Source organism: Muscardinus avellanarius, assembly GCF_963383645.1.
Source record: "Muscardinus avellanarius genome assembly, chromosome: 6".
Classification (NCBI taxonomy): Eukaryota; Metazoa; Chordata; class Mammalia; order Rodentia; family Gliridae; genus Muscardinus; species Muscardinus avellanarius.
Window position 1 is genome coordinate 53,768,281 of NC_137791.1, and position 460,605 is coordinate 54,228,885.

General features: G+C 40.6%; 3 protein-coding genes and 1 pseudogene across 4 annotated transcripts; 3 read left to right on the top strand and 1 right to left on the bottom strand.

The window, feature by feature from the left end:
- The first annotated feature begins 92,406 nt into the window (after window positions 1-92,406).
- Window positions 92,407-93,023, top strand: LOC308264046 (low molecular weight phosphotyrosine protein phosphatase-like; annotated as a pseudogene). Its single transcript has one exon. The product of its transcript is annotated as a low molecular weight phosphotyrosine protein phosphatase-like (transcript).
- Window positions 93,024-122,558: 29,535 nt separating this feature from the next.
- Window positions 122,559-306,646, top strand: TSPAN5 (tetraspanin 5; the record flags this gene model as incomplete). The annotated part of the gene is made up of 8 exons (XM_080697447.1): window positions 122,559-122,639; window positions 268,473-268,523; window positions 291,178-291,324; window positions 296,707-296,877; window positions 300,172-300,297; window positions 300,396-300,443; window positions 300,547-300,663; window positions 306,581-306,646. 8 exons carry the CDS (start codon window positions 122,559-122,561, stop codon window positions 306,644-306,646), a joined length of 807 nt encoding a protein of 268 aa, XP_080553573.1.
- Window positions 306,647-325,610: 18,964 nt separating this feature from the next.
- On the bottom strand, window positions 325,611-453,186 carry RAP1GDS1 (Rap1 GTPase-GDP dissociation stimulator 1; the record flags this gene model as incomplete). Its single annotated transcript, XM_080697193.1, has 15 exons — window positions 325,611-325,738; window positions 333,717-333,845; window positions 335,760-335,886; window positions 349,015-349,154; window positions 350,326-350,451; window positions 351,370-351,504; window positions 353,297-353,428; window positions 353,848-353,991; window positions 362,455-362,580; window positions 367,546-367,674; window positions 386,769-386,915; window positions 406,463-406,588; window positions 412,317-412,439; window positions 435,443-435,550; window positions 453,126-453,186. 15 exons carry the CDS (start codon window positions 453,184-453,186, stop codon window positions 325,611-325,613), a joined length of 1,881 nt encoding a protein of 626 aa, XP_080553319.1.
- Window positions 453,185-454,251, top strand: LOC308264048 (chromobox protein homolog 1-like; the record flags this gene model as incomplete). Its single annotated transcript, XM_080697194.1, has 2 exons — window positions 453,185-453,303; window positions 453,666-454,251. The coding sequence occupies 2 exons, from the start codon at window positions 453,185-453,187 to the stop codon at window positions 454,249-454,251; spliced, it is 705 nt and encodes a 234-aa protein (XP_080553320.1).
- Between the last annotated feature and the right edge of the window lie 6,354 nt (window positions 454,252-460,605).

Here is a 460,605-nt window from a genome sequence, read left to right on the forward strand (position 1 = left end):
ATTTTTCCCTCGGAACTTTATTATCACCAAATATGTATCAGTTAATTTTAGTAGTAATTTTCAAACAGGGCTATAAAGTAATTCAGTTCTTTTGTAGTAGTGAAATTGAACGCAGAACCTCCTTCATGCTAGGCAAGTGCTTTTACCACTGAGCTAAATCCCCAGTCCCCCCCCCCTTCTCTTCTTTTTCTATTGTTTTCTTTTAAATTTTGAGACAAGGTCTTGTGCAGGCTGGCCTTGAACTGTGATCCTTCCCCCTCAGACTTATGCATAGCTGAAATTACAGTCCTGCACCACTGTTCCTGGCCAGAAGTTCTTCAAAGGATCAAATATGTACCAATAGGTGAGGAATCTATCCAGAATATCTAAGTTGGGTGTGGTGGCTCACTCCTATAATCCCAGTACTTGGGAGGTTGGGACAGGGTAGAGTCCTTAGGGTTTTCTGAGTAGAGAATCCTATAATCTGCACACAGATAATATGACTTCTTTCTTTCCTCTTTGTACTCCTTTGATTTATTTATCTTGCCTGATTGTTCTGGCTAAATTCTCAAGTATTATACTGATTAGGATTGGTGATAGTGTATACCCTTGTCTCAGTTCTGATTTTAAAGGAAATGCTTTCATTTTTTTCCTCATTTAGTTTGATGTTGGCTACAAGTTTGTTGTATATAGCCTACTCGTGTTGAGCTATGCTCCTTCTATACCTTGTTTCTTCAGGACTTTTATAGTAAAGGAATACTAAATTTTGTCAAATAAAAGCTTTTCTTGTATCTATTCAGATGATCAGGTGATTATTGTTCCTGACTCTATTTAAATATATTTATTGTATGTGGAATTATCCTTGCATCCCTGCAATCATGATGTATGATCCTTTTTAATGTATTGTTAAATTTTAGGTTTTATGTTGAGGATTTTTACATACACATTCATCAAGGATATTAGTCTAGTGTTTTCTTTCTTTTGTTATGTCTTTATCAGCATTTAGTAGAAGGCTAATACTGAATTCTCAGAATGAGTTTGGAAGGGTTTCTTCCCTTTTATTTTTTGGAATAGTTTGAGAAACTCTGGTGTTAGTTCTTTAAAAGTCTGGTAAGGTTCAGCTGTGTATCCATCCAGTTCTAGGTTTTCCTTTGTTGTGAAACCTTTTATTACTGCTTTAATTTCATTTCTTGTTATTGATCTGTTTACATTTTTAATATCTTTTTGGTTCAATGTTGGTAGGTCATATGTGCCTAAAAATCTGCCCATTTCTTCTAGAGTTTTCATTTTATTGGGATACAATGCAGTTCCCATCAAAATATTAGTGTCATTCTTCAGGAAACTAGAAAAAACAATCCTAGAATTTATTTGGAACCACAAAAGGCTCCAAATGAGCAAAAAGAGAGCAATGCTGTAGGAACTGCAATACTTGATTTAAAAATATATATATACTAAGCTGGGTATGGTGGTACACACTTGTAATTCCAGTACTTGGGAGGCTGAGACAGGAGGATAGAAGTTTTCAGCCAGTCTCAGCTACTTAGTGAGACCCTCTGCAACTTAGTGAGACCATGCTTCAAAATAAAGAATAAAAAATAGGGCTTGGGGGTGTAGCTTTGAGGTAAAATGCCCTGGTACCACAATATATGTATATATACATACATACATATATACTATAGAGTCATAGTAACAAAAACAGTATGGCATTGAATAGACACATAGATCAATGAAGTAGAATAGAAGACCTAGAAATAAATCCATGCATGTACAGCCATCTGATCCTTGACAAAGGTGCCAAAAATACATGTTGAAGGAAAGATAACCTCTTTGACAAATGATTCTGGGAAAGCTGGATATTCACATGTAGAAGATGGAAACTTGATGCCTGTCTCCCATCCTGTACACAGATAAGCTCAGAATGGATCAAAGACCTTAATTTAAAACTTTGAAATTATTAAAAGAAATATAGGAAAAGCTATCCAAGATATAAGCATTACAACAGTTTTTTTAAAAAATAGAATGCCAATAGCTCATGAAGTAAAAGCAAGAATTGAAAATGGGGTTATATCCAACTAAAAAGCTTCAGCATAGAAAAGGAAATAAACAGATTATTTCAGGGAGAGAATCTCTGCTAACTATTCATTTGATAGGATTAATCAAGAAGAAGTTAGGAACCCAAAATATTAAAATTATTAATATCAAGAAGAGAATCCAACTGGGCAGTTGACCTAAACAAACAATTCTCAAAAGTATAAATGGTCAATAAATATATGAAAAACATTCAACATCTTTATCCATCAGGTAAATACAAATCAAAACTACCTTGGGATTTCACCTTACCCCAGTCAGACGGCTATTATCAAAAAAATGTAAAATAACAAATTCTGGCAAGGATGTGGAAAAAAGGAACACTTTTACATGATTGGTGAGAATGTAAACTAAGACAGTAGCTATAGAAAAAGTATGAAGGTTCCTCAAAACACTGAAAATAGAACTACCATATGATCCAGCAATACTACTCCTGGGGGAATACCTGAAAGGAACAAAGTCAGTATAAAAAAAGTGATACCTGCATCCAAGTGCAATGGTACATGCCTGTAATCCAGTACTTGGGAGGCTGAGAAGAGGATCACACATTGAAGGACAGCCTCAGCAACTTAGCAAGACCCTGTTTTAAAGCAAAGAATTAAAAAATGGGCTGGGGGTATATCTCAGAGATAGAATACCCCTGGATTCAGTCTCTAGGAGGGAGGGAGGGAGAGGGAGAGAAAGAAAGGGAAGGGGAGAGGGAGAGGGAGAGAAAGACACAGAGAGAGACTTATCTGTCCTTATTGCAACACTGTTCAGAGTAGCCAAGTTATAGAATTGGCCCATGTGCTTATTAACCCATGTATGAATAAAAATTTATAGTATACATACACAATGGAATTTTATTCAGGCACAAAGAATAATGAAATCATGTAATTTGCAGGACATGGGTGGAACTAGAGGATATCACCTTAAGTGAAATAAACAGAAAGATAAGTGTCACATGTTTTCTCACATGTATAAACTGGATAAAAAAAAAACTTAATGTATTAGGAAGTGGGCAGGAAACTGGGGGACAAGGAAAAGGGGTGGCAAGAGAGGGAAGGAGGGAGGGTAGATACAATTAAAACCCATTAATTTGTACAATTAATAAAGGTTAATATTTATAATAAAAAAGCAAGTACAAGAACAATCTCCAAGAAGAAATATTGGTTATAATATTTTATTTATGGCACTAGGGATTGAACCCAGAGGCATTTTATCTCTGAGCTAAACCCTCACCCTGATATTATTTCTTATTTGGAAACAAGGTCTCACTAAGTTGCTGAGGCTGGATTGAACTCCTGTATCGTCCTCCCAAATACTGGGATTACAAGCATGAGACACCACGTCCGACTAGAATTTTTTTTTTCTTCAGTATTGGGGATGGAACCCAGGGGCATTCTATCTCTAAGTGACACCCCCAGCCCTATTTTTTATTCTTTATTTTGAAACAGGGTCTCACTGAATTGCAAAGTGACTCACTAAGTAGTAGCTAAGGCTGTCTGAGAACTGTGATCCTCCTGTCTCAGCCTCCCCAATGCTGGGATTACAACCATGGGATACCATACCCGCTGCCTGGAATTTTTATTAACAGTGTATGCATTTTCTGACACAGTATACATATCAATTATTTTATGAGTTAATGTAAGAATATATCTGAAGACTTTTTGTATAAAAAAAAAACCTCAGTGAGATCCTGTTTCAAAATAAAAAAAAAAAAATAGGGCTAAGGGTATATGAGGGTATAGCTTGAAGTAAGGCCCCTGGGTTCAATTCCCCGTACTGCAAAAAAAAAAGAAGAAGAAGAAGAAGAAGAAGAAGAAGAAGAAGAAGAAGAAGAAGAAGAAGAAGAAGAAGAAGAAGAAGAAGAAGAAGGAGGAGGAGGAGGAGGAGAAGAAGATCTTATGAGAGAAGAAATTACATTACATCACATCAGATATTATGTATCAGCTGGGTGACATGTTCCATTCCAGAAAATGTAAATGTGAAGAAAGATCAGACCTAGAAATCAAAAGTTGGCAAAGATGTTCTTTCTTTCTTTCTTCCTTTCTTTCTTTCTTTCTTTCTTTCTTTCTTTCTTTCTTTCTTTCTTTCTTTCTCTTTCTCTCTCTCCCTCCCTCCCTTCTTTCTTCTTTCTTTCTTTCTTTCTTTCTTTCTTTCTTTCTTTCTTTCTTTCTTTCTTTCTTTCTTTCTTTTGGTGGTACTGGGGTTCCTGGAAACCCTTCTACCTTCGGGCCACACTCTCAGACCTATTTTTTACTTTTTATTTGGAAACAGGGTCTCTTAAGCCAGCACATCTGGCTTCGACTGCGTGATCCTCCTGTGTCTGCCTCCCAAGCGCGGGGATTACAAATGTGCGCCACCACGCCCGGCTGCAAACATGTTCTTTGCTGGAATCCCTGCTGTGCTATAAGAGACTGAAGACCACAGTTTAGGGCATCTTTCTCCTGAGCCTAGTCATAAGTCTGAGTCTAAGTCTACAGCTCACAGCCTTTCACTGGGTTTCTTATATTTATGTGGGATTGGGGTTTGCCTGCTGCTAGGATGCTGCATATTAGCTGTGTCACCAAAATTAAGGAAAACTTGGCTCACAGTGGCCCTTTGTGACAATCTCATCTCGCACCTTGTGATGAAACTGGCCCGGTAGTAAGATGGTGACTCTACCACAGCTGGCACAAAGGACAGATGTTCATGATGGCCGCCGTTAAACAGCCAGGGGAGATGTTACCCATCCTGCAATCAGTCACTCAAGCCCTCAAAGCCAGGAAAGTGGTCAATTAATGTCCTTAACCTTCTCTATCATGCCTTTTACCTCCACAGGGCAGCCTCCACAACAGTGACTAATCTGTTATTAGTCAGACAGGAAAAGAAGAAAACGAAGAAAGAATTGGAAGGATGTAGCCAATGTTGACAACTATTTCCCTCCCTACTTGGAAACCAATCCTTTACTGTCTCCACTGTAACAGGAAATGTGGTTGGTTAAAGGATTTTGTCTGGTGTGAGTTACAGAAGATGTGGCTCTAAATAACTAAAACTATGGAGCAACCCAGCTGACATAACAAGAACTTCCAGGATAGGGTGATTCTGGACCTGGTTAATCCAGAGGCTCCTTGAGAATGCCAAGCACCGGTTTTTCATCTTTGTCCTCAACCACCCTCAGCATTTCAAAAATCATGCAACAGAAAATCCTCGAAGGCAAACAAACTTCCTTTCCAATCCCAGAAATCCAAGAAAGCTGCAGGATCACTAGGCATCACAATTTGATAGAAGTAGAAAAGGGGACCATCTTATTTTGTGTTTTTTTTTTTTTTAATGAGCTAAAAATATTTCCCAGAATCCTGCCTTCTGGAAGCTCACACCTCTGAGCTCACACTCCGAGCTCTGTACCATAGCTCACACCTCACCTGTAACAGCTCTTGTGGATCAGGGAATCTCTTCCCTTCACATTAGATGCTCTGCTGTATATGGAGCTAGATGCAGTTTATGAATGTAGTTTGCCATTTCTCAATCCCGGATTTGTGCAAGATTGTGCTGTCTATGCTCTCAGACTTCATCATCCCTCAGCCTTTGCTGCCTGATTTGCTTTCCCTAAGTCTTAGTTGGTATTCTCCATTTTTAGTTATTTTAGAACCCCTTAAGTTCCCTCTAACCTAACATTTAAGCCTTTACAGTTTCATAGCTTCTCTGAAGTTTCTTCCAAAGACAATGACTGCTTTCTGCATATAGTTGTAACTCTGGCACAGAGTAAACAGTTGAATGATAAAGATAAAAAGATAAAGCCTGTGTTGATTTCCAAAAGGGAGTGGCATAGGCCTTCAAAGTATCAATTCCCAGCCGGGCGTGGTGGCGCACGCTTGTCATCCCAGCATTCGGGAGGCTGAGACTGGAGGATCGCGGTTCGTGGACAGCTTCAGGTACTTAGTGAGGCCCTGTGCAATGCAGTGAGACCTGGTTTCAAAATAAAGAATAAAAAGTAGGGCAGGGGCTATAGCTTGGAGGTGGAATGCCCCTGGGTTCCATCCCTAGACCCGAAAAAAAAAAAAAGTATCAATTCCCTCACCCCTTTGCAATCTTGGTTAATTTAGGCACAGAAACTGCAAGCCTTGGCTGAGTGTGGTGGCACATGCCTATCATCCCTGTATTTTGGAGGCGGAGACAGAAGGATTACAGGGTTGAGGCTTGTCTCGGTAACTTACTGAGACTTTGTTTCAAAACTAAAAAGGGCTGGGGGTGTAGTTCAGAGGTAAAATGTTCCCAGGCTCAATCTCCAATATTAAAACAAAACCAAAGAAAGCCCTGCAAGCCTTAGCTTTGCATGGCATCATCATTTTTGAAAGGTTCTAAATTTTTAGCATTTGTAGACTATTTACTCTATGTCTGATCACATAAGTGATCAACAAATATAAACATTTTCAAAAGATTTATCACAATAAAAATAAAACAAAGCATAGTATGTTGACTTATTATTATTAATAGTTTCATCTTGGTAAGAAGGACAATATGTCACAATTGTTCACTGAATGGTCTCTGGATACTTGAGCCATTGGCCAGGCTTCTCTTTGTTTTGTTAAATTATAACATTCTAAATCACAGTGAAAGGTTTGGGAGACAGCAGCAAGGGCTTGAGGGGTCTCTGATGCTGTTGTGAGGGAATTATGGCTGACTTCTCTCTGAGGCAGGCTTCTCCACTCATTAGCAAAAAACCAGGCACTCCAAGTTGAAGGTGTCTATGTTGGAGCTAGCAATAAATGATTAAGTCCGATCTGAATGAATTTGGCTTTGGAATATATTTCTTCTTATTTCTCTTTGTTTTTATAGTACCTTCTTAGGTTTTTAATGTGTTAGTTATGTAGCATAAGTTTATTTCTCTAGCAAGTGAAGAAAATCATCTAGCATTGAAGAAAATACTCAGCAATCAAACTATTTTTGTTGTTACCTGGGCCAGAGGCTGGCTCTGGGCAGCCACAGAACAAGCAGAAAAGATAGTAGTGAAAGCAGGAGAGTGTGTGTACTGGAGGGGCTTCTGCTGACTTTAAGGTTTTACAGAAAGGGGAATGAGGGCAAGGGCTGGGGGTTTGCACAGCTGTGGGCTCTTCACGGATACCAAGCAGGGGATCTAGATGAGGTGTGATCTGGTGCACCATTATCTCAGGATTGGTCAGGATAAGGAAGTTGCTGTTGCTTGGGGGTGGCTTTGACTCACTGCAAAATGTTATCCATCAGACCTGTGGTTCCTGAACGCAAGGAAACTCTGAGAAAGAAGATAGATGTAAAATGGAGGCAGAGAGGCCAAGTCTTTAATTCTGCTTTTAACCATCCATTGGACATTTGCAGGCAAAGTAAGAGTTTAAGTCCTCACTAAAATGTCATAATCTATTAATTTAAAAAAATCTTAATAAGTTATCCTCAACATTAAAAGTTAATATTCCAGGTGTGGTGGTACACTCCTGTAATCCCTGTCGGGGAATATGGGGATAAAGGAAACAGCTCAACCGACCCGAACAGACTTTACTTGTGGTGAAGCCCGGGAGGCAGGACTGACCAGGAAAAGAGTTCACGAGAGTCAGAAGCTCCCTTCCTTACAGACCAGGACCTTTTTATGGGGCAAGGAAGGGGGGGGGTACAGGAGTAGTTGTGTATGCCGCTGGTTGGTGGGCAGTGACCAGGTCATCTCAGGGCAGGGTAATGGTCAAGGGGTGTTTCTCTTTCTTTTGTGTCTTTCTTGAGTCCCTCATTCTCAATCTTCTCTGATCAGACCTCACAGTGCCCACAATTCCAACTGCTCAGGAAGCTGAGGCAGGAGGATTATGAGTTCAAGGCCAGAAACACAGTGAGACCCTGCCTAAATTAAGAAAAGAAAGAAAGAAAAGAAAAAAAACCATAAAGGTTATTATATTTTAGCCCTGAATCAATAGCTTTATGCCATTCAGTATGTTGACAATATCATATATGTAATATTTGAAAAAGTCACTTGAAGTCATAGAAATACCTGTTACAGTCTCAAACAAAAGTGACCCCATCTTGTGAAGACATGGCCTGTTGCAGGTCTCTTTTCTGAACAAAAGTTCCCAAGTCCTGCTCCAATATACTCTTCTCCCTGCTTACCAAAATATCTCCACTGTCATACCTACGATGTGTCTGACAAGCCTCTTGGTTATCATGTCCCTCTGCTTATGGAAAATTCCCATTGTCCTACTTAACCTAGCCCTAACAATCCAATTAATTCCCCTCAACAGCCCCCCTAGCAATGACTAGCCACCGTTCCCCCCTGAGCCATGAAATCTCCCTTTAAACAACCTATACAAACTTCTAGTCGGTAAACCATCCTTTACTGAAGACACTTCACCCCATTCATAGGTTTTATTCTAATAAAGCCTGTTCACCTATAGCACCATCTTGCATCTCCTTCCTCCCTGGATACACTTTACCACAGTTCCCCATACACCACTAGAGCACTCCCAGTCTATATCTATTATTCCAACAAAATCATTAATAATGCCACTTTTCACTCTTAAAAGTTTCTTTGTTCAGACAATTCTTCCTGACATTAATAGCATTACAGAAATGTTTCTGTATAGAGTCTCACATGAATACTTTTGAATAAAATTCAGGGTTTTTTGTTTGTTTTTTGGTACTGAAAATTGAACCTAGGGGCAGTCTATGTCTGAGCTACACCCCCAATTCTTTTTATTTTTTATTTTGAAACAGGGTCTCACTAAGTTTCTGAGGGTCTTGCTAAGTTTTTCAGGCTGGCCTCAATTCTGTGATCCTTCTATTTCAGCCTCCCAAGTATTACATGCATGCACCATCATGCCTTGCTTAAAATTCAGTTTTTATATATGGTTCATGTGGATATTTTCTCCTGTGACCATATGGAAAAATAGAATTATTTAGTCACCCTACATTTTTTTCTCATACAACACGAGACATTAACAACAGTTTGGATCTTAAATGTCACCAAAGGCCAATGTGTTGGAGGCTTGGGAAGTGAAGGAACCTATAGAAGGCGGGGTCCAGTGAGAGATCTTGTGTTCTTGGTGGTGTGCCCTTGAAAGGGTCTGATCACAGGATCAGTCTCTTCTCTTTGTTTCCCAGTTCCATCTGACGAGCAGCCTTCTCTGCTGATACCCTTTCCCCCTCCATGTCCTGCCTCCTCACAGGACACAAGGCTACAGGACCCAGAGGCCAGGGACTGAAACCTCTGAAACTATAAGCCTGAGTAAGCCTTTCTCCTCATTAATCATCCCAGGTATTTATTACAGAAACAGAAACTGACTAACACATGTGCTTCTGAGCAGTTTCATCATGACTGGATTCAACTTGATCATATTTATAATTCCCATTACTTCCTTTACCCCACATCAAGACCGGCATTGATGGTGGTGAATATCAATGATCCCTGTGAAAGAAGCAATGTGGGTCCAGAAACTCAGGAGTGAATTCTGTGCCCCTCATAAAACCCCTTCCTGGATGTCTACACCTGTTAGCCATGACCTAAATGTACCTGTCTTGGGCCATGTCGCTTCTCAGGAAAGAATTTACAACTACTGCAAATTGTCTTCTCTACAGTAGCACGGGACTTCAGTAATGACTAGGGCAAGCACTATGGAGCTCTACTCACTCATTAGTGGGCAGCATGCACTTCAAGGCTGGAACCAGACAGAGCAGAGCAGTGGTCCCAGCCAACTGCAAACAGCACATGCACCCATTCACTGTGACGGTGTGACAGTGCTTCCACATCACATGTGACATCCACTGGTTCCATTAGATAAAGGAATTCTATCTAAGACCCCATTCTGTTTACTGTCAAGCACTGTATTTCAGTACCTATAAAAATTTTATAAGCATATTGGCAATAATGCAGCCTCTGTTTAATTTTCAAATGAGAAGTAAAACTATCAATAATGTCTTAGTAATATTGGTCTCTGCTATTAGTGACAAAATACATTGATTCCCTCCTGAAATGCATTATTTAGGACTTGTACTGGAAAAGAAAGGAAAAAAGGTTTCATTAGTTTACTAGAAAGGTCACTTATCCTTATTTGAAAATTACAAAGAAGCTCTGCTGGCTACATATAACCATTTGATAAAATTTCAAAACGATGTATCAAGGAATAAGAATAAATAGATTATTGGTTCAGGAAATTCAATTTATTATTTTCAATACTGTGTACTTCCTTTTTGCATTTTCATTTTAGATTGCATGTATGAAATTATCTCATCCTGAGCTAAAGTGTACAGATTCACATTCTCTATTGGTATTGTTTCTGATCACTGCTTATAATTATAACATTTTTCTGAATTGTTATATTTCAATTACATTGTTATCATTATTTTCACTTCAGAAAGTCATTTTGAACCTCCGGTCCATTTTTATCAATTGGAAAAAACTAATAATAGTGTTATACATAAGCTGACTCTTGTGGCAAGGCACAGTGAAAGCTTTAAGAATGAATTGGTTGTTATGACTATCATAGCCTTTCTGTGAAAACCACAATATTATATTTCAAAAAATTAAAAAATGTACATTGAAGCAATGTCCCTTTGCTCTTCCTCGTGAAGCTACCAGGGACTATTAGGGTTCTGAAAACACATTTTTTAGAATGGTGCCTCAAAGGTCTACCAGTTGTCTACATATTGATCTTTGCTCACCAGAAAGACAATCTTTTCTCCTAAAACTACAGGGCTAAGCGTCACTTACTAAAATACTACATTAGCACAGAGAAAGCCATGTTCTCAAATATGTTCCAGAAAAGAATCTTGCTTGAGTTTCCTTGGTTACAGCAGTAATGTTTCACAATCCTTGCAGCCCAGAAGTTCTCTCTCCATTGCAAGAATAGAGAACACTCTAGCAGACAGACAGTGGTATTCATCACCAATAGCAACAAAGAACCGTAGAAAGCTCAGAACATTATGGAGTTTGACTGTGGAATAATGACACTGGTTTCACAGAGCTGTACATGAAGGCCAGTCTTATTAAATTAATCTATTCATTTTTTCATTCACATTGTGATTCTTTAATAAACACTCATTAAATGATTATTTTTTTTCTCTTCTCAAATTTACTACAATTTCTGCCTTTTTTTCTTTTTGTGATACTGGGGATAGAACCCAGGGGCATTCTACCTCTGAGTTACATTCCCCAGCTCAGCTATTTTTTAGTCTTTATTTTGAAACAAGGTCTCACTGAGTTGCAAAGGACCTTTTTAAGTAGCTGAGGCTGAGAACTGCAACCCTCCTGTCTCAGCCTCCTGAATGCTGGGATTACAAGTGTGTGTCACCATTCTTGGCTCAATTTCTGCCTTTACCTTCCCCACTCCATACAATTTACTGCATCAATTAAGTTTTTGCACCAGATGCTAGGTCTTAATTTTAATATTTTTTTAAACTGAGATATAACTGGTATACAGTGTATGTACCAATTTTAAGTATACTGTTCAAGTAATTTTGATAAATATATATCCAAAAGCAAAACATATATATCTTTAAAAATTGTAATTTTATATCTTTAGTGTAAAACACCATTTAAAAATCATATAACTATTTAACATATACCTGGTCATTTTCTAGGTCTTAAATAGCATGTTAGATATAGCTGAAGAGGGAATTACTGAACTAGAAGTTAGATTTGAAAAAATTACCTAAACTATAGCATGTACATAAAGAAATGGACAACATAAAGGAGACATTAAGAAAAACAGGTTTTTTGTGTCTTCAATATATACAAAAAAACCTCTCAAAACTCAATAATAAAAAGATAAACGACCCAGTTTTAAAATGGGCAAAGTATTTGGATAAACATTTTACCAAAGGAGATATACAAATGGCCAATAAGCTACATGAAGGCATTGTAAACATCATTAGCCATTAGGAAAATTTACATTAAAATCACAGTAAGTTACAATTTTTTTACTCACTAGGATGGTTATCATAAAAAAGGTAAAAATAACAAGTATTGGGGAGCATTATGGCTTAAATAAACCTTCCATATTTTAAGTTGATTATTTTGAATATTTTGTATAGTAATGGGAATCTGTCTGACACATTACAAGACCAAAGACTTAAAAAGAATTATCATATTTTGTCATAAACATGTACTAAGGGCATGTGAGCGTTGGGAAGGATATGTTCTGTCTGTTAGATGATGTTGAGGAGGTGCCCTTGCCACACAAATAGTCTGGTGAAATTTCTACCAGGAAAGTATGTTATTTTATATTTTTGTGAAAATATGAGCTATAACCCCAGCCTACTACTCCTACTCCTTCCTTCCTTCCTTTCTTCCTCCCTCCCTCCCTTCCTTTCTTCTTTCTTTTTTTTTCCTGGTGGTACTGGGGATGGAACTCAGGGGCTTTCTACCTCCAGGCAACACTCCCAGAGCTATTTTATATTTTATTTGGAAACAGGGTCTCGCTAAGTTGCTGAGAGCCTCACTCAATAGGTGAGGCTGGCTTCGGACCTATGTGATCCTCCTGTCTCAGCCTCCCAAGCACGGGGATTACAAGTGTGCGCCACCATGCCTGGCTCTTCTTTCTTTCTTTCTTAAACAGAATCCTGCTAAGTTGCTGAGGCTGACCTCAAACCTGTGATTCTCCTCTTTCAGCCTTCCAAGTACTGGGATTACAAGCATGTAACATGGTGCTTGGCTCATGTAACATTTTAACATATAGAAAAGTACAGAAAACAATAATGAATATGTGTTTCCAGTACCAATATTTAGCAAGTGTCCCTCTATTTTGGCTCTTAAATCCATATTTTAAAAGAGAGCTTGAAGGCCTGGCGTGGTGGCGCATGCTGTAATCCCAGCATTCGCCAGGCGTAAACCAAAGAATCGACCTCTGCTGCTTAGCAAGGCCCTTTGCAACTCTGTGAGACCCTGTTTCAAAAACTAAAAGTACTAAAAAATAGGACTAGGGGTGTAGCTCAGATGTGCACTGCCCCTGAGTTCCATCCCTGGTGCCTAAAAACAAACAAACAAACAAACAAACAAACAAACAAACAAAAGAGAGAGAGAGAGAGAGAGAGAGAGAGAGAGAGAATGAATGAGAATCATAGCCTCATTTCCATCCTGATTCCAATTGCTTCTATTTTTTTCACCAGAATCAGCCAGTTGCATGAATCTTTCCCATCTGTGTCTTGTTTACTGAGGAGGTACATATATATATATAAACAATACATGATATTAATTTCTGTGCAATAGGACCTCACATAAATGGGATCAAGAGCTAGGAGTAATTTGCAACATTTTATTCATTATTATGTATCTGAGAGCTGTTCATCAACATCTAAATGTTGATGTAGTTAATTCTGTATTCTCCTGTGAATATATGCAGATATAAACAAACATATGAGTTCCTTCCAGTTTTTCATTGCTATAAACAGTGCTGCACAGAACATTCCTAAACATGTTTTGTTGAGCATGCATGAGAGATATTCTCTGGAGAATATGGAATTGCTAGGTCATAAGGTATGAATATCTTAACTTTATTAAATATTGTCATTGCTCTTTGATCTGGTGGAACTAATTCATACTGTCACCAGCAGAACATTAAAGCTCCGATTTCATCCTAACACTTGGTGCCGGCAGACTTTTAAAAGGTGATGTGGGAGATGATAGCTTATTGTTTTGATTTCCAGAATCACTGGTAAAGAAGATTACAGTTTTCAATGTTTATTGGTCATCAGGCATGTCCTTCTGTAAATTATCTGAATAAATCTTTTACCCATTTTTATAAGTAGACATTTTTTCTACTGATTTGTATGAGTATCATTTATCATCTTCTTATGATCTATTTTTGAATTAAATGAGGAGTTTTTGCATGCTTATTTTGTTTATTTTTGTTTTGTGGTGCTGAGGACTGAACCCAGGAGCATTCAGCCTCTAAGATATAACCCAACTCTGTTTTATCCTTTATTTTGAAACAGGGTCTTGCTAAGTTCCTGAGGGTCTTGCTAAGTTGTTGATCCTCCTGTCTCAGCTTCCCAAGTACTAGGATTACAGGCATCCACAACCACTTCCAGCCTTAAATGAGTTTTAAATATTTTCTATCTAGCTGGGCATGATGCCACGCACTTGGAATCCAAGTACTTGGAGAGCTGAGACAGGAGGATCACAATTTTAATCCAGTCTCAGCAATTTAGGCCTTCAGCAACTTAGCGAGACACCATTTCAATAAAATAAAATAAAATAGCCAGGCGTGGTGGCGCACGCTTGTAACCCCCACACTTGGGAGGCAGAGACAGGAGGATCGCATGGGTTCGAAGCCAGCTGTGCTGGTTTAAGCGACCCTGTTTCCAAATAAAAAAGTATTAAAATAGGGCTGGGAGTGTAGCCCGGAAGTAGTAGGGTTTCCAGGAACCCCAGTACCACCAAAATAATAATAATAATAATAATAATAATAATAATAATAATAATAAATAAAATAAAATAAGTAGGGCTGGAGAATGTATCTGAAAGTAGAATGTCCTTGGGTTCAATCCCCAGTACTATAAATAAATAAATAAATAAATAAATAAATAAATAAATAAATTCTATCTCTAACTTGTTTGAAGAAATATTGGTAACATTTTTGTTCTATCACATATCCTCAAGCTTATTTGACTTACTGTCCCCTTTTCAGAAAAAAATTACTCGGCACACTACTACAAATATACCCTTTTTAAGTGAATAATCAGAAAGCTACAGTGACAAATGTGTGTTCCTTTCTATTTCATTCCAGCGCCCCCTCCCACCATGGGGTGCAATACCAGCCATGTTGGGAATCTATATTTAACAACCTGATATCTGATATAAGATAAACTTAACCAAAATTATGCACATATCCCACATTTTGTTAGATAAACATAATCTTACTTTTGTTAACCTTATCATACTTGAGAATAACTAAAGCTTGGGGTGGCCCAGTAGAGTAGGTGGCAAAGGAAATAAAGCTGCCTTGGGGAAGGCCATACATATCATTCCAAGCAGGGATCTTCGGGGCTAAATCAATGGAGAGCTCATGTCCTTGTCACCAGCATGAAAAGAAACGTCCAGAAAATGTACCTTCAGTCATTAGGGAAGAGCTGAAACTTTTTCAAATTATGTTGTGATCTAGAGAACATTCAAAAACTACAATTTCTTTGGAAGCCTATGGTCTGTCTATATTGGAAGGACATGCATTTCATTTTTTCCAGTGAACTTATATTCACCTTTCCTCAATAACAGGATGTGCCCAGGGCCATGTTGTGTGTGTCCTCCCCTGAGAGTGCCCCAGCTCGTCGGTTCAGCTTCCTTTGAGTAGTACTCCTGAAGTCACTACTCTAAAAAACTTTCCATCCTTCCTAATTTCCTAAGAGTGACAACGTGCTCTCTCTCTCTCTCTCTCTCTCTCTCTCTCTCTCTCTCTCTCTCTCTCTCTCTCTCTCTCTCTCTCACTGAGGAGTGAACCCAGTGGCATTCTACCTCTGAGCTAGACCTCTGAGGTACACCCCCAGTCCAATTTTATTTTTTATTTTGTAACAAGGTCTCACTAAGTTGCTGAGAGTCCGATTAAGTTGCTGAAGCTGACCTTGAAACTGTGATCCTCCTATCTTAGCCTGTCATATACTAGGATTTAGCCGGTGCTACCACCCCCAGCTTTAGCCATCTTGATGGGAAAAAATAACCCAATAATAAAAATTACAAAGCTCTGGAAATTGATTTAGCAAGATATATCCACATGAACTCTATTAAGGAACATAAAAGATTTTAATTATTGGAAAGAAATGCTTTGGTCCCGAATGAGGGCAACCATTATTGAAAATATTGTCTCAAATTAACACAGGTGTGTAATATCATTATAAAAATAATTCTAAAGCATCTTGGTAAAATAATTCAAAAGTTCATCTGAAAAACAAACCCAATAAGCAGAAAACTTTTAAAAACAAGACTAATATATTACAACTCCCTTGCAAGATCTTTAAATGTCTAAAATTGGTGCCAAAACACAAAAGTTCAAAAGCAGATAACATAAATTATTAAATGTTAAATGTGAATTTTGAAATCAACTTGAGACAGACAACTCAATATCTGTTATGCATAGTCACTTGACCAATATGAAGTTAGATTCCAGATGAGTTAAGAGGTTAATTACAAAAAAATGAAACCCTAAAATTATCAGAAGAATAGGGTTGGATATTTACAAATCCTCTTAGAAAAACTGGGAAACATAACAGAAAAAATTAATAGAATGGTTATAAAATTTCTTCATGGTCATAAGCAGGTGGTAATGGCAATGATAAAGTTGAAAGAAAAAGTATCTTTACCTAGCATGGTATCACATGCCTGTAATCCCAATACTTGGGGAGGCTGAAGCAGGAGGATCACAGGTTCAAGACCAGCTCCATGAGTCCCTCAGCAACTTAGTAAGACAATGCTTCAAAATAAAAAAAAAATAAAATAGGGCTGGGGTCTCAGAGGTAGAATGCTGTGGGGTCAATCCCAGTTTGTCTGTCTGTCTGTCTGTCTGTCTGTCTGTCTCTGTCTGTCTCTGTCTCTCTCTGTCTCTGTCTCTCTCTCTCTCTCTCTCTCTCTCTCTCTCTCTCACACACACACACACACACACACACACACACACACACACACACTCTTTAATCTTATCTTTGCCTCTACTATGGGAATAAGTCTTATGTCTGAAAGGATACATGCTGAACCACTGAAAGATTTTACTTTGTGTATTTTAAAAAGGAAGAAAATATGGTGGGATTATGGGCAATTCTTATCTTTTACCCCCTATGTGTTTTCCAGGTTTTAATTTTTTTAAATAACAAACATATAGTACTTTTTCAAAGAAGACACTTACTTTTTGGAGTAACTTGAAGGCTTTAAAATAGGCTAGCCGGGTGTGGTGGAGCACGCTTGTAATCCCAGCATTTGGGAGGCTGAGACAGGAGGATCACACAGGTTCAAAGCCAGCCTCAGCTACTGAGTGAGGCTCTCAGCAACTCAGTGAGACCCTGTTTCCAAATAAAGTATAAAATAGGTCTAGGAGTGTAGCCCGGAGGTAGAAGGCCTCTGGGTTCCACCCCCAGTACCACCAAAAATAAAATAAAATAAAATAGGCTAAAGGCTAACAACTATAAAAAATACTTATAAATGAATTCTAGGAGCTAAGCATAGGAGTGCATACCTGTAATCCCAGTACTTAGGTCACTGTGGCAGGAAAATTACTGGCTTGAGGCCAGCTTCAGAAACTTAGCAAGACCTGTTAAAAAAAACTAGGGCTGGGGGGTATAGCTCAGAGGTAGAATGCCCTGGGTTCATCCCCAACATCACAGACACACACACACACACACACACACAGACACACACACACACACACACACACACACACACACACACACACACTCAAATTTTAAAATTTAGTTATCGCTGGGCGTGTTGGCGTACGCTTGTAATCCCCGTGCTCGGGAGGCAGAGACAGGAGGATCACGCAGGTTCAAAGCTAGCTGCTCTGGCTTAAGAGCCCCTGTTTCCAAATAAAAAGTATAAAATAGGTCTGGGAGTGTAGCCCAGAGGTAAAAGGGCTTCCAGGAACCCCAGTACCATAAAAAAAAAAAAATATATATATATATATATATATATATATATATATATATATATATGCAGTTATCACAATTAAAAAATAGGCAAAGGGCACGACTATAAAAACTCAGTTTATAAAAGAGTAAAAATAGCCAATAGGCACAATAAAATATATTTTACTTTACTCCTTATCAAAGGAATGCAAATTAAAATAATCATGAGTTATCACAGTGGTCTGTTAAATTGGCAGAGATTAAAGAGAAAGGTAATATTCAAAGCTGGCAGAGGTTTGAGGAAACATGTTCATAAACAGGGCTACCGGGAAAACACATTTGTACAATAGTTCTAAAGGGCACTTTGGCAAATATATCAAAAGTCTTAAAATATGTTACCTTTTAACCCCAAAATTTGTCTTTGTCAACTTTTCCTAAGAAAACAAACACGTACACAAAGATTATTAAAGTATTATTTGTAGTAAATTTGGAAACTGTCTAAATGTTTGTCAGTGGGGTAGAGAATCCATTAAATGACCACACAGAAATAAATAATAGTTCTTAAATAATCATGTTTCTCTCTCTCTCTCTCTCTCTCTCTCTCTCTCTCTCTCTCTCTCTCTCTCTCTCTCTCGTTTGTGATATTGAAAATAGAAACCAGGAGCATTCTACCTCTGAGCTATACCCCCAGCCCTATTTTATTTTTTTTATAATGTGCTTTATTGGTACATTATAGTTTCACCTCATAATGTAAATCATGTTGACAATAACATGCATGCACACAGAATTTGGTGGGGCCCTCTCCCTATTTTCCTTCTTCCCAATACAGAGTACTGAGATTGACATTGGTGTCTTCACATATGTACACATAGTCGATGGTAGTATTTCCATTGTTGAACCTCAGTCTTCCCATCCCCCTCCCTAGACCATCTCCCTGGCTCCACTGAGGTGTCCTCCATTATCTGGAGTCCCTTTGGTATCTCAAGTACTCCCTAGCTTGTACATATTAGAGAAAATATATAATCCTTCACTTTCTATGACTGGCTAATCTCACTTAACATAATGTTTCTCAAGTTCTTCCATTGTCTTGGAAATGACATAATTTTATTCTTCTTTATTGCTGAGTAGAACTCTACTGTGTGTATTGCCCATAATTTTGTAATCCATTTATCTGTTGATGGATGAACACCTAGGTTGGTTTCATAATTTGGCTATTGTGAATTGTGCTGCTATGAACATGGGTATGCATATATTACTGTAGTTCTCTGGTTTGGGCCCCTTTGGAAAGATACCTAGGAGTGGTATAGCTGGGTCATATGGTGGATCCATCCCTAGCTTTCTGAGGAATTGCTGTTCTCCATAGTAGTTGATCTAGTTTTTAATCCCACCCACAGTATAGAAAAGTTCCTGTTTCCCCACATACATCCTCACCAACATTAATTGTTACTTGATGATTGCCATTCTGATTGGAGCTGGATGGAATCTCAGTGTAGATTTGCACCTCTTTGATTACTAATGCTACTGAACATTTTTTCATCTATCTATTGGCCATTTGTATCTCTTCTTTTGTAAAGTGTCTATATTCAGTTCAGTTGCCCATTTCTTGACTGGATTTTTTAAAGTGTAAAGTCTTTAAGTTCCCTGTATATTCTAGATATCAGTCCTCTGTTAGAGGGATAGCTGGCAAAGATCTTCTCTTATTCTGTAGGCTTTCTCTTTAGACTTTTGACAGTTCCCTTTGATGTGTAGAAACTTTTTAGTTTTATGTCATCTCACCTATTAATTCTTGTTTTAATTTCCTAAGCTTTTGGGGTCTTGTTGAGGAAGTTTCTACCTCTGCTTATATGTTGGAGTGTTGAACCTATGCCCTCCTCTAATAGCTTCACAATCCCTGTATAACTTCTAGATCTTTGGTCCATTTTGAGCTGATTCCTATGCAGGATAAGACATAAGGATTTAGTTCCAGTTTTCTACAACTTGGATAATCAGTTTTCTCAACACCATTTGTTGTCTTTTCTCCAACGCACATGTCTGGCTATAAGTATGTGGATTTGTTTCTGTATCTTCTGTTCCATTGGTTTTTGTGCCAATACCATACTGTTTTTATTACTCTAGCTCTGTAGTATAATTTGAAGTCAGGGATCAGAGTCTCACTAAGTTGCTGAGGGCCTCAAAATTGCTGAGGCTGGCCTTGAACCTCAATCCTCTTGTCTCAGCTTCCCAAGTACTAGGATTACAGGTGTGCCCCACCACACCTGGTTTCAAATAATTATGTGAACTTATATTTATTCAAATGGAAAGATGCCCACAGAATAATGAGAAAGACAGGTTATAAGACAGAATTTAGCCAGGCATGGTGGCACACGCTTGTAGTCCCAGAATTTGGGAGGCTGAAACAGGAGGATCTGGGTTTGCATCCAGCCTCAGCTACTTAGTGAGGCCCTTTGAAACTCAGTGAGACTATGTTTCAAAATAAATAATAAAAAAGTAGGGCTAGGGATGTAGCTTAGAGGTAGAACGCCCTTGGATTCCATCCCCAGTATTGCAAAACAGACAGAATTTATATTACAATTATGTTTTTAAAATATATGTGGTGTGTGTGTGTGTGTGTGTGTGTGTGTGTGTGTGTGTACAAAAGCAAAGAAAAAACTCTAGGATGAAATTTTCTCCTCCAGTTTTCAAGGTATTTTCTCAAAATGGTGGATTACAAGTGAGCTTGGGTGGTTTTATTCTTTGTAATGTCCTTGATTTGATACCCCCCCCCAGTAAGCATCCATTAGTTTATACTTAGAAAAGAATAATGTTAAAAAAGGAAAAGAAATCCGAAATCCCCTTCACCCTCTCTGAAGTACATCACACCCTCAGGGGCACCCTGGATTCAGTGTTGCTTGCCATACTTGTGTCTAAACATTAAGATTGCAGGTTCAGCCAGGCGTGGTGGCGAACGCTTGTAATCCCCGCGCTTGGGAGGAAGAGACAGGAGGATGGCGCGCTGGCTTAGGAGACCCTGTTTCCAAATAAAAATGTAAAAATAGGTCTGGGAGTGTAGCCCCTCTGGGTTAAGGAGCTTAACCCGGTAGAAGGGCTTCCAGGAACCCCAGTACCACCACCAAAAAAAAAAAAAAAAAAGATTGCAGGTTCAGATTCAGAGAGATCTATGATAGAATCCAAATCTCAACTGCATGAGATGGATGACTTTGGATAAAGCTTAACCTCTCTAGCATTCAATTGACATTTCTGTCAATGGAAACTATTTCAGAGGGTTATTAGGGATGTAGCTTGGAGGTAGAATGAGTTAATGTGATATGGAAAATATATGGGCTGTCCCTAACTTCTGTGAAACCTGGAAAAGAGTATGCGTGAAAGCTCTGGTTTCATATGTTAGATAGAACATACTATTACTCTTCATAAGTATATCTTCACATATGCACATATATATATATATATAGATAGATAGATAGATAGATAGATATAGATATATATAGATATATATTTTTTTTGCAATATTGGGGATTGAACCCAGGGGTATCTATCCCCAAGTTACATTCCCAGCCCTACTATTTATCCTTTATATTGAGATAGGATCTCACTAAGTTGTGAAGGGCCTCACTAAGTAGCTGAAGCAAGCGGAGAACCTGCAATTTTCCTGACTCAGCCTCCCAAGTACTGGAATTACAAGTGTGCGCCACCATGACCAGCTTGTATACACATTTGTGTGTGTGGGGGGGGGGGGTGGGGGAGGTGTTGGAGATGAAACCCAGGGACATTCTACCTCTGAGCTACATCCCCTGCCCTATTTTTTATTCTTTATTTTGAAACAGGGTCTCACTAAGTTGCGGAGGGCCTCACTAAATAGCTGAGGCTGTCCATGAACCGCGATCCTCTGATCTCAGCCTCCCGAATGCTGGGATTACAAGCATGTACCACCATGCCTGGCTTTTATACACAATCTTTTTTTTATTTTTATTTTTATTTTTTTTGTGGGTCTGGGGATGGAACCCAGGGGCATTTGACCTCTGAGCTATACCCCTGCCCTATTTTTTATTCTTTATTTTGAAACCGGGTCTCACTGAGTTGCAGAGGGCTTCACTAAGTAGCTGAGGCTGTCCGCGAACCGCAATCCTCCAGGTCTCAGCCTCCCGAATGGTGGGATTACAAGCGTGCGCCACCACGCCCGGCTTGTATACACATTCTTAATAATAACATTGAAGTTGCCAAAATATCAACAATTATGGAAATTGATTATTATTGTATATGTTCTAATGATGAGTTATGTTTGTAAGAGTCAGGTTTATAAGAGGAATAAAATAAAACTACATGTAATTGGTAAATAATTATATATTTATTCCATTAAAATTTATTTTTCTTTCCTTCATTTCATGCTTATTTCTATAGATGGTGACTACTTTATCTTGTGATTTGAACTAATTTACATTCAATTGATAGTAAATACCTAAAGGATTAAAATTAAAATGTAATTTTATTCAGAGTATACAATTTGCATACATTTTCATTTTAAAGTACACTATTAAAAACACAAAAGTTTTAGTTGGGCCTGGTGGCGCATGCTTGTAATCCCCACACTTGGGAGGCAGAGACAGGAGAATCTCGCGCAGGTTCAAAGCCAGCTGCGCAGGTTCAAAGCCAGCTGCGCTGGTTTAAGAGACCCTGTTTCCAAATAAAAATATAAAATAGGTCTGGGAGTGTAGTCCGGAAATAGAAGGGTTTCACCAAACACACACACACACACACACACACACACACACACCTTTTTTGAATTTTTACCTCCAAGCTATGCATGCCCACAGCCCCCTTTTTATTTTTTATTTTTTATTTAATATTATTATTTTTTGGTGGTACTGGGGTTCCTGGAAGCTCTTCTACCTCTGGGTTACACTCCCAGACCTATTTTTTTTTTATATTTTTATTTGGAAACAAGGTCTCCTAAGCCAGCACGCGCGGCTGGCTTGGAACCTGTACGATCCTCCTGTCTCCGCCTCCCAAGCGCGGGGATTACAAGCGTGCACCACCACGCCCGGCATTTTATTTTTTATTTTGAAACAGTGTCTCGCTAAGATGTTGAGAGTCTTGCTAAGTTGCTGAGGCTGGCCTTATACCTGGAATCCTCCTTTTTGCAGCTTCCTGAGTACTGGGATTACTGGTGTGTGCCACCATACCTGGCTTTTATTTGTACTTTTAAAGTTATTTTTCATGCTAAGATATTTAAAAGGATATAGTAAATTAGAAGGAAAATACAAATTATAACACATGACTAACAATTTAAAAAAACAGAGTTACTTAAATATGGGTGAACTTTGAAATCTTTTTAAAATTAATTTCACCAGATTACATATTCTTATAAAAATATTGCTTCTGGAGCTAAATAATCTAGTAAATTGCTAACAAGGAGAATGAGTATGATACTTTCATTCATGTTATACGTAGACCTGAGGTATGTAACATTAAAATTGAGTTCGGAGTCACAAAGGAGGCAAAACCCAGCCCAGTTATTGTGAGACCAAGCCTCTTTAATTGACACCTTTGGGTGAGGTCTGCTTACCATGAAGGAAGGGACCAATGACCGTCAGCAGAGTCACAGTCAGCAGAGTGGAAGTGAGGGTATTTATGTAGCCAGGGCCTTGGGGTGGGGCCAGCAGTGTGGAAATGCCTGTCCTCTCCTGACATCTGGAGTCTCGTGACCTCTGGAATCTTGCAACCTCTGGAGCCTGCCCTATGACATTGGGAGTCTCGTGGCATCTCTGCTCTGGCTTCCAGCGTTCGGCTCCTGTCCTGTGAGGGGAGGGGAGAGACCCGACCTATCATCCCGGTCTTTTGATGATATTGGGCAATGACCAAGTCAATAACTACTTCTTGCTGCCAGAGGGGACATGGTAGGGGGCCCCTTGGCCAGGAGAGGTCGGGTCATTTGGAAGTGGGCAGGCTGTAGCAGGAGTTGATTGAAGGTTACCCTGGACAGCTTGGTAATGCACATTTGAATGAACATTAGTAGACAAGGGGCTATTAAAAAGAAAATGCAAATCATGAGCACAGATCCCAGGAGGGGGAAGGAGCCAAGCAGCTACTGACCCTTACCAGGAGGGGGAGGGGCCTAGCAAACCCTTCCAGATATGAGGTAGACTGTCGATATTGTGTTTTTAGATTCTTGTTGAACCTGGTCAGAGTTTAGACATTTTCCTTCATTAGACAAGGTTTATTAATGTAATAGCATTTTTCCCTGGGAAAGAGACACACATCCCCCTTTTCAGCAGTGAGTAAGTATGGGTCAGTCTGGTCAAATGGAAAACATGCTATTGGGTCAGGAGCATCAGAAACAGATTTTAGAGAGTTTAATACTTGTAGCTGTCTGGCATCCAGTTTGGGAGAGCACAGTTCTGATCCCATCTTGTGATTAGTCCAACGTTTTATGGAGGGAGGCAAATAGGTCGCTTGCACAGTGAATTTCCAGACATAAACAGGTGTGCCTTTCCAGATAACTGCGGTCAATATGGGATGTAGAGTTTCCAAGAAATGCTAAGGGCCTGTGCCACCTGTTGAGTAATCTTAGAAATAAAAGCTGGTACATTGTCAGACTATAAGGAATTGGGGAATCCAAACCAAGAGATGATGTCTGAGCATAGAGCATTGGCCACCATGCTGGCTGTCTCATTCTTTGAGGGGAAAACTGGAACCCAAAAAGTAAGGAAGGACTGAAAAGGCAACCAAAAAGGAGATTGGCTTACCCGTTACCTTGAGGGTTACCCTGGGCTCGGCAAGGATGATCCTGGTTGAAGAGTCCAGGAGCTGTCAGTCTTCAGCCAGACCAAGTAGGGCCACCGGCAGGGCCTGGTCTGTAAGGTTGGTACCCCAGTGTTGATACACCTGGGGCTCACCACTTTTCCAAGAGCACTATTCCAGTGGCCCTCCTGGCCGCATGCTGGGCATGGTCTGGTTGGCATGGCCTTGCTGTACCTGAAGCAGGCTCCTGGAGGTAGTTGTCACTGGTGTCCTCCACCACTAGCTAGCGCTTTTCTTCTAGAGGGCTGAGCCACCACCTCCGGCTGCAGGGCTGCTAAGGCACGAGCTTGCAGATGCCTTTTGGTGGAGTCAGATTGTACATTCCATTTCAGCCTGTTCCTCTCGGGAATTAAAAACTTTAAAAGCCATGTTCACCAAATCTCGACTGGGGATCTGAGGGTCTCTTAAGGGAAGACAGCCGGGTGAGGGTGAAGGAGCTGGTTAGGGTGAGAGGCTGTCAGAGAGTGCTCCGATAGTGGGTTGAGATTGGAGAGGGAGGGGTAGATATAGGAATCCAGGGTGAAAGCAGAAAATGCGCCTGTAACCCCACAAGGTCACAAGATGGCAACTGTGTGCTGCCACAATAGGGCAAACAAGATGGCGACTGTGTGACATCACAAGGTTGTGACTGTGCGCCATCACAATGGGGCATCCAAGATGGTGACTGTGTAGTGTCACAAGGTTGTGACTGTGACCTAGCAGAGTTAGAAAATGGAGGCTTCTAGGAAGATGGTGGCTGTTGGGAAAATGTTGGCTGATGGGGAGTGGGGTTGGAGGTATGGGAAAGCAGGAAAAAGAAGGCCTGGACATAAGGACTTCTGACCATTTACCAGACCACTTACAAAAATTGTAGAGATCAGTCAAGATATTAAAATCCAAAGTTCCATTTCCGGGCCACCGTGACCCATTATTTTGGAATTTCAGTTTCCTATGTCTTGTCCACAGGCGAGAACGAAGAACAGAAAACAGGCATCCCCAGTTACTCTGATCAGCGTCCAGGAACAAGGGCCAAGAAACAGAAGGGATGTCTACACTCCCTTCTCAGGGCCAAAGGCACCAAGAGGACAAAGGGATTTCTCCACACCCTTCTCAAGACTGGAGGATGACCTGGTCATCCAGAGGCAACTCTGACGCGGCTGTGCATTTTGACAAACAAAGAAGCTGGAGGCAAAAAGCCAAGGCAAGAAGCCAGGACCCACTGACCAGAGAAAGGGAAGGAACTTAGCCTGTTCAAAAGTGAAGCGGGTGTGGTGGTGCATACTTGTAATCCCAGCATTCAGGAGGCTGAGACCAGAGGATTACAGTTTGTGGACAGCCTCAGCTACTTAGTGAGGCCCTCTGCAACTTAGTGAGACCCTGTTTCAAAATAAAGAATAAAAATAGGGCAGAGGGTGTAGCTCAGAGGTTGAATGCCCCTGGGTTCCATCTCCAGACCTGCAAAAAAAAAAAAAAAAAAGAGTTGGAGAGTCCAGGTTCCTGGGAATAAAGAGGAAGACTCCTGAAGGGAGTCACAGGGGCTCAGGGAGGGGGTTAAAAAAAGAGAAAAAAAAATCCACTCGGGTTTGGCAATGTTACATTGAAATTGAGTTGGGGATCACAAAGAAGGTAAAAACCAGCCAAGTAATTGTGTGAAACCAAACTTCTTTAATTGGCACCTTTGGGGAAGGTCTGCTGACCATGGGAGGAAGGAATCACTGATTGGTCAGCAGAGTCACGGTCAGCAGAGTCATGCCACAGAGAAAAAGTGAGGGTATTTATGTAGCCGGGGTCTTGAGGTGGGGCCAGAGGCATGGCAATGCTGGTCTTCTCACAACCACTGGAGTCCCATGACCTCTGGAATCTGCCCCGTGACATTAGAGTCTTGCAGCATTTCTGCTCTGGCTTCTGGGGTTCCACCTCCTGTCCCTTGAGGGGAGGGAGAGGGACCCGACCTACCAAGGTAGACAAAATTTTTATCTCAAGGGTCCTTTAAACTATCAAAAATTTATTGAGGTCTCAGCTGGGTGTGGTGGCACAGGCCTAGAATCCCAGTACTTGGGAGGCTAAGACAGGAGGAATACAGGTTCAACACCAGCTCAGCAAGAGCCTCAGGAAATTAGCAAGACCCTGTTTTCAAATAAAAAATTATTTTTAAAAAAGAGCTAGGGTGATAGCTCAGAGGTGGACTGATTCTGAGTTCTACTTCCAGTACAAAAGCAAAAACAAAAACAAACAAACAAGCCAGGTGTGGTGGCACACGCTTGTAATTCTAGCATTCGGAAGGCTGAGACATGAGGATCATGGTTCGGGGCTGGGGGTATAGTTCAGAGGTAGAATGCTCCTGGGTTCCATCCCTAGTACCAAAACAAAAAAACAAAAAAAGTGTTAATTGAGTTATTGAGGTCTCCAAAAAGCCTTTGTTTATGTGGGTAACTTCTATCAATACACACATACCAGACTTAATCCTGGAATGTTTTGAAGCATGAGAATGTATCAGCATAGCTCCCATTAGCTCTCAGAGTAGTGATGGTATTACACATCTTGCAGTCTCTAGAAAATGCCGCTATACGCTTGTGAAAGCATGAGAATAAAACAGGCAAATTACTTCTTAGTATTACTAAAAGGAAAAAACAGTTTGATCCCACAGAAAGAGTCTCTGGAAACACTGATCTAGAACAGCATGCTACACATGAAGAGAACTATGAATTGTTCAATATCCCAACACAGGCCTTGGTCCTCCTCATGTGCCATTATTACCAATACCATTCTCATCTGTGAATACCTTTGCAGCCAGGAATTGGAATCTGAAGAGAAGCAAGAAAATGGGCATTAAATGACACGTAATTACCCAAGCATCGATTGCATTACAGCTGTCCAATAGGATGCTCTGAGTACTTCCTTTGGATTTTCTCCTTCTTGAATGCCTCCTCCATGTTCCCTGTGGCCCTGAATGGTATCAATTCTGAGACTGCCCGCTGTCCTTGTCATGTTCCAAGTGCTACATCCTGGGTGTTTGTAGCTCCAGTCAGTGGCTTATCAGTATCTTTTAGTTCAAAATTCACTTCTGTGGAGGAGTTTCCCCTTGTTCAGAATTTTCTACCTCTGTATCCTCCTTTTTTCTGGTACTTATCCTAAACACTTGGAGGTTTCTGCAAGGTTCTTAGTAGGGTCATGAGGGGAAGAGAATGGTTCTACTCTAGTTTCTATTTTTTTTATTTTTATGTGGATCATATTGAAAGTGGCAAACATTCAGACAGTGCTTGGTCCTCTTCCCACCCCACTTCCCCCCCAACAATGAGTGTCCAGGTTGACCACCATGCTACATTCATACTTTTACACATATTCGAATGTAGCTCCTCCATTAATCAGCCTCAACCTTCTTCCTCTCCTACCTTTCCATTCTATCTTTGCTGAGGTTTCCCCTCCATTATTTGGGGTCCCTCTGGTGTCCCCAATACTCCCTAGTTTGGGCATATTAGAGAAAACATAGGTCTCTTCTCTTTCTGTGCTTGGCTGATCTTACTTAACATAATGTTCTCCAGGTCTTTCCATCTTCTTGTGAATGATATGATTTTGTTCTTGAGTAGAATTCCATTGTGTGTATTTCCCATAATTTTGCAATTGATCTTTGACAAAGGGGCCAAACTCATGTGTTGGAGAAAAGACAGCCTTTTCAACAAATGGTGCTGGGAGAACTGGCTATCCATTTGAAGAAAGATGGAACTAAATTTGTACCTCTCACCATGCACAGGAATCAACTTGAGATGGATCAAAGACTTAGAAATTAGACCAGAGACTGTGAAGTTATTAGAGAAAGACATAGGCTCAACACTACAACATATAGGCATCAGCAGTAACTTTCTCAACAAGACCAACAAAGTGTAGGAAATTAAAGCAATAATTAAATTAAAGCAATATTAAGTGGGATTGGCATCAAAGTAAAAAATTTCTTCTCATCAAAGGAAACCATCAAGAACCTAAAGAGAAAGCCTTTAGAATGGGAGATCTTTACCAGTCACCACTCTGATAGAGGGCTAATATCCAGAATATACAAAGACCTCAAAAGACTCTACACTAGCAAAACAAATAACTCAATCTAGAGATGGGCAACTGAACTGAATAGATGGTTCATAAAAGAAGAAATACAAATGGCCAACAGATACATGAAAAGATGTTCTACATCATTAGCCATTAGGGAGATGCAAATCAAAATTACCCTGAGATTCCATATAACGCCAATCAGAGTGGCAAACATAAAGAAATAATACAACAACAAATCCTGGTGAGGATGTGGGGAAAGAGGAACTCTTACACTGTTGGTTGGAGTGCAAACTGGTTCAGCTGCTATGGAGATAAGTGTGGAGATTCCTTAGAAAACTGGGAATAGATCCACCATATAATCTGGCTATACCACTCCTGGGTATCTTTCCAAAGGAGTTGAAATCAGAGAACTACAGTAACATATGCATACCCATGTTCATAGCAGCACAATTTGTAATAGCTAAAATGTGGAACCAACCTACGTCTAGTTTCTGTTGTGGGGGTAGGTTGCGGGGCGGGGGGGGGATGTGCGTGGGGAGAAGTAATTCCCCCACCACCACCACACACACAGACAAACAGAAAAACCGTGGATTCTTGTCCTAAGCTAAGAATATGTATTCATCGCTTGGACAGCTGCTGAAGATTTAAAGAAGTTTATTAGAAAGATAGAAATACAGAAAATAGAAATACAGCCCCACGCCAAGATGGCATGAGGGGATGACTCGAATGAGTACACCAAAGGGCTTACATGTGGACCGGACTTTTTATATCCATGACCTCCATCTTGTTTGCGTGGCTCTGAAGTAGTGAACGTCCCTGTAAGGTACCTCCCCTTGCAAGGTGTGGTAAGGTGTCTCCTTTCATAAAGGGCAAGGTCAAACCCTGCCCCATCCCCCCTAGATCTCGTAGATCTGTCTTTAGAAAGAGGAGGCCCTAGCTCTCCTCTATTGACTTGTTAAGTACTCTGAGCTAGGTTGATTTACACTGGAATAGCTGCCTGTTGTTAGGCCGAAACCAAGTCCTTTCTTTATCCATGTCTGCCTCCATTTTGACACAACTATTTTGAAATATACCAATTATTTTCTTTTAAAATATATTAATAATCAAGAGCTTTCCCAAATCTTCCTAGGTCATTCCCCATACTGGCACAGTTTCCTTCTGTCACAGTCCCCTCCCCCACCCAGGTAAGCTGGGTCAGCCTTGGTCTTGGAGTCTGCTCCTGGTGCTCCGTCTGCATGTGCTTTGGCCTTCTCAGCTCCTTGGGGATGACAATGCTCCTAAGCCGCAGCTGTGATCCTCTAGCATGGACCTTCTACCACAGATCCTCCCCAGCTCAAGCTTCCATGTAGACCAGAGCAATCCTAGGGCAGATTTACTCTTTTTCTCCCCTAGCTAATTTAAATACCTGCAAAATTCCCTGGGTCTCTTTCTGATGACTTGGCAGTCATCAGAAACTTGGGGACAGTCTCTGGCCTTCTATATTTTCCATGCCATTACCCTGTCATATTCCCCAAACAGAATTTAAAATCGCTAACAGAGAGCTGGGCATGGATTCTCTACTCCTGAATCCCTGCAAGCTTGGTGGGGTTTTGGGTCATTTCAGGCTTAATTTGACTCTAGCACAGTACAGGGAGTTTGAGCTACATTTTGGCTCAAAGCTTTTTTTTTTTTATCATAGTGGCAGGGTAAAAGGGTAGATGAGGTACCTGTTCCATTCACATCTGCTTTGCAAATCTCTCTAATCTGCCCTAAAAAGCTGAGGTCAGTAAGCCAGGTGTGGTGGCACAAGCCTGTAATCCTGGTACTGGAGAGGCCGAGACAGGAGGAATGGCAGGTTCAAGACCAGGGTCAGCAATTTAGCTAGGGTCTCAGCAACTTAGGAAGACTCTGTTTCCAAATAAAAAATAAAATAAGTGTGCCAGTATGGGGAATGACCTAGAAAGATTTGGGAAAGCTCTTGATTATTAATATATTTCAAAAGAAAATAATTGGTATATTTCAAAATAGTTGTGTCAAAATGGAGGCAGACATGGATAAAGAAAGGACTTGGTTTCGGCCTAACAACAGGCAGCTATTCCAGTGTAAATCAACCTAGCTCAAAGTACTTAACAAGTCAATAGAGGAGAGCTAGGGCTTCCTCTTTCTAAAGACAGATCTACGTGATCTAGGGGGGATGGGGCAGGGTTTGGCCTTGCCCTTTATGAAAGGAGACACCTTACCCCACCTTGCTAGGGGAGGTACCTTACAGGGACGTTCATGTCAGAGTCACGCAAACAAGATGGGGGTCATGGGTATAAAAAGGCCAAGTCCATGTGTAAGCCCTTTGGTGTACTCATTCGAGTCATCCCCTCATGCCATCTTGGCATGGGGCCGTATTTCTGTTTTCTGTATTTCTATCTTTCTAATAAACTTCTTTAAATCTTCAGCAGCTGTCCAAGCAATGAATACTTATTCTTAGCTTAGGACAAGAATCCACGGTTTTTCTGTTTGTCTGTCTGTGTCTGGTGGGGGGGGTTACTTCACACACACCACACGCACCTCCCCCCCCCCAACCTATCCCCTGCAACAATAAGCCTGGAGTGTAGTGTGGAGGTAGAATGCCCCTGGGTTCAATCCTCAGCCACCGCACCCCACCCCCAACACACAAGCCAAAGTCATCTTTCTCTCTGCACCTTTATTCGGTCTCTGGCAAATCCTCAATGGGAAAACGTAAGCACCACGCCTCTGAGGGTCGGATGGAGTGCTTGATGGGAGCAACAGCAGCCACACTGCTATTCTGCCCCCTGTAACTTAGTCACTGGGGTTTGCTTTCTTTTCCATTTCCCTTCTTTTTTTTCCATAAAGGCAATATGCTAAATGTTCACTGATTATGGCACATTTATGACATATGTTAGAAAGAATTTTAGAGAAGCCACAAATAAAGAACAAAACCTCATGAAACCAAAAGTAACTAAGCAAGACAATTTCCTTTTGTGCAGAAGGGTGCAGAAAGCACAGGGGCCTGCAGTCACCCAGCTTTCATCTCTCAAGGCCACGCGAGGCCCTTACTCAGCTCCGCATGGGCAGGAGTAAGGCTTCTGCCATCTAATCTGGTCGGCTAGATTTTACTGGGCAGATTTTTACAAAAGGAGAAACCTGAAACCAGCCCATCCTGGAGTGGAAAAGAGGGACACAGTGTACAAAAGTTACAAAATGGAGAACTAAGCTACAGTGACAAAATGGAAGCCTGCCAGTCTCTACATGATCTTGTAGCTTCCATAGCAAAGATCACTTTCCTTTCATACATGTAGATCAGAAAAAGCTCTTTTTCTGAAGGATCCTTTGTGGTTTGGGGTCTAGTCAATAGGGCTGCTGAACTATTCGCTCCCCTGGTATTCACAGGGAGAAGTTCCATGGGGAAACAGAAGCGTGTGCCAGCGCTGGAGGAGACTAAGAGGCAGGCTTTCTGCCTTGCTGCTTTACTAAAGCTTGGGTAGTGAAGATTTTAAGGAGTCCTGACTGGTCTCCCCACAGTCCTTCCCCACTTCCTCCTTCCCCAGTCACCTTGCAATGGCTCCCTCTGGAGCTTCCCTGCTTTCCCCAAGGCTTTTTCAAAGAGCCTCTATGTGCACATCCTCCTGGCTTTTCACACTGATGATAACTTCAAAGGCTCAACAGCCTGGGGGGAGAATGACAATAAAAGAAATCCCAACTGGGGAAGGGTTTGCTTTGGCATCTGTTTGATTGTTCTGTAGGTGGAGGAGTGCCTGCCCCAAACCTCTGTAGCTCACTGGCCCTCACAGCTCATTACAGATATTTTTTGGTCTACTTTCTTGTCCCCATGAGGCTCTGAGCCCCTACTTCTAGCAAGCTTATGTAAATTTCCCGAGGCCTCAGCTGCTCCTGCTTCATTGATCCCTTTATCTGTTGCCAACACAGGATTCCCCTAATCTTGCTCTGAGCCAGGGTGTCTACACTCAGGAGGGAAGAGGCTCAAACACTAAAGAGGAGGACCCTTGTGCTATTTAGTTATGTGATTTATTTCAAAGTTATTGGGCACAGCAGAAATGAGTGACTGAAGGACCAGCCTATCAGAGAGCCCGCTGAGCACGGTGCTCAGGAAGCATTCATGAGCCTCAACCAAGATCCTGAAATCTTACCTCCACTACGGTCATAACTTAAGGAAGTGTTTACAAGTTTAAAATACAAAACACCACCACCACCACCACCAACAACAACAACAACAACAACAATACCAACAACAAAACAGCATCATGCGGGGTGTTGTGGCATATGCCTGTAACCCCAGTATTTGGGAGGCTGAGAAAGGAGGATTGCAGGTTCAAGGAGAGCCTCACCAACTTAGCAACACCCTGTTTCAAAAAAATAAATAAAATAAAATAGGGCTGGGGGCTTAGGTTAGAGGCAAAATGCCCCTGGGTTCAAACCCCAATATTAAAACAGACAAACAAACAAACAAACCATCACATGAAACAAGCTAGTCACTGCATAAGTTCACCATACTTGGGGGTTAAAACTCTAGCTGACCTGCCCAAACTAGGAATTCTTGGCTCTATTTATGCAGTTATGACCTCATCTTGTACTATTTGTTTATTGAGAATGCCTAAACCATAAAGCCCAGAAACACACACACACACACACACACACACACACACACACACACATACACACCATACACACAACCAGGATAAGTATTGTTATAGCTTGGGGTGAGGATTACCGTTTGGGGGTGACTATCCCCCAGGGATCTTTGTTAGACCCCTGGGAATAATTTCCTAATAAAACCACAAAAACAGAAAAAGATAAAAAGCATGGATTCTTGTCCTGAGCTAAGGATAAATATGTAACAGGCCTGACTCTTGCTGAAGATTTAAAGGAGTTTATTAAAAAGATAGAAATACAGAAGACAGTTACAGCCTCATGTTACATGTAACATGAGGCAATGGTTCAAATGAATTCACTGAAGTACAAAACACAGAACAGACTTTTTATACACATGACCTCCATCTTGTTCATGTAATTCTGATGTAGTAAACGTCCCTGTAAAGTACCTCCCCTTACCCTGTAAGGTACCTCCCCTTACTTTCCCACCAAGGTATACTTTCACAAAGGTTAATCCCTTCCTCCCATCCTAGCTAGATTAATTATTATGTAGATCTGTCTTTAGAAAGAGGAAGTCCTAGTTCCCCCCTCCTATGGACTTGCTAATTTCTTTTAGCTAAGTCAATCTAAGTTTCAATAGCTGTTTGCTTCCTGATGGAAACCAAGACCAAGTCTTTCACAGATTTGCCCCCTCACCCAATTTTTGAAATATATTAATAATCAGAGCTTTCTCAAATCTTCCTAGGCCATTCCCAATACTGGTACATGTATCTTCTTAGACATCCATGGGTGGAGGAAGGGTCTGTCATTCAGTTGAGCCAGGAGATCTGGCCAAGTTAAACACTGAATCCTCTGAATGAAACAGGATTCATACATCTTCTTTATTTCCCTGTAGACCATGCAAGAACCTGCTGACTGTGCTCTGCGGCCACTCCTCTCCTCTCCAGTGGCTTTCATGGTGGGAGGTGAGAATTCTGGACACTATTGGTCCTTTTAGTTCAATCCAAAGGCTGCATGTCCCTACTAGAGTGGTCCCCAGGGTCCTCACCCCATGAAATGTCAGAGCTGCTGGACCAACACCAAGTGTGCAAGTTAAAACAACAAAGACCTTTTCTGAGGCCTCAAGCTTGTAATGTGAGGAATTGTTTCCTAAAACAAAGCAACCCCACAGGGCTCTGCCACCTGCTAAAAGCACTTCCTGCCTGTGTGATATAATTTGAGAACAAAACCTGTTAGGGTACAGTTCTATAAATTGCTCTGAATTGTTGAGGAGGGAAGCTGTAGTTTTGCATTCTGTTTGCACCAAGTTAACTCAAGAAGTATTTAGCAGGAGAGTAATATAATAATAAGTGCTCCATGGGAAGTTCTTCCCATGCAAAATTAGATCAAGACCTGGACCAGATGAGCAATGTTCAAGAGTCCCAATCTGGGGTGTGTGTGTGTGTGTGTGTGTGTGTGTGTGTGTGTGCGTGCACAGGCTAAGAAACCACTGCAAGGCCAGGCGTGGTGGTACACACTTATAATCTCGGTATCTGGGAGGCTGAGACAGGAGGATCAAGGTTCATGGCCAGCCTCAGCTACTCAGTAAGGCCCTCCACAACTTAGTGAGACCCTGTTTCAAAATAAAGAATAAAATAGGGTTGGGGATAGAGCTCGGTGGTAAAATGTCCCTGGGTTCAATCCCCAGTACCAAAAAAGAAAGAAAGAAAGAAAGAAAGAAAGAAAGAAAGAAAGCCAGCCACTGGAGATAAAATGAGAGGTAAACATTATACCACCAAACTCCTCTTAGGGATACTGTATATGCTTCAAAGAAATAACTTTTATTTTTATTTTTTATTTGTTTGTTTGTTTGTTTGTTTTGGTACTGGGGATGGAATCCAAGGACATTCTACCTCCAAGCTACTCCCTCCCCCCAGCACTTCTTAGTTTTTATTTTGAAGCAGGGCCTTATTAAGTTAACTCAAGGTCTCACTAAGTTGCTGAGTCTGGCCTCTACCTGTGATCACCTGTCTTAGCCTCCCAAGTACTCAGACTGCAGTATGTGCCACAGTGCCCAGCTGAAATAAGGTTTTAATACAATTACTTGAGCTGAGAATTAGAGCCTGCAGGATAAAAACAGTTGGTTGACTCACTGTGTCCGAGGAAGATGAGTGCAACAAACCAGAAAGTTTTTGTTTCCTTACTGAGGCGTGGTCAAAGAACAATGGCTGGATCAACAGAGGAGACGCTGCACTCACCACCCATGCTCCCTGCCCTGCACATGTGCCAGAACATGTGTCATCTCCCTTGAACACTGGACTGGAAGTTGTAGGGTGCTTTTAAAGCATTCGTTTGAAGGAGTGCCTACATGTTAGTTTGCCGAGGCCCTCACACACGGGGTTGAGACCCTGGCTCCCAGGAGTTCATCATTTTGGTCCATCTATAGAGAGAGCATTGTTCATCTGGAGACTTAAAACTAGGTGATCTGAGTGTGTCCTGGTTTCAAAGATACCTCTTTGGGAGTGGGTGGTAGGTGAGGAGATCTCAAAGCAAATGTCTATGTTAGGGATAAAAGAGGGAAGCAGGACATCTGTGCAGTTGCTCTGCCAAATTTCATGGGCTCTGAGTCTAAATATATGGAACTCCCTCGTTCTTTTACCTCCAGCACCATCTCCTTCTGGCTCCACCGCACCTGAGATGGGTTGGTTCCACAGAGTCGCTGGGCCTCCTGCCTGAAGCTCCCAACAGTAGAAATTGGGAAGGTTGGCAGCTGTAGGTGAAAGGATGAGGGAAAACAAAAAGGGCCTGAGAATGAAACCATTTTTCAGAGACACTAGAGGGGCACCTGGGCCATGAGCAAGTGTCCTATAGAAAGCCAAAATGGGACTGACTTCCTCTGTCCCCAACTGCTGTGATTTGAACTCTGTGCTCCCCATCCTCACTTCTTATGTTAAAACCTTACCACCTGCAATAGTGGTAGAGGTGGGGCTTCTGGAGATGACTACATCATGAGGACGGGGCCCAGGTGAATGAGATCAGAGGCCCAGAGCTTGTTCCGCTACTTCCATCATGTGCGGGCACAGAACGTGTGGTCTCATGACAGTGAGTCTGCTGGTGCCTTGGTCTTGCATCTCCTCAGACTTCAGAACTATGAGCAATGCATGTTAATTATTTGTAAGTTACCTGATTAAAGATACTTTTGTTAAGGCAGCCTGCATGGACTAAGACACCATTTGGTTGGTTGTGTCATGGGAGAAGGGTCAATTCTGTGAGGGGTCTGGAGCAGTTCCCAGGGGGGAGAGGGGATTCAAATCAAGATCGGAGGTGCATTGGCTCACATGATGGAAAAGAATTTCTGCAGCAGCAGTCAGCAACATAGATTTATTTGGGAAAGTAGGAAATACATATTCAAGGGAGAATTCAGGCCACCTCAAAAGCAGGAGAGGAGCATTTAGGAGTGCAGGGCTCTTCTCTTTTGTTGGGGGCTTTCGTGAGGACAGGAGGAGGTATATGAGGATGACCGCAGTCTGATAGTCACAGATGATTTAGGGGTGTGCTCATCTTCCAGGTTCTGACTTTCGTCACTGTCTCATTAGTAGTATCCATTTTTTGGGGGGAGGGGGTGGTACTGGGGTTCCTGGAAGCCCTTCTACCTCCAGGCTACACTCCCAGACCTATTTTATATTTTTTTATTTTTGGAAACAGGGTCTCCTAAGCCAGTGCAGCTGGCTTCAAACCTGTGTGATCCTCCTGTCTCTGCCTCCCAAGCGCGGGGATTATAGGCATGCCACCACGCCCAGCGTAGTATCCATTTTGTTTAAACTGTTCAAGGACAGCCAACAGTGCCCAAAGAGTCTGTGCCTTTGTTTAGACTGTAGATGGGGTGGCTAACTGGTACTCAAGGAGGTTACTCTTTTGTGTGGCCTCAGAGGTTTGGTCAACAGACACCTCCCTAAGGTTAGTCTACGGTGCTCAAGGGGAATGAGAAAGGCTTATACATTCCTAAGGTACTTTTGGGACCACATTCCTGGCTGGAGAGTAATGAGGGTATTGGCAGATTTTGCCACAGGCTTCTATATTAAAGTTACATTTTTCTTTCCATCTCCTTTCTTTTTATTTCTTTTATACTACCTCAGTTGAGGTCCCTTGGCCTTGAATATAGCCCCCCCCCCCCAAAAGCCTACTAAAGCTATGTCTTCAGGACAAACTCTGATCAGAAATCATAAACACTATCTCCTGTTACTTGCCATCCTACTGCTCAAGCCCCTGGCTCTACAACTGCAATTCCTTATGTATGTATCCACCGTATTTATTAACGTGGGCTGCCATTGGCTAGCCCTCTCTTCCCAGGAAAGGACAAATCCTTCCTCAAAGATCAGGCTCAGAGACGCCTCCGTGAGCAAAGACGGCGATGAACACCAGACGCCTGAGTTCCCAACAGACGGGCCTAGCAGTCTTCTCCCCGCAGCTGAGCTCGGCTCCCCTCCCTGCAGTGAGGGGGCTGTACTGGGCTTTGCTCATTTTTTAACTTAAATGAAAAGCAAATTTGGTTCATCAGAGTTGGTCTCTGTTGAAGCAAAGCAAGAGGCAGTTTGGGAGTTCTGGAGTCAATGTTAATGTTTTTAAAATATGAAAGTATGAGCTGGGTGTAGTGACGCACGCCTGTAATCCCAGTATTTGGGAGGCAGAGACAGGAGGATAGCACAGGTTCGAAGCCAGATGCTCTGGCTTAAGAGACCCTGTTTTCAAAAATAAAAAAAGTATAAAGTAGGTCTGGGAGTGTATCCCGGAAGTAGAAGAGTAGAAGGGTAGAAGGGCTTCCAGGAGCCCCAGTACCACCAAAAAAGAAAAAAAAAAGAAAGTATGAGCTGGGTGTAGTGACGCACGCCTGTAATCCCAGCATTTGGGAGATTTGGGAGGATAAAACAAGAGGATCTCAGCTACTACTTAGTAAGGCCCTTTGTAACTCAGCATTCAAGAGGCTGAGACCTGATGATCGGGGTTCATGAACAGCCTCAGCTACTTAGTGAGGCCCTTTGCAACTCCGTGAGAACTGATTTCAAAATAAAGAATAGCCGGGCGTGGTGGCGCAGCTTGTAATCCCTGCGCTTGGGAGGTGGAGACAGGAGGATCGCGCAGGTTTGAAGCCAGACGAGCTGGTTTAAGAGACCTTGTTTCCAAATTAAAAAAAAAAAAAAATATATATATATATATATATATATATATATATGTGTGTGTGTGTGTGTGTGTGTGTGTGTGTGTGTGTGTGCCAGGCATGGTGGCGCAGCTTGTAATCCCTGTGCATGGGAGGCAGAGACAGGAGGATCGCGCAGGTTTGAAGCCAGCCGCACGCGCTGGCTTAGGAGACCCTGTTTCCAAATTAAAATGTAAAAATAGGTCTGGGAGTGTAGCCGGGAGGTAGAAGGGCTTCCAGGAACCCCAGTACCACCAAAAAAAAAAAAAAAAAAAAAAAAAAAAAAAATATATATATATATATATATATATATATATATATATATATAGGCTTCCAGGAACCCCAGGACCACCACTAAATAGTAATAATAATAATAATAATAATAATAATAATAATAAATAATAATAGGGCAGGGGGTGTAGTAGCTCGGAGGTCAAATGCCCCTGGGTTCCATCCCTAGACCCGCAAAAAAAAAAAAAAAAAAAAAACCCAGGGCTGGGGTGTAGCTTGGAGGTAGAATACCCCTGAGTTCTATCCCCAGTACCACAATAAATAAATAAATAAATAAATAAATAAATAAATAAATAAAATTTATATGGGAGTGTGCCTGCCCATATGTTTGTGCTTGCTTCTCAGTTAATGTCTCTAGTTGCCGGATATTCTTGAGCACCAAATAAATATAAGGGAAATGATCCAATTTGGCCTGTACATGGGGTTGGGATTATCAATCTGTAGAACAGAAGCCTGAAGAAAGTCAACATTAAATATAAGATTTTTCTTTTCTTTCCTCCTCCTCCTCCTTCTCCTCCTCCTCCTCCTCCTCCTCCTCCTCCTCCTCCTCCTCCTCCTCCTCCTCCTCCTCCTTCTTTTTGTGAGTCTGGGGATGGAACCCAGGGACATTTGACCTCAGAGCTACATCCCCTTCCCTATTTTTTATTCTTTATTTTGAAACAGGATCTCACAATGTTGCGGAGGCCTCACTAAGTAGCCGAGGCTGTCCGAGAGCTGTGACACTCCAGTCTCAGCCTCTTAAATGCTGGGATTATAAGCCTGTGCCACTACGCCTGGAGGGTTTTTTTTTTTTTTTTCCTTTTTAAAAAGAAGATCTTGAATTGTTGCATGAAAGATTTTTTATACTAATGTAAATCATTAAATATTATAATGGGTTGCATTGGGAGGATGTAGGCTCCTAGAACGGGTTATTAAAATAAAACTCATCACTAACTGGATAGTTCAGCACCAGTCCTAACTGAAAGAAGGAGAGACATTTTCCTCTCTGTTTTTAGTTGAAGGAAAGAAATCCCCATGAGGGTTCCTCTAGCTTTGATTTAGTTTTGAATTAGCTATGCATTTGTAACTAAGTGGAAGCTGATTATACTAGAATAAGTTTCTTAAGAAAACATCACTTATGAGGAAAACTAGTGTGGATTAGTACAAAAAAGGAGTTTTTTAATGTATGTGTAATTTATGTATAATCATTACATTGAGATTTTTTTTTTTCCGGGCCTAGGGATGGAACCCAGAGGCATTTGACCTCTGAGCTACACCCCCTGAACAATTTCTTTTTAATTCTTTATTTTGAAACAGGGTCTCACTGAGTTGCAGAGGGCCTCACTAAGTAGCTGAGGCTGTCTGAGAACCGGGATCCTCCGGTCTCAGCTTCCCAGATGCTGGGATTACAAGTGTGCCCCACAACGCCCGGCTGAGATCAAATTTTAAACACCAACCCCATAAAAAATTGGGGGAAAATATGCCTTAGCATCTTTTTGACACTTGAAAATAATCATCCACATTTCATGTTTCTAATCCTTTATTTCTAGATCATAATCTTACTCTGTAGAAATAGATGTGACAGTGCCGTCAAACCTTCTCATATCCCAAAGGGCCTTTCTTCTCTACTTAACAACGGTCCATCAGAGACAGACCTGCAGCTTCCTAAGTGTTTAGCTTATAATATGTGTACATTGTTCAGTAATCAATCCTTGGAAAATTGACTGGTTATTTGGAAATAGAATGAAGTTCAATCCTTACTTTAATGTATAAACCAAAAGAAACTCCAAATGTACTAAATATATATATAAATGAAAAACAAAAGAACTGGCTAGGAACTATTGTGTGATCAATCTTTGGATGAGGAAAGATGATTCTAAATATGACCCCAGAGATTGTAAATATTACCAAATGAAATTGAAAGAGATTCACAATGGAAATATTAAAAAATTTTTGTTGATTGGTATGGTGGTGCATGCTTGTAATCTCAGCATTTGGGAGGCTGAGACAGGAGGATCCGGGTTCGCGGCCAGCCTCAGCTACTTAGTGAGGTCCTCCGCAACTCATTGAGACCCTGTTTCAAAAATAAAGAATAAAAAAATAGGGCAGGGGATGTAACTTGGAGGTCAAATGACTCTGGGTTCCATCCCCAAACCCTCACAGAAAAAACAAAACAAAAAACCCTTTTTGTTGATTAAGCATATACACACAAATTAAAAAAAAATGATATACTAGGATACATCTTTGCAACATATATGAAAAAGTCTGATTGTTAACATAATTATCTTTCAATTAAAAAAATTTATTGGTACACTGTAGTCACACACGGAGTACAAGATGATGGAGACATTTTTCAAATTTATAAGGAAAGTTGGAACTCATCAATTTGAAAATAGACAAAGGACATAAATTTTAAATCAGTTGATTTGGTTTTATGCTATTGAGTGTTTTAGTTCCCTACATATTTATATATTACCCCTATGAATAGTTTGAAAACATTTTCTCAAATCCTGTATGTTGTTTTTCATTCTGTTGTTCCCTAAATTGTGCAGAAGTTTTGAGTTTGGTGAAATTCTACTTCGGCTCTAGTTGCCCTTGCTTTTGGGATCATATCCACGGAGTCTTTATCTGGATTAATGTCAAGATTTACCCTATGTTTTCTTCTAGTAGTTTTGCAATTTCAGTCCTTTCTTTAAAGTTTTTAATATATTTTGAGATTTTTGTATATGGTATAAGATAGGAATCTAGTTTTATTCTTCTGTGTGTGGATATCTAATTTTTCCAACACTGCTAAAGAAACTCTTCTTTTCTTACTGTATGTTCTTTGCACTTTTTTCCAAGTTAAACCTCCATCCCTATTTTATTTTTCATTTTGAAACGGGGTATTCCTAAATTGCTGAGAACCTCACTAAATTGCTGAGGGTGGCTTCAAAACAAGTGGTAAGATTACAGGTGTGTGCCACCATGCTTATCTGTCAGAGATCCGTTGACTTTAAATGCATGGATTTATTTCTGGGCTCTATTTTGTTCCATTGGTTTATATGTGTGTTTTATGCCAGTGCCACGCTGTTTTGATTACTATAGCTTTCTAGTGTATTTTGAAATCAGACAGTATGATGCCTTGAACTTTGTTCTTTTTACTCAAGATTGCTTTGGCTAGTTGAAGTGTTTTGTGTTTCTATATAAATTTTAGGATTTTGTCCTTATTTCTGTGAAAAAAAAAGTCATTAGAATTTTGACAGAGATTGCATGGAATCTATAGATTTCTTTGGGTAATGTGGACAGTTTAACAATATTAATGCTTGAAGTCCATGAACATAGGGTATTTGTCTTTAATTATTTTAACAATTGTTTTATAGTTCTCATTGTAGATTTCTTTTACCTCTTACTTAAATTTATTCCTAGGTATTTTATTCTTTTTAATGATATTATAAATGAGACTCTTTTCTTGGTTTCTTTTTGTGTGGTTTGTTTTTATTTTATAGAAACAATCCTGATTTTTTTATGTTGAGCTTTGCATCCTGCAACTTTATTTATTTATTTATTTATTTTGGTGGTACTGGGGTTCCTGGAAGCCCTTCTACCTCCGGGCTACACTCCCAGACCCATTTTTACATTTTTATTTGGAAACAGGGTCTCCTAAGCCAACGCGTGCGGCTGGCTTCGAACCTGCACGATCCTCCTGTCTCTGTCTCCCAAGCGTGGGGATTACAAGCGTGCGCCACCACGCCTGGCTTTATTGACTTTATTAACACTAACAGATTTTAGTGGAGTCTTTAATGTTATATTATTATCTGAAAAGAGATAATTTTAGTTCTTTCATCCCAATTTAGATGCCATTTATTTGTCTATCATCTATCTATCTATCTATCTATCTATCTATCTATCTATCTATCATCTATTTCTCTCTTCCCTATTTTCACTTGCTAGGACTTGCATTCAGTACCATACTGAAAGGATATGGCAAGAATGAGCATCTTTGTCTTGTTCCTGAGCTCTTAGTTTTTTTTTTTTTTTTTTATTGTTGAGTACATTGTTACTTGTGGGCTTGACATATAGCTGTGCACTCCTTATTATGTGGTAATACCCTGGATCTGCAGGTGGTTGGACCCTCAGGTGCTGCTGGTGTCCTGTATCCAAGGGGACAGGGGGCTGGACTAGCACTGGAGTCTTTTGGAGTGGGCCTGGAGCTGCAGGAGCCAGTCTAGAGCCTTGGGAGTCAGCTTGGACCCGGTTCCAGGGCAAACTTCAGTGTTTATTTCCCTCTCCTACCACCAAGGGAGAGCCTCCCTCTCTATTCTGTGTTACCTAGACTTGAAGGAAGAGTTTTTATTAACTTGTTTTGCAGTGCTGGGAATGTACGGCAAGGGTGTCCTAATTTTTTTGTGTGTGGTACTGGGGTTCCTGGAAAGCCCTTCTACCTCCAGGCTACACTCCCAGACCTAATATATATATATATATATATATATATATATATATATATATATATTTTTTTTTTTTTTTTTTTAAATTTGGTAACAGGGTCTCTTAAGCCAGCGGGGCTGGCTCCAAACCAGCGCCATCCTCCTGTTTCCGCCTCCCAAGCGCGGGGATTACAAGCGTGTGCCACCACGCCCGGCTAGGGGTGTCCTAATTCTAAGTTATATCAGAGCCCTATTTCATTTCATTTCATTTCATTTCATTTCATTTCATTTCATTTCATTTCATTTCATTTCTTTGTTTGTTTGTTTGTTTGTTTTTGTGGTAGTGGGGATGGAACCCAGGGGCATTCTACCTCTGAGCTATGCCCTCAGCCCTATTTTTGAGTCTGTGTGTGTGTGTGTGTGTGTGTGTGTGTGTGTGTGTGGTACTGGGGGTGGAACCCAGGGGCATTTCTACCTCTGAGCTATACTCCCGGACCTATTTTATATTTTATTTGGAGACAGGGTCTCACTAAGTTGCTGAGAGCCTCACTAAGTAGATGAGACTGGCTTCAAATCTGTGCGATCCTCCTGTCTCAGCCTCCCAAGCTCAGGGATTACAAGTGTGCGCCACCATGCCCGGTGCAATACTCTTGTCTCAACCCCTTAAGTGCTGAGATTAGAGGCATGCACCACTGTGCCCAGCATGTTCCTTTTTATTATTGTATTTATTTATTTATTCTTGTAACAGGGTCTTCTATGTTACTGAATGTCTTACTATATTACAGAGGCCATCCTCCAACCTCAATCCTCCTGTCTCAGCCTCCCAGGCACTGGGAATATAGGCACATACTACCACATTCAGCATGACACAAGATAATAAATGAGAAATTTATTTAACCAGTTTTGCATGATACAAGATCTTCCAGAAATGAAAACCCCGTTAGCCCAGAGATAATTGTGTATTGTTATGCTGAGGACTGTTGGAACACTGGAAAGTCATCTAGAGACAGGATTGAACAAAAAGGGGGTATGATTTAGTGGCAGTGAGCTGGAGGCAATTTAGCCAGGCCAGTTTCTTCATATTCTTCTTGTACTTTGTAACATTCCTTCCTTCAAGGTACAGGGCAGGACACTTGTCACTTGAGGCTGTTCAGGAGGGAGAAGTTTAGAGAGACCTTTCTGTTTCTATGTTTTTTTTTTTTTTTTTTTTAATTTCAGCTTAGAAACATAGTATGTTGAGGTGCCATATCTTGGAGCATCATGTTCTGACCAAGACAACATTCATCTATCCAACTGTCAGGAGTGGGATGGGTACCTTTCTGGATGTGAAATTAGATGGTATTAACCAACTATCTTACTATAATATACTAATTCAACCCAGAAAGTATACTTTTATGGATTTCTGATAAGGAAACAATTAGAAAACTGTGAGATAATGTTAATATTACATCATGATTTAAAACGGAGAAAACTCAGAAATAATCTAAATGCTTAAAAAGAGAGGATTAGTTATACCAATGATTCAGTATCTATAGACTAAAACACTTGTCATTAAAAGTCACTCTGCAGCTGGGCACCGTGGTGCATGCCTACACATCCCATTACTTGGGAGGCTGATACAGGAGGATCTCAGATTCAAAGATAGCTTCAGCAATTTAGCAAAATCTTGTTTCAAAATAAAAAGATAAAAAGGATGTAGCTCTTATACTGGGTTCAATCCTCAGCACCCAAAACAAAAAACAAAGAAATTCTGTAGTTGAATACTTATTGGTACAAAAAATGTTCAACACCAAATGCTAAGGCTACACATTATATGTGAGGCATGACAATATTAAATACATTTTTGTGTGTGTACCGAAGCATACACAGCAAAAGGTTTTCTCTAAGAATGAAATTGGTTTCTAAAAATTTTTTTGATTACTTTTTTGCTGTTGTTTTCTGGAATTATGTACACACTGAGCATACATTTCAGAGTAGAAGGAATACACACACACACACACACACACACACACATATGTGTGTGTGTATATATATATATATATATATATTATATAACATATATATTGGAGTGTGGGGGATGAAACTCAGGGCTTCACACATGTCAGGCAAGCACTCTACCATGGAGCCACACATTAGCCCAGGATAAATTTTAACAATAATAAAAAGAAACATGCTGGGCACAGTGGTGCATACCTCTAATCTCAGCACTTAGGAGGCTGAGACAGGAGGATTTCATGTTCAAGGCCAGAATACAGTAACTGAGCATGATCCCATTTCAAAATAAAAAAAAGCTGGGGAAAGCTCATAGTTATAAACTTCCTGGGTTCTATCCTCAGTACCACCTCCCCCCAAAAAAGGAACAAAGTAACATAATCTAGGTATACTAACCAAATAGAAATACAACAGAGATCCTATAAATATTTTATGGACTCAATTTTAAACAGTAGTGTAATCAAAGAGAAATTCTTGAGCTGATCACAGTGCCCTGTTCCACCCGTCTGAGCTTTCTGATCTCTCTTGTTTCCTTTCTAGGAGATATGGGTGACTCTCATCTGTCCATACACCGTGTCTGGGGCCTATGGAGAGCTAAGGTCTCCACACGTAATGAGCCAAAAAAAAAAAGGAATTGCCTTTAGACACATGTGCAGAGGTGACCGAGTGCCCAACTGCAGGCTTGGAGATTTTGGAAGCTGGCTGCATAAAATGTATGCTTGCCTACCTGCCTCATTATTCATAGGTGTTCTAATCAGAACCTTCCAGGCTATAGCAACTGAAGAATTATTGAGTTGGTTAATTAATAGAATTTATATGGCCATTGCAAAAAAAAAATACTGAATGAGAAACTGTAAATCAACAAAGAAATGTTTATTACTTGTAAAGAAACTGTGATTACCCAAATTCAAAACATACATCAACTTCTAGAGGAGATTTCTCAGGCAAGAGAGCAGGAAAATATCCCATTCTGTTCTTCCTCTTTGAAAAGTGTGTGTGTGTGTGTGTGTGTGTGTGTGTGTGTGTGTGTGTGTGTGTTTCTAGAAAATATTTATTTTTAATTATTAACTCCCACCAACAAATATTTTCTCATTCACAAATATTTTCTCATTTGTGAAGGTCAGCAGATTGCAGTTTTCTGTTGTCTCTTGGATAGAAGGATTATCAAAAGCCCCTTGCAATGGTCTGTTGTTGTATGACTTTGATTTGTAGGGCATGGGAGTACAATGGACAAAGAAAAAACACAGGATGTTTTCATTACCCTGAATTGTTTAGTGTTAAAATAGCACTCTGAATAATAGCAGCTGATGCTACAGTGCTAGGCATTTACACATGTTGTTGTATCTCATTTTTAGGTCCATGAGAAATCTGCGTGTAACCAAGGGAGGTCTAGCTCTTGGTAGGTAGTAGGAATTATGGGGGTGAAGTTTTGTATTTGGGACTTTTGAAATCAGGGTTAAAAATTGTAACATACAGTGTGGAAAAAAGTTATATTTTACAGTAGCAACTTGATTTTAAGGAGGCAGTATGCAAAAAGGAGATTCTGAAATTAGACCTGGTTCAAAACCTTGCTTTCTATCTCATTTAAAAACATGGCCCTAGCTGGGCATGGTGGTGCACGCTTGTAATCCCCGTGCTTCGGAGGCAGAGACAGTAGGATCGCGCAGGTTTGAAGCCACCCATGCTGGCATAAGAGACCCTGTTTCCAAATAAAAAAGTATAAAATTGGTCTGGGAGTATAGCCCGGAGGTCCAGGTTTCCAGGAACCCCAGTACCACATACACACACAAAACAAAACAAAACAAAACAAAACAAAACAAAAACATGACCCTAACCAGGTATGGTGGCACACGTGTATAATCTCAGTCCTTGGGAGGTTGAGATGGGAAGATCACAGGTTTGAGACCAGCACATGGTAACTTAGTGAGACCCTGTTTCAAAATAAAAATGAAAATAGGACTGAAGGTATAGCTCAGAGGCAGAATGTCCTTAGGTTTAATCCCCAGTACTATACATACAAAAAGGCCTTAAACTGTATGAGTTTGAGCCTCTTTCACTGTAAAACTAAAATAAAATTATGTATGACAAGATATTCATAAGGTGCATTGCATAGTTTCATGATGCGTTTTCAAATACATGATCTCACTCGTCCCTTGCCACCATCCTAGGAGGAATATATTTTTACCTTTAATTTACAATAAACAGGCTCAGAAAGGAAAGTGCTTTGTACTTACACTTATTCTCTGATTCATAACATTGTGCTCTTTCCACAAAATCACATACATTTTTTTCCCTAAGTAGTCAGCAATAGGAACAAGAGGGTTAATAGGAAGATTTGCAAAAGGCTACTCTTTGTCAGTAACTCTTTGTTATTGTTTTGCAATGCTGGGGATGAACCCAGGGGCATTCTACCTCTAAGCTACCCCCCTCTCCTCAGTATTATTTTATTTTTTATTTTGAAACAGAGTCTTGCTAAGTTGCTGAGGACCTCACTAAGTTGCTGAGGCTGGCTTTGAACTTGCAATCCTTCTATCTTAGCCTCCCAAGTACTGGGATTATAGGTATGCGCCACAATGCCATCCTGGGGCTCTTACCTATAACTGAACTTGCTGATTGGGTATAATCTGTCCTACCCAACCCTGGGCTGCAAGGCTCTCATACTGAGCCAGTCACATAAACATCCTAGAGAAGACAGCAGCCCGCCCCCTGGGTGAGCCTTCTGTTTGGCCTCAGCAGAACCTGGGTGGAGCAGAGGGAAGAACAGGAGGGCTGCACAGGATATGTATTCACCAGCATTCTTGCAGCTATAAGCTAAAAGATTGACCACATAACTTAGAGGAAATATTATTTCTTTTTCTTAGGGCTTCAGGTTCAGTTCATGTGAGCACTGGGACCGCAGATCTCAGCGTGTTGGCAAGAAGCAGAGCAATAGAGAGAGAGAGAGAGTACATGGACTGTGCTCACATCACGGAGACCGGAAGCAGGAGAGAGAAGTGGGAAGAGGAACCATATTTCTAATCTCCAAGGCTGCACACCCTGGGACCCCACTCAGCCAACTACATCCAAATGGCTTACTTTAGCAAACCAAGTAAATCCATTATGGTGGATTTATCCACTTTTGGGATTACAAATTTCATGACTCAATTATATCAACCCTGAATTTTAATAAATGAGCTCTTAAAGGGACTAAGATTAGAAGATTTCAGGTTTGAGGCCAGCCTTAGCAACTTGGTGAGATCCTGTTTCAAAAAAATAAAAATAAAAATAGGGCTAGGGGTGTAGCTCAGAGGTAAAATGCCCCTAGGTTAAATTCCTAGTACCCCACAATTTTTTTTAAATGTAAAAAGTACATTCAATTGAGGGCAATATCTTTAATTTATAAATTAAAGATATTGCCCTCAATTGAATGTCCTTTTACCTTTTGTGACTGACTAATCTCACTTAACATAATTCAGTTCCATCCATTTCCCTGTAAATGATGTAATTGTGTTTTTCTTTATGGCTGAGTAAATTCCACTGTGTACATATCCCATAGATTTGTAATCCATTCATCTGTTGATGAACATCTTGGTTGGTTCCATAGTTTGGTGATTGTGAATTGTTCAGCTATGAACATAGATATGCATGCATTAGTTTGGTATTTGGGTTTCCATTCTTTAGGGTAGATACCCAGAAGTGGTATTGCTTTCACATCTTCTGATTCTCTTTCTCTTTCTATAGTTCTATCTCTATGTTGGTATCCCTTTTCAGAAAGTTATCTGATCCAGAGACCTGGAAGCTCATCTCTGCTTTTTACTCTCAAGTCCATTCACCAAGTCCTTGGTCCAAGCTCTTAAAATTATCTGTCAATTTAGTACCCTCATTTCCATCACTGAGACCACTCCCTTTGTTGACACCCATACCAGTTATTTTACTCTTGGACACCTAGGGTTACTTGCTATCATTTCTTAAGCCCTTGAATCAAAACAGCCTGACCAGAATGCAAATTCACTGTTTTGTATTACCCCCCAAATATTTCTGACACTGATTCTGGACCTCCTGACTCTCCATTTACAAGCTTTCACTTTATATTTCAGTCATAACTGTATTCTTTAATATTATGTTTTCATGAATTCTGTTAAAAGATGACTTTTATGATTGGGGGAAAAGCTGTTTTAAATTCTGATAAATTGAGATTAGATTATAAAAGGATTATCAAAGCTATCAAACCAAGAATGAATTTGATATTCTTAAATAAGATGTGCTTATAAATATTTAATAAGAATATTGAAAGAACTGTCCCAAATTTAATTGAGGATTTTCTGTGCAACTGGGAGTCAAATATAAAGGATCATTTTGTGGTCTGGGTAGTCTCTCCCTACAAAGGTAGAATGACCATATTTCCCAGGTGACCTGGGATGGTTCAAGTTCATGCCAGTTATCCTAGAATAATTATTACTTATCCAGCTTGGACAATAATTACATGGTCACCATATATGAAGTGGATATCTCATACAATATCCCTCTTCTTTTTTGGCAAAAGAACCCCCTTGCCTGGAAAGTAACCACCCTATGGGATTCCAGTAAGGCTAACCTCTCCACCATTTGCAGTCCTCCAGCCCCCATTCCGCACAGGTCCCAAGACTGGCCAATGCAAATACTTGGATCACACTTCAGGGTTAAGCATATGGCCAAAGCTAAGTCTTTCCTAGGACTGTTTTACAGAAGTTATCTAGAAAAGTTCTTTTATCTACATTTGCCCAACTGGTCAGATATGACAGTTAGGGCCCGTGACTATGTGGCAGCCATTGGGAAAAGCATGTCTCAAAGTGAGAGCCACAATGACATCCCTGAGCCCTTAGATCCACCCCACCTCCAGGGAGCCTCAGCCCAGCTCTCCCGCTCAGTAAGCTATAACGAAGGCCACCTTTCCCTGTGCCTTCCGAGTGTTTGATAAATGAGTTTATGAAATAAACTGACAGTAGGCAGACCAACAGAAGAAAAGGTAAATGTTCCCCAGAGGCCTGTGTATTGAAGGCATGGTCCCAGCCTGTGGCACTTCTGAGAAGTGGTGAAACATTTGGGAGGTGAGTCTAGGGGAAGATCTAAGGTCACAGTGGGCGTGTCCTCAAAGGGGACTATGGGATGCCAGTTTCTTGCTCTCCTTCTTGCTTTCTGGCCACTGTGAGGTAAACAGCTGCCTCTACATCACACTCCCACCATGATGTTCTACCTCACTTCACGCCCAAAAGCAATGGTGCCAACTAAGCATACACTAAAATCTGTAAAACAATAAACATTCTTCTTTTTAAGTAGATTATCCCAGGTATTTTGTTATAGTAACAGAAAGCCAACTAACACACGAGGTATGCATACTTGTGACATGCATAAGGACATCACATGAAAGAAAAGTGAGTACCCTCAAATCCAGTGAGATTTAAAAGCTTATATACTTTTTTTCATAAGGGAGAAGAAAGAGAGATGTAGACAATTTAGGGGAAAGTAAATGATTTTTAGAAAAGATGAATGCATCCTCAGAAGAAGAGAAGATAGCTTGTGACAAAGTCTGCCTGGAGATGGTGTCAACCTCCCTGCCTGCCCGCTGGTTGGTTAGACTCCAAGAGGGAAGTCATGGCGATTGTACTTCTTCTGGAGGATGGACCTCTAAGCAGGTGAGGGGAGCTGTGAGAATCACTCTATACTCCTGTTCCTCACGAGCCTTTGGTTTAAACTCATCAGTGTAACAAAGTGACATATTTTGGGGTGGCATTTCATGAACTCTGAGCAATTAAGTTTTTTCTTTCCCACTTACAGCTAAAATCATCCTACTTGATATAGTCTCTCTCCAGCTCCCTTCCTGGTTGTATAACATGAATGTCCAAAATACATTGTTCATTAGATGGAAACCCATAAAGGCAGAAGGATTCATTCTCAAGATTTGTCTAATAGAAAATAAAAGCATCATTTAAAGTACTTAGTGATTTATTGATTTATTTATTTAATACTGGGGATTGAAGCCAAGGGCATTCTGTCTCCAAGCCAGACCTCCATTCCTATTTTATCTTTTTTTTTTTTTTTAATTTTGAAACAGGGTTTTACTATATTGCTGAGAGCCTTGCAAAGTTTTGTAGACTGGCCTCAAACCTGTGATCCTCCTGTTTCCGCCTTCCAAGAACTGTAATTACAGGCATGCATTACCATGTCCAGCTCAGTTAGTAATAGTAATCACTTCGGAGGCTAAGACAGGAGGATCGCAGGTTCAAGGCCAGCGTATGGTAACTTAGCAAGATTGTATTTCAAAATTTAAGTTTTTTAAGCCAGGCATGGTGGCACATGCCTGTAAATCCAGTACTAGGGAGGCTGAGAAAGGAGAATCACAGGTTTGAAGCCAGCCTCAGCAACCTTGTGAGGCTGCCAGCAAGTTAGCGAGACCCAGTTTCCAAAGAAAAAATAAAATAGTTCAGAGGTAGAGTGACCCTGGGTTCAATCCCAGCACCACACAAAATATAAATAATAAAAAAGAGTTGGGAGTACTGCTCAGTGGAGCATTCTTGTGTACAATCCCCAGTACCAGAAAAAATAAAAACAATGGAAATAAAAATCACTGTTACAATTGTAATAGCAAGGGAATAACTAGAGATTTTGAGGTGTAGTTCATGAAAAAATACAAGGGAAGTTGGAGAAGGAGCAGCATGCTAATGAGATAGGAGCCTGCAGTAAGTGGTCTTTGGGATACATGTGGCTTATCTGTAGGAGGTCTAATTTTCAACGTATTCCTAACGCCATCCTCGATCTTCAGCCCTAACATCCACCCCTTCCCTGCCCATCATCCAGATGAAAGAGTTGCCATGGGAAGCCTCTGTGATGAGGTGAGACGGCTGTTTTGCAGATGACTTGGTAATTTTTAAGAGCTGAAAATTTCATTACTTTCAGGCCAACTCAAAACACCCGTGAGTCAAAACACCTGCATCAAAGCAGCAGCTTCAAAGTGCCAGTATCTGCTGCCTCTTTCTTTCTGACCTGCCTCCTTACATTTCCACCCAGCCTACTCAGGGATTTTTACAAGATGCAGATCTGATCTAATCATGACCTTGTTTTAAGTCCCTCTGGCTCCTGTTTTCTGTCCTCTTGCCCTTTCCCTGCTTGGCCTCCCAGCTGCAGTTCTCCCAAGCTGCACACAGTTCTTCAAATGCCCATGAGTCACGCTTTTGTGCTTGTGAAAATCCCTCCCTCTGCTCAGAGGCCCAGCTCGCATCCTGTCTGAGGAAACCTTCATCTCGGTCCATTTCCTGCAGGAAGGACTCCTGTGTCTCCCAGGCAGGAGTTGGTGTCCTGCTCTCGATCCCACCACATTCCGTGTGGTTCCTCTAATACCAAACTTCCTCAGCGGAATTATTGCTCTCATGTTTGTGTCTTTCACTAGGCTGTGGGTCCCTCAGTGTTGCCAAATGTGTACCCTTTATCTTTGTAGCCCTTGAAACTTGGCATAGTACATCGCAGGGCAATCGTTCAATCGATGTTTGTTGAATGCGTGAATGGCTGTATGAATGCATGAGTAAATAAATGAATAATAAATTGAATAAGTCAACCATATGAGGACAGTGACACTGCGGCTTCCCTCACAGGTACATAATTTCCAGTTTGTTCATGTGACATCTGAAGTCACAATAGTTTTCTGCCTCTGACACAGAGAGAAGAAAAATTGGTATTGCCCTTCAGGGTGAAGAAGAAAGTCCTATTTAGTTGTACTTAGATGTCATGGTAGTTGATTTCCCCAAACTTGAAGGATTCTAAACTGATTTAGATTTACTCCGTGCGTGCTTCCTCTGTATCAGAAGTTGTTCTAGGTGCCTGGGCTCCACACTAAATAAAACAGACAAAAATTTCTATCTTTGTGGAGGTTTGGTTATCAAATATTCCCAGTACCAAAAAAGAAAAAAGATAAAGTTAAATAAAGTCATGAGGGTGAACCCTAGCTCATTATGACTGTTATTCCTTTAAGAAATGGAGATTAAGATGCAGACACACGGAGACAACCATGAGATGACATAGAAGGTGGCCACTCAGCTGGGCAGGGTGGCGCACACCCGTAACCCCAGTCCTTGGGAGGTTGAGACAGGAGGACTGCAGGTTCAAGGACAGCATCAGCCACACAGTGAGATTCTCAGCCGCCTGGCAAGACCCTATTTCGAAACAAAAACATAAGGGCTAGGAATGTTACTTGGACGTAGAAAGCCTCTACGTTCAACCCTCAGTATCAAAAAAAAAAAAAAAAAAAAAAGAAGAAGAAAAAGATGGGCATCACTGAAACATAAACTTCTAATTAAGCTAAAAACCACACATTATTATCATGTAACTGAAATTTTCAAGATATGAATTTAAGTTTTAGTTAATAAGTGTATGTGTATATGTGTCATATAGGTGGATATATGCAGACACAAATTCAGTCTTTAAGTGGTTGTCACTCCAGTATTGCTATTCCAAAACATACTTCCCAAACATTAACCTAGGCTAATCTATTACCAGATTATAAACAAAAAAGTTATTTTAAAGAAATATACTTAAATATACACACATATATATTTATTTTATTTTTTATTTTTGGTGGTACTGGGGGTGGAAGCCAGGGGCTTTTCTACCTCCGGGCTATACTCTCAGACCTATTTTATACTTTATTTGGAAATAGGGTCTCACTAAGTTGCTGAGAGCCTCACTCAATAGCTTAGGCTGGCTTCGAACCTGTGCGATCCTCCTGTCTCAGCCTCCCAAGTGCTGGGATTACAAGCGTGCGCCACCACACTTGGCTACACACACACACACACACACACACACACACACACACACACACACATTTTTTAAATGTGTGTGTGAGTACGCTAACAAAAGTATTTATGTATGTGTCAGTGTGTATATGTGTGTGGTTCTGGGGATTGAATCCAGAGACATTCTACCTCTGAGTTGCACCCCTACCTCTATTTTATTTTTTATATTGAAACAAGGTCTTGCTTAGTTGCTGAAGGCCTTGCTGAATTGTTGAGGCTATACTTAAACCTGCGACCCTCCTGCCTCAGCCTCCAAAGTACTGAGATTACAAGTGTGTGCCAACACGTCTGGCTTCGATTTACATATTCTTAAAATGTTGCGTATTACCTTTATAATATTGTTAATATTGTTGAATTGAATTTTTTTTCTACCTGTCAAACCTGCTCCTATATCCTTGGACATCTAGTACTTGGGTTACAAATAAAGCCACCACTCCCAGCTTAAGAAAACCATTTGGATGCATGTGCTTGAGGTTTTGTTTTGTTTTGTTTTGTAAACAACAACAACAACAACAAATATGTTCCCATGGGAATATATGGGCTGCTTTGTTCTGATGGGCTAATAATATAGAAATATGTAAGAAACCCTTTAACAATAGAATTGATTATCTTTCAGAATTTCTTTCTGTTTCTAATCAGACCTGACAAATGAGGAGAGCTCAGATCTAGGTTATAATGGTGAAATTAAAATTGTATGCATTATCTATAATACCATTGAAGTGGAATATTTTGATGCGACTGAAAGCTACCCTGTCAGCATGTAAAAACATGTTTATTATGATCAAGTGTGATAGGTTTCTCTCTCATCTACCCACTTGTTCTTTGTACTACATCAAGATAGACGAATAGAGGAAAGATTTGGGTAAGATTAAAAGAGATTCTTTTTTAAAAAAAATTCTTTAGAGTTAAGCTAAGTGGTGGCAATTCTGGAAGTCTTTGACAAGGCAGGAAAAATGTTCTATGGTCTAACATTAAGGTCTTTTAGCACAGGATTGTATTGACATAGCTAGAGTGGCATGCACTACAGAGTTCATGGGCCTGGGTTCGGTGTAGGTGGTGAAAAGCACCCTCTACTTAATCACCTCCCCATCTCCAAGCCTTCTAGCTACATCCACAGTCCTTTTTGTAGTAGTATTATTATTATTTTTGGTTTTGAAACAGGGTCTTGCTAGGTTACTGATAGTCTTGACAAGTTGCTGAGGCTGTCCTTGAACCTGTGATTCTCTTATCTTAGCCTCCCAAGTACTGAGATTACACACATGTGCTGCTATACTTGGCTATTTTTAATTTTGAAACAGGGTCTCACTAACTTGCTGAGAGTGGCCTCAAACCTACAATCTTCCCATCTCAACCTCCCAAGTACTGGGATTATAGGTATGTGCCGTCACACCTGGCCGTGCATTAATACCTTTAAAAGCTGAGTAGTTAACACTTTTAAATTACATTACATTGACATTTTCATGGGCATTTTGAAATATATAACTTGGTGAATACTTCTGCCTTTATATAAGTGTGTTGTATGTTTTTATAAAAATCATTTACATTTTTACAATGTATTCATGTATGTTTGCTTGACTATTATGCAGTATCTCCCATGGCACTGAGCTCCAGGGGAGCAGAATGTGTGTTTGACTCACCACGGATGCATAGTCCCTGGAACATGACAGGCGCTCACATATATGATGAATGGATCCATGGGAAATGTCCTGTTACGATAATTAAAAGAACTCATTCTGATTAAGCGCCTCATAGAGTACATAGCATTAAACAGGGTCATTTTTAGTATTATTATTCTTTTAACATACCTTCTTCTTTTTCATAATTTGTACTTAATGTATCTCTAGAGCTCACCCCTTGATCCCTTTTGCAAGATGCCCTCCCCAAGCACCCTTCTGTTCTCAGAGTCCCTCTTACATGCTCCCCCAGCATCTTATTCTCTTCTCTATCACAGGATTAGCTGGCAAAATGTTTCTCTCCTCACCAGATTGTAAATGTTGGGGGCAGTGCTGTGCGCTGCTTGACTTGGAACCCCCAGTGCCAGCACACTGCTTAAAACAGCAGGAATCCAACAGATGTGTAATGACTCTCAGTTTCTCCAGATCTGTTTCAACATGCTTTCCATTAGCCCCTTATGAAATGTGGAAAATATTAGTCTTATCGTAATGTTTACAAGCCATCTCTTAGAGTTGTGTGACTCCAGCCTGTAGCTGATATTTATTTTCTGTTGAATCTTTCTAGCTTCAGAATGAAGGAAAATCTATTCTGGTAACCTTGTATTCCAGTTTTGAAAATCTCCTCTGTCCTACACACTGAATCTTTTTTTTTTTTTTCCCTCTTTTTCAGTACTGGAGATGGAACCCAGGGGCATTCTACCTCTGAGCTACACTCCCAGCTCTATTTTTTTTTTTTTTTTGCAACAGGGTCTCACTAATTGTGAAGGCCTCACTAAGTAGCTGGGGTTGGCTGTGAACCTGAGCTCCTCCTGTCTCAGCCTCCTATATACTGGAATTACAAGCATGTGCCACCACCCCTGGCTCCTACACACTAAATCTTGTGTGTGTGTGTGTGTGTGTGTGTGTGTGTGTGTGTGTGTTACTGGGATGGAACCCAGGGGCATTCTACCTCCCAGAGTAGTACTGGGATTACAAGTGCATACCACCAGATTCTGGTTTGCATTTTTTTTTTTTTTTTTTTTTTTTTGATGGTACTGGGGTTCCTGGAAGCCCTTCTTCCTCCGGGCTACACTCCCAGACCTATTTTATATTTTTGAAACAGGGTCTCTTAGGCCAGCGCGGCTGGCTTCGAACCTGCGCGATCCTCCTGTCTCCGCCTCCCAAGCGCGGGGATTACAAGCATGCGCCACCACGCCCGGCATTGGTTTGCATTTTTAAAAGATCTTTTTTTTTTTTTTTTTGCACTACTGGAGTTAGAACCCAGTTCTACCTCCAAGCTACACCTCTAGCCCTATTTTTTATTCTTTATTGTGAAGGTCTCACGAAGTTGCAGAATGCCCCATTAAGTAGCTGAGGCTGTCCACAAATCCGCAATCCTCAGCTCCCAAGTACTGGAATTACAAGTGTTCACCACCATGCCCAGTTTACACTAAATCTTTTAGTATAGCTTTTTCATTGTTGTTGGGTTTTTGTTGTTGTTTGTTTTGGTTTTGGTACTGGGGGTTGAACCCAGGGGCATTCTACTTCCAGGATATATCCCTAGCCCTGTTTTATTTTTTGTTTTGAAGCAGGGTTTTGCTAAGTTGCTGAGGCTGGCTTCGAACCTGCAATTCTCCTGTCTCAGCCTCATAAGCACTGGGATCACAGGCATGCACCGCCAGGCCAGGCTAACGTGGTTTTGAAAAATAAAATGCATGGGGACATAAAGATGAAAGGAAGTTCCTTCTCCACCGAGTTGCCTAAACCACCCATAGCTAATGGCTGTCAGGCCTGTTCTCAAAGCTCTTCGGTGATGGTAATGACAGAGTATAATCACCTTTGCGGCTGGGTTTGCTTTAGGTCAAAAAGAACTCTCTTGTTGCATTCCAATCCAATTTTGTCTGGTTCTCATCTCTATAGAGATGGAGTCAAGCCAGCTAGCATCCTCTTCCAAACAAATCATCCTATTCTTGAAGAAAGTTATTTAATCAGTCTTGGCCAGTCATTTTTCAGGCAAAGCCAGGTCATCTTCTTTCACCTTCCCACAGTGGCGCAGCCTCCTCCGTTCTCTTAAGACGTCTCTGTCGCTTCCCTTGGACCTTTTCCAACTCCTCTACAGCAAACTGAACATTGAGAAACCAAAGCTTGACTCAGTGTGAATCAGAATCTGGTCAAGGTTAAACATGGAGAAAATGACAGGTTCTCAGCCTTTGGGTAGCAGACACAGCACATGTCAGGGCAGAAGACCATCAATTTAGACATCACAAAAGCAACATTTGTGATAGCCTACAACAAAGTAGAATGAGGACTTACCACTTTAAGAAATAGCTGTTTCTTCATAAATAATACAAAGAGAAGCACAGAAAGACTTTGTTTTTAGTACTGGGGACTGAACTCAGGGTCATTCTTCCTCCAAGCCACACCCCCAGCCCTTTTCATTTTCTGTTGTTTTGTTGTTGTTGTTGTTGTTTGTTTGTTTGTTTTGGTGGTACTGGGGGTGGAACCCAGGAGCTTTCTACCTCCAGGCTATACTCCCAGACCTATTTTATATTTTATTTGGAAACAGGGTCTCACTAAGTTGCTGAGAGCCTCACTAAGTAGCTGAGGCTGGCTTCGGACCTGTGTGATCCTCCTGTCTCAGCCTCCCAAGCGCAGGGATTACAAGCATGAGCCAACACGCCCGGCTCATTTTCTGTTTTGAAACAGGGTCTTCCTAAATTGCTGAGAGTATACCCTAAGTTGCTGAGGCTGTCCTTGAACCTGCGATCCTCCTGTCTCAGCCTCCTAAGTACTAGGATTACAGGCATGCATCATCACACCCAGCTAATTATAAAACATTTATAATCTTTACAATATGTAATTTCAACATCCATTAAGTAACAAATAACCAATATCACAAATTATTTTAAATCAAATTAACTAAATAAATTATTTAGATACTTGTTTGTGAAAGACTATTCCAAGGAGTGGATATTTGCATTCTTTCTTCCCCAGTTCATCTGGAAATACCCTCTAGTATAAGCATATAAGAGCGGGGGATAGAGGAGCTAGCATTTGTTCATAATTCCTGAGAAGGACAGCTTTTGAGGGTATCCTTGGTGAACTTTTCCGTGTTCTCAGTTGCTACCCATATACTTCTGACTTTTTCAGCTACGAAATATAAGAAATGGATTCAGAAAGCTAGATGTGGTGGCACATGCCTGTCATCCCAGTACTTGGGAGATTGAGAAAGGAAAATCACAGGTTCAAGGACGGTCCCGTTAATGTAGCAACACTCTCAGCAACCTAAGTGAGACCCTGTTTCCAAAATAAAACTTTCTAAAGGGTTGAGGTTGTTGCTTAGAGGTAGAATGCCCCTCGCTCGATCCAATACCCAGGATCACAAAAAGGAAACAAGGATAGAGGGAAGGAAGAAAGGGAGGGAGGAGATTCAGATACCATTAACCACTGTTTTTTAAAGATGATTAAAATTCACTTATTGACTTCTACGTTTTGACCTTAATTTCTCTTGTTCCTAAGGACCAGCTTTGTTTATTCAAATAGTTCTATTACCAAATCCCTTCCTGTTCTTCTAAGAACATTGCATATATGCAATGTTCTCAAAGGCTTTGTGTGGGTTCATGAAATACTTTCTTTAGTTATGTGTTTTCCTTAAGTCAATTAGACTCTGTTGAGTTTCGATTATCACTCTCCTAGCTCCCCTGAGAACAGATCCTCTGCAAGGACCTGTGTGTGGGTATTCTGTTTGGGAGGTTATTCCAAAGATCAGGAAGGAGAGGAAAGGACAGGGAAGAAGAGAGAGTCAACATAATGCATTATTAAAGTCTAGACACAAACAGTGGGGATTCATTTTCATCAGGAGCTCTGAGAATCATGCCAAATTCCTCCTCGGACTCTTCCCTGAAGGACAGGGATCCAGAGCCTGTCAGGATCTACTAAAAAATCTCATTATTGTGTAAAGAAAGACTCCCTGTGGCAGGTATTGGGACAGGCTCTGAGGGCAAAGTCACGGGCTAGTACCTAGGGGTATCTAAAACTGCAGGGACTGTTCATTACCTCTGCACTGAAATTAGAGGTGAGCTGAGAGACTGAGACACCTAGTATAGGTTCTTTTTAGCACAAGCATCTACGATTTATAAGAACCTCAGAACAAGTGGGACCACATGATGGGCCTCCCAGTGAACAACTAATTACACTGCAATTGGAGTTTGGAGGCCGCTATAGTTTGGATATGAAATGACCCCCAAATGCCCATTTGTTAAAGGCCTGGACCCAAGTCCATGGTGCTACTGGAAGGCAGTGGAAACTTGAAGAGCTGGGCCCTGGTAGAAGGAAGTTAGGGCATGGGGGTGTGCCCTGGAAGGGGATATGGGGACTCTGCCCTTTCTTGCATCTCTTTGCTTCCTGGCCACCTGGACGTGGACAGTTGCTGTCTGCCAGGTCTTCCCACTGTGATGGACTGTGTTGCCACAGGCCCAAAGCAACAGGGCCAATTGACTATCAATTGAAACCTTTGAAAGTATAAGCCAAAATAATCTTTCCTCCTTATAAATTGGCGTGGTGGTGCACACTTGTAATCCCAGCACTTTGGAGCCTGAGAAAGAAGAATCACGCAGGTTCAAAGTTAGCCTCAGCTACTTAGTGAGGCTCTCAGCATCTAAGTGAGACCCTGTTTCCAAATAAAGTATAAAATATATCTGGGAGTATGGCCCAGACTTAGAAAAGCCCCTGGGTTCCATCCCCAGTACCAAAAAAAAAAAATCAGCTTTAATATAAATTCATACCAGTACCAGTATACTTCACCAACAGTGCTATGGAGATAAACCTCTTATGTCTTCTCCCCCAATCTCAGCAAAAGGGATAACACTCAAGCTCCTGGTACTTGGGAGTTTGAGACATGGGGATTAGAAGTTTGAGGCCAGCCTCAAAAATTTAGTGAGACCCTCAGCAATTACTAAGACCTTGTTTCAAAATAAAAAGGTCTGGTGGTATTGCCCCTGGGTTCAATCCCTAGCAACCCCACCCCCCAAAAAAGAAAGAAAATAAGTAAAACTAAGGCAGAAACTAAAGATTATGTTCAGAGAAGGCTTTTGGCTTTTGGGAGAGAATGCAGAGAAAAACTTCATTGAAAACCTTGATCTGGCCCCTACTTGCTTACAGAGGCTCAGCATGGGTCCTGAATCTTCTCAAATTTATACATCTGGGGCATAGTTTTTATATGAGAAGGAATATTTTGTTACACTCACAAAATGAAAATAATTTTTACTAGAAAATATATATATTTATTTGCATAATTACATCAATTGCTTAGCGCTGCTGATTTAGAGAGTCATTGAATAGATACGGGGATGATCAGTGCCTCAATTTATTCTTAGAGTTTCTCAAACCCTCTTGACCATGACCCACCAAGAGGCATACACCGGACATCATGATTCAGTAGAAACATAGTTATATAACTGAAACAAAAGTTCCCTACAGTAATAGTAGACTTTACTGTATGTTTTCCTATGCACTCTGATATTTTCTGTTCTAGCCTATCTAGTCTGTCCCATTCTAGTTCTTCCATTCTGCTTTTTAAATGTTAGTCTAGATCAACTCAGTTGTTTATATGACCTACTAGTAGGTCACAGGCTACAATTGAAAAAACACTGCTGTAAGGCACTGTGGCTTACACTCACAATTCTCAACTGATTTGTTTTCTTCCAAGTCATAAATCAATGTACATATGATTTGTTGCCTTTGCCACCATGGAATTTATTTCCTCTTCCACCTTTTTCCTCCCACCAAATATTTTTCCTTCAGCATAGTATAAAATCTGTTGTCTGAAATACACTAGAAACATTTCTAAATCCTTTGGTTATTTAATTCCAAAAGATATTAGCTACATAAAAAACAGAAGAAGGCTCTGATTTAGGATGGTTTATATTGCAAGTAGAAACTCCATATCCAGCTGTCTTAAATAATACAGAAAAATACTCTCACAGCGAGGATGTTCACAGAATGGCAGGTTTGATGCAGAAGTCACCAAAGGCCGGGTGTGGTGGCGCACGCTTGTAATCCCAGCATTTGAGAGGCTGAGACAGGAGGCTGGATCATGGTTCGCAGACAGCCTCAGCTACTTAGTGAGGCCTTTTGCAACTCAGTGAGACCCTGTCTCAAAAATAAAGACTATAAAATAGGGCTGGGGGTGTAGCTCAGAGGTAGAATGCCACTGGGCTCCATCCCTAGTACCACACATACATGAAAAAAAGTCACTGGGGTCAACCAGGATGCTGGCTCTTTCCATCTCTCCTCAGCTTTCCATCCTCCAGGCTGTTTCATCCTCAGGTTGAAGCAAGATGGTTGCAGATGCTCCAGGCATCACAAACAGGCACAACTACATCCACAGATTAAACAGAGGGATTTTCTTCCTGTGGGTCTTTTTATAGAGACACTCCCAGCTAATATCTTGTCACATCCTGTTGATGGGAACTGGGTCACTTGCCTGTTCCTAAGGCAAAATCAGGTAAGGAAGATGTTGTTACCATTAAACAAACCAGCTCATAGAGAGAAAGATATGCCTATACAGCTGAGTCAAAATCCTGGAAGTTGGCTTGATTCCCCCCTTTTCTCATAAACCACATCTAATTTGTCATCAAATCTAAATGATTCTACTTCAAAAAACACATCCAGACTCATATCACTTCCCATGTCCATCCCTACATCCCTGGTCCAAGTCACCATCATCTTTTGCATGAATGTGGCCAGAGCCTCCACATTGGATTCCCTTCTTTCACCCGTCACTCTCCTTCATTCCCTTCTCAACTCAGAGTAACCTTGCTAAGACAGGAAATCAGACAATGTTATCCTTTGCTCAAAACAGTCATCCTCAGCTCCCGGAGAGCATGCACCAGGAGCCAGACGTGAAGCTTACTTGCTATGGGGAGTAAAGACACACACAGCCACTTACACAGTACAACACACGTGTCATGTAGTTGGTGGTGCAGAGAGCTGTTGACGGAAACAGTGCTGGTCCCTGCCATCACCAGACTTCTGTTCTAGAAGACATGGAGGCCCAGTACAGGGTAGGCCCTTGATATGTGATAGCTGCACCAGTCAAAGCCCTTTCATTTGAAAGTGACAGTAACATAATTAATACCATTAAGCAAATCAGGAGAAATCTAAAAGCAGGCCTCCATCCAGGCATGGCTAGGGTCAGAAGCTCAAAGGATGCCATCAGGAGCCTGGCTCTCGCCACCTCTGCACTTCTCTGGGCTGCACAATGGCTCATCCTCAGATAAGCGGTTACCAAATGGGGGCAATACCAGACAGCAGGGCTCCAGCTAACAGCCTGCTGTTGTGGCATCTTGATGGAAAGAAGAGCCTATTCCATAGTCCCAGCCACATTTCAAACCATAGTTTGAGGAACACAGCCCCTTCCCCCCAAAAATTATTAACTGGAGTAACAGTTTCCTTTTCTGTAAATTGTGGGTAATGATGATAACACTTGTTTCACAGATCATTATAGGAAACTCTGCTTCATGTATCTAAGGGCAGCTTCCATAGGATTTGGCCCTATGTGCCCACTGAACAGCTCCATTGATTTCTGGGTATGGATGAATTTACTATAGTTACTGCTTTAGAGAACTAGAAGAAATCAACACCATTTATTAATGCTTAAAACTAGTACTTTATTTTATACCATCTTGCCTTGTGACACTCAGCTTGGGTGTGGACGGTGTGGAGGGGCCAGGATCACCAGGTAGAAAAGCAACACTGGTTTTGTCACCAGTTGGTGGTATTGGCATCTTCACCATTCTCTAGTTTCCTTTGTGTCCATTTTTCTTTATTTCAAAAACACATCTATTGAGCTCATGCTGTATACCAGGCCGTCTCATAAATGTGAGCCAGCGCAGAGGCTGCAGGGCCCAGGCTCGGCCCTGAACAACCTCGTAAGCTCTCAAGAGAGGGATGAGGAGAGGAAGCAGATAGAAGGGGGTCTAGTGAAAGAAAGGCCTGTAAGGGGAGTGCTGGGGCACGTTGGGGCCAGTGAGACCAGCCTGCCCTGCTTAGGCTGGAGGTAGAGTTTTTCATATCACAAATCCTGCCCAAGAAGTATCAGAAACCATCTGTCACCTCTCTGCACCGTCCTGGTGGTCACCAATGTGCAGCTGGGCAAATAAAGCAAGAAGAATCTGTAGCAAGTCTTCAAGGGCAGCCAGGGTGCCACTGAAGGACCCTCAGCTCTGTCCCACCTGGGATTTAAGAGGAGCACAGACCCAGCAAACCCTGTGTCAACTATGCACAGCCTGCTTTGGAGATACAGGACTCCTTGGTCATCTGGGTTTGGAAGTGATCCGTGGTTGAGGATAACATGGAAATATCTACTCTGATATGGATAAGGAATGGCAGGTTGTAAAAATGCTCACTGTTATCCAGGTGTGGTGGTGCATGCTTGTAATCCCAGTACTTGGGAGCTGAGACAGGAAGATTGCAGGGTTAAGGACAGTCCTAGCAATGTAGCAATACTTCAGCAACCTAGTGAGACCCTGTTTCAAAAATAAAAAATAAGCCGGGCGTGGTGGCGCACCTTTGTAATCCCAGCATTTGGGAGGCTGAGACCAGAGGATCACTGTTTGCGGACAGCCTCGGCTAATTAGTGAGATCCTCCACAACTCAGTGAGACCCTGTTTCAAAATAAAGAATAAAAAATTGGGCAGGGGGTGTAGCTTGAAGGTCAAATGCCTCTGGGTTCCATCCCCAGACCCGCAAAAAAATAAAATAAAATAAAACAAAATAAAAAGGGCAAAGGGTGTGGCTTGGAGATAGAATACCCCTGAATTTTAATCCCCAGTACCACAAAATAAATAAGTAAACAAACAAAGAAACCTAATAAAAAGTCAAAATAATATTTTAATAACAAAAATCATCTACCTACATTCTCCACATTTAGGCTAATAAAGAATTATCTTCATTCGACTGATAAAGAAAACAAAATTTAGAGATAATTAAGTGATATTTTTCCCAAGCCATGCAGTGACCATAGGCCTTCTTTGGGAGCAGGAAGCAGCTTCCAAAGCTTCAGCTTTAATATGGCTCTGTCCTAAAAGAGGAGTCAATATGAATTTCAAGATTTTCACAACCCATTTACCAAATGATTTTCATAAATTATGACAACCACAAATATTTTAGTATCTCTTTTAGTCTATTTTCACTCAGCTCAGGGAATAATCTAAACAAGGACATTGTTTAGATTTTGTTCAGTCACAAAGCACCCATTGCAGCCCAAGTTGGGTTCTCCTGTGAAGAATAAACAACCTTCTTTCTCTCCTACTTTATGCACTCTAATAGAATCCTAAAATGAGTTCTGTGCTCCATCAAGGTGATAAAACCAATCCACCTTGACATTGTGCATTCCACTACTCAGTAAAGAACAAGTTTTAATGTATGTAAAAGCAAATATGCTAGACACACGTGTGTGTGTGTGTGTGCGCACATGTGTGTATGTTTCTCAGATGGCTTCTCCACAAAAATATAAACTTGCAAATCTATTAAGAATCCCTTCTCCAAAACTTATTAGCCACATGGCCTTGGACAGCTCAGTAGCGATAGTATTTTTTGTAGTACGAGAGATTGAACTCAGGAGCATTCTATCTCCCCAGACCTATTTTATTTTTTATTTTGAAATAGGGTCTCACTAGTTGTTGAGAACCTTGATAAGTTGCTGAAGCTGGCCTCAAACTTGTGATCCTCTTGTCTCAGCCTCCCAAGTACTGGTATTACTTGGACTTGGAGAAATTATTTAACTTTGTCTTTCCAGCTTTTATAAGCAGGTCACGATAATGGATGTCTCATAACATTCTGACAGTGTTATATAAGACAGCACATGCAAACACTCAGTGATGTCCAGTCTCATGGCAAGCATTTAATCAATATGTGTTTTCACGTTCCTCCCCTTGTAAAGCATGTGGTCCCAGTGATGTCTCTATATCACGATACCACTTCTATAATTCTTCTCCCCTTGCAGTCAATTATTAAAATGAACAAACTTGACCTTCTGGATTTTTAGGATACATTTTTAAACTTATTTTGCAGAGTAACAGTGAACTCAGTCTAAGCTACTGCTTTGTATTTTCCTAGTGGCCATAGCCCTAGGGTGTAACGTAAGGCAATCTAGAATCTAGTATTAGGTGCTCATTTCATGTAGTATTCTTTTAAATGAATTAATGATCAAATCCTACAATTTCAAGAGACTTCTTAATTATTTAAACATTCATCAAGCAGGGCTAAGGGACATAGCTTAGTGGTAGAGCACTTCCCTAGCACACACAAGGCCCTATGTTCAATTCTCAGCACCACAAAGTAATAGAAATAATAAAATCCAGTAAGTAAACACATGCAATCATGACTCTCTGGATTACTGGTTAAATAACTTACCCTAGATCATATCAGAACTCAGAATTTAAAGTTTGTTTCTAAACATGGTTTTCTTCAAAGGAATATTAAGTTGTTATATAAGGAGCATATATAAATAAGTTATGCCCACATGTAAAATGCCTTCCATAGAAGAACCATAAGAAACCTACCAGAAAAGATTATAAAATTTCTGAAATTATAACAAACCCTTAGAATAAATAATATTGGTGGCTGGGGGAAGGGTGGGGCCAAGAAAGAGAATAGAATGTAAAGAATTTGTTCGAATCTGGCCAGAGGTATTAGGAAACTGTAAACTTGATGATAAGAGCAAGATTTTTCTTTGCTTGATTATTTCTTAAATGGAAGAGAAGGAAACTATGAACAGTGGGAGAATCCCTTCCACTGCCCCATAGGGAAATAGAAAGAGTAACAGAAAGTTGTCCGGTGGCTTTATAAATAAGAAATCAAAATGATCTGCAGTCAGTTTTAGTGCCACCAAATGAGAGTTCTTTTCAGGTGCAGAGAATGACAAGCGCATCGGGCCAGGAAATTTTAATTTCTAATTCCAGGACCAACAAACACTTGGTTTTTCTCTTTCTGGTTTTTCTGTCACTACTATCTATTATGTTAATAATACATTTTCTTTTTTAAGATGAATAACAGGTTACTGTATGGTGTGTGTGTGTGTGTGTGTGTGTGTGTGTGTGTGTGTGTGTATTCATTTCTGGGGGTTGAAAACCCCAGTCCTTTTTTTTAATTTTGAAGCAGGGTCTCCCTAAGTTTCTGAGGCTGACCTCAAATATCTGAAATCTTGTCTTAGCCTCCCAAGTACTGAGATTACAGGCATGTACTACGATGCCTAGCCCTGTGGTCTGTTTTTTTTTTTTTTTTTTTTTTTTGTAACTTATCTGTGTCTGTTGATATAATTGAGCAGAGGGAAATCTACAAAACAAAATAGGTCAGTGTCCATCTTGAAGCTGCAAGTTCCTTGAGGTCAAAGACCCGTTGATGAAATTTTTTCCCCACATCCTTCAAGTCCCTAGCTAATGAGCCCAGAAGAGGTGAGCTTTGAACATGGCATTTAAAAGATTATCAAGGCTGAGAAAGGAGAGGGCAGGAAACACTAGGATCTGTCTACCTAGACAACAATGGTGCTGGCAGAACCTGATATCATTATTTTGGAACTCTGAGTTTGTTAAAGGCTGGCACCTTCCAAGGGAAAGCCTGGAGCTAAATGGAAGAAATTAAGATATTCCCAGATGAACAAAAGTGGACACAGTTTATTATCACTAGACCTGTCCCACAAGAAATGATCAGGAGGGTCCTACAGGGTGAAATGAAATGACACTATTCAGGTACTTAAAGCCATATGAAGAAACGAAGATTTCAGTAAGGTAAATAATTGGCAGTTCTAAAAGCTTCTACTGTAACAGTGATTTATAACTCTACTTTGTGGTTTTGACATTTAAAAAACAAATGCAATTTTGAAAAGCAATAATTAGTCAAAATTAGTATTATAAAAAATTTTTTTGTGTGTGGTACTGGGGATAGAACCTCTGGGCTACACTCACAGACCTACTTTATCTATCTTTTTTTTTTTTTTTTTTTTTTTTGGAAACAGGGTCTCACTAAGTTTCTGAAAGCCTTACTAAGTAGCTGAGGCTGGCTTTGAACCTGAGCAATCCTCCTGTATCAGCCTCTCAAGTGCTGAGATTACAAGCGTGTACCACCACGCCCAGCTCAAAAATTTGTTTCCTACATAGATTAAAAGACAATGCATTAGCCGGGTGTGGTGGCCCAAGCTTGTAATCCCCGTGCTTGGGAGGCAGAGACAGGAGGATCACGCAGGTTCATAGTCAGCCTCACTGGCTTAAGAGACCCTGTTTCCAAATAAATAAAAAATATAAAATAGGTCTGGGAGTGTAGCCCGGAGGTAGAAGGGCTTCCAGGAACCCCAGTACCACCCAAAAAAAGAAAAAAAGACAATGCATTTAAGCCAGGCTTAGTGGCACATGCCTGTAATATTAGTATTTGGGGGGCTGACACTGGCATGCACCACAGTGCCCAGCTTATTTTTATTCTGAAACAGTGTCTTGATAAGTTGCTGAGAGTCTTGTTAAGTTATTGAGGCTGGTCTTGAACCTGCAATCCTCTTTTCTCAGCCTCCCAAGTACTAGGATTACAGGCATATGCGACCACATTTGGCTTCTTCCTTTTCTTTTTTCTCTCCTTTCTCATTTTCACATAATTGTAGACTATATCATAATTCTTTTACACTTTGAATCTTAACAGATCAATAGATTCATGTCAGTCACAACAACTGTGAGAAATCGCACATTTAAAATAGTTGTGTTTTTTCTAGTGGAAAAAAGAATTATGCTGTAATACTACTAGTTAGCATTTCTTAAGAATCTAGTATGTTCCAGGAAGAAAATGTGCTAAGTGTTCTATACAGTATATTATTTTTTATACTCCTTGCAGCTCAATGAAGTAGGTGTGGGGACAGCTGGCCCTTTGTATCATAGATTTCACATTCACTGCAGACTGAAAATATTCAGATAAAAATGCATACTGGACGTTATAAACCTTTTCCTTGTTACTATTCCTCAAACAATAGAATTGAACTATTTAAATACTTTTTACATCTTATCAGGTATTTTCAGTAGTCTTGAGACTATTTAAAGTATACAGGAGGGTGTGCATAGGTTTTATGCAAATCTGAACCATTTTATATGAGGGACTTGTGCTTCTCCCCCTGACAGATTTGGGTATCTCCGGGGGGGGGGGGGGGAGGCGGGCAGCGGCAGAAGCTCCCATGCAATGGTTTGCTGGATGCCTGGGAAGTGAGGGAGGTTGCACAGTTGCCAGATGGGCAAGGAATGTTATGTTAGTCTGAAGAAAACCTTGGCTGTGTTCACAGAGGAGCAAAGAATGAAAGGTTAAATAAAGATGAAAGAGAAAGAACTGAGGTAAGACTCCCAGGGTAGGCAGGACCCCTGGGGGTGGAGACTGGGACTGAAGTAGAGATGGGCAGGGGAGGGCGGGTTTTGAGCTGGAGATGAGCTCCTTGCCTTCTGAGATTGGGAGAAAGAACTGAGAAAGGAATGCAGTGTGGAGAGTGGGTAGAGAGGAAAAGACAAAGTGGAGGAAATCATCTGTTGACTGTTACTTTCTCGTTGGAGTAGATTATTTCATCTGCTGAGAGTAGCCAGGAGTGAAAGATGAAAAGGAATCTTGAGGAGAGAGGTAAAGGTGTGGTACAGTGAAAGGGGACCGAGGAAAATTAGAAATACGAGTTATTGCTGGTCTAAAGTCAGAGAACCTGTAGTGGTATCAATGGACAGCATGGTGTGAATCCCCACAACCCCCACATTTATGCCGAGATGTTAACTAAACAAAGAAAAATATCTATGTCCCATTAAACATTTCACAATGGATATTTAATGACAAGGAAAAATGCTCAAAACATGTTGTACTAGATGCTGTAAGCACCGCCCTCAAAATCCCTGGGCATTCGGCCCTGAGCTCAGCTCTGCTCTGAGAGGCTGCTTGCTGTGGACATCTGCACCTCATGCCTGGGGCTGTCCTCTGGCCAGGAGGTTGCTGGACCTGGATGTCAATGCTGGGGGATCGCTCACCAATCCCCATGGCAACCAGTGCTCCCTCCTCCCGCAACCCAGGCCTGACCAACTGTGGATGGAAAATTAGATGGTTAACAATGTTAGTTTTGGGATGTTTCCTCATTCAAAATTTCCAAGATTTCTCCAGCAAAGCTCAGTTTGAATTGCCACACAGTGTCAATTGAATTAATTATATATAACTTACTGTTTTCCTCTTTGTGGTGAGTGACAGAGAGAGAGACAGAGAGAGAAAGACAGAGAGAGAGACAGAGAGAAAGAGAGAGAGGAGAAGAGGAGGAGGAGTAAGACGTAGAGGAGGAGGAAGAGGAGGAGGAGGAGGAGGAGGAGAACAACGATGATGACAACGACGATGATGATGGGCGCAATGACGATGACTTTGATGATGCAGGAAGAACCCAGGAGAAGAGAGGAGAGGAAAGGAGAGAAGAGCTAATTACTGGGCACAGAACCCATGGGCATTCTACCTCCGAGCTATAATCCCAGTCTTATTTATTTTATTTGGAAACAGGATCTCACTAAGTTGCTGAGGGCCTCATGAAGTTGCTAGGGCTGGCCTTGAACCTGTGATCCTCCCGTCTCAGCTTCCCATGTACTGGGATTACAGTCATGCGTCACCGTGTGAGTGGCCATATTCAACCCAGCAGAGCCTTCTGATGCCTGTGGTCCCAGCCAACATCTCACAGCTGAGCCCTTCAGAATTTCTGATGTATAAAAGCTTATGCAGCCAGGTGCACTGGTGTGTGCCTGCGATTCCAACTACTCAGGAGGCTGAGATAGAATCACAGGCTTAAGAGTGGCATACAGTAGCTTAGTGAGACCCTGTGTCAAAATAAAAGAGTAAAATAGGGCTGGGGCTATAGCTCAGTAGCTCAGTGATAGAATGTCCCTGAGTTCAATCCCCTGTAACATACACGCCTGTTCATGCACACACACACACACACACACACACACACACCTTATGCAAAACAACATGGTGCTTGTTTTATACCACTAAAGAGTAACTTGCTATATAGCTACATAGCACAATAGTGATTCCCTTCCCTGGGTCTCTTTTCCACTGACCAACTGTGGAAATAAAGGTATCACCTTGAAAGTAATTACATAGGGGCTGGAGAGGTAGTTCAGTGGCAGCACATTTGTCTAGCATGTGCAAGGCTCTGGGTTTGATCCCCAGAACTCTAAAAACTAGCAGTAAGTAGAGTGACTCAGTGATCAACCTCTCCCAATCATTACCGACCACTACTTTTCTACTTGTATGAGAATAATTTATATTTAGACTCTGCATATGAGTAAGATTATTAAGCATTTGTCCTTCTATACCTGGCTTACTTCATTTAACATCCTCTAGGTTCATTCATGTTGTACCAAAGACAATTTCTGTTCTCACCACAAGAAAGGCTGGATGTTTGAGGTGATGGGTATGGCCATTACCATGATCTGATCACCACACAACATATGTATGCATCAAAATGTCCTTCTGAGCCGGGCGTGGTGGCGCACGTTTGTAATCCCCGCGCTTGGGAGGCAGAGACAGGAGGATCGCACAGGTTCAAAGCCAGCCGCGCGTGCTGGCTTAGGAGACCCTGTTTCCAAATAAAAATGTAAAAATAGGTCTGGGAGTGTAGCCCGGAGGTAGAAGGGCTTCCAGGAACCCCAGTACCACCAAAAAAAAAAAAAATGTCCTTCTGCGTCCCCACAACAGTTATTATGTGTCAATTGAAAATCAAATAAAAATGCATAATGTGCCTTTGAATCTTTATTTCAGAACTTCTCCCTAGAAAACTCAAACCAAGTAAAACTATCTTATAAAACAATAATTACAGTCTCAACCATGAAAAAAAAATACCAGGGGGAAAAAAAGAACAAATATATTATAAATGTTAATCCAGTTAATCTCTAAGTGGGGAAGATTAAGGTTGACTTTTATTTTTAATATTCTTACTTATTTCCCAAAAGTTATAAAATATGTATTACTTCTATCAGAAAGAAACTGTTGAGTGAAACATGGAGAAATGAGTAATATATTTTGTAAAGATTTTCTTATGAAAATTAAAATTCAACAGTGTTCATAGTGGAAGTAAGATTTGTGTTCTGACATTTTTATTTGTGGTAAGGACTGCTTCTGGAGAACTGGATTCCTTGGCTCCCTTGACAGAGTGCTCCCCGTAGCATCTGGCCCACCCTCACCAGTCGCAGCCACTGGCCCAGGCGCACCATACAGGAGCCCAGAAGAACCAATCCATCTGGCCTTAGTCCAACTTGCATCTCTCTAGAATTTGGCTGAAAAAATGCAGTGCTTGTCATCATGCGACCGTGGACATTGGCTGTTTAACACCAGGACTGGCAGGACTCGGCTTGGCCCATCGTGGGCTAGAGCCACAAGTAAGTCCAAGCTGCTTGGAGAAGCAGAAACCCTGAGAAACTGAGACCTTGGTCTGCCACACGTGGAATGGGGCCAATGCAGAGAGAAATAATGGTGGTGGCAGATTCCATGTGTGCCTGGGTATGACAGAGTGCAGAGGGAGGGAGACAGGGACCTCCACTTCATGAGATGTGGCCATACTTGCCAGGAAATCTCTCATCTATCTTCATAATCCCCCTTTCCCATCCATGTTCAAGTGGTGTCTAAGTCTTTGTAACCAGTAGACTCTGATCTGAGTAAGTTCATTTCCCATGACCGAAAGCTGAAAATATACTTACTGCTGAAAATATACTTAGTGCTGATGTTACTATCAACACTGATGCTTACAGCAAGGCTTTAGTATCCACATCCATGGTTCACATAGGAGGCGGCCGAGGAGTGAGGACATGGAGCCGCCCACGGCCCTGTGGCTGGCCAGTGCGGGGCAGGCGCACGAGGAGTTGGCAGTCTCATTCCTGAGGCCAAACTCTGTCCTTGAATCCTGCAGACCTGTGGTCTTGCCCCCACCAGGCTGGGGCTTGAGCCCTGGGCTCAGTGTAGAGTGCTGAGGAGGTGAATCCTTGCGTACGGCAAGTCTGCAGCTCACTCACACACTAGCCTGTGCTCAGTCCAAGGCCTGGAAAACAGCCTGAACCGGCATTTCACTCCCCCTCCCTGGGCTAACGATTTTCAGCAACATTATTCATTTTCTCCCTGTGCTCAGACTAGCAAACACAACCTAATTGGAGAGTAGTGAGGACAAGAGCAAAATAAAAAATGTGAAATATCCTAGGAAGGCAGCAGAAAGCAAAGGGTGGGATCCAACTAGCCCCAGGGCAGGCTGGGGTGAGAGTACAGCCCTAGTCTAAGTGAATCAGTAAGAGTGAGTCAGTGCTTTTACTAACATTCTTACATCGGACCCTTGCCACAACCCACTGAAGTGAGTATCAGGAAACTTGTGTGTGTGTGTGTGAGAGGGGGATAGGGATTGAACCAAGGGGCAGTCTATCTCTGAGCTACACCCTCAGCCCTGATTTGGGAATAGAGTCTTGCCAAGTTGCTGGGCTGGCTTTGAACCTGCGATCCTCTTGTCTGAGCCTTCTAAGTACTGGGATTACAAGAGTGTACCACCACACCTGGCCTGAAATGTATTTTCAAGATAGGGAAAATGAGGCTTAGAGAATGTAAGTGATTTGGCAAAGGTCACTCAGTGAATAATGGCTGAGCTGGGATTCTAAATCTATTCCCATTCCCATTTCAGTCTGGTCTAATCTACATTTGATTTTCTCTACCTCTTTTGTGTGTGTGTGGCGGGGGGGGGGATAGGAATTGAACCTAGAGGATTCTACCTGTGAGCTACACTCCAGGCCCTAGTTTACTGTTCATTTTGAAATGGGTTCTTACTAAGTTGCTGAGAGCCTCATTAAGGTTTCTGACTATGGCCTCGAACCTGTGGTCTTCCCATTTTAGCCTCCCAAGTACTGGGATACAGACATATTCCACCAGACCAGATTGATTTTTTTTCTACTTCTTAACCTTCAGATAAACAGCACTGTTGTTAGCTGCAATAACAAATCTGACTCTAATTGTATTAAAACTTAGGTTGCTTTCAGCTTAAGCCTCAAATTATGCCATCTAGTGACCTATTGCTTAACTAACATGTAAGGCTAGTCAAATCAGCCTCTAGTCAAATCAGTCTCTTATATAATCACAATTTCCTGAACTTACCAATTTTTGAATTTGTAAATTGAGAGCCTTAGCTATCCAAATTGGATGTTAACAGAGCTTAACAAAACCCCACCACTTTATGATTCTCTCTCTCTCTCTCTCTCTCTCTCTCTCTCTCTCTCTCTCTCTCTCTCTCTCTCTCTCTCTCTCTCTCTCTCTCTCTCTCTCTCTTTCTCTGTACTGGGTATTGAATCCAGGGGCATTCTACCTCTGAGCCACACCAAGTGTCTGAGGCTGGCTGTGAACCTGTGTTCCTCCTGTCTCAGCCTCCCAAGTATTGGAGTTACAAGCATGCATCACCATGCCAGGCACCTTATGATTCTTATAGCCACAGACACCAAGCAAGAAAGAACATGGTAGGCAAATAGCTGCTGAACTCATATCTGATTTCACCCGTTCTCTAAGTACTTGGGATTGTTCATCTTTTGCTAGGGTAACCATGACACTTTGGGAGCTAAATGTTGTTTTACAAATAACAGAAATAGAATCTCAAAAAATCTGTAACATTAGACAGTGAAGATGGGACTTCCTCTCCAAGATTTGTAATGAGAGGATAGGTAATCCACATAAATAATGAGCCTGGCATTTTTATAGACTGAAACGAGGTCAGTCATTTGTAAAGATATGTCATTTCATACTTCAGCAGCTCCCTAGGCCTTTAAAAATGCAGTGTTCAGCCCTGAGCCAACGCCTGCAGAGGACTGCATAGCTTTTAATCCTGCCTGAAAGCAGTGCCTTTAACAAGGGATACCAGTGGCTCATGAATGTTCGGGAAAAGAAGAGAGCCTGCTGACATGAATGTTCAGGAAATACAGAGAATGCGAAGAGAGCCTTCTTGGCTTTTTCTCTTTCTGTCAGCCTATCTGTCTATCTTTCAAACAGTGACAATGAAGGGAAAAGACAGGCCTGAGGAACTATGGGGGAAAGAGTCACCAGTCTGTGGGGGCATAGTTTCCATATATCCATAGCTACAATGTGCTTTGAGACAGAAGAGTTTCTCTTTGCAGTGACCAGATGGGGGCATAGGTTCTATTCTCCCACATGTAGGCACTGGCAGAGACTTTCTCAACAAGTCAAACTCTAACCTCAACCCTAACCCCAAAAGCTCAGGAAATAAAACTGAGAATCAATCAATGGAATCCCATCAAATTAAAAAGTTTCATTGCAGTGAAAGATACAATCAAGAGTCTGAATAGAGAGCCTACAGATTGGGAGAAATCTTTGCTAGTTACTCCTCTGATAGAGGACTGATATCTAGAGTATATAAAGAAGTCAAAATATTAAACCCCAGAAAAAAATGACCAATTTAAAACTGGCCTCTGAAACAAATAGACATTGACTCAAAAAAACAAAACAAAACAAAACAAAACAAAAAAAAAAACAAAAAACAAATGTCGCTGGGCGTGGTGGCGCACGCTTGTATTCCCCGCGCTTGGGAGGCAGAGACAGATCAGTATCTCCTTCTTCATCCAGAGTTAGAAGCCATGGCAGGTTCAAAGTCAGCCTTGCTGGATTAAGAGATCCTGTTTCCAAATAAAAATATAAAATAGGTCTGGGAGTGTAGCCTGGAGGTAGAAGGGTTTCCAGGAACCCCAGTACCACCAAAAAAAAAAAAAAAAACAAACAAAAAACAAATGGTCAAAAAATACATGAAAAGGTGTTCAACATCATTAGCAATCAAGGAAATGCAAATAAAAATTCTCTTGAGATTCCATCTAACTGCAATTAGAATGGTGATCATTAAAAAATAAGAAATTAGATGCTCTCCCTAATATTCAGAAGCTAAGGAGAAAATGGGTCATAGGAGGAACTCTAGATGAAGAAGGAGATAGTAATCTGGCTCCAAGATGGTGGCAGCCAAATAGGACAGGTATTCCTCTGAGAAACCACAGACATCAGATTTTGGCTTAATATCTGATCAGGACAATATATGGAGACATTTACAGCCATGACTTCCTAACTAAAATATAAAAATGAAGAGATGGACCAAGATGGCAGAGAGGGCGGCAGCAGCAGCGGCCAGTATTTGGGAGAGGTAAAACCAATCCAACCTGCCTTAAACTGTTGGAGAAATTCCCCCCCCCCACCTAAAAAATAAGACTGTTCCTGTCCCATGTTATGGTGAAATATGTTACAGTGTGGGAATGTTATGGTTTTGGAGAAACTGTCTCTGGGAACCCCTGTTAGGGTCCCAGACACAATTTCCCTCAAACCACCACATAACCCAAAAAAAACAGAAAAACGGTGGGTTCTTGTACTGATGAGTATACATAGCTTGGACACTTGCAGAAGATTTAAAGAAGTTTATTAAAAAGATAGAAATACAGAAGATAGTTACACCCCATGCCAGAATCATGGGGGGTTGGTCTGAACCAATTCACCACTCCAAGATACAGCATGTGGACTGGACTTTTTATACCCATGACCTCCATCTTGTTTACATAATTCTGACTTAGTAAACATCCCTGTAAGTTTCCTCCCCCAGCAAGGTGTGGCAAGGTGTCTCCTTTCATGAAGTTCGACCCCTCCTACCACCCTAGCTAGCTTATCTAATAATGTAGATCTGTCTTTAGACAGAAAGGCCTAGTTCCCCTCTCTTAGCGACTTGCTAATTACTTTTAGCTAGGTTAATTTACATTGGAATAGTTGCCTGCTTTTAGGCAGAAACCAAGTCCTTTCACAGATTTGCCCCTCACCCAGTATTTGGAATAAATTAATAATCATAGCTTTCTCAAATCTTTCTAGGCCATTCTTAATACTGGTACACCCCACATGCTCAGGAATTCTGGACAACATACTATATAAGAAAAATGCTCCAGAGGAGGTCCAAGATGGTGGTGGCGGCAGCAACGGCCAGTATCTGGAAGAGGCAGATAAATTCATTCTAATCTACCCTGAACTTTTGAGGAAATCTCCCCAAAAATAGTGTGTACCTGCCCCACATGCTCAGGAACTCTGGGCAACATACTATGTAAGAAAAGTGTTCTACCTCCGGGCTACACTCCCAGACCTATTTTATATTTTTTTTTTATTTAGAAACAGGGTCTCTTAAGCCAACGAGGCTGGCTTCGAGCCTGCGCTATCCTCCTGTCTCTGCCTCCCAAGCACAGGGATTACAAGCACCACCACGCCCGGCACTAAGTACCACTTTTAAGAGCCATGTTTTGGGTCCTGAGCAACACAGCCCTCAGCCCTTAGCCCTGGGGACCCTAGCAACACTGAGAAGTTTGGAGGAATGGGAAAATATGTGGAGTATGTATGGAATGATGGAGGCAGCAGGACTAAGCTGAGCATGGAGATGCTGATTATTTCATGATCACCAGGCATGACAACGGTCATCAGGTGTGACGATGGATAGGTCACCTGAGTTCTCTGAGCCCCAGTGTCCTAATTTATAAGGTTCACTTGGGAAATACTTACATAGCACCCAGTCTGTGCCCCTGAAGGCTGGTCTAGGTGCTGGGAGCAGGAATCTGCCCTACTGGAGTATCCTCTTGGACATCAAATTACCAGGTTCCAAAGCTCATTTGTGGGTCTATTCTCAGGAGCTCAAGGTAGCTGTCTGTACACCCCACCATCCTGGACACTGGGCTTGCAACCATTGCTGACAAGGTGGGCCTGAGCCTCTTCTGGTCTACTGTCTTGTGTGTGTGTGTGTGTGTGTGTGTGTGTGTGTGTGTGTGTGTGTGTGTATGTGTGTGTGTGTGTGTGTTATGGAGAGCTGACAAATACATTATAGTAGTTGGACAGGCACACCCCCTGAGCCAAGCTTTCTGTGTTCAAATTCTTTATTTCCCTCATCTGTAAACTGGGGAGAAGCCTGATTGGACTCTGAGGGGACTAAATAAACTAATATCTAATCAAATATAATCAAATCAAAGCGAGCCATGTCAGCCACTACAATGGTGTTGAGTCTGTTCCAAGGAGCAGAACTGGGGAATGGTGGCTTTAAGGGGAAACTGAAACTATCTTGTTGCTTTATAGCAACATTGTGTGATTTGAGTGTCTTCCCTGTGCTGTCAAAGGGGGGCACAGAGATGGCAACTCACGCTCCCCCCGGGATGGCAGGTGAGGATGCGAAGGCTGCCAAGTGGTCCAGATGCTGAGAGCAGCGTGAACCGAAGACCCCAGGAGGCAGCTGTTGACTGCAGGGGGTGGACTTAGGATGGATTTACAGAGGAGGTGATGCTAGGTCAGTGGGCTGATGGTTGCCCAGCAGGGAAAGCAAAGACGGGCGTTTGGTTGTAGGCCAAAGGGTGGTGTGTACAAGGAAGGCCCCAGAGCACAGTACAGCCCGGCACATGGCCTTAGTGAGGAGTCGTGGGGCCCGGAGTCGTGAGGAGTCGTGGGGAGAGACCCAGCTGGAGTGTGCGCAGACTTGGCCATCCCGGGAGGCTTTGGAAGCCAGGCCAAAAGTAGGGATTTTATCCTGGAGAGAGTTGAGAAAGAGCTCTCTGGCATCAGCATGGAGAGATGAATTGGAGGCAAGACAGGGAACAGAGAGAGGAATTAGGAGACGGGCCAGAGCCCAAGCATGACCACACCAGGGACTGAACGGTGACAAGGGAGTGCGGAGAGAAGGCAGGGGATGAAGAGCATAGGTCTGTCCTAGGGAAGGAGCTGTGCACCAAGGGACAATTTAGGTGGTGATGGGCAATCAAGTGCAGGGGAACTCGCCCACAGTACAGAGCAGGGGTCATGAATGGTTACTTATAGGTCATCTACTGCTATGTAATAAATCACCCCGTACTTTTTGGCTTAACACAACACATATCTATCTTATCCTATCTTATCTACAGTTTGTATGGGCCAGGAATCCCAGGTATGGTTTAGCTGGGTGTTCTTGCAAAATGACAATGCAAGTGCCTGTGGTCTCAGTTTAAGGATCAGCTTGGAGAGGAGCCCCTTCCAAACTCGCATTGCTGTCAGCAGCCTTCAGGTCTTTGTCAGCTGCTGCCTGCAGTCATAGATCCCTTGCCATGTGGGTCTTATTGCAGCTTCCCTCCAGAGCAAATTAAGATGAGAGGGAGAGAGAGCGCCAGGTTTGGTGGTGGTGCTCACATGTAATTCCAATACTTGGGAAGCTGAGACAGGAGAATTGTAGGTTCAAGACCAGCCTCAACAATGTAGTGAGACTCTCAGCAACCTAGCAAGACTGTTTCAAAACAAAAGTAAAAAATGACTGAGAGTGTATCTCAGAGATAAAATACCCCATGGGCTCAATCCCTAGTACCACAAAGAAAAAGAAAAAAAAAAAAGAAAAGAAAAAAAAGATGAAAGTCAGTCTATTTGTAACCTAACCTCAAAAGTTACATTCTATCATAGTTACAGTCTTCTGTTAATTAGAGTCAATTGCGGTGATACACACCTGTAATCTCAGTACTTGGGAGGCTGAGACAGGAAGATTGCAGGTTTAAGAACAGCCTCAGAAACGTGGCAAGGCTTTCAGCAACCTAGTAAGACCCTATTTCAAAACAAAAAAATTAAAGCAGGCTGGGGATGTGGGTCAGAGGTACAATGTTCCTGGGTTGGTTCAATCTCCAGTACCACAGAAAAAAGAAGTGAGCTACTAGTTCTAACCCACACTCAAGGAGAAGGACATTTGACAAGGATATGTACATAAAAAAGTAGAAATCACTGGAGACCATCTCAGTGGTTAGGCTCACTCTGATATTTGTCTTTGGAAATATATCAGTGTTGCTAGTGCCTGACTTTTCAAGAAAAGTTATAAGTAAATTCATTTTTAAAAAATAGGGTCTTGCTAAGTTGCTGAAGGTCTTGCTAAGTTGCTGAGGTTGGCCTTGATCTTATGATACTCCTGTCTCATCCTCCCAAGTACTGGGAATAGAGATTTACACCTCCATGCCCAACTAAGATCAAATTTCTATGTGACATCTTCTACTTTTTAAATACTGGCCATCAGTCCAAACAATTTTATATGCTATAAGTCAGATAAAACATGCCTCTCAGCATGACTCATGTGCCTATATTATAGCATAGGAACCATGGTAGAGAGAGTAAGATTAGCGATAAGGGGGTAACAGGCTAGGGTGTTTGGGAAAGCAGGGAAAAGAGAGTCACTGTTAAACCACTGGGACCTGAAGAAGTATGAATCCAATCACTTGATCCATGTCTCTGTATTCATATAAATCCTATCATCATATTGATGAAAAATGACTTGTTTTCAGGAAAGGCAAGGCTTTGATCTTTGATCTGACAGCTGAACATCTATAAAATAAGACACTTTGACATCCACAGCTCTGATCTCAATTGGACAGGTGGTTTCCTGCACAGTAATAGAAGAGAAAGACAATTGAGCATTATTAGATAAGAGGGAATGTTCTCACACACAGGAAAACAGCTTTTTCCTTTGAAAAACCATGATAAAGAATGGAGGCTGACTGACAGAATCAGAGCTCCCCAAACGTCAGAAGTGCTGTCTCAGCTGCACTCTGGCCTCTGTTAGAGAAGATGAGAACTGTTTTCAGACACATATTGAACACACCTTGGTGTTAGCTGACTCAGGAAGGAATGTACTGGCAAAATTAGCCTGTTCCTGGAGTGTGTCAAAGAAGTAAGGTGCAGCCTGGGCTTTTCATAAACAAAGCAAACGCCTTGGTGAAGCTTAATTTATATGTATTCACTTAATTTATATGTATTCACTAAGAGCTCAGTAAGCAAAACCAAAACCAAAACAACAACAACAAACTCCTTGGTGGAAAACCTTTGTGGCTCCTTCATTTAACAAGTCCTTATGTAGTACACTCATGTGCTAGATGCTGGAGATACTGTCGGAAAGGTAGCCAAGGTCACCCTGGCCGGTGCCTTACAGACTAGAGGACAAGACAGGCATCCATTAGTAAAATAAAGTAAAACAGCAGCAACAAAAAACTTTGATGTGTATTTGGTGAGAGGAAGTAGGGGTGCTATGAAGGCTCCTCCCCACGTGACCTATCTCAAGCCCCCGGCTTGGGAAAGTCATCCAGAGAACGGAAGGATGAGCACGAGTGCGCAGGGTCACTGGTAGCGAGCGGGGGGACTTCGGGCTGTTTACTATTTAAGTGGTACTATATCAAACATAGTTTACATATTTTACATTCAGAATTGGATTTTTTCTCTCTCACCATCTAAACTATTCTACTACATCCTGGAAGAGAAAGTGAGTTCACAATCACATAAGAATCACAAAGTAGAAAATAAATATTTCTTAAAATATTAATGACAGTGGGACCTTTTGCCCAAAACACAAATCCTATATATTTTTTATCCCACTTCTTTTGTCTCATGGCAGAAGCTAAGTAAAGCTAAAAGATGAGCGCGCATGCCAGGTGAGGTTGGGAGAAACCTCATACTCTGTCGGTGGAATTTAAAATGATGCAACCGCGTAGGAAAAGAACCTGGCAGTGTACCAAACACTAAAGGAGAGAGTTGCCATCCTAGGTTTATACCCAAGAGAAACAGAAACGTATGTCTGCCTGAAAGCATGTACATGAGTGTTTATTCATAACATTCACAATACTGAAAAGTGGAAACCACCCAAATGTCCATCAGCTGATGAAGCAATAGACAGAATGTGGTCCAACCATACAATGAAAAGCAATTTGTCCATAAAAAGAATGAAGACTGATGTATGCTACAGTCTGGGTGAACCTGGAAAGTGTTGTGCCAAGTGAAACACACCAGTCACAAAAGATGACATATTACATGATTTCATTTCTATGCAATGCCTGACCAAAGCCAGATCTCTACACCCAGAGAATAGCTTAGGGCTAGGGGGAGAATAAGAAAACAGGGGAAAGGTCATAAAGAGTATAGGGTTTTGTTTTGTTTTGTTTTAGTATTCAGGATTGAACACAGGAATAGTCTACCTCCAAGCAACACCTCTAACATTTTTTATCTTTATTTTTGAAACAAGGTCTTGCTAAATTGCTGAGGCTGGCCTCAAACCTGCAATCCTCCCATTTTAACTTTGCTTATACTGGGATTATAGGTACACACTACCAAGCCCAGCTTAAGGTTCCTTCTTCCTTCCTTCCTCCCTTCCTTCCTTCCTTCCTCCCTCCCTTCCTTCCTTCCTTCCTCCTTCCCTCCCCTCCCTTCCTTCCTTCCTTCCTTCCTTCCTTCCTTCCTTCCTTCCTTCCTTCCTTCCTTCCTTCCTTTCTTTCTTTCTCCTTTCTTTCTTTCTCTCTCCTTCCTTTCTTTCTCTCTTCTTTCTTTCTTTCTTTTTCTCTCTCCTTTCTTTCTTTCTTTCTTTCTTTCTTTCTTTCTTTCTCTCTCTCTTTCTTTCTTTCTTTCTTCCTTTCTTCCTTTCTTTCTTTTCTTTCTTTTTCTTTTTGGTCCTGGGGACTTAACTCAGGGACCTTCTACATTCAAGCTATTCCACCTGCCTATTTTATTTTTTATTTTGAAACAGGGTCTCACTAGGTTGCAAAGGGCCCTGCTAAGTTGCTGAGGCTGGCATGGGACCCTCCTGTCTCAGTCTCCCAAGGACTGAGGTTACAGGTATGGGCCACCACGCCCGGCTTCGGGTTTCTTTTTAAGATTGTGGTGCTGGTTGCATAGATCCGTGTGCTGTGGTTTGGATCTTTGTGTGTTAAAGGTGCAGTCCCCAGGGTGGCACTACTGGGAAGAGGTAGGGCCTTGTAAGAGGGCCGTAGGTCATTGGAGGTATGCCCCCAAATGGATTAGGGACTCTGGCCTGTTAAGTCTTTCTCTTTGCTTTCTGGCTCCTTATGCACATGGTTTTGCTCCACCACACAGTCCTCCCCCCAACAGGACCAGTGGATGGGGATGCTCAGTCTTAGAGTGGAAGCTCTGAGCCAGCATAAACCTTTTCTCCTTATAAGTGAATTATCTCAGGTATCTTGTTACAATGATGGAAAGCTGACTGCACAGTAAATATGCTAAAAAAAAAACATTAAATTGTATCCTTTAAATGGGTGACTTTAATGGTATATGAACTTTACCTCAATGCAACTGTTAAAAAAGGAAGGGAAAAAAAAAAAACATGATAGCTCCTCATTCTTCCTAAGTTGGTAGTGAAAGCAACAGAGAAGGCGTGGAGTTTGACTCACGATGCTGAAACAGCTCAGCGCTTCCCAGGGAAGGTCCTCTGGCTTTTGCCTTCTTTTCCTTCTATAGATTTTTTCTTCTTTCTCAATTAACACCAGGAATAATTAATATATACTTAATATTTTTATTCTTCTATTAAAACCTTTATCCTCTAGCCTCTGGATATGTGCAACATCTTTACTTTGGTATGGATTTGTGATGTTTTACCCTTCTATTCTGTAACCCAAGACTTTCATTTTCAGATCACCCCCACAGCTTCTTAGCCATCTCCATGTATTTACATTTCAACCTTTCCCTATGGCTTTCACCTCGCCACTTCCCCATTAATTTACCGGATTCCACTTCATGGAGCAGCTGATAACTCATCAACCAGTCACAATTCCATTAGCTTTCCTCTCCCGGGGCCCAGGAAAGTAACTGAGGTTAGACGTGACTGATCGGATGATCCCAACTGAGCCAGTGGCAGTGAATATTTTAGAAGTCGGGAAAGCTGTCGGGTGAAAATTAAAATTAATGTTTATATAGAAACACGATGAAGAAATTGTTAAGTTAAAAACTGATATTTATGAAAACACAAAATTATTTGATCAGACTATTCTTTTCCCCTCATTTGATACAATAAGATTAAAATGTTTAACTCTGGCTAATTCACCAACTTGGCAAGTAACTTCCAAGTCCAAATGTCATAAAAGTTTGTCTTTTTAATGTATCCCATTTGTGGCCACAGATTTACCTTTCTTTTAATTTATAACACAGTTTAATATTAAGGTATTTGCATTTTATAAACACACATGAGATTGGTGTTGGGAAGTCAGCCAAGAGTAAGCAAAGAGTTCCTGGGAAAATCTACTTACTTTCAAAACTGTGCTGGAGCTAATTTGCCAAGAGAATAACTCACATGTCGATTATTGAGGGTTAGCTGTGTAATCCCCAAAGATCAAAATGCTGGTTAATGATTCCTACTGAGAGAGAGCTTTACTGCCTATTTCTGTGTTGCAGGGATTTTACATATATTACCTGAAATTCTCACAATAAACTTATGAGGTAGGCACTACTATCTACCTTTTCTAGATAAGGAATCTGGTGCCCAGAGAATCTAAATGCTGGACCCAAGGCCCAAGAGATCTCACTGACCCAGCCATGACTTGAGAGATGTGGGTTTATCTTGTACACAACATTGCCTCATTCATTCATTCAGTCAGTCACTCATTCATTCATCCATCCATTGAGTCATTATTGCAATTGCTCTGATTGTGGGGAAGAAACAACTTGAAGAAAAGCCAGGCCAGACATTAGTATCGTGTGTGTGTGTGTGTGTGTGTGTGTGTGTGTGTGTGTGTGTGTGTGTACGGAACCCAGAGGCATTCTACCTCTGACCTATACTCCCAGCCCTTTTTACTTTCTGTTTTGAAACAGAGTCTTACTAGACTGCTAAGAATCTGGACAGCTGAGGCTGTCCTGGAACTTGCAATCCTCCTGTCTTAGGCTCCTAAGTACTGGTATTACAGGCATACACCACCATGCCCAGCTCAGAGGTTAGTATCTTTATTATAAACAGTTTTAATGGCAAAGCATAAAAGGACCAGATTCCTTAGTAGAGGCCAATATCTATATAAAAATAGTTTTCTACAATGAAGGGTCTCCAGTCAATAGGGACTGTTGGTGGGAAGATCTCAGTTGAGTCTGTGTCAGTCTCAGCGGTGACACCTCCCTCCCTGAACGCCAAACTGCTTCAGATGTTACTCTAAAAAGAGTGATTTTCCTTTGATATGTAAAGTTCAAAGAAACTTTGTTAGACTATAGTTGAATGTAGGTGAAAAAAAAGCTCTGGGTTTGCTGGTAAACTGTGGCCCCCACCCAAACTGCAAATATTTGAGCAAAATCAGGAAAGTGCAAAATGGCAAAGTGGAAATGAAGGGAAGTGGACCACCCAGGAGTCTGGAAAAGGACTTTGATGCCCTTTGGTTTTCTTGTATGATCAGCATTTAAGTCAGGCCAAGACAAATAATAATCAAAGTAGTAGTATTTTATCTCATGGTTGTATGTGCAGGCTAGATAGCCACTCAGCTAAAAAAAAAAAAATACAGTATTCAAAGTTCTTTTCAGTAGAGATCTCACTAGTGATTTTTATTAGTATTAATGTAATAATTTCTAAAGAGAAAAGTCAACTCATTCTCTTCCCACTTACACTTTCATGTTAGAAAAATCTCTTTGTCACGATTAAGAATGGAGGTATTTCAGCCACGCACCATGGTGGTACACACCTGCAATCCCCGTACTTGGGAGGGAACGACAGGGTATTGCAGGTTCAAGGATAGCCTCAGCAACTTAGCAAGGCTCTCAGCAATTTAGGGAGACTCTGTTTCAAAATAAAAATAAATAAATAAAAGGGAGCCAGGCATGGTGGTGTACACTGTAATCCCAGTACTTGGGAGGCTAAGCTGGAAGGATCACAGGTTTGTGTAGCTCAGAGGTAGAATGCCCTGGGTTCAGTTCTCAGAGAAGAAGAAGAAGAAGAAGAAGAAGAAGAAGAAGAAGAAGAAGAAGAAGAAGGAGGAGGAGGAGGAGGAGGAGGAGGAGGAGGAGGAGGAGGAGGAGGAGGAGGAGGAGGAGGAGGAAGAGGAGGAGGAGGAGGAGGAGGGAGAGGAGGAGGAGGGGGAGGAGGAGGAAGAAGAGATGAAGGGGAAGGGGAAGAGGAGGAGTAATATTTCATAAAATGGTCCTTGCAATATAATAAGAAGTTGCTAGGAGGCTGCTGTTCCCATAACTGAGTATTCTAGATAAGGGAAATAAAGTAGGCAAAATAATGGCACCTCAAACCATTTACAGTTTAATCCCCACAACCTGTGGCTGTTACCTTACCTGGCAAAAGGCCCTGTGCAGGTGAGATTAAGTGAAGGACTATGAGATGGGGAGGGTATCTAAGTGGACCCAATCTAAACACATGAGTTATGAAAAGTAAAGAACCTTTTTTCAGAGGAAGGTTAGAAAGACATGTGATGATCCAGGGTTGGTGGCACACACCTCTTTCTAGCTTCTTAGTCCAGAGTTAAGAACCTGTTAAAAAAATCTTTGTTATTTGTACTTATCTGTTAGATTGTTTCTTTGTTTCATAACTCACTAAGAAATTAATCAAATGCTGATATCTTAGAGATTGTTTCTTTGCCTTTCCTCTGTCTGAAGACCTATAGTGCAATTTAATTATCAATCAAAAGGGCACCCCCTTTATTATAAAGAAATTTACCAGCAGATGTGGTTGTGTACCCCTGTAATGCCAGTACTTGGAAGGCTGAGACGGGAGGATCTCAGGTTCACAGCCAGCCTCAGCAAGTAGTGAGACTCTCATCAACCTAGCAAGACCTTGTTTCAAAATAAAAATAAAACAGGGTTGGGGGTGTGGCTTAGAGGTAGAATAACCCTGGGTCCAATTCCCAGTACAAAAAAGAAAGAAAGAGATGAAAGAAAGAAAGAAAGAAAGAAAGAAAGAAAGAAAGAAAGAAAGAAAGAAAGAGAAAGAAAGAAAGAAAGAAAGGCAAGCTACCTTATAGCCAAGTACTATTCTCAGCTTACCACCAAAGGTTTCAGTTGGACTGAACAATACAAAACAAATGGAATTCAGTGGGCTCACAAACCAATATTATCATTATTATCACTATATCTCAAATACAAAAATTGGGCACATTCCAATTTATTATCACTGTTGCTAAAAACAAACTGCATTTTCTATTTATAAAGAAATTAAGGCAAAGTATTTTGTCTGAGACTGACATGAAGATAAAGTGCAAAGTATAACTCAGATTACCATTAGCAGATAGGTCTTCATATCACAGACCTTTCTGAATCAAATAAAACCAAACTTTCTGACTTAGTTAAGTAAGTCAAGTTAATATCATCTAGTCTGAGGATCATTTTCTTTGTATAAGACGTAGAAAGGGAGCTGGGCGTGGCAACACTTGTCTTAAAATCTTAGTACTTGGGAGGCTGAGACAGGAGAATTGAAGGTTTAAGGCCAGGCTCAGCAACTTAGGCCCTCGGCAACTTAGTGAAACCCGGTTTCAAAATTAAAAAATAAAATAGGCCGGACATGGTGGTGCACACTTGTAATCCCAGGACTTGGGAGGCTGAGACAGGAGGATTGTGATTCTCAGACAGCCTCGGCTACTTAGTGAGTCCCTGTTTCAAAAAAATAATAATAAAAAAAATAGGGCTGGGGGTTTGGCTTGGAGTTGAATGCCCCTGGATCAATCCCCAGTACAAAGTAAAAGTAGAAACGGGAACAATATTTCTGTTTTGCGCTCTCAGCCTATTCCTCTCTCACCTATTCCCTCTCTTTCTTGCTCATTATAACCCACCATGCCCCAGAAGAATTGTCTAAACTCTATTCCCTGCTGCCATAGACGGAGTGATTGGCACAGGGCATTCCTACAATAAAACTTTAGTTCATTCATTTAGCTTTGTGAAAAGTTAAGTTTTCCAGGAAGCAAATGAAACCCAAGCTTCAGGCCCCTCTCCTGGTGGGCTTCTCTTACACACAAGCTGCTTCCAAGCCTCGTGTGACTTAGTCACACAGTTACAGATTTTTGTGAAAACTGCAAAAGCAGAATACTTTGATCGCAATTCTTAAAATATTGTCTCTTTCCATTTTGACTTCTATCACACTGCAACCTTGTGTGACGACTGGAGGCAAGAGGATGTCAGGAATCTGATTAAGGGGAAGAGCTGAGAGTACATTAGGTTTTGGTCTGAGCTTCCAGACACTGCCTGCTCTAGGGCCAGCTTACCCGGCACCACGCTGAAGGATTATCAGGGGCCTGAGAATGTGTTATGCAAACCTCGGCACTGAAAGTACGTGAGGAGAGGAAAAACAAACCCAGGTTTGCACTGTTCAGGGGCCAGAAGCAGTTCTGTGGAAAATTCTTCCAAGCATTAGATATGGCAAAGTGTAAGCAAAGGATTTGGTTCTCATCGAGGCCTCATCAAGACGAAAATTCTCTCCTGTCAGGAATATACTTGATAATACGTTATATATAATTATAAAGCCCAAATACATTTTTATGAGTATCATCTAAAATAGATTTTCTTAGAATTCCTGTGCTTCTGTTGCATGATTCTGTAGCAGCGGGTACATCCATGTGTGAGGTTATATGTTTAATGCATTTCTATCAATAATAAAACACAAATTTTGACCAACCATGCTAGAGGAAGAAAATTTGTTTTCTTTTCTTTATGCAGAAGTGTGGCTGTGTAAGAGCTAGAGTATGGAGGGGACTATAAAGACATGTCAGAGAAGGCAAAAGCAAAAGTAATATATATTTCTAGATTTAGGAGTAGTCTTAGTCCATTTTGTCCTACTACAGCAAAATACCTGAGACTATGTAATTTATAAAGAACAAAGACTTTTTTTTTTTATTTCTTGCAGTTCCAGAGCCTGGAAGTCCGTGGCCTGGGGCCCCACATCTGGCGAGGACATTCGTATAGCATCATCTCATGGCAGGAGGCAGGAAGCAGGAAGCAAGAGTGTATGTGAGGACCAGGCGTGGTGGCGCACGCTTGTAATCCCCGCGCTTGCGAGGCGGAGACAGGAAGATGGCGCAGGTTCGAAGCCAGCTGCACGTGCTGGCTTAGGAGACCCTGTTTCCAAATAAAAATATAAAATAGTCCTGGGAGTGTAGCCTGGAGGTAGAAGGGCTTCCAGGAACCCCAGTACCACCAAAAAAAAAAAGAGTGTATGTGAGGGAGACAGGAAGGGAAGGGGACAGACTCTCCTCCATCAGGAACCTGCTCCTGAGGTACCACATTAATCACCTCTCAAAGTTCCCACTTCTCATACTGTTGTTTGGGGGCTTAAGTTTCAACATATGAACTTTGGGAGAAATATTCAAACCTTGTAGGGTATTTGTAGTATTTATCAGCATTCTCATATTTCTCATTTATTTTTATTTTTTCTTATTTTTCATAGGTAGTTGCTTTTATATCTAATTTCATTTTTTTTTAAAATTTCGATACTGGGAATGGAACCCAGGGACATTCTACCTCTGAGCTACACTCCCAACCTTATTTTATTCTTTATTTTGAAACAGGGTCTCACTAAGTTGTGGAGGGTCTTACTAAGTAGCTGAGGCAGGCCACGAACCTGAGCTCCTCCTGTCTTAGCCTAATTTCATATTTATAATTTTGTATTTTTTCTTTCTTCGTGTGTGTGTGTGTGTGTGTGTGTTACTAGGGACTGAAACCAAGAGCATTCTACCTCTGAGCTACATCCCCAGCTCTATTTTATTTTATTTTATTTTATTATTTATTTATTTATTTATTTATTTACTTGGTGGTACTGGGGATCCTGGAAGCCCTTCTACCTCCGGGTTACACTCCCAGACCTATTTTTTTTTTTTTTATTTGGAAACAGGGTCTCCTAAGCCAGCACGGCTGGCTTCGAACCTGCGCGATCCTCCTGTCTCTGCCTCCCAAGCGCGGGGATTACAAGCGTGCGCCACCACGCCCGGCTTTATTTTTTATTTTGAAACAGAGGCTCACTTAGTTGCTGAGGGCCTCACTAAGATGGCCTCAACCCGGCCTCAACCCTGTGATCCTCCTGTCTCAGTCTCCCAAGTGCTGGGATTATGATGTGCTGCGACATCCAGCTTGTACTCTTTTTTTAAGTGAGAACGTCAAGCTCACCAAAGCCATGTCCATGTTCATCATCATTTCTAATCACTAATTGCCCAAATCTGGCAATTTATGGTGGAGGTCTTTATTGGCCATTGAAAGCCATTGGTTTACTTGGTTATCTTTTGTGTCTAAACTCACTGGCAAAATAAGAGAAAACAAACAAAACTTTATGACACTTCTGAGAGCTAGATTTATAGTTATATCCCAAGCACAAGTGTCAAACCGAGATTAGTTAGCACCAAGTGCTTTTCTCCATCTCTGCTTTCAGGGGAACCCAGATTAAGAAATATGCCTGTATTTGTTGGTTGCAGTTGTCATAACAGAGTACCACAAAGTGGGTGGCTTACCCAATGGAAATTTATCTTCTCGCAGCTCTGATGGCCAGAAAGAAGGCTGGACCGCAGGGCTCTGGGGTGCCGCCTCTGAGGGCTGGGCAGGGGATCTGTGCTAGAGCTCTCTCCTGGCTTCTGGTGCTGCACGGCTTGTTGCTGCCTTACCCGAATTTCTGCTTCGTCCTCATGAGCATCACGTGCCTCTATGTCCAAATTCCCTCCTTTTCTAAAGGTACCAGTCATTCCGGAGTAGTGCCCACTCTAACGACCTCATCTTGCCTTGTCTACATCTACAGAATCCCTGTTCGCGAATCAGGTCGCATTCCGCGGTAGTGAGATTAAGTCGTCAACATATCTCTTGGAAAGACACAATTTGACCCATAACAATGCTTTAATCTATTTTTGTACTTTTCTTCATTACAAAAGTAAGCAAGAATAGTACCCAATGTTGGTAAGAATATCCTAATGTGGCCGGGTGTGATGGCATGTGCCTGTAATCCCAGTGTTTGCAGCCAGCCTCAGCAACTTAGTGAGACCCTGTTTCAAACTAAAAATGGGCTAGGAGTGTGGCTCAGAGGTAGAATGCCCCTGGGTTCCAGCCCCTTTCCCCCACCCCTCTCCAAATACAGTAAAGTGTGGTGAAGTGTTCGTTCCCATACGTTGCTATGGAGAATGTCAATGGGAGCATTAGAGACATGAAATTTAAGCTCACACTAGGATATAAACTCCATGACGTCAGGGACCGTGTCCATCTTTCTCTCCACAGGCATCTCAGCTGCAAACACAGAGCTTAGCACACAACAGGCACTCAACACAGACTTGGCTTCGAATGAATGCATGTCTTAAAATGCATTGCAGTATGTTTATGCTTTGGCAACGATTTAGGAGACTCAGACAGGCAAATGTTGTCAAATACCAGAATCTTGACTTAATAGATGGGAAGGGCCCACCCCGCCTAAATAACTATCTGAAATAATAATTTAGGTCTTCATAAAAAGTGATGTTTGGATCTTTATAAAAATAATGAAATGTAAATATAATAAAACTCATACAATGGAGTAAAAACTAAAATTATATTTCAGTTAGCTATATAGAAAATATACACATATTTTATATTCATTAAAGCACAAATAATCAAATGCCCAGTTTCTTCCCCTAAGAAATTGTAAAAATACTCATCCTAGTTATTTTTCACCTTTAAAATGTCATTAAAAACTTCACGTCTCATGAAAACCCGAAGGATTCCCTATTTGAGTTAGACTAGGTTCTACTATCATTCCCTCTTGCAGACTTCAGAACAGTTTTTGTTAGTACTTAGCACATTAGAAGTAATAATTTATTATTATTGTTTTAATGCATAGTTTTGTTACTAATCTGTGTTCTATTTTTCTTGTTTAGTTTTGCTTTTCTTTCTTTCTTTTTTTTTTTTTTTGCTGAAGTATCTCCCAATGCTCGCTTATTGTGTCTGGCATGTATGTGTATATATGTATGTATATATGTATTTGCTGCTCAATAAATATTTGCCAAACCAACTGATAAGTTAATGAATGAATGACCGAAGGAACATATACATGGAAGTGTGACAAGAAGAACGTTTTCTCATGTATAGTCTGGTCCACACCCTTGCGTTGGTCCTCACCTGAGTTTCGCCATCTTCCTGATCAATAGCCTTGTCCTATGGCAGTATTTGCAGGATTGTCATTTTCTTTTCTTCTGACTCTAATTCTCTGTGGAAATTCCTTGCTTTGAGTTTGTCCAAAATAATAGTGTTTATCAATTTTGCCACAAAGGACACTTTGTTCCCTTCAATAAGCTCTGCAAAAATGCCTACTGCTGCTTATTTATTATCAGAGGAAGCTTCCCTTTCTATTTGCACAACCCTGTAGTTTTCTAGCCCTTTAATCTGGGTTCTCTGTGTGCCCTGGTCAGCAGCCTCTAGGTTCTGCCTACATTGTGTGGATGGAAGCTAAATTCTCCTCCTTTTGGTGGACAAAGTACTTTACTGATTGGGGTCAGAGCTACAAACAGATCCCCACTGGGCAGGAATATGAACAGAAAGAAACTTCCTTTGTAACATTAGTATGAATCATTTCTGGCTGCAACAGGGAAAACTGTTTTCTGATTGAACCATTTCAAGTCTGCTGTATCTGTAAAAATCTTATATTATTTCCATTTGGAGGCTACTATAAATCATGATATGTTGATTTATTTTTATTAATTTGTTTATTTTTGTAAAATGTTTTGTATTCCTCAAAGATAGTTTACAAGTAGAGATTATTCTGGACCATCTATTGAGACATTTTTTGGTGGAGGGTCTTAATACAAATTTAAATTGTTTGCCTAAATGCATCAGGAAAAAAATAGGAGGACCCTTTCTACTGAAACTTTCCCCAAATTGCTTATTATAGTTTTTTTTTAAATAATCTTCAGTGATAGTACTGGTGAAAAATATTGCGATTTTTGTTATTTCATTGATTACTATCAAGAACCAACATACAAGCCAGGCGTGGTGTCGCACACTTGTAATCCCAGCATTCAGGAGGCTGAAACAGGAAGATCGTGGTTCAAAGACAGCCTCAGCTACTTAGTGAGGGCATTTGCAATTCAGTGAGACTCTGTTTCAAAATAAAGAATAAAAAATAGGGCTGGGGTGTAGCTCGAAGGTAGAATGCCCCTGGGTTCCATCCCTGGTACCAAAGAAAGAAAGAAGGAAGGAAAGGAAGGAAGGAAGGAAGGAAGGAAGGAAGGAAGGAAGGAAGGATGGAAGGGAACGAAGGAAGGAAAGAAAGGAGAAGGAAGGAAGGAAGGAAGGAAGGAAGGAAGGAAGGAAGGAAGGAAGGAAGGAAGGGAGGGAGGGAATCAACATACAGTGTGTGCTTGAAGATGGCCAGGTGGGTTCCCAAGTCCATGCTGTTTGTGTGTCTGGGCAACATTTGCTGGTCACCCATTGCAGAAGTGGTTTTCAGAAAATTTGTAGCTGAGCAGAACATTTCAGTAACTGAAGGACACAGCATTGCCACATGCACGTGTTAAGTGGGAAACCGCCCAACCATCAAGGGCAGAGTTGCCTGAAGAAGCTTGGCATCCCCATGAGTCACACCGCCTGGCAGGTTGCCAAAGAAGACTTTGTCACGTGTGACTATATACTGTGTATGAATGAAAGTAATCTCAGGGATTCAAATAGAAAAAGTAATCAAGTTAAAAACTGCACAGCTAAAATTGAACTCCTTGGAAGCTATGATCCACAAAAGCAACTCATTAAAGACAATTTCTATTATGGGAATGACTCTGACATTGAGCTGGTGTACCAGAAGCATGTCAGGTGCTGCAGAGACTTCCTGGAGACTTCGGCTAGGGCTGGTCAGGCGCCGCCACCAGCCGGGCCCTCGCCCCCCACCCCCAGCTCTTCTGTTCTCAGCCTGTGCTCCAGTGTGACAATGTTCCTTGGGCTCAGTCCACACCTGTCCCTTCAGCTGACCCTCTGTTTACCTGAAAGATAATTATAGATGGAATCAGTTATATTTTCAGATTAAATAAAAATGCTTGATTCAGAAAGGTCTGGGGTAAAGCCGGGCATGGTGGCGCACGCTTGTAATCCCCGCGCTTGTGAGACTGAGACAGGAGGATCACACGGGTTCGAAGCCAGCCTCAGCCACTTAGTGAGGCTCTCAGCAACTTAGTGAGACCCTGTTTCCAAATAAAATATAAAAAAGGTCTGGGAGTATAGCCCAGAGGTAGAAAGCCTCTGGGTTCCACCCCCAGTACCACCAAAAATAAATAAATAAATAAAAGAAAGGTCTGGAGTATCGTAAGCATTCTTAAGATTAGTGGAACCTCTTGCATTGCCCTAACTACAGAAAAAGCAGAGAAAGCAAACACTGAACAAAATCAAACAATGAAGAAAAAGTAACTGGGAGGCCCAGGTTGGGCCGAGCTCAGGGAGACCTGGATGCTGGTGGAAACCAACACAGGCAGGAAGCCCCGGCCACCTGTGCTCCTGCCCAGGCCTCGTGCCATCACAGCGGCCCGTCCACGGCAGCTCTCCACCTCCACCAGGAGGGTCTTAGCTCACACACACCTTATAATACACACTTCTGTATCTAGAAGATTCTCAACGGAGACAGCCTGGCTGGCTTGATCTAAAGATCAAGCATCTTAGCCAGGCGTGGTGGCGCGCGCTTGTAATCCCCGCGCTTAGGAGGCTGAGACAGGAGGATCGCGCAGGTTCGAAGCCAGCCTCAGCTAGTTAGTGAGGCTCTCAGCAACTTAGTGAGACCCTGTTTCAAAAATAAAATATAAAAAAAAATAGGGCTGGGAGTATAGCCTGGAGGTAGAAAGCCTCTGGGTTCCAATCCCAGTACCACAAGAACAAAACAAAACAAAACAAAACAAAACAAAAAACAAGCATCTTTACTACTTGTTGGGTTTTATCTAGTTTACTTTATGAGGAGGTTGCTTATTTGCCACAGTCGAGACACTTTGCCTCTAAAAATGTATTTCTGTCTGGAAAGAAGGCACTTGAGGACAATGCCTTCAGTGTTGGTTGAGAGGTGTCTGTTACACGCACATGAAACTGAAAAGTCAAATGCAAATTGGCTTAGGTGTGAAAGGAGTTTAGTAAGGTGTAAAAATGTCTATTATTCTGGAATGCTTAAATATTGATATGTTAATGAGTGTGCCTCATCAGCATTTAATAAAGGTATAAGCAAAAAAAATCAACATCCTTTTATATGTGAGTTGGCTAGTTGACTTTTCTCTTGTGGGTAATAAACTCTTTTAAGAATATTCCTGCTGGGCATGTTGGCACATGCTTGTAATATCAGCATTTGGGAGGATGAGACAGAAGGGTCCCTGTTCCGGGACAGCCTCAGCTACTTAGTAAGGCCCTTTGCAGCTCAGTGAGACTTTATTTCAAAGTAAAGAATATAAAATAGGGGTTGGGTATAGCTTGGGGGTAGAATAGCCCTGGATTCCATACCCAGTACTGAAAAATAAAAAGAAAGGAAAGAAGGAAGGAAGGAAGGAAGGAAGGAAGGAAGGAAGGGAGGGAGGGAGGGAGGAAGAAAGGAAGGGAGGGAGGGAGGGAAGGAAAGAAAATTCCTTGACCAGTTATCAACTGGGTCCTACTGCTTTTTTTTTGGTGGTGGTACTGTGGATGGAATCCAGGGACATTCTAACACCCCCAGCCCTATTTTTTATTCTTTATTTTGAAACAGGGTCTCACTGAATTGCAAAGGGCCTCACTAAGTAGCTGAGATTGTCCTCGAACCAAGATCCTCCTATCTCAGCCTCCCGATTGCTAGGATTACAAGCACACACCACCATGCCTGGCTTGCCCTACTGCATTTTATTTATTTATTTATTTATTTATTTATTTATTTATTTATTTATTTATTTATGGGTCTGGGGATGGAACCCAGAGGCATTTGACCTCCAAGCTACAATCCCTGCCCTATTTTTTTATTCTTTATTTTGAAACAGGGTCTCACTGAGTTGCGGAGGGCCTCACTTAAGTAGCTGAGGCTGTCCACGAACCGCAATCCTCCAGTCTCAGCCTCCTGAATGCTGGGATTACAAGCGAATACCACCACGCCTGGTGCCTTACTGCATTTTTAAAAATTATTTGAACCGGGTATGGTGGCAGACACTTGTAATCCCAATACTTGGGAGGATGAGACAGGAGGATACAGGTTCAAGAATAGCCTCAGCTACTCAGCTACTTAGTGAGTCCCTCCACAATTTAGTGAGAGTCTGTTTCAAAATAAAGAATAAAAAATACGGTTGGGGGTGTAGTTCAGAGGTAGAATGTCCCTGGGCTCAATCTTCAGTACCACACACACACACACACACACACACACACACACACACACAGCAAAACTATTTATATGAGCTTTTTTGTGTGTGTATGAGTTTGCGTGTGTGTATGTGTGTGTGTGTGTGTGTGTGTGTGTGTGTGTGGTATAAGTTTTTTTGTTTTTTGGTTTTTTTTGTGTGTGTGGTACTGGGGATAGAACTGAGGGGCTTTCTAACTCTGGGCTACACTCCTAGACCTATTTTATATTTTATTTGGAAACAATCTCATTAAGCTGCTGAGAGCCTCACTAAGTAGTTGAGGCTGGCTTCTAACCTGTGCAATCCTGTTTCAGCCTCCCAAGAACTGGGATTACAAGTGTCTGCCACCACCCTCAGCTTTGTATGAGCTTTTAATATTAATTTTGATATTTTATTTCCTTTTTATTTTTATTTTTTTGTGGTGCTGAGGATTGAATCCAGGAGTGTTCTACCTTCAAGCTACACCTCCAGCCCTATTTTATTTTTTGCTTTGAAATAGGGCCTCAGTAATTTGCGGAGGTTGGCCTTGAACCTGTGATCCTCCTGTCTCAGCCTCCTAAGTACTTGGATTACAAATGGGCATCACCGTTCCCAGCTTACTTTTGACATTTTATTAAAAACTATTTTCTACTTTAGTATTTACCTCACAGTTTTGTGCATAAATTTTTCATTCAAATCTCCTGTTTTTTTGCTATGTAATTTCTCCTGCTATTTCTAAACTAAGGAAATCTTCCTTTTTGTAGAGTTTTATAAATAGATGACCATATTTTCTTTCAATGTTTCTATTGTTAATTTTTTTTTTTTTTTGCAATACTGGGGATGGAACCCAGGGGCATTCTACCTCCAAGCTACACCCCCGCCCTATTTTTTATTCTTTAATTTGAAACAGGGTCTCAATGAATTGCAAAGGACCTCACTAAGTAGCTGAGGCTGTCAGTGAACTGCCATCATCCTGTCTCAGCCTCCCAAATGCTGGGATTACAAGCGTGTGCCACTACTCTCGGAGCCTGTTGTTAAAATTTTAAGTATTTAAATTTTAAGTCAATCTAGAATTTACTTTTGTGTGTGCCAGGAAGTAAGCGATCAGTTTCACTTTCATATTTCTAGATACTTTTTCTCACAATGTCTATTAGTACCTGCTCAAGGGCTTAATAGGCTTCTGATGGAATAATAGATTCTTAAATAAAAAAAGTCATTTGTGAGTCCCCAAACCAAACTTTTTTAGGCAAAATTTTCTCAGTCATGTAGTACATTTTTATTGACTTGTTACAAAGACACCAGGAAGACAACTGAGACAAGTGTGCCCTTATAAAAATAGAGGAGTTAGGGCTGGGGCTGTGGTTCCGTGGTAGAGCACACTTGCTTAGTATGCTTGAGGCCTTAGGTTCAATCTCTAGCACTGCGAAAATATAAAAATAAAGTAGAAGACAGGATGCTCATGTAAGCAAATAATTTGTTTTGTTTTGTTTATAGTACTAAGGATTGAATCTAGGGGTGTGCTAACCCAGCCTTTTTTATTTTGAAATAAGGTCTTGCTTAGTTGCGAAGACTAGCCTCCAATCAGCCATCCTCCTGGGATTACTGGTGTGCACCATTGCACCCAGCTGCTATTTTTTTTTTTTCCAGTACTGGGGATTGACACCAGGGACATTCTACCTCCAAGCTACACCTCTCAGCTCTTTATTTTTTTTTTAATTCTTTGCAGAGGGTCTCCCTAACTAGCTGAGGCTGTCCACAAACCTGTGATCCTCTGGTCTCAACCTCCCAAGTACTGGGATTACAAATGTGCGTCACCATGCCCGGCTTGATTTTTTTTTTTAAGAAAGATTTTATTTTCATTTTACAAGGTCATAGAAATATCATATCCATATCAATTGCTACAAAAGAAGGATGTGGCAGAATGCTTCATTATCTTAGGTGTGCATTGTGCTTTTCTGTTATATTTTAGACTCATCATGCCAGTTAATAAAAAAAATAAGCCATGGGGAATTTGATGGGAATCATATTAAACCACTCCTTGGCTTCTGAGACTTCAAACTCTCCTGGATTTGCTCCTGTCTCTCTAGGTGCTACCCCAGTCTTCTCTGCTGGATCTTTTCTTTCCCAGACTTTTAATGTTGGTGAGCCTGGAGTCTGTGCGCTTTCTCTCCACGGACCACCTCACCCAGCCCGCTCACTGTACATTCTGTATCTGCTGATGGCCTGAGGTGCTTCCCTGACTTTTAGGCTCTTCGAGCAACTGCCCACTCAGCATCTCCACCTGGGGTCTAGTACACATTTCGACCTGGACAGGTCTTGGTTTCAGCCCCATTCCTGCGCCTTTCACCGTCTCCCCCACCTAAGAAACGAGTGCTGTGGTCCAACCAGCTGCTTCAGAACAAAAACTCAGTGGCCAACCTTGACTCCTTTCTCTTTCCTATCCTTCACATCCAGCCCATCAGCAAATCTTTATTCTCAAATATATCTGGAACCCACTTCCAAGTCCTTTCATCTCTACCTTCTAGAATAAGCACGTTTTCTCCATCCTAACTATTGAAACAGACACCTACCATCTCTATCCTGTCTGCTCTCAGCATTAAGACTAGATGGATGTATGTGTATGTGTGTGTGTGTGTGTGTGTGTGTGTGTGTGTGTGTGTGTGTGTGTGTGGTACTGTGGTTCCTAGAAACCCTTCTACCTCCTCCGAACTACACTCCCAGATCTATTTTTATGTTTTTTTGTTTTTGTTTTTGTTTTTTTTTTTTTTTTTTTTTTGGTGGTACTGGATGTGGAACCCAGGGGCTTTCTACCTCCGGGCTATACTCTCAGACCTATTTTATACTTTATTTGGAAACAGGGTCTCACTAAGTTGCTGAGAGCCTCACTAAGTAGTAGCTGAGGCTGGCTTCAAACCTGCGTGATCCTCCTGTCTCTGCCTCCCAACCGCAGGGATTACAAACTGCATCACCACGCCCAGCGAGACTAGATGGATCTTTTAAAAAACAACTTAGAACACACCCTCACATGATCAGAAAGGCTGCTACCAGACTTAAGAGAAAACTCAAAGTCCTCTTTGGTCTGCAAGGACCTGTGCCAACTGTCCCACTTACCTCGTCTCCATCTCCCACTTGCAGCCACCTCCCTCCCTCTGCTTGAGCGTCGCTGGTTACTCATTGTTCCTGGGCTGCGTTCAGCCTGGTTCTATGTTGGAGCCTCTGCATCTGCTGTTCCTCCTGCAAGAAACACTGTTCTCTCAGGTAGCCAAATTGACTCTGTACTATACTCAAATATCTGTTCAAATATTACTTCAACTGAGGCTTTTCCTGACCACCACATTCTAAACAGCACCCCTTTTTATTCTCCATCTCTAGTCCTACTTTATTTTTACTCAGTGCACACTTATTATCTGAAACTGTAATGTGAATTTATTTCTTCTGTCAGCTTCATGAGACCCCAAATACCAGGAAGGCAAAGTCTGGGTCATTCAAAGCTGCATTTCCAGAATCTAGCATTTCACTTGGCATAAAGTAGGTATATATACTTGTCGAATGTCTTGAGTCTGTTATTTTGAAAATATTTAATATAGCTGGACAGAGTGGAGCACACTTGTAATCCCAGGACTTGGGAGGCTGAGACAGGAGGATCACAGGTTCATGGCCAGCCTCAGCAACTTGTGAGGCCCTCTGCAACTTAGTGAAATATTGTTTCAAAATGAGAATACAATAGGGTTAGGGGTATAGCTCAGAAGTAGAATGCTTCTGGATTAAATCCCCAGTACAACAACAACAACAACAATAAGAAAATATTTTAATATTTAAAACAATGTCGACTTCCGGGAAGATGGCGACCGAGAAAAGTGGGGCTTAAGAGTCCCGCTAACAACCAATCTCCATTACCACAAAAAGAGCGCCTTTCATAGCCAGAAAACACCATCACCAGAAAAACAAAAAAAACCACCAGGCTCCAGAGAGAAAGCGGACTGAGAACAGAGCTCAGGGCCACAGAGGAGATACACGCGCCCGAGGACGCGGCAGCAGCGCCATACTGCCGGCGGCAGCAGCGAACTCAACAGACGGCTACAGCAAGCCAGGTGAGCCGCTGCGGAACAGCCAGGCGGGATCTTTCGGCGCAGACAGCATTTAAAGCTCCCAGTGGCTGAGCTCAGCACACGCTGCAGGGATTCAGAGTGGAAAACGAAACCAGAGAAGAAAAAATACGCCAGCCTCATGGCCAAGGGCGTGGCAGAGGCGCCATATTGCCACCGGCGGCGGCAGCAGCAGTGAATTCACCGAGTCCAGTACAGCTACATCTGCGTACTCAAGAACAGTGAGTCAAATTGCGGGCCACAGAGGAGAAATCGCAGTATTGTGCCTCCTGGGACTTGACCCAGTGAGGGAGTGGTGGTGGCAGAGATATCACACCATAGGAGAACGTGCAACCTGGCACCCCCCATAGTTTAAAGCAGCCTCTATCGACTCCCTGGGTCGGAGACTCTGTGATACAACACAGTAAAGAAGTAGTGGGGTCTGAGATAATACAGACTCGAGATCCAGAGCACCTTAAGTGAAGCCATAGTGACCCAAGGGAAGAACCCAGAGAAGGCACAAACCTCCGAAATCATGGGAAAGAGGAATAACACTGGAGTAATGAGTGTGCACAACCCCACAACATCAGAACCTGATAAAACAGAAAATCAGAGATTTCTAGAAGATCAAATCAGGAAAATAACTGTAGAAATAATAGAGGTGCTTCGAAAAGAACTCAGAGAGAGCCAAAAAGAGATAAAGGATGCAATTAATGAAGTAAAGGCCTCAATTCAAAGCACAAACAACCGATTAGACCACATGGAGAACAGAATCTCGCTCTTAGAAGATGAGCAATCCAAAAATGAATGCATAGTTTCTAATCTAGAAAAAAATTTCCAACAGCAGGAATCTGACATTGAAGAAATATGGGCCCATCTTAAGAGAGCTAACCTAAGAATAATTGGAATAGAGGAGGGAAAAGAAAGTGATACCAAAGGGATCAACAATCTCTTCAAGGAAGTAATAGCAGAAAATTTTCCAAATATAGAGCAAGAGGTTGATACACAGGTCCAGGAAACTTATAGAACTCCCTTTAGACAGGATCGGAGAAGAGGATCCCCACGCCATATAATTGTCAAAATGACCAATGTGGAAGCCAAGCAGAGAATCTTAAAGGCAACAAAAACAAAGGGCCAAGTGACATTCAGAGGCAAACCAATTAGAATCACTCCAGACTTCCCAAACCAAGTCATGAGAGCCAGAAGGGCTTGGAGTAACATATTCCAAACTCTGAAAGAAAACAACTTCCAGCCAAAAATTTCCTATCCAGCAAAACTTTCTATCAAGTTAGATGGAGAAATAAGAAGCTTCCATGACAAACAGAAACTGAAGGAATTTATGTCTTCAAAACCAGCGCTAGAGAAAATACTCAAAGAGATTAACTACAAAGAAGAAATAGGTAACACTCACCAGAACCAGAGAAACAAGAGTTTCCATCCAACAGACAACTAAGATTGGTTATCTGTGGAGATTCATTATTTATGTTAGTCTTTTACCTATCTCTAAGTTGTATTGTTTGCCTTTATTGTTGTTAATTTTTAGGATTTCTAGTTGGAATATTAATATACCTTCAGATACAGCAATTGGAAATATTTTATCCCATTCTATTAGTAACTTTTAACTCTGTTTACATTGTCTTTGGATATACAATATTTTTTTTTATTTATTTTTTAGGGAGTTTGTATATTCTTCTGTTGCCTGTGCCATTGAAATCATATCCAAGAAATCACTGCCAATTTCAATGTTGTGAGGTTTTATGACCCGGATTTTCTCCTAAAAGTTTATAGTCTTAAGATTTATATTTAGGTCTTTTATCTATTTTGAGTTAATACTTGTATGTGGGATTAGGTAAAGGTCCAATTTTATTCTTTTCCATGTAATTATTATTTTTCAACAATATTTAGTTAAAAGATTATTATTTCCACCACCAAATGTTCGTGGAAACCTTGTCAAAAATAACGACAATATAGGGAAGAATTTAGCTCTAGGCTTGTATTTAACTCCAATGGTCTATATATCTGCCTTTAGAACAGTACTACACTGTTTCAATTATTGTAGCTTTATATGGTTTGAAATCAGAAAATATATATCTGCTAGCTTTGTTCTTTTTCAAGATCGTTTTGGGTATCTAGAATTCATACTCCATATTAGGATAGATTTTTTTCTGAAAAATAAATATATAAATATATGATAGTTTCACCTAAAAAAAACAGAAAAAATATGCTCTAGTAAGAAAGAAAGCAAAAAGAAATATTGAAATGCTATCTTTAAATCATCAAACGCTTGGTATCAGACAAATGAAACTGTTATGTGAGATTATCATTTTTAATTTTGGATAAATTGCTATAATACTAGATGTCAACCACTAAGCCAAGCATGGGAAGGAGGGATGGGGAGAGAATGGGGTGGGGATCGGGTGGGGGCTGACTGGGCGATATGTGCATGTATGTCTACAAAAGTTTGTATCCCACTATGATGTATGAATACAGTGCACCAATAAAATAAAATTAAAAAAAAAAAAAAAAAAAAAAAAATAAAACAATGTCTTGGCACCCAGGAACACAGTATGTTTTTTCATTCTCTCATTCTCTAATAAACATATCTCAATAAAAATTTTGCTCTTTCTTTGAATAGGTAAAAGACATTATGCATTAATGCTATTTCTACATGTCCTATTACTTTTTGTTACTGTGTATGGACTCTATATTAATGTTTTCTTATAATAATCTAAAACCTTCTTTTTAAAAAAACTAACTATATAAAAATAGGTATAAGATAAGACAGGCAGTTGGTGCATACCTGTAATCCCCAGTACTTGGGAGGCTGAGATAGGAAGGCTTGAAAACAGACTCAGCAACTTAGTGAAGCTCTCAGCAACTTAGTGAGACCGTTTCAAAAATAAATAAAATAGGACTGGGAGTATAACTTGGAGGTAAAACACCCCTTGGGTTCAATCCTATGCCACACAAAAAAATGTACAAATTAAAAAGGTTTTATCTCAGGATTACAATTATATTATTTTTTATTTTTGCATTCAGTCTTTTGTGTTTAAGCAGTATTTTAACTGACTAATTGGGGCTTATAGTTATATAATCGCTTGATCCAAGATAAATAGCATTTTTATCTCTTATTTATTAACATTGTATGCCCTTAGTTTTGTGTCATGTCGTATTACATTGGTCTCAGTTTTCAGAATAATATTAAATAATATTCCTTCTTTTTTGTATATATTAATGGCAATGCCACTAATGTTTTACTATTAAGTATAATTCCAGCTATTGGTTTTAATCTGATACTTCTTATGTTAAGTAAATATATTTTCTGTTTCTATTCTAGAAAGCTGTGGACATTTTATGTCTTCAAATACAATAATGGCTGCTGGATTAGTCTTCTTATTTTTGGTGCTGGAGATTGAATCCAGGGGCATTCTACCTCCAAGCTACATCCCAGCCCTTTTTATTCTTGAAACAGGGCCTTACTAAGTTTCTGAGCCTGGCTTTGAACTTGCAATCCTCTTGTCTGAGCTTCCCAAGTACTGAGATTATAGGCCTATGCCACCGTGCCTGGCTCTGGATATTTTAATTCAATTTTTTTGCTGCTCTTTCTTCCCATTCATGTCTACCTGCCATGCACCTAACCATTACTACTTGCCCTTGTTATGACTGGCCAACAGATAATAAGAAGCGATTAAGTTTCTGCTTCAGAGTATTGTGTCAAAAATGAAAAGAGCCTTGTAATCTTCCTAATGAGCAAGAAGGACTGGGTAGTGAGAATCTATAGAGGAAGTCTCCATCAACTGGGTCATGACAATGTCAACTTCTGTTATAGATTAAAGGCCACCAAGCCTCCATTTGACACTGGTTAGTGGGCACTATCCTCTAAGAGTCTCTTCCTGTGTCAGGTACTTTATGTGCATCATTTCATTAAGACTGCACTCTAATGCTAGGAACTGGATGTTCATATCCCCATTTTACAGGCAGCGATACTAAGCAGGGAAAGGTTAAATAACTTGTACCAATTCAAATAACTGTTAGGCAGCAGAGCTGGAATTTATTATAAGGCTCTGTGGCTCCAAAGTCCAATTTCTTTTCATACAGCTACAAGCTTTATAGGGAAGTGCCCTGAAGAAGCAACAACTCGGCAAAGAGGGTAAGATATGGCAAAGGATAAAGGTACTGCAAGACAGAATGACCCGACTGTCATGGAAGAGGGTCAAGCACAAAGCTAGTGAGATTCAGATTCCTTTGGAGAGCTCTGGAGAGTGTGTAGGCATCACAGAACGAAGAGGAGGCTGACTTGAGCCTAGAGAACAGTAAATGTGGAGGCATCTAATCAAGAAAGTTTAGGATGTAGGATGTGGTTATAGAGGCAGGAGCAATGCTCTTTCCTTAGTGGATTGTGTTCCTGTTTCTGTGTAATTATGATGAGGATAGAACCTTAGATTGGGCTCCCATTGTAGAACCTAAAAGACAGATGAGCCAGTTTGTGTTTTTAAAGGTAGGTGGCAGGGAGCCATTGTAATTATTTAAACAAGGAGCTAACAAGTCAGAGTGGGATGGATCAAAGTGGGTAAAGATGGGAGAAGACACTCTTGTAAACAACTCATCAGGAAAGAAAGGGAGCTCGGTTGAGAGAGTGGCAGTAAGACTAGAAGGCTGGAACCCAACTGAGGGCCAGATGTAAGGGTTAATTTGTGCAATAGGATGTTGGAGACAAAGGGAGCAGAAGAATCAAGGACGCCTTCAAGTCACTGGGAGTCTGAGTCACCGGAAGGAGGCCTGTGCCAGCGTGGCTAGGATGATACTGGGTGCAGCGCTGGCCCACATGGAGGGCTGTTATTTCTGGAGAGTCAGGTGTGTGTGTGTGTGTGTGTGTGTGTGTGTATGTGTGTGTGTGTGTGTGTGGTACTGGAGATTGAACCCAGGTACATTCTATCTCCAAGCTACATCCCCAGCCCTATTTCTTATTCTTTGCTTTTGAGACAGGGTCTCACTAAGTTGTGGAGGGTCTCACTAAGTAGTTGAGACTGGCTGAGAACCTGTGATCCTCCTGTCTTAGTTTCCCAAGTACTGGGATTACAAGTGTATGTACACCACCATGCCCGGCTAGAAAGTTAGATTTGATGTCATCTGCCTACTACTGGTTACTGACATTGTGGTCATTAATGCTTGTGTGTGTGTGTGTGTGTGTGTGTGTGTGTGTGTGTGTGTGTTACTGGAGATTGAACCAAGGGGCATTTTACCTCTAGGCTATACCTCTAGTTCTAGTTTTATTTTTTATTTTGAAACAGGGTCTCACTGAGTTGCTGAGGCTAGCTTTGAACCTGAGATCCTCCTTTCTCAGCCTCCGAAATACTGGGATTAAGGGTGTGCACCACTGGCTATTAATGTCTTTTACGAGGGTAATCTAAATAAAGGTCAGAGAGCTGAAGCCAAGTAGGGATTAACAATCCTGTTTGTTCATCAAAATCACCAGTAGCCAGGCACATGGTGGTGCATACCTGTAGTCCTAGTTCTTGGGAAGCTGAGTTGGAGAATTCCAAGTTCGAGGTCAGTTTTAGCAACTTATCAAGACCCTATTTCAAAATAAAAATAAAATAGGTCTTGAGGTATAGCTCAGAAGTAGGATGTCCCTGGGTTTAACTCCTCTTACCTCTCCTCCACACACAATCACCTCCAGATATTTTATTAAAAAGCCATCTATCACTGGGCACACACCTATGATCCTAGTACTTAGGAGGATGAGACAGGAGGATCACAGGTTTAAGGCCAGCCTCAACAACTTAGTAAGACCCTGTTTCAAAATAAAATGAAATAAATAAATAAAATGATATATATGTGAGGGCTGTGGTCATAGTTCAGAGGTAGAATACCCCTGGGTTCAATCCCCAGTACAAAAAAAGAAAAAAGAAAGAAAAGAGAATCCATCCATCATCACATCTGTTCGGTCAGAATCTCCAGAGGCAGAGGTCAGACCCCACCCCTCCTCCATCATTTAATAGCTCCACTGGTGGTTCCATTGGGCCTTGAGAACACCAAGGAAGAAGTTTTCTGTGAGAAAGAGCAGCATGCTGTCTGGGTTTCTCTTTCCATCCTTGAAGCACCTCTTCATTGTGCAATCTATTGTGTCTAGTTAATTCTTTAAAGGAGAATCTCCTGGTAGCTTTAGCAGGCAGTCATCTCTTATTATTGAACCAGAGGGCATTAGACCTGGAAGGAAACCAGTTATAGTCCAGGAGTTTGCAAACTTTCTTTTTTCTTTTTCCTTTTGTGGTACTGGGGATTGAACCCAATGCCATTCTACCACTGCACTATACCCAAAGTCTTATTATTATTATTATTGTAGTAGTAGTAGTAGTAGTAGTAGTAGTAGTAGTAGTAGTAGTACTGGGAATTTAACCTAGGGGTATCTACCTAGAAGCTACACCCTACACCTTTTTATTTTATTTATTTTGAAACCCTTGCTAAGCCGCTGAGGGTCTAAGTTGCTAAGGTACTGGGATTACAGGCTTGTACTGCAGCACTTGCTTGTAAACTTTCTTTAGCATTAGATGCCTTTCAGAAACTGAAACTCCAATGTGTAAACAGATGAAAGGAGAACCCTCCTGGGAGAGCCACAGCCCAGACCCACTGTTTCCCATTTGCCGCAAATAGAAACTTTGGAGCATTCTTCTGCATCTCAGAATCTCTGTTCTACAAGTTTATTCCAAGCTTTTCCCTTCCAAGTAAGGAAAGGAAGGGCTTTGCATGGGGAAGTCGTTGATTGAAGGTGGTGTCATGAGTTATGTTCAATCTTCTGAGCACCGTCACACTTTTCCTTCCTTCACAGGGACAGCCTCTTCTCTCTCACTCTGTCTCCCTAAAATTCGCTCTGTGTTCCAACAGAGAAAGGAGAGGGGGAATCCGATTACCCACAGCAGCTTTGCAACAAGGTTAAATGAGGGAAGAGGCTGCAACTCAGGACTGCCCTGAATTCTGTGTGCCACCTACAGGATCTCATCTATCTGCACACTCCAGTTTCAGTCTCGCTGGCAATTCCAAGTGGCTTATACAATTGTTATCTAGTCAGGCAGGGAGATAAAAAGCCTTGTTAGTTTTAAAGGGAACTTTCCAGTGATTGAAATTTTATCAGCAGGATGGGCACGGAAAACTTTTTTTAATGCACCTATCTGGGGAAAATTTAATGAGACCTAAGGAATTATCACTTAAATGAGAATTGTTACGTAACCTTTGCATATCTTTATGTGACTGTCAAAGGAAGCCCCTTCAAGGCACATTTACCACCTACTAGGCTTCTGGCATCTCATATATACTTCCTAATTATCCCAAAGTCAAATTCTGGCTACAATTCAACTCTCTGGGAATATGTGTCACAATAGAAGGAACCACAGTCTAAGGAGGCTAAGATAAATTTCTGACATATGGAGACTTAACCTTGAATTCGGACATTTTTTATCCATGTGTATATGGGGGGTGGTACTGGCGATTGACCTAGGGGAGTTCTACCTCTGATCTACATACCCAACCTCGTTATTTATCTATTTATTTATCTATTTATTTATTCATTTATTGTGGTGCTGGGGATTAAACCCAGAACCATTTTATCTCTTTGCACATCCCCAGCCCTATTTTATTTTTTATTTTTAAACAGGGTCTTGCAAGCCGGGCATGGTGGCGCACACTTGTATTCCCAGCATTCGGGAGGCTGAGACAGGAGGATAGCGGTTCGCGGACAGCCTCAGTTACTTAGGGAGGCCCTCCGCAACTCAGTGAGACCCTGTTTCAAGATAAAGAATAAAAAATTGGGCACGGGGTGTAGCTCAGAGGTCAAATGCCCCTGGGTTCCATCCCCAAACACACACACACACACACACACACACACACACACACACACACACACAAAAAAAAAACAAAAAAAAAACAAAAAAAAAAAACAAAAAAAAAACAGGGTCTTGCTAAATTGCTGATAGCCTCACTAAGTTGCCGAGGCTGGCTTTGAACCTACAATCCTCCTGTCTCAGCCTCCCAAGTACTGGGATTATAGGCATGCACCACTACACTCTGCTTTTTATTTTTTATTTTGAAACAGTGTCTCACTAAGTTGCTGAGGCTGGCTTTGAACCTATGATACTTCTGTCTCAGCCTCTCAAATACTGGGAATAAGATGATACACCTGGCTAAATTTTTATATCTTTTAAAATTTGTTCAGAAATTTAAAGGATTTTTTTTTCTGAACATCTAGAAGATTTTATTATTTTCAGTCACCTGGTTTTCTTGTACTGTGTGCTTTTGCTGAGCTGGAGCGCCAGTATGTGGTTGTGTAATCACAGGTCTAAATGGGATGGTAAACAGTCAGTCTGCTTTTCTATTGTTATGCACAAACTTATTCAATCACAGAACACTGGATTCATCTTCTTTTTAAGGAGCCCTGGAACAAGGACTTTTTTTTTAATTCCAGGGTAATTTGCAGGCTTCTATTAACTCACAACTTCTTGTTCAAGCCTCAAAAAGAGAACGGCTATTATCTCTAAATTTTCTTCCAGTGTCCTGCAAGAATACTCATTTCTTTCATTTCTGGCATCATTGCAAATTTTCTTCATCAATATTGTAAGGAAAGGCCTGGTCTTTGTGTCCACAGGGGAAAGCATGCTCTAACTACATCCATCTTTAATTTATGGCAAGTCAGCAGCAAACCTACCAGGTTAGAAATCTGTCCCAGCTGTGTCCTCATGATTAAAACCCATAGGTACCCACTTTGTTGGTCACCCAGCCTATGGGTGCTCCATTTAGTACCTAGCTGTATCTCAGAACACAATTCAGATTAATTCACATAGTAGTACTAAAAATAAAATTGGAAGTTCAGTAAATGAATAATTTAGCTAGCATATTTAGTCTTGGATCTCTAAAAATTCATATTTAACGGAGGATTGAATTTACCCAGCTGTTTACATTTTCTCCCTGAATCTCCCTCCTCCTTTCTTTGATTTATTTCAGGAGCCAAAGCAGCTGTGCATTCATTTCCAGATTCCAGCTTCTGCTCCTCCTCCTCCCTCTTTCCTCTGCCTTTGCCTGGTCCTCCTTTTCCTACTCCACCTTCTTGGGTCTCAGATACTGTGGCTGGTCACTTAATCCTGTATATTGAGAAGAGGCTTAATAGATTGTGCACATTATCTCAGTGACAGTGGCTAAAGGCATATCATCATGATAATGACAACATACTTTAGATTTGCATGGATTTCTAGATGGACAAAGCCATCTCAAGGTCTTTATCTCTTGCCTCTTTACATGAAGGGCAACTCCCTCCCCTGGGAGACTCCAGGGAACACTTTGAAAAGTGCTTGAACTTGGTATTTTCCAAAATTCCTTGCTGAAAAGCATCACCTGAGTACTTGATAAAATTCAGATTCCTGGGCCGGGTGTGGGGGCACAAGCTTGACATCCCGGCATTTGGGAGGCAGAGACTGAGGGATCACGCTTCGAGAATAGCCTCAGCTACTTAGCGAGACCCTTTACAACTCAGTGAGACCCTGTTTCAAAAAATAGAGTAAAAAATGGGACTGGGGGTGTAGCTCAGAGGTACAATGCCCTTGGGTTCCATCCCTAGTGCCACACACACACACACACACACACACACACACACACACACACACACACAATCAGATTCCTGGACTCCAAATAGATTCATAAATATGAATTTTTGTTTATATCAATGGCTTTAGAGAATGTTTAACACCAAAGTTAGAAAACACTCCCCTGGAAAGACTCCTGTTGCTCTTCTAGGTTCAGGGCCAACAGTTCAGAGAGAACCCAGCCAGGGATCAAACTTCTGCCATTTATACAGTGCCAGGTTTGTGGTACCAGAGGCATATCAGCAGCAGAGTACAAGGTGGGGGGGCTGGGTGCTAGAGATCCCACCTGGTTACACTTTAGGTCCCAGAGGGGTGCTCCAGGAGTGGTGAATCCTGAGTGACTGGGGAGTGACGGGGTATCTCTTAGTAACAGCAATTGGACCCCCTCCTAGTTATCTTGGTCCAGACCTCGTGTGGTTGTGTTCCTCCTCCCAAGATGGTAGCCCAGCCCATTAGTGTAACTGCATACAGAGTGCTCCTCTAGTTTACAGAGAGTCTTTCTTGCCTGCACAGCCTTGGAGAGAAGGAAGCAGTGGATCAGGTGGAGTGGGACGTGGGTAGAAGGTGAAATTACAGAAGCCGCAACTTGGAAGTTTGCTTATTTCTGGGGTTTTATAGGGCAGCAAGGCACTGGGGTTCAACTTACAGTATTTTCCTAAATGCTTATTCAGCATACTGAGGAATAATAATTCTTATTCTTTTTCTAACATTTTAGCTTTCCTTGATAATTAAGCATGTATAGAGCAAATCTGAACATAAAATTTTAGATTTCCAATGATCTTATGCCTTTTTTGTTTTTAATAGATAAACCACCACTTAATTTGAAATAAAGCAAAAGGTAGTTTTTAGTTATAAATCATTGCTGTGTATTTTATGCCTAATAAATTAATTGTGTCACTTGGAGTTGATGAATTTGAAAAAACATGGAAAATTACATTGGCTATAGCTATGAATCTGGTAATGTGAAGATGTTGGATTTATGTATGTTAATTTGATTCATATGCAAGTCAAAACATGCATATTTTTAATCAGCAGATGGTTTAATATGCTTTCCACACTTGTAAAAAATGAGAAGTACTGTGAGCTATTTTTTGCCTTGCCATTCATTCTGTCAACAGTACTTACTGTGAACCCAGTAGACGAGGTACATTTGGGTATAAGGCAGTTACAATGGCAGTAGAAAACATGTCTCTTGTGTCGAAGAAGCTAGGATAAGCTTAAACAGTTTCTTCTTACTTTATGCTTTGAAGAATGTTTAAGTAGTGTATATTTAAGTTTCAGAGCTGCTTCAAAACCACTTTTGTTAGACCTTCCATTGCCATTTTATTATTCATTCATTCATTCATTCATTCATTCATGTCATAAATATCATTCACCCAAGCACATGTGAAACACTTGCAAGCCAGCATAGTACCAAAAAAAAAAAAAAAAAAAAAAATCTGACTCCTGCCCTCAAGGGATTTATACTCTAGTAAAAAAAAAAGGAGCTGAATCATCGAAATGAGAACCCAGGTTCCAGCAAGGAGGGCAGCAATGCCTTCACCACCGCATCCTAACTAACTCATCTCTGCTCATCTGATGGTTGGGTGGGGCTTGAAAGGGTCCAGTGCCTCCTGCAGGTAAGGGGGATGAAGATGGGCTGACTTCTCCTAGAGAACTGTGCAGCTAGAGAGACCCCAGCTTCTGAGCTGCTGCTCTGGATCAACCAGAGACCTCCTTCCTAAGAGTGCTCTGACTCTCTCAAGCCTTTGCGGGCTGGTTAATGATCCATCAGAAAACGATTAAGTTTACTAGGGAAACCGCTCTCTGTTTAAAAAAAATGCTTGGATGAATCCCTAGGTAAAATAGATCTTCTATATGCAATGGTCTCTTAATTTATTTTTACAGTCCTATTAGATTTTCTAAAGTGAGGGCACACACCACTTTTAGCCCTAGAGTGCATAGAGTGGACATTTGATTTTCATATTAACACTCATTAGAACAACTTATTTTTCAAGCTGGATGTGGTGGCGCACGCTTGTAATCCCAGTGCTTGGGAGGCTGAGACAGGAGGATCGCACAGGCTCGAAGCCAGCCTCAGCTACTTAGTGAGGCTCTCAGCAACTTAGTGAGACCCTGTTTCCAAATAAAGTATAAATAGGTCTTGGAGTATAGCCCCAAGGTAGAAGGCCCCTGGGTTCTACCCTCAGTACCACACAAAAAAGAAAAACTTATTTCTCTATTTTGAATTATTCTTCAGTTTTTCATTCATTAACAGAGTAGACTTTTTTTTTATTATTATGGTAAAGTATACAAGCCAGATGTGGTTTGAGGCCAACCTTAGCGATTTACTGAGGCTCTCAGTAGCGAGACCTGATTCAAAAATAAATAAAAGCCAAGCATGGTGGCTCACACTTGTAATCCTAGTACTTGGGAGGCTGACACAGGAGGATTCTAGGTTGTCAGCCAGCCTAAGCTACTTAGTAAAACCTTCTGCAACTTAGACCCTATTTCAAAATAAAGCATTAAAATATGTCTGGGATCCAGGCGTGGTGGGACAGCTTGTAATCCCAGCATTCGGGAGGCTGAGACAGGAGGATTGCAGTTTGCAGCCAGCCTCAGCTACTTAGTGAGGCCCTTTGCAACTCAGTGAGAACCTGTTTCAAAATAAAGAATAAAAAATAGGGCTGGGGATGTAGCTCATAGGGAGAATGCCCCTGGGTTCCATCCTCAGTACTGCAAGAAAAAAAGGGGGGAGGGGGTATATAGCTCAGAGGTAGAATGCCCCTGGGTTCAATCCTCAGTACAGAAAAATAAATAAATAAATAAATAAATAAATAAATAAATAAATAAATAAATAAAAAGAGAAAAAAAAGAAAAAGGGCTGGGGGTGGGGGCTTAGCTTAAAGATAGAATACCCCTGGGATCAATTACCAGTATTCCCTCATATAAATGGAGGATTGCACAATATAGACAACTATTGTGTCCGTCTTATTCTACTTAGCATAATGTTTTTAAGGTTCATCCATGTCATAGCAACTATCTAAATTTTATTCATTTTTTAAGGCTGAATAATATAGTATTTGATTTTTTTTGTTGTTGTTTTGTTTTTGCGGTTCCGGGGATGGAACCCAGGGGCATTCTACTTCTGAGCCACTCACCCCATCTCTATTTTTTAGTCTTTTTATTTTTGAAATAGGGTCTCGTTGAGTTGTGAAGGGCCTTGTTAAGTAGCTGAAGCTGTTGGCCTTCTGAATGCTGGGATTACCCAAGTGCACCACCATGTTTGGCTTTTTTTTTTTTTTTTTTTTTTTGGTGGTACTGGGGTTCCTGGAAACCCTTCTACCTCCGGGCTACACTCCCAGACACCTATTTTTTTATATTTTTATTTGGAAACAGGATCTCTTAATCCAGCAAGGCTGTGTCTGCCTCCCAAGTGTGGGGATTACAAGTGTCCGGCTTTTAAAACAACTTTTAAAGCTGGGTGTGGTGGCGCAGGCCTGTAATCCTTGTACTTGGGAGGCTGAGATAGGATTGCACAGGTTCGAAGCCAGCCTCTGCTACTTAGTGAGGCTTTCAGCAACTTAGTGAGACCCTGTTTCCAAATAAATAGTAAATAGTTCTGAGAGTGTAGCCCAGAGGTAGAGGGCCTCTGGGTTCCACCCTCAGTGCCACAAACAAACAAACAAACAAAAAACCTTTTAAATGTATAGTCACAATGTCTTCTCCATTCCTAGAACTTTTTCATTATTTCAAAGAGAAACTCTCATTAAACAATTATGCCTTTCCTTAGCCTCTGGACTTTTTTTTTTTTTTTTTTTTTTTTTTTTTGGTAATACTGTGGATCAAACTCAGGGACATTCTACCTCTGTCCTACATCCCAGTCCTATTTTATTTTGAAACAGGGTCTCATTAAATTGCAGAGGACCTAACCAGGTGTGGTGGCACACGCTTGTAATCCCAGCATTTAAGAGGCTGAGACTGGAAGATTACGGTTCGCAGACAGCCTCAGCTACTTAGTGAGACCCAGTTTCAAAATAAAGAATAAAAAATAGGGCAGGGGGTGTAGCTTGGAGGTTGAATGCCCCTGGGTTCCATTCCCCAGATTCCCCCACCAAAAAAAATTGCAGAGGGCCTCTTCAACTTGCTGAGGCTGACTTAAAACCTGTGATCCTCCTTTCTCAGCCTCCTTAGTACTGTGATTACAGTTGTTTTCACCATGTCCGGTTTGGAAACTTCTATTCTACCTCTGTCTCTATGACTTTGACTATTCTAAGTATTTCACATAAATAGGATCATATAATATTTGTTATTTTGTGTCTGGTTTATTTCACTTAGCATAATGTCTTTTATTTTTATTTTTTATTTTTTTGGTACTGGGGTGGAACCCAGGGGGTTTTCTACCTCCAGGCTATATTCCCAGACCTATTTTATATTTTATTTGGAAATAGGTTCTCACTAAGTTGATGAGAGCCTCACTAAGTACCTCAGTCTGGCTTCGAACCTGTGCGATCCTCCTGTCCCAGCCTCCCAAGCACTGGGATTACAAGTGTGCGCCACCATCCCTGGCTAGCATAATTTTTTAAAGTCCATCCAAGTCATAGCAACTACCTGAATTTCATTCACTTTTAAGGCTGAATAATACTCGTGATATATGTGTACACACATACACACCCTATACATTTTGTTTATTCATCTCTTGATGGACACTTGGGTTGTTCTACTTTTTGACTCTTGTGCTGATGTGAACATTGATGTACAAGTATCTGTTTGTTTCTCTGTTCTCAGTTCTTTGGGGTATATACCTAGGAATGAAATTGCTGGATCATATGGTCATTCCACAATTAACTTTTTGGGAGGGTACCGGGGATTGAACTCAGGGGCACTCTACCTCCAAAATACAACCCCAGCCCTATTTTGTTTTATTCTTTATTTTGAAACAGGGTCCCACTAAGTTGTGGAGGACCTCACTATGTAGCTGAGGCTGGCCACCAACCTGCAACCCTCCTGTCTCAGCCTCCCAAGTACTGGAATTGTAAAAGTGCACTACCGTGTTTAACATTTTGAGGAACCACAAGACTGTTTTCCACAATGGCTGCACCACTGTGGTTAAGAGTTAAATTTAAAATTTATTCTTTTAGAGTTTGACCTCATTCAAATAAATAATTCATACATAAGACAGTCTTGATTAACTAATTTTGTTCCTAGTACGTGTACTCAGGAAATGCTACTACTAGAGAAAAGGAAAAGGAGAAAGACAAAAAGAAAGAAAAATTAAAATGAGAATTTGAAGAGACTTCCCCCCCCACTATTTCATTTTGAACATTGGCCATACACATATTGTGTTTTGTTGGAATTGAACACTAAATCCATTCTGACCCTTGTTCTACCTGTTTCTGTTTATTTCTCCCAGTTACTGTCTTGGGGCAGAAACCATGGACTCAAGTGTTTTAATAGGAAATATGCTCAGTAAATATTTGCCATTGAATTAATTGATTGTATATAATAAAACCTAAACAGATAGCCGATAAATCTATTAATATCTATTCTTGCTTCTAGGCATTACATTCAATGTTCCAGCAATTATAGTTCTCTTGGAAAGTGATATATCACAGAAGAAAAAATTTTGAAGATAAAAGAGACCAACTGGTGATAGAGGAAATTAGTGGATATGATCAGCATGTCCTACAGTTGTACTCAGTAAACACTACTACTAGAAAAAAAGGAAACAGAGGAAGACAAAAAGAAAGGAAAATTAAGATGAGAACTTGAAGAGACTTTCCCCCCTCCCACTATTTCATTCTGAACATTTACCATATACACAAATGGGACAGATTTCAAAAGGGGTTGACTTGTGCTTAATTTGGCAAGATAATTTATTTGGTGATGGGTGAAAGGGTGCAGTTTGCAGCATGGAAATGGCATTCTAAACTTGTTTGGAGGTGGGATGGAGGCAGAAACGTGAGGGAATTTGTAAGCATTTTTGCCCTGTAAGAATGAAACAAAGACTGATGTGTGGTAGAAAAGAAGATGCTCGAGGTCATTTCGAGCAATGAAGGTCGATTCTGGAGTGAAAACCACAGCTTGGAAGTTGAGGTGGAAGTTGCCTTCGTTCTGACAGGGGATTTCTTTGCACTAACTTTAGGCACTGAGACATTTTATTTTAAAAAAATTTTAAATTAATATTTATTTATTTATTTATTTTTGGTGGTACTGGGGTTCCTGGAAGCCCTTCTACCTCCAGGCTACATTCCCAGACCTATTTTATACTTTTTTATTTTTGGAAACAGGGTCTCTTAAACCAGCGGGGCTGGCTTCGAACCAGCGCGATCCTCCTGTCTCTGCCTCCCAAGCGTGCGCCACCACGCCCGGCGCACTGAGACATTTTAATCTTTTCTCTTCAGAATGAGATCAAACATATGAAAAAACTTATTAGTGAACAAAATATACCAAATTATCAACAGTAGTTTTTTTGAATGCTGTCATAAGTACTCTTAAAATATTTTCTACATTTTCTAAATATTGTATGAGAATATCTTACTTTTGAAACCAGCGAGTGAATGTTTTTCCCTGACAGGTGAAGTTTTTAAAGTTCACGTCCTATTGATTAAGGTGTTTTGGTTTAAGCCGCAGAAAGGGGCTTTAATAAATCAATCAAAAGGGAACTTCACTGGAAAGAAATGGGCTAGCTTGTAGTACCAGAGGAAGAGCCGAAGAGTCAGGAGGCTCCCAAAGGTCTCCGAGGGCAGCCTGGGGCTTTTCCAGGGGCTGCAAGAAATGAACTCCAGGTGGATTTTGGTCTTTTTCTCATTCCACTTAGTTTATCAGGAAGGAAACTTCTAATGATTTGTCTACCTCCTCTCCCCACTTCCAGGAGGTGAGGGCAGAGCCTGGTTCCCTAATTCCCACAGGTTAGCTACTTCCAGGTAGTGGGGAAAGTTGAGGTGCATTAACCAAAGCAAGCGAATGGCATTTAAAAAAATCTCTGACTTCTCTGTCATATTTTGTAAAAGACAGAATTTATTGTATAATTTAAATAATTTTTAAAAGTATGATAACTATGTTCTAAATGTACTTGTTCATTCACATTTCCCTCTTTCTATATTCTTCTTGGGGCCCTGAAAACTGGTCTTCTTTAGTGGGTATATGTAGAAATGGAGCCAATAGGCAATAGAGGGTCAGTCCTAGGGATATCAGTTAATTGTATTTTAGAGAAATATATCGTTTAATTTTACTCACTTTTCAACTAAAAATGAGAAGACACAATATTTAATTCATCAGATATAACAAAAACATGGTTTAATTTTACGTCATGGCTAATTAAAAAAGTTGACCTCATATCATGAAGGATTTGAGATAGGATGACCCCTTGGTTGTATTCATTAAAGTTCTTTGATTTGCAAATTTGAGATACCCAGTTCAAAGTTAGCTAAAGCCAAATAGAATGTGATGGAATAATTCCATCTAAAAATCTCAAGGACAGGGAACTCTTAAGGAAATCCAGAAGTAGACAGCCCTAGTAGAACTGTAAGACTTTCATAGAATAGAATGCATAACCATTGTGGCCACCCAGGCTGTCAGAGAGTGTGGGGCTGTTTTTCTCCATATTTAGGTTTTCTTTTCTTTCTTTCTTTCTTTCTTTCTTTCTTTCTTTCTTTCTTTCTTTCTTTCTTTCTTTCTCAAAGAGAGAGAGAGAGTGTTGGGTCCCTCCTGGCCTCCTGGAAATGTAGGTTTGGCAGCTCTTGTGTACACATCATCACCATTTGAGAAAAAAGCAGGGTTAGTTTTGTTATTTTGGTTATTGAATCCCAATTTGAAAGAGACAGACTCTCAGGTTGCCCCAGTCTGTCCATCCTGGCCCCAAATGTGAAGTGCAAGTGTGGCTTCGTACCTTATGGTTAAGAAAGTCTGAGAGAAAGGGGTGGTATGAGCTGCCAGGTACCTCAAAAGTTTCCCCTGTATATTTAGGAGAGACAGGAGCTGTTGGTTGAGATAGGAGAGAGAAGCCAGGTGTGATGGTGCATGGCTGTAATCCCAGTAATGGGTACACTGAGACAGGAGATCACAGGTTCGAGGCTAGTCTCAGCAATTTAGCAAGCCCTTCAGCAATTTAGCTAGATCCAGTTCAAGCTCAGAGGTATAATGTCCCAGGATTCAATTCCCAGTACTCCCAACCCCCACACATTAAAATAAAAAAGAAAAAGAAAGAGGAAATAAGAAGAAAAAGAGGGAAATTGTGGTTCTACCATTCTAGAAGAAAAAGTCAATCCGTGGTCACGGAGAACATCAAAAGACAAGTAAGTCAAGGTGCTTGCATCTAAGTGAAATGAAAAGCTTGTTAAAGCATCTCAACCAGGAAAGTAGTCTCACAGAACTGGAAGTCCTGTGGTGGGGTGATCTTCAAGGCTTGCTAAGTCGGACATGGAGCCATGATATGAAGGGCCAGAGTCTTTGCATTTTTTCTCTCTGTCATCCTTGTTATGATGTCATTATCAGGGATCCAGGTGTCGCATCCAGCAAAACCAAGTACAAGGGCAACAGGAAATAATTTCTTAGGTATAAAGAGGCTCCCAGCAGATTCTCCTCATGTCTCATGGACCAGAATTGGGTCCCTTACCCATTCCTGAACCCATTCCATGGGTGAGAAGAATGAAGCCTGGTGTAGATGGCCAGCCTCCCAGGAAGGGGCGTACTAGGACTCCAACAGGGTCTGAGAGGAAGGGGTTGTGTGAGTAGGTAGGCAACCTGCAGTGTTGGGTACAGAGAAAGAAAAATGTAGAACTAGATAGGCAGAGAGGCAGATAGTGAAAGAGAAAGAGGAAGGAGGCAGAAAGGTGGGTGGAAAGGGCAAAACAAGATGGAGACAGAGACAGACGAGCTTGTTAAATGTGGTGTCTGAGGTTAAAATGCTGCTGTCATAGCTTGCTCTACAGCTCGGCAACTGTTGGAAGAACATGCTTTACCTGTTTTCACTGCCATTTGAAAAACTCATTAACTTTTCAGTAATTAAACTTATTAACCATTTTCAACCTCAGAATTATAGAGAAGATGGCTGTAACAATCTCTAGGCAGCTTACTATCTTTCCCCCTTAAAATAGACCAGAATTTATTGAGGCATGAAGGAGTTGTGTGAAATAAATATAATGATTACTTAGTTATTTATGTCTTTACTCACAATTTTATCTTCTTAACAGTAAAAGCAATAGAATCACATTATTTAAAAAATGGAAACCAGAACATAAAAACAAAATTACACAACCTAACAACTATGAGTAGTTTGCAAGAATTAACTCCTAACATTTTTCTAAATAATTGTGTACAATTTTGTAGAGTGCTTTGTTTTTCAAAACAGGTATAACATGCATGGTATAAACTTGGAAAACAAACAAAAGGGTATATTTAAAAATAAAGCAGGTTTCCTTCCCACCAATATCTCAGAGCCCTCCAGTTTGCCTCCTTATTAGCAATTTCTTTTATTTATTCCAGAGATAGCTTACCCATTAACAAGGAAAGATGTGCGGATATATAATTTTGCCAACACATTTGATTTTTTTACAACATGATAGCCTAATGTGTATACTGTTACACACCTTACATTTTTCATTTAATATTACTTGGAAATAATTCATATGTAGCTTCTTTAAAATTTAACATTATAGCCTGGCCTGGTGGCATATGCTTGTAATCCCAGTATTTGGGAGGCTGAGGCAGGAGGATGGGTTCGTGACCAGTCTCAGCTACTTAGTGAGGCCCTCCGCAACTTAGTGAGACCCTGTTTCCAATAAAGAATAAAATATATATCTGAGACAGGATACTGCTGGGTTCAGTCCCCAGCACCACACAAAAAATAAATAAAATAAAATTTAATATTATAGTATATTCACACATTACCACTCTTTTATAATCATCATCTTTAATAGCCATAAAAAGTTTGAGCAAATGATTCATTCATTCCTTTAATAACTATTTATCAAGCATCTGCCAAGTCTGTAGAATACTAGTAATTCTAAGATTAAAACGAGATAGACCACACCCTTGAAGGAGTCACAGCAGAGGGAGGAGATAAGCAGGTAAACAAGTAATTACAGGTAGTCTCTCAGTGTCAAAATGGAAGAATGTAGGAGGTGTTGAGGGAACAAAGGAAGGAGCCTCCCAAATGCTGAACTAAAGTTGAAGGATAAGTAATAGGAGTGGGCTCACAGACAAGAAAAGCATCCCAAGCAGAGACTAGGAATGACGTATGCAAAGGCGTAGAAATGGGAAGGAACATTGGGGTCCAGGTGATGATAAGGAGTTGGGTTATAGCTTTCACTCATTGGTCTTTAACTTGTGACCAGTCTTCAAAATAATAGAAAAAATTCTGCAATGTATAACTTGCAGTGTATATTTTTTCATATTTTGTAATATTTCTTTGGCTAGATTCCCAGAAATGGGACTGCTGAATCAAAATGTTGGAGCACTCTGACTTGCTATACACAATCCATATGCTTTCCAAATGGACCATCCTTTCATAAGGACACAAAACAATATATGAGCAAAGTGATACTCATTATCTTTGTGTTTTTATCACTAATTTATCTTAAAGTATATTTCTTTGATTAGTGGAAGGTTAGATATCCCCATATAGACTGCAAATTAGTGCAACCACTTTGGAAAACAGTGTGGAGGGCCCTCAAAAGAATGGAAATGAACCCATGATCCAGTTATACCACCCCTGAGTATCTACCCAAAAGAACTGAAACTAGATTACTATGGTGATGCATAAGTATCTGTGTTTATAGCTACACAATTCATAATTGCCAAACTATGGAGCCAGCTGAGATGTCCATCAGCAGATGAATGGATTGCAAAATTATGGGATCAATGGAATTCTACTCAGCCATAAAGACAAACAAAATTATATCATTTGCAGGGAAATGGATGGAACTGGAGAATATTATGCTAAGTGAGATTAGTCACAAAAAGTGAAAAGTTGGATCTTCTTCCTCTTATGCAGAAGCTAGGGAGAAAATGGGACACAGGAGGACTCCAGACAAAGGAGGGGAAACCTTAGTGGAGTAAAAGAGGGGACCTAATTGAGATGAAAGGGGGAAGGAAGACTCGGAGAGGGAAACACCTCAATGGACATGATGTACATACACAAACTTATCAGTGCCAATCACTGTGCTGAGCATGGGGAAGGAGAGGGAGTGGGGTGTGAACTGGGAGAGGGCTCAAGGAGTACCATGTGCATGCATGCCTCCATCACCCTGAATTTCTTCAAGATGTATGAGTACAATGTACTGATAAAAAATATATCCCCATATATTTGCTACTATTTTGATTTGTTTGTAGGTGAATTGTTTTCTGTTTATACACAATCATTGATATTCTGTGCTTTACTTTAGCTATATACTATGTGATTCCTTATTTATGACATTCTGGAAAAGGCAAAACTACGGAGGCAGTAAAACATCAGTGGTTTCCAGGGGCTGGGGAAAGGCAGGAATGAACAGGCAGAGCACAGAGGACTTTTAGGGCAATGAAAATACTCTATAGTATCATACCGACACTAAAATGTATATACATGGATTGTACCTCTGTCCAAGCCCATAGAATGTGCAACACCAAGAATGAACCTATAGTGATGTATCAATGAAAGTTAATCAACCATAGCAAATGTACCCCTCTGTTAGGCAAGGTTGACAAAGAGGCATACTGGGTATCTCTACATTTCTGTTGATTTTTATTTAAAAAATAAATCACATTTAGAAATCAACTAGGTCACCAGTTGGATCTAATTTCTAGTCCTTTTTTGAAATATGTCATATCGGTTTAAAACAGACCTTTCCTCTGACTTATCCAGTATTCTTGCAGACACAGTTCTATTTATATATAGAAAGTATTACAACATAGCACAAATAGGCTTAGATAAAGCTGGTCAGTGCTTTCCTGTTAATAGGGAAATCCGCTGCTGAAAGACCTTACCTTTAAAACCTACCAGATTGGTGGTGGTACGGCCTATGTTTTGGGTGGGTGGAAAGTACCTTTGAGGGAGAAAGGGTTATTTTATCCAAAGGGCTCAAGTCACTGTTAGGCAACTTCACAGTCAGTGGTATCCAATGAGCAGTATCCAGTGGTAGTCCCTTCTATCTCTGTGGGTACCCTGGCTCTTATCTATGACCTCAGTGGAGCCTCAATCACTCCGAAGGCCATGCCTGCCTCCACATTGGGGTTTTGAAGGGTAAGTAAGTTCTTGCTTCACTAAAGCTTGACTTTGGTGTCCACTAGCTAGCCAGTTTTTTAGAACAGTGAAGGGTGGTTATCCAGGGAGACTTTATATCAGAGGTTCTCAAATGCAGCCTACTGAAGTTTCACCTGGACAGGTTATTAAACACGCAGATTTCTGGGCCCTTTACCCGGTGGTACTGAATATTTCCCCCATTTCATCCCTCTTTCTAGCTGTTCGAAGCCTTAATTCCCATAGACGTCTCCACACAGTTCTGATGTTCCTTCTCTTTCCATGAAATGCTGGTACCCGTTTGGCAGGGACCGGAGAAAGCGCTCCAGGAAGAAGCACAACTCATGGCCCACCTGCTCAGTTAGGGTTATAAAACAATTCCTGGCCTCGAGGAGTTCTACCCTTCCCCAGAGCACAAGAGCTCAGTAGTTCCTGTGATAGAAGCCCAATTTGGATTCCTCAAAGGACCCTGTTGGATTGTTGGATTGCTTACCAGAGTTAGGAAGCAGGCACTAGTGTGTGTGTGTGTGTGTGTGTGTGTGTGTGTGTGTGTGTGTGTGTGAGAGAGAGAGAGAGAGAGAGAGAGAGAGAATGAGAGAATGAATATCAGAGAGAGAAAGTGAGAAAAATGAGAGAATGAATGAGCATGAGAGAGAGAGAGAATGAATGAATGAATGAATGAATGAATGAATGAATGAATGAATATCGGGGGAGATTTTGCTGTCCAGGTTTGTGTGTTGTGGAAAAGGCACCTTTGAGCCATCTCCCCCTTCCACGTCCCCATTCCTGGGATGAAACCCATTTCCTCGGCTGATGGGGAGGTCCCTTAGTTTCACGCCGGGATCCAGGAGACTTTGCATCGCCTTTACCCCTCCCTTCCTCTTCTCCAACACCTAATCAACCGCCCCGGGGGCCCCCTCAGCGGAGCCCACGACCACTTGGCTCGCCCGCTGGGCGGCACAGCGCTGTTCTCCCACCACCCAGCCTGTGCTGGAGGAGGGGGCGCGCTCGGCCTCGCGGGGAGGAGATGGGTGCGGTGGGGGCGCGCAGGTCCCCAGCCCTCTCGGCGTCTCCACACCGCGGGCGCGGGGGGCCGGGCGGGGGCGCCGGGGGCGGGGCGAGGGGCGGGGCGGGGCGAGGGGCGGGGGCTGCGTCTCCGCCAGCCTCTGCCGGGGCCGCGCTCGCCGGAGCCGGGGACGGACCGCCGGACACCGCCGGGCCCATCGCGGCCGCAGCCCCGCTCCGCGGCCGCCCCGGTGCTCGGGCGCCAAACTCGGGCTGCCGGGGCAAGTGTCTCCATGAACCCAGAGGATGTCCGGGAAGCACTACAAGGGTCCTGAAGTCAGTTGTTGCATAAAATACTTCATTTTTGGCTTCAATGTCATATTTTGGGTAAGTTGGAGCGCTCCTGGGTTTCGACTGTGTGGCCGATCGGCCGGCGACCCCCCCCGCCCCCCACACTGTCGGCGTCGCTACTTTTCGCAGCCCCGCGGGCGCTCGCCCGAGCCTCCCCAGCCTGCGCCTGGGAGGGAGGCACGTTCAATCCTTTCTAGGAATGGGAGGAGGTGGCGAGAAAACCCGAGCCGGGCAGGGGCGCCCGGGCCTCGGGGTGGCTCTCCCAGGGACGGGGAGCAGGGATGCGGATAAAAGGAGAGGGCTCGCGGCCGCGCGGACCGGCTGGCTCCCGTGGGCAGGGAGGTGGGCGCAGCGCGGTGTCATGACGGGGGCTCGCGGGCACCTCCAGCGAGGAGCCGAGCGGCCGGGCCGGGCTGTGCCAGGCTCGGCGTGTATCCCCTCGCACCATCTCGGCTTTGTGTGGGCTTCAGATGCCGTGGTCTACGGTTCTGTAATGTGCATGTAAATAACGCTCCGTGCACGCTCGTCCTCTCGGCTGGAGAGCGCTCCCTCGGCGTGAGGGACCCGCCGAGTGGGGCTGTGGGCTGGAGGGATTTATTTCTGTATATATCATTGTCAGGGCAATAGCAAGTCACCATCAACTGATGTTTCCGCGCGCTCGTGCCTCGCGTCCTCCTCTGCCTTAAGCAGTGACACCGAGCCGGCCGGTTTTAGGGAACCCTTGGGAAAATGCAGAGAGGAAGAAGGTGTGTGAGACACGTTTTACCCGAGCACCAAGAGAACAGATGCTTGCGCACAAGATTCAAACCGTGGCCACCCGACAGTGTGCTCGGCATCTATTGTAATTAGGCTGGGACCCTACTCTTTTGTTTTGTTTTGATTCTTTTCAGCGATCTCTCCCAAACGGGTTCAGCAACCAGACAAAGAGTTCTGTAGGACTAGGGGGAAACGTCGGTTGGAAGACCATGCTATTTTCCTTCCCCCTCTCTTCCCATCCCATCCCCTTCCTCACTGGGCGCCCCCTCCCCTTGGACAGTAAAGATGGTGGCTGGCTGGGGGTTCTCCAAGTTGCTGTTCTGTGTAAGGTAAACAATGACCCAACTGCAGGATCAATAATAATTCCCAGCAGTCTGAACACGGGGTGTATTTATTTGTATTTCCTTTAATTTCTGCTGGCTGCTATAAATATATACTGCTGTGAGACTGGTTGTCAATACAGCTGTTTATATCCTTATTTTCCTGCCACACTTTATTCAGGTTTTTTTTTTTTTTTTTTTCTGTAGGAGTATCTTGCAATGGTGACATGTTTTGTGAAAGAAAATGGAGCCACTTTGGGTCAGCATGTCATCCGTCCTCAGGACTGATAAAGACTAATGAGGGAGAGGGGGACATGTAGGTAGATATCATATCCAGCCATTCACAGGAAGTTTTTTTTTTTTTTTTTTTTTTTTTTTTTTTTTTGAGGGTCAGGGACTGTACACAGCTGCACCCTCATCAAACATTGTTGCAAAAATAGCTAGAATCAATTATGGCACCTTTTTTTCTGGAAATGTTTAAAAGTGGTAGGTAATCATACTTCTGAGTACAATATTCTGATTTTACTGAAGCTTAAAACTTGTTGACTTTGAGAGGCAAAGACTGCAGAATCGAGCCTTGCTGGGGCAGGGAGTCTAGGCCTCTTGATTCCGCTTGAACACTTCCAAAAGTTGCACATTTCAGCTACCAGGCAACAAAAAGCACCCAGGGGCTTTCTCTGCAGTTTCATAGCAGAGAGTGAAAAGGAAATAAAAGGATTTGGGCCGGTTTCCCTGACAGTTTGGTGTAATTTTGTAGAGAGCACAGAGGCAAATTTAGCTCTTTCTCTGGATTAGGTTGCAGCAAAACCACTAGAATTGTGCAGAGCTTCAAAGAATTACAGAGCGCTTGCATGGAGAGTTCCAGAATAGAGCCACATCTTGTCTGATTTTGAAGGTCTTCAGGTGGGTGAGAGGGAGCTTTGTGGGAAGCCTGAAAGCAGACTGAGGCTGTGTAACTAAAGCAGCAGGCTCAGGCAGAATCATTAAGTAGGTGCCTACTTGTGAGGGCCCTTCTCTTCTCTGCTTTATACATACCCTCCCCCTCTTTTCTGTGCCCCAAACTTTTCTCTCATATACCCCCTCATACCTCTCCTCTCCTGTTCTCTGTTTCAAAATTATCCCATATTTAAATTTCCCAGTTTATTAGGGTCATGATCTCTAGGGATGATCAGCAGGAAGTCATGTAGGTTTTTTTTTTATTAAAGCAATTCAGACTAAGAAGTCAGTGACTGAAGAGCTGGGGTTAGTAACTCATCAGACTACTTCCGAGAGTTGCACACATCTATTCTTTACCGAGTCACCAACCAGAAAGAGCAGACTCAATATTGCTCCTCTACAACTGTGGAGAGACTGCTGACAGAGACCATGGTTTCCTAATCTTTCGTTTTCACACTGACACACTAGAATAAATTTGAAAGACACTGAAGATTTTTGGAAGTGTAGTTCTGGTAAAGTAAAATTGAGCAGATCTGGCACCAACACTGACAATTGTTTCTCTTACTAATCAGCAGTTTGTTTGTTAGTTAACTGCCTTGGGCCTCAGATAAAAACAACCTCAGCTGTTAAAATTAAGGGGTTGTTGAGTTGTAAAATTTTTTCCTGGTCTGACAAAGACAGAGACTGTTGAGTTTTAATACATGGGTGAAGAAAAATACTAGCGATGGACGCTAATATATATCGGAAATAGCGTATACTAGGACACTTGCTAAGTTACAGACTTTTACTGAGACTTGGTTGAAGACAGGTTTTTATTACTTTCATTTTTTCCTCAAAGATCCTTTCTTTAAAATAAAAGATTTTCACTAATTTTCTTCTAGCCTATTCAGGTACTGATATGGTATGCATCCTTTCTTATACCCACTGTGAATCTCAAAGGTAGTCCCGTGAGTCATTAAATATATATTTTTATTATTGGAATTACAATTTCATGTGCTAAATCTGAATCCTTTTACATAACAGTTGTAATGATACTCTGTGTAACAAAGTCAACATCTTGTACAGATTCCTTTCTCATTAGTAATGGCAGGGTGGTAGGGAAAACCTTGTTTCCCTTTTACATATTGGAACAACTCAAGACTGAGGAAATTGATTTTGTTGATAGTTTCACCATACTAGGGCACTTCTCACCCTCAGAAACCCTGAGATTGCTTTGGGGTGGAAGAAGGAGGAGAAAGGGGGTTTTGTTTTAAAGTCAATATTTTTGGGTACTGTCTCCATCTCATCACCAACCATTACTAACTGTTTTGCTTTGAACCGTGGCTTTGATACTTAACTGTTTCAAGGCAAGCAAATTAATCTCAATATCATAGTTATTTATTGCTATATAACAGCCCCCAAACTTTGTGGTTGAAAACAAAACTTAATTATTAGAGCTCACAGTTCTAGGATTTGGCTGGGCTCAGTGGGCCAGTCTCACTGGGGTACATTTGCAGTGAGCTGAGTCGGGAGCTGGATAGTAGGCTCTCTGGGGCGGGATGCTCACGATGGCGCTCTCACAGGGCTGGTGCTTGGTGCTGTCCGAGGGCTCAGCCAGAGTTGTTGACCAGAGAACCTGCCGATGACTTCTGTCTCTGGGGCTGGATGAAGCAGCTTCTGCCTGTTAAATGCTCCCTGGAATGGCCACAGTGTCACTTCATCTATCCCACTGGCTGTGGCACTCACGGACCTTCTTCACTTTCAAGGGGTGAAGACATAGAGACCTCATTTGATGAGGGAAATTTCAAGGTCACATTGCAGAAGATTATATAGGACATGTAGGTTGCAGCCATGTTTAGTGGAAAACAAAACACAGTCTGCTTCACTAAGCCTTAATTTCTTAGTTGTAAAGGAAAGATAACATTATGTAATACAATTAGAGTTTCAAGGGTTCACTAAAATAATGTACTATGCAACCCAAGGTCTCAATATTTAACAAATGGTGAATGTTGGTATTGTCTTCAGATACCATGGTAGTTCCATCATGGGCTACAGAACTTCTAGGATGTCTTACCCTGGTGCTTTGTCATCATTACTACCAAGTGATGATAATGCCCTTGAGATCCACTATGGAGATGAAACAAAAGGAGTGAACAGATTTTTTTCATGACTTACTAGGAAAGAACCTCACAGATCAGTGGAAGCCTTGAATGATTTACAAAAAACAAGTCATTTCTTTCTGTTCCCTTTGCTGTACAAGGATTGGAACAGCCTTGAATACTTGAGGCCAAATTTCCCTTTTGGTGTGCTTTCAAATATTACATTGTGTTACAAGTGGTGGTTTATCTGGAGTTGATGGCAGAACATGGCATCTAATTTGTTTCCACAGGGCTTAAATTCAGAGAAGAGGGAGATTTAGGGAACCTTGGGGGGTTATCAAGTAGGAAGCCTTATCTTATGATTCACTATAAATTGCAAGATGTTCTGGAATGATGATACATCAGCAGTTTATAAGTCATAATTTTTGTTTTAATTTGCTAGACATCTGTTAGCTTGGATGGCAACCATATGGGAATCTAAATTGCCTTTTGAATTACAGGGAGATGGTAGGAAGAAAGCTAAATATGGTTATGGAAGTGTCTTGTGGGAAAAGTGTAAGAAAGGTAGACAGAACTCAGTGGGGAAAGTAATTGAGCACTGCTGGTTTGTGCTGGCCACTCACCCAGTGAGTCTGTGCAAAAGTGCCGAAGCAGTCTCTTGATAATATTACTTGAAGATTGAAATGAAGCCAAAGGAAAAAGTTGGAAAACCAAATAATATTCTGCCCACTATAAAACTGGCAAGGCCAGTTCATGTAAGTGGATCACTCTGTCTTAATATTCACAATAGGTAGTCTGTGGTAAGAATTCGAGAGCAATCTGTTTTCTTTGTTTGTATTGTTGTTTATTTTGTCTTAACATGGTCTAACCATTTTGCCCAGTTTGACCTTGAACTCCTGAGTTCAAGGTTTCCAAGTAGCTGGGACAATAGCCATGCACTACCATGCCTGGTGCAATGTGTGTTTTAAGAGAACTTTATAATTATGATGTCTTTCTTCTAAGTATCTCACAGCATCTTACACACATATTATGATATCATTGTCACCAATAAAAAATTGGAGCACCGAGGTGTGTGTGGAATGACTTTCATGGTGTCGAAGAGACTGCCAGGGTTCACTTTTGGAATGTTAAGTCTCTTTTGTAACTATAGCCCCAGCATCTCAGTTTGAAACTTATTTTAGAAGATGCTTGTTATTCTAAAATAAAACATCAAGTAAGTCATTTACATCTGTTCATAATTGAAAAGTGATAAAGTTTTTGCATATGCCACAATTAACACCACCCACAAGCATGAAAAAGTTGAGATGGAAATGTTCTTAAAGAATATGATAGAAAAATGAATTATCATATAGTATATTGGAAACTCATAAACAAATATGGGAGTATTAAAGATGATATTCTTGAGTCACATGTTTCTACACATAATATGATGACTGTTCTGGTATTTTTTGGTTATGCTAGAGACTGTCTTAAAATTTATAACTTCACACTTCTGAATCATCATACTCCATTAGATTATAAGGGCCTCCTGTGTGGGGTTTGTCTTTCCATCATTTCTACAAGCCCAGTGTGTCATACATTGCCTGAAATATGGTGGGTGTTTAATAAATGTTTGTGGAATGAACAAATTACAAAGTCATTGGGAGGTACATAGGAGTCATCTCTAACTTCCTATTTCAGGGAAGCATTTTCCTCTATAATATCCTTCCAGCCACCTAAGGATGAGTTTGTTTTTGAGATCATTTTAATCATTAGGACATTTCATCAGTCCTCAGACTAGACATAATCTGTCTTTCTGTAGTTTTCATCCTAATTTACTGTTGATTTTTATTCTTTACTTTGAAGCAAATCTCAAACCAATGGAAAAATTGCAAGTGGTGCAACAAGTTTATTTTTATCCTGAACTATTTGAGAGAGTTGTCAGTGTGATGGCTCTCAAATAGACACATCAAGGTATATTTCCTATAAACCAGGATGTTCTCCTTGATAACCACAATATCACCATCAGCAGGAGATCACATTGATACATTACCACCATCCACTCCTTAGACCTCATTCAAGCTTTCCATTTGTTCCAATAATAACTTTTAAAGCAAAGGGATCCACATATCATATGTGGCTGTCTTTTTAGTGTCTTTCGGTCCTTTGCTGTTATGATCTTGACACTATTGGAGATTATAAGCCAGTTACTGTGTAGAATGTCTTCAGTTCGGGTTGGTCTGCCATTTCCTCAAGTTTAGAGTCAGGCTGGGGGTCAGTGACGGGGAGAGTCCAGCAGCGATGCTGTGTTCTCACTATATTCTGTCAGGTGGCACTGCTTTCTGCTGTCCCATTGCAGAGGATGGTCACTTGAATAGGGTGTTCTCTGCCAGGCTTCTCTACCATGGAGTTCTGTTTGTTTCCTTTGTAATTTATGCATATTTGGTGGTAAATTGCTTTGGAACTATGTAAATTCTTGTCAGAATTTCAATTAATTGAGTCACCTCAATAAGAACTTACCTCCTTTTATGTGTATGTTTTTCATCAGTTACTGTCATTACTTACTTTGTTGTGTAAACTGGCCCCTGCTCTGGCCAGTGGCAGTCCTTTTGTGCTGGCACTGGTGGCCTTTGAACTCCTATCAGCATCTTGTGATTGACCTGTGCCATCTGTTGTATCAGTCATTTCCCCAAGGAGCTTTGTTTCCTTTTGGGGAACAATGGTATTTAGAAACCAAAATTTGGTTGCTTGGCGAGCTCATTGCTAGTAGGATGTCAGTACTCCTGGGTCTTCTTAGTGGATGTAACTGCGGACACATTAACATTTGTATTTATTTATCTGCATTTAAAAAATACTATGAGTTTACAGTGATACTAAGATATGTCTCTGATATCACAGGGTTTAGTCTTAACTTTTTCTGCTTTTATAACTGCTGCTTTTGACAGTGGGATTCCTGATTCCTATTCTTCCTTTTTTTTCTGTAATGGGGATTGAACCCAGGGGTGTTCTACCTCTGATCCACATTCCTAGCTCTATTTTACTTTTTATTTTGAAACAGGGTCTTGCTAAGTTGATGAGGCTGCCCTGGAACCCGTGATCCTCCTGTGTCAGCTTCTCAAGTATTGGAATTACTCTCAAGAACAGGGTCTTGCTAAGTTGATGAGGCTTTGGCTCTCATTATTCTTAATATAGTTATTTGACAGATCCCTTCATGTTACCAGTCTTTATCTACTTCCCTTCCTTGTGTGGTGGCTCTCCTTACCTGCCAGTGTTCCAGCATCTCGACCACAACCTCCACACCCCAGTGTGGAACCTTCTCACTCTAGTACTCTGCCCTGGACTTCTTCTGCATCCCTCCCCTGCATATTCCTGAACAGAGACCTTTCTTGCTTGGTCTCAGTAAAAGACTTATCTCCCTTCCCTGTTGTCCTTCATAATTAAAAAAAAAATAACCATTATGTCATTTCTAAATCTTACGGGTTTTTTTTTGTTTGTTTGTTTTTCTTTTGTAGTACTGAGGGTGGAACCCAGGGGCTTTTCTACCTCTGGTCTATTCTCGAGACCTATTTTATATTTTATTTGGAAACAGGGTAGCTAAGGCTGGCTTTGAACCTGTGCGATCCTCCTGTCTCAGCCTCCCAAGCACTGGGATTACAAGTGTGCGCCATCATGCCTGCCTAATCTTATGCTTTTTTTTTTAAGCACTGCTCGTTCATCCGTGGGTTTTGACTTAGCATTTCTAGGTAGTGCTTTGTCCCATCCGTGGAGTTCTGTTTGTGGTCCCATTTGGATGCACCACCACTAAGCAACCCGAATGGAACACACCTTTTGCAAGTCGTTCTAACCATCCAGAGAGCAGTGGGCTGTTATTTCCTCCATTCTCTAGGCAGAGCTGGGCCTAGAAGTAGAAGCCTCTGTTACTGTTGGGACTCGACTTTAAGTAAGTTACTCTTGCAGGTTAGAGAATAAGTCTTAGTTGTTCATCTTAAACACCGAGAAAATAACTTTGTGGAGCGGTTATCCAGTCTTAAATGATATCATACATGTGAACATGCTTTGTAAAAGTTAAATCTCTTAATGCAAATATTAGTTATTAACCCAGGCCAATATGTGCATGCTTTTCCTGGCAGTCAGGGAATATCGTTGGCTCTGAGGAGTTTTTAGTAGAATAAAACCTTTACTTCTTTTTCGAGTGAGATTCAGTTAAGTCCATTCCTCTAGGTTAAGTGCTAACCAGAAGACTTAACCTTCCCGTTAATAATGTGAATTCAGATTTAGTGCTGTATATGTTCCCAATTTAAATGTATTATTCTGGCCTAGTGGTTTTCAAACTGTGTCACCAGCAACCCTAGGCTTCCTTGAGGTGTGTGTGTGTGTGTGTGTGTGTGTGTGTGTGTGTGTGTTGGGGAGGGTTCCTTGTGTTGGAGACTGAGCAGGTATATCTCTGACTTCTTTTCTCTCCAGAGAGTATTAGCCATCAGTTTGGTATTTTGGGATACCATGAAGGACTTTGTTAGGAAAGGGCATGTTAGTTAGCTTTTTATCACTGTGATGAAATCCCTTAACTAATTAATTTAAAATGAAAAAAGGTTTATTTTGGCTCCCAGTTGCAGAGGTTTTAGTCCATGGTCACTTACCTCTCTTGCTTTGGGCCTGTGGTATGGTAATGCGGCCCATCATGGTGAGCGTGCACGGCACAGGAAGTTGCTCACCTCTTGGTGGCCAGGAAGTAAAAAGAAAAGGAAAAGGCACTGGGTTCTCAACATCCCCTTGAAGGCAGCCCCCTAGTGACCTAACTTCCTCTAAGGAGGCCCCACCTCTTAAAGGTTCTACTACCTCCCAATCGCGTCATAGGCTGATGACCAAACTTTTAACAAATGAGCTTTTGGGGGACACTTCCAAATCATAGCAAAGGCTCCTGCTAGGAAGAAAGAAAGGAACAAAGGAAGGAAGGAAAAGAGGGAGGGAGGGAGGAATGAAGGAAGGAAGGAGGGAAGACTACTTTAGCCTTGAGATATATTTGAATCTTGATGGCTAAGGTATATTTTAAAAAATTTATTGCTTGTCTGGTATGATAGTGCACACCTATAATCTCAGGGCTTGGGAGGCTGAGACAGAAGGATCATAAGTTTAAGGCCAGTCTCAGCAACTTAGTGAGACCCTGTCTCAAAATTATAAATGAATAATAAATAAATAAATACACAAATAAATGAAAGGTTGGGGGTGTAACTCAGCAGTAGAATGCCCTTGTGTTCAATCTCCATTGACCCCCACACAAAATTACTGCTTGTATGGTTTTTTTATTTTTTATTTCTTAACTGTCTTCATGCATGGGAAAGTCCTTCTCAGTAACCTGAGGTGGCTTCTGTAGGGCTAGATTTTACCCCATTATAGATATAGTAGTCAGTTAGTAAACCTAGTCCTCCCACTGGGGGTCTGATCCAGTAGGTCTATACAGAATGGAATTAGTAAAGTTGATATATATATATATATATATATATTTAAAATCCTTCAGGTGATCATGGTGCCCAGCCAAGGTTGAGAAACTTAAGCCTTTTTTTTTTTCTTGAAAAGCTGTGGCTTCTGTATCTCACTATTCTTGAGAAGGGTACACCTGTATGGTGTAGAATATGACCAAAGGGTGGCTGATTTTACCAGCACTGGAGACTGCTGCTCTCTGCTTATAAGAAAAAAATATGGCCTATTTAATCCCTCATGTAATTTTTTTTATTACTCTAAAAGTGTTAGTTTATTTTTAAAACCAAGAGCCCTAAAATCAAGGTGAGAAGATCTCTGTAAAGAGAACTTCTTGTGCTGCAATTAATGTGCCGTGATTAACATCATTAGAGATGGAGTCTACAGTGAAGAGCAGCAGTTTCTGTCTCTCTGCCCTGGTCATCTTACCTGTCCTGCTCACTTCACTGTAGTGGACCTGATTGAACCATGGACACCAAATTCATTCATTCATTCATTTATTTGTGCTACTTGGGATCGAGTCTAGAGCCTTTCACATGCTAGGAAAGCACTCCACCCTTGTGCAACATCCTCAGAGCTTTAAAATTTTTATTTTGAGACAGTTGCCCAAGGCTGGCCTTGAACTTGCCATCCTCCTGCCTCAGCCTCCCAAGTAGTTGGGATTATAAGCCTGTGCCAGTGCACTGGCTAACAGTGAACTCATTACACAGCCAACTGTCCTCCTCTTCAAAAACCAGTCTCCCTATCCCCGGTTGCTCTTCCTTTCAGCCTCAGTTTCCCTGGGCTTCCTCCATGACCCCAGCCCTGTCTGCACTCCCTGTGCAGAGGAGGTAGTGGCTCTCTGCAGCTTGCCCTGTATGGCAGTCATTGAGTCAACTCTGCTGTAACACTGTGGATGAGACACCTCTTTTCTGAGATCCAAATTTGCAGCGGTATCACAAACACAGGTGACAGTAAAGCAAGCACTGACACTTGTCAGTTTTCTATTGAAAGAAGTCTCAAGGTACATTACTTAGGTTGTGCTGAGTTTTCTCATTATTTTCTTCTCTCCTCCATTGCTTCCTGCCTTCGATAGCTGAGTTACTAAAGTGGCAATCTGTTGAAGGAGACAAAATTTTGAATTAAAAATATATATGATTTTTTGTGGGGGGGCGGGTGGTGTGCATGTGTGAGTGTGTGCATGTGTGAGTGTGTGCATGTGTATGTGCATGTGTGAGTGTGTGCATGTGTGAGTGTGTTCATCTGTGAGTGTGTTCATGTGTGAGTGTGTGCATGTGTGAGTGTGTGCATGTATGAGTGAGTGTGTGCATGTGTATGTGCATGTGTGAGTGTGTGCATGTGTGAGTGTGTTCATGTGTGTGTTCATGTGTGAGTGTGTTCATGTGTGAGTGTGTTCATGTGTGAGTGTGTGCATGTATGAGTGAGTGTGTGCATGTGTGCAGTACTGGGGATTTAACCCATTTTGTCTCCAAGCTTATTTTCTTACTTTGAAACAGTGTCTTGTTAAGTGCTGAGGCTGGTCTCAAACCTATGATCCTTCTGTCTCAGCCGCCCAAGTACTAGGATGATAGGCATGGGACACCATGCCCATCTACAAAATACCTCTATTTTTGGGGCTGAGACATTTTAGTGAAGCTAGCACCACTCCTTAAAAAAAAAAAAAAAAAGCAAAACAAAACCAGAACGGCGTGCAAGGCCTATGATTATCCATGTGATATTTTCCATATGTATATGAAGGATTGTTAATTATGAATTATAAGGTATAATTTTAAGTAATATAACCACCAAGCTCAGGAACAAAATAGCGTTTGAAAATGGGTGGCAAACCATTTATGCTCCCCTCCTTTAAAAAGGCATAGTGGTGTTCTATATCTCTTCCAGCTACTGTTTACTATTTAGGTATGTATAATAAGACATAGGGCTTTTTTACTTGTCAAAAAAATTTTTTTTCCTTGAATTATACTTGGCACTAAGGCTTGAATTTCTAAAAATCTGGAGGGAACAGCTGGTGCTCTAATAAATATTCAGGCCAGCTATTTTAATGCTTTGTAGTCAATTAAGTAGTCCTAATAAAAAAGGAACACTTGACTTAAGCATTTCTCAAAGTATAATGTTTTGCTTCCAACAAAAATTTCCCCCAATGTTAATATTTCCCCCAAGCAGTCTTAAAACTTTACTCTGCCCAGTAAGTATTTCTACTCACTTAATGCCCAAAGTTACTTCTCTAGTTCTGTCAATGTAGCCCAGTCCTTTAATAGATGAAGACCCATGACCATTGACCTTTCTTTACATGGCGCGATGTTCCAGAGACAAGAGCCACCTGAGCTTGGGTATTCTAATGCTCTCGTGGGAGGCAGGTGAAGAGTCTCTTACTAATGAGGTTGGACTTCAAGTACGTCTAGATTTTTACCCAAGCTCCATTTCCAGCTTTACGAGCTTAGGCAACTTACATGTCTATTCTCTTGTCAAGTCTTTTCCTTGTCTGCAAAATGGCATCAGTATTATTAATACTATATTTGGGTGCTGGGGCTTGAACACAGGTCCCTGTGCATACTAAGCAAGGGCTTTGCCATTGAGCTACACCTCCAACCTAATTTTATTAATAGTAGTATTGAAACCTAACATCTATCTCAGAGTCATGAGGATGAGAGGAGTTGTGAAAATGTATAAACTGCTTGGAATGCATCATAGGTATGAGAAATTATTACACCGTTTTTCTCAACATCCATTATATCTTTTGGTTGTTTTTCCTTAACTTCCCTCAGAACCATTAAAATGATCTTTCATTATAACATATATTTTTTTGTTCTCTGAATGTTCTGCCTACATAAATGCATTCTCAAAATAACTAAAGGAGAAAAAGATCTAACAAATGTTCACAATGTTCTTTTCAGTGTCTGTGAATGGCGTATAATTCTTATCATGGAGACCAGACCATGAATTCGCAGCTATTGTTGTTAATTCCCCCCCCCCTTTTTTTTTTTACTGGGTTAGATTAATTCTTTATTTCTTTGCAAAACCAAACCATTTCATATTAGTAATTTGTACTGGGAAATTGAATTTTGGATGTCAGCTTTGGTTATTAGGCCTAACACCTGAAAGGGGTGTGTGTATGAAAAAAGAAAAAGGAAGGAATGCTTTTTTTTTTAACATCTATTAAACTGGGTATTCTGGAATTATCTATATGACTATAGTTATATATTTTTAGCTTTTTATGGTATCATAGGTCCTGCCTATTTTGCTCATTGTTTTACTTCACATATTTCAGACATTTTCTTTGGTTTATGAAGGTAAAAATCCAAGTCAGTGACACAGATAATTCAGCTTTCCCCCTTGGGTGTTCTAGTTGGTGCAGAGCTAGGATTTTGGCCTGAACCACCCGGATCATTGACTAAATGGGCCACCTATTTGGGTGAATGAGTGACTTGTTGAGTGGCTTTGCCTCTGGGGTGTAAACAGGAGGCACGGAGGGCTTGTGCTCTCTTGCCCCCATACTGTCACCTGACACAGAAGACACACACTGTCATATTTCCAGGCATAATCTTCCTGCTTGCTGGGCTCAGCTCTGGGAGAAAAGACTAGGGCATGCTAAATTAGTGGGTGTGAGGAGCCTTGTCACTCACTCCTATGCAGAAGGCCGGCTGACAACTCAGCCCTCAAAAGAGGAAGAGGAAAAAAGAAGCAGAGGGTTGGTTATAGTTGATACTCGAGTGTTCATCGGTAAAAAGGAATGAGGTATGCAGCACGTTAGGATTTTATAGAAGCATCCTTATAATAATCTCTATCTTACCAGAAATACTCCCTAAACTGGTGACTACATCCATTCATTGATCTCACCATCTGGGGATGGTTTGCCACTTCCTCTTGGGAAAGCACAAGCCAAGCTCCTCCTTGTCCTCTTGCCCTCTGTTAGCTGATTTTGGAGAGTGTCTGGAGGACCAAGTGCCGCCCCATGATCCAGAGCAGTTCAAAGAGAAATTATTTACAAACCAACCACACAGGTTTTGGACAAACTCTTGTGCCACCCCAGAGTTTCTCAGATTTCCATGTGCACACAAGTCAAGTGGGGCTCTTGTCTAAATATGCAGGTTTGGAGGCAGTAGGCGAGAGGGGCTGGAGGTGGGCACTTTCAGCAAACTCCCAGCTGGTGCTCATGCTTCTGGTCTGCTAAGAGCACTTGAGTCACAGGGATCCAGCCTGTTTCAAACCTATTCTTTTCTTTTAAATGAACCCCATTTTTAAAACTTAAATATACTCTTTAAAAAGAAAAATTTAAAAATATATCACTATTCAGTGGCATACAATGACAATAATATGGCCTATTACCATCTAGAAAGCCTTTGATGCCCGCTGGCACCCTGTTCAGGGGCCTGGTTCCTTTGTGACAGTGAAGGTTTATGAGTGCACCAAGGGGTCGACGTTCTGGCATCACGTGGAGATCGTCTCCTTGACTAGGGCGGAGGATTAAAAGGGAGTTGAAAGGAAATTGCTTTTTTATTTAAGGTTATTAATGCTGATTTGGCACCCAGATCATTAGCAATCTTACTTTGGGAAACACTGCATTTAAATTGCATTTATATGTTGAAACCTATTAGTGAGATGCATAGATTTCTAGAGATAAAGTGATTGGAGATGGGTTGAAATGTTTGCTACTCTGTGTTCTATTCCCTGTGGTTGGAAGAAAACAGGTATCCTTTATTTCTAAAAAGCTGCAATCTCCAGGCTCTATAAGTTACATTTTAGAAATAGAAAGGAAAGGAAAATGTTTTGGAAAATTGCATCTCAGGCTAACGGGAAGTTAACTTTAAATGCTTAGGGATATCTGAGTGGGCCACTTCCTCTTCTCCTTCAAAAGACTCTTGCTTATATTCAACTGTGGTATGAGGCCGATTATTTGATGTGATTTTTAAGATAAAGGCACTTTCTTTATCCTTTTCTGTTGTAAAAACAGTACAGCAGAGATGGGTGTGGTGGCACACTCTTGTAATCCCAGCATTCTGAAGGCTGAGACAGGAGGAAGGCAGTTCGTAGCCAGCCTTAGCTACTTAGTGAGATCTTTTGCAACTCAGTGAGACACTCTTTAAAAATAAAAAATAAAAATAGGGCTGGGGATGTGGCCTGGAGGTAGAATGCCCGCATAACTACAATCCTAAGGAAAATGGTGGTTTTTTTTTTTTGCAGCAAAACAAAACAAAACAAAAAACAAAAATCCAACACAACAACATTAATACAGCTTGTGTGCATGTGTGTGTATTGCGATGGTGGTGCTGAGGATTGAATCTGGGGCCTTATTTATGCTAGGCAAGAGCTCTACCACTGAGCTACATCTGGCCCTCTAATTCACTACAATGCCAATAATTCTACTGGTTCAGCTATATTAAAGGTAGAAACTACTACACAGATGTTCCAAGTGCAGTGAACAAACGCCCAGAAACAAATACAAAAGCCAAAAACCAAAATGTTTTAGACTCTCAGTTGTAGTCGCCTATGAGGATTTGAATTTGGCAAACTGCAGTTCCTTAACTTTGTAAAGGAAAAACGGGCCGTTGGATCGCTACCTTTTAAGCATTTAATCTGACTTTACCAGAGACTCCCCCCTCAGGATAACATTTAGAATAAGTGTTTTCAACACAACACAGAGCAATACCTTGTGAATAAACATCAATTTCACACAACCAGGGGAAAAAAAGTAAAATCAATAAATCTCCTGTAGGCATTTGAAAAACCGTGTACTTTTAAAGGAAGGAGTTACAAATGTTAAATAACCAGGAAACCAAAGCTCAAGAAGCCAGGCTATTGGTTTTAAAGGTTTCCCCCATGACCTTTGCTGACAGAAGAATGTAGCTGGCAACTTCTGAGCCCCTGTTCTGTGGTTGGCACCTTACTATCCAAGGCTAGGCAACCACTGCCCCCCATGGCAACTCATGAGGAAAAGCCGTGCAGTATGTTTTTAATCTCATAACTAGAATCCCAAGGAAAATGGTGGGGGTTTTTTGCAGCACTTTTTTTCGTTTTGTTTATTGGTTTTTGAAAGAATAAATTGAATGAAGAGATGTCTCGATGATATAACTATATGTGGCATTTTCATTTTTTCCCTTGAATCTTTAAGATTTAACAATCCCAATATTCTTGTACTTTGACAGTTTTGGAATTGCTATCCAGTGAGGATTCAAAACAATTGAATAAAAGTTTGAAAATAGTGTTTTGCTTATCTTTTCTTAAGATGCAGAATCAATATTTTAGAAGTGAAGGGATAGAGATACCCCCCCCCGCCAAAGGCACGGAAATATCTTTTGGAAATACATGTGTATGTATTCAATTTAAATATTGTCATATATCCTTTGATATATGTGTTGTATATTTATAATCAATATACTTTATGGCTATTAAATACTGATCTATATCTTTGAATTTAAAAAAACTTAGATATATACTGTCCTTGAAAAAACTAAGAGAAACTACTTAAATTATCATACTACCTCAAACATTTCATTCATAGTAAGAAAGTAAGGTTTTCATGTCACAGTATACTATAAATTTGCAAAAAAAAAAAAGGGAAATGTTTTTTAAGGTTAAAAATAAAAGCTAGAGATCAGTTTTTATATCTAAGCAGAAAACTCATTGTATTTTCAATTCTTAGGTGGAGATTAGAAAATAAACTCTTTAAACTATGAAATTATTACATCTTTGCTGGAGACAACGAATGGATCATTAATTATTGCTGAGAATCTTTCTTTCAAAATGCAGTTTTTAATTTTAAGGGTCCTTTCTATTGAATTTCTCTTTCTTGGCCCCCTTGTTTCTGTGATTTTAATTCCATAATTGTGACGCTGGAGCGATTTGCTTTTTACAGAAGCTAAATCTTCCTCAGTCTTTAAAAAGGCCATCCTGCTGATGAGGGAACAGAAGGTTTGAATTCTTTTGAACAGGAATGGCTATGCAAATATTTAATTCATTGTTCTTTGTCAGTCTTTTCAAGGTTTGAGTATTGGAACTATGCTTTAATTGGTCTTTTGCAGTCCTGATTATATAATCTTAGGACTTAATATGTTGAAAAAGACATTAAAAATCATTAGACCTCTCCTTTTTAATACTCACCTTTTCCCATCTTTTCTTCCTTTTTTTGTTCTTCTTTTTTTCAGGTCTGGGGATGGAACCCAGGGCATTCGACCTCTGAGCTACACCCCCTGCCCTTTTATTTATTCTCTATTTTGAAACAGGGTCTCACTAAGTTGGGGAGGGCCTCACTAAGTAGCTGAGGCTGTCTGCGAACTGCGATCCTCTGGTCTCAGCCTCCTAAATGTTGGGATTACAACCGAGCACCACCACACCCAGCCATTTTCTTCCTTTTTAATAGTGGAATCTTTTTTTTTTTTTTTAACCAAATCAAAATTTCAGACACAGCTCTCAGTTTATAACAGCCACCAGAGCTGCTCTTCTGGGAACACATGGGCTCTGGGCCTCAGGTGGCCTTGGCCTCCCTTAGTAGGGACAGTATTTAGAGGGGACCATAGAGGTCCTTGCAGTTTTTGCCCATGGGTCAAGTTTTAGCAGCAGCCAGTGGAGAAGGCATGTGTTTACCATTTATACACTGAACTAGGGTGAAGTCAGTATTTGGCCTGTGCTGTTTGTAGGATGTGTGCATGCTCAAGTGTCCAAGCTGCCAAGTCCCCACGCTTTGACTCCATTTGGTTCTACTAAACAGTTTGGCACCGTCGTTTTGATTAACATCAACCTTGCTTATGTTAAGTAACCATTCAGGTTATTTATTACGTATTACTCTTATGCTTTGGAATGAGCAGAGTCAAAAACCTTGCCTCATATGGATTCCATATGTGGCTTTTAAGTTAGCAGAAACACAAAGGCTTTCAATTAATTTGCACATAAAATTGCATACTGAAGAGATTAAACTTGATGGTACAGGCATTATTTGAAATCTTTTGTCATCCCTAATATCATTCATATTTCATTTAAGCAAGCTATTAGGTGTTTGAAGATTCTGTGGTGATAAACATAATCTACAGACTCACATATGTCTTATTTGGTTTTTTATTACTTAATGCAAATATCCATGGAATTTATTTTGTTTGTTTTGCACTGATGAGCTCCAGAGAGTATAGGATGATATATGTAATGAAAGGACACTTATTCTTTATTTCTGTCAAAACTCCCCACTCCCTCACCCCCCGGCTAGGCAGAGGATGTTGCTGTGTTTAAGACAGTGGTTAGGAGGAAGACTGCCATCTAGGCTTGGTGACACACACTTGTAATCTCAGTACTTGGGAGGCTCAGAGAAGGATCGCAGGTTCGCGACCAGCCTCAGCTACTTAGTGAAGCCCTCTGCAACTTAGTGAGACCCCGTTTCAAAATAAAGAATAAAAATAGGGCTGGGGGTGGAGCTCAGAGGTAGAATATCCCTGAGTTCCATCCCCAGTATGGAAAAAAAAAAAAAGAGAGACTGCTATGGGCTTTGACACTTCCCTCTGTGTGGCTATGAGCAGTTACTTCATCACTCTGAATGCTGAGAAGTGGGTAGTTCCTCTAGGGTCATGGGAATGATCAGATGATTTCCTTGAAATAGTGAATGCGACACCTGAGAAGGCCAAGGGTCCAGTGGAGGCTGACCTGGCTGTAAAGGTCCAGTGGTTATTACTCAGCATAGTTGTAGGCTTTTGGTTCCTTATCACCTGGAAAGGGTATGGTCTGTGTCCAGGAACCTCAGCTTTCCTTGTGAGGGAAGTGCACTCTGTATGACAGAACTTTTCCCTCATTCCAACCTTTCTTTCTTATTATCCTTCACACGGGAGAATGGGAGGAGGCTGGGTCTCCATCCTTCCCTTTGGCAACTGGCTCTGAATGCTCTTCTAGCTGGGCAGCTGCCACATCCCCTCATTTCCTCTCCGGGTTAGCTCTATCTGTCCCCTAGGTCTGGCCTGGCATGGCCAGCCCTCTTGTTTCTATATTACAATGTCAGCATTTCTTATGTCTTTCTTAGAGGATGATTTGGAGGCTACAGACCTACTTATTTTTTTTAATAGTAGTATATGCAGAACACTGTAGTTTCAATAAAACAACATATAGAAAACTAAAATATTGCAAGTATTTAATAAATATTAATTGAAATAAATTAGTTGGATCTAAGGTAGTTTTCTTAGCTTAGGAGCAAAATTAGCAGTCACTTGGGCAAGAATTTGTACCTCTGTGAACTTATGTATTAGTTGACTTTTTTTTTTATCACTGTGACCAAAATGCCTGACAAGAACACATTAGGGGAACAAAGGTTTATATGGATCATGGTTTCAGAGGTTCAGTCCACAATTGACTGGCTCCAGGGCAAAAATATCCTGGCGATAAGGTGTGGCAGAGGACAGTTGTTTGTAGTAGCTGGGAAGCAGAGAGAGCCAGAAGAAGGGACTTGGGACAAGTATAGTCCTAAAGGCCACACTCCAGCCATAGCATACCTACCTGTAATTACCATCATCAAGTCCATTCAGAATATTAATCCACCAATTTTGTCGACTGATGAGATTAGAGCCTCAGTTATTTCACCTTTGAACATTTTTGCTTTGCCAATACATGAGCTTCTCCCGAGGACATTCTATATCCAAACCATAGCATGTTGCTTAATTTATTAGTATATAATTTATTTGGAGAATTAGAAATTCTCTAATTGAATTTGTATTTGCATGCAAACATCTTTAAACAATTGTGTTTATGAGCTGCTTAACTTTAAGGAATATGCCATTTTAAGTTGTTTTTCATTGTCTGAGAAGTAAAACTCTAAGAAATCTTGATATTGTAGCGAAAGAAAGTGGCCTTCCTCTTCAAAGTGAATGCCTTTTAGAGGTGAACATTTGCCAAGTGGAATTTTGTCTGATTGCTTTTCATTTTCTGAGCTATCATAGGTGATTTCTCTTCCTTCCATGACACAGATAAAGATTTCTGGACTAAATTTTTGTCCAGATTGAGACCAACTTTTGTCTTTATTCTACTATTTGTTTATCTCTTGATCTTGGTTATATTTTCTAGCATAGGTAAGAATCTAAAGGTGGAGAAGGTGACGCAGAAAAGAGGAAGAGAAGCAAAAGCCAGGTTAGGTCTGTATCTTGAGGGAAGACTATGTTGAGAGGAACCCCAGACTGTGTCCTTGGAGTAAACAGTTACATTGCAGGGGGTCCAAAGGTCCTTCCAGTGAGGAGCATCTGCTGCTTTGTAATCTATGACACAGAGACTGTCATGGAGTTCATGTGGAGGACTTGCTGTGATCATGAACTTTGTAAGGATGGTCGTCTAAGTGCAGGGACATACACAGGTGTTGGGAGAGTCTCCTCCACGTGTCACCTTTGCTTCTGCGTGTCTTATTGGACATGCCAAGAATGCCCCTTACCTGGCGCATTTCTGAGGGCTGTGTTTGCAGTGAGCGGCCTTCAGGGATGACATGATGTCTCTCTGTAGGACAAAGAGCATCTCACATGCTGCATCCTGTAAAGCGGCAGGATCTGCAAGCATTGGTTCCTCAGCTGTGAGGCAGACCCACTGCACGTTAAGTTTCCACTTGGTTCCTCGACACCACCCCCATGGATGTTAGGGGCAGAGGGAACTGATGCAGACAATGCTCTCACTGCATGCTGTGCTCTGAAAGGCACAATTATTTGACTCATGAGTCTCTTGTGTTCTGCCAGCTTTCATGAAACAGTAATAGGTTAATTTATTACCTTATAAATAAGTTAAAATCAAATTGAGACCCAATACAATTGTATGGTGTACATGTTGACTACATAGCCAATTAAATGTGTGTACATACGTCCTCTTTAGGAGAAAATCACCTGGGCCTCTCCTACAAAGAATATGGTTAGGAAAGGGATGGCAGGTAGCTCCTCAGAGCCTCTCAGGTTTCCCAGATCTGATGTGAATTTCTCAGGGACTTCTTGTCTGTGCCACTGGCATGTGTGTGTCTCCAGGAAACCAAGAGGGACCAGGGCATCTTTACCAAGAATGGTTGTAACCTGTGTTGGTTATTATTAAAACGAACATTTGCACATTGGCAGAGTCCAATGTTTCTGGAAGGAGAGAACACAGTGTCACGAGGCTGGGGCACCAACTATAGCCTAGCAGGGGCAAGATGCAGAGACTGGCAAGACATCTGGCCCTGAAGGAAGGGATGGAGGAGGGTAAGTCCAGGGCAAGGCAGTGAGGCTGGACTAAGAAGGGGCAGGAAGAGCCTGTTCTAAGGCGGGTTGTTCTCAGGAGCAACTTGTCTCTGCAGAAATTGGACTGGAGAAGATAGTTTGTACATTTGCTCTGTGGTATTTAAGGAATGGGTTGTTTTTCTAAGCAATCAGTTAGGTATTGGAGAAGGACACTGAAACCACCTTCCAAGCTGGTGGAGGTGATTTAGACAAAGAAGCATTTATAATTAACTATTGTTGTGCAACTGATAAGAATATTTGTTTGGAACAATGTTTTCTTGTGCTTTCTCTTTGTTTTATCTATAAAAGTCGATTTACTTGTTATCTTCAGTAGGTTTGCTCCTTCCTCCATCAAAAGAATAAAAAAAAACTCAGAGTAATTAGTCCTGCAGTTAAGATTCTAGATGGAAAGAGGACTCCCAGGGTTCAAATATAGGAAATAAGATGTTGAAATCTCACTCCTGTTGTTTCCGAGGTGAGTGTATTGGTATTTAGTCAGAACCAAATTCCAAATAATATTTTTCATTCATTTAATGACGTACAAGTTATTAACTACCTGTAGCTGTCAGCTGAGATCTATAATGACAGCTGAAATCTAAAGAATCTGGAATTGAGTAAAAACATCCATGAATGAGGAACTCAGTTTTAATGGGGAATTATCTGTGGGGGAATGACTCCCAATCCTGTGTAGCCATATACAGCTACACAGGTTGTGAACTGTACAATTCCTGATGTATGTGATGTTCCCTGGAGTTGCGTAGTTGTGTGGGGCAGTACTGTTTGCATTGGGAATGGTGAAGGCAGTCTTTCTGAGGTTTAAATAGCATAGAAGCCGGGCGTGGTGGCGCACGCTTGTAATCCCCGCGCTTGGGAGGCAGAGACAGGAGGATCGCGCAGGTTCGAAGCCAGCCGCGCGCCGCTGGCTTAGGAGACCCTGTTTCCAAATAAAAATGTAAAAATAGGTCTGGGAGCGTAGCCCGGTGGTAGAAGGGCTTCCAGGAACCCCAGTACCACCAAAAATAAATAAATAAATAAATAAATAAATAAATAAGTAAGTAAATAGCATAGAAAATAGATGATCCTTTTAAGTGGAATGGCTTCAGGCATTTCTGGTGGTGTGATAAATTCCATCGATGCCTCTCACTTTTTGAAGTGAGTTATGGTGGTGATAGTGGTGCTGGGCTCTTCATGGGGAGTTGGAAAGCCCCCTGCTAGAGAGGAGGGATCCTCAGCCTGACAAGTAGGGCTCAGGAGCCTTGGGACCTTGCACATTGGCCCAAGGCATATCACACTGCCAGCTGGTCCGCATTGCACCGGACAGGCCAAAAGACCTGTAGTTGCCTCAGTTCCACCATTATACCCTTGAAGGCCAGAAAGCCACTTGTTCACTTATGTAAACCAGTAAATAAGCTCTTGGTTGTGCACGTTTGAAATAGTTGCCCTGATTACAAATTTTTCATCTTCAGTTCTTTTACTTTTAGTTGATGCATAAAAATTGTATGGGGTTGTTTGTGAATTAATAGACTGTCCATAATTAGAGTTGACTCTTGAATCTAGCATATTTGTTAGAAAAATGAAGAGGCTTCCAACCAAAATTTTAGCACTTTTCTTTTGCTTCTAACTATGTATGTGAGGTGTTAGCTAGTTCAAATGCATAGGTTAATAGGAATTGTATTTTAATATGTAAAGCTATTTTTATTGCATAGCCCTGAAAACAATTTTAGGAAATAAAGACTGTGTATTAACATAAACTTTTCTTTAGTATTATAAATACATTCTTATTAAAAATACATAAAATGAGCTGGGCGTGGTGGCGCACGTTTGTAATCCCAGCATTTGGGAGGCTGAGACTGGAGGATCGCGGTTCGCGGACAGCCTCAGCTACTCAGTGAGGCTCTCTGCAACTTAGCGAGACCCTGTTTCAGAATAAAGAATAAAAAATAGGGCAGGGGGTATAGCTCGGAGGTCAAATGCCCCTGGGTTCCATCTCCAGACCCGTAAAAAAAAAAAAAAAAAAAAAGTAAAAATACATAAAATGTTGCAGGGGTTTGAAAGGGACAGTGAGAGATTTGGGAGTAGAACTCGTTCCCATCCTCATATGCAGATACACCACTCTTGCCTTCTATGAGAGCCAGTTCTGTCCTGCCTCTTGGGTTTTGAGACAAACAGCCCAAGGGAACTTGTTCTATCCTCATAGCTACACAAAGTTACAAGCCTCAAGTATGTAATGTACCTTGTTCCCTATCAAGTGAGCTGGGTCAGAAACCTCCAAGAAAGCCTGGAGGACCCATTCTTTCTATTTATTTATTTATTTATTTATTTATTTATTTATTTATTTATTTTTGGTGTTACTGTGGTTCCTGAAAACCTTTCTCCTCCAGGCTACACTCCCAGACCTTTTTTTATTTATTTGGAAACAGGGTCTCTTAAGCCAGCGAGGCTGTCTACGAACCTGCGAACCTGCGCGATCCTCCTGTCTCTGCCTCCCAAGCACGGAGATTACAAGTGTGCGCCACCACGCCCGGTGGACCCATTCTATTCATCATTCCCATACCTTCCTCCTCCCAGCAGGAGCTACTATGCCTTGTGTAACAGGATTTTGCATAGTGGGAGACAGTGGGACTTGGCATCATCAGGTCTGGATTCACATCTCACTCCTGCTGCTTTCTAGATATGTTGCTTTGTCTCATTTTAAGCTCTTTGAGTCTCAGTTTTCTCTTAGGAAAAGTGGCTATGTTGGGAGACAGTTTTCCATAGGCCTCTCGTGCTTTTGCACATCTTATGAGCTGAGGTACCGATTGCCTTTGTTCTAGACTCTCTTCTCAAGGATGTTTGTATAGTGCAAAGCCTCGGAAGATAGATGACCATTACAAATACTTGGTTTCCTAAGTTCAGGAGTCCTCTCTTCTACTGCAGTGTGTTCAAGCCCTTTTTGCATCGTCCTGTGGGAACTGGAGCTCGGGGAACTGGCACAAATGTTGATACTGTGGTTACTGCTATGCCGTAAGCAATTAAACTGTTCCTTGTCTCAAACCCGAGAATTTCATGTCTTCTGGCCATCATCCACAAAACCGTTGGCCTAACACATTAGCTCCTCTAGGCTGTAATCACAGTACTGCAGGTAATAACATGTGTTCAGTCTGGACTTGATCAGTGTGCTCACTAATTCGCTACCACCTGCCCCTGCGTTGGTCCAGGTCATCCCTACTTCTCACCCGCTCGTTGGAGTATTGCCTTCCCTCCTTAGCTCTCTGTTCTCCCCATTCTGCTTCAGAGAGAGCTCACCAGGATCAAGTCTGATGGTGTCACAGTTCCCTGCTTTAATTGCTAAAGTGGCTCTTCATTTGGGCAGGGCTAAAGCCGAACACCACTGTAGGGACTGTGCCTATTTCTCATTGCTCATACTTGGACCTGGGTTTTCTGTTCCCCACCCTCATCTGGAAAGACTAAAGTGGAGTTCAGGTTCCCGAGGTTCAGGGGTCCTCTGCTGTGGTGCGGTCATAGGCGGGTGTCACTCTTGGTCCTTTTCTCATTACCCATGGAGAGTAAGTGTTGGGGAACTGCCAAATTGTAAATTTATTTCTGTTTCCTGACCCTCTTTGTGCTTATCTGTGCGTTCAATGACATCTCCACTCTCTTATCAGCAGGGTGCAGTGGCACATGTCTGTAATCCCAAGTCTTGAGAGACTGAGGCAGGAGGATCACAGGTTCGAGGCCCAGTTGAACAATTTAGCAAGGCGCTCAGTAACCTAGACCCTGTTTCAAAATAAAAAATAAAATAGGGCTTGGGGTGTAGCTCAGAGGTAGAATGCCACTGGGTTCAATCGCAGTACCATATACAGATACACACACACCCAAAATATATGTCATCTACCATCAAAAAATGTGTAAAGAGTAAAGAGGTCACGAGTGCAGCACACTTGCATCAGGGCCTGACCGGCCGCTATTTCCACTGCGGTTGCTGTTATTCTTACCAGAGGTGTTCTAGAATTACAGCCTGTGCTGTCTTTTCCTAAACTTCCTCTGCTCCTGTCCCACCACATCGTTTTGTTGGCCCCATTTTAGCTGTTCAGTTCTTTAGTATAAATTTCTCATAGCTCTTTTCCAGAAATATTTTAAAAATCATCCGGATTACTCCTGAGGCCGGGGGTATAGCTCAGTGGTAGAGCATGTGCCTAGCAGACATGAGGCCTGGATTCATCGCCAGCACCAAAACAACAAACCATAAACAGACATACCTATATCTATTGTAAAACTAAGAAGAAAGAGTTTATATATTTTTCTGCCAGCTGATTGGATGGCATGTACCAGAGGGGGCTGTGGAATATTCTCAGCTACAAGTGCCAGTCTGGCGCACAGTCCTTTTTCAGTGAATGGCTCCAGGCAATCCATCTTGTTCTGTTTTGTAGTCCTCCTCCTCCTTTTTCTTCTTCCTGTACCTTATTTTCCACCTGATGGTCTTTGATTCACAGAAAATTGTTAGTTTTCTAAAGGATAAATCAAAGGTGAGTTTAAATGGTTAAAATATAAGCTGCCCATTGAACTGTGCACTTTACAAGCCACCAGATCACCTGGCTCTGTTCTGTCCAGCTGGGTCCACCACTGGAACTGTTTGAAACAACAGGGAAAGGATAAAAGCATCATTCAGTCAATGGCTCCCTCGTGTAGGGATTACCCCGGTGGGATTGCACCTCTCAGGTCTCTTGTCGCCGTGACCCCGCCGATGTGATCCATTTAGAGGCCCATTTCCCACTGCAGTACCCGGATGACTGGGTATTGTCCCAGGCCTTGCCAAAGCCTGGCTCCCAGAAGACATTCCATAAATTGTTTAGAATGCATGAGTGACTCAATAAGGAAATCTGAGAGTGCTTAGTTAACTGTAAAGTGTTAGCTGAATGTGAACTAGTATTTTACCCCATCTCTGATGTGACAGGCTCTGCGTCTGCAGGAGTGGGGCACTGACTGTGGGGTTTGGGGAAAATGCCTGCAACGCAGGATTTTCTCTCTCCTGATGCTGCTGTCTTGCCGCCTTCTGCCCTGAGAGGTTGGCAGGCCCCGCTGTGAAGCAAGTCCTAAGTAGCAGACTCTTGTGATCCATTTTAGTTCAAACCTGAAGCACTTTCCTAAGGATGGGCATCCTTTGTCTCTTCTCCCCCTCCCTTCACATGGGTTTATAATCCCTTTAATCCTCTAATCATCCCCACCTAATTCTTACCACCTCAATTCTGGTCTTCATCTGTAGAGACTTATCTGTCAACCTTTTTTGCGTGTCCAGAATATCTTTTCTCTGAGAGCTGCAGATACTTCCTTTGTGTGCCTTGGATACTTTCTAGAACCTTTAATTAAGCGAGTTGGGGAGTATTTGATAAGATAAGGAGGTGGTGACTATGCTTTTAGAAATTCGCTTTGGGACAAAGCATCTAACAAAAGATTCCCCTCCCCCGTATGGACTTACTTTATAGCAAACATTTTATAATAGCACATACAAGCTAAGCCACATTTAATGAACGGGCATTATTGCAAACAATTTGATTACACAAAAAGGGTCAAAGGTACCTTTTTGCATATGTCGGTTGACAGTAGTTGAATATTTGAGATGGAAGCTTTCCTAGAAAATCTGGGATGTGGCGAATCAGATAGGGAAATTAAATGCTCTGATCCATACTTTGGTCACAGACAGTTTTCCTTTGGTGGCCAATGTCGGGCAAGGCAGAAGGCCCTTGTACCCATCTGCTGTAGAGTTAGCTCTTGGAAGAGTGCCACTGCTACCATCCGAGCCCTGGCGATACCTCCTGATGCCACTGTGCTTATTGGCCTGCTTGTCCATACTTTTCGTGAAATGGAGGGTGTGACACAGACCTCGGTTGTGTGTTGTTTTTACTGTGATTAAACATTTTTAAATGCATGGGAATTATTGGTTTTATAAAATGCAGAACAGACTGGATAGTGTTGCTTTTCCTATTTGCAATATATGGTCAGAAAAATCCAGTTTTTTGTGTTAGCAGTGCAGGGTGGTGTAGCCACCATAACCCCTGCCATTCATTTGTGTGTATTTATGAGGCTCTCTCATCAAAGGGTGACTGCTAGTCATTTTGAATTCTGTTTAAAAACAAAATTTGTTCTTCCAAGTGATGAAATAAATGGGGAACAGATGTGATTTTAAGATTTCTCAATCTTAAAAAGGATTTGAGATTTGAATGCCATCTCTAAAGAAGGCCAACGTCCTGTATCACTCAGAACTCTAATAACCTCATTTTCAATTGTATTATTGGGTGACATACTGAACAGGTCACTGCAAACACTGAGAATTATTGAGTTGTTTAGGTGAATCTGTCTTGTTTAGATTGCTAAAAGGCTCATTGATTTGTGGGTGTGGGAAAACTGTGGCAGGGTAGCTTTAACGTTTGCATTTCATTTTAACATTGTCACCAGGGATTTATGAGGCTGTATGAACAAGATTATAAGGCCACCCTAAGGCAATTTAGGGTTATATAAGGAATCTGCTTTGCTGTCTTAGGTTCAGGCCTTTTTATTTCTAGCTGACCCAGAATGTTGCAAACCTTCTCACCCACCACCAGAGCTTTTGGGATGTAACTTCTCAATTTTTCTCTTTGTCCTTTTTAGTTGACCTACACAAACATCACCCTGGTCCAAGCCTCCATCACCCTGACTCTTCCGGCCTCCTGCTTTCCTCCCTGTGGCCCACAGTCTTTGGCAGAATGGTCCTGTCCCATTTCTGTCTGATCATGACACTCCTATAAAGCAAGTGATCCTGAGCTTCCTGTTACCTGCGGTGTAGCTCACATCCCTCCCTGTCTGCTTTTCCTCTTCCAGGGCGCCCCCCCCCCCTTTTTGTTTTTGGTGGTACTAGGGGTGGAACCCAGAGGCTTTCTACCTCTGGGCTATACTCCCAGACCTTTTTTATATTTTATTTGGACACAGGGTCTCACTAAGTTGCTGAGAGCCTCACTAAGTAGCTGAGGCTGGCTTCGAACCTGTGCGATCCTCCTGTTTCAGCCTCTCAAGCGCAGGGATTACAAGCGTGCACCACCACACCCGGCTTCCAGGGCCCATTTTGAGGCCTTACTTATCTCCTCTTTCTCTCTTAGTCCAGGCCCCAAACCCAGTTAGGTTGACCCTTGCAATGCTGTGTCATACCTCTCAGCACTTTTCTTTCATCATTAATTAGGTTAGGTCACTGTCACATATTTCGCTGGGTGGTTGATTGCATTCTGCACTAGGCAGTTAGTTTTAAGGGAGTGTGGCATCCATTTAATCCAGCATTGATGGTAGCTTTTGCACCCAGGGTAAGGGCTTTAAAGTCCTCTATGGGGCTTATTTTCCCATAACAGTGTTGGTTTATACCTGCAGGCTATGTGTAATTCTTAACAGTGTCCCACTTTCAAGGTTACTCATTTGGGTGACAGTATATACTATAAACTTTTTAAAGCCCAAGGATGTGAAACCATTCAGGTAAAGGTTTCCATTGTCAGGTTTCGAGAGCAGGAGAGCAGGGTTTGGGTGTTCTGTTGCTTAATTCTGATTCAAGCTAAAGATACATTTTTATTTTAGAAACTCTGGCAGCGTATACAGTATGCATGTTTTAACATTTTGAAGAGATCAGAACATTCTCTGTGCACCTGGGATTTTGGAATATGATAGTGGGAGTCATCAAGACTGTTACATAAGTGGAAAACAAACACAGGTGGCAGAGGGCAGGTACTTCTGCTAGTCCAAGGCTGACACACTTGGTCAGAAGGGGTCTAGGATGCTACTGCATTTGTTTGGGGAGCTGTTCTCATTTCAGGGTGAGCTGCTCTCTGGGAATGCAGGGGTCTAGGGGCCAGTGAGAGGCCCAGGGGTGATCTGTGCTTCCCTTTCTCTGCCCATCTGCACACTTAAAGAATGCAGTATGGACAGTGCCGGGACAATCTTGTTGAATTAAAACAAAAACCCCTGAGGGTGGCACGAGACCCTGGTGTGTTCCCTGCCTCCCTCCTACCCTCCCTTCCTTTATTTTGTTGCTAGGGATTGAACCTAGGAGCATTCTACCTCTGAGCTATGCCCAGGCATTTTTATTTTTTATTTGGAAACAGGGTCCTGCTAGGTTGCTGAGGCTGGCCCCAAACCTGTGATCCTCTTGTCTCAGCCTTCCAGGTACTGGGATTCCAGGCATGAGACCCTGGTTCTAAGGGTCTCATGTCTGGCTGAGACCCTGGCTCTAAGGCTACATTCTAGAGCCGTGGACTCATTTTCTTCCTCTTTGACTTGGAGCTGATGTTCGCCTGCCTGGGGAAAGCCTCTGAAGAGTAGAGCAGGAACATGCTGTGCAAAGGACTTTCAAATTGCTGGGTCCCTTCCGGGGAAATGGATGTTTATGTGACACTGGTCTTAAGATAATTTTTATCAGATTCCATACCCTGAAGTCTCAAAATATAACAACAGCAGAAAGCCCCTTGCAGGCCCCAGTGCTACACAGACAGACCATGAGGTGGTGGTTTCCTTCGTGTCAGCCCTGCAGGACCAGACATCCAAGGAGAGTGGTGGAGGCTCATGCAGCCAAGAAGAGATGCTGGAAAGCAAAGGAAGGACCAAACATAGGGTGCTGCCATTGCCTGTGTCAGATGTGTTCCTTTCATGGATACAGACACAGTCACTCAGGGTCAGAGATGGAAGATGCATAGTGAAGGCTGCATGCTTCCGGGATATTTGGGGGGGCAAATGAGAGGCGGGTGACCGGCTCGGCTTTCCATGGTGGAAAGGTTCAGTGTGGGGGTTGCGCTGTGCTGCTTGGCTTGTACTGAGACCCCCAGAGCATGAGAACCTGGAGGATGCTCATGCCTCAGCAGTGTACCCCACCCACCCAGTGATTCAGCAAAGTTATTTGTAAAGTTTCTCTACGCGTTAAGTGTCTACAACAAGTTGGATTTGGATTGGCTGGAAAGGAAGGTGAAACGAGGTAATCATAATTAGATGATTTTTTTCAAGTTCTGGCATTTTGCGTCCTCTGCCAACCAGCAGCATTCCAGCAGAGCCGTGGCAATGCCTTGCATCTGCTGAGCCTCCCAGATGGCAGTCTCTCAGCCAGTGAGCAAACGAGAGCGTTTGTGACTCATGAGCCAGTTAATTCCCTGTCTTGCGAGGACCCCGTGAACTGGTGTTTGCTGTTCATGCTTAGCACCAGCGCTCTGTTGTCCTGAAATCCTTAGTCCTGCAGGACCTTTAAAGCTACTAGGCCTCATTTTGAGAAGAAAAGGCTTCAACTTCCCAGCAATAAATGGTCATCTAAATAGAGCCCTTAGCATGCTTCCTCAGAGAACTACTTGTGTCCTCTTAACTCCTTGTGGATAGAGGTGCCCCTTTTGCAGGAACCACCCATGTCCAGGGAGCCCCATCTTTTCTCATCATGGGCCCCATCTCAGTCTCTGGGGTTGAGAGAACCCTTCTTCTGGCTGAGGGATCTTCCCCATCACCATTCAGTTCTGGGATGTATGTAGATCATGCTTCTGGGGTTAATCGTGTAAGATGGACAATTCGTGTACTCTGAGAGCTCTCAGTCCAATGGAAGAAAGATATAATAAATACACAAAAGGGAAACAGAGTGTTAGGCCTAAAGATGAAGTGGCCAGGGCTGCGTCGGAGGCCATGTTACTGTGTGTGTTGAGGAGGTTTAGGGATTTGCTGAGCAGAATGTGTGCTGTATTTTCTCCCTCTGGCCTACTGGCCGGTAACAGTTACAGTTCATGCTTCCTCTGGGGTCCCCTCTCCTCTTGTCTTTATCCTCTTCCCATTCCCTTGAGAAGCCTTGCAGCCCCCCTGAGTATAGTCTTGAAGCTTTTGTACTGCTAGTAGCTACTCGGAGGCTCCCGCCTACTTCATTTCTGTAATTTTTGTTCTGTTCCTAGATTATAAAGTCCAATCAGGTCAAGCACAGTTAGTGCAAATGGCAGGCATTTGAGGAAAGCTTTGCGGTTGTTTGGTTGAGTATTTTTATAGGTCATTATCACCTGGTTATTTAAGGGTGACAAGACAATTCAACAATGATTTTTTTAAGTTATAAGCTGAGTATATGATTTTAAAAATTTTATCTATTTTTTTTAAACAAAAGTATAAGTTTGTTGTTAGCAGAATGAGCTCTTTTGGTTTTTTTTTTGTTCATTCGTTCATTCATTCACTAATGGGCTCTACCCATGGGCACAAAACCTGTCTTTTTCTTCATTGATATTTTTTGAATCCTGAATTTTTATTGCACTAGGGATTTTCTTTAAACTTGATAATTATTTTGATAAATCTTTATCACTTAGACACTGGCTTAGAGCTAATTCTGTTCTATTAAGTACCTTTTAGAGTGGCTGACCATAAACCATTTGAGAAATTACCACATCTTATTAATGACTTTTGAGATTTAGCAGCAACTTAAATTGATAATAATGGAATGTGCTTTGAGTAGAAGGCTAGAAGACAGTGTTTTACTCTGAAAACCAGGGCAGAGATGAGAACAGAGTTTATCATCAGTTTAGGCCAATGTACCAAACTAATACAAGGTTTGTTTGTTTTTAACTCTTACACGGCACTCAGGATGTAGTGAGCACTGTTGGAATTTCTGCGTGTTTGTTAATTTCATCCTCACAGTGGCCCGTGAGATGTCTGCACTCTACACTGCATGTCACGTGTTCACCTGGGGAGGTTGAGCCCAGAGAGGGGGCGTGGCTTGGCGGGGCCCAGCCCGCGTGCTCAGTTCATTCCTCTGGGACTGAAGATGTCCTGGTTATGTACATAATGGAGAATACCACCCAAAGATTGTGAAGTATTTCAGAAACACATTCTGATATGCATTCTTTTGCCAGTTTAGGGCAACTGCACTTATTAATTATTTCTGTTATAGGATAATATGTATTTGTGTTTATGATTTGTTTTTTTACTTTTTATTTAATTATGGTAATGTATATAGGTTAGTTTTGAACCTATTTAAAGACAAATGACTTCACATTTTGGTAAACTAAGAGAAGTTCAAAGAATTAACATTTCCAAAGCCAAAAGGGATTTCAGTTAAAAATTATAAGCTTTGCCTTTCCCTTAATACTTGTGAGAATGCCATTTAGAGAAATGTTCATGTAATTTATACCTAATAATATTAGTTTATTTATGTTCTTTCTCCGAAGTCTAGTTAAAACAGAATGTATAAGTATAGTTCAATTTGGGTAGCTTAGCTGGCTGAGGTTTTTTTTTTTTTTTTTTAGATTCCTGCGTTCAGCAGAACCAGGCAGAAAACAAGTCATTGAGGGTCAGTGCTGGGAAGGATATAGAGGGTGGTGGGGAGTGTGGTAAAGGAGTTAACCTTCAGAAGCCCTTGCTGGGGAGGGCAGCTGCTTTCTTCCAGCTGATTGGTTGACCTTGAAACATGGGCCTTTGTTGCTAGACCTAACCATTTTCCAGGAGCAGCTAGAATTCCACATATTTATTTATTTATTTATTTATTTTTTATTTTATTTTGCGGGTCTGGGGATGGAACCCAGGGGCATTCGACCTCCGAGCTACACCCCTGCCTTATGTTTTATTCTTTATTTTGAAACAGAGTCGCACTAAGTTGCAGAGGGCCTCACTAAGTAGCTGAGGCTGTCTCCTCTGGTCTCAGCCTCCCGAATGCTGGGATTACAAGCGTGCGCCACCACGCCCGGCTGAACTCCACATTTTTAAAATGAGAATTCAGAAGGGAAGGGGAAGTGACGGGGGAGAGGGCACCAAGCACAGTCTGAATGTATGCCATTTTCAATATGATCCACATAAAAATAGAAGAAAAAAAAGAAAACATTTGCCAGGGAAGCACACCCATTGCTGTGTGCATGTATGTTTATATCATACCAAACCTCATTATGATGGATCATTACAGTGCATCAATAAAGGTATATGAAAATGTACTTAATAAAAAAATAAGATGAGAATTGATCACATTTAATACTTTTAAAGAAAATTTAAATGAAAACAAACCAGTACCAGACTGAAGGACCCCACATGCAGAGGGAAGCAGAAGACTGGGAGGTCACTGCTTCTGTTGATGCTTCTGTCGTTGCTTTGCACATGTGCCTGCTTTGGGTTGCCTGTTGACTTATACAATATATAGTTGTATCTTGCAGAGCTGCATGGAAGTTAATTTGCTTGTATTTTTAAAGTAGCCTACAACTTATTATGGGAAATCGGGGTACTTCTAATGGCTGTTTTTGTACAGCAAATCGTCATTCAGTGCGTGTGTTTTGTGTATTTGTTTTATGTATTTGAATGGGAAATGCTGTTAGATATTGCATACTGCTTGAGTTAAGGAGGTCATTAACTAGGCATATTTGGGTTACTCCGAGATTCTTATGGCTGTGCTGTTTGTTGTAATGAGATTTGACCTGTCAGGGGAACTGTAGATGTTTGGACAAATGTTCAGTCCTTAATACTGGTATCTGAATTCTAGGCATGTTGCCTACAACTTCCAGTTTCAAAAAATCTATGTCAATCTGTTCTTTATAACCTAGTGCTATTGCTTTTTTCCCCTTGTTTTATATTTAATCATTCTCTGTGGTTCACAACAGCAGTCCAGTCCAAAGATTTACTTTTGCTATTTCCAACCCCATCATTATTTTAATGTAAAAAGTATGTTTTGAGCTACAGCAATTCGTGGAGCTCATGCTCCTGCTCTGTAGGGAAAGAAGGGATGTCATTTACAACAGTGTTTATACAGACAAATGCACGCTGCACGCTGTGTTTCCACCATAATCCGGAGGGTTTATTTGCATTTGCGCTTAAGGAAAAATGACCATATTTGGGTTGATCCTCAGCCAAGATGATATAGGCCTAAAGTGTTTCTTGGAGAAATGGGGGAGCAAGGGGGATGCGAACATTCACTTTATTCACTCACATTCCATCTGCAGATTCCTTGATGCATGGCATTTGCTCATAGTGTTCTAGTCTCTTTGTATTTTCTCGTCTCCTCTTTTTCTTTGGAAATAATTTCAAACTTAGAGGAAAGTTGCAAGAATACTAAAAAACAAAAACAAAACAGAAAAACTGCTATGCACATTAACTGATATACTCCTTTTAGGTTTGTCCACTAATGACCTCATTAGCAAAAGGACCCAGCTCAGGACCACACCTCACACCCAGCCTTCCTGTCTCTCTGGTTTCCCTCAGTCTGGATGACGGATGAGTTCCTCATTCTTCCCTTGTCTTTCGTGACGGTGACATTTTTGAAGATGGTGGGCTAGTTAATAGGTAGAATATCCTTTTCTTTTCCTTTTTTTTTCTTCTGGTACTAGGGATTGAACTCAGGGGTATCCTATTTCCAAGCTACACCCCATTTTTTATTCTTTTACTTGAAACAGGGTCTCACTGAGTTGCAGAGGCTGGCCACAAACTTGTGATCTTCCTGTCTCAGCTACTGGGATCACAAGCATGTGCCACCATGCCCGGCTTCCTTTCTTTTTCTTAAAGGATGCTCTTTATTCTTCAAATTTAAGTTTGTGTTGCCTTTCATGGGGAGAGGTAGGCTGCTTAGACGTGAATTCTACAGTGTGCTGCCAAGCAGGATGGCTTTTTTTTTTTTTTTTTTGTACTAGGGATTGAACCCAGGGATAGTCTACTCCTGAGGTATACCCCTACCCCTTTTACTTATCTTTTATTTTATTTTATTTTTGTGGTACTGAGGTTCCTGGAAACCCTTCTACCTCTGGGCTACACTTCCAGACCTATTTTTATACTTTTTATCTTGGAAACAGGGTCTCTTTTTTATTTATTTGTTTGTTTTTGTAGTACTGGGGTTCCTGGAAACCCTTCTACCTCCAGGCTACATTCCCAGACCTACTTTTTATACTTTTTTATTTGGAGATAGGATCTCCTAAGTCAGTGCACGCGGCTGGCTTCGAACCTGCACGATCCACCTGTCTCTGCCTCCCACGCGAGGGGATTACAAGCGTGCGCCACCATGCCTGCCCGGCTTATCTTTTAAATTTTGTTTTGTTTTGTTTTGTTTTGCGGGTCTGGGGATAGAACCCAGGGGTATTCGACCCCTGCCCTATTTTTTTATTCTTTATTTTGGGACAGGGTCTCAGTTGCGGAGGGCCCCACTAAGTACCTGAGGCTGACCGTGAACCGCAATCCTCCAGTCTCAGCCTCCCAAATGCTGGGATTACAAGCGTATGCCCATGCCTGGCTTATCTTTTAAAATTTGAAACAAGATCTGAATAGGTTGCTGATGGTCTTGCTAAATTGCTGAGATTGGCCTTGGACCTGCAATCCTCCTGTTTCAGACTCTGAAGTACTGGGATTACAGGTATGTGCTACCACACCTGGCACAAATGGAGTACTTTTAAGAGTGAAAGAGATGAGAAAGAAAAGTCTTGCCCTTATGAAACTTACATTTTGGCAGGCTTAATAGATGAGATAAGTAAAATACTAAATATGTTAGATAGCAGGAGAAGGGATGGAACAGGTCCTTGATGAGAGGCCAGGGAGGGCCTCTGTGATGGTGATGGTGGAACAGGAATCCCCATGTAGTGGAATAAGAGGCTGAGCAGAAATCTGGTCCATTAGAGGGAACCTGCAGAGTGTGAGGCTGTTGGGAGGCAGGACGGTCATGTATGGGAGGTGGCCACCTGGTACCTGTGGCTGAGAGGAAACAGCCAGAATGGTAGCGACGGGGGATCATTCCAGGCTGTGGCCATTGAGGGAGAGTCTTGGAGAGTTTTGAACCGAGGAGCTACACGATCGGACTTATAACCTAGGGACTTAAGAAAGATCCCTAGGTTGTGTAGAGAATAGCAGATATATGGGGACAAGGCTAAGGGTAGAAGCAGAGATAACAAGGGGGGGCTAGGATAAGGTCTTTGCACAACTGTTTATCCTTTTTGGCACATGAAAAGGACTCAGAGATTCTCAAACTTTAGAACAGGGAAGGCTTACCTGGGCTGTTTGAGCGCTGCATATTGCTTTACTGGGACATTAGATTTTGATGTGTCACCTATATTAGCAGCAGTTTCTGTGAATGGTCCTTGAAGCCCATGATGATAAATACAATAATAAGTGATTTTGGAATGAGTGAATAATTGGGTTATGGAAAATCCTTTAGAGATACTTGGATATGAAGTGTTTTCACTTTTATTGCTTTATTTCTTATGAACATATTATTCAGCTTAAAAATATGCAGTAGTATGAATTTTCTCTCAATACTTATCTGACACAGAAAGATAGAACTAGGCAGGGCACTTTTTTTTTTTTTGGAAGAGAAGATGTATATTTTATGAAGTGAACATAATACTCTGACATCCTATTTTCTTGCCCCTAAACACATGGTTTTAAGAAGGAACCAATAAATGCTACTAATAGAATTCATTCACAAAGAAGCTATTAAATGTTTCAAGAGGAAGTTGGATTCAGGGAATATGTTGGGTGAAGCCATTAAAGAAAGATAATAGCAGGTGAGTAATTTAGAGCCGAGTGGGCCAGATCTTGCTTGGCCTTGGCATTCCACCAGAGGTTCAGGTTTTGGCCCTCTGGCTCCAGAAATGCTGTTATAGCCAAAATGTTAAAGAACTTTGGTTTCTTCTCCTTTGTGAAGTCACTTCAGTCTTGCCTGGGTGATCATGGGTCAAACATGAAAACAAGACCTCACTTAACTGGGTACTATCATGGTCAAGTACACAGGCCCTGGACCAAAATTGGCTCTGAATCCTGGTCTGAGCTCTCAGTGGGATTCTGGGCATGCCACATACTCATAGTTAATGCCCATAAGGCACTGCAATGGTGTTGGGCATAGTATAACACTCTCCTTGCTGTTATTATTGTTATCATCATTACTGTGTTTCAGTGCTTCCAAGTCATATTTTGCCATGTGGGACACAGCAAATTTTAGTGATTTTTTTTGGGGGGGATAACGATAGTTGCTTGTTATGTCTGAAAATGTGCTCGTGAATGCCTTTATAGAGAAAGATTTAGGATCTTCAGTGTGGTGACAATACTTGGTTTTTATGATCAACACTTCCTGGAAGGAGGTCACCATCACTTGTGTGACATGGGCTTTCTTTTTCTCTATTAAAGAGGGATGCTCATACTTGCTTCAGGGACACGTGGTAAAAATTAATAAGTTAATGTTTGTGGCTCTACTCCATTAAGCACTAATTAGCATTACTTACTACTCTTATAGTCTCTCCAAGCACCATCATCAAATTGATTCTCTGAAGCAGGGATGTAGATCAAGAGAATTTTTTCTTACATACTAAGGGAGATAGCTTTACAAAACTTTTGCTGTTACTTTAGTGTATCACTCCCCATATCGAAAATTTTGTTTCTCCCTTGCCAGAAAAAAAAAGCCCAAATTAGGTCAAATAACTTCTTATAGGGCTTTTAGTAATAAAATGTTATTTTATAAGTAATTAATAAGATATGGCAGCGCTGGGCGTGGTGGCGCACACTTGTAATCCCAGCATTCGGGAGGCTGAGACAACCTCACCTACATAGCAAGGCCCTTCACAACTCCGTGAGACCCTGTTTCAAAAAATAAAAAGACTAAAAAATGGGTTGGGGGGTATAGCTCAGAGGTACAATGCCCATGGGTTCCATCCCCAGTATCACCCCCCCCAAAAAAAAAGATATGGCCTCTTTCATTTTTGACCTTTTGCCATCTTTATGCAGTATTTACATTTATCCTAAAAATAACATTCTAAAAATTCTCACAACAGATCTATGATGATGTAGTGTGGCAGTATTTTTTTTAATGGGCAGTATTTTTTTAATGTATTTCAATCTTTGTCATTAAAGGCAAGGTTTGGATCGTTTAATCTTTTGTCTACTATTTGGGTTGTTGTAAGGATTTGAAATAATATGTATGTTAAATACCAAATGTGGCTGATTGTAGCTAATTCAGTGATTTTATTATTTTTTCCCAATATGATTCTATTTGGTAAAGTAACTGGAACCAATTTTATAATTTTCATATAAAACATAAGAAGATATCTTTTAGTGTTCTAATATCACTACCTTTAACTGACGTAGACTTAACCTTTAACTGATTTCCAAACATGGGAAGGACACCTCTTCTGTCAATTGGTAAAATTAAATCTTCCAAATGATGTAAATATAGAATGAATATGGGATTATGTGTCTATCTATGTGTGTTGTATTCAAATAAAGTGATTCATTGTAATTCTGTTCTGATCTGGGCTAAGACCGGTTCCTGTGCTCTTCTAAAGGCATATTTGTTTAATCCCAAGAGTCCTTTGTTCACATAATTACAAAGTTAAAATTCAATTCCTCCTGTTGTAGGCCTGCAAAGATTAGCTATATTCTTGATTGATATGTAAGGAGAGTTCTATAATCTCTGGAACTATGGCTTTGGAGGAACAAAATAAACTGTAATTTTGCAGTGGGACAGAGGATATTATTATAGGGTTATTCTCAGGATTCTCATCTTTTGATTGGACTCTGTAATTAAATACCTGCTCGTCAGTGGGGAGGGTATAGAGGCATCATAATACTCTCCTGCTTTAATCTTAAGCTGTTGATTTCTTAATGATACTTTGAAGTGGTGTCCAACTGTCTCCTCTAGCTTTCAGCTGCTTTGAAGAAACAACAGAAACTTGTTAAGAACATAACCAGATTCTGTCTGAGCAGTTTCCTCCGAGGAGAGGACTATTTTAAGTTAGATAAGTTCGATGTTCCAACTGAAAAGCATCTGTATACCAGTTCTGATGAAAGGTCAAATAGTTTAACCTCTTACACATCAGACTGAGGGGACTAAAACCCTTCCTGTCCACTGCTGATCACCCTCCCAAAAGAGGAAGCAGGGAAAGGAAAAATACAGAAAGAAGGAAAATGGTGTTTGTCTTGTTTGTTCCTGTCAGAATTTAGACCCTTTTCAGACCTCCCGTTTCTTATTATGGTTTGGTGAATCTCTTATTTGCTCAATTTCCTTTCTTAATCCACCAATTTTAGAATTTTCTTAAATTCGGTTTATCATGCTTCCTTCTGCAGACGCATTTTCTTCTATCCCACCATTTTTTAAGCTTTTTAAACTTTGGGTCAAGTCTTTCTTTTTCTAAATTTCTTTCTTGAGGAATCTCTTTCATGCCTATGGCTGTCCAGTCTCAAATTTTAACTGCAGAGCCAGCCGATTCCTTGCCTAGCCCCAGCACAACTGCCCTAGCTGACAGGCCTGCCTGAATGTATCAGAAGGCACCGTCAATCCATCCATCCCAAACTGAACCCGTGCTCTTTCACGAAAGCTGGTTCCTATGACTTCTTTCAGAACACAGCTGTTTATTCCATTTACCTTAGGATCCTTGAAAGTTTAAACAAAGAATTATCATATAAACCCATCAGTGTCACCCATAGGTATGCATAACTGAGAGTATTGGAAACAGGTTTGAAATAGGAAGAATAATGCATGCTCATTAGCAGCATTATTCCTGATAGCCAGAAAGTGGAAGCAACAGGGATGTTCATCACTGATGAATATGCAAACAAATTCCAATACAAAAATAAAAGAAAATGAAGTCAAGGTATATGCTACAGTATGGATGTACTGGAACACATTGTGCAAAATGACAGAAGCCATACAAAAAGGGTATGTACATATTACAGGATTCCACTGGTGTGAAGTGTCCAGAATAGGCAAATCCACAGAGACAGGAGGCAGATGAGGTTGCCAGGGACTGGGGCTGGGGGTTGGGGGATTCCTTATGGAATATGAAAGTGTTCTATAATTGAGAAGGTGATGATGACTGTAGTGTATCATGAAGATATTAAAAGCTGCTGAATCACATGCTGTAAAGTGGTCAGAATGATGACTACATTAGTTCTTTGGGACTGCATAACAAAGTTCCACATGCTGATGGCATCAATAGAAATTTGTTTTCTCCAGTGCTAGAGGCTACCTGTCTGAGACAAAGGTGCCTACAGGGTTGGCGCCTTCTGAGGGCTATGACCAGGATCTGCCACAGGCTTCTCCCCTTCTTTTTCAGCCTCTGGTGGTGCCGACAGTCTTTGACATTGGAGACCCACCGCCTGAGTCTCTGCCGTTTTCATCTTCACGTGGTGCTGTCCACATGTGCCTGTCTGTGCCCAAACAAGGGCACCTTAGGGGTCACCTTTGAGGACCTCATGCTAACTTATTACATCGCCAGTGGCTCTATTTCCACATAAAGACACATTTTGAAGTACTGGTTGTGACTTCAACATATACATTTGGGGGATGCACTGCTTAATATATAACAGTGACTTTTATGTTATGTGATGTTTATGTCAATAAACTTCAATAAAGTTTATGTGAATAAAGAATGGAAATAAGAAAAAAATTAAAGAACACACACACACAATAAAATGAAATAAAAGAAATGCCACAAAGGACTTCTGACTGCTCTTCAGGAGGAGACCAAGGCCCTGAATGGGCAGGTCCTACCTGCCAGGCCAGCCCTTCCCCCTCTGTGTGTGCCTGCCACTGCCCGCCAGCCTGTGCCTGCCTCCTGCCTCCTGCCTCCTGCCTCCTGCCTCCTGCCTCCTGCCTCCTGCCTCCTGCCTCCTGCCTCCTGCCTCCTGCCTCCTGCCTCCTGCCTCCTGCCTCCTGCCTCCTGCCTCCTGCCTCCTGCCTCGCCCTCCCTTCCACTTGGTGGAAGTCACTTCACCTTGGGATCTCAGCCAGTGCTTGGGATCCTGCAGAGCGCTTGCCTGACTTCCCAGCACAAGGCAGACTCCTCATTCCATGAGCCAACTTTGTTCTGGTCATCAACCTCCACGTGGTAAAAGCACATCAAAATGCCCTGGGGTCAGTCAACAGCTTTTCCATTAAGACCATGGGTTCTGTGAGTCAAGAATTCAGGCACGGTGAGGCTGGCTCCTCTCCTCTCTCTGCCAAGATGTCTGGAGCCTCAACTTGGAAGAGGTGAACAGCTGGAGGCTGGAATCACCAGGGAGCTTCTCCACTCTGTCTGCGCTGGCCCGACTCCAAGGCGAGGCGAGGCTGGGACCCTGGACCACAGCTCCTACCTGCAATTTCTTCCTGGGGCACAGACTTCCTCGCAGCAGGGGTAGCCGCAAGATAGTCAGGCTTCTCCCAGGGTGGTGCAGGGTTCCCAGAGTGACTGTTACAGCCATAGAAAAAGGCAAAACAAAACCCAGAAAATCCAAAGAAGCTGCGTGGCACCTTGTGACAGGCTTTGAAGTCACACAGCATCATTCTTTTCATACTCTATTATTGGGAGCTGTCATAAGCCTGTCTAGATTCACGAGGAGCGGCCACAGACCTCCTCTCTCAAGGGATACCAGTATCAGAATTTAAAGCTATGTTTAAAAAAAAAATGCCAAAATGCCAGGCATGCTGGTACATGCCTGTAATCCCAGTTCTTGGGAGGTTGACACAGAAAAATTGTAGGTTTGAGGCCAGCCTCAGCAACTTAGCAAGACCCCATCGAAAATTAAAAATAAATAAATAAAATTGAAGGGCTGGGATGTAGCTTGGAGGTAGAGTGCCCCTGGCTTCAACCCCCAGTACCCAAACCAGACAACTGCCAAAATACATAATACACTGGTTTGAATGCTTTTATTGATCTCCCTTAAAATGTGTATGTTGAAACCTAGTTTCCAGTTGATAATACTAGGAGGCAGGGATATTGAGTAAAGGTAAAACGGGATTACTGCACCTATAAAGAGGCTGAGGGAGCCTGTTTGCCCCTTTGATCATCATCGTGTGTAGATACAGTGAGAGGCAGCATCTCTGAAGCAGAAGCCCCAACCAGACCCTGAATCTGTCGCTGCCTTGATGGTGGACTGTGTGATACAAGTGTCTGTTGTTTAATGTTTTCCAGTTCATGGTATTTTTGTCACAGCAGCCCAAACAGACCGACCCTCATCAGTTGTGTTCTTTCACCGTCCTGTCAATCACTCCTTCGTGTCACTCTTTGGTGTTGGTTTCTGCCTTTTTAGAGAAACAGTATGCTTATTTTACCTACCATTGTATTCCTAGCATCTGGCCTTGTGGCTAGAATGCAGTGGGTGCTTGGTAAGGCAAGGAAGTGAAAGTTGGAGCAAGGAAAGGCATTTGCTTGTACCGTAAACAACATCGGAGTGTGCAGCAGATCCAAGCCTGATCCACAGTAAATACGCCCAGTGGCTTGTGGCTCTGTTGCTTCATCCCCGTGATCCCAGTTCAGCGGTTAATCCAGGGCTGCCTCGTGACTGTCGGTGCTGCTGGATGCCTAGAACTGCCACCCCGAGAAAGTCCTGCTGATGCCTACAAGGAACACAGCAACAAGTATAAGTGAAGCCAAACGTTTGCCAAATGGATTCCTCAAAAGAGAATCAACAGAATTAAAAATTTAAGGTTTAAGTAGGCTGATACTAATAGGGTTTGTGTGTATGCTCATGGATTTCTGTGTTTATTGGGTGAAGAAAGGAAGGTAGTGATGGATAGTATTTATTTATTTATTTATTTATTTATTTATTTATTTATTTATGTGTGTGGTACTGGAGATGGAACGCAGGAGCGTTTTACTTTCAGGCTACACCCCCAGATCTCTTTTAATTTCATTTGTAAACAGGGTCTCACTAAGTTGCTGAGAGCCTCACTAAATAAGTAGCTGAGGCTGGCTTTGAACCTGTGTGATCCTTCTGTCTCAGCCTCCCAAGTGCTGGGATTACAAGCATGCATCACTATGCCTGGTGGATACTTTTTATTTTTATTTAAAACAAATTTTTGCCGGGTGTGGTTGTTGCGGTGAAATATGTTCAGTGTGTGAGGGGAAAAGAGGCTCTTCTTCCTGACAGTCCTGGCTTTCTTTAGTACAAACAATACATTTTTTTTTTAACATTGGCAATCTTTCCCAATACTGGTACATAATACATTTTGAAACCTCTTCCCAATACTAGTACAGTGGTGGTGCACGGTTGGTTCAAAGCCAGCCTCAGCTACTTACTTTAAAGTGAGGCTCTCAGCAACTTAGTGAAACCCTGTTTCCAAATAAAGTATAAAATAGGTCTGGGAGTATAGCCTGGAGATAGAAAAGTCTCTGGGTTCCACCCCCAGTAGACATACACACAAAAATCTTTTAACAGATTTACTTTGGCCAAGCTGTATAGGGCTAATCATGTTTATTTAATACTCCCTGTAGAATTTAGAATGAGATTTCCCCCTCCTGTCTCCCTGGCTCTTCATTTAAAACAAACAAACAAACAAAAACAAAAAACAAAAAAAAACTGCAGGTCTAAGACAGAGGCACGTCTAACCACACGATTCACTTATTGCCCCTCATTTCAGCACAGCTGCAGAACAGCTCTGCCAAGGACTTGTTAGATGAGTGCCAGTTTCCCTTCCTTGCCTGTAAAATTTTAAGGCAGTCATTTGCACAGAACCTCTTCAAATGCAGGGTGATGGAGTTCGACGAATTAAAATGCACAGCAAAGACCCCAAGGCAGTGTGGCATAATGTTAAAAACACTGGCTTTGGAGTCACACTGACCTAGGTTTGAACCTTGACCCTGTCACCTTTTATTGATGCAACCTTAGACCAAGCAGTCACCCTTTATAGGCTTTCCTCACTTAAAGAAGGGAGGAGGGCTAATAGAAGTGTCAGAAGAATTTAGTGAGGTCGTATATACCAGGATCCTAGTGCAGTCTGTCACATGGAAAACACTCAGATAATAATAGTTATTATGACAGTTATGTAGATATAATTGCATGGATTCTACTTGACATTTCTATATAGTAATACTTGATTTTTTTTAATGTAGTACTGAGGATTGAACCCAGGAACATTTTACCTCTCATCTATACCTCCAGCCCTATTTAATTTTTTAAAAAAATTTGAAACAGATTCTCACTAAGTTGCAGAGGGTTTTGCTAAGTTGCTGAGAATGGTCTTGAACCTGTGATCCTCCTGTCTCAGCCTCCTAAGTACTGGAATTACAGGTGTGCATCATTAAGCCAGGCTACTCGATTGGACTTTAAAGAAGGCTCATTCTTACTTTGGATTTGCTTCTAATTGGAAAATAAGTTTATATTGCTTTAGATCTGGGATGATACTTGTTTAATACCTGTGGCGTTTGTTTTGAAAGGTGTCTATTAAAGAATACATAAATACAAGCTGAGGAGAAATAATTCAGAATTCTAGGACCTTGGGAAATTGCATGTACTTTTCTACATTTTCCTAAGGTCTATGATAGTTCTCAGTGCCAGAAAGAATGTGTGCACTTGTTCAGTTCAGGATGTTTGATTTAAAACTGATGGCTCCTCCCTTCCTAGACAGGGTCAGAATGAGCCTGGTCCTTTCCAAGGTTGTGCGCAGCCATGGATGGTGGCAGATGCTGTGGTCTGTCATGAAGTTGGAGGAGGGAGGGTTTCATAACAGATGGTTTCTTGGATATCTGGGGCCTGTCCAGCTCAAAGCTTTGAAAACGATGGGCCAGACCCTGAACTGGCGTGGATACAGACATGATTGCCAAAACAGGAAGCGAGATCCCAGGGTGATGTCTTTGGGGCAGCTGCCGTGGCTCTGCTGGTGGGCTGGCACCGTGAGCACTGGCGTCCCATGGTTTCATGAGGTGACTGTGTGTGGTACAATAACAACGGTGACGTGGGAAACTGGGTCTGCAGTGTGAGGAGGTCATAGCCACATTGAAGCTGCTGCCATATTTTAGAAGGGACATCAGCCATTGTGCTCTGTAGGATTTGTGCAACCGTTGGCATCAGTGGGAAGACATGAATGTGGGTGCCAAAGATATGTCCATCCTGTACTGATCAGCCTGAAGCTTCTGTTTCATATATAGTAGCCAGAGATGCTTTGTGGGAGAGCTTGGCTGTCCTCTTGGACATTAGCCTCCAAAGACTAGTTTATCCCAGACATTGCTAACATCCTCTGATAACCTTTTGGAATGGTTAAATCATTCTTGGCTGGATTCTAGTATTTATCCTGCCTCTCATTTGCTGGCTGTCCTTGGGCAAACTACTTAATCTTGCTCTGCCTAGTTTTCTTTATCTAGAAAATGAAGACTCGGACTAGATCATGTCACAGGTATGAGATGATCGCTAACATCCAAATCTGATTAAAACGTTTTTAGATATCTATGCGTTCTGTTATATGCGCTTTTTGAAAATGAGTGTCACAAATTTTACTTCTTCAAAGAGTAAGGCACACACACTTCCTTTTGCTGTTAAATGTTTTCTTAAAGATTAGGGTGGTACTTTTTCATGTCTGGTATTCAAGAGTTTGTGTCATTGCTTTATGGAGAGAAGGACCCAGATCCAGATTGTCTCTCTTTTTCTTCTTCTTCTTCTTTTCTTTTTTTTTTTTTTTGGTGGTACTGGGGTTCCTGGAAACCCTTCTACCTCTGGGCTACACTCCCAGACCTATTTTATATTTTTATTTAGAAACAGGGTCTCTTAATCCAGCGAGGCTGGCTTTGAACCTGTGCAATCCTTCTATCTCCGCCTCCCAAGCGAGGGGATTACAAGCGTGCGCCACCATGCCCGGCCTCTTTGCATCCTTTAAATGATATTGTCCCTTTTGTTGATGGGACAAGACTAGTCACAACTGCTGTTGAGGAGGGAAAGTACAGAAAGTGTGGCATAGAATTATTACCAGGCAATGGAGACCATCTGGTCAACCCATCATGCTGAGAACAGGGGATTGAGGTTTCCTGCTGAATCTGAGGCTGTGCTGCAGGGCTCCCGGAGGGTTGAGGGTGCACTTTGTTTATCTTGATGCTCCAGCACCTCCTGGGCCACAAAACCAGCTGTTTGGTTTTTGTTTGTTTAACCAGCACTTGGCAAAGTAATTCTAACAAAATACTTCTCACATTACCCCCCCCCCAACACACACACACCTAGTAGGTGCTAGAATGCCAAGTCGCCTATGTTCTGAAGCACCATTTAAAGATACAGTAAACTCAGCTGGGCATAGTGGCACATGCCTGTAATTCTAGTACTTGGGAGGCTGAGAACAGGAGGATCAGAGGTGTGAGACCAGCCTCAGCAAAATAACGTTGGTCTCGTGAGACCTTGTTTCAAACATAGATAAAAATGGCTAGAGGTATGGCTTGGTGATAGAATGCCCCCAGGTTTAATTCCCAGAGCCAAAAAAGAGAAGAAAAAGAATCAACCCTAGGATCCTCTTCATCCTGTGCTGCTTCTTGGGAGTTGGGCTCAGACCCTGGAAGTTTCCTTTGTAGGTGGTCATTTCTTGCCCCCCCACCCCCCGCCACAGTTCCTTTTGTCTGAGGTTCTATCTTGTAAGGAGGTTCTATGTAAGGCAGAAGCAGAGGTTTGGTTTTGAGGTGTGATGTGGCTTCTGTGGAACACCAGGAAGCAGGGGCTGAGGGGGTTGAGTTAATAGTGGAGTTAAGAAGCCACCACGTGGGAAAAGCACAACCAGGAAGGCCTCGTAGGTCTCCCTAGCATTGGGTAAGACTCTCCTGAAGAACGCCAGGCTTTTGGCGCATTCTGGGGAGGTTTCTGAGCCTGAGCTGAGTGAGTGCTGGCATCTTTGTTATGTTTCCTTTTGATTCTCACTTGCTCTACTTTTTATCTCACTGTAGCTGCCAAATGCCCAAGACAGTTCCCAGGGTTCCGCTGCCAGCCAGATTTGGCCATTTCTTCTTAATTCCACCTGTTCTTTCTCCCTCATGGTAAATGTGACACAGTTGTCTTACTTTCTTCATTCTAAGATGTTTATTTTTGAAACATGTCTGAAATTACAATGAATCTAAGGATCAATGTGTATATTTAATGTGGTATTTTTCCTTTCTCTGAAATAGTTAGGACATCACTGCATCTGAGAATCTGAAGATAACAAAAGTTAAACAACGAACTTCTTTTTAGTGAAGAGAGAAGCTGATGGAATGAGAGCAAAATTATTGGAAAGAGAGGGCAATGTCAACTACAAAGGTGGGAACAACTTGCTAAGAGCGGGTGGAAAAGGACTGTACAGTTGAGTTTCATATCCACAGAGTCAACTAACTGCAGATCTAAAATTACTTTTTAAAAATTGAGTCTGTTCTGTGCATGTGCAGATGTTTTTACTTGTCACCATCCCGTAATCTCTACAATATATCAGCTATTTATATAGCATGTATATCATATTAGGTATTATAAGTGACCTGGAGTTGATTTAAGGTATATGGGAAAGTGTATATAAATGCCATGCTTTTTTATATAAGAGACCTGAGCATCCACAGATGTTGGTATTTGTGGGGATCCTAGAACCAGTCCCTCATGGACATCAAGGGATGATTTGTGTTATCTTTGCCTCTTTATGGTAATGTACATTTAGCACAAAAAGCAGCCTCTCAAAGGCTCTCGGGAAAGTTGTGGCATTTTTCAGGTCTCGGGGCACAAAAACTCTGTAGCAATGGAGATAACAATCTTGAGAATATATGAGGATACAAACTGTGGCCCTGGGCCAGGTCTCACAGGAACTGGGCTGACAGGTTGTTCTAGATCCAAGGCGGCCCTGGGGATGTCACTAAGAGGAGTTTGTGACTACTGTTTCCTCCTTTAGATCTCTCTAGGGTGACTGTGATGGGCTTAGCTAATTACCATTATCCCTGTTTAAGTAGAACTTTAAATTAAGTACATGTTATGTGCTGTAGACTGGCAAAGTGTAGTGTGTGTGGTCAGGGTGGATGGTGGGGTGGCTGGCTGCGAGGCCTGTAGCTCGGGCCCTGCACTCCTGAAGGGTCTCCCATTCATTCCTTTTGCCTTATCTCCACGTGAACTTAAGCAGTCAATCACAGAAACAAACTGGCAGGATAGAAAGAAGATGGCATTCATCATCCAAATTTAAATTTGTTTCTCATTAACTGACATTCTGCCTGTAGTGCATTATGAATTAATATGTTTTATAAATCTTGTAACTGTCTTATGAAGAGCATAATTAGTCATAAGTGTTTGGGTGTTAGAAATGTTAATTTGTTCAAAGTAGTCATTAAAATGTTTTGTCACTTCTTTACTTTTAACATCACTGGGATCTTCAGAAGATGACAGTGGCTCAAACCTCTTCTGACCCCTTCAGAAGGCCCTGCTCAAGCGGTTTTGACTGGCTGGCTGGGTCACATGCTCACTCTGGTCCAATCAGCTGGAACGGGGGTATCACAGGATGTAGAGACCTTTGCCTGGGACATGGATCAGAGGGAACCTCTTCTTTCAGGAATTGCTGCAGGGGAACCTGGGAGCCTGAGTAAGAAGACTAAAGAATAGAGTACTTAGCAGAACTCTGACTTAGTCCTGAGGTTCCTGAAGCTTTAGGCAGCTCAGTTCATTTACTGCCTCTGTCCTTTTAAACTACAGAAAAATGACACCAAATGACTTTTAAAAACTGGGAAGACTTAAAAACTCACATCTGCTTTGAGATACCAAGCAACTGCTAAACTACTTTCTTTAAATCATTATTTAGGTGGTTGGTGATGGTTTTGGAAAAATTTCATAGTGAATGGCCCTATGAGAAATACAGTTCCGGAGAGGATAAAGAGATGCAGGGGGCCACTTAGTCACCCAGAGGAAGGCTGGGAGTGATAATTAATTGTGTGTAGGGAGAGTTCAAATTGGAAAGCAATGTGAAAATGTAAGCCATTGGAGGGAGACGGACTTTGAAAAAACTGGTAACAGAGTCTGTGCATTTTTAAATTCATGAACTAGCCTCTTTAACCCTCTCTTACTCCCAATTTCTTGTTACCAACCTATAGTAATTTATGCTATAATCATCACCAAGAGATATCTTAGGCAGAACTGGATTGTTTCAGTCACTAGTTATGTTGTTGTTTGGCCAAGGTTTTGATGTCTACAATAGGGACCAGAAAATTTTATGAAAGAATATTGCCATATTAGCTGATGATGGACTAAATGGTCTGAGACCCGGTTGTGTTATGAGGGAAGGGATTTTGGACCTTGGTGTTTTGCAGAGGCCACATTTGCATGATAAGAGAGCACAGAATTATGGATAGAATGTCTGTAACTACTAAAGTAGCTTAGTGTATATGGATTCTTGTTCACTTACAAAATATCTTTTCTGTGTGCTTGTTGAAGCCATAATATCCTGGGTAGATTTTATTATGATCATTTGTGGTACAGTAAACATATCTGGAAATACCATAAGAGGATAGAGCATAGGCACTATTTATAAGCCTGCTGCTTTATTGGCGAGATGGTGTTTATCAGAAATTGTAGTAATATTGTAAATTTTCCTTCAGACTTTTTTTCATATGGGGTTATTTATTTGGTATTTTGGTATATTATTTTGCTGGGCAAATGTCAAGTTACAGTTCCTCTCAAAAGGGCATTGTGCACCTGAATCATCTGTGGGACTTAAAAAATAAAAACAAAAGCAGCCTTTGGACTCTCTCCAGATCTGTCATGACTTAATCTCCAGTCCTGGTCTGAGCACCATACTTTTATTTTTATATACTTTTATTGGTGCATTATAGTCTAACATTATAATGTAGGTCACAGTCATAGTGACACACATGCACACAGCCCTTGGGGGCTTTTCCCTGGCTCCTTCCCCATTTCCCCCTTCCAATACAGTGTATTGAGATTAGCTCTGGTATTCTCACATATGTACTTAATGTCTGAGAAAATTATTCCTTTATTGATCCCTTCTCTCCCCTCTCCCCTTTTTCTAGACCACCTGCCTGGCTCCATTGGAGTTTCTCCCCCATTATGTAAAGTCCCTGGTTGTATCTCAGTTACTCCTTATCTTCCACATGTGAGAGAAAACACGTGATCCTTCACTTTCTGTGGCTAGATAATCTCCCTTAACTAATGTTCTCCAGGTCCGTCTATTTTTCTGCAAATGACGTTATTTTGTTCTCTTTGATTGCTGAGTAGCATCCCATTGTGTGCATCTCCCATAATTTTGTAATCCATTCATCTGTTGATGAATATTTAGTTTGGTTCCATAATTTGGCTGTTGTGGATTGGAACACTGTGCTTTTAATTCTGATATTTCTTCTACTCTTAGTCCTCGCCTTCATTTTCTTTTATTGTGGTACCCGGGATCGAGCCCAGGGACATTCTACCTCTGAGCTACACCTCCAGCCCTATTTTTTATTTTTTATTTTGAAAGTGTCTCACTAAATTGTGGAGGGACTCACTAAGCATCTGAGCCTGGCCACGAATCAGTAATCTTCCTGTCTCAGCCTCCCAAGTACTGGGGTTACAAGTGTGTGCCACCAGGCCGGGATTCCTTCATTCTTTTAGTAAATACACACTGAGCTTGGTGACTGTTACTGTGCTGAGTCTAAATGGTGAAGAAAACAGAAATGATTTTTGCCTTTCTGGTATTTGTATTTATGAGCAAGAGCCAGATAATAAATGTGTAGGGGAAAAAAACTCATTATAAATTTGCAGTAAGTGCTATGGTGAACAGCACACAAGAACACAAGGGGCCATGCAAAGGAGGAAAACAGGAAGCCAGAGTCAGCGGCCTCCTCCTGCAGCTGGGTGGGGAGGAGTTAGCTGTGGGAGGTGCGGGCAGGGGTCCTTTGGTGGAGGGAAAGCCCGCGGGAGGCCTGACCTGGGAGAGACATGGTGGGCTTGAAGACGTGGCTAATGAGAGAGGACTTTGTTCTTAGGAGAGGTGACAGACCCTCAATTCTGTACCACATCTATTCTGTTTCCTTATTTCTAGGGTTACAAAATGACTTTCCTAAATGTCCTTTAAAGGAAGGGGGCGGGGCATGATGGAGCACACCTGTAGTCCTGATACTTGGGAGACTGGGACAGGAGGGTGGCAGGTTTTAGGCCACCCTCAGCAACTCAGTGAGGTCCTTGGCAACTTAGACCCTGTTTCAAAATAAAACAAAACAGAGCAGCGGCAGAGCTTAGAGGTTGAATGCCCCTGGGTTCAATTTCTAGTATATAAAAGAAAAAAAAGAAAAAAAGTAGAGGGGTCCTTGCCAGTCACGGCCCTGTCACTGCTATGGTGGTGGTTGGTTTTGTTTTAAGAACTGTACATGGGCTTCACATGACAAGAACAAGTTTAAGCAAAAGAATTTAATTGCAGGCTGCATTGTTCTTGCTGGTCCCTTGGTGTTTGGCCATTGTCTCACGCTTTCTCATTCCCTGTTCACTGGCAGTGGCCAGGAGCACTGGGCTGTGAGCCTTCCCATCAACCTGTCTATTTGCAAAGTTTGGAGCTTGCTTCCTCATTCTTCTCTCCCAGGGATAGGAAGAAAGTTCACTTAGTTTTTCTATAGAATGAAATACACCTCAGCTTCCTGTGAAGGAATTCTGGTGGGTTTGCTGATAGGTGGTGGCTTCTCTCTAGAATTAGGATCCCTAGAAAATATCAGATCTAACTATATTACTAATAATGCCATACACATTTTAAATTTGGCTGGGGTCCTGTGTGCAGTTGTAAAGTGGTTTTCTGCCCAAGTGTTATTGGCTAAGGGTCAGTAAAGGTAGAATTCACTAAATGTAGCCCATCTAGTACCCACCAAGGCCTGGAGCTTGAGTCAATCTCTTTCTCTTTCTCATGAGAGCAACTCACTAAGCCCCGTCCAGTCCATTCCTAACCTCCCCCAGAGGTGTATCACCAGGGTAGGTGGGAGCTGCTTGGGAGAACTCTTACTGAGCTCTGGGCCCCACCCACTTGCCCAGGAAAGCCCAGGTTTCACCCCATAAGAAGACAGGACTGGAACCATGGTTAGTTCTCTGCCCACCACACGAACCCTCCTCACTTTTCTTCTGTGTGCCTCGTCAGTTTTAATAGATGTATTTGAGCAATCAGTTCAGACCAATTAGGTTCATAAACACCTTTCATATTAAAATGCTTTTGTTATCATGCAAAATTTATATTTTAGTGTCTTGTCAAAATAATATCAGTATTGTGGTTGAGCAGAGAATCCTAGTTTCCTTCTGGGGCAGTACTTCCTGCCAATCTGTGCTGCCTGGCTATAGCTACACTCACATTTGTATGCAGTGGCTGCCTCTTATACCTTCAGAGCATTTGTACTTGAATATTTTATTTGATTCTTGGTATTAATAAGATGGAGTCAGTACTTTTATTTCCACTTATAAAAGAGGAAGCCTCACTGTTAGAGTGTGGATTTAATCTCCTGTGACAAGGATATCTCTGGGTACATTGGGTGTGCAGATCAAGATCCAGGGCTGAGTGGTCAGGACTGGAGGTGTAGCCTTTCCTTCCTCCACCCTGAGCTGTCCAAGCGGTTCCATTTGTCACCATGTCTTAGCCAGCAGTACAAGTGGCTACATCTTTAAAATGGTCACCCCAAAGATGAACACATCACATCCAGTCATATCTTGTCACTTGAGAGCTGTAGGGGCAAATCTAGATTCTAGAGAGCCTGGGAAATGTGCTTTCTACCTGGGGGTCATGTGCCTGGCTAATCCAAAGGGTATCTTTAAAATTAATTTTATGAGACTGGGGCTCTCTTTGTTGCTCAGGTTTTGACCTTGGATTACTGGGCTCAAGTATCCTCCTGCCTCAGCCTCCCCAGTTGCTGAGACTCTAGTTGCCCCTCAGCGTGCCCTGCAGCCTAGGGGAATTTAGTACTAGAAAGAGCAAGGGGAGGATGCCAAGGTTGTTACGGATTGGGAGAGTATGGTTTTGGGCAAACTGTTCCCGGGGACCTCTGTTAGGGTCCCAGACACACTTTCCCTCAAACCACAACAAAACCCAAAATGACCAAAAACAGAAAAAAACTGCGGGTTCTTGTCCTAAGCTAAGAATAAATATGCATAGCTTGGACAGGTGCTGAAGATTTAAAGAAGTTTATTAAAAAGATAGAAATACAGAAAATAGTAATACAGCCCATGGGAGAGTGGCATGGAGGGGTGACTCGAATGAATACACCAAAGGGATCACACGTGGACTCGACCTTTTTATACCCATGACCTCCATCTTGTTTATGTAATTCTGATGTAGTGAATGTACCTTACAGGTACCTCCCCTTAACCCTGTAAGGTACCTCCCCCAGCAAGGTGTGTCAAGGCTTCTCCTTTCATGAAGGTCGACCCCTCCTACCATCTTAGCTAGCTTATCCAATCATGTGGATCTGTCTTTAGATAGAGAAAGGCCTAGTTCTCCTCTCCTATTGACTTGTTAATTACTTTTAGCTAGGTTAATTTACATTGGAACAGTTGCCTGCTTTTAGGCAGAAACCAAATCCTTGCACAGATTTGCCCCTCACCCAATTTTTGAAATATATTAATAATCATAGTTTTCTCAAATCTTCCTAGGCCCTTCCCAATACTGGTACAAAGGTGCTGTCTGCCCCAGTAGTCCTCATTCCTCCTGCCCCAGCAGTAGGGTGGGGAAGGGACCTTGGGTGAGTTGTCACTAATAAAGATGCGTAATGATGGGTTATCACAGGATATATTTTTTTATGGTCCTGGGGATGGGACTCTAGAGCATTCTACTTCCAAGCTATACCCCCAGCCCTATTTTTTTATTCTTTATGTTGAAAAAGAGTCTCGCTGAGTTGCAAAGTACCTCATTAAATAGCTAAGGCTGTCTGAGAACTGTGATCCTCCTGTCTCAGCCTCCCAAATGCCGGGATTACACATGTGCGCCACCACGCCTGGCACCTCAGGACATTTTATGATGTGTCTAATGTCGCTCTAAATTAGTCTGACTGCTCCTTGTGTGTTGCTTGTGCTTCTTGGATCCAGTTCATTCACTCAACAAGAGTGTCCTGCGCCCTGTGTGGTCCAATAATTGCTGGTGAACAGCCCTGCTCATGACAAAGTGTCTATTTTCATAACTAATTTTTAACCCCTTACAGGAAGAAAGTTGGTTTACCTATCAACAAATCTTAAAATCTTTCCTAGCCAGGCATGGTGGTGCACGTTTGTAATCCCTGCACTTGGGAGGCTGAGACAGGAGGATAGTGCTGGTTCGAAGCCAGCCTCGCTGGTTTAAGACACCCTGTTTCCAAATAAACAATACAAAATGGTTCTGGGAGTGTTAGAAGGGTTTCCAGGAACCCCAGTACCACAAACAAAAGAAAACAAAACAAAACAATCTTTCCTACTGCTCGGAGCTGGATGTAGCTCAAGTGGAGAAAGCTGTCTAGGCCTGGGGCTTTTCCCTGCTATCATTGGACTAATGACTCTGGAATCATTTAGGTTTACCACACTTCCATGCATGAAGGCAAGGTGCTCAAAGAAACCAGTAGCCTAGCCTCCGACTCACCTTGTGTCTGCTTCTACTTCAGAATCCTTCAGGAACCCAGGAGGTTTTCATGCCCATGGACCTTAGGCTCAGCACTCTCTTCTCTGCCTCTTCCAGGCTGTGTTTCTGGGGGTGGAAGGCCTCCTGCCCCCTTAGGGTAAAGTACAAATTGTGCCTTGACCATCCAGAGAAGCGGAGTTTCAGGGCATTGAGAGGATGTGATGTGGTCATTAGGCACTGAGACGTGGAGGTGGTGGTGAGCAAGTGGCCAGAAACATTACCTGTGAGTCAAAGCAAAGTCTGCATGGCATAGACCTGCACCCAGACACCACAGGTGGAGCTGGGCCTGGGTGGTTCTCACAGAGAGTGGATGTTCACCACCCTGCTCTGGCCCTGGTCTATAGGGGCTGCTGGCTGTCATCACTGTGGCTCAGAAAATGGATTGCTGTTGACAGCTGACTCAGGTGATCATGTCTACCCTGGAGGAAATGCAGAAGAGACAGAGGCTGCAACTGGTTTTCCCTCCATCTAGCATTTCACCACCACCTCAGGCTCTGCCCTGGCCCTGTCTCCAGCACTCCTAAGGCCTCAGGCATGGTCTGGGTTGGGCATTCTTCATACTGGCTGTGCAGTACAGTAATACGGGAAGCTATAGAAAGTCCAATGCCAAATACAATGCACCAATAAAAAATTAAAAAAAAAAAGAAAGTCCAATGCCCAGATCCCTCCCCCAGCATATCCACCTTACTTTGGCATAGATGGGGCTGGGGCCGCAGTATTGTGTGTGTGTGTGTGTGTGTGTGTGTGTGTGTGTGTGTGTGTGTGTGTTACTGAGGATGAAACCCAGGGGCATTCCTCCTCTGAGCTACACCCCTAGTTCTAGTTTTTATTCTTTATTTTGAAACAGGATGTCACGTGAGTTGCAAAGGGCCTCACTAAGTAATTGCTGAGGCTGTCCATGGACCATGAACCTCCCTCCTGTCTCAGCTTCCCAAATGCTGGAATTACAAGCGTGCGCCACCACTCGCGGCTCACAGTAATTTTTTAAATTGAAATGAAAAATACAGCTGAGATTGAAAATCTTGGTCAAGTGTTGGTTGTTGTTGATTCCTCCCCACCCCCGTGCATTCCTGTTACTACCCTCTAGAACACTGTGATTTTATTCTAATTCTAGTTGGCTACACAAAAACCTTTAACTTTAAGTCCTGTCCAAAGGCATGGTGTGAACTTTGGTTTATAGTGAGATGCTTTGTTCACTAAACAGAAACATGCACCATTTATTGATAACTGCAGTTATTTTCTAGGGGAACAAAAAAATATAGAGGGACAGATGGGAAAAAGAAGAAATGAACATATTTTAAACTTGTCTTAGTGGAAAGGTCTTCAAAACCCTTCAAACAAGAGAGTGACGTTAGACAGAGATACTGATGAAGGAGAAACTGTGTGAACTTGTCTGTGGTTGGAACTGTATCACACCTGTATAATGTTTTCTCCATGACAGGGTTACAGTATTATACATTTTCTTTTTTTCTGGAGAGAAGCATCCTGCTACTGTATACCAGTAGAGATGAAAATCACTAGACCTCTTAAGGGTCAGGAGAGCTGGGCCTCACTTGTCATCTGTCACTTGCCAGTGCTGGGACTGTGGATTATCACAAAAGACTGGTTCTCTTGCTGACAATTCAGTGGGGAGAGAGATGGGGCCAGAAACCTGTGGCTCCCTATGGAACTGCAGAGATGAGTCTGTTGGACACCACATGATTCCAGTGGAGACTTACCTTATCTGCCATTTTCATAACAAGAAGGGATCCAGAGGGAGCTACGGTTCTGTAAATGCCTGGAAATTATGTGTCATACATTATGTGTGAGTATGCAGGCTTTTCTGGGAAAGTTCCAGGACTTAAAAAAAATAAGCTGAATCCTAACGGGACCCAGGGTTCTAACTCAGGAAGTGAAGGCTCCTGCTGTAGGTATCTCTGTGGTGGGGAAGGGGCCATCTGCATTATGCAGTCTCCATTCTTGTGAATTCAAACAGAATTTTTTGTTCATTCACACTCTAGCAGCTTGTATAGCATGTTATGCTGTAATGAATAAGGTTCCAAAGTTAAAATTATTTTTTGTGAAATCCTCAGAATAAAAGTGCTACTTCATGTATAGGTACATTGTGTATAAATTTCATCTACGACATCACAAATGGTGTGTCGCTCTCTTTTTTTGAAGTGTTCTAATTACAGGAAAATATTAAGGAAGGTTGGAACAAAATATATATGTAAACAATAGGATGATAAAGTATAAATAAATAAATGATAAAAACCTGAGCTGGGCGTGATGACACATATCTGTAATCCCAGTAGTTGGGAAGCTAAGACAGGAGGATCACAGGTTTGTGGCCAGCCTCAGCAACCTTGTGAGGGCCACAGCAACTTGGTGAGACCCTGCTTCAAAATAAAATAAAATAAAATAAAATAAAATAAAATAAAATAGGACTAGGGGTGTAGCTTAGAGAAAGTGCCTCTGGGCTCAGTCCCCATGCCCCCAAAACAACAACAACCATGTACAGGAAAGGGGAAATAATTATTACAAATACCTTAAGTTAGTGAAGTTATTGCAAATAAGCATTACATTTGTATGTGAGCTTCCTGGAAACCAAGGTTAAAAAAAAAAAAAGAAACATGGTGTATATGAGAATTCTTTCTTAAAGAAAATAAATCATATCATTGGGTGATACTCTTTCTGGGGTTGATGTCTATAGTTTTATACCATGTCTCCATCCTCAGCAGTTTTACCAAATACTCCTGGAGATTTGGAGGTAACCTTTCCTGTGGTTCTTCCATTTCAACAGTTGGTATTTAGTGGAAGTAGTTCTATGGGGTTGCTTGCTCTGGGATCCCAGCATGTGGCTCTTGGAAGAGCTCTCCTCCCATCCTGCTGCAGACTCAGTTGGGTTAGCTGAGGAGTGGAGAGAGCCGACCTGCTGTTACACACGGGGTAGCAAGGAGGGTGCTTGCGTGCCCTCCTGCAGGCACTGACAGGTTACCAGCACGCTGTCGACCCTTGTCATGGCTGCTGAGGGTGCTCAGAGGCTGTCTTTTGAGATGGAGGGCCGTCCTGCGGCAGGAAGCTGAGCTGTGGGAAGGCCCAGCACCTTGCTGCTCAGCCGAGATCTGTGTCTTTAACCTTCTTGCAAATCACATTCACTTTGTGACTATTCAGAAATGCTTCATCAAGTTGGAAGTGAACTTTAAAATGTGGAATGAGAATCACAGGAAAGGCTTTTAGAATCAAACTGTATTTTTTTTTTAACCAAATGGAAGAGCTTTCTTTTTCTGCTCCTTTCCTCTTTCAAAAATAGTCACAGAAATTAAAGAATAAAAGACTTTTGTATTCAATTTCTCATTTCCTTTTATATGTGTTCAGTAATTTGTAGGCTGTCTCACTGAAGCTGTCACTAATATTAGGTTTTTTATTGTTTTGGAAAACTAAAAGCAAGTTTCTCAATATATAAATACTTCAAAATATATATATTTAATAATAGCATTCAATCTGTGGTGAGAAGTAAAAAGGAATAAGATGGATGGTCCAACGTACTTAGACACTTGCACACTTTGTGTTTAAGAATTATCTGGCTGGACATGGCATGCACTGGAATCCCAGTACATGGGAGACTGAGACAGGAGAATCACAGGTTCAAGAACAGCCTCAGCATCTTAGCAAGATTCTCAGCAATTTAGCAAGACCCTGTTTCAAAACAACAACAACAAATATATATATAGCTCAGCAGTAAAACATCCATGAATTTAAGCCCCAGTACCCTCCCCCACATACATTCAAATTATCTACCTATACATTCAGAGTTTTGCCTAGAAATAGCATTCAGTGCAAAATGATGTTTCTGTATCTGCCCAAAGTAGCTTATGAGGAAGATTTCAAGTGCTTTGGGAGGTGTTGTCTCAGTGCTCTGTGTGTGTCCTCTGTCCTTTTGGAAAGTGTGAATCTGAGCATGAAGCTTTTCAGAATGGGATGAAGCGAGACTCAAACTTGGGCCGCTGCTTCATGTGACAGAGACCGTCTCCAACGTGAAGGTGATCTTCAGAAATCAAGTTTCTTTAGGTCTGTCTGTTACTGCATCACGAGAAAATGGCTAGGTAGATTTTTAGTTGATTTGGAAAGTTTAGGGTAGCATGATTGAAAACGTAGGCTTTGTGAAGAGCATAATTTTAAATGGTCCTGATTGCTGACAGCTGCTGAGACTGCTGCACAAGAACACATGTTCAGCTGCTTTGGGGGAGAAATGTGTCATAGCATAAAATACCTTGAATCAAGACAGCAGTGATTTTGACCATGGGTCAAGGTAGGCAGCCAGGACAAACTCTGGAATCCAGGGCCAGGGTTGGAGTTGGTTTGCTTTATGTGAGGGTCACTCTATGAAGACCACACAACAAAGAATAGCTGAAGGGAGTATTTACTTCACAGCTGTCTGTGATTTTCCTGAACTTTGTTGGAGAGGCAGCTATGATACAGTGTAGAAAAAATACACATTAACTATAGACAGGTGAATTTTGAATCACCACATGAAAATCTCCATTTTTAGGCTGCCTAGGAATCATAAAACAACTTTATAAAAAAGTATCTTGTGGTCATTCATAGGGATAAGGTATAGGTTGAGTATCCCTACTTCAGAAATATAAATTTTGAGATGTTCCCAAACCTGCAACTTTTGTTGGAATATATCAAATTTCAGATTTTTGGATTAGAGGCAACCAGTGAAATCTATGCACGTATTTCTAAATCTAAAAAAACTCTGAAGCAGGGGGTGATGGCACACTTTTATAATCTTTCTGTGTGGTAAGCTGAGACAGGAAGATTGCAAGTTCGCAGCTAGTCTCTGCACCTGAGACCCTATTTCAAAATAAAAGAATAAAATAGGGCTGAGGGTGTAGCTCAGAAGTAGAATGATCTTGGGTTCTATCCCCAGTCCCACAAAAAAGTCAAAACAAAACAAAACAAAACAAAACAAAACAAAAAAAACCAACTTGGAAATCTGAAGTACTTGTGGTCCCAAACATTTTGGATAAAGGGTACTCAACCTGTATTCAGAGGGATTGGCAGCTTTTGGTCAGTACATTTTAAAGACTATGTGACAATATACAGTAGCCAAATATGGAACTACCCTAGGTGTCCATCAAGAGATGAATGGATCATAAAACTTTGATATCTATAAACAGTAGAATTTTACTCAGCCATAAAGAACAAAATCATGCTATTTGCAAGAAAATGGATGGAACTAGAGAATATTATACTAAGTTGTGATAGCCAGTCTCAACAAAGAAGTAGATATATGTTTTCTCTTATATTTGGAAGCTAGAGAAATTCAGAAATAAGGGCAGAAGGGGGATAAATTCATAAAGAATGTAATAGTTGAAATAATGGCATGAAAACATACAAAATTACCCATTTCTAACTCAAAGACAAAGGAGAAAGGGAGGGACTTGGTGTCGAGGGCACCAATATCCCTGGGCATTTTTCTGACACTCTCTTCCCTAATGATATAAAATTATACTGCATCAAGGAGGGGGAAGGCTGTGTGAATAGGGTATTACAGATTAGCCTTATAAATGAACTTTAATACCCTGCGGAGTATTTTTCTTAAAAATTCTATGTTTGACGTCTTGTCATCTTCTGATGTTTTTTGATTGAAGGCCAAGTGATCCCCACAGCGGGTCTTGCTCTACAAGACCAAGTAGCTGAGCTCACTGCTGGTTAGGTGGGATGAGGTGGAGACGGTTGCTTCCCTTCTCACCTGTTCTGGTTAGGTGTTGATGGTGTTGTCCACAAAGCAGTCCTGGAAACAGCTTTGGAGAGATGATGCAACATATTTTTCAGAAAGTTAATTAGCATCCCCACAGCTGAACTTTAGCCAAGTTGTTGGGTAATAATTGCTATTTTTTTCTGACATGCTGATAATCCAGTTGTTGCTTCAAGGTTAGACCACCAGACTTTCTGAAATAGTTTTTTAACAGACGGAGGAAGAGGAGGAGGAGAAGGAGGAGGAAGAGGAGGAGAAGAGGGCAGGGAAGGCATAAGTAATAGCCTACTAATAACCTACTGTCATTATTGTTAAGGGTTCATGACTGTCTTCCATGGAAATAATTTATTTAAAATATTTATCTTATATTTAATGTAGAGCAAATGGGAAGTGAATTCAGTTTTGGATGGGTTGAGTTTAAAGTGTCTGGTAGCAGTTGATACTGTAGGAGAGTCAGGCCTGCATGGTGTAGGGTTGAGGAACCCTGGCTGGGTGCCCCTGGGCAAGCTGCTTAGTATCTTTGAGCCTTGATTCCCTCACCTGGTCAGTAGCATGAGACCTGCTTGATAGGGCTCTGTTAGAGACTTAATAAAGAGTCAGAGCCAGGCGTGGTGTCCTACACTTGTAATCCCAGCATTCGGGAGGCTGAGACCTGGAGGATCGCGGTTCGCAGCCAGCCTCAGCTACTTAGTGAGGCCCTCTGCAACTCAATGAGACCCGGTTTCAAAATAAAGAATAAAAAATAGGGCAGGGGGTGTAGCTCGGAGGTCGAATGCCCCTGGGTTCCATCCCCAGACCCGCCAAAAAATAAATAAATAAATAAATAAAGAGTCAAACTGTATAAAGAAAGACTTCCCGAAAGATAGCATGGGCTCAGTAAATACCATCTTTTCTGTTTGCTGTCTGCTGAGGATTAAAGAAAGTTGTGAGATTTTTAGGAACACATCTTTCTCTAAATGTAAGCCACCTTGGGTGCATTCCAGTCCATCCACATTTCTGGAAAATTGGAGCTTCAGGCTATGTACTGTATGTACTGTATTCAAGTGTAAATCCCACTACTGCCTCGATGATGATAGTGTTTCTTGTTTTGTTCCCTTCCCTATATCTTATGCTGTGTCAGCTGTTTCATTTATTTTTTATTTAAAAAAATTTTTTTTTGGTGGTACATGGGTTCCTAGAAACCCTTCTACCTCCAGGCTACACTCCCAGACCTATTTTTTTTTAATATTTTTATTTGGAAACAGGGTCTCTTAAGCCAGCAAGGCTGGCTTTGAACCAGTGCGATCCTCCTGTCTCTGCCTCCCAAGCGCGGGGATTACAAGCATGTGCCACCACGCCTGGCATGTGTTAGCTGTTTTAAAAGGTGGTTTTTTGCCGGGCGTGGTGGTGCACGTTTGTAATCCCCGCGCTTGGGAGGTGGAGACAGGAGGATCGCGCAGGTTCGAAGCCAGCCTTGCTGGCTTAAGAGACCCTGTTTCCAAATAAAAAAATATAAAAAATAGGTCTGGGAGTATAGCCCGGAGGTAGAAGGGCTTCCAGAAACCCCAGTACCACCAAATAAATAAATAAATAAATAAATAAATAAATAAATAAATAAATAAAATAAAAAGGTGGTTTCTTGTGGATTTCATCTCAGCCTTTTGGTTCCAGAATGGCAAGGTATCAGAGAGGTGGTAGCTCTGTCATGTTACGGAGTGTTCATTTTTCTGGAACACAGTATTCCCAAAGCTCAGGAATTGACTAAAATAACCTTTTGTTGTTTGGTATCAAGAATAGAATGTGGCTGAGGCCTGGGTGGTTGGGGAGGGGGAGAGTTACTCATGAGCTGTTTTATTTCCCAGAGTGAGGATCCTGGCTGAGCCTGGAGACCACAGTGCAATGCCCGGCGATGGAAACGACTAATATTCTTTTTTTAGTTTTTTCATCCTGGCTCAACCTATTTTCATACCACTCCAAAGGCTAAGTGAGCATCAGACAGGGAACAGGAAATGGTAAGTGAATAGAGTGGTAGTTCAAAATGACCAAAGTAATTCCAGAAATTCAAGAAAGTAATTGTTTCTCAAGTGCCTATTAGGATTGGGCTGACTTAGAGTCTGCACAACTCGGAAGTCATTAGAGAGCTTTTGTGGCTTTTCTGTGCTCTGATGGCTGGAGCTGGTTTCAAGCTGTGGAGTAAGTGGCAGGAGGATGGAAGAAGAAATGCTGTGGAGCCAGAGTGGGCACCAGCTCTGCCTTTCACAGTGAAGAAGAGCTGCGTGTGCAGCCTGCTGCAGGATCAGCCCACCAGATTACATTGCACTCTGAGCTGTGTGAACTTATGTCATTTAATTGAAGCAGTTCTAACCCACTCGAATGTGTTCCTTCCACTAACACCCTAAGACGGTTGCATAAGCCAGAAGTGTTTTGTTCATTTCCTGGCTGATAGCTCAGCTCTCTGGGTAACTTTATTCCCGAGGGTTGAGATAGCAGAAGACAAAAACCACAGTGACATTGGTGGATCAAAGGGTCTGATTTTGTTTCTGCTCCAGTGCCCCAGTGTGAGCTGGCTAACTAATAATAGTTTTAGGCTCAAATCAGTTGACAACAGACATGCTTTGATAGCAAAAATTGCTTCTTTACTTGAGCTTCTGAAATCTGCTCTTTTATAAAAGGCCTGGGGTAAATGTCCTTTAGCAACATCATGGAGACATGTGATATTAATGATATGGGTGCGGGGAAGGAGGGTCTTCAGCAAACCATGTGTATGCAGTCCTAGGACTGAGAATGCTGTGCTGCAGAGTGCTGGGCAGGACAAGTTTAAGGAACTGCTAGTTAAAGATCTTTTTTCTGCGTTGATCACAACATGAGGCTCACAGATGGCACCCCTTTCCCTACCACCACACTGCCACGACTGTGGGTCGTGCCACGACCTGAGACTTTTTGAGAATTTGTGAGGTATGGAAGAAGGAAAGAAACCGTGTAAAGCAGAAATAATGTGGGGTGATGTCCAATATGACTGAGCAAGTGTACCTTGTAAACACAGTGGGCGTCCTACCTTAACGTGATAAAACTTCCCCCGCCGTACTTCATGCACCAACCTCCCAGGATTTCATGTTACTTTATTGTGTTGCTAGATGTCATGTATGTTTGGAACTCATTTGGAATAAGAGTGGTATTGGAGAATTATAGGCAGTCATCTCTTGAACCTTTGAGCATCTTCATTTAAAGAGACTACTAGTCCTTTGCATAAAGGTCCATTTAATCATATGGTCTTCCTAATCCCTGTATGAGGGCAGAACAACAGAGGGGCAAGCATTTTGATTTATAGGGGAGAGGTAGGAAAGAACAAGATTGTAGCTCTGGAAGCGGGACACTGAAGTAGGCTGTGCTCTGGAGCGTCAGCAGGGGGTATAGCAGGGTTTATATGAGGGCAAGGACTGCCTGGGCATCTGTGGAGGCGAGGCAGCAACAGAGACACATAAATGAGGCTTTGTCAAAGAAAATTTGAAATTATTGGTGATTTTAGCTTTTGCTGATTTTTATTTTTAGCTTACCAAAATAGGGAGGGCATTCTCAATATCTGTTATACCATACTCTCCTTTCTTATCAGACCAGTGGTGACAGTATCAGATATGATGAAGGTTAAAAAAGACATTTGTAGATCAGCTCTTAATTTTTGCCATTCGTCGTGGTATAAAATGGTGCAAGCATTTTAGAAAACCATTTAGAAATTACCCAACATCAGTGGAAACATTTTTCCACACACACAAAACGTGAATGTACATATCAGAAGTATTCACACTGGACAAGAACTGGAAACAACCAAAGTATCTATCACCCAGTAAATTATTAAACATGTTGTGGTATACCACAGTGGAATATTTCTCAGCCAGAAAAGAACGAATTTACAGATATACACAACAGTATGAATGAAACTGGGGGTAATTGTGTAGAGTTAAAGGGAATGAAACACAGGAGCATGCTCTTTGAATCCATTTATGTGATATTCTTGGGCAGACAGTACTATAGTTAAAGAAAGCATATCAGTGGTCACCTGGGGTTTTGCACAGGGGGGATAATGAGAGAATTTTCTTAGAGTAGTGTTAATGTTCTATATCTTGATTGTGAAGATGGTTAAATGGGTGTATGCATTTGTCAGAGCACATTTAGCAATGCATGAAAAATGAGGGTATTTAAAATAAATTATTCCTCAATTTAGATTTTTAAAAAAGGTTCCTGTTAAAAACTAAGGTTGTAGCAGTCCTTGTAAATTTAACTATGGAGTATGACCTTGTTTCTATAGATAAAAACAAGTCCCGGTTTCAAAAAATCAATTTAAAAATGGCTCTTTAGATTATAATCTGTATGAACTCGATGATTATTCATTTGTACTTTCATGATACTAGTCTAATTCAACTCTAAACAGCTTTCTGGGTTATGTGTTATTTTCTCCAGAAAGCTTCTGGAGATGTCTCAAAGTGTAAGTTTCAACAGGATTTTCCTGTAAGTGCTTGGGAAACTTTGCACTTGTATTGTTTAAGGAATATAAATAACAACAGAATAGAATTATTATCTGACATATTTTCCTCTTGCCCTGCTTCTTTTATGTTAAATCACTGCAGTTCCTGTTGCTCCTGCCTTTGAACTTGGAAAAAAGGACTCTGTCTTACATCTGAAATGAAGAGAAAACATAAAAGTTGGGGTGAAGCCGGGCAGGGCATAGTTGCTGGTTTCTAATGGGCCATGCAGCCAAGAGCAGTGACATAATGTGTTTGATTCCTACTTGATGTACACACTGGAATTTGAGGTCCACTGAGCTCCCTATATGCGTTCCTGCTTACCGTCTCAGGATCCTGCCTGGGGAGGCGGGGAGGTTATTGGGAGAATCAGCTATTTGAAAATTCATAGTCTAAGATTCTGAAAATCCATAGCTATTACCTTGTTAAGATAAACCTATACATTTTATAAAAAACCCAAATTGAAGGGAATTACATGTCTGAAGATATCAGTGTCTTGTATGTTTGGGGCATAAACATGAGTTAACGTGGGTTCCAGAGTTTTTGAGAGAGGGAGCCTATTCTTCTGGACAGTATTGGAGTCCAGGACCAGGTCAGGCTGTTGATGGCCTAGAGCTGCCCCATCCTGAGAGAAGCAGTTTAGACTCCAGGCAATTCTAAGGTTCCCCAAAGTCAGCCCCAGCCTCTCTAGTTAGTGCCAGCTCAGGTAATGAGTGGCAACCCCAGAAGACTTGAAGTTGCATTTACCTGTGTTCACAACCTGACTGATCAGCACAGTGATCTCGAGAGAGCAACCCATTTCCTGAGCTTTGCTTCCTCATCTGTTAGATGGGAATATCCACCCCACAGGGGTTTCTAGAAACTGAGATGGGGTGGAAAAAGCGACAGTAACAGGTGTTACCCCAGCACGCTGTGGGCGTTCGGCAAACCTGAGTTCATCCCCTTCCTTTGTTGGGTAGCTTCTGGCTCTGGGCCAGGTTTCATACAACTGTGTGTCTGGAAACACCATATGTACTTTATAAATTGCTTGCCCCACAAGAATGAGGTGAGAAGAGTTTGAGGCGATATGCTAAACTTTTGTTAACACGACACCTTTTGAAATGGAGATGGTGTGCCTTCATTTCCTGGTCCCTGTTGTGCCGCCCGCCTTACGCATGTGCAGAGACGTGACTGGAATTGCACAGGCTGGGGTGCCAAGAGCAGATCTGCTCATGGGAGGCTCCTCACCTGTGATTGCAGCACAGGTTAGAGATGTGACTACATAAATGGAGCTTGATGTGCTATTGAAATAACACAGTGGATTCTTAAAAAGGGACACAAATGGGGAGAAGATGCCACCTTCCACAGCTACAGTCTCATGATATCCTTCTATTGACACTCTAATCCCGGGTAGAAGATTCAGTTTATTTTAGTCCAATACTTCTACACTTTGTTCAATGGAAACCCACTAAGCACGAGGTAAAGAAATTTTTGTGCCATGGAATAGTATTTGTAAAAAAGCGAAGTTACATTATTGGTGTTTCCTTTTTGAGCCTATTTCTCATATTCTGTATATGGCTGCCATGCTAATCCTCAATTGTGGGTATAGGCAATTGGACAACGGAAGCAATTATCTGGCTAATGTAAAGAAATCCTGCTAAGGAGGAAAGAAAGCACCCCTCATCCCCCCGTCAATTACTCCAAATTGGTGTTTATACGGAATTAAATTCCTTGGTAATTGCCTTCTCTCTTTCCTTTGTTAGAGCCACCATCAGAGGCCTTATGTAAAAACCCTGGGAGTATTTCTGGCCTCTTCTCTTAGACCAGGTATCCAGCTATAAAAACCCCACATTTAGGGGTCTCACTCTGCTTTCCAACCAGGATTGATTAGTTCCAGCAGATTAACTCACCTATAGGAAATATCATAGTGCAATAATATGCTTGTCCAGCTTGCTGACCACTGCATAGTGGCTGACCACTATGGTGGTGTACAGCCACCTGGCAGGACAGATAACCCAGGTCTGGTTTGCAGCATGCTCCCATCCACAGTATACTTGGTTCCCACACAGCGAGATGGACAAAGGAAGTGTGCCAGGACTGGACTAGGGGTCAGGGATGTGGATTCTAGCCCGGGTCTTGCTACCTTCTAGCTGCATGACACTCCACATGTTCTGAGTTTCAGTTTTCTTATCAGCAGAATGTCAGAATAGGAACTTAATTTCTTGGCATCCGTCTAGGGTTTTTGATCTGTCCTTTTATTAAAAGGTTAAAAGGACACGTTGTAGATTAAGGCACCTTGAAAAACAAAGCGCTCTACAAGGGTAAGATGTGATTAACTGTAAACCCAGTGACGTTATTTCAATGTTCACATTAGAGAAACAATATTTTAGGTCTTCCAGGAGCACATAAGTTATTGGAGAACTTATATTTTCCTTTGGTGAAGCTTTTCTAGAATAGATAAATATGCCTTAGGGCAAACATATCTGTTTGAATAGCATAACTAGGTTTTCTTTGGCTTCATTTTTCCACTGTTTAATCATATTCTCTTTTATTTCTAAGCATCAGGGAAAACTGTAAAATGTTTACAATACTAAGTGGAAATAAACTGAAGGTCCTATGAGAAAAGAAATTATATTAAATGTATCAAAAGCAAGAGTTGAGAGAAGCATTCCTGTTAAAAATTGACAATGATAATTTTAAACTTCTTTTTCAGAACTGTCAGACTCTGCCACAGAAAAGTAGGGTTTTAACATTTTTTTAAAATTGAAGTTAACACCCAGCACTGCCCTTTCTTAACTTGGTGAGGCATATGGCAGAAACAGATTTCTGTGATCCTCTGCAGTCTCTGTTACCTGTCACCCCATTCATGTGACATCACCACAGTTGGTTTGTCTTTAAAAAGGCTCAGTGGTATCCTGGAAACTTAATGCCTTTTTATTTCCTTTTTCAACCTGTAGGCCATGATGAGGTTAATTCCTTTTTAACTTTCTGAGACACACCACTTTTACAAAACAGGAAAGCAAAAGGTCTCTCAAAAGTGTGACACAGAATATCCAGCTTGCTGAATAAACAGTAGGAGTCTGTGCTGGACAGGAGGATGCTGGAGATTGGGTCAACCTAAGACCTTAAATCGAGGGCTGGGGATGTGTAGCTCATTGGCTTGCTTGGCATAAGCGAGACCCTGAGTTCGATCCCAGGCACACACACACTCCCCTCAAAGTGAAAGGACAAAGTGATAGGTTTAGGAACCACATTCAGGGAAATGCCAAAGAGGCCATTTATTATTAGGAAGCTTAGAAGTGGACGGGTTCGTGGCCCCAGGTCCAAGCTCTGTGGTCTATGTGGAGATGGTGCTGTGCCTTGCTTTTCTGGGATTTGGGATAGAAAGAGACCCTATTCCTGATTTGTTGTTGTCTCCCCCACCCCTCCCTGCCTTCTTAGAGAGTGCAATATATGTTTCTTTTTTATGGAGCTAAGAAACAGGCAGACAGCCGAGGAAGAGACTAATAATTAGGCTTCTTTAGAAGGTGTGAGACAAATTGGCGGTCTGGCTGGCCAAGAAAACACAATGGGTTTTTGTTTGCAACCCAGAACTCTAGAAATCATGGCGTCTCAGTGCTCCAGGGCTCTGTATCTGTGAGAGTTCTGGCCTGCCTGTGGCAACTAGGAATCTCTAATTGGATTGCCAGTACACACACAGTTTCTCCATCATCTCTGCCCACATCCCCCAAAGTGTCTCCTTGTTTTTGTTACTGCAGGGTTATGAGTTGGACAGCCCTACTCATTTTTGGCTTCCTCCACTTTGGAAGGAAGGCTTGGGATGCAGAAGTTGGCCCCAGTGTCGACTGTGATGCATGTCGGCCATTGAAGAAGATCCGTCACAGGAAAAGCTGCTCCCCTTGGCTTTTGGCTCTGCTGCCTCCCAACTGCGAGTGCATTCAATCCCCTGCCTTTGTGTAAGGGGTAGGGCAGGGCACCACCCCTTTGGCTTCCCTCTTCCATTTGGAAGCCAAAGTCACTCCTCCGTCGCAAGAACTGTGAGTTTCTTGTGCACACTGCTGGCTTGGTGGGAAGATGAGAATGGGAATTATAAGTGCCCGTTGTGCGGAGAGTTGGCAGGGTGCATGTGCTGTGCCATTGTTCCTGTCTGTAAGGGAACTGCAGAAACAAGTGTCTGCAATTAGATTCAGTGCTGCAGGATCTCTGTCCTTTTTCCATTCAGACCTTCTAGACAGAAACTGCTTTTCGCTTGATTAACTGTCACAAAACTCTCTCTCTGGAGCTTTGTATTTTGAATCCACATTGCCAAAGGAGAAGCATCATGTCTGCTGTAAGAGCCCCAAATAAATTCCTCCTGGTGTAAACGAGAAGAAAGAAAGGTTTAATCTATCTTCTTGCCTATTAGCGAAGACCTAGTTCATCTACATATTAAATGTCCTAGACCTGTCTGATCCTTTTTTTTTTTTCACTCGTTACCTTGGAAACACTGCCCTAGCTCAGAAATTGTACCTAGCCTGCAGTTACAAGTTACCTAGTTCCCAGTTACATACTGGGAAGGCAGTTAGTGAAGAAAGTTTGGATTTTTCCTAAATATCTTCAGGGGTTAGTAAAAGAGAGGGTAAAAAGTAAAAAGTGAGAGCCAGGCGTGATGGCTCACGCTTGTAATCCCAGCATTCGGGAGGCTGAGACCTGGAGGATCGTGGTTAACGGACAGCCTCAGTTACTTAGTGAGGCCCTCTGCAACTCAGTGAGACCCGGTTTCAAAATAAAGAATAAAAAATAGGGCGGGGGTTGTAGCTTGGAGGTCAAATGGCCCTGGGTTCCATCCTCAAACCTGCAAAAAAAAAAAAAAAAAAAAAAAAAAAAGTAAAAAGTGAGAGAGATATATATTCTTCTGGTGGTAACGCTTTCAAAATACTACTTTTAAGTTAATTGAAAATGGTTTTACCTAGACTTATAAAAGTATGACCTCTTACATCTTCAGGCTGCTTTTAAAGTTGAACTTTAGCCGGGCATGGTTGCACACACTTGTAATCCCAGCATTTGGGAGGCTGAGACAGGAGGATCACAGTTTGCAGACAGCCCCAGCTATTTTAGTGAGGCCCTTTGCAACTCAGTGAGAACCTGTTTCAAAATTAAAAAATATAAAAATTAGGGCTGGGAGTGTCACTCAGAGGTAGAATACTCCTGGGTTTCATCCCCAGTAACACACACACACACACACACACACACACACACACACACACACACAGTCGAACTTTGCAGATGCATTTGGCAGTACTGGTATAGGAAGAATGAGCTATCAGTTAATACTGAACCCCAAACCCACCGTTAGGAGGTCTTGCCTCTCACAGCTGTGAGCACTGGTTCCTCCACATTGTTTGGTGGGCTTTTATTTTCTTAAGCCAGTGTCTCAGGAGATTAAGAAGCAATCTTTTAAGCACAGGATTCAGTCAATAGCCAGAGAGCAACATTGGCCCGTCTTCCAACCTGAATATGTAGCCTCCATGTCCTGGTGGAGCAAAGAACCTTAGCGATCTCCTACAAAGCCTGTTTCACAGTTGAAGAGATCAGCACCCAGAAAGGTGAAACAAATAACCCAAGGTACATAGCTGTTTGGGGGCACAATCTGGACTAGAAATTGTTTTCTCTGATTCTAAGTCTAGTGCTCTTTCAACATCAGTCTCGAGTCAATAAATCCTTTGTTCTGAGTTCTGTTGAAGGTCAAGATAGGTGAAGGAAGTGTGAGGAGACTGTTGCTCCCTAAAAGCCAAGCACCAGGCAGATCGCTTGGGAACCTGTGGAAGGTGGAGGAGGTGCCTCCTCCCACTTTAAATCCCTCTGTTTTGGTGTTTGTTGTTAATAAGAGGAATCTGATTGAGTTTGGAACTTTGAGTGCTCTGAGGATAAATTGTCAAAAACATGACTTTCAGTTCAAGGCACATTCAATTCTTTTGATAACTCCATCTTTCCTGAAGTTCCTTTTACCATGCTTTGCAGTGGCGCTAGACCTATAGCAAGAGGAAATAAAATGTCCTTTAAGCTTTTTCTTCCTAAAAACATGGGTTGCGACAAGTTAGCCTCAGGCAATCTTTGAAAAGAGACATTTAGCAAGGAAATAATTTTTTAAATACAGTGTGGGATTCTGGTCAGGGCTTTGAGTTGAAAAGTCTTTTTGTGCTTCTGGGAGCTGTATATAGATAGTATCTTTGGAAGTGTTTTTGTGTATTCAGTCCTCCTTTGTAAACGTAGTTTCTTACCTACCGGCTCAAGCACTGGCAACCCACTCATATGTTCACTCATTCTACAGCTTCTGACTTTTTACTGAGGACCATGTACTTTGAAGGTGCTTGGGCAGCAGAGTTGAGTGTTGAACACAATTTCTGGCCTCAGTGATACTTAGGCATAGATTGTTTGTTTGTTTGTTTGTTTGTTTGTTTTCAGTATTGGGGATGGAACCCAGGGGCATTCTATTTCTGAGCTACACCCCCAGCCCTATTTTCTATTCTTTATTTTGAAACAAGTTCTCACTGAGTTTCAAAGGTCCTCACTAAGAAGCTGAAGCTGGCCGTGAACCTTGGTTCTCCTGTCTCAGCCTCCTGAATGCTGGGATTACAAGTGTGTGCCACCAAGCGCAGCTGTGCTGGACATTTTTAAGTAAAAAGAGATGAGAAATTTTACTGCTTGAATAAAATTTTCATGCGATGACCTTAGTTCACATGTCCTTCTAGTAATAGTTCAGGGGGTTTCCATAAGATATCAAAACATGCTCTGATGCCAGAGGGTAGAGGAGGGATGGTCTTATGGACAGTCTTATGGGATTTTTTTGGGAGAGAGCTCAGACAAGTATGGTGGAGTTCCAGAGTCTGTAAATACCACAGAAATCTACACTAACTCCATAATGGAGATGAGAGGGGAAGAGAGAGTGGTGAAGCAATGAATAGTAGCAGCAGCAGGCGTGATCCTGGGCTCTTTGCATACATCCTCTCACTGACTGCTCTTAATGCCCTGTGAGGCGGTGTGGCTGCGTGCTCCCAGGTCACTGGTGAAGAGACTGGTGCTGGACAAGGTCGTGTGGCTAAGTGATGAGCAGGGTTTGATCCTGGTCTTCCTGCTGCCAAGCCCATCAACTCTTACTTGCACATAACACTCAGATCTCTCTGATCAGATGAAATGCTTCAGAACTACAGGGCGAATTGTCTCCTTCCTTTCAACCATCAAAACAGAATCAGTTAGAGAAAACTGGTATATGCAAAGCTTTGGGTAAGTGAATGTAAAGAGAAGAGAAAAATGAATGATTAAGGTCAAGAATGAAAGTGAAAATCTAGGACAAAAGCGGGAAATTCAAGTTGAAAATAAAAGAATCGCATATAGCCTCGACTTCCAACCTATTGTGCCTTAATTTACCCAAGTGGCAAGCTGAAGTTGGATCGAAGGGCAGGGTAGGAAGTGAGTGATTTCCAGATAAGTACAACATGCCACGTTCTGCTGTGCTGGGAAGCAGGGCCCATGCTTGCTAGGCAAGTGCTTTACCACTGATCTACAGCCCCAAGTCCTGACATTCCTCTTTATAAGAGTAAATAGATCTGTCCCCCTCTGCCTTTTTTGTGTGGTACAAATGAGAGTGCTTGGTTTGCACCTCATGTAGGGAATTGACAACTAATGTAGCTATTGTACTTTTTGTGCACTTTTCTTTATTCCAGTGATTAGTGCTTTGATCAGATGAAGTCAACATGATCGCTGCCTTTGGGAGCTTGCAGTTTAATGGTGGCAGGGGGCAATGTGATTACAATAGAGTGGAGTTAGTGTTGGGGGACATCCATGAAGAACGTAGTGTGACTGCGACTCAGAACTTTGTTGATGTGGAAAATTAGTTAGTGGAAAGATATGTTGTGCTTCATTCTACAAGCAGCTAGAGGATCTCCTTAAAAATTGTTCTACAGAGCTGTTTGCAGTGAGACTTGTGGGATTCTTTTTCTGTTGTTGTTGTTGTTGTTGTTACCAGGGATTGAACCCAAAAGCATTCTACCTCTGAGCTACGCCCTATTTATGAGCCATGCCCTATTTATTTTTGAAATAGGATCTCACTAAATTTCTGAGGGTCTCGCTAAATTGTTAAGAGTTTTGCTAAGTTTCTGAGGCTGGCCTTGAACCTGTGATCCTCCTGTCTTAGCCTCCCAAGTAGTAGGATTCCAGGTATCCAGGTGCAGCTAAAACTTGTACTTTTTTAAGCTCTGTGTTTTGATCACTGTGAGCCTCTTGTCCTCGAGACTCATGTTCAGACCTGGGCTGGGTCACTGTGTGGTGATCGCCCTCTTACACGGCCACATGGAGAGCAGATGTCTTCTGCACACTTTTCCATCTCACTTTTCTTTACTGGTGCATATGTCATGAGCATTTATTTTCTTTGCAGTTTTGTATGAATTCAGCTCTATACAGCAGTGCAGTTTGGATCAGACACTAGTGGTCAGAACTGGACATCTTGGTCAGCACCTGAGCTGCTTTCCCCTAGTACTCCAAGCGGCCACAACTCATCAGTCTTGTGAAACACAGTATAATTCGGTTTCACGCAGCAGGTCTCTTAGACAAAAATAATAATAATACCTTTGTAGGCAAGTTACTGGCTGTACAGATTACTTTGAAATATCCCTAGTCCTTTTTTCCCTGAAGTCAGAAAGTTAAGCTGAAGACAAAGGAAAGAATTAACTTTTTCTTTCTAAAGTGCAGCAAAAATATGTGCTAATGATACAATTAGAGAATATTAAGTTGTTAATAGAATAAATAAAAAGTCAATCTCTTTTGGAACTTATTGTATTGTGTTGCTTTATTTGTGGAGCAATGCAATTGTGACAGAGTAATTAATACCCCACAGAGGGATTAGCCTTCAAGAATAAGATAAAAGAATGAGGAGAAGAGAATGGAATTGCCTAGAAGACACGGCTTTTCAGAAAGCGCTGAGGCATGGGATTTCTTGAGGGTGATTTTTAACTTCCCTAACTAATTATCCGTTTTCACACGTAGGACTGCTAATCACCTGGGCTCTACAGGTAGCATGGGTCAGAAGTGGGTCAACTCTTTCTCTGGGTGTCAGCCAATCCACCAGCTCTCAAGTGCTTTCTGTGTGCTGAAAAGGGTGTTCTCATTTCCAGATTTACTTATGTCTGTTATATATTACTGAAAGATCTAATACTATTTTAAATTTAATAATTTAAATATTATTGAAATGAAAGGCAAATCAGAAAGATTTCACGAGGACTTGCTTTTGTATCGGAGCTTGGTGGGGGGGCCTCAGTACCAACAAATTGTTCTGGTTAATTGTTCTTGCCCTTTGGCTTTCTAATGGTCAGTCAGTGCTTCCAGATTGAAGCCATTAACTTTGGGCAAAATGGGGTGGGGATCTGAGAAGAGTCAGTAGGGAGGAGAGAGCAGAGCTGGGAATCTTAGTTTTTCATGGAAACTAGGCAAGGATCAGATAATGCTGAATCTGTCCTTTGCAGCCCTTGCCAGGTGGTAGAAGGGAACTTCTTCCTATGCCCGTGTCTACCTGGCTAATGTCATAAATATTCTTGTGTCAGGCTTCTCATTTTGGAATTAAAAAGAGTTACGTTATTAAAACATCTGTCAGTCACAAAAAATAAGAAATCAGATGCTCTCCCTAGGGAGAAAGTGGGTCATAGGAGAAACTCTGGATGAAAAGGAGAATTTATAGATGAGCAAATAAGGTCACTTAGCTGAGGGGATAGGAGGGGGAAGAGTGAAATTCTCTAATGCACATGATGTACTTTAACAAATATATCATTGTCAATCACTAAGCCAAACATGAGGTGGGAGGGGGTGGGAATGGGGTGGGAATTTGATAAGGGCTAATTGGGTGATGGGTGCATGTATGTCTCCACCATCTTGTACCCCATTAAGATGTATGACTACCATGCTCCAATAAAAACTTAAAATCTGTGGCTTGATTTTAAAATCATGTAACTATTTGTGAATAAATTAGGCATAATTCTTGTTTGCAACTGTGTGCCCTGGGGTATTTCTCGTTGGTCTTTATGACCCTGGCCTTAGTGTTCTGCTGTCTGTTTCCCACCTTGCTCTTCTCTGGGTAGCCTTCTACAGGTTAGGGCAGCCCGCTGTCCCCCACACCCCTCAGAGGGCAGATTGGAACAAGTGTAGACAAGGCCGTCAGTCTGCCTGGAAATTATCCTGAGCCCAGGATAATTTTACCCTTCTCATCTCTCCCCAGTTTGCACGAGAGTAAAAGAGGTCAGCCGGACAGCTTGGCCTGCCAGAACCGGGCTGTCTGGGTCTGATGACATTACCATGAACTGTTTTCTTGTGGCCAGATGGACTTTACCGTGTGTCCTGCATTGCCAGACCCATCTTAACTGACCCTCTATAGTGGGTGGCCACAAACTATATACTTTATCTGAGACATGAGCCTGTGAAACCTACATAGAAACAAGTCTATGTTTGTAATTGTGATGAGCAAGAGCTCATTTTTCTTGAAAGTGAGTGGTAGAAATTTTGGTTTCACCTAACGTTTCTATTTTCTCTAGACAGATAGCTATGCAAGCTTTTTTAATAGATGAATTGCTAATGGAAGAAAATGCTGTTGTGTAGTGCTAAAGTATCATAAAATAGAAACTATCCTAGTCAGTTATCACATAGATGCGTATATTAATTCTTTCAAATGATGATTGAAACTTTTTTTTAGATGGAGGTTTTGAAAAATTGTTGCTTGGTATCAAGACAAACATGCCAAAAATTCATGTAGTTTAGTTTTTCACATATATTTTCACATAATGAGACCAAGTTATTGGCTGTTTTGTAAATGTCTGCCCTTCACATTGTTTATGAAGATCTCATGTGAATAAGCATGCCTCTAGAGCCTTTGCCATACACAGAGAAGCCTGAATGCCATCCTGATGCTGCATAAGATAGTTGGGATTAGAGACACCCTTGAAAAGCAAGGCAGGTAATAGGGACCGATAGCTGAGTAGGAAGGCCCTAATGCTGAAGTACATTCTTGTAATGCAATTTTCTTGTCTACCTTGTTATCGTACAGTTTTAGTGGGAAACTAATAACAATGTGGCTTCAAAGAAGTAGTTAAAAAAAAACACAATCAAACTGAACAGAAAATGGAGTCCTGGCCTTTGGTTAAACGTTCATTTACTCGGATTTTTCTTGCTTCTCTAAAAACAGAACCATGAATGGTCTCTGTGCAGTTGCACAGGTGGCTATTAACCCTCTCTTGGCTTATTCAGTGGCTCAGGGTTCCCAAAATTTAACTTGCTCTTGGAGTTCCTATGTGAAAAATTCTGCACCTGGACACAGTTTCGTGGAGGCTGAGAAGTGTTTTTCTCCTGCGGTGGAGTTTATGGTGCTTCTGATACAGGAAGAAGAGCACGTTCGAGGATTCTGGAGAATGCCATGGTGAAGTTGGCCAACATCACAGCCGCAGCCAGTGTGGGCCCCTGGGAATGGAGAATGGTTGTAGGTGTTGAGCAGTGGTTGACAAGGCCCTTTTTAGCAGCTTTGTGTGGAGGAAGGCTCTGACCAGCACATGTCTCTTTATTTCCTTGGCATCAGTAAACATGTCAGGGACTTTGTTTATGTACCGAAGAACACAGGGCAGTGCAGTCAGTGTTGTGGGTGGACCCAGGTGAGAAATAGTCCTTTGTCACCCCCTGGACGCTGTCAGCTAGTGCTGTAGAAGCAGGAGTGCTTTGGGGAAGGGTCCTGTGCAGCTTAGAGGAAGGAGAACTCCTGGGAGATCACAGAGCAGGAGGTAGGGCCTGCTCTGGGTCTGCAAGAAACGAGGATGGTGCCATAAACCTAGCAGTGGAGATGGTTTGTTATTATCTTCCATGGTCAAGTGGGTCCTTGACAAAGGACACATTCTCTGACTCCAAGGGCAGAGCCCAGAGGAGCGTTCAGGTGTGGGTGGTTGTGTGGTTCTGTTTATTCCTTTGGATGCCATATGCCCAGAGGCCCTTTTGCCAATGTGTGGCGTGTTGCCATAGCTCATCAGTCTTCTCTATTCCACATTAGCCTGCAGAAGCTCAAATCTAGTATGTTGTGGACTTTCTAAATAAAAGGGAGCTACTTTCAGCTTTCAACAATAGAAAGAAAATGTGACTGTTTTTCTTGCATCCCCAAAGCCCAGCACAGAGTCTGGCAAATAATAAATACTGGTTGAAAGAAGGAAAACAGTCCAGGGATGGTTTTCTGGAGAGTAGTGAAGAGGGGAATTCATCTTTGAATAGATAAATTGAATATCATCTCAGGATTATTTCTCTTTAAGTGTATTTGGGGTAAGTGAATGAACTCCTTCACAGCTGTGTTGACTGTGTATAGATAAAGGTGAAGGGGTTTCCAGCTCATGTGACAAGTTCATATCTCAGGGGGAGGTTCTGTGAGACTTGGGGCTGTCTCCTGAGCACACAGCTTTGCATAATTGATTAACTGCATAGCTGTTTGCATTCCTTTCTTAAAATAAACTTCACTTTCTAATTAACTCTCCAGAATTAATGTGCCACAAAACAGGATGTGTGTTGAAACTTGTGATTTGATGTGATATGGCCAGCTCCTTTAAAAAGTGTAATTAATAATCTTGACTCTCCAAGGGCATTTTAGTTCTAAAAGTAGCTCATCCTTACTGTGTTTCCTGTGTGCCGGGCACTATGCTGGGGACCACTCCCAGTTACCCCCTTCATTCTCTTGTTTTATCATCCCAAACTCCCAGAACATTAATACTGTGTCTTCATCTTTGGTGAAGTCACAGAAGTTGATAGAGCCAGTGAATAGTTGAATTGGATTTGAGCTTCAGGAGGATGACTCCAGAGCCAGTGCTCCTAGAGACCAGGCCACTTTCCTTCTCTTCTTTCTCAGGGATGTCTCAGCTGTCCTTTGCGCTTCATGGTTGGTGCCATCTGCTGCCTACTCTTGGTAGATAGGATGAACAGTAAGAGTTGGGATGGCACAGATCCCAGATAAGTGGACCCCGACGGAAAACACGGGTTAAGAACGTTTTGGGCAGTCACGTCACTTGCATAGGGTCATGGTCCTGTGATATTCTAGAAGTCAAACTTGGAGCAATACTATGAAGGAAAAGTGTATACTTTATACTAACTAGTCCAAGACCTCTTGACTGGGAGAAGTCAAGTGGCAAAAGGGTTTGAAATTTCAAGGGAAAAAAGCAATGAAGTCTTCTGGTTCCAAGACTCTTGACAAAGTGGGAGGGCAGCAAACATTTTAAATCAGGTCCGTGACTTCTGGATAAGGAGTACTAGCTACTTAGCAAGACTTAAATACGATGCGTGAGCAACGGGTTGAAAGTAGGCGTGACCCTGCTTCAGTCTCCTGTGTTGAGAGAAATATGAAGGATTTTCTTTCAAATTGGGTTTTAGATTTTGAGTTTTATTTTCAAGCAGGATTATAAGACAGTTTTATATCTTCATAAATACTAGGTGAAGAAACTCAGTATCATGTATTAAGTAAGTTTATGTTTTAAAAATCATTACTACTCATGATTTTTTTGAATCATGGGGTCCACATTAAATTATCTACATACTCACTCTAATTTGGTTAATATTCAGCCATGTCATTTTTATTTTCTCTCTCTTTTTTTTGTGGCACTGGGGTTGAAACTCATGGGCATTCTACCTCCGACCTACACCCTCAGTACTATTTTTTAGTCTTTTTAAAATTAATTAATTAATTGATTAATTTTGTGGTAGTGGGGTTCCTGGAAACCCTTCTACCTCCGGGCTACACTCCCAGACCTCCTTTATATTTTTATTTGGAAACAGGGTCTCTTAAGCCAGCGCGTCTGGCTTCAAACCTGCGGGATCCTCCTGTCTTTGCCTCCCAAGCATGGGGATTACACGCCTGCGCCACCACGCCCGGCCCAGCCTTTTTAAAATTTTTTGAAACAGGGTCTCACTGAGTTGCGAAGGGCCTCGCTAAGTAACTGAGGCTGTCCGCCAACCATGATTCTCATTTCTGCCTCCCAAATGCTGATACTGTGAATATTGAATATTGTAGACTTTGGGGTTTTTTTTTTTTTTTTTTTTTTTGGTACCCAGGATGGAACCCAGGGGCATTGTACCTCCGAGATACACCCCCAGCCTTGTGTTGTGGTCTTTTCATTGTTTTGAAATGGTCTCACTGAGTTGCGAAGGGCTTAAATAGCTGAAGCTATCCACAAACCATGATCCTCTGGTCTCTACCTCCTAAATGCTGGGATGACAAGTGTGCACCACCATGCCTGGCCTGTAGACCTTAGTTTTGTAGCATTGCAGGTTGATTTGGAGTTAATTGAAAAATTTGAAGTTTTAATAACATTGGAAAAGTAGATTGTGTGTATAAATTGTGGGAGGAAGAAAAAATGAATAGTTTGATGTTTCTTTTTTATTTTTTGTAAGTAATATGAATATTCAGAAGGCAATAAAATAGTCTAGATTTTCAAAGGCAGAAAAAATATAAAATAAGCTTTTCCTTGATACAATATTTAGGGTATTTCCCTTCTTCCCTCCCCAGAGATTTAACCCAGGGTCTGAGATAGGCAAGCACTTTACCACTGAGCTAACCTAGTCTGGGATATTACATTTTCTGATGAAAGAGAAAATGTTTTCAGAATATTGTATGAACTGTTGATTAAAGAGAAAAAAAGGTATGCCTAGCGTGGTGGCACACGTTTGAAATCCCAGCATTTGGGAGGCTGAGACAGGAGGATCCGGGGTCCGTGGCCAGCCTCAGCTGGCCCTTTGCAATGCAGTGAGACCCTGTTTCAAAATAAAGAATAAGGAAAAAAAAAAAAACTAGTGCTGGGGATGTGGCTCAGAGGTAGAATGCCCCTGAGTTTCATTCCAGTACTACCAAAAAAAACAAACAAACAAACAAACAAACAAAAACAAACAAACAAACAAGCTTAAAGAAAATTAGGAGGAGATTTTTGTTGTTATCAAGATGAAAAAGATCTGGGATCCATGGTCTTCCTTTTGAATCGAAGGAAAAGAAACTTGGATAAACCCCAATGACTCTGGCTGGTAAAATCACCTGGTAAGTAACCACTAACACCTAGGTAGTAGCAGAAGAAAATGAAAGAACAAATGTTCACCAGAGGCTCAGGAACTGTTCAGATAATGTGTATATAGAAGAGTTTAGAGCTGAAGGATTGGCATTTATATTGTCTCTTTGAAAAGGATACTGACAGTATGGGCTCTTTTTTCTTTAAAAAACACTCTCCCCTCACCCAAATATAGGTGCACTATGTCCTCAAATATTTCATGAGAATTTAGAAAACTTTTATTTACCTGTTGGGGGATAACTTTTGTCTGTATTTGTGTCCACGTCTTTTCATATTTAGTTTGTCCTGTATTATTACATAGGAGACTTTCCTTGGGTCATGGATGCTCTTTGCAAAGGGGCATTGAAAGGCTCCGGGTCTGTAGTCCTGTGAGCCCTGTTTGTCCTCCACGCTGTTCTCTGTGCACCAGCGTCCACCCTCTTTGCACCTCTCAGTTCCTGTAATCTGTTCTTTACTCCTGGCCCAGAACATTCCAGCTCCCATCCTGTTCACCTGGCTACCTTCTATTCTTCATGGTGCCCTTTTGGATCTATACACACTTAAGTGCTTTGGGAAGTGGGCAAAGGCCACTTTAACTGGATTACAAAAGTAGACATTATTGGACAAAATGGTCTCTAACTTCTTCTGTAATGTGTCATTTATCATGAGCCTTCTGGGACCAGGTCCTTTGCTAACTTGGCTGCGTGCTTTTGTGTAAGTTACGAGATATGGTGAGGAGATGGCATTCCAGTTTTTGAAAGGATACAACTAAAATTGAAAATGAGGTATGTGCGGGTTATGGTTGTCAAGTTTGTACTCCTGCTTTGAATTGAGACTTGTAAAACACTGCTCGGGGGAAGGTCTTTGTGGGACATTACAGGAACCACCACAGTTTGTCCTAACGGTTCCCAAGACCTTGCTTGCTGGAGTGTTCATCGTAAGACCTGGTCCTCAAAATGCCTTAAGTAGTTCTCTGGGAAAATGCTCAAGATCTCTGAGGGATAACTTTGTAACCCCCTAAGAATGAGTCTTGGACTCATCACATATCTATGAGGAAGGTAAGTGTTCTTGGTACAATGGGGAAAAAAATCCTTTAGTGAAACTCTGATCCTTTAGGAGGAGCTTGGTCATCCTTAACTGTGGATAAGTCTAGAAAACAATGGAGAAATGTAGTTTGGGTTCAGTGAATATATGAGAGAGGATGTGCTAACATTTAAGAATTTGAGAAATCTATTTTTGGTGACAAGGGTTATTATTATTTTGTGTATGTGTATGGTATTGGGGATTGATCCCAGGGACATTCTACCACCAAGCTACATCCCCAGCCCTATTATATATTTTTAATTTGGAAACAGGATCTAAGTTGCTAAGATCCTTGCTAAGTTGCTGAGGCTGGCTTCAAGCCTTTGATCCTTCTTGCTCAGCCCCCCAAATACTGGGATTAAAGGCATGCACCACCAGGCTCGATGACAAGCGCTAATTTAAAGATTTATGAGCCATTTGATATGGAAAAGCCAGGCACAGCGGTGCAGGCCTATCGTCCTAGTACTTGGCAGGCTGATTTCACGTTCAAGGCTAGTGCTTGGTAACTTAGCAGGACCCTGTTTCAAATTTTTAAGAAAGGACGGGAAGTGTAGCTCAGAGGTAGAATGCTCCTGGGTACAATCTCAAGTACAACATAAAATAAATAAGTAATAAATAAATAAATGCTGGAAAGTTGAAGTCTCTTCTCTTGTGCCATTCAGTTTAGTTTAGCAACTAGTTTCCAAAGCCAAACAGAACCATTGGCCTTGTAGGAAATTCTTGACCTTTCAAAAAAGGTGACATTGTAGCCAGTTTTGTAAATATAATTTATGCTTAAATCTGTAAACCATGGGTCAGATTAATTTAGTGATGCCCCAGGGGCCCAGCTGATGAAGGACAGGTCTCACCGCTCACATCAGCTGTGTGAAGGGCCCTCTCCACCATGAGAGTCCAATGTTACTTAAATGCTTTACTGTTCCCTGCCACATAATTTTAAACCCTAGGTACATTTTGAGAATTATTCTTATTCATATTTTGCTTCAAAAATAAACCAAACCAGTCAGGCGTGGTGGCGCACGCTTGTAATCCCAGCATTTGGGAAGCTGAGACAGGAGGATCGTGGTTCGTGAGCAGCCTCAGCTACTTAGTGAGGCCCTCTGCAACTCAGTGAGACCCGGTTTCAAAATAAAGAATAAAAAAGTAGAGCTGGGGTGTCACTCGGAGGCAGAATGCCCCTGGGTTCCATTCCCGGTACTGCAAAAATTAAATAAACCAAACTAAAATTCAGAACATTCTGTGTGTCTGCTTCTTATTAAGATTATTTAGTCCCTGGTGGGTGATAGGAGATTAGTATTCCACAGGTTGAGAATTCTTCCTCTCATAAATCAAAGTAGTGTTAGATGACAGTTTTGTATAATTTAAAATGGTGGTTTAATCTCATTTGTGGTTATATTAGAATGGAGTTACTCTGCTTTGAAACATGATATCATGACTAGGTGTTTTAAAATGCAGTAGGCAATAGGTCAGAAGAACTGTTTATGAGATATATTTACTTGTGTATTTCTTTTTATATCACCAGGTCAATGGAAAAATAAAACTCTGGGGCTCTGAAGCCTATATATTGAACGTCTCTTGGAAGAGCCCCTTCATAAATTTCTAGTAATTGTTAGCATTGCTTGGGTTGGTAGCCATGGCCAAACCATGAACAAAACCCAAACCTTTTTTTTTTTCCCAAACAAAAAGGAAATATGGGAGTGATTGAGAAGCATATCTCCCAAACCCCCAACTCAGTATAGGTGCGATGTATAGCATTTCCTTGGAGAAGCGTATATGCGACTCCGGTTCAGCCGTGGATGAAAACAACATATGGTTAGTTTTATGAGGACTGAGAGGCAGATGGTGACCTATAGGCTAATTATGCAGTGGGCAAGATTCTTCAAACAAATCACTGTGGTTTTGACATGGCTTTTTCTCAAGAGTTAAGCAATCTGGGTTGTTTATTATCACACCAGGTAAACACGTTCCAGGTGAATGGGGAAAGGGTACAACATCTTTTCATCTCCATATTGATGTTACTGGCTGAAAGGAAAAAAGGAAGTCAAAAGTTAAAAAGAGCCACATACCTGCACTTGGAAGGCTGAGACAGGAGGATTGCACGGGTTCGAAGCCAGCCTCAGCAACTTAGTGAGACTCCCAGCAACTTAGTGAGACCCTGTTTCCAAATAAAATATAAAATAGGTCTGGGAGTATAGTCCGGAGGTAGAAAGCCCGTGGATTCCACCCCTAGTACCACAAAAAAAAAAAAAAAGAAAAGAAAAAAAGTTTAATAGTGCTTTGAATTACTAATTTTTATTAATTCTTTAATGTAAATTTGAAAAGGACTCAGCGCAGTACCTGGGAGACCTCCTTGTGTGCTGCAGGGACTCTGTGGCCCTGCAGCCACCTCTGCATGCTGTGCATCTTGCCCTCCCGGGGGCCGCAGACTTGAGGTCAGCTAGGCCTTCACCTGGCCCTCTGTGTGATGTCACATCCGCTCTCTGACTCTCTGCTTTTGCTCTTGTCAGGATACTTCCTGGCCGACCTTTTCTCCCTTCTAATTTGCTGCTTTGTGATGAGTCTCTGGTTTGAAAGTGATTGTCAAGCCTGCTAGAACTTGTTAGAATGAGGAAAATGGACAGGTGGGTTCTGCGGGCGCTGCAGGAACTTAGTTGCACCAATGTGTTAGGTCGTGTTTGGCTGAGTGGCCAGGTTCTCGGCAGTCTCAGGAGGTAAGGTGTGGACAGAGGCGGGTGGGAGGGTGTGGAAGGGCAGAGATGGTACAAGGAAGGAGCCGAGACCCGGTCAAGACTCAAGGACAAAGCGGGCTTCTTGCTGCCGCTTCCCTGGGGCCTCCCTCTGTAGGTGTCCACCCTGCCTGTGCCGCTCTGGCGCCCGGCTGGCCCGACACTGCATTGTGTCTTTTTTTTTTTTTTGTGGTACTGGGGGTGGAACCCAGGGGCTTTCTACCTCCGGGCTACACTCCAGACCTATTTTTTTATATTTTATTTGGAAACAGGGTCTCACTAAGTTGCTGAGAGCCTCACTAAGTAGCTGAGGCTGACTTTGAACCTGTGTGATCCTCCTGTCCCAGGCTCCCAAGCACGGGGATTACAAGGGTGCGCCACGATGCCTGGCCACATTGTGTCTTTTAACATGGAGAGAATGCTTTACACTGGTGGGCATTTGAACACCGGGGAAAGTGATCAGCAAATGTTTGCTGAGCTTCCTGTGGGCCAGTGCAAAAAGTAAAGCCTGGTCAGCCCCCTGTTACAAAATGCAGGATCCTACTAAGAGAAACCACAGGGGCCATATAAAATGGATTCTGTGTGATAAGGTAAGAAACATCTTTAGAAAAATCCCCATAATAAATATAATCAGATTTTCCAAGGCAGATCCCTGCAACATTTCTTAGTGTTGGCCTATGGGACAAGTAAAGAATGCATCTCATCAGGAGCAGTCTACCGGAGACAAAGGGTCTGAGGATATATGCAGTGCTATAAAATGCATAAGAGAAAAACTACTCCCAAATTTTCACATTTTCTGCAAACACAGGAGGTAAATGGTACTGATGCTAGGGTGGAAGATGGGGATAGGCGAGAGAAAATGTAGGCAGGAAGTGTGAGCTCTAATCAGGACTGTCTTTATCTCTTCTTTTTGCTATTAGTCTCTGCATTTTTTTAAATGTGTGCTATTCAGGTCTCTCAGCTCTCTATTTTCCTACTGTTTATCTTATCACGGGGCTTGAAGAAGATTCTTTGTTATTTCCAGAATTCTCAATTTTTGGTGGCCCTCGAGTATTTTCTTCATATACCTGACCTTACTCTGTTAGAAAAAAAATCAAGTGGGTTGCAAGATAAGTGTGTCTTGAAATTGTCTTGCTTTCTCATTTTGCTTTTCTTATATCATGTCTGAGATCTTGTGATGCTTTAGAATTTCACTGACTCGGAGATTAAATTGCAAATGTGAGCTGTAGTTTGGAAGTCTCTGATAGAGGCGGGTGTTTGGTCTCCGAGTCCGCGGCGCCCGGGTTTGGGTTTGGGTTTGGGCTCGGGCGTTAGGTGCTTGTCTCTTCGTGTGCCGTCACAGATCGGACACGTACCTTTATCATCTCACAGGGAGTTTCTCCACGTGCTGCTGCAGTCTCTCGGGTAAGATCATAGTTTCCAGTCCTCCTACTATTTCATTTTCACCAATTACAGGATGAAAGGAAGTGAAGTTACATATGATATCATGTCTCATTTAAAAATCAACATTTCCATGGATTTGGAAATTGTAAAAGGTGAAAAATAACATTGATTCTTCTTTTTAAAAATGAATCATCCTAGCCGGGCGTGGTGGCGCACGCTTGTAATCCCCGCGCTTGGGAGGCAGAGACAGGAGGATCGCGCAGGTTCGAAGCCGGCCTTGCTGGCTTAAGAGACCCTGTTTGCAAATAAAAATAGGTCTGGGAGTGTAGCCCGGAGGCAGAAGGGTTTCCAGGAACCCCAGTACCACTAAAAAAAAAAAAAAAAAAGTCATCTTAGCCGAACATGGTGGTACACACTTGCAATCCCAGCATTTGGGAGGGTCGTGGACGGCCTCAGCTACTTAGTGAGGCCTTCCACAACTTAGTGAGACCCTGTTTCAAAATAAACAATAAAAATTAGGGCAGGGGGTATAAATCGGAGGTCAAATGCCCCTGGGTTCCATCCCCAGTCCTGGAAAAAAAAAAAAAGTCATCTTGCTGGGTATGGTGGCACATGCTTGTAATCCCAGTACTTGGGAGGCTGAGACAGAAGGATCAAAGCCAGCCTCAAGCTCTTAGAGAGGCTCTCAGCAACTTAGTGAGACCCTGTTTCCAAATAAAATATCAAACAGGTCTGGGAGTATAGCTCAGAGGTAAAAGGCCTCTGGGCTAATCACACACACACACACACACACACACACACACACACACACACACAGTCAGTCATTTCATCCAGGTGTGATCCGCGCTTGTAATCCCAGTACTTGGGAGGCTGAGACAGGAGGATCGCAGGTTCCCAGCCAGCCTCAGCTACTTAGTAAGGCCCTCTGCAAGTTGGTGAGATGCTGTTTCAAAATAAAGACTAAAAAATAGGGCTGGGGTTATAGCTCTGAGGTAGAATGCCCCTGGGTTCAATTCCTAGTTCTGAAAAAAAAAAAAAAAAGAAAGAAAGAAAGAAAGAAAAAGAAAAAGAGTCAACGAGTCATCTCTTTTGCCTGAACAGGGCTGGTCCCTCCCCCCCCCGCCCCCGCAATGTGTTCAACGACTTATATGTCCCCACTGCATACTTCTCCCAATGCAGCACTCACCGTATTTACAGAAGTAGCAGAGTGGCTTGTCAAGCCCAGGCCATGAGCTCTGTGAAGGCAGGGCTGCCCAGTGACTGATGAGGAATGAACGGAGTGACCAGCCACGGGATGAATATCTGTATGGTCCCAACCAGTCACTGGACTAGACGTGGTTACTACAGTCTCATCTCCAGTGAATGTGTCCTAAACAAAATCCAAGTTCAACGACACCTCTTCCGTATCTTGTCGGAGTGGAGCACCCTGCTCTGAGTGCTGAGGGTTCTTAGGTATTTTCGTCTTCTTTCTCCATTCCTTCTGCCTCCGCTCTAGCGTGCACTTTTGGTCACCTAACGTATGTGGCCTTGGAGCTGGCTCGCTGACATGAGCTAACTCTGCTATGCTGCTGCAGCCAGGCCTAACTGCTTCCAATGTCCCTTCCCCTGGGACAGCTTGTCGAGGGTCAGAGCAGGTTTCCCCGAGTTCTGCGGGCAGTGTGTTCCAGTGGGCGTGCTTGGTCCCTGGATGATCCTGAGCCCTGTAGGCCCCCAAACTGATTTTAGAAGCAAAAAAAAAAATCTAATCTCTCCATCATTCATGCTCACCAGGTTCAGGAAGTGGATCCATAAAATCAGGTTGCAGCTTTCTGACGTAAAATGAAAAGAGAAATGTTTCTATTTCATTACGTGGCCTGGGACTCGTGGTGTGGGAACCACCGGGACTCCTTTTCTTCTTGTAGCCAGGCCAGTGTGGGAAACCAGACCGTAATCAGACGCTTAGTCGGCCTGTATGGAGTAGCAGCAAAAAGGAGTTGAGTGATAGATGGCATCAGGTTGGGTCTGCGGCGTCCGCCTCACGCCAGGAGGCTTGCCAGTGGGAAGACCAAAGTGGGCTGGCCTCACCACCCGCGGCCTCCCCCACCGAGGCCTGACCTCACCAGCAAGGCCTGCGGCTTCCAAATCCGCTCTCTGAACATGTTGCTCGGAGCGACAAGGCCACTGTGGTTCTGTTTGAACATCTGCTTTTCTCTACTCTCCAGTCTGACCATTCCCCTTCTGATTGACATTCTTGCCCTTGGATTTAATGTTTTCAATTTTCTAGGCCTTGGAGCTGTTGTTCTGGGATAACTTTGCATATCTTGGCTTTTAAAGTTTAGCTCTGAGAACAGCATTATTTCTCTCATTTCGGAGCTTTATTATCTCTCCTCCATACCCTTCTGCCCCCATCGCCTTTCCTCAAAAAACTTTATTTATTTATTTATTTATTTATTTATTTATTTATTTATTTATTTATGTTTTTGCAGTACTGAGGATGGAACCCAGGGGCATTCTACCTCTGTGCTACACCCCAAGCCCCCTTTTGTTTTTTAAATTCTTTATTCTTTATTTTGAAATAGGGTCTTACTGAGTTGCAAAGGGCCTCACTAAGTAGCTGAGGCTGTCCATAAACCGCGACCCTCCTGTCTCAGCCTCCTGAAAGCTGAGATTACAAGCATGAGCCACCACGCCTGGCTCCTCAAAAGCCTTTTGAGCCTGGACTCTGGTTGCTGGCAGCGTTCATTTCTTTTCCTGGCCTCCATGTCCTTGGAGAGCCTCCTGGGGCCTGCCAACCTTACTTTGTCCTCTGTTCTCTATGAGTAAGGGGCCTGGGTAGAGTTCCCAGCATTAGTCATTCTGCCTCTCTACTGGAGTTTCCCGTTTTACAAATCCATCTTGACTATTTCCAAGATTGTTGTAAGGGCCAAAGAAAGGGACATTTGTTCCTTTTATTTATCAGTGCGGGATTTTGCCTAGGGAACTTCACGCACGCATGTGCGCATGTCGTGCTAGGGGTGGGGCCCGGGTGTGCTGTACTATTGATCTGCTTCTCCAGCTTCTTTTCTTTCTTTTTTATTTTTTTATTTTGAGACAGGGTCTTGCTGAGTTAGCAAGGCTGGCCTCAAACTTGCTATCCTCCTGCATTAGCCTCCCGGTTTGCTGGGATTATAGGGTGTGCCACCATGCTTGTCTATGACTTCATTTTTAAGCACAGGCATTTTACCATACACAGTTCCATGAAGTGTTCTTCAAAGAGGCACTGCACTTTGAACCTCCCTAATAAAAAAAAATCCAAAATTTGAGCTGGTCTGGATTTTCAAATTAAGGATGCTCAAATCAGTAAAGTTTATGCAAATATTTCCAAATTCAGAAAATTCCCAAACCTGAAATGTTTCTAGTCCTAAGCATTTCAGATAAGGGGCAGTGAAGCTGTAGTATTCTCCCTACTCTGTGGATTAAGAAAGGAAAGCTCAGCATGAGGTTTTGTGTCCAGTCTCAGGACGGGCAGGGACCTCCTGGGTCTAACCCTATAGTCTGCGTTGAACTTCCAGTGCCCTCTGCTACATCAGACTGGATTCTTGACTGACCCCTCCCTCCCTCCCTCCCTCTCTCTCTCTCTTCTCTCTCTCTCTCTCTCTCTCTCTCTCTCTCTCTCTCACACACACACACACACACACACACACACACACTCACACACACAACTAGCCTCGCCTATTTTTGCACCTCTGGCCCAGCCCCGTCCTCCCTGCCTTTCTGGGCCCTTGCGATGTTGTGCTTTCTCCCGCCGTTCCTCTCCCACACACTTTGCTCACTATCATTTCTGAACTCCTATGGGACTCGAGGATGTACATAAGGCCGACCCATCAGTGATCACATCCAGCCATGCGGTGCCACTTGGAACAAGTTGGCTATACTCTCTCTGGATCATTTAAAAAAAAAAAAAAAAGCATACTAATGACTACCTCATGGAATTTCTGGATGATTCCAGAAAACAATGTGTGAAAGTCCTGTCCTCTTTAGTAGAATGGATCTTTCACACTTATTTTTACTTAGTTTCACATTCACATTAACAAATATATACGTATGTGTTGCCGAACAACAAGGATCCGTTCTGAGAAATGTGTTGTTAGTCAATTTTGTCGATGTGTGAACATCGTAGGGTATACTGCCATAAACTACAGTGGCTACAGTGTCACTAGCAGTGTAATCATACAGTCACACTGGACCATTGTCATACTTGGCCAGTTAACTGAAACATTGATATGTGATGCGCATATATATATATATATATATATACTTTTTATACTTTTATTGGATTGCAACTATATTTTAACTTTGTGACTTGGTGGTGGTGAGCACACACACTTGGATTAAAAATTCCATGGCAACATTTTAAACATTGCTGAACTGGGCATGGTGACACACACCTGTAATCCCAGTTTCTGAGGAGGCTGAGGCAGGAGGATCTTAAGTTTGAGGCCAGCCTAGACAATTTAATAAGAACCTGCCTCAAAAAAAAAAAAAAATAAAATAAAATAAAAAGGTTGAGGGTATAGCTCAGTGGTAGATCACCCCTGGGTTTGATCTCCATTATGCAAGAAAAAATCTGCTGATTTTGATCCTTTAGTTGATGTTGACTCTACTGTCAGAGGAAACCCCAGTTTAGAAAACACAGTCTGACCTGCAGGACAGTCAAGCCTTCTGAGGACGGGGAATAGACTTCACACATCTGCATCGTCAGGAGCCTAACAGGCATTCATTCTATTCCTGCAGCTGGCTTTTCACCTGGGGACAGGCAGGAGGGAGCGACTTGTGCCAGTAGCAAACATTTACTGAACACCCTTAGCAGGAGCCGGCCCTGGAGACCTCAAGCCCTGAGACATTTTTTCCTGCTCCTCAGGAGCTGCACATCCTGGAAGACTTCTAACTGTGGCTCCTGTGCTTGGTGGGTGGCTACAACAACAGCTGTTAGTGCAGTAATCAGCTTCAGTATTTCATCCTCCACTCAGGGCCAAGGCACATTTGTTGGCCAGCAGGGAATGTATTGTGTGGACATCTCATGTGCTATGTGGGTCGCCTCTGCCCAGGGCTGTGTCCCCACCTGTCCCAAGGCTGGCATCTCTGTTTGCCTCTTGTCCCTGCTGGTCTGGTAGTGATGACATCCCTGCCTCTAAGAGGAAGGTGCGGCTGCGTCTTTGCCCCCCGCCTGCCTCCTGGCGCCCGGGCTCCCATGTAAAAGCCTCTCACATCCTCGGGCTGTGCAAGAAAACAAGCCTGCTGCTTGTGGTGCCTTCGCACCAATTTGTCACCCACTTCACTGGGCTCTGGGCCTCAGCTTCTCCTCTGTATGGCATCTTTCTTTCCCAGGGCTGCTCCAGCTGGGCGCTGGCCTGACACTGGAATCACATGCACTGGCCTCAGCCCTCAGCATTATTCTCAAGGCTGTGGCCACGACTCCAGGCCATCCTTTTCTGATGCAAAGGTCTGTTCATTCATGGATGTGTTTTTTTCTATGAGACTCCTTTAGGCTGACACCCGGCTCCCCCACCCCACCCCCAGGCTTTTATAAGCCAAGGCAGAGACTGATTTCCAGCCACTTTCAGATAAATGCTGGGGCTCTACTTTGTGTTTAGCACAATCAGCACACATAACTCTTGTTCTGCTTCAGTTATGGGAAATGTCACTTGCTTCCCTGACCCTGGAAAGAATTAGAATTCTAAGCATGGATTATGAGGACGTGTGATCTCACTGGGCTCTCCCTGAAACAGCTCCAGCTGACAGCCCCGGCCTCCTGTCTGTCCTCCTCTTCCCTGTGAGCTTCACCCTGTCAGCTTTCTCCTCTCACTAGAACTAATGAACGTTCCCTTGTGTTTCCTTGTGGCTCTGGATTGGCCCACTTGGCTTTTTAGCCCAGCTTGTATTACGTTGCTCTGTGCTTTGTGCCCGGGCGTGTGGCTCACGGAGAGACGCTGTTGGCGGCCCCTACCCTGCGTGTCCGAGTTGGCCACGCAGGTGAGGCCTGTGCTCTGGGCCAGCAGTGAAGGAGGAACAGTGGTATCCAGGCATCACTGCTTACTGGTTACTCTTTGGCTGCCCCTGGGAGGCTCAGCAGCTTCTCAAAAGAGCTGCAAAACCCCAGGCAACTTTTCAGTTTCCCTAAGAAGTATCTGGAATTCCTACTTTAAATTTAACACAGAAATGGATGGCGTCACATCAGCAATGGTAGCTTTAATTATTATACTTTTGATAATTTGGTTCCAAGAGGATTAAGTGATTTTTTTTTTTTTTTTTTTTTTTTGGTACTAGGGATTTAACCCAGGGGCATTCTATTTCCAAGCTACACCCTAGCCATTTTATTTTTTGTTTTATTTTGAAAGTCTCACTAGGTTGCTGCAAGTCTCAGTGAAGTGCTGTGGCTGGTCTTGAATCTATGATCTTCCTGTTTTAGCCTCCCAAATACTGGGATTAGAGGTGTGTGCCACTCTGCCTGCCTGGGTTAAAGTGAATTTAAGAGACCTCCCTATGAGAAAAATTTCTAAATCAATAAATATATGGTCTCTGGTATGTCTCTTTCTTCTTTAACTGTTTAAGATTCCCAAAATGAAACGGGAAGTTGCTTAAACATTCCCATGTAAAATGATAAGAGCTGGAGATCTGATCCATATGGAGTTATCTTAGGAAATGATCAAGACCGTCTGCTTTCAGGAATCTTATTAAAACGTGCAGCAGTTATGTGATGCTTGCGCGTATTTAAGTGATTTAAAATTTTACTGACGTGTGGGAATTGAAGGTGTCTGTGATTTTAATAAGATAAATTTCACAGCAGAAGGGGAGAAAAGAAAATCTGTATCAAAAGGAAAACTCCCTTTATCTACTCATGCAAACAGCACCCTTGTTAATAGCTGTCACAAAGGCCACTGTGAGCCACATTGTGCAGGAGGAGAGGCTCGTGAGAAGCAGGTTTGTAAGTGGCAGGTAACGGGAAAGTGATTTATGTCCCATGAAAATCCATTCAGCTGCTGTCCGACTCCAGGGCATCTGGCGCCTAAGGGAGCCACTGTCTTCACACTCAGGGGCACACAGAGGCTTCAGTCACTGCAAGGTGTGGCTTTGGGGTGGATAGCCTGTCTCCTTGGACATGACTGTCCAAGGTTTTTCAAAGAAAGTTTTTGTTGTTTTTAGTACACTGACACTAGAAGTTAAGTAGAACTTTAAACATTATGAACACAATTAATTTTAGTGTCAGGACCCAAGCAAAAGGCAGAAGTTAAGCCAGACGCCTCGTTAAAACGTGTGAATTTATTTACCTTCACTTAAGTTGGAGATTGTGGATGAATGGCTACAAAGGTTAGGCATGAGAAGCAGTAATTGGTGAGATGAAAGGACCCAGTGAGATCGCCTTTATTTAGCTTCTGATTTTACTTCATTCTGCTGAAATTTTTCATTAATCTAAATTAGCAGGCAAAACTGCACTTATTAATATGTTGGAGATGATGATCAAAGTGGCCGTGCTTGTACTTCACAGTAGACTGTTGTTTATTATTTATGTGATTTGGGGGAAATAATGGATTTTACGCAGGAAGAGATGTTTATTCTTTTCAGAGGTTTTGTTTGTTTTAGGCAAGGATATGACAGAGATGACAGAATTTGCTTCATAGAAAAGCACTTAAAATGTGTGTATCACGTAGGTCTTTAATGCCTTGTGATGGGTTTTGTGTAATTGAAGTGTAGAAAAAAGGGAGTGGTGGTAGAAGGATAAATAAACTGGTAAGACTGTTGCCCATTTCTTTGGTAAAGGGGGATGACTATCTCCTATCTTATTTTGTCTTATATGTGTGTGTGTGTGTGTGTGTGTGTGTGTGTGTGTGTGTGTCTGTGTGTGTGTTAACTATGTGCCAAGCAGTACTTCTGGGTTCTAGGCCTCAAGGAGCTTGTACTTTAATTCAGATTTTCACAGCCTCTGCAGTCTGACATGGTGAGCGAGATCACTGTGGTGGGTGCCTTGTGCCCTCAGGATATTTAGTGACATCTTTGGCCTCCACCCACTGCGTGCTGTAGCACCCAGATCCCAACAGTGACAAACAAGTGTTTCCAGTTGTTGTCAGACATTCCTCGGGGGAGGAGCAGAATCACCCTGTCTTGAACCACAAGCCTGACACAGGCCTCTGGCTGTAGCAGCTTACTCAGGTGGCACTTTACTTATGTTTATTTCTAGTTTTAGAAAAGCTATTTGAAAATGCCTTGAGACGATTTTTTATTATTCTATTCTCATAGGCACAAGTTTTTGTAAAGCCAGAAAAGAATTGTTTGCTGTGTATATGGGCATGTGAATGTGTGGGGATATTGTCATCATCATCCCCACCAAAGAAGGTAAATGGAGCGAGCCTTCCAGCCTTCGCAGCACCTCAGACCCAAACAGAGAACATTGAGATCTCCATAACAGAGACCAGAGGAGTGTTGTTTGCAGTAAACACCGGATCTTTCCTGTATTAACAAAGGCTTTTGAGACCATGAGTTTTAGGGGCTAATAAAATGGTTGAAGCTGGGCATGGTGGTGTGCAATCCCAGCTACTCCCACACCACACTGAAGCCAGAGGATTTCAAACTTGAGGCAGCTTGGGCAACTGATAGATACTTTGTCTCAATAAACTAATTAATTAAGATAAAGTATTTAAATAAATAAAATTGTCGAGCTCTTAAATGTAGAGGATGTAAAGGGTTTTTCCTAGGTCAGTTCTAACAAGAAGCATAAACAAAAATGGGTTTGCTTTGCCCCTCTTCCCCCCCACCTGCCTTCTCCCCTTTTCTCCTCCCCTGCTCCTGTCTCTGCTTGTTCTAGCAGCCTTTCTGCAGGCCTGCTCCTCCCCTACCCAATGACTCTGATGAATTAGCAAGTAATACTCCTTTCTCAAAAATACATTATAGTCGTCCACCAGAAAATTGCATAATAACTGTACAAATCTACAGTGACCCCTGGTAACCGGAGCTCTGGGAGTTGTGCAGCCTCCACAGTGACATGGTGGGCGAGGTCACTGTGGTGGGTGCCTTGTGCCCTCAGGATATTTGGTGACATCTTTGGCTTTGCACATCAGTAAGCGGTGGCCATGTTTGGGCAATTTCATTCACTCCCAAGACGTTAGCTAGTCACTCGAATGCTGTTAGCCCTTCCATTTCTCACCCCAGACCAGGCCCTTTCCTGGAGAATCACTACCTTTTGGACATTTCATCTCAGAAAACTCTAAAGCATCTCAAATGTAATGTGAAAAATTGAATTATGTTGTTTTATCCAAATCTGCTTTTCTTTAAATTTAGGACTCATCTTAGACTCTATTCTTAGGTACTTACACAGAAACACACACGTGTACGTGTGCACACACATCCCTGCTTGCACCAAAAGCCCTCTAGTTCCTCTGCACATAGTTCTTAAACCCTGTGATGATCATTCTGCTCTCTACCCCTCTTCCTGTTCCCTTTCAGGTTTTGTCCCTTTATTCCTGGGAGTTGGGCGTCACACCCTTCAACCAGAGTGCTCTTGTCAAATGCAAATTAACCTTGTTCCTGGTCAGGGCTGTTTTCCAGTGGCCCATGCCTCTTTCCAGTCCAACCTTGTCCTCTCCCTCAGAGTCTCCAAACTCTCAGGATCTGGCAAGTCCAGGTCCTACGTTAGTGCTGGATCAGCAGTGAGTGGAGGAGTCCTGTCCACAGGGAGCTTGCTTTCTGGGGGATAGATTGTTGGCAGTTCCACCACCTCCCCAGGCTGGTCCTGCCTTTGCTCTTCTTCTTTCTCTGCGGGAATGTGCTGCCCATGTCGAGTCTGCCTGGAATATTTTCTGGGATGTCAGGCCTCGGCCAGTGTCCTGAGCCCATAGAATTACCCCTCTTTGTATTTGTACTCAATATTCCTCCCAATCAGGGTCTGAGCATTACCAGGCTTTGGGCTTCCAGCACCTACAGTAGTGTCCAGTGCAGAGTGGGTGCTTACCAGATACTTACTGAGTGAAAAGCATGCAGGCATGGGGACATTTTGGGATCAGTGTTCCTTAAGTGTCTCTTGTATGCCCTTCCTCTCTGTGGATCTTCTCTCTGCTGCAAGAATACCTGCCCTACTTATCATCGCGAAGCCACTTGCCCATCCTTAAAAAGCAGCCCATCATCTGGCCAGTGTTTCATGCATACAGCCTGACAGTTGAGCACCGTCAGGCATTTGGATTAAAAATGAAAAGCCAATTCAAAACCTATTCGAAAGGATTTGAGTTCAGTTTGTTAGGATAAATTCTCATGGTTGGTTTGCTAAAAACAAACGCTGACTTGGCTAAGGATAATATGCAGAACGTGGGTGAAGGATGGACTGTCAAGACATAGCCTCACTAGTGGGGTGCGCCTCCTGTCCTTTTCCTGCTCTGACCTGTGGTGACAGTGACACCTCCAGTACCCTGGTGGCATGCCCACGCATGGTGGTCTAGCATGGGCTGCATTGTACTGGAGTGAAACCGTGTCAGGCAGTCACTGTTCACTCAAATTTTTCATAAGAAACCTTTACCAAGGAAGCAATTTTGGACTCTGTTTTTACAGCCTCATGAACCATGACTTGGAGCTGGCAGCGTAGGTGGTGGCTTTGAACTTTAGCACAACCATCAGTGTTGCTGTTCCAGAAATTACAGTTTATGTCTGTTCCATGTTGTAAATGCTAGGCTCTCCTCCTTCTCCTCCTTTTACTCTTCCTCCTCCTTCTCTGTCTCCTCCTAGAAGACTTTTAACTTAAAAACAAAGCAAAACAAAAATAACTCTCTATCAGGAACCTTTTTGATTCCTTCCCATTCCTCAGGTTCTTAGTGACAGACAAATCGCCTTGATCACTGGTTCAGTAGAATTTTTCAAGCCAGGTATGGTGGCTCATGCTTGTAATCCCAGCATTCGAGAGGCTGAGACTGGAGGATCATGGTTTGTGTACAGCCTCAGCTACTTAGGCCCTTTGCAACTCAGTGAGACCCTGACCCTGTTTCAAAAATAAAGAGACCAAAAAATAGGGTTGGGGGTGTAGCTCAGCAGTACAATGCCCCTGGGTTCCATCCCCAGTACCGCAAAACATTCAGTGAGTGCTGGACATCTTCCACTTGCACGGAGTTGTGTCAGATCCTAGTGGTGTGACAATAGGAAAGCTCTGACCCTTGCTGGGAACTGATAGCCAGTAGTGGGGAGAGCATGCTGTGCCTTGCTGCCCGCTTGGCCCTGGAGGGCTGTCCATGTGGTGCTGCAGGCGCCCAGGGTTCCCTGCTTCGGCTCTCCTGGCCCGGCTGCACTGCGCGGTAAGGAGAGTGTGTAGCTTGCACACCCTTAACTCCTTGCCTCAGGAGTGGCATGCACCACTGCTCTCACAGTCTTCTGGCAAAGACAATTCACAAGGCCACCATACTGCAAGAGCAGCGGAGATGTGTGGTCTTGTTGGGTGTCCAGAGGAAGAAATGGACTTTGGGTAGACTGCAGGATCAACCACTTGCCTCATCATATGAGTTGAAAACTGTGTTATCATTAGTTGCATATATATTTCCTTCTCCCTTCCCCACTCTTTTCCTCCCTTCCTCCCCTATTTTTTTTTTTTTTGTGTGTGTGGTATTGGGGATCCATGTTCTTTTACACGCTAGGCAAGTGTCCTACCATTGAGCTACACCCCCGGTCCGTTTTATTTCATTTTGAGTTGCCCAGGCTGTCCTCACACTTGGAGCCTCCTGCCTCCGCCTCAAGGGGGGATTCCAGAGGGTGATACAACACTGGCTTAGTTGCCTTTGTATTAATTAATACCCTCTGGGTAGAACACTTTCACCTAACTTATTTGCAAGACTTGCTCCCTCACTTGGCTTGAATCCTGGCTCATTTTAAAGTTCTTCCAAGCTCTTAAATCCCCTTATACTGCTTTTTTCCTTTTCTTTAGCGCCCCTATCACTTAAATTATATTAGATATATAGTTTTCGCTTACCTTACCTACCCCAATAGAATATGCATCACAAAGTCATTTATTTTGCTTGCTGCTGTATCTGTACTCTTCTTCGGGAATTATGAACTTCTTGAAGGTAGAGATTTGTCATTCATGTTGCAGTAAATACTTTGGGACAGAGCCTTGTGCTAGGTGAGCCTTGGGCCATGTGCCGAGCAGAGTGGTAGGCTCCTCCCTAGTGATGTGCCGTCTATCCAGTGTTTCATTCAACATTATTTTTCTTGTGCTACATGTTTGTGGAGCAAAAGAACAAATTAATAGCATGCTTAGAAAATCTCCCTGTAGTAAATATATAACTCAGTTTCAGGAAATCATGATAATCTATGTGAAATATTTTGCACATCACAGGGAAAACTTGAGTGAATAAATCTACCCTGTTCTGCATTAGCCTTTGCAAAAGTTTGCCTGTAAGTCACTCTCTTCATTGCTAATAATAACACCAGTGGAGAGGAAACAAGTTAACAGCTTGTCTTGTTATCTGGGTAGAACACATAGTCATTAAGTAGCATTTGGACTAAATCTGATTAAAATCTACTTGTGGGTAAATGTGAATGTGCTTCTGCTTTGAAGAACTGCAGTTTCTACTTTAATATGCTGCGGATAGAAAAATGATAAAAATTAGTTTTAAGGGCATATTTGTTTGGGGAAAAAATTGGTTGTACGTTGGTAGAAATTCTTCAGGAGAGTGACATGTGGAAGGGGAAGCATGGACACTTCTTTGTATGGTTAGCCAGTTTATGCTACATGGAAGAAAAATAACTGAAACTGCTTGTTTTTTTGTGGGCCATAATGATTGTTTGATTTATATTTCTAATTTCTGCCAATTTTAAAAGATTTAGCTCACCCTACATCTTTGTAGTAAAGTGGGACATTTGTAGAGCCTGTGCCATAGAATGCTGAGAGATTAAATGACAAAACATACTGAGGCCCAGGACAGGTTTTGCCCTGCTGCTACAGGAAAAGAATTAACATTTCAAGTTTTTGTCTTGAGTGTGTTATAGTTAGATATAAAAGTGTCCCCTAAAGAGCTCACCAATTAATATTCAGGGTTGATGTAGTTGAGTCATGAAGGTTGTAATTCCAACATTACAATGGATTCTTCCTGGTGGCGTCCTGGGCTGGTAGGGTATGGCTGGAGGTGGGTCCCTGGGGGTGCAGCCTTGGGGATTATATATGGCTCATTCTCCTCTCGATCACACTCTTGTTTCTGGCCTCCATGATGTGAAGAGCACAACCCATGTGCTCTTCCTCTTTCTGCTTCTGTCAGCCATGCTGAAATCCAAGGTCCCCGGCCTCACATACACTGAACCTGAAACCATAAGAAAATAAATCTTTCCTCTAAGTTACATGGTCAGTCTTTTAGATTGTAGTTGTAAGACTGCTGACGGGAACAGGATGGCATTCGGAGAAATTTCTCTGTCTCTCAATTGGACACTCTGCTATTGCAGTTGGCCTAGCTTGTCCGCTTGCTTTCCAGCAACTGCACTCTGCTCTGGGGCTCCTTGAGGGTGAACAGGTAACCAGGAATGGAAAAGGTTGCAGGAGGAGCCGCAAAACCCCAGTGAGTATCAGAAACCAGAAACTTGGTGGCTACACTTGTAATCCCAGTACTTGGGAGGCTGAGACTGGAGGATCGCAGATTTAAGGATAGGTTCAGGAACTTTGTAAGGACTTCTGCAACTTAGTGAGACCTTGTTTCAAAATTAAAAATAAAATAAGATTGAGGGCAGGGGGAAGCTTTGAGGTAGATTGCCCTTGGGTTCAGTCCCCAGTACCATAGACAAAAAATAATAAATAAATAAATAAACAAACCCATACAGTACAGCTTACAGGCTCTCTGGCAGGCTGCAGATGTGTATCAAGAGCCTCAAAGCAGCCCAAACATGGAACACAGTACACCTCTAAGAGTCTATCTTGTCGACACCCCAGTGGTGACTGGATGTTGGCAAGCTGTGTTGCACAAGCCATCAACTTCAGGTTTTCTGCCTAATCATCTCAGAACTGGGAAATTGAGACCCAAGGACAGTATATAAGACTTAGGTTATTACACACACACACACACACACACACACACACACACACACACACTTTTGTTGGTGCATTGTAGTTATACATTACAGTAAGATTCAAAGTCATATATCATTTATACATGCATCACTGGAAGACTTGAGTTTTACTTACTAATTTCTTTTAAAATTACCATTTCAAGTCTTGCTTTTTAAGCTTTCTTGTTTTCTATGGCATTACATTCTGATAACATTTGAAATGCTTTTAATTTTCAATGGCTTATTAAAGATGATAGTATTCTCCTGGCATCCTAATATGAAATTTTAGAGAAAAAAAATATTTTTTGGTGGTACTGGGAGTTGAATCCAGGGCCCTGTACATGCTAGGCAAGTGTTTTACCATTGAGCTACATGCTACATACCCAGCTTTTTGTATCATGAAAAAGGGTCTTTCCAAGATGCCAAGACAGGCTTCAATCTTGTAATGCTCCTGCCTCAGCTTCCTGAGTAGATAGGATTACAGGTGTGCACGACCAAGCCCAGCACCAAGAAAGATTTTACTTGTTTTTATAGATGTGTCATACTCAGTTCTCTGAGACATGCATACTTTTCATTTTTGTTAGCTTCCCTTTGAATTGCTGTGAGTTTTTTGGGGAGTTGGGTAGAGGTTGTACCCAGTGGCATTCTACTTCCAAGCAACACTCCCAGCCATTTTTATTTTTTATTTTAAAACAAGGTCTTGATAAGTTGCTGAGGCTGACCTCAAACCTGCAGTCCTCCTCTCTCAGCCTCCAAAGTATAGGATTGCTAGCCATACACCACTACACCTGGCTAAACTGCTATGTTTTTAAAGCAAATATCTGAGGAATTGACAAAATAGCCCAATCCCAAAGAGCATACTAAGGCAGGTCTCTGTGTCCTATTCAAGGACTCAGCCATCTAAAAATTTCGATTCTTGTACCATGTCTGATGTTTGGCATATTAGAGTATGACAAGTAGTAACTATGGTTAGAATGTCTAGGAACGATTATTCCTCTCAACATTAATTTTATATTAAATCTGATTAGTATTTTGGAGTGTTCTGCATACCTCGGAACTATGTACATAATTGTGTGAGTATTTAAACTCATTCTATCTGATGACATGAAGTAAAGAACAATGAGCAAATTGAAGTGGAAGAGTTTAGTTTCTGCTATGTTCAAGCTTCCCAGCTGTCCTGATAGAGTCCTCAGAGGATGGGCCAGGAGGAAACCAAGGGTCCTGAGAGTTGCTGAGGATTTCTCTTACTGGCAGTCACTGTCAGGATCCATGATTTCTGAAGAAGGGGCTCCGGAATTCCGTCTATTTTTTCCATACAAATTCAAGCCAGCAACAGTCTCTTGCACCTCCCCCCCTTTGAATGTAGTCTTGAGGGTTGTACCCAGGGGCATTCTCCCTCTGAGCTACACCGCTAGACATTTTTATTTTGGAATATGGTCTTGCTAAGTTGCTGAGGCTGACCTTGAACCTGTGATCCTCCTGTTTCAGCCTCCCAAATACTGGGATTAAAGGTGTATACCACCAAGCTATCCCCAGTTTTTTTGTCCACTGTTCTGTGTAACCCAACACCTTTTAACTTGCATGCTTAGGACAGTGGATGAATAAAGTAGAAGTTCATCTACACCACATCGCAGATCAGTCGCTAAGACAGTGCATAGTGGTAACTGCTGTGGTGCTATGACCCTGCCCAGCCTGGGTGTGGTGAGGACGCGGGCCACAGAGAGGCCTGTGGAGAAGCTCCCCTCCCTCTTCTGGATGCTCAACCGCTGCCTTAATAGCTGCATTTCCCAGAACTGTATCATGAAACCTAGGTCCTGAAGATGTCTTTTCTTGCTCCCCACCTCCAAAGCAGTTTTGTTGTTGTTATTTAATTTTCACAATTCAGTTCTGTGGTCAGTGAAGTTTAGAAAATGATCCCAAATATTTTCTGCAGTTTGCACAGTTGCATTAGAGATCCTAAGAAGTTCACCAGTAAAGGAAACTATTTTGCCTTGATCTTACAAAGCGTTCAGAGTTTGGGACCACAGAACTTGCCCAACACTGGCCAGCACTTTTTCTCTGCTCCACGACAGCTCTGGGGATCTGGCAGTCCCCACAAGACACTGTCCTGAGTTTTCGAGGGCCGCAGATTTAAATTGTACAGGAAACAGGAGATATAGTTTGTATTTAATAGTGTGAGTGGTGCCATTGGTACCCAAGGGGAGAGTGTGTGTGAATGAGCTCATCTTGAGTTCTCTTTGGTTTTATTTTATTAGAATCTCTTTTGTTGTAATTTGGCATAGAATAACTACCATCTGGATAATTATAAAAACAAATTTTGAAGACGGAAAGAACTTTCAATGATATCTTTCTGCCTCATCTGTCAATATAGAAACTGAAACATCAAACTCAATCAGATGTTTTAAAATAAAGTCTTAGAAGTTTTAAATTCACAGAAAAATGGCAAAAATAATAAAATTCCCATTTACTCTATTCCCAATTTCCTCTTATTTTCATCCTACATGTTAATATATTTGTTGCAACTAAAAGACCAGTACTGATACATCATTATTATTAACTAAATTCCATACTTTATCCAGACTATGTGCTCTACCACTGAGCTATATCCTCAATCTCTGAGTTCCTTAGTTTTTCCTTCCAGAATCTTATCATCCAGGATACTTACATTACACTAAGTCATCATGATTTCTTAGGGTCCTCTTGCCTGAAAAGGCTTCTTGGACATTTTTTGTGTGTGTGTGTGTGGTACTAGGGATTGAACCCAGGGACATTCTACCTCTGATCTACACTCCCAGCCCTATTTTATTTTTGAAACAGGACCTTACTAAGTAGCTAAGGCTGGCTGTGAATCTTCAATCTGCCTGTCTCAGCCTCCCAAGTACTGGGGTTACAAGCATGTACCACCATGCCTGGTTTAGACTTTTGTTTTTGGTGAGCAGTTCTGGGGAATATTTTCGAGGTATTTCGTAGGATGTCCTTCAGTTAGGATTTGTCTAGTATTTTTGCAGACATCAAAGAGGACCCCAGACATAAAGTGCCATTTTGTCCTATCAAGGATATTTATCATGACTTGTCTTGACTTATTACTGGCATTATCATGTCAGCATGATCGCTATCACCCGACCCAGGAAATGTCTGCTAGGTTTCTCACGGTAAACTCACTTTTATTTTTTCCTACTTCCTTTTCACATTATACTCTGGGAGTTACTTTGTGCACCTACGCTTAAGGAATGGGGACCCCTTTCCCCTACACCCTTCTCCCTTCTTTTTTTTTTTTTTTTTTTTTTTGTGGTACTGGGGATGGAACCCAGGGGCATTCTACCTCCAAGCTACACCTCTACCCCTATTTTTCCATTCTTTTTTAAAATTTTTTTATTGGTGCACTGTATTCATACATCATAATAGGATAAAAAACTTGTGTAGACATACGTGCACACATCGCCCAGTTAGCCCCTACACCACACCATTCCCTCCCCCTCCCTCCTTCCCATGCTTGGCTTAGTGGCTGACATCTAATATTATAGCAATTTATCCAGAATTAACAATGATAATCTCACATAACAGATTCACTTGTCTGATATCAAACTTTTGATCACTTAGATATAACATTTTAATATTTCTTTTAGCTTTCTTTCTTACCAGAAGATATTTTTTCTTTTTTTTTTTTGAAGGTGAAACTATCATACATTTTTTCAGAAAAATCTATCCTAACATGAAATATGAACTCTAAATACCCAAAACAATCTTGAAAAAGAACAAAGCTAGATGTACATTTTCTGATTTCAAACCTTATAAAGCTACATTACTTGAAACAGTGTAGTACTGCTATAAAGGCAGATATGTAAACCAGTGGAGTAAAATAAAAAGCCTAGAAATAATTTCTTCCATATATGGTCAAGTTATTTTTGACAAGGTTTCCAAAAACATTTGGTGAAGGAAATAATGATCCTTTCACTAAATATTGTTGAAAAATAATAATTACATGAAAGAGAATAAAGTTGGACCCTTACCTAACACCATATACAAATATTAACTTAAAATAGATAAAAGATCTAAATGTAAATCTTAAGACTATAAACTTTTAGAAGAAAACCTGGGTCATAACACTTCACAACACTGAAATTGGCAGTTATTTCTTGGATATGATTTCAAAGGTACAGGCAACAACAGAATAAACAAACTTCCTAAAAAATAAAAAATATTGTACATCCAAAGACAATGTAAACAGAGTTAAAAGTTACTGATAGAAAGGGGAAAAATATTTCCAAATGCTATATCTGGAGGTATATTAATATTCCAAATAGAAATCCTAAAAATTAGCAACAATAAAAGCAAACAATACAATTTAGAAATAGGTAAAAGACTAAAATAAATAATGAATCTCCAAAGATTTTAACCAATAAACACATGCATATATTCTTCTTTGCTAAATTGTCTGCTGGATGGAAAATCTTGTTTCTCTGGTTCTGGTGTGTGTTACCTATTTCTTCTTTGTAGTTAATCTCTTTGAGTATTTTCTCTAGCGCTGGTTTTGAAGACATAAATTCCTTCAGTTTCTGTTTGTCATGGAAGCTTCTTATTTCCCCATCTAATTTGATAGAAAGTTTTGCTGGGTAGGAAATTTTTGGCTGGAAGTTGTTTTCTTTCAGAGTTTGGAATATGTTACTCCAAGCCCTTCTGGCTTTTATGACTTGGTTTGGGAAGTCTGGAGTGATACTAATTGGTTTGCCTCTGAGTGTCACTTGGCCTTTTGTTTTTGTTGTCTTTAAGATTCTCTGTTTGGCTTCCACATTGGTCATTTTGACAATTATGTGGCATGGGGAACCTCTTCTCTGATCCTGTCTAAAGGGAGTTCTATAAGTTTCCTGGACCTGTGTATCGACGTCTTGCTCTATGTTTGGAAAAATTTCTGCTATTATTTCTTTGAAGATATTATTGATCCCTTTGGTTTCACCTTCTTTTCCCTCCTCTATTCCAATTATTCTTAGGTTAGCTCTCTTAAAATGGCCCCATATTTCTTCAATGTCAGATTCCTGCTGTCTGATTTTTTTTTCTAAGTTATAAATTATGCGTTTGTTTTTGGAGTGATCCTCTTCTAGGAGCGAGATTCTATTCTCCATGTGGTCTAATCGATTGTTTATACTTTGAATTGAGGCCTTTACCTCAATGATTGCATCCTTTATGTCTTTTAGACTCTCTCTAAATTCTTTTCGAAGGTCCTGTATTATTTTGACAGTTATATTCCTGATTTGATCTTCTGGAGATCTCTGAATTTCTTTGTTATCAGGTTCTGATAATATGGGGTTGTGGGGATTCATTGCTCTATTGTTGTTTCTCTTTCCCATGATTTCAGAAGTCTGTGCCTTCCCTGGGTCACTACAACTTCACTTAGGGAGCTCTGTATCTCGAGCCTATGGTAATCTCTGCCACCGCTACTCCTTCACTGGATTGGACTGCAAAATCTCAGACCCAGGGAGATTATCAAAGTCCCTGGGCATACAGTACAGGGATTTCTCCTTTAGGGGCCGCAATTTCACTCACGATTATTTTGCGTGTTGATCAGGAGCTGTCAAAGGCACGGTGAACTCGCTGGTGCTGCTGGCAATATGGTGCCACTGCCACGCCCTCGGCTGTGAGGCTGGCATATTTCTTTTCTGGTTTTGAGCTCTGTTCTGAGTCCCTGGAAGGCGTGATGAGCTTGACCACTGGGAGTTTTAGGCATTCTTTGCGCTGAAAGAACTGCTGAATTACACCCGAATGATCCACAGCTGCTCACCTCAGCTCCTTGTTTACCTTTCCTCTCTGGATCCTGGTGCTGTGAGGGAAGATGGTGCCGGCGCGGCTCCGCTGCTGCATTGTGGGCTTGATTTCTGGTCTCTGGTTGTTCTTCTAGTTTTTTTTCCTCTGTCCTTGGTGTTTATGTTTTTTATTTCTCTGCTGATGGTGTTTTCTGGCTATGAAAAGTGCTGATTTTGTGGCAATAGAGATTGAGTTTTAGCAGGGCTCATCAACGCTGTTTTTCTCAGTCGCCATCTTCCCGGAAGTCTATTTTTCCATTCTTTATTTTGAAACAGGGTCTCACTCAGTTGCAGAGGGCCTCACTAAGTAGCTGAGGCTGGCTGTGAACCTGCGATTCTCTTTTCTCAGCCTCCCAAGTACTGGGATTACAAGCGTGTGCCACCACGCCCCTGTCTCCCCTCTTGCAGACGGAATCTGCATAAATTGTGTGGAATTCTTAGTTGTATCCTAAATGTGTGGCTGAGAAACTCCTGGGGTGGTAGAATGGTAGCTGTTGTATTTGTTAGAGTTACCATCTTGGCCCAATGGAGACTTTACTCTCACAGAGGGGAAAGCTGCTTCCCATGTTGTGGCCACCCAGCCTGCTCAGAGACAAGAGTCCATCTCTTCTGGGGTTTGTTCTCAGCAGTGTGCCAGAAGCGCACAAAGCTGCCCTCCCTTTTCTGCATCAGGATTCAAAGCTCTTTGTGTGTTTTTTTCAGCTTCACAGGGTTTAGTGGCAGTTTTAGAGACCACAAACCTGTTTGTACTGTATATATTACAGAAGGGAACATGTTAAAGGGCTAGTATGATTAAATATACTATTTTCACAGTTTTGAGTATTTTAGGCACATTACTTATCAAAGACATCCTTTGGTGTTTAGTTAGTTTTTTTGGTTATTTATTTTGTGGTACTAGGAGTTGAGTTCTGGGGCACTCTACCTTTGAGCTAAAACCCCAACTCTTTTTAATTTTTGTTTTGAAACAGAGTTTGGCTAAGTTATTGCACACTAGCCTGGAACCTCTGATCCTACTATCTCAGCCTCCCAAGTACTGGGATTACAGCATGCACCACCTCACCTGGCTTTATTGTACCTGTTAATAGACTTTGAAGTCCCTCTTGATGAGAGTATAGAATTAACGATTTTCTGTGCAGTTATTTTTTAAGTTACTTCATATTTCATATTATAGTACAGTGTGATAGGGGTTGCTTGGCTTCTTTGTTCTTTGAAATTTTGGATGTAATTTTTAACAAATTTATTATTTCAAAATAATATTTTTCAGTTTCACTTACTTTTAGATGAGTATGCACTGATGAGAATTAGACATTTTTTCAAAGCACAGAAGTATATATATATATATATATACGTGTGTGTGTGTGTGTGTGTGTGTGTGTGTGTGTGTGTGTGTGTTTTCTCTCAGATCTTTAGCAAAAATAATTGGATGTTACAGGACTTTCTTTAAGGCATCATATAGTAGATGCACCTCCGACTCCCTGCTGAAAATGAGTAATGGCCTTTTTCAATCCAAAGAAGGAAAATAACTAACAGAAATAATTTTTGCAGCTTCAAGTTTTTCTTAAGCCTTTGGCATAAGAAAACAAGCCACCACAACATGCCTGTTGGTGAGTGTTGGTAAAATGAAGAAGTAGAAGAAGAATAGTAACAAAAATTTAGAGACAGCCAGTTAGCTCAGTAACTATTATTTTGTCTAGAGTTTTGTCAGGAATTTTGGCTTTGGTTTTATATGATATTCATATATTGCCATTTCTGCAAGAAAAAAAAAAAACCTTCCTGACTAATAAAGAGACAAAGCACTTCTTTGTTTCATGTTTTTCCTCCACATCCAGGTGCTTCATTATTTGAACAAGTATGAAACCCACCAAGTGAATAAATAAGATGCACTTGGGAGCCTCTGGGAGCTTCCGGAGATCGGAAGTCACCAGCCATTCGTATGTTGTGTAGTAATCATCGTTATATCCTTCTGCAGGAAGGATGGAATTGACTTTCCCACCCACAAACTTGGCATACAATTTCTCTGTATCTCACTCTAAGACTGTAAAAGGCTTGTGAGGTTCTCAGTGAGTTGAGTTGTAGGTAGACATACCAGGTCAGTGGTGGAGAGCTGTTCTCACCAGGCTGTGTGTGGAGGTACACTTGTACAGGTGTATGCACAGAAGTACATATGCCCAGAGTGATTTTCCAGTTGTGTTTTTAGGAAAAAGAGAAGAATGACTAAATAGTGTTGCTTTTCTAATAATACCCAAACACTGTGGTAGGTCTTTTCTATTTAAAAGGATGGGCCAAGTTTCCAAGAAGTTGTTCGATTTTGGGGCTTTTTGCTTTGTTTTGTTTTGACACAGTATTTCTCTACATTGCCCAATCTCATCTCAAACTTCTGGGCTCAAGCGATCCTCCTGTTTCAGCCTCCCCAGTAGCTGGGACCATGGACAGGCAGCCTAATTTGTTTTGTCATCAGCATTGAGACATTGCTGATGATAATGGGTAACAGAAGGTATATGATAGCAGTCTATAAACTTGTATTTTATCTCAGTTAAAATTAAATTAAAAATTTGAACTATTTACTTTTTAATAATTTGCCTTTTATCACAATACCTGATTTTTTCCAGTTTTTTGAATAGGAGGTATCATTTATTCAGCCATTAAAAACAAAACAAACAAACAAAAAAAAAACACCTACTCGAGCCGGGCGTGGTGGCACAGGCTTGTAATCCCTGTGCTTGGGAGGCGGAGACAGGAGGATTGCGCAGGTTCGAAGCCAGCTGTGCTGGCTTAAGAGACCCTGTTTCCAAATAAAAAGTATAAAATGGGCCTGGCAGTGTAGCCTGATGGCAGAAGGGTTTCCAGGAACCCCAGTACCACCAAAAAAAAAAAAAAAAAAAAAAAAAAACCACCCAAACCAAAAACACCTACTCAAGACACAGCCCTGTGCTGGGAAATCACAGGGGGTAAGATAGACATGGTCTCCATTCATTCAAAGCACACAGCCTAGTAAGGAGTCAACTAAAAGGCAATTACAAATGTGACTGAAAGGAAGTGACAAGTGATAAAAAGGGGAATAAGCTGGGAAAGGTGGCCTGCAAAGACGTCTCTGAGGTTGCATCTGAAATTAGCACTGAAGGGCAAGAACAACCTATCCTTACAAAGAGAAGGGAGAGTTTCATTTAGCAGGAAGGTTAAGGTCAGAAATGGCTTGGGATGGTCAAGGAATAGAAAGTAGGCCCGTGTAACTGGGATGACTGGGAGCTTGGGGGCCTGTTGGGTGTGAAGTACCCTCAGATAAGTACACAGACGGACTGATTTTCACAAACTGAGCAGACCATGTAGCCAGCGCCCAGGTCACGAAACTGAGCACCTCCAGTTCCCTGGGGAGCACCACTGGAACATGTAGTCACCCACAGCATCAGTCCCTTGGACGTCGGACCCACTCATGTGTCAGGAACCTGCTTCAGGGAAAGTCATGGTGTTCTAAGGCTCTTTCTTTTATAACTTTCCAAGGTCTAATACTTCCTCTAAAATACAGGGCATTTTCCTTGGGATTTCACCCACCAAACCTCTCTCAAACATGGACTTGAAATTACTTGGTAAATAGAACACAGACATATTTGTTTTCCCCATATGTTTGATATGCATTTTCTTTTTTAGAAAGCAAATCTTGTCCTTTTAGAGTGTTCTTTCTCAGAATATTTGTGGCTCTATCCCTTAGGTCTAAGCTGAAGCTTTTGTTTTCATTCAGAATTTATGCAACTTTTAGCACAGTTTATATTTTCTGTGATAATAGAATACTTTAGGGTTTGTTGCCTCATTATGTATTTAGAATCTTTTATAAAAAGCCTCCAGGGGCGTCCAAACAAACTTCAGCTAGAAATAAGTTAGAGCTAATATAGTCTTTTCCAATAGCTTTGTGTTGAAGATGAGATTTTTAAAGTTATTATTCCATAGTGAATCTTAATGATGATTATTGTATACAATGGCATTTATGGAAGGGCAGCAGTCTAATGAGTGAGCTTAGTATGTTAGACTATGGATTAGTAACGTGAAATGAGAAGTTTTTAATAAGTTTTCTCAATAGCGGTTCATACTGTGAGCATACAGAGGACAAGGTCCTGAACTTCACTGAGGCAGAGTGTTTGGAACCAGTAGACTCATAGATCAAGCCAAGATGAGTTTCTAGTTTTTAATAAGGCTGCTCAAAAATTAAAAGATTGAGCCGGGCGTGGTGGCGCACGCTTGTAATCCCTGCGCTTGGGAGGCTGAGACAGGAGGATCGCGCAGGTTCGAAGCCAGCCTCAGCTACTTAGTGAGGCTTTCAGCAACTTAGTGAGACCCTGTTTCCAAATAAAATATAAAATAGGTCTGGGGTATATAGCCCAGAGGTAGAAAGCCTCTGGGTTCCACCCCCAGTACCACAAAAAAAATTTTTAAAAGATGGTTGTATGAGCAGATACATTCTTTTAGGGAGTTAGGACAGTAAGATGTGCCTTTTCCTATTGCAAGAAAAATGTTTACTTTTGAAGGAACCAAGTATAAAATGGAAATGAAGTTATGCTTTGAGAGACACTTGTTGATTGTAAGATCTTGTTAGGATTTGACCATCCAAGAATGCTTTTTGAGGTTTTCTCTGTGAGGTTTTTGGAGAAGAATGTGTTGAATTCTGAGACACAGTTTGGTATGTTCTTGCCCAAACTAATGGTTGCCCATGGTGACCTTCTGATCTAAGGAACATTCTAGAAACAATCTAAAGACTTGCAAATACCTATTTTACCATTTAAAGGTTCTTTCAGTAAAGGCATATGAATGTAATTTAGTGGATGGAAGCCATTCTAACAATGTTTTAAAGGAAAAGCATATAATTATTTTCTGCCTGTATATTTTGTCTATATCATTACCTTGACTTTTCTTTCTAAAAGCTCAATTGTTTTCCATTATCAAGATAATAAAATTTCGCTGGACAATTTGGGAAATATATACAATTCTTTTTGTTCTAGTTTTCTGTAATACCGCCACCTAGGGAGAACATTTTAAAAAATATTTAATGACTTATTTTCACTTCGATTTAGTGTTTTAGCCTTGGATTCTAGTTTTTCTTGGAGATTGAGGTTGGTGCTAACATGTTTATTGTTTCAGTTTTACTTAATTTGCTCTAATGCTTTTAGGCAGCAAGTTAGGTAATTTTAAACTAGTAGTGTTATCTGACAATATATTTTGCTTACTATTTTATTTTAAGATGTTAGTTCACAAAAAAAGCCCTTAAGTACGTATGAAATAAAATGTTGAAAATGCATGCTTGTAATTAAATGCCATTATTTATAGCATTGTAGTGACATCAAGAAAAGTAACAGTAAATAAATTATCATTTGAAATGTTTTGCATTATGTGAAACTTCATAAATTCCAGATACTCTTAGGTAGGTAAACTGGTTAGAAGGAAGAGGAGGGGTCAGAAGAGCCTGGACTCACGGTGGTGATCCTTGCACTCGGGGAGATTGAAAACACCATATCCAGTGATCACCTCTTATCATAAGGGATTTGTCCACCTCTTGGCTTTGCTTTTTCCTGTGTTATGAGGTATTCCCAGGTGACTTTAGGGTGACCCCTAGAAGCTCCTGATATTTTTCCTGCTAGTTTAATAACTAGCAGATAAGAGTTTCTCTTTCCAAATACTGGACCAGAAATCTCAGAGTTGAGTTGGACAAGTTGAGCATTGCTGCTGCCACACCAGTCATGGTGGCAGGGTGAGTGGGATGCCATGATTGCCAGGACTGGCTCACATCCCTGTCTACTCACTCTGGAGCACCAGCTAGTTGCCTCAAGAAATACCAAGGTGTCAGAATGGGGAGAAGGGAATTAGACTAAACATCCAGAAAAGCCCCTTGCTGTCCAGTGGAAAGATCAGTGAAGAGTGAAGTCTGATTCCCAGTATACTCTTAGCTGTGCTGCATAAAGCAAAAAGCTGTGTATGGACTTCTTTCACCCACATTTTGCTCCATTACATCAGTTCTGTTGTGATGAAGGAGTGGTTCCTTTACTTTTATGTTCATCTCAGCAGTAAGCATAACCCCAAATAGCCAGACCCTTAAGACTTAACTGTTTTGACATTTCTGAAGGATAATAGAGTTAAGTAGGAAATGTTAATATCATTGTTTTGTTTTCTAGCTTTGTTTTTAAAGAATGGTTAAGAGAAAATACTTAACTTCCTAAGAGGACACAGTTTATTTGTGCCCTAAATATGTCACAAATGTGTTCTAAATATATCACATATGAAATGTGATATGAACTAGAACTCTGAGGATCTTAATTGGGTTCATATGCTTTCTAAGAGACCATGGAAGTTCCTGGGTATCTCTGTGCCCTTTAACTCCTAGCAAGTGTGTGTGTGTGTGTGTGTGTGTGTGTGTGTGTGTGTGTGTTTTCACACCTGTGTGCATTTTCCTTAAAAAAGCACCTGTAGCTTTCATTAGATACTCAAAGGGGAATTCCTAACCCACAAAAGTTTCAGAATTACTGTAGAGAAAAATACCTTGTGCCGAAAGGAAGTAGTTTCTGACTTACGGAGGTTGAGTAACTTACAGTGTGTGAAGCCAGTTAGGAGAAACACAAAGGAATTTTAGCTTGAGGATGAATTGTTAACTATGTTAATGAATTCATTCCATACAGGATTCAAACAAATATATAATGGATGAGCCTGTAATAAAATGGCTTCCTTGGCCCTGCCAGCTCTGCAGTTAATGAATGAAATCTGCTGCCAGCTGATCTTGGCCCTGTGCTTCGCAGCAGGCACCAGCCACCTCTTGCCATTTGGAAGGGAAGGGAAAGTGATAAAATGTTACTTTACTTTCATAAGCAATTTATGACAACAGTTTAATAAAAGTTGCAGGAGCACCCTTTCCCACAGAGAAGAGGTGAGCCAGGAAGCTGTGCAGGGAGTAAAGTTCAGCGTCTATTGTCGGTCCCCTCTACATCTCCTCTGCCTCAAGCCTAAGGAGTGGGCCTGAGGCTTCTTCTAACTCAGTCAAGGCTGCTGCCGTGCTTGTCCTTGACTTTCCCCCCAGCTCGAGCTGTCCCCGGAGTTTGAGCTCTAGCGTCCTGCCCAAGGCTTCGGCTCTGCTGCCTGCCCTGTGGGTCCAGCACATTCCATCTAAATATCGCTGGCATCAGCCTCTTTAGTTTTGAATTACTATACAAATATAAGATATTGAGGATTTTCTGAAAGGATTCCTAGGCTCTAGCATTTAGTTGAGGGAAAGGTATTCTTAGGGAATCAAATGGATTAGCTTAAAAATCTCTTGAAAAATCCTTGGCAGTCTGAGGCACTTCTAACTTCCCTCACCTCCAAAGCCATTTGGCGTTAACTCCCCCTGCTCATCCACCTGACCCTGACAGTCTCCAATCAGGTGATTGTACAGCTAACCTTCTGTGCCTATAGAGCCTTGACATTTTTATTTTATAATGATCCATATAATAAGATAGACTTTATATCATGACCCAGTGCATACATATATTTATGTGTGTGTATACAGCTAAAAAGTTTTCGCAAAGCAGTATTTACCCTCATACTTAATATACTCTAGATTGTCATAATATATTTTCTATTCTGTAGGGAAATATTCTGCTGGTCTTCACTCATTAAATCAGTTGCATGACCCACTCAAGGTTCTTAGCGTACAGTGGGAAAACCCCTCCTCAGGGTGCTCTGTGGGATGTAGGCTCTGGATAACTGTGGGGAGACTCCTCAGGCTCAGGGGACTGACTGCATCGCAGCTGAGCGTCTTTATGCACATCAGAATTGAGTTTGTAGATTTTCAGTAGCACCTGGATATCCTTGAGGGAATAGAGCATAGAGTGTGAAAGTAATTGCTCTAGTAAAGAGTGCTCTGTTCAGAACTGGATATGGGCACACACCTGTAATCCCAGTATTTGGGAGGCTGAGTCCAGAGGATCGTAGATTTGAGGCCAGTCTCAAAAGACTTTCAGCAACCTAGTAAGACCCTGTTTCCAATAAAAAAATAAATTGGGCTCGGGGTATAGCTCACAGGTAAAATGCCCCTGGGTTCCACATACAGCACTACACACACACACACACACACACACACACACACACACACACACACACACGAGCGCTCTGTTCAGTCCTATCTCTGAGACCCCAGCACCTATTAAAAACCTAACCAGGCTTTGAGAATAGCTGCTGGGGTCTCAGAGCCTGGTTAAGTTTTTAATTTCGGAGTCAGTTTTAGGGTCTCAGAGCCTGGTTAAGTTTTAATTTGGGAGTCAGTTTTCTCTTATTTAAAAATAGAGTTAATAAGAATACTTATCTTAAGGCATATGTTTATATCTTAAAAAACACATATATTTATATGAATAAATCCAATACTAATACATTAAGATACAAATATACACATATAAATACAGTATTAATAATACTAATGCCAAACATTTGTTAGTGGTTACCATGTGTCTTTACTAAGTTTAGCAAATGTTTGTTATTAGAAATATTAATAGTGTATCTTAATATTTACCTGTATTTCTAGGTGGGATTTATTTGGAGCTCATTAAAAGTAGGTAGCGAATGCGTAGGGATAAACCCTATGTCCCCCAAAAAAGGAGTCTCAGAAGTGTGGTTAAATGTGAAAAAGATACTGTGGCCAGACATTTATACCTCAATTAGTCAAAACATTTTCCATTACAAGCAACAGAAACCCCAACCAAACTAGCTTATGCTAGACTAGGAGTCTGTCAATTTCCATAGTGGAAAAGTTGTGAGTACTGTTTTTGGCAATGGCCATATGCAGCTGCTCCAGTGATATCAGAAATTCCTCTCTTCATCTCTTGCTCTGCCTTTCTCTATTGGCTTCGTTTTCAGGCAAGCTTTCCCCAAGCAGTGGCAGAAATAGCCGCCAGCTGTTCCAGTTCTCTGTCCCCTAGCAGGAAGAAAGAGCGTCTGGTTGCTTCAGCCTAGTTTTGCATCTGATGGACATGGGTTCTCATGAGCTCGACTCAGGTCACCCTTCCTGACCCTCTGCTGTCTCAGTCACTGAGCCCAGGGAGGCACTGGTTGTTGGGTGTCCTGGGCATGTGCCCACCTGGTGGGCTCAGCACTATTCACACCCTCACAGGAAGGGAGGCGGCCTGCTGCCTGGTGTTGGGGGGAGAGGATCCCAGCAGATAGCCCTGCACACCTCCCTCATCCCTTCCCTGAGCAGGGGATCTTCCATAGGCATTTGCTTCGAATAATCCAACTGAGGGCAGTGTTAGGTGTTCTTATTACTTCTTCCAAACTACACTTCATTCCCATTCTTAATGTCTAGGGCAGCTGTGTCTAAAGATGTGTCAGCCCTTCTTTTCAGGTCCCTTTCAGCCACCCATCTTTGTGTTGCAGCTTAGAAGTCAGCGTTCCCTTCCATCTTGTAGTGTGCCTCCCTCTCTTACCTGCTTTCCCAAGCTGTTGGTATTTGCTGCCTTCATAATGAACAACAAGATACAGAGACGTGACGCTCTACCTCCTCAGTGGTCACTCCTTTTCATTTAGTGGTCTAGCCGGCCCAAGGGTCAGGACCGTTATGCTGCTCTGCTTTCATCCTTGGGCAGTGAGTGGGGATCACTGATGTACCAGACTCTGGGAGGCTGGGTCTTGTGATCATTAGACAGCGCACAGCTTCCCCTGTACACACACACACACACACACACACACACACACACACACTCTCACACAGATAGGTGGTGGACAGTAGACACTTTGGTTTCAGTAGAGACTCCAGATGGTGAAGTGTCTCTGCCAGGAACATTCAAAGAACTGTGGATTTGGAGCCAGTGAAGTTAAGGGCACACCCCAGAGCCTTTTATCTGCCATGTGCCAGGATATCATTAGCCTACTAATTAAGTTAGAAACAAGGTAAGAACTCTTTTATTTTTAAGACCAATATTTTGCTCCAATATTTTATAATTGTATAGGATGGATGAATCAAATGCTGTGAAATACACATATACACAAAAGTATGGACTCTGGGATTCTCAATATATGTATTATTTTGGGAGGAAATTAAGCAATTCCCTATTAACATTAAGAAAAATTTTAAGTTCCAGAATTCTTATGTGTCCATGTCTTAATGTACCTACGTGACATAGATATATTAAGAAATGCAGCTGAGGCACAGATGTGATTAACACTTATTGTGTGAAGGGACCTTCATACCCTGTAGGCTCATTTTACACAGAGATGAAGCCCTGTTGTCAAACTGAATGGGTCAGGAAATCATTTCATTAAACCAGTCAGTTAAAATGATGAGGATTCACGTGGAACAACACACACTGCAAATATTTTATTTTAAATGAAAATATGATTCTAGATCACCATGTTAATTAGCATTTTGTTTTCCCCTTACTATTGCTCTGTGTGTGGAAACCTGATGTTTTTCTCCCAGTGGTCTGTCTTTTGAGTACCAGGAATGTTTTGATATAGGCCTAAGGCCTCTTCCTTAAGTCGTTGTCCTCTGACTGGACTCTTTTAGTATAAATTTTACCCATAATTTATCAGCCACAACTTCCACTGACATAAATAATCTAAGTTGAGATCTTTCCAGAACTTTTCCAGTCTTTTACAATTCTTTTTCCCATGCCTGATTCAACAGCAGATTATTTTCATAAGATCCCATTATGGACTTTTTAAAAATTTATATTTAACTGATACATAAAAACATAAAAGTCATACATATTAATTGGGGTGCCATGTAATGTTTTGACACATGTATATATTATGTAATGTTTATATTAGGGTAGACATTTATCTTCTCAAATGTTTATCATTTTATGATGCAAACTTTCAAAATCCTTTCTGCTAGTTTTTTGAAACACACAGCACATCATTGTTATCTATAGTCATCCATACAGTGCAGTAGCACAACAGAACTCCTTGCTCCTGCCTAGCTCTAATTTGGTCCTCACTGATCAGCCTTCTCCACCCCCTCCCCACCGTCCCTTAGCCTCTGGTAACCAACATTCTATCCTCGTCTGTATGAGGTCAGCGTGTTTGAATTCCACCTATGAGAGAGAGAGAGAGCATGCTGCCCTTGTCTTCCTGTGCCTCGCTTATTTCACTTAACAATGATTTTTTTTCCCACAGAATCTTTACAGGACATTTAGCTTAGTTTTTATAGAAACAACTATTTTTTGGGGGGTGGTACTGGGGTTCCTGGAAACCCTTCTACCTCCAGGCTACACTCCCAGACCCATTTTTATATTTTTATTTAGAAACAGGGTCTCTTAAGCCAGCGCGGCTGGCTTCGAACCCGCGCGATATCCTCCTGTCTCCGCCTCCCAAGCACGGGGATTACAAGTGTGCGCCACCACACCTGGCTAGAAACAACTATTTTTGACATTCATATTTAATTGCTCTTACAATGTTTGAATAGTATAAATAAATGCAAAGGAAGTACAATTTGCACAAAAAGGTTTGATAGGGAATACGGCTCACCTGGTTTAAGCACATAGCTTCACTGGTTGAGCAGGTGTGTTGGCTTGACACTTACGGGGGACTTTATATGCGTTCTAACTCTTTAGGCCCATTGGCACATTTACTTTTCACAGTATCCTATCGCGAAAAGTGTTATTACGCCCCATCTCACAGATGAAGAAAATGATGGACAGAGTGGTTGGGATTGCTGGCCAGTTGCCACAAGTTGGCCTGTCTTGTACTTTGGTCATTATGTTGTACAAAGGGGATGAGAGTATTTTACACAGAGATAAATTAAGAGTGAAAGAAGGAGGGAAAGGGAGAGAGAGGGAGGGAGAGAGAGAGAAAGAGAGAAGGAGAGAGAGAGAGAGAGAAAGAGAGAGAGAGAGAGAGAGGCTGACTATGTAGAGATAACTGTCCCTTAAAACCCCAATCAGGACACATAAAGACTTCTCATTCAGTCTCCATATTGCCCTAAAATTAGAATCAATCTCGAAGGGGTAGAAATGACCCCTCTATGGCCCCTCCATATCCTAATAGGTAACCAAGATGCAAAGGGATGAAGTGATTTGCTTTATAAGCACCTAAGTAATCACCATATTCTTCTTGAGGTCTAGTTTCCTGACTTACCCCACATTTTCCTCTAAAAGAAAGTGGTGCACACCTGTATATAATTTCAGGAAATGAGACTCTCTGGGTGTGCCAAAAAAAGTAGGAAGGTTAGTAGGCAAAGACACAACATTGTTAAATCCACATCTGTCTATGCTAGCCAGAGAACTCTGAGGTTTGAGGAGGAGGAGTCTGGGAGAGGCTCAGCTGGTCGTCCTCTGGCGAGTTGCACCCACGCAGGAGCCGAGGCTCTCGTCGGCTGGGACTGGAGGGTCTGCTGTCACAGTCCTTGGTGTGTGTGTGGGCAAGAGGCCATGGTTCTTGCCATGGGCCTCTCCCTGCTCAGCACGTGGTTCTCTCAGCACCATGTTGCTAAGAGAAAATACATGCTAAAGAGCAACCAAGACTGAAGCCAGAATCCTCTCTCACTCATCTTACAAATGACGCTCCGTGACGTCTGCTGTGTTCTGTGGGCCACACATTCAAGCCAGAGTGATACTGCAGGAGGGGACTAGGCAGATGTTCAGACCAGGACGTGGCCGGCATTGGACCCCCGCTTGAAGCTTGCCTACCATGCTGTGTAAATTGCAATTTTGTTAATTAGCATAAGTTGCCTAAGTTTTTCCTAGTTAGTATACGTTGGTTCTACTTTTTTTCCTCCAAGAGTATTGCAAAGTATGAAAAATCACCAGAAAAGCAGTCTGACGGGACAGCAGGGTTGAGATATGATGCCCCAATAAATTACTTACTGCTTTCTTTTCTTTTTTGTTTGTTTGTTTGCTTGTTTGTTTTCGGTACTGGGGATGAAACCCAGGGGGATTCTACGTCTGAGCAACACTCCCAGTCCTATTTTTTAGTCTTTATTTTGAAACAGTGTCTCATTGAGTTGCAAAGGGCCTCACTAAGTAGCTGAGGCTGTCCTTGAACCGCCATCCTCCTGTCTCAGCCTCCCGAATGCTGGGATTACAAGCGTGTGTCACCACGCCGGGCTCTACTTATTGTTTTCTAATCCTAGAAGAGCTTCCTTGTTTTCTTTCAAGATGAAAATATGTACATGGTTTGGGGAAAATGGTAGTAATGGCAACAGAGTGTGTGCAAGGATCTGGATGCCCTGGGTCATCACAGCATGTGTGCTTTGTGGAACCTGAGGCCACATTGTCTCTCAGCTAGAATAAATGTTCAAGATGCACTCCAGACCAAAACTTGGGAGTGATGCATGGGCCCTGGACCTCCTCATTCTGCTGGTCTTGGGTGCAGTGTAAGATACAGAGACTTATAAAATAGATTCCAACTTTTACAAATAATTAGTTGAGGGAAAAGAGTTAAGTACTTCAAAAATAAATGTATTGGGGCGAGCATTTTGCTTATATAAATACAGTACTGCAATTCAATAGGACATCATAATAGCTGGATAAGGTATAATATTCTACAGCCCCTCCCTCTCAACTATTAATTCATACAGGTACTATAACAAGCTTATGGGTAAATAGTAGGTAACAACACATTTATAGAAGACATTATAACACACTCAGAGTGTTTTAAAATAAAAATTTATGTATGATATTTTGGTGAATAATGGTAATACAAAAGCAAATTGCAATATCGAATAAATATGAATGAATTCTATTCTAGTATATTCAGTCAAAAGAAATTTATCTTTAAAAATCAGCCCAAGTAGCAAATAGCAAAATGGAATAAATTTGAATAAGTTTCTGCACAGGCACTGACAATATGTATTAGTAAGTATTTTAGCATAAACTGATATAAAGTATAATATAAAATATTAATTTTGAACTTCTGTATCATACATCCAAAAGAAGCTAATATTTCACCCAGTATCATGTTTATATCACATAGCAGCAGAAAAAAACCTGATTTTTCACAAGGTGGCTCCAACCTAGTCTTTAGGACCATGTCTCTGCTGACTGAGCCACAGGTTGCAGTAGCTACATGGCCATGAGTCTTACTCGTCAAGGGAATGGGCCAGACCCTCCCTCTGGGCCCCAACAGCCTTGACCTCTGCTTCTGCCCATATGATAGACCCTCGAGCAGACAAAGGAGCCACTACCATGTCCAGCTGGTTGCTGGCCTACTGGCCCTGCCTCCTGCAGCCAGAGTAGACCCACGGAGTTCCCTACCCCAAGTCAGACCTACTAATGGCCAAGGGCGAGGAGCAGGCAGGACACCTCAAGGGAACTGCTTCTGTTCCATGTCTGGACCTTAAAAGAGAAGTATCTAAAATCACTTGTTTCTTTCAAAATTGACCAACTGGACACCTTTACAAGCCCTCCATTCAGGCCTTGAGTTCTGTGGCCTCGGAGTGGTCAGTTTCCTATGCTGGGTGTGGAGGCTGGTCCCCATGTATGGGAGTGAGGAATTCCCAGAGTGCATATTCTTCTTGCTGCAGCAAGGAAAGCTGTGCATTGGGCAGAGTGACTCAGGTGATCATGGCTCCCTTTTTCCCGCCTGCTGGAATCCAGCCAACTCAGCTCAGCAGAGGACAAGGTGAACCCCATCTACCCAGGAGAGCAGCACAGTGCCACAAAGGAAAGAGCAAAACCAGTGACCCTGCAGCCCTTTCTCATGGGATGAATGTGTTTAGGAGCAGAGTGGTGTGGATGGATGCCTCTGTGCCAGGGCCTTGTCATCTCACAGTGGGGAGACAGTCCTGGAGACCTGAGCTTGTGGGGAGGGGTCAGGTGTGCGTTAAGAACACAGGATTTCTCAGTTGAAAGATACCCAGTCCCTTACTTAAGTTCATTATGCCTTAGAGTCTGCTTCTTTAAAATGGGGTAGCTGCCTAATGGTAGTTGTGAGTTGTGAGATTGTTTGAAAGTGCTGGAACTGTTATGTGGCACATAGAAGAATCTGGTAATTCTAGTTAAAAAGATGGAAGCTGTATAAGCCCATGTAAATTTAATATCCCTTCTAGTTCAGGCAGCTGTGGCTTCAGGAAGCCATGACTTTGACGAAGTTGCTGCCTAGAGCTTTGTTGTCCAGGAGCCTCAGTTTTCTCATGGATACGATGGGGGTGCCATTGTCCACTTCATGAGGTGACAAGAGTTAATCACATACAGAAGGCACCTGTAGTTGCTGACACAGGCTGGTGAGCAGCAAGAGGGTAACTGTTACCCCTGTTTCTCAGTGTGCTGGGACAGTTCACTCCTGGGCATCTGTGGACATTTTGGAGGATGCTCTTGTGAGTCCTGTCCTCTCTGTTCCTGTCTTCTGCCCTGATCCAAGGCACCTTGTTATCTCTCAGCAGCATTCAGCATCTGCCTTGCTGTGTAGAAGGCAGGGTGGACAAAGCAGGGTAGGTCAATGCCCAAGGCTCATAGTCACTCAGCCATCTTTGTCCTGTAAGATTCCATGCCTGCATCAAGGATCTCAAAGTCTAGGGCAGAGACAGCAGAAACTGGTCTAGCTCTCTGACCAAAGCTGAGTTTTGTACTTCAAGGGAAGCACTGAGCTGTTTCCTTGAGTGTACCTAAAATTCTATGGTTTTAGCCCTTTGTGTGTGTGTGTATGTCTGTATGTGCCTGTGCTTGTGTGTGCATGTGTGCCTTACTGGAGATTAAACCCAGGGGTATTCTCTGAGCTACATCCCCAGTCCTGTTTTTGGATTTTGAAATGGGGTCTCAATAAATTGCCCAGAGTTGACCTTGAACTTGCAATCCTCCTGTCTCACTCTCCCAAGTACCGGGGTTGTAGTTATGTGCTACCTCACCCAGCTTTAATAGTCTTAAATAAGAAATGGTTTTTAAGAGCACATTATGGACATGATTGGTGCATACCTGTAATCCAGTGACTCAGGAGGCTGAGACAGAAGGATCGCAAACTCAAGGCAAGCCAGGGCAACTTGGTCATACCCAGTCTCCAAATAAAAAATAAGGGCTGTGAACGTAACTCCATGGTAGAGTGCTCCTGGGTCCCCTCCTCAGTATTGCCTCTCCCCTCCAAAAATATAATAGTAGTTTTGGTTATCAAACCCCAAAATTCCTAAGAATCACAAACTGTTATTATTTTGTGGCAGAATAATATCTCTCAACCAACCAAATAGGACACATAAGCTGAAGAACAAACAAAACAGGTCCAAGTTCTGAGGTGCTACCAGTGCACCTTCTCCCAGCCTTACCACAGGGAGGGGGGTTGAGGCTCTGGAGTCTGGTGTGGGGGTTTCAGTCTGGGCTCCCAACTCTCTAGCTAGGTGACTATGCTAGTCCAGGGCACTTAGTTTCTCGTAAGCTCAGTGTTCACAATTGGGAAGTGAAGACAAGGTGTTACATAAGGACCAGAGAGATTCCACAAATAAAGTGTTTACCTGGGTCAAGCCCACTGTAAGGACTCAATAAGTGTTAGCTTCTATTTTAGTTTTTGGTGAGTATATCACTTGAACTCACTGACCACTTTTCGTCCTTTATAAATAGTCATAATTTTCATACCTTAACTCCGATCCTAAGAGTGGAAAGAGAAAGTTTCCACTTTGGTCTTTCAGGGCGCCTGTGTTAGTTGAATGAGGAATAAACAAATGGAAGTTTCTAGTAGGCAGGTAGGGATGCCAGGGCCTTTGGGATCACGTGGCCAGCGTGTTGTTAGTGGATTCTCAGGTGGCGGGAGTTCCTCGTCTGTGTTCTCAGTGAGTGGATGGGACCACGAGACATCCCAACATGCACTGGTTTCAGGGGCATTCGTGGCTTAGAGTTTGGGGTCTGGAACAGACTTCTTGGGTCTTGCATCCTGGCTTTACTTGGCAGTCTGTGTGATCATGGGTGAGTCAACCCAGCTGTTTTCTCGTCTGTTAAATGTGGGTACTAAAAGTACTGCTTACCCCAGAGTGATTGTGAAGCTGGAATGAGATAAATGAAAGCGGTCTGCATTGTGCTCATACCGAGTCAGCACTCTACTTCCACTTCTAGCAGACCGGGGGGAGGGGCAGGTCTGGCCCTTGTACACATGGCTGCTGCAGACTAGATCATTAGCAGTGAGCATCGCTGGTAAATATATGAGGAAACTGTCTGCTTCTCATTTTAGCAGTGATTGGATTAGGCACCCATTCAATGCAAATTTCAGTAGCTCTGCGGTGCTAACTCTGCCCAAACGAATAAGACGGTTTTCCTGTGACACCTCGTAATTGGCTGGCTGTGGGTTAAGTGTGAGGTCTAATTATCCCAATCTGGCCTCTGAGTTTTTTGCTGTTTGGTTCAACATACTTATGTAAGCAGGTGTTCTCTATGTAAACATTTATGAGAGTCAAAATACCAAAACAGATTAAATATAGAAGCAGGCTGGGTGCTGCATCCGTTGTCTCAGTGACGGGGGGAACAAAACATCATCTGTTACTTTTAATTCTTGTGGCTCATTTGCGTTCTGTTGGTTGGATAGTGTCCTTTGTAGCTGATGTGTAAGTTCACTTGGGCTTTTGTATCATTTTTTTCTGTTTCTGCACATGTAAAGAATATTTTAATAAAAATGATTTAAGTCAATATTGAGGATCTGTGACTTTTTCTTTGAAGAGAGGGCACATAGGAGTCAAAAATCCTTGAACTGATCACTCAGTATGTGCAAAGAAGAGCAGAACTCTGTGCACAGACGGCTCTTCTGATGTGCTAGGTACCCAGCACACATTTCCCTGAGCACACTGTGCCGATGAACGCTTACCCTCCTGGCTTCTCTGGATGTGGCCATGTAAGAGTTTTTATTCTCATGAGGGGTGTTTTTAGCAGAAAGGGAGAAGACTATTCCCTTTCATGGCTCAATATCCCAGTCTTTCATATTCTGTTCACCAGAAACAGCTACTCGCCAGTTCTTATTTTCCCTCTTTAAATCAGATGCACCATTATTTGATCTGCTGATATTTCTTTCTTTAGATTTGTGTCAGGAAGTCAACTTTTGGTATATGCTCAGCTGCCTGAGTGGTAACATCCAGGCTTTCTACAGCCCTTCTTTTCCCGGGAGCTGAGTGCTCTGCACAGTGGTTCCTGGGGCAGGTAGGACCAGCCAGCGCTGCTCACCTCAGGGGGTGAAGGCAGAAGCCTGTGGAGAGTGTGTGCAGAGAAGCAGAGCATTTCCTCTTTCATGTCAGCATTTCTGCTTCAGGCAGCTTTCTGCATTTGCACCTATTTTCATATTTTCTTCAAAGCATTTTTAAGTGGCAACAGTCATTAAGTTCATTGCTGATGAATGAAATAAGGGGATATTAATGTAGCTACTGAGAAATAAGAACCTTTGTTCAAGTGTTGGGGGGTCATTAAGAAAGTAGTTTTATTTCTTATATTTGATGTAATTTTCTACCTAGAACTTGGAGTGTGTTAAAGTTGATCTTATATTCTGAAACTGAATGATCAAAAGAAGCCCCTCCAATGATATATTTTTCTAATGTCTATTCACTTTAGTACCTTGAAGATGCCAGATTAATATTCCTAAATCCCAGCTCTGATCATTTCATAAGTTTCTTTTCGCATCTTTTTAGACATTATGCGCTTTGGATTTGAAAGACCTGGACTCATTTCATGGGTTGGCTCTACGATCTGACTCCCACTCTCCTCTCTATGGTAATGATGGTGTGTACCTCAAGGGGTGGCTGTTGCAACTAAATGGCATTTAGTGTCTGAGATGCTCTGCACAGCAGGTGTCAGCAAGAAGGGAAACACTAGCCAGGCGCAGTCGTGCACACCTGTAATCCCAGTACTTGGGAGGCCGAGAAGAGAGGATCACAAGATCAAAGCCAGCACCAGCAAATTAGGGAGACCCTTAGCAACTTATCAAGACCCTATGTTGAAATAAATCCATACATATATACATACATACATATAAAGAACTAGAAAACCAGAAACAATTAAAACAACAAAAACCTATAATGACCTTTTTGTCCCCACAGTACCCAACCCGCATTCTTTGATGCCAGCATTCTAGATGATGGCCAGGAATGACCTCATAATAGTTCTTATTTTGGAGTCAAATAGACAGTTTCACTCTTCATTTTCCATAAAACAGAACAAGCTTTTTGGCCAAGACCCTTAGTATGAAAATCACTTTAACGAAAGCTTCTTGAAGGGGTTCTTCATCATGCCACCCACAGGGACGTTCTATTCCATTTCGCCGAGGGAGAACATGCTGCTCCTGAACCATCAAACTGAGAGCAAGCAGGCTGTGACCTGCTGTTTGAAAAGCAGTGGGCTAGAAGGCCCTCCAGCCCTATTTCTTGACATTCTACCCTGCCTTGAAGACCTGTACCCCTCAGGAAATCGCCCCTCATCTTGGCATCTGGTAGCCTTCTCTGAACTTAGCGCTTTTTCTCGATCTCATTTATGCCATTTACTGCAGACTGGCTTTTAGGTTAATTATTAATTCATAACTTATCTTTGTGGCGCGATGTTAAGTACCACGAAGGCATGAACTCTGGGGCGCCCTCCTTTATCAGCCTGTGCACGTAGCGGAGGGTCCTGCCCACCTGCCCGCGGAGGTGTCTGTTTTTCAGGAAATTGCACGGTGTTCTGGATACTTCCTACCTTTGTGCTGACATTTGAAAGCCATAAACTAGTAGTGTGTGTGCTTCTGCACCTGAGGGAGCAAGTTGTTTCTTGCCGTGGCTACTGCCTAGATCACACATTTTTATCTCTTGGGCTGCCTTGGATTTCTTTTAAATCTTTCCAAGAATATTAGGTTGGGATTGGGAGTCCAGCTTCTGGATAGAGATTCTCAATTTCCTGTTTCCCGGCATGACTTTGCCGCGTCTCAGAGGCTCCTTTCTGCTCAGTTGTTGTGCAAAAACCAGCCTCCTCCCTGTTCAGCTCAGATTCATCTTTTTAAACCTTGGACTTTTGCAGCATGGAACATGATAACTTTAGCCTAAGAGACCTACATTTTATAGCATAAGACACTTTTAGATCTGTTTCTGTGGCGGACACACAGATCTAAAGGTCCTCCATGGGGGGGTAATCTGTACATGTAGTATTTCACATGTTCATATGGCGCCTTTCATCTACAATAAAAATATTATGTATATGAGAATAAAATAGCTACTTTTTTGGTGATGGGGAGTCAACTCAGGTGCATTCTACCTCAGCTACACCCCAGGCCCTATTTTATTTTTTATTTTAAGACAGGGTTTCGCTGACTTGCCAAGGCTGCCCTCAAATCTGTGATGATCCTCTCTTAGCCTCCCAAATACTGAGATTACAGGTGTGTGCCACCATGCCCAACAAATATTTATATCTTAGTTATATACTGTTTCTCACATTTAGATCCAGTTTTGAGATCCTGACTAATGATGAGGTTTAGAAAAGAGCAGGCCCCATTTTATGTTTGCCCAAATTATCTACCCAAAGGTTGACCTATTTAAAGGAACCGATTTACTTTAGGAAAGGTTTATATTTCCCTTTTGAATCTAATTTAGGTAACTGAAATTGTAATAGATCTCACAGAACTGCCCATGCAGCTACATAAACTAACAAATCCAGTCATGGCAACATCTGTCTTGAGACAATGTCTTGGTAAAACACTTCCAGAAATATCAAGGAAATTATAGATAAAACAGATTACTAAACATTTAATGGGGCACAAAATTAAAGAACTATGTGCATACTAATACACACTGACAACTGCATAGTAAAATCTGGGAAAAGTTACTGGTACAGTTTTTTAAAAAAAATAATGACTTTCTTTTTGAAGACTGATAGACCTCTAGGTTTATATAATACATCTATTCATCCACAGGAAATTTTTTCTCTTTTAAGCATCAAACACTTATAGGGACTTTGAAATGAGTTTAATTCAGTATTCAGAAAATTTGCAGACAAGCTTCCTTATTTAGATTCTTTCCCATCCTGCCTGCCATTTACCAGAGCTAAAATGTGTGTCAAAGGAAGCAGGATTTGTCTTAAAGGAGATTTGGAGAAAATCTTCCTTCAATATTTAAAGTGCTTGACAAATTCATATTCACAGGGAAGTCAGTTTTGAGATGAGAAAGTTAAAATCAGGTGGCTTATTTACGTTACTGGCAGAAAGCCCATCTGATAGGATTGACACAAAGCACTAATTAATCACCCAGGGTCTCCTCATTCACTAATCACATTTTTTGAACCTTCCCTGCTGGCTGAGGCTCAAGGGCAAACTGTGGGCTTCTAGCCAGCTTATTTTTCATAAGCATTATGCTACCGCTATAAATTAATGTAAACCTAATGTATTCTGTCAGCGGTTTACTTTCCCATGGCGACCCTCTCTGGTTAAACAGCTTTAAATGAAATCTTATATGGAGTATGAAAAGAAGTTTCTTGCAAAAGGAAAAAAGAGAGATTTAAAATCCACTTTGTAATCTTTTTTCCCCACAGTGCATACTCTTTCAGTTCTGATAAAAATCTGCTAGATTAATTGAATAGGGCACAGATGATGAGATTTTTTTTTCTGTGATTGGAAAAGTAACCTTAGATTATGCTTAAGAGACTTCTTCCCATTACACTTTAATTGCAATAATAGTGTGTTTATTAAGTGCACACTATACACAAAACACATATCTTACCTCAGCACTTCTCAGTGTGAATGTTATCACCACCTACATTTACAGGTAAGAAAATTGAAAATCTGTCAGCTGAGCCAGGGTCACATCTGTTAAACGCTGGGCTCAGATTTGAACCAAGTTTCATCACTCAAGCTCGTGCTTATTGGGCCTTGTTACTATCTATAATTCGTACAGCCCCTTTATACTTTCCCTTTTATCTTGAGGAAATGTTCAGTGGTCTTATGAGTGCTGCAATTCCTGTTTCCATATTGATTTCCACATTCATCTGAATTTTTAGAGCTCGTAGCGCTCTAGTCCATTGGTTTCTATCTTCAGTTCACTTTAACATCGTGCTGCTTTTATTCAAAGAACAAAACCTTGTCGACATATTTGAACCAGAAGTAAATGCAGCTTGTTCATATCCCTCTCTCCGTTCTTCATCACGAGACTCCTCCAAACAATTCTATTAGAAAAGGAAACTTCCAGAGTGTGCACACATGGATAGCTTCCAAGGCAGGGTCGAGAACTAGGCTTTCCATGGAGAATCTGCAGATGGTATGGGTACAGCTTGTCCGGTATGCAAATCACTTTCCAAGGGCCTGTGTAATAAACTCATATATAAGAGAACATATAAAAGATGGGTTTGCCAAAATCCATTTCCCCATACGTAAGTAGACAGGGCGGGTTGAGAGGTGGTGGTTTATGTGGCTCTGTGTTAAGCCACTGGGCTTCTTAGTATGCAGTGCTGATGTTCTTGGCTGAAAGGAATCCATTCCATTTCTTTTTATAGTGTCATGAAAAGTTGGAAAGAAGAAAAACTGAGCTGAACATACAGAATAAATAACTAAATGGTGCCGCCAGGCTGCCCTTTTGTTTTCAGGCACTCCCCCTCCCTCCTCCTTTGTGACTCACTGAGCCAGTAAGGCTGATCAAAGATGCCTCAGTGTATAGAGGGTTTTATGTGGAGGTTGTTTGTCATCCACAACAAAGGACTAATTGCTGCTAGGCCTTCTTTCACATGGTAATCAATGAATCTGGATCTCCTGGGTGTGCGCCATGTGTCCAGCATTCATCTCTCAAGATTTTTACGTTTTGATTGAATATAAAGGATCAGAGAGATGACGTCAATCCAGTAGAAATATTAAGGGGAATTTTAAACGTGAGTATGGAGATGTAAAGAAGAGCTGGAAAGGAAGGCACTTGCCAGTGTGTGTGTGTGTGTGTGTGTGTGTGTGTGTGTGTGTGTGTGTGATAGCTACTTAAAAAGCTGCTTGGCATTCCTAGGATGCCACATGTTTCTCTTAGGATTTAGCATTTCAAAAGGCCCGCTGGGGAAAAATTCAGTTGCCATTTTAATATGAACAGGAAGTTCTGAAAGGTGAGTTATTGCATGCCTTTGTTACTAATGTCAACAATAAGAGTTCATTTTAAAGAAGAATTCTGAACTCTAGAAGTCACTGTATTCTATAGTGGCTTTGTGGGGTGTGTGTGTGTGTGTGTGTGTGTGTGTGTGTGTGTGTGTGTAAGAGAGAGGGAGGGAGGGAGGGAGGGAGGAAGAGAGAGAAAGAGAGAGAGAGAGAGAGAGAGAGAGAGAGAGAGAGAGAGAAAGAGAGAGAGGAAGAGAGAGAGAGAAGGAGAGAGCGCGCACTCGCGTGCACCTGCATTCATGAGAGCCAGCTTCGTGGCACATGCCTGTAATCCCATTTCTTGGGAGACTGAGATGGGAAGATTGTAGGTTCAAGGCCAGCCTTGGGAATTTAGCAAGACTCTCAGCGACGTAGTGAGACCCAGTTTCAAAAAACTCATTCTATATAATGTCTAAAGAATTGAGATTATGTTCTGTGTTCTTTAATGGGTATTTCTAAGTAAAGACAAGTACTTATTAAAATTTTCTGGGAAAACAGTTATTTCTTAGGAACTTTTAATATTTACAGTCAAATGTGAACTCTTTTATTTTCAGTATTGGGGATTGAACCCAAGGGCATTCTATCTCCAAGCTACACCCCAGCCTTATTCTTTATTTTGAAATAGTCTCACTAAGTTGCTGAGACTGGCTGGGAACCTTTGATCCTCCTGTCTCAGCCTCCCAAGAAATGGGATTATAAACATGTGCCACTATGCCTGGCGAATGCGAACCTTTTAAAATGAAAGAAATATATATTTGACACACACTTTTCCCCCTGTAAATATGCAAATGCCTCATGTTTTTTGGAAAAGACAGCAGTTGTGCTGGGCTTGCGGCTCAGTGATAGAGAGCCCTCCTGGCATGTGTGAAGCCAAGGGTTTGATCCTCAGCACTGCAGAAAGAAAAGAGTAAATTGTATTAGCCAAACAAAGAAAACACAAACAAAACAAACATGAGGAACAGATATACAGGCACAGAGACCATTTGCATTAGGTTTGTTTTTAAAGTACCAGAAATAGCTGTTAGTGTCTCCTGGGCCACCTCAGCTCTGACTGCACTGGCTCTCAATAGGGCAAAGTAGAAAAGCCCTGGCTGCTGGCAAATGAACAATACATGGGGTGGGAAGAAAGTGCCACCCCCCCAAAAAAAAACAATAACACTAGAGTAAAAAATTGTGAACTCTTGAGATTGTACTGAATATGCTAGCTAACAGGCTACCCAGCCACAGTGTTATGGACACTGTCAGGATATAGCAGACTTCTAAAGCAGAGGCATAGGACTTCATTAATCACAGCACTTCCAAAACCCATAGTAGTTTTGTGCATTTACTCTGTGCCCTAGTTATTATAGGGTGATACAGAGAGCTGGTGATTCCTCTACACACCGAGGGACCCGGAGCTTAAGGAACTTGAATCTTTTCAAATGGACAGCGAGCCTGCCTGATGCTTTGCTCTATAGGAAACACCGTGCATCTTCTGGGGCTGTCCACTGTACAAGTTTCCTTATAAAGTGTCCACAACAAAGGACGCACTCTCAATTCCAACCAGGGCCTTGCTCTAAGAACTATGGAAATGTGAGAGAAGAACTGATTTGTACATATTCTTAAGGGTAACATGTCAGATAACTATCATTCTCCATAATTTATTAAAAAAACAAAACAAAACAGGGGACCAGTAGGTTAAATCCTTGCCCAAATTTTCATAGCTGGAGAGTAGCAAAACCTGGATTCTGAGCTGACTTTGACTCTGGGGCCACCTGTGTCCAGCTTTCCAGCCCCCCCATAGTTGTGCCAAGACATTTCCACATCTGTGTCTGACATACGTCTAACATGTCTAAAACTGAAATCTAAAACTGATCTCCTAAAGTGATCTCTACTTTCAGTATTTCTAGCTTTGTATGTGACATCAACACCTACCCAAGTTGCTGAGGCTAAATACCCGGGGAGTTTTTTTTTAGATCCTTCTTTCTCCCCCATCTCCCACAAAATTCTCCCTCATTCATTCATATTTATTGAGGACCCACTATAAGCCGTACACATGGCACTGTGTGTAAAAAAAATACAGAATAAACTAAACATACAAGAATCCCCGCTTCTGTGGAGCTTGTTTTTTGTAGAAATGCATACCTCCATTTTATACATTTGGAAACTGAAAAATAGGGAGGTCAGATGACTTGGCAAAGGTCATGTATTTGAGATTCAATCCCAGATATGCTGATTCAGGGACTTTTGGTCTTAACCTTGCACCTTCTGCTTCCTGTCGCAAGCCCTGTGGAGCCTCCCCTCCTCTGAGCTGCCTTCATCCTGCTGCTTCTGCCTCTTGCTCTTCAGCTGGTGCCCCTTACTAGGATTGCTGCAGTTGCCTCCCGGCTTGCTTGTCTTGCTGCTGCAGCCTGACTCCATTCAGCTCATTGTCTGTACTGTACTGTGTTGTACGACGCAGGTGTAATCCCTGTCACTGTTTTGCTTGAAGTCCTCCCTGTCTTCTCATGGCACAGCGGTGCCTGCTACCCTCCACGTTTACAGTGCGCTGAACAGAGGTTCTCAGGCTTCACCACATACCAGTTATCCTATGGGCCTTTTGGGAAGACTGAGCTTGCTGGGCCCTGCCCAGAGTTTCTGCTACAGGAAGTTGAGGGCTGCCTGAGAATTGGCATTTCTAGCAAGGTTTCTGGTGACTGCTGTTGTAAAAACCACACTGAGAACCACTGCCTGCCTGCAGCCTTGCAGGCCACAGGCAGAGTCTCGAAGGGACATGCTGTTGCTGCAGGCTTTGTTCCTTTTACATATGCTGTTGCTTCTGCAGAAGCGGGTCTCCCTCGCCTTCCGTGTAACATACAGCTCAAATGTTACTTCCTAGGAAGCTTCCTCTGACCCCCATGGCAGGTGTGTTTCTATGGCAACCCATCTGCATCTGGGGATGGCTCCATTTCCTGCACTTGAGTTAGTTTTATTTATGTCCCCTCCCAGACCATTAGCTCTTTAAGAGATCATCTGTTGTTCACCTCTCTATTCCTGGCACTTATCATGATGGCTGTTATATATTGAAGATACTCATTAAATAAATTGAATTATATGCTACTGCTTGTATCATCAAAGAGTAATCCTATTTTGCTTTTTATTTGCATTATTTCTTATTTTTATTTACAGTACTGGGGATGGAACCCAGGGGCATTGTACCTCCAAGCTACACCCCCATTCCTATTTTTTTTTAGTCCTTTTTTTTCATTTTTGAAACAGGGTCTCACTGAGTTGCGAAGGGCCTTGCTAAGTAGCTGAGGCTGTCCACAAACTGCGATCCTCTGATCTCAGCCTCCCTAATGCTGGGATTACAAGCGTGTGCCACCGTGCTCAGCTTTGCATTATTTCTTAATCCATGCATATGATTTTTTAACATCAAGATATTTCATCTCCAAAGCCATGCGTCTGAGAATATTAAACGTTCGAAGCTGCCATTAGCAAGCACTGCACCTCTCTGCTGTTTAACACAAATAGCAGGAGCTTATTCCCAAAAATCTGATGTTTGCCTACAGATAACGTATTTCTCATGCCTATAGTGTGAAAGACTGCAGTTATCCTTCAGCCCTTTTCAGGGGCAGAACATCCCTCTGGTACCTTCAACCTCTGCTTTATCTAATCAGGGGCTTCTGATGGAGTAGTCCAGGCAGCATAAGCCTTATTTTACCGAGACAAGCCAAGATTAGTGGGCTGTAAACTCGCAGCCTCCAAGTTTCCATCCCAAAGCAGAGAGCTAATCCTGCACATTCCTTTTTACATGCCTGCATTGCCTGGGTAATGTCCAAGAATATCAGTTTTATTGCATGCATAGCCTTTCCCTTTTCTCTCCCTTCACATCTTGGTTTACTAGTTTTTGCCAAAATGTCAGTCTCCAAACTAACAAAGATGTTTCCAAACAGGACTTCCCTGGACTGTAGACATTTCTGCAAGGCCTTCCTCTAGTGCCCTGCAAGTTCAAAGGCAAAGTGCCCTTTCATCCTCTCTGAAAAATGGGAAGAGAGAATGCAGGTGCACAAAGCTTGGGTTCCTCCCAACAGGCCCGTGCTGTGTTCTTCTTCACCCATCCCTAGACTCTGATGCATCTTGCTTTGGGATCCGTTCCTCGGATTTAAGCCATAGAGTTCTGTTTCTATCAGTCAACAGGCAAGCAGAGGGCAGCTCCATCCCTTTGGTGAATGTGACTGAGTCATGTATCCCTCTGCAGAACAAGTAACAACAGCTTGCCCAGCTGTCCAGAGCAAGTGTCTTCCCACCAGTTGTTTAGCAATGAACAAGGCACTCAACCAGAACACTATTAGTCCTGGAGCCCCAGCGTCCTAAGACCTGCTCTCTACCTTTGTAGGTCACAGTGAGCTTTCACAGGAGTAAAGCAAGAAGGAAATCAGTCTGAGCTCTTCTTTATGCCTCAGGGCACTTTTGGTTGCAAGTAACAGAAAGCTCACAAAGTAGCTGAGATGGGATTGGGATTGCCTGGAATAGAAGGCCAGGGTACTGGGTGGAACCAGCATGAGGACATGCAGGGGCCCTGGAGCTATGGAGCATGAGTTTCTTTTGGTGTTTTACTTTCCATATATGCATGTGGTCTCTATAGCATGTAGCACAGAATCCCCCACCCCTTCTAGTGTAAGGTAAAACAGAGGCCACCAGAAATCATTGCATCCACCCTGGGAAAGAGAGACTGCTTCAGTCTAGGGTGGCTCAATGGAATAACTCTTCCTGAGTTCACTGTCCCACCTTAGCCAATGTGTCTGTCTAGAGAGGGGAGGGTAGGAGTGAGCCTCCTGGACAGATGTGGCAGCGGGACCCACCTTGGAGGGCAGGGCCGGCTTTCATAAACGGGAGTGTGTGGACTGAGAAGCTACCTCAACTAACAGTGCTTGTAAGCAATATCCCACATTCTTCCAAAAAGTTTCTGCTAAAGAGTGGGTATAATGAAACTGAGCCCATTCACAGGGTATCATCCAAAAACCAGGAGTGATGAAGTCAGAGAGATGGAAAATGCATCAAGAAGCCCTGGTGGGGAAGAAACTTTCTTCTGGAATTTCAAAATTAAGGGATTTCAAGACTTTGGAGCCATTCATCTAGAATTCGTGAACCAGATTGCTATGGAAGGAAATAGAGCTGGTTTCAGACTAGAATTTGTTAGTTTCTTTCGCTTGCACACAATGTTTCTGGAAGAATCCTCCAGCTGCTCTCAGAGGAGAGAGAGAAGGGAGTGGGGGGCATGTGGCTGCTGCCACTTCATTTAGTTACATGTTCTCTGGTTAACACATACCCCATCATTACTGCTGTTTGACACCTTTATAGTCCTATGCAAGTGAATATAAATGGCCAGTAAGGGCACACCCAGCCAGTGATTTAAAAAAAAAAAAAAAAGCTTGGGAGAGCGGGAGTATCAGATCACCATGTACCAGGGAGTTTTCCAGTGCCAAGAGGTGCAGCTGGGTTTCATAGTGACCAGTGTGGTGCATGGTCAGTGTAGAAGGGAAGGTCAAGAAATGTAGAAGGAAAGGATGGAGGGGATTGATATTTACAGAAAATTAACTGTACCAGGCACTGTGCTGGGACCACAGTGACCCCAGTTGCTTTGTGTGGTTCCTTTGGTGCCATGCCTCTCTGATGGGGATTGAGTCAGTATTGATTGCTAATAACAGTAGTATTAATTACTAATAAAAATAAGCTATACTTAGGCAAAAAAGGTAAAATCCTTTTCCTCTGTCTCTGGGTTGTCAGCAAAAGCTACAAAGCTGATCTTGGCAGCTAAAAGTTGTCTGTTAGCTGGGGCCAGATTGTTATAGCAACTAAGATACGATGCAGAACCCTGAATACTAAAAATATAGACACCTGCACTTAGAAGGAAAGAGTTATGCAGACCCTCACAAAAATTTAGACCAAGTTAAAGAATGAAAGAGCAAGCTTCATTGACTCAATATTAATTACTAGTAATACAAAAGTAGTTAAAACCTGCTTACTTTAGAAAGCCACACTCCTGTGTTAAAAATCAAGCTGGAAACTACAAAGGGCTGTTAGGCAGACAAGTTACCATAAGAGATAAATATGTTTAAACTAACATAAAGATACAAATATCAAGACTTTCTTTCTGAAGAGTTAGTAAAAATTAACAAAGAACAATGTGGGCATGTAGCCCTATAATCAGTGATATCAGACCAGTCTGTCCTTGTGAGGATGAACATAAAGGGCCACCAAACAAAGCTAACAAAGCAAAGATAACAGAGCAGGCCAGTCCTGTTCTGGGGTGGGGAAAAAGACTATTGGCTAGCAGGGACAAGATAATAAATTCCAACGTAAAGACTGAGGTTTCAAAGGCAAATAGTGTCTTACTTCTGAGACACTCCATCATGTCTCTCTTCAACATGGTGCTTTTTCTTGCTGCCCCTCCCCCTTCTGGCTTTAATAATAAAAGCTTGCTCCAATTTGCAGCAGTGCCAGCTTTTTTCCCCCTTAACTAGCCAAGAAGAAGAAACCAGAGTGACATCATCCCAAACTTGACAGGTGAGGACACCAGAGCTCTAGGACACCAAGAATTCCTACAAGGGCTCTTTTTGTCTCAGAGGCAACACCACAGTCATCACGAGCTTCCTGACACAGCCTGGCTGCCGTTATCCACCATGCGGTGCATCCCCGCCTCTGTGGCCCTGTTCCTCCAGCATGTACCTCCGCATAGGCTTTGGTCCAGGCTGCTCACTCCACCTGGGTGCGCTTCCCAGGATCCACCAGTCTGCTCCTACTCTCCATCATGTCTTTCCTTATAGGTTCCTTCCTTAGTGGAGACTTGCCTAGACTGCTCAATTTTCACATTGCAAAGCCTCCCTCTGCCTTCCGTCACACTCCCACCTTTTTCTATCACTCTCTGTTCACAGTCAATTCTCATTTTTAAAAAGCCTGTGTCATCTACTCATTTATGTTGGTTTTTCTTGCCTTTCTATCCCTTCACACCCCAGCTAGCAGGTCAGCTCCATAAGAGAGGTTATTTATTTATTTATTTATTTATTTATTTATTTATTTATTTATTTATTTTTGCAGTACTAGGGATGGAACCCAGGGGATTCTACCTTCAAGCACACCCTAGCCCTATTTTTATTCTTTATTTTGAAATAGGGTCTCACTGAGTTGCAAAGGGCCTCACTAAGTAGCTGAGGCTGACCACAAACCGTGATCCTGCTGTCTCAGCCTCCCAAATGCTGGGATTACAAGTATGTGCCACCACACCTGCTAAGAGAGGCACTTTTATCTAATATTCTGAGGTATCCAAAATCTCTAGATGACTGCCATGCTCATAATAGGAGCTCAATTAATACTTGACATTTGAACAGAACCAGGAAGCACTGGAGTCTGAGCTCAGTGGACTGGGACATGCTCACGCCACGCTGAGGAGGCCCTTGTGACAAAGTGGAGCGGGAGACATCGACTCTGACCTCAGTGAGGAGTGGGCTGTTTAAAAACGTGAACTTTCTCAGTCATGCTATCTCATCATGAGCTTTCTGGACATTTTGAATGTTTGCATCAGGGCACCGGGACGTGGCAGAAAAACTAGGATTGACTTTTTCTGCATTGAATTTTCCACCAGCCCACATGTAATTCTTCGACATGGCAAGAATTTTGCCTGAAGGATGTTATTCCTAAAAATAAGTCCCTACCCTACTGCTCTGCCCACCTACCCGAACTGGAGTGTTGCTCAAAGTGTCAGAAAATGTCTAACAAAAAATACATGTGCAACAGCGTCAGGAAAGTACACCTTTGCTAATGACCGTTTTTTCCTCTTTCCTTTCTTTCTGAGCCAAATGTTTTCATTGTGTCTCTCCTGTTTATTCAGGCCCAGATAAAAAATTTCTCTAGAAATTAATCACAATGCTAGTTTTTTCCTCTCATTGTTATTTGTGATAATATTTTTGAGGCTCCAGTTTAGGGGAGAAGTTTGACCTGATTTTTATTTCCCCTGCTCTTGTACATTGTTATTTCCTTGCTGTAACTGCTATTTTTTAAGCAAAGAGGATTGAAACTGTCAGTTTAGGAGCTGCTTATCAACTTTGTTGTGCACTATATGTGTGTGTGTATGTGTGTGTGTGTGTGTGTGTGTGTATGTATATATATATATATATATATATATATATATATATATATATGAATGAATAAATAAAAGTAGCCAGAGGTAGTGGGACTTCATAGAGATTTTAAGTAATTTACTTTTTAAAAGTATATAAGCTGCCGGGCATGGTGGCGCACGCTTGTAATCCCCGCGCTTGGGAGGCGGAGACAGGAGGATCGCGCAGGTTCGAAGCCAGCCGTGCTGGCGTAAGAGACCCTGTTTCAAAAATATAATATAGGTCTGGGAGTGTAGCCCGGAGGAAGAAGGGCTTCCAGGAACCCCAGTACCACCAAAAAAAAAAAAAAAAGTATATAAGCTGAAATTCATCTCAAAGAGAATTCAGATAGCTGCCAAAATACCTATAAAAGAAACTGTCCTTCAGAAATGCCATTAGATCAAGCTAGTTATGGAATTGGCACCTGAGAGTTATTTCTGTCCAAAAGGACTTAGCATTTAGAATTTTGAAGAGCCATAATCTCCATGTAGAAGATTCTGGAAATAGAAGCATTATATCCTCCACGCCTTTGTCTCCTGCTCCTCACGCCCGGCATCCTGTCACCTCTGAAGACTCCAGTTTTGCTTTTCAGTACTCACTTCCACCCACTCTTCCACCACACTGCTGGACATGACCAGGCCTGGCACTTCCAAAGCCGCCCCCTTCCACCCCCTTTCAGTTCCTGCAGATCCACTCTGAATGCTCTTTTCTGCAGCCCACAGCATGAGTTCTCCAAAGTCCAAATCTGATCAAGGCCTGCCTGCCCAACCAACCCTGCCCACCCACCATCCGTGGGTAATGACTAGATTCCTTACAAGGCCCACAGGGGCTGGCCTGTGCGCGTGTGTCTAATTGCTATCCTGCCCGCCATGCTTTCCTGCCCCCACCTTCCCCATTCTCTGAGCCCCCATCACACCAGTCCCTGTAGAGATCTGTTTATCTGCACCTGCTCCTTTCACTACTGGGACTTTACACATTCGCTTCCCTCTGCCTGAAACACACTCTTCCCTCCTCCCCCTTTGCAGTAACTCCTCACCCTCAGACCCCAGTCTGTGTGTCTGTCATGCAGGGAAGCCTTCCTGGATGCTCCCTGGTCAGATCTCTCTCACTACCTGCCTTGACCTCACCTGCTTCTCCTTTGCTGCATCATTACGGGCAATCATTCCTTTTATTCTTCAATGATTTGATTATTGTTTCTCTTGACTGGACCGTAAGCTCATTGCAGGCAGGAACTGTAAGAGAACCTGGTCTCTTATTTCCATTTATTTCAAGAGGTAACCAATGTCTAGCACCAAGTAGGAACTCAGGAAGATTGCTTGAGGATTGAAGACGGATGAGAGAGTAGATTTTTGAAGTAGCCAGTTTTGTACTAGTTAGAATGGGGCACTGGTTCATTTCCAGGATGTTGGAGGCTCCAGGATGACAACAACTAGATATGGAAGAAGATCTCTTCCATCTGTAGGTCTCAGAGAAAGTGGGGCAGAATTCCACCCTGTCACCTCCTGGGGCCATTTTCTTCTCTAGTTTTTCTCAGAGATTAGCCCTGGTGGCTCTTGTGCCAGGCCAGCAGGCTCCCATCCCTGTACTACTGTTTCCACAAAGGGCCATTCTTGATCCTGTCAGGAAAACTTATCTTTGATGCCTAGACATTAAAGGAGCTATTTAGACTCTTAGAATATGGGCTTCATCACACCTCTCTATCCCTGAGCTTGTTCTGTGGAGAGTTTGTGTACACTAGGAAAGTACCACTTGAGCATCCTTAATCTAAACATCTGAAATTCAAAATGCTCTGAAATCTGAAACTTTTTTTAGCATCGTGTTGATATGAGGAATGTTCAACTGGTACTGTCTGTGCAAATATTTCAAGATCCAAAAAACTTCAAAACTCATAATGATTCAGGTCCCAAGCATTTTAGATAAGGGGTACCCAGTCTGTACTATGTTTAGAGCTTGGGCTTGAGAAAACAGACATCTTAAGCAACCCTGTGTGATCCTGGGAAAAATACTTAATATTTCTGAGCCTGTTTCCTTATCTAAAAATGATAATTCACTACAATACTGCATGGGATTACTGTGGGATACTGTAGAACAGCCCTATTTTTTACAATGTAATGCAAGCCACAAATATAGTTTACATTTTTCAGGAGCCGTATGTGAAAGATAAAATGAAACTGGTAAATTAATTATAGTTAACATAACCCAGTAGATCCAAAATTCTACTATTTTAACATGTAAGTAGTAAACAGTTACTAATAAGATTTTACATTCTTTTTCTTCATCTTACATCTTCACATCCAGTGTACATGGAACACACTCCCCAGCACTTCTCAGTTTGAAATAGCCACCCTTCAAGTGCTCAATAGCAAGTGGCTCCCACATTAGGTGGTGCTATTTTAACTAATTGATATAAAATTCAGTAGCTTAGCTCATACATATATTCAACTATCTCAGCCTTTTGGCTAAGATCACGTGTTAACATTCAACCATTATTGAAAAAAATTGTGTGTGTGTGTGTGTGTGCATGTGTGTATGTGTGTGTGTATGTGTGTGTGTGTGTGTGTGTTCATGTGTTACTGGGAATTGAATCCAGGGGCATTCTACCTCTAAGCTACACTCTCAACCCTTTTTATTTTTGTTCAGAAACAGGCTCTTGCTAGGTGGCTGCAAGTCTCACTATGTTGTGTAGGCTGTTCTAGAACCTGCAATCCTCCTGTCTCAGCCTCCCAAGTACTGGGATCCTGGCTTTGTTATTCATTTTGAAAGAAATTATTCAGGCTTGGTGGTGTATGCCTATAATCTTGTAATATCAGTACTTAAGAGGCTGAGACAGGAGGACCCGCAAGTTCGAGACCAGCTTCAGCAACTTAGCAAGGCTCTCGTCCATGTAGCGAGACTCTATTTGACAATAAATAAACAAAAAATAGGGCTAGGAGTGTAGCTCAGTGGTAGAAAGCCCCTGGGTTCAATCCCCAGTGCCATAAAAAAAGATAACAATTTGGGTAGACAAACATTTGTAATGAACATTTAGATGTATTGTCATGTGGAAAGTTGAGAAGATGTCTCAGGCTTGTTTCAAAAGAATAAAGAGTTGCCTGTAAGAATTCTCAGCCATTCCCTGTCAGGCAGCCCCTCTGGGTTCCAGTGAGGTCAGTTTAGTGGTTTATGGCAGTCTTTTCTTTGGGAGGTGGGGAAGGGGAGACTGAATATGCTTCAAGTGCTGCGTGCCTGTCTCTGGTTTTTGGCTCTTCTCTGTTTAATTATTTGGAGCTGGAACGACTTGATTTTAAAACAAAACATATGGGCTGAGAGTAATTGGGAGGACATTTGCTGGTGATGTAGCACCAAAGGTATGTATCAAGTTGAGGCCCCAGCCCCGCACCACTTGCTTGCTTAGGTATTGAGTACTTTCCCAAACTTCAGATTGTGTTCTTTTTCCAAATTCTTAAACCCTTGTTTGGAAGATCACAGTCAAAGCAGGAAATACTGGAGCAAGACTGAGGAAATTGTTTGTGATTCTTCTTTAAATCTCTCTCTCTTTTTCTTTTTCTCTCCTTGTTGTGGAAAACCATTGATTTCTAAGCTATTTATTGATCTGTAAAAGAAAAACGATTTTTGACAGAGCCAAGAGAAGAAAGAAGAACTTTAAAGAAGAGAAAGTGACCTTCCATTGAATTTCTCTCTTCTTCCTTCCATGGCTGATACCGTCACGGGGAGCTGGTAGTTAACAACCAGTTCTTAGCCTTTCTTTACTGCTTCAAGGCCTCCTTCACCTTCTTGGAGAAGCATATATGATGTCATGGCATAACCTGTGTTGTTTTACCCTCACTACTGTGATGTTCTGTTTCCAGGGGTAGAGAGGAATGGGAACTTAATAGGACTGGTAAGGACACATGTCCATCTTTTTTGCTGTGGGTTTTTCTTATATTATTATTAGGGATTGAACCCAGAGACTTTCAACCTTTGAGCTACATCTTTGAGCCTTAACCTGGCCCTTTTATTTTTTATTTTTGAACCAGGGCTCACTAAGTTGCTGAGAATCTCACTGAGTTTGTGAGGCTGGCCTGGAACCTGCGATCCTCCAGTCTCAGCCTCCCGGGTACTGGGAATGCAGATGTGTGCTACCGTGCTCAGCACACATGCCCGTCTTAATCAAATCTCTACTCCTCCAGTTAGAAGCTGTGTGTCTCTAAAGTTATCCGAATGCTCTAAACCTCATTTTCCTCTTTCCTAAAACGGGAACAGTAGTCGTATATTTTAAAATAAAATTGTTGTGAAGCTTAAAAAGACATTTCCTGCAAAATACTAATAAGCACAATGCCTGGCAAGTAACAAATACGGCTAGGTCAGGGCCCTCAACAGTAGCCTGTCCACCCTCTTCAGGAGCAAGAGGGATAGTTGACCACCATGTCCTCTGCCACCATATCCCGTCATTGCTTGTGGTGCCATTGTGACTAAGTACTGGATTAAGGGAGGTGGCCCAAGCTTGATGAAGAGCTGTAGTGTTAAAAAGCAGCCCTGTCACTGGAGTGAGTGTTTCTCGCTGTGTGTGAGTCAGAGCCTCAGCCCTACTTTCTGGGCCTTCCACGGATCCGTGGGGTCCTGCACAGCCATTCACCACTCTAGTTGTGTTAGCATCTACAAACATGATTGTAACATACTGAGTTAATTGTTTTATTTTTGCACTTTTGTTATTTGGGATCTGAAACATCAAACTAATCATCACTTTGGGATCTAAGAGGGACTGACCACAGATTTTCTCTCAAGCTGTTGAAAACAAACAAAAACATCTTTCTAAACACTTTGCAAATGGCCCCCCTGTAGCAGCACCAGGAGGAAGAATTGGGCTTTAAGGTTTTGCCAAGTCAAAGATATGATGAAGAGCCGGGCGTGGTGGAGGCTGAGTCCTGGAGGATCACGGTTCGCGGACAGCCTCAGCTGCTTAGTGAACCCTCTGCAACTCAGTGAGACCCAGTTTCAAAATAAAGAGTAAAAAAACTAGGTCAGGGCGTATAGCTTGGAGGTCAAATGCCCCTGGGTTCCATCCCCAGACCCAAAAAAAAAAAAAAAAAAAAAAAAAAAAAAAATATATATATATATATATATATATATATGATGAAGCTTTTCTGTATAGGGGGTTAGAATGCTTTACCTACTTCTTAATTGTTGGAGCTTTGGGAAGTTCTACTCTTTTGGTTGGTATTTGTTGGTGCAGTAAGATCATAGGGAAGTTCTACTTTCAGAACACCACCGCATTTCAGGGTCGTTAATTGTCGTCTTTCAGTCCCTTCATCCCCTTGGCTCTGGCAGTTTTTGAGGCCCTGTTCGGATTTATTAGCTGTTACTTCCAGAATGACATGAACGCAAAGACCCCACCAGATAGATGAGTCTCAGATTTCCCTGAAACCATGATAGAACTACCACCCTCATTCTCGTTTTCTCCACACTCTCTATGGACATTCTTGACATTTAACTTAAGATGCTACCAAAACAAAAAAAAAAACCAGCCGCCAGCTGACCGAACCCGCCTGTCAAACTGCCCACTCTCTTTCCACTTCGGTGTTTGGAAAGGAGATTCAGAGTTGCTATTGCCAAGTAAAGATGAGGAGTAAGACTAATCTTTCCTCGTGGCCACTTATACCTCATCCCGACCATTGGGCTCTTATTGGATGGACAGCCCTGTGTCATCTGTCATCCACTCTATAGCAGCCCAAAGGCAAAACACACCACTGTTTAAGTACCATCAAGGAGAAAAACCAAAGTAGGAGATACTACCAATTTTAGTGTGCAGCCCAATTTCATAGATGTTAAATTGTAAGGGAGAAAAATGTGACTCTTAGAGCAGATGGGATACAGTGAGACTAATTAAAGTGGAAAGTGATAAGTAAAATAAAAAATTAAATGCGAGTAAAATAAAAATAAGTGAGTACGGCAGAGTATGAAAAACACGAGAGAGGTCCGGTACACATGGCATGTAAAGTTTTAATGGCACGGCTCTCCCGGGGATCAGGGCGAGGCACTGTGGGGCCCGCGCGCCTGTCCGAAGCTAGAGGACGTGGGCTCTCCTTTTAAAGGCATGCATCTCGCGAGATGGGGGTTTACTCGCGGGAATGCCCAATTCTCGCGGGGGTTTCAGCCCCTCCCTTGCCCTGCAGAGGTCATGTGACACAAAGTCACATGAGTGCAGGACCCAACTTAACATTCCGGCCTTTTGATGGTAGGGATAATGGATGGCGTTGGACCCTCTAGCTTCTTCCTGCTGTCAAGGGGCGTCGTCAGGGGCCCCAGGCCGGGAGGAGTTGGGAGTCCAGTCCCCCAGAAGGGGTGCAGGTGGGTGCATAGCTGCAGTGCGAATTGGAGGTTACCCTGGACAGCTTAGTGATGTGCACTTGAGGAGGCTTGAACAGGCAAGGGCTATTAAAGAAAAAAACAAATCATGAGATTGAGCAGGCGACCAAAAAGGAGACTGGTTTACTCAGTACCTGGAGAGCTACCCTGAGCTGGCAAAGAGGATGGAGGTTGAGGGATCCAGGAGCCATCAGTCTTCAGCCAGGCTGAGTAGGGCCAGCGGCGGGGCCTGGTCTGGAAAGGTGCTCCCCCTGTGTTGAGGCACCTGGGGCTCACCCTTTTCCAAGGGCATTGTTCCAGTGGCCCTCCTGGCCACACGCCGAGCAGTCTGATTGGTAGGCATGGCTTTGCCCCACTTGAGGCAGGCTCCTGGAGGTAGTTGTTGTTGCAGTCCTCCACACCTAGGTGGCGCTCCAGGGGGCTGAGCCGCCACCGCCAGCCAAAGGGCAGCTACCAGGGATCTGCTTTTTGGCAAAGTCAAGAGTGTACGCTCCATCTCCGCCTGTTTCTCTCTGGAATTAAAACTTAGATGCCATGTTAAGGTTCTGTCAGCTGCGACAGACCTATACTCACAAAGAGCACGTCCCGAGACGGGTGTCCAGCAAGAATGGCAACGCGGACTCCGCACGGGCAGACAGAGAGTGTCGCCCCAGCCCCGGCCTGTCGTTTCCCGCAGCACCTAGGGCGCGCCCGAGCGGGCCACCCAGCAAAATTGCAGTCTGGCGCAGGCCAAGATGGTGACTGTGACATCACCAGGCAGTGACTACGCGCCATCACAAAATGGCAGCTGGCGGGAAAATAAATGGAAGCTGATGGGGGAGAGCATTTGGAGGGATACCAGACCACTTAGAAAAGTTCCTAACTGTTCCTGGGCCACCGCAACCTATTTCCCAACTCGTATCAAGGCAGACAGGCTCTCAGGGCATCTGCTAGTATAAAGGTTCGACTCCCCATAATTGGTTCGCGGGCGGAAACGAAGAACAGGAAATGGGCGTCCCCGATTTCCCTGCTCAATCGTTCGGAAACGGAGGTTAAGAGATAGGGAAGAACGTCTTCATTCCTTCTCAAAACCGGAGGATGACCTGGTCATCCGCAGCGTGGTCCCAGTGGACCATGGGACAATGGGTCACCAAGCGCTTGGATTTTAAGGTCCCAGTGGACCGGAAGACCCAAGTCCGGAACCCGCTAACCAAGGGAAGGAGGCAGTTTACCGGAGTATAGTGATGTCGGCCAGCGCTGGCTGTGACAGAAGTGCTGAGAAGTTGCTGGGGGCGCGGTGGAGCCAGGGCGCGCGGATGCCGGTGGCTGGTGTGGACGGCACTGGCGGCTGGCGCAGGTGGGATCAGTGGGGGTGCGCAGGCGGCATGGCTTGCCGGGCCCGCGGCGTGGAGACAAAATGGCTTCCAGGCACGCGCCAGACGCTGAGGCTGGGCCCCAAGGAGCACCGCCAGTGAGCCTGGCTCGGGGCGGGTGGGGCAAACCGGCCAGAGGTCCCGGCGGTGACCGGAGAACCAAGCTGGAACGGTGCTTTAGGAGGTCCAAGCGGCAGGCAGAGGTCCTGGCCCGCGCAGGCGGTTGGCAGGCAGGGCAAGTGCCAAGCTGCCTGGCTCGGGCCGGAAAGATGGCCGCCAACTCCTAGGATTGGTTAGGAGTGGAAAGTGGGAGGGATTAAAGATTGTGAGGCCTCCAGTGAGGCCATGAGGTGGGAGGGGTTAAAGATGGCGAGGCCTCCAGTGAGGCCATGAGGTGGGAGGGGTTAAGGATGGCGAGGCCTCCAGTGAGGCCATGAGGTGGGAGGGGTTAAAGATGGCGAGGCCTCCAGTGAGGCCATGAGGTGGGAGGGGTTAAAGATGGCGAGGCCTCCAGTGAGGCCATGATGTGGGAGGGGTTAAGGATGGCGAGGCCTCCAGTGAGGCCATGAGGTGGGAGGGGTTAAGGATGGCCAGGCCTCCAGTGAGGCCATGAGGTGGGAGGGGTTAAGGATGGCGAGGCCTCCAGTGAGGCCATGAGGTGGGAGGGGTTAAGGATGGCGAGGCCTCCAGTGAGGCCATGAGGTGGGAGGGGTTAAGGATGGCGAGGCCTCCAGTGAGGCCATGAGGTGGGAGGGGTTAAGGATGGCGAGGCCTCCAGTGAGGCCATGAGGTGGGAGGGGTTAAAGATGGTGGGGCCAAGATGGTGGCCCCCCAGTGATTCCACGTGTCCAAGATGGCGGGCCAAAGCTGGCGACCCCCCCCCCCCAGTAATTCCATGTGGGTGCTTACCGGAATGGCCAGGCCCAGGCAGCAGGGGTGGGCAGGCACAGGATGAAGGGCGCCAGGGCGCGAGTCTGAGTGGAGGAACCAGCTGGAGCGCGGGCTGGACTTGGCGGGCTGGGGGCTGTTTAGCAGAGTGGCGGCCACCTAGATGGAGGAGGCAGGCGGCCCCGGCAGGCGGGTCTAAGCAACGCCAGGCGCGGAGAAGACATAGGCGCGTGGTGTGGCGCAGTCCGCGGGCGGCGCGGTCCCATTCCAGTGGCGGGCAGCGTGGGCAGGCGGGAACGGCGGTTTTAGGAGGTCCAAGCGGCAGGCAGGAGCAGAGCAGGTGCCAGCATCACCCAAGGAGCCTGGCTCCAGGCGGGTGGAACTGGCAGCCTGGCGGCAGGCGGAGCCTGCATGCCCCGGCAGTGGTGGCTACGGCCGCAGTGGCAGTGGAAGATTGCCATCGGCACTCCAGAAGAGAGCACGTGGGCAGGAAAAGATGGCCACTGGCTCTCAGCAGAGCGCAGGGCTGGAATGATGGCCGCAGACTCTCAGCAGAGTGCGGGATCAGAAAGATGGCCGCGAGCTCTCAGCAGAGCTCGGGGCTGGAAAGATGGCCGCGGACTCTCAGCAGAGCCCGGGGCGGGAAGAAGGCCGCCGGCTCTCCCGGAGAGCGCGGGGCTGGGGAAGAAGGCTTACGGTCCGGGCAGGCACGAGGCAGCAGCGGCGGCAGTGGTGGGAGCAACGCCTGCAAGCGGAGCGCTGGTGTGGGACCTCACAGTCGAGCTGCTGGCGGGTCGGAGAGTCCGGGGCTCAAAAAGAGAGTAAAAATAAAAAGAAAAAACAGAAAAAAAAAAAGGAAAAAAATGGGGAGGGACCCAAGAGTTTTCCCGGCCAACGCACCAAATGATAAGTAAAATAAAAAATTAAATGCGAGTAAAATAAAAATAAGTGAGTACGGCGGAGTATGAAAAACACGAGAGAGGTCCGGTACACATGGCATGTAAAGTTTTAATGGCACGGCTCTCCCGGGGATCAGGGCGAGGCACTGTGGGGCCCGCGCGCCTGTCCGAAGCTAGAGGACAAGGGCTCTCCTTTTAAAGGCATGCATCTCGCGAGATGGGGGTTTACTCGCGGGAATGCCCAATTCTCGCGGGGGTTTCAGCCCCTCCCTTGCCCCGCAGAGGTCATGTGACACAAAGTCACATGAGTGCAGGACCCAACTTAACAGAAAGTCTTCCCCGTGATCAGCTGCTCCCTTCCTGTGGCCACCCCCATCCTCAATGCAGCTAGTTGACAGAACCTAGCGAAGTGGGTGAGTGTGTATGCGAAGGGTGTCTGCACTGGGCGGATGCCCCAGTTGTGCATGAAGTTATGGGACAGAGTTTAGACCAGGAAAAGTCATGGAAACCCTCTGAACTACAGTGTGATTTTCTGAAGAAAAAAAAATGTTGGAATCTCTCTGGATCATATTGAACTTGATAAGATGCTTCTTACCTTTGAAGGAGTTATGGAGGGCTGGTGGCTTCTGCATGCCCCCTGACCTGGGCATTTTATAATGGTATGATAGAGCAGAGAGGATTGCTGGCTCCTCTGTAGTCATGCCCTGCTTACTCGTTTTCTAGTGAATGTCAGTGCAGATTCATGGGGACACTCACTTTTTTCGGCCTTACCCCAAGGACAATACTCTACATTACTTATAACTTGTTTTATTCCAGATTCTACCCAATTATTATCCTCATAATTTGAATACTTCTAAGCACCTTTCTTAAGGCTGTAATAATTTTAAGGCAAGGGATTATGGTATTTATTTTCCTGGGTGGTTGCTCAGATTTTAGAGAAAGCTGGCCATTTCCCATCCAGGTAAACTGAAGAACTAAAGACCCTATTGAAAATATTGCTGATACATATGAGTGAAAACATAGTGTTTACTCTTGTACTTACACTGCTTTCTTTTTTTTTCTTTCAGTTCTTGGGAATAGCATTTCTTGGAATTGGCCTGTGGGCGTGGAATGAAAAAGTAAGTTGAAAATGCTCACCTTTCAGTTAGGAGCTGTACATTATATGTCTCTGTCCTTTCTGTCTTTGACAACTTTAGAGTAAAAAGAAACCTGTCTCTTTAATGAAAGAAAGTGTCCTTAAATGATAAATCTCAAGTTCTCAAAGATTCTTCAGGAATGTAGCCTAAAATGATTACTGCATACAAAATAATTACAAATCTCTGTCATGGATGACAGATAATGGGTCAGTACTTAATCAGTTAACCAGAGGCTCATGTTCCCATCAGATATTCCTCACTGGGGCACCAGCATTTCAGTAATGCTGATAAAATATTACTAATCCCTCTTCAACATTTCTTTTTGTATTTTCTTTTCTTTGTTATTATTGTTATTAAACCTTTAGAAGATGACTCAAGCCAGAAAAAAATTGTCTGTTTGGTGTGTTGTGTGGTAAACTGTTAGCATGTGGTATGAAGGAAGCCAGGTATAAGTTTATGTGTGAAAAATATTAGTTAAATTCATTAATGCTAAAGAATATAAAAGGTAGCTGTTGATTGTAAGCTTAAAAACAATTCAGTTTATGGGCAAATACAAAATAGCAAAAGGAGAAATCTGGAAATGGTGTGGCATATTCCAAGTTAGGATGGTGACGCAGTGTCATGGTCTGCCTGGTCTGTGTGTGTGCTTTTTTTTTTTTTTTTTTTTTTTTGATACTGGGGTTTCTGGAAGCCCTTCCACCTCCGGGCTATACTCCCAGACCTATTTTATACTTTTTTTGTATGTGGAAACAGGGTCTCTTAAGCCAGCACGGCTGGCTTTGAACCTGTGCGATCCTCCTGTCTCCGCCTCCCAAGCGCAGGGATTACAAGCGTGCGCCACCATGCCCAGCATGGTCTGTGTTCTAAGCAAGGAGCTCATGAGAACCATGTTCTGTGTTTACACCCCCACCGTACTTCCTATTACATCTTTTGATTTTTTTCTCAAAAACTTTCAGGATACCACTACAATTTAAAAAATGAATCCAAAAACTATTTTTCTTCCTTGTTTGGAAGTGAAATCGCCTGCAGCATTTTCTTTCTCTGGTATTTGGCGACAGAGTAAAGCCTTCTATTTTCCACCTTGTGAGAGTGAGAGGGGGTTTGGGGTTAGCTAAAAGTAATTGTAAAGGGTTAGCTTAGGTTTCCAAGAGGATGGGTTCTCTTATCTGTCAGGTATCCACCCTCTGAGCCTGACCTGCAGCCAGAAGTTCTTCTGATGTGATAAATGTATTAAGAGCCACTATCAGTAGATAGGAATGAGAAAAGAGCTAATGCGTTCCAACAAATAAAAGAAAATCCGATGTCAGTGGGAATTTCCACAACTAAAACAAGTTCGTATTGACCTCCTAAAATAAAACTCAGATCCTGAATTTTGAGTATGTGCTATTGGCTGGCTCACCTGCCATGACAGGCTCTGGCACATTCCCTGAGGGGAGGCACATCTCTCTTTCTCTCTCTCTCTCTTTCTCTCTCGATCTCTCTCTCTCTCGATCTCTCTCTCTCTCTCTCTCTCTCTCTCTCTCTCTCTCTCTCTCTCTTTCTCTCCTTCCCTCCCTCCATTCTCCATTCTTCCCTAGTACAGAATGCTTCTATAGTATATAAAATATTTTATGGAAAATGAATCAGCCCCAGCAAACAGGGCAGTGATAATATATGAAGTAAGATGAATTAAGTTCCCCCAAACAGAGATAATTTTATCTCCAGAAACTTGCACATTGAATACTAATCTTCTCTTGGATTTTGATTAGCTTCTTCCTTATCCTGCTTAAGCTTAGGGATTTGTATTGGTGGAATCTCAGAAATTTCCCTTTTAAAAGCCCTCTGGTTGGTTAAATGCCAGATAACATAACTCTTTATAACTTCTTTAATAAGTGTCCATTTCTGTCTGCTTTGAAAAAATACTAGGAAGTATTAAATAAACTGTCTATTCTAGCAATAAATAGTTGGTCATTTAATGATTTTTTCTTTTATAAAACTATAATTATTGGCCAGGTATGGTGGCTGACGCTTAAGCTGAGACAGGAGGATCGCAGATTGGTGACTAGCCTCAGCTATTCAATGAAGTCCTCTGCAACTTATTGAGACCCTGTTTCAAAATAAAGAATAAAAAGTAGGGCTGTGGGTATAGCTCAGAGGAAGAATGCTCCTGGCATTCAATCCCCAGTACCACAAAAATAAATAAATAAGTAAATAAATAAGCAAGCAAGCAAAATAAAATATTAGCACACACATATATAATTATCTTTTCATTTCATTGGTTGCCTCAAATGTCTCCTCTCTGATAAAATCACAACTTTCTAAAGTGGCAGTGTCTCACCAATATCAGAGCAATAGAGTGGCAGCCCCTGTCCCCACTATCACCAGGTATAGATCTCAGGGGCACCCTGTCACTGAGCTAAATTCCCAGCCCTTACATTTTTTATTTTGAGAGAGGGTGTCCATAAGTTGCCCAGGCTGACCTTGAACTTGCGATCCTCTTGCTTCAGCCTCCTAAGTAGCTAGGATTATAGAGTCCTTGGGATTACAGGCATGCAGCACCACATGTGGCTGATGGTGTTTGGAGAGAGCTGAAATAATAATAAAATACCAGTACCTGAGTAGCTAAAATAAGATCTGGGGCCAGGGGTGGGGATTGAGGCCAGCCCAAGGTAACTTAGTGAGACTCTATTTCAAAATAAAAAGGACTAGAGGGTGTGTGTAGTTCAGTGGTAGAGAGCTGCTGGTACCACACACACACACACACACACACACACACACACACACACACACACACACACGTTGATGGAGAAGGCTGGGCTAGCAGTTCCTTCTTTGTCAGGGCCACTATTAGTAAATAGAAAATTTCTCTCATTTAGCTACTAGGTAGCGGAACTTCTTGAGCAAGGACCAGACAAGTGTAGCACAGAGCAGTGAGGTGGAAGTGTGCTCTGCTGTGCGGGAACCCAGCTTTGAGAGCACTGGTTGTGTCTGTACCCTGGGCATGGGGGATTCGGCAGAGAATGACGCAGAGTCCCAACCTTATGAAGCCTGCACTCTTGGGACAGGGCAAGAAGCAGGCAGCCAAGAGCATGCATCCAGGCACTGGTGAGTGCTGGCAAGAAACATTACAATCCAGGAGCAGTAGCACACACCTTTAATTCTAGTACTTGAGAGGCTGACACAGGAGGATCACAGGTTCACGGCCAGCCTCAGCAATGTGGCAAGGCCACCAGCAATTTAGTGGGACACTGTTTCAAAATAAAATAAAATAAAATAGGACTTGGGGTATAGATATAGCTCTGAGGTAAGCAGGTTCATGGATGCAATCCTCAGTACAAAAAAGGAAGGAAGGAAGGAAGGAAGGAAGGAAGGAAGGAAGGAAGGAAGGAAGGAAAAGAAAGAAAAGGGAGTGATTAAGCAGAGGGTCAGGGCCACCTATACTGGGAAGAGGAATCTGTCTTAGACGGAGTGGGTGGCAGCAGCCGCCTGAGGACGCAGCCCTGGAGCAGAGACTGGTGAAGTAGGGGAGATTCACAGAAAACAGGGGGAAGAGGGGGATGAGCCTGCGTGGTTCTACCATTTTATACTTTATTCGATGTCAGGAAAGCTAGTGGGACTGGGCATGCAAGAGAGGGGACAGGAAGTAGGGGACATGGTAAGAGAGGCAGGCAGAGCCATGCAGAAGTCTGGATACCATGGAGGAATGAGAGGAATCCACCGTGGTGTTTGGGATAAGCAAGTGTCCAGATCTGCCTCTTTCCTTTTCTTTTCTTTTCTTTTCTTTTCTTTTCTTTTCTTTTCTTTTCTTCTTCCTTCCTTCCTTCTTTTTGGTACTGGGGATGGAAGCCAGGGGCATTGTACCGCTGAGCAACACCCCCAGCCCTATTTTTTTTTTTTTTAGTGTGTGTGTGTGTGTGTGTGTGTGTGTGTGTGTGTGTAGTACTGGGGCTGGAACCCAGAGGCTTTTCTACCTCTGGGCTATAATCCCAGACCTATTTTATACTTTATTTGGAAATAGGGTCTCACTAAGTTGCTGAGAGCCTCACTCAATAGCTGAAGCTGGCTTCGAACCTGTGTGATCCTCCTGTCTCAGCCTCCCAAGCACGGGGATTACAAGTGTGGACCACCATGCTAGGCTTTAGTCTTTTTATTTTTGAAACAGGGTCTCACTGAGTTGCAAAGGGCCTCGTTAAGTAGCTGAGGCTGTCTGCGAACCACGGTCCACCTGTCTCAGCCTCCTGAATGCTGGGATTACAAGTGCGCAACCCCCACCCCCCCACCCCCTCGCCTGACTTTTGTTTTAAGTGATCTCTTTGCTGTGTGGGAGAAGAACAAGCTGTCAGGCACAGGGGCTCATGCCTTTAACCCAGTACTTGGGAAGCTAAAACAAGAAGATCATAGGTTTGAGGCCAGCCTCAGCAACTTAGTGAGGCCCTCAGCAATTTGATGAGACCTTATGACAAAATAAAATAAATAAATAAAATGGGGCTGGGGTGTAGTTCAGAGGTCGAATGTCCCTGGGTTCAATCTCCAGGACCATAGCAAAGAAGGATAGCAAAGAGGGAAAGAGGGAGGAAAGGAATGAAAAGGAAAAAAGAAAAGAAAAGAAAAAAGAACACAATTCTGGGGTGAATGTTTGTGTCCCTACCTAAATCCTACGTGGAGGCCCTAATGCCCAAAGTGATGCTGCTTGGAGGAGAGGCTTTGGGAGATAATTAGATCATGAGGGAGGAACCTTCATGAATGGGGTGAAAGCCCTTATCTGCAGAGGCAGAACAGAGGTGATTTCTCTACCAGGAGAGGACATGAGCAAATAACCAGGAAGAGACCCTCGCTAGGCACCAGGTCAGCCAGCGCCTTCAGCTTGGATTTACAGCCTCTAGAACTATGAGAAATAGTATTGCAATTGCATATTAGACATAATTATTAAATATTTCATTTTATCTAAATTCCAAATTGCCCGTGAAGATGCAGAGGATGAGCATGTCTCCAGGGGAAGCTGTTTTTCAGCAGTCATGGGAAGTGGCATGAGTAGTGTTGTAGCATGAATCACCTATGTGACACCCTTGCGACATCCAGCCGTAATGAACTCATTCATTCAAATAACACTTATCGAGCGCCTGGCGTGGGCCAGGGCTGTGCTAGATCTCAGAATATGAAGATGAAGTGAAGGAGCCGCAGTCCTCAGGGAACGTACCTCGTTGAAGGAAGCGTATGCGGAGATACATAAATACATACATATGGGTTCATAAAAGAATACGTTACAATAAATGCTAGTTAGGAGTGTTCGTACATTTAATTCCCACAACAGATCCCTTGCCATTTCTGTCTCTTTGGGCTGCTCTTGTTGGAAAGACTTTCCTTCCACCAAATTGGAATCAGGTCTCATTAGTTTTCACACATTGATTCTGGCTCTAACCTGTTGGATCCTACAGGCTGTCATTCTACACGTTACCCTCAAGGTATTTCGGGATTGAAGGCTGGCTCATTTGACATTTCTCAGCTGAAGGTCTCCCATTTGAGTGGCTCTCATGGGCTGTGGGCTGGGGTCCCTTCATCGTCTTGGTGCTGCCCGTCTGCATGTCTCTGCACTCTTGAGAGGATGCTTTGGGGGCCATAGAGAGTATGGCTGACGTGTGGCCCTCCTCCCCTTGTCTAGTGTCACGCAGCTTGAGACACACTGTGGAACACTAAGTCTACAGCTCACACACCCACCTCCTGCCCGGCAGGTTTCCAGAGTCAAATGCCACCTCTCCACCTGCTGAGATTTCTCTGCACCAGAACCTGCTACCCAGCAGGTCCCCTCTCCCCTCAGCTTGGCCTCCCCTGTGCATCTTGACCAGCCTGCCCCCACCCTCGATTCCCCCTTTGATAGGAGGCCCTCTTGTGGCCTGTTATTGCCAACGCCTCCTGGGGGATCCTGAATGGTAGCTCTGGGGTGGACCCTGGGATGTTCAGTTTGCTTCCGTCTCCTCCCTTGGCCTGGATTTTATTTCATGACCACTGATAAAACCCATGATCTGTTGAACAGGCCAAGGACAACCCAGCAACATGTCACCAGGATTTTCCTCACAACATGTGCTATTGGCTGTCATTAGCCAGGCAGTTTCTCGTCCATCTACCTGTCAATGAATCAGACCATGTCGCTCACCATCTTTGTAGATGGACTCCAGGACCTCGTCCTTTGCTTTCCCTGACTGGCCAGTCTAAGGATGTAATGGTTTCTGTCACTAGCTAGTGACAAATCGAGCCCATGCTGGGTCCCGGAGCACCTTACACTCTCACCTGACTCAGGAGACCTTATCAGGAGAGGAGCAACTAACAGGACTAGAAACACTTCTCTCACTTAGCTTCCAAGGGCTCGTCTCCAAGTGCTCCTGCCTGCTTCCACAGCATTGCTACTTCCACACCACCTCTCTGGCCTCCAAAAGTTGGGGTGCCCCAGGCCTGGACTTGAGACTACTTCTCTGTCTCATGCTCCAGGGAATCTCAACTAGGCTTGGGGCCTGTGCACTACCTATTACTTGTGACTTCCAAATTCCAGACTCATACCCAGTAGCACACCCAGTGTCTCCACTAAAATGCCCAGCAGGCTCCATTACATATCTGAGAAGGACAGTGCCTGTGCCCTGTAGATTTGTTCTTCCAGCTGAGTAAATGACACCTCCATCCTTAAAGCTTGCTCACAAGTCCCTGACACCCATTTTATTTTTTCTTGTACCACATTCAGACCATCAGCAAGTGCTGTCAGCTCTACTTAAAACTGCTGTGAGAATCTCATTTCCTTTTACCACCACTGTTATATCCTGGTCTGTGTAGCCACAACATCCTGCCTGCATTAGTGTAGAAGCCTTCCAGTTATTTCTCTGCCTCTGCTCTTGCACCCCAAACCCCACCCCAGGCCTATTCTTGCAGTAGCCAGTGATCCTTTAAAAACATAAGGCAGAGCCAGGTATGGTGGTGCACATTTGTAATCCCAGCATTTGGGAGGCTGAGACAGGAGGATTACGGCTCACAGACAGCCTCAGCTACTTAGTGAGGTCCTTTGCAACTCAGTGAGACCGTTTCAAAATAAAGAATAAAAAATAGGACTGGGTGTGTTGCTCAGAGGTAGAATGTCCCTGGGTTTCATCCCCAGTACCCCCCCCAAAAAAAAAAAATCATAAGGCAGGCTGGGAGCAGTGGCGCATGCCTGTAGTCCTAGTACTTGGGAGGCTAAGACAGGAGGATTACAGGTTTGAAACTAGCCTCAGCAACTTAGTGAGATCCTGTTTCAAAATAAAAAATAAAATTGGTCTGGGAGCTGTAACTCAGAGGTAGAATGCCCCTTGGTTCAATTCCTATTACCAAAAAAAAAAAAAAAAAAAAAAAAGGCAAGCAAGCAAGCCAGGCCCTGTTGCTTCTCCCTCCAACCCTCTAGTGATCTCGTCCTTTGACATAAAGCTGTGTGTGGAGCCTCTGTGACTTTGTCTTCTACTCTGAGCCCTCCATTCCCATGCACCAGCCCCCACTTGCCATCTTGCCAGTCAGCCCACATCCCAAATGTGCCCCACGGTCCAGGGTCCTTGCACCTACTCATCCCTGCCGTGTACATGGGTCCCTGGAGCCCCCCAGCGGTGCTGGCCTCTCCTTCCCTTCCTGGCCTCTGCTCAGATGCCAGCCTTGTCCTTAGGCCTTTCCTGTCTGTTTACAGGTAGCCATGCTCACCCGCCCTAGCACTGCCTTCCCCTTTCCTTGTGTTTTTTCCTCCCCATAGGACTTATCACTGATCCAAAAACTGTGTTGCTTTTCCCCATTAGTAAGCAAGCTCAGTGCTGAGTGCAGGGGCACACACTTGAAATGAATCCCAGAGGCTTTGGAGGCTAAGGTAGGAAGATCACAAATTTGAGGCCAGTATGGACAAGTTAGCCAGACACTGCCTCAAAATAAAATAAAAATTGCTGGGAATGTAGCTTGGTGGTAGAGCACCCTGAGTTCAATCCCCAGTACTAATAGATAGATAGCCAGACACTCTCACTGCTCATAAGGGAAGGGGATTTTGTTTCCCACTATATTTCAGTACCTAGAATATTAAATGGCACATGATGGTATTTAGGATATACAGTCTATGAAAGAATAAATAAGCCAGGCATACTGGTACCCATGTATAATCCCAGTACTTGGGAAGCTGAGACAGGAGGATTGCAGGTCAGCAACTTATGTGGTCTTCCTCTACTTAGTGAGACTCTGTTTCAAAATAAAGAATAAAATAGGACTGGGGGTGTAGCTCAGAGGTAGAATGTTCCTGGATTCAATTTCTAGTACCATACACACACACACACACACACACAAAAAAAACCCGACAAAAGAATGAATGAGCTGGGCGTGATGTACATACCTATAATTCCAGTACTTGGGAGTCAGAGACAGGAGAATCACAGGTTCAAGAACAGCCTGAGCGATGTAGTGAGACTTTGTCAACTTAGCAAGACAGTGTTTCAAAACAAAGAATAAAAAAGGGCTAGGAATGCAGCTCAGAGGCAGAATGCCCCTGGATTCAATCCCCAGTACAACAACAACAACAACAACATCAACAACAACAACAACAACAACAACAACAACAGAATGAGCGAATGAGCAATGAAACATCCTTTTAACCCTGGCTATTTCATGGCCTCCATCATTGAGTTTTGAAGATCAGTAGCTGCCTCAGATCTCTAGCGAGACTTCTGATAGCATAAAGGGAAGTAGAATTGTTTCTTAGTGGTACAAATAGAAAATTTATAAACTCTGCTAGAAATAGCATATTTTTACATTCTGGATATCAAGAAAGAAAATTGCCATTTATTTCTGTCATAAAATGGGACTCTGAGTAGGATTACATGTCATGGGCAAATGAAGGTGCCCTTTCCTTTCCATTCTGTCCAGCAGGTGTACTTATCCTCACCTCTGGGTGGGCGAGGCGGGAGCCAGACATTGCAAAGGGTCACAAAGAGGGCCTGACGGCCGACTTGTTGAGGGGAAGTGAGAGGATTCCTGTTTTTTAAATAGGACAGATGCCTTTCCCTGATGCTGAGTGTGAGTTGGGGGTGTCTGCTGCTCGCCCTAACACAGCCCTGCCACTGGGCATAGGGGACAAGCAGACCTGGCCTGAAAGCCCCTGAGGACAGCAGCCTGCCTGCTCTGCCCAGCTCGGCGCCTTCTGCACATAGAATGCCAGATGTCTGTGACTGAAGTAGAGTATGCAAAAGAGCTCTAGGCCACACAGGCAAAATAGCTCCTCATAAAAGGGTTTCGTTTTCATTTCCGAGATCTCTGGGTTGGGTTAAGTTTTCAGAGAAGGGTGGCTTTTAGTTTCACAGGTGGAGACTGAGGTGTAGCGAGTTAGGCTGGCTGTTCTGCCTGCTCTGGTTTCCCGCTCAGTCCTCCACCATCCTCCCTCTGCTCCTGGGATTGGGCTCTTCAGGGTCTGGTGGGAGAGTCATGCACAGAGCCAGTGCTGGAAGAGAGGAGAAGTCAGTGCCCTGTGGCTTTTCTCCTGGGCAGGTGGGGAGGATGCTGTCCCTTGGAGGATTCTTCTGCCCACTGTCAGTAACCGGGAGTCTCATTCCAGAACCCTCCAGTTGGTTCCTAACAGTCCCACAGTAGACTCAGCCTGGGAAGCCTTCCCTGTTTTCCCAGTTAGAGACCATGAGATTCAGGGTCCGGTAGTGGAGGCCCAGCGCTCGTGCCCAAAGGGAGGCAACGTGTGGAAGCAGCCACCAGGCGACCTGAGGAGAAAAGCGGATGCCTCCACTGAAGCCGCTGTAAGGAGCCATCTCTGAGACGCTGAAAAGACTTCTGCAAACATCCCATTCTGTTTCCCCAAGTGAAGTGTGTTTGCTCTCTTCCAAAGTTATCCGCATAATCCCTCCGCTCTCGGTGGCATCTAGAGCTGGACGCAACAGCTCTTGGCCAGCGCCTGCAAACCTGCTCAAGTCAGCTCATCAAGCAATACATGACATGTGGGGGGAAATCAAGTCTCCTCTCTTGTGCATCGCTTTAAACTTTATTCAGGGAGGTTTCTTAGGAACAATAACTCAAGCGGGTGAAAATTTTAATGACTGTCATTTACTCTCAGATATCACTGCCTCCTCTTGCTTTGAGGCTCAGACACAGGCTCAGTCACTACACAGGGCTGAGTAATGAGCGGACCAGAAACCTCACTTCACACACGCATGCTCGCGTGTTCTCAGGTCCCAGCCAGCCGTGTGCTGAGTGGGGGCAGGGACGTGGCTTGGGTCCCCTCTTCCTCCCCAGCCCAGGTCCTCAGGACCTTGGGGGTGGGCTCTGCTCTCTGGGTCTAGCAGAGGGGGAAGGGGAAGATGTCTTGGTGCTTTTGAACTTCCCTGCTCAGGCCTCTGCCTCCTGGTTCCTCTGAGTTTGGCAGCATCAGGGTGGCCTCTACTCAGACAGAGTCCTCTTCCTCAGCCAGGGTGCCTGCAAACTCCGCCTTCTGAGGCGTCTTCTAACCACTGTGGACGGCCCTATCTGACAGGTCAAGACAGCCCCAGCTGCCTCTTCGGTCACTCTGAGGGTATCCCACCAAATCCCCATGCACTCCTCTGACCACAAGCAGTGGGTCAGCCTCTCTAGATTTCCACTCACCTCAGAGCTCCTCCTGGTTCCCCTGAAGCACCTCTCCGGGCTCAGGGCAAGCAGGAAGGCGCCTCCATCCTGCCCTCAGTCCTGGGGTGTGGTGTCACACAGCACAGAAGCTCTTTCTACTGAGGCCCCTCAGTGCCTCACCTGTCCTCCCTCTGAGAGGAGGACACGCTTTGCTTGTAGCCTTGGTGGTCGTCAAGGGCGGGGGGGGGGCTGAGCTCCTGCACTTTTTAGTTTTCATGATCAGTGAAATCTGAGGCAAGACTATTCTAGCATCACATTACATACACTTTAAAATTTTATAAACAGATATTCAATGTGACGTTAGAGCTAAGAATCGCCTTACCCTTTGCTCCTTGCTGTCTCCAGGCAGCTGAGCAGGCCGCTGCCTCGCTGGGATGATGGTGCCCACTGCCCACGGCTCCATGTCACTGCCTTGGCACAGGCTCTCAGCCGCTCTCACCTGGAGCACACAAGCACCCCAGGGGCTTCCATAGTACCTCATGGTTGCCCCCAAAGGCTCGCTCTCTTTCTTAACTTTTTGGTGTATTGTAATTGTGTATGATAGTTACATTTGCATGTGCATGGAACATGTAGTCTGTTTTCTCCTCCTCTTCCCTTTCCCTCTTTCCTCCCCACTCCCCTTCGCCTACTCTACTGGTCTCTTTCCTCATTCGCATGACATCTCTTTTCTCTCTTTCTTTTTCTTCTCTCAGGCTTCCACATGTCTCGAGAGGAAGCCTGCAGCCCTGGCTTCTCTGAGTTTGGTTGATCTAATTTAACATGAAGCCTTCTCCAGTTCCATCCATTTTCCTGTAAATAAAATAACTTTGTTCTTCCTTATGTCTGAGTAAAACTCCACTGCATGTATATGTCGCGTATCCTCTTCATCCATTCATCTGTTGATGAACACCTGGCTTGGTCCCCAAATTTGTCCGTGGGTTTGTCTATTTGGTATGGCTTGTGCTGCTATAAATGCTGATACGCACATGTCACCATATTTGATCTCGATTTTTTTGGAAAGATGAGGGTGCTATAGCTGTCACCTGGTGGTTCCATTTCTAGTCTTTTGAGGAGCCCCCAGGCTGATCCCCAGTGGTTGTGCTAATGCAGACCTGCTTGGGCCTTCCTCTCCTCATAGTGCCTTTAGATTCAAATCCATCCTCACCCGCCAGCCTTTTCTCCTCTCCCAACTTGTCCCACTCGTGCATGGACACCCTCCTGGGCCAGGTCCTGCCGACTTGTCTTCGCACTTGCTGAGAAGACCTTCTGCCCTTCTCTCCATGGCGCCCTGTGCCCCCTCTCTGTCTTGTGTCTCCCCTAGACCCAGCTCTTGAGGATGTCGCTGCATCTTCCACTCTGTATTCCCCTGACTGGTGCAATACCTGGACCCCCACAGCAGATCCCTGTCCAAGCACTTGCTCAACTGAACGAACAAGTTATAAATCTCTGTGGTTCCAGAGTAGATGGTCACTGCCATGAGGCCATACTTAGCATTTATTACTTTAGTTTTGGGGTACCATGTTCCATACCCATCTTAGTCTGCTCAGCCTGCTGTGACAAAGTACAATAAACTTGGTGGCTTTAACAACACACATTTATTTCTCACTGTCCTAGAGGGTGGAAATACAAGATGAAGGTGCTGACCAAGAGTTCCTGGGGAGGGCTCTGTGCTTGATTTGCAGATGGACTCCTTCTTGCTGATCCTGACATGGCAGAATGAGAGAGGGTGGGCTCCGTCTCTTCCTCTTCTTTTGAAAACACCTCTCCCATCATGGGGTTCCACCCTCATTGCCTCCCCCAAACCTTATCACCTCCCAAAGGCCCCATCTGCAAATAGTATCACACTGAGGGTGAAGGCTTGAATAGAAACTTGGGGTGAGGGGGACATGTTTAATCTTCTATTTTTTTTGGTACTGGACATTGAACCCAAGGACATTCTACCTCTGAGCTACACCCCAACCCTTTATATTTATCAGGGTCTCACTAAGTTGCTGAGGTTGGCCTTAAAGCTACAATCCTCCCAACTCAGCCCCCCAAATACTGGGATTACAGACATAAACCACATGCCTGGCCACAACAGCCTCTATAACGGTTTCAGTTTAGCTGTATATTTAGACTAGAATGTTGCTAGGTAAGTCTTCAGTCTTCTGGATGTGCATATGAAAATATCTGGGGAATTGCTAGAAACATGGGGCAGCTGCTGAAAGGTGGCACATTGGTATGTGGCTGTTTCTGTGTTTATGGGACAGCCACTCACTCGTGTTTGTGTGTGGGGACAATGGTTTTGTGCCTGTGAGTGGTACGAGCTGATGGGACTCGGTGCCGCTGGCCTTCTCAGCAGTGCCTCAGCTGTAGGATCTTATGTAGGTCTAAAAGGTGACTGTCCATCATCCACTCCTCAAAGACAGCGCGTGACCATTTTTATCTGCAAAAACGGACTGAATCTCACTGATAATTTTTTATTTTACTTTTTCTATTCCTTCCTTTCTTTCTTCTTTCCCTTGCTTTTCTTAGTCTTCTTATTTTGCCCAGGTTGGTCTCAAACTCACAACTTTCCTTTCTTAGCCTCCCAAGTATCTGGGACTACAGGTGTGTGCCATTGTGTCTAGCCATGCTGCAAACCTTTCTTGACCAGATCGACTGAGAAGGAACCATGTGCCTTTGAGCAGCCAGTCGTGCTAAGGACTTGCCTGCCTTGGCCAGGCCGTGGCCAAAGCTGCTCATGCTCCCTACATCTTCTTGGACTATTTAAGTCTAACAAACTTTCTTCTTGTCCCTGGTCCTCTCTCGGCCTCTGCATCAATTCTGGAGATAGATGGAGGTCCTGAGTTTTACAGAGTGGCTTTGCTGTGTAACTTTCTTTGAGGGTCTTTGATAAGTTTTTCTAGGGATAGCCTTCTCCGAGGCCCTTGAGGGCATTGTTTCAACCCACGTTTCCAATTCTTCAGGACAGTGCCTGTCTAAGTAGCTGCATTTTAAAAAAATGTCATACCTTGGCTTGGTTGTCACAGAACATGCTTATAATTCCAGTACTTGGGAGATTGAGGCAGGATGATCACAGGTTTGAGGCTAATGTGCAATAACTTAGCAAGACCCTGTTTCAAAATGAAAAATGTTTTAAAAAGAGGCTATGGTTGTTAGCTCAGTGGTAGGATGCCCATGGGTTCAATCCCCAGTACCACCCAAAATAAACAAAAAATAAGAAAAGGGAAAAAAAATCTCAGTGAGGAAATGCATCTCTTGCTCTTACTCTAGGGAAATTTTCGTCCCCCCACCCCCAGTGGAGTGGATTAATGGAAGGCTATGTGAATCAGGATCCGTTCTCATAACTCTCAAAGGGGCCCATCTGGCCTGGCTTCGCATACACATTTCATATGCTGCCTATCTGTTTCTCATCCAGCAGCTGGAAAGAATGTGCTTGTATACGCAAAAGCAGAAGAGCCCCAGACCTCAGGGTGTATTCGTGCTATTTTTGTATTTTTTCTGTGTGGGTTGACAGAGAAGAAACCGAAGCTTGCCAGGTGGCACACAGAGCCTGCTCTGTGCTGGTGGTGAAAAAAAGCCACAGACACTCCTGAAGTTTATTGGTTTGGAACCCTTTAGAGCTTTGTTTGCCTTTTTCCTTTCTGCCCGTGCACAGAATCCTCTCTCAAGAAGAAACCTTTACTCAGAACACCTTTATTGGAAAACCATGGGGATTCAGAGAGGGCTACTTAAATTCCAGATATAGCAGAATGATTGAGGTGCTGATGAAGAGATGGAGATGGAAGGGACGGTTGGCTGATTTTTCACATTTTTCTTGAGATATGCTATGTTGTTCATCGAACCACTAAGCAGCCACATTGCACAGGGGAGAGAAGCTGGACGGCCATTCACAAGAGCGGTGACTACCACACCCCGCATGGCCATCGCCCCAGGCAGCAGAGGCGTCCTTGCTCCTGTAACACACACTGCCCTGACCACGGTGGTGCCCACGCAGCTGCTGCAGTGCTGACCTCTCTGTGTCCTCTTGGCTTCTGCCCACTCGTGCTCTGCCTGGTCCAGCTGTTCTCACTCATGGCTTCCCCTTCCCTTTTCTCTGTGTGTCTTATATCATTTCCTGTTCCCCCACAAACATCCAATGACCACCCTCGGTAACTGTGACCCCCATTAACACAATATCAGGTGTGGCCACAGCTCTCTTCAGAAGGGGCTCAGGCAGGGCTAGCGCTCATCAAAATAAATTCTCCTCCGACAGGCGTGGGTTCAGCACTCCTCCCAGGTGTTTGTAGTCTCCAGCACCATCTTGTTTTAAGGTCATGGTGATGACAGCATTGCTGCTGATAAACTTTCATTGAAATTTTGTGTGTGCCAAGCACTTGACATAGTGTTTGGATTTACTTGGGTTATTTTCTTCATCGTCATAATAACCTTATATAGGGTACCATTGCACAGGTGTGGACAGGGAGGCTTAGGCAGGTGAGTTTGCTTGCTCAGTATCACACACGTAGTAAGAAAAGGCACTGGAATTCAAAGCAGAGTAGTCAGACAAAAGCTAAGTGCTGGTGAAGATGTGGAGAAAAGGAAGTCCTTGGACACTGTTCCTGGAAAAGTAAACTATACAGTCATTAGGGAGAAGGGTATAGAGGTTCCTCAAAAAGTTAAAAATAGAATAACTTTATGACCCAGCTATCCCACCAAAGGACATGAAATCTGTATGTCAAACAGACATCTGTGCTCCTGAATTCATTGCAGCACTATCCACAGTAGCCAAGAAATGGCAAAGTCCAAGTGTCATCAGTGGACAGTGGACTAATAAGTAAAGGAAATGTGGTACATCTGCACAGAAATGTGGTCAGAAACGTGGTACATAGGCACAGTAGAGTATGTTCAGCCTTACATAATTTGTATCAACATTTAGACATTATGTTGTAAAATAAGCTGGGCACAGAAAAGCAAATACTTCATGATTTCACTTAAATGAGTAATCTAAAACAGAAAACTCACAGTAGTAGGAGAGAGTGGAATGGGGGATGCTTGTTCAATGGGCATTAAGTTGCAGTTAGGTAGGAATAAGTAATTCTGTTGTGCCATTTGCACAGCAGGTGACTATAGATAATGATAATGTATGGTACATTTTAAGACGGGAGATTTTGAATGTTGTCACCATAAAGAAATAATGTTTGAATAGCTATGTTTACCTTGATTTAAATACCACACAATAGCTGGGCATGGTGGCACATACTTGTAATCCCAGCATTTGGGAGGCTGAGACTGGAGAGTCACGGTTCACAGACAGCCTCAGCTACTTTGTGAGGCCCTCTGCAACTCAGTGAGACCCTGTTTGAAAATAAAGAATAAAAAATAGGGCTGGGGGTGTAGCTTAGAGGTAGAATGCCCCTGGGTTCCATCCCCAATACTGCAAAAAAAAAAAATCACACAATGTATACATGTATTGAAACATTGCATGGTATCCCATAAGTACGTGCAAATTTTGTGTTTCATGTACTAGTTTAATACAATAAATTGATAAAAGACAGCCACAGTTGCAGTGTCCTGTTGGTCTGCCCCATGTTTAGTCCTTTCTGGGTTATCCTCCTTGCTGTGTTTACAATCCCAGAGGAGATTGCCTGCCAGCTACATGGGCTTGAGCACTGTACAGGATGGTTTGTGCAGGAGGATGACTCTGAAATGCCCTTTCTGACTCACTCTGAGCAGCATATGGAAATGGCTGGAATATCAGAGTCCCCCTTCTATCCCTTCTACTGCAATGAAAACACACACTAACTTGTTACAATGATATTACCTTAGACCTGTTCCATTAGCATGCCCTATTTCTTGTTAGAACATACTTGTTCTCTGGTAAATTCTGGGAGATGCTAATACCTTGCGGATAGTAGAAATCTATTTTCACGGAACATCATTTCTTTATGGCTGCAGATTGATATGTCAAGAGCTAGTTTTCCAAAGGCTTATTTGGGGAATTGCCAATTTATTGAATGTGTTTCTTTCAACTTTTTAAATTGGCTGGCATTTATCTTGTCTTTATAGCAGTGCTATGTGTTACGGTTCATTTGTTTCTGCCTCTCCTGCCTGCTCTGGCAACATCTGTAGGTGCAGAGGCAGGAGAGCAGACCTAAGGTCTTAGGACAATATCTACAAAGCAACACACAGTTTGAATGAGAATGCTTGTGAATATGTTCATTTTTTCTTAGTCTTTGTTAATATCTTATTGATTTTATGTTTAGGAATTCTTCCTATATTCTGAATCTGTCCTCTTTTTGAGTGTATTTTTCTTGTGAACTTGATCTCTTATTCTTTTTATAGTTTTGTTTTTGTAGTACCAGGGATTGGGGATTGAATGCCCCAGGGGCATTCTACCTCTGATCTACACTCCAAGCCCTATTTTACTTCTATCTTGAAACAGGATCTCGCTGGGTTGATGAGAGTATCACTACTTGCTGAGGCTGTCCTCAAACCTGTGATCCTCCTGTCTCAGCCTCCTAAGCACCAAGACACCCAGCAGAGTTGGTCTCTTATTCTGATTCACTTTCCTTCTCAGCTGTTACTGTTCAGAATCCCACTTTCATGTCAATGAAAACAAATGGCAAAGGAAATAAGTACAGAAAATAATTGCTCTGCGTCTCACTAGTTATCCCCACTCCACTCAGACTCTGCCTCCTGGGATGGTGCTTTTTGACCAGATGCACGCAGGAGAAGGAAGATAACTTCCTGTGGAATCCGGTCAGGCTGTGTGCTTGCACCTCCAGCATCAGTGGCAGTTCTGGGTACAGAAGAAGCCAGCAAAATGATTCTATATTTTCAGTGAATTTAAATGTTAAATGTTCAAACCTAAGGACTGAAAATTCAAGTTTACATGGAACACGAGAGCTTAAACCATGTTATGTGTGTTTTGTTCACAACTTAGACAAAGCCCCTCAACGTTAGTTCCATCCTGATCTGCCAGTTTCATGGTGATGTCGAGTTGATAATGAGTTAGCATGAATGAAGAATATTTATGCCAGTTGCTGGTATTTATATCCATTGCCATGTTGGCATGAAATGTCACCCAGGCATGAAAAGTGATCATTTTGAATCCAGCATTTCCCTCCATCCCTTCTCTGCTGCCTAATCTCACAACATGTTCTTTTTCCCCAGCATTGAAGCCTGAGCTTTAGTTTTGGCCATTTGTGCGTGGGCCACATGCCCTGCACACAACACATTTGCATGGTGTACCGAAGTGTGGTTTATTCAAAACTGTTGTGCTGTGCAGGACTCTTCAGATGCAAACGAAGCCCCAAACAGGCACCCTCGAGGGTGTCACCTGAGCATCCCTTAACTCCAGTGGCGCGCAGAACTCCCGGGCAGCCTCGGGCCTCTGGACCCAGGGACTCATGATGCCGTCGGATTCTGCCTCCTTTGTTTCTTCCTAAGCACTGGCTTCCCATTTCTCACTGCAGACTGACTCCCTCCATGTGGTGAGAAACAAGACACGCTGCACCTGTCTCCAGAGTCTGGCATTTCAGTTTCAGCCGCTAGAGAGCTACCTGTTCTGAATCCCAGCATCAGGGAAGGGGTTTGAGGCTTCTCCACTCTCCCTGGGATGGTGGGCCCATGAGAGGCAGCTCTGAGGGGGCCTCTGACGGACAGAGGGGGCGGGATCCTTACAGGGAGGACGAGGTGCCATTCCCAGCAGAGGAGCATGGCGCCCACAGGTTTCCTGAAGACCGGGTGCTTGTATATTCCTGAGGATTTACCACAAATCTGAGTGCCTATTTTAAATCTCTTGGCAGTCCTAACTGTAATCCTAGTTTTTTCTTTCTTTTTTTCCTTCCAGCTTCTTGTCAACCACAAGCTTTAATTATAATTATTCTTCAGCAGGCATGTACTAGTGCTTCTAACTCATTTGTCAAATGGAGCTTAACAAAATGAAAAAGTCCAGCGAGAGGCCCTGTCTTTAGGATGCCAGAAAGCTGACCTGTCAGCTCCTTGTCGTTTTTGTAATCCAGAATCATTGCTGCCAGCATTATGTGACAGTGGACCGGTCCGCTGCCCTGCAGTAAGCTCACATTTACACACTTGGCCCGGATGAAAGAGCTGGTCTTTTGAACACTGCCCAATCCCAAGGAAAAGAGAACTGTAGCTGGACATTGATTTACACTCTGTTTCAACACTTTAGTGACCACAATTAATATATTCTTGAGAAATGCTCAGAGTAGATGGATTCTCACCACCAAAACATTAACCTTATAAGGAATTACATGTTAATTAGCTGATTTTTTTTTTTTTTTTTTTGGTGGTGGTGGTACTGGGGTTCCTGGAAGCCCTTCTACCTCCGGGCTACACTCCCAGACCTATTTTATATTTTTGAAACAGGGCCTCTTACGCCAGCGCGGCTGGCTTCGAACCTGCACGATCCTCCTGTCTCCGCCTCCCAAGCGCGGGGATTACAAGCGTGCGCTGGATTTAGTCATTGCACAATGTATATGTACTCCAAAACAAGGTAAATACATACAATTTTGTCTGTTAAAAATTTTAAGTAGGAGCCGGGTGTGGTGGCACAAGCTTGTAATCCCAGTATTTGGGAGGCTGATACAGGAGGATTGCGGTTTGAGGCCAGCCTCAGCTACCTAAGGAGGCCCTTTGCAACTCAGTGAAATCCTGTTTCAAAAAATAAAGCATAAAAAATAGAGCTGGGGGTGTAGCTCAGAGGTGGAATGCCCCAGGGTTCCATCCCCAGTGCTAAAAAAAAAAAAAAAATTAAGTAAATAAGTAAAATAAAGAATAACCTTTTTCCATCCCCCAAATAAGATTTGAATTCGTTTACAACCATTAACTACCTGGGCATATTCTGAATCCGAAAATAAAGTTCTGGAAAATAAAGTTCTGGAAAGTCTTTCCTATGCTTTGCTGAGTATTCAGTCCCCAAGTTCTTAGTCCTATCTGTCTCCAGCCCTGCCTTCTGCTGGAATTTAGAATTAAATGAGGAGAATCTGCAGTCCAGCTAGGCCCCCAAATGATTGTCGTTTCCATGGAAACTGTTGAAGGCCTCTCAATTAAAACAGCCCCTGCAGGCTAGAGAAAGTAAGTATTAAAATGAGTTTGTCTGAGAAGCCAAATTCTCATCCTCCAAATTAAACCCAGAGAGGACAAATAATCCAGGAATCTACTGATAGTGGGAATCATTTTTTTTATTTTTTATTTTTTTTGCCCTCGGAGGAGGAATTTTATCTTGATGTTCCAGACATAAGGATGTTTGTTTGCTTGCTTTGCGGAGCTGCTCAGATAATTGTCCCTGTTTCCACTGAGTTCTTTGTGTACAACCATGCATCATGGAAGAGTGTTCGGGAACAATCTGATCTTTGCTTACACTTGAGTGTGAGTCACAAATAAAAAGCCCGTAAGAAATGGATGAAATCATAGACCAGTCTTGAGTTGGAAAGAGCCTAGTGGTCCTTTAGGCCCAACTTGCCATCCACTTGGGAAATCCTTCCTAGAACCCAGCTGACAGGTTCACAGCCTCTGCTGCCTGTGAACCGAATGGGAACCCAGATTCCTAAGGGCAGCCTTCTCAACCCTTTGATGGAGGCCTGGCGGCAACAGCAGTGCCTCTTCAAGATGCAACTGCCAAGTCAGGTGTGGTGGCTCATGCCTGTAATCCCAGCACTTAGGGGCCTGAGACAGGAGGATCACAGGTTTGAGGCCAGTCTTGGCAACTTAGCGAGACCCTGTATCAAAACAAAAAAATAAAAAAGGCTGGAGGGGTAGTTCATAGATAGAAAGACCCTGAGCTCCATCCCCAGTACAAAAAAAAAAAGGATGCAGCTCCCATCTTTCTGTCACTGCCACCTCTGCTTTTCTTTTGGTGCCAAGTAAATCAGGTCTGCTTTTCCCATCATGATGTTAACTTTTCAAAATTTGAGGATATTGTCCTGTTCTCCTCCCCAAAAGCCCCCTTGGCTGAGCAGGTCCAGAACATTAAGCCTTACCCTACCCCTGTGTTGAGAGTTGAGGCTGGCTCCTCCCGGCACTGGGTCCTCGCCTGGGTTTTGTCTGATTTCTCTGGCAGGCTTTTGCTCGGCATCCTAGGAGGAGGTACAAAATTGGTTTCAGTATTTCTGTGTTTTTCTTCAGATTTTTCCTCCTGTAGTGAGTATTCCTTGGACTGAGCCACTGCTGGGTGTGTGTCCAGGGAGGGTGCGGTGCCTCCTGTTACATCACCACACAGTTGCTGGACACACCCTTCATTCATTCCCTGGGCCTCTGAGGGCCTCTCAGCCTCTTAAGTAAACTCTCAACCTTTTTGCTAGGTTCAAGATTTCCATTTTAAGTAATTTTTTTTTAAACTAGGCACTGAACCCAGAGGCATTCTACCTCCAAACTGCACCCTCACCCCTTATTTGTTTTTTGCTTTGAAACAGGATCTCAGTAGGTCGTTGAGAGTCTTGTTTAGTCCATGAAGCTGGTCTTGAACCTCTGATCTTCCTCTCTCAGCCTCCCATGTCCTGGGATTATAGGCCTGCAACACCTCACTCAGCCCATTGTCATTCTTTAGTTGACACTCCTAAAAAGAAAAACTGAAAAGCCTACCAACAACAAAAGAAATGCTCTTCTCCAAATGTTTCTGCAGCCTTCAAATGGGCTAAAGCTTAAAACACCTGAGCTCAGGTGTGGGTTAGCACCAACCAGGACATAGTGGGAAGCAAGCACATGGCCTCCATGTGGTTGGGAAAGCGCTGAAGTCGACATTCTGTTCTGGTCCAGGAAACCAAATATATTTCAGCTCATCACCAAACTGTTTTGAGTGCTGGTTTCCTCAAGTATAAAATCAGATGAACGCTTCCTGCTCTTACAGATTGTTAGGAGTGCTTCAGAACCAAATATTTAATATCAGGATTTCACAGCAAACTACCCCATGATACTCAAGGTATTTTGATTTGGGAGTTCAAAATACATTTAATAGGAAAATGAAATATTGGTGCCAACAGAAACTTAAAAATCCCAGTTTCAGAAAAGATAATAGTGACTAATCTCTATGTGAATAAATAGTAAATATATATATATATATATATATATATATATATATTACATTTTGGGGGAAATATAATTTCTAATATAGGTTTTGGGTGGTATTTGATGTCTCACACTTAAGGGAAAAAGGGTTTCAGTAAGAAATGACATTATTTGTGGAGAAATAAAATTACTCTGGTTTCTTTGGAAGTCTCGTGGTAGGAGAATAAAGGGTTGAACATAAGGGAGTAACCTTTGGTCGTTTTTAAATCCCAACTCTTAAATGAAGGTGTTAGGAAATACCTCTGACAAGCGTAGCACATCCAGCAACACAAGCCACATGATGGGCTTTGAGGATCTGAGCCTGGGAGGGTTTCCTGTGAAGCTCAAGGGTGGATTCTGAGACACGGGATCCTTTGGGAAACTCAGAGGTACTTGCGGCCAGGACTGGATGCTGTGTTAGTTTTTAAGTTTCTAGCTCTCTCCCTGTGTCCTGCAAAAGGCCAAGGACTTTGAAGCTGGCAGTTGTGTAACATCTGCAGGCCCAGAGCCTTCCCGATGCCCCTCCCTTCCTTTAAGGGTGTCAGAGGATTCTTTTCCTTATACCCGTTCTTGACTCAAGATCACTTGTATGTGGGGATGTAGATGTGAAGGCAACAGCCATGTTTTCTCCTTATAGCCTTTGATAACAATTTCTTGGGCTTATTATTTTTTGCTCTATATAGTTTTGCTGAAAACATAAACTCATTTGGATATTAAAAAAGATAGCGGCTTCCTTTCCTTTTCCCTCTCCTCCCCTCCCCTCCCCTTCCCTCCCTCCCACCCATCTTTTCTTTTCTCTTTCCTCTCCTCTCTTCTCCTCTCCTCTCCTTTCTTCTCTTCCCCAACCCCTTTTCTCAACAGTGCATGTCTCACCAACCATGCCTGATAATCAGGTGACCTCTGGAGTCTTTCTTTGGGGAGTTGCAAGCGCAATCATCCTTACCTGTTGATAAACTGACCTCACATCCTGATGCTCACGTGTGTTCTTTTCCATTTCTAGGGAGTTCTGTCCAATATCTCTTCCATCACTGATCTTGGCGGCTTCGACCCAGTGTGGCTCTTCCTGGTGGTGGGAGGAGTGATGTTCATTTTGGGATTCGCAGGGTGCATTGGAGCGCTCCGGGAGAACACCTTCCTTCTCAAGTTTGTAAGTACCACCCTCTGCTCTCAGATCAAGAGCCGCTGTCCACATGCCTTGCTAGACATACAGGTCAGACAGCGAGCTGTTACCAAAGGTGCTGCCAGCAGTGCAGCACAGGTCCAGCTTTTCTTTCAGGAGAACCCATTAAGTCCTCTCCACTCCCACTCTGGACATGCCTCCTCAGTCACATAAGTACCACCTGCCCCATACCATATACATGTATATCACAAATTTGCATTTCAGTCCCCAAAGTAGCTTTATAACTAGTAATGTGTGTGCACATATTTCTTCTTTTAAATAATTTCTCCCCCCCCCTTTTTTTGAGGGTCTGGGGATGGAACCCAGGGCCATTTGACCTCTGAGCTACACCCCCTGCCCTATTGTGTGTGTGTGTGTGTGTGTGTGTGTGTGTGTGTGTGTGTGTGTGGTACTGGGATTCCTGGAAGCCTTTCTACCTCTAGGCTACACTCCCAGACCTATTTTTTTATATTTTTATTGGGAAACAGGGTCTCTTAAGCCAGCGCGGCTGTCTTCAAACCTGCGCAATCCTCCTGTCTCCGCCTCCCAAGCGCGGGGATTACAAGTGTGCGCCACCACACCCGGCCTAGTTTTTTATTCTTTATTTTGAGACATGGTCTCACTAAGTTGTGGAGAGCCCCACTAAGTAGCTGAGGCTGTCCACGAACCGTGATCCTCCAGTCTCAGCCTCCCGAATGCTGGGATTACAAGCGCGTGCCACCATGCCTGGCAGATTTCTTCCCTTTTTTATGAACACAGTAAATAGAAAGCTGTGCAGGGAATTGGTCTTAAAAAAAAAATTAGGCCTAAGCACAGTGACTGTGGCCTGTCCAGGTTAAACTGGGTCTTAATAATATAGAGAAGCAGTAAAAGGCAAATCTCCTTTGTTCTTGGCTAGTACCAAGTTCTCCTTAATATGACTTGGATCATCTTTAGATCCTTCGTGGACTATATATTTGGTGTGATTACAGTTAGTATGAATATTTGTAGAGGAGAGATTTTCCTGGGTGCACATAAGGATTTAAAAATAAAAGGAAAGGGAGCCAGGTGTGGTAGCACGTGCTTGTAACCCCAGCATTTGGGAGGCTGAGACAGGAGGATCGTGGTTTGTGGACAGCCTCAACTACTTAGTAAGGCCCTTTGCCACTCAGTGAGACCTTGTTTCAAAATAAAGAATAAGGCCGGGCATGGTGGCGCATGCCTGTAATCCCTGGACTTGGGAGGCTGAGACAGGAGGATCACACAGGTTCGAAGCCAGCCTCAGCTACTTAGTGAGGCTCTCAGCAACTTAGTGAGACCTTGTTTCTAAATAAAATATAAAATAGGTCTGGGAGTGTAACCCAGAGGTAGAAAGCCCCTGAGTTCCACCCCCAGTACCACAAAAAAATAATAATAATAATAATATAAAAGGAAAGGAAGAAAAGTGAAAGCTTTTCCTTTGGAGATTCCTGCCACAGGAGAACAAACAGCAGGTACTCACATCTAAAGTGGGCTTGATCGGTTTAGCCAAGGGCCAGCCAAGTGAGCCGAGCCCGTGGGTATGGAGCTTGGCATTCTGAAGGGTCCTTTGTCCAAAGCAACCACTTCCATCTCCAACAAGAGGAAAAGGATCAAAAAGTGGCCTTTCCTATGCCAAGTGAAGATGGTATGGATTTCTAGAGAACTGTTTTTGTATATCACCTGTCACTAGAATCATTTCCAACCCTTATTGACACAGCATCACCCAGGGTTATTTTCATTTCAAACCAGAGAACACCCTAGAACTTAACTGCCACGCAGCAGGTGACTCTCTTCCCCACGTTTCTCCTGCATTGTCCGTTTACATCCTTTCTTGACTGTCCCTAAGAGGAGGGGAGTCACTGTGCCCCACCCAGTGAGCAGTTCGAATTTTGGCAGCTCTAGCTCAGGGAAGGTCGGGAGGCTTGTTATCCTGAAAATTCCTGTGACTTGTGCTAAGAGAAAACCTCAAGGTACTTGGTCTTAGTGATAATTTAATAAGCAGCTGGTTCTCTGTTCTCTGTGCATATGACTACAGTGGGAGTAACTAGTGTCCAAAGATGCTGCCTTATGTCCAGATTCTTATTTATTTATTTATTTATTTATTTATTTATTTATTTATTTTTGGTGGTACTGGGGTTCCTGGAAACCCTCTACCTCCGGGCTACACTCCCAGACCTATTTTTTTATAGCACGGGGATTACAAGCATGTGCCACCACACCTAGCCAGATTCATCCTTTTACACGTACACCAATACACACACACACACACACACACACACACACACACACACACATTCTTCACCTTGTCATAGATGTGTAGGGTCTCCTAAAGGGTGTTGCCTGATGTCGACCTGCCAGCCTCCCAGCGTTCTTGGCTGAGGCTTACCTGGTTTAGTTGTTTCTGGAGCCTGTTTGGGCCCCACCACATCTGTTGCCACTATTTTATCAGTGTAAGCTTCTGTGCTCTAAAATATGGGCTCCCCTTTAATGTGATTTACTTGAAAATAGAGTTTCATTTATGATAGTAGTTCCCTTACAAAGTCCAATGCTGGAAATGAAGGAATCTCATTGTTTCGTGGCTTTTGTAAGTCCTAGAGAGTATTTTAAATGCCCTCTCACTGTGTTCAGATATAATACTCATTGGAGAGAAACTATGAGATAAGTAGGAAGCAAAATGTCACCATGCCTTCAGACAGCCTCAAAGATTTGATGTGCCAGACATAGTGGTGCACACTTGTAATCCCAGTGCATGGGAGGCTCAGACTGGAAGATTGCAGGTTTGAGGCCAGTCTCAGCAACTTAGGGAAACCTTGTCTAAAAAAAAATAACTGAGGGTATAGCTCAGAGGTAGAATGCCCCTGGGTCCCATCCCCAGACCAAAAAAAAAAAGAAAAAAATTAAAATGAAACAAAATAGCTGGGCGTGGTGGCGCATGCTTGTAATCCCTGCACTTGGGAGGCAGAGACAGGCGGATGGAGCAGGTTTGAAGCCAGCCACGTTGGCTTAAGAGACCCTGTTTCCAAAAATAAAAAAAGTATAAAATAGGTCTATGAGTGTAGCCCGGAGGTAGAAGGGCTTCCAGGAACCCCAGTACCACCAAAAATAGAAAAATTAAAAAATAAAATAAAATAAAAAAGAAAACTCTGGTGCCATAGGCTAGAAGGATTGAGGAGGGAGAGCCAGGAGCTGAGGACTGAGAAGCAGAAGCAGAGCTTCTGAGTTGATCAGCTGAGGCCCCAGGATGAAGCTGGAGAGCTGGCTTTTGCACCTTTGGAAATAGGGCAAGTTAGCTCGCAGGGCCTGGGGCATGTCGGTTTCTGCCAAATATTTGAACAGAATTGAACTTGGACTCAATATTTGATATGTATATTATGTAACATGAGAAAATGTACCTGGGGAACATGAACTTACTTAACCTTTCCAGAGATGAGAACACACAGATTCTAATTAGAATCTTTGTGACTTCTGTCGTGCTGGTCTGTGTGTGTGTGCACACAAGCTAGCTATGATCTTATCATTTCTGTAGTGGGCGAACCGTCATATTTACTTGTACCCAGGAAAAGAAAAGGAATGTTAAAAGACATAGCATTGAGCCCAAAGTGGTGTGTCTGTTTTCTTCTAGATTACAAAAAGCTTAATTTAGCCAGGCGTGGTGGTGCACGCTTGTAATCCCCACGCTTGGGAGGCGGAGACAGGAGGATCGCGCAGGTTTGAAGCCAGCCGCTCTGGCTTAAGAGACCCTGTTTCCAAATAAAAAATATAAAAATAGGTCTGAGAGTGTAGCCCGGAGATAGAATGGCTCCATCCCCAGTACCACCACCACCAAAAAAAAAAAAAAAACCTAATTTTAAATTATTGGTACTCCTGATAATTAAGATTTTTTAAAGTTTTATTTCCAGTGAATCAAGGACAAGTAACTAGAAATTCTCTGGGAACCTGAGTTGGAGGATGTAATATTGGGGTGTTAACCTTGGGGTCCTAGATGGTGCCAGACACTGGCTTCCAGGTGTAGCCCTCTTCCCATGTACCTTCTCACAGAGCAGCACCAGGCCCCTAGATAAACATTGCCCACTACAGTGACCCTAGGTCACTCAAGACGTGAGGTTCTCATCCTTGCTTCTGCAAAGCCCGCCTTATCACGGAGCCCGACCCATCATGGGCCATTTAGTAGACGTTTGCTGAATGAATAGATGTCTTTTTTTTCTTTTCATACGTAACTGTCATTTCCTTTGTACCCCTCCCCCAGTGTATTTTCCTCTTGGCTGGCTGCTTGCTGCAGCAGAAACCACAGCCTGCTGGGCCCACTCTGCCTCCTGAGATGCTCCCTGTGCTGCAGGACCTCTGCCCTGCAGGCGTGGCCCAGTGTCACCTCCACCCTCCTCACCAGAAGCCTTTGCCCGCGGTGTGCCCTCAGGTTCCTCACAGCCCCACTTCTCATAATTCACTTTAACAAAACAGTTTGAGAAGGACAAGGATGTGTGAGCGCATGAAGGTGGAAAGAACCAACCGTGGGCGCGGGCACAAGCAGGAAGTCAGTACCTGATGAAGAGGAGGCCCTCTGAGGGGTCTGGATGGAAGAGAAATTTCTCCAGAGTTCTTAGCAATCACCACATTGCCTTTTGGTCTCCAGCCCCAAACTCAGGTTATCTACATGAGGCAGAAGTCTCCTTTTGACTGCATTTTGATGGCATTTGAAATGTTTCCTGAACTTGGTGCTTCCTGAAAAAAGCCAAGCAGAGCCACCATTCCTGAGAAAGCCCTGTTACCCAGGTGTTTTGTTTTAGTTTCATACTTAGGAAATTATTTTCATGTCCCATTCACTCCCCCACTTCCTCTTTGACCTCTTCAGAAATGAAGAGATCTGTTATTTTAGCAGGTGCAGAGGAGAATTAAATCCATAAAAAGGATATATTGCATAGGGAATCAAGGCCACGGTGCCGATGACAGGTGGTCATAAAATATTGGAATAATCTATCTTTCGAGTTAGGAAAAAAATAACTTACCAGAGGTAGGGACAGGTTATTGTTCAAATGTCTGGCAGAACATTAATCACAAGAAATTCATTAGGCCTTAATGTGGTTCTAATGAGAAATTCCTGTTATTCATGTTTGCTTATGGGCTTTGTTGGTTAATTACCAGATGGAACACCAGAGACTCTAAAATGTGATTATGATGTGATTTTTAATTTTTAAAAATCCTTTCTTGGAGTATAATATTCTATTAACAAATCTGAAGAAACGGAAGATTATTTGCTTTGGAGATGTGTAACAGTTGACTGTAATTACAAACCTTTGTAGAGAGAAGCTATTTAACTACATGTGATCAAACAACCCTTGAAACTGTTCTCTGTGTCTGTGTCTTTTGTCTTAGTTTTCTGTGTTCCTGGGAATTATTTTCTTCCTGGAGCTCACTGCTGGGGTTTTGGCATTTGTTTTCAAAGACTGGATCAAAGACCAGCTGTATTTCTTTATAAACAACAACATCAGAGCGTACAGGGATGACATTGATTTGCAAAACCTCATAGACTTCACCCAGGAATACGTAAGTTTAAATTTGGTTTATTTTCAAGTCAAAATTATTCTTAAAAGGATAACCCCCATACCATTCTTTTAGCTTCTGCATTTCTGCCAGCTGGAAACTACCTCTAACTTTCCTGCATATTTTTTATTGTTTTCCTATATTATTTTCTTACTTGCTCTATGGCTTAAAGGATTTGTATCCAAACTGGTAAATATTCTATTTTCACTTGTTTCAATTTCTGTTAAATTAGAGGAACAAAGAAGAAAACTTAAGCAAAAAGGTTATAATCATACTAGTCCTTGCCTGTCAGCCTTTGATGGACATTGCTTTGCTACTGGCTTAAAGTTTTATTTGGTTTTTAAATATAGATTCTTGTCCCTTGTCCCCTTTTGGTAACTGTACCTCACAGCATATTTGTCAACAAAAATTTTAAAGTATTCCTGTCCAAATATTAATATAACCTGTGCATTTAAAGCCATGACTTTAGAAACTCCTAGGCCCTAGGCTTCTAATAAGTAGAAAATATATAGTTCTACCCACCTCTTAGGTGTCTGAACTTGACTATATGTATAGCAGATGCCCTAGTTCAAAATACAAAATGGTATAAACCAGGGGCCAAGAGACCAAGGCTGCAGTGACCTTGGGCTAGCAAACCTGATCTAGTTCTCCAACAGTAAAATGGAAATGATAATAGTCACTGTCTACCTCTAATATTTTAATGAAATGGACATGGTTTCACATTAGCCATGACATATAATTGCCCTACAAACCAGCAAGTCTTTATGTGCTTGCAGTTAAAAATTGGATAAGCTGCCAGGCACAGTGGTGCACACCTGTAATCCTAGTACTTGAAGGCTGAGACTGGAGGATTGCAGGTTCCAGGCCAGCCTCAGCAACTTACCGAGGCCCTCAGCCTCACTATTGAGAACCTGTTTCAAAACTAAAAATAAAAAATAAGGGGCTTGTAATCCCCGCGCTTGGGAGGTGGAAACAGGAGGATCGTGCAGGTTCGAAGCCAGCCTCTCTGGCTTAAGAGACCCTGTTTCCAAATTTAAAAAAATATATAAAAATGGGTCTGGGAGTGTAGCCTGGAGGTAGAAGGGTTTCCAGGAAGCCCAGTACTAAAATAAAATAAGGTCTGGGGGTATAGCTCAGAGGGAGAACACCCCTGAGTTCAAACCCTAGTTCCTCCCCCGCCCCACCTATAATACACACATTGGGTAAGCTGAACAGACTTAGCAGTGTCCATGACATTAAAGTATACAGCAGTACCAGATAGGGACAGAGCCTAAGGACCCATTGGAGAACTTTCCAGAACGTGCTGGGGCCATCCTTGACAAGGGAGGGCATGGCTGTGTGAGCGCTGTATAGAGGGAAGCGGTTCTTGCTTGTGAGGCTCCCAGCGCTGCGCGGGTTGGGTAGGTTTTGCTTTGTTCAGCAGCAGCAGCAGCAGCAGCAGCAGCAGCAGCAGCAGCAGCAGCAGCAGCAGTTGTCTGGAGTATGCTGTCCCTCAGCTGGGAAACTGAGCCCATTTCATCTCCTCAGCAGCTGGCCCTGTTCTGTTGAGTCACAATGGATGTGAGCTCACACCTTGCCAGGCATTTTTCCTGACTAACTTGCATGACAAATCTGATGGGCCATCCTCGAGATGCACCGCCCAAGCCCTCACAGGACCAGATGAGTTGGAAGGACACGCGTGCACAACCTCTCCTGGAATGCCGTCTGCTCTGTCCAGAAATACTGTTGTTTCATGTGATTTTATTCTTCTGTTGCGCAGTTCAGTATTTTGAAGTAGTTGTTGAAGCCCGGAAATGGCCAAGGCTTGGTCTTTATTTAACTCAGAGAAGTAGAAATAGTCTAGCCTGGCAGGGAAAGGAGGAGCTTATGGAATGGCACTTGAATCAGGCAACATTTAAGACACACCAAATTTAATGGTTTGTTTTCTTATATTTTAATTAGGTAACTAACTTTTTAAAGTTGAAAATGTAAACACATGTTCTTATTTTTTTTAAAGTTAGTAGATATAAATGCAATGAAGAGTAACCTTCTAAGACTTTTAGGGTTGTGTTCAGTATGTTTTTTCCTTCCTTCCTTCTTTTCTTTTCTTTCTTTTCCAGTGACAGAGATGAGCCCAGGGTTTTGGAAGTGCTAGGCAAGTGCTCGGTCACTGAGCTACATCCCAGCCATGATGTTCACTATCTTGATTGTATTGATAGTTTCACAGTGCTACACATATGTTACACATATGTCAGAGCTTATCAAATTATATGATTATTATTATAAGATGTCCTAATACTTGGGCAGCTAAGACAAGAGGATCAAAGGTTTGAGACCAGCCTCAGTAATTTTAAAGAGACCCTGTTTCAAAATAAAAAATAGGAAAGGCTAGGGGTGTAGGTCAGGGAAAGGATACTCCTGAGTTCAATCACTAGTACCAAAAATTAAGATAAAATTTTCAGTTTATTGTTTGTCAGTAATAAAACTGTCTTTAAAAAATTAAAGAACTGGACAGGGTAGAGCAGGACTATAATCCCAGTACTTGGTAGTCTGAGACAGGAGGATGTTAAGGTCAATGACAACCTCAGAAATTTAGTGAGACTCTTAGCAACCTAGTGAGTCCTTGTTTCAAAACAAAAAATAAGCCAGGCGTGGTGGCGCACTCTTGTAATCCCAGCGCGCTTGGGAGGCTGAGACAGAAGGATCGCACAGGTTCATAGCCAGCCTCAGCTACTTAGTGAGGCTCTCAGCAACTTAATGAGACACTGTTTCCAAGCAAAACATAAAATAGTTCTGGGAGTGTAGCCCAGAGGTAGAAAGCCCCTGGGTTCCACCCCTAGTACCACAAAAAAGAAAGAAAAAAAAGGTGGGGGTATATGTATCTCAGAGGTAGAATGTCCCCAGTACGAAGGAAGGAAGGAAGGAAGCCAATTAAAGTATAGAGATCGTATCTTTTAGCCCAGCCACGTCCACAGTTGCCTCCTTCAGACACTACCATGTCGTCATTGTCATGTTTGTCTTTCTAGAATGTTCCTCAGCCAAGCCTCTCGTTCTGAGCCCTTGCTGTAGAGCAGTCTCCCTCTCCACTAACACCCTGGGTCTCATCGATCCTTTAAATTGCATACCAGTGCAACTTTACAAACCTTCAGCCTTAATTACTTTTACAGGTGGCATTTAAGTTCATTTTGGCTTAAAAATAACTTCTGAGACAGAAGAGCAGGTTGGAGCTGGTAGATGCCGGGTGTCATTCTGGGGTGCGCGTAGGTGCCTGGTTACCTCTAAAGTCGAGATGTTCTAACTCTCTCCTGTTTGCTCTAGTGGCAGTGCTGTGGGGCTTTTGGAGCTGATGATTGGAACCTAAATATTTACTTCAATTGCACAGATTCCAATGCAAGTCGAGAGCGATGCGGCGTGCCATTTTCCTGCTGCACTAAAGACCCCGCGGTAGGTAAAGGTCCCGAACACTGGCCCACTCTGCGCATGCGCTAAGTGTATGTTGGGGAACTGAATACATTTCACTTTTCTCTTCTTTTCTTTACCAGGAAGATGTCATCAACACTCAGTGTGGCTATGATGCCAGGCAAAAACCAGTAAGTGGACTCACCTTGCCCCTTAGCACGAGGGTGTTGGAGGAGTTTTGCATGTGCGCAGTGCTGGATCAGTGACACTCTCCTCTCCTCTCCCCTTGTGAAGGAAGTCGACCAGCAGATTGTAATCTACACAAAAGGCTGTGTGCCCCAATTTGAGAAGTGGCTGCAGGACAATTTAACCATCGTGGCTGGTATTTTCATAGGTATTGCATTGCTGCAGGTAAGACAAGGGTCCTTCAAGGAAGCCACAGAGACACAGTGCCCAGGAGCGCCCTCACCAGGGCAGGAGCTCTGCATAGTCACGTGAATGTTGTTTTTAAGACATATTGGAGATGCCAGACATGGTGACACACGCTCGTAACCCCAGTACTTGGGAGTCTTAGACAGGAGGATCACAGTTTTTGAGAGCAGTCTTGTCAACTTAGCAAGACTTTGTTTCAACATAAAAAATAAAAAAGGGCTGGGGTATAGCTTAGAGATAGAATGCCCCGGGGTTGAATCTTTAGTAACACACACACACACACACACACACACACACACACACACACACACACACATTGGAGGACTGGGCAACATTTGGTTTGCATTAGAATAAAGATCTGACTTTAGATCATGAAATACTGTAGGGAAACTTCTTTCCTTTTCAGAATGGAGAAATTGAGTCACTAGTTGCCTGCTGATACTGCAGAGATTCCGTGGCTCAGTACTACTGCCTTGTGACAGCTGGTGCAGACAGTAGGTCTCTGCGACAAGCCTGTGGCTTGGGGAAGTTTCCAAGGGTGGTGCCCCTTTTGCTGTCTGGTTCAGCTTGCTGAAGTGCCAGCGAGGGAAGAGGCACCCACTTTTCCTCCTTGGCGGTCTCAAGAGCTGGACTCTTTGTTTTGCCAATGTGATACTTCTTTGGTGGTTCACACATGTGGCACATAGTTGAAAGAAATTAGAGAAGTACTAAATATTGGAAAGGCATCCTTTCTTCGCAGATTGCAGGATTTAATATTATTAAAGTGGCAAAACTCCTCAAACTGATCTATAAATTCAGTGCAATTCCTATCATAATTTTAAATGCCTTTTTTTTTGTTAATAATGGGAAAGCTGAACCTACAATTCATGTCGAGATGCAAGGGACCAGAATAGACAAAATTGAAAAAGATCAACATTGAAGAAGTCATACTTCTCAATTCAAAACTCACTACAGAGCTACAGTAATCATGACTGTGTACTCTTAATAAAGTTAGCCGTTATAAAGCAATGGAATAGATTAGAAAGCCCAGAAACCATCATATGTGTCTGCGGTTGGTAGATTCTTGGTAAGGGAACCAAAACCATTCAATGGGGAAAAACAGTCTTTCAACAAATGGTGCTAGAAATACTGAATATTTATAGGTACAAGAGCAAATTTAGACTGCTACCTTGTGTCATATATAGATGATAAAGTAGATTAAAGACCTAAATATAGTGAAGCCTAGTGGGATGTGCCTGCAGTCCCAGCCTTTTTCGAGGCTGAGATGGGAGGATCACTAGAGCCCAGGAGCTCAAGACCAGCCTGGGTAACATAGTGATATTTCTCTCAGAAAAGCAAAGCAAAGGAGAGCCCTAAATATAAGAGATAAAGCTGTGAAACTGAATAAAAAAAACCATAGGTGTAAGTCTTTGTGATTTTTGGATTATATGTTATTTCCTTAAAAGTGGGCAAAAATACAAGCAATCAAAGAAAATACAGATAAATGGACCTCGTCAAAATTAAATACACCCATGCTAAAAATGATACTATCAAATGCCGGGGTCCAGCCCTAGCAAGAGTCGAGGTTCGTGTGCTGGTGAGAGGAGAGTCGAGGTCGTGAGAGAGAAGACACACGAGACCAGATGGCAGCTTCTCGAACTTTATGCTGATGGAAGCTTCTCCAGCTTCTCTCTTACTTTTCTCCTTACTTCTTTCTTACTTCTTTCCTACTACTCTCTTCTCTTCTTACTATGTTCTTACTACTACCTTTCAGGATTTTTTTACAATCTTTATAGTCATGCAAACAGGAACTTCAAGGACAGGAAAAGTCTGTAACAGACTTCAGGGCAGGGTGCCAGACATTTAAATAATCATAGAAAGTATACTTTGTCTCATCACAAGGCCAGCTTGAACTTAATCTTATATATTGGCCCAAATTAAGATCAGTTTGAACTTAATCTTTGGCCCAAACTTTATCCTTGGGAAAAAATCTTTGCTGCCTGAGTCTCTCACAAGCCGCTGCCCATCAATTTTAGTTATAATGCTTATACATAAAATTTCCAATTATACATATTGATCCAAATAATCCTAAAATAATTTTTTGAAGAAAGGAATGCAAGACATACTTCATGGGGAATCTACGCCTTTGCAGGTCCCCTGATCGAGCTTTCTCAAGATCTGCATGAGATGCTGTAGCATTCCCCCCTTTATTGTTTTTTAATTTGAGAATTTCTACTTCAGTTGTCAAGGCTCTTTTTTGTTCGGGTGGCGAGGTGGATTAGGACCAGAAAACATAAGCAAAGAAGGATGATTACTATGCAAAACATTCCCAAAGAAGCTGCATAACTCCACCAAAAACGCACATTCAAAATTGACTGAAATTTAGATACAAATTGAGAAGCTAGATCAGCAGTTGAACCAACATCTAAATGGGCTTTACCATGATTGGCTTAGAAGACCTATAGCATTAGCTGTTCATGGGGGATTACAGGCAAGGAAAATTGAGGGAGGAAAAGGAGATACTGATGCTGAGGTAACTGGTTTGGGGAGTCTTACATTTAGTCCATAATAATTACCCATGGTCCCTTCTGAGTTTTAGTTTGAGCAGGTTATGGTTGTGCCTGGTGATTTTCCACTGATGTCTTTCTGGTGTGTCTTAGAGGCTTCTGCGTGGTGGTCCTTTGCGTGGTGTTTCTACTGGGTTGCTGAACTGGTCTGCTGCCCACACATGGGTGTGGTGTATTCAAGCTGCTATGCCCCACCTTGAGGGCTCTGGGGGTAGTCAGGAACATTATGCAGGGTCTTTCCACTGGGGTTTGAGTGTCTCTTGCTGGTACCATCGGACAAAGCTGGAGAAGCTTCCATCAGAATAAAGTTCAAGAAGCTACCATCTGGTCTTGTGTGTCAGTGTCTTCTCTCTCACAACCTCGACTCTCCTCTCACCAGCACACGAACCTCGACTCTTGCTAGGGCTGGACCCCGGCAATCAAAGTTTTTAAAAAATTCCCTGTTTGTAATTCTAATACTTGGAAGGCTGGAACAGGAGGATTGTAAGTTTAAGACCAGTCTCAGCAACTTAAACTCTCAACAACCTTGTGAGACCCGGTTTTAAAACAAAAAAATAAAAATCAGAAAGCACTGGGGGTAGGTCTGGGAAGTAGAAAAAAAAAGTACCACAAAAAGAAGTAAAAAAAAAAAAAAGATAATATGGAAGGAAATATTTGCAAATCATATTAAAAGTGTCTAACATCAGTCGGATGTGATGGTGCATACCTGTAATGCCAGTACTTGCTGAGACAGAAGGATCTCAGGTTCAGAACTAGCCTCCACAACTTAGTGAGGCCTTCAGCAACTCAGAGAGACCTTATCTCAAAAAAGAAAAGAAAAGAAAAAGAAAATAAGGCTGGAGATGTAGCTCAGTGGTAGAATGCCCCTGAGTTCAATCCACAGTACCAAAAGAGTGTCTTAACATCTAGAATATATAAAAATATTTACAATACAATAATAAGACAAACCCAATTTGAATATAGACAAAGGTTCTCAGTAGACATTTCTCTAAAGAATATTTAAAAAATGGCTAATGTGCACCTGAAAAGATCTCAACATCATTAGGGATTAGAAAATGCAAATCAAAACTCTGAGATACCACTTCACACTCAATAGGCTGTCATTTAAAAAAAAAAAAAAGCGCAGGACGTGGTGGCCCACGCTTTTAATCCCCGCGCTTGGGAGGTGGAGACAGGAGGATTGGGCCGGTTAGAAGTCAGTCACGCTGGCTTAAGAGACCCTGTTTCCAAATAAAAAAATATAAAACAGGTCTGGGAGTATAGCCCGGAGGTAGAAGGGTTTCCAGGAACCCCAGTACCATCAAGAAAAACAAAACAAAACAAAAAGAGCCAGCAATATCAAGTGTTGGTGAAGATGAGGAGAAACTGAACTAAAACTTGGTGCAGCCTCTTTGGAACCCAATTCAGCAGCTCCTCTAAACTTAAACATAGAATTACTGTTGGCCTAGGAACTCTCCTGGGAATGTACCCAAAAGGATTGAAAAAATATATTTACCAAAAATATAAATACACAGATGTTCATAGCAGCATTATTTACAATAGCCCAAACAATCAGAATAATGCAAATATCCATCAACTGAGAGTAAACAACATGTGGTATATACTTATAGTTGAATATTTTTTAGTCATCAAAAAAGGATGGGAGGCTGGGCATAGTGGCGCACGCTTGTAATCCCAGCATTCAGGAGGCAGAGACGGGAGGATCATGGTTTGTGGACAGCCTCAGCTACATAGGCCCTTCACAACTCAGTGAGACTCTGTTTCAAAAAATAAAAATACTAAAAAATAGGACCAGAGGTGTAGTGAAAAAGGATGGGAGCTGGGCGTGGTGGCGCAGGCTTGTAATCCCAGCATTTGGGAGGCTGAGACAGGAGGATTGTTCATGAACAGCCTCAGCTACTTAGTGAGGCCCTTTGCAACTCAGTGAGACCCTGTTTGAAAATAAAGAATAAAAAATAGGGATGGGGGTGTCGCTCAGAGGTAGAATGTCCCTGGATTCCATCCCCAAGGGTACTGCAAAAAAAAAAAAAAAGGGATGGACTAGCTGGACATTTTTGCAAGAGTCACCCTGGTTTTCTCTTTCAACAGTGCTTGGTAGATTATATGTGTTTCCTCTCTGGACCATCCCAAGGTCCTCTTCACCCCACCCCTGCCTCTCCACAGCCACCTGCCTTCCTCTCTCAGGTGTGCAGAACTACCACCAGGCATCCCCATCTGCCTGTCTATGCTTTACTGCCTTGACTGCGATAACGTGGCTTTGAAGAACTTTGCCAAATGCTTTTTTCCCAATCTCATGAGGAGAGGGAGCATGTGGAGATCCTGATGACGGTGCAGAAGTAGAGAGGTGGCCGAATCTCCCTTCAGAAGAAACCAGAGCACAACAGGAGAGCAGGCCAGAGGCGGTGGGGTGTGTGTTACACTTGGAGAAGTCACAGATCCATCACAACTGGAACCGCACCCACAAACTACCACTGAAAGATGACCCCGCTGTGTGCCTTTGAGACTCATTGCCTGAATGAGCAGTGAAATCCACCACAGAGCTGTGTGGCCATGTAGCCACCTTGCACAAGATAGGAGCCCCTGAATCTGTCTGATAGGAGCTGTCTGAATCTGCTGTGGCCGAAGATCTCTCCGCCAAGCTCATCCTGGGAGACAGTGCTAATGGGAGCCACGCCTTAGGCTGACTTCCTGTAGCCACAAAGGCCACATGTGCATATTGGGGCTATATTAACTTTCCTATAAGTTGTACCAAAACATTTGCCAAGTCCAATTTTTAAAAAAGTTTTTAAAATAAAAAATCTGATAGCAAAAAAGAAATGAACTACTAGTACATGTGGATGAACCTTGAAAATACTTTGCTACATGAAAAAAGATACAAAGGCCACATGTTGTAGGATTCCATGAACATGAGATACCTAGAAGGCACATCGTAGATGGGAAGTAGAGTTGTGGTTACCAGGGCTGTAGAGACAAGGGGATGGCAATCACCCATTGGAACGGGGTTTATTTGGGGGATAATGAAAGTGTTCAGTAGTTAGATAGTGGTGATAGGTGTGTATTTTTCGGAATATACTAAAATCCACTGAATTATTGATGTGAAAAGGATGCATTTTATGGTATGTGAATTATCTCTTTTTTCTTTCTCTTTTTTTTTTTTTTTTTTGCACAGTACTGGGGTTTGAAGCCAGGACCTCTTGCATGCTAAGCAAACACTCTTACTTCTGAGCCACATCCCCAGCCTATGAATGTCAGTTTTAACAAATCAGATTATAAAAGCAATGGAATATAGCAGCCAAGGAAAAGCCTGATGTAGAGTTTCATTCTTTGACACTCTTTTCTTACTTTCTCAGATTTTTGGAATATGCCTGGCCCAGAATTTGGTTAGTGACATTGAAGCCGTCAGGGCTAGCTGGTAGAGCCCCCGCGACGGCTACTGCAAGACACTGGACTGACCCAGCCTCCATCCCCTCCCACATGCAGAGCTGACCACAGAGGCATCCTGCACTCCACCTAATGGAACTGCCAAGAACTTGTCTTTCATTAGGGGTGAAACTGGAAAATGCTGCTCACTGACCGAATTTTTTTTTTTTTAAGATAACCAACATGAAAGTCATTGTGCCGTGAATCTACTGTAGCCATGAATTTATGGATAGATGGATGTTCACCAAAAAGGAAAGAAAGGGAGGGCGGGGCACCCAGATGGACTTGAATTTGTGGCAAATACAGCCCTGTCATCCACCCCAGTGACTGGAGGGCCGGCAGGGCAGTCGTGTCCTTCCCACATCGGGGCAGGGCGCCTGTGTTCTGTGACCTGAAGAATCACCTCTCTGTTCAGACTCAGCCACTTACCTGAGCGTGCAGTGGGGTAAGGTACAGCATCCCTCCACGTACAGTTCAGGAAACTTTTGCACCTCTCACCTGGAGAAGAAGTCAGCTGGACTTTGGGTTCAACATCTGTGATGATACTGAACAGGGAGTGTGGCTGGCACACCCTGGTCCATCTCAGAGCATCTCCTTCTAAGAGAAACGTGTATCCCACGGTCACCGGGTGCGAGCGGCGGAGACTTCAGGATGCTGTATTTTAGCACGACTGATCTTTTTTCTAAGTAGGCCTGAGCTTTATTTATCAATGAAATACAAGAAGAAAATGAAGTTAATTAATGAGAGGTATTAATTAAATACTCCCTGATCCCTGCCCCAGAATTTCTTTGGGAATTCTGGAATTCTCTGGGTTGTGTTTCATTTTATTTGTTTTTGTTTTTGTTTTGTCTCCCAAAGGTGAAGACTATGCTACAGTTTCTCTTACATTTTAAAGTTTTCTTACTCAGCTTGAGTATTAATTTTTTTGTATAATCTTAACCTGCATGGCCTGTGACTGAATCACCCTCCTCCCTCTCTTGCCATCTCTCCTGGACATGTGGAAATGCTGGTCAGTGTTGCTTTCAAAGGTCCATGGCCTCAGGAGTTGTGGCACACTGTCCCCGCCTGGTGGGAAGAGGTGGCCAGGCTGTCACAGATGCTTCCCCAGACCCAGCCAGCTCTCTCCTCCAGCTCCGTCTCGACACCTCCCCTTTCTTTCTCTTTGAACAGAGTTGGGCCCCGTTCCAAAACAGTGTTGACACAATCAGAAAGCATCTGATTTTATTTTTCCTTCTTCTTGCGGTATTAGTTTGCTGACAGTGATAAGCAGCGCGTGGCCAGAGCTCCCCTGTCCTTTATGTCAGCCCCACTGTCTGGATGGGAACAAAGCACAAATACTGTGGCGAGGCATGTGTCGAAGTGGACAGGTGTTCTGCAACACAGGTGGGAAACCACTTCCAGGTGCTGCCACCCCGCCCCCACTCCAGATGGGAGGGCCAGGTGGCCACCCGCCCCAGATTTTAACCCAACTGGTGTCCACCAGATGTTGCTCTCCTGGGAGCAGATATTAGTCTGGAACACTGGGAATGTTTTGCAGTGGTGACACATTCGCCAGTGCATATCTGGGCAGCCAGCTAGCACACTGTGGAAATTCAGCAAGGTTTTCCACTCCAGCCTCACATTACATCGCAGTGGCTGACAGATGTGTCCCTCTGCTTAGACAACGAACAGAAATGCTTTTAAAATCTCATCTCCACAGTTTGGGAGTGTGTGAGACCGTGTGTGTGTGTGTGTGTGTGTGTGTGTGTGTGTGTGTGTGTCTGTGTAGGTAGCCATGTTCGTTGCACATTCTGGATGTAAGATGACCTCACTTCGTCCCTGCCCATCCCACAGCTGTTGTTTTGTAACGTCCTTCCAACATGGAGAAGACATGAGCTCTCCCATCGGCGCTTTTGTCTTTTTCTTACCTCATTCTCCAGTGAACTCCATCTGACCAGTTGATTCGGAATCAGGCAAGATCCCCACCCTTGGGCACGTCCAGTGAAAGGCCAAATAGCCAGTCCAAGTGAGTTTCCAATTTTAATTAGTCACCCTTTATTTTTTACACTTAAGAGTGATTGTAATAAAGGCTGTCATTAATAAACTTGGTTCTACCTTCCATGAAGTTGTGACTTCTTCTTCTGGCCCTGGGGAATTAATTCTCAAATCCAGCGGTTCTCAGTCTCCACTGTGCAGTGGAATCTTCAAAAGGGCTCGGGGTTGGGGGGATCCTTGGTAGAGCATGTGCTTAGAGTGCATGAGGCCCTGCCTGAGTTCTATCCCCAGCCCAAACACACAGACGGTTCTAAGAAGCACTGCTCCCATCAGTTCTCTAGGGTAGAAGGGGACAGGTAGACTTTCATGGTTGTGGAGGGAGATGTCCCTTCCTAAATGCAAGTTGATAAGATAGATGCAGAGTCTGGTGAGTAGACCTCTGTCCTGTCCCTGAGGTTGTCACCTACTGGTTGCGATCACCTAGGGACTAATGACCCCCAGGCCTTGCCCCTAGCAGTTCTGGGGTGTGGAGCCTGGGTATGTGTATATTTTCAAAAGTTCCCATGAACATTAATGCACAGTAGGATTTACAGATCTAGACACATTTATAATCTTAAGAAAATAATTGCTTGTGGTCCCTTGAAGCAGGAATCTTAACCCATTTGAAAACCACCAACTTGAGTGTCTTTTTAGTGTGACATAACTCTAGGAGACTTTAAGACCGATGAAAGACTTTAAAAAAAAAAAAAAGGAAACAAAATTTGGGGTTCGTGTAGTACTCTCAGACTGTAGCAGTGTGTCCCAAGACTTGTTTGAGGAACAATTTGCCTCGCTTCCCTGGGTATTTGAAACAAAAGTGTTTTGATTGTAAGACCACTAGTCAGTGGGGATTGGAGGTGACCGATCTCTGATCCTTAATTTTTCTTAGCATTTATGTGAGATAACTGGCTCTCCTCACTCTTTGCAAACCAACCAACAAAGGAGAAAAATTGCAGCTTTGAAGTAAAAGGACACTTTGTCTACAAAAATCAAAACTGGTAGGCTTCAGAAAGATCACTAAATTTATCTTTTATTTATTGGTTACCACAAACACGATTGCTTCCACCAAATAAAAAGGTAAGTTTTGAAAAAGACTGGGAAATTTAAAAGTAGAACTGCAATACAAAGTATTTGACAAACTACTCTTCTCCCAGGGAATAAACCTTGACTTCTTTGAGCTTTCTTCCTGCCTGGCCTTCTTCCCTTGAGGGGTTCTTAAAAGTTTGTCTTGTGCTTTTTTATTATGCAGAATGCTTGATCTTTCATGCCCTGCGTTTGTGTGGGCAAGAATCAAATAATTCTGCAGTTTGGGGCTTCTCCCTGTGTGTGTTTCCGGCTCCCTTGGACAAGAGCCCTGGGAAGCTGGTGGGCTAAACAATGAGGAGCTGGAGCCCAGTGACCTGGCAGGCCCTTCCGAGCCATCTTTGTCAGTTATTCTGCAAAGCTCTCCTTCTCTGGGGAAATCCTGTGCAGACCTCCAAGGAAGAACCGGGAAGCTCTCCACAAACGCTGGCCTTTGGGGCTTTGAGGCCAGCACTCCACAGCGGGCCAAGGCGCCATCTCTCAGCCGGGGCAGCCCAGGGTCAGAGCGAGGAGGAAAGGCAGCATTGACATCATCGTTGGCTATACTGCAGCATGGTAAAACTGGGAAACCTACGTGTGATGACAGACAAAGCACCGAGTTCCTGGACTGGGGAGTGGAGAAGCTAAACTTTGAACACGAACAAAAGCCATCTTTACATTCACCCAGACTTCCTTTTTTCAGGGGGTGGGGGTTCTACAAAGGGAGCACTTAGAGAGCTACAGTTTGGGTTTATTTCTTAATTTGAGAAACTATTTCCAGCTTTCTATGGAGTACTCCTATTGAGTGGATATTTTACAAACTTGCCACCAGTGAAGGACACCTGATTAGTCTCCCTTAGCCCAACCCCTGGCGGCCGGCGCTGGCCAGTGCAATTCATTCTTTTGCTTGGGAATGCCAGCGCAAGTAAAGCTAAAGGAAAAGCAGCCAGCTTTCTGCATTCCACTGTGGAAGCTTTCCACTATGGAAATGAACTAGAAAAGGAAATAGTAGCATGCAAACAAGATAAGTCCCATGCCATTGCTCTCTCTGCGCCTTTCAAATCTGGAGATACTGTGCCTTTTTTTTTTTTTTTTTTTTTTTTTTTTGCGGAGCTACTGGTTAAACTGGAATGTTTTAGTGGCCTGCCCTCTAGTGTCTATTGTGCAGAACTTCAGCTGACTGGAGTTGGAGCAGGCAGTTAATGGACTGTGGGGAAAGGGGGGTCTATGGCTTACATGTGTGCTTTGGACAGGTGAGTTCTTTGTTCCTTTTCCACAATCCTGAAAACGGCATGTTTTTGAAAGGGAGAAGGATGTTTTGCTTCATCAATATCTCATGTCCTGATTTTGCTGCTGGAATTTAATTAGAGCACCCCAGGCATGTGCAGGCCAGGTGGAAGCGGGGCTCTGCCTTCCTGCAGGGTCTCAAGTGTAATTCCTAGAAGATGGTGGTGACCATCAGGTTTCCTGGAAGTTTGCTGTACCTGGGCACTGTGCTGAAAACCCTTGGCATAACTTTTCAAGGAAATGTGACCTGATGGTGGATTGGGGTCCCTACCAGTAGAAGGGAGCTTCCTTAAGACCTACGCTGTCATCTTCCAAGGAGGATGAGACAGACATGTGAGGAACACAGGGGCAGAAGAAAGGGCTGGAAGAGGAAGAGGCCAGACCTGGCTCCAGGGAGAGGAAGCCGACAGCGCAGGGCAGATGTGAAGAGGAGCAGAACCTTGCTGAACTACATGGTTGGTCACTGAGGTGGTGGGTAACCACGTCATGTGGAATGATATTGCAGCCTGAAAAGTGGAGCTATTGGTAAAATTAGTGTAGGTACAAAACATTCCTATTTTATAGAAATGAATTAAAAACCATTCCAGTACTGTCCCGCACAATAACTCATGGAAGACAAATTAATAACAATCATCCCTTGATCCCTCAAGGAATCAGTGAAACTTGGCAAACTTGCAAATCAAACTCTGCCTTCTAGTTGTGCAGGGCAGCAGGAGATTTACTTTTCTTCATGGTCTTCAGATTCATAGAGGATATAAAGGAAGCCAACTGCCATGGTCTGAATGTTTGTGTTTCCCAAAATCCGTATGTTGCAATCAGTCCCCATGTGTTAGTATGAAGAGGAGGGGCCTTCAGGCAGTGATGAGGTCTCGAGGATGGAGCCCTCTTCACTTCCGGGTTTGGACCCTTATATAAGGGGTCTGAGGGCATTAGTTTGCTTCTTCCAACAAGCCAGGATGCGGAGAAGGCCCTGTCTCTGTGGAGCAAGCCCTCATCAGGCACCACAACTGCAGATCCCTTAGTCTTGGACTTCCCAGTGGTCAGAACTGTAAGCCATGTATTTTTGCTTGTAAATTATTCAGCTTAATGTATTTTGTTATAGCAACTTGAGGGCACTAAGACAGCGGCTGTTTCCTCTGTCCCTGTGAAGTCACTGGTAGCTGAGGGCCAGCAGGGCTGGCAGTAAGGTTATCACATGTCCACAAGTCGCAGTGTGTGTGTGTGTGGGGGGGCATTCCATGGAAGCAGGTGAGATTGGAGGTGATGGTCCTGCTTTTCAAGGTTGAAGCCAGGCCCTTGCATTAGAACAGCATTTTCTCATTCCTCAATGCACATTAGAATCCCCTGAGAGCATTAAATGATGCAGCCCTCTCCCAAGCCCCCTTTTATTTATTTATTTTTGTGGTACTGGGGATGAAACCCAGAGGCTTTCTACCCCCAGGTTATACTCCCAGACCTATTTTATATTTTATTTGGAAACAGGTCTCACTAAGTTGCTGAGAGCCTCACTAAGTAGCTGAGGCTGGCTTTGAACCTGTGCGATCCTCCTGTCTCCGCCTCCCAAGTGCTGGGATTACAAGTACAAGCCACCATGCCTGGCTTCAAGCCCCCTTTTAAACTTCCAGGGATTCTAACTTACTGCCAGGGTTTCGCCAGCCTGCTATGAATCAGAATCACCTGGTCTTAATGTAGATGATATTCAGGAAGTCTCCAGCAGTTCTAGCACGCTCTCAGGTGGTGCTGCCAGGCAGGCCTCACTTATAGCTCTGCAGAACCAGTTTCTTTTGGGGGCTGGAAAGTAGCTTGGTGGTAGTGTGCATGTTTATCATGCATGAGGCCCAGGGTTCAATTCCCCAACAAAAACACAAATACTTTCTCATGACAAGTTTTACCAAGCTAAAATTTGGGGGTCTGGAAGGGACAGATGACTGTCAATAGTCAATATGTACCTATTTGTTAAAAATATGTTTCATTCTGATTACAAAAGAAAAATCTCAGTTCAGAAAACCAATAAAATAAGTTTCTTGTATTTTTGCCATGTAGGGGTATTATATGTGCAATATATTAGAATGTTAAGTTTCTTACTTTATTTGAGTTTGTACATAATGTCCATACTGTTTTGTGGTTTTCTTTCTTTAAATGGGGATATTTTCAGTATCAGTAAAATTTTTTATTCATTCATTCATTCATTCATTCATTCATTTACTTTTGTGGTACTGGAGATTGAGCCCAAGGATGCCCTACCTCCGAGCTTCACACCCAGTCTTTTTTGGTTTTGGTTGCTGAGAGTCTCACTATACTGCTGAGGCTGTCCTCAAGCCTGAGAGCCTCTTGTCTCAGCCTCCTAAGTACTGGGATTACAAGCGTGCACCACCTCCTCACCCTACAGAATGTTTTGTGTAATAAAAATATTTTCATCACATAGTTTCTGTTATAGAGATTAAGGGTTCTCAAAATTTGGTCCATAGACTTCCTGGAGTTCCTATGAAGCCTCGGTGGCTCAGGGGTTCAACTGTCTTTAGTTCTCCCCCATCTTGTTCCCTCGGTATGCCGTGGGCTTCCGTGGAGCTGTCGTTTTTCTGACAGCTCAGGGAGTGTGTGCTTGTGTATCTGCATTTGAAACATTTCTCACTTTTAACTTATAATATGGTGAATATTTGCAGAAATAAGCCACATAAAGATAAGCTTCTCAGGGTCTATTTTTAAAAACATAAAGAGGTCCTGAATTGGATTGGAGCCTGCCGTGAGGCAAGGCCGGTGCTGGGGCCTCTGAGGCTGGGATAGGAGCCTGCTGTGAGGCAAGGCCGGTGCTGGGGCCTCCGAGGCTAGGATAGGAGCCTGCTGAGGGTTTAGGCCAGCGCTGGGGCCTCCGAGACCAGGATAGGAGCCTGCCAAGGGTTTAGGCTGGTGCCAGGGTCAGCAAGGCGAGATCGGAGCCTGCAATGAGGCAAGGCCGGTGCTGGGGCCTCCGAGGCTGGGATCGGAGCCAGCAGAGGGGTTAAGCTGGTGCGGGGGCCAGCAAGGTCAGGATCAGAGTCCTCCGGGTGGCCAGGCCTCTACTGGGGATGTCAAGAGTGGGACTGGAACTTGCAATGCGGTATGCACAGAGAAATATCACAGAAAGTAAAAACTAGATGCTTCCCCTAGCAAGCAAAATCTAGGAGGAAAGGGGTAACAGCAGGAGGTCAAGTTGCAAAAAGGGCCCTATAGGGAAGCAATTAAGGTGACCAGTCAGAGGGGATGGGATCTCCTCATCCCACAGAGGATAAAACCTCCCCCATGGGATGGGGGAGGATGTTAAAAAGAGGGAGGAGGTCTTATTACTATCATTTATCTGTTCCAGATTAGCCTGCCTACCTCCCTTCATTCTTTTCCTTTCTTTTTTTTTTCCTTTCCTTTTCCTTTCTTTCTCTTTTTCTTTCTTTGGTGCTGGGATGGAATCCATCTAGCACATGATGGATAAGCACTGTCTTTGAGCTACATCCCTCGCCCCAGAGTAGCATTTTTGTGACCTAATAAAATATCAGAATGTCAGTTATCCAAGAAACCAGAATCTGTTTTGAGGGAGTCACAGTTGTTCTTCAGCGTCCATGGGCGCTTTGCTCCAGAACCCCCTTAGATATCCAAATCCATGGACTCTCAAGTCTCATATAAACTGGTGTAGCATTGTCACACAGCCCGCATAATCCTCCTGCATACTATAAACCATCTTTATATTACTATGCCTAATACCTATATGATTCCTAATATACAATGTTTATTGAGATCCACAGATGTAGAGACCCTAGATATAGAGGGCCAGCTATACTTCATCACCACTGAGGTGTTTATAGTGCAGAGCAGCCCCTGACCCCACCCACCACCACAGTGTGCCCCCCAGGTACTTGGTTAGAGTGTGAGGGAATGAAATAAGAAAATGATTCATAAGGGTATTTCATGTCTTTTAGAAAAGATCATCTCAGGGCTCTGGCTTCATGTCCTAATTTAATTTCTGCTGATGTTTGATTATTTTGCTTCTTGAACAATTGCTAATGCTGACTCTCAACATAGTCTCTTGAATCTTATGTTTATCAGACACTTTTCCAAGTTCTAGGGTGGGAGGTGGGGCCAGGAAAACATTAAAACAAATGGCACATAAGACAGACCTTACTCCTCCCACTGTGGTGCAGAGGAAAATCTTTGAGATGTTGGTTCCATTATCAAACTGGACTTGAGAAGGTGTGTGATAGTTGCCAGTTACCATGAAGATTCAAGAAGGGCATTCACTCCCAGCCCTGCAGGATATTACAACCTGTATGCACTGAAAAAGCTCTTTGGGTTAGTTTGAGGAAGAAAAAAAAAAAGAAAATCAACACATGATATGGTAAAAAGGTCTCAGACTATCCATGTGCTACTCAGACCCAAGTGCATGTGAAAACTGGCCACATCTTACTTATGGCCTTAGGTTACTTCTTCTCCCACTCTGTTCCACTCAGTGCAGATATGAGCCACCTTTAGAGCCTTAAAAATGTTCAGATACCCAAGTGCCAGCTTCAGGAATTTGATTCTATGTATGTTAGGTAAAGCACTCCCTTTTATTATATTTTATTTATTTTTCTTAAGACCCCTCAGAGGTATAAACTTGATTTGAATTTTATTTATTTTTATGTGGATTGTATTTAAAATGGCATACATTCAGACTGTGCTTGGTGCCTTCTCCCCTGCCCCACTTCCCCTTCCCCCTCCCAACAATGAGTCTCCAGGTTGACCATGCTACATTCATACTTTTAAACATATTTGAATGTAGCTCCTCCATTAATTAACCTCAGCCTTCTTCCTCTCCTCTCCTTCCATTCTAGCTTTGCTGAGGTTTCCCTTCATTATCTGGAGTTTCTCTGATATCCCTAATACTCCCTAGTTTGGACATATTAGAGAAAACATATCCCTTTTCTTTCTGTGCTTGGCTGATCTCACTTAACATAATGTTCTCCAGGTCTTTCCATCTTCTTGCAAACGACATATGATCTGGTTATATCACTCCTGGGTGTCTTTCCAAGGGGGTTGAAATCAGAGAACTACAGTAACATATGCATACCATGTTCACAGCAGCACAATTCCTAATAGCCAAAATATGGAACCAACCTAGGCCTCCATCAACAGATAAATGGATTACAAAATTATGGGAAATACAAACAATGGAATTCTACTGAGCTATAAAGAAGAACAAAAGCATACCCTTTTAAAATGAAGGTTCTGATTCTGGGTCTTGTGTAGACTCTAATGTGGCACAGAGATGTGGGAGTAGAGGAAATGCAGCCAGGCACGAGGGGCTCAGTTGTTTACAGAGCATCCCCTGCGGTCCTGGCCCAGCTGGACTGAGGACCTGCCCACCGGATCGCTCCTTCCCACAAGCCTCTGAGCTCCTCAAACCCAAAGCATCAAGCCAGACGTTGTCCTTTTCAGAAAGCTGCCTCCCTCCTGTGTTCCTGAACATCATCATCTTCTGCCTTCTCACCCGTCAGACACTGCAGAATCACCTTTACTTCTGGTCTTTACCCCCATAAATAATATACTGCGTAAGCCTTAAGAACCATGAGGCAGAGCTGGGGATGTAGCTCAGTGGTAGAGCCCATGCCCAGCATCTGTGAGGCCCTGGATTCCATCCCCAGAACTGCAAAGGAAAAAAAAACTTGCAAAGCTTCTAACATTTTACCCTATTTGCAAACTAGCAAGTTCACTGGCGATAATTTTAAGGGAAAAAAGGCCCGAAACTCTTGGGTAGAAACAAAGGGAGCTATTGTTCAAAGCACTGTGAGTAGTGTGTCTCTTGTCTGCAGTGGTGCTTCTTACCCCCAAGGCCCACAGAGAACTGGGGTGGGGGGAGATACCACACACACACAGTGGGTGTGTCCCCACTGAGAAACCCTGAGCTTAGGAAATCCCGGAGCTTATAAAGATGTCAGCAAGCATCCTGGCCAAGCTTTGCCCCTGAGGGAGACAGTATCTTCATTTTTCCTTAGAATAAAAAAATCTGCTCTTTGCCCCACAGGGAGATTCTGTCTCTCTCACACAAGGTTGTTTGTTAGAAAAACATTGAAAAGAAAGTTTCAAACCAAAGCTGCCAGAAGTACAGAAACACGAAATATCCATGGAGAATTGTCTTCTAACAGGAGGATCTCATCCCCATTACCCATCAATCTCCCTGCTGATTGTGTGTGTGTGTGTGTGTGTGTGTGTGTGTGTGTGTGTGTGTGTGGTCTCCATCTACTGTACTCCTTCTGATGCCATTAACAATTGTCCTGGTTCTAGGACAAAAACATAAAGCAAATATACCAACCTCTGTTTTCAGACCTTAGTAGTTCCTATTATATAGCAAAATATTAAAATGTCTAAGGTCTGTTTTCCATGTCCATCTTCTTTCACATGTCCCTCTGCCCCAGGTTGCCAAGAGAGCCCAGTCATCACTCTCTGCACCCTAGAACTCTATTCCCACCACGGTTGAAGTCTTTGTTTGCTGTACACTTGGATTCCTGTATTTCTCATCTTCTCCTAAGGCAGTGCCAGGTGTACACAAGCAGTGTCTGGTGAACCTCAGTAGAGAGAGGAAGGCTGTTAGGTTTGAAGGCTAGGCTGGTGTTTTGTTTTGAACCTCAAATTAAAACTGGCAGCCCTAGTTTTAATACTTGGGGCTTTGTGAGTTCTGTGGCTGTGGCCCATATGAGAACAAATTGTCCTAGGCAGACCTTGATGACGAGGACTGTGAATCAAGATTTCAAGATGCTAAATAGGAAAAGCAGTTCCCAGGGTTTCGGCGGGCGGGAGTGCATCTTGTGAAGCATGTGGGTCTCCAGGCCGAGCTGGGACTTGGGCTCACAGTGCTGCCGAGGATCCAGCCTCGTCACCCCTTTCTGTCTGCTATACTTTCTGTGCAGCCCTTTGTATTCTGGTTTGTACTTGATGGATGTAGCAGGCTGCTGTAGTCCTGGGCCATGTCAACATCCGAGTCATGGAAAGGAGAGCGAAGGCGAGGTGAGGTAAAGAGGGCCTTCTAGCAGCTGTGACCTTTCTTTTCACTAGTGAGGCATCACACCTCAGTGGTGATGAAGTATGCCGGCCCTCTATATCTAGGGTCTCTACATCTGTGGATCTCAATAAACATTGTGTATTAGGTATCATATAGGTATTAGGCATAGTAATATAAAGATGGTTTATAGTATGCAGGAGGATTATGCGGGCTGTGTGACAATGCTATACCAGTTTATCATCTGGGAATAGGAGGGGATAGAGGAGGGGATAGAGAGGCCATCTGTATCACCTGTGAGGTGGGGGGAGGTGAGCAGGGAGGTGGGAGACCAATGGGAGCTACCAGCCCACAGCATAGCAACTCAAGTTAAGGATGGAAAAAAAAAACCCAATTCTGACCAATCATAAAAGAGCAGAAAGGGAACCTCAGGAAGGTTTAATGTCCATCCCTCAAGGGCTTGGGTGGATACCCACTTGGGAATCCTTCTCTCTGCGAGCTCTCTCTCTCTCTCTCTCTCTCTCTCTCTCTCTCTCTCTCTCTCTCTCTCTCTCTCTCTCTCCCCCCCCCTCAGGTCATGTGAGAAAGCAGTGTGCAATTGATAGTGCTCGGCCTGGAGAATTCCCAGGTAGTGATCAGAAGACACCTGCTGGACATCAAGGCCGAGGCTGGCTGAAGTTCCTAGGGGCGGCCTGCAACTCTCTTCAGATCATGTACACTTGGGAGAAAGCAGGTTGCAATTGACAATGTGTGGCTTGGTCTCCTCCTAAGTAGTGTCCAGAAGGTAAGTGCTGGACATTAGGTCCCCATTGTCCAAAAGAGTTTTCTGCTTTTTCCCTTTGTTTACAACAAACCACCTGTTCGATTTTCTATTGTCTGCAAGTGTCATTCTTTGTACTTCGTAGACAAGAACCCCAGTTAAAAAAAAAATGTCCATTTTAGCCGGGCATGGTGGCGCACGCTTGTAATCCCTGCACTTGGGAGGCTGAGACAAGAGGATCATACGGGTTTGAAGCCAGCCTCAGCTACTTAGTGAGGCTCTCAGCAACTTAGTGAGACCCTGTTTCCAAATAAAATATATATTTTAAAAAATGTCCATTTTATCCTGGCATGATGGCGCACGTTTGTAATCCCAGCATTCGGGAGGCAGAGACCAGAGGATCATGGTACACACACAGCCTCAGCTACTTAGTGAGGCCCTCTGCAATTTAGTGAGACCCTGTTTCGAAATAAAGAATAAAAATTAGGGCAGGGGGTGTAGCTCGGAGGTTGAATGCCCCTTGGTTCCATCCCCAGACCCGCCAAAAAAATGGAAGAAAGAAAGAAAGAAAAAATGTCCATTTCACTAAGGGTGTTCTTTGTGGGGAATTCTGTGGAACTATAGCATTCTGTGGGAAAGCTGGAAAACTGGAGTTTTTTTTAAGTTTGTCATCTTGTCCCCTGAACAAAGTTGGGGTTCTGTAAGTAAGAAGATGAAGGAGCAAGCTATTTGGTAAGGTGCGACATCATCCACAAAGACACAATTCTTATCAACACTTTATTCCTTTTCGATATGGCAAGGGTATGAGGCATTCTGGCTTATTTTGGGGGGTGTCCTGGGTTGGCCATCCTCAGGGGCAACAAGGTCTGGAATTGTTCTTGTGCTATTGCCATATTTTTGTTCCCACTCGAGACATCCTTGGTGAATTATCTGGCTTTTCCTGAGCCTGTTTGCAGGTTACTTGCTTTGGGGAAAATGGGCATGCACTCAGCTTTGGTATATGATATCACTGAGAGGTTTAGGGTAGAGTATTCTTCATGTGGGTCTTGGAGCAAACATTTCAATTGTGTTAGCCTTGTTTCTGTGGTTTGGCTACTCGATTGGCTGCTCAGGTTATCCTGCGAGATTGGCAGGTGATGTCTGTGGTAGGAAGTCTCCAAAGGGAGGCCTCACAGAGCTGAGGGCAATAAGCTTGGGTTAGCAGAATGCTTCAATGCATAAGTTTCCTGATTCATGGGGTACAGAAGATGGCAAGAGCCACGTGTGTGGCATAGGCCTGTAATCCTAGTACATGGGAGGCTGAGACAGAGGGTTGCAGGTTCAAAGCCAGGCTCACCAGTTTAGTGAGACCTTGTTTCCAAACAAAACAAATGAATAGATTTTTTAAAAATGGACAAATAAATAGGAGTGGGAGTGTAGCTCAGAGGTTAAACACCCCTGGATTCAATATTCAATTCCTAGTAACATACATGTGTGCACACACATACATACACATGTGCATGCACACACACACGATGCCTTGGATTCAGAAGGCTACCCTTTCGGCTTGGCTAAGAAGGGACTTTATAAATTTTTGCAGTCACCACAGGATGCTGCCAGCCCTGTGAGAGGGCAGCAAGGTTGGCACCAGCTCTCTCCCGTTGGCAGGCTGGGGACACAGGCTTGGGCCTGGCTTGCAGCTGTGTGTCTCTGTGTTCCTGCCACATGTGAGTCAGACCGCAGCTGTCATTGGCCTTCAGAATATGGTGTCTTTTCTCTGATAAGATAATACAACTTTGCACAGGTCATAGGAAGGCCCTCAGGTCAAATATTTGGACCTCTTTTTTTACGGTACTGGATATGGAACCCAGGGGTGTTCTACCTCTTAGCTACACTCCCAGCCCTATTTTTTATTCTTTATCTTGAAACAGGGTCTCACTGAGTTGCAAAGGGCCTTGCTAAGTAGCTGAGGCTGTCCACAAACCGTGATCCTCCTGTCCCAGCCTCCCCAATGCGGGGATTACAAGTGTGTGCCACCATGCCTGGCTTGGACCTCTTTTAGATGTAACTGTTACTGTAGGGCTGCTTTTGTGCCTTTACTCCTACTCTGGAAACAAGCTGTTTTTCTGTGAGGTGTCCATAAGTCATGTTCAAATAGGCTTCCTTGTCTGCGGAGTTAAGGCAAATGCAGGATGTGGACCAGACAGGGACTCTTGTAGGTGGGGGAGGAATGCCCTGTCCAATGCCAGCCACGATCACACACTGCCCTCCTGGAATGCTGATGCCAGGGTTACTAGATCTGTCCCCCATCGCCTTTTTTAGTGCTGAGAATCGAACCCAAAGCTTCATACATGCTAAGCACATGCTCTACTACTGAGCTATACCCATAAAAAGGCTCTACCACTGAGATCCAGACGCCATTTTTAAAGAAAAGTCAGAGAACTAGACTTTTATGAAAAATAATGTTTACAGCTATTAATCTTTTTCCTCTTTCTTCAATATCATGTCAATTCTCCTCTTCCTTCTCCTTCACTGCCATCATCATCACCACATGAAGGCCCTTGTGCCATCCATGGTCCGTAGGGGGAATAAATGGATTGGCCAGGTCACAGAGCTGTGGAGTGTTAAGTGGTTGAGACCCGGCGACTCTTGTGAAGAGGAAGTTCTCTGCCCCTCCTGAGCCCTTTCCACCAGAGAGGATGTTTTATCAGTCTGCAGGGTGTTTTATCAGCTTGGAACAAATCCGCCTGGTGGGTCACAGGTTTGATAAGAGGCTCCAGGTACTGGGGCTGCTGATGACAACTCTGAGAGGTGGACTCCAACAGCTGGCTGAACCCCAGCTCAAGGTGCTTTGCAGGTGTGCTCTGTTCCTCCTCTTGAGGGGACCACTGCTGATAGGGTTTGGAAAGGGATGGCGACAAATGGTTGAATGGTGTTGTGGGGCGATACTCAGTGCCCAGGAGGCAGCGCTGTTGTGAGACCTACGTAGCTTATGTTTGACCCAATTATAGTTTGATTCCAGCATATAAAATGAGTTACCATTTTAAGCTCCTAGTGTTATAAGACAGATATGTGTAGTGACTGTTTCCTAAGTGTTGTTAGATTATAATCCAAGTGGACATAGCAAAAAAGCGCAACTTGGTAGAGTTTTGCTTTTTATAATGAATATACATAATTGTACAGTTTTATTCCCATTGACTTAGTAATAAAAGCTAGTATCATTGAGCTGCTACTATTATTTCCACTTTATAGCCAAAGAGATCTGTAGAAAGAGAAAGCACTGTAGTGGGGACCTGTGTTCAAGGTTCATGGCTTGCTCTGCAGACCTAGCCATGAGTGTCAGGGGAAGGAAAGCTAGGGGTTATGTATGTGCTTTGTACTGAGTATAACTGCATGCTTCTCAACCTATTACTAGGCATGCTGTCTCTTGGTTGTTTGAATTCCTTTAGTTGGGAATCCGCAGAGGAAAAATAGTGGTGTCATTTTAGGCCATTAGATTTTACAATTTTATTCAACCTTATCTTGAACCTTTAAAAGGCTTGTCATAAAAATCCTGGGACATGGGATTACACTTGCCATACTGATGAGTAAATAGGTCTGGAGAGTTTAAATGACTTGGCCACAGTTACATAGCTAGTATATAGCAGAACTGGGACATGGCTACTGATCAGTGTCCAAAGACCATATACTCTTCTCTATTATACTTTTAGTAATTTCATTAAAAGTAACACCTACAAAACTATATGGCATATATTTTTTTCATATAGAGATCATACCTGTGTGTAAAAAAGGCTTTTTCCTGGTTATAGCTATGAAGATGCACCCCAAGTATCATTTAAGTGCTTTTTGATAGATGTATAATTCAAATGTTACAACTCCTTAGAGCTGAATGGCTTTTAAGCTTATTGATTCTAATAAAAGCTGAGTACAAAGGGTAATGTTCATCTAAGTCAAAGTTTTACCATCTAGACATCTTCCCCCGTTTATGTGCAATGGAATTAGGTAAGTGTAGTAATGGTACCAAAGAGCATTTCTCTTTGAATTTTTCTTTTTTCTTTTTTTTTTTTTGTGGTACTGGGAGTGGAACCCAGAGGCTTTCTACCTCCGGGCTATACTCCCAGACCCATTTTATATTTTAGTTGGAAACAGGGTCTCACTAAGTTGCTTAGAGCCTCACTAAGTAGCTGAGGCTGGCTTCGAACCTGCGTGATCCTCCTGTCTCAGCCTCCCGAGTGTGGGGATTACAAGCATGTGCCACCACGCCCGGCTCTCTTTGAATTTTTCACACGCAGGTTTCTTATACCGTTTCACACCGATGCTTGTATCCCAAGGTGCATTCTATTCCATCAGAAAGGGAATAACTTTAGACCTCAAAATATTTGTTTCCCATCTCTATTCTTATCATAGTATACTCAAAATATGTTTTATCAAGAAAAACAATGGATTCTGGGACAGTGTTTGATCAGTTTTTCTTTGAGCACAAGGTTAAAGTCTGGGCAAGTCATGAGATTCCAAGTTGCTGATGGGGCGGAAGAGAAGAGACCTTGTAGCATGCTACAGAGGTGTTGAGATTCCTGGCTTTTTCACTTTTCATCAATGCTGCAGTGTTGGCACAAATGATTTGTTGTGCTGCTCCTCTCATTCTCTCCTTTAAGATGTACTTTTAGTGGGTAGAAAACTGAATGGTAGCCTTTAAAACTAAGATTAAGTAGTAGGAGATATGGGATAGAATAGTCTATATTCTCCCACCAACTGCTGTGGCTTAGCGGTGGATCTTCGTTATCCTAAGACCAAGCCTTCTAGTCTTCCTTTGGAAATGATAATTGTATTTGCTTTTGTTGGAGATGGGAATTCCTAGTGTATCAGTGAACTGAATACTGGCAGGTGACCCATCTCTCAAATCTATGATTCTAGGCTGTTTCTGCTCTGTGATTTTCTGATTAATGCTTTTCAGTAAGGATGGGTTCAACTACTGAGAAACTTTTGAAATCTCAAGTCAGATAAACTAAATCTCTAATAAGTCAATTAGAGTATGTGGAATTAGCTCAGGTAGTCTGGAAACTCCATGGAAGCAGGAATTGATGCAACACATACTTATGGCATACCCAGAATAAGCAAGCAATATTTTAGAAGTTGGGAATACATGTAAAATATACAAATAAACCAAACAATGCCATCATAGTTAGATATACTATTTATTAAGTTATTAATATGGATAACTCTATTATGTAACATTACAGATGTCTTTCAAAACCTAACAAAATATAGTCCACTATCCAGCCCAGGAGAAAGACAATAAATACAAGATCATTCTTACAGTAAGTGTAGCATAAGCACAATAGTCCCTTATTTGGACATTAAAGAGAATAGTCAGTCAAAAGTCTTTAGTTCCATTAGGGTTTTAGCTTTCTTGAACAATAGTTGTTTTGGAGTTAAATGTCCAACTTAGGGCACCCAGAGACGTGTGGTATCTCACGGTGGAGAGGAAGGTGGTCCTGACACCTCCTTGGCAGCTACAGTTGAGCCTGCCCTCCCTAGTAGGTAAGTAGTGGTCAAACTTGGGTATGGGGAGAAGGCAGGTAGGTCACAGGGATGTTCTGATCAATTTATAAAGATTGTGTGTCAAAGCTCTAAAAACCCATTTGGTGGTAGTGGCAGTGAAGAGGACACTGTGTCTTGCCAGGGGTGTTCTTCTTGAGTTATGGCTTTCTTACCACCTGTAAGATGACTGTAGTTCTCAGTGGGAAAGTGGAAGTGGGAAACCCGAACAGTGATTGGTATGAGGCCATCTGCAGGATGGACTGGACTGGCTACTATGGCTTTTATACCCTGCCTGCCTTTCTTTAGTCTAGCCAACCTTATTTCATCTTTCCTCCCATGTCCTGCTAGTATAAGATTTAAATGGACTATGAGAGATGAAGCTTCTTGCTTTCAATATGAATGATGAAAAACAAAAAAAATCCATTCTCAAACGGACTATACTCAACTTTCCTCAGTTGAAAACAAATGTCAAATGACTTTTAAACAGAGGGGTTAGACAATGCTAAATAACTGATAGAAAAAGTTCTGAGGTGAAACTATATGTGTATCAGAATCTAAGATACAGGTAACCCCCAAAATGGTATAGTGTAATGGGGATCCTCTAGGCCATTAGTGCTAATCACACTAAAAATTACAAATGTTTTCAACATTGGCTACTAGAATCAGAAACCTGAGGAAGTCTTGCCAAGTCTGTAGCAATTTCAATACTCTACATAGGAAAAAGGAAAAACCATTGGGTAAAGAGAGAGTGAGTGCACTGGGATTTTATTTAACTCTAGATACCATAGGTTTGACATTAGTAGGTAAGACTAATGTAATAAACAGCCATACATTTCTTTTTTTTGGTCACTGTTTCCCAAGAACCAAAAAAAAAAAAAAAAAAAAAAAAAAAAGTGGAGCTATTTTTTACTATTCAATTTCATCTTTAAATAAGCCAGACAGATCCTGCTGCATTCTTTGTTTCTAATTTACCAACACGTTATTATGTAGTTTACCGCATGTGAGGAGCAAGTCATTATGTAGTACCAAGTTTACATCATCATAGGACTACAACATGCACAATCTACTTAATGGAGCTCAAGCAACAGGAGTACAAGAGAACAGTTATGGGTGGAGACTTGTTTTGACAGTCATGTTCACACTAACTATGGGTTTAGAAATCTTATTAGGCAGGTACCTACAGCAGTTCAATTGATATTGGAACATTACACGCATGCACAAGTGATGTGGTAGAGAATGAAGTGGAAGAGGCAGCTGGATGGAGGACAAAGGGGAAATCAGAGATGGGATGATGCCTTATGTCAGGGAGGGGCAGTTCTCAGCTTTCCACAGCAAGTCTCTGCTCTGTTAGAGAGGCCTGTTGGGCAACACTTTTGTTCTCATGACTGCGAAGTTTGGATACGACATCTAGAAAGGCCAGATCTTGCACTTCCTTGTGTAGAGATTCTGGAAGACAAAAACAAGGTAACAGATATACTTACTATGTAATCTACCTAAAGCATATACTCTCAAAGTTTATTTTATTATTTTTATTTTTTTGGTGGTACTGGGGTTCCTGGAAACCCTTCTACCTCCGGGCTACATTCCCAGACCTATTTTATATATATTTTTTTTAAATTTGGAAACAGGGTCATAAGCCAGCGTGGCTGGCTTCGAACCTGAGCGATCCTCCTGTCTCCGCCTCCCAAGGGCAAGGATTACAAGCATGTGCCAACACGCCCACCTCAAAGTTTATTTTAATAATCAGAGCTCTAAAACCAGAAGAGTTTTAGGGAAAAAAAATCCTAGCAGTGGCCTAGCAATGTCTTTTTAAGGAAAGTATTCTAATGATTCAGAGAAATTGTACTTGCCACATTTTATGAAGTTAAATCAGATGTCAAGTTCTATAGTCTAAAGTTAAATAGGTCAATGAGTTATAATTTAACATAGCTTATTATGATATATTTATTTAAATTTATTTATTTTTATGTGGAACATATTGAAAATGGCATACATTCAGACTGCTTGGTGCCCCCCCACCCTGCTTTCCCTTTCCCCCCTCCCAACAGTGAGTGTCCAGGTTGACCATGCTACATTCATACTTTGAAACATATTCAGATGTAGCTCCTCCATTAATCAACATCAGCCTTCTTTCTCTCCTACCCTTCCATTCTAGCTTTGCTAAGGTTTCCCTCCATTATCTGGAGTCCCTCCGGTATTCCTAATACTCCCTAGTTTGGGCATAGTAGAGAAAATATATGTCCCTTCTTTTTCTAGGCTTGGCCGATCTCACTTAACAATGTTTTCCAGGTCTTTCCATCTTTTTGTGAATGACCTGATTTTGTTGTTCTTTATAGTAGAGTAGAATTCCATTGTATTTCCCATAATTTTGTAATCCATTCATCTGTTGATGAAGACCTAGGTTGGTTCCATATTTTGGCTATTACAAATAGCCAAAGCAATCCTCAGCAGTAAGAACCAAGCATCACAATCCCTGACTTCAAATTATACTATAAAGCAACAGTAGTAAGAACAGCATGGTACTGGCACAACAAAAGGCATACTGAGCAGTGGAACAGAAGTTACAGAAACAAACCCACACACCAGCAGTCTTTTGATCTTTGACAAAGAGGCCAAACTCATACACTGGAGAAAAGACAGCCTTTTTAACAAATGGTGCTGGGAGAACTGGCTATCCATTTGTAGAAATATGGAACTAAATCCTTACCTCCCCAATGTGCACAAGATCAACTCGAGATGGATCATAGACTTAGAAATTAGACCAGAGACTGTGAAGTTTGTAGAGGAGGGCATAGGCTCAACACTATAGCATATAGGCACAGGCAGTAACTTTCTCAACAAGACCTCCAAAGTACAGGAAATTAAAGCAAGAATTAACAATTGGGATGGTATCAAACCAAAATGTTTCTTCTCATCAAAGGAAACCATCAAGAATCTAAAGAGAAAGCCCAGAATGGAAGATCATTACCAGCCACCACTGTGATAGAGGGCTAATATCTAGAATACACAAAAAGCTCAAAAGATTCTACACTAGCAAAACAAATAACCCAATCAAGAAATGGGCAACTGAACTGAATAGACACTTCACAAAAGAAGAGATACAAATGGCCAATAGATACATGAAAAGATGTTCAACATCATTAGCCATCAGGGAGATGCAAATCAAAACTACACTGATATTTCATCTAACCCCAATCAGAGTGGCAAGCATTAAGAAGTCAAATAACAACAAATGCTGGCAAGGATGTGGGGAAAGACTCTTTTACACTGTTGGTGGGAGTGCAAACTAGTTCAGCTGCTATGGAGATCAGTGTGGAAATTCTTTACAGAACTGGGAATGGATCCACCATATGATCTGGTTTTACCACTCCTGGGTATCTTTCCAAAGGAGCTGAAATCAGAGAAATACAGTAACATGTACATACCCATGTTCATAGTAACACAAGTCATTATTGCATGATTTCAAAGTTCAGTTAAACATGAAGTCTTAAATTTACTAAAAAAAATAAAACTTAGAATCTGCTTTAATTTTTTTGCAAATTAAAAGTTTACATTTCACATATTTCCAACAAATTTTTGTGAAACTGGGTTTTCTTTTTCTTTTTTTGGTGGTACTGAGGTTTCTGTAAGCCCTTCTACCTCTGGGATACACTCCCATGGTCTACACTCCCAGACCTATTTTTTAATAGGTCTCCGCCTCCCAAGCACGGGGATTACAAGTGTACACCACCACGCCCGGCTAAAACTGGGTTTTCTTTCAGATCTCCTGTCCTCCTTTTTCTGGCTCTCTTGATCCATTTAACCTTAATTATAGAAAAATATAGGGATCCTGTTAAGATTATGAGAATCTAGAACTGGAAAGGCAAGGTTCTCTATATTGAATTAGCACTCCTCAAACTGATGTGTTTATTTTGTTATTTTGCTATGACTGACTTACAAAACAAAATGAATGTTTTTAATAGAAATAGAAAAATTCAAATTCATAGGAAATCTCAAGGGACCCAAATCTACAAAACAATTTAGAAAAAGAATAAAATTGGAGGCCATCCACTTTCTGACTTTAAAACTTATCATATAGCTACAGTAATCAAAACAGTGTGGAAGTGGTATAAAGACAGACGTACAAATCAATGGAAAGGAGCCCAGAAATAAAACCTCATATACTTGGTCAAATTATGCCATACTTGACAAAGATGCCCAGGCCATTCAATGAAAAGAGAAAAAGATAGTCTTTCAACAAATGGTATGGAAGATCTACATATTCACATGCAAAAGAGTGAAGCTGAACTCTGATCTTATACCATATAAGAATAAATTCAAAATAGCTATACCTAAAATCTAAAAATTAGCTTTGGTGTAATGTGTGTGTAGTACTAGAAATTTAAGCCAGGGGCATTCTACCTCTGAGTTATACCCCAGCCATTTTTTTAAAGGGTCTCATTAAATTGCTGAGGCTAGGCTCAGACCTGCAATCCTTTTGTCTCAGTTTCCCAAGTAATGGGATTATACGCATGTGTCACCATAACAGGCAAACTTAGCTTTTAAAGAAGAAAATGAAACTACTTCATTACAGTGGATTTAGTAATGATTACTTGGATATAACACCAAAAATACAAGAAACAAAAAAGTATATAATCCAGATTTCATCAAAACAAACTTTTGTGTATCAAAGGAGATTATTATCAGCAGAGTGAAAAGCAACCCATGAGCCGGGTGTGGCACACACTGTAATCCCAGGACTTGGGAGGCTGAGACAAGGATCACAGGCCAGCCTCAGCATCTTAATGAGGCCCTGTTTCAATTTCCAAATTAAAAAAAAAATTTAAGCCGGGTGTGGTGGCGCACGCTTGTAATCCCTGCGCTTGGGAGGCGGAGACAGGAGGATCACGCAGGTTCGAAGCCAGCTGCTCTGGCTTAAGAGACCCTGTTTCCAAATAAAAAAGTATAAAATGGGTCTGGGAGTGTAGCCCGGAGGTAGAAGGGCTTCCAGGAACCCCAGTACCACACACACACAAAAAAAGGCCAAGAGTATAACTCAGAGGCAGAATGTACCACGGGGTGGGGGTGTGGGGGAGGCAACCCACAGAATGGGAGAAAATATTTGTAAATCACATATCTGATAAGAGATTAATATCCAGAGATCCAGAACATATAAAGAACTCCTACAACACCACACAACAAACAATTTAATTTCAAAACTGGACAAAGGTCTGACATTGAATAAACATTTTCCCAAAGATATACATGATATACATGACTAATGAGCATATCCGAAGATCCCAACAGTACCAATAAATAGAAAGATGCAAATCTAAACCACAGTAAGTAGATAGCACACCTCATATTCATCAAAATGGCTATTATTAAAACAAGAGAAAATAACAGGTATTGGTGAGAATGTTGAGAAATTGGAATCTATATGCATAACTGGAGGAAATATTAAATGGCTCAGTCACTATGGAAAGCAGCATGGAGTTCTAAAAAATATAAACCAAATTACCATAACCCAGCTATTTCACTTCTGTGCATATACCCCAAAGAACTGAAAGCAAGGGCTTAACCTTTTTTTTTTTTTTTTTTTTTTTTTGGTGGTGGTACTGGGGTTCCTGGAAACCCTTCTACCTCCGGGTTACTCTCTCAGACTGAATTTTTTATATTTTTATTTGGAAACAGGGTCTCTTAAGCCAGTGAGGCTGGCTTCGAACCTGTGCAATCCTTCTGTTTCCACCTCCCAAGCATGGGCCACCACACCCAGCAGAATTAAACATTTTTATACCAATGTTCATAGCAGCATTATTTGTAAGGGCCCAAAGGTAAAAATAACCCAAATGTCAATAAATGGAGGGATATATTAATAAAATATTATATATGCATGCAACAGGACATTATTCAGCCTTTAAAAAGAATGAAATTCTGCCAGGCGTGGTGGCACACGCTTGTAATCCCAACATTCGGGAGGCTGAGACCGGAGGATCACGGTTCATGGACAGCCTCAGCTACTTAGTGAAGGAAGCCCTCTGCAACTCAGTGAGACCTGGTTTCAAAATAAAGGTAAAAAAATAGGGCAGGGGGTGTAGCTCAGAGGTCAAATGCCCGTGGGTTCTATCCCCAAACCCGCAAAAAGAAAAAAAAAAATTCTGACATGTGCTACAACACTGATAAGCCTTAAAAACATGCTAAAAGTGAAGTAAGCCAGACACAAAAGGACAAATATTTTATCCTTCCAGTTTCATGAGGTGCCTAGAGCAGTGCAATTCATAGAGAAAAAACAGAGAATCATGGCAGCCAGAGGCATTGGGGAGTGGGAAATGAGGCGTTAACTGCTGTGTATAGAGTTACAGTTTGGGAAGATAGAAAATGGTCTTGAGATAGATGGTGGTGGTGTTTGCATAGCAGTGTAAAAGTGCTTAATGCCACTGAGATGTATACTTAAAAATAATTAAAATGGTAAAACTTATGTGTCATTATTATAGTGAAAAAAGTGCTTGAACAAACAACTATAGAAATGTCTGGAACAAAAAAAAAGTCTCATCAAGGAATGAGAATAAAGAAACAGCAAATAGAAATTTTAGAATTCAAAGGAAATAAAATAAACAGCAAATAGAAATTTTAAAATTCAAACAAAACCAAACAGTAAAAATTTTAGGACAATATAAAAAAAAACCCTCAATAGATAAGGGTCAACACAGGAGGAGGGAACAGGGGAAATAATCTGTACTAGTGTCATCAAAGACCTAAATAAGAAAATAGGACAGGGCTAAATTGTACCAGAAGAAATTATGGTTAAAGACTCCAAATTTAGCAAAAGACATAACAGTATAGATTTAAAAAGCTGAGCAATCTTCACACAGGATAAACCTGAAGAAACCCATGCCAAGATACATCATGACCAAACTTCTGAAACTAAAAGGAAAAAAAGGTGGGTTTTTTTTTGTTTTGTTTTGTTTTGTTTTGTTTTTTTTTGATATTGGGTATCAAATCCAGGGGCATTCTACCTCTGAGCTACATTCCCAGACCTTTATACTATATATATATATATATATTTTTTTGCAGGTTTGGGATGGAACCCAGGTGCATTCTACCTCCAAGCTACACCCCCAGCCCTATTTTTTATTCTTTATTTTGAAACAGGGTCTCACTGAGTTGCAAAAGGCCTCACTAAGTAGTAGCTGCAGCTTTCCTCAAACTGCAATCTTCCCGTCTCAGCCTCCCAAGTGCTGGGATTACAAGCCTGTGCCACCATGCCCGGCTACCTTTTTACTTTTAAAATTTTGAAATGGGTCTCGCTAAATTGCTGGGGCTGGTCTTGAACTTGTGACCCTCCTGTCTCAGCCTCGCAAGTACTAAGATTAGAGGCATGTCTCACCATAACTAGCAGAAAAAAATTTTGAGACAGAAATAATACCTTACCTACTGGAAGAAAAACAAATAAAAACAAAGCACATTTCTCATCAGAAACCACAGATACAAGAAGAGTCCGTAGAAATATGGCACAATATTTTTAAAGTATAAAATTAAAAGAACTGTGAACCCAGAATCCTCTATTCAGAAAAGACATTTTTTAAGAATAAAGGGGAAATCAGATTCTCAAATGAAGGAAAACTAACAGAAATTGTCATTAGCACACAAGTAGATCTATTCTCAAAGAATGACTAAAGGGGTTTTCTAAACTGGGAATGATTTTAAAAAAGAAAGGCATTAAAAATGAAAAACAGACTTTTCTATATGTGTTTTTTGAATTACATTTGATAGATAAAAAGTATAACACTATCTAGTTTTAAATAAATATAAAGAAAATAGTGAAGACAAATTTTAAATAAGAAAAAGTTAAAGGGATTAATAATGTTCAACAACAAACAGAAAATCTGAAAAAGAAACAGAAACAAAACCAAACAGAACATAAAAATACAACCGCAGGCTTTAGCCGTAAGGTATCAGTCATTACAACCTAGGTGTGTACTCTTGTAATCCCAACACTTGAAAGGCTGGGACAGCAGGATCTCAAGTTTGAGGCCAGCATACAGTAACTTAGTGAGACCCCATTTCAAAATTAAACGGATTGGTGTGTAGCTCAGAGGTAGAATGCCCCTGGATTCATTCTCCATCACACACACACACACACACACACACACACACACACACACACACACACACAGTTATTAATCATTTTATTAAATGTAATTATCTAAATATATCACTTAAAGCCAGGCATGGTGGCGCACGCTTGTAATCCCCGGGCTTGGGAGGCTGAGATAGGAGGATCAAAGCCAGCCTCAGCTACTTAGTGAGGCTCTCAGCAATGTACTGAGATCCTGTTTCAAAATAAAATATAAAATAGGTCAAAATAAAATATATAAAATGGGAGTATAGCCCGGAGGTAGAAAGCCTTTGGGTTCCACCCCCAGTACCACCAAAAATAAAAATAAATAAATAAATAAATAAATAAATAAAATAAAAAAATCACTTAAAAGGCATTGGCACAGTAGATTATAAAACATGACTCAACTACATTCTGTCTATAAGACACTCATTTATTTTTTGTGATACCGGGGATTGAACCTAGGGACATTATAACTCCAAGCTGTACCCCCAGCACTATTTTTATTTTGAAACAGTCTTACTAGGTTGATGACACTTTCACTACTTGCTAAGGCTGTTCTTGAACCTGCAATCCTCCTGTCTTCCACTCTTAAGTACTGAAGATTACAAGCATGTGCCACCATATTCAGCTTAAGACACTCATTTTCAAATATACAATAGACTAAAACTAAAAGTTGAGAAAGATAATGTGAATATTACTCAACATAAAGCAGGAAAATTAGGAAAGACAGAGGGATATGACACAGAGAAGGAAGCCTTTTTCCCCAAGGCACAGCAATCTTAAATTTCTAAGTACCTAAAAATAGAGTTAAAAAAATATGTGGAAGAAAAATGGACAGAATGTAGGAAAAACAAGTCTACAATTATATTTGAAGACTTCTACACTCATCTCTCAACATTAGAGAGGACAGAACAATTAGTCAGAAAATAAGCAAGAATATAGGAAACTCAACACCATCACCAACCAGTAGAATCTGACTGGAGTTTAGAGTAGAACACTACCTACGACAAACAGTTTTCAAGTGTCCATGGTACATATAACCAAGATATACCAATGATTTCTTGAACAAATTCCTTAGTAGTATTTTAGCATACAAAATTCAAACTTGTTTTAATTTGATTTTTGCCTATATTTGCTATATGACACTTTCATTATAGTAAATATCTTTGGGAAGAGTTTTTGGTGTAAAAGCAATCCTATATCCTCCATAAGCTTACTTCTTATGGTTCCTAAACACAATGTAGTCACCATTTACTATTACTCTATATTTAATATCTGATGCCAACCATATGTTAGACATAAAATGACAAAAGAAAAACTTACCAGACCCCATGAGAGCACAGATCAAGACCATGGAATTGTATTTGATTTCAGGAGCACTTCTCTCATCTGCTAGCAGTCTGTGTAAAATCTGTACAAGCTTAGCATTTTCTAGATCTTTTTCAGCAGTGCCTAGAATATCAAACAGTTAAAGTTTAGGTTATATCCGCTGTATATGATCCAAGTGCTGCTTCTTTCAGGAATGTGAGCCCTTCCAAATTGGACTCATAATATTAAATTTGGGCCTTGTGAAAAGAATAGACAGAACTATATTTCAGTAGACATTTCAGTTTAGGCTTCACATTCCAATACTGAAACATTCCTTTGAATAGGAGGCAATTAAAAAACCAATAAAGAATTCTATTCAGCAGTATGAAAGTATGGACTACTGACATACAAAACTCCACTAGACTGATTCTCAGAGAATTGTGCTGAGAAAAATAAAAACCAATTCCCCAAAGTCATATACCTTATGGTCTAATTTATATAACATTTCTGAAATGATAATTTTGGAAATGGAAGTCAGATTAGTAGTTTCCAAGGTTTAGGAACAGGGTGGAAGACTGGGAGGTAGGTATGATTATAAACAGCATTATGTTACTTCCTACAATTGCACACAAATATACCATTATCTTCAACAAAATATGAATTTATTGTCCTTTTATATAGTTCCATGGTAAGTGACCAGACTCAAGCAACTGTTAGCAATCAGAAAGGTGATGAAACTGGCTTGTTTGGAAGAGGCTAGTTAAGAAGGCCACAAAACCAGATTCATGCAAGCTGGAAGAGCAAAGACATTCTTTAACTGCACCGTCATGATGCGCCATTCAAAAACAGGCTGGTGAGGACAGTTTAACATCACTTGTCCTCAATGCCTCCCACCCTTTCAAGGCCTCCCAACTTTTAAGGTGTATAACTTCTGCATTGACTCACATAATCTACCCAAACCCTGTGCACCTAAGCCAGAACTGCAAAGGACCTCTAAGGCCAAAGCCACTGAGAATAAGAAAATATATTCTTGAAGTCTTCATTTTATCTTTAAATTTAAGCAAATTTACATTCCATTTATACCTAGAATAATTTTATGAATTTAAAGATTCAAAACTCTTTAAGAGCACAAAAACTCAAATACTGCATACTTAAACTCTGCATAGATCTGACAATGGAAGAAGATACACTATGTTTACTTTTTGTTTTCTCCTTCCTGAGTTGGTCGGTCCACTTGCTTCAGTATAATTATGAATATAAATCATCAGAAGGAATTAAGAGATGGTAAGTTAACATTATTTAGTCACATGGCTTTGGGCAGGATATAACTACTTGTCTATGGTCCTCCTTTGTACACGGCAGGCTTAGGCCTTAACCACAGACAACGTGGCACTGATATGCTGTCCCTGGCTGACTCTATCAGGGCTCAGCTCCTGAGCCAAAAGTTGTTTCCTGTAGGTGCATATGAGCTAGCTTCTCATGGAGAACTCTGCCCATAGGGACACTGTATACTAACAGAAATTGATGTAATCAGACTCCTGGAAAACTAATCATGTACACTTTGGGAAGTTTTGAACACAAAATATGCAAAACAGTGATGTGGAAGATGAGAATTTAGAGTGAAGGCAATGCTACAAAGAATAGTAACCATGGTGACAGAAAAGGAAATCAGCAGGATAGTAGAAGCAGAAGGGGCAGAAGAGAAATTCTGGATCACAGGAAGCGTATCCAGCTTTTCACTTGCCATGCATTCCAAGCATTGCTTAATGTCTCTGTGAAGATCACTGAAAATGTTTTCTAAGAGGCTGTAACCTGAGATATCACTTAAAAGTTCAACTAAACTTATAGCATTGCCCTAAAAATATTAGCAAAAAAAAAAAAAAAAAAAAAAAACCTGAAAGAAACAGGTGTGGAAACAATCTATGTAATATAATTTTCCAGATAGAAAGTGGCAAAATGTTCCCAGTGAATGTCCGATCTGACTTAAATTCCATTCCTTTGCTTCCTTTCACCCAAGATAAAAATAAGAGAAAACAAGTTTGTCACTGAGGTACTTACCCAGTTCTAAAGCTGCTATTAGTGCCAAAGCAACAAGGGCTTCATTCTGCATTATTACATGTTCACTGGTTGCCATGGTAACAAGATGCTTGATGCCGCCACTCTGTACAATGGCTTTAATTACTTCCTACAATAAATAAATATCAGAGAATTACAAACTTTCATTCTAAACATAAAGAAATTGCATTACAATCAGTCAATTCATTATTAAGCTGAGTGGTTTTGTGACAGTGCCCTGTATGATCATTACGTTTTAACCGTATATTATTTTCTTCACAGATGGGGAAAAGCTTTCAGCTTTAAATAAATTCATCAAAAGATGACAACTTAAACTGCCTGAGTGAACAACCATTGCACCTCATAACAAAAAGCAGGCCTAGCAGCTAGTCAAAGCCAAAAAAATTGTGATTTCTGCAAGTGCTGATCTACCTCAGGATAAAAGTTGGAATTAAAAAAATTTAATGTACCTTCACCCCTTGACTTGATCTCAACTGGATTACATGCCAAAGGGCTGAAAAGAACTTTAATCAAAATCCTGTATGCTCTCATTTATCCTGGTGCCCTGTGCTCTGTCCTTCTCCAAGGTAGAAGAGGCAGTGAGCTTTGGATTTAATAAATCCTCGAGCCAACACTGAGTTTGAGCAAACTACTGAATCTTATCTCAGTAACACTTCATCTATGATGCTGGGATAGTGTTAAGTATCTCTCATGTGTTTTTGTAATAATTACAAAAGTTATTATATAAAAAGCACATATAAGAATATTTGGCAAAAGTTAGATAGAAAAAATAATTATTTTTAGTAACCATTTTGTCTTTATTTTGATGGGCTTTTAGTGGGAAGTCTTAGTTTTAGAATAGTTTAAGTTACTTTGCTAACTTTCAGTATTTTTAGTAAGTGCTGGATTCTCTGTGTGTGTGTGTGTGTGTGTGTGTGTGTGTGTGTGCGCGTGCGCGCATGCATGTGTGCGTGACTTGGGGATTAAACCCCAGGGGCAGTCTACCTCTGAATTACACTCTTTGCTCTTAATTTTTGTGTCTGTGTGTGCAAGTGTGTGGTACTGGGGATTGAATCCAGGGATGTTCTACCTCTGGGCTATACCCTCAACCCTTTTTATTTTAAAACAGGGTCTTGCAAGGTTGCTGAGAGCCTCACTAAGCCACTGAGGCTGGCCTCAAACATTCAATACTCCTGTCTTGGTCTCCCAAGTACTGAGATTACATGCCTGGCCAAGCTTCAGATATCTTAAGAAGAAGCCTTTCTAAGTTGGGTACCATGGTGCACGCCTGTAATCCTAGTACTTGGGAGGCTGAGACAGGAGGATCTCAGGTTCAAGGCCAGCTTGGGCAACTTAGTAAGACCTTGGCTTGAACTAAAAATAAAAAGGGCTGGGGATATAGCTCAGTGGTAGAGTGTCTCTACCTGGGTTCAATGCTCAGACTTAGACACACACATACACGTACACACATGTAGTCTGTCCAAGTTAGCTTCAATGGTATAAAACTAATTTTTTTCAAATTAATTTGTTTATTTATTTGAAAAAAAGGTTTCCTTTATGCTTCTTCTATGTAAATATTTAAGAAAATTATTTACAGAAAAATATCTTGCTTTGAGCCCAAACTTGGTTAGTGATCAAACTTTCTAAATCAATGGAATCTAAGTATTGAGTTTTATGGCAGCTTGTTCTGGCATCTGGTCTTTTCCCATTAACTTGGTTTAGAAAAGTAAAATTATATTTTAAAGTCTTTTCTAACCTTCCAATTTACTGCTAATTTGGTGACAGTATGAGTCTAATATATAATTCTTAAAACTTGAAAATAATTTTATAAAAGTCACAAAGGGGCTTATTGAGTAAAAAAAGAAAAGACGTTGACAAATATGCAGTTGTGTGGGGAAATTACTTGGACTGTCATTTCATCCTCTATCATTTGATTCACCCTGAAAAACCTGCTGTGGTAGAAAGACAGGGAATGAGCAAAAACTTATACATCAGAAATGCAGAGTCCTCCTTATGTCTGAACATAACTTCTTCATCGTTTTCTACCACAGTATCTGGGAATTTCCTTTTAAAATGCCTATCCCTCCAACTACTTCAACAAATGTTTGTTAACTAGCTACTCCATGGGGTTGCTTTGCTTGAAAGAATGTGGAAAAAAAGAAATCATTGTATTTTTGTTAGGTGACAGAAGAAAAAAAAGAATATCGATGGCTACCTTTTTGGAGCAACAACTTTATGCTGGACAATGAACTGGGTAGCTCATGGATGCCTTTTTATCCAGCTCTTTCTAGCCTTCAGAAAATCTCATAAGCTAGATATTATAACTTCAATTTATACATGAAGAAATTGAAGCTCAGATTAAGTTACAAAATTTGCCCAAGATCACATAGTGATTAATGGTAAGGCCAAGGTTCAAATCCAGACAGGTGCTACCACATCCTTATACTTAACCACTTGTGGCTGATGCATACCTATGTGCACTAAATTCATAGTTCCACTCACAGGTAATCATTAAACATATTTTGAGAAAGCTATAATATAGTTTATTTTAAAATTATATTTAACTTCAAGATACTTTCTTAAATGTGAAAAATATTAGTCACTTCACAAAATAAGGTTCATCAAGGAGAATTACATATAACTTAAATAATGAACTTTAAAAAATAAATCTAGAAATCCTTTTAAATCATTTCATTTATAATAAACTGTAGATTAACACAATGAAACAGTTCTCCAGAGAGTTATTATTTATTTTTGTAGTACTGGGGGATAGGACCCAGGGGCATTCTATCTCTGAGCTACATCCCCAGCTCTAGTTTTTATATTACTTATTTTGAAACAGAGTCTCACTGAGTTGCAAAGGGCTTAAGTAGCTGAGGCTGTCCCTGAACCACGATCCACCTGTCTCAGCCTCCCAAATGCTAGGATTACAAGTGTGCATTACCATACCCGGCTCTCCAGGGAGTTCTTCTAAGCCCTAGATGTCTCTGTAAAGTCTCTAGAAATTTTGGAGATGTTTTATGGCTTTTGAAGTTGTTTTATTTTACAGCTCTGTATTTCCAGGAGTTTTCTTATCAAAAATAAGAAAACTTGTTAGGCAAATGATTTATGTTAACAATTCACCTATAAAATAATGTTGATCATAATGCATTGTACTGAGTTAGGCTTGGATCGGAGAACACCAATTTCTAAGACAGCAGGTTGGTGAAGCCACTGAGTCACCTAATAAAAATTTTATTTTTCCATATTGTATCATCAAAGCCTTTTAGTATGGGATTTAAATAAGTATATTTTAGATGAATGAGCAAATGAATAACTTTTTGGTGGTACTGGGGATGGAACCTTTCTACCTCCGGGCTACTCTCCCAGACTTTTTTTTTTTTTGGAAACAGGGTCTCTTAAGCCAGTACGGCTGGCTTCGAACCTACGTCATCCTATCTCTGCCTCCCAAGCGCAGGGATTACAAGCGTGCGCCACCACGCCTGGCTGAATAACTTTTAAAAACAGATTTTAGCTTGCTAACCAATGAAGAATGTCATATTCTTAAAAAGATAAATAACAGTGCCTACTCTGGTTGTGAGGTTTTATCATCTGTGTTTAGACATTTCTCTTCTTGTTCTTGATATCTGCAGGTGAAAGGCCTAGCTAGTTACCCAGGAGTTCTAGCCTGAGGCATTCATCAAGACAAGGTGTGAGTGTACCTGCAAGCAGGAGCATAGGGGTGCACTGCACATGGCTCAGATGACTAAGCAATGCAAAGCCCAGTGAGTCAGTGCAGACTTCTGGAGGGCTGAATTTTAAGACAGAATTTAGGGCAACTTAAAAAGATCTTTAAAGTTGAAGAATGAGATACAAGTTGGCATGCGCATGGCTGCTGTCACGAGAACCATGGGCGCCCTTCTCTGTCATGTGTTGGTACATGGCATGTTGAGGGACCATCAGACATGGACATGCAAGATGGGTACAGCAGCAGTGGCAGCTACCACAGAAACAGCCCAAGGTGTTCAATACCACAAGTCCACCTGGAGAAGAACCCTAGAACTCTAATATTGATGCTAAGCTAAGCATGGAAATTTCTGAAACTCTTGGAGAAGTTCACAACTTCCTCCCCAGGTTTTTCTTGGACCACGATTTCATAATGCTTGCTATGCAAAATAAGCTGAAGTCATTCATCACCAAATGCTGGACCCCTAAAGTTCAAAAGCAGTACAACAGAATTAGAGGTGGAGCCCCCACATGTCTGGAGGTCCAGGCAAGAAGGCATGGTGAAGCTGCTGGATGAGTTGTCCCCCCACGTAACCCATTCAAAGATACTACAGTGGATTCTGGTACCTCATCCTTTCACAGAAGCAGCACTTGAAGAGAAAGAAAGATGGACCAGAAAGGATTGTTACTTTTATGCAATATTCACAGTAAAGCTGCTGACACAGATAGCAGCTCAAATGGCATTTTCAGATCCTATATGAGATTGGTAAACAGCCCATGTGACAAGAATCTCTAGTGGCAAGCAGGTGGTCCCACATTTCCTTCTCATTCAGTACTTGGAAGACCACATCCTGAAAGAGCTGCACTATTTTCCACTTAAGAGAAGCGAGGTAATCATTCTGTTTTCTGCTTGTTCATTCACTGCCAATGTCCGTGGGTCAACAGAAGGGGACCTTGACCTTATGGAGGAAGGTACCATTGTCCAGAGCCATGGAAAAGCTGGTCTGGTAGCTCGCAGTTGGTACAATGACCTGGCAGGGTCTTCAAACATGAGACTATCAAGTGGTTTTGTGCAAGAGTAATGAAGAATACACTTTTGGTTCCAACAGGATTTACCAGTGATCACACTGAAACAACATAGAAAATGAATAGCAAGTACGCTCAAGTTTTAGCCAATGAGTGTGGAGTTGAACACCAAAAGTGAGACAGGTGGATTGCATGGGTTCGAAGCCAGCCTCAGCTACTTAGTGAGGCTTTCAGCAACTTAGTGAGACCCTGTTTCCAAATAAGATTAAAAAAAAAAAAAAAAAGGTCTGGGAGTATAGCCCAGAGGTAGAAAGCCTCTGGGTTCCACTCCCAGTACCACCACCAAAAAAAAAAAGTGAGATGTCTCTTAATGAAAACCCATTTTTCTCTAAGGCCCTAGCTGACTTGCTGCATTATCCATCCAATTCAACAAGCTGTCCTCCAAGAAAATGACTGAGTTGTCCACTCTGTAAATTCTGTCTCCAGGGAGACTACTCCTTCACAAACATCAGCTGTGAGTCCCACCCAAGGACCCAATGTGATGAGATAAATGCTCACCCTTCCATGTATCTCTGATGAAAAGGACAATATTCAGAAATCAAGAAAGTTACATCAATGTATGTACAGCCTTTAGGTATAGATTGTGTGATTTCTTTGCAGAACTAGCTAAAACAATCCTAATATTAATATGCAAACACAAAAGACTCCAAATAAAGTGATCTTGAGCAAAAAGAAGAATGCTGAGCTCAGTGCAGTGGTGCGTGCCTGTAAACTTGGGAGGCTGAGACAGGAGAATTGCAGGTTTGAGGTCAGCTTCAGCAACTTGATGAGACCCTATTTCAAAATAAAAAAAATGAAATAGGACTTGGGGTGTAGCTCAGAGGTAGAATGACCCTGGATTTAATTCCTAGTGCCACAGAAAGGAGGGGGTGAGGAAAGAACAAGGCTGGAGGTAATCATACTACCCTCACTTAAATATACAATACAAAGCTATAATAATCCAAACAGCACAGTACCGGTATGTAAACAGAAACGCAGAACAATGAAGCACAAGAGAGTGCCCAGAAATAACCTTAAGCCAACTGATTCTCAACACAGATGCCAAAAACATATTGGAAGAATGGCAGACTCTTCAATAAATGGTGCCAGGAAAACTGAATACCCACCTGCAGAAGACTTGAAACTTGGTCCCTATCTTGAACCCCACACAAAAATAAACTCTAAAAGGATCTAAGACCTAAATGTTAAGATCTGAAACCAAAAACAACAACAACAACAAAAACTACTACAAGAAAATACAGGGGAAACACTTCAAAACAAAAAAATAGGCAGCATTTAAAAAAAATTAGATCCCAAAAGTATGAAAAACAAAAGCAAAAACGGACAAATGGGAATATATAAGACTAAGCTTTGCACAGCAAAGGAAGCAATAGGCAGAGTAAAGAAACAACTGACAGAATAGGAAGAAATTCTGCAAACAATCTGACAAAAGATTAACATACACTGTGAATAATGCTGCTAATGACATAGATATGCATGCATTACTAAGGTGGTCTGGTTTCAATTCCTTTGGGTAGATACCCAGAAGTGGTATAGCTGGGTCATATAGTGAGTTCATTCCCATTCTTCTGAGGAATTTCCACACTGATCTCCAAAGTGGCTGCAATAATTTGCAATCCCACCAACAATGTAGCAGAGTTCCTATTTCCTACACTCTTGCCAGCATTTATTACTTGTTTTAATGACTGCCATTCTAATTGGGGTTAGGTAAAAAAAAAAATATCAGTACAGTTTTGATTTGCAGCTCTTTGACTGCTAATGATGTTGAACGATTTTTCACATTTATTGGTCATTTGTATTAATTTTGCAGAGTGTCTATTTAGTTCACGTGCCCATTTTTTATTGTTTTTTTTTTCTTTTGGTGGCAAGTTTCTTGAGGTATTTTTTTTGGGGGGCGGGTATATTCTAGATATTAGTCCTCTAGAGGAGTGGCAAAGACCTCCCATTTTGTCAGTTTTCTTTTAAGGTTCTTGATAGTTTCCTTTACAGCACAGAAGCACTTCAATCTAATGCAATCCCACTTATTAATCATTTTAATTTCCTGTGCCTTAAGGAAGTTTCTATTACTGCATATATGTTAGAATGTTGGCCTTATTCCCTTTTCTTGTAATTGCAATGTTTCTGGCCTAATTTCCAGGTATTTAATCCATTTTTAACTTGACTCTTCTACAACGTGAGAAGGTAGGACTTTCCAGTTTTTACATTATTTATAACCACTTTTGTCATCACCACTTGTTGAAAAAGCTATCTTTTTTTCCAGTGCATGTTTTTGGCCCCTTTGTCAAAAATCAATTGGTTTTCAGTGTGTAGATTTGTTTCTAAATCTTTTATTCTGATCCACTGTTTTTGTGCCAATACCATGCTGTTTTTACTACTATGGCTCTGTAGTTTAGGTTTGAAGTCAGGTACTGTAATGCCTCCTGCATGGTTCTTATTACTGAGAACTATTTTGGCTATTCTGGGTCTTGTGTTGTTCCATATGAATTTTAGGACTCATTTTCTAGATCTGTGAATAACATCAATAGGATTTTAATAAGAATTACAGTGATCACTTTTGGTAGGATGGTAGTAGCCAAGATTACAAAATTATGCCATATTATACAATGGAATTCTACTCATCCATAAAGAACAACAAAATTATGTCTTTTGCAGGGAAATGGATGGAACTGGAAATATTATGTTAAGTGAGATTGGTCAGTGACAAAAAGTAAAAGGCTGGATGTTTTCCCTCAGATGTGGAAGAGCTGGGGAGAAACTGAGATACAGGAGGGTCTCTTGACAAAGGAGGATAAATACTAGTGGGATGACAAAGAGAGCTAAGGGAGGGAAACTCCAATGGACGTGATGCACACACACAAATTAACCAATGCCAAACTCAATACTGTGCATGGGACAATACTGTCAATGAAGGACTGGGTGGGAGCTGAAGGAAAGCTCACCAGGTGCTGAGTGCATGTATGTCTCTATCACTTCATCATGCTGTAGATTATAATGCACCACTAAAAAAGAAAAGTCATAAAATAAGATGGAAGGGAGCTTAAATGAATATAGAGAAAAAAATTAATATCCAGACTATGTAAGGAACAGATAAAACTAAGTAACAAAAAAACAAATAATGAGCTGGGTGTGGTGGCGCACACTTGTAATCCCCGCGCTTGGGAGGCAGAGACAGGAGGATCATGCAGGTTCAAAGCCAGCCTTGCTGGCTTAAGAGACCCTGTTTCCAAATAAAAATATAAAAAATAGGTGTCTGGGAATATAGCCCGGAGGTAGAAGGGTTTCAAGGAACCCTAGTACCCACCCCCCCACACACAAAAAAAATTAAAAATGGACAAAGGTTACGAATAGGTAACTCTCAAAATCAAATGGCCAATAAATCTATGAAAAAACGTTCAGTTCATTAACAATGAGAAAAATGTATGTCAAAACCACAATGAGATATCATCTAACCCCAGTTAGAATGACTATTATGAAAAAGGCGAAATTAAAAGATTTTGGCAACAATGTGAGAAAACTCTTATTCACTAATAGTGGGTATATAAATTAGTTCTTCAAGAAACTAGAAACAGATATGCTATATGATCTGTCTATCTCACTTCTGGATGGATGGAGACACGCACACGTATAAAGTGATACTATGTTTGCTGCTATACTATTTACAATAAATAAAATATGGAACAAACCTAGATGATCATCAATGGACAAAAAATAGCGGTACATATTTACAATAAAGTGTAACTCAGGCCGGGCGTGGTGGCGCACGCTTGTAATCCCTGTGCTTGGGAGGCTGAGACAGGAAGATACTGCAGGTTGGAAGCCAGCCTCTAAGAGACCCTGTTTCCACATAAAATATAAAATAGGTCTGGGAGTATAGCCCGGAGGTAGAAGGCCCCAGGGTTCTATCCCCAGGAATGTGCGCGCACACACACACACACACACACACACACACACAGTGTAACTCAGTCATAAAAAAATCCTATCATTTGCAGCAAAATGGGTGAAAATGGAGGAAATTGTATTAAGTGAAACAAATCAAACACAGAAAGTCAAATAGTACATATTCGGTCCTATGTGTATAAAAAAGAGAGTCGATGAAAATATAACAAGTGAGGTGCTCAAAACTCCAAATACTAAACAAGGATAGGGAGATGAAAACATTAATTACACTGAGTTAATCATTATACTGAATTCATGTATTGAATTATCATACTACTTTATAAAAATTTGTACAAGTAATAAAAAGTAGGCTCAAGATGTACATGATTGCTATTAAGTGGTACTTAGTACTGCCAAGGATTTAATGTTTTGTACATATTATGACTTTGGTGCACTCTCAAAGTCATAATGTATATAAATCACCTGGCTAAGTGCCAGGCTTGTGAGGTGAAAGCCGTCATTACAGGACAACACATGTCCCAGTATGTCAGCTAGCCTGCAACCTGATATTCAGAACCGCTCTGGACCTTTGTCTGAGGTACTCTACACCCTTCCGTTATCTTCTCTGCATAATAATTTAGACATAATCATTCAAATACCTTCCAGGCGTGAACTCTAGGTCAATTCTCAGTAATGGAATTAAAGATGGCTACATTCAGCTGGATATAGGGGTACACATCTATAATTCCAGTACTTGGGAGGCTGAGACAGGAGGTACAGGTTAAAGGCAACTTGGTGAGATTCTCAGCAAGCTAGTGAGAACCTGTTTCAAAACAAAAAAATAAAAACTGGCTGGTGATGTAGCCGGTAGGTAGAATGTCCCTGTGTTCAACCCCAGTATCACCTACACAGAAGATGGTTAAAATCTTGTATTATGTTCACCAAATAATGCTCCAATGCCCTGATAATTGTATTCTGCAAAACAGAAGAGCTCATTAGAAGTGGGAAGCTTTGAAAAGTTAGCTTTGTCCTCAATTTTTTGCAAATCTCAGATAAATTTAAATGTTACCAGATAAGTATGCTACCAATAGATAATAAGACAAGAGTTCTATAAAATAAAATAAAAATACTGAGGCTACAATTCCTAATTTGGTGAAGGATGTACAGGAATGCAGCATTTGTAGCTATTTTTTATTTTAAAACCTTAACCCACGTTAGCATTACCCAAAGTATGTGCTATTGTTGGCAGCTGCCACTTAAAATCCTTTTTTATTTTGTGGAATACTTCTTGGGATTATTTGATGAAACAAACTTTGACAACTGCTACTGAAAAGTAATCACTGACTCCATCTTAATGTTTGTTAAGTTAAAAAATAATTTAAATGAAAAGTTCTGACTTGGAATTTATGCGATAAATAGGCCTTATGGTTCTGGTAATTAAATTATGTGAATCAAAGTTCCTACTGACTAGTGGTTCATTCCCAACTGTAGGAAAGATACATAAAAGGGAAAAAATAGCCATATATACTGAATTGAAAACCTAGTTATAATGTGACTATAAAGTTTCAATCGTATATAGTTACCTATTGTTTTCTGTTACACACAGATAAGTTACTGTGCCATATTTTTCTTGTTCAAAGAACCTACATGGCAATGAATGCTTAATGGGTATTTAAAAAACTTTTTGGCCTGAATAGATAAATGAGAGAAAGAGAAATCTATAGAAATCTATAATAAATGAAAACGACAGAAATACCTTAAAATCTTCAAACCTCAATTTAATATCATGGCATTTGAATAGCTCTGACTCCCTAATATGGCTGCTTAAAAAGCTGCCATGAAGCCGGGCGTGGTGGGGCACGCTTGTAAACCCAGCATTCCCGGAGGATCGCAGTTCGCAGACAGCCTCAGCCACTTAGTGAGGCCCTCTGCAACTCAGAGGTTTCAAAATAAAGAATGAAAAAATAGGGCAGGGGGTATAGCTTGGAGGTCAAATACCCCTGGCCAAGACCCGCAAAAAAAGTTGCCATGAATCCTCCAGCAGACACATTTTTGTGTTTACTAATGGTCTGGCTGTAATGGATTAATTGTGGCTTCGCTGGCCTTATTACCACACACAACAAAAACTTATCTGAGAGTTCCAATTTCAGATGCAAGAAACATGTCTCTATTGTTTGTAGTCTAGTTGTGGTATCCTAAACTCTAACTAATGATGGGAATTCTCATGACAGTGAGCCAAGAATGAAGGGTAAACTCTACAAAAAGCACAGCAGAGCAGGCAGGGCGAGGAGTGTCAGCTGCAGCACTTCTACTGCACAGTTGATCAATGTCACAACCTCGCCTGGTGCCAAGTCCCACACATGGACGTATCTTTAAAACCACCTCTTCCTGAACCCTCCTGTTAAGTATTTTTGTCAGTCCCACCAGGCTGTCTCTTAAGATTTCCATAAAATTTAACAGTGGCCTTTGCTTCTGTGTGTCAAAAATGGCTGAATATCAGCAACTTCAAACTGTTCATCCCAAAACCTTAATACAGGTCTTCATCATGTCTCATTTATACTTTTGCAGTAACTTTTAAACTGTTTTTCCTGCCCCTACTAAATCCTGGAGTCATCTTTCTAAATGAAAGCCAAATAGTGGCACTGTAGCACTCTACTAACCAAGTGGCACTGGCTATTCTTTCCTCAATGAACAGTGTATGTGGCTTTAATGCTTTACTTAGCTAGCTGTTCTCTATCTGTGCCCTCACTAGACTAACTCACTGATAGTAACATTTTATACTGCAAGTATTCAAACATTGACTGTTAAACTGCAGAAATGGACCTGCGAGAGCAGTTATGACAGAGCAGAGTAAGAAGAGTTTCAAAGGAGGTCACTTTGCTTTTCTCTCTTTCTTCATGCTAGCAATTGAATATAAGTATATTCTGCCTCCAAGATATATCCCACACCCTTTTTAATTTGAAAAGGAATCTTGCTAAGCTGCTGAAGCTGGCTTCAAACCTGTAATCCTCCTGCCTCAGCCTCCCAATTTCTGGGGTTTATAGGTGTATCCCACCACACCCACCCACTAATCTTCATTGCTACCATCCATCTTGCCAAAATACAACTTGGTCCTGTGTTGTTGTTACTGACAATGCACAGGCTCTTAGGCTGCTCTGGAAGAAAGGAAGGCCTCGGCTAACACCTGTCCTTCCCTAGGAAAGCTCTCAAGATGCAGTACCGAATGGGGAGCACTTCTGTGGAGAACCAACTGGGACAGCTGTGATGGTGAAGTCTATTACTTATATGAAAGAGATTTACACAAGTGAAAGAATAGCTTTGCTATTTTTCTCTTGCCATCTTCTGTTCTATAAATTAAAATAGCAAGTGAGGCCAGGCCATGCTTGTAATCCTTGTGCTTGGGAGGCAGAGACAGGAGGATCGCGCAGGTTCGAAGTCAGCCTCGCTGGCTTAAGAGACCCTGTTTCCAAATAAAAATATAAAAATAGGTCTGGAAGTGTAGCCTGAAGGTAGAAGGGTTTCCAGGAACCCCAGTACCACCAAATAAATAAATAAATAAATAAATAAATAAATAAATAAATAAATAAATAAATAAATAATAGCAAGTGAGTTAGAATTCTAAGCTGCCTTTCTCTCACACATAGTTACCACTGCAGTTACATAGAATGATCAAAATGCTCACCTTAGGAAAGGATATTTAAAAAGGCATATATAATGTAGATATTAAGTCAGTTGCTGAATTGCTGGACTAGAATCCTACCATTGAGATATTTTAAAAAGTTCCTTTACTTACTTGTTGATTATCTGCCATATGCCAGACAGCTCACTAGGCTAGACACTGCCATGAGTTGGACACACACACTCTTTCTCCCTGCCTCCGTGTGTGTGTGTGTGTGTGTGTGTGTGTGTGTGTGTGTGTGTATAATTCCTATTTAGTAGTGCAAACATCAGATGTTTGGCACTCATCCTGGTGGTAAAAAAAAAAAAAAAAAAAAAGCAAAACAAAAATAAGTTGGGTACAGTGGTGCATGCCTATGTCATCCGTTCTAGGGATGCCTAGATAGGAGAATTGCTGGTTTAAGGCCAGCTTCATCAACTTGGTGAGATAATTTCAAAATAAAAAATACAAAAGGCTGGAGGTTTAGCCTGGAGATAGAATGCCCTGGGTTCAGTGCCCAGTACCACTGGTAATGATGGTGGTGGTGGTGGCGGCAGTGGCAGAGGCGGCTGCAGGAGCAATAGAAAACTCCATTCACTGAGTGTTTCCCACATCTCAGGTGCCAGCTGAGTATTTTTATATGATTTCACAATCCTCACAATACTTTTAGGTTATTACCTCAGTTTTTATATATTAAGATACCAAGATGTAAAAGTCCTGATCATTTAAATGTGAGAAAACTTGAACCTAACTGTTTGTTACCAAAACCTTACTCTTAACTATCATGAAATAGAAATCAATAAAAAGCTCAATCTTTATTTTCCCTGATTTGTTGATTAGTATATTTACATAAAATATATAAAAATACAAGCTCCTGATGTAGAATGTTGGGTTTCCCAAAAGGCTACTCTTAACATTTTCTTTGGAACTTACTTTTGATTTACTGTGTCGTATAAGGGCAGAGAGCAGTCTGTTTGACTCTCCCATCACACCAGCATGATCCTTGGCTTCACACCACTCCACCAAACGTTCCACTAATTTAACATTTTTTCCCAGTTGTTCAGCAGCTTCTGCTATAGAAAAAAAGGCAAGCCAAAAAGGAATGAATCACTGATAGGCAATTAGCTGAAATAATCGCTAAAGCTATAAAAGTGTACAGGAAAATTACATGTCTAAAAAACACAGGATGATAATTTTATTAAATCAAGAACTGCAAAATAACCCTTACCTGATGGCCTATTTGGCCTTTCTTTTTCCCACACAAAAATAAATGACTTCATAATCTTTTGGTTACCGTTGGTAGTTTGTTAGTACTCAGACTATAGCAAATGGTTTGTTTTTGTTTTTTGTTTTTTTGGTGATACTGGGGTTCCTGGAAACCCTTCTACCTCCGGGCTACACTTCCAGACCTATTTTATATTTTTTTATTTGGAAACAGGGTCTCTAAAGCCAGTGCGGCCGGCTTCGAAACTGCGTGATCCTCCTGTCTCCACCTCCCAAGCGTGGGGATTACAAGCGTGTGCCACCATGCCTGGCAATTTTTTTTTTTTTTTTGGTGGTACCGGGGTTCCTGGAAGCCCATCAACCTCCAGGCTACACTCCCTGACCTATTTTATACTTTTCTTTTATTTGGAAACAGGGACTCTTGAGCCAGTGAGACTGGCTTCGAACCTGCGCGATCTTCTTGTCTCTGCCTCCCAAGTGCAGGGATTACAAGCGTGTGCCACCATGCCCTGCTGCAAATGGGTTTTAAAGAACTCCAAGTAATTAATATGGAAGATATAAAATTTAGAAGTACATAAATAAACCTAATTTGTTCCTAGGAGTGGTTTTCATTACTGTTTCCGAAAATAAAATTGTTCCTTTTATTTGCAAAAGGCGTTTTTAAAACTTTTGACCATCACTACACTGAAACATGATTTTGAAGACAAGGTAAAAATGTATATGGAATGTAAAAATATAGACTCCTTCAGGAAAAAATAATAAACCACCATAAAACCAAGATTATATATACTAAATAGGAGAGATACAGTACAATTTCCATTTAAAGTTAGCTATTGCAAATAGGAGAATTAATGAATGGGGTTCCAAAACCAATCTCAAATTTTATTTGCTATATACTTTTTGAAAGCTAAAAAAAACAACCAACAAGAACAACAAAAGGTCCTTTTTAAACTAGAGGCACACTGAGAAGCACAACAAAAATGCAACTTGGAAAAGCATTTTTTTTTTTTTTTTTTTTACCTTGTGCATCTATTAACATTCTTAACGTTCCCAAAAGTTTGAACTGAACAGGGGGCATTTCAGATTTTAGGAATTTCAAAACTGTCTCTGTGACCCCAGCTGATAACATCTTTGCTTTATTTACAACTAAAAAGGAAGAGAAAAAGAGTTTGGTTAGATTTTGCTAGCGTTCAAGAGGATAAGCATTGGATTCAATACACATTTATTGAGTGTCTTTTAGCTTTAAGGCTCCACATTATATTTTCTATTTAGAAACAATCCTATCTACAATACAAAGAGTGGGTAGGGGAGAAGGGGGGGGAATGAATCCTGTTTAACTATAACAGCATAACATATGAAATTATACTGTTTTTTTAAACCAACTGCAAAACATTTACTTCCATAATTTGTAAAGAAAATCTCAAAATGTTTACTTATTTACTAAGAGCATTAATTTTTAAAAATTTTATTCTTGACCAAACTGTACTGCTACAGATATTAATAAACTATTAATATGGTATATAAACAAAACTAAATGCATATGGATTAAATCCCCTTATAACTATGCTTTTTCACCTGATCAGAAATTTACTTTTAGAAAATTAAATAGAATAGTTTTCACTATCTTCTGTATTATTTCCTATAATGTGATTTCACTGGCTCAAACACCTTTAATCAAAGACACATTAAGGCTGTTTTTTACAAACTGCATGTCTGCTTGTAGCAAAAGAAAAAAAAAAAACCTTAAGAAGTATTTTTTAGGGATTCTGTTAATTGATGTCATTAAGTTTAACTCAAGGTACTTCAAAAATATAATATATTAAAATTCAAGAATTGACAAAAGGTAGTAGAATTTTCAAATGATCTTATAAGATTATTTTTGTATTGTCTCAGAAAATGTATTTAACATACAATCTTCACTGATTAGTAAGAAGAAGTTGAAAAATTTGAAGATGTTTTTCCTCCTTTTCTTGGTCAGGGAAGGTCCATGAATCATGTACAGTAAGTATTTTCTTCAAATGATGTATTTTATTTTCTGCATACCTGCCTATTTTTGAGTCTTACCTGGAATGGCCAGATTTCTGAGGGCACTTAGTGCTGCATGCTGTACAGTTACATTTCCATCTTCTACATGTCTGTCCAGTAAATCCATAAGTTTTTCTACAATTCCATTGTCTACCATATGAATACAGTTTCCATCTGGACAAAACACAAGCAATTTTCTTCCTCTTAAAAATGCTTTCTAATATCTTGTTTTACTGATACCTTATCATTACTAGTCTACATTATAGTGAAAATGAGCTATAACAAGATAACATTTACACCAACTCTTTCACCAGATTTAGATTTTTGTTTTTCAAATGAGAAATCTGATTACAAAGACTATTTAAAAGGATGAAGTTTTAACCAAGTAATGTGTGCATGTACATGTATTATTTTGACTCTCACTAGATGCAATTGCAATGCAGCAATAAAAAAGTTGAAAAATAAAATTTTAAGAATTGGAAAAATGATCAGAAATCCCCTGAGTCTGATTATATGTCAAAGATGAGTAGAAACCACATGTTTAAAATGTGTAAAAGTTTTCATTTTTGGTCAAATATGACTGTTTTGTCAATGTGACAGTAGTTAGTCTAACTTTATTATCATGGCTAATGCTTCAATTATTTTTCAAAAAAATTTTCAAACATTTATAAAACAGGTTACAATGAACCATACTATTTATTTCACATTTATCATCAATCATGATCAATATTTTGTCAGTCTTGGCTCCATCAGTAAGGAATTACTCCCTAAAAGACAAAAGTAAAAAATGGATGTTCATCACTATAATATAGAGATAAAACAATCCTGAATCAAAAATCTAGAAGTTGGGTTTTTTTGACATGATGCTAAAGTGGAAAAATCACACAACTGATCTCATAGGATGGATCACAGTCACAATGCCAAACGCACTAAAAGTATAGTATAAAGTTACTTTCAGGCTAGAGGTATAAGGTGGTAGAAAATATAAACTTATTTTATGTTTCGACTTGGGTCCTGCCACCAACTCATGTCATTATGTATATGCAAATGTTACAAAATGTGAAAATATCCTAAACTCAAATCACTCTGGTCCAAGCATTTTAGTTAAGAGATACTAGACCTGTACTATATACTGATAGTTCATGTTAGAATAAAATCAAACCAAAAAGAAAAATAACCTGTATTTCCTAGACACATGTGATGATATGTGATGAAAGAATGAACAGGAGTGCCATATTTCATAAATAAACAGGCAGGTCTGGCACTTTTAAAATTTTATTAAACTAAATTCTACAAAAAACCAGAGGATTATTTTTATTATTTTTACCAGTTTTATGGGCATAAAACAAATATAATCCCAGAATAAATTCTTAAATTATTAAAGTCAAAATAACCAGCTGGGTATGGTAGTGTATGTCTATAATCCCAGAATTTGGAAGTCTGAGACAGAAAGATTGCAGGTTCGAGACCAGCCTCAGAAAATTAGTGAGATCCTCAGCAACTTAGCAAGACCTTATTTCAAAATAAAAAATAAAAATGGCTGGGGGTATAGCTCAGAAGTAGAATGCTCCTGAGTTCAATCCCCAGCACCACTAAAATAATAAATAAATTAATAACATAACCAGGCAAAATATATCCCCTTAAATCAGGGGTACATTAGAATTGGACTCAAGTTATACTAAGATCTGATGTGCAAAGTATTCAAAAATAAGCATTTCATGATCACTGTTCATTATGTTCCATCTATAAGCATTTAAGTGGATTACATAAAATATACAATTTGTTAGGTTTAAACTCTTAAGAATTTGTTAGAAAAGTTCCTGTAAGTATCTAAGAGTTCTGAAAAAAATAAGGAAGTAGCATACAAATGTCTAAACTATTATGGTTTTAGTGCATGTAAAGTAAAACAAAAATTTAAAAACACAGAACAATTGATTGACAAAGGAAGAACTGATATTTTTTTTACCATTTCTGGCAAAATTTGCAATTGCCAATGCTCCAGCAAGTTGTAACTGGTGGTTATTTGATGGAATCCAAGAAAGCACTCGCTGGAACACACTGCCTTTTCCGCCTTCAAATAGTTTCTGCATGGATTCATCTGGAGGTAAATGAACAAGAAAAATATAATTAGGGGTAACATCCACATTCCTAAGTGAATATTCAACTGGGCCACTACAAACCTCATAAACTACTAAATTCATTCTGGAAAAAGTGATCACTCTTTCTATAAGCTCTTCGTAGAGATCAGACAATAAAGAGTTTAAAATTTTTCTAGTGTAAGTTTTGTAGCTGTCTTGTCTATACAACAGTTGTTGAAATACTGGAAGGCTGCAAGACTCCTCTTTTTCAGGACCCTCATCTGCAGTTCTTTTCATGACATGTTTAAGGTTTCAAAACCATCACACCAACACAAAGTGAGACAAGAAATGAGTGCCTAATATAGTACCTACTGAAGAAACTTAACAGATTTGAAAACCTGACAACCATATTCTTTGACTGGCATAAATGACAACTTACCTCCAAGAAGTAACAGAACCATTAGATCTGAAGCGGTTTTGAGCTCAGCAATGTCATCCTCTTTATCACTATCCACCTTCTGCTGGACAATCTCTAGCAGACACTCTACAAGACCTGCTTCAACGAGCTGTAGTTTAATAGCATCTAAATAACAACAGAAACAACACAACCAAAAGTTTAGATGAAGTAGGAGATCAGGTATAAGCAATCCATTATAATGAACTGGAGAAACCCAAGGAATGAATAATTTAGATAACACACCTTTTAAATTTTGAGTTCCAAAGTGAAGCCTCTTGACTGTAAAGCTTAAATATACAAGAATTTTATTTCATTTTTCCATTTGAAAATATTTATCCTTTCAATATCTCACAGTACTCAAATTAATTATCAGCTGTGAACACAATGAATTTCACTCCACTATTATTACAGATATTATGTTTATATTAAGAAAGTAATATAACAGGTATGGTGGCACATGCCGGTAATTCCAGTACTTGGAAGGCTGAAACAGGAGTATTACAGGATTGAGCCCAGCCTTAGCAACTTAATGAGACCCTATTTCAAATAAAAAATAAAACAGGCCTGAGGGTATAGCTCAGAGGTACAATACCCCTACTAGGTTCAATCTCCAGCATCTTAAAAAAAAAAAAGCAATACTATAAAATACTACATATTATGCCTTTAACACACATACTTATTTTGTAAACTTGAAAGACACACTAGTGGGTCTTGAAAACAATTCAACTCTTTGAGAGTACAGTTATTAGTAAATATCAATTTATGGTAATAAGTACAGTTAAGATTCATATTTGATAGCCCAATTAATCTGTAACTTGATAAACTCTAAAAAGTGATGCTTTAAAACTTTTTTTTTTTTAATACTGGGAATTGATTCCAGGTGAATTCTACCTCTGAGCTACAACCCTCAGCTCTTTTTATTTTCATTTATTGTTTTAATGTTTTTTGGTACTGAGGATTAAACACAGGAACATTCTACTTCTGAGCCACACCCTCAGTCCTTTTTACTTTGAAACAGGGTCTTGCTAAGTCGCTCAGAGTTTTGCTAAACTGCTGAGGCTGGCCTCAAAACTGTGATCCTCCTTACCCTCCTAAGCACTGGAATTACAGGCCTGTACCACCACACCTGGTTTATTTTTCATTTTGATTCAGAGTCTCATCAACTTGCTAGGGATGGCCTTGAACCTATGATCTTCCTGCCTTAGCTCCCAGGCACTAATATTATAGGCATGTATTATCATGCGTAGGAGAAAAAGTAATGCTTTTAAAAAGGGTTCAGGTTTTTGGTTTTTATTGATATAAATTTTCTTGGGGCATGGGTACATGGTGACTTATTTTACTAAATTCTACTTCTGAATAACTTTTTTGTGTGTGTGTGGTACTGGGGTTCCTGGAAGCCCTTCTACCTCCGGGCTACACTACCAGACCCATTTTTTAAATATTTTTATTTGGAAACAGGGTCTCTTAAGCCAGCACAGCTGGCTTTAAACCTGCACGATCCTCCTGTCTCCGCCTCCCAAGGGTGGGGATTACAAGCGTGCGCCACCACGCCCAGCTACTTCTGAATGTTTTAAAATATTCTAATAAAAACTAAAATAAAAAATTTGAAGCTCTGTAATGGTTAACAACAAAATAAAGTATTTTAGAAACAGAATTTATATACTGATTACTCTTTAAAAATGATCTTCACCAAAAACTCCACTGTATACCAAATCAAAATTTTACATCCCTATTTTCTTAAATCTTTCATTATAGCATTTATTTTAGTAAAGTTTTATATTTGTATCCAGATCTGTTTACTAATAGAGAAGACCCACCTTATTAATTTTTTTAACCTAAACCGGCCTATCTGCTTTGAGTATAGGTTATATTCCTTAAAACAAATACCAATCAACTAACCTTACAAGTATATTTGCTACACAGAAGTTTCTAAAATTTAAATATTTTATTCACTGTTTTCCCTAAGATGTATATGTACACAGATGCATTAATAGAAGTTTCACTCTGTCATTTGGGAGGGAAAAAAAAACATTAAAAACATACACATCCACATTCTCAAGACTTTCTCTTTTAGGCAAATTTAATGTGTAAAAACTGAACTTTTTACTATCATCAGGGCCACTAATTTTTTTTGAATACTGTCTAGAATACAGAGTTTTTAACCAGAATACTTTTTTCAAAGGTATATTTGTACTGTGCCATGCTGAAAGTAGGGCATTTCCTTGGTTACAGAACGCTAGGGCTAGAAATGAGTAGCAACTAGAATTGAAATCATGATAAAGAAAGCCTTAAAAATACTAAAAATCTTCATCTATACAAACCCCAACATATGTTAGAATTACTAAGAAACACATGATGGTATGCAAAGGATTAGATTAGAAACAAGTTTTCAAAGCTATTGCTCCATTCAGTGCACAATTATAAAATAGAGGTAAAGGTGTAGATGAAAACAAAAAATAAAACATCGTTATTCTGAAATATGCTAAACATCATGGTAAAATTTTCAATTTCAGCCAGGTATGGTGGTACATGCTTGTAATCCCAGTACTTGGGAGGCTGAGATGGGACAATCCCAGGTTTGTGAACAGTCTCAGTTACTTAGTGAGCCTTCTGCAACTTAGGGAGACCTTGTTTCAAAATAAAGAATAAAAAATAGGGCTGGGGTATATAATGGAGGTAGAATGCTCCTAGGTTCAATCTCCATTACTGCCAAAAGAAAAAAAAGGAAAAAATTCAATTTGGCTGAGTGCAGCAGCATATGCCTGTAATCCTAATACAGGTTCACAACCAGCCTCAGCAACTTAGTGAGGCCCTCTGCAGCTTAGTGAGACTCCATTTCCAAATAAAAAACATCAGTCTGGTGGTGCGTGTGTGTGTGTGTGTGTGTGTGTGTGTGTGTGTGTGTGTGTGTGTACATACATGTGTGCGCATCATGTATATGTATGTATAAGGCAACCTCTGTCCTCAAACCTGCAATCCTCCTGTCTCGGCCTCCGAGACAGGAGTCTCGGAGTCTCTGTACTGGGATTACAGGTGTGCACCACCATTTCCCCAGCTTAACTAATTTTTATTAAGTAATGAAAACCCCCCCAAATGCAAAAAAGTACAGAAATATGCATGTTAAGCATATCAATTATAATACTAATTACCATACTAGATCAAGAAATTAATTGCCAACAATACAGAAAGCCCATCTGTGTACTTCCTTCATTCCTACCTAGGGTGACATGGCAGACATTTCTAGACTTTTACTTTTTTCACCAAGTAAATAATCATTCTTGAAAACTGGTTGTTTTACCTTTTGTTAAGCTTCATATAATCAAAATCATATAATGTGCATTTCCACTGTTGAATTCTTTCTATTCAACATTATGTTTAAAAGACTCATACATACTAATGGTTATAGTTGTCTTCATTCCTTTTCAAAACTATTTTTCTATTGTATGAATTTACCATGATTTACTTATGATTCTACTTTTAATAGATATGAATTGATTCCAATTACTTTGTTTCATAAGTAATGCTGCCTTATTCAGGTGTGGTGGCATATGCTTGCAAATCTTGTTTTTTGGAGGCTGACATAGGATAGCAAGTTTGAGGCCAGCCTCAGCAACTTAGTGAGGCTTTCTAGAGGTTAGTGAGACCCTGTTTCAAAAAAACAAACAAAAAAATAGGGCTGGGGGTGTACCTCAGAGGCAGAGGAACCTTGGGTTCAATCCTAAGTGTCTCTCATACACACACACACACACACACACACACACACACACACACACACACACCCTTGAACTCTCCTGTAATGGCTTCCTGGTGCTCACATGCACAAGTTTTCCTAAGAGTGGAACTGCTAGATCATAGAGATGCATATTTCAAACTTCAGTATCATTTTCTAAATTGCTACAATTTATACTCGTCATCAATTAATGACAACTCCCACTGCTCCACATCCTCAATGACACTTGGAATTAACAGACGTTCTAGTAGGTATATAGTGATAGTTAACAGTGATAATGTTTTGCATTTCCTGATTAATATAAGATTGGGTATAATCTCAAGTGTTTGCCAACTTATCTGGATTTTATCAAGTGCCTACTCAAATCTTTTTATTATTTCCCCACTTATTTTGGTATTTTTCTTAATTTCTTTTTGTTTTTCACAGTACTAAGGATGGTACAGGAACATCTGATATGAGCTATACTCTCTGCCATATTTTATTGTTAAAACAGTATTTTATGCTAGGCGTGGTGACACATGCTTTGTAATCCCAGAATTTGGGAGACTGAGACAGAAGGATCAAGATTTGCAGACAGCCTAAGCTACTGAGTGCTTAGTGACACCCTTTGCAACTCAGTGAGACCCTGTTTCAAAATAAAGAATAAAAAAATAGGGCTGGGGGTGTAGCTCGAAGAGAGAATGCCTGCGGGTTACATCCCCAGTACATCAAACAAACAAAAATCCCCCACAGTATTTTATTATTTATTGTCCATAGATTTCTAGTAGGTATTTTTAATTCTCATGGCAGAGAGAATGCTGACTGGAACAGAGACTGACATCGGAGGAGTGGAGTCACTGCTGCATCTAAGTCTGACCAGATGTTCTGTGAGTCTTTGGAACTGGTTTGTGAGAGGAAGTTGGAAGGGCTAGAATGCTGAAAGGCCAACAGTAGAGACTGTGCCCAGGAGATTTTAGAGGGCAAAGAGGACTCCATAGGAAAATGCAGTAGAGGCCACACATGTTACATTCTGGTAAAGAACTTATTGACATTTTTGCCTGTGTGCTGAAACTCTTGAATTTAAAGATGATGGGTTAATAAACCCGAGGGAGAAAATCTCAAAAGAAAAAGTATCCAGATCACATTATGGATGTTAATGTCTGTAAATATCAAGTTGTACAGTGTTATTTCAGGAAGCAGAAAGCAGAGCAGAAAGACTTTATAGATTTGAGCTAAGCCAAAAAGGCATGTATATAGCTGGGGCTTCGAGAGATGGTCTTGTGAAAGAAAGTTAAAATGGCTGAAGAGGGGTCAAATGTTTTGCATAGGAACAAAGAAAGGGTTGTGGTTGGGGCAGTTCAATCCCAAGTGCTTAACTATGAAAACAAGGGCCAGCAGTAGTCAGGTTTTTGGACCATGGCAGTGAAAATGCTGATTAGAACTGCTACTATTAATATCTCTTTGTTTTTGGGCTATTTGGTCTTTGTACCAGTACTGTAATGCCTTTTAATTATTAGAGATTTATTAGAATAAACATTGTTACCCAGTAAAGCCAGTTCTGCCAACATATTATTTTCCCTTATCTTGGCTATTCCTGGCATTGTAAAATTTTTGGTTACAAATGCTTTAATTCTATAAATTTTAACAGGAAGATATAATTATAACATTGAGGTTTCCAATCCATGAGTGATACTGCTTTCCATTTATTTAGGTTTTTTTTTTTAATGTAGAAAGTCACTAATGACTTTCTACATTTTTGCTTAGAGACCTTGCAAATTTTTATTAGTTCATTCTTATGTATTTCATTTTTCACAGTCTGGTAAATGATATTCCTGGGTTTTGCCAGTATATGGAAATATATTTTCTTTGTCAGAAATAACTAAATTCTGATTAATTGAAAAATGATCAGTAGATTTTGACTTGAACATATATAATCATATTTGAATTCTCATCGTAACTTCATTCTTAGAACACAATTCTGAATAGAAGTAGAAATGGTCCTTCTTATTTTCAACTTCAAATGAAATAAATGCTTTATATTTACCACTGAGTATGATGTTTTTCCATAGGTTTCTAGTAGGTATTTCTTTTTTCAGATGAAAGAAATTCTCTCCAAGTGCTATTTTGCTAGGATTTTTAAAAATCATAAAAGGATAATTTAATCAAATGCTTTAAAAGACTAAGAGTTCTTATGACTTCTCCACCTTAATTATTTTAGACAATGAATAATACTGATTGTATTTTGAATATTAAATTGCATTATACTTTCAGAATAAATGCAATTTGGAATGATTAACATTTAAAAATATTCTTATAGCTGATATGCTATCTAGTTTTAGAAAGAATTTTGGATCCATGCTCATAATGAAACTGGCCTTTAATTTTTATTCTGCATTATCATTGTTGGGATTTGGTATAAAGGTTTCACTAGCTTCACCCAAATAAACAGGTAAGTGTATTTACTTTTTCTACTTTCTGGCAGAATTTAAAATAAAATTAGTCAGCTTTTCTATTTTTTATTTAAGTAATTACTAAAATACTGTGTCGTAAATCTACTACACTTTAATGCTGTATTTTTATACCATATTCCTTTTCTCTTGTTCTAAATTCATTGGGCATTTTAAAGAACTTTGCATAAATTCTATTAATTCTTCCAGATAATACAAGGCTATTAGGACTCCTTAACTCCTTTTAGTTCTCTCCTGATTTATATGCTAATTTTGTGATATATTTTAAATTTTAAATTAATTTATTTTTCTTTCTTTCGCTTTTTATTCTGCTGCTGTTGAAAACCTAACTGTCAAACTGTTACTTTATTCAAGAAAATGTTTTCCCAGTTAAGATTTTTTCATGTTTTCTGCATTTTTAGTATGACAGAACCTAGACATAAATTTCTTTTTATTACTATAGTCTGAATATCCCCATCAAAACTCATGTTGAAATTTAATCCTTATTGTGCATTATCAAGAGCAGAAACATAACCTGACTATGGTATTTGTAGAAAAAAATCTTTGGGCGGTAATAAGAGTTAAATTAAGCCATTTTGGAGGCTATATAATCAAACGAGACTGTGACTTAGTAAGAATAGGAATATTTTGCCTTGCGATGTGATGTCCTGCAGAGAATTTCCGCCAGTAGGGAGGGCCTTACCAAATACATCTGTCTAATGAACTTCCCATCCTTCAGAATCATGAGCTTTGTTTCATATAAATTACTGTCTGTGCAGCAGACTAAGACATGTGTCATTTGAGTTCACTGAGTTTCCTGAATCTTTGGTATCTATAATAATCTGATAAACTATATGCTGGAATTTCTTCAAATACTGCCTCTGTTGTCTCCTACCCCTAACTTCTACACTCTTCTAAGGATTCAAAAAAAATAAATAAATAAAAGAGAGACTCTTCATCTTCTGTACCTCTTAAGTTTTTTAATGTATACTCTATCTTTATAAGCCATCCTGGATTCCCTTCCAATCTATCTACCTTTTAGTTTGCTGCTTCTCCAATCTGCTAAACCTTTATATATTCTATATAGATTTTATATATAGATTCAATCTATAAATTTATATAATCTAATTCAACTATATTTAATGTTAGATATATTTGAATTAGAAAACACACTGGATTCTTAATTTGGTTAGATTTTCTTCTTTCTTTGGTTAGACCAACCGACCGACCTTCCTTCCTTCCTTCCATTTTCCCTCCCTTCCTTCCTTCCACTGGCAATTGAACCCAGGAGCACTCTACCTCTGATCTATGCCTTTAGTCCTTACCCCATTCTCCTTCAAAGATTTTTTGTTGTTGTTGTTGTTTTTGGTTTAAGAAACAGGTTTCCCACTAGGTTGCTAAGAGTCTTGCTATATTGCCGGTATAGATTTGCTGGCCTTAAACTTGCAATCCTTCTGTCTCAACCTCCTAAGTACTGGAATTATAGGTGTGTGCCACCACGCCCAGCAATTTGGTTAGATTTTTTCAATTTAGAAATGTTTCTTTTCAAATCTATGTCATATTTTTTATTGCTCCTATTTTCTTCTAGCTCTTTGAATATAATAAGCATACCTGTTTTGAATTAATGTTTAATACTAGAAAAAGCATATTTGCTACTTTTACCTTTTTTGTGCTCGTTCTTGCTTATAGTATCTTGTCTGCTCATATATAAAGTCTTCTTTAGTTATGTGCTAGTCAATGTATCTGAATGTTTATGTTGGATGGTTTGTTTCCTCTGATTCACTCTTCCTCCTAGGGGTCATCACTTACAATGTTTTTGTACAAAGAAGGGAGTAGTTTAGCAGTACCTTCATTGTTAGTAGCCTGGGGACTCCAACGTTTATCCTCTTTGCCAAACAAGGGAACAAAAGTGGAGTCTAGTCTTTCAGCTGCCTACTCCAGATTGGAATGAGAGTTAGCTACATATACATCTTAGTATACTAAGATTTTAAAATCAAAGGCATCTGAAAAGTAGATTTCGCCAATACAGATATAGCTATGAGTGAATAATGAAGCCAGAGTTAAAGACACCAAAATAAAACTTAACACATCATTAACAAGAAAGGATTTTGAGTTAAAGAACTGGCCATTAGATAATAGCTTTAAAAAATCTGAGAAACTATATGATCAAAAAATAAAGAGGTACTGGGCATGACGGTGCACACTTGTAATCCCAGTACTTGGGGAAGCTGAGACAGGAGGACGGCAGGTTCATGGTCAGACTCAGCTACTTAGTGAGGCCCTCTGCAACTTAGTGAGACCCTGTTTCAAATAAATAATAAAAAAATAAGGCTGCAGGTGTAGCTTAGAGGTAGAATGCCCCTGGGTTCAATCCCTAGTACCAAAAAAAAAAAAAAAAAAAAAAAAAATCAAGAGGTGGGTTTATCTTCTCACCATTTTCTGCCAATGGAGCAAGAACTTCAAAAATCATTTCTCTCTTATCATGTTCTACTTGTTTCTTGAAGAGTTTTACCAGTTCTTCAGCAATGTTTGTACTGGCAAACTGCTCTTTACTTGACTCTGAAAAAGAAAAAAAAAAGAAAGAAGAAATATTTAAAGTAAACAAAAAAAATTAAACATAGTTTTCTGTTACTTTCAATACTTGGTCATATTGTGCTATCACTAAATATAAGCACTTTTCAAACACAGTAACAATCAAATTGATTTTTAATGCCTTTGAAAAAGAAAAATGTCTAAGGCTTTGGAAAAACTGCTCTGACCCAATTATATTTGGGGCTTTTAAAAATATTCACTAAGTTTGGTAATTATATTAACAATAAAACTATTAAGCCATAAATTCAGTTTCAAGGCTTTTAGCATAACACACACACACACACACACAAACACACACACACACACATTTTATAGGTTGTGTTTTCTGTGGCTGAATAAAAGATGACACCATCTTATTTTTAGTGTCATTCAAGCGGTATGTTTTTGCACTGGTGCTCACATGAATACTAGTGGGGGGGGCTTTCGGCGCTGGGGTGTGATGTAATAGGGCTTTGTGCATGCTAGGTAAGCACTCTACTACTGAGCAATACTCCCAACTCCATGACTACTTAGAAGCCACTACTTATTCACAAGTACTAGAAGTCTCATTACTTTTTCTTAAGTATCTCTGAGTTATATTTCAGCCCTACCTTTTATCCTTTGTGTGTGTGTGTGGTTTTTGGGATGGAACCCAGGAGGATTCTACCTCTGAGCTATACCCCCAGCCCTATTTTTTATTCTTTATTTTGAACAAGGGTCTGAGTTGCAAAGGGCTTCACTAAGTAGCTGAGGCTGTCTGTGAATGGGATCTTCCTGTCTCAACTTCCCAAATGCTGGGATTACAAAGCATGCGCCACCACACCCAGCTTTATTCTTTATTTTGAAACAGGGTCTCACTGAGTTGCAAAGGGCCTTACTAAGTAGCTGATTCCACCTCCCAAATGCTGGGATTATAAATGTGCGCCACCATGCCTGGCCAATCTCACTTTTATAAACAATCTGAGAACATTAATTACATATACTCTCTATTTTCTTAACTCAGATGCACTCCTAGATGCTAGTCATTTTTGTCAGAAAAAATGCTTAATAATAATATTAAATAGCATAAATCTGTATGGCTTGATCATTATTAATGTTTAATAGCTTAAAATGAAATGGAAAATAATTTACAAATGCAATCTATTTCAGAACTGGAGAAAAAAGGGAAAACGCAGTTCTGCCTTATTAAGCCTCATACATTTTATTTATTAAAGATATTTATTTTGTGACCTAGGAAGAAGATAGTATCAATAGAGATGTTGTCTGACGCTGTGGAAGTGAATTAGACTGTGTAAAGTAAGAGTCAGGAAGTAACAAAGTAAAGAAGGTAACAAAGTTAAGGACCAATTTTCAATGAACAGGAATTTACAGAGATCTGCTGGAAAAGAAAAAGTAAGCACAGGAGATTACAGAGTGTAGAGATGGGCCAAAACTACTTTAAATGGGTTAAGCTACATTTTCCCAGTATACCAGGGAAAATGGAAAAGTACATAAAGTTGTCTTTGCAACTCTCTGCCTATCACCTCCACTGGCAGGCCAGAAATGCCCATTATATGCCTGCTCTGTTTATAGTTTTGGTTTTTGAGGTGCTGGGGATTGAATCCAGGGCCTCGTACATGTTAAACAAGTATTTCACCACTGAGCTATCTCCCTCTCCACCCTGTGTGTGTGTTATTCTTATTATCCTTCTTCATTTGTTCAATCAAAACCTCTATTCCCAATTGTTTGATATCACTGCAATGTATTGGCCTGTTTGTTCATATTGTGATTAATAAATAAAGATGCTAAGCACTATCCAGTAAGATATACAAAATAAGACTAGAAGCTAATTTATAAAAGGTAACTTTGGCCATCTAATAGTATTAATGTTTAAAAAGGGTTGATGAACAGATGAACCTTTGATAAAGCAATGAGGCAGATATTTTTGCTTATTTTTGGATTTTATGCTTTTGGTAAACCTTTAACAATTTTTTTTTTTAAGGAATAAGATGACTGGATTCAAGCTGAAGCATTTCTCTCCTTTATCTCCTCCAACTCCATTTTTACAACAATCTCTAAAGTCCACAGGACTCAGTAAAAATACTGCTGAGAAAGGACAGGCTAGAATGGTACACATTATGAAAACTTTAATCCAGCTTTTAAGTATGCATTCTGTCAACAAACTTATATACTCAGCAAAGTAAACATAATCACTGAAAGTTTTTAACATATTCACTAAAAATTTAAGTGCCTATGTTAAGTCTAAATGAACCAAATGTTTTAGTAAAGTCCACAATGGATAAATTACATATTCTATAGTAAAAAATTAAAGATATTAAAGGAAATGATTGTAAATTATTTCAAGACACTGTGTGAGAGTTCAAATTCTCTTTTTAAGAGGTCAGACATAAAAAATTTAATTTTGTTATTATTAAGAATCGATGATTTCACATTAATAAGAATCCTACAAGACTGTATTTTTCAAATGTCAAATAATGGTAAGTTATCAAATTAATTTAGGACCATCAATGCTAAAAAGTAGAATATAAACTATCATATTACACTGAATATGGTGGTAATAAATATTGCTTAGTATCAGGTATGTTTTATTAAGTGGTAATATACAATGCATATTCCATTGTGAACCACAATCCAAAAATATTGAAAATTACTGCCCTAAGATAAGCACTTTACAATATAGGTTTCTGTGATGTACTTTTGGAGAAATGTTAATATTTTATATTTTTATTATATTATCAAACACAGCAAGAGCTATATCAATACTATATATTCAATGATTTGAAGACTCAAATGTTTGTCTTACAATACAAATATATACAATTTAGATTTTACAATAACTGCTTTTCATAAATTTCCCTCTCAGAAAGAAGCTTCTCTGTTACAGAAGCATTAGTTCCTACTACTAACTAATACTAGTAAGTCCTATTACTAAATACATTACAGGGTTAGATTAATTGTAGGGACCAGGCCCTATTTATTTCATATGGCTGCTATAAAGGTGAGCGAGGTTTAAAACAGATCCAGGCCCCTCTTTTACTGTAAAATGCAGGACTCTTACAACTGTACTCTCACAAGGTCCAACCTTTTCCACTGCCATGGCTCTTAGGATAGGCACTTCACTAGAGCAAGTGCAACATCACTAAACCTTCCTCCTGATTCTCACTGAAGAAATGGATGAAAATAGTTTATTGCAGTAAAGTCAACCAACAACTTAACTCCTTTTCCACGAGGTTAAGTTGGAGTTCTACAGTTCCTGAAGCTGAAGCATGTTCAAGATTTAGACACACAATCATAAAAAGAATGAAAAGGTCAGCAAGCAACTACAATAACTTAAGGTCTTATACAACATATTCTATGCAAGAATTATAATCATTCCCCTAGTTGGTAATAACTTTTTCTTAAGGTTAAGGTGTGATAAACCAAATTAGCCTTCGCTTTCTTCCATGTACTCTCCTAAAACTTTGAGAAGAGAAACCTATATAAGATGAAGGATAATTTTGTTGTGCCTACCTAATATTTTCAAAATTACTATTTTAACATGTAATCAATATAAAATATAAAATACTACAAGAAATTTCACATTACTTTTCATACTAAATCTTTAAAGTCCAAGTATATTTTATAATTACAAAACATCTCAATTTACACTTTCTGTATTTCAAAGCTCCATAGTCACACATGATTAGTGCCTACCAAACTGGACAGCACAGTTCTAGAAACTACTCACCGTGAACTGTGAAAGTAAATCAACTACATTCTTAGATGCAACCAAAGGCAAATTAATAGAGATCTGAACCAAAATCCCATAAAAGTATGGGATTATGACATGATTTCTAGTTATATATATTGGACACAAATTCCTATAATCCATTTTACTAATGAAAATAAATATGTGAAATACTAAATACATGAACATCCTTTCCTTTTGGTCTCACATGAATGATGGGGAAAGGTTAACCAGGCTAGTGTGAAAAGGCAGTGAAGAAGCGGCATCTACGAATTCTGGAACATTATCACTGAATAAAAATGACTTTAAAATATTTCTGGTAAATAATTCCCTTATTTATTTTTCTTTTTCTGGTGCTTTATAAAAATTAAATCTAGGCCTCACACATGCTAGGCAAGCATTCTACCACTAGCTATATCCTCTGCCCAATTTTCCTTTAAACTTGGAGTGAAAACAAAAGCATAGTATTAAAATCAAGATTTCAATGTGTAGTGTGCAGGGATGTCAACACTCAGAAAAAAAGAGTCTTGGAGCTTTTGTTTATTTATAAAACAGGGATAATTAACAGGGTTGATAGTTTATTCATTGTAATATTATTTTAACCTACGACAAATACCAATGGTCCCCCTATGTCCATAATAAGTAACTTTTCATGAATATGGTTGTGGAGTAGACTCAACCCAAAAGTTAGAACTTTCTATGGAATCAGGGAAAGGAAAAAAGGAAAAGAAGAAAAGGAAGGAGGGAGGGGGAGAGAAAAAGAGGGAGGGAGGAAAAAAAGGAGGGAGGGAAAATACATATATTCACAGAGGAAAATATTATAAATAACAAGATCTAATTTATGAATCGACTTTGTGTGTGTGTGTGTGTGTGTGTGTGTGTGTGTGTGTGTGTGTGTGTGTGGTACTGGGGTTCCTGGAAACCCTTCTACCTCCGGGCTACACTTCCAGACCTATTTTTTATATTTTTTAAATTTGGAAACAGGGTCTCCTAAGCCAGCATGGCTGGCTTCGAACCTTCACGATCCTCCTGTCTCCGCCTCCCAAGCGCGGGGATTACAAGCGTACACCACCAAGCCCGGCATGAATCTACTTTTTTAAAACACTGAAGCAAGTATCTCAAATGATTAAAAACAATTAGTATAATCTTCATGAATTCCACATTAATATCTAAACAAAGCTTATAAGTGCATTTAATGACATCTGTGGCTCATGACTAGGACTTACCAAGTTCTGCCAAATTACCAAATGCAACAAGACACATTTCTGTCAGAGCCGCGTTGTGGCAGTGGACGCCCAGCAACCTCACTAAGGTAGAAATAACTCCCATATTGATAAGCTGGGCTTGAAGGGAATCTGTAAAAGAAGATAAGAAAGGAAGAAAAGAGCTCACATCAAATGAACGTTAGTGAAAATAAAATACTTGTTAACTTCGCTACTGAAGATGCAATGCTATTTAAAATAGTGAAGGCAAATTAAGTCCATTCATTGATTGACTTGAGTATCTAAAAACACATTAATTAGTTCGGAAGAGTTCTGAATATTTTCAATGACCAAAAGAAATTCAGAAGCAAAAATAATTTAAAGAACATATTAAATCATTAGATTAAAAAACCAGAGCCTTATATCTTTAATGATCAAAATTTTAAGATGTTATGACTAATTATACATTATCATTGGTTTTTAAAAGAAAAAGTTAGAAAAAGTAACATTTGTTATAAGAAACTACAGAATATGTGAAAAGCCTAAGAAAAATAGCAAGTTTAGTAAGGACAAAGAAATCACCCTCTAAACGGTTCCTTTAAAATAAAAAATGAAAAGTACGTAACATAAAATGGTTGGTTCTGAGTATTTGCAAGCAGAGTTTCCTTGATGACTGCTAGGAAGGAATGTAGTTTTTACAAGGAAAGAATAAGTTACCTAAGATATTTTTCTTTTTTAATTGTAGTGACAGATCATCTCAGATCTGATAGGTGAAGACAATGAGGTCAACATGACCTTGTCATCATTGTTTGCTTTCATTTCCTAAGTAACTAATTTTTTTTTTTTTTTAGGTACTAAGCATGGCATAGATTTCCACAGTGGTTCCTCATGGACAATGACAACAGAATACCTGTAGCAAGGTTGAAGGTAAATTAACCAAAATGAAAAAAAAATGCATCTTAGAATAAGAAGACATGTAAACATTTATACGTTTATACAAAACACTATTAGTGGCAATAACTGGTTCATTCAAATAGTTTGGAATGCTCTGTTAAATATTTTTTTCTCTTTAAAATTATATATTATTTTCAAGCTAATAATGTACCCCTAATTTTTTAAGTTACCTATATGTAATCTAAAGATAAAACTGTTTCTTCAAAATACATTTTTTTCCCATAGCATAAATCTCTTGACAGGGATTGTTTGCTAATCTATTACTCTTAATAGTTCTTAACCTGTACTTAAAGAAGTGGGCTGGTGATTATCAGAACAAAGGCAGATTGATTACTTGCCTAGTGGTCTTTTTAACTCTTCCTGGCTTTTAGAGAGAAGTGTGAAGAAATAGCCACAAGAGCCTTACTGCCTCTGAAAACTGATGAATGGGTAATCACACCTAGTTACTTGGTTTGGTTGTAGGGAATCCATCTATATTAGAAAGGGGCCTATTACCAAAATTAAGAATAAAAGATAAACCTAAGAAAAATGGAAGTTACATTTAGAATTCAAATAATCTAATAAAACAATTTCAAATTCTGCAATGGAATTATGAGGTTTATTCTAAGTAGAGATTTAAATACAGATCATTAAACTAAGTGATTTGTTTTTTACTTTTGATATATTTTTTGCTTAAATATACAAAAACAGCAGCCAATGGATGATTTATAATACTTGCAGGCAAAATACTTTGTTACAGGATATAATGTTACACCTATATGCTATGTGGGTAGAATATATTCATTATGATCACATTATTTATAATGATCATGCACCAAGGATCTTTCCACATCAGAAATTACTTTGTTTACTTACCAGTATAGTTCCTTATTAGTGGATCACCTCTGCATCTTTGTTCTTTAGCAATATATTTAATTACTTAATTCATTTTGACTAGCTTGTCAAATACCACAGAGCTGCTGAATCATTAAATTTCAGGTATGTAAGCGTGAGCACTAGCGCATGCATTGAGTGAGTCAAACTCTGCTCTCTGTCTGCATATATGGAAGCATCACACACCCCCTCAGTACTGTTGGTGTCAACTATAAAAATCCAACAGTCCAGGGACCAGAGGAGTAACACATTTTATGAAGGAGATAACTTAACAGGAGAATGCCACTTAGAAAATGATGTTCTTCGTGTTCTCCTAACTTAGCATCTCTATCACTTTCTTGGACTGCTTTTAAAATACTATAAATTTGGGATCCAGGGAAAAGAGAGGCAAAAAAAGAAATGTTGCAGAGCTTAACAAAGTCTTTGGCATACAAATTGCACCAGTAACATCTAAAATTATAGCAGACCAGGAGGAAAAGTAACACAGCCAAATAGCAAATGATGTGAATTGCCATAATTCATGAAAATCATGTTACTTCGTGAAAATGTGTCTAAAAACTAATCAGGAGCTAAGCTAATATATACTCACATACAACACACATACCACACAAAGGAGAAAAAATATAGTCATCTAATTGGACAGACTCATTTTGGACCAATTGGGTACTTTCTTTTACATTTATTTCTATGACACTAACTCAAACAACAATTACACTCATCTCAAAAATTTGTTTATACTACACACAAGAATTTTTCCTTGAATAATGAAAGTCCAGAAGAGAAAATGATCTTTACTTAAACAGGTTGTATAAATTTTCACTTAATGGATAAAAAGGCATTCTAGAGCATGGTTCTCAAAGTGGGGTCCCTGAAACACTTAAAGTCAAAATTCTTTTTATAAAAATATACTAGGACCTTATTTGCCTTTTTCACTACATTGACATATGTACTCATGATATAAAAAGATAGTAAATAAAACTGCTGGAACTTGAATCTGAACCCAGCAGTGACACAAAGTTGTATGAGGTACTGTTGGATTCTTTACTATTATAAAAAGTAAAATAAAATACTTTTCTCAGCAATTTTGTTTTAAAAATATTTCTCATGAAATGTTTATTTATGGAGCCAGGCATGGTGGTGCACACTAGTAATCCCAGTATATGGGAAGCTGACACAGGAGGATCATAGGTTTGCAATGGGCCTCAGCAACTTATTAGGGCCTTTCTGCAACATAGACTCTGCTTCAAAATAAAAAAGAAAACAGAACTGGGGTATAGTCATAGATAAAATGCCTCTAGGTTCATCCCCAGTACCACACACACACACCCCAAAAGTTATTTATGTTAACATAATAACCTTATTGTTACATTAAAATGCAATACTAAATACTTAAAGTTTTTCTCCATTTTAATTTCTAATAAGAGTAAATACTGCTTAGTATAACCTATATTCATAAAGTTCTTTGAAAGCTTCAATAATTTTTAGGTGTCAAAAAGGGTCCAGAGACCAAAAGTTCAAGAACCACTGTCAAAAAAGATTACATAATTTTTATAAGAAATGGCAAGAGGGGAAGAAAACATAAAAAAGACAAAGTACAAAAATGTGCTTGGCAGATGTGATAACAGGAGGAAAATAAAGAAAAATTAAAAGCAAGTTAGAATCTCAGGTTGTCCGGTGCTTAGATATTTTAGAAGAAATATCTTAATAAAACACCTGACTTCTCTTTGCTAGTTTAAATAGGTCTACTTAAGCCAAGGAGAATATTCCAAATTTAGTCTGTTTACCTATTTTAGTTACAACAACATGTTGCCATTAATTTGTTTTTTGTTTGTTTTTTGTTGGTACTGGGGTTCCTGGAAACCCTTCTACCTCCGGGTTACACTCCCAGACCTATTTTTTAAAATACTTTTTTATTTGGAAACAGGGTCTCTCAAGCCAGTGTGGCTGGCTTCGAACCTACGCAACCCTCCTGTCTCTGCCTCCCAAGCATGGGGATTACAAGCATGTGCCACCATGCCCAGCATTAATTTTGTTCCTAAATAATTAAGTAAGGGTCCTATTTGTATGGGCTAAGTTGGTATTAATTCTAATCAATAGAACCAAATGACTAATTTGATGACTTTTTATTATCTAAAGAATGCTTGTGAATTGTCTTTAAAGGATAACAGCTGGCACCCAGGCTATCTAGAATGAAATCAAGACAATGGCTCTTAAATGAAAAACTAACAGGAAGAAATTCTTAGAACCAGAAATAATTTACATTTGCTAGGTACACTGGCGGGAACATGTGAAACAATTTTAAGACTGAAGTTTTTGCATCCCTGAACATAGACCAACAATTTCAAGGGAATGTTTATCAGAGCTCAACAAACACAGCAATTCACAAAAATGCAACCCAGGCCCATACATAGCAAACACTTATGTGTGAAAGACAGTCTTTAGACAACACAGTATCATAAACGTCTGAAGACTTTTTAAAATTGCTCCTCACACACATCACAGACAAATATTGACCAAATACAGATTTACAAGATTACATAATATCAAGATGACACAGGCCCTACGTGATCTATGGGGAGGAAGAGGAAGAAAGGCACTGAGGGGGTGCAATACAGATGCATATACAAAGAGATAGAAGGCAATCAACGCATGCGCTGGTGTGGACACTTACCTACCTACATTTGAATGCAATGGTTCCAAGTTCTTCAGGTCACACTCATGGAAACTCCAAAGAATGGAGATCTGGAGAGAAGATCTCAAGTTGAAGAACCTTTATCCCCCTGAGTTTTAAGTTTAATGTTTAAAACATTGGTATAGTCTAGATCCAGAAAAGTATGCTGAGGATTTCAGTAACTCAACTGAAATAATTATGTTGATCAATGACTAAAAATAAGTTTCTGAGATTGCATCATGTTTATCTTATTCCTAAGGCTCTTTCAATGTTATAATTAACATGTTGGTAAGTAGAACTTAAAGAAAATGTGTCAAAAATGCACACAATTCAAAATATAATCTCTACATTAGTATGCAAATATGATATGTATATTACTCATAAAGATATATATTGTTACTTATAGGCTTGCACTAAAAACCTATCTACAGTCAAATGAATTGTATGTACACAATTCGAACAGTGAGAAAAGAAATATAAATCTTGATGAAAAATTCTAATGCAAATTGGCTAAAAGCCATTTGAGCATAATTTAAAAAATTGCCTTTGACTTAATGGGACATCTGTATTTCCAAAAGCAGAATATGAAAATTAAAAAGTTAGAAATAATGTAACAGTTAAGTGGCACTTTGTACTTTGCAGATTTAGTTCTATAACACTGAAAAAAAAACTGACAAATACAACTAGTAACAGGATGTTTAGTGTTAAAAACTTTTTACATACAAATATGCAGATAGAAGTAAACACTTCATTTTCAGTTTCTTATTAAGTCTCCTTTTGATCAAGAAAGTGAAGTTTTATTCTAAACCTCATATTGAGGATATAAAATTGACTTATGCCTAAAAACAATTTTAAATCAATTATTTTAAAAAGCCTTCTATACACAACATGCATACATGTTTTGTACCCAGATTATCCTTTTAATTCCCATATAGAAAGTTCAAAAAGAAAAAAAAAGAATAAATCAAAATCTATTAGTATTGAAGATATTGCTGATTCATAACAATACATTTACACAAAAAGCTAAGAGAAACGGAAAAGAGAATTCAAAATTTTTCTGGGTTTTTAAAGAGTCTTTACAGTATTGCTAAATGTCCCTTTTGGAACAGTTCTAAGGATTGATGACAAAATTACACACATGCAAATAATGTAAAACAGTAGTAACAATCAACCTCAAAGCAAAAATCAGAAGGAAGACAGTAAAACTGTCTTTGATTTCTTCTCTTTTTTTCCCCTTGTGGTACTGGGGATTGAATTCAGGGGTGTTCTACCTCTGAGCTATAGCTCCAGCTCTATTTTAGTTTTTATTTTGAAACAGGGTCTTACTAAGTTGCTGAAGGCCTCAGTAAATTGCTGAGGCTGGACATGAACCTGCTGTCCTCCTGTCTCAGCCTCCCAAGTACTGGGATTACAGGTGTACACCACCACGCCTGGCTAAAGCTGTTTTATGTCTTAATTTAGTTGGTAATTTGGTCCTATACTCAATCCAGGTTAATTATTCACTATAGATCAACACTTTTTATAATGAATATTGCTACAATTAAAATTTCTATGGCTATTTTTATTCTGATGTGAAGAAAAAAGCCACTATGCTTTCATCTCAGAAAGAAATTGGTGTTTAAGGTTAAAACTAGTCCCCCGCCCCTTTTTCTTCTTTTTTTAAGAGGACTACAGATAGCTATTGTTTAAGTACTTTTTATTAATAAAAGCCAATCTAGTCGACTTTCAAATGACACTTCTGAAATAAATTTTTATATAGCAAACTAAGCTAAGTGCCAGGGTAACTTTTATCTTAACATGTATTCTTTACAAACAAGTAGTTGAAAAAATAAATGGTCTTTATTTTACAAAACTTTATACTGGCTTTTAATAGAAAACAAACTCTTTACTAGTTACCCTTGACCATTATTATGATTTAGGTTTTTGCTGAAATGCTGAGGATTTTAGTTTTACGCTTTAAAATTACACAGAAGTTATTTACAATATACAAATTGTATTAACAAGTCATATCTGCATATTCAAAAGATTTGAAATTTCTACCCAATACCCTTGTTTTTCAAATAGCACTTAACTGTTTTTCATTAAATACTAGTAGTTCAGTGGTAATTATATTTTACTTGTAATAAGAAAACAGGATTGCTAATTTTTGTAAAAATTAAATTATGTGTGATACATTTCTGGTTTCAGTTTCTCTGTAAATGAACTTAAGTGTCACCAATTAGTGATGCACTGATACCTGGTTAAAATCTATTATTTGCCTGTGGTTTTAGTCTCAGCTCTTAGAAGGTCAGATAGCTAAATGCTTACACTTCAATGCCATTTCTACCTAAAAACTTGAGCATAATCAAGGACCATGTGCTTGGTACCATAATATCTCAACTACCATAATATCATTATAAAAATAAGACCTAGTCTTTCAGATTTGTTACTATTTTTATATTAATTTTCAAACAAAGGTAAGCATTTCATACACAGAAAAATCTCCCTACGTACATAAGTTGAAAATTTGTAAGCCAACTGAAATATAAATGTATATTATTGCAATATTAAGGTACAACAATAATTTAAAATGATGAAAACTATACAAATATAAAAAATCAAGACAGTATAATTTTTTCTTTAGAATTTACAACAGGTTCTGATTTACTTTCTAGTACATTTCATTCATTCATAGAGTCTTTCAATAAAAAGTCCAATTGGAGTATTCTTCCTTTATACCTTGTGAAGATGGGTAAAAAATATCAGAAAACCAACCTGGCCAACTCAAATTTTTACTATGAGAAAAATCTTGAAAATAATAACATTTATAATTGCCTTCAATCCAGTTGTGTAAATACAGAAAAGAAAAAACATGTTTGCCGAGACCACTTACTTCCTCTTGGCCTGTGTGTGTGTGTGTGTGTGTGTGTGTGTGTGTGAGACAACCCCCCACGTAGCTAATAGGCAATTAGCCCCGAGAAACGGTGTCGTCTCCGGCCAAAATACTCCTCCACTTTTAGATATTCTTTCATAACTATTATTCTTTTGGTAATGATTCTTTTAACTCTCCACACGAATTGCTCCAGTGGTATAAGATCAGGACTGTGAGAGAAACTGAGTCCGTGGAAAATAAACTTTCTAGTAATTTGTCTAAGACTCTAAACACCCTCGGCTTTGCTCAAAGATGTAAATCTAGTCAGAATTCAGATACTGTGGAGGCAGTCCTGCTACCGCAATTACAAATGCAGAACTCCTCCCTATCTTTGACCTTCATTCTAACCATTACAAGAGAGCCAAGGGCTAGAAGGAATCTTGACCTTTGCACCTAGTGATAGCGCTGCCTCCTTGATTAAAATAGCTATGTCAGAACAAAGGACAGATAAAATAGATGTGTAAATGTGAAAGAAAGAAAATAAGGTGAGAATAAGAAAGCATTTTTGTATGAAGAGGAGCTTATCCTAAGATTATCCCAAATGGGAAAGAAAGGAATTAGAAAGATTAAAAGCAGGTTGCAGAAGGATTGTGGTGTGGAAATGGATTATTAAAAGAGGAAAAGGCTTCTAGAAATAAGCCTATCGTTTGAGGAAAAGTGCTCAGCTGCTAGAGAAGTACATCTGACAACTAAATCTAAAAACTTCATGTTATTTCTTGGTGTTTACCTGCTAAACTGTGTTATGAGCTTGCTTAAGCTTTCAGACAGCAGATGGTATTGCAGACAAAATCCAGCAGATATTCATCGAAATCCTCTAAATCATCCTAAATGTACATGGATTTCCCTACGCTAACTACATGTATAAAAGCTGGAATCTCGGACTTCGTCCCCCATTCAGCTCAAAGGAGGTTGCTAGATAGAAAAGGACATTGGACTAAGCCCTAGGAATAAAAGTTCCGAAAGGGTTAAAGAAAACTCTTAAAAACTGGATTCTTCAAGTGATTTTGGGTGTGACTTTTGTTTTCCTGGAATTTGCCCACTAAAAGCCTCTGCAGCTGCAAGGCCAAAGGGGCTGACTCAAGCACAAGACCCACCTGTAGGGTCATGGGACTGATTTCAATCACAAGGACCTGTGATATCACAGGCCTTACTTTTGTCTTGTTCAGGGTTGGTAATTTGCATGTGTATCTCTATTGTATTTTGGGTGTTTGCACTTTTCTACTAGGGAATCACGGGGAAATGGGGAAATATAAAAAATCTTGTGTCTAGAATAAAGTGTTCGATTGCACAAGAAGCACTGATCCATGTCAGATTCTTTCCAGAAGCACCCTAAATAGGAACTTAAAGAAATTTATTTCCTAGAGGGGAAAGAATCGCTGCAGATAAGTGGCTGCAGAACGGCACCCTATCCACGCCCATCTTTTTCTGAGTTCGATTCGATCACGAGTGGACTCGCAGACTGAGCAAGTCTGCGGCACATGTTAGAGAAAATAAAACTCCAAAAGTATTTTGCTCCTCCTATTGCCCTCAGTTGCAGGTGGGCATTACAATGCTGAATGTGCTGCCACTGCAGGAGCAAATAGAAGCCAGTGAGGCAAAAAAGTGTTACTCCTGAGATAATGTCAAACCTTTATTAGGCTATGACTCTACATTTTTGGTAGAATTGCAAATTAGTGTAGCTGTTATGAAGATCACTGTGGAGATTCCTCGGAAAACTGGGAATGTATCCACCACATGATCCAATTATACCAGTGCTGGGTATCTTTCCAAAGGGACTGAAATCAGAATATTATAGTAACATATGCATTTTTATGTTTATAGCAGCACAATTCATAATAGCCAAATTATAGGACCAACCTAGGTGTCCATCAGCAGATGAATGGATTATAAAATTATAAGATATAAACACAATGAAATTCTGCTCAAATGGATTGACCTGGAGGAAATGATGTTAAATGAGACTAGCCAGTCATAGAAAGTGAAGGGGCATATTCAGAAGCTAAAGATTATTCAGGATATGGAATGGACTTCTTTAGATAATGGAGGAAAAATTCCAGTGGAGCCAGAGAGGTGGTCTAGGGGAAGGAAAAGGAGAAGCATGAGGACCATTGGAGGAATTACTACCATCAGCTTTATGTATATATGTGAGAATACCAATGTCAATCTCAATACCCTGTATGGCAGAGAGGGGGAGTGTGGAGGGAGCTGGAAGAAAGCCCACCATGTACTGTGTTCATGTATGTCAGTATCTATGAACTACATTATGATGTGAGGCTACAATGTACCAATAAAATTATTAAAAAACCCAGATAATATCCATTTCCTTCTTCTGAAATCAAGGATTTTTGGATTCAGGAGTTCACTCTACAATGGCTAGTGCTGAATATTAATGCCAATACTTGACCATGTATAATTAGACCAAAATGTACATTTGATACATCTTTACTAAAAACCAAGTTCTAGAGCTGTCTGTTAAATAACAGCATTGTTATAGTAACAGTCTAGAAGCATTATAACTAAAAGCTAACCTAATCTATTAAATTTAATAGGCAGAATTAGCAAGTGGCAGAACAACTGCTTTCAGTGAAACTATTTTTTAAAAAGGCATTTGTAGCAGAACTTCATTAATGCAACCTGCTTTAACAAACTGATTAGAAAGCACTGTTGAAAATAAAATTCAGATTTTTGTTACAAAGAAAATAACTATTAGTAAGTAAAAGAATAAAAAAGCCCGATAACATCTTCGCTATACAGCAAAAGAAGTCTTTAATACACTTAATTTTATATGCTAGAGTATTTTAATTTGACAAACGGGAATTCAAAAGATCTGAACTTTAAAGCAGATCTTCCATGTAAAAACAGAAAACACATTTAAAGTAGTATACTGAAAAAATGGTATCATCAAGAAAAAAAGAGCAATGATTACAAAGATACAATTGCACATTTGGAACTTTTCTCCTTTAGAGTTAGGTAAAAAGATTCTAGTATTATGAAAATACATGAAAATATCAGTTGGCTTGTTTTACAGTAAGTAAATTTTTGAAACACAACCTCATTTATTCAAAACAAATCATTTTCTGAAAAATCTAGAAAATATTCCTTCTCAGCTAGGTGTGGTGGCACGTGCTTATAATCCCTATTACACAGGAAAACTGAGACAAGAGGTTCGTAGGTGTAAGACCAGCCTTATAACCTTAGTGAGACTCTTAGCAACCCAAAATGACCCTGTTTCAAAACAAACAAACAATAAGTAAATAGGGCTGGGGGTGTAACTAGGAGGCAGAATGCCCCTGAGTTCAATTCCCAGTACCACACCACCCCATACAAAAAGAAAACAGAAAAAAGAAAAACATTACTCCTTTCATCTGAAATAAAGGAGTAATATTAAAACAAAGATTAACAGACCCCTGGAGAAACCAGGCCCAGTAAGACGCTGGGTTCTGGGCGGGGGTCGCGGGCTGGGCACGCCAGATGGGGCCCAGGTCGCGGGACTCTGGGCCCCGGGTCGAACTGCAAGTAGCACGCCAGACCCCTGGAGAAACCGGGCCCAGAACAGAAAAAGATAAAGAAAAATATCGGAGAGGTGGTAAGAAAGCCGTTATGGATGCCAGGACACTGGAGATGCAGACAAAACTTATCTAAATGCACTGGAACTTATGGAAAAATTCGCCGTGAAAGAGGACTGCTATTTCTCTATATTGTTAAGAATCTTAGACATCACATATAAGGAGAGAGTTTAGCGGAGACCAAGGAGAAATGCGGTGTTGAAAGAGTTCTCCGCGATGGTGGTGGAGACTTGTATTCAGGAGAAGCAGAAACCGGATCTTACCAACTTTATTTTTTTGGAGAAATTACACCAAATGTCGAATGCTACCATCACGCATGCTTAGGAACACTGGACAACATTCAGAGTGGAAAAAGAGCCTGGGAAGGATTTGAAACGGTGGAGGCAGTGGCAATGCCAGTGGCCAATATTCGGGGGAGGCAGAGATCTGATACATTACAACTGGAACCTTTGAAATAATAACCACAGAGACAGTGATCGGAACCTGCTGAGGGGTTAGGCGGGCGCCAGGGCCAGTGGCCGACATCGGAGCTTGCTGTGAGGCAAGGCCACTACTGAGGCCTCCATGGCCGGGATTGGAACCTGCAGAGGGGTTAGACCGATGCTGGGGCCAGCGAGGCCGGCATCGGAGCCTGCCGTGAGGCAAGGCCAGTGTTGGGGCCCCCGAGGACGGGACCGGAGCCTGCTGAGGGGTTAGGCCGGTGCTGGGGCCAGCGAGGCTGGCATCGGAGCCTGCCGTGAGGCAAGGCCGGTACTGGGGCCTCTGAGGCCAGGATAAGAGCCTGCCGAGGGGTTAGGCCAGTGCTGGGGCCAGCGAGGCCGGCATCGGAGCCTGCCGTGAGGCAAGGCCGGTCCTGGGGCCTCCGAGGCCAGGATAAGAGCCTGCCGAGGGGTTAGGCCGGTGCTGGGGCCAGCGAGGCCGGCATCGGAGGCTGCCTTGAGGCAAGGCCGGTACTGGGGCCTCGAGGCCAGGATAAGAGCCTGCTGAGGGGTTAGGCTGGTGCTGGGGCCAGCGAGGTCGGCATCGGAGCCTGCCTTGAGGCAAGGCCGGTACTGGGACCTCCGAGGCCAGGATAAGAGCCTGCCGAGGGGTTAGGCCGGTGCTGGGGCCAGCAAGGCCGGCATCTGAGCCTGCCGTGAGGCAAGGCCGGTACTGGGGCCTCCGAGGCCAGGATAAGAGCCTGCCGAGGGGTTAGGCCAGTGCTGGGGCCAGCGAGGCCGGCATCGGAGCCTGCCTTGAGGCATGACCAGTGCTGGGGCCTCCGAGGCCGGGATCGGAGCCTGCCGAGGGGTTAGGCTGGTGCTGGGGCCAGCGAGGCCGGCATTGGAGCCTGCCGTGAGGCAAGGCCGGTACTGGGGCCTCCGAGGCCAGGATAAGAGCCTGCCGAGGGGTTAGGCCGGTGCTGGGGCCAACGAGGCCGGCAGCGGAGCCTGCTGTGACGCATGACCAGTGCTGGGGCCTCCGAGGCCGGGATCGGAGCCTGCTGAGGGGTTAGGCCGGTGCTGGGGCCAGTGAGGCCGCCATCGGAGCCTGCCGTGAGGCATTACCAGTGTTGGGGCCTCCGAGGCCGGGATCGGAGCCTGCCGAGGGGTTAGGCCGGTGCTGGGGCCAGTGAGGCCGGCATCGGAGCCTGCCTTGAGGCATGATCAGTGCTGGGGCCTCCGAGGCCGGGATCGGAGCCTGCCGAGTGGTTAGGCTGGTGCTGGGGCCAACGAGGCCGGCATTGGAGCCTGCCATGAGGCTAGGCCGGTGATGGGGCCTCCGAGGCTGGGATTGGAATCCTTCCAAGGGGTTAGACCGGTGCAGGGGCCAATGGCCAGCATCAGAGCCTGGCGTGAGGCAAGTTCACTCCTGCGGCCTCCAAGGTCGGGACCAAAGCCAGCTTAGTGGTTAGACCGGTTCAGGGGCCAGCAAGACCAGAACTGGGGCCTCCCATGAGGCAAGGCCGCTGCTTGAGCCAGCAAGGTCTGGATCAGTCCACTGAGTAGCCAGGCCACTACTGGGACCATCAAGAGTGGGATTGGTACTTGCAACGCAGCATGCACAGAGAAATATCGCAGAAAATATAAATCAGACGCTTCTCTTAATCAGCAATAACTAGGAGGAAAAGGGCAACAGGAAGAGGTTGAGCTATAGAAAGGGCCCTATAGTGAAGCAACTAATGTGACCAATCAGAGGGTATGTAATACTGGAGGACAGAGCCTCTTTAAAACGCAGGAGGTACATAAACAAATGTATCAAAGTAAATCACCAAAGAAGTGTGGGATGGAGGGAGGGGGAGGGAATGGGACGGGGGCTGGAGGAGGGCTAATTGGATGATGTGTGCTTGTATATCCTCTCAAGTCTTGTACTCCAATGTGATTGATATATGACTACAATGCACCAATTTAAAAAATAAATTAATTAAAGAAAAAAAATAAAAAATAAAAAAAATTAAAAAAAAAATAAAACAAAGATTAACATGTAGCTTAGGCCTAAGTGCATTTTATTTTTAAAGTGGTTTCATTCTGTATTCATTTTTACTACTTCAATTTTAAGTATAAAAAATAAAGTAAACTAGGTTATTGGAGTGAGCTCACTAGGAAAATGAATAACATAATTAAGAATGTGAAATTACTGAAAGTAGTAGCTAAATTTAACTACATATTATGTTATCTTTAAATTAGATATAAAATATTTCACAGATCTATTTTAAACAGAAATTATCCTTCAATAACAAACCCCAGGAGATACATTTCTAAATCACATGTAGATGACTTCCCTTTAACTACAGTTAACAAAAGTTCAGGCTGCAAATAAATGTGAGAAGTATATTAGAGAAATCACCACCGTAAAAAAAAAAAAGAAGAAGAAAAAAAAAGGGGAAAGAAATTAGTCTCTCAACAATAAGATGTTATTAAGATCTTAGAGACAAGTTAGATCTAGTTGTACAAACCATATGCATACATACTACATATAAAAATATAAACATATCATATACCTATATATCAAATACAGGTTGGATGAAGATGCCATAGACTGTGTACATTGTGTTAATTCTGGAAGGATTTTTTTTTCTTTCCTGATGGTATGGCTATTGTCTTTAATTTTCTCTTAAACCATAGCATATTCGAAACAACTTCAGTTTTTATTGCTTATCATTTAAAACTTAATTTATGTATAACCATATTAAGAAAAAAATTAACCCAATTACAGAGTTTTCTATTGGATATTTATTGATTAATCAGTTACTTGTAATATAACAATGTTGACCATGATTAGATTCTTGAACTAGGTGTGATTATGGCCTCTTTAGTCCTTTGTTTTAGATTATGGGTTTCTATATAAACCTGCAAATCTACTTTCAGTGTACATATGCAGACTTATCAAGTATAGACCACCTATGTGGAATTTTTAATTGCAGTTCTGGCACTTGTTTTCGAAATCTTTTTCTGCTACTGCCATGTATTTGAATAGGGGATATCAACCAATACAGTGGGAAAGAGTATAGAATGCTTCATCTTATTTGATAAAGAAAATACTTTCCAAAAATGTATTTCTCTTCTGAAGGCTGATTTTGTTAATCAAAATTTTACATAACACTAAGTATCCAAAAAAAATCAATCACTATTTTCCAAACTGTATACTAAAATAGTGTAAAACCAACAGTCTCTAACTTAATGTTGGACTTGAGGTTTCTTGGCTTTATGATAGTGTGAATATAATTAAAAACCATTCATTAAAAACCATACTTATAATTTTACATTATTATCTTTTCCTAGGCTAGTGATAGGCAGTATGATCCTCTCTGAGTATGATACTCTCATATCCAATGCTAGGTAGGTGACTCAGTGGCTCATTTAGGTAGACAGAATCAAATCAAATGACCTGAAGTTAGTAATGCTAGGAGTTAAGCCACAGATCCCAGTCAGCTACATAATCAGGACATCCACAGGAAACTGCAATTGGTAAGTTATGATGCTCACTAGGTTAAGCAAATTCAATCCATTTTTACTTATATTTCCAACTTATAATGGGTTTATCTGGACATGAGCTCTCTGCAGGTAAGGGAGCAAATGTATTACAAAGCCTCTGGATAACTGAAAAAACCTTCCTTCAATGTTTTAAATTGGGTAGTCAAACTAGGAAAAATATTTTTATTAAGATAAAAACACCTACTATTAAAGGTTTGAGTTTCCTGCTAATAGAATAATAATAAAGTTGTAACTAGATAAAGAAAAAATGTAGGAAGCTCAACATATTCCCCCAAACAAAGTCAAATCATCAGTGTTTGTCAACAGCTGTAACTGTCAAATATTCAGATTATTTTGGAAGGACATAGAAATGAAGAGCACTTCTTCTGTCATGTGAATGACAGGTATGATTTTCCAAAATGGATAAATTTTAAGTGATTTTTTGCTAAACAAAGTGATACTACTGTCCTACTTTATTTAAATATGACTTTATATAGATTACTGATACAACTTCTCTGACTTCTTTTTACTCACTCTCAGAATCTAAGGTTTTTCTTGCTTCATTAACAGGGAAACAAAAGAATACATCCAGCTCTGAGTTTTAAAATGTAGTCTTGAGCTAATTCAAACTTTTAAACATCCAATGATACAAAAAGGCCTTTACTGAACTTTCTTCTATCTCTCTCTTTCTATGGAAACCAGGGGTATTTACCTCCAAGCCACACCCACAGCCCTATTTTTAAAATTTTATTATTTTTTTTTTATTTTGAAACAAGGCCTCACTGAGTTGCAAAGGGCCTTACTAAGTAGCCAAGGCTGTCAGAGAACCATGCTCCTCCTGTCTCACCTTCCCAAATGTTGGGATTACAAATGTGCACCACCACACCAGGCTCTGAACAAATATTTTCTTAATGTATCTATTTTAGGTGTGATTAGAGAACTTGTTTTACTCCCTATTTACTAGACTTAAAAATCGGACATGCTCAGTTTCACCATATAGACAGAAGTATCTGAATCAAGATATTCTAAGTGGCAGTTTGGTGTCAATCTCTTTTAGACTAATAAACAATTTGAAAATGTCTTATTGAGGGAAACTAAGTTGATGGGTCTGTGATCAGTTTCAGTACTATCTTATCTGTATATTTATATGATTTATTTATTTATTTATTTATTTATTTATTTATTTATTTATTTTTGCGGGTCTGGGGGATGGAAGTCAGGGGCATTTGACCTCCGAGCTACACCCCCTACCCTATTTTTATTCTTTATTTTGAAATCGGGTCTCACTGAGTTGCAGAGGGCCTAAGTAGCTGAGGCTGTCCGCGAAACGCGATCCTCCAGGTCTCAGCCTCCCAAATGCTGGGATTACAAGCATGCGCCACCACGCCTGGCTTATCTGTATATTTAAAAATCTATGGAGCTAAAATTTCCCTATTTATACAGATAATGCTTAAGTTACAAAACAGTCAATTTTTCTGCTAAAGTAGAAAGAAGGTATTTATCAATAGTTTTTCTATTTATGAATTAGTAGAGGCTTGTGTACTGAAATTCAATAGTAAATCACATCAAAATATGTTTTGTCTCCGTGCTAGAAAAAAGTGCCTCCCAAGTTTCAAAAAGGTTTTTTTTCCTCAATGACTCTTTAGGTGGGCAGAATCAATATCAAATGACTGAAGTTAGTAAATATTTAAGTATTTAAACACAATTTTTAAAGAAAAGAGTAAGTAAATAAACACAACAATAAAATTTAAATAATGTAAATAAAGAGGACATAAGTCAAAGAGTTACAAAGAAAAAAATCACTTCACAAGTGAAGATGCTTATAACAGAAGCAGATCAAACAGAGGAAAGATAATGATGCTCAGAAGTTTGGCATTTGTTCCTTGAAAATACTGAAGATAACCTCTATTTTATCAACTGTTTTTAAAAATACATTCATATTGCAGCGTTTGAAATAATGGAATAAAAACACCATTTTCTCAGTAATCTGAGAGTCAATATAGCTTTCCAAAATATATGGTATTTCTTTGGGATGCTTGAACACTAGAAAAAAACCTGCTCTTGAAAAATATACTATGCAAATCCATATACTCTGCATGTTGTTATAATTACCTTCTCAGTATACTTCCCTATAAACTGTGATATTCTATTATAGAACTCAGTCACTGCACTGGATTAGAATTAGTGATGCTTTAGAGGACTACTTTCCGTATTGTGAACTGAACCCAGGGCCTCTACAAGTTACAACCCAAACTCTTCTTTTTTATTTTGAAACAGAGTGTCATTAGGTTGCTATCCTCGAATCTGCAATCCTCCTGCCTCAGTCTCCCAGGTACGGGGATTACAGGAATGCACCATCACACTTGGCTCATGACATTTCTTTTATTTATCTTTCTAAAACATTCTCCCACTTAGCACTTTTCCTTACTTTCTCAAATGTCTAATACAAAATGAAGTTTAATACAAGGAAATAACATAAAAACTAATTAGTGATTTTTTTTTTTTGTGGTACTGGGGATGGAACCCTTCTACCTCCAGGCTATACTCCCAGACCTATTTTATATTTTATTTGGAAATAGGATCTCTTAAGCCAGAGAGGCTGGCTCTGAACCTACACGATCCTCCTGTCTTCGCCTCCCAAGCGCGGGGATTACAAGAGTGTGCCACCATGCCTGGCTAATTAATGGTTTTTATACAATTCAGATGCCTGTGTATTATAGACAAATCATTGATTTTGTGGTTTAGACTCTGCCTTTACTATTTCTCCTGTTCTTATTTAGAATACTTAGGGATTCACCAGAAGGAAAAATAGAAGAAATTGACTATATAAAAACTACCAAATGTTATTAGTTCAAGTTTAATATGGTAGCCATTTGACCAATTAAAAAACATTTTATATTATTATGGATAATTTAATTTATAAGTTTAAAACTGGCTGCCCTTGGATAGGATGAGACCCAAAGACATTTTTTGTTTGGTTTGAACAGTATAAAAAAAAAAATGGAGTCAGGCATCGTCAATGCCTGGGTTCTACTTCAGGGAACCCAGAGGTAGAATGCCTCTGGGTTCAATCCCTAGTAACACACACACACACACACACACACACACACACACACACTCTCTCTCTCTCTCTCTCTCTCTCTCTCTCTCTCTCTCTCCCCCCCCCTCCCTCCCTCTCCCTCTCTCCCTCTCCCTCTCCCTCTCTCCCTCTCCCCCCCTCTCTCCCTCTCCCTCTCTCCCTCTTCTTCTCCCTCTCCCTCTCTCCCTCTCCCTCTCCCTCTCCCTCTCTCCCTCTCCATCATTTAAAAATCAACTTCCTCCTCCCGCAAATAAAAAGACTTGGTAATAGTTGGCTAAACCGCCACAGAGGACAACTAGCAAGGGAAGAACAGTGGCTCTGCCTTTCCTACGGGACAAACACCAAGAACCCAATGTCAGTAGTCATTTATCATAGTTTAACTTTTTTTCTAAGTCTTTTTTGGACCCACAGGCACAAAAGTAGAAAAAAATAAAAATTATGCTGAATCATGTGTGTATGAACACAGTTTGATGAACATGTGAATGCATAGTATTACACATTCAATATGTAAATAAAATGTCTGTAGAAAAACCACAACATAAAATGCCATTATGAAACAAACCACAGAAAGGCCTTATTTGAGGCACATACCAGGAACACTAGAATTTCAGTACTTGTTCCATATAGTATTTCATATAAGGTGATAAAGGAATACTTTTCACAGGAAAGTATTATGAAGTCTTGATATCATTGTTTTAATATCCATTTAATTAACCACATAGGCTATATCTGAAAGTCGGTGATGTCATTTTTGTTGCTGGTTCCAAAGAAAAAAGAAACTATTTAAAAAGACTATTTAATTTTTAAAATGAACTAGCTCCAATTACTATGAATTTTATTTTTCTAAAGCCAGATTGTATTAAAGGTTTTTTATCCTTCCAAGTAAATGCGGTATAAATAATGTTGTTTTTAAAAACTGCTTTGAAGCTACTCCTAGTATTAATATAAAGTAACAAATATGAAATTACTTTAATATATATTTAAAAGATTCATAGAAAGAAAGTTTAAAGCCATACCTTAGTGTTTTCTTTTTAGGTTTTGGTACTGATCAACATGGAAAACCCCTCAGAAATTAGTCCCATTTTGTAAATTAGATAATTTAAAAAATTTAAAACATTATAATTTAATGTGAGTTATTAATTTTATATCACTGATCTTTTAAAGTATTTGTTGTATACTACAGTAAAGATGATTTTTAATTTTTCCCCCAGAGATAAAGCAAGTTTTCAGTTTTGTTTACCATTCTCATTGCTATAGTTCATCAGCATGCCACAAAAGACAGTCAAGAGCTTCTCATTGGCGGGATCTGTTATACTGCACAGTGACCTTAAATGGTCAATTACAATCTGTGCACCACCTGCTTGGTCAACTGCACTCCTGCCCTCATCTGTAAAACAAAGAGTTAAATTAAAAATAAAACAAAAAAGAAATGTATCTTATATTTTCAAATACAAAACATAACAGTGTTTGTTATTCCTTATTAAGGAGAAAATAAACCTAAACAGGGCACTAAATATATCTTTTTGGGGGAAAAACAAAAACAAAAACAAAACAAATAAACATGGAAATGGGGGTGAGATGGGAAAAAGAAACAATCACTTTTTGAGGGAGAGAATATTATCCTCACTGGCACCATTCATGAGCTTAAAGAACTTCTCTATCCTGAGGTTTGTGATAAAAGTTTTTATTCCATTTCACAAATGACAATTCTGTTTAAGGAAGAAGGAAGAAAGAAGAAAAGGAACCAAGTAAAGTTCTTTGGTATAGGTTTTAGTTCTCAGTATAGAAATCACTAAATATATCTTTCTATTGGTCATCTTCAAAGTCAACTATTATTAAAGAAAACTGTACAGGACACACAGTATGATTCTAGCTAATAATACAAAATTTCTAGAAATTAGTGCTAGCATCTTTTTAATGGTTCTTTATATTGTCTAGAATCATGTTTTCTTTTAATTCTTGATTTATGTTTCATTTTCCCTTATTACATATAATGTAGCTCACACCAATACATTTCAACATTACAAATAGTGGTTAAATGATGGTAAAACATACTTTCTATTATTCATAAATGTATAATGCAAAAAACAAATGTCAGAACATTTGAAACAAAGCTTTGGAGTACTTTCTAACCTGAGACATGAGTGGAAAGCGATAAAAGAAAGAATATGTCTCTCTCTAAACCTGACCTAGTAAAAAGTATGAAAGGCTCTACAACAGTATTGTTAGAAATACTACAGCTACATATGTATAATTTAAATTTATAACTACATTAAAATGTAAAAAAAACAGGTTAGAAATTACTGTTAGTAATATTTTATTCAATTCAACATATCTAAAATATTAGTTCAATATATAATCAATTCACAAATAATGAAATATTTTACATTTCTCATGGTACTTTTTTTTTTTTTTTTTTTTACGGGTCTGGGGATGGAACCCAGGGGCATCTGACCTCCGAGCCACATCCCCTACCCTATTTTTATTCTTTATTTTGAAACAGGGTCTCCCTAAGTTGCGGAGGGCCTCACTAAGTAGCTAAGGCTTTCCAGGAACCGCGATCCTCCGGTTTCAAGACTCCCAAAATGCTGGGATTACAAGCATGCGCCACCATGCCCAGCTTCATAGTACATCTTAAAAAAAAAAAAAAAAAAAAAAAAACTCAACGCTATTTTATCCTTACAGTTACATCTCAATCTAGACTAGTCACATTTCTATTTCTCAACAGCCTAATTTGGTGAGTGGGATGCCCTACTGGGCAGTTTAGCTATAGAAATATAACAAAAGGATCAGTATAAGAAGTAGTTCATTAAACAATTAAGCCATGAAGTTAGCATATGAAAGATTTTCACTTTCAAAGTAAAAGTGAAACTAAGATCATATCTTTAGAAATGATGTTAAAGCATATGAGACAGTGAAATATCATTTACTATGGTATACACAACATATATAGCAGACCTTCAGAAATATTAACTTTGTAATTTTGCAAACTTTTAAGAAAATCATACTAAACGAAACTAAATAGTTTTGTTTACTTAATTTCATTCCATGTCCACTTGGTTTTATTGTGTTGTTACACAGATGTAGAACAGAAGCCTAAGCTAATTAGCTATTATGATCACTACAAAGTCGTATACTATCAGGGCAACTAGTCAGACAAACCAGCAGATCTCATTTAGAAATATAATTTCCAAAGTTGTACTTCACAATATCATAAATGTAAAGTATGTAGATGATGTCTCAGAAAACTGAACTTTAGGATTATCAATTTAACTACTCATTCAATAAATATGTAGATTATAGCTCATCTTTAAATTGTAAAATTCCAATAGTATTTGATTATAATTGCTGAGTAAATACCAGCTTGTTTTCAAGATATAAATTGCACGTTCAAGAATTAGAGATCACAAAACAGGCCAGAAGTGGTGGCGCACGCTTGTAATCCCTGCGCTTGGGAGGTGGAGACAAGAGGATCGCGCAGGTTCGAAGCCAGCCAGCCGCACTGCCTTAAGAGACCCTGTTTCAAAATAAAAAGTATAAAATAGGTCTGGGAGTGTAGCCCCGAGTAGAAGGGCTTCCAGGAACCCCAGTACCACCACCACCACCAAAAAAAAGAGTGAGAGATCACAAAACAGTTAACTTAGCCTTTGGTTTGTATACAAGGAAACGAAAACTTATTAACTATGTGGAGTCTATTTGCTGTGAATTTTAAAAGCTAAATTGACTCCCTACCAACAGTAAACTAACCAATGTTCAAAATTCAATGATTCAATTTGAAGCAAATTTACTCAACAAATTCAGTAATTCAATAAATCAGACATTCTGACAGTTATTCTCAATGTCAGAAGTTATCACCAAATTTGAGCACATATTACAATAATAGTTATCTGAGTTTAGAAAATATTTAACACCACTACAGGAATATTTACATAGTTTCTTGGTTTGTTTCATTTTTGACAAACAGCCAGGGAAATAAGTGAAATTATTTTATAAAAACTTAATAGAATCTAAGTATTATAAGCAATAGATAATATTGTATTTCTTTACAAAAACAATGACATATCAAAACACTTGTCATTATACAAATCCATATACATTAGTTATCTATAGTCAAGGTAGTATTCTAGCTTTATGTTATACTACTGAATTAAAGTTTTCTTTTCCTAAAATTTTATATCCCTAAATGTAGACTCACTTTTAACTTTTTTTTTGTGTGTGTGGTACTAGGGATGGAAGCCAGGGGCATTCTACCTTCAAGTACACTCTCAGCCCTATTTTTTATTCTTTATTTTGAAACAGGGTCTCACTGAGTTGCAAAGAACCTCATTAAGTAGCTGAGGCTTGCTGCGAACAGCGATTCTCCCAAATGCTGGGTTTAAAAGCGTGCACCACCACGCCTGGCTACTTTAAACTATTTTTATAATAAGTAAACTCCAACTTCTGAAGCATCCTGAGTTGTCACTTTAGAAATACAATTTATATCTTAATTTTCCATAATTATGAGGCATTGATCCACTGGAAAAAATGTACCAACCAATTCTTTAATGACAGTCTGTCATAGAATGTAGTTTACCTTGCACAGGTACGGTCTTTCTTCAAATCATGTAAGAGGAAAGGCTCTAAATTTACAGAAACAAATGCACTTTTCAATATCCTTCTACAACCAAAAGGAAGAAGCAACGAAACTTGAACATCATGATTGTATCTCAAAAATCAACTTGGAAATATGTGTCTGAGTATCCCAAAGACTGTTTGTCCATATCCTCAAAATTGTGTGTGTGTATGTATGTGTACATAAATGTCTTACAAGTGCTTAGTTTATAATAAGAATTTAAGTTTATTAGCATTATAAGTATTATAAGTTACTATTTCCCTAGCCCAGCCAAGGCCAGGAGTTTAAGTCCAGGCTGGATAATAAAGTGAAACCATGTCTCAAAACAAACAACAAAAAAAGAAATATTATCAAATCTCACAGAAATTCACAAATGCATTCACTGAGATACATTTTGTATAAAAGAAAATTTTCCCAAACTCCTGAAAAATGTGCTTTAAATAACACTTATAAGCACAGCAAGGAATGAGCCAATTACACAATCTTTTAACTTTGTAAAATTATAAGCTTAAAAGCATGAACAAGCCCTTTTCACAGTCTTGTCATACATTCTTGTCACATTACTCAAAATGACCTACCTAAATATTCACTACTTTCTAAAGCTCCCTCTTTCCCAACTTCTGCATTTTTAACAGAAACCATATATCCTACTTCAAAAAGAAAAATAGAAGATATCAGGTTTAATCTTTTTCTCTTTCTACTATCTCCACTACTGAACATGGAATTATATGTACTTCCCAATCTCTTTAAGTAATTCAAGTTTAGTTATAACTAATTAACAATAAAGAAAAGAAAGTGAATTGATTTACAGATTGAGACAGCTGCCAATCCTGAGACTTGGGCTGGTTTTCTATCTCAACAGACTTATTACTTAGATAATCCACTTTCTTTTTTCAAGCTAAGTTAAGAAATTTTGTTTTTCTACTACCCCAATAATGCATTCTTTTTTAAAAACTTTTATGTAGAACATATTGAAAATGGCATACATTCAGATTGTGCTTGGTACCCTCCCCTCCGCTTTTCCTTTCCTCTCCCCCAACAATGAGTGTCCAGATTAACCATGCTACATTCATACTTTTACACATATTCAGATGTAGCTCCTCCATTAATCAACCTCAGTCTTCTTCCTCTCCTGTCCTTCCATTCTAGCTTTGCTGAGCTTTCCCCTCCATTATCTGGAGTCCCTCTGGTATCCCCAATGCTCTCTAGTTTGGGTATATTAGAAAAAAACATATGTCCCTTCTCTTTCTGTGCTTGGTTGCTCTCCTTAACAATGTTCTCCAGGTCTTCCTAACTTCTTGCGAATGACATGATTTTGTTATTTTTTTTTTATAGCTGTGTAGAATTCCATTGTGTGTACTTCCATTTTGATAGTCCCATAGCAACTTTTCACATATAGATTAAGATATGAACAGACCCTCAGCACTAATCTAAATTCATTCCAAACAACTCTGTAATGAACAGGACCAATCAAAAACTCCTCAAATCGAGTTAATTCACCTCATCCCACTGTCTCCTTTGAGAACCCAATCCATCTGACCCTGGATGAAACATTTGTTTGGTTTCTATCTGAACCTGTCTTTTAATTTTGAACTCTATGTAGTGTATTCTGTCTTCACCTGTAGAACTTCAGGGATAAATTTTATTTTTTGGGTGCTAGGGATTGAAGCCAGGGGCATTTTACCTTTGAGCTATACCCCTAGCCCTTATTATTTTTTAAGTAGGGTCTTGCTAAGTTATTAAGGTCCTCAATAAGTTGCTAAGCCTGGCCTCAAATCTGCAGTCCTGTCTTTGCCTCCCAAGTAGGCGTGTGTCACCACACCCTGTTACATATGATTTCTCCACTCATATTTGCATAGTGTTTGTCTACCACTAGGAGGGGAGCAAGAGGATTGAGAAAACTTGCACAGGTATGACTGGCTAAAGGAAAAGCAAAAACACAGAGAGTCCTCCAACAACACCACTCTAAGAACAAGGGAAGAGCAGTCTACTAGCAAAGGAATTTGATGAAGATACTGCACTGAAGTATACCAACAAAATGTGAAGCCAAGTTAACTCTTTTAAACCTCCGAGCTACACCCCCTGCTCTATTTTTTTATTCTTTATTTTAAAAAAGGGTCTCACTAAGTTGCAGAGGGCCTCACTAAGTAACTGAGGCTGTCCGAGAACCGCAATCCTCCAGTCTCTGCCACCCCCACTCCCAAATACTGGGATTACAAGCCTGCACCACCACGCCCAGCTCCAACTCAACTCTTGACTAGACTGGCTTGACCTCTATCCAATATGAACAGCCCAACATAAAAGGAGGTGTGCTCATTTCCACAGGTTAAATACTGTCAATCACAATCTCTACAATTTTACTACATAGTGGTCTCATCGTTTAATAAGAAGCTGAGATGTACTTTAAAGAGAGGGGGGTAATACCAATAAAGTAAGTAAATAAATAATAAATAAATGAACAAGGAAGGTAAAACCCACTGTCAAAGATGAAAGGTTCAAAAGAACCAAATTTATAGGTGAGCTGGATGTTGAAATGATCAGACAGGAACTTTATGATCAATGTATTAAAGAATTTAAGGTCTCACTGAGTTGCAAAGGGCCTCACTAAGTAGCTGGGGCTGTCCATGAACCGCAATCCTCCTGTCTCAGCTTCCCAAATGCTTTAGGGTGAATAACACCCATGAAAAAATGTGAAATTGTGGAGAAAAATGGAAACTATGAGTTAAATGGAAATCCTAGAAATAAAACACACAATATCAAATATAAAGAATTACTTCAATGGGCTGAATAGCAGAATCACCAAAAACAAGGAAATGATCAGTTAACTTATAAGATCAAGAGAAATCATATGACTGGTGCAGTGGCACATACCTGTAATCCCAGCTACCAATGAGGCTGAAGCAGGAGGATCACAAATTTTTGGTGAGCTGAAACAACCCAGCAAGACCCTGTCTCAAAAGGTGGGGTGGGGGAGTTGCTGGGGATGAAGCTAGTGGTAGAGGACTTGCCTAACTTACACAAGGCCCTAGGTTCAATCACTAATACACATATGCACACATACACATATACACGCGGACACACACACACACACACACACACACACACACACACACACACACACTGTGAGAGTGAGGTATGAAAAAAAAATAATGAAAGTGGGGGATGAGCTGGGTGTGGTGGCTCATGCATGTAATTCCAGCATTTGGGAGGCTGAGATAGGATTATGGTTCACGGACAGCTTCAGCTACTTAGTGAGGCCCTTTGCAATTCAGTGAGACCCTGTTTCAAAATAAAGAATAAAACATAGGGCTGGGGTGTAGCTTGTAGCCTGAAGGTAGAATGCCCTGGGTTCTATCCCCTGTATCACAAAAAAAGGGGGGGGGGGAGTGAGGGAACCTAGAACATTCAGCAACTGAGGGAGTATAGCAAATGATCTAATATCTAATGTAAGAGTAAGTGGAAAATCCAGAAGAAATGAGAGAAAACAAGGTATAGGAAATATTTGAAAAGTTCATCACTAACATCTTCCCAAATATAATTAAAGACATCATTTAAGAAACTCAAGCAAAGTCAATAATACAACTAGACACATCCATAATCAACCTCCTGAAAACCAAAACAAGAATTTCTTGAAGGTAAATCAGAGAAAAAAAAAATTTACTACAGAAGACCAAAAAACAAGCAATACAGTAGATTTCTCATTCAGAACTGTGCTAGCTAGAAGATAATGGAGTAACATGTATAGAGTACAACCTAGAATTATATATCCAGTAAAAGTAAATACAGCGAAGTAAATTTTTTCAACTACATAAAAGTTGCGAGAATGCATTGCCAACAAATTTATTATGCAATATTAATAAAAGTTTCTTTACAGAGAGTATACAATATTAGACAAAACTGGGATCTACTCAAAGTATAAAATGCACTGAAAATGATAAAACAATATACAAGATAGTTTTTCTTCAACCTATAAAAATAATTTACTATGTAGAGCAAAAGTAATATCAATGCATTGTAGAGTTTCTAACATACGTAAAACTAAAAACATGAACACAAAGCATGGGAGAGAAATATTAGAAGTATATGGCTGTAAGGTTCTTAAACTATATGTGATGTGGCATAATATTTGATGATAAACTGATAAGCTAAATACTTTTTAACCACAAGGGAACCACTAAAAAGAAGAATAAGCCAATAATGGAAACAAATAGGAAAAATAATCCACAAGACAGAGAAAGGGAAAAGGAATAACAAAACGAAAATTAGACTACCGACAACTAGGAACATAGTAGATTTTCAAGCCTAAAATTACCATTTAAAGTTAGATATAACATTGTATAAAAAAGCAAGATACTATACAATTATACTGTCTATAAGTTATCCACTTTAAATATAAGAACAATAATTTTCTTTTTTTTTTTTTGTAGTACTGGGGTTTCTGGAAACCCGTCTACCTCTGGATTACACTCCCAGACCTATTTTTTTTTTTATAGTTTTTATTTGGAAACAGGGTCTCTTAAGCCAATGCAGCTGGCTTCGACCTACGCAATCCTCCTGGTCTCTGCCTCCCAAGCGCGGGGATTACAAGCGTGCGCCACCACGCCCGGCAAGAACACCCAGTATATTAAAAGTATAGTAAGTTATATTATGCAAACTTAATCAAAGAAAAATTGGTTATGTCTATTTTATTTTGAAATAGGGTCTAACTTGCTAAGGCTGTCTTCAAATTTACAATCCTCCTATTTTAGCTTCTCATATACTGGGATTACAGGTATGCATCACCAAACCTGGTTTATAAATAAGACTTTAAAAGGCTTTGCTTACAATGAGTTTTGATTCCATGAGGAAGACTGGGTAGTAAACCAAATAAAAGCTTGGATACATTTTTTACAGGGTGTTTAGAAGCACCAAAAGAAAACATACCTCATTTGGAGGAGAAAGGAAGCCTATACAAAACTTCACAGTAATACGATGTTCATAATAAACCTAGGTGCATTCACTTAGTATGTATGAATAAGTTTGTTGAGACAAATAAAATTAACGTTTTTTTCTCTAGCTTGCCTGTAATCTACATTAAATATCATTTAATAGGATTAAAGTGCTATTGATATAAATTGCCATAGTTTAATCAAAATAGCTCAAAACCTATGAACAAATTAATAGTCATTCTCCACTTATCAAACATTTTGGGAATGTCTACTTATTTTTTTTTTTTTTTACACTGAATGAGATCCTGAGAATACAAAGATAATTCACAGTTTTATCTGGGTTAGGTGAAGAGAGGAACATAGAGGAAAATATTTAAATTATACACACAATTAAATGTTTATAGTACAATGAAAGCACAAATAAGAAAATGAGTGTTACCTGGAGGGGTCAGAAAAAGACGCAAAGGAATATTTGTCAGAATGTCTTTTAAGCCCTTAAAGAGATTTCTTATGTGTATTGAAAGAAAGAAAAACTGTGCTGCTTTGATTGAATTTTCTCTCTCTTTTTGTGGTACTTGAGATTGAGCCCAGGAGGCATTCTACCTCTGAATTACACCCCCACATACCCTCGGGTTTTTTTTTTTTTTTTTTTTTTTGGAAACAGGGTCTCACTAGGCAGATGAGTCTTTCTACTTGCTGAAGCTGTCCTTGAACCAATAATCTTTCTATCTCAGCCTCCCAAGGAATGGGGTTATAGTCATGTGCCACCACACCTGGCTACTGGATTTTCTCTTATTAACCTTATTGACTAAAATTATCTAAGATAAACTGGGAATTGAGTTCTTAAGCATTCTGCCTCTGAGGTACATCTCCAGCCCTTTATTAAAAATTTTATTTTGAGACAGTTTCACTAAGTTGTTCAGGCTGGTGTCAAACTTAGATCCTCTTGCCTCATCCTCCTGAGTAGTTAGGATTACAGGTGAGCACCACCATGCACAGCATGAGTTTTGATAGTTCTATATACCCTAGCAACCGCTACCACTATCAAGAAACTAAACATTTTTATCGCAACCAACAGATCCCTCAGTTCCCTTTGTACGCTATCTTTCTCTCCACCTTTGGCCCAATGTAACCATTGTTTTCTGTCATATAGCAGTTTATTATATATATATATATATATATATATATATATATATATATATATATATATATATATACACACACATATATATGCATATATAATATATTAGTTATTATTGTATGTCTAGCTTCCTTATTCTGTCTAATAATTTTGAGATAAGTCACTTACTGTCTTAGTCTCTCTTTCTATTGCTATAAGAGAATTCTAGAAAGTGGGGAATGTATAAAGGAAAGGAAATGATTTGGGCTCAAGGTTCTGGAAGTCCAAGAGGAAGGTGCCAACATCTGCTTAGCTTCTGGTGAAAGCCTCACACTGCCTCATGTGTGGCAATAACAGGGAGAACAAGTGGACACATGCGAATAAATCATGTGGCAAAAGGAAAAGAGCCAAGTACAGAAAGAAGAGGAAACAGGGGAATGGGGCACTTTATAATGACCTGCTCTTGGAGAATCACTCTTGTTTTCTCCCATTCTCATTCCCAACCCATCAATGTAAATACTTTTCCAGTTCTGATTCCTTCTACCCTCACTACTATACCCTTAATCCAAGTCACCATTATGTCTTGCTTGGACTACAAGTATTTCCACTGGTCTTCCGTGCTTCCATTCCTAACTCTCAATTTCCATTCAGTTTTATCTCATTTTCTATGCACCTGTAAGAGTGGTTTTTTAAAAATTTTTATTGGTGCATTATAGTCATGCATCTTAATGGGATAAAAGACTCGTGCAGGCATACATACACACATCGCCCAAATAGCTCTTATCCAATCCCCACCCCATTCCCTCCCCATCCCTCCTGCCCATGCTTGGCTTAGTAATTAACTTTGATATGTTTCTTTAAGTACATCATGTGCTTTAGAGTTTCCCTCTCCCTCGTCCCATCCCCTCAGTAAAGTTGCCTTATATGGTCCTCTATAGGATTTTCTTCTTCATCTAGAGTTCCTCCTGTTACCCATTTCTCCTTCACATCACCATACTCCCCTGCCTTCAATAACTTATTACTTTAGGATGATTCACCAAGCTTCCTATAACCTAAATCTTCTTTACTTCTAGAATCTTAGAGTGTAATACTCTGCCTGTTGGTTGTATCCCAGACACCCTTGTCTTTTTGCTGTTCTTTGAACACAGAATTTTTCTGCCTCTCAGTTTTGCAATTACTTACTTCTATAAACATATCTTCTACTTCTCTGTAGCTAGCTAGTTCATTCCCACTTTTCTGACATCAGCTCAAATAACATCCTAAGAGAGAACTTTTGTCACCCTTAGATATCCTCCATTATAATCACCTTATTAAATCCCTTGATATCAATCACAATCTGTAAATATCTTCTTTTTTAAATATCTTCTTTTATTACCTATTTTTCCTATGTAAGTCCTATAAGAATACAGACTTCTTGCTTTAATTTTCTTCTATGATCTTAATCACCTGACACAGTGCCCTCAAAACAATGGATTCAATCAATATTTGAGGATTATCACTTTGGTGTATGCATCAAAGAACACAAAGGAATAAAGAGTTTGCTGGCATTTATTCATCATCACTATTGAATAAAACAGTCAAATCATATGACCCATGGTACAGGTACCAAGACTTTCTATAGGTAACAACACAGATATGACTTCAATGACAAAAGGTAAGTTTCTAATCTTAATCTCATTTAATGAAGATAAGATAAACCTTTGTTAGCTTACAGTTCTCCTATGGTGAGATGACTCTTCTGATCTTGAGAAACAATCAGCATCATGCTACAGCAGATTTAAAATAAACATTTTGCAAATGCCAAAGGATTATTCTCCAATATAAAATCTAGCCTTCAAAGCTCTACAGTATTAATAATGTATTTTCTCAATTTGTAAATTTTATGAGTACAACCATTGCTTATGTAATCAATATCCTCAAAGGGGGAGAAAAGAACAATCAGTTTTGGTGTTAAAGAGGGGGGTCTTAATCCTCACATAGGTTGCTTACCAATGAACTAAATCATTAAGAGCAGTTTCATATTTTGTAAATCAGATATATTAGCTATGCTGATCTGCATGATAATGAAGGATATTTTTATTTCTCTTAAATATATTATTTAATTTTGCCAAGTAAAAAAAAATATTATTTTCCTGGAGTAGGATAATGGTAAACATACATACAGTAAAAGTAATGTCCAAAGATACTTATGAATTATATTAGAGAAGAAAATTAATTCTTTAAAATTGCCAAATAGTAAATTTTTATTGTGTACTTAAAAGACACATTCAAACCGGGCGTGGTGGTGCACGCATGTAATCCCCATGCTTGGGAGGCTGAGACAGGAGGATCGCGCAGGTTCGAAGTCAGCCTCAGCTACTTAGTGAGGCTTTCAGCAACTTAGTGAGACCCTGTTTCCAAATAAAATATAAAAAAAGGTCTGGGAGTATAGCCCAGGGTAGAAAGCCTCTGGATTCCCTACTACCACCAAAAAAAAAAAAAAAAAAAAAAGACACATTCAAGTATATTTTGTGCTTTCAAATAAAAAACCTGAATCCATCAACATCTTTTCTAAAATTCAAAAGGCAATTCTTCCATATTCCAGGTGCAGGTGAAATGCATGAAAAACTAGATTTAAATGCAGAAGCTATAAATATTACATCAGTAAAATTATAAAAATGAGTCATGAGAAAAGTTACTGTGATGATTAAATACTCATGTATCAAATAAAACACACAAAACTTGAATTTTATGACAATTTTATACTGAGGTTTAAATGTTATCTTTATCCAGAAAAGTTTCAAGGTATTTATATATTTACTTATACAATACTAGATCAAGAAAAGAAGAAAAGAATCAAACTCTTTCGTTTCCCAAAGCAGTGGTACTGCAGATGTAGTTTGAAATTAGGTCATGGCACAGCACTTGATGGATATACCAAAACTGTGCTTTCTGAAATTAATATTAATTTCTATACTCACATCCATTAAAATCATTTGATAATTCTACTTTTTAAAAAATCCTTTAGTAACAGAGGACCCATAAATGGCACTATATTTGCAAAAGAAATCACTGGTGTTTTTCTGCTTCCTAAGTTCTTATATGTCTATATTATCTTATTAGCAAAAGACTGAATAGCTGCAGTTTATAAACAAATTATAATTTATTAAAGTCAATTGTTCCCATAAAATTACCTAAAATGAGGTCTAAGTAGCATTTAGCCAATAATGTAAATGATTTATTGTGCCAGTTTATTAACAAAACTATTTAAGATAAAAATTAAGTTTTACCCTAAATATTTTAGATATATCTTTAGACCAAACTATTTCAATACTTAAAAGAAATTATATTAAACGAACAGATGTATGTGTGTCTGTGCACATGTATGTATATATAAGTTATGATTTAGAATTTAACCTGAATGAATGGCAGCACTATTTCTCAAAAGGTATATGCCAACTACTCCTCTGATACAAGACTAAAATCTAGAATATACAGAGAACTCAACAAACTCAAAACTAAGAAACAAATAGCCCAATAAAAAATGGGCAAGTGAACTAAATAGACACTTCACGAAAGAAGAAATTCAAATGGCCAATAAATGCATGAAAAAATGCTCAACATCATTGGCAACCAGAGAGATGCAAATCAAAACTACCCTGAGATTTCACCTAACTCCAACTAGAATGGCAATCATTCAAAACACAAACAATAACAGATGCTGGCGAGGATGTGGTGAAGTGGGAACTCTAAGACATTGTTGGTGGGATTGCAAATTAATGCAACCACTTTGGAAAACAGTATGGAGAATCCTCAGAAGAACGGGAACAAACTTACCACATGATCCAACAATACCACTTCTAGGTTATCTACTCAAGAGAATCAAAACCAAACTACCAACCTAATGCATGTGCATCTATGTTCATAGCTGCACAATTCACCTTTGCCAAACTATGGAACCCGCCAAGATGTCTATCAACAGATAAATGGATTACAAAACTATGGGATATGTACACAATGGAATTTTACTCATCCATAAGGAAAAACACAGTTGCATCATTTACAGGGAAATGGATGGATCTGGAGGACATTAGGCTAAGTGAGATTAGTCACAAAAAAATAAGCCAGGGAAAAAATGGGTCACAGGAAGAACTTTAGACAAAGAACGAGTTATTATAGATGAGCAAATAAGGCGACTTAACTGAGGGGACTGGAAGGGGGAAGAGGGAAATTCTCTAATGCACATGATGTACTTTAACAAACATATCAATGTCAGTCACTAAGCCAAACATGAGAAGAGGGAGGGGGAGAGAATGGGGCAAGAATTGGGTAAGAGCTAATTAGATGATGTGTGCATGTATGTCTTCATCATTTTTTACTCCATGTATGTATGTAAGATGTATGACTACAATCAAACAATAAAAAAATTGAAAAGTATAAACATTTATTCCACTTGGTGGAAAACATGTGGCTTATTCAACTTTAAATACTATTTATTTTTCATATTCTTTCTTAAGCCAAGGGAAATGCTCCAAGTTAATAGAAGGCACAACTCTGATGAAAAGTAGAGAAAGTACTCAGTACATCAGTTTGGTTCTTAAAACAATTAGGAAACTCAGTCATTATTTTAAAGAACAAGACTAGAAATTTTATACTATTTTAAAGCCTAAACTTTTACTTCAACTTTAACATGAAATTGATAGTGGGTGATAAATGTAAATAAAAAACAAAAATTTAAGCCACACTTTAAAAATTTTCTTTCCCCCCCCAGAGCTTTATAAGAAGATTTCCCTACTTTGCCTAAGACAAGAAAGGAAAATTCCAAAAGCCTATCAGGAGGTAAGCTGCTATCTAAAACATAAAAATAATGACTGTGGTAAACATACATGGTTTTGAATTCAAGAAAAATCATTTATTTTTCTATGTGCAATGGTATCTCACACGTTGCTTCCCCTTTCATATCTATAAAACTGGTAACAATTAAGCATTACTTCATGTATTCGGCAAGGCATTATCTTTTTGTAACATAGCACTACTTGGAAACATCATAGTTCCTTAGTGTAAGCTATTAGAAGGATCACTTAAGTATTTGGCACTGCTTAATCACAGTGCAAAGCAATACTAACCAAACTGGTAATAAGCAACCCAACCTAAGTGACAACTCTCATTTCAAATTTTAATTTCATTGTTAGTCAATATATACCATACCACAACAGACCTCTGATGTCTACATCTCTTCTAATTCTACTCCAAAGTAAATGATGCTACAAAACTAAAAACATTGGTCTCAGTTACTTTCAGTGGCTCTTTTATTGTCCACACATCAGAATACAAAATAACTCCTTAGCCTACACACATTTTAAGTGTACAACACACTTGGTAAACAGATGTAAAGTCAAGATCTTTTACTACCATAGGCCCACATCATCATTTGGTTATTTTAAAAAAAGCTTATGTTTATGACGGTTTATAACATGCCTCACATCCCTAATTTGAATACACACACACACACACACACACACACACACACACACTATCACTTTGCTACTAACTTATTCTACTTTACAGGGAAATAAGCCCTGCCAGAAACACTTTGTTCACTGCTCTCTTTTCCAGTCTAATGTTAAAAATACTTTCACTTATCTTCTGTTATCTTTCTTATTAGTCAGAAATGCCTTTTCTTGTTTAGTGCCAACTCATTTACCTAGGTTAATGATTGTATGTGAGGTATGTTTGTGTATCTAACTTTTCTCCATCAATTACTCCTTCACTAGGAAATTAAATCTTGGTTCACTGGATCTTAGCCCAATAACGTGAATTCCCTCTCCCTAAATCTTGTTTTGGGCTAACTGTATAGTAACTAACGCTAATCTTATTTTGGTAATGAAGCATATTTGTTTAATTTTACAATGTACCTATCTGATTGACTGATTGAGTGTGTGTGTGTGTGTGTGTGTGTGTGTGTGTGTGTGTGTGTGTTGCTAGGGATTGAATCCAGGGGCATTCTAACTCTGAGCTATACCCCTAGCCCTATTTTTTATTCTTTACTTTAAAACAGTGTCTCCCTGAGTTGAGAAGGGCCTCACCAACTAGCTGAGGCTGTCTATGAACCATGATCCTTCTATCTCAGCCTCCTAAACGCTGGGATTACAAGCATGCACCACCACATCAAGCTGATTCTTAAAAAGAACAAATACTTAATTTCATGTGACAATTTTTCTTCTAGCTTCTACTAATATCTTTTAGCTAATGCATGAAACATCAATTATTTTCTGACCTTAGGCTGTAATATTTTATATAGATATGTTATAGTCATATATAAATATAGAAAACTCAAGTCTCTACCAATTTATCTATTGGAACTATAAATACAGGATGGCAATTTAACATGAGGCTTTCAAAACTATAAGGCTATTTAAATATGTCAGCTATTTAAAATATGCATAGTTGTATAAACAAATCAATGAAAGGGAATGCCACAAAGATTGCTATAAGAAGAAAACAATACCCATTTTTTACACCACCTGTGAGAGGGATGGATAATTAAATAAGTCAAGCATAAGCAGTTCTAAAATATACTATTTTTTATTTAAAAAAATATATATATATACACACACATATGTATATATCAAAGATATGAATATCTTTGATGATTTCCTTGCAAACAGAATATATTTTTCTTTTTTGATTGAAAAAATGTGAAACTTCTCATAAAAAGAACTATTTTTAGCTAAGTTAAAGGGCAAATGTTTTAAAATGTTGCTTTTACTAAAAGTCTGTTTAGATACTCGGAAAAAGAAATCCATAAATTAAATGCCTTAGAGGCTATTTGGAAGAAAAGAAAATAGACCAGACATTTTAAATGAAAAAATGTTCCCAGTCAGTGACTCTTTCATCTCTATATTCAAGAGGGAGACTAGGATTCAAAAAGTTCATCCCCAACAAAGCCCTACTTTGTCCCTGTTAGTAGCTATATCAGTCTGTTATTTGATGTTAGGATTATGTAAGACCGTTTTCTTCCATTAGGAAGAGCTCCTAAAATGGGAACTGTCAAGGCTGTTAAAACCAAAATCTGACCTACTTCTTTTCTAAAGATTTCCATGAATTTATGGCAACTACTTCATTCTACAGAGAGAGCTTTCCTCTTTTCAAATAAATTATGTTAACTTAAATATGCTAGAATATGCTTTACTTTGTAGGTGTCAAAAACCTATAAATCACTCGACTGTCTCAAAAATTTTCACCATTATTGAACTGCTTATAGTACTTTTTTTCTGTATACATTGATTTTCTATGGCAAACCCACTATCATCCTGAATAAAACCACACTAAAAAACTACCCATGTGGTGTATATTAAAAAAAGGTATGCCAACTGATTAATCTGGAAGTTTGATAAAACAAAGCTGTCATATTATATTGTGCTCACCCTTCAAAAATTAAGCATTACCTTCCTGATAGGGAAGAATGTTGATGAATTAATTAAAAGCCATTAGACACATTTTAAAAAGAGAAACCTAACTTCTGGGTTTCTTAAAACTCCCAACTGTTACAAAATAGAGAGGAAATGTATTTGAGGTAAAATCACAAGGTAGTCACATAAGTATAACATTTACAGATGTTTATATCATTCTTGAAATTCAAATACAGACTGTAGTTCTACAGTAAGTCTTGAGAAATCACTAGTTTCACTGAAATTTAATTTCAAATAAAAGGATAAGAAAGCATGCATTCTTATGAAAATTATATACATATGACAATATGGCACAAAGAACACATTCTCATCACATGCTTTATGATGCTACATCAGTTCTTACATTCATTTATTCTTTTTTTTTTTTTTTTTTGGTGGTACTGGGGATGGAACCCAGGGGCCTTCTTATTCTGGGCTACACCCCCAGACCTAGTTTATATTTTATTTGGAAACATGGTCTCACTAAGTTGCTAAGAGCCTCACTATGTTGCTGAGACTGGCTTCAAACCTGTGACTCTCCTGTCTCAGCCTCCCAAGCATTGGGATTACAAGTGTGCGCCACCACACCTGGTACATTTATTCATTTTTAAGACTACTAACTTCATTTTCCTTCATCAAGGCTTAAAAGCATAAGAATGGCTTGCACTTACTCTACTTCTTTCTCCATTTACCATAACTCCCATCAAACTAAATGATGCAGTTATAAATGAAACAAAAAATTACCTTCATAGCTTAAAGCATATCCACCATAGAACATTATATTGTGTTACATAAAGAAAAGGGATATAATAATAGACTTAAGTTTTGCCAAAATGATAACCTTACCAACTGAACACTACACTAACTTCAAAGCTCTTTAGAGTACATAGGAAATAAATGTTTCTGTGCCTATATGAACAACAGTATCAGATAAAACCTTGCTATGTGATTCTTCAATTTTGTCACTATCAAGCAAAACTCCATAACAAAAGTCCTTATACTGCCATTATTTTCTATGTTCAAATAATTCACAATTAAAGATTAACTAAGAAGAATAAGGCTTTAAAAGACTACTTTTGACACCCTTAAATTCTAGTATTAAACACAAAAGGTAAGAATAAAACAATATTCCCCAAGTACATAACCATCAATTTTTTACTATTGCTGTGTAGAGGATTTTTAATATATATCTCTAAAATTAATCATAAAATATACATCAAATGGTTGATTCTTGAGAGTTGAGATTACAAGTTTAATTTTAATAAAAATATTAAAAAATATAAAATTATTAATATAAGGCACTATTGTGTGTGTGTGTGTGTGTGTGTGTGTGTGTGTGTGTGTGTGTGTGTGTGTTACTGGGGATGAAACCCAGGGATATTCGACCTCTGAGCTACATTTCCAGCCTTTTTTATTCTTTATTTTGAAACGGTCTCACTGAGTTGCAAAGGGTCTCACTAAGTAACTGACGCTATCCATGAACCAAGACACATTTCAGCCTCCCAAATGCTGGGATTACAAGCATGCACCACCATGCCCTGCTATGGCACTATTATTTTTTGAATAAAGTTAACACCCTAAAGTAAAATGAACTGGAGAAAAGGAGCAGATAGGTAAATTTATGAGCAGCACAGGGATTGGAAACTAAAATTAACATAAAACTATCCATGTCCTCAGATGACATGTTACTGGTAATTTAAACTTACAGCTATCATAACAAGTATTATAGAAAAAGAAAGAACAAAGGTTAGACTTTCCATTGCTATTATAGAATGTGCGTGTGTGTGCGTGTGTGTGTGTGTGTGTGTGTGTGTGTGTGTGTATAAAATATATATGACCTAGATAATTAAAGCTTTAATCTTTTTCTTACCTCTTTATAAGATTTATCCTCTTCTTACTTTCTATCTGGCTCATAGGAGGGAATTATTTTTTAAAGCAGTATTATAAAACAACCATATATTTTGTGGTTATAACAAAACATAACTCACCAGAATTATGAGTTCAACAAGAAAAATAAGCACTGAAATTTATTTTAGTTACATGGTATAGGCCTATATAAATGTAAAAGAGAACCTATTATCTATAATTATACCAGTTAAAATATTAAAATAAAAAATAATTTTAAAGTTATCCTTGTTATATAAATAAAACTTCATTTCCAGGAGGCCTTAAGGTGAGTAATAAATGTGTAGTTTGGGCAGAAGCCTAATTAAATTGAATACACTCAAGAGTTCTATGCATTTTTTTATGTAGAAAGGAGAATTAGAAATTGTAATATTTTTACAATATAACCAAACTCTTGAATTTTCTTCACCTAGAATAATGTGTTATATATAAGGTGATGAGGATGACAATGACATAATGACAAATAGGGATGGAGGAATGCAAATGCAGAGGGCCAACCTAGCTTTTGAGAAGAAAACAGTTTTTGTGAATAGTTTTATTGAATGAAAAATATTAAAAATTCTATTCAGACAGACTTAGAAACTTTAAAAACTATCTAAGCCTTTTCATCCAGAGATAGTACTTTAATAAAAATGTAAGATTTACATATGTAATTTTGCTAAATTTTTAAAAGACCCAAGCTTTAGAAATTACTTACTTTCCTTAGAAAATATCTCTTGTGATAACAGAAGAAGAAAATTCATTCCCTATAAACTTCTCATTTAAGAATATGATGCCACAAATTTTCATCAGTTCCGCTAAGTGAGCAGAGCTAAATCATACTGGCCCATTCTAATGTTTTGGTCAGCCTAGAAAAGTCAGTTCTAAAAGCAAAGTGAAATTAACCTGAAAATCATAATTCTCAAAAATGTATGTGTATTACTGTATCTAAACACTTACGGCTATCGTAACATATGTTTCCTAGAGCTCTGCCCGTTTGAAGCAGCACTTCCTGGTCTTTGCTATTTAGCAGCTGCACCAGTGGTGAAATCAATCCAGCATCCACACATGGAATTCGCATAAATTCTGAAAATAACAAGACATATATTTAATAAAAAATTGAAGATGCACAATTTACATAAATCACTTTCTTTAATACCTACTACAAATTTACTTAAGGTTACTTACTATTTGAAAAGTAGACTTCTGTTCAAAAGTACCCTTTCACAACCTTACTAAATACTTTATGAATTAAGTACACAAAAGTGAATAGATCGTATCTTTCTTTGTTGATGCAACCTAAGAGCAGTAATCCCTCTAACTTCACTTTCAAATACTTAAAACCTAACAGAAAGGACCATCATGTGAACTGCTACCTCTAAAATATGCCCCCTATATATCTCTAAGTCACAGGGTATTCCTCTCTACCCAAATAATATATTTAACTTCTATCATATTTCTTATTACTGCTGCTAAAAAATTCCATAATTTAAACCTCCAAATTTTAACTTCCTACTTCTAAAGGTAACCTTTATCGCTAAGGTTGTAGTTCAGTGGTATGAGGTATCCTACTTCCTGCTGGGAAAATAAGTAATGTTATACAGGTCTATAAATTCAATAACCTTTGATAGGAGGTGACACATCAACCTACTTGTCTACCTCTTACATTAACGGTTACTTTAGAAATCCTTATAGATTTCAAATATTAAACATGTCACTAACTCAAATGAATCAAATTAAAGGCAGATGTTTACCATCCTGTTCATCAAGCTATACCTAGTTTCCAAGTTGAGATCATTTCACTGACAACTGTTAAATAAGAAATTTAGGAGGAGTATGATTTGCACACATTCCATAAATAAAACTTAGTTATATTTTATTTTGTTTTGTTGCTATTCAAACAATGGAAATATTAACGAGTTACTACTTCTCTTTGGTCTTAGGTTCTAATTGTGTATTGATACAAATTGCTCAAACTAAGATTCTACTACCTGTAGTTTCAGGTATTGTGAAATGATTGAAGGTAAATAATCAGAGAAAAATAGTGGTGTCCGATAAAACTATTTTGAATCATTGCTTACTTGAAAACATGTAACGACAGAACAAAGCTAATCTAGTTCTCAGCTGTCAATAAATGTAAAAGCACTATTTTCAGTTTCTGGAGAAAGTAAATTCCTGTAAAAAACACTTTTAACTTAAGAGTGGCAGGCTTCCTTAGTTAATTTTAAAAACTAAGCTTGATAGATGTACTTGTGAAAACTGTGATATACATAAAAACCAGGAATATACCAAGAAAATGTTTAAAATATTACATATTCTGTTGGAGAGGCTTCAGGGTGGCTTTGATAGTCATCCTTAGCTTGCCTGTGTTCATACGACATGAGCTTGCTCACAGCTGGCTAAATTCTGACTGGGCTGGTCAGCAGCCTAACAAGATAGTTTACTTTGAAAGATCTTCTCAACAGAGTGAGGTGATAAACTAAAGAAAAAGTCAGATTCTTTCTCTTGAAAATTTGAACTCCAGACAACTGAAAACTTCCCGGGGTACTGGAGAGATTATAAGTGAGGCTCAAGCAAAGATATATACAGAATGACAGGGAGTGGAAATGGAAGCCTTTAGGCCATAGAAAACAAATAATACATTGAGTATTTGTATATATGTATGTATGTCTATAAAACATAAAATTCATTTTTATTTGTTATAATGTATGGATGTCAATGCAGAGATTCTGAGGAATACACACTGTTCTATCTCAATGTCAATAGAAACTGACAGCATAAAGCTGATACCCACCTAAACCTATTTTTTCTTTTATTTTAGTAAAATATTCACTAAATGCTTGTTGACTGATTATTTTTATCCCAATTGAAATATAAATTATTAATTCCTTACTTTTTTGTTTTTACGTTCTCAAACCTATTAAATTACATATTTACTCAGTATTATAATAAAGTACAGGTTGTGATGAGAAGCATAAAATTATTTTCCTTTTATATACACTAAAATTTATAAGTTTTACATATCTACTTGTCAAATATTTAAAATCCAGATTTATGTGTATTCTTCTCACTTTTGGTTCCCTGAAGTACTTTTTAAAACTCTTTTTACTCCAAAATTTGCAGGCTAAGTAAAAACACTGAGTGGCAGAGGTCACATTAATATATGACAATAGTAATATATAGAGTTTGAATTTTCTTAACTTTTCTGTATTAGTGCTTAGCTTTTTATATTTTTCCTCTAAAATATAAAAATAAATTGTGTGGCATGAATATAAAATTGTAACTCTTATATGTGGGTTGTCTGTCTGACATTTTTTAAAAATTCATACTTTGTATTCCCCCCCTCCTTTTTTTTGTGGTACTAGGGATGGAACCCAGGGGCATTGTACCTCTGAGCTACAACCCCTGCCCTATTTTTTAGTCTTCTTTTATTTTTGAAACAGGGTCTCACAGAGTTGTGAAGGGCCTCGCTAAGTAGCTGAGGCTGTCGGTGAACGGTGATCCTCTAGTCTTCATCTCCTGAATGCTGGGATTGTAAGCGTATGCCACCACACTCACCCTTGCCACATTTTTAAAGATAATGCTGGTAATGATTTTTGCAAAGAGAGCAAGTATAAGATTCCGACACTGAGGTGTCAAGATATACTTTAAGCTGCCTGAAAACATGGTATATTTCTTGGAATTTCAATTTTCTCAATGTTGTGTCTAGAGTACATATACATTTTATAACAAAATAAATAATTGTTATGATGTGAAGTGCAAAATAAAACTAACTTCACAAGTTGGACGTGGTGGCCCATGCTTGTAATTCCAGCGCTTGTGAGGCTGAGACAGGAGGGTCGCACGGGTTCGAAGCCAGCCTTGGCTACTTAGTGAGGCTCTCAGCAACTTAGACCCTGTTTCCAAATAAAATATAAAATAGGTCTGGAATATAGCCTGGAGGTAAAGCCTTTAGGTTCTACCCCCAGTACCACCAAAAAACAAAAACAAAAACAAAAAAACTTCACAAGTCTAAACAGAAAAGTTTCGTGTTTCTGGTGGAACCCTCCCCAGCTCCTCTTGGCCATGTTATTATGAATACCAAGATGGAAAAGTTTGTAATCTGATAATAATATATATATTTGGGGTGGGGGTGGAGGTTAATGTTGACCCAGACTACTGATTCTGGTTTTCAAGATGATTCCTTATCAAAATCACCTAGGAGTTAAACACCTTTCAGAGTCCATTTCTGGAAAGGAATAAATATTCATAGATATTCTGTATCTAGCCTATTTCTCCATTGCCTCATTTCAGTCTTAAATCTATTAGACAGGAATCACTTTGTACAAAAGGGTCCAAATTATTTTTTACTATATTGTTATGGCTATCCTCCCATATTAAAGGTGTCCAGAGAACATCTTACTAATTCTTTGAATTTTGAAAGTCAGCATAGAGACATATTAATTTTTAGAACTTTTATATGCAAAATTTTAAACATTTTCTTTTTACACAGTATATACTATGGCAGTACACAGCAAAGATAAATCATAATGCAACTTTATTTTTCCTCTGGTTATACAGTTTTTTCATTGTAAAGTTTCTAAAAAGAAATACAAGCCAACTAATATACCTTGTTGTATCATGCTGCATTTTTAAGATCTCTCTCTCTCTCTCTCTCAACAAGATTCTAGTCTACTTTCTCAGCCAGTCACTTTAAAAAGTCAATGTGGTGATTAAGCAATAAACATCCAAATGTACATTATTTACTTTAACCAGAAGTTGGTACTATGCTCTTTATTAGTCTTTTTTTTTTTTTTTTTTTTGGTACTGGGTTCCTAGAAACCCCTTTACCTCTGGGCTACACTCCCAGGCCTATTTTATATTTTTTTTAAATTTGGAAACAGGGTCTCTTAAGCCAGAGAGGCTGGCTTCGAACCTGCGCGATCCTCCCATCTCCACCTCCCAAGCCTGGGGATTACAAGTGTGAGTCACCACACCCAGCCTTTATTAGTCTTTGATTAAAAGAGTAAGTGCTAAAATTTTCATTTTATCTTTAGAAAATAGCCATTATACACTACAACATTATTAGAAGAAACTTCTAGAGGAGTTGTCATGAAACTATGACAAAACATATGGGCGATATTATTGAGTAATGTCAATCCATTAAAAAAAATTCTGAATTTATGTCATAGTATTGTGCTATGAAAAGGGGTTTTAAGATAAACATTGAATCTCTACTGGCTTCTTTCTGGAAATCTATACTGTGACTTGAGTGAATTATCTTAAAGACAATGCTGCTTTGTATTTAAGACAATTCACATAGGCTAACAAACGATGCTGGTGCCATTTTTAAATTAAATCTGCTTGTTACATATGACACACAAATAATAGGTAGCCAACTTTCAGTTAACAACTAAAATATGACTGACCAACATAGATTCTAACTGAAATCCCAAAGACATATTGATAACCTTTAAATAAATGAAAAAAAATTATTTTGGTGGTACTGGGGATTAAACCCAGGGGCATTCTGTCTCTAAGCTACACTCACTCCCAGTCTTATTTCATTATTTTGAAACAGCGTTTCACTAAGCTACAGAGGGCCTTGCTAAGTAGCTGAGGCTGGCAGAAAATGTACAATCACCCTGTCTCAGCTTCCCAAGTACTGGAATTACAACCTCATACCACCATGCCCAGCATAAAATGAAAAGATTTTATTGCAACTTTCTTTCAGGTAATATACATAGGACCATATTGTTTTAACAGCCCAAAACAACATGTAACAGTACTTTACAAAGCCACCTAGCATGGTTATTAAACAAATTAAGCCAGAATGTTTAAATTTATTTTGCTTAAAGTATAATAGATATACAAAATTAAAAACCTAAAAATAATGCCGGGCGTGGTGGCGCACGCTTGTAATCCCCGCACTTGGGAGGCGGAGACAGGAGGATCGCTCAGGTTCGTAGCCAGCCACGCTGGTTTAAGAGACCTTGTTTCAAAAATATAAAATAGGTCTGGGAGTGTAGCCTGGAGGTAGAAGGGCTTCCAGGAACCCCAGTACCACACACCCAAAAAAAACCCCTAAAAATAGTATCAAACTTCTGACAAACTGAGGCACACTAAATGTATTATTACATTTACTATGGCTTTCCCTTATGCTTAAGAACTGCTTTAAGATTTCAGTGTTAATTCAAACTAACTGAATTAAAATAATGTGCAAACATTTCTGCTATAATTCTTCCAAAAAAAATCTCTCACTGGATATCAGCAATACATAAACAATGAATTACGTATTATATGACTGAAGCTATATTGTTATTGTTGTTTTTCCAAAGCATTCTCATGTGGAAACTTAAGAAATACGTACTTTCTATTTAAAGTGAGTACAGAAAATAGAACATACATTCCAACTGCACTATTGCTGTTAAGTGCCAACGTGAGAAGGTTGGGCAAGACTGAGTAACATCGAGCCCACCTGGGTATACACAGACCAACACACATATTAGAGAAGTTCAGCTTTCCTAGAACAGCGAAGACAAGTGACTTAGCGACAAGCTCAAGAATCTTATGCTCAAAGTAATAAATGATGCAAGTATAGCTACAGCTAGCAGTGTTTCAATATTGCTCTGAAGAAATGGAATGAAGAATGGAAAATGTATGAATAAAATGACTATAACTATAGTCATTTAGAACAATTACATGAGAAAAAGTCAAATGAAGAAATAGAAAAAAAGTCTAATCTATAAAATTAAAACAGAAATAAAACATACTGACAAGCAAGGTGTAAAACTGAAGATGTTCCCAGCAGAAAAGTTCTTGAGGAAAACCTCACCATTTTTGGCTACTTCTGCTATGATGTTAGCTACTTTGGCTGTGCAGGAAGACTGTGGAGTCAAAAGATTTGCAAACACTTGAAGTATTCCACTTCCTTGCATTTTTTCACTTGTTTCTGTATCTGAAAGAAATAAAACAAAGAGCGTCAATGAAAATCTTAATACGAACACTGACCGCTTAATCTCCAATAAATTCTTCAATAATCTCTATTCATAATAGAAACCAGCTTCAGTATACATTCAAGTTTATGTGTTTATATAGAATTACTTTCTACTCCATAAACTGTTCTTATCTTACATTTAATCTGCACAAAACATTTCATAATATTTTGTCTAGCCAGGAATGATGGTTCATGCATATAATCCCAGTACTTGGAAGGCTGAGACTGGAGGATCACAGGTTCACAAATGGCCTCAGCAACCTAGCAAGACCCTGCCTCAAAACAAAAAAGGCTGGGGTGTAGTTCAAAGGCAGAATGCCCTTTGGTTCAATCCCAGTACCCCACCCAAATGTTAATTTCAAGACTGTCTATTCAGAACATAACTGCCTTTTCAATGTCCCTTTTGAATTCTTAGAGCTATTATAGCATAAAATTTTATATAAACTTTGTTGTTCCCTAGAATGCTATTGCAACTTAAAAACCGATGATATAGCTCAGTACTTGCCTAGCATGCTCAAGGACCTAAGTTTCATCCCCAGCACTGGGATAGAAAATGGGAATTATATTAAGCAAAACCTCTACTTCACATCATTTTACATGGAATGAATGATAGCTGAGGTTATAAGGTTCCATATGACTATTATGTTTCTAACATAACTCATTTATACTGCCATTAATGAAGAAAGGAAATAGTAAATAGTAAAAAAAAAAAAAAAAAAAAAAAAAATCCATGGCATTCAGAACTCTATTTGTGATACAGAAATAATTCAAGAAGTTCCTAAACTTCTTTCCTTAAGAAGCCTATAAAAAGAAGGTATTTCATGTATCTGAATTGAAAGAATGACCTATTTAAGAGGTAAAAGGAATATGTGAAATGATGATGAAAATAAAAAGCTAAGAGAAATATAATTACTACTTCATTATGAACAGAGAAGGGAAATAGTATATGTTTAAAGATAGAGAATTTATAAGGCTCATTAAAACATTCAATTTAAATTTGTTTCAATGTGTAGCTCCTCTATAGCCTTAAGATCCTTGGAAATACATACAAATTATAATAGAGAACACTAAAAATGTTCTGTGAAATAAATGGCAGTTGATATGATCAGTAGAGTAGAAAAATAATTTTTAATATAATAATTTGAGAAAGTCTACACAATATAATTATAGTTAGTGCTGAATGTTTGGTACAGTGTTTTCAAACCAAAGGTGCAGATCCATTAATGAGCTCTGAAATTTTTAACGATAATCAGCAATTTCTTCAAGCGAGAAAAAAACAACAAAGCAGGGGGAAAAAAGTTGTGCATCACAGGGTGCAAGACTGCTAGTGAAATTTTGGGTGGTGTATATGCTTATGCACATGTAACTGTGTAATGTGAAACATGTGTTTCTAATTATGAATTCTGGTCAAAACTAAAAATTGCTATTCTGTGCACCCCTTTACTGCCTAACACTATTAGTTAAAGAAGCTATGTTGTCATATGCTTTTATTTTGTATCCTGGACTAAAAAATAGGATTTGAAAGTACCAACTTGAAAATCTGATACCTAGTATCCATTAATTAATCTTAATAAGAAGTCAGAACAAGTCAGAAAGAACTCAACTCAACTTGCCATATTAAAATCCTTCCTTTTCTGATCATTGCTATCAAAATCTGTGTAACCTGAAACTCTGGGTCATGCTGCCCCAGGGGTCCAGCCCCACCATCTGCTGATGCTTGGAAGACGGCAAGAGTCTGGCATGAAGCATGAATCATGATCAGAGGTGAAGCTGAGGCATTTGTTATGTGTGGAGGCCAGCTCACTGCAAATCACCCATGTCCGCTTCACTTTAACTATAACTAAAAAAAAAAAAAGGCTAAATATTCGAGCTGAATGTCAGTGGCAAAGGGAAAACAAAACACAACAATGCAAAATCTTGCATTCTATTGAGACTTTCCATAAGTTACAATCCAAGGAAATGGGAGAATCAAGAATTTTGGAATAGTACTACCTGCTAGTATGTGGATTTCAATACAGATATAGGACTTAAACATCCGAGACTTATCCTTCTCCTCTGTCATAAAAACAAAAAACAAAGCCGGGTGTGTTGGCGCACGCTTGTAATCCCCGCGCTTGGGAGGCAGAGAAAGGAGAATCGCGCAGGTTCTAAACCAGCCGCGCACGCTGGCTCAGGAGACCCTGTTTTCAAATAAAAATGTAAAAATAGGTCTGGGAGTGTAGCCAGGAGGTAGAAGGGCTTCCAGGAACCCCAGTACCACCAATAATAATAATAATAATAATAATTATTATTATTATTATTATTATTATTATTATATCACTAAAACATAACGGTTCAATAAATGACTGCAAAATTTTAACCTCATTTCATATATACTTTCTGTTACGGATTGGGAGAATATGGTTTGTGGAAACCGTTCCCCGGGGACCCCTGCTAGAGTCCCAGACACACTTTCCCCCAATCCATAACAAAACCCACAACGACCCCAAACAGAAGAAAAAACTGTGGATTCTTGTCCTAAACTAAGAATAAATATGCATAGCTTGGACAGTTGCTAAAGATTTAAAAAAAGTTTATTAGAAAGATAGAAATACAGAAAATAGAAATACAGCCCCATGCCAAAATGGCATGAGGGGATGACTCAAATGAGTACACAAAGGGCTTTCACGCTGACTGGACTTTTTATACCCATGACCTCCATCTTGTTTACGTAATTCTGACAAAGTGAAGGTCCCTGTAAGGTACCTCCCCTTATCCCTGTAAGGTATCTTCCCTAGCAAGGTGTGGTGAAGTGTCTCCTTTCATGAAGGTCAACCCCTCCTACCATCTTAGCTAGCTTATCCAATCATGTAGATCTGTCTTTAGAGAAAGGCTTAGTTCTCTCTTAAGATCTGTCTTTAGATAGAGACAGGCCTAGTTCTCCTTTTCTATTGACTGGTTTATTACTTTGAGCTAGGTTAATTTACATTGGAATAGCTGCCTGTTTTTAGGCAGAAACCAAGCCCTTGCACAGATTTGGCCCTCACCCAATTTTTTAAATATATTAATAATCATAGCTTTCTCAGATCTTCCTAGGCCATTCCCAACACTGGTACACTTTCTAGACTGTCACTCTACTAAATTTTAAACATATGTTTACTCAAAAACTAATAATATTCTTAGATATTGTGAGCCTCCTTGGATTAGTCTTAAAAAGGCATTAAGAAGTAATCAGAGGTTGATGTTTGCAAGTGCAAATATACAGGTACTTGTAAAAATAAACAAAAACAAAACAAACCTCAAAAACATGCATTATGACCAAGAGTTCCTTATTAAAAAGGGCAGACTTTTTGTTTCATTTAGCCAGACTACTGACATTTTAACTACATTTCCTTTGAATGTTTCTAAGAGTTAGTTCAACATCTTTCTCCCTATCTTACTTAGGTGCAGTTATAAAAATGTTTGAATATGTTTACAAATTATAGGCAGCTAGCAGTCCTCATATTCTGAAGGACCCATATATGAAGGGCAGTTACAGCTCTGATATACTGTCTGTGGAAGTAATGTAGGAGTCACGCCCACTACCCTACAGGCCTGCAGCCATTGCAGCTCTACTGACACACTCCACCTGACTCCTGCTGACAAGGAGGCAGCTCAGTTATAACACTTAAAATGAGAACAAAGGAACTTGAAACAAGAGGAAACCAGGAAGCTGGCTACAACTGGTTTATGGGGAGAAGTTAAAGTACAATGCTTCTTAACTCTTCAAGGCCAGTAGCTGGGTAAAAGATGGAACAGGCAGAAACCCATACTTAAAAATTATGGCTTGAGAAAGGTTAAAGTTCCTAACAATGCTAGCAAGTAAATACACTAAATTGTCTTTAGCTAAATACAAAGGGGTAATTTTCATGTGTGCTAACACAACAGGCTTAATTTTAGATAGTACCTTGTCATATAGGCTTCATGAAGATAAACTAATGAAGAACATTTGATAACCAAATTACAGTAAACTTGGAGTTAAGAGAAATAAAAATGACTGCTATTACTATGACTATTAGATTACAATGTCTTTGGATTAGACTGATAACATAGCCTTAGTGTAATAGTTTTGCTGAGTTATATATTAACATGTTCTAAGAATACTTATTGCAGATTGTGTGAAGACAAATTTACATTAAAGACTCAAAACTTGGAATTAACTACAAGATCCAGTAATATGACTCAAAGGACCATGGGTATTCTAGTCTCTGGGGAACTGTATGTTTCTCAAGAGGTAGTTTTGTTTTGTGGTCTAGAGATTGAATCCACAGGCATTCTACCTCCAAGCTAAGCTCCCAGCCTAATTTCACTTATTACTTAGAAACAGGGTCTTGTAGTTACTGAGAGCCTCACTAAATTGCTGAAGCAGCTTTGAACCTGTAATCCTCCTATCTCAGTCTCTCAAGTACTGGGATTACAGGCATGTATCACCACACCTGGATTCAAGGAGTTAAGTTTTAAAAACAGGATGTAAAAAGGAGACCAAGCGCTTGCTGTCAGGAAGGTCCAAGGAGGACCCCTTGGAAAGGACTCCCTGGTTGTGAGAGAGAGAGAAGATGGTGACATCCAGAATGTTCACCACAGCAAAGCTGCCTACCCAACAAAAGGAACAGGAGCATTCAACAGGATTTTACAAATGTAAATGAGAGATGACCCAGTCCCACTCCTTGGTTCCCAGACTAAACCATTCACATTTCTGAAGGCAGATGGAAGAGGTTCCCTCTGGGCTCAGTTTTCAGATAATCTCCTGCACAGTCATGATGCTCCTTATAGGTCCAGTCCCATCTCTGGAGTGGCAGACAGGTAGTGACCTAACATTAATAACCAAGCTAGACCCATGGACTGATTATATAACCAGCAACCCAAGAGTAGGAAATGACCACCCAACCCAAACCTATGTCCATAGCACAGCACATCCAGATATGAATCTTCCAGTTTTAAGAGATGGTACATAGTTGCAGAAGTCTCTAGTACCTCTTTATAGGATTTCAACTGAATCCTCAGCCTTTCTGGACCACAAGTTGTCCTAAAACAAGCCTATGCCACTGAAGGAGGAAAAGAAGGAGTTCTGTTCAACTAAAGATTAGGCCTGTCCCAAGTCTGTTGAAATCAATGCATATGCTGGACCTCTGGAAAACAGGTGGTTTTGAACTTTTCTTTTTGCAGTCAAAGTCAAAAAGCTTCATTATCAAATTCATTCCTTTTCTGGGTTGCCCAAACTCATACTGTTAGTATCCAAAGCTTACACCCAACTTTCATATACAGAGAACTCAAGAAACTCAACACTAAAAAAACAAATCATCCAATCAAAAAATGGGCAAGCAAACTAAATAGACACTTCACGAAAGAAGAAATTCAAACAGCCAATAAATGCATGAAAAAATGCTCAACATCACTGGCAATGAGAGATGCAAATCAAAACTACCCTGAGATTTCACCTAACTCCAACCAGAATGGCAATCATTCAAAACACAACAACAAATGCTGGTGAGGGTGCAGAGAAGTGGAAACTCTAAAACATTATTGGTGGGATTGCAAATTAGTGTAACCACTTTGGAAAACAGTATGGAGAATCCTCAGAAGAATGGAAACAAACCTACCATTTGATCCAGCAATACCACTTCTAGGTATCTACCCAAAAGAAAGGAAACCAAACTACCAAACTAATGCATGTATATCTATGTTCATAGCTGCAAAATTCACCATAGCCGAACTATGGAACCAGCCAAGATGCCCATCAACAGATGAATAGATTACAAAACTGTGGGATATGTACACAATGGAATTTTACTCGGCCGTAAAAAAAAAATACAACTGCATTATTTTCAGGGAAATGGATGGATTTTGAAGACATTATGCTAAGTGAGATTAGTTGATCGCAAAAAGTAAGGAATTGGATGCTTTCCCTAATATGTGAAAGCTAGGGTGAAAGGAATCATAGGAGGAATTCCAGGTGAAAAAGGAGATCCTATAGAGGAGCAAACAAGGTGAACTGACTGTGGGGATGGGAGGGGGGAGAAGGAAACTCTTTAAAGTGGATGATGTACTTGTTCATATCGTAGTCAACCACTAAAGCAACAAGCATGGGAGGGAGGGGAGGGAGTGGGGTGGGGACTGGGTGGGGGCTGGCTGGGTGATGTGTGCATTTAAGTCTATACAAGTTTGTTGTTTTTTTTTTACCCCATTGTGATGTATAAATACAATGCACCAATAAAAATAAAAAAGAGAGACCAAGCTCTCTGCTTGGGCAATGTGATTCAAATCCAAAGCTTTCTATCATAGATTTCCCAAATTTAATATAGCCCCAATCAAATTTACTCGCTTTGGTTTAAATATATTCTGACCTATCAGTGAATGGTAGAGAATCTAAGCCAGAAACCCTGGTTTAATTACAAATGTATCTTTGTTAGTAAGTGGCTTAATACCACACACTTTGAATCAGAAAACAGGTCCTAAAGATCTCCATCTCACTAGTATCTTTTGCACCTATCCTTTCCTTTTTACATCCTTACCACATCAAGTTCTCAGCTCTGTCCCTGATTAAAAGCAAGAGCCTTGAGTGTCTCCCTTAAAAAAAAAAAAAAACTTCCTAACTCTAGTTTGTTCCAACCCTACATCAATCTGATATTAACAATGATAAATAAAGTTCTACAAGTACAAATTTTTGCCACTTAAGCTTTTAAGTAATTATACACAACTTTTAATGAAACATTTTAGGACATCCATATTTTTCAATCCTGTATTTTGATATTCCTCCACAGATACTCTCACCACAGGTGAATTTACACACTCTCTAAATTACCTAGTAACTCAAACTATAATCATTCTCTTTGATAACTGTTCTTAGCACATGATATGCCACCTCTAAAATGCCACCTCATCCCTACCATTTTACTAATTATTACTCAGACTCAGTGTCCTCATTCAAAAGTACCTAATAAAAAACTATTTATTCTTCTTAATGACTACCAAAAATCTGAATCTTTATATTGAGAGCACTTATTTTTAATTCCAAAGCATTTTCAAATATATTAACTATTAATTTTATTTATTTTATTTATTTAGTGGTACTGGAGATTGAATCGAGAGGCATTCTACCTCTATGCTACACCTCCAGCCCTATTTTTTAATCCTTTATTTTGAAACAGGACCTCACTAAGTTGCGGGGCCAGCTTCGAACCTGCAATCCTCCTGTCTCAGCCTCCCAAGCACTAGGATTACATACATGCGCCACCACACCCGGCTTCTATTCATAAGTGAGCTGTGCATGTATGCCTCTACTACTTTGTACCCATTAGGATGTATGACTACAATATACCAATAAAAATTTTTAAAAAGTCATGTGAGAAAGGCATGAGAAATCATCTCCTTTACATCATATTATGATTTCACTGGAAAAGGAACAAGAAACCAATTTTTCTTATTCCTAGTCCAATGCTCTTCCTACAAGTGTCATTTAAAAGATGTATGTTATGACAATACCTTGACCAGGTTGCCAAATTACTATGTGAAAAATATTAACATACACAAGTAAAAACTAAGGTATAACTGAATAAGAAAATGACATTACACACACACACACACACACACACACACACACACACACACACACACACAGTATTTTGGAATAGCTTAACAGAGGCCATATAGGAAAGGAAACTGAGTATACAGAGTGCAGTGGGTTTGAAACAAACTTAAAACTCAAAAGAAGAATATACTGAGTATAAGTGAAGAGTGTGACAAATAAGAAATTAATTTTTCTAAAAGAAAATAGAAGCATGTGAAGTGTGCGTGGGGGTGTATTTGAATAAAATGACATTTCTCTCATGATGAAAACCTTTCTCCCCCTTAAAAAGATCTTAAACACAGGAAGAAGGAATAAAGATGCAAGGAAGAAGAGGATCCATGCAGTCGTGAAAAGAAAGAGAACAGAACAAAACCCATTTACAAAATGACTCATCATCAGGAACAGGTCTTACTAAAAGATTTAAGTTGTGAGGTTCATTTTATAAAATTACAATAAATGATTTTGGTAGTCTTGCAGTCACTTCAATTCTAGGGATAATGTAAGCTGTAGGAGTGAGTGAGAGAAGTTGTTTGGAAATTATCATTAAAAGAAGCAGGGAGATGTGCTAGCTTGACTATTTTCTTTTAAATTACCACTAACTAGGTCATAAAGCAGTTGCTAAAAATTAAAAGTTGCAGAGTTAAAAAAAATAAAAGATATTTACTGAAAAAGTAAATGCCAAGAGGAACTACATTGAGGACTATGGTAAAAGTAGACTATGTAACTAGATTTCTTCATTTAGAAGGTGAAAGAAATTACTGAATTTATAATTCCTAGAGGAAATGTGGACTTTCTTATTTTCATATCAAGAGAAAAAAGAGATAAAACCAGGTGTGGTGGTGAACACCTATAATCCCAATACTTGGGATTAAAAAATCAGTATGAAATAAAATTTACTCTATTTCCAGGAAAACAAAATAAGAAATGAGAAGCAAAACAGAAATGTAAAAAATGTAAGGAATCCCTTAAAACTGACATTACAGTAATCTTGGCATAAGGAGAGAGAGAAAAAGAGTTGAATGTGCCATATTATTATCTTAAATTAAGATGTATCTAAGAATTATTCAACAATAGCTGGGCATGGTAGCACATATTTTTAATCCTAGTACTTGGGAGGCTGAGACTAGAGGATTGCAGGTTCAAGGACAGCCTCCTCAATTTAGTGAGGCTTTCAGCAATCTAGTGAGACCCTGTTTTCAAATAAGAAATAAAATTGGTCTTGGGATGTAGGTCACAGGTAGAATGCCTTTGGATTCAATTCCCAATACCACAAAAAAAAGAAAAAAATATTAAAAATTAGGCAAATACTACTACTGTCTAGTCAACCATAAGCACATTATACAATAAAACCATCATTTAGAAATGACTTTTTAACATCATGAGTAAATGACCAAAAATGCTTTTATTTTTCAAAAAGAAGATATTTACATGGAATGATTTAATTTTCATTTAAAAACTGAGAAAAAATCGTTTTGCCTGAGTATGAGTGTACAGCAAATCATTTCTTCTACTGTCTTAAGAATAAAAAAAAAATTAATAAAATGTAGGCAGCCTTGGGGTTGGGGGTGAATTCTCATTCATGACACCAAATCATGATGAAAGTGATAAGCTTGCATTATTACAATTAAAAACATGTGATTTAACAAAAAGTTTTATTCTTCTATACTTCCTAAATTATGTTTGCATTATTTTATAAGCAAAAATATTTTAATCATTGCATATATGAGTAAGAACACATGGTAATAGAAAGGACTGTACTATATTCCAATAAAGGAATTTACTAGCTCACATATCACACCGTTTTAGTGTAGAAGATCTTTCAAGCCTGTTAGGTGGAGGCTCATCTCACTCAAATCTCAGGGTCTCTCCACAGAGGAAAAGCTGTGAAGCAGAGTAAAGGAGAGAAGAGGGTAGAAGTGGGGAGAGGAAAAGAATCTCAAATGGTAGAGAAAGAAAGAAAGAAATGCAGGCCATAAAAGCAGTAAAGGGGTGAAGATCTGTAGTATTTTATTTTAAAAACTCAATGAAAGGGAAAATAAATCCAAACAGAATCAATCACTCTGGCTTAAAGAGAACTAAAAAACTTTTTTAAGTTTTGTGGAAATAAATTATAATTTCTTTTCAAGGGAACTATAAAGAAAATAGAAGTTCAAAGTTATCAAATGAGGCTCAAGAAAAGGGTTAAGTGAAAAAGTAAAAAGGAAGGTTATTACCTACCTTATTTAAGAAGAACTTTTATGTTCATTTCCCCAAATGTTTAAAAAAACTAGCTCATATGACCCAATAATGAAATGATAATCAATAGTTATATGTAAGCTTTTGAAAGAGGTTTTTAATTTATTGGGGAGAATGGCTAAGATATAGGCCATGACAAAAGAATCACTGATTATAGAATATTTTGAAGAAATTCAGTATTTTAAAAAGTATATGTTTGGGACAGGAAAGAAGTCCTATTTTGAGAAATCAAGAAATATCAAACCTTAAAAGAATATGCAAAACTGTCAGATGAAATTGTCACCAACAAGTCATTGAGAGACTTAAAGAAAATTATTTTAGTTTTATTTAAAAACATCAAATAGTATGGCTAAAGAATCAATTGGCAGAATGATGACAATTCTGTATGAAACATATTTAGCACTACAATTGCACTGAGTCATTCTGAAAATAGAGATAGGATCAAGTAAATATCCCCTCCCCCCAGTACTGGAGATTGAATCCAGAGCCTTGTACATACTAGGCAATCACTCTACCACTAGGATACATCCTTAGCCTTCGAGTAAGCATTTTTTATTTTATTTTTTTTTAGTTTGATGAAGAACTTTTTTATACTTTTATTGGTGCATTACAGTCTTATAGTCTCACACCATAAGTTCACAGTGGTAGTGACATACATGCTCACAATGGTTTGTGCTCCCCACTCCTATCCCACATGATTGAAAACTGCACTGGTATTCTCAGTGTTAATGGGAGTGTTTCCTTCATTAATTTTCTCTCTTCCCCCTCTTCTAGACCACCTCTCTCGCTCCAATGGTTTCTTCTCCATCGTGTAAAGACTCTCTTGTATCCCAATTACTCCTACATTCCACATATAAGAAAAAAAATATGACCCTTCATTTTCTGTGACTTGCTAGTTGCATTTAACATTGCAAAATTAGTGCAGCTACTATGGAAATCACTGTGGAGATTCCTCAAAAAACTGGGAATGCATCTACCACAAAATCAAGTTATTCCATTCATATCTTTCCAAAGGAACTGAAATCAGAATATTATTGCAATACTTGCATATCCATGTCTATAGCAGCACAATTCACAATAGCCAAATTATAAAACTACCCTAGGTGTCCATCAATAGATGAATGAATTACAAAATTATGGGCTATACACACAATAGAATTCTATTAATCAATAAAGAACAAAATTATGTGTGCATGTATATCACTACCATTATGATTTACATTGTGATATGAGACTATACTGTACCAATAAAAGTATATAAAATAAAAATATGTCAAATGAGTATTTTATTATCTTTTTTCATTTTATGGTACTGGGTATTGAACCGAGGGGCATTCTAACCTCCAAGCTATATCCCCAACCCTATTTTTATTATTTATTTTGAAATAGGGTCTCATTAAGTTGCAGAGGGACTCATGAAGTAGCTGAGATGGCTGCAAACCCGTGACCTCCTGTCTCAGCCTCCCAAGTACAGGAATTACAAGCATGCGCCATCACTCCTGGCTTCAAGTAAGCATTTAAAACAGTTCTCCATATACTTTGACTGCCACCACCACCAAAAAACCCATTAACACTAACCTGAAAAGAAATACATTTCAGGCCACCATTATTTAGTAAGAAAGGGAGCAAGAATATAAGCTGGATTTAATTATCACTTCAGACCTAGTTCTGAACATTTTTTACTGTGGGATTCCTTAAAGATTGTAAGCAAAATTCAGATACCTCCCCCCAAACTCTACCCCTTTCACTTTAGACCTCGCCTCTGGAGTCTTCTTTAGAAGTACTCCTAAACAGAATCCCTCAACTCTATTTTCCTCACCATCTATTCCAAGACAGACCTTAGAGCTTAAATTGTACTTTTCCTGCTTTGATTCTATACAAAGTGTAACTTGGCCTCACTTTTCCAAACTTGAATAAATGGTCTAATTTCCACTGCTCTTTAAAAGTCTACCACAAAATCACACCCAGGGCCTCATCATCATGTAAAACTGCTCCATGGTTGAAAACTTAGAGAGTTTAGAAATCAGTTTCTGATCATATCTTCTATTCCACCATTTCTTTTATTTTCTTAATAGTTCTAACCCTTTGAAGCCTCTATTTTTTCAATTTCTTATTTCCCTACCAGTCCTCTCCATAATTAATTTAACCCCTGAAAAAAATATATGACCCTTCATTTTCTGTGACTGGCTAGTTGCACTTAACATTGCAAATTAGTGCAACCACTATGGAGATCAGTGTGGAGATTCTTCAGAAAACTGGGAATGCATCCATCACATAATCAAGCTATTCCACTCATATCTTTCCAATGGAACTGAAATCAGATTATAGCAATACCTGCATATCCATGCCTATAGCAGCACAATTAATAGCCAAATTAAAAAAGATTAATGAGCAATGTCAAAGGTCTGATTAAAATTATAAAATATGAATTCATAGTGATACCACCTTGCATATTTAATAATATAGCTTGCTATCTTTAAACAGGGAACACAAAAAGTATATAACTGAAGTCATTCAATGTCAAATTTAAAAGTAAGGCAAAGTAGGGTTGTAGGGAACCTAGGTAATACTAGAATTGCTGAAGTATTTGTTCTTTATTGCTGAATAGGATTCTATTACATGTATATCCCTTAATTTTATAATTCCTTCATCTGTTGAACACCTAGGGTAGTTTCATAATTTAAAAGTAAGGGGAAATAGGGTTGTAGGGAACTTAGGTAATATTAGAATTGCTAAAGTTTGCATTCCTGATTTTAGATTATTGATAATGAAAGAAATAAAAAAGGCATACACAAACAATGAATACATATTGATGTAAGCTTGAACAAAGAAACGTATAAACTGCTATGGGAATATTACAGATAAAACAATTGAGTTATATTTATTGACTATATAATAATTACAGTTCTAACAGAAGACAAGGTTGAGCTTTTGAAGATATTGCTTTATATTTTAGGAATTCTCTCAAGAATTTTGAAGTCAAGAATTGAAGGTTTTGCATAATTACCAATCACCAGGCTCATGCAGAGATTAAATTTTTCACTTTGCATTAAACTAATCATATCTTAGATTACATTTTTCAAGAGCAAACATATGCAAAAATGTTCTTTAAGCCTTCAGAAATTGTTGTAGAAAATTACCTTCCTTTATATCATCCCTCCCACATGCATACATCAGAAAGAAAAGATGATCGATTTATAATTAAATTATGAGCCAAATGAAAACATTCTGTTTTTAGTACAATGAAAAGACACATAACATTGAAATATGAAAAGAGAAAATTATAAACATCTAAACTGAATTCACCTTACAGAACACTGTGTGCTAAAACCTAGACTTTTAATCCATATGCTACTATTAAAAAAATTACTCTGCCTTTTGGAGCCTCATTTTGGCATTTATTACAATAAATATTAAAAAGCAGGTCATTACGAACCTTGGTAAAACCAATTACAGATTCTTGTATGGAAAGTTCTAATACTAATGGCTCTCTTTGCTAGCAGTTACCCCAACTTATTGTTATGTCACAAAATTCATTTTGATATTTCAGTAGAAATGCAAAGAAAGAAAGAAAGAAGAGAGAGAAAGAATGAAAGACTTAAGCCTTTCATAAGGACTGGGTAGCTCCTAATAAGAATGAGACAGAAAGGATTACCAGCTGGAGACTTAGTAAGGTATTTTTAAACTGTAAAATTAGATGATACTACCATTAAAATGAATTCACTGACCTGGGAAAAGAGAACTAGGTGAGCCTGTAAGTATCTTAGAGTAAAAGACACTATAAGCTTTATTCCCTAAACTTCAGTAAAATCATCTCCTCATTGCTTTATTTCCAATCCTTCCTTCTTCTGTCATTCTGATTTATGAATGTTATCTCTTTCTCCATTTCAATTCATCATCCCTTGCTTTGTTTTTAAGAATACAAAAATGAGAAAAAATATCCAGGAAAAAAAGTAAATGCTTTAGATAAAAGGTCTGAGATGCACATAATTGAACATTCATAGGTATATAAGTTTTATCCTAAAGTTTTTTCCATTTGTTTCTTTACATGTGTCATATTCTGTCGTCTTAAACCTGATTCTTACTTTCCCATATTACAAATAGTTGCTTTTTCTTTACTTTCTTATTTGTGAGAAATATCAGTAACAATTACATACTCATTTAAAAATTTAGGGTCTCTGACATAATTTCACAACTTTTTCTTCAAAGGCCTACTGCCATGCTTATATTTATATTCCTCTTGACAATACGGCAATACCTGGCTTATCACTGGTATTGCCTTTGATTTATCCTAAGCCATTTCTCTACCTACTAAAAACCATTTATATTATAACTTTTAAAAAATTTTAAACATAAAACTCAACATTTACTTGGTATTGTTTTAAACTATTAATGATATAATTTACATTTTATCCTTTTGTGGTGTGTGTGTGTGTGTGTGTGTTTGTGTGTTTGTGTGTGTGTGTGTATTATACTTTTGAAATCTGGTATGTATTTTATACTTACAGTATACTTCAATTCAGACTACCCTTACTTCAAATGCTCAATAGTCATGTTGGAGCATGGCTACTAATTTTTTTTTTTTTTTTTTTTCGGTACTGGGTTGGAACCCAGGAGCATTGTGTCTCCGAGCTACAGTCCCAGCCCTATGTTTTTTAGTCTTTTTATTTTTGAAACAGGGTCTCACTGAGTTGCAAAGGGCCTTGCTAAGTAGCTGAGGCTGTCAGCTAACCACAATCCTCTGATATCCGCCTCCCAAATGCTGGGATTACAAGCGTGTGCCACTTTGCCCAGTTTAGTTTGTTCTATGTTTAACTAGTGGCTTTCTATAACTTTGATATGTACTAAGCAGCTTGGTTCAGTATAAAATTCTTATTCCTTTAATTACCTGAAAAATATTGCTACATCACTGAAATATATATAACAATATATATACACATATGTACATACATACTTGTTAAGTCTGATGTACTGGGAATTGAGCCCAGGAACACTCTGCCTCCGTGCTATACACTTAGCCCTATTTTAATGTTGAAACTGAGTTTCACTAGGTTGACAAGTGTTTCACTATTTATTGAGGCTGTCCTCAAACCCACAATCCTCTTTTCTCATCCTCCCAATCACTGGGATTACAAGCATATGCCAAGTGTCCAGCTCCATACTATGCTTTTGAGTTGACCATTCCATGTCAGTTTTCACAAGTACATAATGGAGCCTTTCAATACAAAGATTCAGATTTTCCTTTAGCTCTATTATAGCTTTAAATACTACTTCTGATTCATTTTTTGTCTTTTTTTAATCATCTTAACCTTTCTAATGTGTACCTTTCTTTTTTTATTAGTGCATTGTATTTATACATCATAATGAGGTTAAAAAAAAGTGTAGACAAAAATGCAAACATCATCCAGCCAGCCCCCACCCAGTCCCCAAGTCACTCCCTCCCCACCCCTCCCTTTTGTGCTTGTTTTAGTAGTTGACTTCGATATGAAGTAGTACATCGTGCACTTTGAATAGTTTCCTTCTCTCCCCCTCCCATCCCATCCCCACAGTTTGGTGTCCTTATTTGCTCTTCTATAGGATTTCCTTTTTACCTGGAGTTCCTCCTATGACCCCTTTTACCCTAGCTTTCACATATTAGGGAAAGCATCCGATTCCTTACTTTTTGAGACCGACTAATCTTGCATAGCATAATGTCCTCAAAATCCATCCATTTCCCTGAAAATACCGCAATTGTATTTTTTTTTAACAGCTAAGTAAAATTCCATTGTGTACATATCCCACAGTTTTATAATCCATTCATCTGTTGATGGACATCTTGGCTGGTTCCATAGTTTGGCTATGGTGAATTTTGCAGCTATGAACATAGATATACATGCATTAGTTTGGTAGTTTGGTTTCCTTTCTTTTGGGTAGATACCTAGAAGTGGTATTGCTGGATCAAATGGTAGATTTGTTCCCATTCTTCTGAGGATTCTCCATACTGTTTTCCAAAGTGGTTGCACTAATTTGCAATCCCACAAACAATGCTTTAGAGTTCCCACTTCTCTGCACCCTCACCAGCATTTGTTGTTGTTTGTGTCTGAATAATTGCCATTCTAGTAGGCCTCAAGTGAAATTTCAGGGTAGTTTTGATTTGTATCAAAACTATGGAGGCCATGCTTTTTGGCCTATCCTAACAGCAAAAGTGAGAGGTCCTGGTGTGTCTATATCTTCAATAGCTCAAAGAAGCCAGAGAAGACAGACTATCATTACTGTTCCCTAAATAATTCCAGGTCCTCTAGCTCTTAAGGGGGAGAGTGTTAGGTAGTTAGAGTAGAGATAACCAGGGAGAAGAATGGGACAGAGGATCCACCCAGCTATTGTAAGAAAAGATAAAGAGATTCACTGCCCAGCTGCAATTGCCATTTATACAACCCACCCATCTCTGCCCCCAGGGTTTCTTTTAGGCATTTGGAACATTTCCAACATGACAGAAATAGCACAGATGTATTAAGCTATAGTACAAAAAAAAAAAATGTTTCCAATACCAGATGCATATAAAAGAGAAAGTTTCCAGAGTAAATAAATCCCAACAGGTATAAAATTCGCCACTGTTTTCCACTTCTGAAAACAGATCTTTCTAAAACCTTTTTTGGGAATATACCCCTTTATCACAGACTTCCCTTAAACTGTAACCCCACTTTCCTAAATAAGCCTCTTATATCCTCCTATGAAAAAATTACAGGCCTATTGATAACTACTTCATAGATGATTTTCCTTAAGAGAAAAAATTTTAATAGTTAAAATGTTTTTATTTTTTTCTGCTTTCTTCCTTGTAGCACCGTTGTATGCATCTCATCTGAAATTTCCTATTTAGTGTATAATTTTGAAGCAGAGTTGGTTACTCATCCATCTCCTGAATAACCTAAAATCTGCCTCCTTGTTATGATGAAGGCATAGATTCTGGTTAGTTGTTTTCCTGATCACTTTACTGATCTGTATGGATTTTTGAGAGAGTATGTGGGAAGATTCAGATTTAGATAGTCCCCATTACCTGGAGATCTTGGACTCTAAACACATTAGAATTATGTCTTTTTAGCTGACAGCTTTAGTTTAGTTGAGAGTCTCATATTCTTCAAATATTTTCTTTTCTTTTTTTCTTTGCGATACAGGAGATGGAATCCAGGGACATTATACCTCTGAGCTACACCTTCAGAGCTACACCCACACTTTTTGTTCTTTATTTGAAAGAGGGTCTCACGGAGTTGCAAAGGACCTCACTAAGTAGCTGAGGTTGTCCTTGAACCACATTCTCCTGTCTCAGCCTCTCAAATACTGCACCCACACACTTGGCTTAAATGTTTTATTTGTTAAAAACTGAATGTTTGACTTTTATTCTGCTCCAGCGGTTTATCTATCTGTTTTTGTGCCAGTACCATGCTATTTTTATTACTATGACTTTGTAGTATACTTTAAAGTCAGGTATTGTGATTCCTCTTGCATGGTTTTTGTTGCTGAGAGCTACTTTGGATTTTTCTCAGGTTTCTGTTGTTTCAAATGAATCTGAGGACTGATTTTTTTCTATGTGTGTAAATAATTACCTTGATAATTTAATTACTTTTGGAAGTATAGCCATTTGATGATATTTATTCTGCCCACCCATGAACATGGAAGATCTTTCCATCTTCTAAGGTCTTTGATTTCTTTTTTCAATGTTTTATAATATTCTTTGTAAAGTACTGTCCTTAAGTTTATTCCTAAGTACTTTATTTTTTGTGGAATATTTCTTTCTCAGTAGATTTATGGTTGGTATACAGAAAAACTTCTGATTTTTTAAGATTGATTTTGTATCCAGACACTTTGCTGAATTTGTTGATCAGTTCTATAGGCCTTTTGGTTGAGTCTGTTGGGTTGTCTTAGTATCATGTCATCTGCAGTCTGAGTTCTTCTTTTCATATGTGTACATTTTTTATTTCATTTTATTGCCTTATTGCTCTGGCAACAATTTCAAGTATTATTCTGAAATAGAAGACTCAGAAACAAATCCACGCACTTCGAGCCAATTGATTTTTAACAAAGGAGCCCAAAACACAATTTCTTACATACACTGGAAAAAAGCCTGTTAAATATGGTGTTGGTAAACTGGTTAACCATATGTAGAAAATGGAAATAAATCCCAATTTTTCACCCTGCACAAGAGTCAATTCAAGATGAATAAAAGACTTGGAAATTAGACCAGAGACCTTGAGGCTCCTTGAAGAGGGAATAGATCCAACACTGCAACATATAGGCACAGGTAAAAACTTTCTCAACAAGACCCCAAAGGCACAACAAACTAAAACGCTAATCAATATGTGGGATTGCATGAAACTGAAGAGCTTCTGTAAAGCAAAGGAAACTATCAAGAACCTCAACCAAGAGCCAACAGAATGGGAAAAGATTTTTGCCACCTACTCCTCTGATAAAGAGGACTAATATCTAGAATATACAGAGAACTCAAACTCAGTACAAAAAAACAACTAAAAAAATGGGCAAGTAAACTATATAAACACTTCACAAAAGAAGAAATTCAAATGGCCAATAAATGCATGAAAAAAATGCTCAACATCACTAGCAATTAGAGATGCAAATCAAAACTACCCTGAGATTACACCTAACTCCAACCAGAGTGGCACTCATACAAAACACAAACAACAAATGCTGGTGAGGATGTAGAGAAGTGGGAACTCTAATACATTTTTGGTAGGATTGCAAGTTAGTGCAACCACTCTGGAAAAACAGTATGTAGGATAGTCAGAAGAATGGGAACAAACTTACCACATGATCCAGCAATACCACTTCTGGGTATCTACCCCAAAGAATCAAAACCAAACTACCAAACTAATGTATGCGTATCTATGTTCATAACCACACAATTCACAATTGCCAAACTATGGAATTAGCCAAGATATCCATCAACAAATGAATGGATTACAAAACTATGGGTTATGTACACAATGGAATTTTATTTAGCCATAAAGAAAAAAACAATTATGTCATTTACAGGGAAATGGAGAAGATTATGCTATGTGAAATTAGACACAAAACATAAGAAATTGGATGTTCTCCCTAATAAGAAGCAGCTAGGGAGAAAATGGGTCATAGGAGGAACTCTAGACAGGGAAGAAGATACTATAGATAAGCAAATAAGGTGACCCAACTGAGGGGATAGGAGGGGAGGAGAGGGAAATTCTCTAATGCACATGATATACATTAACAAACTATCAATTTCAATCACTAAGCCAAACATGAGGAGGGAGAAGAGAATGGAGAGGGAATTGGGTAAGGGTTAATTAGGTGATGTGTGCACGTATGTCTCCACCATCTTGTACCCCATTAAGATCTATGACTATAATACAACAATTTTAAAAAATTTTTTAAATGAAGCTTTGGTAGTATTTCATTAATATCTTCATGAATAATACATTCAGTTACCGAAGAGGCATATAATAGAACGTAAAGCAGGTTAAAAAAAAAAAGTAATGAATTTATCTTGCAAAGGAAACAGTATTTCATATAGTATATTTGTTAGGGTTAAAAACATCTATTCTAGATACTGCTATAAAAACACAAAGTGAAATAATCTTCACTTCCATTTCTCCAAACAGGAACAATATTCCACATTCAGTAATTGTAAATCTAGCATGACAATTGAAAAACAGTTGCCAAGTTTCAAAGTCCCTTACTTAAGAAATAACCACGCTACCTGACAGGAAGTCTTTCAGAGATATTAAAAGTATAAAGCAAACTAAGAGCAAGTGACAACAAAAAAGTTCTTACTGTTAAAAGAAATATATCAAGCAATCTACATGGGCAGTCTGGATACATTCCTAGGTGAGTTTAGGATTATAGGCTATGCAAGAACAAAAACTCTATAAATCTACACTATAAATAAAGTAAAAGAATAAGGAATAGAAAATAAGAACTAGAAAATAAACTAAGAATTCAACAGATAAGTGAATATTTTAAGAACTGGATATTAAGCACTTCTTTAAAAAGAAATAAAACTGTATTGGCTCACAAAATTATTCTACAGAAAATAAATTATGCAACTTGTGTGAACTAAAATTTGCCATTAGACAAATAACTAAACAAAGTTAAAGTGAAAAAGAAATGAGATAATGAAGCAAAGGAAGGCAGCCTGATTAATCAGGAAGTACTTAAAAATGTGAATGAACTTTATGGTGCTGTTTTATAGATCCACAAGCATGGGCAACTGGTCTCGAGCTTCGAACTGGCACAGAATTGACAGAATCCTTATTATGAAAAAAAACGTTAATTTTTCTTTGGGTTAATTTAAAAACTAGTAGTTCTCTTGAAAGATAATGACATTTTATATTCTCTAAGAAAAACTCCTTTCCTAATGTTTAGGGAAGCAAAATATAGCCTATTGTTTTAAATTTTCAAATGAACATGAACTAGGATGGCCAGGCTACAGTGTAATAAGCATTTACTGGGAATCTTCTAATTATAATTTTTTTAAAAAGGGAACAGAATAAATAGGCTGACGTTTTGGCTGGTAGCCTTCATCTATTTACTAAAAACATTTTAGAAGTGAGATCTAAAGTATTTTCATATGAATGAATAAATGTCTACTTTTTTTTGTGATACTGGGGATAGAACCCAGGGGCATTCTACCTCCGAACTATTTTTTATTCTACCCCCAGCACTATTTTTTATTCTTTATTTTGAAACAGGATCTCACTGAGTTGCAAAGGGCCTAAGTAGCTGAGGCTATCTTCGAACCGCAATCCTCCTGTCTCAGCCTCCCAAATGCTGGGATTACAAGCTTGTGCCACCATTCCCAGCTAACCTACAGGTTATTTCAATCAGACAGACACACAAAATGCCTGCTTAAAAAACTGTTTTCCATAAAATCTAGTTAAGTATTCAATTCATCTAACCCATGTAGTTAAGATCTATACAGAACTATGTTTAAAGATAGGTAAGAAGTGGAGGAAGGAAAAGCACTCTAAAGGCATATGGTATAATGTACAATTCAAATATGCTAAACTCACAGTGTCGATATTTAAAAATTAAATTTTCTTTTAGAAATGTCCTCTCTAATGACAAGTTGGTAGATTATAAAATAAAATATTTAGATTGTATGAACTGGAGAAATCTTTCCATCAGGCCCAACTTTGATACAGTGTTATTTTTAATTAAAATATCTAATACTAGGAAGAATTAAGAAACTAGTAGGTCTCTATAAAAAAGGCAAAATACATTTTTCGAGGTTCAAGGTTTTATACTTTTATACCTAAGAAGACAGAGCAGCAGTGGAACAATCACTTTAAGAACAGCTATAGAAAATAAATACCCACTGGGCGTGGTGGTGCATGCTTGTAATCCCCACGCTTGGAAGGCTGAGACAGGAGGATCGTGCAGGTTCGAAGCCAGGCACGCTGGCTTAAGAGACCCTGTTTCCAAATAAAAAAGTATAAAAACAGGTCTGGGAGTGTAGCCCGGAGGTAGAAGGGTTTCCAGGAACCCCAGTACCAAAAAAAAAAAAAGAAAAAGAAAAAGAAAATAAACACCCTACTAGTATATTCTTACTTTTTCTGGTTTAAAAGTGAGATGCTAATTTTATAAAAATATGTTAATACCTATAATTTATCAAGGGAAAAAGGCTTATTATCCTCCTCTTTAATAAGAAAAATTTGGAACTATTTTAAAGAAGGAAGCAAAAATTTTGACACATATTAAAACCTAGTTTCTTAGGAAAATTTTACATTGTAAAATTTCAGCAAAAAGCTTCATTTCACTCAGTATAATTTACATTTTGCTAAACTAAGAGTACAAATCCAAACTCTAGATTTTGCCACAAGGCAAATAGCCTTTCTCATCTTTAAATTGTGATAATTCCTACCTCTTAAGACTATAGAAAAAATTAGATAACAGATATAGTACCCAGCCTAGCTCCAATACACAGTATGTGCCTCAATGACAGATACAACCTTTAAGTTAAAGACAGAATCTCTATGAATTAGTACTAAGATCAGACATGAGAGGATTTATAAATTTGTTTCAGATTATTAAAAAGACATTTGTTTTTGCTCCCTTCCTGGGTAGTCATTAGTTAAGCTTATAAAGTTGATCCAGCATGGTGTGAGCATGCCTATAATCCCAGATACTTGGGAAGCAGAGATAGGAGGATCTCAAGTTCAAAGCTATCCTGAATGAACTTATCAAAAGTAAGTTATCCTGGATAACTTACCAACCTGAGTAACTCTGCAAGATCCTGTCTCAAAATAACAAATAAATGTGGGAATCAATAAATAATATGTGATTTTTATTTCTGGTATTATTTACCACAACACCAAACATCAAGCCTTATCTTAGTTTCAAGGGGATTGTGGATGACTACTGCTAATTTTTTATAATTTAATCTATGCAAATTATTATTTTAAGATAAAATTATTCTAAAAGGTGAACCATAAGACCTTAGGAAACAATGTTAAGTGTTTCAAGCTCCCCCTCTTTCTATTTCTCCTTTATTTCCACACATATAACATTGAATATAATCCCCTCCTCCTCCTCCTCCTCCTCTTCCTCCTCCTCCTTCTTCTTCTTCTTCTTATAGTACTGAGGATTGAACCCAGGGCTACCTCTGAGCTACACTCTCAGCCCTACTTTTTATTCTTTATTTTCAAACAGGGTCTCACTGAGTTGCAAAGGGCCTCACTAAATAGTTGAGACTGACCGTGAACCTCGATCCTCCTGTCTCAGCCTCCCAAATGCTGGGATTACAAATGGTGTGCCACCGCGACTGGCTCTGGTCTTTTCTTTATAAAAGCAGAAATGTAGGTGGTTAAAAAACAAAAAAAAACAATGGTGCTGGTCTGTGAGAAATGAAACAATAGTCCCTCTCTAGGACTGTTATAAATGTCATCACCACCAATCAATTCCTTCTTTCTCTGCCTATGTGTTTGGCTTTGAGTACCTTGGGGGTGGAAGGTAAGGAGGAGGATGAAATATTTAAAACATTTTCAGTATTCAAGGATAGGATTTAAAAGAACTCAAGTTACATGAATACAAGATATGGGCTTAGTTAACATGCCAATTTCTGAAAGACTGATTTAATTCTCTTTTCATTTGGAATTTGAGTAAACATAATGAAACTTACTATTTTGAGCCAGGGCTTGAAGCAGACAATCCAAACATCCTTCTAAACTATCTTCAGTCCTGTCAACAGCTGTTATTTTCAGTTTCTTTAAGGTATCACTGAGATTATCTGTTTACAGAAAAGACAAAAATCAAAAACTTCACCAACCATATGACCACCACACGTTATACAGTCAAAAGATAAACAATTACCACTGACACATGCAAAAAGTTCCCATTACCTCCACATATATTCCAAAATGGCACTATACTGCACTATTAAAAAAATTGTAAAGTAAAAATTTGTATATTTAATTGAAGTATTAAATATTCACTCTGTAAATAATTGATACGAAGAGCACTCCAGAAAAATCACTGTACATTGTTTTCAGTATTCTAATACATTATTGACTTTGTTCAAAAAGTAAGAGTTGAGAAAAGCTAGATGTCTACAGAAGTCATATAGCATTTTGTAATAACATTTAAGTTCATTTTGGCTTCCACTGTTGTATTTAGAGACACAAAATAAAAATTTGATAAAGTTTCAAAGTAATATACCTTCAAATAATACTAAGTGTGATGACAACAAAACCTCCTTTAACATTTCCATTGGAAAAATACTTCACATCAAAGTATTGCTCTAAGCCAAAACATTTGCATTTTGGATTATAAAGTAACTCTTCTCCAAAACTGTATATTGATTCCTCTAAATCAGATTCTTAAAACCTTGTTACACTTTGGGAAATTACTGAGAATCCCTAAGGTGTAATATTTACATTATTTCTTTCTTTTTTTTTTTTGCAGGTCTGGGGATGGAACCCAGGGGCATTCGACCTCCAAGCTACACCCTCTGCCCTATTTTTTATTCTTTATTTTGAAACCAGGTCTCACTGAGTTGCAGAAGGCCTCACTAAGTAGCTGAGGCTGTCTGCGAACCACGATCCTCCAGGTCTCAGCCTCCCCGCTGGGATTACAAGCGTGCGCCACCACGCCCAGCTTACATTATTTCTATTGATAGCCTAGCCACAGCTGCAGAATCAGTGTCAGCAGACTGGCTGAGGCCAGGGGATGCCTCCCAGAGCTGGGTGGCAGCATCAGCAGTGGTTGGGTTCCAGAGGGGAAACCCCAAAGGGCCGCCAACAGCTAGTCCAGGCAGGCTTTCATACCAGCAAAGCTCAACTACCAAAACAAAGTCAGCTCCAGCAGCCTGTGCAGGTCTTGGAGTTCAACAGGCCATGGCCCATTTCCCTTGAGCAGCCAGCAGCAGAAGATACTGCGCAGACCCTAATACCAATGGTGCCCATTGGAAAGAGCAGAGCTCTCAGGCTCCTCAACAGAGTGGCCAGAACCCCAGGGGGCCAGTGCCAGTGGCTGGACTTCAGACCCAGGTGTGCCAGCAATCAGGAACCACAACTAGTGGGCCTTCCCAGAACAGCCTGACTTCCCCTCTAGACCCAAGCAGAGCTGCGGTCATGCAGCAAGGGTGACAAAAAAGGCTGTGAAGAGCTGAGGACCACAGCACCAAGGAGACTACAGAAACACACCCGCGCCACACAGGTTCGAGCCAGGTCCACACAGAACAGGGAAGCTCTCAGGCCCTCTCATCATTGACCTGTCACTGACATAGCAGCGGAGAATGGAGCTCTCTGTCCCACTACTAGGATCCTGGTGCCTACACACAGGGAGAGGATCTTTTCCCTCTCCCACCCAGTAAACTATCAGCAAAGCTCCCAGGCACAAAAGGAACTCCACAAATCTTAAACTGAACCAGAAGGAGTTGAGACAATTCAAATGGTCTCTACTAGACCCTATTGGAACGAGCCTGCAGAAGTTTAGGTAAAGGAAATACAGACTATACCATGTAGAGGAAACAGAGGCCCACAACCATTTAGAGCAGACTCCTTTCCTTGAAACTTCACTCCTAGTAAGACCAAGTGAAACAAATCAAAGTGAAAAAACACTTTTGTTGTTGTGGAATTTCTTTAGTGGGTTGTTTGCTTGCTTGTTTGCTTGTTTATACTTACTGTATCAGAGTTGTGTTTAGAGTTAGGCTGTTACTCTTAGGTTTTGTTTTTTTGCTCTTTGTTTTACTATTTTTCCTCCTTTCTTTTATTTTTATTCACTTATTTTGTTTGGTTTTGCTTTTTGGTTTTTGTTTACCTGTTTTTTGTTTTGTTTTGGATTCCATCTCTCTCTTTTTGTGTGTGATACAGAGGATTAAACTCAGGGGCAGGCATTCTACCTCTGAGCTACACACATCCCACCCCTATTTTATTCTGAGAGTGTCACTACCTCCTGAGGCTGTCCTTTAACCTGTGAACCTCCTGGCTCAGCCTTCCAAGTACTGAGATCACAGGCATGCACAACTATACCCAGCTGTTTCATCTCTTTTTAATTTTCCTTTTCCTTTGTGGGGATGTGTCTGTGTATGGGTTAGTATACAGTCTTTTTCTATTTCACTTTTTTTCTTTTCCATTTTATCTTTTTCTACTATCCTCAAGCATTTGTTTCATTAATGATGTCATCACAGTCATTCTTGTTTTCCCCATCTGATTTTTCTGATTTGGACTATAGCTATTTCCCCTATTTCCTTACTTTTTTCCTCCCTCTCATTATACAAAATAACAGAGTGTCCATTCAGATAGAAACATCCAAACCTGGAGGGAGAATTTTATTTTATTTTTTATTTTTTGGTGGTACTGGGGATGGAACTCTTCTACCTCCGGGCTATACTCCCAGACCTATTTTATATGTTTTTATTTGGAAACAGGGTCTCTTAAGCCAGCAAGACTGGCTTCAAACCTGCTCGATCCTCCTGCCTCCACTTCCCAAGCGTGGAGATTACAAGTGTGCACCACGACACCCAGACACCCAGCGAGGAGGGAGAATTTTAAACTTCAAAGACAAGACTTAGCTGGGCATGGTGACGCACACTTGTAATCCCTGAGCTTGGGAGGCGGAGACAGGAGGATCGCACTGGTTCGGAGAAAGCCTTGCTGGCTTAAGAGACCCTGTTTCCACATAAAAAGTAAAAGAATAGGTCTGGGAGTGTAGCCCATGAGAGTGTATCCCGGAGGCAGAAGGGCTTCCAGGAACCCCAGTACCACCCAAAAAAAAAAAAAAGACAGGACTTAGAGAAACCCTGCTGCCAGTTGCTCCAAAGACCAAACTGGAAAGAAGATAACACACCAAATGAGACCCATACACCTCTAGTATGCCAACAGAGAGCACTGTGACGAGAAGCTCAACTCCCCCAAAATTGAAAGGAAACCCAAATAAACTGAAAGTTATAGACAGCATTCACAGCCTCAACAAAACAGTCAAACTGAGGACAAACTACCTTCCTGAATAGATAACAATTCCTACACAGACCACAAGAGGTGACCAGGCAAAGAGGACACTGACAAATCTCAAATGTGCCAAATTTTACACCCACTTAAAGAGATACTGAGGGCTGAGTTTAAATGTCTAATTATAAGAAGCAGATGCTCAAAGAGTACTTCATATACCATCATAGAATTTAGTATAAAAAGATTACTACACAAAATACACGAGCAAAAAACAAAAAAAGCACACAACTGCAAAATTAAGAAACCTAAAAATATGGGGAAAAGTCCCCCAAAACGATAATATATCTTCACAACTAAATAACAATGGATATCACTGATACAGAGATGCAAAAATCACCAAATTCAGAATTTTGACTTTCAATATGACCAAAAACCTTAAGAATGGAATAAAAAAAATACAAGACATGAAAAATGAAGTCAATAAAAAAAATAAAAATACTAAATAAGCTAAAAAAAATCAATAAACAACTTCAAGCTAGCACTAATAGACTAAACCACATGGAAAACAATCTTAGCCTTAAGGAGACAGTAAATTCAAAACTGAAAGAGTCAAAAACATATAAAAGACAATCCAACAGCAGGACCAGAACATTCAAGAAATATACTATAATACCAATGGCCAAACGTAAAGAATAATTGGCATTAGAGAATGTATAGAGGCATAAACCATGGAAATTAAGAATCTCTTAAGAGAAATAATATCATAAAACTTTACAAACTTTAATAATATTGACATCCATGTAGAGGAAACAGAACCCCAATTAGACAAGATCAAAGATCATCTCCATTCCTTATTATACTCAAAATATGTAACATCGAGGCTAAGAAGAGAATTCTAAACATGTCAAGAGCAAAAGGTCAGATGACATTTAGCATTAATCACAAAGAAAAAGAAGAAATTAAAAATAAGCATCAGAGCCAGGCATGGTGGTAAACATCCATCATTCCAGTACTTAGAAGGATGAGACAGAAGGACTGCAGGTTCAGTAAGTGCCTCAGATGGCTCAGCAAATGAGAACCAATACTGTTTCAAACAGAACATACAAAATGACAGGAAATAGAAGTCATCTCTATAGTAACACTGAATTTCAATGGTTTCAACTCCCCAATTAAAAGACTAGCCAGGCATGGTGGCATCTGGGAGGCTGAGACCCAAGGATCGTGGTTCGCGAACAGACTCAGCTACTTAGTGAGGTCCCCCACAACTTAGTAAGGCCCGGTTTCAAAATAAAGAATAAAAAATAGGGCAGGAGGTGCAGCTTGGAGGTCAAATGCCCCTGGGTTCCATCCCCAGACCTGGAAAAAAAAAAAAAAGACATAGACTGAAAAATTGGATTAAAACTCATAATCTAACCATATGCTACCAGCAGGAAACACACCTTATAGGCAGAGATATTCACAAGGTGTAGGTGAAAAGATGGAAAAAGATATTCTTACATGGAAACTAAAAGCAAGCAGAGACAGCTACCTTTATATCTTACAAAGCAAATTTTAAGCCAAAGGTTATCAGAAGAGACTTTCTGATAAAAAGAACCATCCAAAATGAAGACAGAACCATAGTATTTATGCCCATAACATTGGTGCACATATCTATATAAAATACACATTTTTGGCTTGAAGACCCTAACACAATAATCCTGGCAGACTTCAACACACCTTTCACACTAATTAGATCAGTCTTCTATTCAAAAGACTAAGGCTAGTAAAGCCGCTTCAGATCTAACACACTAAAAACCAAATGGACCTAACAGACGTTTAAAGAACATTCTATCCAATAACAGCTGAATACACATTCTCCTCAACTGCTCATGGAAGCTTCTCCAAAATAAGCTATATTATAGGCCATCAAAAAAGTACCTGCAAGCCAGGCGTGGTGGCGCACGATTGTAATCCCAGTACTTGGGAGGCTGAGACAAGAGGATCATGGTTCATGGCCAGCCTCAGCTTCTTAGTGAGGCCTTCTAAAACTCAATGAGATCTTGTTTCAAATTAAAGAATAAAAAATAGGACTGAGGATATGGCTCAGAGGTAGACTGCCCCTAGGTTCCACCTCCAGTACTGAAAAAAGTAAAAAAGCACCTTCAAATTAAAGAAAAAAAAATCAATAGAATTCCTTCCACCTCAAATTATACTGAACTGAAGGTAGAAATCAACAACTCTAAGATCCAGAAGACTCACACAAACACATGGAGACTGAATGACAGACTACTAAATAGGATTGGATCTGAGAAAAAATAAAGGGAGAAACTTAAAAATTCCTAGAGTCAAATGAAAATCTATGGAACACCCTGAAGGTGGTGTTAAAAAAAATTTTAATACTGAGCATCCACATAAGAAAATAGAAAGGGTTCAAATAAATCATCTACTGATATATCTCAAAGCCCTTGAAAAACAGTAAAAAAAAAAAAAAGCCAATAGAAGGTAAGAAATAAAGTCATAGCAAATATTAGTGGAACAGAAAACAAAAAATTTTTTTCAGAAAAATCAATGAAACAAAAAGTTGGGGTTTTTATTAAAGAGAAATATGAATAACCAACCCTTAGCCAACCTAAGCAAAGAAAGAACAGACCCAAATTTCTAGAATAAAAAATGAAAAAGGAGATGTCAAGAAATTAAAAAACTATTCTGAAAAATTATATTCCAATAAACTGAAACTCCTAGAAGGAAATGACAAATTGCTAGATACTTACAACCTACCTAAACTGAACCAAGAGGATAAAGAAAACTTAAACCAGTAGGAGGCAAGAGATTGAAACAGCAATATAAAGGACTCCCATCAAAGGAGAGTACAGGTCCAGACAGATTTCTAGTTAAAGACCTTCTGAGAGAAACTTTCAGCCCAATGCTCCTCAAATTATTCTGTGAGATAAAAAAATATTACCAAATTCATTTTATGAAGCCAGCATCTCCTTAATCAAAATCAAATAAATATACCATGAAAAAAGAAAATTATAGACCAATACCAATGATGACCATAGATGCAAAAATTCTTAATGAAATATTGGCAATGTGCATTCAAAACTACATCAAGAAAATAGTACACTATATCACGTTGGCTTCATTGCAGGAATGCAAGGTTGGTTTAACATACACAAATCAATAAGTAATCTAAGACATTAATGGACAAAAATCATGATGATTTCAATAGACATATCATTTTACAAAATCCAACACCCTTTTTATGATAAAACCTCTATCATGAATAAATTAGGAATAAAAGGAACCTACCTCAACATCATAAAGGCTATCTATGATAAACCCAAAGACAGCATTATACTGAATGGGGAAAAACAGAATTTCCCTTAAGATCAATAACAAGACAAAAATGCCCACTGTCACCACTCCTATTCAACATAGTACTTGAAACTCTAGCCACAATAATAGGACAGGAGAAGGGAAATAAAAGAATACAAAAGGGGGGACTGAAATTATCTTTATTCACTAATGACATCATCTTTTACTTTGAAAGAGCCAAAAAACTCAACCAGAAGATTTCTAGAGGTGATAAACAGCTTCAGCAAAGAAGCCAACTTATGAAAACCACTAGCATTTTTTTTTTGTGTGTGTGTGTGTGTGTGTGTGTGTGTGTGTGTGTGAGAGAGAGAGAGAGAGAGAGAGAGAGAGAGAGAGAGAGAGAGAGAAAGCACACGCACGAGCACACACGTGCACGCACTGGAGATTAAAACTAGGAACATTCTGCCTCTGAATTTTATTCAGCTCTATATTTTATTCTTTTATTTTGAAACAGGATCTAAGTTGCAGAGAGCCTCACTAAGTACCTGAGGCTGGCCACAAACCTGCAATCCTCCCATCTCAGCCTCCCAAGTACTAGGATTACAAGCATGCACTACCATACCTAGTTTATACACCAATTATGAATACACTGAAAAAGAAATCCAGAAAACAATTGCATTCACAATAACCTCAAAAAGAGAAATATTTAGGAAAAAACCAAGGAGGTAAGAGACCTTTACAATAAAAATTATAAAATAATAAAGAAAGAAATTAAAGATTTTAAGCCAGGCATGGTGGTGCATGCTTGTATCCCTGTTACTTGGGAGGCTGAGACAGGAGGATCACAGGTTCACCTCTAGCCTTAACTATATAGTAAGGCCCTCCGAACTTAAGACCCTGAGACAGGAGGATCGCGCAGGTTCGAAGCCAGCCGCGCTGGCTTAAGAGACCCTGTTTCCAAATATAAAAAAGTATAAAATAGGTCTGGGATTGTAGCCTGGATGTAGAAGGGCTTCCAGGAACCCCAGTACCACCAAAAAAAAAAAAAAAAAAAAAAAGCCAAAATAAGGAATAAAAAATAGGGCTGGGTGTGTAGCTTGGAGGTAGAATGCCCCTGGATTCAATCCCCAGTACCACAAAAACAAACAAACAAATGATTTTAGAAGATGGAAAAACCTCTCATGCTCTTGGATAGGCAGAATAAATACAATTAAAACGACCACCCTACCAAAAACAATCTACAGATTCTATACAATATCTATTAAAATACCAATGTCAGCTGGGCACGGTGGTGCACGCTTATAATCCCAGCATTTGGGAGGCTGAGAGGAGGATCACAGTTTGCGGACAGCCTCGGATACTTAGTGAGGTCCTTTGCAACACAGTGAGACCCTGTTTCAAAATAAAGAATAAAAAACAGGGCTGGGAAGCCGAGCGTGGTGGCACAGGCTTGTAATCCCAGTATTCGGGAGGCTGAAACCAGAGGATTGCTGTTCGCAGCCAGCGTCATCTACTTAGTGAGTCCTGTTTCAAAATAAGCAATTAAAAAATAGGGCAGGGGTTATAGCTTGGAAGTTATTGCCCTGGGTTCCACCCCCAGACCCTCAAAAAAAAAAAAAAGTTATTCTTAAATCCAAAGAAATTAATCATAAAATTCATATGGAAAAATAAAAGACTCAGAATAATCAAAGCAATTCTCAGCAATAAGAACCATGCTGGAGACATCAGACTACCTAATTTCAACTTAAATTACAAAGAGATTATAATAAATACATTATAGTATGGGCACAAAAACTGACAGACCCATGGAACAGAAGACTCAGAAACAAATCCTCATATTTATAGTTACTTGGTTTTTTATTTTCTTTTTCTTTTAAATAAGGTGCCAAAAGCATAACCTGATAAAAAGGCAGTCTTTTCAACAAATGGTATTGGGGAAACTGGTTACCCATTTGCAGAAGAATGGAATTAAACTCCAACCTCTCATCTTGCACAAATGTCAATTCACGATGGGTCAGAGACCTAGAAATTAAACCAGAAACTTTGAAACTGCTAGAAGATGGCATAGGACTAATACTCTTAACATATAAGCACTGAGAGAATATTCCTCAATAAGAATCCCAAGGCTCGGAAAATTAAAACAAGAATTAATAAAAAAATGGCATTAAATTAAAAAGCTACTGTGCAGCAACAACCATCAAGAGTCTATGAAATGGATGATTTTTGCCATCCCCCAATAAAGAACTAATATCTAGAATATATAAAGAGCTTAAAAAATCTAACAGTAAGGGAAAAAAATTAAAAATGGGCAATTGAACTGGATACTTCTAAAAAAATACAAATGGCCAATAAATAAACGAAAAAATGTTCAACATCATTAGCAATCAAGGAAATAAAATTCCTTGATTCCATCTAACTCTAGTTAAAATAGCAATTCTCAAGCACACAAACAATATTAAATGCTGGTGAGGATGTAAGGAAATAGGACTCTTATACACTGTTAGCACTACAAATTAGGGCAGCCACTCTAAAGATCAGTCTAGTAGAGGTTTCTTATAAGATTCGGAATGGGACCATCGTATGACCCATTGGACATATGGCTCCTGGACATCTTTCCAAAGGAATTGAAGTTGGAATATTATAGTGATAGAGGCATATCCATTTTTACAGCAACACAATTTACAGTAACCAAATTATGGAACCGGACTAAGTGTCCACCAACCAATGAATGGATAGGGGAAAAGGGAAGGGAGACAGAGATGTAAAGAATGTTAACAGTTAAAACAATGATATGTAGGTATGTATATAAAATTACCAATTCCAGTCTCAAAGTCATGGGGGGGGGGGGGCAGAGTGTTGACAGGGAAGTGCTTCAACAGTTCTATACATCTATGTTCCTATCATTTTACATCACAATATGATGTACAATTACTATGCATCAACTAAAAGTATATAAAATCGATTGGTTTCCTGTACTTTGAATGTTTTCTTCATGGAAGAAATTATTGTTATGTAGAAATTATTTAAAATATACATATATTCTGAATGCTGACATGTCTTGTAATACTTTAAAATATTTGTTAATAGTAACACTATTTTAAAATGAATCTTTTAGGTATTGGTAGGCGGTGGAATTCAAAGTTTTCCAAAAACTCTGACTTTCTCTTAAAAACTCCAGTTAAACACAGGTGACAAATACTGATTTTTCCTTAAATGACAAAATTCATTCATGAGAAAATGTATGCTTATATAATTGTTTCTTAAAACCAATTTGTCAGTTCTCTCAAGTAAAAAATGCTATTCAATGAAAAATGCTTCCTTCAGTTCACAATTCTCAAAACTACACAGTTGTTTTCTTCAGAACTGTCAGTTTTTATAATAGTGATTATGGAGTCTTTTAAGTTCACCCCATAGAATGTCTTTAAACTATCAATTCCTACGTTTTCAATTCTATGCTTCAACAAAATTCACACAGGTACATTAAATTAAGTTGGAAATAATCTAGAGGCTATATACTAATTAATATTGATTAATATAACGATGATGTGATTATATTATAATTACACTATAATATACTTGCATATTATGTACTATATTTAAGATTTTACAGGTGTTCTAAATCTAGAACAATGAGATAAGTTGATTTATAATATATATTTCAAAGTTGAGGCTTTTAAAAATATTTTTTCTACCCCATCATGGATATGCTTAAAACAATTTACTTTATGTGATATTAGCCTCTTGATTAATGTGTCAATGAACTTCTCCATTAAAGCTATTGCCATATAACTATCAAAAAACAAAGCTTTACTAGTATCACAGCCTATATCAAAGGTAGAAGAAAAATTATTTCTGTACTAAAGTGTTTTTCAAGCACCTAAAATATAGCTAGTGCATGAATAAAAGAATATCAAGTTAATCTCAAAGTAAATGAATAAAAGAATATCAAGTTTATCTCAAAGTAAATGACATTAAGTTATTTTGGGCCCTGGATTAAAGGAGGAAAAAATATCACCACCTCTCCTGAATATTATATTTCACATATCTAAAGAGGTTAGTATCTTCCATGATGAAAACTATTTTAAAAAGTTTGATAATAGAAAGAAAAACTGGTTTTTGTTAGTATGACACAGAGAAAAGTACTATATTTTAAATTTTTAATACTTCTAGTTTTACTATTATGTAATTCCATTTTGTATTTTTCTAATATACATTAACACAGCTGGTTCTGAGACACAAAACCATTTAACAAATTTGCCTATCTTTTCTTCCATTAAAATATATTACATACAATGGGGAAAGTTTTAATTTTTTCTTTCTTCTAGTGAATTTCTGCTAATTGAGAAATGTAAAGACCAATAAAGGATTTAAATGTCTTATGATTACTGAATCCCCTTTTTTAAAAATAAATCTTAAGTTCTCTTAATTTTCCATTTAATGCTAGAATGAACATAAGACTGCAGAGGAAGTAGCTATTCTAGAGGTGGAGAAAGCACAGAAACATATTTCTTCAGTAAGATATTTTAGACAGGAAGAATTTACACAATTCTAAAAATGGAGCTGTGCCATTTCCCCAACTTAATCTGCCCATTCAGCCTAGAAATACAGAAAGATGTTCTTCCTAGAGTATATCACTATTCTTTCAAAAATCTTCAGTGGTTTATAATTGTCTAAAGCCAGAATACTTTGTAAAAAAAAAAAAAAAAAGCAAACAAAAAACCAAGAGCTTCAAATAAAATGCCCTCATCTTTCATTACTTGGTCACACGACATTATGCACGCCAGTCCCACTAGATTACTGGCTTTTAAAAGAAACACCTCGAGCCGGGTGTGTGGTTGTGCACCCTTGTAATACCAGTACTTGGGAGGCTGAGACAAGAGGATCGAGGGTTTGTGGCCAGCCTGGGCTACTTTAGTGAGGCCCTCCACAACTTAGTGGAATTTGTTTCACAATAAAGAGATAAAAATAGGTATGGGGGTGTAGGTTGGAGGTAGAATGCCCCTGGATTCAGTTCCTGGCACTGAAAAATAAACACCTCCAGTTTCTAATTGTGCCAATTAAATTCTTCCTGTCTAAAAATGTCTTTAGGTACACTCTCCCCCTATAAAATGACTGCTTACTCTGCAAAGTCAAGTAATAAAAACTAATCCTTACACAAAATTGTATTATAGCAATAAGATCAACCTCTTTCCTTTCCACACTCCCATTTTTGTACCTCAATTATGGCACTGATTTCACTATTTTCTACATTATTACTTGTATTCAAGTCAGGTTTCATCATAAACAAATTACAGAAAAGGTAACATAGAGATTAACTTTGGACTAGAGAAGGTGGATCTATGGAGGTGTGGCCCTGAGGATTATATATGGTTCCTCCTGCCCCTGCTCTCTCTTTTGCTTCAGGCCTCCAGGATGTGAAAAGTGCAGCCCATGTGCTCTCTCTCACTACTTCCTGCTCCCACTGACATGCCCTGAGATTCACAATCCTCAGTCTCACATGGGCTGAATCGAAACCATAAGAAAATAATTCTTCTTTCCCCTAAATTACATGATCAAGTCTTTAGATTATGGCTGTGAGAAGGCCTACCATAACAACCATCTTTTTCTTTTAGGTATTTCTGAAGTCTCTCTTCTTTCCAATGATGTACTTTTATACTAACACCACGGTGATATGACTACCTTGGCTCTATCCCATGATGTTCTGGTATCTGATAAAACTAGCCCTGATACCACTCCTCCTCAGCTTGCTTAGCTATTCATTTTTTTTCCCAAAGACATTTAAGATCATTTCATCTAACCACTCCAGAGTGAGTAAGTGAGCACATAAAAGAACAAATAAATAATAACCTTTCTCAGTTTATAACTAGAATTATATTAAGTTAATATTTTACTTTTGAGATCATCTGCATTTTTACCACTAAGTCTTCTGTTCTCCTACATGTACATATTTCATTTTGTTCACATATTGATTGGGTCTTTCAGTAAAATTTTTATGTAGATCTTGTGACTTTACTGTTAAATTTATATTTTAGATTTTTACTATTAGTAAGAATTAAATAATTTTTGAATTTCTGTATGTAGGTAGACATGTCTAGAATCAAAAAGACAATCAAAAAGACTGTGTATAATAATCACAAATTTAGTCACCATCTAAAATCTCTTATGAGAATTTCAAGTCTCACGAATTTTATAGGCATACATTTAGCTGATCAGCAAATAGAAAGCATATCTTTTTTTATCTAAAATCTTATTTCATGAACCACTAAATCAACTGACTTAGGTTAAATTTAATAGAGAACACCTTTCCTTTTGTTAATATCATTGTAATCCTCCATGACTCTCAAGAGGACTGAGTGAAATAAATACAACAACAAAACCAAAAGAAACAAACTTATTTCTTAGCACACAAAAAGAGGAGGTAAAAAGATCATGCCTCTCTTAATTGCTATTGCTGCTATAAATCCTTGTCAAAATATCAACTAGGAAAAAAAAAAACCTGAGAGCTTAGATTATTTAAAATTTAATTTATCTGGGCATGGTGGCACACATCTGTAATCCCAGTACTTAGGAGGCTGAAATAGAAGGATTACAGGTTTGAAGCCAGCCTCCACAACTTAAGACAGTGTTGAGGCAAATAAACAACAAAATAGGGTTGGAGGTGTAGCTCAGAGGTAGATTGCTCCTGAGTTCAGCCTCCAATACCAACTTTTTGTTCTGTTTTGTTTTTTCCTGGTGCTAGGGATTGAATCCACAGGCATTCTATTTCTGAGCTACATCCCAGCTTGATTTTTTATTCTTTATTTGGAAACAGGATCTCACTAAGTTGCAGAGGGCTTCACTAAGTGGCTGAGACTGGCCACGAACCTGGGTCCTCCTGTCTCAGCCTCCCAAGTATTGGGATTACAAGCATGAGCAACCACTCCCGGCTCCAAAGTTTTTTAAAATAATAACTAGTAGCTTCATAATTACTATTTGATCAAAGAAGAACCTTGAATAATGGATTGTGAAACAATGGTGAATGGGCCATTTTCTTTTATTAGTTTCCATAATTAAGTTCAACAGAAGCATAGTCTAACATAAATATTAAATATGTTTAGTGAATATACACACATACACTTGACTTGGAAAAGACAGCTGAGTAAAATTGTAATTGTTACAAGTTCATCTATATAATACTTATTTTATAGGACAATTCAGGTTGTGCTTGGACAAGTATAAATATTTGTTTGAAGTAAAACAAAATTAAGAATCTGTAACTAATTAAAACCCAAAGTTTAGTATCATAAATCTTACATTCTTAACTTTTCCTTCAATTTATTATTTTATTTATTTATTTATTTTTGGTGGTACTGGGGTTCCTGAAAACCCTTCCACCTCCGGGCTACACTCCCAGACCTAGTTTTTTATATTTTTATTTGGAAACAGGGTCTCTTAAGCCAGCCCAGATGGCTTCGAACCAGTGCGATCTTCCTGTCTCAGGCTCCCAAGTGCGGGGATTACAAGCATGCGCCACCACGCCCAGCCAATTTATTATTTTAAACATGTAATCCTACTTATTCATACACAAGTTTTGCTCCCAATATGGTTCTCCAGACTGCAATGATACTGTAACCACATCCATTCTTCAGTTACCCACACATCTATTTACCGGGTACGCTTCTTTCGTTCCACAAATTGTTTTTAATTGAACATATTTTACCTCTCTCCCTTTGGTCAAAATTGGCAATATTTCTTAAAATATAAGGTATTATGGTCAGATGTAGCATGTCCCCTAAAGAGCTCAGTAGTATTCCGGTTGATACAGTTAAATCATGAGAGCTGTAATCTCATCAGTGAATAGGTGGGTTTATCTAGGTGGTAACCTGAGCCTGAGCTGGTGGGTTGTGGCTGAAGAAGGCGGGTCCCAGTAGTGTGAACACAGGGACGGTGCTTGTGTCTCTGAATCCCCTTACTTGCTTTTGCTCCCTTGCTTCAGCCTCCATGAAGTGAGAATGAAGCCCTAAGCTCTCCCTCTGCTTCCTGCGTCCATTCCAAGATCCACAATCCCCAGCCTGACATGGACGAACCCAAAATCTCTAAGGAAACTATGTACAATAAATCTTTCTTCCTCTAAGTTGTGTGGTCAGGTTTACTGGAGTATAACAGTTAGGCTATTAACCAAGACATAAGGGCACAAGTGAATTGAATCAACCTCTCCTATAAGTAAAGCAGTTTGTACTCTATGCTAAGCAATTTTCTTCAACTTACAAATAAGTCTGTAAATTGGTTTAAAAAATAATTTCATAATATTTCATAGAGTTCTAATTTTTCTGTATTTTTAATTTTGCTAGTTCTAGATACATAAAATTTCATATATTCCTACTATTAAATGAAAAATTCTTTTAGGATACACTATTTTCTAGTGAAACCACAATGAATCCTGATGGCCAAATATAACTCTCTCAGTTCCCGCATTTGCATCTTTTCCTGTTACAAATTATGCAAAAAATTGCCACGATTAAAAAATATTTTAGCCCAGTTAAGATGTATGACTACAATGCACCAATTAAAAAAAAATAGGATTGGGGTTGTAACTCAGTACTACAGTGCTTATCTAGCATGCTCAAGCTTCTGAGTTAAATCACTAGCACTGAAATGTTTTTATGAAGATGGCCTATAGTAAAACTAATTACTTCATTTCACTGTAAGTTTTCTTTTTTAATTATTTCAGAAATCTGATCAAAAAAATTTTGAGCAGTCAGTTTTCATTCATTCTTAAATGGAGTTAAAAGTCTATTTTAGTTTGAACCTGAAACAATGTAGTCTTGTCATGTCTGATTATAGGGTCAAGAGTTCTGATAGATGATCTTCACAACTGTAATATCAAACCATAATGCATAAGAGCAAGATATAGGTATTCAGTTTTACTTCACACAATTCCAAAAATGCCAAGACATTTACCCTCAGAATCCAAGAATTACTTTGCCTTTTTATAGCTGTCAAATATAGTTTTAGCATGTAACATGACATAAATTAGTAAGTTATTATCTTCTTTTCTTAATCACATACTGATCCACAATGAGGTCCAGGCTTAATTTAACCTTTGAGAACTGATGAAGAAAAATATTAGGGTGATTTTTTTTTCCTTCAATAGTCTTCACATAGAAAGATTTAAGATCCTCTCATATCAGTGTTCAACACTCAGGATATTATAGGCCAACTTAGAAAATCAATGTAAATAAATCAATAGAGCTTGATTGTTAAACAATTTTAAAGGAACCTAAAAAATACACTGGAAAAAATGTTGGTTAAAAAAAAGTACCCTGTGTTAAGAACTGCTGGAATGACATATATAAAAGATTAGCTTTAGACCAAGCCGCATGCCTATAAACCAGTACTTGGGAGACTAAGACAGGAAGATCACAGGTTCTAAGATAGCCTCAGCTAGTAACACTCTCATCTACCTAGCAAAACCTTGTTTCAAAATTAAAAAATAAATAAATAAATTAGAGCTGGAAGTGTAGCTCAGAGGTAGAATGCTCCTGAGTTTAATCCCTAGTACAAAAAAAAAAAAAGAGGAAATATTTTATTCTAACTCTAGATGTATTTTTTTTTATTTTGAAACAAGGTCTCACTGAGATGCTGAGGGCCTTGCTGAGGCTGTCCTCAAACCTACAATCCTCCTGTCTCAACTGGAATTACATGTGTGAGCCATCATGTCAGCCTGAAACTATATCTTTTAAACTTCAGTTCTGTTCAGGTATGCTATTTGCATCCACAGTAAAAAAGAAACTCTCTAAACACAAAAATAAAAATAGCTACTTGAAACATTATTTGTCCTGCTCCAGCCACTCATACCTATAATGTACCCACAAGCCAACCTAGGACCTCATATCTATCAGTCTTATATCACTAGGACTCTTCCAGAATGATGTTGGCAGTTTATTTTCCTATATTTCCCAATCTCCTAGGCCCCACTTTTCTCTTAGCTCTTAGATTCCACTTAGCTCCTCAGATTGGTATACTGATCTTAGAAATCTTAACTGTGAGTTTTGATTCCTCCAGGATTCCACTACAAGTGCCTGTCTACATTACTTTGGCTTCTGACATTTAGATTCCAGAGTAAAAGACATCCTGCCTCCAATTTCTATCCTAGATTCTACCATATGCCTAACAGTGGAGGAAAACCAGACAGATAATATAATTTCAATACAAGGAAATTTTGCCTGAAAATGTACAGGAATTTTTACAAACTAATTAAGTTAGATAAAAAGTGTTTGGGGTTGTCTAGTTAGAAACCCAGTCTTGAACAAGTTTCCTTATCAGAACATATTCAAAGCTATGACTCACCAAATATAGTAACAGAGAAAGAAGTGAAGATTTTATCTTATAAACATTTTGTTAGAGAATTAAAAATCAATATATAAAGTCTTGATAAATGGATGTTCTTCAGCTGAACAATATGCGAAGTATTTTGTAACAATTGGTACAAAACAGTCTTTTAGTAACCTAATAATACAGAAGAGATAACATAATTTATAAAATTTTAGGCAAAATCAACTATTCTGGGTCATAAAATGTAAACCAGAGGAAAATAATATGCACTAGTAGTCAAAAAAATGTGATAGATGAATTTAACATAGGCATATATTAAGCAATGCACTAAAAAATTTAAACCTAATAAAATACTGTTTGAACTATTATTTATGAACCCACAAAAGAAATATTCTCAAAATAATGATACTAAAAGCAAAAAGGGTCAAGATAGAATTCAAACAAAAATTAAATAAAGCAAAGTATGATTAACTCCTTACTTTAAGCTATGATGCATGATGTATTTAAAAAGAAAATTAAACCAGTAAATTATGTCAGTTAACAACTTGTCACTCAACTCCAAATTCACCCTTAGAATCTAATCTGTTAAAACTAAAGATCCTTTAGGTATTTTTTTCCTTTGCCAGACAGCATGATATAAAGCGTATCTAGGAAGACAATGTACAGAAAGGTTCTCTCCTTCCTGCTTAGTTCTGTACCTCAGCCCAGGTCACTGCTTACCACACCATCTCCACAGCCCTGTCTGTACACATGTTGGGAGTCCTGTGAAACAGACCTCTCAGAGCCACTCCAACCTAAACTGTATACAGAGATGTGCTGGATTCCCGCAGGCCTGTCTGGCTCCCAGTTCTAGCAGCACCACATTCATGCCGCAACTTTCTCAGCACATCCAACTCTCTGTGTACCCACTCATCAACCTCAGCCTGCATGTTCTCCGCAGAGCTGCTCCTGCAAGTCAAGTAACTATGGACCAGCTTTGGCCCAGGTAACCCAATGAACTTCTATACCACCAAAAGGGTGAAAATATATTTTTAATAAAAAAAAATCTGACCTTTCAAGAAAATTAGTTTCTCCTTCTTTGGATATACCTGCTCTCCCAGGCCTAGATTATTCTTTAGAGCTTGCTGTCTACCTTTTATAGTTACTCTCCTAATATTCTTATAGTAAATGTCCAGTTTAAACTACTGTGGGTCCCGGGCCTGTGGTACGCCGCTTCAGCGAGGGGCTCTGCTGCCCCGCCACCCGACTCGTTGCTTTCCCGGGCGCCACTTCACCGGCTGGCCCGACATGACGCGCCACTAGTGCGCCACCGATTCTTCCTGGACTCTTGGGCGCTGCTCTGAGCAGCGTCACCCTTTACTCCAGAAAGCTGGCGGGCACTATTGGGAAAAAACAAAACAAGAAAGTGGAGGAGGTCCTAGAAGAAGAGGAGGAGGAATATGTGGTAGAAAAAGTTCTCAACCGGAGAGTTGTGAAGGGCAAGGTGGAGTACCTCCTAAAGTGGAAGGGCTTCTCAGATGAGGACAACACATGGGAGCCAGAAGAGAACCTGGACTGCCCCGACCTCGTTGCTGAGTTTCTGCAGTCACAGAAAACAGCACACGAGTCGGACAAGTCAGAGGGAGGCAAGCGCAAAGCCGATTCTGATTCTGAAGATAAGGGAGAGGAGAGCAGACCAAAGAAGAAGAAAGAAGAGTCTGAAAAGCCACGAGGCTTTGCCCGGGGTTTGGAACCGGAGCGGATTATTGGAGCTACAGATTCCAGTGGCGAGCTCATGTTCCTGATGACATGGAAAAACTCTGATGAGGCCGACCTGGTGCCCGCCAAGGAAGCCAACGTCAAGTGCCCGCAGGTGGTCATCTCCTTCTACGAGTTAAGACTGACGTGGCACTCCTACCCCTCAGAGGATGACAAGAAAGATGATAAGAACTAACTCTCCTGAGCACCAGCCCCGTCGCCTCTGGCTGGGTTTCAGGTGGGGAGGGGAGGAGTTCTACTTGTCTTGACACCATAAAGTGGCTTGAGAAGATGTCCTTTGAAGAGCGGTCTAGTTTCTGTGCCCTGCAGCAGCCTAAGTGCTTAAAAGCTTCAAGCTGTATAGTTTGCACACCCACCCCAGTGGAGGGGAGAAGGGGAAGTGTTCCAAGGCAGCCCGTTCTGCACTTGACTGGGAAAAGCAAAGGGCCTTCTGTGAAGGACAGAACTTGCAGAGTTGGGTGTGGGGGGAGCAAAGGACACTGTGGATCTTCAAAGAGCATCTCCACAACCCACGGCCTTCTTCCAATAGTGTTGACTGCACTTTTACAGCGTAGCATGTGTGTAGTTTTTGGCTATTATTGGTGCATTATTTGGGGTGGGGGGCGGGGTGGGGAGGATGGGAAACGGATAGGATCATTTTGATTAAAATGTGGGGCCTGATTGGGGAAATGGTGAAATAATGAGAACAACTAACTAATGACTTGGTTCTGTGTCTACACTATTTTACCTTTTCAAAAAATGTCATTGGCACCCTAAGTGAGGACTGAGAGACTGTGTAAAAGCTGTGAACGCCTGGAGCCCGGCAGCCCAGGCGCTCCCTGCCTGAGCTGACGCCGTCCCCACGAGGACTCGGCCAGTTCATAAGTTACCAAAGCTGCCGTTTTGGAGATGGAGACTGAGAGTGTGCACAGGCCGTTCTGTCTTAGAGGTGCTAATTGTGGAGTGAGACAAAGCCCTCTTCCAGCTAGGAAGTCACAAACCTCAGCGTGCCCATCCAAGCCACTGGCCGAGGTTCGGGGGGCGGGCAGGGAGCGGAGGGGCCACACTCCAGGATGGAAGCTGTGGGAGCCTCAGTGTTTCTGAACTTTGAACTCTGAACCGTTGGTGGCAGGGTTCAGTCACTGACAGCACAACTTTCACTGAGTCCATTCACAAGGTGAATGACTTCAAACACCCTAGTCTCAGGAGATTGCCTTCCATATGGGCAGTGGTTCACTTTAAAATACAAAACAAAAACATTCAGAAAAAATCTTAATGGATTAACTGATGCCCAAAACGCTCTGTCTTGAATCATGAGATCCATCACTTCTTAACTGTGTCTAGACATGCATCTAGAGCTACAGTGTAAAATCTTTTTAGGCATGTTAGATTTCTGTGAAAATTTTGTTTAAATGTAAACTTCATACACACTGTCATTTTTTGTCTTAATAAAACTATAGATTTATAAATAAATAAATAAATAAATAAACTACTGTGTATTGGGAGACAATTTTCGCTAGATTTCTTAGCAATTCTGCATGGTTGGAACTTCTTGAGCAAAGAGAACTGATAAGCTATATTAATGGTAAGTCCTCTTCCCTATAGACATTCCAGGATCTGGAATAAGAAATCTTTTTTCCTGGAGATTTGCTTTCAGCTCTCTTTTAGAAGAAACCTAGAGATGCCATCTGCCTCCCTAGAGGATTTGTTTAATTCCAGAGTAAGATAAGAGGTATGTTTCTTGGCTGGGCAGAAGTGCCAGCAACCTTATATAAGTTTCTATGTCATAAATTTAGGGTTCCCTTCCTATGATACCTCCTTGCTACATATACAGGGTAATATCAAGTTCTTACCATATTGCCCAGTTGAGACTTAGGGTTAGGGACCAGCACTAAAATGCTCTGTAATAAACCCTTCTCTGACATACGTTTATAAACATGCAAAGTTATTATTATGTGGTTTGTCTTCTAATTGGACCTAGACTGATACAGATCTATAGTCTTAGAAAAATGGAATTATGTAAGAAAAGCCTGTTATGTACAAGGTGACTAATAAATTTAGAAGATAATATCAAACTTTTATTCATCCAAAAATATGAGCTAAGTGTCCATCAAGCATCAAATATTGTACCTGGAACTAAAGATAGTGAAGATAAAAACAAAATAGCTCCATCCTTCCAATACAAAAATCATGTTTTGTAGTTTTTATTTTACTTTAGTGAGAACTACTTTTAGATACCCATTCACTCTCAGAAACAATCAATGTTGAGTTTTATGTGCATTCTTCAGAGGCAGTCTGTGATTATATATGTAATAATTTATATTTTTACACACACACAAACAAAAACTTCAAGCATAAGCAATTCAAGAGTTACATCTCTGACTACCTTCCTCATGGCAATGATCTTAATATAAAGTACCATTAGAAGATTTCAAAAAATAATAATGTATATAATTAAATATCTTTGGTAATTATATGACAATGAATCATTTCATTCAGTGATAATCAAAACCCACTGTCTTCCAAAGTGATAAGAAAGGTATTTAAAACAATTTTGACAATATGTTAAAGTGAGGCAATTACTATAAGATTAACATTAATTTGGAGAAAACAACTAAGGTTTCAGTTGGAAAGACAATATATTCCTTTTTTTTTTCTAAGAAGTTTCATTAGACTTTTGTGTTTCAACTAAAATAAAGTACATAAATTTTAGTGGTACTTATCCTAATTAATTTAAGAATATGAGCTAAACTTCTCATTAGCCAAATTGGTAAAATTTACAATAGAGCTATGGTGAAGCCTGTAGCAATGTAGTAAACACACATACTTTTTCCCTAGATACTAAGCCAGCCAACTAATAGTTGTTTAATGGAATTATTGTCAGGATAAAGAACAAGTAAGGAAACCATAGTAGAAGGTTACTTTCTAGGCAAAATTCTCTATTAGGCTATCTTCATTTGACACTAAAAAAAAAAAAAAAACCCTCAGCATTTATTCAAATAGCAGGTAGTTCTCACTTTGATGAATTTCAGTAACAATCTGTTTATACTGAGAAAATGGTATCTTTTAGGTTTTATAACTGTTCTAATAATTGTTGTTACATAACAGATCACCCCAAACTTACTGGAATAAAACAAAAGCCACTTTATTATGATCAAAGATTCTGTGAGCCAAGATTGCACAAAGAGCATACTGAAGATGGTTTAAGTATTCTACAAGGTCTGGGCCTAAACAGAGTCTCAAAGGCTCAGAGTGACCCTGGGAGTGACTTATGGGCAAAGATACCATCTGAATCCCCTGAAGGTTCATTCACACATGTTGGGTGGACTGGCCCGGAAAGAGACCAGGAATGCTGACCTAAGACCTGACACCTGAGACTTCTCCACAAGAATCAGCTTCCTAACCAACATGGCAGCCTCGGAGTATGAGACTTCTCAGGGCTCCAACCAGGCCAGTACTCCTTGACTAGAAAGTCATCTAGTATCACTGCTGCCTAGAATCAAGTTGTAAGTATGTTCAGACACAAAATTAGAATTAGATCCTCTCAATGGGGAGTGGCAAGTTCCAAAGATCACGTGGAATAAGAGACTGTTGTGGTCTTCTTTGGAAAATATAATATGCTACAATAACTTAATATTTACTATGTTGTCTAGTACAAGAGACAGCACTATACTCTTTGATTGGTTTTATTTCTGAACATGAGATAAAGTCTTCCAAAAATGGTTATATTTTCAGCTTTAGAAATAGAAATTAAAGTTTACATGGATATTATTTCATGTAAAATCTATAACTTTCCGTGAAAGTGGTGTTAGTATTGTTATAATTATCATCTGCATTTTAATTAATGAGAGTTGAATCCAGAAGCTAAATAATTTTGCCCTGAATAAAGCTGGGATAAATCCAGACACGTCCTTTCAATGTCCTGGCTCTTTCCACTGTACAGGCAGTCAGTGCTTTGTAGTTAAATGGAACTGTCAAACATCACACAGATCACAACTGTGCAAAGCAAGGGTTGTCTGTGTCTTGCTTTATATAGATGTAAGCTCTTCAAGAAAGAATTTATCCAACTATGTCATCAGCTAACTATACTAGGTAGACACTAAGTATCTGAATATGTGACATTAAAAAAAAAAAAAAGAATTAAAGATTCCAGAGAGCAGTCTCTGCCATAGTATCTCAAAGATAATACAATGCTGGACACCTACTCTAGTGTTCAGTAAGTGTTTAAGAGAAGTAGTAAATTCCAGGGGGAAAATTTCAGATCATTAAAAGTAATAAGCATTTGGCCAGGCATGGTGGTGCATACTTGTAATCTCAGCATTCAGGAGGCAGAGACTGGAGGATTACAGTTCGTGGACAGCCTCAACTACTTAGTGAGGCCCTTTGCAACTCAGTGAGACCCTGTTTCAAAAAAATAAAAAAGACTAAAAAATAGGGCTGGGAGTGTAGCTCCAGGTACAATGCTCCAGAGTTCCATCCCCAGTACCGGAAAAAAAAAAAAAAAAAAAAAAGTAATGCACATTTTTACTATGCAGAGGTAGCAATAGGTGCTGAGAAGTAAATATGGCCTATATCCTTTAATTTTTCTCAATGATCTGTTATCTCTTTTGAGAATTAAAATTATGCCTTATTTGTTTCTGTCATTCATTTCTTTCATATTATTCTTTATCTATAGTTAGAGTTTGAGCTTTTCAAATGTGGAACATGTGAATACTTGCACTATTTTATAACTTTTTATAAAGCCTAATATGCTAGAGCCTTTTCTTGTTCAATCACTGATTTGACTGACAGCGCTTGTACAAACTACATAAATGCCAGGAATATCACACAATGGACAGTTACACTTTCTTGGAGCATAACACTTCCCAAAAAAATATTTTTTTTCAAATAAAAGTTAATTACTCAACTCATGTAAATTTTTTATTTGCTTTGACTTTATTTTTAGACCAAATATATAATTTCAAAGAAATTTAACATTTGCTTTTCTGGGAAACAGAAATATATCAATGTAAGTCCTGTTATTCTATAATGATTAATTTTATCTTTTATTTAATTTTTTGTGGCACTTGGGGTTGAACCCAGGGGCATTCTCCCTCTGAGCTATAACCTTAACTCTATTTTTTTTTTCTTTTTCTTTTTTTCTTACAGTATTGGGGATTGAACCCAGGGGCATTCTACCTTCGAGTTATACTCCCAGCACTATTTTTTATTCTTTATTTTGTAACAGGGTCTCACTGTGTTGCCAAGGGCCTCACTAATTAGCTGAGGCTGAATGTGACTGTGATCTTCCCATCTTAGCCTCCAAGATGCTGGAATTACAAGTATATGCCACCACGCCTGGCTAATTCCAGCTTTTAAATTGTGCTTGCTTGAATCTTCAAACAGGGATGTTTCCTAAAAAGGTTGAAAAAATAATTTTTAAAGTCTCACAATTTCTTGTTAAATGTTTTAAGATGGTGTGGGTTTCTGAGTTTTTGTTTTTTTTTTTCCTTTGACTCTGTAAAACAAAAACCCATCACAAATTAGGGGAGTTTTCTAGTTAACTGAAATTACTTTAAATAATATAATTCTCTTTCTAGAATTTTGAAAACTTTAGAATTTGAATTATTTTAAACAATTTCACATTATATACTATTATTGTATCCTATACTTTTGTATAGTTAAGTAACTTTATATGTTGGTAAATGCTTTTAAAGAAACAAGACAAAGCCAGGCGTGGTGGTGGTGCATGCTTATAATCCCAGCATTTGGGAGTGAGACCCTGTTTCAAAATAAAGAACAACAACAACAAAAAAATAGGTCTGGGGGTGCAGCCTGGAGGTAGAATGCCCCTGGGTTTCATATCCAGTGCAAAAAAAAAAAAAAAAACAAACACAAGACAATAATACTTAGAAATGATACAGCGGCACTATGTTACTCAAATGACCATTGCAAAGCCCATTACTTATCCTAGAATATGTATTTTATGCTCAAGGGCCAAAATTAAGAAAAGGAAAAATACAATAGACCTTAGTTTGAAGTGGTGAAGTCCTTGTTAGGTCCCTGACCATGAAAGTTTCCACTGTCAGGCATGGTGGTGCCTGCTTGTAATCCCAGCTTTCAGGAAGCTGAGACCGGAGGATCGTGGGGGTCGTGGACAGCGTCAGCTACTTACTGAGGCCCTCTGCAACTCAGTGAGACCCTGTTTCAAAATAAAAAATAAAAATAGGGCGGGGGTGTGTGGCTTGGAGGTCGAATGCCCCTGGGTTCCACCAGACCCACAAAAAAAAAAAAAAAAGAAAGTTTCCATATTATAATATGTATTGGTACTCCATGAGATGAGTTTCCCATCCTTCCATTTTTTTTGGAATCTGTTCTTTGGTTCTTATTCAATAATAATGATAACATTTTAAGGGAATATATGAAATTAGAATATAAAGAGCTTATGTAACTTACTAAAGGCTATAGTACAGTTTACAGAAGAACAAAGAATCTATCCTCCATCTCTCTGAATTCCTGTATCATTTTAGTCAAGTAAAAATTCAGTTTAACCATGAATATTATATATATA